The sequence below is a fragment of the Aulonocara stuartgranti genome, assembly GCF_965226115.1.
Source record: "Aulonocara stuartgranti genome assembly, chromosome: 17".
Taxonomy (NCBI): domain Eukaryota; kingdom Metazoa; phylum Chordata; class Actinopteri; order Cichliformes; family Cichlidae; genus Aulonocara; species Aulonocara stuartgranti.
The window spans coordinates 36,106,327-36,590,434 of NC_138953.1; the positions used below are offsets into that span (position 1 = coordinate 36,106,327).

The 484,108-nt window shown below is 41.0% G+C and overlaps 4 protein-coding genes and 2 long non-coding RNA genes across 18 annotated transcripts; 3 read left to right on the forward strand and 3 right to left on the reverse strand.

Moving 5' to 3' along the window:
- Window positions 1-3,953: 3,953 nt before the first annotated feature.
- On the reverse strand, window positions 3,954-475,874 carry gramd4a (GRAM domain containing 4a). 10 transcript variants are annotated; one of them, XR_014272293.1, is made up of 21 exons: window positions 471,038-471,104; window positions 464,596-464,809; window positions 461,032-461,100; window positions 458,253-458,373; window positions 440,462-440,582; window positions 439,423-439,484; window positions 437,193-437,331; window positions 436,845-436,870; window positions 436,474-436,565; window positions 435,354-435,445; window positions 434,879-434,927; window positions 434,708-434,779; window positions 434,581-434,624; window positions 434,372-434,481; window positions 432,664-432,818; window positions 429,652-429,796; window positions 429,404-429,497; window positions 429,010-429,100; window positions 428,786-428,854; window positions 425,157-426,187; window positions 3,954-6,785 (listed from the first exon to the last, which is right to left on the reverse strand). XR_014272293.1 is itself a non-coding variant. In XM_082510795.1 (21 exons), exons 2-21 carry the CDS (start codon window positions 475,465-475,467, stop codon window positions 426,080-426,082), a joined length of 1,881 nt encoding a protein of 626 aa, XP_082366921.1. In that variant the 5' UTR covers window positions 475,468-475,618; window positions 475,714-475,874; the 3' UTR covers window positions 424,688-426,079. The 10 variants fall into 10 exon arrangements, 9 of the variants coding, with proteins under 9 accessions (XP_082366921.1, XP_082366918.1, XP_082366919.1 ...); XM_082510795.1 differs by lacking the exons at window positions 3,954-6,785; window positions 471,038-471,104 and adding exons at window positions 475,460-475,618; window positions 475,714-475,874 and having other exon boundaries at window positions 424,688-426,187; XM_082510792.1 differs by lacking the exons at window positions 3,954-6,785; window positions 471,038-471,104 and adding an exon at window positions 473,648-474,143 and having other exon boundaries at window positions 424,688-426,187.
- On the forward strand, window positions 78,263-82,814 carry LOC309691729. Of its 2 annotated transcripts, none has more exons than XR_014272102.1 (2): window positions 78,263-80,248; window positions 80,925-82,814. It is a non-coding gene; the product is annotated as an uncharacterized lncRNA (long non-coding RNA). The 2 variants fall into 2 exon arrangements; XR_014272103.1 differs by having other exon boundaries at window positions 78,263-80,205.
- tbc1d22a (TBC1 domain family, member 22a) lies at window positions 145,891-309,519 on the reverse strand. 3 transcript variants are annotated; one of them, XR_014272295.1, is made up of 15 exons: window positions 309,284-309,519; window positions 308,765-308,821; window positions 301,843-302,026; window positions 300,390-300,642; window positions 293,624-293,806; window positions 269,147-269,217; window positions 254,711-254,839; window positions 250,163-250,228; window positions 242,929-243,043; window positions 214,979-215,085; window positions 197,596-197,671; window positions 188,712-188,839; window positions 174,053-174,148; window positions 149,151-149,892; window positions 145,891-149,037 (listed from the first exon to the last, which is right to left on the reverse strand). XR_014272295.1 is itself a non-coding variant. In XM_082510800.1 (14 exons), exons 1-14 carry the CDS (start codon window positions 309,343-309,345, stop codon window positions 149,764-149,766), a joined length of 1,656 nt encoding a protein of 551 aa, XP_082366926.1. In that variant the 5' UTR covers window positions 309,346-309,519; the 3' UTR covers window positions 145,891-149,763. The 3 variants fall into 3 exon arrangements, 2 of the variants coding, with proteins under 2 accessions (XP_082366926.1, XP_082366927.1); XM_082510800.1 differs by having other exon boundaries at window positions 145,891-149,892; XM_082510801.1 differs by lacking the exon at window positions 250,163-250,228 and adding an exon at window positions 250,707-250,769 and having other exon boundaries at window positions 145,891-149,892.
- Window positions 311,083-366,799, forward strand: cerk (ceramide kinase). Its single transcript, XM_082510802.1, has 13 exons — window positions 311,083-311,333; window positions 331,756-331,884; window positions 333,266-333,388; window positions 335,705-335,830; window positions 336,493-336,559; window positions 341,771-341,916; window positions 348,182-348,256; window positions 348,395-348,547; window positions 350,216-350,321; window positions 350,585-350,664; window positions 354,412-354,617; window positions 360,025-360,203; window positions 363,537-366,799. Exons 1-13 carry the CDS (start codon window positions 311,195-311,197, stop codon window positions 363,649-363,651), a joined length of 1,644 nt encoding a protein of 547 aa, XP_082366928.1. The 5' UTR covers window positions 311,083-311,194; the 3' UTR covers window positions 363,652-366,799.
- On the reverse strand, window positions 313,323-322,952 carry LOC309693057 (uncharacterized protein; the record flags this gene model as incomplete). Its single annotated transcript, XM_082512036.1, has 4 exons — window positions 313,323-313,411; window positions 320,304-320,748; window positions 321,949-322,511; window positions 322,553-322,952. The coding sequence occupies 4 exons, from the start codon at window positions 322,950-322,952 to the stop codon at window positions 313,323-313,325; spliced, it is 1,497 nt and encodes a 498-aa protein (XP_082368162.1).
- Window positions 385,725-424,562, forward strand: LOC309692389. The gene is made up of 4 exons (XR_014272297.1): window positions 385,725-385,757; window positions 387,816-387,872; window positions 389,440-389,516; window positions 423,235-424,562. It is a non-coding gene; the product is annotated as an uncharacterized lncRNA (long non-coding RNA).
- Window positions 475,875-484,108: the final 8,234 nt, after the last annotated feature.

Below are 484,108 nucleotides of genomic sequence, written 5' to 3' on the forward strand. Positions count from 1 at the left end.
TCTCTTTGCAACAGATTTGGTTGCAGAACAATGTTTGTGCTGTTATGGGTGCATGTCTGATGCAGGGGCGTTAACACCTTTCTTATATCACCACTCTGAAGACCAATGAGCGTTGTCAACAGGTTTACTGACATTCAAAAGGGTAAAACTAAAAACGAGACAAAAAATACAGTCATGACATACATATGTGCAGCATAATATGCATTTATATACCACCTTGCTACTACATATGTCTAATTATGTAAACTTTTTAAACTACTACTGATGCTATCCCAGACGACCTCCAAAATCACAGGTAACTAGCTTAACAAAAGGACTAGCTTTACAACCAAATACTGCATTAGCGGGCAACATATTGTACAAAAAACAAAGTTGCAACTTATACTTTAAGTATACGATACAACCATAAACAGAAGATGTGGACAGTAGTTTTTCCAACAGGACACCCTAAACTGTGTGCCGATATGTTTCCCTTCTTCTTGCTCACTTGATTTGCTTGACTGAGCGGACTTCCTAAAATAAAGTTTTTTCCAAAATAAAGCCGTTTCTTAAGTGCATTACTTGGAGCAACCACAGAGGGCGCTGTAAACACATAATAAATAAGAACTGACTGAGAATGATATTTTAGTGATACAACATTTTACAACTTTTAGTGATAACAGAACAATGTTCTTTGCATTCTTTAACATCTCGGATGAAAATTTGTTATTTTAATGCTGCACTTAAAGCTGACCTTGCCTGTTTTTCTTTAATTTGTCAAGTATACGCTGTGATAATGTTGGGTGTTTGTACTGAACATGGCCAAAGTTTCAAAACACAAAGGTAAGTGGATGTAAAAGTAATCCCTGTGAGACAAACCATCAGACTTTAGACTCTAAAGACTTCTCTACTCTTGCCTTGGATCTGCAAAGCTTAAATAAGACATCTTTCATATGTTCATTTGTATGTGCTTCTCCAAGGACTACCTGATCTATAAGCTTGCAAGGCTATTCTAGTGGAGTCCAAGAATACAACCATAGTGCAGGAAAAAGGCACCTTTTTAACACTTCTTCTGAAAGAGCGTTGTGTTTTTCAAAAGAATGACCATCCAGAAAGGAAATTTCCAACTTTCGTGTTGGTATGTTTGATGAACAGCTGTAGTTAGTTTGAACCACAACCACCACAACTACAGAGTTGCTACTGAGAGTTAAAACCATTCTGTTCTACCAGTCACATTTTACAGTCTAATCATGGTGCATAAAGGCTGAACAGTAAAAAGTGAGGCTGATATCAATTACACTATGCTTGAATTGTGTGCATACATCATTCCTTGCAAATATAAGCAGTCCATCACTAACAATGAAAATAAAAACAGAAAAGCTATACAGAAAGATAATTAGAAAAGAAAATGCACTGAATGATAGTGCAGTAAAATAAACATAAGCAGTGTGTAAAACGTTTTGTTTAATCACAAACCTAAAGATTATGTCTATATCTGAGAACAGACTTTGCAATAAATGCATAAAAACTTTGGACTCCCCCCCCCCACTTACAAAGTCAGTGTTTGTATTCAGGCCAGCTCACAGCATCTAAACTGACACACTGACTGAAAAACCTCTCAGCAGGTTTACCACATTTAGAGTGAGAGGAGCTGGTGTTGCCTGCCAATCAGCTTGCTTTATTGTGACTGCTTCTAAGGGCTTGGCTTCAATCTTGATTGAATTCAACTAAATCATTTCAACTTGTAACTAAATCACACTTTTGCCATCAAGCCCATTGTTATTCTGAGGCACTGTGGATGACGTACAAATCACACACAAAGCTTTAATGTGAAATAAATTATGTGTGCAGTGTAACCATTCAAATAAAATAAAACTAAAAATCGTATTTGATTAATGAGTGTGTCATTAAACTACATAGTTTAGTTTAAGATACACAAGGCACTGTGATCAAAACAAAGCTTTATTTTATATTGTACTTTTATTTTTTTCACTGCAGTTCGTAGTCATTTACAACTAATTTCTCTAACAGTTTCCTCCACAGCAAACAATGCTTCAGTCTTTCCAGCAGGGTGCCATGCTGTGTGCCCTGCTTGAATCTAATATCTCAAAGAGCATTTATTTCTATGAAGTGTGTCATGTTGCTGATTTATCACCTTTCTGACCTTTACTCCTCGGACATCAATTACAAAACTCAAAAGCTCAAGAAATTGGCATATACACACACACGCACACATATATATATGTAGAAGAAAGAAACCGCAAACAGTAAAAAAAGTAATTTGTGTCACTATTATGTCACTAACAAAGCAGGACTTTTATCCTTTTTATACTTACCTAGGACTTAGCATATGTCTCTATGTGTAGCTTTCTAATTATGATTACTAGAGAAAGCTAATAAATAAAAAACAGTCTTTTTTTTTTTTTTAAATGTGGTCATTTCCTGCTTCTAAAAATCAACATGAAGCCAGAAAAAAAAAAACACTATTTTTGAGGATTAAAAAAAACTGTAAAAAATAAAATGTGTATATTTATCTATCTTTACAATTTATGCTTTCCAAGAGTGCCACCTCTTGGAAAAAATACATTGATTAGTTATCATTAATTAAAAATATTTATATATTCTTAAGAATCCAATAGTGGGGGAAAAAAATCACTTGACCACTTTTGAAAGGTACCCACCCTCCCAATAGGGAAAAACGGCATAATAGAGATACCACGCAAGAGTATTTTTTTGTGAAATGTACACATTTTTCTTCTGGCTGCAGCTCACTGATTGAGCAAACTAGTGTGTCTCATTTGACTGGTCAGACAGATCCCTACAGTATGTTTCCAGCAAGTCTTATCTACATGAAGCTATAGGGGAACCATTATTCAAAGTCAGATCCTGGACTGGAGCTCCAAGCATGGAGCATGTTGCTCAGTATTCAGTTGGCTGGTTATCTGACAGAAGAATAGATTGCGGTCCAAATGAATAGATAATAGAGTCCAACAAGAAACATGAGAAACCTTTTGAGCCGCTAGAGTGAAAAAGAATTAGAACTACTTCACTATGTTTCAGCAGTGTATCGTCGGATTACAAAAACCATATTATTAAAATTATAACATGGCAAGCTGACTCAGTTTTCATTCCTCAGTGAGACAAGATGGCCCAACGTGATATTGAAGTAATTTATCACAACAAACACAGAAGGAGGTTTGTATTTGGCACCAATACATGTTTGGGGTTTTTTTTCCTGTGATTTGGGACCAAGTTATCTGACTCATGATCAAACTTTGCTGAGGTTATCTTGACTGGTTTTGGCAACTGTGTGGATGGAAACATCAATGGGGATTTGCAGGTAAAAATCTATGTGAGAACGTAAAGGGGTGAATGCAAAGACAGATAACCCTCATCGGGTATGGCTGCAGTTTCACTCAGAGCTTAAACACTAGCACTTTCTAAGATAGCCAGGTGGTTTTCATGGCTCAATCTTGATTGGACCTTAAAGACCCCCCCCCATCACATTAGAAGTGTGAACAACAGTGTGCTGGCCTTTTCCTTTTAAACAAGCTTTTGTTGCTTTGCCATGCATCAAGAACGTAATGTGCATATGGCTCGTTGCTGTTTTGGCACAAAGAGGCAAGTGTGACTTTTTCTGGCTGAAAATGTTCAGAGGATAGAGAGCCCTATGGCTCTCTGGCTGGGGACTGTGATTGAGAAAGGCCAGCTGGCTTACTCCAGGTCTGGATGTGAACTGACAGGAGAAATATGGTCTTGGATATTGCCAGAAGGGAAGGGGGTTCTGGGAGAGATATCTTTTAGCTGAGGTTGGCCAACGACACACTCAACCATTCGTGGCTTAAAACACACGGATGGGTGAAATCACCCAGCTACATTTGAACTCATTTCACCCTTCCCAAATGATATGAGCGGAGTACTCAGTTCTGCCATTGTCTGTGCAAACAAAGGAGATTTGAAGCCACTTGCAGAAATAGAGGCAGTAATGGTTTTATTTGCTGGTAAGAACAATAAATCACAACACATCAGGTGCAAAGAAGCACAAGCTTGCAGCAAAAACAACATATTTCAAGCTTAATTATTCTCCTCAGACATGCCGCTCGAGAGAGGAAACCTCATTAAAAGTTATTATACACCTCATGAACATGGGGCAAACAAGTCCAGGCAAAAGAGACTGGACTATTAACCCATGTTTTAATACAGTACCATTCCCCATTATTCCTTTTGTTGCTGTTTGTTATTTGCCCTTGAAACAGACACACAGTTATTGCCTCTTTCAATAACTGTTAGAAATAATGAAATACATTAGATCAATTACCACCTGTTGTGCATGAGGATAATGACACAGTGTATTATAACACTATAAAATAGCATTACCACTGCCATATTCATTGTAAACAAGAGTCACGTTCTTTGCATGCATTACTTGTGTGTTCCTCATATTCTACAGTAAAAACAAATTAATATTTTTGGATTTCCACGTATTTGGTAATGCTTTGCTTAGTCTGCTTTTTAAATAATATATCAGATAGACAGAAACATCCACATCTGGTCTTATGTAAATCGTTAAAATAAACTAGTTCTGATGGCTGGAACATTAGGATTTCTCACAGCGGGTGTTTAGGCAGTTTTCAAATCACACTTTGTAGCAACGTCCGCATCCCCCAAATGTAACTGCCTTGATTGAGTGCACTGACGTTAAGTTAAGAGAGCCTACGGATGATGAATTGGTGTTTCTGTGATTAAAAAATAATGCTCCATCACTGTGCTAATCATTTGCGATGCAAAAGTGGTTCTGACAAATGTGGTTGCCAGGCATGTCTGCTACTGCGTCAGTCCATTTAGCAGCATTTTTAGACGCATTTTAAATGTATTACGCTTCACGCAATGGTAAGCTCTTAAAAGCCCGGTTCCTCTTTGCTCCAGTTGCAGCAGACAGTCTGCAACACTGCACACTGCCATACCCATATGTAGGTGAGTATGCACCATTGGTTTCTTAAAGAGAAGTAAATGTATGCAATCAAGCAGGGTGAAAATGTTCAATCAACCCAAGACCTGCAATAATAGTCTGCTTTCTACCATATACCTCATAACATGGCTATTAAAAAAGTGTGCAGGAAAATGTGCCATCAGTTGCACTTGTTAGAAGTCACTGGATTTGTTTTTATTTTGCTGTATGTCTAAATGCTCATTTCTCTGTCTTGGTGTTCACCTGAACAATGCTTCCTTGCTGAGCTGTAGTGCAAAAAAGTAACAAATGGGGGATTTGGCTTGTCTGTTTCATTGTACTGAAGTTTGTCACTGTATTTAGAAAAAATTAGGAATTTTACAGAGGACTGTGGATTGCAGTTGGATTCACCTTGCATTGGACAAGGTGAATCACTTCTTATCAGATGTGTGAATAGAGTTTAAGACTGCTAAAACCGAAACAAGATAAACAAAAACATCTAATGCATCGTGCACAACAACTGCTCATTTTCTTGTGTTAACCCTGAGATAAACTGGCGACCTTTCTGGGTTGTACCCCAGCTTTTGTCCTGTGTTACAACCTGCCACAACCCTGAATTGGATATGCATAAGAGAATGGATGGATCTTCACTTTTATGTGACTTTTGATTAAAAGCCCAACGCTTTTGAGTATATGTCAGACAGTAAATATGCAATGTTGCAGTCCTTATTATTTCTTGTTTGCTACTTACTTTTCTCAAAGATCTACGGTTTTCTATACAATAAAATCATATTCAAAAGACTTTAGGCAAATTAGGAAATGAATTTTGTAATTTTAAAAAGAATTTACATCTTGAAGCCCTTCCAATATAGTATATTCTTCATTATAGTCACTGCTTCACTGTCTTTTTCTTGGCGAAATTCCCAAGGCAAGGCAAGTTTGTTTATATAGCACATTTCATACACAAGAGTAATTCAAAGTGCATTCTCCATCTGTCTGCTTTACATAATGCATTAATGCATTAAAGGGAGACAGAAAAACAAAGCAAATTAAAAGAAACACTTTTAGAGGAAATTATACATTTCAGAGCAGGGACAGAAACAGAGAAAAGGAGGGTAGTGTAGATTTTTTAAAGAATATTTAAGCTTTTAAAGAAACACTTTTAATGAGGACTTAAAGGTGGTCAAACTCTAACCACTAGAATATTGTTATAGCTCTGTGGTGTTCAGACAAGTGTTACACATGATTATTATTCCATCAGGTTGTCAGTTTACTGGTCAATCTATGTTACTACCCGCGCCTAACCTAATAAGCTTTAACTAAAAGAAAAGATGGCGTGAACAGGCAGCAGGATGTGAAGTTCAATCATTAGGAGAGGCTCAGATTAGAGCCACTGCTGGTTAAGGTGGTTCAAGCATCTGACACAGTGGCCTCTTTGGTGCTTCCTAGGTGAGGTGTTTCAGGCATGTCTAACCTAGCAGAGGCTCATGGTTAGACCTTGGACATGCTAGACATGTTATGTCTCTTCGGTGAATTGGGAATGGATAAGCATGCTGTTGAATCTGATGGTTAGGTAGAGTTCTTGTCAGCTCTGCTTAAAATTACCTGCCCTCAAATGGACGGACGGACTGACAGGTGGGTGGATGGATGGATGGATGGATGGATGGATGGATGGATGGATGGATGGATGGATGGATGGCGTTCAGAATCAGAATCGTGTTTATTGGCCAAGTATATGTGCAGACACATACATGGAATTTGGGTCCGGTGGATGGTGGCTCTCAAGCACAGCAATATAAATCACACACACACACACACACACACACACACACACACACACACACACACACACACGTGTCTATATACACACATTACACATACATACACAAAGCTGTGTAAACCAACTATAAATAACGAATCTAAACTTATATACATAAAATACAGAAATGAAATGAGGTGGAATGAATACTACAGAATGTACATAAGGTGCAGCTGCAGTCTGGCAGTGGGAGCAGTGTGACAACTGTTAAGAAGGGAGATGGCGAGGGGAAAGAAACTGTTCCTATGTCGGGTGGTCCTGGTCTGCAGGCTTCTGTACCGTCTGCCAGAAGGCAGCAGATCAAAAAGTCTGTGTCCAGGGTGTGAGGGGTCTGTGATGATTTTCCCTGACCGTTTCCTGGTTCTTGAGAGATACAGATCCTGGATGGAGGGCAGGGGGGCGTCGATGATCCTTTCTGCTGCCCGTACAGTCCGCTGCAGTCTGCTCCTGTCCTGTTTAGTGGCTGCTCCATACCAGACTGTGATGGAGGAGCACAGGACAGACTCAATGACCGCAGTGTAGAACTGGATCAGCAGCTCCTGTGGAAGACTGTACTTCCCCAGTTGTCTCAGGAAGTACATCCTCCGCTGGGTCTTTTTGAGGATGGAGTTGATGTTGGTCTCCCACTTCAGGTCCTGGGAGATGGTGGTACCCAGGAACTTGAAGGTCTTCACATTTGACACAGGGCTGTCTGATATGGTGAGGGGGAGCAGACTTGAGGGATGTCTCCTGAAGTCCACTGTCATCTCTACAGTTTTAAGAGTGTTCAGCTCCAGATTGTGCTGACTGCACCAGAGTACCAGCCGCTCAACTTCCTGCCGGTATGCAGACTCATCACCATCCTGAATGAGGCCAATGACAGTGGAGTCATCTGCAAACTTTAGGAGTTTAACTGCCGAGTTCTAGGAGGTGCAGTCGTTAGTGTAGAGGGAGAACAGTAGTGGTGAGAGGACACATCCTTGAGGGGCACCAATACTGAGGGACCGAGTTTCAGAGGTGATCTCCCCCAGCCTCACTTGCTGCTCTCTGTCTGTCAGGAAGCTGGTGATCCACTGACAGGTAGCTGGTGACACGCTGAGCTGGGAGAGTTTGGAGGAGAGAAGTTCAGGCACTGCCGATAGAGTTCAACAGAAGTCAACTAACATGTGAAACAGACGTACAGATCGCAGGCAACAGTGTTCTTCTGGTAACCAAGGAAGAGAGGCTTTTTGCTGATCTGCCTTTTTTCCCTTTAAACTTATCATATAATTTATTGCCTAATGAAAGAGCTAATCCTCAAACAGCAACAGAAAAGGCAGCGATAGGCAGGACTTGTCCTCTGGTTGAAGGGCCAGATGACTGTGCCATTCACCACTAATGACTGCATTTAATATTGAAGATTATAGATATTTTTCTGGATTCCAAGTTGGAAAACAATGTTCAGGTTGCATCTTTCAGTGGCAGTATGTGTCTCTAAACGGTTATGCTTTTCCTTAGTTTATCCCTACGGTTATCCTAACCTGTAAACACAAAGATTATCCTTACAGTACCACAATAGCTCCACAATATGAAAAGTTTAAAGTGAGACGGATGGATGTATGGATTCAGCTCAGTTTTAGTTATATAGTGCCAATTCACAAGAAAAGTCAATTCAAAGTATTTTATGCTGCAAGGTAATGACCCCACTGTACAATATCAGAGAGATAACCCTAACAAGAGAATCCTCTGAGCAATCACTTAGCAACAGTGGGAAGGAAGAATGTCCTTTTAACAAGAAGAAATCACCAGAATAACCAGGCTCAGCAAGGGGGAGCCATCTGCCACCATCATTTATGATTAGAGAATGAGAATGAGAAGAGTATGCATGGACAGACAGAAAAAGGGAATTAGGAAAAAATATATATATATAAACATGTGTGACATGTGCAATACATCATCTTTTATCACTAGATTTATTTATCTCTTCTCAATGAATTTTTCTCTTCATCTGTCTTTACAGAATGATAAAAAATTGAGAACTTGTGTTTATTCTTGTTATATATGCATAAACTGTAAGTATTCCAGCTCCGGTGCTGTACATACTTTTCAGTTTATAGAAACTAGAAATAGAAAACTAGGACTTTCTCATTGCTCTCGCATTACTTACCTCAGTTGCTGCCAAGATGTGTTTAGAGCCAACAGCCATTACAATATACACACACACTATCACTCCTGACATAGTTTTCATTATTCATATTTCATTCCTGATTTCCTGACAACTTCTGAGCTTGTCAGTCTGAATGATTTATTCATGCACGCTGCCAGTGGTTTGTGGGAACAGTTCACCTGTTTTAACCTTAATACTAACTGGCACTAGAAGCTACACAGATTAAATGGTTCATACAGTGCACTCTAAAGGCGAAGAAATATGATAATCAATATTTAAATATCAATCCTACTGTGTCTGCACTAGGCAACGAATGGGCTTTCATTTACGTCCAATCGTGGGAAGGCTCTTCGCAGTGCTGCATTACTGTATAGACAAAGCTATCAATGGATGTTTTTTTTACCCATTATGCACATGGCGATTTAATACATACTATTATTCTTGCAGTGAAACATACCAAGCAGTGATCAAAATGGAGCCACTTCAAGAGTCTGTCTTTGTAAAACACATAAATGGTTGGCTGATCAACATCCTTCAACAGACCCCGCTTTATTGTACAATAATTCACAGACTCATTGCCATGGATAAGAGGGTTTTACATAATGCCGCTTGCTATTCATTCCAAGAACAAAGTGGAGCCCCTCCTCATGTCTCACTCCCAAATCTGCGGGTGAGCTCGTGATTAATGTGTAATTGACTTGATGAATGGGTTTCCTATTTTGTGAATCCATCAAAACACTGCTTGATTAAGCGTCCTCTGCGACTCTGATTAAAAACCAGCAAGATCAGCTTCATTTAAACACAAGCACGGACCCATCATGTTTCAAAATCTGGTCACGCCCACTGATTATCTCCTTGCAATGTAGGGTAATCAATGCACGCGGAGGCTGGGGTATCGAGGGTTGACATAGTTGTGGTTGTAGGGGATACTTTGCAGGCGATGCGGTGGAGAGTCAGCCCAGTTTCAGCAATCAGTCATGCCAAAAGAAGCAGAATAGGATAGATAGGGGGCGGAGGAGGAGATGGATAGTGGAGGGTAAGAGTTTGAGAGGTGAGAATAAGATGGAATGGGATTCAGACACAGACAGGGGGAGATGGATACAGAAAGTAAAACAGTGAAGAAAGTTTGATAGGAAAAGCAAGGAGCGTGCAAGCAAGTGCATGTGTGAAGGTAGAGATGAAAAAGAGTCACTGACAGAAGAGATGATGAATACATGTGGATATACGGTAAGAGGTATTACGAACAGAAAGGCAGTCGAGACGCTACATATGACTCTCACCTCCTCACATCTTCTTTCTCTGAGAATCTATGCCTAGTCCTTAATTTCAGTTTGCAGCATGGTTGCAAAATGGTGTTTTCCAGGGTCTTACCTTCAGAGCTTGGAGTGGGAAAAAAAGATATGGCATAGCTGGCAACTTCAGTTTCCTGTAGTACAGCAAAGGTAGAATTTGAATTCAGTTTCACTGAGCCATATGGAGGTTGTTTTGAGGGCTCAATTCCCAAAGGGAGTTATGTTCTGTGATTGTGAAGAGAGCAGTGCCATCACTGTAAATAACAACCAGTGGGGTGTTATTTTTACATTTGATCACAGTGCAACAGGATAACAGGGATACAGTGTTTTCTCAGACAATGACTGGGGTCCTCATTTACATCAAGGACTGTATTTGAAGGCGGGCTGGAATTAGAGTCAGGCTTATGTCTGCAAGTTGCTCTGTTTCACTTGAGTAAGTGGTCATGTTCATGCAACGGTGGCTCATTCCCATTTGCTCTTTTGAATTTCCTGTCTTAAGCTGATTATATCAAAGCAAGCAATAGTTCACTAGCTTGGCACATAAATGAGATTGTTCTGAGTAACTTTATTCCTTTATCCCACTACACATACACCAACATCAAAACTGGGTTGGTCATCAAGCAACTATGTGCTGCAAGAGTGAGCAAATAAATAAAACAGACTAATTCACGGAACATCAAACCATATTTTTTTCTTAATGTTCAACCTTGCTACAACCCCCTCACCCAGGGTGCTAGATTACTATACAAACTCAAACTGTTTCAACTAAAAGTCTTTAGTGCTTTGGGGCATTTCATTTTTTTAACAAGGCTTTTATTTTGAAACATATATACACACACATGCAACAATCCGGTCGTTAAGTGATGACGTGACGAATCCTACTTCCGGGCCTAAAGTAGTCTGCGTTTAATATGGCTTTTGTGTTGTTAACATGTTTAATGTTATGTATTTTCTTCTATTTAATCTCAAAAAGCTCCTAAAACAGTCAGTGATCACTGTTGACCTCCCTCTGCTTTTATTACCGCTAATCATTTATTTAAGCTCAGTTTTTAAAACCTTAGGATGTAACTACAGCCCAGCCCATGCAGCAGTATATGAATGACTAACCTCGTATTGTGGATGGATTATCTCAGTTGTTCTCCTGGCTGAAGTTTGGTCCTTTTACAGCATCCTGCCATGCGATTACATTTGTTCCTGACCAACGAGAACACTCACGTTAACTTTTATCGAGTGGGAAAAAAAGTTAGCTTGTTTATATTATGCTAACATAGCCGTGTCGCTAGCGGTCACGTAGCACATCATTATATACAAGCTAGCCAAACTTCAGTAACCCTACAAACGTCACTGCTGTTTAGTTTTCTGTCTTCATTTATGTTGGAAGTGATAACAGAGCTGTACGTTTTAATTTGTTTCCAAAACCCCGCAGTCAGGACATGCTATATTGTATTTAGATAGAAGCTAACGAGCTAACTTCCTGCTAACTTCTAACTCCATTAAATGTCATAAATTCCGTTTTCATGGATGCCTGGATGTTAAACTCAATTGTTACACCTGGTAGAGCAGAACGCTGATCATTTTATTAAAGATGAAAGACTTTAGACAAACGGTTAAGGAATGTGTATTTATGACGACAATTTGTGACTGGTAAACTTATGATACGTACGATGGTTTTTCGTTCTACACGGTGCATTTCAAGGTCCTGCACCCATCCGTCGGTAAACTGTACCTGGGCTTGTTGCAGTGACCGGAAGTTACTAAACTTCATGAGTGTATGCACTCACTCCAAGAACCGTATGATTATAAATATGCATATAAATATGCTAAGATGAGATAGCTGACTTCATCTAACTAGCAAATGTTGTCCAGGCTACGTTGGTGATACAGTTTTTTTTAATGTGTATGATATTTTTGTCATGCGATTTTAAAGCTGGTCCTACAACCGCATCCAAGAATAACATGCAGCTTATCTCAGAACTGTCGGTGAAAATTATTCTTGGAGCTAGGTTTAATTGAGCTGCATTTTAAAGAGGTGCAATTTCACAATTTGTGTATATTTTCTAAGTTCACTATTTTGTCATGTGTTGAGAAAAACACAGATTTTAAAATTACATGGTCTAATATTTACATTTAGCATAACTGCAACATTATTTTTTCATTTTTTTTTTTTAAAGACTCGAAAGGACTTGAAATTCAAAGTTTCAGACTTGTGACTTGACTCGGACTTTTACACCAGTGACTTGAGACTCGACTCTGACTTGCCTGACATTACTTGAGACTTGACTTGAGACTTGAGGATAAAGACTTGAGACTTACTTGAGACTTGCAAAACAATGACTTGGTCCCACCTCTGGTTATATCGGGTTAAGTTCAGGACTCGGTGCAGGCCAGGCAAGTTCTTCCACACCAAATTCACTTATCCATGTCTTAATGGACTTTGCTTTGTGCACTGGTGTGCAGTCATGTTGGAACAGGAAGGGACCATCCCCAAACTGTTCCCACAAAGTTGGTAGCTTTAAAACTGTCCACAATGTCTTGGTATGTGGACGCATTAAGAGTTCCTTTCACTGGAACTAAGAGGCTGAGCCCAATGACTGAAAAACAACCGCACATCATAATCCCTCCTCCACCAAACTTTACACTTGGCACAATGCAGTCAGACAAGTGCTGTTCTTCTGGCAAACAGCAAACTCAGATTCGGCCATCAGATTGCCAGACGGAGAAGCGTTATTTATCATTCCACTGTTCTAGAGTCCAATGGCGGCGTACTTTACACCACTGCAAGATACACTGAAATGTCATGTAAGGTTGTCAGATATAAACACACATATAGATTTTGGCATATGGTAAATACCAGCAGCATATCTTATGGCTGCAAATTCAAGATCAGCACTCCTTTATGACAATAAGTAAATTTCATATTTTTTATCAAAGACATGAAGTGTTTTCAGTTTATCTGGTTTGTTTGTTTTTTTTTAATCTATTGATAGTTTCTAAAAAGGATGTGTGTAAATCAAAAAGCAGCAATTTCTTGTTTCTAAACTGCACACAGATTGTAATTCATATTTTTTGGCAATGTTTAAAAGAGCGCTGAAAAGCCATCATTCAAGAAATGTAATCTTTGATTAGTAAAAAGCCCTTGTTGATGACAATATTATTTGTCTACAACAAAACGAGACTCATGCGTATCCCGGTTTCTCTAATTCATTCACTTTGTGGTCTACTCACCCAGTTTAGTTTCCGGAGCTTTGGAGATAATGAAACTTTGCCTCATCTCTGCATACAACAGCATTCATTAACAGTCAGAAGAGCATTAGCGGCAGAAAAGCGTTTCCCTCCTTTTTTCTCACCTCCCCTTCAGTTAGAGGTCTTATTTTCTTGGCAGCCATTAGTCATTCTCATGTTTTCCTGCCTCATCTCTAGTTGTTGATGCTGTTTTCATTTGAATTTCAACCTTTAATCTGACAAACTTCACAGCCCCTCTTTTGCTTTCAACTTCATTCTGTTTCTGCGCCTCTATTTTTACTCTTTTTTTTTTTTTTTTAATTCCTTTTTCTCTCATACTCTCTTTTGGTCTATCATCCATTCTCTCGTCCCCACCACCCACAAACCACTACTCATACTGAACATCAAACAGAATCCATTTTCTCTGGAGAGCAGGAATAGTGCTTGATCTCTGTTTGACAGCTCACAAATGAGCCTGACCCCTTGTATACAGGACACACGTACTAAGATTCCCCACGCAACCACAAGTGAAGTGCGTTCGGGACCTTTGTCATCAAATGAGAGCTCAGCTGGCCTGTTTGCTTTCAGGCACATGGACCGATTGTGTTTCCCTGCTGAGGTGCAATTTCCCAGCAGTATGAACTCTGAACCTGTGGTATCAACTCTGACCCCCAGTGGTGGAATGGATGGGAGGAATGAAGAGGATAGTGGGTAAAACATGCAAAAACAAAACATTTAAATTATGTACGCCAACACTATACCTGCACACGCTACATTTCACAGTTCAAATAGTGTAATCTGGGCACCAAACTGTAAAGGCATATGCACTGTACACTGTGCAAAAGCCAAATGGCTGCTCTCTGGGACTCTAAGTGTTTTAACCATTCCAGCGCACACACAGTATATCAAAAAGAGCCCTTATACTCTTTAGTGTAACTTTGCAATGCAATCTTCTGTGTAATTCAGGCCTCTTTTTTCCCACCACAGCACTAGTATCATTGGAGCTGTGTCACTGTGACATCGTTTCACTGTGCCTCCTGACACTAGGTTCACATGCATGAACAGGTCCCAATGCACTTCGGCGGTGTTGCAGTGAATGAAAAATTCATGGGGAACCCTGGCAAAAATCCAGATGCAGTTTCATCCCATAAATATTTATCTATGGGTTAACTATTGTGTTTGCAGTTGAGGAGGGTGAGGGAAAAGGAACAACGGGGGCAAAGAGGTCGCAACCCCAAATAAATTTCTTTTTTCCAGGCGAGTGACTAAAATAGTCCATCAGCTTAGATAGACTGCACCGAAAAAAAGTTTTTCTCAACTATTGTTCAAACGTTTCTACAACAGGTATTTTATGTGAGTGAAGAATTACTCAGCCATTATTTTATGAGCTAAAAGCAGATTAAATTGGTTATCCACACAGAGTTCAATTAGATTTTTTTTTTTTCATTTTACATCATTTTGACTTTGGAGTGTCTGTCAGACAAGCCAGATGGACAATTCAGACCCAAAGTATCACTCTTTAAATCTGAATTAGCTAAATCCTAATAATAGCATGCTTAGCACTTACATTTCAGATTTTTAGCAGCAATGAAGAATAATTAGTTACATTTAAAGGAAAGGCTAAGATTTCTTTTTTTTAAAACCTTTATACATGTTAAAGAACGACTGAATTAAAAAGTGAAGTTTTACTGAATTAACTAAACTAGTTAGTACACCATTTGGTGATACAGCCTAAGGTAAGCAGGTTAGCCATGCCTTCATCCTCCAAACACATCTTGCCTGAAAGCTAGAATTTGACAAACAGCTTGTGTATATCTTTAAATTTCCAAAGAATGATAACCAGAAGAAAAAAAAAGCAACACTAATGTGACTGAAATGACTGCAAAGTGAAAAAAATAATCCACACCTACAGTTCCCTCTAAGCCAATGTTCCCTCTAAGCTGCGCGCATGCGCAATTGCGCACTGTTGGCACGGTCTCTGCGCACAGAAAATCTGCATTGCGCACACAAAAAAAAAAAAATCTAACCTGAATTGAAATTAAAATAAATTCGTTAGCAATTCTGTTTTGCAGTGTGAGTCAGTAAGTGACTGGCTGCTCCAGTATGGGATTAGAACAATGCCACCTTATCCCATAGTCCACCCAATGATGCGATTCACATTCGTATATACGCAGCTAATCAACGTTGTTGACAGGCTATGACAGCGTCCTTATGTGCCGACACCGGTGTTTTAGCTAGCAAAGCAGCGTGGCTGATGTAGAGTGAAGTTACGTTAATGACAACGTGTACAACCATTGGAGATGTGAGCAGGACAGACGGAACAACTGACGGAAAATGTGTGGACTTTATACCAGTTTTTAAATTGTGTTGATAGGGCACGTAAAACCAGAGTTGTGATAAAAATATGCAATGTTTATTTTTTTTCCTGAATACTATCGTTGTTTATATTTATTGCAAGAAAAAACAGTAAAAACAGCGTTTTATAAGGAAAGTGCTCGAAAGTTCAGCTGGAGAAACCAGAGGAAAAGTCAGTGGATTTTAGTCTGGAATGATGAATCGACTCACCACATAAGACTTATTTGGACCAGGAAAAAAAATGCCAACAAGAACAGTCCATCAATATAAAAAAGCTTCCTGTCTCTTCCTGTGTTATGAAGTTCAGTAATCGAGTGTGAAGGACCTCGGCTAAGAAGACAACCACAGACCCAACACAGCAGGCCAACAGTTTAAGAGAAAAGAAATCATGTTAAAGCTCTGAGAGCATGACACAAAATATGTGGTCTGATGAAACGAAAATTGACCTTCAGACTGTGTTATGTCTGACAGAAACCCACCACACATACCTCATCATTCATCTAACATCAGCTTACTGTGATGCATGCAGGTGGAAGTCTCAGGCTGAGGCTGGGAGGCGGGTGGTTGTGCATCCTGTGATGACTGAAGGAGACAGAGACAGAGATGGGAAAGAAAATAGATTTTATATTGTTGATATGATTTAGATTCAATCAGGATCCTCTGTGTATGACACAAACCATACAACAAAATAAACAGTGGATAGTTGAGTACAAGAACTTAAAGGTCTGAGTTTTTCAAGCCAAAAATACAGATATGAATCTTACTAGGAGTCTGCACCATGCATTAAAATAGCTTCGCACAGATGCTTGTTGCTTGGCAGACGTGCAGTTTGTGGTCCACTTGCCATCTTATGTTTTTGGTTTTCATTTCCAGCACGTCATTATGCAGCTTTAAGTACAGACTGATGACTTATGAATCTCAAGCTGGCAAAACTCTTCACAATGAGACATGACAGACGGTGGAGAACTTGCAATATCATTTTTACTGATTTAACTATCTGTGTAATATATCTGCTTTAGTAAGTCATTAAAGGCAGTTTTGTAAATTAGTGAATATTTTGTGGCAATATTAGTAGCTGCATACACATAATTGCTTTAAAAGCTCAAACTGAATACCAGAATAAACTGGCCCAAAATGATTAGCATTTCATTTCATTGCAGAGGGGTAGACGTCCACTCTTCCACTTGTGAAAAATAGACCCTTCCATGCAGAACTAGTCCTCTGTGGGGAGTTTTTTTTTTTTTTAACGCTTTTAAATGTTTAAATTTAATGCTTTTTAAGAAGAGCAGCACAATAATGGCAGCTACTGCACTGAACAGAAGACAGATATCCATGTTTTTGGTGTTGATCGAGCAAATGTTAGCGAAGAGGAAGATGAATGAATCGTCAGTTTAAGCATGTTTCACATGTACAAGAAAACATAATGCATTAAAATCACGTCTAATATAAAGAGTTGACCCAAAATTGTCAGTTAGAATGATTTAAATTAGAAATAGAAAATATGTACATGAAAATACGAGAAATAGATCAAAGGCTAAAGATTGATACATAATAGCAGTTATGGTCCAGGCAGAAATATAGTATATAAGCAGCTATTAGATGTATTGTCATTCAGTTTAGTGCAGATATTTACTGCCCTGCTTACTGACTCCTAAAGACTTTTCTGTTGAGTGTGAACTTCTTTTGTGATGACTGTCACGGCCTATTTTATTTATAGCCTATCGCACATTTAAACAAAAGTTCACCCAAAGTGCTTTGGAGACGGGAACATTTACATTCCAGGTCTCCAAAAATCCCAGTTTGAAAATACGTGAAAAGATGAAAGATCTGTTTCCTTTTCATTAAAATTTGTTCAAAATTAGTAAATTAATGATGCTTCACCTAATAAGTCATAACAGACTGCATACATATAAGTTAACCAAAATTTGCAGTATGGCACAGCACCAAGTATAAGCACATCGGACTCCTAGCATGACTGCTATTTTTTTTTTTTTTTTACATTTCTCTGAAAAATACTTTAAGATATAACCTAAATCTCAGCTAAATGTAGATAATAATTGTGTAAAACATCATCATGCAACATATTGTACATGTTGTGGATGCGACTGTACTGAGAAGCTGAGAGAAAAACCTGGAGAACTAAAGATTGATTCAGAAGAAGCACTGAAGGTAACATTTACATATTAGCATTTATGCTGCATGCCAGAAACAGCAGCTTCTGGTCAAATTCAGCACATGCATTGAATCTGCTTGCTTTCACCAATACGGCCGATCTATTCCATGGAGTTGATTTCGGGACTTCACATAGATAATAAATGGTGTTATTTACTGAAGGGAGGCCACTGTGGAGCAGCAAGAGGAGATGGCTAAGAGGCTGGCAGATGTGTGTGTGTGTGTGTGTGTGTGTGTGTGTGTGTGTGTGTGTGTGTGTGTGTGTGTGTGTGTGTGTGTGTGTGTGTGTGTCAGTGGCCCTGAGCTAAACTAGCCCATCCTGTTTCTGCTAGGCCGGCTGTCTCACTCCGCCGAAAGGGGTGGGAGAGCATACTCCTCAACATAATGCCTCCCGGGCGTATGCAACTGCAGAGACACACACACAAACACACAGACAAAAAAAAAAAAACACCAAATCACTCTCCTACGCAGCATCTGTCCTCTGCTGGATGAAGCAGGCCATGAGGTGCTGTAGTGAAGAGTGGTTCCAGCAACGATTTGGCAAACAGGACCAACAAAGGGTGTGTGCGTGTTCATTTCTATGCACATATGTGCTCTGTATGCTTGCTTTTTACACGTGTTCACGGACTGCTGTGAGAGTCTGTGACCTGCATGTATGGTTTCTACATTGTTTTCATTTCAGATCTTTACGCATGCCTGTATTTGATCTCTGTTTAATGGCATTGGCTGGTGTGTGGGTGTGTGTGCGTTTATGCCTGGCTGTACTGTCTGTGTGCACGTCTACATTTGTGTGTATTTTGCGGCTCCATTTTGGCTCAGGGCTTGCAGTAGTGAACCCCCAAATGGGAGGACACAGAGCTGTGCCATAGAACACTTTAGCTGTGTTTAGCACACAGTTCAAGCTGACAGATAGCTGACTGCCAGTTTGTCCGTATCCACATGTACATAAGATAAGATAAGATAAGATAACCTTTATTAGTCCCACACGTGGGAAATTTGTTTTGTCACAGCAGGAAGTGGACAGTGCAAAAGTTATGAGGCAAAAATTAGAATACAATAAGAATAAATACAGTACACAGCTGTACAGAATAGAATAAAATACTATATACAGTAGAATAAAATAAAATAAATATACAATAAGATAAAAATAGAATACAAATACAAATACTATATACAACTGAGTAAAAATACAACGATGACAGAAAGGATTATTGCACTTAGTATTATTGCATATGTATGGATGTGTGTGCTTGATCAGTTAAAGTCTTTATTATGGAGTCTGACAGCAGTGGGGAGGAAAGACCTGCGAAATCTCTCCGTCCCACACCGTGGGTGCCGCAGTCTCCCACTGAAGGAGCTGCTCAGTGCTGTCACAGTCTGCTGTAGGGCTGCCACAAACGATTATTTTGATAGTCGACTAGTCACCGATTATTTATGCGATTAGTCGACTAATCAGATCATTCATCCACTGGACGTAAAACTACAGCTTATTGCACCAGCAGCATCTGCTCTTATATAACTATCATTAGCTTACAGCTTTAAGCTTTTAAGGTGCTAACTAAAAATAAAGACAAGATGATAGTTTATTCAATTTTAATGAAATTTGCAGATTGTTTCGGTAAAGTTTAATAAACTCCTTGCTATCTAAAATATAACAGGACACCGGAGTATATTCTCCAGCATCTCACACTTCTGATAATCAGCTGTCTGCTTGATGTTTATTCAGCTGTGTAAAAACTATAACTTTAATCTCAGCCAAACCGATTTACTCAGGAACAAATAAAATACAAAAAAAAAAAAAAAAGCCAAACAACAACATTTTTAATTTATCTAAGTGACTCATATATATTTAACCTGAGTCGCGAAAGACGGCAGTGGGTTTGAAAACAATTTGCCGGGAGTCCGGTGTTCTCACGGCGCTAGTGACCTAGCCCCCGGCTAGCTATCGAGCTCGTGGGTAACAGACGTCTCCGAAAACGTCGGAGCGCTTTTGAAAATATGTGGTGTCCTGATAAACTGAGCCGATATTTGAGGTTTACACAGCTACATTCTCGCCTGAAAATATGTTAAACGTTTATTTTGTGACCCAGAAAGAATAATAAGAGTAATATTAAAACTAACTAGCTACCGCCATTGTTGGAAACTAAGCTGGGCCGCGCTATGAATTCTGGGACACAGCTGCTTCTTCTTCTTCGGGGTTTAACGGCAGCTGGCATCCTTGTACATGCTGTGCTGCCATCTTCTGTTTCAGTCCGTTATTACACTCTTAAATCCTGCTATTATTCCTGCGTCCTTTGCGATCTTACAAAGCTTCAAACGACACGTCGACTATTAAATCAGTCGTCGACGATTTTGATAGTCGACGTAATCGTGACTAGTCGACAAATCGTGGCAGCCCTAGTCTGCTGCATGGGGTGGGAGATGTTGTCCAACAGGGATGACAGCTTAGCCGCCGTTCTCCTGTCACTCACCACCTCCACTGGGTCCAGAGGGCATCCTAGAACAGAGCTGGCCCTTCGGATCACCCTGTTCAGTCTCTTCCTGTCCCCAGCAGAGATGCTGCCGCCCCAGCAGACCACACCATAAAAGATAGCAGAAGCCACAACAGAGTCATAGAAGGTCTTCAGGAGTGGGCCCTCCACTCCAAACGACCTGAGTCTCCGCAGCAGGTACAGCCTGCTCTGCCCTTTCCTGTAGAGGGCGTCTGAGTTATGAGTCCAGTCTATTGTTCAGATGAACACCAAGGTACCTGTAGCTGTCCACAGCCTCAATGTCCATACCTTGGATGTTCAGTGGTTGCAGTGGAGAATGCTTGTGCCTGCGGAAGTCTACCACCAGTTCCTTGGTTTTACTGGCGTTGATCTGGAGGTAGTTCTGCTGGCACCAGTCCACAAAGTCTTGGGTCAGACCTCTGTACTCCTTGTCGTCCCCATCAGTGATGAGGCCGACTATTGCAGAGTCATCAGAGAACTTCTGCAGGAAGCACTGGGTGGAATTGTGGGAGAAGTCTGCAGTGTAGATGGTGAAGAGGAACGGAGCCAGAACCGTTCCCTGTGGGGCCCCCGTACTGCAGACGACCCTGTCCGACACACAGCCCTGAGTCCTCACATACTGTGGTCGGTCGGTGAGGTAGTCCAGGATCCAGGTAGTGAGGTGATGGTCCACTCCAGAGTTCACCAGCTTGTCCTTTAGAACCGAGGGAAGAATGGTGTTGAAGGCACTGGAGAAATCAAAGAACATGATTCTCACAGTGCTTCCAGCGGTCTCCAGGTGAGCGAGGGAACGATGTAGGAGGTGAATGACGGCATCATCCGCTCCAATGCCAGGCTGGTAGGCAAACTGAAGTGGGTCCAGTGATGAGCTTATTAGGCGCCGAAGCTGAGCCAGGACCAACCGCTCCAGGGTCTTCATCAGGTGGGATGTCAGAGCCACCGGCCTGTAGCTGTTGAGGTCCTTGGGGCGTGAAGTCTTTGGCACTGGTACAACACAGGAGGTTTTCCAGAGCTGTGGGACTCTTCCCAACCTCAGGCTCAGGTTGAAGAGGTGCTCCATCACCCCACACAGTTGGTCCGCGCAGGACCTGACGACCCTCGAGCTGATGCCATCTGGACCCGCTGCCTTCTTGCCATTAATCCTCCTCAGTTCCCTCCTAACCTGGGTGGTTGAGAGAGACAGGCTGGAGCCTTGTGTTGAGTGTGTATTGGATGCTGCAGTTGGGGGTGGGGGGGAGTGAGCAGGGTGAATAGAGGAGGTGTGAAGTGTCTGAGGTGGAACAGCAGCAGTGGGGGTGGGTGAGTCTGCAGCCGATGTTGCAGACTGCCTCATGGCTGAGTCAAATCTGTTGAAGAAATGATTCAGTTCATTTGCCCATCTCACATCCCTCCCAGGCAGAGAGTTCTGCTGTTTGTGGCCCGAGATGGTTCTGAGGCCTCTCCAGACTTCACCAACGTTGTTTTGTTGAAGCTGGTTCTCCATCTTCTGCCTGTAGCTCTCCTTCCCATTCCTTATCAGTCCCCTCAGCTCTCTCTGCACCCTTTTCAACTCCTCTTTGTCTCTGGATTTGAAGGCCCTCCTCTTCTGCTTGAGGACGGTTTTAATTTCTGGGGTAATCCAAGGTTTGTTGTTGGAGAAACACCGTACAGTCCTGGTAGGTACAGTGTTATCCACACAGAAGTTTATATAGTCAGTAATGCATGTAGTAAGGCTGTCGATGTCCTCTCCGTGGTCATCACAAATCACCTCCCACACAGTCGACTCAAAACAGTCCTTAAGAGCCTCCTCGCTCTCCTCTGACCATCTCTGTACTGTGCGGGTGGCTGGTGGCTCCCTGCGCACTAAGGGCTCATACACAGGGACAAGGTGCACCAGGTTGTGATCAGATCTGCCCAGGGGAGGGAGAGGTGATGAACTGTATGCCTCTTCTGCATTGGCATACAGTAAGTCCAGTGTTTTATTGACTCTGGTTGGGCAGGTCACATACTGGGTGAAGGTGGGCAGTGTGGAGTCCAGTGAGGCATGATTGAAGTCCCCTGATATTATGAGAAGGGCTCTCGGTGATTGTGTTTGCAGTCTGCTGACCACAGAGTGGAGAGAGTCACAGGCTGCATCCGCGTTGGCCGAGGGGGGGACATACGCTGTTATCGCGATAACTCCCGGGGCAGGTAGTACGGACGCATGCTAACGGCTAACAGCTCAATGTCTCTGCTGCAGAGTTGCTCTTTTACAGTGATGTGCCCAGGGTTACACCATCTGTCGTTCACAAAAACTGCCAGTCCCCCTCCTTTCCTCTTACCGCTGTCTCTGGTCCTGTCCGCTCGCAGCAGCTGGAATCCCGGTAGTGTCACGCTTGTGTCCGGAGTTAGCGATGTTAGCCACGACTCCGTTAGCATCATGATGCTACATTGCCGGTACTCCCTCTGTGACCAGGTTAGCGACATGAGCTCATCCATCTTATTGGGCAAAGATCTTACGTTTCCAATAATTACAGAAGGAAGAGATGGTCGATAACGTCTCCTTCTCGGGCGACGGCACTCCTTCCCAGCACGACACCCCCGTCTTTTCCTCCTCAGCTCGCTGGGAATATCGGGTCTGTCCGCCGGCAGTACCGCTGCAGGACGCAGCGCTAACAGCTGATCCTTACTGTAAACAAAGGATCTCTGCTCTGGGTCCCCAGACACGGGTGAAAAAAGTAGTGTAGCCAAGTACAGGATAGGGTAGGGGAAATTAAAGTAAGATGGAGAGAATGGGCCAATAGCTAGATTCGCAGGAGGGATAAAGGGAGTTGCGTGGAGAAGAATGACTGGAGCCACAGGTAAAGTTGCTATGAATTGTATTAAACTATTTAGCAACAATTTAACAGCATTTTATGAACAGGAATGAAAACATAAAATAAAATACAGTGACAGCAATAATAATAACAGTCAGAATCCTAGCTGAGCTCAGATATGTCAGTCTTGCCGGCTTAATAGTCAGTGTTCAGTCAAGTCAAATCCAACAGGTCAAAAGTTTGTGATTGGTGCGATTTCGTCCTACCGCACTGTTGCAATTGTTCGTGAGAGAAGAGCAACCTGCCCTTCTGGGCCAACTCAGAATGGCTGTGGTTCGGTTCGGTTCAAAGGGAAAGGCTCGCCATCTTCCTCGTCAGGAAGAGATCCAGGTCTCACGATCCCATAAAAAAACCTAGCCTGTAAACAACAGGACTATTACTAATTCAGTTCACACTCTAATGATATACATGGCCATATGTAAATAATGTAAGTGCTATAACAAAACAAGCACAAAACATTAATTCTAATTTCTAACTATAGTCTATACAGTGCATCTTAATCATGAATGCAATCTTTAAATCACAATCAGCTTATTCTATCGTCAAGGTGCACATTTCTATCAGAAATCAGAAATAAACCATAAACTATGGTAGATTATTTTTTTACAGTATTGCCCTTTAACTGAATTACAGGAGCATTGCTTTACACTGCATAGCAATGAAGCAATATATTATTTACACTCAATGTACAGAATAAAATTACCAAAAGAATATACAAAAACCCACAGGCTGTAGTTTTACAGTATGTGGTAACGTATCAGCACAGTAAGAATACACACGGACATCTATCTATTCCTGCTGTGACAAAACAAATTTCCCACGTGTGGGACTAATAAAGGTTATCTTATCTTATCTTATCTTATCCAGTGCCGCTCGAGCATCAAATGTAACAAAATAAAGTAGATTCATGACCTTTAAGATCAACATTAACTTATTCCATCATTTAATTTTAGTGCATTTAATATTCAACAAGTAATACTAGAACATCATCAGCACACAAGCTGAGTGCTCAAAATGGCTGAACTCAGTGAGAAACCCCGTGTGTTCTCCCACAGTGAAAACGTGGTCAGCTACAGCTATGAGCATTAGGCTAGTTAGCTTTTCAATTAGCCTGATCCGCCCAGTTCCAGTTTAACTCACCAGCACACTTCTAATGTTCAACTCTCAGAGAGGATCTTGTTCAACTCTCAGAGAGGATCTTGTTCAACTCTCAGAGAGGATCTTGTTCAACTCTCAGAGAGGATCTTGTCCACTTCATCCGCTCCCGCGCAGATCTACAACATTGAAATCGGGCCATTATATTCCCTGTTAACTTCTTGTTAGCTTTTTAGCTTCAAGGTTAGCTTAACAGCTTCTGACTCACCGCGATGGTTTCAAGGTCCGAAATGTTCACAATAAATCAGGTCCGTTTCTCCAAGGTCCATGCAGATCTCCGGTATGGATATTTGCTCAATTTATCAAGTTAATAGTTATTTTCCAGCGAAAAGCTTGGCGGTGAAAATCAGTGATGGTCTCGTGCACCTCCGTCTCTCTCTGTGTCTGAGCACGTGACGGTACAGAGCAGGGGAAGGCGGGGCTTGTTCCTTCCTAACCAGTAGGGGTGTTAAATATACTCTTTGGGTTTTATTCTTATATTTATAGTATTTATCTTTTATTATTGATTTATTTTTGATCAACTCAGTGATTAACAGAGTAATGATAAATCCCAATTAACAATAACATGTTGTAGTGCATTACTGAGTCGTGTAAACTCACTGGGTTACAGTAGAAATAAACTGAAAAAAACGACCAGGACTAGCACAAAACGGTAGAACATGGTTGCAGAGTCTAATTACTAATACGTTAGTTATAAAAAAAATTACGAGAAAAAAGATAAGAAAGAAAGAAACTCAGAATGAGCAGAGCTGCTGTAACAGGCTGCCGCACACGAGGGGCGCCATAGCAACAGTAGCAGCACCTAAGCTCTCGCTTTTGAGTCACTGCTTATACTGAACATGTTGGTTTATGTTAAGCAGGAGAAGGTTGCAAACAGTTTTCCACTGTAGGCTTATATATCTACAGTTCTTTCATGTTTCAATGGATTTCATGTGTGTCTTTGAACCTGTGACCACTATTCAAAGCGTAGTATTCAGTTCTGAAAATGTTCTAAAAGCTGCCAAGCATACATTTTACCTGCTATGCAGTACAGTGCTAAGTACATACAGTGCATCTGGAACATAACCAAGGCATTTTTACTTGTTCCACATTTTATCATATTACAGCCTTATTCCAGAATTCATTCTTCACCCCAAAATCTGTGGGGCAATTTATCCCATCCTTTGCTTTAGAACCTCTCAAGCTGCATAAGATTGGATAGGGAGCATGAGTGCACAGCCACACAGAGATGTTCAAGGACACTCACAGAGCGGTCCTAAAGAGAGACCTTTGTTATCTTTGTTACAGAAGCTCTGAAGCAGGTTATCATCAAGAATGTCTCTCTACATTGCTGCATTCATCTTCTGTTGACCTTAACTAGTCTCCAAGATCCTGCTGCTGAAAGCCATCCCCACAGCATAATGCTGCCACCACCATGCTACACTGTAGAGACGGTGTTGGCCAGGTGATGAACACTGCCTAGTTTGCTCCAAACACAACGTTTGAATTCAAGTCAAAGCCTTTTTTGTTTCATTAGAATATAGTTTCTCTTGGTCTGAGAGTCCTTGAGGTGGCTGTCATTATGTGCTTTTTATTGAGGATTGGCTTCCGCATGGCCACTCTACAAGGTTAGTGGTCTAATGACATTGATCGTGTTGCGTAGACACAGTCGTATCAAGGTTCTTATCATAACTTGGCAAGAAAACTGCTGTAGAACTATTCTCACTCAATCAAGCCATTCATTTTGAAAAACCAGAGGATCTTTATGCCACGACATCACGAATACACTTCTGGTAATTGCCAACTTTGAATCCCTGACTTCAGACCAGCATAATAAGCATTCTCTGATGAAGACAAAAAAAAAATAGTGAGGTATATAATGAGTGACTAAAGATATTTTCCATCGAGCATCTGAGATGTGAATAGCACCCATGTTATAGTAACACACACATTCAGGTCCTCAGGTATTCAACTCCAAGATCTGTCTGATTGCAGCAATTTTCTTCTCTAAATTTCTGTCTGTCTAAATTATCCATGATTTGTTTTCCCCATTTAGTCTTCCTCTACCGCTTCTGCGCCTGTCTGTCTCCATTTGTATTTGACTTTTTCTGTCTGTCTCCCGTTCCGTCATGTCATTTTGACTCAAACGCATCCCCTCTACCACCCCTCCCTCCTTTTTCTTTTTTCAAATCTCCAGCCAGTCCACACCTGCTTTGTCTCCCAAAGTCATCCTAATTAGTGTTTAAAGCTCCCGCTCCCCCACGGCGAGGTCGTCTGTGCCCGTAAGCCACCGCTGCCTCGTCTTCGCCATGCCAGCGCTAATGAAATAGCCCTATCTGCTGACATCAATGCTCGTGCGTGAGGGTGTGTAAGAGAGAAAAGAGACCACTCGCACATCATTAACAGCATTACCTCAATTACAGAGTCTGACAATGAGAACTAGCTGAGAGAGATGGGGAGTGAGTGAAGCGTGGGGGAGGTCGAGCAAATGAAGTAACTCAAATCGTAGCCTGTCGAAACAATGCAAACAGTAACTTTACATATAAAAAGGTTATTTCCTCCTTGGGTCACATCTTTTTTTCTTCCCCACTTTTAAAAAGCATTCATATTCAAGAGTGGGTGTGATTGAATCCACGCTGACACATCACTGGGATGGAGATATTGCAGCACATGCAAGCGAGTATTTCTGTAAGGTGGTCCGCATGCAATCACACCAGCTCAATGGTTTCTCTGTCATCCTCGATCTTGTTGCATGACAGAGCTTTCTCCTGCCTCCTCAACAACAATAACTAGATTTGACTCTTGTCATGATCTTCCAGCCCCATGTTCCTGCTCCCTCTTTTTATATATATATATATATATATTTAAAAAAAAAAAAAAGGGGGGGGGGGGAAGAAAAAGAAAAGATGACCTGATGTCTGTCTATTATTTACCCCTGAATTTCCTCTGGGAACAAGAAACAAAACAACAAAGGTCGGATAAAAAAGGAGCAAAAGGGGACATGATGGAGTTGGAGGAGACACTAGCTGTGGGGAGAAACAGTTACAAATCAATATCGTGAATCTGTGGGGATTTGAAATGATGCCCAGGGACAGTTTAGGAGCAGCACATCCGCTGCAGATTGTGTGTCTCACCCAAGGGGCGAGGCAAGTCAGGGCTGCTCGACCACCGCGCTCAACAAATCAATAGTCCTGCATTTTATGTGTGTGTGTGTGTGTGTGTGTCTGCCTGTGTGCGATCTGCCCACAAGCTCAACGTCCGCTTAACAGAGAGAGCCAGGTGAAGTGTGTTGGGTGAGAAAATTGTGCAAACAAGGAGATTGTTATGGGAGCCGGGGGCAAATAAATGCTGCGGTAAAGGTTAGGTGCTGTGCTGGATGAGATCTTTTTTGTCTTCTGTCTTTTCTTCTATTGGGAAGCTGTACAGATTTGAGCAAAAGTTTTATGACATGAAACGCTAAGAAAAAATACCATGGGATTGTTTCTAACACAGGATGAGAGGATATGGCTGAACACACAGCAGTTATATTAAAAGGAACATTGTTTTTTCTGTTCTGATATGAAGCTATCGCTGCACCCAATGTAGCCAAGATTACATGGAAAACAATTAAAGCAGGACCACTCCTGCATAAATTAATACCAATGTTGGTATTTCATACAGTATGCTATGCATTTTTATTAAAAACACTGCATTACATTCAAGTGTTGATATTTTCATTTTCCAGAAATATACTTTCCCTATTACATTCTAATACTTTAGAATCAACTTTCTTCTAGTTAAACAGATGATTCTCAAACTTTAGACCCAAAGGGGGTTTGCATAATTTAGAATTCAACATAAATGGGAAACATTACAGCCAATTTAAAAAAAAAAAAAATAGAAGAAGCCGTGTAAGGTCTAAACGCATGACAAACAGACAAAACTGAGAATACCAAAACCAGACACATTAACATGAGACACGGACTTTCAAAGTAAAACAGGAAACATAACACAGAGATGCGAACTTGACATGTGATGCAGCTGACAGGGGAGACAGAGCAACTATGGAACACAGAGACATAAGCCATAAGACAGAGAACTGTATGAAACCAAAAGACTAGAAATGATAGATAATATCAAAATCAAAGTTCAATACTAATATAAAACTGAAAAATCTGGGGCGATGACCCAGGCACCCTAACAGTGGCACATAAGTCACATATGAAATTCTAAGGAAGGTCTGATTAAACTGATTACGGGCTGCTGGCCTCGTTCTTGTCTGACTCTAGCTTATCTGTCATATTTTTTATTTCATGATGGTTTTCAGTTAGTGAAATATGGATTCATGCAGACCATTTGAGCAGATCCCTTACTTGTTTTAGAAAAAGTTGTCTTCAGAATGGGAGTATATGTTGCTCTAAAACCCATATATACCTTTTAGCACTGACGAGGCCTTTCCAGATGTGCAAGCTACCAATTCCATATGAATTAATATACCCCTATACCATCAGAGAGGCAGGCGTTTCGGCTGAATGCTGATAATAAAGCCGGATAGTCCCTCTCCTCTTTGCCACAGATACTAATCTCACCACAAAATAGTTTTCCACTGTGTCTCACTCCATTTTATAAGGGCTTTGGTCCAGAGAAGACGGCTGGGGTCCTGGATCATGTTCACACATGGCTTCTTTTTTGCATGATAGAGCTTTAACCTGCATTTGTGAATGAACTCTGTTCACAGTCATTTTTGGAATGATTTCTGCTCCTGAAACCATGCGGTGATTTCCATGACAGAATCACGACTGTTTTTAATGCAGTGCTGCCTGAGCTCCCTAGGATCATGGCCATCCAATATTGACTTTGGCCTTGTTTGACCTTGGGGGTTTTCATGATGGATAATGAGATATGATCAGTCAATTTTACACTGAAGGAACATTATTCTAAAGTTTTTTGCAGATTGGTGAACCTTTGCCCATCTTTACATCTGAGAAACTCTGCCTCTCTAAGAGGCTCTCTTTATACACAGTCCTCGAAGGATCGACCCAAGTCCCCACCTTGCAACGTGCAGGACTTAAAGGATCTGTTGGTTAAATCTTGGTGCCAGATACCACATCACACCTTTGGGGTTTCCAGTGGAGTCCATGCCTCGATGGCTCTGCGATGTTTTAGCAGCAAAAGAGGAAACGCCACATTAGGCAGGTGTTCATAATGTTATGCCTGATCAGTGTATGCCGCAACATGCTGAGATCCACAAGACAGATGACTTTGCAATCAGATCTATATCTAAACAGATGCACCAAAAAATACAGACATTTTTATCATCAACATGACTTTAAACAATTCCTAAATGTACTTTTTGTACACACTTCACAGTACATCTTCCAGGCTTCAGCAATACTGTATGCTCTTATGCATATCTATTCTTTCAGAACTATGGCAATTAGCATACTGTACTGCAGGCAACAGCTGGTGCGCCATACTTGAGTGCATTATCTGTATACTGGGAACTAACACGTGTACTCTGTTGTTGTTTTGCAAGTCGGAATCATTATTATTGCAAAGCTAAAAGGGAATACAAAGCAGGCAAGACAGCTGAGGGCGCAACAAGGGAAACCATTTGCATGTGCAGTTATTTACATGTAGTTCATTCTATCATGCTGTTATGTGAAATTTAAACAATTTGCTCATTTCAGAGAATGAGACCGGTCTTTTTTGTAAAGTGGGTAACGGCACGATTATTATTCTTCAAGACACTGTGTGTGACACAGGGTGACAGATGCATGTGTGTGTTTGTATGTTAAGCTATGCTGGCTATGAGCAACACCCACTTGTTAGGGTGTACCAAAATAACGGGTCCAACAAGGTGTGTAAGTGTGGCACGCAGAGTGATGTGCAGAATTAGCGAAGCTCACGTAGCATAGTCAACCCTGTTGGATTTTCCACTCCGTTTTTAACTGTTTCATAAAACAAGTCGCTTTAAGTAAATGTCAAATGTGTGACATTTAGATATATATTCATATGAAACTGAGCTTGTGCTGTTTACAGTCTCTTGTACTGAAGGGTATTCCAATCAAAATATGTGCTTGTATATGCGTCACTGTAAGTACAGTTTCGCTTCCCTTTAAATGCCAGTTGAATCCAAAGAGAACAGCAGACATCAAGAAAGCTTTATGTACATGTATCTACATATATCACAGTCAATTGATGTATGGAATCTTCATTTAAAAAACTGCATTTTGTATTTACTTTTTTTACTCAAGTTATATTTGTCTAATATAACTGCTTGAAAGCCCACCTGAGGTCTGCACACTTGCCAACAAAATCAGCAAAATCTTACTGTTCTTAACAAGTGAAAAAGAACAAATTAGCAAATGTTTGATCAGGCAGGTAAGAGAGGAAAAAAATGCATTGTTTCATATGTAAATAAAGTTGTTATCACAGGACAGCTATTATTTTTAATTACTGTCTATTGAATATTTCTCTAATGTCACATATTGAATATTGTACCACCGTTTCACACCTCTCACCAACAAAACTATCAGCCTTTGGGAGGCTGGCTTAAGCTTTAGATATGTACTGTTAAATGTTAATGAAGCTCTAAAGATCTGAAACACATTTCCTTATCACTTCTTCATCCAACTGTGGATTTATTCTGTTTGTACTGCCCCAGAGGTGCTAGAGTTGTAAACGTGAAAGCAATTCTAGTTATTCATGTACAGATGTCATGTCCCTGAGTAATTGGCAGTTGACTTTATTTAAGCACAAGGACATTTTGAAATTATATTACCTGATTTTGTGTGCTACAACTGTCAACTATGTCACTGCCACTTAAATGCTGTGCTTTTCTTTTTTACTTTATAAATAAAACACCATAATTCCCTCCACACTCACCACCAAGCTGGAGCATCTGGGACTCAGCTCATCTATGTGTCAGTGGATCTCCAACTTCCTAACTGGCAGACCACAGGCAGTAAGGATGGGCGGACATGTCTCAGCCTCCACCACTCTCAGCACTGGAGCCCCCCAGGGGTGTGTTCTGAGCCCCCTGCTGTACTCTTTGTACACATATGACTGTGTGGCCACTACCAGCTCCACCACCATCATCAAGTTTGCTGACGACACCGTCGTGGTGGGCCTGATCTCTGATAACAACGAGACGGCCTACCTGAAGGAGATTAGGAATCTGGAGAACTGGTGCCAGAGGAACAACCTCCTTCTAAACGTCAGTAAGACAAAGGAGCTGATAGTGGACTTCAGCACTAAGCAGGAGAAGAACTACCAGACCCCCGTCATCAACGAGTGCCCAGTGGAGAGAGTGGACAGCTTCAAATACCTCGGAGTTCACATCACGCAGGACCTGTCATGGTCCTGTCACATCAACACCGTGGTGAAAAAGGCCCGACAGCGTCTCTACCACCTCAGACGCTTGAGAGACTTCCAACTGCCCTCCAAGGTGCTCAGGAACTTTTACTCGTGCACCATAGAGAGCATCCTGGCGGGAAACATCTTAACCTGGTTCGGGAACAGCACCATGCACGACAGACGAGCTCTACAGAGGGTTGTGCGGTCAGCTGAGCGCACCATCCGCTCCGAGCTCCCTGACCTGCACTCAATCTACAGCAGGCGGTGCTGGACCAAGGCCAGGAAGATCGTGAAGGACCTCAGCCATCCCAACAACAGACTGTTCTCTCTGTTGAGGTCAGGAAAGCGATTCCGCTCCCTGAAGACCAACACAGAGAGACTGAGGAGGAGCTTCTTCCCGCAGGCGATACGGTCTCTCAATCACACCACCACACAGTACTGACCCACACATATGGTTCTTACACACACACTGGACTTTCTGGACATTGTTTTTGCACACATTGTTTTTTTGCACAACACTGGTCACTATATTCTTCATTTCCAGTTAATACTTGTACAGCTGCTGTTATTGTGTATATATTTATTTATATTTAGATTTCTTCATACATTCTTATATAGTTCTATATTGTGTATTTTGTTGTACAGTTATTTTATTTTCAACTTTAATTTATATATTTTATCTTATTCCTTCCCAGTTAAATTTACCTTCATTCTAATTTGTGTTGTACAGTTATTTCATTTTTAACCTTAATTTATATTTTATTCCTTCTTAGTTAAATTTACCCTTTTTAATTTTTCATATTTATTTCCTATCTTATTCATAGCCTTTTCCTTTTTTGTTTTCTTTAGGTCACGAGCAGTTGTCCAAGCATTTCACTACATATCGTACTGTGTATGACTGTGTACGTGACAAATAAAATTTGAATTTGAATTTGAAATCTGATATTTTGTCCCGTTTTGCTGGATCCTGGACCCTCTTGCCACCAACAGAGCCATTTTGCATGGATTCGCCATTCATTGACTGACATAAATTGCTGTAACCATAAAGTGTCTCCCTCATTTGCTGGTTGGTTTTAGCAGTGGGGGGGAAGCACTTGGCTTGCCTGTGAATTTCCCCTTTGGTTCATTTAGCTGAATATAACAGAATAGCTTCAGGCAAATTTAATGAGTCACCCATTCAAAATGATTTTTTGATGTTTCTCCGCTCTCTTCCACTTAAAGAAATACCCTCTGTGATACTGACCTAAAACGCTTCCTTTTAGTCAACGCTTCTGATTTTAATTTACAAGCTAAGCAACGTGGAACGGTGCTTCAGAGCCACTTGATAATCCATGTGCAGAGATACATTTATGTTTCTTCAGAGACCTATTAAAGCAGTGAAAATGCAATTAAGCAGTTGTAGTGGTGGGGCCCCCTTGTTTTTTGCAAATGTCTGCACCTGGGGGAGTACACAAAATATTGACACTGAAGCTTTAATTGTCTTTACTGAGCATCTACACTCAGAGACCAAATAAATCTGTCTCTTAATCTTTCTTTGTGTCACAACATGTACAAACTGAGGTGAGATGAGAGAGATTTCACATCAGTCTGCATAATTACTGCTTGGTATCATGGTACATAATGGCATAATGCAGCAATTTTTCTAAATCAGTTTGAACCTTCAGACCTCTGCAGCCATCCTAGCTGATCTTTCTGGCTATAGTTAGGCACATTGGTGCTTTGATAGCCAACATGAGTGTCATAGGACACTCATAGAGTCAGTTTTAATAATAATACAGTTACAGTAGGGAAAATAGCCATTGGAGACTGTAGAAGGACATAAACTGTGACAGTGTGCAATAAGCTTGCAGTCTTGTTTCCTTTCAAATGAATGCTTTAAATGAGGCGACCAGGTCAAATGGTGTCTTCAAAGCGACTTTGCTGCATAAAGATCACAATAAAATGACAATAAAACTCCATCAGTCTGCTATCAGCTTGTGATTGAACGGAGTCAAGTTACCAAATATGTCCAGTATATTTGTGATAATACAGATTAACTGTGCTAAATCAGAAAAAAAATCACAAATCTGTCAGCATCTGTTGCAAATCTGTTGCCATCGACATTTACACGAAACACTATTTCACTGATTTTATTGTGAGTTCAGCCAACATACCATAAATTGGAAACAGTAGCTGCAGATCGGCTGCTCTTGTTTGTTGCCTTGCTTCTGTGTAGGAATCTAACCCGAACACAGCCAGTTGGCAACCAACCAAGCTCATCAAAGAGATTTACTGACATGTGATGGCAACCAGTGTGCCTTCATAAATTGGACGGCAATTATTTGTAAACCTTGTAAACAGTCTCTTTAAAACTGATTGCAGCAAGTTCAAACTGGATTGCAGTTGGCAGGTTACCTCCCACCAGGTGATCTCTGTAATCACCTTGCAATTGAAAGTAGCCGCCCAGAATCTGAGGGTGACCCCTGATCCCAAGAGGGCTTGGCATCCTATTTTACACTAGTGTGACTGAGCATGCCGTGTCAAACTAAGTGCAAGATACTGAACCTTAAACTTTATGGCTGATTTAGCATCCTCCACTACAGCCAATAGAAATATTGGTTAATATAATAGTTAATGTGAATGGAAAATGTGTCAATTTATTTATAAGAACCAAGCTGTATGGCAACAGTTGTGGACAGATCTTACTCTAAATCTAACCTGATAAGGGGAAAGTTTGCTGATCACCCACCGATGTCAGTCAGCTTCATCCTCCCTAGTCCAATAATGTTAATTAAACTGAACATCTATCCAGCAGTAGAGTAGTTAGTATTTATATATATCTTGCTCAACTAAGATGTAATGGTATATTAAAGAATATCTTAGAGAATATAGAACATCCTACTGGTACCTGCTATGGATAACAGCTGATACTGTATTGTGAAATTGCTGATAATGGTTACTGATAAGGTAATGCCAAAGGCCAGGCCTCAGGGCAAGTGGTGTAGATTGTCTGATGAACAGAGACAGTCACTCACTGTCTGTGGTCATCTAATAGACAAAGCACCACAGACATAGACCTACACACAGACACACACACACAGACATTTGTACAGGCCTACATAAACCATTAACCCCAGCCCTTCCATGTACATCAGTATAATTACATTTTAAGGTAATCTGCATTACTAAATGCAGGAAATAACCCGCAACTGCCCTGATAATCACTCACAGCAGAAACAGAAAAAAGGTCATTAAAGATGATAAGTGCTTAGATGTAGAAATCACACACACACAGATGGCTTTGTGACTCCTCTTAAGGGGATATGTGACGAAGAAAAAGGGTCTTGACCTTTTTACTTCACACTGATGCTTCAATTATTAGACCACATGGCCTAAGGGTAGACATTTCGAGACAGTGTTTTTAACCCTGATGCATTCTCTTAATTCAGGTTTTACAGAAACTTATGTTTTGAGGACAAAGGGTAGAACTTAGGTTAGAGATTCAAACTCAGTTCAAGAAAAACCTTTGAGGTAACAACTTATGTAACCACATGCATAAAAAGAGGCAGAAAAGCAGTAACTGTGTCACATCTACCTTTTTGTATACAAATGCAGTAAATTTAGCATCTGTGGTTATGCTTAGGGGTGTGGGGTATACATCAGGATTGTTGTAATATGACTCTTTAGTGTATAAACGCATTTATATCGATGCTATCAGATAGCACTATCGAGATGATTGCATCCTTTGGTTAGTTTGTCAAGAAATGCTGAATTGTGAAGTACATACACTGCCACGATCACTGGCGTAAGTCTCTTGACTTTTTCAACAAAATATTTGTTTCACATTTAGACTTTCATGGTTTCATGGTTCAGGAGTAACAGTGGCCTGCCAATCCAGACCACACTTACATATGGACAAGGGAAACAGAGATTTGGTGTTGCGGCCTTAACGGTGTGCACCTGTACCTCCTCTGTTGACCTCAGACTGTATCCCATTTTATGCCATTTATTTTTTGTTGACTTTTGACTGGCTAACATTTCTTTCACAACGCTTAAGATTTTGTTTTGTTTGTTTGTCTTTTTGTTTTTTTGCATTTTTATATAAACTCGGTAAAATCCCTGATTTAAAAAATGTCTATGGACATATGGATATAACCTTACTTAGAAGTGATGAATTTACCATTCTCTTATTAGTAATCAAAATTAAATTTAGTTTCTTTAGTTTCATCAAAAAGAAGAAGATATTTGATAGGTTTGTAGCTTGAACCCATCCGCTGGAACGTTGAAGACAATATAATTACACTGCTAAGCAAGACACAAATAGGCAAAGTTCTTCATGTTACTCGTGCACGGGAGAGACCGGACAGAGCGCCGTTCCTTCACTTGACCCCAGTTGCTCTCGTCCGTTCTCCCGTACCACTGTTCTTTTATTGAGGTTACATGAATATGCATAAGTTCATTAACATATGACGTCTACATACACACAAAGAGTACCTGCCTGTGTGTGTGTGTGTGTGTGTGTGTGTGTGTGTGTGTGTGTGTGTGTGTGTGTGTGTGTGGACTGCTGATCAAAGGGTCAAACATCCTTGGTCAGGAAGAGGGTAGCCTCCCCCTCCCCCTAGATGGTTCATCCTAGATAACACGGTGAAGAAGTCCTGCAGTTCATCTAAACAAAGAGCACTTAGACTAGAACAGACGCAACTACGTTAATCCTACCATAAAACAATAAGACACGGTATGACCTCTCATGCTCCCAAAGTGCTGTCTAATACACACAAAGTTTGCAGACTATCAAGGATCAAAACCTCTACCAATCTACAACTAATTACAAAACTCTAAGCATATATAAGTAAATATTTCTAAGCATAAATGACAATCAACAATACAAATCTAACATTTCCCCCCTTTTTGACCTTTATGCTTGAAAAGTTCCCAGGTATGAATACCTCATGTCTGACAGTTTCAATGCAAACATTTTTATACTCAGCATACGTCAAATCACCCTAAATTACTGAAAAGGTACACAGTTCAACAAATGTATTAGCAGTTATCCCATTCCTCATTGATCTCATCTCATGGCAAACTGCATCCTATGAGCAAACAAAGAAATTGTTAATTTAATAGTGAAAATAAGAAGATAACATTTTCAAAAACATCCCAGCTTGGTGATGCTTCCTCCGGGTGTGCACATCACATGTCTCTCTGCAGAGTGGTTTAAGCTCTGCAGGGCGTCATGAATGTCTCTTCCAGTTGTTTCCATCATTGTCCATAGGACCAGAGTCCAAATGTATGTAGAATAAACATTCAAACATACCAGTTGGTTTTGTTGTTCGTCAACATGGGTCTCAGCTATTTCCAAGCTGCAGACCTCTCAGCACTCCAGTTTTATGGCCTCTTACCAGCCCCCATCACCTCATTCAAGCCTTCGTCCTGTGAGGGGGATATTTATGACTCTGCCATTGTCCACACTCTGCAGAAAAAGCTCTCTGTGGAAAGGGTGCTGGGTTCCGTCATCTTACTGCTGTTATGATCCCAGCAGCCTTCAGAGTGTCATCGTATGCACAGTACAGTGGCACAGCATTAGATGATGTTCATAGGAAATTGCTGTCATCACCACCATAGCTTCTGGTTCCTGTGCTTTTCACAGAATCATGATGTCATCCTCGAACTCCTTCTGCGCTGTCGATGGAGCTTGGCACGCTCCTCATCCCTCGGGTTTTCATGTTCCAACGCTGCTGAAGATTTAAGGCAGAGCACGTCGTACACCTTAGTTGTCTTCCTCAGCGTCAATATTGAATCTTTCATTTTATTTAAAATCTTGCTGTGGGAAGTCTCCTCTTGATCTCCTGGAAGCTCAGTAGCACAGCTCTCTGTGTGATGTCTGCTGTGCTGAAGATGATCTCTGATCCTCCTGAAGTCTCTCTCCTGGCCTCAGCTCCCATCCTGTGGACGATCCTCTCAGGCACTCCTTCTCGTAATGCATAGTCCTGATTTTGGGCCTGCTGGATCTGTCTCTCTTAGGTGAGAGTTGTCATGTGTCCATCTCCTCTGCCTTCCTCCTGGTTCAGCTGTTTCCGGCACCAGCTGGGGTCCTATAAGGATGAGCGTCGTAGTCAAGGTAACCAAGAGGGTCCTGGTCGCACACAGGTCCGTCACGCCTCGCACTTGGTTGCCCTAGAGTTGATCAGAGGCTGGAGGTTGAAGTGCGAGCTTACCCTACGGGGGCTCAATCAGCACTCCCCCCTCACCACTGAAACAACCAAGTGTGAGATTTCTCTATTGTGCTGTCTTGAGGGTGCCGGGGTTTCCTGGGCCCTCGACCTCTTGCAGTGGCTCTGATAAATCCAGGAGGGTCTCTCGCTATTTTGCAGGCAGTTAAAATGGTCCTTGCTGTGGCTCCAAGGTCTGATCTCATGATGGGCCCCAACCAGCTTGACCTTTGACCTCAACCACTGCCTGGGCTGTCCGCTATGCCTGGAATGTTTCTGCTTCTCACTGGGCCTCTGAAGATTTCCCAGGAGATTACTGCTGCACCTGTATTTTAGAAAAACTTCTATTTGGAGAGCATGTCAACAATCATCAAACCACATTCTTTAGTTCAGTGAACTTATAGACCATCAAAGCCTCATCTGAACATGGATGCACCACTTGCATAGATTTAATACTTGTAAATAAACAGCTAATCACACAAATCACTCCAACAATAATAAAAAACATTGTTTAATGTTAATCCTTGGACCCCTCCTCTTGACGCATGGACACGCTCATGCGTCAACTCACCAAACCTGGATTCCTGTCTGAAAGAAAAAGATTAGCTAGATCATATCCCAGGCAACATCAGGGCATCTCCTCCCCTGGAGCAGCACCACCCTGGACCTATAATCCTGCAATAAAAATGTTAGTGTGTTTTGCATAACACCTGGCTCTGCCAGGAGCCTGCATACACACCATCATGGCCTGGAAAGCAAAATCTGGAAGTGAAATCAAACGTCATACCTGTAAACAATTATATCATAAAAGTAATAAGCATTCAGCACTAGCAAGACAAGTGTCATGTGCAAGTTTTCTCAAATCATTAAACTACAATTATTACCATAATTTGCCTCAGACATGGATCATCCCATGTACTCAGTCAACAGTAATGTAATCAGTGACTTCTCGTAAGCAAAGTCACTCCACTCATATATTATTTATGGGCTCAAGAGTGGCCAGCAAATGAGCCCATATTAACTATTCCATAACACCGCATCTCTTATTTGTTTGTCTCATGTCACTTGTCCGCTTCTGCTGAATCTTGTACATGCAGTCTCAAAAAACAAACATTAGCAACACACATTGATTATCCTGGTGGGCAGGCGTCGGCCATCCACATTCCAGAGGTGCCATAAAACACCATAAAGTTAACACTCGCTGTGGAAAAAGTAACACTGGTCTCATCACAGTATGTCTCAAACTATATTAATTTCTCCATCAACATATAGCCTGTAACTACAGTTTTCTTCACACATAAACCCAGAAATCTTGTAGTAGAGAAACATTAGCCAGTATTCCTATAAATCACATGATCAAACACATGAAGAACCGTAATGCTGTAAAAACGAAAATGCAAATGTTAGTGCTTGCGCAGGCGTATGCATACTTTGTCACAGTTATCTCTGTGAGCACACAAGCTAGTGAATGACACACACATAGTAAATTCACAGACACAGAAAATGGCATTTAAAATGTTAAATCATCACGCAACCTCGAGTGTTGCTGTCATCTTTCTGCTCCTGTAAAGGGAAGCACACACAGACTCATCTGCACCCCTGCCAGGCGGGGGTCAACTTCACACAGTCGTGTTACATCAGTAAAGTCTTGTCAGCTTTTGTCAGCTTTTACCAGTCAGTCAGTTTTGTTTTCCTTTCACTCACTCATTCATGCATTCATTCTTTCTTTCTTTGCTGATAGTGGAACCTATCGTCGCATTTAGTTTCCACTCTCAGCAAAATGACGTCATTTCAAAAGAAAATGAAGAACTTTAGTTTGGATTACATCGCTGAATCCTTTTGGACTGGGACTGTCATTTAATAATTGTCCCAATAAGTGGCTTTCTCCAGAACCCATTTAAATGTGGAGAACTCACTTGGCACAATTTTCTCGACGACGTGTAGCGCTTTTAATTCCCGACGTGCAGATCTGCTTAAAGAACAGAGATTATCAAACAAAACTTTCAGTGCACTGTGAAAGTATCAAAATAAAAAGGCCTTGTTAAGTCATGACACAAACTCCTCATCTCAGGAGGGTAAATCATACCATTAGCATGGTTTATCATACCATCATACTAATCGGCAGGCTCAACTTCACAACAAAAGAAAAATCATCAGCTGCACAACACACAACATAACCCTAATGTCTTATTAGCTATGAGTTTAATTACCAGGTCTGTGCTCTTCACTCATCTAAATCACAGATCTATTTTATTCAATTTTCCTTTTTCCTTCATCATAAAACATGTGACATGCTGTCATGCACTTCATAAAAAAAAGTTTGTTCTGACGTATTCAGAGTTGTGTATCTAAATACAGAATTCACTCGCACATCAAAGCAGGGAACTCAGTGTTTTAGAGTTTCCACTCAAACACATCTCATTCACTCGTGCTAGAATTCAGTCACCTTTCATTAATCTAAAAACGATCAACTAATTTGCATATCAGCTATTAACCCACTAGGATGACAGGACGACAAAAATGCATGTTCAAAATAGTATCACAAAAGACAATTTCCCTCATACAGTAAATTACTTATGCTGCCTCAATCAAGCAGGAAGCTTCTCCCAATTTACTATATCAACAACTAAATTTATTGTCTGATCACTGGTTGGTCAAACCAGAATCTTTTTTCCCACAAAAGTTAAATTGTTGTCCTGCAACCTAGAGAGTCAATTTTTTTCTTTAGGATAAATTCAGCATTTGATAACAAGTGTCTGCTAAATTGACACTATTTTAACACTGATGAAAGATAACAAGCTAATTTTCATTACATGTGTTTGTGTTATTAGGCAGGTCTAATGCATGTCTGTGGAGCTGCATCTCCAGCAGAGCATGTTCTTAAAGCTGCCTTTCCTACACATTTCTCTGCTATTATTTAATCATTTCTTAACTAATGTGCTATGAGTCTTCATGAGTCATTTTGTGTTTGGAATTGTTAGTAGGGTTAATGCATGTTCTGCTTGTGTGTGTGTGATTTTGTATATGTTTCTATTTTCGCAATGTTTCAGACTCCGTCTCAATTTTCCAACTTAAGCAGTCAGTTTTCTTTTCCCCAGGTTTGCTAACCCAAATTTTGATTTCCCACATTAAATAACAGCATTCCTCTGTGTTCTCACCTAGTCTTCTCACTCTGTTGTCCTCTCACTCTTTTGTCCTCTCCCACTTCAACAGTCCAAACAGCCGGCAGTTCTCCTTCAGCTTTGTCCTGTGTTCCACTGTCTCTTCTTGCCATTTTACTCCACAGGTGGCAAATGTCAAACTCCAACTGTTCAGTTCTCCTCAAACGTTTTCTTCACATGCACAGTGAAGTTTCAGCTTGTTGTAGACACAGTGCCATTCATCCGATCAGTCAGGATGATGGGTTTGCTCTTCTTCTTTGATGCTGTCTGTCCACATTGCTGCTGCTTTGCTGGGACTCTTTGCTCAGGGCTTGCTGCTGTCTCTTTATCTGCCATGTTATTGCTCTTTGGAGCTGCATTCTTCAGGGAGGAGTGAGCACTTGCTTGTGAGGTTGAGAGACACATGGCGCTGTAAATAAGTCAGCCAGAAACTTGGCCTGAATGTTTCCAATGATGTTAAACTATGACTTTCTTCCGACCGCTGCGTGTGGAAAATTGATTCAGGTCTGCTTTTCACCTGAAAGTGACAAACTAAGACATGTTCATTATTATCATCGCTGCTTAATCAACACACATCTCTCTCTCTGTGTGTGTTTTTGTGAACAGTCTTTTCTTAAAAGCAGAAAATGAAATTATAGTTGTTTTTGGCTGATCAACACAAAACCTTTTTCCTATGATTTTTCTTTTTCACTCTTTTTTTTTTCCTTTTTTTTCGTTACAATAGCTGGTGACCTGCAGAATCACCGCTCTCACTCACAATCAAAGGCAATTACTTTTACACAGCACACAAAAACACTGTGACGTCAGACACATTCACACTCACTTTGTGATCTGCGTAAATAAATCACATGACTGATGATATGTGCCATGGTGATCCATAAATATGATCACCAGTTTATTTAATTATTATTAACCCAACAAAACAAATAAACAAAAACATGATGCTGATGCTACACACACACGAGTCAAGGTGCAGGAAAACTGCTCACGGGAACGCTGCACACTCATAGCTCTGTTTCCCTCTCTTTGAGTAGTTCTCAGACAGCTCTTGATCTGATAATGTGTAGCTTGCTCATCAGCTCAGAAGAAAAAAAAAAAACGCAACGCAACATCACACAGTAGTTGCTCTGCCCACAGCAGCAAAGTCTTACACGTTCATATTCAACACAGCTTCTCCATCATGTACTTTTAGATGTTTCATACAGGGTTGAGCATATTAGTTGTTTTCACAGATGTGCTCTATATCTCAACAATGGCTCATAATAAGACGACCGTCTTCCACACAGGTCAAGTGCCTCTATGCACTTCATGAGTTTAAATATTTACCTATATCACTTCTCCTCACATGTCATTGTACTGAATTTAAGCAACCACAAGTTTAATGTAGGTTACTTTTAACAACTATCCACCTCAATGGTTTGGCACACAGGCTGTTAACATTTTGTGTCAGGAAGGGGTGGGGGGAAAGCCACCCACCAGAGCACAGCTGCTGATGTGGGCTGGCCTTTTCCACACGCTCTTCAAGGCTGGTGTGTTTTCTGAAAACTTCTAACATTTGAATCTCTTCCATTTATAAGCCTGCGATTAACCGCACGGCTCAGGTCTGCGTGAAACCCGCGCGACCGCATTCGCGTGCACCCACGCAGCTGTGGAGCCTTCGCTCTCTCTCTTTTATACATAAATACTTTGTGCTGCCAGGAGCAAAGTCCAGCACAAACGTCTTTCTCCCTCTAACTCACTCTTGGTTGCTTAGAAACCCATGATAACAACAACAGTCGGTGTCACAGACCACATGTTCTGCTCCGCACACACTCACACACAACAACAACAGCGACGACCTCAGGCCCTCCAAGGTTTGGAGGCCTATCTCCACCCACCACCACTTCCCCTGCCGGTGGCGGACTCCCTCAGACATCGGTGTGTTGGTGGTTCTTTGTGTCTGGGGGTGGGCGTCCGGGTACACACCGGCTCACTCCTTGGCGGCCGCTTGTCGGGGCCTGGGGCCTGGGGCTCGCTCGGGCCCCTTTGGAGGTGGGGTGCCCCCGGCCTCTCGGCCTGGGGCTCGGTCACTCAGGCACAGCTGGGGGCCGGCGGAGCTCACGGGCGCGTCACTGCAACTCCCCCTGACTTCTGCTCCGCGGCTGCTGGGCGAGCCCTCATCTGGGACTCTCCTCAGCTCTTACTGGAACAGTGGCGCGGCTGCCCCTCTGTTGGTCTTCCTTGGTCTCTTGTGTTCTGGGGGCCTCTGGATGTCTGGAGTTTTGATCTCCTCCATACCCGCTTCACACCCTGGAGGACGGGGCTGTGGCCCCCCCACACTCCCTAGCAGATCATTACATGGAGAAACCTTTGGAATGCAAGCATGCTGATCCACACAGGTATGCACACATGGGTATTCACAGACGCGGACTAAAGCTTTCTTGGCTGCTGCCTCAAAGCACACTGTGCGCTGTCTATCTTGCGTGCTGCACAATATCGTTTATTATTTAGTAAATATTGATATCTATGACTAGCTAGTTTATTGTGATGGTGCTTTGTTTTCTCTATTATTATGTTGCTCTTTGTTGTTTGCTGTCTCCTCTGTTTGTTTTTTTTGTTTGGTTTTTTTTTTTTTTCTCCATACAGGTGACCCAGGAGTTCTTTTTTTTTTCTCTCTCTTCCCCCCCCTTCTCACCGTCTCTTCTCCCCTTTGGTTTTCTTTCTTTCTCTCCCCCTCTTTCTCTCATTCATTCCCCCTGTCCTATTTATTAAAAAAAAAAAAAAAAAAAAAAAATGACAAAGGATGAACTGAAGCTCTGCCATCACGTAATGTCGCATACTGCTGTTTCTGATGTCATTTAAAAAAAAAAAAAAAAAAAAAAACAGCGACGACGACAACAACGAAAACAACACAAAATAGGCCTAATCCGGACTCACACCGGACCGCTCGGGACCCTGACCCAGTCGTGGGACGCTCACCCACTCGCGCGACAAAACCCAATGAAGGGACGCTCGGGACACACACCCAGGGCGATTTCAAAACCGGACACTCACCGGACGCTTGGGACCCTTGGGCGATTTAACCAAAACCTCTTTTTCGGGACACAAACCCAGTTATCGCTCCACAAAGCAGCGAACTTCTCAACGCCTCACACAGTGGCGGAGACTGCACAACGACACGGTTATAGAGTCGGCCTCTTTAAACTTACTTGCCGTTGCTTAGAGTGTAATATCAGCCCGAATCCCGCCGACCGTCATTCATCGAGGAGAAAAGACAGACCGCGAATCCACAGGAACTTCCTGGCTGACGTCAGTCTTTCAGCGTGCCTCTCCTCCCCTCGGTGAATGCGATTCCAGGAATCCGGCATCGAAGGACCAATTAATGATAGGTTTGTAGCTTGAACCCATCCGCTGGAACGTTGAAGACGATATAATTACACTGCTAAGCAAGACACAAATAGGCAAAGTTCTTCATGTTACTCGTGCACGGGAGAGACCGGACAGAGCGCCGTTCCTTCACTTGACCCCAGTTGCTCTCGTCCGTTCTCCCGTACCACTGTTCTTTTATTGAGGTTACATGAATATGCATAAGTTCATTAACATATGACGTCTACATACACACAAAGAGTACCTGCCTGTGTGTGTGTGTGTGTGTGTGTGTGTGTGTGTGTGTGTGTGTGTGTGTGTGTGTGTGTGGACTGCTGATCAAAGGGTCAAACATCCTTGGTCAGGAAGAGGGTAGCCTCCCCCTCCCCCTAGATGGTTCATCCTAGATAACACGGTGAGGAAGTCCTGCAGTTCATCTAAACAAAGAGCACTTAGACTAGAACAGACGCAACTACGTTAATCCTACCATAAAACAATAAGACACGGTATGACCGCTCATGCTCCCAAAGTGCTGTCTAATACACACAAAGTTTGCAGACTATCAAGGATCAAAACCTCTACCAATCTACAACTAATTACAAAACTCTAAGCATATATAAGTAAATATTTCTAAGCATAAATGACAATCAACAATACAAATCTAACAATATTTTTATTAGATTCTCATATTCTTTGCTTTCTAAGATATTATATAGCTGGTAAACACTTGCTTAATAGCCAGTCTACTTATTTAAGACATATATATTAAAGTGCTTTACGTGACCCACTCTTATCATGCTCTAATTGTCTTTTCACCCGTTTGTTTACTTCCCATCATTGTTTGTGTTACTGGTGATGGCATGTCAGGAGTAAATGGGAGACTGCTCCATGGAGCTTTTTTTTAATAATAGGAGTTTGATTTCCTCACTCTCCATTTTACTTTTACTTAGTGATGGCAGTAGCAGCTGAAAACAATTCAACTCCCCAGATAAGCAGTCTTAAATTTTCTAGGAAAGATATATTATATTGCTATACATTTTTTTTGCTATTAATGTTGGGTAACACTAATTTAACCCACTGACTGACAGACAAAGAGGAGATAGAGCTCTTAGAAATGACTCTTTCTTATGAACCCCTTTTGTGTTTCCCTGTGAACCAAATTACCTGCTTTTTGAGAGGAACCCACACAATGATAGGTGACATAATGAAGGCAAAGGATAACTGGGTAAAGCCGGGTTCAACACGGCTTAATCGTTTTTGACACAATCTTGATTATAATACAGTTTCTAACATTGTTATTCTCTTTGTGTTCCTTTGTGCCTTTGAAATTCAAACTGCTTTGACAAATTATGACTGAGTGAGAGAACTGCTTTGGCAGCTGAGTGTAGATAAACTCAGTAGGTGGAGCAGGAGTTTAAAATCTTAAAGAGCTTGGTTTTGTGTTTCAAGTGAGCTCTTATAAAAGAACTTATTGTAGTGTTTAAAAATGAAATGTATATATTTCAAATATATACACACACATATATATATATATACACATCTACTTGAACAGAGCCAAGGCTACAATACCATACACAAATCCCAGGGTATGGATTCATGCTGGGTGCTGTGTGGTTCTATGAGAAAGGAAGGGGCGGAGTCTCTGTGCTGAGATTGAAATCCACTTGGAAAGTTTGACTGTTTGCCTTAGCCTGCCTTATTTGCCAGATGGCCATGGTTTGTGGTCTGGGACTGCCGTGGCACAGTCCATAAGGCAGCCGTCTCTCAAACCCATGTAAGAATCCCCATGTGTGGAGTTGTTTTTTGTCTTTTGCAAATTCTCATTGCCTGTTACAGGCTCTGCTGTCTCACTGCCTGAATAATAGAGAAGATACACAATCATGGCAGGATGTTGGTGGCGGAGCTGGAGTAATTGATTCTCTTAATAAAATAGAAGAATATCATCGTGTGCTTTTGTCACTGCAGGGTAGCCAGGTGGATTAATGAAACAAGGTCATACCTAGAATGAACTGACATTCATGTTGCTGAGCCCCGTCTATTTCCTGCTAGTGCTACAAACACAGCTGAGCCAAAAATCTGAAAATTTTGGACAGCTTTCCTGGATTACATACATGCACAGCAACTCAATTAGCTACATTACTAACAGAAGGATGAGCCAGGTTAGAAACAACAGATTCAAATTCAAATTCAAATTCAAATTTTATTTGTCACGTACACAGTCATACACAGTACGATATGTAGTGAAATGCTTGGACAACTGCTCGTGACCTAAAGAAAACAAAAAAGGAAAAGGCTATGAATAAGATAGGAAATAAATATGAAAAATTAAAAAGGGTAAATTTAACTAAGAAGGAATAAAATATAAATTAAGGTTAAAAATGAAATAACTGTACAACACAAATTAGAATGAAGGGTAAATTTAACTGGGAAGGAATAAGATAAAATATATAAATTAAAGTTGAAAATAAAATAACTGTACAACAAAATACACAATATAGAACTATATAAGAATGTATGAAGAAATCTAAATATAAATAAATATATACACAATAACAGCAGGATGCAGGATATGTGAAGTAAGCAGATCAACAAAAAGTTAAAACACAGCGACCATAGTTTGGAATGTAGAGTGGCACTAAACGTTATTTTATTTACTGATTCTGATCTCTTTTTTTTTCTAAGCCTGACCAGCCATTATCGATTTTTGTCAATTATCAGTTCTTCTTCCAACAAACTAAGAACATATAAACAGAAATCAACTTTTCTTCTTTAAATAACTTTGAAAATTGAAGAAATTACAAGTTTTAAAATTTCCTCTAAACTGCGGTGAGTTAAAGGGGCTTCTCTGGTACAAATAATTACCTGACAATAAATTTCTGTATATCCACCTTTACCTGACATACCTTACAAAATAAAAGCAGGTGCAACACATTATTACAACAAAGCAATCTCAGGCACTTACATAATGTAATGTCATTTAATAACAGGACATCAAACCTTTTCTCTTTTTCAGTTGTCCTCGTATCTGCTTTGATCCGTTGCTCATACCGAGGCTGCTGGCTTGTGCCTTTCTCTTTGCTCCTCAGCCTTTGTTGGCTTACGAGTTTGGTGATTTAAGACTCTGACTAAGTTTGTTGCTATAGACGTTCTCGTGCTTTTATTTGATGAACTTTGTGCCTTCACTCAGAGTGAGAAGCATCCTGATATGTGAGTGTGTGGCTGTGTGTGTGGTTGTGGCTATTTGCCCGCAGCACTATGCACATGTTGCGCAGACATGAAGGGCTCAACTTGAAGGTGACTAACTGGTCACCAGTTCAGTTCACTGGGAGCGTCTCTGGCTGGTTGATAGGTGGATTTCTGTTTGAAAATGTGACATATGTAGCAACTGGAACTCACTAAGCTAACAGGGAATTGCTATAAACAACCTAGATAGAAAAGTTCATTCTATTTCCCTGTTAAGGCCAAAGAGCAACAGAGATGGAAGGTTCATTTAATCTCCCAGGATTTAAAAAAAGTACTCCTCCTTTCTGTACCATCATTACCTGATAAGCAATGGATGCCTTTACATTTACCTGAAATGTTAATGCTGCTTTTCGCCTGGCACAGTAATTAAAAGAAACTGATAAGAATTACTGGGAAAGCACTAGACCAATAAACACAATCAATAAGACTTCAGGGAAATAGAGAATTTTAAACAGTAAGGCGGCAGTGATTCAGAAAGTAGTTAGTGGTACTTGTCCTTGTGAGGTGTTCACAAGCACTTGGCACTTAAGTGAACCTGTTACACATTGCATTATTTGCTATATAAAATGGTGGTTGCTCATATTAAACAGTTGTCAGCTTATGACAAAGTAATCCTATGAGATAATTTCAGACATTTTTTTTCTTCTCTTGGATATGTGTAATGTCACAGAAAGGCAATATCCTTATTATAATCCCAGCTCTGGCTGTGAGAACAAAAGCCCCACCAGTTTCCTGGTCAAACCCTCTGTTTGTGAATGGCAGCCAATCAGAAAAAAGCTGTCCTTAGAGAAGATAATGGAAATTATGTAAAGGTACCGTGAAAAAGTCTGCAAATAAAAAAACGTGGGGCCGCAAAAATGAGCATCAAAGTTCTTCTTGAAGTAGCTAAAAATGTCCATGGTTTACAAATTATATTAGCTTTCAGTTGCAGGTCCTTCAATTTTCATATTATATCTCATAATATATTTAAATGTCATGCAAACTAACTTTTTCCCATCCACATTTATCCCACCAGCGAGCTTCAAGGTCAAATCAAAGCATTTGAGTTTAAACTAATGAGCAAAATATTGCACACTGTAACCTTTGTGCCAAATTAAATAGTTCACTTCTGGTTTATTAACATTCAACATCCCTGTTGAAGAGAACACCAGAGATACGTTACACCTCATGAAACACAGAAAAAAAATGTTATTGACTTCCTGGTTAGTCCTTGCTCCTTCCCATTTTCCCTCTTTTGTTTGCTTCTTTCCCTTTTTTATCCCTTTTTTCAGCTGTGTTTTTACCTCCAAGCTTTACTGTTTATTTTTATTCTCTCCTCTTTGTCTGTCCACCTCCTGCTCCTACTACCATTCATCACTTTACTTGTCATATCCTCCCCATCCTCTTGCTATCCATCCATCCCATCCCTTCCTCCCAAGTGGACAGGCTGCTTTGACCTGTATCTGTCTGGCATGGATGAGTCCCAAGTTTGGTTTAAATGCCCCAATTATTCTCTTGAATTATGATGTCCTGCTCTGGGCTCTGTTGCTCCATCTCTGTAGCTCTCTTATGAAAGCTGGCACAGCACAACAGAACCATTTACAGGGCACATTCTCACAAGCGCCTCTTTCAATGCACCAGGCAATGAAAAGCTGATGGTTGGTGTATAAACAGACTACAAAGAAATACTCTGACCTCTTCTGATAATGTCTGCTGTACATCCTGACTTGTATAGCAGCCTTCTCACATTTTTGGACGAGAAAGTCAATATTCACTCTTCCCCCCTGACATGAGGTTGCTTACAATAAATAAAGGTTGTTTAATACATACTGGGACATATACACTCAGCCGCCACTTTATTGGGTACACCTATTCAATGGCTTGTTAATGCAAATATCTAATCAGCCAATACAAGGGGGAAAACTAAATGCATTCAGGCATGTAGACATAATCAGGATGACCTGCTGAAGTCCAAACCAGTTATCAGAATGTGGGTAAAAGGTGATTATAGTCGACTTTGACACCATGATTGCTGGTGCACAATAGTCTGAGTATTTCAGAAACTGCTGATCTTCTGGGACTTTTCAACACAGCCTTCTCCAGGGTTTGGAGCAAATGGTATGTAAAAGAGAAAATATCCAGTGAGCAGCAGGGTAAAAATGCATTGTTAATGCCAGAGGTCAGAGGAGAATAGCCAGACTGCTTCCCGCTGTCACTCAAATAACCACTTGTTACAACCGAGGTATGCAGGAAAGCATCTCTGAATGCACAACATGTCAAAACTCAAAATTTAAATCCCGCAGCCTGTTTTATTGGCTGCTTCCAGCAGCGTAATGCCATGTCACAGCACTCACTGTACTAAAATACACTGTAAAAGAAAATCCTAAAAAAAAGTATTTTACCGTGTATTTTACAGTTTTGTATTGTTCTTCTAGAATATCATTAAATTTACATAAATACACAGTGATTTCACATTTCAAATGTAAATTAACGTAAAATCACTGCAATGTAATAAAACATAATTTTCTTGTTTTTTTAAATGTATCTGTCTGTACATATGCATATTTAGATTGTTAAAATACATTCACAAATGTATCATGATTTCACAAATATTTGTCCATTATTTGAAAGATTGAACTGTTAAATTCAAATGTGATGCTATGGAAAAGTATATAAAATGATTCGTATAAACTTTTTTTACATCAAAAAATAATTATTATTATTATTGCTATTTAGGGTGATCGGGGCATAGATGGAATTGTAAAGCGCTTTGAGGGTCTCAAAAAGCACGATATGAATGCAATCCATTATTATTTAAATCAACTGTTAACTGTATATTTCTGTACATTTAAGTATTATTATTCATATTGCCGCATTCATTGACCTTGTTTATAGGTAATTTCATTGTTTAATCACATTAAATTGTTCCTAATTGAATGTTTAAAAGCACTTGAAAAAGGCAAAATGCCATGTAAAATTAGGGCAACAAACTGTATTTTCATTACTGGAAATAACTGTATTTTTATGAGTAAGTTATTTTCTGTTATTTTACGGTATTATTTTGGCGCCCCAGCTGCCGGAATATTACTGTTTTTTTAAGATGTTTTTTCTAACAGTGTAGTGTCTACAGTCATCAGATCTCAGTCTAATACACCTTTGGGGTGTGGTGGAACAGGAGACTGACATTATGGGGATGCTGCCATGTGACTATGTCCTAAAATGTGAGGAATGTTTCAAGCACCTTGTTGAATCTCAAAGGCCTAAGGGTCCAACACAAATGTGTACCTAATGAAGTGGCTGGTGAGTGTATTAGTATTTCAGAATTACATACTAATACCAGCACCCACCCCAATCCCTTCTCTATGGTGATCAAAACCACAAACAGTGACTGAGAACAGAAAATGCCGGTATTGTCTCATTTCTACGGTTATCACTAAGTGTTTGTGTTTGTATTATGAGCCTGAATCATTTTCAGCTCGACAAATAGATTCTTTAATATTATATTCATATATTTTACAATATAATTTCAAAATGTTAACAGGAAGCTGTAGGACATGCAAAGGCAGATTATTTAGTTTAAATCACTTTTTAAGAGACTGTAGTTTCTAACCTGAAACAATAATTGGAGAACGTGAGCAAATTGGCTTAGCTCTAGGAAATTCTTAGGAAAGAACAAAAATGACATATTGTTGCCGGGTTAACATACTTTCTGTCATCCTCTGCTATGTGAGGTATTAACCTAATTAAAGTCAGACCTTGGTTCCTGAATAAGAAACATTTGTAAACTTACTACGAGGTTTGTAAAAACAGGTATTTTCTATTTGAAAAAAGAGATAAACGAGCTTGCATTGGTTGTAGACAGCAGGTGCTGTAGCTGAGAGAATAGGCAGCTGGTAAACAGCGTTGTCTGAACATCTCAGTGAAACAAAGGACGTTGAAAGAGTTCTGACTGTGGAGTGTGGGATATAGGCTGCAAAGCAGTCTGTCCTGTCAATCTGCAAAGTGTTTTATAAGGTCATTAGTCCGACACACACACAAAACAACGGAATTACATAAACATGTCTCGTTTAGGAACACACTGCAGCCTTAACTGCTGCCAAGCTAAGACTCCCCCGTAATATTGGTGTTCTTGCGCTTCACTTTTCGCACAGATTAAACAAACAGGACATAATGTGTCTTGGAAAGCTAGCTGCTGGTTGGCTCTCCATATTATAACAGAAATATACCTTCACATACCACACTTCTTATCTAACTCAAGGCAGGAATGTGAGCATGTGAATTCCCCACACAGAGTGAAACAATTCCTTTAAGTTAAATCCACTGTAGTCGCTTCTGTTTCTGAAACAACATCCATGCTTTAGACTGCCCTCCCTCCATCCTACAACCACACAGGTTGTTTGTGCAAGCAGTTTCCTATGAGCTACCTGTGTTTGGAAGTTCAGCAACCTCTAGGAGCCATATGAATAAGTGCTTGTATAATGTGCACCTGTGTTCTTACCCTCAGATTAGATGGAACTTGCCACACTTGGAAGTCATCGTTTCAGGTGATCTCTGGAGAACTTCAAGACGTGTTGAGGAAGTAATTTAGCCAAGGACACATCTAAAACCTCCAGGACACCAGCCCTCAAGGCCTGGATTTTCCCATTCCTGTTTTAATGTTATGTAATTTGACCTGAATATATGCAATCCTAGGAATGGGAATTCTGCCAAATCAAATTCATATATCACTTCCTTTTTCATATACAGTCATCGGCAGTATATACATGTCTACAGCCATCTTTAAAATTTTTGCGTCATAACTTTTGCACTGTCCACTTCCTGCTGTGACAAAACAAATTTCCCACGTGTGGGACTAATAAAGGTTATCTTATCTTATCTTATCTTAAAATACGGTATAGGCTCTGTCATGATTTGGAGCTGTCTTCCAATGTCAGTGGTGTTGGAGATCTTCTCAAAACCGATGGATTTAACGCAGAAAACTGAATGCAGAAAAGTATCAACAGATTTTGATAAATCCATACCATCTGGAAAACAACTGATTGGCAGCAGCCTGCTTTTTCAGCATGATAATGCAGAGGTCCAGCCCCCCAGAGCTTGGACCTCAACATTTTTGAAGCACATCATTATGACAGAGGATTAAACAAAAGGCAACCAACATCCAAAGACGGGCTTTTAGTGTCCTTCAAGAAGCCTGGAGAACTACTTAAAGAAATGACAAGGAAGCTTGCCTTACAGAGTTCAAGCTGTGTTAAAATATGAAGGTGGTGATACCATATATTGACTTTCAAGCTTGTTAGAAAATACAAAACTCTATTTTTGCATGTAAATTTCAATAAATCACTGTACCTAGTTCCCATATTCCAAGCAAAAGGTATTTAAAAAATGACTCACGACTTTTGCACAGTCCTGTATTTCTGTTCAATTCCAGCTCACAGTCCAGCACAGTCAGGCAAATGCATACATTTAACCAAATGTATTCATGGCGCTGCCGCCAATTAAAAAATAAAAACCTGATGTCTCTCATTCACTGTTATTGAATAATGGGCTAACAGTCTTGCTGACAGAGATTATATTTAACCTTTTTAATATCTGCCTAGTTAGCTGGTAACCTTTAAGGCTAGAACATAGCCACATATGTAAAACGAGAGTTGGAAGGGAGATGTCCTTCCCAACCACTGTACTCAAAAGTGTCGAGGGAATTGGCGGCTTGTTGGAAGGCACCATTTCCCTCGACATGTATATCTTTTCCCTTTCAATTAAATATCCAAGAAAAATTACTGTCTGTGCCTTCATGGTTTACACAGACGCACAATTGTAACACTAGATGAAACAATGCTTTTATTCATTTATTTAAGGGCATCACATACAGTATAGTGCATAACACATTGAAATTTAGGAATACCAACACGTTATGGGTGATTAAATAGACTGACAGCAGTTGGAGGACCGTGCTGGTACCATTTTTCCACATGCAACCAGTTAAAAAATGGTAAATGGCCTGTATTTGTATAGCGCTTTACACATTCAGTCATCCACCCATTCACACACACATTCACACACTGGTGATGGCAAGCTACATTGTAGCCACAGCCACCCTGGGGCGCACTGACAGAGGCGAGGCTGCCGGACACTGGCGCCACCGGGCCCTCTGACCACCACTAGTAGGCAACGGGTGAAGTGTCTTGCCCAAGGACACAACAACTGAGGCTGTTGGAGCCGGGGCTCGAACCAGCAACCTTCCAATTACAAGACGAACTGCCAACTCTTATGCCACGATCGCCCCACTATCCATATCATTAGTTACTGACTAGCACAGCAAATGTCGTTAGGAGGATAAATAAATGCTTGACTCAGGGAATCTGAATCGAATCAGTGATCTTCAACTGATGCTCCCAAGTGTCGACTTTGAGGGGACGGCCTTAAAAGAAAAGCAGGTGAGCCAAAACCCCCCCACTCCCATTGTAGGGGACTTGTATCCTCTGTGTGATCTCCCCGCTGGAAAAGTAGTGAGCACATTCAGCTCACACATGAATGAGCCCAATATAGCCTAACCCTCCCATCTTTTCAAAGCAACAGTGTAATCCAGCCTCCATGGTTATATTCCTCATTGTAATCCTACATTACAACTGAACCCACTAAATCTCTGGTGACATACAGTATGTTTCACACTCTGAAAGGTAGTCTAATCATCTGGCTCTTTTTTCTTCACCCTATAATTGATCATATCGCATGTGGCCTTGATTAAACACCCACTGCCGCTTCAGAATTAATCATGCATTGCATGAACTTAGCATTAATCACGGCATAACCCCCGCTCCATCTCCATTCCTTAGTCGGACTGTAATGGGATATTCATCTCTTCAACAATTAATAACATCGGCATGGGGCTCCTGCACACTAGCCTCATTCTCTCTGTTCCCACAGTGTTATTTTAAGCTGGTCGCGGGTGATGATTGAGGGGTCGCAACGAGAGCTTAAATGGGATTTATTAGCGTAGATGGCAGAGGTGAAGAGAGGAGAGAAGAAGTGAAGAAGCAGTGGGGTGACTGTGAATCGGGAAGAAGCGGAGAGAGGGAAATGGAGAAGAAGAAAGAGGACCTAAAGGTGATAGAGTCATTGGCATGTTTTAACACGTGTGCCCGCTGGAGAGGCATCAATCTCATTTATCTCTTTTAGATTTTTTATATCACTGTGTTTTTCTCTCTGTAATAACCCCCTGCCACCTTCCAGGTGATTCATCTGAAATACTCTGCAGCAGAGCTCCTCTGGGGTTCATAGAATACCTGCCACTACAATCCATAACAGTACACAACCACACATGCACACTCAAACGGGGGATAAGGGCTGAAAAATAGATTATAATGCTATTCTCAAAGATTCACTTGACCATAACAAAATGAGAGCAGCACATCGCGCAGTGGTGCTGCTGGAAAGAATAAAAAGAACTGAAGCGGTGATTGATGAAAACAGCAGCTGCCACCTAGAGCACCTTCAGTTTTAAAGGCACATGCATTTGATGATGTGAGGATACACAGCATCTAAAATGTTGACGTTTTTCGTTAAAAGTAAGCACAGTCGCTGACGAATTCAGGCAGCACAAACATCGGATTACACAGATAAACACAGAAGCGGCACAGCTGTTCAAGACTTCTCCAAAGCGAAATATTACATTTTTAGGGAAACTTTTCTTTAAGGTAAAAGGAAAACAATGAACTAAAACAAGACTACAGTACAGTCCCAAAAGTCTTGAACCACCCCTCATTTCCTTAATTTTGCATCCAAGGAGTCAAACTATCTTCTATATGTTTTAAATGCTCTTGAGCAATAGCTCTCCAGGCTTTCTGATTGTCACTCAGAGGGTTTTTGTTTTTTTTTACATTAGCTGCTTTTTCACTCATTTTCAGTCCAGTCTTTATTTTTTTATTTAACCCATTTAAGACAAATCTATGAATCATTCAAGCTCAGAAAGTACCTAACTCAAGGAATGAACCATTGTTGTGTCTACACATAACTAAGCAAAGAACCAGCTTTTAAATTCTATCTTTAAGCATTTACTCTCATTTCTTCTGTTGAAAATATAGAATAATTTGACAGGCATAAAAAAGTATTGCAACACGGTTATGCAACCCATAAAACTTAAATATATCTCAGCTTGCTTTACAGTGTAGGGGCCAAGGCAAAAGTGTATTTGCAGTAGATGAAGAGTATCCTAAAGTCTTGTTCCTGAGAAATGATGAGGTGCATCTGGCCTTCAGTTCATCCATCTACTGTTCACCGAAGCCTCATCAGGAATGATCTCAGTGGAAGGGTGGCTGTCTTGAAGTCATTCATAATGAAGGCAAACAGGGAGGGAGAACATGCTGAGGTATGCCAGATTACACAGGAACAGGCACAATAATGGTTGTCCACTAGAATAATTCAGTGGACCTTTTTCAGTTTTTCACTGATTGGCCGCCCCAGATCCCGGACCTCAAAATTATTTAAGCAGTGTGGGATCATCTTCACAGAGAATAGAGCAAAAGGCAGCCAACATCCCCCCAAAAAAGAAGCCTGGAGAACTATTCTTGAAGGCTACCTAAGAAGTACAGTACTGTACTGTTTCTTGTTTTTATTCTCTGTTTCTATAGATTAACAAACTAAACTGCTTCAGCTTCCTTAATCAAGATGGGATTCATCAAACTATGCTTTTTCTTAGCTTCAGGAATGTCACTTAACAATGATATCAGACAATGTCTGTGGGCAGTCTGAACAAATGCTCTTAATGCTACTGTGCCAGAGTTGGCTGGATGATACCAAGACATCACCTTTTCCCTCATTAAACATTAGAAAAGATTTACATCTGTTTTAATGCCTAAAACACCAAACTTTTTTTTCCTTGTAAATATACTATATACAGTATGTGTGAACTGAAACCTAGAAGCCAATTTCACCCATAACGAATTAGCATTAGCTGATTGGTCCTCCCTAGAAGGCACCCATTTCTAAGCAATAACTAAAACAGTGATTAAAAACGTATGATGGCATACTGCTAGAAATTAATTGTACCTTCCCAGCTGGTATTTGAAATCAAAATATCAAATACTTTAAAATAATTGTCATTAATAAATCTAAACTAATTTAACAAAATAATCACCTATATCTATTGTGTTCTTAATCAATTTTATAAGCAACATTACAGAAATTAATAGGATGTTGCATTTTGGGCTACTGTACATAGAGCCATACATTCTGGGCTATCTAGCTACCCCCTTAAAAAGCAAATACGTTGGGGGGGAAAGTAGGAACTCTAGAAATTCTCCCTTCAGAAATTCTGAGATGATAGCTTTAAAGTGACTGTGTAATCAGAGTAAACACATATTATTAGGTTTGTTTTCTGCAGTCTGTGTGTAGAGGCTACAGTAATGTCAAGGTTTACTATCAACAGCAGTAATTTGCAGTGAATCAAACCACTGCTCTTTGAAAACAAACAATAAAACATTGATATGATAGTAAGACCACACTAGCACCAAACTAGGAAATAAACTACATAGACAGACAGACAGACAGACAGTTATTCAAAGTTGGTGTATCAGTGGAAAGCTGGGCTGTGTTTCACAGACTGACTCACATTCCTTTGGGCTTCACATCGATTTACAGCACCGAGGAATGTTTGCATTCATTTCACAAATGTCATTTATCTAAATACACACATCTGTCAGGAAAGGTATTTCCATGAAATTATTCTGTTATGAGACTAATTGAAAACAATGTCATTCGTCAGCTGAAAACCACTCCAAATGCAACCAGGTCAGCCTGACAAATTTCATTTACCCAGTTTTAAAATTGCACTGCTGATGACAGAAATACTAAAACTGTTGAGTTTGCTCTTATTAAGCAAACAGTATTAAGAGTAAAAGGATGAAGTCTGGCATCATGTCAACGTCTATTATACCAAATGTGAATGCGCATGATATTTGTAGCTAATAACACAATGGCATGCCCTCTTGTTTTTTGGAGCCACCTCTCACATGCTCCCACCTGTGAATGACTTCTCTGGCATGGCCGGGGCAGCACCTGATGCCAAAACTGGGACATTTCTTGGCGGACACGGACAACGTGGTCGAGCATCAAAGGATGTTATGTTCTTTGAAGCTCACTGGCAATGTTCAACCACTCCAGCTGTGCTGCATAGCGTCACCAGTGGATATTTCATAAAACCACAAGGATATTTTGGGGGGAGTTCCTGCTGAGGTACAGTGATTCTGCTCTACTGAAATTTACATTTAATACAAACATACTTAATTGAATCAATTCTTTTACAGTGTATTTCATCATTTCTTGTGGATTTAAACACCTAATGGGCATCAAGTATCACCCACGAGGAGAGATAAGTAATAAAGTGTTACTACAAAATTTGTATTGCAAGGCTTCACCTGTATGTGTTTATATCCTATTATTCACTGTCTTCAGCAACAGCTACACTGTAAACACGCAAGCCTTGATTTTGTAATAAAAATGGAGCCTCTGTAAAACACTCCAGCATAAAAGATTCAGTGTGCACCTGAACAAGGCTGAACTTGAACAGAAGTAGAAATATACCATTAAATAATTACAGACTCTGAGAGAAACGGTGCAAAACTCAATGCGTACACTTGAGAATGACCCTGAAGGAAAATGGGCAGTTGTACACAGTAAATTGAACAAATCTTCACCAGGTGAGAACAATGAGAGAGACCGCTTCATGGTCTTGTGATTGAAATTACAGAGGATTTCTGCACCAGTCGACAAACCTTCACATTATTTCTTGCACTTAGTCATTTCCAGCCATTCACATGTTCACTCCTTCAATTTGCTTCCTTATTTAAAAGTTGCCAGAGCTCACGCAAACCCATCATTTAGCTGAATCAAAGTTTTTGCTGCTCTGTTTTTTCTCTGATCTAAAATTATACTTATCATCTAATGTTCTTGAAAATTATGCCCTAAACACAAAGGCAAAATACTGGTGGAGCAGTTGGTGTCAATGAAGAAATAAAATTGCAACTATTGCAACACTCTGATCCATTTAGTAATTTCCAATGAAGCACCTTTAACTTAGTTAGTTTTCATTTAGCTATTTTTCAAGCCAGAGGAGGTGGACAGGAGCCTCTGTTTCGACTGATACCTCCTGGACTCATATTAGTAGCAGAGATGAATGGATTAGCATTACCTGTGATATTAAAAATTATCACCTGAATTTGGCTAGCAAGAAACCTAACTTGGTCATATATTATCAAGTGTTATATTATGTTTATTGTGTTGTGTATTTATGTGTATTTATTGTGTAACAAATGGAACGCTTTCCATTTGTTCCAGCAGAGAGGTTTTTTTGCTTTTTTTTGCTTTTTCCTTCACAGTCCCAAAGAGCTCTTAGTTTTTTGAGAACCAGCGTAATCCAAATAAATAAAATTATATTTTCTAACTGAAATGGTGGGAAATTATCTTTTGCAAGAAGCTGCTAGTAACTGCTAGTAAGTTACCAGAAGCCTTTTTTTGTGAAGTTGCCAAGACTGGCTTCTTTTTCTTCTTATTTTCCGCTTTTTCCAATGTCCAAAGAAACAATTTGAAAGGTCTTCTCGAAGCCCACTGTCTAGTTTTAAAAATGAACATCTGGCTGCTTGGAAGCAAAATATAAAGAAATGAGGAGTGGCTCAAAACTTCTGCACAATACTGTAGAAAACAAGCTAATCATCTTAGTCACATTCAGCCATTATAACACATTAAATATGAATCAACAAAAAGCTACTGTAAATAGCAAACACATGAATAATGCTGTCAATAAATGTGTAGACACTACTTTTAACATCACTGACAAGACATCTTCTCCGAGCAGCACTACTATTTGACTGAATATCAATTTTTTTTTAATTCTTTTTATTTTTTATAATCTTTTAAGCTAAATTTTGTGTAGAATTTCCCATTAAAAGTCAGTCAACCATGTATTTCATGGTTTAGGTTCTGATTTTATGAATGTATCTCTTCTTGGGCTTTGAGCACTTAATTGAGTGTTTGTGTGTTCCTCTGTCAAACATGTGTCCACAACCCTGAAGAGCTTTAAGATGACCAAACAGTGGATATTTTATTCTATAATTCAGTATAAGCAGCAATAGATGCTTATTTTTTCTTCTTCTTCTTTTGAATTTATTGGCAAGTGGCAGCTTGATGGTGTATTACCAACACTGTCTGATCCAAATGTCTAACATCAATACTTATCATTAACAAAAGGGGGAAAAAATAAGAAAAACCTAACACTAATATTTTTCATATTCTGTTTTCTTTTTTCTTTTTTTTCTTTTTTTTTGGCCTGTCCCGTTTGGCTCTTTTGCCATCAGAATTGTTGTCTAAAGGCAAAGAAAGATGCCCAACGGATTTACTTTACCAAACTGACCATCCCAGCCTTGCCGTAATGGTCCATTTGATTCACCTTTTATTGTTTATTTTATTTTCACTTACTGAATACGGGACAGACTTGACTGGGGGAAAGAAGGGGAGAAAGAAAGAGGGAAAGAGAAACAGCTGAGAAGAGGGACGGGGGAGAAGGGCAAAAAACAAAAACCAACAGAATGAGCGGGAAAAAATTTTTTTAAAAATGCATATATCAATCACCTGGATCACCTGCTGAGAAAGAAAAAAGAAAACAAGCAGAAGAGAACAAGAGTAATAGAATAAACAGCATCACAATGATATATGGGAATATGACAGTAAATACTAAATATTAAACATTATTGTGCAGCACATAAGATCAACAGAACACAGTGTGCTTTGAGGTAGGAGCCAAAAAGGGTGTAGTTTGTGGGTGTGATCACCCGTGTGTACACCTGTGAGCATGGACGCGCTTGTTTTTTTTAAAAGGTTCCTTCATGTAATGAGCTGCTAGAAGGTGTGGGGGGGCCACAGCCCCGTCCTCCAGGGCATGAAGCAGGTATGGAGGAGATCAAAACTCCAGACATCCAGAGGCCCCCAGAACACAAGAGACCAAGGAAGACCAACAGAGGGGCAGCTGCGCCACTGTCCCAGAAAGAGCTGAGGAGAGTCCCAGATGAGGGCTCACTCAGCAGCCGCAGAGCAGAAGCCAGGGGGAGTTGCAGTGACGCGCCCGTGAGCTCCGCCGGCGGCCAGCCGTGCCTGAGTGACCGAGCCCCAGGCCAAGAGGCCGGGGGCACCCCACCTCCGAAGTGGCCCGAGCGAGCCCCAGGCTCCAGGCCCTGATAAGCGGCCGCCAAGGAGTGAGCCGGTGTGTACCTGGACGCCCATCCCCGGACACAAAGAACCACCAACGCACCGATGTCTGAGGGAGTCCGCCACTGGCAGGGGAAGTGGTGGTAGGGGGAGATAGGCCTCCAAACCTTGGAGGGCCTAAGATGTCCCCAGAGAGGTGGCGCCTGACACCCAACCTGACATATAGACACAGAAATACAGGCACACACATATACAAACATCCATTCCCACCCTCATGCTCTCATATGCACTTACTCCACACTCAACCAACGTGGAGACAGACATAAAGAGACGCTGTACACACGATCACACTCCCCAAGCGTACTCTACAAACCGGGTCTAGGTACCCTTACCCCTGGAGGGGGGAACTGCACCCAGACCCAGGTGGTGTTACCCTTTTCCCTGCGGTGGGGGGAGGCAGACCGCCCAGACTCCGCAGCAGCAGGGAGGCCCCACACTCCAGACCGCAGTCGGACGGCCAACTCCTCCTCCTAGCCCCCCCGCTCCAGCAGGTCGCAGAGAATGGGGTGAGAGAAGACTCCTCATATTCTGTTTTCAATTTTCTGAGAATTTCCTGAGAATATTTTGAATAGATTAAAAAAAAAAAAAAAAAAACTTTCACAGGCACCATTTTGATATTTGATTACAGGGCATACACAGGTAGAATTAATAACAATAATTATAGCCGTGCTGCATTTAGATGGGCTGTGGCAGTGTGCATGTTAGTTCAGTGAATTGCTGTGAGACACCAACTAGAACGAAACCATAATTAATTTAACTAATTATAGCGGTATTTACTCTGCTGTGATATGCTAAAATGTCTTGTGAAAGTGCACCGTCATCTACATTTCATCTGTCTTCTATTCGTCTTGCCTGTTTTGCTCATTCCATATACATTATATATGCGCGCCTTTTGTTCATCAGCTCTTGTGGCATCTCTCTTGACTGCACAGGAGAGGGAAATGTAGCAGAATCAAAGGTATGATAAACCCACAAGTGTTTTCAGTACTCCCTGTTGGCTGTTTGGCTGTGTGTAAGACAGAGCTCCCATCGCTCTTCACTGTGTCAACTGTGGCACACAGAACAGCAGCCTACAGTGGTAGCACTCTACACTTCTTTTCATGCTCACTACTATGCCACGGGGGGGGGGGGAGACGTTCACTTTCACAGAAATGAATTCAGGGGGGGTTGAACAGCTTGAGGTCTTTGAGCTTAAATACGTCATCCTTAGGAGAACAAAAGAAGACCAAAAAAAATCTGCTCAGTAGTCAGCGGGATAGATATAAATCCACGCTGCTTTTGATTGTGATAGCAGACTTTAGCAGCTCTACTGAGTAAGCTAGTCATGTCTGTGCTTAACATTACATTTTTTCATGCTAAATAGAATTTGAATCTCCAATATATTATTATTATGTATTTCTATGTCAGTATTATCCCACTAGACTCTTGAATAATACAGCAATTAGAGAAAATACTGCATGCGCTTTGGTTTTAATAACAGGCAGTGCGCTGATCAGTGATTTAGTGTACATGTGATCATGTACCGAGTGCTGCTTATGTAACTAAGGAACAGTCACCCACAAGGAGAACGCTGCACAGATCTTAGCAACTGCGCTATAATGGCTTAAAAGGCTCTTATGTCATAAGAGGACCAATTACATTGTTCACTTTCTTTTACATTGCAAATTAAGATAACAGTTCCCAGAATGAGAGTCAGCTTAAGACTGTGAAACACTAGTCATCTTTGTGGTCAATTCAGTCACTTTAGTCCATTTACTATAATGATAGCAGATATTTTTCCTTAATAATACTCTTAAGAATACTGAATATATCCTAAAAAACTATATCTTCTCCTTCTTCATTGATAGACAGTTATAAGATATACCTCACAGCTAGAAGCTCCTGCGTTCAAATCCACCAGTCAGCTGGTAGATGTGAGCAGATCCATCTAAATATTGATAATATCAGTAGGTACTAAGGCTGGTATTGGTATCGGCTTGATACTAGTAACACAGGATTGATACTTTGTTTCTATCCTCTAAGTTCAATATGTAACCCTCTGAAATGTGTAAGTAAATGTTTTTGAAATGAAAAAATATACCTCAAACATGCACAGTGAAAAATGTCTGAACCTTTTTAAGTTAAAAATATTGGTATCAGATTCGTATAATACTCACCCTGTATTTACTTGGTGTCAGATTGATACCAAAATTTGCAGTATCACACAGCGCTACACAGCAGTGGAGCCGTTCTGTGTGGAGTTTATTTTCCCTGCGCTTGCACAGATTGTCTCTGGATACTCAAGCTTCCTCCCACAGTCCAAAAACACGTGTGTTCAGTTAATTGGTGATTCTGGCTGTAGGTGTGAATGCGAGCAATGTGTTTAGCCCTGCTATAGACTGGTAACCTGTCCAGGAGGTACTCTGCCTCTTGTCCTGTAACAGCTGGGACAGACTCCAGCCCACCCCCAACTCTGATTTAAATAAGTGGAAGGAAACAGATGGATAGGCACAGGCAAGTTTTTTTTTTTTTGCTTAAACTTAGTATGAAGTCGACGCTGGTTGCACAAAGTGGAGAATAATGACACTGCATATGCACTTCTATCTGCCCACAGCTACGAAATCACAATGTGTGACTGCACAACTAAAACTGAAACGTTTTCCAGAAAGTTGCTTAAACAAACTGCAAGTCTAGCCATAAACTTTGAGTTGATTGACTCTGAGTTTTCAGAATTGGTTAATTAAGCATGTGGGTAATAGGAAAAGGCCATCATCATGGAGCTTCAGTACCAGGATTCATCATGGCAAGGGCTAAATGAAGAGCAGAGCCTTAATTTTAAATCACTGGGCCCAGGAATATGATTATGAGTTAGTCCTCACTGTGACATGAGATGAGATGCGTTTCCCCATCTTATCTCTTAAAAAACTGAAGAGGGAAAAATTAAAGTAATTTTAATCAACGTCATCCAGTCAGTCATCATTTACCCAACTTGAATTTTCATGAACAGGTGACGGTGAAATCTAACCCAATTTTAAAACAGAAATTTGAATTTAATTAGTCAGCTGAAATGTGACAGGAATCAAATGTAGGTGGTGTTAACATAAAAAGAGAAGAAGTGCAAGTAAAATCATGGCTCAAACATATTATACACCCTTTATTTGTGGACCTATGAATAAACTGCTCAGTATTACTTTTTTTTTTTCTCGCCTGTCCCATTTGGTTCTGTTGCCATCAGAATTATTGTCTAAAGGCAAAGGAAGATGCAAAAAGGATTTACTTTATTGTTTACTTTATTTTATTTTCACTTGCTACACATGGGACAGACATGACTGGGGGAAAGAAAAGGGAGAAAGAAAGAGAAGTAGGGAAAGAAACACAGCGGGGAAGAGGAACGGTGATAAAGGGCAAAACACAAAAACCAACAAAAAAAAAAAATGGTAAAAAAATACATATACCAATCACCTGGATCACCTGTTGGGAAAGAAAAAAGAAAACAAGCAAAAAAAGAGAGCAATATAATAAACAACATCATCGCGATGACCTATGTGAATAAAACAGTAAATACTAAATATTGAATATTATTGTGCAGCACGTAGGATCGACAGCGCATAGTGTGCTTTGAGGTAGGAGCCAAAAAGGGTGTAGTTTGTGTGTGTGAGCACCCGTGTTTACACCTGTGAGCATGAACGCGCTTGTATTTAAAAGGTTCCTTCATGTAATGATCTGCTAGAGGGTGTGGGGGGGCAACTGCCCCGTCCTCCAGGGCATGAAGCAGGTATGGAGGAGATCCAAGCTCCAGACATCCAGAGACCCTCAGAGCACAAGAGACCAAGGAAGACCAACGGAGGGGCAGCCGCGCCACTATCCCAGAAAGAGCTGAGGAGAGTCCCAGATGAGGGTCGCTCAGCAGCCGCGGAGCAGAAGCCAGGGGGGGGTTGCAGTGACGTGCCCGTGAGCTCCGCCGGCAGCCAGCCGTGCCTGAGTGACAGAGCCCCAGGCCGAGAGGCCGCGGGCACCCCACCCCCTAAAGGGGCCCGAGCGAGCCCCAGGCTCCAGGCCCCAACAAGCAGCCACCAGGAGTGAGCCGGTGCGTACCTGGACGCCCATCCCCGGACACCAAGAACCACCAATGCACTGATGTCTGAGGGCATCTGCCACTGGCAGGGGGAGTGGTGGGGGGAGATAGGCCTCCATACCTTGGAGGGCCTGAGATGTCCCTAGAGAGGTGGCGTCTGATACCCGACCTGACATATAGACACAAACAAACAGGCACACACAGACACAGACATCCATTCCCACCCTCATGCTCTCATATGCAAATTCTCAGCACTCACCCAACGTGGAGACAGACATAAATAGACACTGTACACACAATCACACTCCCCAAGCGTACTCTATACCCCAGGTCTAGGTACCCTTGCCCCTCGACCCAGGTAGTGTTACCCTCTTCCCTGGGGTGGAGAGAAGCAGACCACCCCGACTCCGCAGCAGCAGGGAGGCCCCACATTCCAGACCCCAATCGGACAGCCAACTCCGCCTCCCAGCCCCCCCGCCCCAACAGGCAATAGAGAACGGGGGTGTGTGAACATGAACTCAGATATTATTAAGACCCAGAAGAAATGATTTTAATTTTTTTAATACCTAATTTCATAAAACAACAGCATTTAATGATTATATTTCAACATAAAAACTCTACCAGAATACATTCAGACCATCTCCAGTCTGGATTAAAAAGCTCAGTTTAGATTACACTGAATTGAATTCACTTCAGTTTTATTCATATAGTGCCAAATTACAATAGCAGTTGCCTCAAGGTTCTTTATGTTGTAAAGTAGAGACCCTACAATAATACAGAGAACACCCCAACAATCAAACTAGCCCCTATGAGCAAACACTTGGCAACAGTTTTAAGGAAAAAAAACTCCCTTTTAACAGGAAGAAACCAGGTTCAGGGCGTTCAGGGAGACAAGACAAACAACACACTCTGGAAGAGAGCCAAAAATTAATATTAACTAATAATTAAATACAGAGAGGTGTATAAACACATAGTGAGCAAAGAAAAAAAAAACACTTAGTGCATCATGGGAAGGCCAAGCGGCCCAGGCCTAATACAGCCCAACTAAGGGAGGATTCATATGCTTAATCAAAAAGCAAAGTTTTAAGCCTAATCTTAAAAGTAGAGAGCGTCTCTGTATCCCATATCCAAAGTGAAAGCTGGTTCTACAAAGAGCAGCCTGGAAGCTGAAGGCTCTGCCTCCCATTCTACTAAGAGTGCTCTCTTGGGGTGATGCAGTGCTATGAGGTCTTTAAGATAAGATGGGGCCTGATCATCCTCACATAAACAGTTATATCAAGTCTTTCAGATGCAAACTGTGATAGGTTGGCATCAGTTTGACCAGAAATTATTCTCCAGTGATCAGTGTTTAGTTGGGGTTTTTTTCTACAGCTTGATACAGACTTGCGTTGTTTAAATAGTGATGACTACACTAAATGTTTCAGTGCAGGGGTGCAACAGCTGCCTTACTCTTCATTGAGTCACAATGTTATAAAGATGTAGCCTGTAGATATTATTTTGAGCTGATAATAAATCTGCTTTTTATTCTCACAGGCTTACACTTAATAACTGTGTGTGTGTGTGTGTGTGTGTGTGTGTGTGTGTGTGTGTGTGTGTGTGTGTGTGTGTGTGTGTGTCAACTTGTACTTTATTTCTTTGTACAAATTTGTTTTGTTGTTTTTATTGCCTTAAGGCATTGTAGACCTTATTTTGTGTTCTTTATTTTTTTCTTTTTGGGGGGGGATTGGGGGGTGAGGGTTGCCGTAGGATCTATATAAATAAAATTGCCACTAGGTCAAGTTAATACTCACTGTTCTTATATTGATTACAGCTTGATCATTAGAAAAGTGCAAATATAACAAATAACAAGCTGATAAGTAAATAGGATAATAATGTCTGTAGATTAATGTGCTCTGAAATGTCTTTTGATATGTATGAAAAAATGAAATGAAATAGGTTTTCTTCAATAAAAACTTTCTCCCTGACTCCAACAGCCTAACTGCTCTTTAACAGGTTAACAGAGTATGCTAACCTGGTAACTGATTCAAAATTTAAGTTAGCTGTCTTTGTGTAACAGACAGCCAAAAGTTTCCCTCATCTCAGGGTTGACAAATTCACACTTTTCCATAAACCTGGTGTCTTCTGGAATAAAGGCAGCGTAGAAGTGCATCAACCCTGTAAATTCTGAAACACAAAAATCACAGCCGAACATTAAACAGGCTCAGAGGGTTCCAAAGCAACATTACATTAGCATTATTAGTTAGTAACATAACTGAGAGGAGGCCCAAGATAGACCAAGGACATCTGGGAATGCCTCAATGTCCCCCAGGATGAGGTGGAGGAGGTGGCTGTGGAGAGGGAAGTCTGGGCTTCTGTCCTTAGGCTCAGGCCCGGATAAGTGGATGGATAGATGGGCAAACTCAACTTATAAAGCACATTTAAATAACATCTCACATTTAACAAAGTGCTTTACAAAAAAACAAGGGAACAGGAATAAATAGATACATGTTGGTTGGTGCTAACCATAATATAATAATGTCTATAAAAAAAGGCAGAGGAAACCATATGCAATCATATAGAACCTGAACACTTCTTGTTACCATGCAGTCTGTTTTTTAGGGAAACAATAGTCATCTCAAAAGCAGCTGATGGGAATGATGGGCGGAGGACTGTGGGAGTAACCTTTTGCTTCTTTAACTTCTCTGGATTTTAGTTTATGTCACATCCTTCTTAAATTTCGATTTTAAGTAAAGCTGTTATAGCATCCCTTGCATTGCATATTGCAGTCATTTGTATCATCCCCCCCCCAACTTTCACAATTTTGGCCATGGTGCCCATTTGTTCTGGCTGCAGTGCCATTTCTGGTGGCAGCTCTGCTGCCAGCCAGCTCTCAGTTAGTAGGTCTGATAATGCCTGCCGCAGATAACAACTGAGGGATTCCCTAAGCCTGTGTCTCTCATGCCTTCCCAGTCCATTAGCCCGCTATACTGCCTATGTGGCTGACAAATGACTGAATTAGATCTGAGTGTCATCCGATGGGGGGAAAAATAGCTTCCCCCTCTCTCCTTCTAGCTCCTCAACACATACTCTCTTCCTCTGTGTCTTGAGTTGCACTTTTTCTCTCTGATGTTTCGCTTTCTGTGAAGTCTTTTTCTTACATCTCTTCCTCTCTTGCTATTTCTCATCCAAGCACTTTCCTCATTTCTTATTTCCTGCATGACACCACACCATTCATTTCACTTATCCAAAGTGGATTGCATTCATGTTTTACTCAAGTGAAAGCTGACATTTTTTTCTTCCATGTTGGAAAACTTGTTTGATGTTGAGCCGCAGCATGTATGCAAAAGCGGGACTACTTTCATCAAGCCTTACGTTACCAAACGGTTATTGGTATGTGGTTATTCTGAACATAAATATTTAAGCTTAATGTAGGTAACATCAGTGGTAACAGCAGATGGAGACCTAAGGCGCTGCCACAGCTAGCAGAAGATTAAATTTGAGGCAATGTGTAGTTTAATGTATAAGTTATGTACAGATGCTTAATTTCACAAGTTGTAAAATTTTAGGACAAACTGTAGATTAACTTCAACATACACATAGACATACCAAACATGATTGAACTCCTAAAGCTATGACGGGGTATGTTAATGACACATACACTTGGGATATCAATAATTACAGTACTATTCAAGACCAAAATTCTCGAAACCGAATGGTACTTGGTTTCTTTGACAGAGTAGGTACTGTAGGAATCGCATGTACAGAGGCAGCAATTCTTCCAAAACCAAAGGGGGCAGCATATTGCTAAAAGTGTTCTGATCTGTCTTTTCATGTTGAAAAAGAAGAAGCAAGCTCTGACTCATTGATAAGAAAAGTAGAGTCGGTGATGGAAGCGTGTTCAAGAAGGAGCGACCCAGGAGTGATAATGCTCTCAATTTTGTGAAGCACAAAGGCCACCATCCAGATCTGTTCAAAGAATGTGAGTTGAGAAAGTTCACAGGGACATTAACGTCGGTAAGCTACTTGGCAAAAATCCTAACATTTCATTCTTTTTCGACAACATATAATGTTAACATGATCTGCTACCCTGTCAGTATTTTAAATGACATTTTAATAAAAGCGTTTACGTTTAACTACTTCGGATCATTAGATCATGAACATTTTTAGCAGAAGTATCGAGGATTGGTGCCGGCCAATAAATTTCTGGCATTGTCCCACTCCCAACACACACACACAAACATAACTGAACACATTTCCAGTAAATGTTTCACTGCTAGGGAGGAAATTTAATGATGTTTCAATCCCAGTGTTTGAATTATTCCTAATGACAATAACTAACAGTGACTGGATCAGCAGACCTGATCGGGTTTGTTCCAAGTTGATCTGCCAAGTCATCACTGACAAAATCCCATTTATAATTGGCTCAATAACTGCAAAGTGTTCACACTTATCTCTAATAGACAAAGGTATTCACAAAGCCACATTTTGTGTCTACACTCGTAGCACTTCTCCTTTGTATATCCCAAACTTTTAATTATGTTTGATGAGCTGCCATAAAAATTCAATTTCCCCTCAGTGGCTGCAGGCCCTTTATTAGTGCTCTGCATTTCATGTGGTCTACAAACAGCCACCTTGCACACAGGAGCACCGAATCTCTAAACAATTCTCCATCTTTGTCCCTGACTCACCTCTCTACCATTTCTCCCCAAGTCCTTTTTCATCACTCTTGCCTTACAGCACCCTCATTAGGTTGTTACACTTTCTCACAGTATTTTTAAGGAATTATATGCTCAGTAAACATACTACCTTAAGCACAATTACTTCTCACAATGGCGGCAACCTCTAAGTTGATGTCATTGTACCTTTGAAAATGGATGCATATTTGTACCCTTGGGATTAATGCCATGGCCTTGACAAACGGTAACAATTTTGTACCTTAGTATAAAGGCATATTAAGTGATGGTAAACCTAAGTACAGGGTTACCAATTAATAACTTTATGCAAATGAAGAAAGAAGAGAAATAATCACGAGAGTGACGAATCCGTGAGAATTTACACTTGCAAACAAAACAATAGATCTTAGGCTAGCAGGTAAGGCTCAGTTTGTAGATCACTGACAGTTTTGACTGGAACCGGAAATGTTTGCCTCTATCACCCTTGTCCTTGCTGATTTGTACTGGCTCCCTATCAAATACCATATTGAATGTAAAATATTGCTGCTTACCTTTAAAATCATAAACTCACAAAATCATACAGCGCCTAGCTATCTCGTTGAACTCCTTAGACCATACACCCCTGGGAGAGCCCTTAGATTATCAACCCAGTTACCCTTGGTCCAGGCTAGATCTCGGCTTAAGACTAGAGGTGACCGTGCCCTGGTTGCACCTGAATTGTGGAACATCCTTCCCATTGCTATTCACGCATCCAACTCCATCCAAACATTTAAATCACAGCTAAAAACTCACTTATTTAACCTTGCTTTTCCAATTAGTTAATGCATGTATCCTATACTATCTTCATTTTACTTACTTATCATTGTATATATCCCTTCACTTGATCCATATTTCTCTATTGATTATGATTTGATATTTAATTCTTATTTAACTTTTATTCTTGCCTAATTAGTGCCATTGACCTGCTAGCATATTCAGTACATTATTAATGGTCCTTTATTATTCATGTTTTAATCTGCTGTACTATTGTGAAGCACTTTGGTGTACCCTTGGTCTTTAAGTGTGCTATATAAATAAAGTTGTTGTTGTTTTTCACTCAACTTTAACAATAAAGAATAAATTAAGCAACTTCAGCCATCATAACTGTATAACTCAAAGAATTTTAACATGACAACAGACCATGACTTTTTACTTTAGCTTGTCACATATAGCCCAAATACACAGGGAGATCCAAGGCAGCAGAAAGATTCAAATCCAGAACCTTCTTGCTGCGAAGCAACAATGGTAACCTCCGCACAAATGGGCTACTGATTAAAAAAGAAATATGAGAAAGAACTTGTCAGAACCCTATGCTTGTCATCTAATGTAAACAACTACAAAAATGATAAACCTTAAAGTGAAATTTACATTTGTCATAATTTGTGTTTTAAATTTAGTTCAGTTCAGTTCAGTTCATTTTTATTTCAAACATTTCAAACATGTGCCTTCACAATCATTACAAAATATCATTCCATTATTTGTTTGAAAAGGAGTAGGCTGAAGTATTTACTTATTTGTCCCTACCCCCTCAAATTTAGTCAAGTTACTTTATTTTGTGCCAAAAATAATCTAAATTCAGTATGAAGGGTGCAAATACTTTGAACTGCTTTGAAACATACGCTTCATCTTACCGTAAACATTAACTTGAGTTCCAGCAATTAGCCTTAAAGCGTAGATTCATTTAGACTGTAAGTAAAATGGACTTCGACTATGCCTACCCCTGATAGTCGGCACATCAAGTTCCTTTATCATCTGTATCTTTGCATGTCTTCATCCTCAACACCAATTTTTCTCTCTTTCTCTCTCTCGTCCTCTCTCTCTCTCTTTTGGCCCAGAAGCAAATATGGTTCATTACATTTTTAATGCTGTTTGTAATTGCTTGGCAAGCTCAACATGTCAAGAGCAAATCAGTTTTCCAGAGCGTTCGTTTATGTTTGGCGTGCAGGGATCTCAATCAGCCCTCTGCGAGTGTTGCACTAAACATGTTTTCTTCCCTCACTAAGCAGCTCATATCACTTGAGTTAAGGAGCTTCTAATGTAATGTAGACTGCTGTTGAGATATTCTCAGATAAGAACAGATCACATTTGTTAATTTAACCATTTTAGAGTTGTTCCATTGTATGTATTATGTAAAACTCAGCTGCACAAAGATCTTTTGGATTTATTTATATTTTATGGTGTATTCTATATTCAGTTTTTATCGGCTCTGTATTGATTTCTTCCTGCTATGTCAATAGGTCAGCCCCACAGCTAGTCTGGGTCAGTGTCGCATATTTTTTTAGCATTACTTTGCTTTACCGACACAGCACATGAAGGAAACATGTGTCTTTAGAACCCTAGTTAGACTTTTTTCTGTAAAATGAACCTGAATGCTGTTTTGAAAATTTGAAAAAATTGAAGCATTTATGGCGTCTAGATTTCATTTTCTTTGCACCATACGGTTTGTTTAAAAATGTTATTTAAATCTGGAATGGAGTCCATTTATTCATTTATTTATTTTATTCATATGTTCTTCACACAATCCTGAAAAAGACTGTCAAGGCTGTAACCCTACGACAGCTGGGCCAGAGTCCAGCCACCCCGCAAAGTGATACATTGCATTTGGATTAGCAGTTAAGATAATGAGTAGATGAATGGATTCATCACAGAAGGAAAACTTTAAAAAAAAAAAATTTTTAAAAAGCAGATTTTAGTGAAGCAGTGTCTCCTTTGGATTTAACATATCCTCAGCAAAGAAAAACTTAACATTTCCTCTGCAAAAACTGTTGGTTATGTTGATCGCTCGTTTTTTGTAACTATTCCATTGTGAATTATGATACGTCTTTAACATGTACGCTGCACACTGATGAATACATCTAGGGCATTCAGTATCTTGCCCAAGGATACTTCAGTCGGAGGAACTACCAGTCTTCAGATTAGTAGATGTCCCTCTCTACCTCCCGAGTCACAACTGCCCTATCTTCTTTCCTTTCATAAAGATCCAGATGTACTCTGTGCTAAAGGAGGTAATAAAGGAATTAATAAAGCACCATTTCTAGAGAATCTGACCAGCTCCTTTTATGGCTCCCATGCAGATAGTTGAAATCAGTTAGGAACCTTCCTAAGCAAAACTGGTTATTCAGCCACTCCTCTTATAATATGTATGTTTTGTGCACATATAAATGAATTCATGCTGCTGCTTTATCATCTGTTCCTTCATCTATAAGCACCAGTGTTGGGCAAGTTACTTTGAAAACGTAAGTAACTGAGTTAGTAACTGAGTTATAAGATTCTAAAAGTAATTAATTACTTGAAAAGTAACTACTGCATTACTTTCAAAAAAAAAAAAGTTTAATTGGCCATTTTTAACCACTTTTGATGTTTCCTCTACATTTCACCTTTAAAAACTATTTCCTTTGCCTTGTTTGGTATCATTCTTTTCAGCACAACCTCAGGTGTCTGAATTTACAGTTATCTTTTCATTTTGACATACTGTCTTAACACAATTGATCTAAAATCAGATTTAAAAAAAACATAAAATCAGAGTAGAAAAAGTTATATTTTTTACTGTAACAACCACAAACATGTTTATTGAATCATATTTCTTAACTTTAAATGCAAATATAAATTGTAAATTTTAAAATCATAAAAATCATACAAGTTTTGCAAACAACAAAGTTATTTGCAGCCATTTACCTTTTTACCCTTTTTTTTAAAACCATTTCAAACTATTTACATAACAATCAGCTGTTCTGCATTCAATAAGATGCCACACAAATATTTGTGCCTCTCCAAATATTTCTGTCCACTATAAAGGAGAACATCACAGCCTGATACCTGCAGGTCTGACAGCAGGTGTATCACTCATCCTGTTTTGATTCAGCAGTCGCCTCATTGTTCTGACACACAACACAAAACTATCCACAACACTACACACTAACTACACAAGACAACACATTAACTACACACTCCAAACATGCTAAACGTCACAAATCTCTCACATCTCGAAACTCGCTCTCTCTCTCTCTTTTTCTGCTGTCTTTCTTTCTCTCTCTCTCTCTCTCTCTCGCCGTCACTCCTAAAACTTCCCCCTCTTCCTAAACAACCAAATTCCACCAACATGAAAGGGCAGTTTTTTGTTTTGTTTTGTTAATTTTTTGGTCATAAGCAGAGAGTACTTGCTGCGCTGTCCTTAGACAGTAAACGTGACGACACTATTGAGGAAAAAACGCTGCGTATATATTGTTTATCATGACTCTGGTTTTACGTGGCCTGATGAACACCCATAAATGCCCAGGCCATAACATGACCTCCTAATGTCAAATAATGGCATAAAGGGTAAAAGATGCTCACATATAAAGACACATCAAAAATGTTTCTCCTATCTGCTCTCCCGCCCAAGCTGAAGCACCTGAGCAAAACACAGCTCCTCCTTCCTGTCAAAACACAAAGCTGCTCAATAAGCCCACAAGATTTCAAACAAGAGCAGGGCTCTCAGTGCTTTGTAGTGGGCAGAATCTAGCTTTTTTTCTCACTGCAACAAGCGCTTTGAAAATACTCCCCCCCCCCCCCAAAAAAAAAAAGAAAATTAGATTTAGCCAGAGGCGGAGGAACACCGATGGGTAGAGAGAAAAAAGCAGAAAGAAAGACAAGGGGGGGAATGTAAACACAGCACACTGAGGCGAACAGAAAATCAAAAACCAGTAGAAGGCGGTCAAATGAAAAAGAAATCAGATCTCTAGATAAAGTAAATATCTTCTCAAGTGTGTGTCCTTTTCCTCATCTCCAGCACTTTACAGGTGCTTTATAGCATTTGTTATACTTGTGAGGACCCTCGCTGATAAAATGTTATAAAAAAAAAAAATCCTTTCTCAAACTCTTTAATTGTATTTGGTCCTTATGAGGACAGAAATACAAGAATACACACACCTTGCCTGTACAATAATTATGTAGAAGTCTGGCAATTAAATCATGAAATGAACGCACGGGGATGAGAGGAATCCTAAGGAAGAAAAAGAAAAAGGATGGATGTAAAGGGCATAATTTGGAACAGTATCTACAAAACTGCCAAGCTAACAACACACTTAAAACATTATTTCAGTAAAAAGGACTAGATGTTATAGTCCCTGATAATGGGACTATAACATCTAGTAAATCTGTAAATCTATTCCATCTTGACAGCACTTGGGAAAAAAAAAAACGATATTCCCCTCACAGCTGTTTAGTAGAACAAACCTTGGTGCAGCAGCCAATTAGCTTATCTTAGAAAAGAGTATGCACAATAACTGTGCCTACTTTTGTAGGACATGTTGAGCCTAATTGAATCTTGCCACTGAATGACGCTGTATATGCTAATATAGCTAATGTTGCCACTGAATGAAGCTGTATATGCTAATATAACTAATGTTGCCACTGAATGACGCTGTATATGCTAATATAGCTAATTTTGCCACTGAATGAAGCTGTATATGCTAATATAACTAATGTTGCCACTGAATGACGCTGTATATGCTAATATAACTAATGTTGCCACTGAATGACGCTGTATATGCTAATTTTTTGGCCCAATTAGGTATCTGGAGCCACTCATCTCCCTTCATCCTGCTGTTAATCTTTGAAAATTCCCAGCTACTACAAAAAGATGGTATCAACTGTAATCAGTTAGGCACCAGTGGAAATCAATGACCAAAGTCTTTGCCTCTGTGTTAGCGCTTTAAAACACCTGCTACATCCTAGATTTTGAAAATAGGGTGTAATTTCATTTACTTACAAATATGTACAGATGGAGCTGTAAGTACACAACTTCTATATTTGATATTTTAGTAGAAACAAAATAGAAAATTTTACATCTCACAATAAATACTCTGTACTGTTAAGTGCCATAGCATGCGTTAACTTTGCCGTTTAACATTTTCATTGTGTAATATATGTACATGACGGTTGCTACACTATTCAGTTTGGCTTCATATTACAAATACAAATATAATAAGGAATGTTCTTGCTTTCCTATTTATAAGAAAAAAATTAATGAAACATTAAATTTTCCAGGGCATAGGTCAGAGCAAATTAGATATTTTTCTTTTACAAACATTGATCAACCATAACTTTCAAAAGGGCAGTGCAAAAACTATAAAAAATTTAAACTGACATGAATGAAAAAAGATGCAAATAAAATGGGTTTTTTTTATGGTTGAACCCAAAATAAACTGTTTATTACATTTTTTTATATGTATAGCTTAGTCATTTATTTCCTTTTTTTTGTGTGCCTTTTTCCTTTTACTGTTCTTTAACTTCTTTTTTTCTTTTTTCCCTTTTGTGATGAAGATGAATGTGAGAATTGATTTTCCGAGCACAGACATTGCCATTTCTGTGTGCCTAAGTAAAAGGAGGAAACCATCTAAAACATTCAGTTGCTGCAACCACAACATTTCAACACATTCAAACTTTTCCTTTACAAGCTAACAGTCTATTTCTTGTTTGCACTGCACTCCCCACCACTGAGGTTACTGTTAACAATGTTTGTTTGCAATGTACTAGCATGCTAGTATGACTTACAGTATAACTTATTTCCTGTAAATAGCTGAACTGTTGCCCTCTCATTCTCATGCAGCTATCAGTAAATATGTTTGCATAGATTAAATGATCGCCTAATGTAAGAAAAAATACATTGAAATAAAGTAATTTTAAGCTGGAGGAATTACAACCTTTGTCTCTGGCCATATTATAAACTTCTACCACCTTTTCTACAAACTGTGATAACAACCTATTTGTTCTTTGGGCACAAAGACGTCTTAGAGTCAGTGCTTCATCTTTTAGTAAATTTTAAATGGACTAACACTGACAGAATGTTTCAACTGTGAGCACTCAAAGCACTTTTTATTAGAAAGCTCATTCACTCACACACTGATACGGAGCTTTATTCTGGGCCTTAAGTGCTTTCCCACAGTTACCAATGCATGTTGGTAGCACTTTGAGGTTCCATGTCTTGCCCAAGGACACTACAGCACTAATGAAGCCAAGGAATTAAACCACCCACCTTCTGAATGGGGGACAACTCGGTCTATACCCAGAGCCAGAGCTCTCAAGTCCTTGTCCAGCCTTTATATCAAGTCATCTTGCTTATACATGTTACACCATATGAGTTAACATGCAGGTTTGTGAGTTATATTTGTCTTCCTACTCACTGACAAGGAGGGATATCAGTTTTTTCCCCAAATTTAGGAAAAAAACTTTCCATTTCGCAGCGGAGGACTTTACAGTGTTCCCAGGAGTTATGCTGTCCTAACATTTTGCCTCTGGCAGTTTCCCAAGGCAAGGCAATTGGTGTTGGGTGAATGGGCAGACTAAGTGTGATTCAGAGGACTCTTCTGAAGACAATATGAATGGACTCTGTCTCACTTCAACCAGATCAAGGCTCGTGGTCCAATCCTTTGTTGCTAAAACTGGTTCTTGGGGATTAAGAAAGTGATGTCCTTCAGGGAGAAGTGGTATGGTGTCACAGTGTGTGGAAGCAGACTGTCTGGAGTGTGAATAGTGGACTCAAACGCAGACACAATGGAACTTGGAAAGTAACTTGAATTAACAAAAGGTACGAACAAAGGGCAAGTCAAACTGATGTAAAACTATTAACCTAAACTGGGAAAACTAAAATTGAACATGAACAAACCTGGACATGAACACATTAAAAACTTGGAAATGTGAAACAACAGATGACCTGGCAAGGAATGAATGAAAACACACAGACTAAATACATACAGGAGGTGATCAGGGGAAGTGAAAACACATGGGGAAACAGCTGACTGCAATTAACATGATGATGCCACGGGGGAAGTGAAACTAAACACAATGAACAGGGGACACCAGACCTCTTCAAAATACAACAGGAAATATAACGAGACACAGACATGGCAACACAAGACTGACAACATCGACACACAGACACGAAACGCATGAAAGGCGAGGGAGACTTAAACACAGGGGTGAAGGCACAAAGGGAATCTAATAAAAAATGAACTTTGACAGGGCTACATAGGCAAAATAGAACTGAACTTCGATAAGCTAATGAACTTAAACATAAACCGTAAACATCAAAATATATTAAAACTCAAAACACTGGGTCAAATGACCCAGGATCGTGACATATGGATCTAAATCAGGATCAAAAGTTTCAGTCATTTGAAAAAGTAATTTGGAACTGAAAGTCTAAGTTTTGATATTTAAAAATGTTTTTTAAAAATGTGTTTAAAAGAAGAAATGAATAATTTATTTTGAATAAATTATTATTTTTCATGCATTTTTTTTTTTTACGGTTTAATTTTTTTTCTGCTTCAGAGTCATTTTTTGGTTTCAAACCCTTTTTTCCAGTTTCAGATTTGTTACTCTGATTTTGTGTTGTGGGTGTGTATCAAGGGGTAGACGCAGCTGCCTTGTCACATTTATTACAAGTTAAAAATTCTCTCCACCACCTCTCCTTCTCGGGATGCTGCTGGCACCAGCCAACAGGTACGAAACACAGTTTCTCCTATTATCATATAATGGAATATATTGATAAGTTAATGTTTGTAACATATTGATATACATTAAGGTCAAAGATAAAGTAAGGTATAAAGGTGTATTAAGGGGGATGGGGGATTTTAATTTCAATGTAATATACAGAAATGAGCGGGTGATTCTTTTATTTCTCTACGGAGTTCATCACTCTTATAGCTTAGCGACCAGGATCAAAAGTCTGAAACTGGAAAAAAAAAAAGACCTGAAAACTGAAAAAAAATTAGACTTGAAACTAAAAAATGAATTTGAAGCTGAAAATTAAAAACTGTTAAGAAAAAGATTTGCATGAAAACAAAAAAGTTTATTCAAAATAAAATTATTCATTTGTCTTTTAAACACATTTTTTCCAGTTTTTAAATATTAAAACTTAGAATATCAGTTTCAAATCATTTTCTCAACTGAATAAAACATTTGACCCTGATTTACCTCCATTAAGGTATTAAATATACCAGTGTAGTGGAGATATCAAAGATAGGCACGGCTGTGGCACTGATTCAGTCTTTGAGCACTGCGGTCGCCCCGGTGTGTCGGCCAGAACACCACTTAAGGCTGTGACCAGGAGATATTTTATACATATGACGTCTATGCGGGCCCGTGTGTATATAGATTATAAATTACCTGTGTGTGTAAATAAGTTCTATAAATCTGTTAAATCTGAAACTCCTGCTAAAAACTTCCTTTCTACAAACTCTTTTCTTTTCTCTCCCTCTTTCTCTCAGTTGGGATTCTGTGTGTGTATGTGTGCTGGAGAAAAAAAAAAAAAGGAAAAGGGTCTCTCTCTGTCTTTGTGAGAGAAAAAAGGTGGGGGCCGAGTGAGCCCGCGGGGCCGAGCGGGTCCGCGGGAGCGAGCGTGTATGCAGAATGAGGAAGTAGGGAGTGAGAAGGAGCGAGTGAAAAAGAGTAACTGAGTGTTTGGTGATTTTTTATTATTTCAGAGGCTCTGGGTAAGAGTTTTGACTATATTGATTTAATTCTGTGGTTTTGGAGTTGGCGACTTTAGCTGTGAGAGTTGTGAAAAGAGCAGGTTTTTCTTTTGTTGTGATGTTAAGTATAAATTCAATAGACTGTGAGTAATCGGTGTTTTTCTGCCTATTGTGCTGCGTGGAAGACACAGAAGTGTAGAAATGTTTGTGGTTTATCTTTGTTTGACGTTTTATATAGAGTTGGTTGATTCAGGGTGATTTCTCCCGTTTAAGGGAGGAGTTGGATTGTGGTTATGTTAAAGCTTTGCTGTAGGGGTATGTGTGTGATTTTGTGCTGGCTTCGCATGTTTAAATGGATGCATAGAAGTTTGTGAGTGAGAAATTGTTATGGTGGGGTTTAAAGTTAGTAAAGAGTCAAACAACGCCCACTGTTTTAAAAAAGGCCCAAAACATCATAAAAGACACCTCACATCCTGGCCACTCCCGGTTCGAACTGTTGCCCTAAGGCAGACGGTACAGGGCAATCAGAGCAAGGACTAATAGACTCAACCACAGCTGTTATCCAACTGCAATAACACATCTGAATACTACAAAAATGTCCACCATGCCACTCTTGTGTTAATCTATGCACGGTCTGAAGCATGACTGTGGGAATACTTAGTATTTTAAGTATTCTATCTATTTTATTTATTGAATTTTATTGTTTTGTTTATATTTTGATATTGCTAGGGATGATGCAATGATCGGGGACCATTCTTAATTTCGTTGGTCTCATGACAATGACAATAAAGTTTTTGATTTTGATTCTGATTCTGAAATCAACCCTCCTCAAGAGTTCAATAATTTAGGCAGTTATGTTTATACAAATACTAAATGTATGTTTAGTGTCTTCATACAGGTGTTTTTTCTTAACCTGGAAACCTGAGTACGGCAGCAGAAGACAGGCCAAGCTTTGGCTAAAAAGTCACGGCTGGACACCAGACTTGTCCCCACCCCTCCCGGAAAAAAAAGAGAGAATGTAGTTTTAGGCAGGTTTTTCTCGCTGAACTGCTCTGGGTGCTGTGTCCCTGAATCTCACCAGTGTTAACCTCTGGCGGAAGACATGGAAAAAAGGAAAAGATGTTCCTGGTAAATGACTGAAACAAATAAAACCACACACAACCAGAGAAAGGTATGAGAAGTGTGAGGAACAGACACATGTGCGTGTTAGAGAAATGCCTCATTTGAGAAAAAGTTAAATTAACCCATACACTGCATTTCGTTGCCCTGTACCTGTGCATGTGCAATGACAATAAAGTTGAATTCTGTTCTATTTTATTCTATATACAGACGCACCCATACATGCAATGAAGAAACAGCTTACATACATGTGCACGTACATGCAAGATTAAAGTAGCGACACTTAACATACACCTGTTTTTAAATGATATAGTTTATCCACTACTGACAAATAGACTCTCTGGGTTGCAGGACGACAACTTAACGTGAAAAGACAAAGACACTGGTCTGATGATTAAGTGAGGACACGACAAATTTAGTGGTTAAAGGGGTCGAATTGGGACAGGTTTTTGTTGATTGTTTAAGACATATGACTACTGAATGGGAGAAAATTCCTTTTTAGGTTTCTAAACAGGATCTTAGAATTTTAACACGTGCCTGTGTTGTCCTGTCAACTTGAGGGGTCATGAGTTGATTATGTGGTGAGAAAAAACAAAAGAGGGGGGAAAGGAGACCTCGTTGTTTCTCCCCTCTCGGGATAACACAGCCAACACAGCCAACACAGCACAGCCAACACAACATCATTTTCCTGTTCACCTGTTTTGTTTTGTTTTTGTTTTTTCTGAAAGCCGAAGCTGACCTGGACTCCTACCGTCCCCTCTACCATCGTTGCCCTCTCCGCGACCATCTTTGACCCTTTGACCCCTGAAGGCCACAGCAGCTGGACTCACAACAACAACTTGAGGATGTCAACAGTGCTGCAAAAAAGCGATCTCATGCAGCAGAGACGGGGAGCACTAAACCTAAAGCCCGTTTCACTACACGGGGGAAATTCCCAGACTGCGTCAGCTGACAGAGCTGTGACGAGACGCGCATTAAGCCCGGAGGAAAAGGGAGGGTGAGCAAAAGAATGCTGACCTCTGAGAAGAGCCGAACAGCAGAGCTGCAGAAGGCCGTGGAGCAAAGTAAAGACAGCATAAATAGACTCCAATCTGACGTGGAAGGAAAAGACTCTGAGGTTTTTGCCCTCAGTAAGAGCTCAAGGCATGAGAACAGAAACTGAGCATGGCTCCGGAGGAGCTGGCTGCTAATTGAACTCATCAGTCAGACTTGGAGTTTCACGTACAGGACTTGTAATCAGGCGGAAGCTTGCTGGAGCAGGAGGTCGTCAGACCTGACACAAAGCTCCAACAGCAGGAGCAAACCCTGAAAGAGTTACAGAAGCAAAAGGGTCAAGTTACAAGGAGAAGATGCAGGCAGCTGCAACAACGGATGAAAACAGACCCAAAGAGGAGGGGAGGACCCCAGGGCATGCTTCAGGCCGCTGGTTTACCTAAACTACAGAACAGGAAGGTGATGAACACAAACATACACCAACCCACAAACACACACTTCTGCATGCGCCGACTTAGAATGAAGAGAAACACACAAATGAACACTTATGCACTCGTTGAGGGAGTGAAAACTGATACATACCCATGCACCAAAATCAAAATGTTGATTTAATTCACTAAGAAGTGACACACAATGCTCCAGCTGCTGCAATGAAGAATGCTTTACTGACAAAGGCTCAATGCTGCACACGACAAAGTCAAATACAGAATTTGCTATAATAATAAGCCCAGAGGGCATTTGTGTGGTCTGGGGAGCAGAGTCCGGAGCGGTTTGGTTATGAAAACGATGCCTGTGCGAGATATCTGGGGCTTAAGGCCTCGACTCAATTGTTTACTGTACACCAAAAAGAAAAGAAAACAGCCTGAGCAGTGATGCAGAGTGAAAACGATGAATTAACAGTGTGAGTCTTATTTCAGAGCGCCACATCATTGTGATGGAGATTTAATAAAAGGAGGAACACACGGACAAAGAAGAAGAGAAAGGGGGGGGCAGCCCTTGAACACGATTGCCTGAGGTATTAAAGTTCTGTACTAAATTCTGGTTTCCAGTGTGAGAAAAGTCACGCAGTGCCAGTAGTAGAGCTAGGTTGAGTGATGATTCTAAATTACTGTAAGTAAATCATCGTACACCCGTTCAAGTTTCATGATAACGGGGATCTAGACTTTGTTGAACTCTAGGCAATTTGAACAGCTAAAATTTGAGTGACCAAGTAGCAGTTGAATAAAAGTCATTGAATAAGTGTTGAAATAAACTGGCAGAATTAAGAGAATTAAAACATTTCAAGAGCTCAAATGACTCAATATGGAAACGGTTCAATTTTGTTTCACGAACGCAAAACATATAGGTTTATGAATATGAAAAGGTTGAGGTGGTGTTGATTTGACTCTGTGTAGGTTTAGGTGGGTATTTTTATTGATGGGAGGAATATTCAGTGACAAGTCCTAAGACCCGGGCGTTGGTATTTTTGTTTTTGTTATTTTTCATTTTATTTTGTTTTATATTTTGAACAGTGCACTGATTTTTGTTTGTGAATCTTTTGTTTAAGCAGATCTGCACATCGGAAATTACAAGCATTACACGTCGGCGAGAAAATTGTTGTAAGTGAGTTTCTCCGCATTGAAATGGGTTCTGGAGGAAACACTTGTGGGGACAATTAGAAATGAGAGTCCCTGTCTAAAAAAGGATTTAGCGAGGTAATCCAAATTCAAGTTCTTGTTTTCTTTTTGAGATGACGTCATTTTGCTGAGTGTGGAAACTAAATGCGACGACAGGTTTCACTATCAGCAAAGAAAGAAAGAAATGGATGGAAGGATGAATGGATGAAAGACTGGAAATAAAAACAAACGGACTGACTGGTAAAAGATGACAAGACTAGACCATGACTCAAGGTTAACCACCTCCACCTAGATAGGATAAAAGGGTGGATGAATTTATGTGTGTTTCTTTTTACAGGAGTAGAAGGATGACAAAATATTCGAGGATGAGTGAACCTGTAAATGCCATTTTTGTGTCTTGTGTTGTTTACAGAGGTAACTGCGCAGCGTTACCATTTACATTTTCTTCCCTACAGGGTTACAGTTTTTAATGTTTTTCTATTACAGGATTTCTGGGCGGATGTGTGAAGAAACGGTGTTTATGGGTTAGGAGTTGGTGAGGCTATTGCACTGTATTCTGGTGAGAGTGTTGGGTGAGACACACACCCATTTTTATAGCACCTATGGGATGTGGATGGCTGACTACGGTCAATGTGCTGCTAATGTTTGCTTTGCTTTGGTGAGAAGGGTGCAGTAGAAAACAGACACACAGATCTTTGTTTGAAAGTGGGGCAGAATAATCCCCAGATCTGTGTAACGACTGAAGGGTGGTCTAACCCCGGAAGTCGAAGAAAGAAGAATCCGAGGGCGTTTCTTCACTCCGAGAGGAGGTGGTAAAGGGGCCTGAAGCGTGACAGGCTGAAACTCGAGTCTGAAGCTAAAAGAACAGCTGGGTTGTGGGAAAATTGGAAAACAACGGAGGTGTTGGGGTTGATAAGTGTCATAACGTGTTTGTTTGGTTTGGAAACAAATCCTGGTGTGAGTTGGGCTGGCAAGCCAGCCCAAAGAGGAGGAATGTGACCAGGAGATATTTTATTTTGTATTCTTATGATCACAGTTATAATCAGAAGTATCAATCATTAATCATTTACCATTGTTGAACCAGTTGACAGAATAATCTTTGAACCACATCTATGTTAACATTAATCTACACAGATTATCAGTACTTTAATCAGTCTATTGTTGTTCTGTACTATTCATGTTATTTGTTTAAAGCTGTTTCACAGTTCTGTAACCACTCAGAAGCCTGTGGGTCCTGCTGGACCCTGCCTTAGTTCTATGTTCAGTTCTGCACGTACACAGGCCTTTAAAGTACATGCACGCTCTTATATAACACATGCATGTGTACACACACACTTAGTAAGAATAGGAGGGTCGTCTGAGGACAGTTTTCTGATAGATATACTTTCACAATAGACACGAATAGATATACACACCACACACACTGGTTTTCTCTGAGTGCTGGGCTGAGTGGAAACATCTGGAGGCCTTATAAGGAGAACTTGTGGAGTGAGGGGAACTTCCTGAGTTCTGAGAACTGACTGATACTTATCATGTGACTTGACGTCATCATTGTAATAAAAGCCTTGTGAGATGCTTGTTCGGGGGAGATCGGCTCTAAAAGGCTTGTGATGCTCATCTTCCCCATATGTACATATGTATAATAAAAATCACTATTCTGACATCTACTGAGACCATGCAGTCGTTTGTCTTCTCCTCAAAACTCGAATCATGACAAGGCCAAACTGTCCCAGAGTATGAAAGAAGAAGGGAGCTTGAGGTTCCGTTTGAGGCACTTCATTGTCACCATTCAATTTCTGCGGCTGTAAACACAGCGGGTGTACATAGGTGTGTGTGTGGTTTTCTACAAAAGAAATAAACAATGGAAATAACAACAAATAAAGAGAATAGACAAGACAAACACTCAAATACAGACATAATACAATATAGTTCAAATTTCAAATTCAAATTCAAATTTTATTTGTCACGTACACAGTCATACACAGTACGATATGTAGTGAAATGCTTGGACAACTGCTCGTGACCTAAAGAAAACAAAAAAGGAAAGGCTATGAATAAGATAGGAAATAAATATGAAAAATTAAAAAGGGTAAATTTAACTAGGAAGGAATAAAATATAAATTAAGGTTAATGAAATAACTGTACAACACAAATTAGAATGAAGGGTAAATTTAACTGGGAAGAATAAGATAAAATATATAAATTAAAGTTGAAAATAAAATAACTGTACAACAAAATACACAATACACAATATAGAACTATATAAGAATGTATGAAGAAATCTAAATCTAAATAAATATATACACAATAACAGCAGCTGTACAAGTATTAACTGGAAATGAAGAATATAGTGACCAGTGTTGTGCAAAAACAAAGTCCAGAAAGTCCAGTGTGTGTAAGAACCATATGTGTGGGTCAGTACTGTGTGGTGGTGTGATTGAGAGACCGTATCGCCTGCGGGAAGAAGCTCCTCCTCAGTCTCTCTGTGTTGGTCTTCAGGGAGCGGAATCGCTTTCCTGACCTCAACAGAGAGAACAGTCTGTTGTTGGGATGGCTGAGGTCCTTCACGATCTTCCTGGCCTTGGTCCAGCACCGCCTGCTGTAGATTGAGTGCAGGTCAGGGAGCTCGGAGCGGATGGTGCGCTCAGCTGACCGCACAACCCTCTGTAGAGCTCGTCTGTCCTGCATGGTGCTGTTCCCGAACCAGGTTAAGATGTTTCCCGCCAGGATGCTCTCTATGGTGCACGAGTAAAAGTTCCTGAGCACCTTGGAGGGCAGTTGGAAGTCTCTCAAGCGTCTGAGGTGGTAGAGACGCTGTCGGGCCTTTTTCACCACGGTGTTGATGTGACAGGACCATGACAGGTCCTGCGTGATGTGAACTCCGAGGTATTTGAAGCTGTCCACTCTCTCCACTGGGCACTCGTTGATGACGGGGGTCTGGTAGTTCCTCTCCTGCTTAGTGCTGAAGTCCACTATCAGCTCCTTTGTCTTACTGACGTTTAGAAGGAGGTTGTTCCTCTGGCACCAGTTCTCCAGATTCCTAATCTCCTTCAGGTAGGCCGTCTCGTTGTTATCAGAGATCAGGCCCACCACGACGGTGTCGTCAGCAAACTTGATGATGGTGGTGGAGCTGGTAGTGGCCACACAGTCATATGTGTACAAAGAGTACAGCAGGGGGCTCAGAACACACCCCTGGGGGGCTCCAGTGCTGAGAGTGGTGGAGGCTGAGACATGTCCGCCCATCCTTACTGCCTGTGGTCTGCCAGTTAGGAAGTTGGAGATCCACTGACACATAGATGAGCTGAGTCCCAGATGCTCCAGCTTGGTGGTGAGTGTGGAGGGAATTACGGTGTTAAATGCAGAGCTGTAGTCTATGAAGAGCATTTTAACATAATTCCCCCTTCTAGTGTCCAAGTGAGTGAGTGATGTGTGGAGGAGATGAGAGATGGCATCGTCTGTGGAACGATTTGGACGGTAAGCGAACTGTAGTGGGTCCAGTGTGTCTGGTAGTGAAGAAATGATGAAGTCTCTGACCAGGCGTTCAAAGCACTTCATCACTACTGAGGTGAGGGCTACAGGGCGATAGTCATTGAGAGAAGCAGGGTGGGGTTTCTTCGGGACAGGAACAATGATGGACTCTTTGAAGCATGTGGGGATCACCGACTGAGATAAAGAGATGTTGAATATCTCAGTGAACACAGGAGCTAGCTGGTATGCGCAGTCTCTTAGGATACGACCTGGGATGCCGTCTGGTCCTGCTGCTTTCCTGGTGTTCACTCTCTTGAAGGCTCTCCTTACTTCATGCTCGGAGATGACGAGCACGTTTCCGGTGCTGGCAGTATCTTCCTGTCTGCAGCCGTTAGCGCCGCTAACACTAGCATTGTTGGAGACCTTAGCTGCAGCCTCGAAGCGAGCATAGAAAGTGTTCAGCTCGTCTGCCAGAGTCACGGCCGCGTTCGTCATACCGGTTGTTGGTGCTTTATAGTCCGTTATTGTCCTTAGTCCCCGCCACAGGCTCCTAGAGTCACTCTGTTGGAGTTGTGACTCTAGTTTCCTCCCGTAGCGCTGCTTCGCCTCTTTCACCGCCCTCCGCACGTTATATGACGCGGCTTTGTACGGGTCCATGTCCCCCGTCATGAGTCCCGTGTTGTAGGCAGCGGTGCGGGATCTCAGAGCGTCGCGGATGGTTTTATCCACCCACGGCTTCTGGTTGGGAAACGTTGTGATAGTCTTTGTCTCCACGGTATCATCCGCTAGTTTCCCGATGAATCCCACAACCGCTTCCGTAAACACGTTGACGTCATCGTCGGAGCTGTTTCTGAACATGCCCCAGTCTGCGTCATCGAGTGCGTCCTGTAACGCGGCCACCGATTGATCCGTCCAGCGCGTGACCTTCCTCTGAACCGGAACTTCCTGTTTCAGCCTTTGTTTGTATTTTGGCATGAGGAAGATGGCGGCGTGATCAGATTTGCCAAACGGGGGGCGGGATTGTGCCTTGTAGCCGTCCTTGACCGTAGTGTAGCAGTGGTCCAGTGTCCTTTCACCCCTGGTGGGGCAGGTGATGTGTTGATAAAAGTTCGGCGCTGCGCGTTTGAGGTTGGCGCTATTAAAGTCCCCCGTCACAATAAGCGCAGCGTCCCGGTGTTGTGTCTGGTGCTGTGTGAGTGCCTCATGCAGCTCGCATAAGGCGGTGACCGTGTCCGCTTGTGGTGGAATATAAACGGCACTTACAATGACCGATGTAAATTCAAATATAACATAATCAACATAATCAAATATAAAGATCAGAAAAATATAGTACACTTCAAACTGCTCACACTATGCAACTAAACAGCCTTAGTGCGAGGTTAAGTTACCGTGGGGACATGGGTTACTTCCGGTAGTTGTACAAAATAAAAGCGCCCCCATTATAATCAGTCGTAATGCTCTTATTGTGAAGGGCAAGCGGGAACGCGATCCTTCCGGTCAAACTACGATCGCTATTTGATTAATCCTCGTACCTTATTGTTCGCTACAAACTCCACTACTTTAAAGTAAACAATCACAAGCATCACATACAACATACAGAGAAGGTCTGATAACACAGGAATGACGTTATGGACATACGAGCGACCGTACATACGTCAACAAAGCTAAACCGGGGTAAGCTAACAACATAAATTAGCATATGAAATGAGGGTGAACTCACGCGTTGCATGCGTGGCCTACCGCTCCAACTATGGACTACATTAGCTCCTAAATGGTAACATACTACAGTACTGACACAAACAAAGGCAAAATACAACACAGGTCAATACTTACTTGTCATTTACGCACACATAACATTCCCCAGGAATCAGTGCACCCCCTCCGGACCAACACTGCTCATCCGACATTAAACTGCCCACCTTACTAACCGGATGATGTCACTAGAAGGTGAGCTGGCCCAAACTGACAGAAGACTGAATCTTAAATGAGCTTATATAAACTTATAAACACCAATAAACTATTCTATGAACTTTGGGGCCTTTTATACAAAGTAAATGATACTGTGGTATTTATGTTTTGTGCACACACTGGATCAGGATGTTGTTGATATAATTTGGATACATTGTACCATGTAATGAAAATCTGATTCTATGACATAGATGTTGAGTGTTGAGTGAAGCACATATCTTTTTTATCCTAACCCCACCACAGTGTCCAAGTTTCAGTCTTCTTGGCTCAACTGATTTTCAGTGGAAGTTTTCAGTAAAGTTTGGTACTAAAATAGGAATTGGCAGGATTTGGGTAGGCTTTGAAAAGTGAGAAGAAACGTGGTGATCTTGGAGGTCTTCACTTTTGGACTCGATGTTTCCCATCTCAGTACTAACTGCCCACATGTATTGCCCACACAAGAACAAGAAACAAATAAAAAGAAATAATCTTACCTGCTTCTTCCTGAATGTATTCATGTATTCAGCTGGCAGTAGAGTAGAATTAAGTGTATCTGTGATGTGTAAAAAAAAAAAAAAGGGGGACAATAATAACGCAGATTGTGTCAAAAGTACAAATAAAGTATTATGATGAATTGGACTATCACTTTTCAAATATAGTAAAGTTATTCATTATGATTCAGTGTATTTTGGTTGGGCGTTTAGAGTAAGTTTAGTACATTGCTTCGTTGAAGGAGAATGCATCCATGCAATTAAAAGTGGATAAAAATTAGATCCAGATGTCCCTGAGTGCTTGAGAACCCTCCATTTCCCTCCATGCAAGCCCTGGTAATGTCCCTTTCACTGCATTACACATGCACACATCCTCAGCATGATACTGAAACACAACAGCCCAATGGGAGTGTGGACATCATGTCAGGGAGGAATCTGGGACAACTGTCTGTGCCAATGCTTGTTGTCCTGTAAAACAAGAGACATTTCCATAGAGCTTTATTTGTTCTGTAATATTGCTGGATCCACTTTCTTATGGAGTGTAATGTTGCTGGCTTTTGTTAATTATTTATATCATTGATCTCTGTCCCTGTGTTTCTTAGTGTTCAACTCTCCCCAGTTTCTTCAGTGTTTCACTCTCTGGGTCACTTTTTTATTGCTTCAAGTAGTCTTTAAGTAGTCTTCAGGAATAGTTCTCCAGGCTTCTTGAAGAACATTCAAAGTCTTCTTTGGGTGCTGGCTGCCTTTTGTTTAATTCTCTGTTAAGCGGGTGCCGCATTGCTTCAATAATGTTAAGGTCCCGCTTCTGGGGAGGCCAGTCAGTGACTCTAGTGTTCTGTTGTGTGTTTATCCAGGTATGCTTTGATTGCATTGGTGCTGTCATGCTGAAAAATAAAGTCACTGCCAGATACTTTCAATATGGTATTGCGTTATTGATCCGACACTTTTCTGTGCTGATAATTCCATTAATTTTGACAAGAAGGCCAATGCCCCTGGAAAAAATGCAGCCACAAACCATGACAGAGCCTCCACCATGTTTTACAGATGGCTGTCGACACTCACTGTTGTAGCTCTTTCCTGATCCCCTCCTGATGCATTTTGATGACATAAATATAATATAAAAAAAATAGGTAAAGAAGGTAAAATGTATTTATTAAGCGCTCTCACAACAGCTACATACAGAAAGAGTGAACTATATAAATACATAAAGTACAATAATAGGCAACAAAATATTTTTACTGTTGCTACTGATTTTCAGTCCAGTTCTTTTGTAGTCTGGTATTCCTCAGCCTTTTCTCCCTGTTCCTGTTTTTTCCTTAAGAACAGCTTGTTGACAGTCACCCTTCCATTGAGACCATTTCTGATGAGGCTCAGGCAAACAGCAGATGGATCAACCGAAGGGCCAGATGCATCTTTCAGGTCCTGTATCAGGCTTTTATTGGATTTTTTTTCCTGTTTCTTAATAACATGACTTTGAAATACTGTTTATCTGCTGTACTACCACTTTTTTTTCCTTCTACTTGTCCAGTTTCCTCAGTTTTTTTAAGACCACACTGCACGTGATACATGCACGTGATTGGTGCAAAACGATATTTCTTTTAAAGACATGACATTAAAACACAATCAAAGCATCCATTATTGGTTTCATTGAGGTTGTCAGTGCATCAGCTTAGGATTTGATTAGAGGTATTTATCAGATATTACTTGTTCACATTTATGACCAAAATATCAAACCAGTTAGTGGTGCAGTATTATAAGAAAGCTGCCAGTTGGAAAATTAAACGAATGAAAGTGGAACCAATTTATTTTTAAATGAAAAAAAAATTAACAGGTATGCCTGTCAAACTGTAGCATCATTGGTATTTTTGATATATTTAGCTGAAGAAATTGGAATGTTATTTGTAAACAGCAGTGGTTCATCCCTTGAGCTGGATGCCTTTTTATGCCTGAATGACTCAGCATTAAGTGGCTTAACAAACAATATATATATTACAAGAAACGCTGGCACCTTGGAAAAATTACCAAGGCAGAGACTGGACCAAAATGCAGATGATGCAGGAAAACATGAACTAGTTTAACAAAAGGCGAGCCCTTTATTTAAGCTGAACATAAAAGTACAAAAGACAAAACAAAGTGCAATGAATAACCTAAACCTGGAAAACCTGAGAGACACAAGGGGTGATGAGCAGAGACTCTAACAAGGGACAAGGGGAGACTGAGACGATATAGACACAAGGGGGAAAATATAGGAGTGGAGACAGCTGGGAAACACAGCAGACATAACAAGGTAAGGAAAGCAAACTGAAAGTAAAAAACGAGAGACAAGGACTATCAAAATAAAACAGGAAACAAATGGAGATGCAGACTAAGACACAGAGGCTTGATGCTAAGACAGGGATAAACAAACATGGGAACACACGACAAAGGACGAGAAACAGAGGGAAGAACATGGGAACAGGTAAAGGAGACAGAACACTGAGACATGGCTGGAAAGAGGGACAGCGGATAAAGGAGAGAGATTTAAGCATATATTTATTTATTTTCTTACTCCTTTTTATATCTATTTATTAGATTTTTTTTTTGCACTGATGTAGCCGGTGCCTCGTCGTCTCGTCTCTCTGTATGCTGCACTGGATATAGCAGAGATGACAATAAAGTTTACTGTGACTTTGACTTGACAAGATCCACAAGTCCAGAATACCAAGCACAGGCCAAAGACCCAGAACCATGACAAAATAGAATAAAGTGTAGGGTGGTTCAGGACTTTTGCACAATATAGCTCGCTTCAGTTTGAAAACCTGTCTGTGTCTCCATTTGTGTGTTGTTTTTTTACTTTTTGAGGTATGTGAGGTTTTGTTCAGTCAATTTTACAGCCCTGCATACATGTTTCTGTCTGTCAGTCACTTTTAGGAGCTATGACAGCTTTTGACCCACTGGTATTGCAGCTCACATACTAAGAGGGAGGTAATAACAGTGCAGCACAAAGCCCATCTGTGATCTTTTAGTACGCCTCCCTATGTGAGCTGGGTGATGAAGAGACAGAGAAGGGAAAAAAAAAGGTGGGGTCATAAGGCCCCCGAATATCCACTTAAGACTCATGAAAATGAAAATTGTTCAAAGCACTCAAAGAATCCAATGCAGGCATCCTTCACTGTTCTGCTTCTCGGCGCTGGCAGTGACTCAGACCTGGATTGCCAGTCATTTTTCTTCCCTTCAGCCGAATAGAATCCCAGAGTTAAGAGGCAACTGCTTGATGATCACTGACATTGAGAGAGCCCTGCTGAGTGACCCCTGTGACCCACAGCCTTAAATCTCCAAATGAGAAAAAGAAGAAGAAGAAAAAAAGGAGAGGAGGAGCAGTTTATGATATCGCACTTCAGTGAGCACCGCAGAAGAGAAAAATAAGTATCAATTTTACGAGGGGCTTTAAATCAGGATGGGTTTGCAGGGACGACTTTATCGTTCAATCTGGCCGGCTGCTCTGGGGGTGTTAGTGAGGTTAGACAAGCAAGCGGCGAGCACGCCCGCCTCGCCATAACAATAATCATCTAGCTAAGCCCAAGGCTCACGACCTGTAAATTGATTAAGGAGAGGATGGTGACAGAAAGATTCTCAGCGAGGTTCTCCGAGGCGCTGGGCGATGAATTTTCAGACATTCATTAGGTGCATTGTCTGTCCGAGCGTGCTGATTCCAAAGTGGAGATGATGAGAGGGTGTGAGGGGGTAATGGGAAAACTCCAAACTCATTGGCGGTGTTTATACAAGCTTTCTACCATGAAGAGAAGGGCCACGGCCTGCTTTGTCCTGAGATGAATAAAAAAAATCATCTTCTCTGTGTTTTATTATGGGGTTTCATTCTTCCCAAATTAGAGCAGATAAATCACTTATAGAAAAACGACGGTGCGTTTTTGTGCGGTGTGGGTGTTTAACACCTGTTTGTATCTGCCTTGGTGTTTGTCCACCTGTCTGTGCATTTTGTGTGCATCTCTGCTATTACACCCATGCCTGCACACGTGTCTGTCTGTGTGTCGACTTAAGTCAGCAAGAGGCATAAAGCAGCAGTTGGTTATTTCTGTGTTGGGGGGGGGGGGGGGTCTTGCCTGAGGGACCATGATTAGGACGCTGAATCAGACTCCCCGATCATACGTCACAGGAAAATCATGCAGTTTTAACTTCTTCTGACTTGTTGACACAAACAAGTTAGACATGACTCCATATAACATTAATCAGCCCCTCCAGGAAATTCGAGGATGCTGCAGCAGAGGGCTTTTTTATGCAACATGTACAGTTTCCGTGACAATATTATGAGGCTTTGCAATTGTGGCCAATCTTACACAGCATAACTCATCATTTTAAGGATAACAAAGGCCGCATTAAACTATTTGGACATTTGCACCATTTTTTTTAATCTATAATTTTTTCATTGTACACCACTACCGAAGATTTGAAATCTATCATTTTGTGATCAAAGTACAGACGTTAAGCTTTCATTTTGCATTGGGTACTTATCCGTTTGCACTAGAAAGTGCATTGTGAGCTGGACAGCAGGTGACAGTGAGGACCTGGACATCCTCAGTGTCAGACTGGCTTTTGGGACGTGGTCTAAGGCCATGCGTCTTAGGCTACATCCACACTAATGCATTTTTGTTTGAAAACGCATCATTTTCTCTCCGTTTTGGCCTTCCGTCCACACTGAGACGGCGATTTTGCTCAAGGAAAATGCTGCGTTTTGAAAACACTCTCGAAAACGCATACATTTGAAAACGGTGCTTTCGCGTCGCAGTGTGGACAGCGAAAACGGAGACTTTCGAAAACGATGAGGCATTTTAGTCATGTGATGCACTCATGTGACCAATTAAACCAAGATAGCGGAGGGCATTATGCAGCAGTTGTTTTGTTTGCGCTCAATTTTGCCAGCCCTATTAAAGATTAATATCAGTTTGTACATGCTCCAGATAACTTTTCTTCAGATCCTTTAATTCTCAATCGTTTTTGCAACTTTGTATTTTTGTGTTACTTGCAGCAACAACTCCACCTCATTGTTAGTCCATTTAAAAAACTCAGTGCTTTTCCTCAACATTTTGCCGCAACGTTTCAAAGAGCCGGAAAGTAAATAAACGGCAGACAGAACTGGGGAGCTCGAATCTTCTTGCGTTTAACGCATGCGCAGTACTGGAACGTAAGTGTTTTCGGCCGTTTCAATGTGGATGCACAGCTCTGTGAAAACAGCTGAAAACGATAGTGTGGACGCGGAGTGTCCATTCAAAAAAATTCCATTCAAGATATTTTAGTTGCTTAATTCTGCATGCAATAATGAGGAAACAGTCCTTACCTGGCAATGAAACTGTTAGTCAGTTGTTCAGCAGTTAATCTAATACTTTTGTCAGCCTCCTTGAATTAAAGCTAAAGTTTAATCAAATCTTTATGTCTGTGAAGGTTCTCAGTCATCCAGGTCATCGTTGTCAAAGGAGCTTGCAAAGAAAAGCGTCTGGACTTCTTTAAGTTGTTTGAAGACGTTTCACCTCTCATCCGAGAAGCTTCTTCAGTTCTAAGGTCAAATGGTGGAGAGTCCCAGATATAAACCTAGTGGGAGTATCCCCCCACAGAGGGCTTGTGTTTGGTCCAAACAGCCACTTCACAAGCACATGGCACAACACAGAAGAGCCACCTCCACAGGACAAGACTCAGCTGTCCATCTGCATCTTAAGGATAAAGGACACTCTTTCAAGGATGCCAATGTTCACATTTTGGACAGAGAGGACAGATGGTTTGAAAGAGGAGTGAAAGAAGCCATCTATGTCCACTGTGAGCGACCATCTTTGAACAGAGAGATAAGAGATAAGATAAGATAGAACTTTATTAATCCCTCGGGTGGGTTCCTCTGGGAAATTCGATTTCCAAAAAAGCACAGCACCGACAGAAGTTACAGAGTTATACACACACACATATATATAAATACAGAGACAATATAAATAAAATATACGAAGGGGATAAATAGAATAAATAGGAATAAAAATAAAAATACAAGTGAATTGCACATTTCAAGTATTGAGTCTATTGCACCGTTGACTATTTACAAAAGTATTGCACAAAAGGTATTGTACAGTGAGGTGAAGAGGCACTACAGCTTAGTTGTTCCCCCCTCCTTTGTCCTCCTGTCTCCCCTCCCTCTCCCCTCCAGAGAGGAGTTAAACAGTCTGATGGCGTGTGGGACAAAGGAGTTTTTAAGTCTGTTAGTTCTTGTCTTTGGGAGAAGCAACCTGTCACTGAACAGACTCTTCTGATTGTTTATGGCCGTGTGCAGAGGATGCCTGGCATTGTCCATAATGTCCATCAGTTTCTTTAATGTCCTTTTCTCTGCCACTGTCACCAGAGTGTCCAGCTTCATGCCGACCACAGAGCTAGCCCTCCTGATCAGTTTCTCCAGCCTGGATGAGTCCCTCTTTGCTGTGCTGCTCCCCCAGCACACCACAGCATAGAAAAGTACTCCAGCAACCACCGACTGGTAAAACATCCTCAGGAGCTTCCTGCAGATGTTAAAAGACCTCAGCCTCAGGAAGTACAGTCGGCTTTGGGCTTTTTTATACAGGTGCTCTGTGTTGCATGACCAGTCCAGTTTATTGTCCACCCACAGCCCGAGGTACTTGTACTTGTTGACCACCTCCACCTCCTCCCCCTCTATCTGAACCGGCAGTGGACCTGCTCTAGACCTCCCGAAGTCCACAACCAGTTCCTTAGTCTTTGAGGTGTTGAGTTGCAGGTGGTTTGTGTGACTCCATGCGACAAAGTTCCTCACCAGACTTCTGTACTCCTCTTCCTGATCATCCCAGATACACCCCATGATGGCCGTGTCATCTGCAAACTTCTGAATATGGCATAATTCAGAGTTGTAGCAGAAGTCAGAGGTGTACAGGGTGAAGAGAAGAGGGGACAGCACAGTTCCCTGTGGTGCTCCTGTGCTGCTGACCACTGTGTCAGACGTGATGTCCTTCAGCCTGACGTACTGTGGTCTGTCGGTGAGGTAGTCGGAGATCCAAGCCACCAGGCAGGGGTCCACCTCCATCCTGTTCAGTTTTTCTTGAAGCATACAGGGCCGGATGGTATTAAAGGCACTGGAAAAGTCAAGAAACAGGATCCTGACCGTGCCTTTTCCCCCATCCAGGTGTGAGTGGGCTCTGTGTAGGAGGTACAGGATGGCATCCTCCACTCCGACACCCGCCTTGTATGCAAACTGTAGTGGGTCCTGGGCATGTTGTACCTGTGGTCGGAGGAGGTTGAGGAAGAGCCGCTCTAGAGTCTTCATAAGATGTGACGTCAGTGCCACCGGTCGGAAGTCATTCAGCTCATTGGGCCGGTTCTTTTTGGGGACCGGGACGATGCAGGATGTCTTCCATAGGGCGGGCACTCTCCCCAGTCGCAGACTGAGGTTGAAGACTCGTTGTAGCGGCTCCCCAAGTTCAGCAGCACACGCCTTTAGCATCCTAGGACACACCTTGTCTGGGCCTGCTGCCTTTCTGGGGCGAAGCTTCCTCAGTTGTCTCCTGACCTGATCCACTGTGACACTGGGAGATGTTTGGGAAGAGGGGAGGGGGGGAGATGTCTTGCTGCTGAGAGAGGGATTGGAGGAGGGGGGTGTCATGGTGTCAGGAAGGGGGGGAAGCGAGGGAGGTAGGAGAGTGGGGATTGGACTCTGTAGTGAAGGTGAGGGTGAGGGTGGGGGGGTTGTGGGCTGGTCAAACCTGTTGAAGAAGTTGTTGAGTTCGTTTGCCTTCTCCACAGTTCCCCCCACTGTGCTTTTCTTGGTGTTGTGGCCTGTGATGGTTTTCACACCATTCCAGACCTCCCTCATATTGTTCCTCTCCAACTTCTGCTCCACCTTCCTCCTGTAGGTGTCCTTTGCTTCCCTCAGGCAGCGTTTCACCTCCCGCTGTGCTGCCTTCATCTCCTCCTTCACTTTGCTCCTGAAAGCCTTTTTCTTCATGTTGAGGACAGCTTTGACTTCCTCTGTTACCCACGGTTTGTTATTAGGATAACACCGTACCGTCTTAGCAGGGGCGACCGTGTCCACACAAAAGTTGAGGTAGTCTGTAAGACAGTGTGTCGCCCCCTCTATGTCCTCACCATGTGGGCTTAGGAGCACATCCCAGTCTGTGGTGTCATAACAGTCCCTCAGAGCATCCTCCTTTTCTGGGGTCCATCTCCGGATGGAGCGCGTTGTGACCGGCTGCCTTTGGACGAGGGGTGTGTATTGTGGCTGTAGGTAAACCAGGTTGTGGTCTGACTTCCCTAGTGGGGGGAGGGGGGTGGCTCTGTATGCATCTCTCACATTAGCATACAGTAGGTCAATTGTCCTGTTGCTTCTTGTGGGACAATTCACAAACTGGTGAAAAGCAGCCAGAGTAGAGTCCAGTGTGGCATGGTTAAAGTCTCCAGATATAATAATGAAAGCCTCGGGGTTTTGTGTCTGAAATCTTGCTGTGACTGTGTGTATTTTCTCACAGGCAGCTGTTGCGTCGGCCCTCGGAGGGATGTAAACACACAGATCACATGACTGAACTCCCGAGGTAGATAATATGGTAGATAATATGGCCGCAAGCTAACAGCTAGCAGCTCCAGGTCCGGACGGCATACCGAAACTTTAACGGAGACGTGTCCAGGGTTACAGTATCTGTTGTTAACGTAGACAATGAGTCCCCCACCTCTGCTTTTTCCGCTGGCCTGCGTGTCCCTATCGGCTCTCACAGGTGTGAAACCGCATAGGTCTACGTTAGCCTGCGGCGTTAGCTCGGTTAGCCACGTCTCCGTGAAGATAAACAAGCTGCACTCACGGTATAGTCTGTGGTTGTTCAGAGCGCACAGTTCGTCAATCTTATTCTGTAACGAGTTCACGTTGCCCATGATCACTGTCGGGATTGATGGTTTGAATCGCCTCCGGTGATCCGCTCTCCTCGCTCCAGCTTTGCAGCCTCTGTAGCTCCTCTTTAGCTCGGCCGGGATGTTGTGTCGCATGCCGGTCTGTCCCTTTGTTTTTAGTGCCAGCAGCTCCGCTCTCGAATAGATGAAGGAACTGGCTCCAGAAGTTTTAAAAAGTGCATTATCCATCTTGTATCGCTATATCTAAGAGGTATAAGTAGAGGAAGGTGAAAAAAAGTTTGAAAAGCCTAGTCTAAAAAGTTAAAGTTAACAAAAAGGTGCGGTGTTGCAGAGCTACTTGGAAAGGCTGCCGTCACTCCAGCGCCATCTTGAAACTTAAGGCGGGGGTTTACGACACCAACTCTCTGCCATCTATAATCCAGTTTTGAGATCCCTTCCCAGATGCCTTAACGCCCACTCACATCCTGGGCCATCTGACCTCAGGAATTCGCATGATAAGGTGGGGCCAGGTTTCACAATGAACTCATCCGAAACTCTGGCTGATTGGGACCCACACCCAGTTTCACACCTTGGCTCAGGCGATTAGAGGATGAGAGGTGAAACGTCTTCAAGTAACTTAAAGAAGTCCAGATGCTTTTCTTTGCAAGCTCCTTTGACTAATCAAATCTTTGTTTAAAACTCACTTTCATGGTGCACAAAACATGTGTTTTAAACATCCATTTTTTTAAACAGTCATCCAGTTGAAATCAAAGGCAGGCTGGCAGTTGGAATGTAAAGTGCTGCAAAGTTTCCTCTAACTTCTTAAGCCACACCATCTTTTTTAATAAGCTTGGATTCAATGTCTAGTAATTGTTCAGTAACCCATATTAGGCTTGGGCGAGTGCACACTCGCACAGCCACACACTGCCCAAAATAAAAGATCAGTTCAGGAAATTTGCATTTGGTCAAATAAGGACACAAGGAAGGTATGAAGGAATACATGTATATATTTGGGCAAGAAAGCAGCATACTACATTTCTAAAATTGTTTGAAATATTGCTGTAAAGAGCCTATATTCTAATATAGCTATCACCCCCCCTCAAAAGTATGCAAGCAGATATGGGCAACACTTACTGTCTCAATTGAAAATGCTTTTGTAACATCAGTTTCAAGTCTAACAGGACTAACCTCACTAACCATATTGTGGCCAATCAGTAATTAGTAACCCCTCATTAACCTCAACCTGTAGCACACAGCTGCTGGCAACATCCAAATCACAATACCCAAACGCATCATTTTACTCTTTCAAGCTAGGTTTGTGAGCAAATATATTTGAACAGCATTAAGCGCTCTCTTTACCTCTTTCATTAACAACTCCATACATATGAACTACTCTCATTCCACTTCTATTAATTACTCTTCCTCCAACGCAGCAACAGCTGTGCTAACTAAGGCCCTAGACCAAAGTCCTGACTTTTTTTTGAAACTATCTCCAGAGGCTACCTTACCCTCAGGCAGTAAACTGAAAACCCTAATTTAATCTTTTACCTACAGACATGTATTCTTTGATTCCCTGTCCTCCCTAAACACCAAGGGGTTTTTTTTTTAGGTTTGAAAACAAAGAAAAACAAACAGGCACGTCTCTGTCTCTAAGGTTTTTTTTTCTTTTTTAAGATCTCCCTGGAGATGTCGTGGTGCACTGTTAAAGTTGATTCCTAGTGACACAGAGCCACAGGAGCAAAACAGGAAAAAAAGCTCAGAGGGCAGCTGAGGAAGAGGGTGATACCAATTTTTGTTTTGTAAAGGAATGGTTTTCTCTACTTATCAGGCATTTATCTGGACAGGTATCTCTGGAATATCCAATAAACTGTAAAAGAACATCAATAAGCGATGCTTCATCCTCCAGTGTTGTGTTTTTATTCACATCTTGAAAAGCCAACACATAATGTTACAGCTTGCAAAGCATACTAAGACACACTGCAGTAGGTTGGCTTATTACGCTCTAAAGGCTGGTTTGAAAAAATTTGCATTTGACATTTTGTGCTGTGAAAAACTGGTCCCATATAAGTTCATTAGCCTGGGAAATGGCAGACGTGACACTAGAGAGAATAACTCACTTGCTGGTGATCTTAAAACTTGGTTTTCAATGGAATCTGAGCTACATACTCAAATAGCATTAGAAACCTTAAGTGCTGTGCAATACTGCAAATTCTGGTATCTATCTGATACCAAGTAAATGCAAGTATTGCCAACAGTGTTGGTCAAGTTACTTGAAAAAAGTAATCAGTAACTAATTACTGATTACTTCCCTAAAAAAGTAATCCCGTTACTTTACTGATTACTTATTTTCAAAAGTAATTAATTACTTAGTTATTTAGTTACTTAGTTACTTTTTAAAAACACAATTTACAACCTGAATAGGTGATAAAGCGATAGATCTTTCAGCCCAATTCTACTTTTTCTACATAATCCATCATACAAAATGTAATCAAATGGAAAAATCTCTTTTTAAAACTTGTTTTTAATTAGTTTTAATCTTTTAACTTTATGCATCAAGCAAAAATGTAATTATATGCAACATTCTCTGACTGGAAGAAATTTGTTTAATATTTAAATCTATTTTCTGCACATTCCAGCACATAATTTTTTGTGTTTACACTCAGTCTTTCAAATAGATGCAAGTAAAACACAGCAAAAAATAAATAAAGTCAAAGACTCAGTGGTCCTGTCGCTCTATTTTCACCTGTAAAGCAGGAGTGGGGTAGGCGGAGGTTTACCCTGGTGCAGGTGTGCCGCGGCGGTCAGTTGAAGAATCCGCGACTTTCTCTGTGAGTTTCCCATTACGTCATAGCGCACTCGGTGCTTGCTTGGAAGTTTAGGGGTTTTTTTCGCTGTAAAAAGAAGTTTTCTTCCCACGCACAACAGACACTAATGTTTTTGTCACTTTTTATGGAATCAAACTCAAAATAAGGTCAGTACTTCCACACTTTAAACGCTGCACGCTCATACTCTCTCCCGGACTCGATATATGATCCATTGTTGATCTGCACACAGCTGTTGTCACGAACGTCGCACTTGCTTACGTCACTGTCATGAGACATTCTCGCAAAAAAATCACGGTTTTAGTAACGCAGTAACACAGTGTTCCTACGGGAAAGTAACGGTAATCTAATTACTGTTTTTGCAATAGTAATCCCTTACTTTACTCGTTACTTGAAAAAAGTAATCGGACTACAGTAACGCGTTACTGTTACAAGTAACGCGTTACTGCCCATCTCTGATTGCCAATACCAATACAGATGGGAGTACTTTTACCCTGTAACAGCAGCTTATGTAGGGAAGAGCAGTGTGTCATGATTTATGATTTGAATCAATCAATTAATTAGCAAATTCTAAACACATTTTAAGGACCATTAAATCACTGGGACTTTTGCTTTCCACAATAATTAGTTAAAATAATTCACACAGCATAGCGCACCTCCAGATCACCCACAGTACCTTATGATTGCTATTTTAAGACCTCTGAATAAAATTGTGATTGTAGTGGAGGAGGACAAGCAGAGGGTTGGTGGGACAGAGGAGGGTGCTAGGAATAGGGGGAGAGTGAGGCAGATAGTTCAAAAAGGTAAAACAAAAGCAACAAAAAACTAGCAGATGTAAAATTTAATATTTTAGTGGAAAACAAATATGTAAATTTATTGATTTACTGTTATGGCCACTAACTTTTATTAATTAGATTAATTAATTTTATATTTTGGGGGAAAAAAAAACAAATTTTCATGTCCCTGTTTTCTTATTAAGCACAACTAGTGGTCAAAGCTAACTCCCAATTTTTAATACTAAAGTGACTCATTAGCAATATTCAATCACTACATTTAAATTCTTTAATAGTAGAAGCTGTGCAGTTATACCTAATTATTCTTTTTCATTTTAATGCAAAACTCTTGAAGACTGAAATTTCAACAAAAAGGAGAGTTTATTCAGAATCTCAGATTAGGAAAGTCTTTTTTAAAAAGCACTTGCAGGTTTAATCTGGATTTAAGAAATCTTCCACATGATATTTATTTCAACAGCTCCAGGAAATCCATCAGTCTGCTGTTTATTTGTAGAAGCTTCACAATTTAAGAAGAAGTTGACACACCTGTCTTCAAACATCAGTAGAGGAGATGGGCAGGGGAGAGAAAAACTTTATATTTGAAAAAGAAAACAGTGATATTGACTCTATAGTTTTACAGTTTGTTGGTGTGAATTTACATTTCAAACGCACACCAATGTCATTAACACACATGGCCCTGCTTTTGCCCTTTTTTCTACTCTTTACACCACATGGACCAATGAAAGTGCAAAAAGAAAAACCAAAGGCATCCAGAGCAACTGGGCTCTCCTCCACTGAAGGATTATATTAACCTTTCCACAGATGTCACTATATAATAAGTGGTACCCTGTGCTGCGCAATGGCATTTCTCTTGGGTAAGGTGCAGGGGTCCTCTTGTTAAATGGCACACATAATATCTCTGTCTGTGCACTCCCTAATCAGCAGCTAATATCACTGTGTGTATAGAAATATATTATGTGTATGTGTGAAAACATTAACGTGACAATGGTAAAGGAAAGCAAATGAATGCATATAGTTATGTTTTGGATAGAGACTGTAGACAGCCTCTAAAGTCTTAGTTCTTGAACTTTTTCTGTCCAATGTCAGAGGTTGGAAAACACTTCTTACATTGCAGTGACTTCCCAGCTTGGGAACCCCTGAGTTATATAGCAAGCAGCAATTGCTAGAAATGACAAATGAAAAGTTCCTAAAATCCCCAGTATACAGCAGAAATGTATAAAAATAAACAAAATAAGAAACATTAAAGCTATCCCTGTATATCTTTAGCTCTAGAAAAAGAAACCACCCTTTTCAGTACTGCCGTGAATTATCATCCCTGCACATAAAGCTAGCTAGCCAGCTAACCAACAAGCTAGTTCTTTTAAAAAAGGATAAAAAACATACATTGGAGTTACCGTGAATACTGTAAGTTATCAATGTTTAACATTTATCCATCTAAAAGGTACACAGAGAGTGAGTAAAAGACCAAAAACCCAAACTTTTATTCAATAACACACTGTGGTGTTTCACAGACAGGTAAGCAGCAAGACAAACAATCCAGACAGGGAGCAGACAAAAGGTAAAGTCAAAATAACATACTGAACTAAAGCTGTGTACAAGACAATCAGATTTTCTGTTACTAATTTGCAATGTTAGACAGCACCAAAAGAGAATCAAAGAAGTTACCACGTTGTTGCAGACTATTGAAAATATTCTATTTGTGATTTGAGATTTGTTAGTATCATTGACAAGTTGGTTCTGTCTCTATAATATAAATATTTTCAGGCAAGGAGTTCACACATTTTAGGTACACTTCACTTTATCTCCATGAGCTCTGTTTTATATCCAACATTTCCCTTTACCATACGAGCAGATTTTGGAAGGGGGTGAATCGATTTGGCTCTGCGGCCTGGCTTCAGCATTTCAACCAAGTGGGTATCAGTAGATCATTATCAATTATTCAAAGCTCTGAGTGAAAAAATACTGTTACAAATGCCGAAAATGAAACACTTTTGAAGCCACTTAAGTGGTTGGTTGATTGCTGATAAAGAAGGGGGGAACATTTAGAACATAACCATATGTCAGCAGGTGGTTGGGTTTTCCCAGTAGAGTTCAGCACATATTTCAGAGTTTTCATGGAGCCAGTACAAACTGACTATAGTGATAATCTCAAAATGGCCTTTGACATCATCAGGCAAGTAGTACCAGAGCTCAGGATGTTTAACCAAAAGAAGCTTATACGCTGTAACTTCTAGCCATCTAGATTTTTAAATATTTTAATTGAAAACCTGTTAATGGTAGTAGTCACTACCAGTAAGCATTATCATATGGAAAAGTAATTATATTGGCCCTTGTTTATGACAAGTCCCCAGAGGGATCCACAAAAGAAGAGTAAGAATATTAAGTGAAGATCTTTTCTTTATCAAACACTCTCTCGTCCTACTGTCCTGCATCGTGGTTTCAAAGCTCTACTGACCAGCCAGATTAGCGGACACAACCTCACAGGCCTTGCCTTGCGCAGTGTAGTGACTAAATAGACCAGTATATCAATGTGTAATCCACAATACTGCCATGTTAACATCTGTGAATAATTAAAAAAAGGAACTGATTAATATCCATGAATGTGGTGACATGGAATACCACATCCAATTTCTAATCACTTCTTTTTACTCCAGTCTAAAGCTTGCTTTTTCTTTATTATTCTTTTATTATAAACTACTAACTATCATAAACTACTGCTACCATTTTCTGCCTTGGGTTGCCAAAGGTAGCATTATAGATTTTTTATAGAGAGCATTAATGGAAAAGTTACTGATTAATTGTGAGGGATGGCTATTGCTAAAGGGGTTGAATATTGGAAAACAACATCAAAACTACAAACTTATGGGATACAGTTCAACAAAGTAGTGGCTCAACTTAAAAAACAAAAAAATGAAAAACTAGGCATGAAATGAATCAAGAGTTTCATTGTGTATATTAACAAATATTTAAATATATTCTAACGTATTCTAATTTTTCAAGATATAGTGTGTAAAATCTCACCACTAGATTTCAGTAAATTGCAGATTGCAGTTAACTGACCGCTCATCTGCAGCGGCTACAAAACCGCTGTTTGGCTAAGCTATCAATATGATGGATGTCCAATTCTATTTAGTCTAGAGGAGCAATGGCGTGTCCAGCGGGGTGGCCTGGGGGGGCACAGGCCACCCCCCAAACCAGACTGGCCACCCCAGGTGCCACCCCAAAGGCAAAACAATAAAATTCAATCAAATATCAAATGTCCGATTATGTTTTCACGGTGACGCTCAGATAGCCGAGTGTAAGTGAATGCAGCATCCTTCTGCGCTATGCGCATCACGTTAGCAAAGGTAGGAGAGCCAAGCGCGAAAGATGGCACTGCAGGAAACAATTTTTCGGTGAAAGAAAATGAGGACAGAATAAATGTCCCGGTAAGTAATATCAAGTTTGTTGAGTTTAGTAAACTTCGGTGAAATTAGAATACCAAGGAAAAAATAACACTTAAAGAATTATTGCAGCCGTGGAATATTTCAGACAGTATGCTACTGAGGGCAGCTAACATAAGAGTTATGAGTTATAAGATATAATCTAAGTCGTAACATTGCTGTATGGAGCTGCAGATTTGGTTGCAGGTTAACATAGCTGGACTGGCCATCGGGCATACCGGGCATATCCCCAGTGACTTATTTTTTATTTTTTTTGTAATGGCATGAACAATGAGAGGTGGTGGATTGGCCAGATGCAGGTCGATGTGTAGAAATAACTCCGTTGTTTGGTGGTGGCTATGACGGGGCTTCCACAGAGGCAACAGGTGGATGAGGGAAGGGGAGGCAGGAGGAGAGACCCGAAGCAGCCACCAGTCCGAGTGTCAGGTGAACTGAACTTCAGGTAAGAAGTTATGACCTGCAGTCTATCTGGGTCAGATATGAACTAAGTTTAGGTGGAGTTTATTTTCATGTTGCTGACTTTTTACTGTCAGTTGCAATAACTCGTACTGCGTTCTAGCCAGTTTGACGGAGTTTTTATACAGCTGGGTGGGTGCTATGATGTTACTGATAGTGAACTTTATTTTATTCATAAGGTTAGTTAGTAGAGTTGCCAACGGCTCCTTAAAAAAATGGAATGGTCCCTCATTCAGAGAAAATATTACACGTTTCGTATTGAGCTGAGAAGAGACGCAGTTTGTCCCGGACTTTAGCTAGAATGGAAAAAAGACACAAAGCTGGATTTATTCTGTCTTTATGCTGCACAGCTGCCTCTTCTTCTCTCATTCTCTCCCCTCCCTCTCCTGTTGCTACTTCAATCATGAAACTGATCAATGATCAGCTGATCGGCTTTTCTCTCTTGTTTATCGCCCACTTTGCGCCAGAAAGAGGAAACCAGCGGATGTCGCGCTAAACAACAGCAGCACGTTTAAGCTTGATCAGCTGTTGTTAGAATGTATTTAATATTAATTTCTAGTATCAGCTGATGTTGGCTGGAGCCACAGCTGTAAAGCTGCTGGTCATGATGTCTGTTTAGATATGTGGTGAGAGGGAAACATGAAGATGAAACCAGGAGATGTCCTTACTGAACCATCAGAGCTGAACAGGTGATGGAGAAACAGGTTTACCTTTTAGGTGACATGAATGAGTTGAAGTTATGAACTGTTTCTGAGAGACAAATAACACCAGGATCCTTTTCTAAGTAGCTGACAGCTGGTAACTGTGCAGGGGCGGGTCTAGCAAAGTTTTGCCAGGGGGCCAGGTAGGGCATTAACAGGGAAAGGTGGGCACAAAGAAATACTTTTCTTTCTTATTCTCATTTAAAATACCTAGTTTTTATTAAATAATTATCTAAATCTTACAACCAAAGTTTTTATCTGACGTAAAATGTATAGAAATCATACATATACCAACAAGACTGTACATCACTGTCACAACAGGGTTTGTTTTCAGTCAAAGTCTTTATGGCTTTACTACCTGGTGGGCCGGTCTGTAGTAAAAATGCCCAATTTTTTTGTCCCAGTCCAGCCCTGCAGGTTAATACTGCCAGTGTCACCATGCCAGCTGACTGTATTTTATCATCAGCCAGTGTTGTTTTTTATCAATATTACCAAAGTTTACCATAAGGCAGCATAGAAAGTATTTACTTGCTTTCAGGTTTTATTCAAATATTAGTCTTTTCATTTGTTTCCCCACTTTTTTCCTGTTTCAAAATCAAACACCAGTTTGTGAGAAGATTATCTTCTTTTTTTAACAGGCAGATAAAGTTTTGCATTGGCATTGGCTAATTTGTCAATTGTTTGTTACAAATGTTCGTATTTTAATTTTCAAAAATGTTTTTGCCCAAAACATATGTGCACTATATGTCAGTAAAAATACTATGCAAATATTGATGTCCTTGAATGCTGAGTAAACACTGACAAAGCACTGATTGTATCTCTTGTACTTTATCAACGCAGTATCTAAAAACTTTGCACCGTAGTGGTTAAAATCTCATTCTAATAAGAGTTAAAAGTGCATTTGGTTATTAGGTTTATAGGATTATTGAATTATGGTTAAGGGTTGGTAGAATTTTTTTTTTAAACATTATCTGCCAATTAAATCTGCCACCCTTCTCCAAATCTGTGCCCCTACCTGGCCCCCCCAACAAAAATTTTCTAGACACGCCACTGTAGAGGAGGCTGTAAAGTCTAAACAAAAGTCAAAGAATCAGTGAAGCTCACTTCTGTCTGATGACAGCGACACTGAGGTGAGTTCTTGGGGATATCCTAAACTGTTTCATCGGTAAGCACTGTGTTTGTTTGGGGGCGCTGTTAGCTTCTGTTAGCTGCTGTTAGCCGGCATTAGTGAAACTTTCTTTGAAGCGGATCTAACATTGCTAGAATCAAACATTTTACAGATTATTGGATAATGTAATTAACCTTTTTCAAAGTGCAAGTGTAATTTTTAGGATACTTAAGCCTAACATGGCAGAATGTTAGCCTTTTATTAGCAGTTGTTGCTGTTGTGCTGGCTCACTTTCAGCTGTCCAGAGACAGGAGGGTCTTTTAGGGTTTGCTAGGTACAAGGCAGTTTTTCGCTCTGTTTCACAGCAAGAGGAACCATTGAGATGTAAAATGAAGATGTTAAATTTGTAGACTGAGTGCTTTACAAGACACAATACAACTTGCTGAGTGACAAGAAGTCCTGTATGATTTCCCAATTGGGCATGCAACAAGATAAGAGTAGATGGGAACAGCATTGTGCAATTATTGCTCTTCCAACATCATCTGCTACCCCCAATATACAACAGCTTGAGAAAGAGAGAGAGAAATAATGAGACACATTGAGAAGGAAGAACATCCCCCTTCAGTTTTAAATATACAATTAAAGACTGTTGGCTCATGTTACACAACAGCACAGTCGGTGTGTTTAAGCAGTATTTATGTAGCAGACTGTCAGTTCAGGAACACATAAGACATCGTGAAGACACTAAAGTCTAACTTGCCAAGCTAACCATAAAGACTTGACTCTTCATTTCCTCGCAGCTCCTCTGAGGTTAAAACCAGGAGAGGAAGCACCAGTGCAGATATAAGAATGCTACTGATTTTATTTAACACTCAGACTCTAAGCTATTAAGCAATGTTTCCTACAACTTTCCATTTAAAAATAAATTGGTTCCACTTTAATTCATTTAATTTTCCAACTGGCAGCTTTCTTCTAATAATACACCACTAATTCGTTTAACATTTTGGTCATAAATGCTAATAAGCGCAACCTGATAAATATTTCTATTCAACTCCTGTGGTGATGCACTCACAACCTCAATTAAATGTTTTAATTATGTCTTAATGTCAGGTTAGGAGTTTGAGTGAAATGTTTCTTTTCTTTTTAATTATGATTTTTGCACTAACAAGATGATTCCCAAAGAACTAATGGTTGAAAATGTAGCACATCTCAGGATGATGTGCAGTATGTCCTTGAAAAAAATGAGAAAACTGTCCAAGTGGAGGACAAAAGAAGACGCGGCAGGCCTAAAACACCATGTGCAACAGATCAACAGTATCTGGAAGTGTCATGGTCCTGGGTCGGTGACCCAGCGCTTTTAGTTTGTTATCATTTTCCAGATGATGATGATGATTGTTTTAGTTCTGTGTTATATTCGGTCTGCCTCTGAGTCTGCATCTGTATCTGTCTGTCTATGGTGTCACCCCATCTGTTCGTGAAGCTGTCTGTTTAGATCTGTGTCTTGTTTGGTTCCCCGTGTCTGAGTTTCCTGTTTTATTGTGAAGGTCTCTGTCTGATGTGAGTGTGTTCAGTTTACATTTCCCCTGTCCCGTCAGTTCTGATTTCTCCCAGCTGTGTTGCCCTCCTGTCCCTCATCCCCTGATTACTGGTGTGTATTTAAGCCCTGTGTGTTCTCCTGCCTGTTGTCGGCTCGTCTGCATTCATCCGTCTACCTCTGCGTTCTATGGTGTTCCTGTCTCTGCGTCTCTCTGCCCCGCACCCCTTTTGTATGGTCTCAGGTTTGTCACTTAGTTTCTCCCAGTTTAGGTTTCCGTTTGTAAAGTACTCATACCTCGTTGCCTGTTTTTGTCACCACCACCTTTGTAAATAAAACATCACTCGTATCATCAGTTCGCTGCATCTTGGGTCCTCCTTTTCCTCCACACCACACGGCTCCCTCCGCCAGCCGTGACAGTACGAGCCGACCAACATGGACCCAGCAGCATCCGCACCTTCCCAGGAGTTTCGGGAGGAATTAATTGACACTGTTTCAAGGTTGGTCAACTTGTGGCTCGAGCACGAGGGGGAAGGGTTTCACCGCGCGGTAGAAGCCAGGCTACAGCAGCCAATCTCTGCCCACTCCTGGCTGTTGGACTCGCTTCACCCGCTAGCACAAGACTTCCTTCTTCACGAGCTGCACCTTCACCCACCAGCCGCTACCGCTTCCCAACCCAGCCCGGCGGTGAAGGTTTTGCCCGGCCCGCCGGAGGTTTTGCCCGGCCCGCCGGAGGTTTTGCCCGGCCCGCCGGAGGTTTCGCCCGGGAGGAAGCGACGATCGCGCCGTCGGCGCGTCACCCCACAGCCGGAGATTAGGACTTCGGAACTGCCGGCTGTGGTGAGTGAGAAGGACCCTTTTTCTGTTTTGGACTGTGTGACTGTTTGTTCCGGGGCTGTGTTTTTTGAGTCAGCTGCCCCGCCGGTAGCTCAGTTAGCTGCCCAGCAGCCACTAGCTCAGTTAGCCGCTCAGTCGCCACCTCCATCACATTCAGCCTCACTACCCATAGCCCAGTTACAGTCACAGTCAGATTCATTAGACACTATGTTACAGTCCATAGCCCAGTCAATAGCTCAGTTGGTAGAGTCCATCCAACCCAAAAAGCACTGTTTTTCACCTGTTCATGTCCAGCAGAGAGACACGCCACATAACGCAGTAATCAGTCCCCAACAGCTGGCCAGTACAGAGACTGTGACGCACTCCAGGGCCTCCCCAGAGGCTGGGTTCCAGCCCCCAGCCGACTCTGGACCCCTGGAGGTCAAGAAGCCAGCTGAAGACTGCATCCGGCTGTCGCTGCCTGAGCTGAGTCACTGCTCTGTGCAGCCGCAGTCCGCTTTGTGTTCGCCAGAGGCCCGTGCGCCTGCTGGTTCTGTTGCGTTCCTGCCAGAGGCCCGTGCGCCTGCTGGTTCTGTTGCGTTCCTGCCAGAGGCCCGTGCGCCTGCTGGTTTTGTCCCGTGTGTTCCAGGGGCCCCTGTGCCCACTGGTCCTGAGACTGTTCTCGCTGGAGGGCCCGAAGAGCCCGTCCAGCCTCCCGCCTCGTCAGCTGGAGGGCCCGAGGAGCCCGTCCAGCCTCCCGCCTCGTCAGCTGGAGGGCCCGAGGAGCCCGTCCAGCCTCAAGTTTCGTCTGCTGGGGGTTCTGGAGAACCCAGCCAGCCTCAAGTGTCTTCTGCTGGGGGTTCTGGAGAACCCAGCCAGCCTCAAGTGCCGTCTGCTGGAGGGCCCGAGGAGCCCACCCAGCACCACGCCTCGTTAGCTGACGGTCCTGGAGGACCCAGCCAGCACATCCTCACACCTGCTGACGGTCCTGGAGGACCCAGCCAGCACATCTCCACATCACCTCCTGCAGCATCGCTGCCGTCAGGTTTTGCAGCCGTCCCGCTGCCGTCATCCACGCCTGGTCCGGCCTCCGTGTCTTCATCCTCGCCTGGTCCAGCCTCCACCTCAGTCTCGTCTGGTCCGGCCTCCGCTTCAACCTCAGTCTCGTCTGGTCCGGCCTCCGCTTCAGCATCAGCATCGCCTGGTCCAGCATCAGCATCGCCTGGTCCAGCATCAGCATCGCCTGGTCCAGCTTCTGCTTCAGCATCCTCATCAGCATCGCCTGGTCCAGCTACTGCTTCACCTACGCCGTCGCCTGGTCCAGCCTCCGCATCGGCTTCAGCCTCGCCTGGTCCAGCCTCCGCTTCGCCTGGGGCTGCAGGGGCCACGCAGCCTTCGGTTCCCCTACTACCACCTTCACATCATCGGTCGTCTGCCAGGCCGCTTGTTGGGCATCATCACCACCGTGGCCGCCCTCCGGACTTCTGTTGCCACCCCCGCCTGCTGCGTGGACGACCTCCTACACGCCGCCGTTGCCGTCTGCACGGTCGGCCCCCGGACCTGCATTCGCGCCGCCGTTGCTGTCCGCACGGTCGGCCGCCTGAACGGTTTCCCCGTCGCCGCCACTGCCTTCCGCATGGTCGGCCCCCGGAGATGAACTATTCTAGGCTCCTGAGTTGTCAGCCGCCGGGCCGGCCTCCTGAACTATATTTTGGGACCCTGTTCGGGGACTCCAGTGTGTGTTGTGTTTTGGTCAATTCTTTTGGGTCACTGGAGTTTTTTTTTTTTTTGTTTGGCGTTGGTCCCTCCGTCCTGGTCCCCCGCCGCCCGCCCTGGGTTGGTCATCTGTTTTTGTTTTGGGCTGTCTGGGGCCAGCCCTTGCGGGGGGGGTACTGTCATGGTCCTGGGTCGGTGACCCAGCGCTTTTAGTTTGTTATCATTTTCCAGATGATGATGATGATTGTTTTAGTTCTGTGTTATATTCGGTCTACCTCTGAGTCTGCATCTGTATCTGTCTGTCTATGGTGTCACCCCATCTGTTCGTGAAGCTGTCTGTTTAGATCTGTGTCTTGTTTGGTTCCCCGTGTCTGAGTTTCCTGTTTTATTGTGAAGGTCTCTGTCTGATGTGAGTGTGTTCAGTTTACATTTCCCCTGTCCCGTCAGTTCTGATTTCTCCCAGCTGTGTTGCCCTCCTGTCCCTCATCCCCTGATTACTGGTGTGTATTTAAGCCCTGTGTGTTCTCCTGCCTGTTGTCGGCTCGTCTGCATTCATCCGTCTACCTCTGCGTTCTATGGTGTTCCTGTCTCTGCGTCTCTCTGCCCCGCACCCCTTTTGTATGGTCTCAGGTTTGTCACTTAGTTTCTCCCAGTTTAGGTTTCCGTTTGTAAAGTACTCATACCTCGTTGCCTGTTTTTGTCACCACCACCTTTGTAAATAAAACATCACTCGTATCATCAGTTTGCTGCATCTTGGGTCCTCCTTTTCCTCCACACCACACGGCTCCCTCCGCCAGCCGTGACAGGAAGTCACATCACTGAAGCCTCATTATAAATGGTCTCCGTGCCTGTCAGTTTCTGGTTCAAATATTCATCAGTGTGTTTGAAGGTTGTCAGGTGAGAGGTACAACAGTAAGTGTCTACAGCAATCTGACAATACGGTGAAGGGTTTTTTATGAATGCAGAGAAGTACTATCAATCCACCCTGCAAAACCATCTGGAAAACATAAAGGAAAGTAAAAAATTTTACAGTTGAACTGTGAACTGAGTTTTCAAAGCTGAATATATGAATATTCTGTAGAGATGCAGCTGAAATAAAACCAATTCAATCCCAGATTCTCTGTTTAATGCCATACGATAGCTTTAACAGGACTGAATTGAACTAAGCGATTCAATAATTGAACTCTCTTGGTGTGTACAGTTGGTTTATGTAATATCCCAGTGTGAAAGTTGTTCCTACAATATAATTATAATAATGTTGCTCCACTTGGCAAATTGTATAAGCCTGATGTCACTGCTTCGCCAACCAAGTGCCATGAAAAGTAATGCCACTGGCTTCTGGGATGGGGTTGTGCTGGATGGATGTGTCAAGCACAGGACTTGCACCTATAAAATTGGGCTTTGTCTGACTTGTTCCCAAAATTTCAGTTTCAAACAGTGCATAAAGGGATATCAGATTATATATGCATAGTTGCTACCTGGCAGAGCTTTAACAAACAATTAACTTGCAAGGTAGAGCGCACACAAAGACCAAGATCTGCCATATTGAGTTGTCTGATTACAGGAATGCTTATGAGATTTGTTGTTTTGTTTTTAAATCTCATTACCTTCTGTCCCACAAAGTAAGAACAACAACAGAACAACCAGCGATTTAGCTAAAGAGGAAGGTCTGCAAGCAGGCTTTATCCAGATTTTGGTATGGATTAAACAGAAAAGATGTAAATATTTCCTATTAATGTACTGCATTATTTTTTTATTCTTTTATCCTGTCTCCCTCCCCTAAACCCAACCAGTCATTGCAGATGGCTGCCCATCTCTGAGCTTGGTTCTGCCAGAGGTTTCTTCCTATTAAAAGGGAGTTTTTCCTTCCCACTGTCGCCAAGTTCTTGGTCATAGGGGATCATCTGATTGTTGGCGTTTTCTCTATCTTACAATATAAAGTACATTGAGGTGACTGTTGTTGTTATTTTCTGCTAAAAAAAAAAAAACTGAATTGAATTGAATAGGGATTAGCTTTGATAATAGGATTCCACCAGTGTGCACAAGATATCAAATACCTCTTCATTTCAACGAGCACTACATAAGAAGAAAACACTAAAATGAGTTGTTTGACTTCCACAAACAGAATTCTCTCTCTAACCGCGAAGCGACCCCGCTAACTAAACACCAGACTCGACTTTTGTTGCATGTTGTGGGGCTAAGAACAACCTGGGTGAACAAGCCTCACTTGCCTGAATGCAGTGAAGTCTTGACAGGAACAGACATGAATAGCATCCTCCCTCCAGTCTCTCAGCAGCTTCAATCAAGGTGAGAAAGGTAACAAACTCCCTCAGCAGCTTCAGCGGAGCAACACTTTGGCTACCAGCACTCAACTAGTGTTGAACATGGCAGCTGTGGATGTGTGCAGGAGGATTTAGCTTGGCTCTGCCGAGAAAGAGACATTACTCCCAAACAAACCAATATTAGGCTGGGTGGGGGGGTGCAGAAGAAAAAGTTGTTGCCCCCCCCCCTCTCCAAAATGCCTGGCTGTCCATTATTTCTGTCCTGTGGCAATGAAGTGGAAGCCAGCTGGCTGGGGCCTTCAACAATAAACAAACACAACATTGTCTGGCTTGAGCAAACAACCTGCAGTTTCCCCAGAGCCAACCTTCCCTCCCCAGCGATGATGAATATTCTCTGTCTCTTGCAGTCGTATTTTTCTGTTGGCTGCGGCGGGTCTTTTGGCTGCAGGGCCGGATATTGATAAAGCTGGAACAGGATTTTCTGCACTGTATAATGTGGCTATCGCTCAGTGGTGTATGAGGGATGCTATGGGCTTGGATATAGATATCCAACCTCCGGCTTTGACACACAGGGTGTCTGAGCTTTATGTGTAAACAGTGAAGCAAGAGGACTGTGTGTGTGTGTGTGTGTGTGTGTGTGTGTGTGTGTGTGTGTGTGTGTGTGTGTGTGTGTGTGTCTCAGTAATCACTAGTATCATGCTGTCTCTGACCTCTGAGCCATCCCGTAAAGACACACATGTACGCTGACTACATTAACACACAGAACAAAGACAGCAGCTCACACTGCTCTATTTGAGCTATTTACCTATTTAATCCCAGTGTGTGTGCTGCGCTCCATTTCAACCAGCAGTAATGAGCTGTGGCTGGACGCTGATATTTGTGTGTGTGTGTGTTTGTGTGTGTGTGTTTAACTGTATCCCACAGTGAGGTCTATAGTGTGAACTATGTTGAGTCACCCAGCACAGCTTAGCATAGTGGCACCTCACTGTGGCGTGTGTTTGGATAGTTAAGAGGGCCCACTCTCTAGCACTCCTCCTGTGCCTCATTGAGTTCATCAAAAAAAGAAATCAGATTTAAACATACTCATGCGACCATGCACAACTACACAAATGCACTTATAGTAAATGCAAACAATGTTTTGCCTTTATTATTTCGGAAGCAATAGGCTAACCTTATTGCTGAAGAACACTGCCTTCACTGCTGGACGTGGTGTTGAAATAAATCCATATAATTATTACTGTGTTAAGCCACATGTCCTGTTCCAGAAATTCAAAGTGGGCCCCTGCACATGTGCTGCAGAAACGCACAGGAACACTAAGAAACTTCCACTGCTACTATTTGCTCTCAAACAAAGATCAGAGTGTAAGTTTATCTAGGTTTGGAAAGACTACACAGGCTACTCACACAGACATCATCTATGTCTTTATTTACCCGCTCTCTTAAATGGATGAACCAGCCTTGACCAAACTTTGCATGAACATTGTCACATGTGTGCCAATCAAGCTCCCCCCCACCCTTGAACCAGTTCAGGCCATAGACAGTCATCCGTCTGTCTAATCTGCTTGTGAAATTCATGGTTGCAGGAGGGCTAAACCCCATCCCAGCTGTCGCATTGCAACACATGGGTACAGCCAGTCGATCACAGGGCTAACACAGGAAGACAGCAAGGGTTTACTATATGTAATCGAAAAAGCATGTGTATGCATATGATATTACATACACAATCCAGTTTTGGCTGCAATTCCCAAACACTTAATGCAGTATTTGCTAAATGATGCTAAAAAGCTGAACTTAAATCACATCGTCATCGTTTGATTGTAATCCACTGTGATTTAAAACTTATTTAATTGTTAACATATTCATGGATTTGATTGCAGAACTTACAATAACTGTAATACGAGTTATACTGTATTTAGCTGAAGTGTAATATGTGACACTGTAAGTTTTCTTCAGGAACTTTCCATGTTTCAGAGTCAACCAGCTGCCCTTTGACCTCGAATGGTTCCGGTCCACTGTGGTTCACATTGAATTCATTATGCAACTGATGCTCTAATGACCAACATGGAGATGTAATGTAGCACAAGCAGGGGCCTTGGACCAAATAAATGTTTAATAACATATTACACTTAATGGCTGACTGGCTGCCCGCTGATGAGCTACTGGAACGCATGGCATAACGAGCTGTTAGCCGTGATCTCCTCTTTCTCACATCTTCCCTGCTCTGAACACCCAGACTAAAACCATTACATTATGCATGAAAGGGTGCAATGAGAAGCTGCAAATTACTCCAAAACAGACATGTTGCTTTACTAATGATTGGATTTATTACCCTTAATGGTGCCCATGTTCTACGGTCAGTCTCTGAATGGCTAATATGTAAAAATATAATTGCGGAATAATTGAAAATATCGAATTATGTAAAGTAATTAAAGAAAACTGTCTGAACTGGATACTTTGATTTCACCATTTGGTAAATCTTTGATTGAGTCAAACATTTAAACCAAATTAGTGTTTTCATACCAACTGATAACAGTTTTTTTAAATCATTGACAAAATAAAATATTTATTTCCTTCTACTCTGGACACATTATGAGATATTTTCTATCAAATTAGAACAAACATGTTGAGGCTTCCTTGGCTCCAAATATTGTGTTTCATCAAAGCTACTCGTGCTATGAATAAAGCTGCTCTTCAGCATTGGCGCCCTGATGCACCAGCCACAAAATATCAGATGCTGAAGACCAAGACAATTATCTAATAGTCGTTATACTGTAGCAACGTGGCCAAAAATCCCATCAAAAGTGACATCATTTGTCAGACTCACAGTCAGTTGTTTTTTTGTGCATCGATTACCTTCTTTGCAAGATTTTAAAAAATGGCAGTTTCTGATTTTTGTCGAAGGAGATGCTTTCATGACTCCTCGAGTCTGTTGACGTCACGTTTCTGGATCACTTGGAACCCCGGCCAAGGTAATAGGTACTGCCACTGAAAGAAGCAATCGGTGGCTTAAGAAGTGGTGAAAATTATCTACTAATCAGAAACTTTGGGGATTCGATCCCTCGCTGCTTCAGTCTGAACCCAGAGTGGTTTCCGATGCGTTCATCAGAGGTTGAATGTCTGTGAATGAGAGCTAGAAAGCACTTAGATGTAAAAAAAAAAAAAAAAAAAAAAAGTTGCTTGTGTCAATGTGTGTTACTGGGTAAATATATAATTGTTGTTTTTAAATGTTGTATAAAGCACTTTGAGTGTGCAAGTAGAGTAGAAAAGCAATACAGAGTGCATCCTTAAAACATTCCTCAGGTTGTCATGTTACAGCCTTATTCCAAAAAATACCCCATAATGATAAATTGAAAAGAAAAAACTAATTATACCTGAAACTTTTCAGTCATTAAGTCGTTAAGTCAAAATTCTGAGATACCTAATACCAAATAATAACTTGAAGATTTAAAACTTCAAACTGTTTTTTTTTCCTTCTTCTTTTAGTTTGAAAAACAGGCTTCGATATGTCTTCACTAACTTCAAATGTCAGCTTGTTATTATAAAGCAGAACCTGCAAAACCTGTAAAAGTTTCCTCTTCATTTTTCTGTGTAATATATGTTATACACTTTAAAAACACACACACACAACAACAACTTTACTTTTAATATACTTCATACTGTTCAATTCACTTTGAAGCCTAGGTGTTATCTGTGCTATTTGCAATTGGATTAAAGGTTAAGAACACCAAGTAGAAAGAAAAAGTGTGACATTTTCTAAAGTTATTGGCTTATTTTTCTTTTTTTCCCCCCCAATATAGATAGGTTTTATAGTAAATATGAAGCTGCAACCAGCAGTGCCTTTGGTTGGAACAGCATAAAGACTACAAAAAAAACATAAACAACCAGCTTGGCTCTGCCCAAATTAGGTAAATGTGTTTTTATGAGCTTTTGTCCGAGTTGTTGTATGCATATTTATTTAGCTTTGGACAGAACAGTAACTGCCCCTGCTCAATTAAGCTAACTAACAAACATTGTCTGAACTACAGTGTACGCATAATGTTTGGGTCACCATGCTGGTGCATTCAGTGTGTAAGGATCTTGTTACCGGAGTTTTCAAATCTACTTTATTTAAATAATTTCCCCCAGGGATCAATAAAGTATTCTGATTCTGATTTACTTTGGCAGAAATTAAGAAAACAGGGTAGCGTGTGGTTCTACAGCACTCTAAATCACATAGAGGAGAAGGAGAACATTGTGCCATACACCTCCCAGCGGTGGAGTGCCTACCAGCTGTCGAGCTCATGCTGAGAGTGCTAGAGGGCAGAGGCCTCTTTGTGGGGGAGCTGATTCCCACTGGATGCTTCTGGTTAAATCTTTTTTTTTCAGTCACCACAAGATTGTGCCTTCTTGAAACAAAAAAAAAGCTGACAAAAGATTGTTTAAAAAAAAAAAAAAGATCAACAATAAAGTACTTTGAGTGGAAACTTCATCAGCACACCTGCAGCAGCACATTTATCCCATCAACTTGTGTGAATTGTGCTAAAAATAAATAAAAAATATTACTGTTTTTTGATGATACCACGTTTCACACTTTAACATTTCATGGCTGGCTGCATAAAACACAGAAATCTGCATGTTAGACTGAGATGCTTCACCCTAACTACGCTTGTAAGCTGTGGGGACATAACTCAGCTGGCTCTGTCCTCTGTGATCAGCACTGCAGCAAAACTCAAAGTGGGTTCAGTCTTCCTGCGAGGTGACATATGGAATCAGGGCTAATGCTGCAATTTCAACACTTGGAGTTACATCATGGCTGTGAGGTACAAGAGAGCTGGATACTGAATGTCCTGTTTGTTGCCAACTAAGCTTTCTTTGGAAGGCAACTGGATCCTTGCGAGATTTGCAAGCTCACAATCACAAGAGAATCTGTTTTAGGAGTCTTTAAGCTGTGTTTGTGCATGAATCACAGAGGGTTGAGATCAGTGTGTTTCCTGTAAGGTTTAACTGGTTACTGCCAAGTTCCACCAAACTGCTTGCTAGTTTTCAAAGCTCCTCAGGCTAAGGCTTCTTTTTTGATCTCCAGCGGTACCGTTCTTCAATCTGAGAATTTTTAGGTGAACTACTTTGCTAGATGTGCCAGCAACCATGACCTTTATCATAGTCCTCCTTTTTTGTAAAGTGCAAAATATAAACATGTAAATACAGTTTACTTGTAGTAGATTTTCTTAATCTTATTAGGGAGATTTTATCTCAGCATATTTACAATCATTAAACTCCTTTTAATTGTTAGTTATTCATTATAATTGTACATTTTTTGTAAATGGCGTAACACACTCTGTGCTCTGTGTGCATGTTTGTGGGCCAAAGCAGCACATTGCATACAGGGAGTAGATTACGACTCCCTTACCCGTACATGAACCCTGACACCAAAGCCACCGGCATCCAAGCTTTACCTATCGACCGATGCTATGCTCAGTGAGAGATTGAGCAAGAAAGGATCTCCATGGTTACCACGGCTGCTTGTCATCTTCAATCCTCTGACCTTTTATGCACCGCAGATCAATAACAGTGAGGTATAGTCTCCTAGGTAAACAAGGGAATAGAAGACAGCTGACAGGAGTAATTGCTGACATTTCTCAGGCAGATTTCTGAGGCAGTCAGCAAAGCTTTTGGCTTCAGAATACAGACGAGACTTGTACAAGAAACTTGGAGCACATCTTTTTCTGTCTGTCTGCTGCAAAACTTCACGCTGGAACAGTCAGCAAACTTTTTTGTGTTTTGTGCGGTGCTGGACAAATTGGGCAAAGGTGTGATTAAGTGACAGAACTTAAATCTGCTGTCAGTTCCGGCGCATCATCTTAAAATTTGCTCATATTTTGAGCAACTGTGTGCACAGTGTATGAAAAGACACCAAATCTGTAGTCTAATGAACGGGAGATTATAATTTAGCCTCACTATCCTTCACTTGAGGATGTGAGACAGAGTTTCTTCCTTTTCAAATCTCTTCCTACTGGCTATCTTTAAACAAGCCAAGGGACAAGAGCATAGGTAGAGGGTTGTCTTGGTGCGGCTTCATTCAAAGTTGTGAACTTCTAATTTGTTTTTTGGTCCAAGGCTGCCAGGCACAGCCTCTTCAACATGCATTTTCTAGCTTTCTAGCTCCTCGTGGATGAAGCACCGGTGCAAGTGCCAGGCAGAGAAGAGTGTAAAGCAGGTAGTGATGGAAGGGTGAGAAGTAAAGGGATGCTGGAGTCAGATTTTGATTGGGGCAAGGATCACAGAGGCACACAGAAAACTGGTCAAATTGGCATGTAAAGCAAGAGAGAGGGAGGATTTGTGTCGCTGGAATGCCAGAATGAAGGTTTCACAGTGGGCGAGATGAAAGAACCAAGCTTTTAATCAAAGGAAGTGTTTCTGCTTCTCTTCCTTCTTATTTTTTCTGCATCTATTTCTTGCTGTCAATATCGAACAAAGGCGCCGTTTGCTGCTCAGAGATCTGGTCATGCATTATGCATTAAGAAAAAGAACACCGGAAGATGAAGTTTAAGTTATTTGTGGGGGTGGGGTTGGGGGACTCAGTCCCACAAAATAATAATATCCCACAAATTCATTAGTGGGTATTAGCACAAATTTGACATGTAGCTCACAAAATGCTATTTCTAGTTCATTAAAGATTTCATAATCACTGACAATTTTGAATATATGCATCACTAACAAACTACCAACTTTAATAGCTTACATAGCTGAATGTGTGTGTTGTTTCCTAGGATACTTACTGTCGCTTTTTCACGACAAATATACTTCCAAACTCATAAATCAAACGGGTTTGTTTTCCACTTTGTGCGGTTTGTTAGTGCAGGTGTCACACTCGGGTTGGACCAAAACAAGAAGACCGAGGCTCTTTTGAAGGAGGTGGTCTTGACCTCAAGAATTCAACCTCAATCCAAACCACCTATCACGTGTACAGTACAAGTTTGTCCCGTGTGCTTTGTATTCTCAAAGCAGGAAGGTACTATAGATGTGCAAAGGTCTGTAACTAGCGTGAAATGAACGTAATTCTCTGCTTTCTCACACAGCACCTTCTTCCTTTACTCCCTGGTGCTGGTCTGCCACTCCAGAAACTAGCTGAAACTAAACTGAATTAAAATTAAAAAAAATTAAATAGAAATTTAAAAAAATAAGACAAAAAAAATGAGTAGAAGTTACAAAAGTATAATAAAGTTGGTAAAGATGAAGTTACGGCATGAGCTTTCCTGCTGAATCATAAATCCCCAGGAGGCTAAAAGTACCTTCTTCTACTTACATTATGTCATGTGCAAAAAGCACACATCTCTTTCTCTTTAGAGATGCAGCTATGGATAGGATGAAGCTGCTGGTATTTAATCAACTCAAAGAGCAACAAGCAACTTTGTAAAACCTCTTGCAGAAAGACAACCTCATGCAGCACTCGTGTTAGTGAATGATGAACCTCAGGCATGCGAGGAGAGCAGCAGCAGGTTTTGGAGCCGTACGCCACACCCACACAAACAGGGAGCAAACAAAGAGGGGGGAAAACTGAAGAAACACAAGCCTCCTTTATCATTTCTCCCACCAGAGAAGCAGGCAGAGGCGGGGAGGAAGAGACGTGAGGAATAATAAAGAGCAATTTTAACAAAAGTAAGACATCCTTTCTTCTGAGCCGTCATGTTAAAGTGCTGTCAGTTAATTATTACTTGTGGCACAGCCTACTGCTATATTTTACAATCCCAGATGCCACACATCTATAGCAGTTTTCATGACAGCTTTTATACATAAGTCATTTTTTAAAATAAATTCAGGATGTAGGAATGCATGAGAGGATGTCATTTCTTGCCTCTCCACGACATGATTTGTATATCCCAGCTGCTTGTCATGCCTCCACAAAGGATATCTCTGCATCCTCAGTCATTGATCCCCTGTCCTTCTGTATTTTGGGAATTGAGACATCCTTTAATATGGTGTGCTGAGATTTATTTCCAGGTCACGGGCAGGAGGACAGGGGCCAAGCGAGAGTAGGAGGCACAAAACAGAGAAATGAGAAAAACCCAAAGAGGGTGGAAACAGCTGACACAGCCAATTAGGGACAGAGACAGGTGGACGAGTACTTTTATGGCGGTAATACATTCATTTGTTTGCAGTTACAGGTATTACAAGAGCACTCAGAGAGCGCAGCTCCCCCCGAAGGACAGGAGGATATATATATATATATATATGTGTGTGTGTGTGTGTGTGTGTGTGTGTGTGTGTGTGTGTTTATTACAGCATACTCAGCCTGCTATTATAGCAACATATTAAAGTCTGACCTTTGACCTATGACCATACTAAATTTGTGTATTTTATTATCTATACCCATATGATTAGAGCAGAATTAGCTGAAGCCTTTGGCTTCTATAAGATTTAAAAACTTGAGATTTTAAGATGTATCCATGCCATGTGTGATTTTGCTAAACTTTCTGCTTTGATTTTGATTTTGTTGTCAAGTAAGTTGACCTAGGCATGCATGTCCAGACACATTCACATAGACATGGACCTTCAAAGTAAAACAGGTCTGCACAGACACAAGCTTAACACATCAGAAATGGCAACAGGGAGGAAACACGGGGACGTGGGACCAGGGCAGGCACAGTCGCACAGAACAGAAGGAGCTCAAAATACAAAACCTGAGAACAAGAATTACTAGAAAAGGACCAAAAGTATTAACAGTGACAACCATAAATAACAAATAATCAAGAAACACAAAGGAAACAGCTACAAAACACTGGGTCACTGACCCAGGACCACGACAACCTTGACCTGAATTTTACTGTAGATGCTAGGCTGCTAACAAACCGTCAGACAAACTCCCTTTGAGGGGAGAAAACTAGTTTCTATACTCGTAAAAACACCAGGAGTCTCTGTTTTGAGGCGCTCTGATAAACCGTGCACACTATTTATTTAGTCCAGTGAAACTGAATATGAAACATAGCTGGCAGTCAAGCTAACAAGTCGTGAAAGGGGTCACCGTTTGTGGAACAAAGGAGAAAAAAAGGTGTGGGAGTATTCAGCCTTTGCTGTAATAATGTGGAAGCAACAGCCTCCTCCTCATATGACTGTGCAAGTCAAGCTATTATTTACTGACTAGCACCACTGGCTAAATGTCTACTGTGCAAACAAAAGCTGGTCTACATGTCCTCAAGTGCCCTTCTGCTTTAATTCAAGCACCGAGGAGACTCTGTTATTGGATGGTTGGTTTATTCTCCCAATTAAGGTTTTCTGCATGTTAAGCCCAATGGCGAGGTGTATTTTGATTGGTCAGCCTTGTGTTTTTTCTTTCTAGTCGACGTACAGCGCACACATTCTTCTGAAAAGCGATAGGAAAAAGATTTTTGTCGCTACAATAATGAAACACCAAAGCAGACACACAGACATCTTGTATGTTCTTGTGCAACCCACGCACTGTTGCTACAAAGAGAAACAACTGGCAGAGGCTTAATATTTTCAGACAGTACCTGTGTCTGGCACCAACCACGTTCTGACAGCAACAAGGCTTCGGCAAACACCAGGCTAACACATGTACATGACACTTTCTTTTTCTGGATCCTGACATTTCCACTTATGGCTAACACTGTATTACTGCCAATCTCTGATATAATGGACTCAAAAATTAAGTGCAAGCAGGACTCAATTGTCATGGCAACTGCTATTACATCTTTTACCCTTTATTTCTTCAAATATTAGTTTTTTTTTCCTACAGCAATTCCCCTATAGTGTGAATCAAATGGGCACATTAAACCGCAGGTGTTGTGCTCACACACACTGATACACATCCGTGCACAAAAGCTTGTACCTCAGCGTGAGTCCTACCTGCCAGGAGCACAAATACAACCAAAAGAGTGAGAGCATGAGAGGTGGGTTTATTTTAGAAAGAGAGAGTCAAGGTAGGAATAGAGTTTAATACCTAATTTCAATTTCATCGGCGAGACTTGGGCCTCAGCGGGGAGCCGGACACCTGGCGGGGAAAAGAAGCCATGAGAGAAGCAGAAGCGCACGTGGCAAGCGGAGGGTCAACCCGCTGTTATGTTCGACTCCTAATCCCTTCTCAGTGAGGCAGAAGAACGCCTGTGCTCGCTCTAATGTCCACGCCGAGAAAGCGCTCGCGCAATTAGAGCCGGATTCGGCGAAAGGTTAAGTGATAGAAAATAACTCAAAGTAAAAGTAAATGTCATTCTGCTTAAGCAAGTATTCTGCTGCAGGGTGATGACAAAAAAACCAGTGTAGGAGCTGTAGTTCGTGGAAACGATCTGAAGGGTAGCTGTCGAGAAGCCATTCTTAATGAAGGGAAACGGGTAGAAAAAGCAGATCTCCAAAAAACCCAGTTGCAAAGTACATGAAAAGCTGGAAAGTATTATGGAAAGTAAAAATCAGACTGAGGTAGTGGTCATTATTTGCAAATTGATGATGAGCCATCCAGTGAGTCATGACGCACTGCTCTTCCCAACATAAGCTTCCTATATAGGTTAAAAGTATCGCTATCAGTATTGGTATTGGCAAGACTGGCCCTGTATTTACTTGGTATCGGATTGATACCGAAATCGCACAGCAGTACATGGTAGTCTGCAAGGTAGCACTGGCGGTTGCCAGTACTTTTACACTACGACCAGGCACCTCGAGAAGAGCTGTAACATCCACTTGAATTTCTGGACCCAAAACAACCAATATCATTAACTTCACTTACCCATTGTTTTATTATTGCGGCTATAAAAATCTACTAAGAATGCAAAGGTTTGTAAATTTTAGCCAACAAATGTTACACTTCTGGCCGCTGGTCTGAATCCTGGGTCCTCTGTCAATTAATAATAAAAACTGAAAAAAAATCAATTACTTTCTTTCCTCTCGTAAAAATGTTTCTACACAGCAAACATTCCTTCACGATCAAACATGTTGCTGCCCCTCTCTTTACAGCAAAAATGAGAAAAGGTTGGTCTTTGCTATGCTCTGTGAACTCTGGCTCATGTTTTCATGGCTGTGCGTGAGCTCCATATAAACACGCCTCAGTCCTCAAAGTCTGACTCACTAGATCACTAGACTCACCCAAAGCACGCAATCTTCAACAACTAGTGGGGGAGAAAGGTCATGGCTGTAAATAGCCATTTCATATCTTCTATTAAAAAAAATACATTTGAGGAATTTTAAGTTGGCGAATATCAACCGAGGCAGTGGAAGAAGCCGCAGTTTTAAATATGCGGGAATGGATTGGCCAAACCCCGTGCAACCCAGCGGGATGCCTGAACAAATCGGCCTCTGAAGTGTGGAAATCTGCAGTGCAAATGAATGGTGTTAATCTGGTGGGCTGAGTACAGCACACTCGCAGCGAGAACGCACTGTGAAATCTTGTTTGTTACCCTTTACTCTCTTTCAAACACTTCAACCACCTTTTTCAAACGCACCTCACTGCACCTGCATCCTCACTCAGCATCTTCTTTAGTCTGCTCTCCTTCCTCCTCCGTCCAACTTATTTCTCCCAAACTTTCAGTCTCGCTTCATCTGACTCGTCTCTCTCTTCACTCGTCTTTCTCCAGCTCAAGTACTTAAAGCTTGAAACAAAACAGGCAGCATCCCAGCAGGGGGCTTTTAATTCACTGATGTGATTCCACATGCAACATTCATGGGACCTCCTGCAAAGATATGAGTAGACAGCTTAGATTTCCATTTAATTTGAATGTATGTGTTAAATTCTTTACAGAACAGACTGACTCCTGCAACAACCATGTGTTCATCCACGTGGCCTCATTTGAGTGATCCATATTAACCAGAGTTGGTTTCATTACAAGGAAACCTTGGCATTCTCTCCCAAGGCTGCTGTAGATATATAATTGGATGAAAATTATCCAGTGTCCAACAAATCTGTATGATTTGTGCTTGTGGTGGAGTCACTTCACAGTATCAACAGGCCTTGTGAACACTGAGGTCACGACTTCATAACCTTTGCTTCCTTGACAGTAAAACATGTTACAGGAGCCTGTAGAGCAGGGGTGGAGGAACTCCAGGCCTCAAAGGCCAGTGTCCTGCAGGTTTTAGATGTGTGTTTGAGCCAACACAGATGATTCAAATGGCTAAATTACCTCCTCAACATATCTTGAAGTTTTCCAGAGGTAATTTGATTGTTTGTCAGATCATTCCATCAAAAATGCTCCAACACAATGGTCCATTTGATTCACCTTTTATTGTTTATTTTATTTTCACTTACTGAATATGGGACAGACTTGACTGGGGGAAAGAAGGGGAGAAAGAAAGAGGGAAAGAGAAACAGCTGAGAAGAGGGACGGGGGAGAAGGGCAAAAACCAAAAACCAACAGAATGAGCAGAAAAAGAAAAAAAAGAAGAAAAAAAATGCATATATCAATCACCTGGGTCACCTTTGGTCAATTTGGTAAAGTAAATCCGTTGGGCATCTTTCTTTGCCTTTAGACAACAATTCTGATGGCAAAAGAGCCAAACGGGACAGGCAAAAAAAAAAAAAAATGCTCCAACACCACAAACATGACGGAGAGGTCTAGTTCAATGTTTCAAACTAGCAGAGGTGAGGTTGAGCAAATATCTGCCTATGGGGGCTTGTTGGACTGTTGGGGTTTTCCCTCTATTATTGTTGGGTCTTTACGTTACGATATAAAGCTCCTTGAGACGACTGCTGTTGTGATTTGCTGCTATATCGACAAAATTGAAAATCTTTTTTACTCAAGGCTAGCCCTACTAGCATCCTATTGCAAGATGGCACCCATGCTGGTTAAGTGTTGTTCTGAATGAAATAAATAACAAATAGTCTCACTAACAAAGCATCCTACCTCCTCTTCCACCCATCACATTTAAAATTGAGCAATCATATTACATCCATTGCCGTTCTTTGTATCTCACCTAAATACAGCAAGTCCTGAAACAAAAATCTTGTGATTCATGAGATGAAAGGCCAGAGGTCCTCTGGTCTGATGTCCATTATCTCTGTTTCTTGGTGCAAGCAGCTTTCTTTTTCATCTTAGTCTCCTTCAGCAGCAGTTTCTTTGCATCAGTTCGATCGTGAAGGTCTGATATATGCAGTCTCCTCTCAACAATTGATGTTGAGATGTGTCTGCTACTTGAACTCTGGGAAGCATTGATGTGGGCTCTAATCTGAGATGCTGTTAATTAGCGATTACTGAGGCATCTAACCCTGATAAACTTTTTCTCTGCAGCACATCTCTGTCTTTCTTCCTTTGGTCAGCCCTAATGAGAGCCCATTTCAACTCATCATTTGATGATTTTTGCGACTCCACTTAAGGAATGTTAAGAAGTTCTTTACTATTTTTAAGTCTGAAGTCTTTGCATTTCTTCAGTTTAAGATTTTTAGTTAGTTGAGTGGTTCTGGACAAACAGCATATGAATCACGGGCACAAAACAAATAAATTGTCTCCACTGAGTTAAAAAGTCAAGAAATTCTACCAGTATACTGAAAAACTTTCCAGGAGATGATTCGTGAAGGTGGTTAAAATATTGTGACATTGTCCAAAGCTGTTATCAAGGAAAACAGTATCCAGTTTGAAGAATCTGGGTCAATGATGCCCAACCGCTCTTAAGTCTTAGTTTCTTTCTAATTGTTGGGTAACATTAATCCTGTTATTTTCCCTCACCAGTATTTGTGGTAGCAATTTCTTTCTATTTGCATGTCAGGTAGTTTTTCCCAGACAAGCACGTCTTCCCACTTGATTCTGCAATATTTCTATTTTGGTTATCCAGCCCAGCAATCAGTACAGTTCCATTAATTTATGAATCAGAATATCCGAAACAAGTGCATATTTATTGTTTGTTTGTTTGTTTAATCCAGAATTGCTAAATCTTCCTTCAGCACATGAAATCATAGAAGATCATATTAACTTCATATAGACAGGCCTAACAAACATTGGAAAAAAATCACTCAAATGTCAGTCCTGTTTTGCATTTGCCTACTCCTGCCCTGTTTTAACCTTTTCCCTTCTCCAGGGCCCTGACATAGAGAAATACCTCTGTAGACTACCCAGAGATCACATCAGAGCTGACATTCAGACACTTGTAACACTTAGTTAAAAATGTGAAGTCTTTTTTGTCATTCGAGAGCAACAGTTTTGACATTTCAAAGGAGAACACTTCAATCAAACTAGTGACAACATAACCAGTGGTTTGACCTGCAAAACAATCTAGTTTGTGTTACTATTTGAAGAATGCTCATGAGTATTTTTGTGTTCTCTTACACATTTATGTGTTCAGTACCTGTGGAAAATGTTCTAAATTAATAGGCCTTGACTGGATCTTGGCTAAAGTGATTGCAGTGCTGCATTTAGTCTCACTAAATCCTCTTGAGCATTATTGTAGATTTGAGGATTAGAATGTGGTAAATGGCTTAAAATATTGGCAATACTTGCTATTCAAGTCCAGTATATTGGTGTTAATGTTGGTAGTAAAATCTGCCATTGAGCATGAGTCTGTAGCAGTGGAAATACTGCAATTCATTACAGCAGAGCATAGAGTTACATTGTAAATGTTAGGCAGGTTTAATACCACTAAATTCAAGCCTAGCTTTACTTTTTCAAGGTCAGTTGTCCTCTGTCGTGGTTGAGCTTTTATTAATTACTATATATTTAGTAATTAATAAAACCAGTAGAAGGCATAGGGATGCTGAACTTGAAGTATTACTAAAACACTTTGAAAGAAACTTGGATCTTGTAATCACCTCTGATTTGGCCATTTGTTTCTTTCCCTGACTGAGAAGCTGAGACATAACCCTACACGTCCTTGCTTCTAAACACAATGGACTTAACAGATTAAACTGACCATTTCATTTAATATTTGATACAGGTCCAATTTTATCAAAATTGGATGAATAATTGAGGAAAAAATGGCTATCTGAAACACAATGGACTACAAGATGTTTCTTATCAAAATGCAGGTGATTTACACACTGGGAATGGGTGATAAAATGTCTTATTGCATATTCAGAAATTATATTTTTGTAAAAATAAATAAATAAATTTACTTTTAATTTAGCTTACAATTAACAGTTTTCAGAAGTTATCTGCTTTGGAGATTAAAAATGTGTAATTTCTTATTGATTTTGATGTGCTGAATTCAAATATGATATTAAATGTCAGGCATTCGTAGAAGACATGCAAGGATTATTTGCATTTCAGTGGTGCAACTTCAATTCTATTCTATTTCATTTTTAAACTGCCAAATCACAACAGCAGTCACCAGTCATCAGAATGCTTTTTTCTATGCAACAGTTTAAAATTTAACTTGTACTGTACATGTACTTTGTAGCCCTCCAGATTTCCTCTTCCTAGTAAGAGTGTTAAATCCAAGGTTACAGTGGAGGTCAAAAGTTCATATATAGCCAGAATTGTAGAAATTCAAAAAGAAATGACAGTTTCTTTTCACGGTTTATATAATGCTATATTTTTCGTGTTGTCTCACGAGCATTTTGACTGAAGACGAGCACAAGAAAAATGTTTTTTCCTCTTCCAGCGCAATGTAAAATGTGCTATTGTTAGGGACATCATAGTGTCCAGAATGACTTCCAGTAAAGAAAAGGTGTCCTCAGAACACAAGGGTGATTCCCTCCAGTGAGACATCACAGCTGCCTGAGCGGTGGCCCAGGTGAAGCCATGACAGAAAATAAATTGCATCTTAGAGAAGATGGCAACAGGTAGGTGCTCCAGGTGACACAGGTTTGTCCTGAAAGCTTGTGGTCGGGTTTTAAAATGTAAAATCAACATCATTCAATACAGGAACCCTGACGGCAAGGTAAATAGCATGAAAGTGAGAGGACACAAAGTTACTGGCTTACAGCAGTGGCATAAATCTATGGAGGGTAAACAGCATAGAGTAGAGGACAGGTACAGAGTGCATTATGAGTACTATAGTTACATGACTAAAGGATGTTTTGGGGTCCTCAGTCCCAACTATAGGCTTCATCAAAAAGGAACGTTTTAAGCCTGATGATAAAAACTAGACTAGTATTGGAGGATATGAATGTTACGGACAATCGGCTGATATGGGAGAAACCTGATCAGTACTATTATTCCAGTGTTTTGGGACCACTGGGAGCTTTTTGGAGAGTAACTGAAAGCATCCAGAAGAGTAACTACAGTTGCCCTGCCTAAACATAATAAATGCATAGATTGCCAATATTATAGTTTTTAATGGGACTGAGTCATATCTCAAATCTGTGTAAGCTGGTCACTGCAAATTATCCAAATATGAGCAAATAACTGCTCCACTTTCACTCCACATAGTCATGACAAACCTTCCACTTTCTTCACATTGCTGTTTCATGCATGCCTGTCAAGGAGTTTGATGGCAGTCACTGAGGTTGCTAAGGGATTTGTATCACTCTTGCAAAGCCTCTATAGCATGTCGAGTGCAGCTAACAATGAACTGCAACTGTGAAGAAAGAACAAGGATGCTAAGAATATAATCCTGGTTCCTATAGGAGCAGTAGGACAGCAGCCACCCTCTACAGTCCCTACAGGTGATAGACAATGCAAAGTGTGTACATTGGTTATGTAATGTTTGCGTTTGTGCGACAGGACTCAGTGTACCTCTAGGAAGCAGTACACGTGCATGTGCTGGTACATGTGCTTCAGCTCTTTCCGTCTCCGTTATCAGATGTGCTTTTACAGGTGAATCTTACGTAACTCCACCAGCTGAGTCCAGCAGTCTCCACTGACAGGCATGTGGGAGCAAGATATAACCACACAAACTCGGCATGGGTTGCATTTAAAAAGTGGGTACGCCAAGCAGAGAAGCTTGAGGACAAACAAGGAAAACACATTAGTTCTCTCTAATTAGCCAAACACGACAGTATTTAAACAGAAGGCTTTTATGCTTGATAAACGAATCTATTCAGTCTATAAATTTCTCATTCCATTTCATTTACAAAGCTCCATACATCATCACTGAAACATAAAAGTACACATTTGAATTAGAGCTCCTTTGTCACGGTTAACCAAGCTTGCTCTTTAAAAACAGTACATACTCAGCTGCCTTTAAGCAGCTGCGTGTTAATTGTTGAGTGGGAGCTGCACCTCGCATACAGAGAACATGTGGAAGAGAGGAAATGTCAGGGTCAACATACTTACTGCTGATGGATGTGTGGTGTGCATTAAGGCAATAGCAAAGGAGAAGAGGGGTAAAGGGCAGAGGTGTGTGACAAGACAGCTGCTGATAAATATGCTGTTTAACACTGTAAAGCTACTAAAATGTTGACAACACTCATCATCTCTCTAAGTATGTTAGCATGCTAATGTGTTAGCATGTTATACTTCTTCCCAATACATTGTCACACATTCAGCAATACTAACATGTATACGTTTTTCAAAAAAGTTTTGATACAAATCCCAATTCTTGATTTTCCAAATGCAATGTTGTAATCGCTGTTTGCTTTTATTTCATGTGTCACACTCAACATTTATCGCCCAGAGGTAACTTAACGGTCACCAATAGCATCCTCAACAGAATTGCAGCATCAGAAATGCCATGATGGTTAGCACTGTTTCCACTCAGCAAGAAGGTCATGGGTTTGATGCCTATCTGGTTCTTCCCATGTTTATGTGGGTTCTCCCCGGATGCTCCAGCTTCTTCTTACAGTAACAAAGACATGCAGTCGATAGCGTTAGGTCAACTGGTGATCCCAAAGAAGTTGATTCTGTTCATCTAGACGTGGGGTTTTCAGTGGGAGAAACATTTCGTCACTCAACCGAATGACTTCTTCAGCCCATAGGTGTAAATGGTTGTCTGTCTCTCTGGAATGTGGTAAGTCTCAAATACTATAGAGATGTAACATGGGTGGTTGTTCAGGCAACAAAAACAGGGGGCGTGGGTATTTAATTTTGCCATGTAGCTACATGAGAAACGGGGCCTGTTATGTGTGTCGACAACAGTCCCAGTTTCTCATGTATCCTCTTGGCAAAGTAAAAACAACAACCTCCCTGCAACTAGCAGTAGCATAGGTTTCCTGGTGGTCATGCAAAATGACAAGTAGCTGCAGTCGAGCATGCAACGTCCTCTGGGCGACCACCTTTGATTGCACAGGTAACTCATTCAGAAAACGCCTGCCTGAACAGCTGTAGTCTGCCAATCTGTTTGAGAGTGACTGCATCTATCTGAGGCAAAGGTTTGCAAACACTTGTTGCCTAATTTATAAATGCAAACAGATATAATGTGAATATGTTCCAATCAATCTTAATCATTCTGTGCCGATTTGACAGTGTATGTAATGAGGTCATTTTCTATGAGCTATAAAAAATATTATACCCGTTACACAGTTGTAGCTAACTGTCACCAGAGTTTCTGTGGGTAGGTGCCTGTGTATGTCTTTGTGTAAAAGCTCTTGCCTTGTATCTTCCATGCTACTTTTCTAATGAAGTATTTAAAGGAACACCAGCGTCTCCATCCACCTCGTCTCCACTTTATTTAGAAAATCCTTAATCCTTCTGACAATAGACACAGCTGCCCCCTAACTGCACATCTACCTCCCGTGACTCAACAATTGCTGCATAGGACCATCAACCTCATTCACTGCTTTCTCTATGAGGATTGATTTAGTCTGCAGAGGACCTTTTCATGTCAAGCGGGATTATATTTTCCTGAAAAGGAACAGACACGTTATCATTAGTCAATGGTGAGATGATAAGTAAAACGCCATGAAAAGAAAACAGTCCGTCTTGTTTTTTACTCCAAATTGTTTTCACAGGACTTTAAGCGTATTCGTGGAGGTCTGTAATGATTGTAATACCCCCAGGTTTTGAAGCTTTTAAAGTATGAGGCCATGAAAAAAATTGAGGTTTGCCTTGAAATAGCCAGGAAATGGCACAATGAGACAGAGAGAAAGATTTGGTGCGAAGCACTGAAAAGAACTGTGGCGATAATCCAGTGTCTTGCTGAGAAAAATATGGCCCACAGACCGATTCTACCACCAAACCAATGGCAAATTCTTGAGCAAATCAGAGCCAATAGCCAAAGTTGATCCTCTTTTTTAAAAGTAGCACATAGAGCCGAGCAGAAAACATACAACATGCCAAGAAAAAAACAATACAACATAAACTGATAAGTGCCGTAAGGGGAATAATTGCAGAGGCACAAGCAATGATATCAATCTAAAGTTTTTAGCTTTTTAAGCGTTAATGGTGACACTAGATAAAGCTGCTGTGTGATCAATGATTACAGTTTATTCTGACGGACAGCAAGACGGCATATTGTCGAGATTGTCTGGACTAAATTGGTGCACAATATTGCCAAGGAGTGATTAACACAGACACACAATGAGCAGCTGACAGACTATAAATATATGCAAGCTATTGAGAAATCAAGTGTCAAGGTAGACACATCTCTTCAATTAGCTCAGCAGTTTGCCAAATTATTGCACTACACAGCAATCAAGCGGGTGCCTCACGTTCACAGCAGATCTTGAGGTTTTATCCTCTGATGCCTGATTTTTCCAACTGAAGCGCTCTCCATTGTAATAAACCAGATGAGGTGTACTGTACCAATAAGGTATCACAAAGGATTTATTTTGACATTGCAGCCTCCTTCTAAATCCAAATTAGTTTGGCTTTTCACTTTGAAATGAATGCACCCCATTCCAGTCTATTCAAATTTCTAGTGATACATCTGTAAACACACAGAAGGACAGATTTTCCTTTTTCTCAAGGTTTAATCCTGCCTTGACAAGTGAGGGGTTTTTTTTTTTAGTTAAATATTCAGCAGTGTTACTTTCTGAAATAAATCACACAAATAATATTTTTTGAAATGAAAAATATAATTTTGTCATTTTCAATTCAAATGAGCCAGTGCCGCAGAGCATTCATGTACTCCAAAGGAATAACTGAGGTGAAACAAATTAAAAATACATATTAGCTGAGTGGGCTGGCTGACATTTTTTTTTAATCAAGCCTCCTTTTGGGCCTCTAAATTCGTAGCTACACTCTGAATTTTCTCAGTGATTAAGAGTCTGAGATGTTGCTGCATTTCCTCGCTGTTAGCAAAAAGAGAAGAAAATGAGAAACTTTTCCTTTATAGTTACCCCCAATTTGTAGCACCACTGAAGCACCATTTATGAGTCCTTAAAGGTAAGGTATGTAAAATCTCACTGCTAGATATCAGTACATTGCAATCAGTTGAGTTGTTTTCTTACCTCTCATAATTCAACTGCATAATCCTAGCTATGGTGACCACTTTAGGACAAACAACTCTGTAGTGAGTGTAGCCTGTCAGTCCGCTGTTTACCTCAGCTGTCAATATGCTAGGGGTCCACATCTGTTTACTTTGGAGGGGGCTATAAAACCTTTTCTGCTCTGCTGTTTTTGCTACTGCTAGCTCCTGTTAGCTGGTGTTAGACCAACTTCAAAGAAAGTTTCACTAACATTGTTAGACTCTGACAAATAAACTCTTTTAAAATGTGAGAATATAATCAGACTGTTTTATGTTTCTATTTAAAGAAAAGTTTTTAATTTTAGGACACTCTAGCTTAATATTAGCTAGCATAATGTTAGCTTATAGCTAACCACTGTTGTTTAGCTTGCTTGTTGTTAGACGTGGTTTATCTGCTGACAACAAGTAATTGTGACAATTTCAGGAATAAATAAGTATGTTTATGCAAATGTTCATGTGTTAGAACCCTGGCTTTAGTTCAGGATATGAGGAGGAAGAAGATGAAGAATAACCAGCATGTTTAAAAATATTTTGTTGATGTCCGCTCCACCAGTTTCTTCCCTCTACTTTGAACACAGTCTAATATTATCCCTCCATCACATTGGGCTGAACAATCTTGAAATCACCACCAATCCCTAAAATCACCACATCCATGAAATGCAGCAGTTTAGCCCTCTTCTGAAATTCAAATGAAGATTAATCAAAGCTGCTAACAAGGCAGCTTCAGTAACAAGCCCTCTAAAGTCTCTGTGAATCACTGCTCTGTGCGAGAGGCAGGAGAGGATGAAGAGGAGATAATGGGACTAAGTAGTGTCATTTTAGGCCAGGTCATTGTGTGTATTTTGGCTCTCCGGAACACAGCGGCTTAGTGAGTAATTGTGACCCACTCTAATATAGGCCTGATTGTTAAAGCTTTTTACATCTGTTATGTTTTTAATAGAAAATGGGGGAAATTCATTTACTTTTTCCAAAAGAGTCTAAGAGAATTCAGAGGTAGCCAACAAACCATGTCATTTGTATTTTATTTTAATGGGAAAGGTGACTAAATGCAGACATGGTGCTGACTGTACAAACCAAAAACATTGAAATCAGACAGGTTATTTTACCCTTTTTTCTTTTTAGACACATCATGTTAAAAAAAATATGCTTGATATTTTTTCCCTGAGGGCAGCAGAAACACGCTCTAGTCCACAAACAGATGCTCAAATTTAGCAGTTACAGGGCAGTAACGAATAATATATTTGGAATAATGATCTGAAACACCCGTCATTTACTTTTTAGCTCTCTTATTGGTTTCTAAAAACTCCTTAGACCTAACCTTGCTGTCCAATTTCCACCAGCTAATTTCTGTGTGTATTTGTTATCTGTTGGTGGTAGTGTAAATGGCAGATTGTATATCCATTTTTGTCTTTTTTGCACAAAACTAGAGCTCATAAGTCAGACAGCAAAATAGTGAGCCAAAACTTGAGGGGAGCTGAAGGTTTGAGTAATAATCATCTGAACTTTTATAACCACAAGCGATCCCATCACATTATGAAATTGTTTGTGAATTCTCATTTGATATTTGATTAAATTTTTTTCAAAGTGATTCATAACAACCTCTTTACTTAAAAAGATTACCTGCTATACCTAAATAACCTCCTACATTTCCGTCTGACTTACAATGAGCCAAACACAATTTCTTTCACTTTTAAAATGTCATATTTTACTCTTGATAGAATGACAACGTGACAAAATCGTGTTTTTCTATTATCCTTCAGCAGTGCTTTTGTTGCTGATGCTTGCACTCGGTGCCTCCGGGGCGTTGTGTGTCTGCAGTTTGAAGGACTGAAGAAGGGTAAATGCTGTGCTGTTAACTGTGTCTCTTTTTATTATTATTATTATTCTGTCCAGCACAGTTGAAGAGACACATAAGTAATTTTCCCAGGAGTTGCAGTGCCATCAAGCTGATATTTTCTTTAGCTATGTTTTGAAAAAATGAACAGTGCTGAGTTTGTCTAATCAATATGAAACCATAGTTTCCTGGTCTGTAAAATTAAGCCAATGCACAATTGCCTTAATCGGCGTTCTTTCTGATGAACTCATTAAACACATTTCTAGGTTTATATTTCTAGGTAAATATTACAAAACATCCATATATACACACACAAGCAGACTCTTATATACACTTGTCTATACAAGTATATATGTACACGTACACATGCACATGCATATACATGCATATGTATACACCCCCAAACCATGGAGAGCTTTAAAAACAAATAATAAAACCTTGATATCAATTCTGTATTTAACTGGCAGCCAACGTAAAGATGCGAGCATCGGAGTAATACTCTCTCTCCTTCTGGTACCTGTCAGTAGATTTGCAGCTGCATTTTGAACAAGTTGCAGGCAGGACAGGCTTGACTGACAGACGCCTAAATAGAGAGAGTTACAGTAATCAAGACGTGATGAAATGAAGGCATAACGGTTTCCAGATCTTTAGATGACAAAATAGTTTGACTTTAGAAATGCTCCTAAGCTGGAAAAAACTGTCACGAACAACTGAGGTTTTTGTTCGTCCAGCTTAAGGGTAGAATCAAAAATGAAGATACGATTTTTAACATGGGGATGTACATTAGCTGATAGTGGGCCCAAGTAATTTCTTATGAGACTAACAGAGTCTTTGTTGCCAAAAATTACAATGTCAGTTTTGTCATGGTTTAGTTTGAGAAAGGTCAGAGACAGCCAGCATTTTATGTCACTAAGACAATCTGAAACTTTATGCAATGTACTATCAGCACCTGATTTTAGAGAGAGATAGAACTGTGTATCATCTGCATAAGAGTGATAGGAAATCTGGTGTTTCTGAAAAACAGAGCCTAATGGGAGCATGTATAGGGAGAATAAGATAGCCCAGAATAGAGCCCTGAGGTATTCCACAAACAAGTGTAGCAGGTGAAGAGTATTTGTTACCCTGCATCACTTCAAAATGGGTCTTGAGTTGGACTTGAACACACATTTTGGTCTTGCAAGGGGTTCCTGCTTCCATGTGTACATCCTATTATAAATGATCATAGCATAGCGTATGTTCCCTAACTCCTCCTAGGCATCAATCTGGATGACACTTACTATATAAACTGACTTGGGTACCAGGATTATCAATATCTACACCGATCAGGCATAACATTATGACTAGGGATGGGTATCGAAACACGTTTTTCGTTGAGAACCGGTTCCCACTGTTTCAATTCCTTCGAATTGTTTGGCATTTTTGCAAACGATTCCCTTATCGATTCCAGTCGCCCCCGAATGACGTCACCATGTTGCGGAGCGTCATTTACCTGGCAGGAAACACGGCGTCAACCCAGCAGCAGTGGTAACGTTTGCGCGTCCTCTCCCGTTAATGTGGCAGGTAAATAATCAACTAACAGTGCATATTATGTTAGCGCGATCTTCCTTATTACAAAACCTGCCATTACTGTGCATTTAGGTGACCATGATGACAGAGACAGGCAGAGTCTGGCTGGCTCAGATGCTGGCAGTTCTCACTGCAGTCTACCAGTAGCGTCTCCTTTCAGGCCAGGATAGACGAATGTCACCGAGCAGTGACTAAGTTTGTGGTCAAAGGCTTGCACCCATTTGCCACAGCAGATGCCCCCGATTTTCAGTAAGTGAATGTGCTTAATTGTAGGCAGGGACATTACTGGATATTTTTGTGTAATTGCTACAGAATAATTTATGTTATACTTTGTTATTGCTACAGAACAATATTTATTTTATTATTTTACATTTACAATTTTTTTTCCTGAGGACCCTGTGACACCCCATTGAAGAGCTGTAGGCTGTGGATCTCTTAAGATCTCACTGTTGGGTTTGTAAGGCCATATTACTCCTAAATTTCTATCTTGTTCAAAGAGAAGATATAAAACAAAGTTCTAAGCTAATCGACCTTAGTGTTCTTCTTTAAAAATAAGAATCGATAAGAGAATCGATAAAGAATCGAATCGTTAAACAGAATCGAAAATGGAATCTGAATCGTGAAAATACCCATCCCTAATTATGACCATTAACAGGTGAAGTGAATAACACTGATTATCTCTTCATCAGGGCACTTGTTAGTGGATGGGTTACTGAAGCTCAGATTACTGAAAAATGTAATGCTGGTTCTGATAGAAAAGGTGTCAGAATATACAGAGCATCACAATTTGTTGCAAATGAGGCTGCATGGCCGCAGACCAGTCAGGGTGTCCATGTTGAGCACTGTCCACCACCGAAAGCACCAACAATGGGCATGTGAGCATCAGAACTGGACCATGTGGCAATAGAAGAAGTTGAACTTGCCTGATGGATCATGTTTTATTTTACATAATGTGGATGGCCGGGTGCATGTGCGTCACAACCATGCATTATGGTAATAAGGCAAGCCGATGGAGAGGGTGTGATGCATTGAGTAATGTGCTCCTGGGAAACCTTGGGTCCCACCATCCATGTGGATGTTACTTCGACATGTACGACATGCCTAGGGATTGTTACGTCCTTCCATTTATACAGTATTCGCTGATGGCTGGATTCAGCAGGATAATGGTCCCTGCCACAAAGCAAAAATGGTTCAGGAATGGTTTGAGGAGCACAACGATAAATTTAATGTGTCGATCTATGGAGGACCCACCTCACAACTTCCAGGACTTCAGGGGTCTTTTACATCTTGGCGCCAGATACCATAGCACAGCTTCAGGGGTCTAGTGGAGTCCATGCCTTGATGGGTCAGGGCTGTTTTGACACCAAAAGGCGGGGGGCAACAAAACATTAGGCAGGTGGTCACAATCTTATCCCTGATATATGATTTTGGGGAATTATTTTTAGAAGGCTGAAATCCTTACAAATTATATATATTATATGTAGAAGCTGATCTCAAACAAATGGTGACATGTATGTTGTTTTTGGTGAATACATTTTTTGGTACAGTGGTTCTTGGGGCTCACTGGAATGTGTTGCCATGCATATCTGGTAAATATGAGATGCTAATCCTGTTTGTAACTTGATTACTTTGTCTTATTCGATGCATATGTAGTTTCCAAAGAAGAATAAGAAAATTTGTTTGATGGTGAGCCGTTTATTAAGGCTGGTGAAGCATTACAAAACAAAAGGCAAACAATCACCTAAACATAAAAAACCCTGGAATGTGAACATGAATATGAACATAGAAACCTGGCATGGATTCATAGATCTGGAAACATGACACGACACAGCAGGATAGCAGCCGATCGGACGAGGAATGAATGAAAACACATAAACTAAATGCACACAGGAGTGGAAACACATGGGGGAAACAGCTGATTAGAATGAACACAATGACGCTAAAAGAGAACTGAAACTAAACACAATGAACATGGGACACCGGACCTCCTCAAAATAAAACAGGATACATAACAAAACGCGGACATGATACGAGCTTGACAACATAAGACACGAAGATTCAAGATGACGAACCGACAAGGGAGACTTAAACACAGGAGGTGATAACACAAAGGAAGTCTAATAAACAGAGAACTATAACTGTGCAAACTAGGAGCTTTAGATGTTTATGGTTTATGTTTGGGTTCATGTAATCATCAAATTATATTAAAATTCAAAGCGCTGGGTCAAACAGCCCAGGATCGTGACAGTTAATCCAGCTAAGGTGGTTTATAAACTGTACAAATCCTTCCAACGTGCCAAAAACAAGTCTGCTGTAGCTCTTTTTAGTCCCTCTTTTCTTCAAAGTGGTCTATTAAGAGTGGAGAAGGTGAAGAGGCGAGCTCGGGTGGGGGGTGAGAGGGGAGTGTGTTAACTGTAGCTCGTGGTCTGACAGAAAAGCAAACTGGCTGCGGAAACATCCACAGTCAAAGGCAAATACAGGGATACACAGTCAAACAGCAGTTTGTGTACGCTCGTCTTCGACAGCTGTTGGATTTGTATTTCAGCTCGCCTCTGTTCACACAGTCATCGTCAGTACAGACCAGGCAAAACCCCTGTGATGTGCTGCTGATGGGAAAACTAATGCAGCCAGCCATCTAACACAGCTCAGATCCAAATAATGAAACACAGACCTCCTGACCTGGTGGCTGCTTCGGCCTAACGTTTGCAGTGTTTCAAGCCTGAGTGGGCTTACGGGCTTTAATATATGAACAACTCTGTGTTATTAACTGACATTTGTCCTTCATCACACAACCTCAGACTGACCTTTGAGGGTGGTCAGTGCCAGCACTCAGTGTTGTATTATGAAGACGATCAAACTTACCTGAGGATAAGTTGGGTTTTCTGCATTATCTGTATGTAACAACCTACCCTCACAGCCAAGTGGCATCGTTACAACAAAGACAGGCCGTATTCTTTAAAGTGACAAAGTATGTAATCTCCTTTCACACTTAAACACACTATGGCAACGTGCCAGGTGGAACGGTGTCGCAGTATGAGGTTTTGTTGTGCTAAAGGCAATGCAGCAGGGCACTCTGTAAAGTGTCATTTTACAGCAGAAATGACAAATCAAACCGGATCAGACTGACAATGATCTTTGTCTCCTTCAAACACACACACACACACGCATGTAATCAAACACCAGCTCCAACACTGACATGTATACAGATGTGCAGATACAGTGTTTAGCCCCAGGTATCTTTAGTGCAGCAGCGCGACGATAAGGTTAAGAGAATGAGTTGTACTTTATCAGTTTAGCCTTAAACTAATTCAAAGAAAGCCAATGAGAGTATTTCCCATTAGTGTGTGAACGAATCTACCGTCCAGTTGGCAGGATTGAATTGGTTAAGCTGCCAAATGAAAAGCAGGAGTAACTGTAGCACACACACACACACACACACACACACACACACACACACACACACACACCAGTTAATTACATATCCTCAGTGTGTCATTGCTAACGGTTCTGTCTTTATCGCTACAGAGTCACTTAGGCTTAGGCCAGAGGGGTCGGCTGCTATTTTAGCTAACACTGCAGCTTGGTGGCCTAACCATGATAGAGGACGTGAGCGCTTCCCCATGCACACACTGAGACCCACATTCAAAATCACAGATATATATATATATATATATATCCACACACACACACACATACACTCCAATGTACAGGAATGAGGACATTTGTATTAAAGTTTATAAAGTGATTTGGACCCGAAGTGCTGCAGTTTTCTGCTCTCACCCAATCACCTGAAAAAAAAAAAGTGCCACCACAGCACTGAAGGGATGAGAACAACTTTTACTCTAGGTGAAAATCTAGGTAGCTTAACCCGGGGGAGGCGTCACTGCAAAAAGCTGTTTGAGCAAAATTGAAGACTTCTGCTCATTTCTCACTAAAACCGGTAAGTGGCTGTTATTGACCTCTATATTTTCTTTTTCTTTTTTTCTAATAAAACAAGACAAAATAATTTGTTAAGACTTTTACCTATTTTTAGTTTCAATCACTATCTTCTAATTCAAGCAAACATTTTAAACTATTACTTGTATACTCGAAACTGAGCTCTTAAATACAACATTTTCACTAGTTTTCTGTCTCCCAGATCATTGGGAAAATGAAATGCCTAACTGGATGCCAAATTCATTTCTTCACCATTACACTGTCAGAAGCTAATACAACATTATGTAACTTGCTTAAAAAGAAAGAAAGAAGCTGAACTTCAAAAATGGAAGGTATTAATAAAATATTACCCAAATATTTGTGTCAGAATGCACCTGACTGAATAATGGTTGGACTTACTACTCTTATAGCAGGAACAGTCTTCCAGTTATTTCCCTTTCTTCCTGTTAAAAGGGAGTTTTTCCTTCCCACTGTCACCAAGTCCCTGTTCACAGGAGTTCATCTCAATGTTAGCGATTTTTCAGTATTACTTTTTGCTTTTTACCTTTTAATATAAAGCACATTGTTGTGATTTAGTGCCATATAAATAAATTTGATTGCACTGAGTATTGATTGTTTGATTTAAAATCCACTGTGGTGTAAATAGGCTACAAGGCAAAATCAGTGGTGGGATTATGCTTTTGCATGCCGTGATAATGTGCGTGAGCACAGCAGTAGTGTGGAGATGGTCTGAAGATGGATTCAGAGTGACTCATGTATAAAAGTCATGCTGATCCCAGTTGCCATGATGCTGTCAGCGGTGATGAGTAGACACACAACAAATCTAATAGGCTGAACTTTAGCTTGATGTGATGAGTAAGCAGTCAGGGTTCATTTGTGGAGTTCAGTTTTCTTACCTTGCAAACATATCCCATAAAAAGTCTCCAGAAGTTCCAAGTCATGCTCTTATTGTACGACGCTGAGTTTTAATATCCCTCTACAGCTGCAAAGGTAAAATAGATGACATGAAGTTCATTAGGCTGCACGTATCTCCAGAAATTCCCGATTCACATCATCAGCCGCTCGCTGAAAAACTAAGACTTTAAAAAAGTCAAAATCAAAGGACAGATCAGCTCTTTGTTGCAGAAGTTCAAGCAAAGTGCATTCCTTTAATAGCCTTCAAATATAATCTCTGAAGAACACACTTGCACCGCCATCTTTAAAGTGGAGCACTTTCTCTGTCGCTTAATGTCAGTGGCTGATAAATCCCCCTACTTCTACTGTTAGACCAGCTGATTAGAATAAAACATGTCTTAAAGTGTTAAAGTGTAGTAAATCCACTTCTTATAGGCCTTAATTTCCTCCTTGTAGTGACCGCTTTACTTGTTCTCAAACAATCACCAAAATTGCTCAGTGTTTTTTAAGCTGTTAAGTTTTAAGTTGACTCTCTACTTCGGCCTGCTGTGTCTTGATTCAAGTGGTATCAGAGACAGCGTGGAGGTGTTTAATTTACCTTCTCAGCTGGATGAGAAATCAAAAAATTATAATGAAAAGGGGAAATTCTTGTTGTTAGGACAATCACCGAGATGACAGCAATGACTGTGAAATGAAGCACTGTACAGTAGTTCAGTGGGGGAAGTAAAAACAAAAGACTCTCCTTCACCTCATGATATTCCCCACTGTGAGATTTTATTTGGACTTAGAAAAGATAACTGCACTTACATCAGGCTTTTGTGAGGTGCAACTAAGTTCTGAGGATGGACTACAAACTGGGCATCTTGGATCGTTGTTCTTTCTTAGATTACCGTCCACTAATAAGTATTCGCTCATCTGCCACCACACACATATAAAACTGGGTGACATCCCATTGTTAATCGATATGGTTTAATAATGTGTCAGCCCACTCTTTGCAATTATAACAGCATCACCTCTTCCGGGACGGCTTTCCACAAGGATTAGGAGAGTTTATGGGAAGTTTTGACCGTTCTTCTAGAAGAACATCTGTGAGGTCGGACACAGATGTTGGATGGGAGGGCCTGGCTCGCAGTCTGCTCTAATTCATCTCCAAGATGTTCTGTCAGGTTGAGGTCAGGACTCTATGTAGGCCACTCAAATTCTTCCACACCAAACTTGCTCATCAATGTCTGGATGGACCTCGTTGGAACAGGAAAGGACCAAAATGTTACCACAACGTTGGGAGCATGAAACTGTCCAAAATGTGTTGGTACTGAGGCATTAGGAGTTCCATTCACAGGAACTACAGGACCAAGCCCAACTTCATAAAGACAACCCCATACCATAACCTCCACCAAACTTTACATTTGGCAATGTCAGATAAGTACTGTTCTCCTGGTAACGCCCAAACCCAGACTCGTCCGTCAGATTGCCAGATAGAGAAGTGTGATTATTCACGTCTCCAATGGTCCATAGTCCTGTGGTGTGCTTTACACCACTGCATCCAACACTCTGCAGTGCACTTGGTGATGTAAAGCCTGGATGCAGCTGGTGGGCCATGGAAAACCATTGTATGAACCTCTCTATGCGCAGTTCTTGAGCTGATCCAAGGACCATATGAAGTTTGGAGGTCTGTACTGATTGACTGCAGAAAGTTGATGACCTCTGCGTACCACGCTCCTCAGCATGTGCTGACCCCGCCCTGTGAGTGAATACTTTTGGCAATACAATGTATTTTTGCTTCTCACTGGAGAGATCATAGCTGTGTCCCAAAACGTCGGCTGCATCGTTCGGAGGACCTGGCCTTCGCGGTCTACGTGGGCTGGGTCCTTCGAAGACCGAGAAGGCCGGAAGTGCGAGGCTGTGAAACGGGACGGTCTAGCCTTCAGATTTGCGTCACCGCTGTGTCGGTGGAGTTTAATAAACTCAGCCATCTGCTCCTTGCTATCTAAAATATAACAGGACACTGGCGTAAATTCTCGACTGTCTCACACTTCTGTTTAATCAGTTTTCTGTTTGACGTTTATTCAGCTGTTGAGAAAATCCCGGAGGAACCCACCAGATAGATTAATAACGTTTTATTTAATATAATAATCTAATAACTTTGATCTCAGCCAAACCGATTTACTCCGGAACAAATAAAACACAGAAAAAAAAGGCAAACAACTACATTTTTAAGTTGTCCGAGTGACTTATATATCATGTTTAACCTGAGTAGCAAAGAGCGGACCTGAAAACGATGAAGCCGCGATTCCGCTGCTCTCGCCGGCTCGAGTGACCACTAAACCCCCCGGCTTGCTATCGAGCGGGTGGCTAACAGACGTCTCCAAAAACGTCGGCGCACTTTCGCAAATATGCGATGTCTTGATAAACCAAGCAGATCTTTGAAATTTACACAGCTACTTTCTCGCCTGAAAATATGTTAAAAGTTTATTTTGTGACCCAGAAAGAGTAATAAGACTAATTTTAAAACTTAGCAGCGGCCGCCATTGTTGGCAGCTGAAATTTGGCTGGGCCGCGCTATGAATTCTGGGATATGGGGAAGGACACACCCGACCCATCCTTCAAATTCGGAAAAATGAAGGACGCATTTGTCGGCCGCATTTCAAGGAGTCGACAAATTGGGACAGCCTTCGTCGCCTGGCTGTGACGTAATCGGCCTTCAAACGCGGCCTCCGGAGGATGCAGCCGACGTTTTGGGACACAGCTTATTTCTACTTGAAGCTTTCAGAATCTGTGACTGATGAAGAAAAAATGTTGATAATCCTATACACTAGCAATAAACACACAACTGACTTTCGGTAGACTGTTGATGACTTTCTTATGGCTGTTTTATGGGTGTTTTTTATTGTTTCTAGGTTAGTTAGTGAACTGCCTGACATATTTGGTTCTCTCCCTTTAGACTGAAGCTGATTTACATCACAGCTGCCTTGTGCCTCCACAGTGCATCTACAATCCTCTCCGGAGTCATCCTCAATCTGCGTCTTTATGCTATAGTGTGACTGTAATGCCGTTGCTGCTCGGATCCACTCTTCAAAAAAAATTGAATCAGGAAATAGATTTTTAGACACGACTTCAAAATCGGAGTCTTGACATTCCTGCCTTAATGATCCCAGAGTGCTGGAACATTTGCCAGCGTGAGCCCCTGATGAAAAGGACTCATGCAGGTAAATACTTCTTTACAGGACTATAAATTGGGTGGAGGGAGTTAACCAGGATTTGGGAGGTAAAACAGCAAATGCTGATATAATAATAGTGACATACTGTACGAATAAAGAAAAAAGAAAAACAGCCACAATATGTGAGAAGGAAAGCTGAAGGAAAAGTTGATTATGCTAATAATTGTGCTACATCTCTTTAGCTACAGAGAGAGAGCTCCAGCTGGCTCTTTGCTGGCACGCCTCCTCCCACCGTTCACTCTTATTGCCCTAATGTGTGCGCGAGCGCACGACCGGCGCCTTCCTGCGACCATTGTTGGTTTTAATGTATTTTTAATTTCCCATGAAGTGACTGAAGTCCTCGGTGACCGGCACTCCATAATTGGCTGCCTGTGTGAACATCAGTCAACCTAACGAGAGCAAGAGGGAGCTTCTACTGTGGGCTGCTCCCCACACACACACACACTTGCACACGCACAGGTATGCTCTCCTGTTTGCAACTGAAAGCAGTCTGGCTGTTGTTTTGCGTGTCTTTGTGTGTCTGCTGCTTTCCTTCTCTTGAAACACACACAGGGAAGGGAAAAAGTCTCATTAACTGAGCTGCTGCTGCCATTTCCTCCACACAAGCAGTGTATGTGTGTACCTCTTAGATGTGTGTGTGTGTGTGTGTGTGTAGGCAACCAATATGATTACATGCTGCACATTAGCACAGCTGTTAGCCACGGCCTTCTTGCGGCACTGGCTAATGTACTAGCATGCTCATTACACACATATAACAAACAGCAGCGGCGGCTTTGATTTAAAGCATCTGCATCATTTCTGTGTTTTCATCACAGCAAAGAGCTTCCGGGAGACAGATTACACACACATCGCAGACGTGCTGCTACAAGGAGGCAGCGGAGGCACGGCGCTCTGGAATACGGAAAACCCATCGAGTTTAATTGACCGCGGTCGGACGTGCGATATGCAGAAAAAGCAAGTCGATTTCTCTGCTCACGTGCGCACGCTTGAGGAAAAAACAGGCACATACGTACAGCGTGATGTCATATATATAGGATTTATTTACACTTTCTATTTACAGATTTTTGTTTCAAAATCTTCTCTGTACACATTTATTTTTTAAATTCAACACCTGCTACTCCTGTCACCCACATGCTCTAGTATTATTTGATTCTTTTTTTCTGGAGACAAAACACATGAGGGAGGATTTTTCTTTTTTCCTTCAGTTTGGTTTTCATAGACAGATTTTACTCTAAGAGAAATGAAAGCAGCTGGAAATGTTACTTAAGGACGCACTCCTGAAGATGCTCCAAAGAGTGTTTGAAGTTTGCCGTGTGTGTGTGTGTGTGTGTGTGTGGGCTAATAGAAAAAAGGGGTTTCAACCTGATGCCGCTGAGACATTCATCTCCATGGAGATATGTTTGTGTGTGTGTGTGTGTGTTGAGAGTCAAACTTCAGATTGCAACTGAATTTGCTCCTGTGTTTGTTTGTTAATTTCACCTCTCTTCGCAGAAGTGTGTGTAGGCAGCTGACTCTTATTAAAGGGAAAACACTGCATATAGCATAACAGCAGAAACGGAGGGGGGCTCAAACCTACCTACTCTCTGCCTTTGACACACACACACACACACACACACACACACACACACACATATTGACAGACACTGCAGCGGCTTTCGACCCCCACATTTGTTGTTATCTTGGAGCATCGGTGTTCACCACCAACATTGCTTTTACCCCTTACAGTGTTCATATCCATATGAATGTGTGCAATAAGGCAGTTTAATGTTGTGAGAAGTCAGGTTATGGGTAATAAATGGGACAAATATTGACTGCTCGCTCACCCCTGCCCAACCTTATTGACTGCTGCTGTGCCTGTCAAGCTTTGCATTCGTGATTAAAAAATGTAACACTCAAACTCAGAAGTGGCTTCAGTGGCGTCAGTTTTCTAACTTAAATAACAACGTACAGATCACATAAGCAAATATCATCTCCAGTAACTATGCTAAAAAAAAAACAAAAAAAAAAAAACACACTTTAAAACATTTGGTAGTGAGCAGACCGACTCAATTAAGAGTCGGTCTGCTCTGATGAGTGCAACTCGTCTGCAATGTGCATCTTTGCAATAGGGGACTTGTCTCAGTTGGTTGGCAACTGGTTGCATTCTGGTTGTAAAGTGGTAGCAGACTGATTCTTATTTTTTTATCATGTTTTTGACAGACCAAGTTGCTTTGAACATGGCAACTAACTGCATGTGGATGCAGACTTGGCCCCTGTCTTTGAAGCAACCATTTCAAAAGCCACGAGACTGCAGGTTCATAACACATGGTTGGGATGATTTTGGTCTGTTTGACTGACTGGCGATTCTGGAGTGGCAATTCACCCAAATTTCATAAAGCTGCTAACTGCGGACGCCAAACTGTTTAAATGCTGAGTAGCACTACAGCCACAGCCCATTCACTGCATGTTCTTTCAGCATGTGCAGGAATGCAAAGCTTGACAAGCCTCTTAAGGGATGGGGAGGGTTTAGGGATGGGTTATTGGTTATTTTATTATGGCATAAATGCCCAGAGTGTAATTCAACAGCTCGTGCTGGTGGTTTCTGTAGTCAAAATAATATTTCCTTTGATTTTATTACTAATTAAAAATGACTTCATATTGCTTGCACAAATTTAAAACCTAAAAAAAACCAAACGAAACAAAAAAAAAATCATCTGTGGTCAAAAAACACAATCAGGGTGTTTGTCTCGTGTCTCCAGAGTCAGGCACAACTTTACAGGCATGTAAACGTAAACATATGTAGGCATTTAAAAAAATAAAACCTAAATGAAAAAGACAAATTTAAAATGCTGACTGAAAGAATATATCTCATACAAAAAAAGGGAGGGGACTTTTTAGACTTTTAAATTAAGTGCAGTTTTTCCTTGTCAGAGAGCATGGGAGATGAGGGGCTTGTGAAACTGGTGCAGATTGGGTAAAAAAAAAAAAAAAGCCCAAACCCTCAACATGTGATCAAAGACTGACAGCTCTCACTGAAAAAAGGGACTGAACTTCCAAAGAAACACAACACCCTCCCTTCCCCTCTCTCCTTCCATCTTCCCTTCACACACCCGCCTTTTTCGGCTCGGGTGACAATAATGGATCCTGGCGGAGTTGCGACAGGAGGATCCAAACGTTAACAGCTTTGTGTTATGTCATGAATGTCTGATTACCCCCCCACCACCACCACCTAACATCACACCAATATGGTGCTACTGACTTTGCGTAAGACATCCCATGTGCTCTATAAGAACAGAGCAACGTGTGAACGACTAATGTAAGGCGGAGAGTTGTGTGTGCAAAAACAAGAAGCAGGTTGTATAACTTATTTATGCAAACGCTTTTTAATTAAAGGGCGTGATGAATCGTTGTCACCTGCTAAGCTTGTCAACTTCCTATTATATTCACAGAGTTCAGTAAGCACCGTGCTGACGCCTGATTACAGGGTACTTACAAACAGCATTATAGAGGCAATGGGATGGATGGTCATAAGCAAAGAAACAGCTTTGTAATTATTTATTTACTTATTTATGTATTGGTACGTTTTTAGGATAATCCCGATGATCTGCGTGCAGAGCTTCTACATAAATAAATTACGAGAGCCGAAATAGATCAAGCGTGTGTAATTGCATTTTAAAATTGCAAGACTTCCATTAAGTTGGAGCCTCCAAATAAACCCTTCTAGTTTCACGTGTTTATATGGAAATACATCTTTTAAGCTCAGGCCCCGCCTTGCTGGTGATCTCTAAACAGTCCAATCCATATTTTATATATTCTGGGCGGAAAACTTAAAAACAAAAGGTCCCCAAACCGTGTCGATTGTGCTCTTTCGGAATTTAGCTTCAACTTCAGATCTGGCCTGTCACCCACCCAGACCAATGTGAATCTGAGTTATTCTTTCTTTATGTCTGCTAACGCCTCATTATGTGTATAACCGTGTAATAACAATGCGTGTTCTGAGGTAGTCTTACATTCACAAAGAAGGAGAAGTTGATAATAAGACGTGGCCCTTCACATGCGGCAGGTCTGAGGAGCAAAAAAAGAAAAAAAGAACCCTAACAAGTGGGACTAGGTAGCGTTCTCCCTCCTAATGGCTTCTTATGTTCTTTGATGTTGATCTGTGTATGTGACTCCTGTTCTGCAGCCTCCTGCCACTGTTTGCGTTACATTCAAACAACGAGACGCTGCAGTGATGAGACTGGACAATGAGGGTTTAAAGCTGGTGTGTGATTGGCTTAATGGAAGGAAGTACACATGCCTCCTCTCACTGACTGACAAAGTGTCTTGCTTCAAAAGTCTTGGAAGGGTCACGAAGAAAAACAATCTGTGGGGGGGAGGGGCAAGTAAAGTATCTAGTGCAATGCCCTTTGACATCTTTCTTTGTCTTTGCAAACTGAAAAGGAAAAAGATCACATTTTGCCTCAGGGAACAAAAAAAATCAACTATGTATTACCATGGTTATGGAAATAATTAGCAGAAAGAGGCATTTTTCGGAGCCAGACCGCAGGCGGTGCTGAGCAACAGCTCCTGGTTTTGCATCGGGCCTTAGGTTGATCTCCCAGCTGTCAGCTTGCAGTGATAAAGAACAGGACTCTGCACTGCTCAGAGCTAATCAGAGAACACAATAATCATTAAAAAAAAAAAAAAGGCTCCACATCAACATGTTAGAATGCTACACCGCACATCCTCGCAGTCATTGGTTGATTCAAAAATCTCTTAGTAGCTGAAAGGCCCACCGGCCAATAAGGGAAAAGGAGGTTAAGAAAAGGGAGCTCCTTCCTGTGTGGGAATAGAGGCCTTTGAGTTCAGTAGACCACTTTGGGGGGAGTAAAGGAGGAACACAGGGAGCCCCCTCCCCCGCCCCTTGCTTATCATCTCTTGTAGTGGTTGGGCGCATCAGCGAAGGCAAACTTCAACCTGTAGGCTTCAGCCAGCAGTACGCTCACTTCCTCGTTGCCCCAGTGCATCGTGGGAAGGTTCTGTAAGAGGATCATCAGGCCCTGATGAAAGAAACAAAGACATTATTTAGACGCAAAACCGCAAGATGCATGACGACAAGATCTAATCAATCTAATCAGCTTCAGAGAGAAAAAAGATTTAAAAAGTAAAACTCAAACACTGGAGAGTGTGTGTAGGGGCCAAAGGAAAATATTGATGCAAGAGGAAAGGCAAAGATAAATGTGTATCTGATCAATATTAAAAGAGGCTAGAGGAGGACATGAGGAAAGAAAAAAGGGAAATCACAATCTGTGGGCAGCAGCTGATGAATTTTTATACTGTCGGCTATTATATCCACACAAAACTAGGGGTTTTTCAAGCTCAGCAGCGTGGTTTCAGGTCAGAATCACGCTCGTACATTGATTCCTCTGTACCTGACAAGGAACCAATTTGGGGGGTCGAGGTGCTGTACTTATTATAAATGAGAGTGGAAGCACTACTTCTGTCTCACAGTAATGTAAGACAAAGCTGGTACATGGTTAGGCAATCAATGAGAGAGAATAAGAGAGAAAAAGAGTCTGGGCTCTTTGCTTCACTTAAGGACAGAACTTTAGAATCCATCATCTTGTAATTATATTCAGAAAATAAAACTTTCTGTATCCCAATTTGGATTTATGCCTTTTCCAGAGATGGTAGGACCTCACCGTCATCTTATAGGACCTAAATAATAATAATAATAAAATTCTTTTAAAAGTTGAACAATATCCATCAGTCAAAACACTGAAATAAATCAAAAAGGTGGCTCTCCTGGCTTTTAAACAACAAACAGGCAGGGAGACGAACAAGAAATGCTAATAAATGACCTTGTAAGGTGGCATAATGTGAACATGTAGCCAGCTTAACCACCAGGGCAAAGCGGCAATTGCACTTTACCAAAAAAGTCAAAAATCACACTCTCTCTCACGCACATACACAAATGCCCTCACCAAACAGAAGTGGATTTGGCCATCTGCTGATAGCCAAATATTCATCCCGTTGGCCAGCTCACACGTGAACGTGGTCTGCTTTGTTCTCCGGCCAACTCTCAGTCAGTTGTAAATGTGCTTGCTCCAGTTTAGCTGCTCTCTGGGTCACCTTTTCATCTAGCAGGTGAAAAGGTGACCTAGTTGTACTTCTTCTCTGGAACTCAAGCAAGACCCAGCAAAGAACTCTAGACGAGCTCTTCCTTTGGCAAAGGAAAAACAAGTAGAGCCAATACAGCTGCACCACTTCCCTCGACCTGGTACGCACTGCGTTTGATAAAAGGTCTGCCAGGATTACGAGCTTTTAATTTGTGTAGATCTGGCTAATGTCAGAAGCTGGGTGCAATGTTTTAATTAAATGCCTTGGCTTGTTGTCTGCCTTTTATATATATTCATATATTTTTTTGGCATTTTCAGCCTTTTCTTGAAAGTCGAATACAGCGCAGACAGGAAAGCAGGAAGGGAGAGGAATGATACACAAAATGACCTGATGTGGACTTGAGTCCGGGGTCCTGTAGTGGCCTTAAGCATATAAGATTCCCTCTCCACCAGGTAACTTATACATAGATGCCTCGTGTATGGTGTCCGCTCAGTTTGTTCCCCTTAATCGGATCCAAAGGACATAGGAAACACAATGATGTGCAAAGGCCACTGATCAGATGTGATAAACATAACCACATAAAGAATGCACAGAAAAGCTGGGAAGTACAAATCTTTGGGGTGCATGGACTCAGGAATCAGGGACTGGCTAAAAAGGAGAGAAACCATCAAAAACGCTCAAAATCCAGCATCTGTGGAAGTATGGATCTCTGCACATGGATGTGACTTGCACATCTATGAAGGCATCATTAATGCTTGATGATAAAAACATCCTCTGGTGCAACATAGACAGGGAAGCTCATCTTAGTGAGAGAAAGCCAAACCATACACCACATATTCCAGCAGCATTGCTAAAGAGAATTGCCCTGCGTGTGCATCATGAACATTTCTGTCCAGAATGCTGCTGCAGGTTACTGACAAAGCAGTCCTGCACTGGCTCCCCATGCATTACAGAATACACTAAATGTGAAAGTGTTCGCATTTAGAGCCTTAAACAGTCTTACATCTGCATATGTGGTCAATGTGCTGAATACATACATTCCCCCAAGATCCTTTCGTAATCCTGATATCAAAATGGGGAGGGTGGGTCACACCTATGCTGTCATCGCGCTACGACTCTGGAATAACCTCCAAATGACCTCAGGAAAGCGTCAGCTACGACTGTCTTTAAGACGTTTTAGAAATGTGCTAATCTGAACTGCTGTTGGAGGGCAGGCTGCTGTGTTATTTTATGTAAAGACTGTAAATGTGGGTAGAGAAAATTCTAAGAACCCATTTATTTTTATTGGAAACGACTTTGGTTTCAAACATAAAACTTATTTACTTACATAAATTTCAAAATGAGAGGTCTGCTCAGTTCAATTATTGATTGTTTCTTTGTTTAGCTTTTAAATAACACAATGTTTCCATGATCATCTTTCACTCAAATCTTTATATTAAGTCTTTCTGTTCTGCTTTTCATTTTCATTTTACCATCTTTAAAAAAAGTGTACAGGTACACCAAACCCAGTATAATAATTAGTGTATTTAGACAGATAACACCAAGATGCACACTTGCGGTTCTGGTTTGCACAAGGTACTGTAGCAGACAGGCACAGTTACACTTGCTTTTGTGTGTGTGCGTGTGACACAGATGTTATTAACTCAGTCAAAGTGGTTTAATAACAGCTGTGAGACGGAAACAGAAAAAAGGGGTCCAGGGTATGGTGTGAGAGGGAAAGAGAGAGAAAAAAATCAGGAAAGAAAGAATAAAATGTCAAGTACAATTCAGTGGAGCTTGAGCCTTTCCCCAGATTCCTGTTTTGTACATTACTGGGTAAGTAAGGAGACAGACAACAGCGACACACACTCGCACACACACATGCAAGAGTTCAATCTCACCGACTAATGCCTCTCTCTCAAAGGGGAATGAGACTGGTTAGCAGTGAGACAGAGCGATTGTGTGTGTGTGTGTGTGTGTCTGCATGCTACGGATCAGTGTCCCATGAGCTTTCATCATCAAGGCTGAAATCATTGCCGTGACAACAGGGTTTACAACCAATCACGCTGCTGATAATCACATCGAAGGACAAATCACGTTGGGACTGTGGTGTCTACACTCATCTGAGTCCTAAGCAGTTCGCTGCTATCCGAGAGGATGTGACCCTGTTACAAAAAGGATTCGAAGACGCTTTCAAATACCGAAACCTAATCGCGTCGCAATCGTGGTTTTAACCATTACGCTGCGGACGCGTCGATGTGCTCCTGCATCTTCACGCTGATCTTTCTACGACTACTGAGAAAGTCAAACTATACAAAACTTTAAGTGGGGATATTTACTACAGCAAGGCACTTTGTATTAGTTTACCCTCCTACGTATTAAATTGAAGGTGTTTGGCTCCATTAATTTTTTTTCCCAACCTCGCTCGGTTTTAATGAGGCGGTGAGACGACCCCAGTGACTTTTCACCAAAAATCATTTGTATTCTGAGCGAGGGAGGGGGGTGGGGGGGAAGCACATGCTTTCTTCAACTAATTAAGCTCCAAGCTGCCATCCTGGCTAGATATTTTCTGAGATCAGGCTTTCGCTTCACCCCGGTCTTCTGAATAAGTTATAGGTGAAGTCAGCTGAATACCAGTTTTGACATTCAGCTGATGTAGAAATATGTTTTTCCAGGAGACTAGCTGCAGATTACTTTATTGACTGACTTTGATGAACCTGAGGCCCTTGGAATGCGTTAAAACCTTGCCGGAGTTTCTCAAAAGGGAAAAAAAATAATAATACAAATTTTCACAGGTACCGAGCGAGCGCTGATAAAAATGTTAACAAATTCGGCCTCTAGTGTTGTTAAACATGAAACAGGATTTTCAGTTCAGGATCAGATTTCCTCTAAAGTACTGCTCCATATCTCTAACATCAAAATCCACACGCTTGTTAATTCTACAGGGACGGGGAGGGGGTGGCCCTCACTGTAATAGCTGCACCTTTGAGAGGAGGGCCTGGACGTTGACTTTGAAAGGTTGACCTACTGACTTCCCCCTTGGTTCAGAAAGACACAGTCCTCTGAAGTATTTTCACTCAGAGGGATGGAGCGGGAGACAGAAAAAAGAGAGAGCGAGCGGAAGGAAGAGTAAGAGTGGAAGAAAGCCTGATCAGAATTCAGCTTGCCTCTCTCTCATCTGTATTCAATAGAGCATCACTATCAGCTCTCTCCTTTCATCGCTCATGCTCTCTCTCGAGTTCACGTTCACACACACAAGTTGGAAATCCACAAAATTTGCTCACAGCCAGCAGAGTGTTATTCCTTCTTAGGACAAATCATATAAAATAAAAGAAAAATTAAATGAATTGTTTTGACCTGGAGATGTCCTGCTCAATATCTGTCTAATAAGTTAAGCCAATAACAAGTTGTTGTTTTTTTAATATAAACAGAACAAAAAAGAAGAGCAAATAACTAAACATTTATTTTATTTTATTTAATACCACAGCCAATTCACTGTAGCTGGACTGCAAACGTACCTATAAGCACAGTAGTTTTGGGGGTGAGACACCACGCACCTCCCCTACTGCACCTCAAAGCCTCAGGCTCTTTTACAAAAAGAAAAACTCCCTGGGGACTTGCAACACTCTTGATGTTGTAGCCAAGATTTTTCCTGGATATTATTCAGCAAAAGCACAATCTGCAATCAGTTATGACTTACTGGTGGCCTCGGTGTCGCGAGGCTATTGTTATTACCCCAGTTTAACCTGGAGAAATTCCCAAAGGCTGAAGCAACAAGGTTTATTGTCACAGAGGAAGTAAATTCATGACGGCTGAAAAGGACTCAACATCTTTACAGCAGAAATGAAGCAGGGAGAAAATCTGTCAAGGACGAAGAGCTTTAAAAAAAATGTCTTGAAGATGCTGTCAGTAAAAAAAAAAATATATATATATATATTAACCACTTCCAAGAGCCTGACAGGAGAGTGAGGATGTAACTGACAGACAAGCTAAACAAGCGTGGGCTTTACATATTATCGTATTTCATGCTTCAGTTATGAGAGAGAAAATTCATGATAAGCATGAGTCTTTCCAAATCTGGGCCAATATGCTATTATTGATAATGACAGGTTTGTAAATGGCCAACTTTATTTTAAAGTCCTCCATTACTCAAAAATATGTTTTGATTATTTTCACTTCACTTGGACGTTGGACCTTCACTACGTCGAGTGATATACTGTATATGCAGACTCGGACACCAGGAGTCTGCTTAAACAATAAAGAGGAAAAGTTCACTGGGCTGCGTTGGTTTCAAAGTGTGTAGGTGTGGAATGATTCCGTGTCTAAAGGGATCCATGCTCCAAAGTAAGTAGTAAGGACCAGTTGTGGAAACTTGAAACGTCCATTGTACATAAACATGAAGTCATGTGGTTGTTTGATACTCATATACGTGTACCAGTCACATTATTGGGTAATATTCAGCAGGTTTAACTGCTGGTTGACACCAATCAGCAACTCATGCATGCATTTAGGCAAATAGACATTGATCAAGCAACCTGTTGAACTTCAGAGTGGAGAAGAAATGCGATTTAAGTGATTCTGAATGTGGAATGGTTGTTGATACCAGACAGGCTGGTCTGAGTGTTTCAAAAGCTGTGGATATACTGGGATTTCCCCACACTACCACCTCTATAGTCTACAGAGAATGAGCTGACAAAAGAGAACATATCCAGTGAGAAGGTCTGCCTTATTGATGCCAAAGGCAAAATCAAAAGTCAAAATAATCACTTGTTGCATACAAAATAATGAAGAAGAGCATCTACAAACACAACGTGTATCAAAAGACTACGCTGGACTCCACTCCTATTGGTTAAGAACATCAAACTAAGGCTACAATTTGCACAGGCTCAACAGAAGATTGGAAAAATGTTACCTGATCAACCAATTCTTGACTTCTGCTGTGACATTTGGAGGGTAGGCTCATAATTTAGTGTAAAAACAACTAAAAGCACGGATCCATCCGGCTGTTTGTAATCGGTTCATGCTGGTGGGGGTTCAATAATGGGGGGATATTTTATTGGCACATGGACACATGTTAATATGGACCAAGGAATGTTTCCCGCACCTTGTTTAATCTGTCCAATGAAGAAAGTAGTTCTGCAGGCGAAAGGTTGTCCAGCCTGGTACTAGCAAGATCCAGCTAAGAAAATGTGTAATAAATGCAAATTCTTATCAAGGACCTACTGATGTTAACAAAAAAGGTTTGTCAGTTTTCAGTGATGTTCATGATATAAAGCTTGTTTTTAAAGCTCTAAAACACTTCAAAATCCCTACAATGGCTAGAGACTCGTAGAAAACATCTTCGTCACACATTTTGACCTCCACAGAGATAAAGAAGTAGCATGAATGAAATTAACCATGTGCTACAGCATTTTTATAAACAACCACAGGCACTAATGGTTATGCTAGAGGAGGACCAACTGCCGTCTAATCAAGTGCTGCTTTGAGCGTTATAGCCAATAGACCATACACGCTACATACACATAAGCGCGCTCATGCGTGCTCGGCCACACAAGCATACACCCATAGTGACTGAGGAGCTTCATTAAGAGCATATTTCTGCATGGTAACCATCTGCTGGCTATCACTTGTGTTGAGCTAATGACTCTAATACTGTTTAATTGCATACATCTCGCTGTCAGGGGGGAATACTGCACTCACTCCACTCTACACAGGTGGTAACACTCCACACTGAGAGGCCACCAGTGTTAGTGTGAAGGAGTGAGTCTTTGCTGGAATCCATGAAATGCAGCATTCATGCTTTAAGTATATAAAAGAAAAATGCATATCGATGAATGTGTATTTGTTACAGTCCGTGTAAAAAAGGAATCAGCAAATGATAAACTAAATATATAAAATTTTACATTTTAGTTCATTTACTTTGGCAAAGCTAATTTTCTCAACACTGTTTAACCTCTTAACAGAGGGCAGTAATGACAGTTTAAGCCCTCAGTTTTTGGGTAGAGTAAAATGGTTTAGAAACCATTTGATTATAGGATGTCCTCACAAATGTAGCCAAACAAACATTTGTGTGTATGTGTAGGTAGATATGCTGTTAATGTCGCTAGCGCTATGTGTGGGTGCATGTGGTTGTTCAGGCATGAATATCCATTTATCCCACAATACTAACAAAGACATTGATTCACCATTACAGTATACTGTATGCTACAAAAAAGGCAATTAGCTCTCCATCTCCTACGCTTGGCAAGGCTTAAAGTGGTTAATGGCTATTGATACTGAGGGGAAAGCAGCTTGTCAATAGAGCCGTGCTAAGGCTCTTTCTTTAAAAAGAGAATGGGATAACATAATGGTTGAACAGACAGCCAAGGCCACTGTCAAGTAAATTGTACTAGCTATGTGTATAGTCAATGTTTTGACCTGGATCTGACTGTGTGGGGAGATGAGTCCATCCATCCATCTAATTGAGTCCATCACAATCCTTATTCTCATCTAAAGAGCTGCACGTGTTTGATTTTAAGACCTTGAAAGGCACGAGCTGCCGACTCAGCCAATCTTCAATAACCTGCAAAGCTGGGCAGACAATCGTGAACACGAGCACCTAAATTATGTATACATGTGAGTCACAGATGATTATTAGTTAAAAGAGCTGAGGCCTCAAACAGAGAGAAATATTACACTAGATACTATTTATCAGTGGTAGTCACACACACATACATACATACTGACAAACATGCAATTAAATCACTTCCTGTGAACCAAATAGTCAATTTACAGGCAGAAGATGAGATGGTGGTAAATGAAGTGGATGCAATGGCTTCCAAAACTTGCAATCCTTTCTGCTGTGTCAACTACAGCTGCCAGCAGCAAGCGGCTAAAGCCGTGGAGAAATTAATGGAGGAGAGATGACAGGTGTGGTACGCACATACACATATCAATAGACGCGCATTTGAGGCTAAAAGCACCAATTTTTGGCTGTAACTGCTGTGTTTCTGTGACATGTATCAACCCACCTCCAACCAACACATCTACATGAACGTTACGCAGAAAGTGCAGTTGCACACACATCCTGTCACCTACATGCACAAACACTCCAGGTTGCTGTTGGTGGTAATGGTGTTTTGCAGCACCCTGAGGTGTAATAGGCCTAGGCAGTGCTCTGTCGGGGCCATTAGCTTGCTGTAGTTCATATAATTACACAAAATGGGCACTCTGGCAAACAGTGGGTACTAATGTAGGAGTGGGGCACCGTAGCATGCACAGGTAAGAGCCGACACAGGATGGCACAGCCAAGCTGCACTTAGCAGGATGTGATGTTGTCTCTATGGGTAATTTGTTCATTTATTATGGCAACAAAACGGCCAAAGTAAATGTTGATGGGAGTTTTTTTTATTGATGCACTGTCACCACTGATCAGCACAATGCCATAATTATCAAACAGGTGTATTTACTATTTATAGACTGGTGATCTGCTAAGACTGGTTCCTGAGCAAGGCTAGGCTAACTGTTAACATGCACCAAAATCAATTCGCAAAAAAGACAAAAACCTGAAAGCTTGATCCTTCATAACATTCTCAGGTTCTATTTCAGTGCAGCAGAGCTCCTTAACACAAACAGCTCTGATTATGACGGAAGCCCCACCTACCTATTGTTCAAACCTACTGTTTGCAAGGTGCAGCCAATCAGAAGAAAGCTGGCTTAAAGGAGGGGTGGTGGTGGGATTTTAATTTTGACCTGTTAATCACATCAGTCTTCTTTTTCATTAAGCAGAATGCTGGCCGGTGTGTAAAAATAAGTCAGTTGTTTGGTGGTGGCTATGGCGGAGCTTCCACAGATTCAGTAACATTAGCAAGTGGTGGAGGCCAGCAGGTGGATGAGGGAAAGGGGAGGCAAGAGGAGAGACCCGAGGCGGCCGCCGGTCCGAGTGTCAGGTGAACTTAACTTCAGGTAAGAAGCTATGACCTGCAGTCTATCTGGGTCAGATATAAACCAAGTTTAGGTGGAGTTTATTTTCGTTGCGCTGACTTTTTACAGTCCGTTACAATTACTCGTACTGCGTACTAGCTAGCATGACGGAGTTTATATACAGCTGTGTGGTGCTATGATGTTACTGAGAGTGAACTTTATTTTATTCATAAAGTTAGTTAGTAGAGCTGCCAACCGTCCTGTAAAAAACGGAATGGTCTCGTATTCAGAGAAAATATCACGCGTTTCGTATTGAGCTGAAAAGGAACACAGTTTGTCCCGAACTTCAGCTACAATGAAAAAGACACAAAGCCGGAGTTAATTTGTCGTTACACTGCAGCTGCCTCTTCTTCTCTCATTCTCTCCCCTCTCTCTCCTGTTGCTACTTCAATCATGAAACTGATCAATGATCAGCTGATCGTCTCACTTGTTTATTTATCTCCCACTTTGCACCAGAAAGAGGAAACCAGCTGATGTTGCGCTAAACAACAGCAGCACGTTTAAGCTTGATCAGCTGTTGTTAGAATTTATTTAATATTAATTTCTAGTATCAGCTGATGTTGGCTGGAGCCACAGCTGTAAAGCTGCTGGTCATGATATCAGTTTGGATATGCGGTGAGAGGGAAACATGAAGATGAAACCAGGAGATGTCCTTACTGAATCATCAGAGCTGAACAGGTGATGGAGAAACAGGTTTACCTTTTAGGTGACATGAATGAGTTGAAGGGAAGTTATGAACTGTTTCTGAGAGACAAATAACGCCAGGATCCTTTTTTATGCAGCTGACAGCTGGTAACTGTGCATGGGGGGTCTTGCTAAGTTTTGACAGGGGGGCAGGTAGGGCATTAACAGGGAAAGGGGGGCACAAAGAAATGCTTTCTTATTCTCATTAAAATTGTCTGGCTGTTATTAAATAATTATCTGAAGCTTACAACCAAAGTTTTTATCTGATGTAAAATGTATAGCAATCATACATATACCAATAAGACAGTGTACATCACTGTCACATTGCAGAGGCCTTGTTGACAGTATTTGGCTCTACATATCTGTGTGAGCAGATTTTCTTTCACATGAGTGTCCTCAGGTAGCCGTCTGAATGCTGGACACTCGGAGACCTGTGTCTCTGAGTGGGAGACCAAAGATCACATTAACATGTGTATTAACAAACATGCCATATTGGCTCAGTTTACTTTTCTTATCACTGTTGTGAGGAGACCATAAATAGCATTTGTATTTTCTGTTGTACAGTTCATTTGCTGTTATGGAGTTCTTGTTATGGATAACAAGTGTCTGTTTTTTGTTTCAAAATAGCTGATAACTATTCGCTGATAGCTGCCGACATCTGGGAACAAATATAATTCTATAAAGTGGTTCTATATAGTGTGTAACTGTTCATATAGAGCGTTACTAAATTTATTGCTAATGCAATCATATAGCACATTGACTTCTGAGGAAATTTTAGATGGCACTCATCATCAGAAAGATTGCCTACCCCTGGTCTATCTTAACCCTTTAAAGCCGGTGACGTAACTATTTTTAAATCCCGGTAGAACTGCAACCTACGTGGTTGCAGTTCTACCGGGATTTAAAAATAGTTAGCGCAATAATTTTTTTTGCATATGAAACTGGAGGAGTTGTACTTACATCTTATGCCATCAGCTTGTCCTCGGTCACAGTTTCCTTCCACATATAGCTTTGCAAAAACCGCATAAAAAGCACTTGCAGCAACAAAACATAATATTCCAGAAACATGCTTTGCCGATCCTATCAGCTGTTTGTAACACTTCCTACTTCCATCAGCACGAACTATTGCATGTCTGCCATGTCCTGCCTGAAACCGGAAGTGACGTCATTTTGCAGAAATGTAGTTGTTTTTTTTTTAACATAAGGGCCTCATGAGCCCATACTTGTGTTTTTAAAAGTTATGTTTGACTTTATGACTTTCTGTATCGTTTCTGGGATGCTTAGGACTCATATTGCACTGCTAGAAATAGTTTATTTTGATGCATATGCTGGGTTTTTTTGCAAATTTGCAGTATAATATTTATTTTCGTTTTTCCTGCAGTATATGAAAATTGGTGTATTTCAAAAATAAAACTATGAAGACACTTAAAATAAATTTCCTGTGGTGGGAAACTATTTTGTGCAACTTTTTTGTATTTACAGTTTTGAGGGATAAACCTCAAAACTGTAAAATATATGTTAAAAAAATAAAAACGATTTTAAATTTTTTTGTAGTTTATTGCACTTTTCTGCAATTTATGTAATTACTATGCACTTAATGCATACATATTATTAAAATTTGGGCTATAATGGTTGTATTAATGTATATCAACTTGAAATGCTCCCAAAAATGGCACTACAGAATGTAAAAAGCTCTGGCAGACTTGGTTCTATGATAGGTCTTAAATGGTTAACAAACGTAAGAAATCTGCTTTGCTCATTTATGCGCTTCTGGAGTCACAAAAGCCCAAAAAAATATTTTGAAGAGGTTAAATATGCCAAGATAATTCAACAATTACTAATATATCTGCTGAGCAGTAGATCAAGACTAGACTACAGAACCGAAAACAAAATAAACAAGCTCATAAAAGGTGCTTTTTAATGCATTATGAATAAAATACATACATTTATATCTCGAGGAGACAGTGGATCTGGCCAGCACCTTTGGTGATTTAAATACTGCGGGGGAGTGAATGGGATTAAAGAATGAGAAAATGGCAGACTGCTTGAGAGCTTTCAGTACACATGGAACTACAAGTGTGGGTGTTCACATTTATCATTTGGATACTCCAACCTCACAGTAAAGACCTGTTTTAATGGCTTTGATAAGTACAATAAAAAAGCGTGTATGGACACTCTGTTAGGACAAAAATGCCTTTGCTTTCCACAGTTAAGTTATAGGGAGCTAGCTTTGCATCCATTTGGTATCAGTCAATGCCAACCCAATGACAAGTTCATAACCTTTGGAACAATCCCGCCAGAAGCAATTTAAGCGGTGAAACAGTTGTCTCTCCTTTTGTGCATTGAAGCATTTACAGTGATATTTCCCCTCGATTTTCAGCGAGTGCAATATCAAAGTACATAAGCACTCAATATTTAACCATTTGGCCCTGCTCCATATCAACAATTATCAACTAAATCCTAGCAAAACTGTTTCGCTGTCACACTTTCAAACAAGAAATGCATGAAACCAACAACTGAAATACATTTCTATCGCATATATGAGCCCAATATGTAACACGTGGATGCCCCGTGAACTCTACTACAATAAATCAAACAAAAGCAAAACTGGAGACTAAACAGTTTATCTCAAACCATCAGCAAGTTCAGAAAGGTTAATGCCCTCCTAATCACGAGTTCGAGATCCATGAGAAAAACCCCGGAGCAGAAGTGCGTTGGTGATCGCTTTGACTGCATAGAAGGGTATTTGAATTTAAAATTCAATATTTATGTCTCAGTTCATGACCCACAGCGTTCCTCAAAAACTCTTTTCTTCTCTTAGTCTTAAAAATCTATTTCTCCCTCTCCTGCTGCTGTTGCACTCTGTTTATTCCTCACGAGCAGGTCGATATAGCTGTTTATTTGGCATTTTTGTGTCTTAACTGAGTTGAGAAGGGGACATGCAGTTAGCTTACAGGCTGACAGAGCAACTCCTGTTTTTTATTATCTCAGGGCAAAAAAGGGAAAAAGCTGTAAACTTCCCATTACTATTGTGCTTATTTGGGAATAAACCTCATCAGATGATAATTTTGGTAATGGTACTCAAAGAGCAAACTAATCATCCAATTCATGACTATTTTCACTTGATAAATGATTTCCTGGCAAAGGCTAACTTGGACCAATCAACAGAACAACACCACACCTAAATTAGAAAGCTAATACACAAATGCATTTGTGAACACGTTTTTCGCGCAAATATACACTTCCTTACTTCAAGTCTACTCAATACCATGCCGTGATTGATGACTGACTTTCCAAGCAGCTTTGGTCATCAAAATCGTACAGCAAATTAATTCACAGTACAAGCCGGCACGAGTTAGCCTGAAAGCAAACTTTGGCTGTCAATGATGGAAAGCGTGTAGGCGTAAGAAAAGCCATAAGAAAAGGATGTCACGGAGTAAACGGGAGGATGGGGTGGAGGGTTACACAATTACTTCCACCATATAAGCTCTGAGTTTTCCGGTCCTTTATTCCTCTCCTCTTGTTTTGGCACGAATAGATTCATATGCCAAATTGGACGCAGCACTCAATCAGCAAGGTGATTATTAAAAGCTGTTTACCGGAGGTGGCCTTGTCTCACTTTCGACACTATTGACTACAGTGTCATCAATCAGAGCAGCTACAAACCCCTGTGAGCGATTGCTGACGCAAACCAAGTTTGGGAAGAAAGTTCAGGAAGAGAAAATGAGAAGGTCTTTGTTGTGATAAATAGGTGAAAAGTATGGAATTAATGATCAGAGGTGGGACCGGCTTCTGTACGCGAAATTGCAAGGTGTTGATCTTGACAGCAACTCATGTACACATATGCAAGCAAAGACAAAAAAAAAGAAAAGTTAATCAGGACAACAAACTTTAAGCTTGAGAAATGGGCAAGAAAAAGAACTTTTTACCACATGGCACCTTAAAATAACATCCATAAAACTATTCTTTTCTTTCTAGTAGAGGACTCGTTGGATCACACTGTTCACAACATACTGCAGCGTTTGTGTTGACAGAATAAAACATCTAGAGTGACCAGATGTCCTGATTAAATCATCAGAGTTCCAATTTGTCCTGGCGTCTCGACAGGGACACACTTTGTTCTGATAATTAGACTGAATGGATTTTTGGAGTTTTCTTCTTGCAAAGGAGACCTCTGTGAATTGTGTCACAGAGTAAAATAATTGCATTATTATTTAGAAATGGGTGGTGCAGATAAGCACTCTAAATAGGGAAAAGGCTTGTTTCTCTTCTCTTTTATAAAGACCAGCGGCAGGGTAAGCTTTTTGTCCTGACAACAGTCTATTTACATATATTCTATATTACAACACAAGAGTGGTGCACTTGCCCGTTTTTGCAATGTATTTATGTTATATTGGGATTTTTGTTTTCTGCTCATAGTCCAGGAAAAAAACAAAAAGGATCTTATACAAGGTTTTGCTCCTTGCGCCCTGTGACAGTGATTGAAATAGCGCTGACATTTCCAGAACACTCTGGTTCCTTTGGAGTACCCCTTCTTTCCGTGATTGTCAAGGCTGGCTAACCCAAGGCGTTCTCCACACGTAACTGATCTGAGGACAGCAGCTGACATTTACAAAGGTCCACAGTTTTTTCACACACCATTAATTAAAGTGAGAAAATATCTTTTTCTCCCTCTTTGGCTCTTCCACCTCTCACTTCCGTCACGACCGATCTCCTCGGTGCCTTGTTGAAAAAACTGTAATCGTTTACACAGAACTAAAAGCTTTGTACTCACACAAACGCTTGGCCTCACGTTAACAATCACAAGGATCGAGCATCCTCAGGATAGAGACTATTCAGCAGTCCTTACTAATATAAATCTCAAGGTAACAATTTTAGATGGCCATGGTCAGTTTAGTTGCATACACTGTATATAATGATGCCCTGATGCATGATTAACAGAAGTTGTTGAAAACACATAGAGCTGGAGATTGACACTTTGCATGCACTGATCATAAATATGAATGTCACTCCCATATTGAGCTTACAATAAAGTCTTTGAACTGTTATTTTAGGTGAAAGCATTGCACAACATACAGCTTTAAGAAAAAAGAAACTCAAGAGTTTAGTTTTAATTTATTTGGGCTGCTCTGAAATCAACTCGGGGTCAATACTATATGCACAAGGTGAGAAATGTACATACACCCTGTGAGATGATTAATTCAGCAGAGCTGAAAGTTACAAAATGTCTTTAACTTGTCAAGGCCAAGGGCAGTAAACTTTCTGTTGGTAATCATGACTGAGTATAGCCTGTAGCTTCTCTGCGTGCCACTGCAAACCTTTTTTGTAATGCCATATATGGATGTGCCATTCTGTAGTAGCTGGATTACCTGTGCTACCTGAATGGGCTGCAGGGACTGTCTCATCCTACCAGTAGTGAAAAGGACACAAACTAAAGACCAAACTAGAGGAAAATCAGGCAGGAGCGAGGAAGTAGAAGGGAGCGAGTGATAGTGTGTGGCCGTTATCCACAAACCCATTCCTTTTTTGGGGGTTGCCTTTCCAGTGTACCTGCTGTCACTTTTATTTGCATCAAAGCAGGTGAACTGGATTCACAGTGGTTTAAGGTTCGTAACTGGAGAGACAGATATCCCTAAAGTTGAACATACTTTGTGTTATATTGTGGTGATCAAGTGTTGGCTTAATTTTACAGAGGAGATAAAGCTTGGTTAATCCTGACCACGTGAAAAAAGGTGGGGGTGGGGGGTGGACTGGAAAAATAAAAGGTAAAGCTTCAGATGTTTAAACACAATTTCCAGAGGTATGTGGCAAATCAAGTCCAAGAACGCTGTATTAAACTTTTAAGCATGTCATCTTTCTCTAGTACTTGTTTTCTACCAGAGAAGGCGTAACATTGTTTGTAACAATAAAGTTGGCAGACAATCTCAAAATCCTTTAGCATAATCTCCAATCATCAGTGTAAACCTGGACACAAGGAAGGTTAACAAAGTTTCGACCTCAAATCCATCAAAAATATATTTAACAGTTAAAAGTCAGTTTTGCCCCAGAAAGCAACCATTTTAACTGAAAAACTAATTGGAGGCGAGACCATAAAATTCATGTTCATCACCAGAACATGTAAACATTTGACTGCAAGTGTACATTATGCAGTAGAAACAAAAAACAGGAGTACATCATTAGTGAATATGAGTTGGTATTAAAGTCCAAACAAGAAGCAGCATCAAACTGAATTTATGGCTAGTGGTCATTGCTCATTTTCAAAATATCACAAACAAAGCACGGTTACATGGTTCTTACATGTGAATCTTAAGGGACTTGTGAATACTAGTCAAACTTGCAGGCCACAGTCAAGTCTTAGAAACAAAAGAGGAGAGGCTTTTTATTGTCACTTAGGAGTTCTGCAGTGGCAATGTTAGCGTCTGCAGGCATTACAGACTAATGGGAATGTGCTGACTGTGCTGGCCTTTCCTATAAACAGCAGTGCAAACACATACCTGCATTATATCCCCCTGCTTGCCCATTACTGTGCGTACAGTATGTGGGTGTGTGCTTCAAAGTGGTCGCATGCTAGTAGACTCACAAATGTGTGAATGAAATAGTATTGTGTGAGAGAGAACAGCTTTTGTGCTTGTTTATGTTGTCATGTCTATGGGCGTGTGACTCTGAGTGACAGAGGGAAAAAGAATCCGTGGAAATGTGCGTGCACCAACTTATCCATGCAGCCCAGGCCGGCAGTTTGCGGTAGTGTGCTAGCTGAGGTGGAACGGTGAAAGGCAGATTGCTTAGGGAGTGCCATACTCCTGCTTTTCATTTTGCAGCTTAACCAATCCAATCCCACAACCAAGAGAGGAGATTCACAGCTACTCTCCCTACTATGTTTGATAACAATGCATGAATTATCCTTTTAAATTACTTTCTGCATGCGTTTTTTAATTAAAACTATTAAAGTGAATCAGTCATTCGCGGTCCCTCTGAGGACCCTGAGAATGTAACTCGCCAGCAGTTTGTCATACGCCGCTGCTCCTCACATTCTACATTTAACATTAAAGTCAATTAGCTCACGTTTTTTTCCACAGCTAGTGACTACACTGCAGTGACTGGGCAGAATTAGAGAACTCAGTATATCACCAGAATAAACAGAAGAACAAAGTTGAGGCTTTTCGAGTATTCGATCTAGGACAAAAACGTTATCCATAGATTTTCAAGAGCATATCGTTTTCCACCTGAACAAAGCTCAAATCAATCAAAACAATTTAGAACTGTGAGCTGAACAAGCTGTTAATGTTGTACTGTTCTAACTAGCTGCTACAAGTGAACTTTCCCTCCAGGCCTGGGGAAATTGGAGAAGCAATTCAGTGTAATAATGAGCAGATTGATTGAAACTGGTTGGAAACCTTTATTATACCGCTGCAAGCGTGTGTTACGTGTTTGCATGCATGTTGTAGCAGACAATATAAGGAGGAGACGTCTCCCTTAAAGAATGTTAAATAGGAATGGAAAAGAGAGTTGAGTAATGCCAGAGATGCTGATCTGAGGCAAACAACATCCCCACTGGGACAAGCATGAAATAAACATGTTGTTGCACTGAGATGGGCTTATTACAAGTTCTCAAAAGTTTGAACAGTGTGGTGACAGAGATATGTAAAGATGTGGACTTATTGTTTTCATTGGTTTAATGAATCTCTAACTGGAATTGCTGTGGTGCCATGAGCCAGAGGTGTCAATTGGAAGAAGGGTATTAAGCCAGCACCGACTGACTCCTCGCAGACATGGAAAGAAACTCTGAAGACGACAGGCTTTATTTAAAAAACTTTTTAAGAATTTAATTCCTTGAGATACATTTTACAAATTTTACAAATGAAAACCTCTTTGCCCCATTTTTGCTCAAGCTGAACAATAATTTGGGCTTTTAGGCAGCAGCAAAAGTGTAACACTGCAAAAGGGGCTGCGCCACATTTGAATCACAAGATAAAAAGGAAAACGTCTTTGTGAAAATGAATACAGAACAATTTTGTCTCCAATATCTGGTTTTCATAATTGCTGGAAGACAAAAATGAAACTGAAAACAAAATTTGATTAATCGCGCAGCCCTACTAGAATCCTTCTACTATTTATGTTGTAAAAGATAAAGTTCAATGAAGCGAGAGAAAAAGACGATAGCGAGAAAAAGAATAAATGCCAGAGAGATAAATGGCGAAAGAACGAAAGCCAGAATGAAATAAAGAGACCAGGAAAAAGAGAAATACGAAGCTGAGACTCAAAGAAATAAAAAGTGGCAAAAAAAAAAAACAGAGAAGTTAGGAATTAGTAAGAGAAAGAAAAGACTAACCGAGATTGTGAGAAAGATTGGAAGAGAAGGAAAAGCAGGCTTGAGAGGAGAGGGATGTGAGGGTTGCTGGATAAAGCATGTGGAGATAAGGTCTGTTCAACAGGCCCTTAAGAACCTGGCAGGTCCACGTTTAAACTCTAAGGCTCAGCGGATCAGAGGCAGAAATCTCTTGGAATTAAACCACTAAAGCTGAGAGAAGAAGAAATCTTTACTTATCTTTCCACACAGACACTAATCTGTATCAAAAAACTTGGTAAATTGAATTAGCAAATGAGAGAAAACAAACCATCCCCCCCCCCCCCCCTTTAAGGCAATATGCCTGTCAAAGGCCGTAAACAAAAGTAAAGGTTTGTATATTTTCATGTAAAACTTTCTGTAATTTTAACTCAAATCCACAATTTCAATATATTCGTGATATATAAATATATATATATAAATAAATATGCATCCAGTCCGTAACATAAACAAACTGATACACACAGACAAACACACAGAGGACATCTGTGTTCCATTACGTACCGACAACAACTTCCCGTGAAGACATAAACAAATAGATGATGAGAGCTCATTTGTTGTGCACTGGGTGGGGGAAAATGTCAGGATGACATTTGGCTGTAGCTATTTATGAGTATGTGTGTTGTTTCTCGTGTGTATCTGTGGGTGACTGAGTACCTACTGTAGCTATAAAATCAAAATATATCAAGGAAAAGGAGGAAAATATAATCTAAAATATAGTTCAATCAATGTGGGATGTGCTGGACAAACAAGCCAGATCTGTGGAGATCCCCCCATTAAATAACTTACAGGATGTCATGCTAACATGCCAACAATCCCAACAATCCCCTAATGACACAAAAGGTTAGCAAGGACTTTGTGTGTGCATAGTCTCAAACTGCAGAAACCCATTAAAAAAAAAAACTAGAACCACCTTAAGTTCTATCTGAATTGGACTCCAACAAGAAGTACCAGTTTATTTAAGCTCGATATGAAGAATACTAAAGGACAGACGAGTCAGTCAGTGTCTCATCTTCAGACTCTGATAGCCTCCAGTGTCTCACTGAGTGGATGAACCATCTTTAACCCTTTAGAGCCGATCGGAGCGGGAACGCTCTGTTATGCGTAACTATTTTTAAATCCCGGTAGCACTGCAACCACGTAAGCTAGCGCAAAAATTTTTTTTGCATATGAAACCGGAGGAGTTGTACTTACATATTGTGCCATCAGCTTGTCCTCGGTCACGGTTTCCTTCCACATAAAGCTTTGCAAAAACTGCATAAAAAGCGCTTGCAGGAACAAAAACATAATATTCCAGAAACACGCTTTGCCGGTCCGATCAGCTGTTCAAAACACTTCCTACGTTGGAATAGACGTCAGCACGAACTTTTGCATTTCCGCCATTACCTGGCCGAAACCGGAAGTGACGTCATTTTCGCGGAAATGTAGTCTTTTTTGCGATCAGGGCCTCAGGGCCTATACTGCTCTTTTTAAAAGTTATCTTTGACTTTATGACTTTCTGTGTCGTTTCTGGGATGCTTAGGACTCATATTGCACTGCTGGAAATAGTTTATTTTGATGCATATGCTGCTTTTTTGCAAATTTGCAGTATAATATTTATTTTCGTTTTTCCTGCAGTGTATAAAAATTGGTGTATTTCAAAAATAAAACTATGAAGACACTCAAAATAAATTTCCTGTGGTGGGAAACTATTTTGTGCAACTTTTTTGTATTTACAGTTTTGAGGGATAAGCCTCTTAAATTTCTCTAACTACAAATATATGTTAAAAAATCAAAAACGATTTTCAATTTTTTTGTAGTTTATTGCACTTTTTTGCAATTTATGTAATTACTATGCACTTAATGAATACATATTATTAAAATCTGGGCTATAATGGTTGTATTGATGTACATCAACTTGAAATGCTCCCAAAAATGGCTCCACAGCATGTAAAAATATAATATAAGCTCTGGCGGACTTGGTTCTATGGTAGGTCTTAAAGGGTTAATCAACTGGCCTCCACCTAAAGCACACATTTTTCAGAACTGTAACCAACTCGTGCGACTTTTGAAGACTTCTTCACATTTATTACGTGATGAAACAGGAGGCACAGAAAAGATGGTTTGAGGTCATGACCGTCAAATATCAAGAACACAAGTAAAGCCATTTGATTGCTGCTTGTATTCATTTCAGATGTACTTTTGTCACTCTTTTCATTCTATATAACCAACTGAGGGGCTCTGAAGTCAAACGGACCTGTGTAGGACCTCTGAAGTACTACGAGTCACTTCTTTTAGCAAATAAAAACTATGTTATTAGCTGATCAGCTGATATCCACTCAGTACTGAGCTGTGCTACATCAGTCATCCAATGAGATTAGCCATAATTCAGAAATACGAGTAAAAATATACCTCTTTAACATAGATAACACAGTTTACATATTTTCCAACCAAGAGGCAGCTGTGCTTTCAGTGTTTTTGGAAACCAGATACTGCAGTCCTTTTGTTTATTGGCTTCATTCTGAAATGTATTGCCTCAAGCCTCAAGTGCCTGCAAGCTGCAAACCAAAGCAGGCTCGGCTTTAATTAATCATCCGTAAGACTGGTCTAAATAAAACTGTCTCAGGAACAACAAGAGGAAAGTGTGCAACAACGTATTTATGGTCTCGGTGCAAAAACTTCTCTCCTCCGTGGCTCTAAAATTGCATCTGTTCTTACTCTCCCATTAAGATTCTCTCGTTCCTCAAAACCTCACATTTCTTTGTCTTTTTCATGAGAACAGACTGTTTGCCCTTGTTTGCCACTGCATCGGCCGCATGCAAAACCAGTCAGAAAGTCACACTTTAAAGTTGGAAGTGTAAATATGTGTCTGTGCATGCATTCATGTGTACAATACAAAATCAAATCAAATACACACACATGCACTTAAAGCACATTTAAGACAAAAAGTTATAATGTAAACACTGTGCAAGCTTAAAAGAGTGTGTATTTTTGAGCTTCACATAGTGGTTAGAAGAGAAACTCACACCTAGCGACGACACTTATGCAGGCACAAGCATTACAAAGTGTCCATCTGTCCAATCCTAACACTTGTGTTTAGCAAAGCAGATCTGCTCAGCTGTCTGGACAGTCAAAGCAGCTTGTGAGCATCTTATATCCTCCATGTCAATGTTATCTCAAGTATCACGTAAGATTACTTCTCAGTCTCATCCTCCTCCTTATGATGTTTTTTATATTTCTGACTTGTGAACACAGAAGTGAGAGGACTCAGAGGACTACAAGACATCAACAATAAACAAGAGAGAAAGGTCAGAGATAAGATAAGAAAGGAGCAGAGAAAGTAGAGGGAAATGTTAAAAAGAAGAAAAATAGAGAACAGAGCACTGAGAAAAACCCAAACGGATAAGTTAGAAGAATACAACAAGACAGAGAATCAGAGAGAGCTGCCAACGAGCAGAGATGAGGTTTATATGTGACGATGCTAGAATGTGTTGCTACCGTTAAGAAGGCAAGTCCCCCCAGTGAGCTGGCAACCAAAGTCACCTTCTGGCAGCTGTCTACTGTCATCTACTAATGCACTCACAACGACTTTTGAACCTCGCAGTTAATGACCAGGGAAGTAATGGAGAGGGATGTAGGCCATGAACAACTCCGCAGTCTGGCAGACTGTTTTAATATTGCTTTCGCACAACCGACAGATTCATCTGCATAGAGTAAATCACCACCAGCATCACCAACTGGACAGAAAAAGCAGCACCGTGTGTAACTTCCTGTGTACATCTGTAGTGTTCGGACAGCCCACACAGGTTTGAACCTCTCAAGTATCACAACTTGTAAAATCTCAAGTGGAAATTCAACACACTGAGCAAGTTCTGCCTCGAAAACTATGGAACAACAATTATCTCTGGGACGTGCTGTGTGTGAAGAGTCTCCTGTTAGTTACTTCAAAAGGTTTATTCAATAACTCTTCAGTCGGCACAGTTAAGGTTCCGCAGTTTTGCCGTCTACTGACCAAAATCTGAAGTATTTTGGTGCTCAGAGTGCAAATCGCTCTCTCTGCTGCCGAAAGGGTTTCGATTTTTCTGCCATCATTACCACACAGTTGCTGCAGAATTATTCCAAGCCTAAACTAATCCCCTGCTGGGACTAAGCAGCTGGGAATTTTATTTTTTAAGATCTTTTTTTTATTCCCCCATATAGACACAAGCGACAACAATTACCCTAGTTAATTCACCGATCTGTGCAGAAGTCTTGAGCCACCCATCACTTTTTAAAATATTTTGCTTCCAAGGAGTCTGAATTTATTATTACTTTTTAAAAAAGTGCTCCTGAGCAGAAGTTCTCCAGGTGTTCTGGCTACTTTCCACCACTCATTTTCAGACCAGTCCTTGTATCTGACCATTTTGATTTTATTGTTTTTGTTTTATTGAACTTGGTTAACACTAACCTATGAATCATTCAAACACATATAATAGTACATTTAGCAAAAAGCCTGTTTTAAAATGTGTCTTTAGGTGCTTTGTAACAAGCAGCCTGTCTAACAAAACCATAATTTGTTCCAGTTTCTGTTAACACAGTCTAACAGGAATGATAAAGTTATTTTGCACTGGCAAGGTGACTCCCAAAACACTTGAGGCACCTCAACATGGTGTGCAGTGTGTGGATAAAAAAAATCTGAGGAAAGTGGACAAGTGGAAGATTAAAGAAGAAGTCCAATCCATCCACTTTTAACCGCTCCGTGGTAGCAGCAGCCTAAGCATATAAACCAAGACCTCCCTCACTTTAGCCACCTCCTTGAGCTCACCCAGGAGAACACCAAGGAGTTTCCCAGCCAGCCGAGAGATATAATCTCTCTGGTATGTCCTGGTCTCTTCCCAGTAGGACATTCCCAGAACATCTTGCCCAGGACGTGCCCAGAAGATGTTGAAACCACCTCAACCAGCTCCTTTCGATGTGGAGGAATAGCAAATCTACTTTGAGTGATTGGGGGTGCCGTTCAGGTGCGTCCGCCTTCCCCGCAGCAGACCACGCCCCACCACAGCTGTGCAGTCAAAAACAGGCTCACTGCAGTCACTAAGGGTGAACAGTATTACATTCTCACTAAATGATATATATATATGTATTATCTCTGTTCACATGTTTCTGGGTTTCTTTTTTGTAAGACTAAGACTGAACTTTATTTTTCCATGTTTGGCAATATTCACATTCTGGTTAACTTGATGCTTTTTTGAAGAAGTGGTGCAGACTAATGAAGCAGTCTAGTTACAAAAGTTACAAATAGTTGTTTGAAATGAAAGTTGTTTGTTTAAAAAAAATTACCAAAGGCATTATTGTGAATGAGTTTATTATCTAAATAAAGTTGCAGCTAGGCTTTTCTGTCATTGTTTTGTTTAGGTGGGGCCTGAAAATATTTCTTCCTGCTTTGTGGGGGAAGATGTAAAAAGCCTGAGAACCACTGCTTTAGAGAAAGCTCTTTCACACCTCTCATATCTGCAATTTCGTCCTTTCGCTCACTATTGACCAGTAAATGAACAGCTTTGCTTTAATACTCAATTCTCTTGTCACCACGACAAACAGGTCCAGTGTCTACATCACTGGAGCCATCGCCGCAATTCATCTGTCAATCTCCCACTGCCCTCTCCAAGCTCCCAAGACATCTGGGGCAGTAATTTGCCCATGACTTGCAGTGGGAACTCCCAACTTTTCCAGTTGTGGACCATGGTGTCAAACTTGGAGGACTGCTCCAGGGCAAGCTCGAGCCCACCATCTGATAAAGCCTACAGAACCACATCATCTGCAAAAAGCAACTTCTGAGCCACCAAAGGCTCAGAAAACAAAAGAAGTAGCAGCTAAAATGGATCGAATCACACGATGAACAGTATCTGAAATTCACATTGTTATATTTCCACATATGCTTGCACGTTTTCATAAATATCCATTTCTATTGTTCCAAGGCAACCAAAAGAAATTTGCACAGTGCTGTATATGCACTACTGTGGACGGTCTATGATTTAAAAACAAGTTTTCTCATAGAAACACAATTTTACATCCACCCCAACCCCTATAACCAAAGTATGGCATTTATAAATATTCATATTATGTAAACAAATGTCAATATCAACACCATCGCCTTCTGTGTCTGTGTCCGTTACCTGAAAATCCCTCTCCTCCAGGATCTCTTTCCTCCACCTCACCAGGAAGGCCGCACACACATACAGGTGAAAATGGGAGAAGCCCTCTGGTTCAGCCTGGTGAGCGAGATAAAAAAAAACAAACATATGATGTTGATTTAGCACAAGTTTAACATTTTGCAGCATGAAAACAAACAACACCTCCATCTCAGATATGTTATATTGTTCAAACGGAAGCTCAAGAGTGCGAGCAAAGCATCTCTGAGAAGCTCAAACACTCCAGTCTTTCATCACAATTTCATTTTAGGGAAGATTTGGAAGCAGTTTTGCATGATGTATTTAGCCACGCATACGAAAAAGGAGACAGAGGGGAAAAAATAGAAAAAAATTGGAGAATATAAAACATTCTTTTCCTGTCAAAATCCAGAAATTTACATTTGCAGGGCGAGAAAGAAAGATACAAATCCCCTTTTCCTCTGCACAGCTTTTTATTTCAGCTGCTCGTTATGTATGGTGGCTTACTTTTTTTTTTATAACTCTGCAATGAGCAGAGGGAATTAAAAAGGGAGTAAGACAAAGGATAAGATGTTCCCTGTTCTATTCATTTTTCTCCAGAGCACCATCACAGAGGGGATAATTACCAAGGCCTTTTGAATGCAAGTGACTTAGGAGTATACGGTCCCTTAGAGAAGGAACACAATATTCAAAGTACATCCTGGTATGAGGACTTTTCTGGAGGCATTTTGACAAGTTAGGTTACAACATGTGTTATTTTAGGGAACATCAAGGTTTAACTGGACACCTAAAATTTTTGCTGTTCCAAACAAATGTGGTGGTATTAAAGACAGCCAGACTGAGTCTCAAATAAAGCTCGGGGCAAGGCTTATTTGTGACAACAGTTGGGGAAGAAATAAAAACTCCTGTATAAATAGCTTGGAGTGACAACCAAACATTTGCATGAATCTGGAAGTCAAAAATCAACCAAAGGCAGGAAGACAGGAGCTGTGTAAGAGGACCCAGCTTCAGTCTGACGGCAAGAAAAGGCAACCAAAAGTGCAGAGAAAAGAGAGAGATGTAAACAGTATAGGAGTGACTGAGTGAGCGAGAGGCAGTCTGTATGCAAGTGCGGCAGGGCTCTGTAACCTTATCTCCCCTGGACAGACACTTTTAATCATATTTTGTAGCATTGCTTTTTTCCCTGTTCTTGAGATTGACAGCAATACGTGAAATTTTTCTCTCCATTTTTTATTTTTTTTGTAACTTGTCAGAAATTCAGGAAAATAAAATCTCCTAGCTGAGTCTTGCAAAGCCCTTCCTGTTTTCCTGTTTCAATTCAACTTCTCAGAACTGAAATAGAGATCAAAACAGGACATTTTGCTACAAAGTGACCACTACATAAACAGGATAACAAACTGACAAGTTTATTGACAAGCCTGATTAACCAATGCAATTTAAGTATGGAATTGCACCCATGAATTTCTATGTTCACTAGCAGGCTTTTCCTGGCTCAGAAATGTGGGAACATGAGTGGTCAGCGCACAGGGAAGGCAAGACTAGAGCAAGAAAAACACTCCTAATAATCCCATAAATTAATGAATATTCTGCAAGTGTGCGCCTTGATGTGTCCACTTTAATAGTGCGTGGTATTAGAAAAAAAAACAAAAAACAAATGGAGCACTGCGGTGCTCAAAATCATGAAACACACACGTCCTATAATTTGATATTAAACTTTGCAGTCTCTTTGGCACAGGTGGATTAGTAAAATGCCAAAGGCTGTACGTTCCAATAACTCAGCAATGTATCATCAGCAGTGCTTCCTCGACCGTATAACAGCGGCTATAACTCAGCAGCACACGAGTTTCAGACCCTAACTTCATTTCAAAGGCAGAAGAGGAAGTGCATTTACTGACAAACCGTCCATTATTCTCTCATACACAGTACAGAGAGTGGTTCAGAGGTCGGCGCAGTGGAGATCACCCGCCCCACAAAACAGTCAATCAGGGAGAAACACTGGTCAGTTAACTTATTGCATTTAAATAACACAGACAGTGCCATGTTCCATATTTCGCCAAGTACTGTAATCAAGTGTACGAGCTGATCTTTAATCACCATGCTCATTTATGCAGTGGATAACAGTGAGCCATAACTCTGCAGGAATTATCAGAAACTGCCTTTCCTCTGTGATAATTGAATTTCCCTCCAAGAAGGAAGGAACAAACAGATTAATAATGGATATACAGAAACGAACAGAGATTTGATGTTCGAAAAAACAGAAATTGTCTTCTCGCTCTCTCTTTCTGTCTTTTTTCTTTTTCCCCCCCACAACATTGTTAGGTTTTTGCAGACAGATAGATTCTCCCCACGCCTCTGCGTACATATCCTGTCGCTCGGTTTCCTTCTCGCTTTGCCTCCCACTTAGTTAAACCAGTTTTTACAATTATGCAATTAACAGCGTCTGTGTGCACGCGCGTTTGTTTGTTTGTGTGCGTGAGAAACAATGAAAAAGTGAATAATGGAGAGTGCAGGGAGTGGTGAGACAAAAAGAGGGGTGTCTGTGAACAGCGAAGCATGGCGTGATGGGAGTTGTAAACTGGCAGGTGAGTGGCTTGTTGGTCGGGCATTGCAGCCGAAGCAAACAACTGAAGCAAGCAAGCAAACATGCGAGCGCGCACACACAAAGAGACGAGTGAGTATATGAGTGGCATATGGGAGCACAATGTTTATCACTCTCCAAAGACTCACCAAGTTTTAATTTCCTTTCTTCTATGAGTTTGTTTGTGTGTGTGTGAGAGAGAGTTCATGGTTGAGGGCACCAGCGGGGCCGTGAAACTCTGACTTCCGCTCTATTTCTCGCTCTGCCCCCCGTCACTCCCTCTCTGTCGCCACTCCATTCTTACAATCTGTCACCTCCTTCAGTCTCATTCAACAAATGTCTGCTACTCACTTTTCTCCCTCTTTCTCTGTAATCCCACTGTGAAGACTATTTCATAATTTAGAGAGTGATTTTTCTTGACAGTTAATATAAAATTTGTCATCTATCATTTCCACGAGCAATCCAGCATTAACGTGAAATCTATTGCCTCCACCGACTGCATAGTTATTGGTGGTATATGACTCGTGTTCTTCTTCACTTTAATGCGTTTAAGGCACAGAAGTTGAAATTATTAAATGCCACTGCATCTGTAGGCCAGAATTATTCTGATGTTCCTGTGAAGTAATGCAGGCCACAGTATAAATGGCTCAATATTCAAAAAATGTGCATGTTTAATAGTTGTTTGCTATAAATACGATTTAAAACTGTTCATAATTTGTTCTGTGCATGACTGACAGGCTGCCCTGTGAAGCATTTCTATGTAATGATTAAAACTGTTTTAAGTTTATTAGCTCTGAAAGGATCTGTGGATTAGCTGACTGACAGAAAATGAACAGTCAAGTCTGATAATTGGTTCATCATATGAGTCATTTAAATTTCAAATATTTGCTTGATGGAGCTTCTGATAGGTGAGGATTTAGTGCTTTTCTCTGCTTCACACAACTCCGGGTGAGAGGAACTGTGGTTCTTTGTCCATAGCTACAATTTACAGATGGCCCCTGAACTCCACACATTAAGATAACCGGTAGGAGTGTGTGATAGTTTGGTATGGATCAATACCAAGTAAATATAGGGCCAGTATTGCCGATACTGATACTTTTAACCTATAAAGGCAGCTTATGTGGGGGAGATCGGTGTGTCATGACTTATAAGATGAAATGTGCAAGCTAAACACATCCTAATGACCACTAAATTTACTTTCCACAACAATTAGTTAACACAACAAAACAGACTTTTCATATATTATTCATGTATCTCATGTAATGTGTGCTAAAGGCTAAAAATAAAATGGATGTGACAGTCAACACAAAAACATTCAGACATTGCTCATTTCTATTTTCAAAAAATAATTTCTTTTTGAAAAATTCAGTGGGCTACATACTCAACTTAAGGGTTATAAACACAGTATTGATCGATCCACCCACCTGTAGGAACAGGCTGTTGTGAAAGCTTCTAGCCCCGCATATACATACCGTGCTTTCAAAAGAGGACAGATACAAAGATATATTCACTGTAAAAACCTCACTTCACACATTACCAACCTGTAAATTATGACGGACCAGGAGCCGAATGAGCTACTATGTTACACATATTCCGGTTAAATGACTGATTCAATTCAATTTTATTTATTCAGCACCAAATCACAACAGCAGTCGCCTCAAGGCGCTTTATATTGTAAGGTAGACCGCACAATAATACATACAGAGAAAAAACCCAACAATCATATGACCCCCTATGAGCAAGCACTTTGGCGACAGTGGGAAGGAAAAACTCCCTTTTAACAGGAAGAAACCTCCGGCAGAACCAGGCTCAGGGAGGGGCGGGGCCATCTGCTGCGACCGGTTGGGGTGAGAGAAAGAGTTCAGCTAAATTAAAAATAGATGTAGCCCCTTAAAGAGCTTGCGGGTTAGCCAGAGTATGAGGCAGAGCCAGGATATGTCATAATACAAGTTCCACCCATCTAAACAACTGATCTTAATTTTAATGACAAGAGTTCCTGGTTCTAGTTCCAGTTGAGGCACAGACATAATAGCATCAATTCATCTAAATCAGTTCTGAATACAGAGAAATGTCTTAATTATTTTATATTGGTTTAGTTTTTAGTCGTATAGACTCTGGTAACTCAAATATAAATATAAATAAAATGGTATTTTGTAAATGGTCCTTTACCACCATCCGTTTATTTCATCGGCACACTGCTCTTTCTTGCTGCCCCATCCACAGCTATGTTATCTGCTGCCGCTGGTGCTCAAGGCTTACTCGTCATTATGATTTGCAAAACAAAGTTTGTCGTAGGAGTCAAGGTGACTCCGTCAAACTTGTCTCTACCTCTTCTCCTCCTCCATTGTTATGCCTGGTCCTCCACCCTCCTCGTGTCAGGGCAGCCATATTGGCTGAGACACGCAAGACTCTGACTGACAAGCGCCGCTGATCAAAGTACGGAGAAAACAGGGGGGCGAAGGACTCGGGGTGATAGGGGTATGCTGAGTGCAGTCGATTGGGAGAACAGGAGGAGTAAAAGGGAGGGGGGGGTCACCAGAGACATAAAGGGTAGGAGGCTAAGGGTGAACGGAGGAGAAAAGAGAGGGAATGAGGAATGCAGAGTGAGGAGTAGCGCAATGTCATAGCTTCTCTAAACTGCTGCGCTGGCTGTCTGACTAGTCTCATTGCTCCAAGACAAACCGGCCTGACGTGGGACAAACTCGATACTCTGACGAGTCGTCTCTAGACAAGGTGAAAAGGCGATGATGATGGAAGACGGTAATGGAGCAGATTCAAAGTGATGTAACAATTACACAGACTGAATATGATCAAGCTCCCTTCCTATCCTTTGTGTAGGAACATCGCAACATTAGTGATTGGCAAAAGTTGGCATTAACTGCTACAAGCTGTACAAGTATTCCTGTGTGGAATTGCGCACTCGTAGCTGGATTTGATGTTGTGCACGATGAATTTAAACACCGGATATCAAGACAGGGATATTTTGAATTGTAAATTGGGACGTGGGATCTCACAAAAAATAAAAAATAAAAACTGACGACAAGTGTCAACTCATGATGCAATCCTTTTAAAGAGAAAGTGAGAAGGTTTGCAGAGTTTTTCAGGCAAACAGCTTTGAATATAATTCCAGTCAAGTTCAGCGTAGTGTTTTTGTGCATGCTGCTCTAATGCGTTGCCCTGCTCTAGGCAACACTTAAAATTACAAAGCACCAGAGCTAATCAAAAGGGGAAAAGGAGGCAAAAATGATAAAATCTGAATTCCCACTTTGCCATGGATTTAATTCATTTTGGAACCCTGCTGCTTCTGTTCACTCTCATTCTGTGTTTGTGAGCAGGCTGACTTTAAAAGAAAATAATTGCATTCAAAGCTAGCATGAGTGCCAATAATGCATGGTTAGGTTTTAGAGAACATAGGTGATAATGTGTGGGGAAACCATACATTGAAGTTTGTGGTAAATGCTACCAGTGTGACACTTAAAATGCTGCTTCGATGTCAAGATGGGGTGAGGGAGAACAAAACTTTTTTTTAAAAATGAGAGAAATATTTCTCCTCACGACAGTGAGAACATGGCAGAGAGAAAACACAGTGACCAGGGTCCTGTCTACAGAGGCCCATCTGATTGTTTGGAGTGATCGCAGGGCCAACAACGGCTATGGAGAGGACGCAGGAAGGCAGCCAAAGCGAGTAGGGACACTTCCTCAGGGATTGTCCCCCTTACTTAAGTGGCAGCTTTTATTTACATCCACAAAGAGAAAACTTTGGAAAAGTTGGTAGAAGAAATTCCAATTCTTTACTTCAGATACAACCATGTAAAAATATAACTACAAAAGCATCGCTTTATTTGAAAAATGCCGTTTGAACTAAAAAAAAAAAAGTATGAAGTAGTTAATAAATACATGATTGATAAAACTGCTAACAGCTAATTAGTTCAGCAAGTCTTATCAATCAAGGCTTTATTCGCCACGTGCAGGTTGCCCTGCAGTGAAATCCATAATTCTCTTTTAGGTTTTAGAAACAGACTGTGAGAGAGTGAGAAAGTGTCTTAATGCAACATCACGCGCGTCATAGGTTGGAAAACACCGGTTTAAAGCTTAAAGTGGCTTATTCAGGTCACTCACAGCTGCACATTTGTATTTTCAGTTTTTACTAGAGTAGCCGTGGATGATCCACAGCTCAAAATAATCAAAAAACAAATTACTTTACAGGGAAATGCTAAAACAAGAAAATTACAAGTTAAGATAATGATACAGTTTCAGCTCTTCACCTCTTAAGCTAATTTTCTTCTGATTGGCTGGCATTGACAAATGGAAGGACTGAAATGAGACAGCCATCCATTTTTTGTTTATGTTTGTCTGACATAACATGGCAATAATGTAAAAAAAAAAAAAAAAAAAAAAAAAACTATTTAAAAACAAACATTATGTCTGTGTGTGTAACTGATGTATTACAAAATGAATAAACTTTCCATGAAATGTAGTGAAGTGAAACTATAAAGCAGCACAAGATTACAAACTGTGCCTCACTACTTCAATAATAGTCGGCTACTTAGTTCCTTCAACCGCTAATGAATGTAAAAGCTGTATTAATAAGGAGATCAAAGCAAAAATAATTCAACGTCTGTGAAGAAGCCGACTACTCCTGTGTGCATTTGACTAATTTGCTCTGTGCTTTTAACCTTAATCTAAGCTAATGTTCTGACCTATGTTGCAGTAAATTACCACATTTATTTCCACTAGCAATCCATACAATTGGTTAGATCTTACCCAGTGGTTTTAAACAAAGGTAAACAGCTTCCTGCTTGGTAAATTCAACCATTCATATGGAAAAAGCACCATGTTTCAGAAACCCAAAATGTCATGGTATCCCTTTAACAGCCATGCTAATGCTGCCACACTGAGCTACTTGCTAATTTCATGCTCCACGCAACAGGGATAATTTGGTCCCTGTCTGTCTGTCTGCTTGCCCGTTTTTCGGCCAAGGGAAGAGCAGTCTGTGCATGTGAGCGTGTTTCGCTCTATATCTTGTGTCCTTCTCTTGGTTTGTGCCTTTCTCCCTCTTTCAAAGATCAATAGAGACAAATGAGGGGGAAAAACAAGTCTCGGAGAGAAAAAGAGGAAAAGCAGGCTGAGGGCAAAATAGACAAAAAAAAAGAAGAGAAGAGAACAAACGAATGTTGAGAAGAGTCTGCAGACAGAGAGATGACACGAGACGCAGAGAAAGAAAGAGGAAGCGCTGTGTTGTGTTGGATCACACTACTGAACAGATGGCCACACCGCAGAGAGAAGACTACAACAGAGACATTACAACACTCAGGTTAAAATCTCCCCTGGAAGACACTCGCACAGGCGCGCATACACACATATACTGAGGCTCAGTGGCAAAGGGTAAGGTCTTTCTGTTTAATATCAGCATTTGGGAGAAACCCAAACACACTAGTTTTTTCGTTATAAGTCAAGAACATGAATTAAGGAGCCTTTTTACAAAACAATCTTCTAGACATTACTAAATAATGCATGTGGTTGTGCTGTAAAGGGGTTTATACAACCACTAAACTATCAGCTGTCTGTTAGGCAAACAGGAAAAGGTCAAAACTACATGCAAAGGTAAACACACCGAAAAATAGTTTGAGGGCAAGTGTGATGGAGAAGAGCAAGAGGAGGGAAAGGGATAGAAGAGTAAACTGGGAGATGAGAAGAGAGATGACAAGAAGAAAGGGCATAAGGGGCGCGTGAAAGAAAAGCAATGCGATGAAAAAGTTTTAAAAAGGACAACAGAGACTAGCAGAGTAGAACAGATAAGAAGAGCTCTGTGCTTTGCTGTCAGCTCCTCTGAAAGTTTCATGAGTGGAAATGGCCTAATTCCCCTACCAGGTCAGGACTGGAGGTGAGGGACTGTGACCGAGCCTGCCAAGACGAGGTGAATGTGAGTTTGTGTGCTGCATCAAAAGGTGTGTGTCGAGGGTGCCGTCCAAACGACATTGTAAAACATCAAATATTTAGAGGATGCATTACAAGTACAATGTGTACCAGCGTTGCTGTCAAGTCACGACAAAGCAACAACACTGTTTAATCATTCACTGCTCGACTTGAGGTGGACCAAACACATGCAGTCATATGAAAAAGAAATATTTCATAGCACTCTATGGTAAATGGACTTAAATAGCATTTTTCTACTCTCCCGGAGTACACAAAGCGCTCTATACAACATGCTAGATTCACCCATTCATCATCTTCTATGCTTTTAAGTGCTTACTGATGGATGCATCGCTGAGCAACTTGCCCAAGGATACTTGGGATGCAGACGAGAGGAAGCCCGGGATCGAACCACCAACTTTCCAATCAGCAGATGACCTGCTCTACCTCCTGAGCTACAGTCTATGCATTCTTGCGAAACACAAAGTACATTCTCATTGTTTTCATAAGAATTAATAGGGTAAGTCGAAGCCAGATACTGCTCATCAAATGAACGCATAAATAGAATCATCACTGGTGAGCACCTCTAGAAAAGCAGAAGATTTGGTAGTTTGCTGGTCTGGAACTTTTAGGTGTGTGTTAACAAAATACCGCAATCTTAATAGACCCTAACCCTGACATCAACAGATTCCTTGGAGTGAATCTGCTAGACGCCTTAGCCATGCAGACTCGTCAATCAGACAATCAGACTTGTGGAATTATGTCCTTTGGGCAGTCAAAACCAAAGTGCAGATGACCATAATGCACAGTTCCATGATTGGCAAAAACCAAACACAGAATATCATCACAAACATTTTTGTGCTGCCACAGGACCTGGGCACCTTCCCCTCAGGGAGTTAACCATGTACACCAAAATATTCAAGAAGTCAAATGTGAGGCCAACTGCCGACAGCTTGGCTGAAATGGGGTCATGCAACAGGACAATGATCCCAAGCACAGCAGCAAATCTACAACAGAATGACTGAAAAAGCAAAGAATCAAAGTGTTGCAATGGTTGAGTCGAAGTCCAGACCACAACCTGAGTGAAATGCTGTGGCAGGACTTTAAGAGAGTTGTGTACAGACAAATGCCGGGAAAAACAACAACGAACTAAAGCAATGTTGTAAAGAGGGAGTCAAAATCCCTCCACAAGAAAACAATTCAAGTCATTTCTGTTAAAGGTGGTTCTACAAGCTATTGACTCAATGGGGAGGGATTCTTATTCTTTTACAGGGCTCTTTGTAGTCCTCTTTTGTTTCAAGGTCAGAGGGTCACTTCAGAGTTTCTATATTTCAATCTTCTATTTCGCAAAAATTATGTATTTTTCTATGCTGCATGTGGGTTTTGCCTTTATTTTAACACCGTTGTATAGTCTGCCACAGGTGTTGGTAGACTGCTATACAGCTGATATTTAATTCCGATGTGTATGCCAGACCTCGATGAAGATTTCAGGTTGAACTATTATAGTGTGTTTTTGCTAACTGTCTGAGGTATAAACTAAAAATATAATTTTTGTTTTGTTTTTAGGGGTTCTAGTTGCACTACATAATGTCTCACTAAACTTCCTGGTTTTGTGCTGTTTTTGTTTTGTTTTTTAAACTCAAGCTATAATGAATCCTGCCTGTTCTCTATGGTTCAGTGCTGCAACAGCAGTCTAAGCAAAGTGGCCTGCACACCCTTCTCCTCAGCTGCAAGTACATCCTCCAGCTTCTTTCAGGGAAAAACAAGGGTCTCCCACCTCTACAGTGAAGTGACCAAGAGCCAGCCGTGTCAGACGCTCACACCATCTGAACTGACTCTGGGTTTTGGTGAAGACTACAACACTTCCCAAACTGTCAAGTTTGAAACAAGTGACATTACCAGACCTCTGGAGCCCAGTCCTAGCCCCAGCTTTAGGCTCGATGCTCAGGTCCACAATAGCTGCCACCAACACTCTTGAATATCAGATCAAACTTGTAGTGGTACACTATGACTGTATGTAGTGTAGGAAAAGTAATTATATGAAATACAGTTATACATCTACTTCATTGATATTTGATTAAAGGTTAAAGGGACTGCTAAAGCAACTGAGTGCTTTCATTTGGCTAAACTTCTGCATAGTACTGTATGGCTACTAAACAAACACTGCAGAGGCAACTTAACTCATAGATTTTTGTTTTCATAGAGTTTTAAATGTTATGTAAGGCTTGTGGAAGCATCGTCTTCCATTTGGTATGTGCGACAGATAATTTGTAACAAAGAATATCAAAACCTAAACTGAGGCTGCCCTGCGGTGCTAACTATCAGCGTAGTCACTATTGTGACATCACTGTGTAAACAGCATTCAGGACATGAGACATGAGTTATGACTAAATGCCAGGGCAATGTTTCTGTGGGACACACGTAGTTTATGATTCTCTGAGTGGATTATAGAGAGAAGACAACAGTATTTTCTGTTCTCTAAAACAGTCAGCTCTTAACTAGAGATACATGATAAAAAGATAAAAAGGAACACCATGCAGACATTATATAATACAGACCTTAATATAGTAGAGCTGGGTCTGCTCCTATATCTCGAAAAAGATGGTCTTTAGTTTGTTATTTTTCAAATAGTTAATTAGAATAGCCCAGAGCATAGCACAGACAGCATTTCCTACACACAGATTCCACCAAGATTTTATGTTCAAGTATATTCTGTGGCTCATTTCAGCATGTTGTATTTTTATTTATTTAGCTTCATGAGAAGACACTACCATCCACAATCGATTTAATGATGAGCAACCTTATTTTGAAATTTGATTGCTGCTAACCTCCCGGCCCCCACCTTTCCTACCTCTTGCTTCCCTATTGACAGGCTGAGACTGGAGTCTTTGATATCGTTCGGCTGCACTGGGCAGTTCCATTGTTCCCTGTAGGTTCCATTTCCCCGCAAGCATAATGTTGCCTTCCACTTCTATGTGGACAACACACAAACATACCTCTCTATGAAGATAATTTTCAGGTCCCTCAAGTAATCTGAAATACTGAATTTCCAAAAACATTCTTCAGTTAAATACAAATAGTGATTGGTTTGGGTTCCCGACCAGACCAGTGAGTATAGTGAGATGTTTAAGCCCAATGACATTAACCCTTCATGACAGTGCTAAGAATCAGGGATTTATTTTGGATTCAGTGCTAAAATGCAACATGTCAGCGTTGTATTGAAATGCTGCTTTTTTCCATATGAGGAATACTGCCAAATTGCAGTTATTCTTTTCACCTAATGACATGACAAATGTTTCAAGAACACCTGTTACTGGATTTGGATTTGGGAGTTGTCCATTTAATAATTTCCCATCTATATTTATTTATATATTGAACTTCTACACTTCACAATCTCTTTTCTGACTTCACATGTTTTGTTGATGTTACCATTTCTATAACGGTACAACACTTTGGCTTTTGCAGCGTTCTGGGTTCTTATTTATTGTTATGAAATTTGTTTGGTTTGATTTTGTTCTGATTCTACACACATAATGTTTGATTATTGTTAGGTCGAGGTTGTATTTTCTTTAGATTCTAGTAACTTGAATCTTTCGTTCTTGTTATATTTAGGTTCCAGTTACTGTTTATGGAGGGGTGGGCTATTTGCTGTTTTACTTTGGTAGTTGTGACTTGCTTTACTTTACTGTTTAGACTTTGTCACATTCCCACATGTATCCACTAATCCTTATCCTTATAATGTGCATGTATAGAAATATCGCTCCCTTTCCTTTGTTAATCTGTAGCTCCCCCGGTTTGCCCCTTCCTTGGATTACTTGTAGCTTATTGTGTTTCTCTACTACGTTACAATTTGGACTCATTAGCTATTACTTCTATCACAATTCCTCTTTCACACAGTAAACTGTGAGTGATTAATTAAAATATATAACTCGACATTCATGGGAGAAGATTGGATAAACAACAACACAGACTTTTTTTATGGAAAGGACAAATCTGATTCACTGTGGACCTCAAATACCCTGAAGGTGTTTTAATTCAAGCACAGCACGAACATGCTTCTGCCATGTCCCTTTTGTGTGCCAGCTGCGATCTATGTTATACTCCCCAAAGCCAGAGCTCATACAGATTTTGACCATATTTGTTTACTACTAGCTATGGCTTGTTGGCAGTGAACTATGTACTTCAGCTGCAACATGCCCATGTTTAACTTTTCTGTTTTAGTTCCCTAATAATTCTGTTCTTGTACGCGTCTATTTTTACTGCAGTCAATCTGAATCTTTCTGCAGACTTTACTCCTTCACATTCCCTTCATTCACTTTACTACATTCTACATTTCACACAGCAAAATACTTCAGATTTATGAAAAATGTCTGATTTAGACTCGCAAGACTTGCAGTCTCTTTTTCAGTGACGCAAACACAAATGACACGAGCTAAAGGTTATGTGACGAGAAACATCAGCATTTTCAGCTGTAATGGAAGATAAGAACAATACGTAAGGAAAAGAAGAGGACAGAAACTCTGAGTCACGGTGAAGACGCTGAGAACAGGCAGCAGGAATAACAACAACTGTGACTGCAAGACGACAGCAACAAAGATGCTTATACGTGTTTTTGCAAAGGCCTGGCACAGAGCCATCACTGGGAGAAGTTTATTTCAAACTTGGTTTTCATTCCTTTTCCTTCGACACTTCTCATGTAACCTAACAAGTATTACACTCTCTCAGGGAGTCTACGGGTATGAAGACGTTCAATTTAATTTTAAGACTTAAAAATTATATTTTAAATTAAATTCAGTATCTAAATGGCAATGGTAAAAAAAAAATGTGTTATGCCCATGCAAGTAAACTGGTACCAGTTATAATAATAGTAAAGGTCAAATGTACATATTTATTTGGGTTTAAGAACATTTTCTACATGTATTTATATAATGTAGAAAGATTATTAGACTTAAAGTGCAGTTTGCTTTTTAAACATTTCATAATCGTTTTTCTCGAGGTTGATCTTGCATCTTTCCGTTTTCACAGACTAACGACTGAAGGCCGACTAGTAAAGCCTTTCTCTTCTTTAAGATCTTTGGAGTTTCCATCCGTGCACTGCAAGCCTCTTAATTTGATCCCATGCTAGGTATAAATGTTGGGAAGTCCCCCCAACCCAAATACATACCCACACCTACCAATAAATTAGCTAATGTAGGTTTAATATTTTTTTCACATATAAAAACCTAAAAACAGTAGTGCAATCTATAAAGAAGCAAATGTTACAACTTAAAAACCAAACAAACAAACATTGTTTTTTCCCTTCTTTTATATCAAATATCTGAACAGTTATATTCAATATGCTGAATCCTTAATCGCTGTATGTGGGGTCGAGGTTAACTGTTACTGGCTGCTCTCCTTCTACAGCCTTCTAGATTATACTGTGGATGCAAAAACATTATGGCTATAATATTGAGATCACACATAACTCCTGCAATATTTTATTTTTTAAGGTTTTTAAGGCCTTTGTTTAATAAATGTGCATTGTGCTATTTTACATCTGTGGATTAGAAATACATATAGATGTACATACACATATAAGCAAGCATTATGGGGGTTTTCAACCATTCCGATCAAGGTTAAAAATCTGTCTCTGACTCTACAAGCTGGCTTATAAGCTCAGTGTAAATGTCACAAAAAAAAAGTCAAGATTTGTTTGAAGGAGATTAAGATTGTCTCTCACAGTCTGACGTCAAGCTTTAACTGTGGCACTCATGCATAAATAAAAATTGAGCCATAAGTTAACTCAGGTAAAACTTTTGTCTCACACATGGAGATTTCTTTGCCAGATGCTTCAGGAATGTTTATTATTCCCACTTTTAAACATTTCTATGTCATGAACAAATAACACCCCTCTGTCAAACTGAAGTGTAAACTTTTACTAGCAAGACTGTGCGGTGGGCCCAAGCAGCAAAGTAAAGCTGTACAACCAGCCCTGTATAATCAAGAACACCATGGAGAAAATCTGTAATGTTAACAGAAGAACGTCGATATAATGGTGCATCATAGTGCTTTGGCTGAGATGTAATTGATATCAAAACAGTAAGAGATTATCAAGTTTTTGAAAACTTGCAAACCAAACACATACAAATAAAGTGAAAACAAAAAGAAAGCAGAATAACAATAACTTTGTTGTACCTGGTAGGTGTCCCACAGTCTGATTGTGCATCGTAATGGCAACTCTCTCATCAGGAGGTTGTTCATCCAGCGAAAGGCAAACTGCAGGTACTCCACCTCGTACTGCTGCATGTGGCGGTGCACAGATTCTGACAAAATAATAATAATAAAAAAATATATATTTAAACTTTTTCCATCAGTTTTCTGTGTAAAGACAAAAGCAAAACAGCAGAGATCCTGCATGGAGCGGCAAAGAAAAAAAAATACTCTATCTATGGTAAAGGTGACAGTAACAAGTATGTAGCTAGACAGATTCCTTCAGAACTCCCTTCTCTGTTAATTACTGCTGCAGTCACTATCACACGCACAGCCTTTCCCTCATAACAGAGATGTAATTACAGAGCTATCAAAACTGTCTCAGAAAAGCTAAACCAGGATGAAAAATGGAAGTATAATTGTATTGTTAAACAACCCTCTAAAGCAATTGCAGGCCGCTGCGCCGAGGAATGAAATGCATATAAAGTAGGTCAATGGCATCCAGAGGTGAGGAGCCAAGGCATGGATGTATGTAACGTATAGGGCGTGTAGTAATTATTTCTTTGACACGACTGCTTTGAGCAGGAACTGATTAAAAATGTATTATGCTGACTTCTAACCCAAGTCAATCTGAATAACGCAAATGTCAAATGTGACCTTAACCTTGTCGAAAGACACTTTGTCCTCAAAAATGTTTCATTTCAGTGGATTTCTAAAGATGGGGTTCAACTTCCTGGGACTCTAAGTGTTAAGCTTTATACCATCACATTGACCTCTCTGCATCAGTGATGTTTATTTTACTGCAGAGATAGAAAATTACAGAAATGGTCAAAGCTTTTGAATCAGTGTTTGTGTTTTGTTTTCCTTTGGAATTATGGGGGTGACTGCAGTGATATCTAGCACAATTAGAGTGCATGTGGAGTTAACTCAGTATATTTCTATGTGCATATAGATGTGCAGATACAGTATCTGTAGGCAACTCTTGGCTCAGGTTTTCCATCTGTAATTTCTGTAAGTTCCACCGACCAATCGTGTTTGAGCAGAGTTTGGCTGCATGCAGGTAAATACAGTGAAAGAAGCACCGAGTTAGCAATGACGCAAAATCATGAAAACATAGGTACCGTCTGACAAAACCTTAGCTTTTTATTCCCTTTTTGGTTGCTGCCCTGAGGCCAAGGCTTTAAAAGATTTTTACTCCTGCATTAAATCCCCCCCAGAGCGCACGCAGCCCCACAAGCAGCAGAAACTTCCAAGTCTGCTGTAATGAAGAAACAGACCTGTATTTTAGGTAAGCTGGATTCTAATTTCCTCCATTATTTTAACTCTTGTGGCATCACTGCTGCTCAGTTCCCATTGACAAACAGCTGAACAACAGGCGCCAACTCGGAGACTCCTCGTACCCTTAAAACAGTGTTTTGTTTCTTCCTTCCTACAATTGGTTCAGCTCATGTCTCCAACCACCAAACAAAAAAAACAGACCATATGTTGCATATGGCATCTCAACACGTTCTCAATATGCGGTTGCGGTGTCAGTGTCATGGCGCGGCACGCTGGCACCGACGCTCACAGGGAAAAATGGATGAGACACGGAAACGTCTGTTTAAAAAAAAAAAAAAGAAGAAGAAGAAGAAGCTCGCCGTGTGTGAGGGAGTGACTGTGAGAATGGCTGCCTTTGTTCCTTCCCCTGCTCTTGATAAATGTTTGTTTAATGCGCCTTTACATAACAAAAGATTAAAAATACCACTCAATATTCAGCGACTCCCTGTTCCACAGTCATCAAACCCATGACACTCATTCTCCTAGACACACACACTTCATAATAGAGCTGTAATTACAGAGCTGTCAGGGAATCTATGAAGGAAAAAAAACAGTTAGCAAGGAACTATCCCATCCTTTTCCCTGACACTCTGGGCTCTTAATCAGGGCTGAATGGCATGCACAAGGACACAAACAAACACACACACAAATTCAGCTTTTAACCTTTAATTGGCAAAACCTTATAGACAAAATACCACATACGTTGTTGATTTCCAGCACTTGATTGGCACATGTCTTCCTCAGCTTACGTACATGTCTAACAGAAATGCACACACTCCACCACATGAGCAAAGGCGCAAAGTAAACACAAAGCTATTATTTCACACTCCTCTGTGCAGTTTAATTATCACATGCTGCTGTAAAAGCATAAACAAGGCTAGCTCATTAACGGCAAATGCATCATGGTGGCAGATCTGAGCTAGCTGCCAAACAGAAAGGGAGAGAGTGGAACAACTTTAGACAATGTTAAATTACACTAATGAACTTGCTCTGCCTAATATTAGCGGCTTCACCAAACACAAAGGGGAAGAGGTGCGCGGTGGGGGTGGGGGAGTGGTGGAAAGGAGGAGTCGTTTTTCATGAGATGATATCGTGGTGGGGTGGGACAGTGAAAATGATAGAGGGGAAAAAAAGTGAGGCGCTTAAATTCGTGACTTTTTAGCCGTCTGGCTGGCACACAGCGCTCAGCATACTGGGCAGGGTTGTTAGAAGGGCTCGGGGAGGTTGAGCATGACATGTCTTATAGACACTGATTGACTGATGAGTCTTGTCTTCCCTCCAACTGCTGGTTAAAGTTGAGGACGGAGGCCACAGAGCAGGCTAGTCTGCTCTCCACGGCAGACCGTAGCCTCTGGCTGTCGGGCAGTAGAAGGTCAGTAGAAGGTCAGAGGTCGTACAGTAACTAGTGAGAAGCTCCTCGGATTCTGCCTTGCTTGGTATAAAAAGTAATTACACTCGCACGTTCTCTTTATCCTCTCCTCCTCCCCCTTTCATTTCTTTCTTTTAGCTTCTTGAGGTCTTCATTTTTTTCTAAAACACCGGTTTTATTTTGAATTTGCTCGCCTTTTGTTTGATGCGTACCTAGCGTATTTACAGTGTAGCTTTTCATTTTTCATAACCGCGATCCTGCCGACTAGTCAGCATTTGTCACTGTCTGTACCTGCCAAGCAGCAGGGATGGATGTATGAATTTTTTATGGTTATAAGCATTTATAAGGCTGCCAAGCACTTTGTGACAAATAAATAACTTAGCAATCTAATTAGCTGCCTCTCCAGTGAGTCTCTCATCCTGTGGATTAACTCCAACTCCACCATCTTGGACTGCAGCTGCCAAAAGTAGTCCCTGCTCCACTCTGTAGCCTCAGTGGGCTTGGCATAGCTGTACATGACCCACTCTTTACCTGCTGCAGGTTCTGGTTAGAGTATCCCTGAGCTACTGTTACCAACTGCGAACCCAGGAAAGAGAGAATAGAAAGAGAGAGAGATAACTGAATCATATGAGGAACTGCTAGAATAGCAACCTGCCCAGGTTGTGAGGAAAACACAAAGAGGACTGAAAGGCATCAACTGAACTTTCAAATTAAGAGTGACGGGCTTCTCACTAGTAAACTCTGCTCGGGTGGCATAATTCGCTCAAACAGACGCAAACAACAAAGCTGAAAAAACCAAAAACAACAGTTAGGCAAATGCCGCGGACTGGGTCTGCTGTGGGGAGCAGCATTGGAGCAGGTGACACTGGCAGACTGATAAAATGATTAGGAAGGCTGCTCTGCGATTGGCTGCCAACTGTGCACTTTTAAAGCTGTGGTGGAGAGGAGGTCACTGAAATGACTGTTATCCATCACGGATAATCCTGACCACCCTCTGGCCCACTTCTCTAGCAGACTGATTCAGCTCTGCTGCCAGAAGGACAGATGAATATTTTTTTTAAATATTACTTCAACTGCTGTAACAGAATTAAAAAATGTAAAATAGTTGCCCAAATATGGTTTGAAGTATCTCATATCTTATCTCATCTTAAAATGGCATGCAGTGAAGTTGTATCTAAGTATAAAGGAGTTAAGATTTATTTACTTCAGACACAGGCTTGGTTCCTTCTGCAGGGAGTAAACTAATTAGACGGACATGCTGTGTGTACACATCTTGACTGTTGTGTGTGTCTCTAGCTTCCCCAAATCCCACTTTATTTGTTTAACTGTTACACAGACACTCTGACGCTCTCCTGCACGACGCAGCTCTATAAAATGAAAAAGTTTAATCAGCACAAAGCACAGCGAGAGCAGACTTTTATTTTCCCTTTTACTTCACATAAAAGAAAGGCCACGTAATATGCAAAAATTCCACCTTGTGCCCTCAAAAGTTGAAAACACAAGTGACCAATGTGATAGCAGATTTGCACCGTGGCGGTAAGGCTTTGGATAAGAAGGGTCTGAAACGACCGTGGTGAAGAAATCTGTGAATCGCTTGAAAAAGAAAATGTTAGAAAACTTGCAAATGATAGTATCTGGGGGTTGTGGAGGACTGTGTGGGAAGATATGAAACAAACAAGCAAACAAAAAGAAAAAAATCAGGTTAAATGGCATCACAGTTGGCCTGAACATAAGGCGTAAAAAAAATAAACGGGAGGTGGGGGCCTTTGGTTGACGAGGGAAAACAAAAGGAAGCCAAACATACTGCTGCAGTTTAAAAAAAAAAAACACTTAAATCTTGGGAACATAAAATACTAAAACAAAACTACCGCACAAGAAAGCCAAATTAGCTAAAGATTTTTTTCCCCCAAACATATGAGAACAGCTTTCCTCGCTTCTCATTATGCAATACAGTCTCACAGTGCAGCTACCAGCCTTTCTACTAAAGTCAGGCACGCATGCTGCAAGTACATCCCCTCATTTGCATAAATAAATTCACCTTTTAGCAATTTGCATGTTGATGAACTCGCGCTAATGCACTTGCATGTAACAAATACACAGACAGAGATAAGGGAGCGATAAAGAGATCAGAAAAACATTACATGCTGACAGACTGGCTGTTCTTTTGAGGAGGAACATGTGCTAGCGTTAAGCAAGGCTAATGGGAGTTAGCGTCACTTATTAAAAGTAGGATAATTACAGAGGAGGAGCGACCGAGGGACGGGCAGGCAGAGGCAGAAATGAAGGCGTCTCGAAGTAAAAGATTAGAAACGATGTCAACAGCTCTTTCAACTCCACGAATCAAAGTAAAGAAGCAAAGTAATAAACATCTTTCATTTTTAACAAGTGCTTGCAGTTTTTTTTTGGTCTCCCTACTTCAAGTTCAATATGAGCTTATACTGTACTGAGAAATAAAGTGCATGGAGAACAAAAAAGATTATTTGAGTGGTTTTAATATCCATGTCTGTCCAGGTCTGTAATATACTGAATGCAGTCACGATGTTGAAATAGCATTTTTGGGGATTTCTTTGGGTGAACACCAAAGATTAGCGTCGCTAAATCGACCAAATGTTGAGGACAGGCCGGGGCTTCCTGGCACAAATCCAGAACCATTTGTTCCTCTCTGGGATTAAATTTGTGTCACTGTAATTAAACACAAACCTCACAGGAATAGAGTATCCACACACAAACGCACACACACATGTCGTTTGATCACAGTATTCTTGCCTCTCCTTTAGCGACTGCCATTTCACTTTTTTTGGTCACTTCACCTCCTTCTTCTGCTTAGAAGAGAAGGTAATTTTATTACGACTTACCGTTTACTCAGTTTGTCTTATGAAAGTCATGAAACACTGCACTCTCTGTAACTCTGTAACTAATTATTCTTGCCCTCACTGGTTAACGGTTTGATCTCAGATGTTTCTGAAGCCAAAGCAATTAGTTTTAAAATTAGCAAGAAACACAATAAGAAAGAATGGCAGACAGTTATGTGAGAGCAAACTGGCATAACCCCACGCAAAGGGAGCAGTGCAGCTGCATTTAGCATAGGCTCCTGGTGAGGAACTAGCTAATGGTAGCAGCTACTAGAGTTAGCCACATAGAGCAAATTCCTCTAAATGTCAGTACATGGTTTTTCAAATACTTTGAGTGGTAAAAATGTGAATTATTAACTGAAATTGTTCTTCAAATATGTCTGAAATATAGTTATGAACAATATCTAACCTCCATTAGACCAGGCTTAATTTCGACCCCTTTATAAGTGTTTTTCTCCATTGGACCCACTAAGATATTAGTTCACAGTAGCATTAATAGTGAATATTATAGTTGCAAGATCAATATCCGCTAAAACTTTCAATCATCTCCATCACTAAAATGAATCTTTTTCTTAGAGGTGTTGCTTTAAAGTTATTCTTACCTGACATTAATACAAATATTTCATTTTAATTAACATAAGAATAAGTGAGAGAAAAAGGATGGATGGATAGCTGTGCTCCTCTTTGTGCAAAAGATTAAAAAAGGAAGTCTGGCTGATTAAGTCGATACAGTGCTGCATACAAATGTAGGCTTGTCTTCTTCTAATGAACTATGAAGGTTTGTTTCTTTTGTTTTAGAGAACTCTGCTTTGTGTTTCTAACTTTTTTCTAATTGCAGAAATATTCTAAAATATTTATATTAATATTTATTCATGAATTACTTCACCATATTTGTGTAAGATGTTCTTCAGTTGCGTATTAACTAAGTTCCTTTTCCCTCTTCTGGAGGACAGCAAACAAACTATGTAGCAATCTGAGGCTTTTATTCTGAAAGGCAGGGACAGAAAAAGCCCTTTTTGCACATGGGAACATTTTTCTTGTAAAACAAAGGGGGGCCTAGCAAAAAAAGTTTGGGAACCACTGGACTAGGATAAGACAAGACCCCACCCCACTATCAAAATACACACCACTCTGGATAAACCTGCATCTGATAAGCGCTGATAGGTCATTTTGGAAACGATGAGAGGCTATTGTTCTCAAAACAGATGGTATGTCAACAGCAGGGCGAAAAACAATCCCGTAACACAAGATAAAAGCTATCTGTGATCTCATTAGAGCTGGTAATGTCAACCTAGCGAGGTATAAAATTTCTCTGCCCCCACTATGATGACAGGGCACTTATGGAAAAAGATACAGTAAAGATGTCGAGTCATTTTTTTTATGTCGTTGCTGTTGTAGGGTGGGGGTGGGGTGAAGTGGACTGCGGATGAGGTGGAGGACTTTTCTTCTTCTTTTTTCCCTTCCCGTGTGTGTGTCTGTGTATTTCACTCAAACACAAACACAAGTGTACGCACAATTTTTTTTTTTAAACACACACCAACCGTCGTACGTGCATGCTCTTCAACAGACCTCTTCTGTCACAATCACACATGCAAACAGACAGGCCTGCATTTGCTCGCTAACTTTTTCTGACATTCAGATTCCTGCGCACACACAAACACGCGCGCACAAACACACACCCTCCATCCATTTGGATGCAGAGGATGAGTCCTCCCCTCCCTGTGGCTGACAGAGCGGGTGACAGGGTGGTGGGACGGCACCAAGGTTAGCCGGGAACATGACCATTGTACAAAAGCTTGCTTTGATAAGCCCTTGTTTTGCACAATGCATCGTGGGGCTGCTGCAAACCTCGCACGAGTTTTAAGTGACAAAGTTTGGATGGAAAACTATTTCAAACCAGGTGACATGTGTACTGTTTGGACAAAATGGAAAAGACAACGGGACCAGAGAGGGAAAAGTAGCTTTGCTAATTAACACCGAGTTGAGAGCATGTGTGAAATGTCACTGAGCTGCGTATGAGTACACTCGGTGTGCATACATTAACTTCCAGGCCTCAGCAGGCCTCTGGTTTGTGCTATTAGTCACTAGCACGTACGCGTTGCCAGACAGCCGAGTGGAATGAAAATTAGCGAGAGACAATTCTCATGTCATGTCATTAGAAAGTGACGATAAGCCTGGAAGAATTAAGGTGTGAAAGCAAATGTAACTGGCTGGTGTGTAATATATACAGTTCTAACACATACATTTTTTTTAAAAAACAAAGAGTTTAAGTGTTAACTCAAAGTTGGGGGGTGGGCTCATTAAGGGCATGCTGAGTTATTTTTGCTTTCTCTCTTTATTCATTTTACATTTGCGGTGCCTTGCAGAGTGTCAAATCAGTCCAATTACTCCCACTTCCACCTCCTCTCTGCAACAAGCAGATATTTATATGCATACAGTAAAGTCCTACTAGGGTACTTGAAGTTAATGACTTGGTTAATGTTATTAGAGGGGGAATGCAGAAGCCAATATACTCAATAGTCTTAATATATAAAATGTACATAAATATACAAAGTTAAGATTTCCCTGGCTGGACTAGAAACGGCTTCTAGATAAGAACAATACATTTCCAAAAGCAAACAAACAAGAAAAACAGATGAAAACACAAAATAAACATTTCCTTCATATTCTCCCTCCATTTTCCCCAAGCAGAAACTTCTGGAGCTGAACAATGAAACCAACACTTGAATGCAAGAAACTGCAGTTCCTCCAATGGCCCCTCGAGGCTGGTTCCTAACGTTAAAAGACTGGTCTCGAGCTTGAAAACAGGATGTTTACAGCTTGGTACCAGGATAAAGATGGCTTACTGTGAGGTCCAGATGGTCCCACAAGTTTGTGCTTTGGTGTTGGTGAATTAAATTATCATAATGTATGTTTTGTTTTTTTTAATTAGCAGGTGTTTATGTCCAGTCTGTGGCTGTAACTTGCTAACTGAGATAACATCTTACCCTCACTCTGAAAAATGATCAGGTCCAGGCTATAATGCTAATGATAAGGCTTCAAAAATGTCATTGTGGCTCGCTCGATCAGTCCTTTATATGCTGACTATTACAAAGAAAAATAGAATGATTATGGAACACACTATGTATTTTTCATGTTTTACATGAAAATGTTAAATGTAAAAAAAAGTGGGTAATATAGGAAGCAATGGAAAGGAAAAGAACTTAAACAATCAGAAAAGCAAGAACAGGTAAGTAGAAATTAAATCGGAACAGAAGAGCAGTGAACAGAAAGTACTTTATGGATGGGTGAATGAATGAATGGACGGATGGAAGCCAGGCAGATGACTCACCATCAATCCTGCTGACCAGCTCCTCTAGGGCCTTGACTTTTTTCTGGATGCCTGGCTGAGCAAATGTATAGTTGTCCTGAGGAATAGAAGAAAAAGCACACAGTCAAAATGGCCTAAGGCTCATAAAGCAACAGTAAAAGTACCTTTAAATAGTTGGTCTTTAATACGTTTGTTGGTACTTATGCATTTCGCTTACTCCCCAAGAAAAATGAATGCAAGAACAAAACAGCCTTCAAACACTATGTATAAATCATCACAAGCAACCGGGAAAAGCAGTGCGAAGGTCAGACTGGCAAGTGGATAAAAGTCCTGTGAACCTGAAGTGACTAGATAACAACAAAGTACAGGGAAAAGGGAATAAAAGCACAAGCTAAGGAGATCAAGCAGATATTTTATTACAGGAATATTTGTCATATTTCTCTGTAATTTGCTCGACAAGCCGTGAAATTGATCCCTCATTGAGAAAACTAATGCAGTTTGATTCACATTGATGTTTCGCAGCTATTTGGCCCGAGCGTCTGTGTATCACAGCGCACAGTGAAAGGGTCTGAAATTTTCCGTTTAGTCTTTCAGAATATTTTTTTATAAAGTGCTGCAGCTATTAGAAATTTTGAGTGTTTGCCAGAGCCTATTTCACACCTCACACAAAGCCTAAGTCATTTTTAAACTGTAAATAAAGAAATGGGCAACCTAACTAATATTGCCATAACAAAACATTGGCAGCTCCAACCTTGCAGGCAAAGTAAAAGGCTGATTACGAATGAGGTTCTTAGAAAGGGAGATCAGGCTTGAATGGGTCAAATTTGTTGTGCAGGTACTTATCACCAAGGTCTTCATGTCATGTATTATATCCTTTAAAGATTTCCTGTGCCACATCTCGGCTAAATAAATCCAGTTTTAAAATTCGATGATAGAAGAGGTGGTTTTATAAAGCTGCAAGTAAAACCAAAACTCAAGAGATCCATAAGCCTGCAAAGCTCTAAATGGACTTTCAAGTATTGTCATGTGCTCAAAAAAAGGCTACATAATAAGAAGTGATTATTTTACTGTTTCCATTGACATTCTGACTCATAACATTGATCTTATTTTATTAATTTTGGCTAATGGTCAAAAGCTATGGTGTCATAAGGAAATGAAGATAATTTGGAAATGCTTCTTTAAGTAGCTAGCTCTTAATGTGACAAAAATAACAGAGTTATTGTATAAAATTTTATTCATTATATGTTCCTTTGTAGTCAATCAGCTCTAGGAAAGAACAGGCACTGAGGAGAGTTCAAGTTCATATTACATATAGTTGTAGCATAACCGTGGTAGCTAGTAAAAGGTAGCTGCGCTATATAGTTTCAAAGGTGTAGCCTAACCATGCTAGCTAGCAAAAAGTAGCCTCAGTATGCAGTTGGAGGTGTAACACAACCATGCTCGATACAGTGATAAAAAGTAGTTGCATATATAGTTTTGGAAATGCAGCATAACCACGCAGGTTAATAAAAGTAGCATTGCTATATAGTTTTAAAAATGTAACATAATCATGCTAGCTAGGAAAGGTAGCCTCACTGTATAATGTTGCAGAGAGGCCAACTTAGGCGGAAAAAATAAATAAATAAAACTTTTTGGGTTGTTAAATAAAGTAGGCAAGTGTTTAAAAAATACACGCTGCCTTTAAACATAAGCCATATTTGCCCGTCAAACATTCTCTTTACAAGGTGCAGCAAGTCACTAGTTGGTTGCTGATAGATTAAATGAGTGTGTGTGTGTGTGTGTGTATATTATGGCTTTTATAATAAAGATGAATAAAATGACAACAGAGGGCAGTGTAAGTTGAACTTGCAGAATACAATCCACGTGTGAAACAGCACATAAGCATTTTGCGTGTACATCCAAACACACACAAAACGAGGATTACATTTCCTTGAGGGGTCATTTCAGTGTGGTCTGAGAACAGCTGATGTGGCAAACCATCCCAGAAAAAGAGAGAGGGAGAGAGAAAATGAGACGGAGAAAGGGGGATAAAGGTGGGCAAGAGAAGTCATTTAGCAATAAACAGCTTCAGTTGTCCTTCAGGCACAGCAGAACTGAGGCACTCGTGTCCTCCTGAGTCCATCAGTGGCTGGCAGAGTAAAAACTGCATTCCTTCCTCCTACAGTTTTTTTTTTTCGTTATCCCTTAGTCGCCACCCTTTCACCACTTTATAGTCCCCGAATGCAACTTTTACTATTCTTAGCATACCTCTACACAAATGTTTTTGGTCTAGTGCTTTATTCCTTAGCTGTAAAAAACATTAAATATATGCTCCCATATTTCTCGAAACCCAAGCTCCCAGTTCACCAGAGCCCAACTGATATTGACACCAATATTTAGTGATTTAAAAAAAAAAATAAAAAAAAAATCCTATTTTTCCTTTCAGATGCATAAAGAATAAACAGATTCACCTAACATTTGCTATGCATAGGGATTTATGAACCTTATGGAGTTCAAATGCAACAATGTGACATTTCATTTTTAAAAAATAATCACGTTTTATTGTCACAACAAATTGCAGATTACTTGTTTACTGTCTGCAGCATTTCAAATGTGTTTTCAACAGTGAAACTGCAGAGTGACCTCTGTAGGACAAAATGTGTAACATCATCACCTAACTTTCTTAATACGCCCTTATGAATGGTGATAGAATATACTGACAAATATCTAATATTGGCCGACTTATCAGCCCCACCGACAAACCAGTCGAGCTCTATAGTTCAGTGTTTTATTTCCTATGAACATGGGTATAGTAATGCATTTTTGTTCATTTGTACTCAACTATGAAACATAGTGGTGTATGCACTTTTGGTCAGAAAATCCAGTTTGCATGTTCTCTTGGCGTCTGCGTGGGTTCTCTACGGGTACTCCAGCTTCCTCCTCCCACAGTCCAAAAACATGGGGTTAGGTTAATTGGCAATTCTAAATTGCACGCAGGTGTGAAAGTGAGCGTGAATGGTTGTCTGTCTGTACGTGTTAGCCCTGTGACAGACTGGTGACCTGTCCAGGCTGACTCTCACCTTCAGGGATCCACCCCCACAACTCTGAATTGGATAAGCGGAAGAAAATGGGTGGATGGATGGAAAGTAAATTCATTTAGTAGTTTTGGAAACAGCTACATTAAAGCACAGCTGCCAGCAGTGTCCCTGATTATCCCTGAGAATTAACTGTATTTCTCACAGCTACGATATCCCAACACTTGGTATCATCTCACTTTCCTGCTCTTCCTTCTACACTCTCTCTCTAAAATGTTGTCCATTGTCCTCTATTCTACTTTTCTATTCACTATCTAAACCACCTTTCAACTTTGCTTTATTTTTTCCTCATTTACATTTGTTCATTGCCTCCATTTTCTGTCCTCAGTCTCTCCGGCTCTCTTTTTCTACCACCCCAGTGTTAATGCGGTTACGTGCTAAGCAAGTGTGAGGGCCAGTACAAGTAATTACATTTGCATTATTGAAGCTGCTGGCTTTAATCAACTCCCTGTGCCTTGTCCCCTTCTCTTGCTCTCCATTTCTCCCTCTTCTTATTTGTTTTAAAGTCCTATTGTCACACCACCAGTTCTTTTTTCCAGTGTTGTTTCAACCTCATCAGACTTCTATGTTTGCTTCACATTTTTCTTGTTTCATGTGTCTGACTGCTTTCACTTTTTTGCTCATCCACACCGTCTTCACCATGTTTGTCGGTCCCAATCTTCGAATGGCAACTTTGAAAATGATTGCTTGTGCTGAACACTACATCTGCTTGTGTTAAAGGTATGACTCATTTAAGTGCATCGGGCGCACTCAGGTATTTCTGATTGTTTTCCTTTACATTTTCATGCCCGTCTCCTTTCTTTCATTCTTTTTTTTTTTTTTAAACAATCTTTCCAGAGGTAAATTATTTGTCATACATAAGGCACTTTTCTCTCCGGCTGAACAGACAAACCTGGGGCAACAGGCAATTTTAACTCAATTACATTTCTTCTATTTTTCTTGTGCAAATGACTTGAATATATTTCCTTTCTCATAAAACATCGAGCGAACTACATTTTTCATCCCTCCACTTTCTATCACATACTCTATGTTTGCTAGCTTGCAGTTTTCTTGTAGCTTACTCTTGGTGTTGGAGCACTGCTGCAGTTCTGCCTGACTGCACAGAATAGCATAAAAAAGGCAGCAGAAAGGATATGTGTTTTTCTTATTCTCATTCTTTTAATCTTTCATAGTTTTATCAAAATTGACCTTTGAATGAGTTTTTTTTTTTTAATAATGTCAGTTTATCAGTGACCTAAGACCCTTTCCTTAATGTATCCCTCCCTCTACTTTGTTTCCTTTGTTCTCATTTGTTAGTCTGTGTTTTTTCTTTTTACCTCCAAATCTTTTTGTTTTGTTTTGGCTACTCGAATATGGCAAAAATAATAATTGTAATTACAATTACTTTAAATTACATTATAGTATTACATTTAACTGTGGATTAATTGGAGCTTCAAACAGAAATCTGCTAACCAGAACATCAGTTAAGTTCATCTGGCTCGCAATCCATCACAATTCATAGTTTTGCAAAAAACAACCAAAAAAAAACAAACACAAACACACACACGACCTTGACCTGAGCACAGTTTGTATGAGGACCCATTAGGTGATCATTTTATGAGGACTAGCGACGTGAACTGTGAACAGATGGAAAGACGACAGATGCCTCTGCATGGCATGAGATCGTCGGACCTTCAGCCAAATGAGCTGAAAAACAAATAAATAAGTGGGGAAAAAATGCAGTGGGTTCTTTTTATTGGTTTGTTTGTTGGGTTTTTTGAGGGGGTTGTTTGGGTAAGGTCTTGCCTTACACAAACAACGCTCACTTACAAAACCTTCACTTTCAGTTTTTACTTCCTCTCGTCCAGGATTCTCATAGTGCGGCCTGGGGGAAAGTAACACTTACTAAAAAGTAAATCATAAACTGGCTTCTTAATGTGACACTTGACCTTTAAACTTGGCTGTAGATACACAAAAAAGACGCCTTTTTTTACATCTTAGTTCGATCTACGCTAAATGGGTGACTGTGGCTCAGGGGGTTGGGATGCACATCTGTAACCGGAAGGTCGCTGGTTCAATCCCCGGGCTTTCTGTCCTGGTCGTTGTGTCCTTGGGCAAGACACTTTACCCTACCGCCTACTGGTGTTGGCCAGAGGGGCCGATGGCGCGTTATGGCAGCCTCGCTTCTGTCAGTCTGCCCCAGGGCAGCTGTGGCTACAACTGTAGCTGCCTCCACCAGTGTGTGAATGTGAGAGTATATGGATAGTGGCATTGTAAAGCGCTTTGGGTGCCTTGAAAAGCGCTATATAAATCCAATCCATTATTATTATTATAAACAATGAATGAATATGAGCTGTACGGGAGGAAAAAAAGCGCACCAGTTTAAAGAACCGGGATGCACTAGATTGATAGCACAATGCAAAAAGTTGAATGTCATTTTGAAAACAAACGCAGCGCAATAATGGTTTTATCTTGATTGTCCCGTTTTCATAAGCGATTGAGGCTGAAATCATAATTGAAAATACAATTCGATTAATCGCCCACCACTACTAGAAGTCATTTCCTCTCCCGCCTTATGTTCTCCATTTCGCCGTCTATTTTCATCACTTTGGTGGTGTTAATGAGGCTAGACTTGACTAAGTGTTCTGAATAACCTATTATGTCTCCTCTGCTTTGCTTGTTCCCTGGTGTTTCATTTTGTTCCATGCTGTTCTGCATTTTACTTTGTGACTAATTGTACTGGAGTCAGATCTATCTTTTTCTTCCCTCAAACATATCTGTGATGAGAATAAGATACTTTTTTTACAATATGCTCGCATTTTCTTCTCTTTTTAGCATTTTGGCCTCTTTCACTTCTTCTCCTCTTTTCCTATAGCTTGTTGCCTCACCTCCTCCCAGTTTCAATCCCTCTCCAATTCTCGTCTTCACTTAAATCTTTTTTTTTTTATATTTTTGTCCCCTTTGCTACTTTCTTTCTTTTTATTCCCATCCTTCTTCCACTCACTTCCTGTCTTTGTCAAATCCAATATGTCAGATGTTTGATCAGCTGAGGCAACACGAGGAAATCAACTCTCACCCTTTTATTATTCATGCATTCTCTTCCTCCCTCTCCATCTGTCCATTCACCACATCTGACCCAGCAACTTAGCGGAACTGCTCCGGTCTGCCCCTCATAAACGGACGGAGGCGCGTCACACAAACATAAACTGTCTTGTTTTTCTCTTTCTCGGGTGTCAACAGCCTTCCGTTCTCTCTTCCTTTGTTCACTGTGTTGCTCGCTCTCAGTCAGCCGAATCAATAGCTCCCCTTCACCTCACAGTCCATTCTATTAGACTCAACAATGGCTCCATGCTGGACTAAGATTGCCTCCTTTTGTGGCACCGGATGTCTATCAGCAAGTTGGACAGAACCAACGTTGCAAGGGTGAGGAGGAGGAGGAAAAGAGAGAGATGACAGGTCAAGATAAAGGGTAGAAAATAATGGACACAATGTCGCAGAGAAGACTGAAGGACAAGCCAATGATCCATCATTCTGGTACAAGAACGAGAAAGGAGAGAGAAATGATGATTGTAGTAAGGTGGACACCGCAGCTGTTCAAAGTTACAGGAGGACTGCGCTGATTTTATTCTGCTGATTTTTTACGCTGCTTTCAGCATCTTGGCCTTGATTGTGAGAGCAGTAAGCTCAGACGTGTACTGGCAGTGCAACAAGGAAGGTCATCTAAAAATCTGAGGTGCAGCAGTGCAGTTCAATAAAGACATTAATGTTATTTTTTTATTTTGAGAATTTCCTGCGATGCTCATTAACCATATTACTGTGCTAGTCACAGAGCCATTGTGCAGCACCTCCACATCACTAAAAAAAACACCCAAAAGACATGCCACGCTAAAAGAGCAGTGACTACTTTGATGGCTCAGAGTGTGAGTGAGATTGTCCTCAAACTAAGAGACTACGTGTTTTGAGTAACTTTTTAATGCAGGATATGAGATGGGACCTCGTTCCTAAGGAGGGCTATGATTGCATCCACTTCAAGATTTTTGGATTAGAGCAGTGGCCCACTTATATTAACGTTTGTCACCTTAAGGTATATACATAAACATTGGCGATCAGAATTAATGACACACCCTTTCACACACTACAATAGGATACAGTCATTTGTAATGAGCCTCTCTATAAAAGTAGATGCAGAAATACTAAGCCTAAAAAAGCCTAAGTGTGACTATTAGTAAAGAGTATCAACAAGGTTAAGGAGCTATGGCTGAGGCAGAGGTTTGGTGAGACTATCTGCGGCAGCGTGTTTTAAATTAAACCTTAAACTGCAAACGTTCACCGTTTCTGGCTTCTTAGATTTGCTAGCTTCTAGCAAATCTTGCTAGCATTTGCTCATTAACACTAAAGGAGCTGTGATTAATAGCGGCAGTGTTATGTTAATGTATAACTTGTCATATATGACCAATTTTTACACAAATGAGATGGTTATGAATCCCTATAGAGAAGGATTTATTATCTGGGAAGCACAGATTTTCATTCCAAGCTTTGCTGTGCCAATCCATTCAGGACTTGTTTTAGACCTGCTGGCGTTGCTGCAAGAAAAGTCATGAAAATTTCAGTAAAAACCAAATGTGAACCCAGGCTCACAGTAAAGAGGAAGTCTGGGATTCCTCCTCCCAGCATCATGGATATTTATACTAAAATGAATGGCAGTCCACCAAACAGTTTAAGATGTTTTAGACTGGACTGAGATCCATCTTTAATGTCATACTTTATGCTGGCTCTGAACTTTTTCTCTGATTTTTTTATTCGTCTGAATTTAGTCTTTGATCAAAAGGTTTTGGATAATTGCCAGCTGCCAATTTTAAACTTCTTGTAGAAGTTCCTTCTTTTTAGTCAATACTTAGAGTTTGAGAAGTCTGGATGTCTAATGACTAAAGGAAAATATCAATTTATACAGTTCTGAAATTAAAGTATAAAGAGATATATGGACAGAACCCCCCCACCCACCCCACCCAACAAGACAGGTTATATAAAAAAAACATTTAATCTTCTTTTATATTGTGTTAGTCTGAAGTAGAAATCTGCTTTTTCTACATCTTATAAACTGTGTCTGGTAACAGACAAAGAAATGAGAGAGACAAACCTCTCTCAAACCTTGTGAACTTAAATGACCAGCATCTACATCTGAACCTGTTTCCCTAATTACCTAAAACTATTAACAGAAACCACATTTCTCACTTATGTAACTTCTAAGAAATAAGGTCATTGAAGAAAGTAGACCGTAACCTGGTCTGTCCATGTCTCTTGCACAATTCAGCTCAACATAGAAGCAAACAATAACAGCTATTGCAACATTGCTGTAATTAAAGTGGTACTTTCATAGCCTTCCTTTAACACAAAAACCCACAAAAAAATTGTTGCAAATCACTTATGTGATCGTTTACAGATGAATGGTTTATTTAGAGAGTTTGAGTAAGGATTAAAAGTTTATTGTAGCATAGAGACAGCACTACTGAAGGTTACTAATGATCTTTTAATAGCTTCAAACAATCTGTCCTGTGCTTGTCTGGATAGAACTCAGAGAAACATTAGATACTACTGATTGCAAAGGTTTATTACAGAAGCTGTAACACATGACTGGGATTAAAGGATATGCACAGTGCTGTGTGTGCTATATTAGAAAGTTACGAATGGTGTTCCACAGGGCTGTGTGCTAGGACCACTTCTATTTATGTTATTTAAAAAACAAACAAACAAAAAACAAACCACACCGCATACATTTCCGCTGCTATCCAGATGATACCAAGCTGCATTTATCAATAAAGCTGGTAGGCAAACATCAATAGCCTGACAGCAAGGAATATCCATATCGGATTCATCCTGTTGGTCACTTAGCACCTGTCTTTGTTTGGCATTTCTCTAAGCTTTTCTTTCCTCTATTTTTCTTTGCCCACTAACCGGCTGCAGCGTATGAATGCCCCTTCATTGTTCTGCCAGAAATCTTTTCCCGTTAAACAGAAGTTCTTCTTCCCTACACAAGTTCTAAGTCATATGATCATAAGTCATATTATTTTGGAATATAATGTGCAAAATAATACGACTGTTGCTGCAAACGATTGCTATATAATCACTTGTATTACTTCAATTGAGTCTTTAAAAAAGGACATTAAATAGAATGCAAACTCATTCCTTTGTTCAACAACTTTGCAAGAGTTTAATAAGTTAACACTCTTCTATATAGAAGTAAATGACCAGACCACATTATGACCACACAGAGGCAAAGAATAAAAACTATCTTGTAACAACTGAGCTGAAATATATTTAGCTGTAAATAAACAATTGTTGTAGAAAAGCACTGGATGCAGGAATGGTGGGCAAAAACCAGGATGTGCTGGATCAGGTCTGATCTGTGGTGGCCTGAACTCGTCACTTACAAGACCTAAAGAGTTCACGGCTAATGTCTTAGCTCCAGATACCATAGGACATGCGGTTTAGAAGTCTTGTAGATTCCAAGGTTCAGCAGGTCAGAGCTGTTTTGGCAGCACAAGAAGAACCAGCAGCATATTAGGCAGGGGTGGTTATAAGGTTCTCGCTTATCAGTGAACTCTGACACTGCCTCAGTGTAAGAGCTGGCTTTACATGCCCCCTAATACGATCAACACTGCTCGTCTCCCTGCTAACAAGGTTCTCATCCAGCATCCACCATCCTTATTACATAATTTTTATCCATCCACTCTTTCTGTGTCTGATTTTTCAGTTCCAGTCTGTCTCCTCACCTCTTCTCCTCAGCAGCTGTTACCACCTCCTTTTCCACTGACCCGTCACACAAACAAGTTCAGCTAATTTGATACTACTTAATCTGTCAAAGAATAACAGATGAAGCAGGACAAGAACGTATAACTGAAAATTATTAAAAAAAATAAAAGCAGGTGAATGTGTTCAATCTTAAGTTGTCCTCCAACAGTGGCTACATACACAGGCTCATTAAAAAAGCTTAGGAAACACACAACACACAAACATTCTGTCAAGCATCACACACACACAAACACACCAGCTGGCAGATCACTCCTTGTGTGTGTGTGTGTGTGTGTGTGTGTGTGTGTGTGTGTGTGTGTGTGTGTGTGTGTGTGTGTTGCACTGAGTGACAGCCCAGGTTGACGGCAGGAGACCCTTGGGGAAACCAGAACAGGACATGGCGTCTGGTTTGGTCTGGCTACCGTCTGCTACACGTCATTCCTCGGACCCCTGTTCTCACTCTGGGGAGACCCCCATCTTTACTGCGACCGTGGAAACAGATGGTTGCCTTGACAATGAACGAACACATTACGATTGGATCGTGCACCAAAGGATGAGTTGGAGGCAGCTCATGCACAGTAGTAAGAGAGGGAGCGTTTGACCGTTTAATATTTTTATATTTCATACCATTTCATTACTCTTTATTTGGTCATAACTTAACTGCAGAAGCATTCATGGGACCAGGGCTTGACAATATATAGTTTCCTCTGGAAATGATCAACTTCAGCATACAGTGCACGGTGTGTATATAAAATCCTGAAAGTGCTGAAAAAGCTGCCCAATATTATTCCTGCTGAGACTTTTAATAAAACTTTAATAAACTTTAATAATCCATTCACGACTCCACAAGAAGGAGAAGTTAAATTTAAAGCACCAATGCTGTGCTTGATGGGGGGCAATAAATCTACATTTCCAAAGTCTGCATCATAGCACAAAGTAGCATGTCCAAGCATGGCACTTTAACCTAAAAGGGGTCAGAGACATTTTCATGCAGGACCTCCATTTGTCAAGACAACCGCTGAAGTATTAACAAGTTCACATCCCAAGGCGAAATTAAATATCTCAAAATTAGGTCCTGTGCTGGGAAAATACATTTAAGAGCCTGTGCTGCAAAAGGCATATCTGCAGAATTAGCATAAAAGGCAGGTTTTCATCTGCTGGCTTTAAAACTGAGAGCCCTCAGGGGTGTGCTGGCGGAATAATGGACTTTTTAAACTTTTTGACTTCATTTCCTTCGCTGGGCATGGCAGGTAAGACACAGGCTCCCTGGCTGTGCAGGGAAGCCACATACTGTAGCTGCTAGACAGCAAGAGATGCAGGTGGGAGCTATCTGTGCTGTAAAATGACACATATTAAATTACTCAGGCTTTGACTGACTGTTTTTATTGCAACATTAATAATATATTATGGCCCAGGATTAAGAAGACATGTTTAAATCAACAATGCAATATTAGCAGAGATGACGGTTTCATTTAGATTCATGGAAACAGGAGATATGGAACAATTTTAACAAGTTAAATTAGTAAAGTTAGCCAGAGGCGCTGTCCAATTTAGAACAGTGTAAGGCTAATTGGCTGCTAGAGAGAGTGGGGCAACAGGCGGGCAGTCTAACAGAGTTGTGTGTCAACTAGTGAAATGTAGCCATTTGTAGAACCTATTTTCTTTTCAAGGAATACATAAATTCATTGTAATTCTTACAGTATTGTGAGGGTTCATGTATTATCTTAGAGATCCAGGCAGGCTTAAAAACACTTTATTCGTATGACTAGAAAATCAAAAAGTAGCAAATTTAGGCCCATTTGAACAATTTCTTCTAGGTAAGTAACTCAGTTAATTGTGTCATGTTTCGTTCATTACAAAATGCTTCTGAGAAACACTTTGTGAGAAGCAGATTTTAGTAAAGTAGCATAACAGGTTTAACACATGAGAGCTCAAAATGTAACATACAGGGAGGTTCTAACTTTACTCATATATTAGTGGGGCAGATATATCAGCCGTTATGAGCTATTTGCCATATTGGTATGGTATTTATAACAGCTGGTGAATGAAAAGTAGAAACACCTATCAACTATGGTATGATTGATGTTGATGTTGCATAATCTGTCCACCAGATGACAACTTCCCTACTGGCAGAAGACCAGAAATACAACCAGCTGATCCAAGCAGAGTCAGGAAAAGAGCAAATGAGGAAACAAGGACTTGTTGTGAACATAAAACAAATATTTATTTATTTTTAATTGCACTGACGCATTATCTTAGTAAGTAACAGTAACAGGATTTTTAAATCAAATATTGGTATTGGTCTAAAAAAATCTGATATCAGTCGGCCCGTAGTTTAAGCTGGAAAACATAGCAGGCTTTTACATGATGTCTGTCACATTGATGTTTGCTTTTGTGAACCATCAGCTCTTATCTGTGCGATGGTATTACTTCCTTTCCTTAAATTAAAGAGTGGGCCAGCGTATCAAAACCGTAGGAGACAATAAAAGAGGCACTGGAGAAGCACTTTGAACTGTGTGCCGTTATATGGTTGAGGCAGTTGTAAATGCACACAAGTACACAAGTGCGCATCCACTTAACAGCACTTAATAGGTCACGCCAAGACTGATAAATATCAATCCTCAATCATTTAACCATCAAACTGCCATTCACTGTCCAGTAAAGCAGCGTGTGTGTGGTAGTGCACACATCAAGAGCACATGCTCTTAACATGAGCAATGTTCCTTTTAAAATCCCAAGCGGTTAAAGAAGGCATCTGTCGACATTTTTATGATCTAGAACCGTGAAGACTAACGAGAGCGGTCATGTTTCCTCACAAAATAAATTGTCCATCTGATTTTGTAAAACATCAAAATCAGAATAGCCTGGATCTCTCCAACCTATCTTTCATCCCAGCATGCTCTTTAGAGGCGGGGGCTGCACTGCTGCCAATTAAAACTGCAGCTCATTAGAGAAGCCGCTTAAGTGAATTGACAGCCAAAAATACTCTGTTCACTTTTAGGTGAGAGAGAAGCGTGGTGGTGAAGTACTAAAACCAGAGCTAATGGCCAATTTACAGTTTTAAAAAAGTATTTCCACTGTACACCAGGTAATTACATAAAATAGCAAGAAAAGCACACCAGCTGTGGTTCATGGATGGATGGAAGAAGACACATTTCTCTTCATGAAATTTCCCAACCATTTAGTGGTTTTCAAACATCCCCATTTAAAAGTTTATTCTGCATTGTTATGCAATTAAACTTTAAACACTTTGCACCAGTTGGTTCAAAACAAGTTGACACCAGTGTGGCACAGGCTCCACACAAAACACTGGAAATATAAGGTGCTTAGAAGGCAGCTTGCAAATGTAATTGCACAGACAAACTCTGCCACCCGCCAACCCTGGACCCCCACCTTCATGGCCGCAGTTAAGTGTAATAGTGTATAGTGGATGTGAGAGGGTCTAAGACGAGGTCAGAGCAAGGATCACCAACTAATTATGGCGCGGAGGCACTCAGCCTCCGTCAGATTGTTTAGAAAGCATTAGGGGGGAAGCATGGGCTTCCCTGGTGCATTGCACATAATTAGTTTGGAGCCAAGGTCACAAACAAACACAAGCGTGGGGACAGCCATACACATACAAAAACATACACAAAGACACACACTCTATTCTTCTCTCTTACTTCCTCTGCTCTGCAGCTCTCTGTCTTTCTCTCTCAGGGGCAACAAGGCCCAGCGTCTATTAATTTCCTGAATGAATAGCCTACCAACTGATAGTTATTTATGGACTTTGTATTTAAATATGCTCCTTAATACGAATTACCTTTGGTATTTGATTAACACTATTTTCAATGCACAGCTGTATCTATTAAACAGCATGGATAAACATCTGTTAAGATATTGCAGTCTTTTCTTTTTCTGCCTCAGAATGAGCCTCTGGAGGGTGACGGAGCAGAGCAGTAAGCATGATCGGCATGCCTAAAGGCAATGAGTCTGTGTTGTCTCATTTGACAGAAATCTATGCGTTTTCTTGTTATTTGTGATAGATCACAAACAAATTTGGCATCACAAAAGACAGTGATGTGTGATTCATAAGCTGCAGTGATAATAATAAATGACTACGCAAAAAATACAAAACGAGATGTGCAAGATGCAGGGTCCATAAAGTAGTCCTAAATGGGGGTGAAGGGGTGGGGGGGGAGACTATCTTTATAACTGCATTTAAATAGAAAACAGTTGCTAATAAATTGAGAGGTTGTGCTTTTTCTGACTTTGATGGTCAAATATCAGGTAATGAGCCAACTGCTTTAACCGCACAGAGGCTCAGTTTAAGTGCAGCTTTTTCAGTCGTCTGGCAGCACACATCGTTCTGTGTACAAGTGTGATATTAGGCGGGATGTACAACAGTTTAAAAATGAAACACTTCAGTTAATCTGGATGTATCCAGTTAACCTATTATCCATGTTAGTGATACTAAGGTGCGTATTGCCACTGTAGCTACACAGAGACGCCAGAGGAGACGGCTAACAGGGCTAAGCAGCCCATAGAGCGGGACACCTTACTCTGATACTCCAATTAACTATTAAAACCACCAGCAGACTGTGGATAGTAAAACTACATCCCCATCCCAATCTCAGGTGGAGACACAGATTAAACACTGGTGTGGAGAAACTGTGAGTGTGTGTGTGTGTGTGTGTGTGTGTGTGTGTGTGTGTGTGTGTGTGTGTACTTTGTTTTGCAGGTCAAAACAGAGCAGATTAGCTGCCTTATGCACTACCTATGTAAAATATAGTGGCTTCTGATGAGAGGATAGATACTGAAGTGTCTCTTAAACAGCTGTTTGGATATTAAACACATTATGGGTTTGAAAGGTTTATTCATTTGTATTTTTATTTTGCTTTCCCCTACTTTTTGCTACATATGTGTACTGTTCCAATGCTGGGTGCTTATATCGTATTAAACGTGCCTATTAATGGCCAATGTTGAGGACAGCATCTGTAAAGGTAATCCAATCAAGCTCAGCCTTCCGACTGCTCTAAATGCTCCGTTTCAGGCACTTTTTTCTATTCTCGAGAGTTGAAAACAAAATATGGTCATCGCCAACACACAGCTCAGAGGGGTAGCCAATCACAAGAAGGGAGAATGGCCTTTAAAGGAAATGAGCCACAGGAAGAGCTGAAAAACTGCATAAATAAGGCAAATAAATAGGGCAAGAATATCCAAGATTAAAATAGGCAACTGGAAATAAGCCTAATTTTGATTTCACTTTGGTGAAAATTTGCTACCAAGATTCAGGGTGTTGTCCTTTACCCTTAAAACACATACAACAAAAAGCATATTGCCTGGTAAATATACTTTAACACTTACTGCAGTGGCAATTCTCCTAAGTGTTACTTTATACTACAGTCATCATTCCCACTGCTAAGACTTGGCAGATGTTTCTTTTACTTTGCCAGTAAGTAACAATTACAGCTGCCACGGCTAACAGTAACATCTGACTTTGGTATCATTAGCATCTCAAAAGGAGCTAAAATGCTGCTGCTTTAAGATGAAAGGAAGTGGGCTGGCTACTTTTTTTTGATAGCACAAATGACTTTTCAAAGATTTTAATCTTACAACACAGCAAGAAATAATAAAACATATATAATATATATTTCAAAATGGATGCAGAATTGGGGATGCTAAGCAACAATGTTGCTATTGAGAGCAAATGTACCGCCAGCCCAGGCAAGCACATTTAGAATTGACAGATGGCTCAACCATGACCGCTGAGAGCGGGTCAATTAACAGAGCTCGTGGGCAAGACGGTTTGGGAAGAAATGATGAAACAAAATGAATTTTGGTGATGTGGACTGTATGCAATTATCTGGCCTCCAGACACTCGGGCACGCTTTAGAATATGCAAGACGATCACATTTCTGAAACCGACACAGAAAGACTGTATGTAATGCTTACACAAGAAGTCCTGCCAGCTTTGCAACAGAGAGGAATACCAGCCCACCAAAACGCTGTAACATTCCACACCGTCTGTACAGCCGATTATCTCAGCCGTTATTTTATGCACGCACACATAGCAGAAGAAAATCATGCTGAAGAAAGAGTTATGGTGTAAAACTTGCCCTATGTAGTGGAAAGATGCAATTATTTTTCAAATTAATGGTCTATAACCAAGGAAAACAGAGGAAAGGTGCCGTTAGGTGGGATTTATGGTCTGTCCAAACTGCGTGTTGGATGGTCAGATAGTGTTGCAAATCCCCGCTCCATCCACATTGCTCTAATGTCAGGTAGCTACTGGCTGAGTCGTCCATTATGTGCAACCCTCCGAAACCAAAAATTCACAAGCAACTACCACGCTGTATGGAGATTAAAAAGAAGCTGAGCATTGTCATTCTCTGTTTTGGACTTGGCTGTTTTGGACTTGTTAATCAAATGTTCAACCAAAGCATAATTAGTGTTATATTTTACTGATGCCATGTCAAGCCACTCCTTCATGAGAGCTGGGTTTTCAGTTCAACTCTCAGCAGGACCATCTGGGAGTGACCAGAAGATGTAATATAATCCAGTCCAGAAGTCACATTAATAAGAAATGAGGCAACAAAACTTTATATCATTAAAAAAAAAATGGTAAAAACAGGAGTTAACTGTAATGAACTACTGGCTTATTTTAATATTGTTCATCTTAATTAACATTTTTATTTCTTATGTTTTCTAATTGGTTAAGAATGAGCTTTTATTACTTCTTTGAACATTGTCTGGATGGTTTCTGTGAAGTTATAATACAACTTACAAAACACAGTGTAGTGCATCTACGAACAGCTTTTATGAGTTATAAAGTTATTTATAAAGCCACGAAAAAACAGCTAATTTTAGGCACTAAAATAAATTGGTTAATTAAAACAATTATGGCTTGGTTTAAAACTTACTACTTTAAAACCAACAAAAGTCACAAAGGTATGTGACATCTTGGAATGAGGATGTTATGTTTACTGGTGTCATCAGTATATAACCCTGAGCATCTCTTGTAAGCTCTACATAACTCAAGTACAACATGCAATCAAGAATGAATTACCTTTCATTAAACAAAGTTATGATGAAAATAAACAGATTTTTTGACATTACTTTTGATTAGTGAACATTATTAAAGATCATTTCATTGTTTTGATTCATTAACACTAACTATACAAATCAACTATTAACTGATCACTTATCAATGTAGTTGTTGGTAAAAAAGAAAAAAAGAAAAATGAGACTTTTCACCACAATTTGAGCTCTTTTTGTGTGTTGACAAATTTCTGATTACAAGATGCGAAACTGTGGAAGAAGAGAGGACTTAAATGTTAAACAACAGGTTAAACAACAGGTAGCTAGCTAACAAAAGCTAGCCAGCTGACAGATATCTGATGTCTTGTCAAGAGATTAATATGTGAACACCCTTTCAGTTCTTCCATCTCTGCTTAGAGTGATGACTAAAGAGGATCAGTAATATGGTAAAGCATCTGTTACTGGAAGTTCATGTAGTGGCTTTAAGACCTATTATTGAAAATGTTGTGAGGCAACCTGCACAGGCTGAACACACAGCTTACCTGGATCCCGTCCAGCAGTTTGCTCATGCACCAGAAGCTGTCAGCCTCAATATTCCTCAGAGCCTCTTCCTGGAGACTGGACACGTCAAAGTTTTCCACTTCCTCCTCTGGAGAAGACAAAATGAGAACAACGACAGAGCGTAAAGAATTTGCTGCTTATGGGAAAGAGACTGACAGATAAAAAGACAGTGAGACGGGCCAAAGAAAAAGAAGGGAAGTTTAAAAAAAGACAACAGGAGAAAACAGGAGAATTCAGGGGAGAGATATGGCGAGCAATGCCAGGTTCCCAGCACAGCATGGGCTCTGCCATAAGCCTGTCACCATAAACCCTGACAGGGGAACAATACAGCCATAGGTGCATGGGGAGGACTAATTCAATAGGGAGAGTAGGAGCAGGAAAGAGGTAAGTGGGTGGGTTACGAAAGATGTAAGGAAATGAACGAAGACGCTGACAAATTGGAGCAAAGGTATGAAAGGGGGGATGAAGCAGTGAAGACGGTGTGGAAGGATGTAGGAAGACACTAAAAAGAGGCCTATTAGAGCAGCCTAATGATTATCATCTTTGAACAGCGGTTCAACCTTTCCCGTGGCTTCTTTGAACATTTCGAAAATATTACAGAGTTTGTGCACAAAGGACAATTTGTGCTTTTCATGTTGCAGACAGCATGAATGTATTTAACATATTTTTTCCGGAAAAAATAGTTTTACTAGTCAAATTCATGCCAATAACTTGGTATTTGAAAGGAGTTAGACCTTTCAATCTTTTATCTTAGCTGTACGTCTATCCTAAATGTACCATTTTTAAACAGTTCAGTATTTATTGATGGATTCAGGGTTTTCATATGACCTTTGATGTAAACTCCTACTGCAGTGAGTTCAAAGGGAGCTGTGAAAAGCAAGGTGAAGGAGGTCAGGCGAGCTGAAAGACAAACAGTCTGCACATAAGTAAAGCAGAATTATGTTTGGAGATATATTTTTAAACACACTGCAGGGCTGAACAAAAGAAACGATTCCCAAGCTGCGAGCACGCCGAGTCCCCAGTCATCTCCAGTGGGTGACTTCAACGATGGGTGTCATCAGATGTCATTAACGGCAGTAGTGTGTGACGGACTGCAGGGGCTCTGACGGGCTTCTGACAAGCCACTGACAGCCAGTGGAGAGGAGATGGGACGAGACTGATTAACAATGATCTACAGAGAGAAAAGAATGAGCGAGAGAGGGAGACAGAGAGAGGGAGAGAGAGAAAAAGAGCAAAGGCAAAGACAGAGTGTGTGTGTGTGTGTGTGTGTGTGTGTGTGTGTGTGTGTGTGTGTGTGTGTGTGTGTGTGTGTGTGTGTGTGTGGTCATATAACCAAAACACTGGTCTACATATTTGTGTGAGTTCCTATTAAACACTCAAATACACAAGGATACCAGCTCTGCCTGGTATCCTTGGCAACCTCAGTGGAATGTTGTCAAGGTTGTAATGAGCATGCTCCGTCTGACAGACAGACAGACGGACAGGGAGCTGGCTTTGGGCCAGGGCTACAAAGCTGCTAACAACTACGCTGCATGCTCGTGTGTGTGTGTGCTGTCTCATTTGTCTTGTCTGCTTAAAGTCAGGTAAGGATGGACAGAATGTAGAGCGAGAGGCTATGCTTCCTTCATTTCAGTGAGGTCTTTCATCCCATTACATCAGTACATGTCAACGTGTCCAGTAGCACAGAAATCTAATTTTGTTCACACGGCTACCAGATCTTTAATACCAGATATGAAAGTCGTCAGAGGCTTTTTTTTTTCTGATTAGATGACAGTACAGTTTATTTTACTCCAATACTTATAATGCAAAAAAAAGAAAAAGAAAAGAAAGAAAAGAGAGAGGAGACGTACTGCAGCCAGAGGGCAGACATAGCAGTCATTATTTGTGCAAACATACAGAGATATAATCTCATAAAATCCCATTTTTGGCAAGAGATCAAAAAAAAAGAAAGAAAGAAAGACAGAAAGTAAATCAGCAATGACAAGTGTAAACATATCGAGAGAGGAAGAGGTCACCCACTGAGGAAATGTTACCACTCTGAGACATCTGATGAGATGAGAACTCAACATTTTTCCTCAGCTTAAATTGAGGCCACGGCAGAAGTCAACTACAATCAACTGGACCTAAACACAGAGTATGAGCAGCTGCTATAACAGAGCAAAAGTACGCAACTTTACATCGTCTACAGCGATGCAAGAAACAATAACTTTAACACAAACTCTCTAAAGAGGGAACACTGCACAGACAGATGTTACTTACGGCTGGGTAATATGGCTAAGTGCCACTAATCCTAAAGTAAGTAATTTAAACAAATACATCAGAAACTTCACCTTTCTTGTGATATTTAGTTTTAAATTCCACAGAAAGAAAACCAGCGAACCTAAATGAACCAAACCCGATGACGGGGAGCCACAGAGGTGAGGATAATATATGCTGGTGGATCATCAGGGAGCACGGTTTGTAGACTAGTTTAATTTTATCAACGGAAATTATTCATGCATTGGCACTGCTTTTCAGCAGCAACAGATGGAACACCAACCATTAAAAAAAGTTTGCCAGTCATTTAGCAACCGCTGGTTTGTTTGGTTTTTTTTGTCAAAGACACAAATCTGTAACCAGATGACACACAACACAACTACAACTGCAATTTCCAGGTTAATTATTCAAGACGCTGAATTCTGAAGAAGACAGACTCTTAAATTAGGTAGCAAAGCAACCGAGACAAAGGCAAACAGACGAGACAAACACCCAGCGATAAGACTAAGGTGATATATCCCCTCATATTTCCAACATCAAACCTTATGTGTCACATTTGTTATGACTCTCAGAATTCTAAGTGCAGGCCTGTTATGTAAAAATTACACAACTGGGGAAAGCATTATGCTGGTTTTGTGCAGCTGGGACAGCACGGGGAGTGATCTCAGAACAGCAAAAATGTGCGATCTTTGTGTAAAAATGGCTGACGATGTTACAGCACAGGCATCTTCTTGGGCTACAGCAGTTCTGAGCAGTGACAATATTAAACCTGTAGCTGAAAGGCTCACCGGTACTTGCATGGTGTCACTGCTGATTATAACAAGCTGATGAAAGCTCCACTGCTTTAGTATTCTGAGAGTCCCTGAGTATCCCAAAGCCTCAAATCAGTCTTTGTCGTGGCTAAGGTCTATTTGTAGTAGACAAACCTCGACTCTATGAGGGGCAGCTTCAGGTAGTGTGGCGGTTGTACTGGAACTGGGCATAGTTCATCAGAATAGCAAGAACACAGAAAAATGCAGGCAAAGAGGAAAGAGGAGCAGTGCAGCAGGAGTACACTGAGGACTCAGTGTGGCTCTATCACAGGGCTACACTGCCCCACATGGATGAATGCTAAACAGCAGCCAAACCTCAGGTCATTTAATCAGTTTTATTGTCAGGTAGTCCAGACAGCTCTTTTTGTTCAGGGTTGAAAAGATAAAAGAATCAAAGCTGTGAGCTAAATGTCAGATTATTTAAAAATCTGTAGCTGCCTCACTTGATCTGCCTTCACAGTAGCAGCAGTGTGTTTTGCTAACACTGGAAATACAACGCAGATGGGGGAAAAAATGAAGAGGAGGACCATTAGGCCACCTTTAACAGGTAACAGACTGTAACAGTTGACCTGTCATCAAAAGACGGTTTTGCTAATCACTTTCATAGAATCCATGCCTCAGTGGAAATTCCTTTAAGAAACTCTCTTGGTGATTACTCCGGGAGCTTTTCCTTCACACCAAGGACCAGCTGACAATACATGTCTGGGACATGATCCGTGTCTCTGAAGAAATGTTTCACAAATAAGAGCCAGGGGAATTTTTGGAAGTTCAGGCCTCAGTGAACTTCACATCAGTGACTGAGGGTTTTGGCTGCTTTAGTCCTGTGTGAGTCCTGCCTGCACAATAATCTTTTGCCAAATAGTATTCTCAAGTTCTTCAGAGGCAGAGTGTCAGCTGGTAAAAGAGCAGGTCTGACATTCACCTTGGTAGGAGATTAGAACTAGTTTGATACAGCCAACTCAATGAAACACAGTGGCAGTGTACACAGAGAAAACTGGCATTTTGTGATCAGACTGGCAGAGCAGCACAGCGCACACAGACTGCAGACTTGGCGGCCCGGCCAAGGAGCCGGCACACAAAACTGCACACGCACAAAACAAACTTACACGACAATAAAAGTGATTACAGAGCAGTAATTGCTCTACAACTGGAGACCATTTTGTGAGGGGATAACACAAGCCACGACGGGGAGTTATTAATCCATAAAGCTGAATTACTACCGTGATGTACAAAATAACCACCTGATGGTTTTATAATATTAAGAAATTTAAGTGAAACTGTATCCTAACGAGACTCAGTTATTGCAAAAAAGTGTTTTGTGAGGTCAGAGTAACTTGAGTCTCAAAACACACTGACTAATGTCGATGTCAGTAATAACAGCAGAGCTTCTGGGGGAAGGCCTGGGGTGTAGCCAGTAGATAATTGGGCCAGGATTTCCTCTGGTTATCTGACCTGCAGGTAAGCAACTACTTGTGCACCTGTCAGAAGGACTAAAATCAGACTACAAATGGAAACCAGACAGCTTCAGGTGCTAAAAAGTAATCTCTACCTACAGATTCTGAATATTCATATGGTAGAAGGTCTACCATTGCTAGCTGCGACCCAATAAAATGCTGTTTAAGCCTTCTTTGGGAAAGTCTTCCACAGCAGGAACGTGGTTTGTCAATCAGCTGAGAAGGCACAAGGCTGGAAGTGTTGGGGCTAAGTAGCAAGCAACAACCAAACCTTTGTAGACTCCTAAATGAGCCCCCCGATATGCTGAAATATGATCATTATTAATCCAGTGTGGGCCACTCAGGCAAAGCCTGGCTTCAACAGCACATTTTGTACCAATTCCCCTCGAGGCTTTTATGAAATGTCACATTAGCGACGCTAACAGCTGACTATCAAAACCCGATCACTCAGTCCCAGTGAACAGCTGTGTCAATTTTCAAGGAATTCCTTAAAAAGGTGTTATGTACACAAACACTGTCTTTTATGTGTTGACCGTTTGGGATGCATATAAAAACATAATGTGTCGGGCCCTGGCTGTCAGCGAGGCAGAGACATAATGTTTGAAAGGAAAGTGATACTCGGGCATAAAGACACAGTTATGATGCCCACGCACATAAATCCTCTCACACAGCCTCCTAACCTCTCGTGCATCAGTTTCTTTTTTCTCTACTCTCCCTCGTCCCTCGTTCTCTGAACCTCTCGTAGCACAGACGTTTGACACCTCTTCTGTTGCTTCCCTTCCTCTCCGAGCTGTCGCCCCGACTCGCTCTTTCACCCCCTCCCAACTCTCCACCACTACTGGCCCAACAGCCAGTTTCCTGCCAGGCCCCAGGGCTCATTTCCTGTTTGTCATGGCGCAGGGGGCAACTTGTCCAGAGAGACCAACTGCTTGGTTGCTGCCAGCTGTGAGCACTTGGCACAGCTTGGCATGCTGAGCTGGGTTACACCTCCAGAGACTGAGTGCAGGCACCTACATACACAAACGCGTGCACGCGCGCAAGCACACACGACGTGCTCGCTCGCGCCGGTGCTGCCATCTGCCCTCTACAACTACGGGCCACAAGGTAACGTGATGTAAGATGATAAACGAGCCAGTTTAGCCTGATGTAATCACAAAGACAGTGTGTGCGCCGAGTGAGAGAGCGGGTACGTGTCCATGTAGACAGCAATTGGCAATAAAAAACAGTCCCGTTTGACAACCTTCTGCTGGTTCAGATTAATTACAAGCAAACCTGAGTTTTGTTTGGCCAAAGAGAGATAAAACCCAATTGGCTTTAATAAGATTTCAACACCCAAAGCTTACAATATCACATAAAGTGCTGCAGTCATTAATTATCATTTACAGCACTGGTTTGAGGTTCAATCTAATGAATCTAATGGTTTACAATTTGGATGCTGAATCCAAACATGTCACAATCCACTTTTCACCCTCAGAATGACACCCCAGTGACACCGACGAAAGGCTTCGAATTAAAAAAGCCACACCTTAGCTGCAAGTTACACTGATGATTGTTCCTGCCTGTCACTTTGGCTCTAGCAACAACAACAAAAAAACAAAAACCCTGCCACTTCTTCTCTGTGGCACAATTAGTCTGATAACAATGTTGTTAACGAGAAGAGAACATTTTACAGAGGTGCGATTCATACTGCTAGATAATTAAGAAGAGTGTCACCCCGGAAAACCTGATAGTCTCACCTTAGTGTGAGCAAACACACATACAGACACGCATACGCACAAAATCACCGGAGATAATAAAATTATGGCAGTGTGTGATGAGAAGATATGAAAACAGACAGCTGGAGGTGAAGGAAGAGTGAACAGGTCGAAGTGATATGAGCTGAGGTAAACAGAGGAGTGATTAATTGAATAAATTAAATAATTTATTATAAATAAATTAACAAACTATGATTTTCGGGGGGGTTAGGAGGCATAGAAATTTATCTGAAGTCAATAAGAAGTCATCCACTGGCTTAATTTTTTGGGTTCTTAGAAGTTACAATATTTTTTCTTCAAAGTACACTACTAAGCTTAGTGAAAGCGCTGAACTTCAGCCTCACCAATGATAAGATGAATCTACACAATCACTTAACAATGTTCTCATCTTCCCACTATCTGCACTGTAAGCCCTGTGTCCATATATCAACCAGCAGCCCCCAAAGCTCTTGGCAAGATAATCTAAGTCCTTGACATCAAATGGAATACAGCTATTAATACCATATCTGCCTATGTGTGCACACATAATGATCCACTTTGCCGGGGGTAAGATGGTGTCTTGTATGAGAAAGCTTAAAGTGTTTAACGTTGAGCAAGCGTCACATTAACTGTTTCTACTGCTGTCTCTGTACACGCTACAAACCTACAAGCCCTGCCCAATACCAGCGCTCCGCCAGCCCTGTGGCGCATTTCTATAGCACAGATGTGTGTGTGAATCAACAGGCGCGCAGCTGGCGACATATTCCACAGTCGTGTAACCATGGTAATGCCAGAGAGATGCAACATTGGCTGGGGTGAGGTTTGTGCTTTCCACCACAGTGTTCTAATTCCACAATAATAGCATATGGTTGGTGGTGGTGGTGTAGGTGGAGGGGTGGTGGTAGTAACGGGGACGGGCGATCAATAGCACAAATCATAGCTGAGGCGACACAATGGTTCCTGGTAGGGCTTACAATTCGCACACTCTGCAAGCGTTGTTACGTGGCAGGCAATTTTATTAAGAAAGCAAAGAAAGGTTTGCCAAACAATACACATCAATTTGTCTCTTAAATCACCCAGATTTGCATTGTTTTAGTGAGTTCTACCAAAATTACTGGTTGGATAATCACTATTGTTGCTGCTTAGAGGTGTAATCAACAAATTTGCACATGAAAAGTCCAATTCAGCTTGTAAAGTCAGCTTCTATTAAAGGGAAAAATATCCTGATCATTTCCCAAGGGTGAAGTTTTTTGGAATTTTTATTTTTTTTAAGATTCAGGAAGGCTTTTTTGTGTTGTGTGGGTTTTTTAAAGGGGTAGTTCTTTTATGAGGAAGACACAGCCTAATTAAAGGCAATTTTAAGATGCACAAGACAAATTTTCACCATTTTTGTTTTTTTAATTTCTTACGTGACTCGATGAACTGCAATATTAGAATCTCTTGTACGTCATGCAGTATAGTTTTTTTCAAAAAGGACTTGAAAAGTTGTCCTACTTTTCTCTTTGTTTGTTTATTCATTTATTTATTTATATGTGCACAAAACCCATTAATAACATAAAAGGAAATGTCTCGTACCAGATTTAGCTATGAGGTCATTTCCATCTGCAGTTTCTGGGCAGAAAAAAAGATAAAATACTGTTAAAATTGATCAGCAAAAGCACAAGATAACAGACTACAATTTCAAATTGCAAACTTCTAGGATTTACAGTTGTTGCTGTTTCAGACTATGATAAGTAAAACATAAACTGGTGAATCATATTTATGTCCCACCAATCAGAAAAATGAAATGCTGCCTTTCCCTGAGCCACACTGAGCAGTAATTAGAGATGAGAATAATGCAACTAAAGCATTGTTATATTTATACTTTATATTTATTATAAATTGCATGTACATTTTGGATTTGAACACATTTCAAAACATGCAACAAGGGTATAATTACCACTGTGTTGCATCACCTGGCCTCTAACAACAGTCTGTAAGATTTTGGCAACTGAGGAGTGCTTCTGAAAGCAAAAGGTTTTTTCATTCTTGTTTGATAAAGGAATTTCAAACGCTCAACAGTTTGATGTTATGTGCCAAATGTTTTTAATGGGTGCCGGTTTAGCACACAGACACTTTTCTTCTGAGGCATCCTGTTGCAGTAAGTGCAGAGCGTGGCTTGGCGCTGTCTTGCTTCATCTGGGTGGCAGCATATGTTGCTCCAAAAGGAAAATATATCATTCAGCTTTAATGGTACCTTCACAGATGTAGAATTCACCAATACAATGTGCACTAATGCACTCTCACACCATCAGGGATGCTGGCTATGAACCTCGCACTAATAACAACCCTAATGGTCCCTTTACTCTTTAGCCCATAGACCATTTTAAGCATTTCTATTTTTTTCTTTGCATAACAGATTTTTAATCACACTGATTTTATTACAATTTTGCTATTTGCTATTTACCCAGGCAAAACTATATGAATGCCTTTATACCCTTGTGTTTTTTATGTTTTCAACGATGTCACACCATTTTTATTTGACCAGCTATTAACATTTTTTTTATTATCATTATTTTTACATAATGTACTTTTATAACCACTGCCCTGTATCTATAAGCAGGGTACGTGTAATAAGTCATACTTTCATGTAAAAAAAAAAAAAAAAAAAAAGTCTTTAATGTAACCAACAGGTGCAGAGAAAAAAAAAGAATCTCTACTTCTGCTTAATTTGAGCTGCCTGCTTTTACAAACACATGAACATTACTTGATTGGATAAAATGTCCAATCCACTCAAGGCATAGTAAATGTGCCTGCCTAATGTGTGATTTGGGAAAGTTTCATGACATGTAATTGAAGGATCAGTCCATTAAGTCATTAGTGTGTGTAATCTGTGGCCTTTGTTTAGGGGGAAAAAACAGAAGAGAAACAGACTTTCCGAGGGGCAGCAGACACAATTAAACACGCAGCAGCAGACACAAAGCCAAAACACCCAAAATATGTAAATGCCCTGCGCTGCATAGACAAACATCTGTGCTGATACACACAAGTAGGATTTAACTTAACACCATTTTGGGACGGGGGGGGGGTTTGCCTCTGCACACTACCACACTGGATTTTAAAACAAAATCTGTCTCGTATAATATTCACTTGTATTCACATGTCTTCAGACCTCACATTGAGATTTGCAGTGAAGATATCGAAAGCACACTAGGATTCAACTCCAGATCTTGTGATTGGACAGTGAACTGTCCAATCACTTTTACACCTCTGAAAATGGAGGACTATGCTGTAGCTAAAAGTTTGCACAGTGATCACATCTTGATTTTTTGATTTTAAATCCTCTGTATTGATGAGTAAAGAAAAAAATATCCTCAATAAGCGGTGCCGTTTCCAAACACTTACGTGTGCAAGGGTTAGTGTGTTCATGTTAAAATGCAACTGTGTGTGCATGTTTGCCTGTATGCGTCTCCACACATGGTCATGATGCAATCGAAAACACCACGCACCACCAGCAGCAGCATGGTAAGATGACTGTTTCAATTGCCTCCAATTGCATCAGGTCAAGCAGAATGCGTCTTTGCTGGTGACAGAATGATAAAACAGATTTTCTTTTCTTTGTCCCCCTATCACACAGCTGACACGAGAAATAGAGACTCGGCAAGATCTAAAGATTCTCAGCTAGGAGAACTTCAATTTATGGCTTTTTATAGTCAAGTAATTAAGTTAATCTAAAAATATTCAATAACCCCTGCGATTATTCACAGAAGATAAATCATTTTTTGACAGAACTATTTCTCTGGATCATTTAGGAGCTCTATTGCTTTTTATCTGGAGCGATGAGAGAATCTCTGATTATAAAGGGAAGTAAGATGAGGCCGGATGCAGATGAAAGCGCAGCTATTGATTTTCAGCTTTATATATCCTACTGTTGAACGACGACGATGGCCTGTCTGATTGCGCTGATCATTTCCAAACAGCAGGTCAAGACGTGTCACTCTCACAACATTTAGAAACATCAAATGTGGCTATTATAGCGCTTGATGAGTAACTCCCGGATACTCTTCGTTCATTTCATCCATATTATATTTATATTTCTCGTCTCTACCTGCTGACTTTTTTGTGGAACAGACACAATTATCCTATTTTTTCCTGTTGTAATAATATCCCTTTAGGAAATAACTCTATAAAAAAAAGAAAATCTAAAAAAACCCATCCTCTGGTAATGAATTCAGTTTTAGTCGTGCACGTACTGGTCACAAAACAAAGGAAAAAAAAGATCCAGGTCGTCCTTCAAACACAAATACTGAAAACCCCCCAAAACAAAACAACAAACAAACTGTAAGAGAAATTACTCATCATGCTAATGATATACTTACACAAAAGATTGGTTCTTGCTTATTGAGGTGGTGTATAAATAAACCAAAGTTAAATTATCTGAAGACATCTGTAAAGCTATGCCGTTTACATTTACGCATACAAAACTTTGGCTATGCCTTGTGCTGGTCGCACGTATATTCAAACATATCTAAACAGGTGTCAGAAGTTTATACCTGACATCCTGTAGTTTGGTTTTGACAGATTAAAAATTTTATAGAGATTTATGTGAATGGAAAACTGAACTATATCGAAACATTTTAGGCATTCCAGATTCAAGTTCCTGGATATGTGAATACTCACTTTTTAAATATCGATTCTTTTTAGCTTTTTAGGTCTTGACAGGGGGCTTTAGTCTGTAGTTTGTCTGCAAACACTTGCCCACTACTCTCCAGGCAGTAGTGAAACTGTGAAAAGTGTCACACCAAATGGAAACGGAGACAGTTTGTCCTTAAAGTTATGTTGTTTTTGCTTTGAAGGAGAACATTTCCTGTTTGCTTCGCTCTTTTCAAAGTTTTACTCCGGCTTGGAGAGTGGTTGGAAAGTATTCCCAAACTATTCAGCAACTTCCAAGCAGGCAACTGGCAACTGCAATCACAAAGAGGTTTTTAGAGGTTTTTGCAGCTAACTTTCAGCAACTACTCACCAACAAGCTGGGGAATACAAATCTTCCCCTAGTGAGCGCACATTGCCAAGTTTTCTGACTGGTCTCTAGGTCTGATACCGGGCAAGAGAAAATGTACACTCTGGACAGGTTGATGGTGACAATCCTACTAGTCCTCCTTAAAAAAAAAACAACAACACCTCAAAAACCCTGACCCTTTCTTTTGCTGACACATTGACACACACAAATAACCACCTGGGCACTTCAATTTATGGCTTATATGAAAGTTCCATATGACCACTTTAAGGGTATAGAAGTAGAAAATAAATGCAAAGTGGCTGCTATTGCCACAATCAACCGTGGTCTTGTCTAGCAGACAAGACCACGCTTGATTGAGAATGAAAGAGAGACATTTAATCAGACAGAGAAAGAGATAGAGCACCAAAAACAAATGGTTGATTCTATTTCTGCCAGTCCAAATGCTATTACCCAACCCTAGAAACATGGTGATTGTGCCCTAAACCAAATAGAGCAGTGAATACCAGGGCGATGCTCAGGCCAACAAAGCCACAAAGAGAGACAGCTTCAAGGAAAACTGAAGAGAAAGTCTTAAACCGCCTGAAGGAAAACAATGCTTATACCAAGTCAATAATCTCACCCAATGATTAAAGCAGAAGAAATTAGAGAAAGCAAAAGTAGATAAGGAACACAGCAGAAAAGACAGTGTTCCTCCTGGATGTCAGCAGCTGTACCCAGGCAATCACTAAGCAGCTCATTAGAGCTAATAACAGACGTTAATCAGAGGGAGACTTAGAACAGAAGACTCCGCCAACAGTGGCTAAACCACGGGGAGAAAGACGCCGATATTAGTTAACCGCCTACTGGCCAAGATCTACTCCACAGATTGCTCAATCTATAGACAGACAAACAGGCAGATGGATGGATACAAAGACCGAGAGGAGGGAAGAGAAGGGGTAGGATGGAGAAGAGGAGATATCACTATGCTCAGTTGCCAAGACATCGTACACAATTACAGTCTTCCTGTTGTTTATAGTTATAAAAGGTACGAATCCAACGTAGCTTTGCTTAGCTGAGTGGGAAAAACAGAAATAGGAACAATTTCTGATGGTTAAAGACAGGAGTAGAACCATCCACAACTTAAGTTATATGAACAGCTCGGCACAATAGTGAAAAAGCTGGCGAACTAATGGGACAATATGGCATGTAGCTGTAGTGTTTCAGGATTTTATGATAAATGAATGAATGAAGACCACAATAAGCTCTGGTTATAGATTTAAATCCAATTCCATTAAGGAAGAAAATCAATAAGTATACAGATAAGTATCAATAGCAAAACGCTGTGCTGGTGTCAATACCATTATTGAATAACACCAGGCCCTAATTAACAGTGTGTTAACCAAACAACAAATCATGTTCCAGCTTCAAATAAGTAAATGTGAGCCTCCCATTGCTTTAAGGGATTAAAGATGTCAAACATGAACTGCCAGCTTCCCGCGTTCGACGCTGATGCACCGTTGTTGCATTTCTTTCAGGGATGTAAAAGCACAAAAATGTACTGGTGCATCTCAAAAAACATATTTAGAGAGAGTAAAAAGTGAAATTTTTTTCCAACAAGACGAGCTTTCATACATTCATCAATAATAAACTGAAATACTTCAAGCTTTCTTTTTCCCCATTTTGCCAAATACAAGTTTATGATCATCAAAAATCAATGTTGAATTAAAAAAAATCCCAAATTATTAAAATATTTAATGCATAGTTTGAGTAAATTACTATTCAGACAATATAAATACTGTGTATTGCCCGGGGTAATAAAGTAGATGTAACCACATACCCAGAGAAGACTGCTGACTTGACAGTTGTCTAGATGACGCCCTCCAGGAGGAGGGTAAGTCACAGAAGGTCACTGCTGAAAAGGCTGGCTGCTCACAGAGTGCTGTATGAAACCATATTAATGGAAAGTTGACTGGGGGGAAAATTGTGCAAGTAAAAAGGTGTAAAACACACAGGAATGGCCAGATACAAAAGATATAAAAATAGGTTAACTAATATACTTAGATTTAGTAAAAAGGAATACTATAAGAAGCAATTAGATATAAATAGAAATAATAATAAAAGATTATGGGAAATCCTGAACAGTGTTATAAAATGTGGGACTGGACAAAAGAACTATCCCAAGTATTTCATTTGTAATGACCATGAAGAATACAATATGGATGTTGTGGCAAATAGTCTCAATGAATTCTTTGTAACTGCTGGACCAAATTTAGCAAGAACAATCACTCATCCTGGGAAAGCACAGGAAAAACCCGATACACTGATTGACAGAAATCCATATTCTATGTTTCTCACAGCCGTTGATGAAAATGAAGTTCTTGAAATTGTCAAAAAATGTAAAAATCACAAATCTTTGGATTGTAATGATATTGATATGATAGTGGTTAAAAGAGTCATTGAGGCTATTATAAAACCATTTACATACATCTGTAATTTATCATTTCAAACTGGTCGATTTCCAGACAGAATGAAAATAGCAAAAGTTATACCTCTATACAAATCTGGAAACAAACACCATTTCACAAACTACAGGCCTGTCTCTTTACTACCTCAATTCTCAAAAGTTCTTGAAAAACTGTTTAAAAACAGACTGGAAAAATTTATAGATAAACATAAACTACTCACTGAGAGTCAGTACGGATTCAGATCAAGCAGATCAACATCATCGGCACTATTAGATTCAATAGAATACATCACAAATTCCATAGACAAAAAGCAATATGTGGCTGGGTTATTCATAGACTTGACAAAGGCATTTGACACTATAGATCATGATATATTAATAAGAAAACTGGAACGTTATGGTGTCAGAGGGGTAGTTTTAGATTGGGTCCGGAGTTATTTAAGTGACAGAAAGCAGTTTGTGAAAATAAATGGTGGTTGCTCCTTATGTATGGACATTGCTTGTGGTGTACCCCAAGGGTCAGTTTTGGGTCCAAAATTCTTCAACTTGTACATTAACGACATCTGTAAAGTGTCCAAAGTATTAAAAATGGTTCTCTTTGCTGACGATACAAACATTTTTTGCTCTGGTGATGATCTGCAGAATTTATTGGAGGATATGACTAATGAAATAAGTAAAGTGAAGTTCTGGCTTGATAAAAACAAATTATCATTAAATTTGAATAAATCTAAACTTATGTTATTTGGAAATAGTAGTTTAAATACAAATGCAAAGATTCAAATAAATGGTGTTGATATTGAAAGAGTCAGTGAAAATAAATTTCTGGGGGTAATAATAGATGAAAAACTTAACTGGAGAGCTCACGTAAGATATATTCATTCCAAAGTATCACGAAGCATTGCAGTACTAAACAAGGCAAAACAGGTATTCGACAGAACATCACTTCATATTCTCTACTGTTCACTGGTTTCACCATACTTAAGCTATTGTGCAGAGGTCTGGGGCAATAACTATAAAACCACATTACATTCACTTTTTACTCTTCAAAAGAAAGCAATTCGAATCATCCACAATGCAGGTTATAGGGAACATACAAACTCACTATTTTTGCAGTCTGAAATATTGAAAATTGACGATATAGTGAAATTCCAAACAGCACAAATTCTATTCAAAGCAAAAAATAAAGAACTGCCAGGTAATATTCAGAGTATGTTTTTTTTGAAAGAAGGAAGTTATAATTTAAGGGGTTTTTGTAACTTCAAAACAATGAAGGTACGTACTACAAGAAAAGGCTTTTGTGTTTCTGTTCAAGGAGTGAAACTATGGAACAAACTGAATATGGAATTAAAGCAATGTCCAAACATAAAACTGTTCAAAAAGAGTTATAAAAATATGATCTTCTCGATCTATAAAGAAAAGGAAAATATTTAAATTAAGTGAATGTCTCTATTTAAAAACAAACAAACAAAAAATTCATGATGTGATATTATAGTATATAGTATATCAGAAATCTGTTCACTATTTTTATTACAAATTATATCAGTAAGGAAGCTGACTAAATATTCACTGATAATTTATGGGACAGGGGTGGGATTAAATAAGTGTATACTTCTTCCCACTCCCTTTCAACATGTAAATTAATCAGAATGTTTTTTTGTATGTAATTTGTATAGTATATTTTTTTTTCTCTCATTTCTTTTCTAAATGTACTTGTATATTGTTCACATGTTGAAATAAATTACCAATCAATAAAAAAAAGCCTTAGGAAGCTTGTCAGGCAACTTTGATCAAGGCTTTCACAGAACTTCACAAGAAGTAGACTGAGGCTGGTGTCAGTCAAGAGCCACCATGCATTAGGAAAAGGGCTACAACTGTTACAGTCAAAAAGATCAAGTTAATTGTGAAGCAGACACTGTCAAGGGCACCTTACTTAGGCTGTGGAGAAAAAAATTGGACTGCTGATCAGTTCTCCTATGTCCTCTTTTCAGATAAAACAAAAGTTTGTTCTTCTTTTGCAAATCAAGGTCCTAGAGTCTGAAGAGTGGAGAGGCATAGCATGTCTTTTGTCCTTTCGTCCTCCCCCCCAACCGGTTGCGGTAGATGACTGCCCCTCTCTGAGCCTGGTTCTGGAGGTTTTTTCCTGTTAAAATTGAGTTTTTCCTTCCCACTGTCACCAAAACACTTGCTCATAACGGTCTCATTTAATTGATGGGGCTTTCTCCATTTCCTCTCTATTATAGCAGGGTCTTTAACTTAAAATATAAAGCGCCCTGAGGAAACTTTTGTTTGGTGTTACATAAATAAAATCGAATTGAAATTGAATAGAATGAAAGTCTCAAGTCTCTGCAGTCTGTGATGACTCAGGTGCCATGTCATTTGCTAGTTTGGGTGGTCAGCTGCAGAAAAGCTTTTTAGAGATTCTGAGTTCCTTTTCCACCAGGACACTGTGAGCAGCCAAAACTGCCACCAAATGGTTTGATAACGATGTCACGGTTTTGGCCGAATGGGTAGCTACGTTCATCCAGTCTTAATCCCACTGAGTATTTGTAAGGTACTGTAACAAAGAAGATGAGAAACACTTGACCAAAAAAGATGAGCTGAAGAGCCACTAACAAAGCAACCTCCACAATGCTAATGGTCACATCTGTGACACTAAAGCAGCCTCAAAAACAGTAACGCGTGTATAAATAAACACACACTTCAGAAGAAAGATATTCCCGTGCTGTAAATCCTTTGTTGATTCATATTAGATACTGGATTTCTGTGATTTATAAGCCACAATTATCAAAATGAAAATAAAAAAAAGACTTGAATATTTCTCTTCACATGTAATGAATGCAGAATATAAAATAATCATATTCCAAAGGATAAACTAAGACTTTTGAATAACAAAAACTTTTTAAGATGCACCTGTAAATGTGTATTTCGGACGTTTTCTTTCTAATTAAATAGGGAAAAGAAAAACAAGCAAAAAGGTGAACTTGTATTTAACTAGATTCTTAACAGGAATATAAACTATTTGGTGACAGTATATTCATATTGCATCCAAAGAAGCAGCGATCAGCATTTGGCCCTCTAATGAAAACTAATAATTATCTAATTTGTGCAAATTCGTACTCTGACAAAACGAACTGCTGCAGCACTAAATACAAATGACTCATGGCCACACAAGTGAGTGACAAAACTGGTGACAACTGAACAAATCCTCTAAACTGGCACTTTACTTCTATGACTGCACATGTTGAGCCATTAATTATATAAACACTGTGCAGCACAGCATGGCCGGGTACACTGTGTCACGGCTAAAGCTACATCCACAAATAACAGATCAGAGAAAAGATACGAGGGAAGATGTGAAGAAGCAGAAGGACAAACACATGAATGAGATGCGAGATCAGGCTGAAAAGGCCAGAAAGGAACCGCTTAGCAAAAGCAACAGTAAATACTACCAGCCTTGTAATTCAAAGACAACATAACATCTCAATATCACTCTGGAAAGAAGATATGCTCATTTTCAGACATAATTACTTGCTTGATTCAGTTTAAGTTTCCTTCCAGTCAGACAAGCTCTTATATGTGCGGTGCTGTGTGGGTTTGTAATTAAGCCAGCTCACCTTGTCAGTCTGTGCTCTGTGTTTGTGTGAGGCCTTACATGCCTGCAGGTGTTTTATCACAGCTGACTGACAGTATGTTTCCATCTTCCCAGCTTTGTCCCTGAGTGCTCCACCTAGGCAGTCTATCTGCGTGCACACACACACCCTCCACAGTGGTAGGGCTCAGGCTGTATAGGGTTTCCAGCCACATATGGACAGCAGAGCTCAGTATATAATATACTTTTAATAATAACCCACTTGTTCATTAGAAGCATTTAGCTTGCGGATAATTTGCTGTGCTACCCCAACCTTGAGCCAAGAGCTAAGCTGCTGAATGCGGAACACTACTTTTCTTCGCCTGGTGAAAGCTGCAGTTTGCTGGCACTATGGCAAACCACAGAAAACACAATGCGAAATAAGGCATGTTGCAGGTTAATCTCTCGCTTTTCTCCCTTTTTATCCTTTGTGTTTATGGGAACTAGGGCTGCCACGATTAGTCGACTAGTCACGATTACGTCGACGATTGTCGACGACTTATTTAATAGTCGACGCGTTGTTTGAAGCTTTGTAAGATCACAAAAGACACATCAATGAGTAGTAGGATTTAAGAGTGTAATAACGGCCTGAAACAGAAGATGGCAGCACTGCATGTACAAGGATGCCAGCTGCCGTTAAACCCCGAAGAAGAAGAAGCTGTGTCCCAGAATTCACAGCGCAGCCCAGCTCAGTTTCCAACAATGGCGGCAGCTAGTTAGTTTTAATATTACTCTTATTATTCTTTCTGGGTCACAAAATAAACGTTTAACAGATTTTCAGGCGAGAATGTAGCTGTGTAAACCTCAAACATCTGTTCAGTTTATCAAGACACCACGTATTTTCAAAAGCGCTCCGACGTTTTTGGAGACGTCTGTTACCCACTAGCTCGATAGCTAGCCGGGGGCAAGGCTCACTAGAGCCGTGAGAACACCGGACTCCTGGCAGATCGTTTTCAAACCCACCGCCGTCTTTCGCTACTCAGGTTGAACATGATATATAAGTCACTTAGATAACTTAAAAATGATATTGTTTTTTTGTTTTGTTTTTGTTTTTTTAGTATTTTATTTGTTCCTGAGTAAATCGGTTTGGCTGAGATTAAAGTTATAGTTTTTACACAGCTGAATAAATGTCAAGCAGAAATGTGAGATGCTGGAGAATATACTCCGGTGTCCCGTTATATTTTAGATAGCAAGGAGTTTATTAAACTTCACCGAAATAATCTGCAAATGTCATTAAAATTTAATAAACTATCATCTTGTCTTTATTTTTAGTTAGCACCTTAAACACTTAAAGCTGTAAGCTAATAATAGTTATATAAGAGCAGATGCTGCTGGTGCAATAAGCTGTACAGTTTTACGTCCAGTGGATGAATGATCTGATTAGTCGACTAATCGCAAAAATAATCGGTGACTAGTCGACTATCAAAATAATAGTTTGTGGCAGCCCTAATGGGAACTTTATTCACATCATAAAGCAATGCCAAATGTCAAAGAAAATATGGCTGACATAAAACGATCAGACTAAATATTCAGTATATAATTCAGTAATGTCCCACCAGCAGACACCAGCTGCTCTGCATAAAAAGTCATAAACAGTATATTGTGGAGTAAAGCACACATTTCTCTCCATTTGCTTGATGCTTTGAGCTTGAAGTAGCTTCTCAGAATAAAGTGTGTATCTAGGGATCTGAGTAATCTTTATTTCTTCAAAAAAAAAAAGCTGTTAAAAACACTCGTACACACCTCAGCAGGTCCTTTAGTATACAAGCATATTCCCCCTCCTCCTGTCCATTTACTTCTCATTGGTCCTCTCTAAGTGATCATCATCATCTGTGCTGTGTAAATGTCTGCGCATTCTCTCTCTAACCCTTTATCTTAAGTAATTCACATTGCCATTTGGAGAAGAGCTCCAGCTTCTGTTGCAATAAAATGTATTCAAATATTAAAATATGCTCAACTTGGAACATTTTCGGTCTGTCTTCACCATTCATTTCCTCAAGGGCCAACGCTCTCTAAAGTGCACCATCCTACTTCTACAAGGACAACAATGTACAAAATGGTGAAAGGGCATCTTTAATGTCAGAACTGAAACAACTTTCTTCTGCAAAACAAAACTAGAAAAAAAACTGTAAAAGTTCTGCTTCTTTTTTTAAAATTGCATTGTAAGAGGTGATAGCTCCAAGAGCAAAATAACCAAGCACTGTGTCAATTTGTCATTTGGGAAAAAAAAAAAAACTTCAATTACCTGTACTGGGCGATAGCTGATAACATCTGCTTCCAGTAGCTGTCACTTCAGCAGGCAAAACTGTGGCAGTCAGCAGCTCAAAATAGGAAACCTTCTCTAACTAGTTACGTTTACACTTTCACTGAACAAACAGTGACCTTGTAGGCTGTCGTTCTGATGAAAGAAAGACATCTATTAAATTAATATTTATATCACATCTGATGTTGGAGATCACAAACACAGACTAGATCTCCCTGAGTACACTGTATATAAACATGTTGTTGTTTTCTACATGTGCTAAGTGGCTAATTGCCAATAAAACACAAGGATTTCCCTAAAAAAAAAAAATGAGATCCAAACTTCTTTATTTCAGATAATTCCATTAAAAATGCTCCAACACCACAAACACAGTCAAGATCTCCAGTGCAGGTACTTAAATTTCCTCATCCTTTGTCAATCCAAGTAGCCTCACCCATCACAACTGAAAAATGTAAAAAATTCTCTAGGATCTAAACCTTTCTTATTCTAAAACAGGAAGCATTTTGAGTTTATGGCAGTTGACTTCTTTTGAAGCGACCCTCAAGTGGTTCCTCCAAGAATTCCGCTTTAAGCTTTTACGTGTTGGACCAGTCTTCTGCTTGGACACTGCACAGTTATACCATGTCATTTTCAACATGAATTGAAACTAGTCATTAAGACCCATTAATAAAGTGTTTAGAAATTATCTACTAATGAGTTTAGTAAGAGTCAATGAAAAACAAGCATAAGGCTCATATTTCATAGACTTCTATATAATCAACCCTATTTCTGGAACTAAAGGATGTGCCCAGTGGTGGCCATTAAAAAGAATGTAAACTTAAGGGTTTTAGTTTTAAAACCAAAAGGTGCATCCATTTTTTTGTTTTCATATAATGTATATGTATATAAAATTCCATAATCCATAAATTCCATATAAATGTGTAAATTGTTCAGTGAAAGCTGCTGTATACAAGCATACAATGAATACTCAGTACAGAGCTAATAGCTGAATTCTTCGTGAATTCCTTGCAAGTGTAAAGCACTTGCTTGCCATTTTGTGCCTGCTATGACAAGTACAGCTTCAAAGCAGAGAATGGTGATGGGGTACACCAGGCCATTCATCTCTGTTGATACAAGGAAGGACTGCCCGGCTCGGCTGCTTCCTGACAGCATGGGGGCACTTTCTCAGTCGGTGATTTTTCCCTTTATGAAAATCTTGTTTTCTTGTTCTGTTGTTCATCCCTCTCTGTCATTCTCCATGTCCTCACTCTTTCTTACTCTTAAGCCTGCCAAGACACTCAGGCTGCTGTTGTCAAATCCTCACCTCCCAGAATTTTAAAACACTCTACCGTTTTCTGTCTCCACGTTGCTTTCTTGTTCTCATATTTCTTCAGAGAAAATCCATACTTAGATATTGGCAGGCAGAATACATTATGGATCCACTGGTCAATCATAGCCTCTGCTCATTAGAAGAGGACCGGTCGAGCTCCTTGCTCCTGTCATGGCCCATCCTGGCCTTAATTAGATAGCTTTTATAGTCGGCAAATGGGAGAGGTGCTACTCCAGAGCAAATGGAAAAGCCAAAAGCAAAGTAATGCTCGGAGAAGGAGACACTATAGACATTCCAGATCAATTTCTTTGATTGAAAAGGGGGATCTTCTAACAGTCCAATACAAAACAACTTAAGTGTGTTTTTTTCCCCTCCCACTGCATCAATAATGTAACAATTGGAACTTTTCAATTTGGATTAACAGGCAGGTGTTAATGAAAGTCGGTGACACGAAGAAAGGGAGGAGTGCTGCGAAGTTGGAGTGGTTAAGAAGTGGAGCCATCACTCCGCATTGCATCATCAAAAGGTAAATAGAGTGTATGGCAGATGAACAAGCACTGCAGTGCCAGACCAAGGCAGATGTGTGACTGAAGACACAAAAACAAAACAAAAAAAAATACAAAAAATACAAACGAGAATGAGCTAAACTGAAAAACAAAGAGAAAGTAGAACAAAAGGAAGATAAACTAACTAAACGAACATATGTGGGGGCATTGTGTGAGTGGTACAGGGTGTAATGTTGGTCTTTTTTTGCTCACCTCATCCTATCACTGTGGGTTTTTGCCCAGTAGCCTACCTACACTGTGGCAGCAATCAAAGAAGACATTCCAGAGAAAGACAGAAAAAGACAATGGCAATAAAATGATGTGAAAACAAGAAAGAGAACACCTCTAAAAGACTTGTTTAGAGGACAGATTATGCAGCTCGAAACAGGTCAAAGTCTTAATTACGCCCCCATCGGTGAACTGACTCACATTTGCAGATACTGGCTGTCACTCAAACTCACTCAAGGCTTTAAACGGTCGAGACGCAGACAAACACATTTGGAGTAAGGATTCGAAAATTCAATCTGATGAAGATTTCAGGGTTTTTAGAGCGAAAACTCTGTGTGCACTAGTGTGAGTGCAAAGGAAAAAGTAGTCCACACTGGCATTTTGCTTCAAGATGATCAAAGTGACTTTTTCAGTGTACTCCACATTCTGTTTACAGCTTTTATTCGTACTAATTAGGCCATCATACCATAATCAAAACTGCCAAACGACCAGCACTGTGCCACTTAAACAGACGGGAGTCATAAACGGACAGAGCTTTTCGGCGTACATTGGATAATGCAGACACATAAAAAACACATACGTTAAGCTGTTGTTACTGCAAAATCCTCGTCGGGAACAGTCACTGGATAAATGCAGCACTCTGCTGCACAACTGAGCCAAAGTACAAACCCAGGTGGTCAGAAAATGTAAGGAGTGCTGTGCAGAATAAATGTCTTCTACAATTATACAATGATTGTGGGACAGACATGAAACAAAATGGGTATCATTTCTGAACTTAAAATTGTTTAACTGATCACAGTTGTGGTCACTGACTTATTTTTTCTGCCCGAAAATGCTTGTGCTAACCACGGTGGCACGGTGGTTAGCACTGGGATTAAACGAGATTCGAACATGCTTACCAGCTGCACTTAGTCTGCGATGTTTAAACTGAAATCTAGCAACCTGTGACACTGTTACTTAACTTATGGCAATATTTTTAAAACCTATCTTTTGAATGGAAGGGCAAGTGAAACATGAAAGATTAGTTAAACATTTCAGCACGTTGATATATTGCTGCAGGAAGTTATGTCTGCCCAGTGGAACATTGAGTTTACATCCCGGACTAGCCCCCAATATATTATGCTCTGAATCAAAGCCAACATTTAATACAAAATAAAACTGAAAAAGAAATAATCAAAGCAAATAAATATGACGGGCAGCATAAAAAAGGGCAGCACGGTGGTTAGCACTGTTGCCGCCCTATGACAGCTGGGATAGGCTCCAGCACCCCCCGCGACCCTGAAAAGGATAAGCGGAAGCGAATGGATGTTTTCTAGAGATTAGTTAACTGAAAAAGTCCACAGGAAACAACACAAAAGCCAACGTTTCTTGAAGATTAAATGTGTATTTGCTCTAATTTTTAAGAAAAAGCAAGCTTTCCTTATAAGTTCATATAAATGTCAATTAATTATTTGTACATAAAATATTGTTAATAATAAATAATACAAAATAATTACAACTTAAGAGAAGGACATTTCTGCCTTCAGCATGAATTCATGACTTCAATTACATGGAAAGGACGGAGAGAGAGAGGGGGGGGAAGGGGTAAAGCAGCATAAAAGAAAACAGAAGAAGAGATGGCAAAAGGAGACGACAGCCAGAGAGTGCAAGAGCACAGACAGCATGAGAGAATCTCACTTTCTACCCCTTCACAAAGGAGCAAAATTAGGCCCACTGCATGAAAGAGCCAAACCTCTCTCTTCTTTGTCTATCCCTCTCCCTCTCTCTGCGTCAGAAAACAAGAGCACCTAACAACAACAACACAGCGCATCAACCCATCATGTAAGATGCCAGCCAGGCACGTTTGAAGGTTTGTTGGCTGTGTATGTTATTCAAGGCTCATCAGTGCATGGAGATACACAGGAACAAAGCATGGGGTGATGCTTTGAAGATCTGACAACAGTCTGAATTGCCCAAAGAGAAGAGGAGAGAGGAAAAACATGCAGAAAGAAGTAGGGATAGAGGAATAAAGAAGAAGAAAATGACAGCAAAAGAGAAGGTAGAGGAAACAAACAAAAAACAGGTGAAAAACTTTATAAAGAACAGTGGAAAAAGTAAAAGAGAAGAGAGGCTACGTCAAAGAAAGTAGCTCATTTGCATAACATCATTGGCACAAGCCGTAAGAAGGGATGGCAAATATGTAGATGCAGTTTCATAGTGAGTTCTTCTAAAAAATTCTTATTTGTGAGATATCTCAACTGTTTTCAGCTTCAATATAGCAATAAAGCTTTATCTTAATGACGCTTATGCTTTATAGATATGTGACTTCAACGTCCGTGTCATTTTGGAGGTTGTAGTAAAAGCACCAGACGCACTCCAGCACTGGAAGTTGTTATATTGTTGTTACATTTGTTAAAAATGGTGCTTCTAGCAGATTTTAAAATGACAGTAAATTTGCTGTGTGTAGTGTTGTGTCGAAAGTAGTACACAGAAGCAATTGGGTCCAACCTCTTAAGGCTCCCAGCAGGGTCACAGTGTGCATGGTGTGTGACTTACTGTGGTTTCAACAGTAGCTCTATGTTGCATAGCTTCAAAGATGAGCCAAAACATAGCACAGAGAACTTAAACTAACCTATTTTTGTGGGATGTATGGATTCTAGGAAGCAGCAAGAACTGCACACATAAGGGGAAGGATTTCTCTTTGTAGGAGTCTCTCGACAAACTAGTACGTAGAGCTTATTATAAATGTAAAACAAACAAGAACACAAAAGAAAAGGAGGTAAAATGTTTTTTTAAAAATTGGTCACGTTTCTCAATAAAGAAAAAAAACAACTCAAAACTCTCAGCAGGTGGTTGAAGGTGGCTTATCCTCTTTTTTCTTTCCTCTCCCATGTTCTGTTCACCTGATGTGTGTGCAAAACATCTGTTTTAAATTCAGAATGTTCAGCTTGAATAAAAAGAGCTGCAGAATGAGGAAGAAAGGTGACTTAAGTAATTTTGAAATACTCACACCAAACCACCTGGCACCAACAGCCATGCCGTTCAGAAACTGATTATCTAAAGGGATTTTCCCAAAGAATCATCAATTGAATTTATACAGAGAATGTTCCAACAAAGAGAGCGAGCAGCAATTCTTCGGGCCTTGTCCATGTCAGAGGACAATGGCCAGATTGCTTTAAACTGACACGAAGGCAACAGTGAGCATCTCTGCATGCACAACACAGAAGACCACACCACAGGCTGAGGATTACAGTTCATGTAGGCTCACCAAAATTTGACAACAAATGATTGGAAAAATGCTTCTATCCTAATGATTCTTGTTTTCTCCTGCAAAATTCAGATGGTAGCGACAATATTTGATGTAAACAACATGAAAGCATGGATCAATCATGCCTTGTATTAATTGTTCAGGCTGATAGTCATATTTCATTGGCACATTGTAGATCCCTTAGTCCCAGCTCTCAACGCCACAGAGCTTAGTCTAGCCTGAGTACTGAGTGACGATCGTGTGCATCCCTTTATGAACACAGTGTACCCATCATCTAATGGCTGCTGCCAAAAGGATAAAACACCATGTCAAAAAGCTCAAATGATCTCAAACTGCTTTCTTGATCATTACAATGAGTTCACTGTACTCAAGTGGTCTCCTCAGTCACCAGATCTCAATCCAACAGAACATCTTTGGGATGTGGTGGCATAGCAGGTTTGCCAATATGGACCCAAAATGTTTCGAGCAGGGGTGCAAGCCAGAAATGGCGAGCTTTATCTAATAAAGTGGTTGGTTGGTAAATTGCAGAAAATGAATGGGAAATGTAAAATAAAGCATCATTCCTCGTGAATACTGTCAAATGCTCTAAATGTAGATGGATTTTCTTGAATTCACTCATAATTAATCTCACAAAAATCATGTTGCAACTCTAATCGATTCATTTAACATCGCCACATTCAACATAAAGAAGGTACGAGCAACATATTTCTGCAACCCAAGGAGGAGCTCACTTGATGAAAGGAACCCTCCATGATGGTGATATCAAAGATCTTATACTGTAAACTGTAAATTATGCTGTCTATAGCAGATTTCAGGTTAACCAAATACTTTTAAAACACAGTAAATCTGTGACCACTACAAGGTAATATGTGGAGCTTCTCTCTCGTCCAGAGGGAGTGCATGCTGCAGGATTTCCTCTCAGCAAAGGAAGTGCATTCAGGATCGGAAAATCCAAATTAAAGAGATTTTTGAGCACTCTTCCTGGGGAGAAATGTCCCCCTGACTACAGCTGAAAGGAAGCAATTTTAGTATCCACTATAGGAGCAGGGTTCAGCCTTCAGAGTAAAATCTAATCGGATATGGAAAGTTCTCTGTCTGAAGAAGAGATGGAAAACAGGAAAAAAATATCACCTCTGCAGCAACCTCCCTTGATACATTTCATTACGCTCAGGCAAGCACCAAGCTTAATTCCACTTAGTTCGAATTTGCCTGTTTAGGCATAATCATTGCAGTCTTTTAGTGTCTCTGCTGAAACTGCAGGAAAAAAAAAAAGTGTTTCTTAGGATGTTAACAAGGTCGTCGTACATATAAAAACATTCTCTTTTCAGAATGTTTTTTTCTTTCTGAAAATATAAGGCTATTAAACCTGCCTCATTATCATGTAAGATTAAAACGACAGGTAAAATTACAATATGATGGACATTTTAAGACCCTTTCCATCAAAATAACAACAAGAACGTCTGCAGTGCTGGTGGGAAGTAAACTGTTGTTGTATATTATGTTAGCTTCCCTGTAACATATCAGTAAGTATTGTTTTACAACTGTAGCTGCCAACACTTTCTTGCTATTTAACAATAACTTGTTAAATTGCAAGGGCTGCACGGTGGTTAGCACTGTTGCCGCACAGCAAGAAGGTCCTGAGTTCAATTCCACCATCAGGCCGGGGTCTTTCTCTCCCCCGGGTACTCCGGCTTCCTCCCACAGTCCAAAGACATGCAGTTTGTGAGGATAATCCAAATTGCCCATAGGTGTGAATTTGCACGTGAATGTGAGCGCGAATGGTTGTCTGTCTCTGTGTGTTAGCCCTGTGACAGACTGGCAACCTGTCCAGGGTGTACCCCGGGCAGCATAAAAAAGGGCAGCACGGTGGTTAGCACTGTTGCCGCCCTATGACAGCTGGGATAGGCTCCAGCACCCCCCGCAACCCCCCGCAACCCTGAAAAGGATGAGCAGAAGCGAATGGATGGATTGTTAAATTGTTGCCTACCCCTCACCCAAACCCACAGGATGGTCCTGCTGGGGCTTTTTCCTGTTAAAAGGGAGATTTTCCTTCCCAATGTCTCCAAGTCCTCCAAGTCCTAATGGCTCTAATTGTCAAGGATTTATCCTTGCAGGGTCTTTACCTTACAATATAATGCGCCTATATGCAACTCTGGTTATGAATTGGTGCTATATAAATAAAGATGATTTGAGTTAAATTCACAGTGTACATACAGTGCAGCAAAGGAAAAAATGCTACAAAAAATAATATGCAAGAAGTTCCATCTGGTCATATTTTCAAGTAGTTCAAACATTTAAAAAATAAATCAATAAATAAAAAATAAAATTATATCGCACCTATACCGGCAATGAAATTTCTTGCAACTGCTTTCCCCCTTCTCATGTTGAGGATCTGAAGCAGTGTTTATACTGTCAGAAGAGTTAAGTGTGAAAGGAAAATAAAGCATTCATCTACACAAATGTGGCACAACTTAAACGCTCACAGCAGGAGGGCCCTGGGAAAAACAGCGCGGTGTGCACACACACACATATACACGCCTACACGTGTCATGCTCTCTCACACACATACTGTACAGTCTAATTCCTAAGTGTTAACCAGAATGCTTTGATAGATGGAGCTTAAAAGCACATTCGAAACACAAACTGTAACCAAGTGTGTGTCTGGATGAAAGCAGAAAAGAAAGAGGGATTGAAAAGAGGGGCGAGAAGAGGGCACACAGGTGCAGGAGGAGCTCTTTGGACACAGAGTTGTGAAAAGAGAAACGGTCTCAAGGGTCCCGGGGTTGATTTCCTGTGACCTGTGGTGATGAACCGGCGAGTAACCCCTGAGTCTCGCCAGCTACAAAAGGTGCCACTCTGCACTGTGGAGAGTGGCACTTTCAGCAGAGGGGTAGCAGAAAGAGATGAGTGATCCTTACTTCAAAAGGATATCACACAAAAGATTAGGGAGTTTTAAAGTGAAAGTTGAAAAAAACAAAGGGGGGGGGGGGGGGGGGGGGGGGGTTGCCACTCACCAATATATTCAAAGACGAAAACGACGAAGAATGGTGTGACCAGGTCGTTGATGCCTTGCACGTAGCCGCTAGCGGGATGCCGGATGGCCCAGATAAACAGGATCCGTTCAAAAATCTTAAGACATACAAACATACACAGAGACAGAGTACCAACGCCATGAAAAGAGAAGAAAAAAATTCAATCCAACACTCTAATAACAACATAGTCGTAGAAATTTTTAACACAATGATTGACAACATTTCAGACATTAAGCTGGTTGGAATTAGAGATTTAAATCATTAAAGGATACATGTCAGAAAGCGAGTGAGGTGTGGAAAAAAAGCATAGGAATCATTTCAGGCGTGCTAAGCTGGTAAAGAAGAAAAGCTGGGCTCATGTCATGGGAAGCAGGTTTCAACTCTGCCACATTAGCTGATCATCTACTTGGAATACTGTTTAAACCCATCTCTTGAAAAACTAAAGGTAGCTTGGGGACTTTTGATCACTTGTAACATATTTTTTTCCTTTTTTAAGAGGGCTTTGTTTGGTTTCTTTTACAAAAGCATAATCCAGCAGATCTACAGGCGGTCATGCACATACACTCCATATTAATTATGGATGTAGCATCCAGTTCTGAAAAGTGAATCAGACTCATAATTGTCAACCTAAATTCTTTCCAATGCCCAGCAAAAGGGGCGTGGGGTGGGGGGGCTGACACGTTCCTGATGAGTTTATGATCTGGATCATTAGTTTCTAGTCTCATCTGATACAAAACGATGTTCATTTTGTAGCTAATGGTCCAATTTAGAAAAAGACAATAACGCGATGGCTGCTTTAAGACGCATTCAGTTCAATTCAATTTTATTTATACAGCGCCAAATCACAACAACAGTCGCTTCAAGGCACTTTATATCGCAAGGTAGACCTACAATAACACATACAGAGAAAATCCCATCATATGACCTCCTATGAGCAGCACTTTGGCGACAGTGGGAAGGGAAAACTCCCTTTTAACAGGAAGAAACCTCCAGCAGAACAAGGTTCAGAGCGGGGTGGAACCCAGCAGATTACTGTCATCTGTTTTTCAGTCACATCCGCCCCTCCCTCGTTCAGGTGCACTGAAAGTCACTCAACCTCAGCTGTCAGCTGGTCAGTTTTTGGCTAAATGATTTGATTTTATTTAGAAAGAGGGACAATACATATTAATGAACATTTTAACAAATGTAAATATGCCAGATTGTAGCCTTGGGCTAATTTCCATCTGCAGTGTTTGGCTTAAGGCCCCAGTTATTTTGTTTGCAACCTAAGTAGCAAAGGGACAAAAGATGCACCTCATTAGCCAAGCTAGTTAGATAGCACTATAGTCAGCTGACACAGTCACATAGTTTAACGTAGAGCTTGAGCGATACTGAATTTTTGAGGCCGATACCAATAACAATACTTGGAGATGTCCACCTGAATCTGCTTAGATCAATTGGTTATGTTTTTGGCAATTGAAAAACAAACGTGTTGTCAACAGTGAAAACACCAACACTGCTTTGGCGAACAAACTATGTGACATCAAAACTCATAAAATGGCAATAGGATGTTTCTACCGCCTCTTCTCTACTGCCAATGCCGATACATCTACAATTAGCAATTATATAATATCGGCCTGCCAATACATCCACAGTTAATATGAACCATTTCTTTGGCTCTCCATCATCACTGAGCAACACCTCAGTCTTTAGCTCCTCAGCTGTATTTCTTGTTCTTAAAAAAAAAAACTCACTTTGAACTTTGTTCTCTGATTCTGGTGTTGGTCTCCTCCCTCCTCACTTTGTCTCTGTCTCTTCCTCTTCCCCTTTGAGTCAGTCTCCTCCATCTCCTTCTCTTTCCCTTCTTTTCAACATTTTTTTTTGCAAGGCAAACACTTCCATCTTTGTTATGGGTGGCTGTTTAATACTGTCAGCCCCAGTGAATTAGAAGAGGCTTGATGTTTAGCTTGGTTTTTTTCTGTTGTGCAAATGGATTTCCCTCCAAAATACGAAGACAGAAACACATTTTTCTTACACCTTGATGTACCGCACCCATCAAGCCCTTATGTTTTGGTGACCATGTCAGGTTTCTGTCACTTTCTAAATAACCTCATACCTCATTGTTTTATGGTATATAACATGGTCATGGTAATGGGTTTTTTGTTTGTGTTTTTACTGGGAAGTGTCTCCACAAAACCCTCGCCTTTTTATTTAAAGTAATTCCATCATTGCTAAGACAGTGGAAGAGAATGGTAAGCTCTCCCTGGCTTTCTCCTCCACACCTCACACCACCTCTTTCCCTATCAAAGCTGCATCCATCAAACACAGGAGAGGTGCTGGTGAGAGCAAGGGGAGTGGGTAATGGGACTTTCATGCAGCCTCAAAAGCCGACATGCATATTTCACATTGGCAACCGCTTTGAGTGAACTCATGCACACAAAAACTACCCGGTCCGCAGCAGTTTTACTGTGAGGACAAAGACTCTAAACTCTGTATGTTTGTCCGTGGCATCATTTGTATATGAAAGCGAGAGAAAACGCAGCTGCAACTGAATATTTTCTCCAGGAGAAGATAACATTAACTTCATTTGGAGAAGTCCAGTTTAACTTCAGATTCTCCTAATAATAGAGGCTTTTTTTTTTGGGGGGGGGGGGGGGGGGGGGTGTCACAAAATCAGCTTTTCTGTCTCCTTTGTCAAAAAACTATTGTTCAATTCCATTAGCTCCAGTCCCCCAAGACCCAGATAAGGATAATCTCCAGAGATAAAAAAGAAATTGTTACAAGAAAGGTGTCAACTCAAGAAAATGTTCATTGGTGTCTTGTCCAGATCTTGGGGGAAAAGGGCTGTCCCACATTCAAAACATTAGTCTATTAAATATCCTACAATAACTATACGAGTCGCTTACATCATACCTATTTGTTATGCAAAGACTAAAATTAAAAAAGCTTGTGGTATAAGGCTCATACTGTGCTGAGTGATAAATCCTGCTCTTTTAGCCTATAATCACAAATTGTATGCAAAACACAACACATTTGAATCTTGTAATTGCTGATTATCAACATCTCCTGAAGACAATATTGTACTCGAAAACAAGAAAAACTCCAACGCTTTAGATACCACTTAGGAAATCACTGCAGAATTGCTTCAATATCCCTCTCTCCCTGAAATGGAACAGACTGTTGACTGCCTTCCATCTTGACTAAATCTCCGGAGCCCCAGAGACAAACAAGTGAATGAAATGAAGCAGAGGTGATTTTCAGGTGGCACCGCAGCAAGTATAACCATATAAAAAAAAAAAAAGGGAGGGGGGCCTTGGGAGTCTGTTGCATACCAAAATATATGAGGAGCACACTGCTTGAATATTTCAGTGTATGCTGGTGGCTTTTATTTAGCACGTAAGCGGGAAGAGCTGATGTGTGGGGATGAGAGTGAGAAAAACATGGGATCTGGGAGAGGGGAAATGGAGGTAAAAGGAAAAATACAAACATCAGATGAAGTAATAGTGCATACTGTAGATAAGATACTTGGTAGAAAACAAGCACCCAGCCTCCTCCTTGTCTGATCTCATTTCCACGCTAAGCTCCCTGCTTACAGCCTCGACATGTATCCTGTACAAAACAGGGGCAATGGGAGGTGGCACTGCCTGGGGCAACGTGCGTATGTATTCAAGTGTTTGCACATATTATAGGTCTGTGCACTCCTGAATGACAGCAACCCTCATCATTTTCTTTCACTTACAGGTACAAGAGAAAGTTTGGAATTAACATAAGTCTTCATGTAAGTCACAGCAGTCTGACTAAACAAAATACACAATCTTATTTTTGCATTAGCAGTCACGTGCAGTGGAGGCCAGATAGGAGCAGCACCTCGTGCAACCTCTTTCAGCAGTAAACAAATGCAACAGGAGGCTTTTAGAAACGCTTTTTCCTGCAGGAGTGTTTCAGTGCATCCATCTTTCTTTGGATAACTGAGCAGCCTTCTTGATTTGACCATTCCAAGATATTACCTTTCTTCTTTTCTAAGTTTAATCTACTTATCTACTAAGTAAAGCCTGAAAAAATTCTGAATTCATTATTCCCCTACTGACTGCAAAGCATCCAGATCTCGAGGCAGGACAGCAGACCCAACCCATGATGCTCCCTCCACCATGTTTCACTGTGTGGATAAAAGTTTTGGTATTGGTGTGAAATATTTTGACTTATTTTTGGCGTTTTGTTTTATTTTTTAACACAACATTGCACATTGTGGCATAAGATCATTGTTCTACGTCTGTCCTATAGGTATGAAGAAGTTAATTACCTCTCAAAATTTGTTTAGCACCAGACTTCAGATATGTGAAAAAGTGAAAATACACTCTTTGTAAGCATTCTGGCATCAGTCACCATGATAATTAAAGCAAAGCTATTTGGCTGAGGTAGAGAAAAATGAGGCATAACCATTGGGGAATTTGGGATTTTAAACGTTTTACGGACATAAGTAACCATAAGTTGCTAAAGTATATTATTGGCATGATTACTGTTTTTACTACACATATGAATAAAATGGTAAAAAGTTAATTAACCATATGAGTGTTGATGTTGCATGGTTTATCCACCAGAGGGCACTCTGCAATTTCCCTGTTGGCAACATCCCTGTTAAGAACGCCACAATTATAACAACCAGATGATCACCGCACTGTCGGGTAGATTGTAAATGAGGAAATAAGAAACTACTCTTAACAAATGTTAGGAAAATCTGCTTATGTTTGTGTCTGAAAGAATGAATGTATCGGCTGAGATATCGGACTTTTAAATCAAAATATCAATCCTATCAGTTGGATTGATACAACAACAACAAAAAACAAAAACAAAAAACAACCTACACATGACACGATTTCTTTTCTCGTAACCTTGTATGTTATTCTGCTGATAACTGTCCCTTTATGTTCCCCAGCTATAGCAACAGTTGAGTTTAGCGTGTTACAAAAATATTATGACCTCAGCAGTGTAGTCATACGAGGTGCTGAAATGCAGAAAACAGAGTTTCAAACACTTAAATACATACTAAGACTTATTTTTAACAAAAGTCAAGACATTACTAGACTCTTTAATGACCTGCGGCCAACTTGACTCTTGTGAAACATCAAGTGGTCTTTTGCAAAATAAAAATAAATAAATAATAATAATAAACATTGTGACCCATCATTTCTTTCTTGAAGATCCGTGTTTTCCTTTGTGCTACTTTTCCATGAACACATTCTTATTGGGTGGGTTTTTGTTTAAGTGGACACGTGAACAAAGGTTTTAGTAACTTAGAGATTTCTGCTTGCATTTTGCTGTTAACTTTGGATCCTTATGTTTTCTTTAAATTTACAGACTTTGTTCTTGGTGTGATTCCAAGCTTTAGGACAGAGGTTCTGTTAATTTTTTCTAGTCTGCATTGTGATTGATTACTTCATATGTTCAATGAAGATCAACCATATTTTCACCTAAATGCAAAAATTCCACTATGTTGTATGGATGTCTGAGTGTGTATGTGCGTGCTTCCTCGCACCTTTGTGCAGGTAAACACACAAAGCAGCTCGGAGCCCTGGGCACCTCATTAGCCTCCACCTCATTATGGAGTTTTCTATCTGTGTTTTCACTTCTCTGCTTCTCAGGCCAGTGGTTCTACTCATGACAGGCCATCCCTGAAGCACTAGAATAATAAGATAAGCTTAACCCAATATAAATGAATGGAATCAGGTTAATGTCCATGTTAAGTTGCACTGGGATGCTGCACTGATAGTCCCTCAGACCAGTGGAGTAACTTCTTACAAGAATTTCATAGCTAAAAGACCACTAACCATACTTACATTATTTCAAGTTATTCTGTAACTTACAATGAGTAGATAGTTAAAGGTTTCAAGCCATAACCTGGCTTATAGTTTCTCACACAGCCCTGACCCTGTTCTGGCTTTACACTTCATGTTTATTGAAGTGTGACATTCTGAAGGGAGACAACAAATCAATCAGATTTTAAATGTCTTCATTGATATAACTATTAAATTACATGTGAAATCACTATTGTCAAGAAAAACCACTGATTTGTGGTTACGACAACTTTGTCACTTTGTGTAACTTATGGGTTTAACACATTACTTCTGAGCCAACTAAATCATCTGCACACATTTAATACAAATGACCTAGTAAGCCAAAAATCTAGTAATTAAAACTGTATTTTTTTAAGGTAAAATCAGTATTGATTATTGTAGGTTCTTCGGAAGCATCTCAAGGTGACTATTGCTGTGATTTGTGGCTATATGAACATAACTCAATTGAAGTGAATTGAACTAATAGAGTGTAATGACAGGTTGGAAAAGTTGTTTTTTTTAATGAACATTACAAAAAACATCCAATACACAGTATATGTAGACTTAAAGTGATACTGATTCATATTAAGTAGCTACAATCTGCATTTACCCATCAACAGAGAAACTGAGCAAACCCGATCTGAGTGAAATCAGCTGATATTAATTTTATACGTATGATAAAAGCGCAGCAGCTCTGTGTGAGAAACAAATGCCTTTAAAGTATTGTTTATGCATTTCTACTGATCACCATGAGAAAAAAGGTGCTTATGAGTTTTCCTAGCTTTTAACCATATTGTCCAATGTGCACAACTGTGACTAATAGTTCAATGTTTCAAACATAATGCTCAAGATGTTTTGAAGAAAATGACTTCTTATATCGGCCATAACAGAGCACCCAACTGTAATAAGAAATGCTTCAGTAGAACTAACGAAGCACAACAAAAAGATATGAAACTGCCAACCATGCAGAGTGAAAGTTAAAAGGGATCTAATCCCATGCATGTAATTATTAAAATCATGTGTGTTCTTCGCTTGAGCAGCTGTGTATGTGCCCCATGCCAAATCATGCAGTGCTTAAGCAAGGGTCTTCCCATTTTACACTCGCAGGCAGATAGAAAAACATTAAATAAAGTAAGTAAATAAATCAAGATACTGAGACTTGAGTTGAGACGGTATTTTTACTCTAACACTCAACTACTCTTCACAGTTTGTGCCCCATTTTTTCGACCTATATCGTTTTAACTATTGTCATGTTTTTCCCCTCTTTGTAAGCCATCTCACATGTTCTGTCTTTAAGGTGTCCAACATCATCAGTGCCTCTAATTCCAGGACCACATCTGCCTAAAAGCAGAAAAGGGAAAACCCTGCTAGGTGAGGTGGTGTGTGTGCAGCTGGAGGGGTCTCACCTCTTGAACAGAAGCTTGTTGAAAGAGAGGAATAAGAGGATTAGTTCTCGGTATGTCAATGTGAATCTGCAGAGAGAAGGAGAGAAAAAAAAAAGACAAACACTGAAGCAACGGGCAGGTTAGCACAGATTTGGCCATTACAGACAGTGACAGGAACGGATAGCGAGAGGAACAGTTAGTGGATTGGTGTCTTTGATTGAAGTCGGACTGGGGTTTCAGTTTTCTGAAATGGATAGCAGCTGTGGTCTTGAATGCAGCACTGCATATGAGCGCCCTTGCATGCTGAGATGCCTCTACGATAATATGTGCTTGCATCAATGCGTGTGTGTGTGCGTTTATGCATGTACGAGACCACATTTACACCATTTCAGAGTGTCTACCCCGCAGACGACCGATACGACAGGCGGACAGATTCATCAGAAGGGAGCCAGGCGGATGCAGGGCGGCAGCTGGAGACAAGCCAACTGAAATAGCCCGGTCTGTTTGTAAGAGTGCGCGGCTGGTTACGGGACTGGGCATTGGGTCCACATCCAGTCCACCTTACCTCTGTCACCTTTGGCTGCAGCACCAAAGATTCAGGACTCATCCTAGGAATGTCTATGTGGATCTGACAGCAACATGGGAGAGAATGTGTTAGACACACACGGACACACACACATAAACACAAACACACACAATATAAACGTCCTCCACATGTACTGCATTTTCAGACTTTTTCAGGCGTTATAAAGAAATGACAAATGACATAAAGTGGAGTTATTACACTCACACCCAGTTCTATATTATATGTTGGAATGTATAGGGTAGCTTTGCATGATTACTTATAATCCTTATTTGTCTTATAGTGTATCAGTTCATCCACTGTTTTCAACAAGCCACTCTAGCTAGTGGCTGCCCCTCACAAACAGAAGGTTTGAGCAAAAGATGGGTGGGGCCTCAGACGCCAAATAATTTACACATCTTCTGTCTTGATAGCATACATAGTCAAGAGCAGTAATAAGAAGAATTTTGAGCATTTGGCTCACAGGGATGACTTCCACATATAGTGATGTTTCTACATCGAGCGAGGACGTTTTTAGAGGTCTGGCTTGTCTCTTTGTTGGTGCGTTTCCAGAATTACTTAATGTAATAAACAGATTTGCATTAAAAATATCTAATGTGGAGCGCGGCCCATCTTAGAAATGGTTAATATTTTGATGCATGCGTCCCTCTGCAACAAAGCCACACTACTAACCACAGAGCCACCAAAACTTACTACAAACCAATACTAAATCCTCCTGGATTTAATGACTGAGTTGAAACAAGGTATGGAAGGAAGCTTTGGTCATGTTTAATATGAGCGTGCACCATTTTCATAGAATATATGACAGAAAATAAGCTAAAAGTATTCAAGGCCACTTTAAAATGGGAAGTTGTGGTATTTCCCATGAAGCAGGACGAGGTGGTATCTTTGAGAATATAATAATTCTCTATGTAAGTTCCAGTAGCATTCAGCTCACTGTTTTAAAATTGTATTTTGACATTTGACATTTTGTAATTGATAAGGCCATCGTAAATGAAGGGTCGGTATTTTCATCCTCTAGTGGTCCAAATATTTTTAATGCATCAGAAATAAACCAACAAAATGCCATCTCCACACAACACTCTTCTCTGCTTGCTTGAAAAATAACAAAAAAAGACCAAAGCTAGATTTTTTTTAGATCACTTTCTCCTGGGGAAGAATGAAACTGCTGCAGTACATCAAAAGGGTTTGCAGTTCAAGCTGGGACATCCGTATGCACACACACACACACACACACACACACACACACACACACACACAGAGTGTGGGCAAGTTACAAGGAACATAAACAAAAATATAAAAGAGACAAAAGAACAACCTCGAAACAGACGGACATTCAGAATGGATGATGGACACACAAACACAAGGATGACATGTAACAGAAATGAGCGGAGCCCTGTGTGATATCACTTAAAATTAATGACATACTTGAACAGTAGACCCACTTTCTCTTTACAAAATAAAGACTACACAGACTTACTATATTAATAATTGCAGGCCACAGAGTAGAAACTCAGTGAAGCAAATGAACCTCCTAGTGTTCCTTCTTCTTGTGCTTTTGGCAGCGTGATTTGGATCGCCATCATGCTGCAGTATTGCTCATGTTGTCAGCCAGTATTTTGTTAAATTCACAGGCATTGATGGTCCCATCTATAAATGTCATCTCCCTTTTGCACTCAACTAGCTCCAAATCATCACACCCCTGCGCTCTCTGTGCTTCACTGTCGGGACTATGCATTCACTGTAGTGGTCCTGCTGAACCGCGCGCGAGCCAAAATAAATTTCCTCTTTGTGCTTCTTTTTTAAAGTCTACACCGGGTTTTTTTCTTTTCTTTTTTAAGTTGTTCGAACAGGCTGACATTACAAACTGTCCTTTACACTGTCTGAGCTACCACAGAAACACTCTTTCCATGGATAAACCCTGAGCCAAATCTGAAGTACTTGCCCAAACTTAAGGTCCGAGCCCCTTTGCAGCTATGTATCTTAACCCACATTCGGTGCTCAAATTCTGGCCTGCCTACATGCAAATACATCTGCACAGTGATGCGGTGCCCACCTCATAACAGACTGTTGAAAACCTTTAGAAATATTTCAAAAAACAAATTAAATATGGATAATTAAATATGATGTCTTTTCCTATGCCCGATACTTTCAGTGGCTGTCTTATTTCTGCAAAGTTTACCGACTGCGGTTTATTGCAGTATTTTGCTACATTAAACACTAACAGCTGGGAAACTTGCAGATGTTTTGTTGAAGCCTTTATGTGGACCAAATTGAATGTAAGACAGACTTTTGGGATATACAACATTACGTGGGATGTTATTTTGTGGATTAAATTAAACCATGTCATTAAACTGCATATGCCTGACCCTTGGTGTGATCCCCATTTCCTGGCGTGAACCTTAGTAAAATTGAGTCTGACACTCGTGCTATACCTTTTGATTACTTCTGCAGCCGTCTCATTTCGACTCATTTATGGTTGGTCACTGATATTCCTGTATGCTTAACATGTGGGAGAATTCTTACAATAAATGCATTTCTAGCTCCTCGGGCAGTTCTTCTCCGCGTGGAGCTATGATGCAGACACGGAGATTCAACATGAAGAAAGTTCTTGATCACTTCAGTTTATTTTAAGTCTTTGCTTTTTAGCAAAACTGTGATTAACATGGGTATTTAATTTTGCTGAACTGAGTTTCTACTTTGGGGGTCTTTCTGTTCACTGTATTGTTTTTAAAGTCTTTGTTTTCGACTCTTCATAAGAGGAAATGATCTACTTAAAAAATGCAGCTATTTAGAGATCGCACAGTTTCAAATGATGTCAAATGAACACGTCTGTGCAACAGAGAATATGCATTCTCATCTCAAACACTGCACTTTACACACTGTGCATATAGCACCACTTTGTTTTCTATTACATACAGTAAGCTACTTTTTATCTCATTTTATTTTACTTCTGTACTTATTTCATCCAGTCTTATTTACAGTAAGCAAAACCGCACAGGGGCGTCTTCCGATCTGTTGAGTACTGTATGTAAACACACATACAACCACGTAAATATGTATAAACAAAAAAAAAAAAATCAAAAAAGAAAAGAAAGAAAAATACAGAAACCCAATACAAACCCACCATCCTGAGCAACATGAATGCCAAAGTAACATATGTACAAACACACATAATCAGGCACACAGCAAAAATAAATAAACAAACTAGAAATCACTAAAGCACAAGTAGAATCTGGCAGAAAAAGGAGGCTTCAAGACACAATCCAAACAATCATCAAAACAAAGTATGCCAGCTCCCTGGCACGGTGCAGAGGAGATCAATGGGAAATTGGACGGAATGTGAGAAATGTGTGTTTTTGCTATCGACAGTTCAGTTTGATGTTCCTTATCGGCTCAAAATGAATGGGAAGTAGTCGAGTGTAAGAACGAGGGGATCGTGTGTGTGTGTGTGTGTGTGTGTGTGTGTGTGTGTGTGTGTGTGGGTGGTGGTGGTGGTGGGGGGTAAAAACGGATATTTTCAGAACCAAACAGAATACTGTTAATTTCAGTATCTCTCTGAAGCCGCTCGTCTCTGGTCTGTGACACAGACACACACAGACGAACAAACAATCAGACGAGTACATGAGGGAGAAGGACGAGAGAACAAAGGAACACAAGCAAGGGGGGGAAAAAAATGCAATAAAGATCACATTTTTGCCAAATAACTAGTGGCAGTAATCCTGACTGCAGGGCCAAATTCTGTAAAAAGGCACTCTTTACACACACACACACACACACACACACACACACATATATACAAACAAACAAACGCTTACACTGTTTGTGTCCTAAATTCATGCTGAGCTAATACATTGGCAACGGGAGGATGCTCTTGTAATTAGAAAGAGTCTTTCTGGAGACTTTCATTCATTCTGTCACTCAAGTTGGGGGATTCAGAAAACTATAGGCATACGAGATGTGTGGGCTCGTGTATATGCATGTACCTGTCTGTATGTGTCTTGATGATGCTCATCATTGCGAGAGTCGTAGTATTGCTGGATGAAGCCGAAATATTCTTGCCTCTTCCTCTGTAGAACGCTTTCCCTCCTCTCTGCGTTGGCTGGCAGGTAACCCTGATAGACAGAGAGTGAGAAACATACAACATCACCCATTTAAACGTTGATGCAAGTCACACTGTAGATTTGATTTTTCCATTTATCTTCTCAGTTCTTCATATATTCTTGTTTTTGGATCCGACTCAATTCAGTAAGAGTTCAGTTTTGAAGTAAAGTTACAGCTGAAAAAAAATGCTGTATTTTAATTCACTTTCTTGCAGACAGCTCAAAGAGAAGATTGATACTACTTTCATGCCTGTGTATTATTGATGAAGCTGAGGCCTGGAGCTGGTTAGCTTAGCTTGAAAAGAACCTATTTGGCTCATTTTCAACTCCAAACTTTTAACTTTGACTTGACTTGAGTGGCTTTGCATAATTCACACTTCAAGATAATCCCAATTTTTCTTATTCTGGGCTTCGGTTCAGCTACCTTTTAGAGCTGCTCTCGCTTTGAGTCATGTTCTTCTCATTGGCTGTCACTCACAAACAGTAGGTTTGAACAGCAGGTTGGCGGGCCTGTTGTACAGCAAGGATAGTCTATGCCTGAGAACATATATTACAGATATCAACTGTTTATTAACGCATAAAGATCCAGGAGTAGAAAAACAACCCATGTGACAGTACGCTTTATTAGGTACACCAGCTCAAATGCTCATTAATATCTAATAAGCTAATTACAAGTAATGCTCTTCTGCCAAGGTATGCAGAGGAAATGAAAATTTAAGCAGCAGAAGACCACACTGGATGCCACTGCTGTTAACTGACAACAGGAAAATGAAGCTACCGTCCACACGGGCTCAACAAAATTGGACAACAGAAGACTGGAAAAACACCGAGTGGTAAGTTGATACTCTTATTCCCAAAATATTTGTCATCAATGTGTTTGTCAGACGGCATATGTGAGCATGCATTTGTGAAAGACTGTATCCTGGTTATGCGGTCAGGCTTATGCAATGAGGAGAAAGTCAGCCCTAAAACGAACAAAAAAAAAAATACATCTATTAAAAGTGAGAGCTGGGGCTAGGCGTTCTGAAATATTCAGAGAGTTACAATCTTCAAAACTGAACTCAAACATGACTTCAGGCCCTGAAAACTACTTCCCGTGAGAAAAAGCTGGTTCATCTAGCTGTGAAACATTCAAAGGGTCCCTTTTTATTTTAAAATGACATCTATGAATGAACCATTTTTGCCATTTTTCTCTGAAGAGCTTTGATTATGACAACAGACAAAACGACTGCCTGTTATCAACCGCCTGTTAGATGACAACTAAGCAATCTCAGAGACTGAATAACGTCCACCCACTGCAGGTAAAAGCCCTGTAAGAAATATAATAAATGCGCCTTCAGGTTTTAGATTGTGCTTATTGTGTTGTGTCTGCCTGTTCTTTCTGTGCCTTTGTGGGTTCATGCAAGCTACAGTGGGGCAAAAAAGTATTTAGTCAGCCACCGATTGTGCAAGTTCCCCCACCTAAAATGATGACAGAGGTCAGTAATTTGCACCAGAGGTACACTTCAACTGTGAGAGACAGAATGTGAGAAAAAAAAAAAATCCATGAATCCACATGGTAGGATTTGTAAAGAATTTATTCGTAAATCAGGGTGGAAAATAAGTATTTGGTCAATAACAAAAATACAACTCAATACTTTGTAACATAACCTTTGTTGGCAATAACAGAGGTCAAACGTTTACTATAGGTCTTTACCAGGTTTGCACACACAGTAGCTGGTATTTTGGCCCATTCCTCCATGTAGATCTTCTCGAGAGCAGTGATGTTTTGGGGCTGTCGCCGAGCAACACGGACTTTCAACTCCCGCCACAGATTTTCTATGGGGTTGAGGTCTGGAGACTGGCTAGGCCACTCCAGAACTTTCAAATGCTTCTTACGGAGCCACTCCTTTGTTGCCCGGGCGGTGTGTTTTGGATCATTGTCATGTTGGAAGACCCAGCCTCGTTTCATCTTCAAAGTTCTCACTGATGGAAGGAGGTTTTGGCTCAAAATCTCACGATACATGGCCCCATTCATTCTGTCCTTAACACGGATCAGTCGTCCTGTCCCCTTGGCAGAAAAACAGCCCCATAGCATGATGTTTCCACCCCCATGCTTCACAGTAGGTATGGTGTTCTTGGGATGCAACTCAGTATTCTTCTTCCTCCAAACACGACGAGTTGAGTTTATACCAAAAAGTTCTACTTTGGTTTCATCTGACCACATGACATTCTCCCAATCCTCTGCTGTATCATCCATGTGCTCTCTGGCAAACTTCAGACGGGCCTGGACATGCACTGGCTTCAGCAGCGGAACACGTCTGGCACTGCGGGATTTGATTCCCTGCCGTTGTAGTGTGTTACTGATGGTGACCTTTGTTACTTTGGTCCCAGCTCTCTGCAGGTCATTCACCAGGTCCCCCCGTGTGGTTCTGGGATCTTTGCTCACCGTTCTCATGATCATTTTGACCCCACGGGATGAGATCTTGCGTGGAGCCCCAGATCAAGGGAGGTTAACAGTGGTCTTGTATGTCTTCCATTTTCTGATGATTGCTCCCACAGTTGATTTTTTCACACCAAGCTGCTTGCCTATTGTAGATTCACTCTTCCCAGTCTGGTGCAGGTCTACAATACTTTTCCTGGTGTCCTTCGAAAGCTCTTTGGTCTTGGCCATGGCGGAGTTTGGAGTCTGACTGTTTGAGGCTGTGGACAGGTGTCTTTTATACAGATGATGAGTTCAAACAAGTGCCATTCATACAGGTAACGAGTGGGGGACAGAAAAGCTTCTTACAGAAGACGTTACAGGTCTGTGAGAGCCAGAGATTTTCCTTGTTTGAGGTGACCAAATACTTATTTTCCACCCTGATTTACGAATAAATTCTTTACAAATCCTACCATGTGGATTCATGGATTTTTTTTCACATTCTGTCTCTCACAGTTGAAGTGTACCTCTGGTGCAAATTACTGACCTCTGTCATCATTTTAAGTGGGGGAACTTGCACAATCGGTGGCTGACTAAATACTTTTTTGCCCCACTGTATGTTAGGTTAACTGTTGATTGACTGTTAGTGTGAATGTGAGCGTGAATGGTTGGTCTGTCTCTATATGTTAGCCCTGTGACAGACTGGTGTACAGGCTACGGGATATACTCCGCCTCTACCTCTATGACACCCAGGCTCCAGCCGAAGCTTGACCCTGAATTAGACAAACGGTCAAGAAAATGAATGAATGAATGAAATCTTGACTGTAACTCAGATATAGTCACTGCAGTGTTGCCCACCAGTTTCTTCCATGTTCCTATAAGTCTGAATGAGTCTTTGCAAAGAGCACAACTGGAGGGGACTCAACTCAGCTGATAGCCAGAGGTGATTGTATTTTGGTTATATATAGAACAAGGAAAGCTGCTCAGTGCAGAAGTAATAATTGAATGTGAATTTCCACCTATGTAGACAACAGATTTATCAGAGTCAACTGTTGAATAATCAGAAACCAATCGTATCTAATTGCCAAATCGACCCTATTCCATCACAGACCCACTCCGTCTTATGGCAACATTTAAGGCAGGATTTAGAGCATGTTGTTATGCTTGACAATCTCATTTTGCAGCAAATAAATACATAAAATGACTGGCCAGGCTGTTAGTACAGTTAAAACTATAATATTTGTCACATAAATAACAAAGGCAAGGGCTTCCAGACAGCCATGCTCCTAATAATGCAGAACTTTGTTAGCGTTTAACCATGACGATTATATAAAAATCCTGTTCAGCTACAGACTGAAACTGTTCTTATAGCAGGCTGTAAACATGATTATTTCTACTGTAGAGTTGGGCACTCTAACATCAGGTCTGTGGGGGCTGAGCCCCAGTGGGCCACTAGAAGAACTCAAGTTTTCTGTGAGTGATGAGTTTGCTTCTTCGTGACTACTAAGTCACTAAAGAAGACCATGATGTGTTACTAAATGATCCTGAAAGCTAGCAAGTGGATTTTTGCCCTTATATTGTTACACTGACGTGGCTGCGGCTCAGGTGGTCGAGTGAATGGATGAATGAGTGAATTAGTGACCCACTGTAAAGCCCTTTGTGGAACAGATAAGGTTAAAAGGTTCCATATGAGTGCAGAGCACTTAGCATTTAAGTACAGACCATATGCTGCTCCCATAGGTCAGGACTAAAACTCCCTACATAAATCTTACAAAGATGCCTTTCCTGTAAATATTTCAGCAAACAGCTGCTCTCGTGCACGGATTTGTCATCACTTCCAATTAAAATGAGCATATTTGGCTGCTGATCACACGCAAGTTAGAGCAACTGTGTCTTGGACTGGCTTTAGTGGAATCCCCATCAAATTAAATTCATCTACCTGCTCCAAAAGAGTCGGAAAATCAGAACAGGCCCTAAAACGCGGGTGTTCACTGTGTGTTCATCATCAATGTGTGTCTGTCTGTGATGCTGTTGTCATTCGTTTCAGGAAGCGGGAAGCCATTTTTTGGAAATATGCGGGCAAGCAGACAAACGCACACAAACCATCAATTTTGAGCAACTGTCTACAAGACAGTCAAATAAGTGTAGTGACAAAAGTTTCTCTTTCATTTGTTTTCTGTTCAATCCTACAAAGACAAGGCCCCAAGAGAAGTCTGCAGAGTCTAGAGGATTGTCTGCAGCACAATAACAACTTTGCCTGCAAAAAGCTGAACACACACACACCTGGCAAGCACAAACACTGAGAACAGTTAAACTTAGCTGTAAAATATATTATAGAACAGTTATATTATAATGTGAACATATATATGCGCACACACTCTTAAATCAGAAACATTCTTCTCACGTGTTTCTCGTGACCTGTGACATTTTTAATTCCCTGCAGCAACATAAATCCAGTGAAGCACTGCCCTGCTTCTTACTCATCCACCCGACTGTCAATGCTCAGTCGGTGCTGCCACTCATCCAGACAGTCACATTTGTGCCAACATGACTCCCCCACCCAACCCAGATCCCTGACAACACACACACACATGGTCTCTGCCAATATGTCCATGCGTCACATGTTGAAACTGCTCCACATGCAAACGCACACACTTGTATACACACAAACACAAATCAGTACAGGGCAGCTACAAAGCAATGGGCTCAGACATTAGGTGCACTCTGCCAAATGAGGGACAGTGTGTGTGTGTGTGTGTGTGTGTGTGTGTGTGTGTGTGTGTGTGTGTGTTGAAGGTTAATGGACAGCTTAGTGGAGGTCAATCACACTGCAGCTGTATTACTGCTCGATAGGAGAGCAGGACACACACATGGGAGGATTTGACAAATATAGAGGAGACCCAAACACGACTATACATGTATTGTAAAATGAAATCACAGTGACAATTACTAATTCACATGACCAGTTAAAACATATCTGCCATCTGACCTAAATGATAAGCATCTCCGTCTCCAATTACGAAGGCACTGTGCAAAAAAAAAACCCAAAAAAAAACCACAGTGCTAACACAAGTGATGGACTAGTGTTTTGTCTACACATAACGTAAAACTTAGCAAACAATCAGCAGCCAGGTCTTATAGAGCAACGGTCCAAAACCCCCAGGCCACAGACCCGTACCGGTCTGTGAGTCCGCGAGTTGAGGCTCGGGTGTGAAATTTATGGTTTTTAGGGTCCATCCATTCGCTTCCGCGTATCCGTTTCAGGGTCGTGGGGAGCGCTGGAGCCAATCCCAGCTGTCATAGGGCAAGAGGCAGGGTACACCCTGGACAGGCTGCCAGTCTATCACAGGGCTGACACATAGAGATTCACTCCCGTATTCACACCTAGTGGCAATTTGGATTATCCAATTAACCTATCCCCACAAGCTGCATGTCTTTGGACGGTGGGAGGAAGCCGGAGTACCCGGAGGGAACACACGCAAACACGGGGAGAACATGCAAATTGAACTCAGGACCTTTTTTCTGTGCGGCAGCAGTGCTAACCACCGTGTCACCGTGCTGCCCTTTCAAACGTATTATTATTTTTTAATTGTTTTTATCGTTAACTCTGTTTCCCTGGGTCTTTTCCTGTGTTATGAATAAATCTTGTATTTATCTATGAAAATATTGTTGGACATAAACTGGTCCATGGCGCAAAAAAGTTTGAGGACCGCTGTTATAGACTGATGACAAGTTTAGTTCAAATTGCCATCAATATGTACGGAGAAGAGGTACAGTAAGTGCGTTTCTAGAGCCATCTGTCAAACATGGTGGATCTGTGATGGTTTGGGACTGCATTTCAGCCAGTGGTGGTGGGAATCTTATCAAAATTGACAGAATTATGAACATAGGAACATACAGTAAAAACACACAGTGGAACACCATCAGTCATGGATTGGCCTGCCCAGAGCCTGCACCTCGACACTGTTAAAGCAGTGTGGGATCATGTTGACAGAGAACAGAACAAAAGGCAGAAACATCCTTTGAATCTCCTTCAAGAAGCCCAGAGAACAAGAAAGCTTGTCTGAGAGTTCCGGCTGTGTATTTCCATTTATGTCTGCACAATTAATCACTGCACCAATTTGTAATTTCCCCAAAGTAAAGGAACAAATAAATGACCAAAGCCTTTTGCACCATCCTGTAAATGTAAATGTTTTAGAGTTAGTTGAAGGAAAGGGATGCAGAGAGCACAAGCAGCTCGCCTTCTTTTAGAAAGCAGAAAACTCAAGAGCACTTATGCTCGAATCTGACAAATATTTTATTTAATTTGTAATCTACTTGTTTTTTTTCTTGTTTTTTTTTTTTTAAGGAGATTTTAAGAAGACAGATGGGAGACTGACAGCGAGGCATAAATGCACGAGAGCTCTACGTGTCCTGCCAGTGGTGCAAAATGTAGCTCCTGCCTCTGTTAATCAGTCTACATAAACCTCATCTCTTCCTCTCTTCATTCTTAATGCATCAATCTACTCTTCCTCCCGTGGATCCTCCACTTCAGTAAACTCTGTCTTCCAAAAAAAAAAGACCAGGGGAAATATGCTTGGGGAATCCATTTGGGGAATTTAAATGAAATTGTTGGAGGGTTTTTTATACCAAGTCTCCTCTCTAAATTGATTTCTACTTAGAAGGAGCACATTATTCTAGAAGGAGACCAAAATAAACTGTCCCACTGCAAGCATGGCAGAAGTTGAACAAACAAAACTTTACTTTCTGTGTTTAAATGCTTGTTTTTCTGCATGTCCACATTTTTCTATAAACACAATGTGAGTTTTTCAGTGCTTCGTGGCAACATCTGAGGAATTTGGAAACCTCCAACTGAAAAATCAATGTAATACGCTGACTCACTGCCTATCAACTACAGATATCAAACCCTTCAATCATCAGGGATTCAATATTCTACTGATCCAAAATTCTACTGCATGATATTCATTATTAATTACCTACACAATCCTTTCCTCACATCTCTTTATTAACCTCTGACTGATGGAAGACTTGCTGTTGGAGGACAAATGCAATTGAGTTTGTCGTGATACTACGCTACGTGAGCACCAATAGTGCATTATAGTGTAATGAGGACAAGTACTGGTGTACATTCCCTGCAAACACAAACGCAGACAGCACAGGTCCTTAGTCAAAAAACCTTTGCTATATAACCGTTGAGCCACAGCCTGATGTTTTACAGGGCTTGTACTGCAGCTCCAGCAGACATGTGCTCCACTCTTTCAGCGACAGGAAGTTCTAAACAAGCAACATGGAAGGTAAGACTGATGACAGCCCAGCAGGTTCTGCAGGACTTTGACCTAAAAAAAAAAAAAAAATGGATGGCAGTATGTAGGCTGTGTATCAGTCAGCTGGCATTTAACCACTGTGTAAACACAAATGCAAAATTTATGGGTAATATTAACATCGTCCCATAGATTTATAGCATGTTATAAAGGAAATTAGTCCCCAAGAACATTGCTGCCACAGATGTGGTACTTCTGCTACTGAACCAGAACCTTTGGAGCCTGATGCCTGTAGACAGAATCCTGTCATTGCTTCATAAAATTGAGATCTTTGGAGTTTAGAGGTTAGATCTTCGAGCCATATCGAAACAGTTTTTGTAGACCATAAGTCCATAATGCCATTGCAACTGGGCACATGATTGGTTTTAGGTGGGTCACAGGTGACCAAGTACCAGCCACACATATGCCAGGACACAAATGTGTCTACTAGTACGTACTCAGCTCGGTTAGCTTCAGTTTTAGCTGTTTTCCATAACATTTGAGTACCACCTTGAACTGGGTGGGGTTGTTGTAGCAACGTGGCATGAAGGTTCCTTGACATCATTTGTATGTGACACACACACACACAACACAAGCGCCAAGCTACCATGGTATGGTGTTTCATTGCATGAAAACGTCTGCACCTCATGGTTGATTTGTATGTGCACGTTTTCCTTGTTGCCAGGTTTCTCATGACTTATCCAGCAACGTCACTCCCTGACAAATCAGAAGCATGCAGTCTGTTGATGTCACATTTTTGGCTAGACTCCGCTTGCTAGGAGCCCCAAGTCAAATAGGTACTAAAAAGTCCTGGTACCAGGTACTACCACCTAATGGAAAATCCTAAAAACCGAGTGGAGTTGAGTCAATTCGAGTAGGTGCTAGTGCAAAAGAGGCAAAAGATTTCCTGCATTATAGTAAGATGAGATCAGTGATGTTTAGGGCTGTTCGATATAACGATATATATCTTTTTTTTTTTTTTCCATTGTTTTGATGGTCACTGTAGAATTAATTTGTTAAAGTGCTCTCTCTCTTATATTTAAAATAACCACACTACGGACAGACAAGCGACTGTTTTTATGCATTGTCGTTAGCAACAACGATCGCGTGACTCCACCGTCCGCTTGTTTATTTTCCACATGAAACTTTCACAATAAAACTGAAGATCCTGTTGAGATCTTTCAAAATAAAATGAATTACATGAAATAGTATGCAGAGTGTTTACGGATGAGAGGCCAAAAAGAGCCATCAGCTTCGTCCATCAGTCAGAACACCTGACACCAGGTACATGACGACCAGCTGAAAACACTTCATGCAAGTCGAGATGCCTGAGATTCACAGAATTTACAGAAAATGCAACATTTTTGTGATATATATCGTTGTCGGGATGATAAATGTCTTTTATCGGGATATGAAATATTGCACAGCCCTCGTGATGTTGACTTCACCCCTCAGTAGTTTTAATATTGTGATCGAATGGTGCAATCCATAACTGGAAAAGACACAACACGGCAGATTAGCAAATAGCATTACGTTTTATTCATGACTAATGAGAGCACATCTTTAAAGATTTGGAGCAGAGAACGTGCAAAATGCATATTTCACCTCAAATATTAGACATATACAACTCAACATTTTTCATGTCCTGGTCATGAATCTATTAACTAAAAGCAACTCGCCCTGTCTCGTTAGTTAATATTAGCATGGCTCTCACTTTTGAATGAGGCAGAATGGAACAAAATGTTCTAGCGAGCTGAAGTGCCCGTAAGGTTGATCGTAAGTTAGCCCCAAATGAAGAAAAGCACTGCTTTCTCCTTCTTTTAAGCACTATAATTACATGTAGTGTAGTAAAGTTTAACATAACCTGTAAATCTGTCCCCTCTCCCACCGCCTTGATATATCTCATATAACCCTTTAGCCTTATCAATATTTCCACAGCCAGTTAGTTTTCTCCTCTCCCGCCACTTCACATTTAACAGCCACACTCCATTAACAAATGTACATATTGCCACAGGCTGACATTCTTTCACAAAGCAGGAAAGCCATTTAATTTCTTTCTCCTTCAGGCTCAGACACCAAATGCTCTTTAAACAAATGAAATAAGATGGTATTATTTCTGAAATAATAGGAAGTTTAACTGGATGCCACGGGCAACCTGTGGAGCATCTTGCAAATAGTGAAGGGAGGTAGAGGGAGCTATCCAGTGAGGCTAGAAATTGGCCCTCTCTTTTGTAGCCTGGTTTCAAGATTTTGTTTGCCTGATTCTTCATTTCCACTGCGGTTAATAACAGGCAAGACAGTTATGGACGATTTCTGTGATGTGGTGGTAAATGCAGCCCGTTGGGGGAGCATTAGCGAGCTCTGACTGCAGTGGGAAAACTTGTTTCTCGCTTTTGTCAAGTAAAGAAGAGTGCAGCTCAAGCATGCCTGCTGGAGGGGAAGAGGAAAAAAAAAATCAAATAAGTTAGTGCACGCTGGTGAGCAGGAGAAGGGCACAAGGGACGCCACTGGAGTGAAGTTTTATTAGGTGCCTTAGCCAAGTTTATGGAATACAGCGTGGGCTGTGAGTCTCACTGTCTGTGTGTGTGTGTGTGTGTGTGTGTGTGTGTGTGTGTGTGTGTGTGTGTGTGTGTGTGTGTGTGTGTGTGTGTGTGTGTGTGTGTACCAGACAGAGAATAGATTTTTTGAGGCTGATCCCTCCTATCTATTTCTTCATTGGATCATACCACAGGCAGGACAGAAAAAGCAGTCAAGTGTTATGACACCTCAGACGATATTAGTGCTTCTGACACTTTGCACACTTTTTTACTTTCATCCAAACCTTAGATTTAACCCTGGGACAGTTCACCCCTCAAGAGGCTACAAGATCTGGTTTTCTACAAGACCTTGAGAGGTGAAGTAGAGATCCATTCATAAGCGTAAACAGTTGGGGGGGGGGGGTTGCTTTGAGTCTAATGTCGACATCCTTTGCTCACACCGACATCTATTTAAGAAACAAATGGAAAAACTTAAGAAATAATAAGCATGTGACTTCCTGGATTCGGTTGTATTTTATTACAAATTCTTCCACTGCTAGGTAATTGTCAATCTGATTGTTTGTTAGAACTATTGCAAATGAATATGAGTAAGTTTGCTGAGATATAACAAGCTACAACCTATGGTGCTGAAAATGATGCTAAAAACAATAAGTGCAGTTTCTTCAATGACCATTTGAGGCAGACTGATACCATAGACTAGCATGGTAAAATGCACAACAGCCACAAAACTCACGTTTATGTGCTGTTAAATAAAGCAGTTCTGGCCACTGTAGTTAATTTCTCCATTTATAAAGACTACTCGGTACTTATTTTTTGAATAAGTCACAAATTTGGATTTAGCAAGAATAATTTTGAAGGAAACAGGTTATCTGGGGTGATTTGTGACTGAAGGATAGCAGCAAAAGTGAAAACATGGTAGTAATACCTGCCACGGTTATAGGGTTTGGACACAGTGACACAGACAAAAATGGAGGCTGAGCTGATGATTTTCATTGGCGGTGAGCAGAATGGAAAGGACTAAAAAAAATGAGTAGATCAGAGAGACAGCTCAGGTTACGTAGTTTGGCGACACACTAAGAGAGGCAAGGGGGAGACTGTTTTATATATGTGCAGTGGAGGGGTCTACTGGACAAAGGATGTTTTTTTTTTTTTTTGGCCTGTCCCGTTTGGCTCTTTTGCCCTCAGAATTGTTGTCTAAAGGCAAAGAAAGATGCCCAACGGATTTACTTTACCAAACTGACCATCCCAGCCTTGCCGTAATGGTCCATTTGATTCACCTTTTATTGTTTATTTTATTTTCACTTACTGAATACGGGACAGACTTGACTGGGGGAAAGAAGGGGAGAAAGAAAGAGGGAGCTGCCAGACAGAAGGAAAAGAGGAAAAACCTCAGAGAAGATTCATGAATGAAATGAAGGAGAGGGTTGGTGTGACAGCAGATAGGGACAGGGTGAGATAGAAGCAGATGATCTGCTATGGAAACCCCTAAAGGGAGGAGCCAAAAGAAGAAGCCAAAGATAAAGTTAGGGGTGCGCTCGCTTTGACAAGTGTTGCAACACTGGAGGCTGTAACTGGCAGCAGGCTGCTTGGCCTGGCTTCTGTTTGTTTTGAGCCTCTGCTTTGGACCTCTCTGTCGTGTTTCTGGAGCTGGTGCATTTTGGAGCACTTTGATGGAATTACCAAACAAATAAAACAGCACTAATTAGCACTAATTAGCACTACGTACGCACGCAGCTCCACATACATCTCACTTTGATTTTAAGTGGGCTGGACAAGTGAAGCTCTCTTTTCTGTCAGTGGAAAGAACTTTACCTACACACTTAATCCCTTGTGCTTATATGATAATGTAAGAAAAAGAAATGCGATTTTAACATTGCATCGGTTTTTCCACATGACAAAGAAATGGTGCTGTGGTAAATGAAAGAAATCTTTCAGCATCTGAGCTTAAATTGTAAGGAATAAATATGTAAAATTACAGAAAAACAAAATCCTGTTAGCCCATTGTCCAGATGTTCCTGTAATTATAAAAACAGAAAGTTTCTGTTAGAAAATGCCCTTTTTTTGAGGACCCACTGTAAAAAACAGAAAGTCAACTGTGGAATAAAAAGAAACTTTTTCTGTTATTTAATTGTTTATAACACATAATTATTTTGGTGTAGAATAAACGGCCATGGGGGAGGTCTACATTAGCAGGAAAAGTTGCAAAACCTATTAAAATACAGTGATAAAATGAATGCCTACTTTCACATCTTTCACAGTATCCTGTGGGCCAGATTGAAGTCTTTGTCCTTGGACCTCAACACATTTTGCCTAACTTATAAAGGATCAACTGTTGGAGACACAATCTCTGGGAGTATTGCATCATTAAAGACATTCAATGTAAAAACCTTGGCCAAAGCAAAATATAGTGCATTAAACATTATAGTTCATATTGCTGATGACTTAACACTTTATCCTTTCTTCACCCTTCAAAACAAAAAACCACGATGTTACAAAAATCAATGCCAAGTCCAGAGATGTATGAATAATCTTACTTTACCAATAACCATCTTTTATATACAGCCATGAGAAAAGATACTGACTGTGACTAAGCGAGAACCTGCTTTTCTTCAGTGTCACAGCAATCCAAACACAGTCATATATATTTTAGCAGGAAGAACCTGATGTAGCAATTTGGTGCCAATTTGAAAAAAATGTAATTAGATTTTTCTGTTACAGCTGTCAAACCATAAGGCACTGAGTGCTGTGTAACAGGGGCAGGAGAACTTGTGGAGGAGGGATCATTTCTACAGCATCCAGCAACAGTTTCTCTTTTCCATTTAATTTCTCCAACTCTTCAACCTTTTCAGTTTTGAATCCTTCATGTTCTGTTTTTTTTTTATAATATATTTCCTTGCCATCCACACAATCCCCACCTCTGCTAGCTCTATCTTTTTCTCCCCAGGGAAGCAGAGGTGGTGCAATCATTGTTTAAACACACCACAGGGCAGTTGTTCTTTGCACGCCCAAACTTTGCTGCAGTCTTCACTTTACATATATATATTTATACACATATATACATATATATATATATATATATATATACATATATATATATATATATATATATATATATATATATGTATATATATACACATACAGACACACATACAGCTTGTATGCATGCATGTTTACACTGTGCATGGAGACACAGAAAGATGCTAATTCAATAAATTAACTCTGCGGTACCTTAGTACACTAAAAGTCCTGAGATGCCCCCCTCCTCTCTTCTGTCTGACTGCCTGCATTACAGTCATTGCTGTGCAACTTCATACAGTGTTATGAGCCTTTACATCAGTTGAGTACCAAACAAAGCGGCCATTAATGGTTAAAGCACCCAGTTGGTAACCTCCCAATACCAAAAAAAAAAACCAACTCACAAACAGGCACACACACACACACACACACACACACACACACATACACGCACGCGTGCGCACACACACACCTTTAATGACATCTTTTCTGCGGCACATTAACTATTGTGCGGTAATTAATGGGAAAGTCATGGTGTTCAAAAAGCCAGTCTTCTCTCTGCAGACTAGAAGCTGTTCACCACAACAATGGCTTAATGAGTAAACACACCGTGCGTCTCATGAATAAATTATTTGTGCCTTGCAATTAATTTTCCCTATTGAAGCTTGGAGAAAAAAAAAGCAGGACTGCTACCAGTCTTCATAAATCAAAAAAAGGGAGGGGTTAGGGAGAAAGAACATGACAGGAACTTTGTGTGTGTGTGTGTGTGTGTGTGTGTGTGTGTGTGTGTGTGTGTGTGTGTGTGTGTGTGTGTGTGAGATCATCTGTAATGCGTTGATCTGTGTGTGCACACTGGCTCATATTTGATTAATCTTTTTCCTCCTCTGCTTGGTCGTGAGGTTACGCATGTCTGAGTGCGTTTGTTGTATTTGTGTAAATGTGTTTTTATGTTTTACAGAAATTTGTGTTTTAAAGCATTCTTGGGATCTAAATATAATATTTAATATTTAATGTAATAAAGGTAGACCACTTGTGTGTATAGCCAAAAAATAAATAAATAACTTACTGAGAGAAGTTTCCATGCAATCGGTCGGACCTGTCGAGGGATTCCGGACCAGCTGAGTTTCCGCAGCTCATCTGGAAAACAAACACACAAGAGGCTCTTTTTACACACCATTCTCTGAAATATGATATACACCATCCTGTATACTACTTAATATCTAAGGTTTAGGCATTAAAACATATTAACAGTGCATTCCAAACTGAAGTCACTGATGGATTTTATTAAATAATTAACCTCATACAATGAGCAGTTAATAGAAAAGCTAATCTCTTCTTGTTATTTGACCCAACCTGTCATCAGGCTTGTCAACATGTTGACAATCCAACCACTGCAACTTGTTATGTTATGAGACAATGTTACCTAATGGGAAGGCTAACTTGTCAGGGTATTTTTTCATTACCAAAAATAAACACTGCTTTGCATTGGGAGTTTATATTTACTGCTTCAGGGGGCAGAGCAGATCATCAACTAATCAGAGGGTTGGTGGTTCGATTTCTGGCTGCTCCAATCTACTAGATACTGATACTGAACCCCGAGTTGTTCCCACTGGGTTCATCGGCGTGTGAATGCTAGATAGAAAGCCCAGAGGCGTTAAAGCCCACTCACATCCTGGGCCTTCTGACCTCAGGAAATCACATGATAGGGTGGGGCTAGGTTTCACAATGAGTTCAGTCGAAACTAGGGCTGCCACAAACGATTATTTTGATAGTCGACTAGTCACCGATTATTTATGCGATTAGTCGACTAATCAGATCATCATCCACTGGACGTAAAACTACAGCTTATTGCACCAGCAGCATCTGCTCTTATATAACTATCATTAGCTTACAGCTTTAAGCTTTTAAGGTGCTAACTAAAAATAAAGACAAGATGATAGTTTATTCAATTTTAATGAAATTTGCAGATTGTTTCGGTAAAGTTGAATAAACTCCTTGCTATCTAAAATATAACAGGACACCGGAGTATATTCTCCAGCATCTCACACTTCTGATAATCAGCTGTCTGCTTGACGTTTATTCAGCTGTGTAAAAACTATAACTTTAATCTCAGCCAAACCGATTTACTCAGGAACAAATAAAATACTAAAAAAAAAAAAAAAAAAAAAAAAAAAGCCAAACAACAACATTTTTAATTTATCTAAGTGACTCATATATAATTAACCTGAGTAGCGAAAGACGGCGGTGGGTTTGAAAACAATTTGCTGGGAGTCCGGTGTTCTCAGGGCGCTAGTGACCTAGCTCCGGCTAGCTATCGAGCTAGTGGGTAACAGACGTCTCCGAAAACGTCGGAGCGCTTTTGAAAATATGTGGTGTCCTGATAAACTGAGCCGATATTTGAGGTTTACACAGCTACATTCTCACATGAAAATATGTTAAACGTTTATTTTGTGACCCAGAAAGAATAATAAGAGTAATATTAAAACTAACTAGCTACCGCCATTGTTGGAAACTAAGCTGGGCCGCGCTATGAATTCTGGGACACAGCTGCTTCTTCTTCTTCGGGGTTTAACGGCAGCTGGCATCCTTGTACATGCAGTGCTGCCATCTTCTGTTTCAGTCCGTTATTACACTCTTAAATCCTGCTTTTATTCCTGCGTCTTTTGTGATCTTACAAAGCTTCAAACGACACGTCGACTATTAAATCAGTAGTCGACGATTTTGATAGTCGACGTAATCGTGACTAGTCGACAAATCGTGGCAGCCCTAGTCGAAACCTTGGCTGATTGGGATCTACACCCGTTTTGGGTGATCGTGGCTCAAGAGTTTGTCTTGTAATCGGAAGGTTGCCGGTTCGAGCTCCGGCTCCGACAGTCTCGGTCGTTGTGTCCTTGGGCAAGACACTTCACCCGTTGCCTACTGGTGGTGGTCAGAGGGCCCGGTGACGCCAGTGTCCGGCAGCCCCGCCTCTGTCAGTGCGCCCCAGGGCGGCTGTGGCTACAATGTAGCTTGCCATCACCAGTGTGTGAATGTGTGTGTGTGTGTATGGGTGGATGACTGAATGTGTAAAGTGCTTTGGGGTCCTTAGGGACTGGTAAAGCGCTATACAAATACAAGCCATTTACCATTTCACACCTTGACTCATGGGATTAGGTAGAGGATCATTTGGGGGTCCATTGTCCCTCTTCGGGGACACTCCCATAGGGCTTAAATCTGGGACTCTGTACCATTTCACCTTAGAACTGAAGAAGCTTCTCGGATGAGAAGTGAAGCATCTTCAAGCAACTTAAAGAAGTCCAGATGCTTTTCTATCAAACCTTCTTAGACTACATAGAAAACACTCAGAAGTATGAAAAGGGGCTTGTGTGAATGATATAAAGCACTTTGAGTACTCAAATAGAGTAGAAAAGGCGCTAAATAAAAATCACTTAATTACACAGTGAGCTGACACTGGTAGCATCTCCTCCATCAAATTACCAGCGACAAGCTTTAGCGATGCTAAAAGCAATTTTGTGGTTCTCTTCCTCAGTGGGCCTCACCATCAGTGTGCTTAGCTTGCAGGCGTTTCTTCAAAATGTAAAGCAGAGCTCCTTAGCCACACATTTTCTATCACTCTTGCCACAAATAATAAAAGAGCATAAGCTAGCTGGCATTAACATGCACAAAGACACAGCTCTGGCCCTGGATGGGTGTGTATTCCACTAGTATACAGCTGCATGCCAAGAAGTCAGAGACAAACAATGTATAATGTCTCAAGGAAGGAACTGTGGTAATACTGTCACTCTGACAGATTGGTCATTTGAAAAAAGTAGGTAAATAAGTGATTACTGGTATTGTAAATTAAATGCCTTCGATTATTCACTACAGGAAAAAAGTACTCAGTGCTTGCGTTTAATGTGTTACAACCAGCACTGGTTCCAACTCATACTCGATCATCTGTACGTGAATGGTCAGACTAAACATATCTTTGAACATGGCCTTTATTTTGATCTCAGCTATATGCCTGTGAAGCATCATGGCTCTATCTTGTATAGTTTAACTGAACTGACAAAAAAATTCACAGAAAATAAGGCTTAGTGCTAAGTGTTAGCCGGGCCGGACCTTCTTTTTCCCTCTGTGACACAACCACAGACACAGTGTGAGAGGATGTGTGAGTGTGGGAATCAGCTATGACTCGAGAAAAAGCACTTTGTCGTGTGGTATTTAGAAACCACTGTCTTCTGGCGGGCAAAGTGTCACTTTGAATTTCCCTGAACCAAAAAGAGGTCATGTTCATAAACAGAACTAAAGCTATTGTTTGGAGCGCCACTTTTGTGTTCGAGGCACAAACTTAATCCTACTCGTGCCATAAGGTCTCCACCCACTACATTAGAAAACGTGTCATTTGTCACCTAATTCTGACCCATATTGGGCATCCTTTTGTCCTCTGATGTAGTTGTCATATCAAAAACGTTCATCTAATATTTCAGTAGAATTCTTTGTAAAGTATTCAATTTCCTCACAACAATGCAATACAGTGAAAAGCTTTAAGACAGTTTATATTTTGGAATCTGTGCACCATAAAGAAGGTGTCTGGATGGTCTCAGATTCGTTTTGCAGCACAAAGACGAGCCCAAAGAGAGAGTCACAAAGAACCGTCTTCAGCAGCAGGAAGAATTCCTGCAGCAGATGGTAAGAGGCTGACAGAGCCCTGATCTCAACGTTATTGAGCCAGAAATACCAGCGAGAAACAGAAACGACTGAGACAGGCTAAGTCCACAGAATCCTCCAAGAGTTCTCCAATTCCTTTTAAAACTGTGGAGAAATGCAGGAGGCAAAGGATGCTCACAACAAACAGTGAGGTGATTTTACTGGTTACTAGACTGTAAACCTAAACTAACTATGGCATCATTTGAAAGGGTCCTGACTGATTTAATGTTAAAGCAGTAAAAGCAGTAAAAGGCCAAAGGTTGGTCTTAGCAGAGGAATCATAATCAGACGAAAGACAGTCTAAAAAAAATAAATAAATAAATCTGGCAAATATGAAAGTTCCCTGCCCCAAAGAGCTAATCACCAACTAAACCAGCAAACATGTTGGTTAATTGTGATGCTACTATTTCAGCTGTGTAGTAACAGGCTTATGTATACACTACCACATCAAAGATTAGGTAGATCTCCCTGTTTTTCTGGGCTAATGAAAGGTTCGAGTGATGGCACACGCACGGTACAAGAATCTCTGTTGGAAGGAGGCTTTTGAAACCTTATTTTAAGGCAAACTTTATTTACTTGTTTGTTTTGCTTTGTTAGGGTTTGCTTTTTTAAAAATTTTAACTAGTGATTTTACGCCGTTTTCACGACCCAGTGTCTACTGAAAACACAAAATTATAGCTTCATCCCAATTCATTTAGCAAAGGCATAACGTCTCATAAAACAGGTTCCTCTTAAGGAGGAAATTCAAGATGATGCGGATTTCCAACTCATCCAGAGCAGGGCAATAAAATAATAAAAATAATAAAAAAAAGAACATTTTTGGTTGATAATAAAAAGCATTATCAACCAAAAATGTTTCTATAATATGAGACATGGTCAATATAAAGTTGACAGAATGACAATGACAATGAGAAGAGTGCAGCGCGGAAAAAATTGTGGTTGGAGTCGAGTCCGAGCAGCAGCAGCGCTAATGTTTGAGAAGCTACAAACCAGCATGTTGAGCGAAAACTCAAGCAACAGTGATATCGAACATGTGACACCCCAACGGCACAACCCCAGGCTCAAAACACGAGGACGTTGTTAAGGAAATCGGGAGCGTGGAGATAATCTGGCTATTTAACCTCCGCCAAACAAGCAGAGCAGAGCACACACTGTTGCAAAAGCATGTTTCTACAAAGGCAGCTAACACCATTACAATAGACAACGCCGGTAACCACAGTTGAAAATGTCCGATTTAAGCAGCTGATTAAAGTAGCTGAGCATCGTTACCAACTCCAAGGCCGTAAACATCCCGAGCGTAAACAGAGGGATGAACTTCTGTGTTCGGATTGCTGCTCATGAACAAGTCACACATCTGATCCATATATGAGCCTCACTGCCCACTTCATTGAGACTGCACTTCATGTCCCCTTTGTTCCTCCTGGAGCATAAGCAGACCGCAACCGAGTGTCAGTTTTGTTTAAGTTCTTCTTCATTTTATTTGAAAGGTTTTTTTCCTTTGTATTATCGCAGGGTTTTTACCTTACAATATAAAGCACCTTAAGGCAACAATTGTGGTGATACGGCGCTATATAAATAAAAGTGAATTGGATTTTTTAAATTTGTACTGAGGATATATACAAAATAATTTCAGTGTTCCTTTTTTCTATTTATGGGGACATTTCTTAACAACTGGAAACAGTTTGTTTCTATACAAAAAAGAAATAAAAACAGTATAGAAGTAGTTATTACAGCTACTTCGTTTCTTTGGAACTGACCAAAGAATTTAGTTTTCCAGTTCACCTGTGTTCTTCTGTAGCTCTTCAACCTTTTGCCTAGTCAGATTTAAGATTTTACTTTAATATATATAAAAATGTTATTCGTTTAAAATATAGCTCTACAATGTTAAATTTCTGACAGAAAATAAATAGCATTTAAACCAAGCTTAATCCTTTTCAAACCCTCTAAAGTAAAAAGAAACCTTTAAGCTTGAAGGAAACACTGATATCGACTAAAAGAAATATTAGTAAATATACATGACGCCACACAGTTGGACGTGCTAGAAATCCGTACTGTGGTATACTGCATTGGTCTTCGTTGATATGAAGCTCTACACGAGAGGTACGTGAGATGACTGGATGACCCTGCCAATCAGAATCACGCAGTCCAGGAAACCAAAGATAAAAAATTATATGTATTTCTTCTGGGGAGTGGGTTCCAAGATGAGTTCTCGCTAACATTAACTCATCCATTATTCACAGATGGGCCTCGCTCTGCCCGTGCCCTGCAAATCTACAAGCCCCCATTAGCATTCACCAAACTGAGGGAAACATAAAAAAGGAATGGAAATCTCTTCACTTGTAATTGCACTGCCACTGTTTTACCTGCATTCTCCGAGTGAAAGAAAGACAGAGGATTGATTTTTGAGCAAAGGAAATGCCACCACCTTAACATACTTTTTTCTGTGAGGAAAAAAAAAAAAAAGAAAAAACAAATGTACCTAATAAATAAGCCAAGTTCCTCCTCTGCTCCTATTCATGGAACCGGCTGGAAATTGATAAGGTCTTTGCACAGAGTGAACAGTATTGATTAGCGCTGCCAAATGACTCTGCCTTGCCTGTTCTTCAAGGCAAATGCAACGCAGAGCCAGTGACAGATAGCAGAATAGGAAATAGCAATCAGCTAAACAGCAATGGGCTAAGTCCATTGGCTAAATTGAGTGAAACGCATTAGAGCTTGTTCAGCTGATGGGAGCAGCTATTTATTCTCTTTAGTTCCTGCGCATCTTCCACTTAAAATTTCTCTCTTACCTTACCCCCAGTGACTTTAATTATATAGAAATTCAATACAGTGATCTAGTGCACAGCATGGGTCTGCTGGTTCAGAGACAGTCAGAGCACCGTGATGTGGGAAGGTGTCGATTACCCCAAGGCAGCGTGTGCAGCAGCAGGTCGTAGTTTTTTTTAAAAAAACTCCTTCAGACATCACACAGACCATAAAAAACGCAAAGCAAAAGAATGGATTCCTTCCCTTTTTGCTCCACAACACTACAACAAGTTGAAGACGACACTTGGGAGGCTGCTTTTCCTTTATTGCTACAATTGTATGGTGTGGACATTTAAATCACAGCAGCACCAAAGTTGTCCAATCAAACCCAACTGCAACAGAAATATTATTTACTCACCAGATTTTTAAAAATCGTGGATATCAGTGCTGTTGCATTCAAAATCCCATATTCTATGTGTACTATCATTCAACATACTTCTGCATGAATAGCAGTAATATGTACCTAGTCAGGCACACTACTTAGCTTCTAACAGTATAAAAAAGGAGCATAGCATCCTTTGAAAAGTCAAGCTAATGCATTAATTCTTTCTAAAGAAACACCACCTCTGGTTAAAAATCAGTGAGTTGTGTCATCAGTTCTGTTGCACTGTGATCCCAGCAAACACTTTACTGATAATATTATGAGCTCAACTGCTAGTTTCAGGTCATAGTGAACAAAGCACAAGGTTGATTCTGCAAAACTACTGTCCTGATTAAAGGCAGAGAGGGGGACATCACGTTGACATGTTTACCGTTTAAACTGCATTGTGGATTATTAATGACAATGTAGTTTGATACATAAGAATCCTGTATATTATTTCAGAGAACTAAAGAGTACATTAATATGTAATTTCAGCTGCAGGACTGGTTTCAGAACTACATTCTGAAAAACGCAAACAACAAATCTAAAAAGAATAGCAGGAAGTGTTAAAAACATATTACTTTGTATTTATGGTTTTGTTTGTGTGGGTTTTATTGCATTCGTGTTTCATGTGCCTTTCAACTCATCTTAAAACTTTTTGGGGGGAGTTTATGTAATCATGACACAAACTGGACCAGACATTACAAAAGATAAATAAATGCATTTAGAAAAGAGAGAAATAAATACAATGCAACTGCTGGAATCTTTAAAAACGCAGCATGATACAAATATTTGGAGATACAACCCCAAAAATTATGGGTTTTCAAAAGTAAAAAGAACGGATGGAAATGAAAAAAATATCTATATCTTTAGTAAAAACATCAATTTGAGGCATTTCTATTTCCAAGCCATTCATCTTGTGCCTGACACTGTGCCAGGAAACAATCTTCTGTCCTATTCAAAAGTATTTTTTTCCTCCACAGTTCGCATTCTGTTTGGGGAATAACTCATAATGCGATACTTCATGTTACTTCCAATGCATAACGCTATCCTGATGCCACAGAAGCTGAGATCGATCTGCACAGCGGCCGCTCTGTTTGCACTCGAATCGCACCGCTCCTGTGCTTGTCCTCGGGGAACATCCTGTTTTGCAGGCTTGAGAAGTACTCCGCATATTGATTACCACGACTGCACGTCAGAGGGTCCGGGGCATATTATTCTTCTATTATTTTAACGCCTCCCCATTATAGGATGAACTTTTACATCTTTACCACTGGTGGCTGATCATATATCTGAATCTAGCACGAGGCTGCTTGCCACGACATCTACCTTTCAGATATGTAGAGTAGAATACCTGCACTGAGGTTATGCAGAAATCATCTGCAACAGTCCTTAAGGGTGAAATAGTTATCCTATGTGTACCTCCACATTCATTATGCTCCTAACAGCCTGTCAAAAGGTGTCTCTCCTCTTGCCTTGCACCCTTTGAACCTTCATTTGCACTGTCAGACAAAGAAATAGGTCCATGAATCTTGGTGATTCGGGCTTAATTAAACTATGTTATAGCTCACCTACCTAGCATTAATCTCTCCGTAGGCTGCACAGAGGAGGGGAGTGAAGGGGCATGGGGCAGAAGTTGGCTAATGGTCTTTACATCCTGATTTTGCAGTGATTTTCAAAACGCCTCTGTCCTTTGTGGTCAAATATTCTGCAGGAACAGCTTGTGGGAGAAGGACTGCATTGCTTGTGTATGTAGATACGCAGCGGTGCGTCCGAAGGGCAAGGTGCAAATATTTACTTACACCATGCAGCTAGCAGAACAAGGAAAGGTGCCCTACATCCTATAGAGAAAACGACCTCTATTCCTGCAATTCACTGTCTTCCAAACATTCCCCAGCAGAGAGCCGGACGACTACAGAATCAAAATTAGTTACCCCAACGTGAGCGCTGATGGTTCTAGACCCACAGCTTGACTGTAAGGAGGACGTATGCACACACTGGTTCTGTACATGAAAATACAATGGACCAACCTTCCAGTATCACACATTCTAACTACTCCTGGCTTAAAAGGCTTCCTTGAGCTGAGAACTGCATGAGGAAATATATAAATCTATAATCCATCTGTAAAATCTACTCCAAGGTGACGCACTATTCTTCCAAAAGAGTCTTTAAATACTGATTTTTTGAAGAAGAAGAAAAAAAATTGCCATTTCCTAAATGAATACTACACAACCATACTGCAATTCCCAAGAACTCATTGCTAAGGAATAAAACTCAATTTCCCACAGTGGGCAGAGATAGAGAGGGCAAAATGAGCATAGCTGACATACAGGCTAAATTGCAGATGTCGTTTCATTAGTGCAAGGCTAGCTCATCTCTCAAAAAACATATAACTCTCTAGGGCATCTCTTGTGTATTATGAATGAGACAGCCGAACCCAAACTCCACTGGAATAAATTAAAGGCATTTTGTGACATTTCGAAAATTAATCTGTTGTTTTTGCTCAGCGGGCACTTGTCAAAATGAAGGGCGGAGAAGTTTCTGCAACTGTCCCGGAGGTGACGAGGGACTAGCTGTCGGCGTCACTTTCACCGAACAAAGTTAGCAATGCAAACAAGACACTTTTAGCTGACAAATTTGTCATTCCTCGCTATACATCATAATATCTAGAAGAGAAAAAAAACTATAAGGACATTTCTTTTAAAGAGGTCTCTGGAGACAGACAAAATTAAAGCAAAACCTCTATTTAAAGTCAATTCACCCCACAGGCAGTTATTTCAAAGCACATATAGAGAAGTGAAAGAGGGGACCCTGTGGAGACCAATAAAACATCTCATTATGTTATAAAGCTCTTTGGACTTAACATGATCAGTATCGTGGGTGTTTTTCATGTTGGACACAGATCTCAACGGATTGTTCTGGAGGGACAGACCCAACCTTGGAGGAAGCCTTATTTCTTACCACCATTAAAAAAAAACTAAAAAAAACCAAACACCTGTAACAACTCAAGGGCAAGTGCTGCGAGTCTCTTCTCTGTGGCTACTGTATTCCATTATGCATGAACTTACAGGAGTTCACTTTGTCTTGGCTGGAGTTAAGCCGGGACCACAGGGGGTGATTAGAACACCATGTACCTTATGTTGAACACCCACAACAGCTCCTCTGATGGGGGGGGCGCTCGGAGGGAGCAAATGCTCAGTGACTCTTGAAACATTCAAAGGGCGCAATATGTTTTATCGTGTTTATATTTCATTAAAACTTATTTAACCAGCCAAGATAACCCAAAGTGTTACACAACCAAACTCTGAGAGCAGTATCAAGGGGACGTAAAGGTCACGTCAAATGAGCGCAAGGCGGAGTTTTCCAGTGCATTCACTCATGTACCGTCGCAGACAGCAGCTTCACTGAGCAGACGGGGCTGGCTGCCTTGATAAAGGCCACCTCAACTGTGCTTATTAAAGCAGGAGAGAATGTGTCTTTGTCACCTCTCTGACCCAGATTCTCTCTGGCACATATATGTGGGTCACAGGATCACTTCCTTAACATTTAGCTAGTTCAGACATTGTTAAAGACAGAGGCCTTTCTCAATAAATTCCAGGGTTTGCAGCACTGTAAAGACAAGTTAATCCTACTTCTAGATTATTAAGAAACCTGCATTAGAACACAGCCTCAATCAAGTATTTTCCTCATGAACAAGTGTTTTTGAACAAGTGACAAAGCCACTGGCCACAGCGATTCTAAAAACAGTAAACTGAGGAAGTAACTACCAGGTAAAGATGAGGAAAAATAAATAATTCTATTAGAAAAAAAATTCAGTATTTTTAAATCTAACATTTATTTTGTGACCTTATGACCTTCCTGTTTGAGTCCACTGGCTGCATCAGCTGAGGCAGGTGAAGCAACATTGTTTTCTCCATAAATCCAGTGTACTTTACTTTTAGTTATAGTTTCCTGAAGTTTCTGAAGACCTTCTAGATGAAGAGCTGACAGCCCTATGCACATGAAACTGAACCTTATATCCATGACGTGTGTGAGAACAGTCTGTACTCTGACATACGGCTGTGGGCGGGGTCCACACATATCCACCTGCTCTCAGTGTCACAATGTCACTGACAACTTGTATTTCTTCTTTTTGGAATTATGCAAACAATCTGTTTGAGTGTTTTTGGTCATTTGTTGGTTATAACAATTTATAATCTGACTCTCATACACCTGTAAACTTGAAACCCAGTTCTGGTTTGTTCTTCTAGCAGTGTTGTGGCTGCGTGTTTCATTGTGTTTCTCCTTCCTCTCGGTTTCTGAACTCTGAAAAGGTCTGAATCTGGTTATATTTACTACTGGTACCTCAACATCTTTTAATTATGTCACATACTAATTCCAAAAAGGATATACAGATAGTCCACAGATTGAGATACTTTGGCTCAAAAAGCAAACAGTACTTATCTGTTTCTAAATATATAAAATTAACAGATTTAACAACATATCACCCAGTCTTTGTTTTATTTTAACTAAAACCATGCTCTTTTTTTGAACAATGCCCAATCACATCAATGTGATTTATTTTTTAACACTGATTTACAGCAATTTTAGAAGGCGCAGACAAACCATATCAGCCTGCAAATAGGAACATGAGATCATAAACCACAAAGGGCTTTAACAAATGATACATTTCCTCCACTAAGGCAAAAGGCCGAGTAGAGCCCCATCAGATTTGCTGCTTGTCTCTGTTTATCAGCAGGACTGTGCAAAACACTACCAATTTAATGCAACTTGGCAGACAGGCAGTGCACAGGCATAGAAAGAACCCATTAGATTATGATGCTGATCCAGATCAGTTTCTTAAAAACTGTGAGAGTGCGCAGTGCATTGGCAAAGAGCGTGCTCTGCAAGTGTGCCATTCCAGTTTGTCTCTTAATTTGCAGGACTTGTTGAGCCTTGCTCAACAGATAAGTTTCTCTTCTTTTTTTTGTAGCTTCTTAGACCTTAAACAATTAGGAGACGAGCAGCATTCATTAACAAACACGGTGAGATTTTCAATATTAGATGAATTTTTGGATGTAAGCACACTAGTAATGCTCACTGAACCCTTAGGTTTTTGAATGCTAATTAAACACAATTTACCTCACTTTAAAAAGGATTTCAGCTTCTAATGAAAATGGCTGCGTAATCCAAGATGTTAAATAAGAAAACAAATCCTGAGGAACACACTTTATTGTGTTCAGAAAGCCTAATGTAAGAAACAGCACATGTGAGAAGATGCTCTGGTCCCTCGTTTTTGTCTGGACTGACAACCTAAACACGGGTTTTGTTCAGGGCTAGGCGGTTGGACGGCAATTTTCTTGGATGATTTGTATTGTTTTAAATTAAGTTTTTAAGTGAAACTGCTACATAATTGCAAGTTTTTCATAGACTCATAGTTTTTTCCACCAGCATTGCCACATGTTACAGGTTGTGCATCCAAATGATTTAACAGCATATGTTACCTCCATTTGCTCATTTAGATGCTGCAAGAAATCCTGGATCTGTCAGCTTCACGTACGTTTCTGGGCTTCCGAGTCTTGCTTCGTTCAAAACAAAAATAATCTCAAAGCGGAATTTTTGTTGCATTTTCCACAAAGAGCGGGTTATTTGTTGGGTTATCACCTATTGGGATCTTGAGTGTGCACAAAGTATATAGTCAAGTGCCACCAATACAATCATCCAAGCATGACAAAGGACTGAAAGAGTGAAACAACAGAGCTAAGAAGCTCCTTTCAGCAAGGGAGGACTCACTATAAACAACCAAGTAATGAAAAAAAAATCAAATGGAGCTCCTATAAGGAAGTGTGCACACATGTGTGATTGTAAATGTGCATGTCAGAGTGTGTACCTGCACCCCTTCCATGTCTGCCTGTCTACCTGCCTGTCAGTCAGTCTACCTGCCTGTGTGCACAGTTCTGTGAAGGCCAGGAAGAAGAATAGAAGACAGCGGGAGAGGGAAGAAGTGCTGTCAGTCAGTGTTGGATGAGCAGGGAGCTGATGGGAGCAGGAGGGAAGACGGTTGGCGGGCCGAAGCCATGCACTATTCAGGCATCATTCAATCGGAGCGCGACCACTGGGGCAAAACACAACACACATATTCTCGCACGTGAATACCACACACACACACACACACACACACACACACACACACACACACACACACACACACACACACACACACACACACACACACACACACACACACCTAAACACACCTGGCCAAAGAGTTGTGTTCTGCAACAGAAGCTTCCAGAAGCTTCTTCAGCAAATCCAAACTCAATCCTGCGAACACTTAGCTTTCCACATACATCAGCTTAAGATAAAGTCAACCTACAAACACCAATTTGATGAAACTTTGAGCATCAGCTACATCTTAAAGGCACAGTATGCCATTTCTGAAGTTATTAAATAAGCAAAAATAATGTTAACTGATGTATGCAGGAGCGGGCATCAATCTGCTGAAGCCACATTGTTGCACCACCATTTTGAATACACTGGCCAAGATGGACATCATCACCATTCTGCTTAATTATCTATGTGACTAGAGACAAGCCACATATGTACCACACCAAAGGCAGAGGAGAGAATCCGTAGGTGTTCGTGTGTAGTAGAGGCAAATTTTCACTCATACGCTGCATCTTCACATTCAAAACATGATGTTTTATCACCTGAGAAAGGGTCCCGTTCACGAATGAAGTGAAAACATGAAGAAAAGACACCACGCCACTGGCATCTGGATAAAACGTCATCCTCTTCCCCCTCACCTCTTACTCACCACTTCCTGAACTAGTGATGTGAATGTGAAAACGTGTTTTTTTTTTCTTGATACTGTCACAATTACTTATTGTCAGCAGATTAGACGTGCAAATCATTGACAACTAGCCAGCTAAAAAACAACAACAGTTATAAGCTAATTTTATGCCAGCTAATGTCAGACTCCAGTTTCCTACTAAAAAAGAAAAAGAAATCACATGGCAGTGATGGCAGCGTCCGAGTGCAACAGTGTTAGAAAGTTTCACTAACATTGCCTAACAGCAGCTAATGACAGCTAACAGTAGCTAATGAAAGCTAACAGCAGCTAATGACAGCTAACAGCAGAGCAGAAAAGTTCAGGATATCCTTTACACCTCACCTTAGTATTGTTGTCATTGGACAGAAGTGAGCATCACTGACTAATCGATTCCGTATCGATTCATTTAACAAAATTTTTACAGCCTCTTCCAAAGTAAACAGAGTAAATGATGCATGGCAGTTGAGGTGACCACCCACACTCACTACAGATGAACGTTGGCAACCACTGTTTATCCTACAGTGGCCACTGTAGCTAGGGATATACACTTGAACTGGGAGGTGTAAGAAAACACAACTCTGTTGACTGAATCTAAAATCTACTGACCTATAGTGGTGAGATCTACACACAATAAGAACCAGTACAATTTATTTCTTAAATCTTTCCTTCATGTGTGTAGTATTAAACGTAAAGCTTATAAAGCACATTTTACAACGGTGTTTCCCAAAGTACCTGTTTCGGGAAATACCTCAGTGATAAAGTCAGCGAATGCAATATCTTCTCGAGCTTATTATTCAAGATATTTAGTCACTGAGGTCAGAAAAACAATACAATCAGGACAGACACCTTTATCACAGAGTATATTAAAAAGTTAAGCTCTCCTCCTATAAACCTTGAATGCTGTGAGAGAGTCCTGAATGGTCTAACTCATCTAAAGGACAAAGCGATAGCGCCAGGGAGCAGACGGCTCGTAAACTAATGGGACTCTTGTAAAAAGATACTCCCTCCCTGGATTATACCTGCTCAGGAGACCTGATGGATGGCCCAGATGGCTGGGAGAGGACACGGAACACAGATGAGCATACAGGTGTGTGTGTGTGTGTGTGTGTGTGTGTGTGTGTGTGTGTGTGTGTGTGTGTGTGTGTGTGTGTGTGTGTGTGTGTTCTTTTGCATGAACACAGAGAATTTGTATAGTTAATTCCCCGAGGTTTGCCTCGCCTTTAACTGGTTTGAGTGAAACACTTTCAAAAATATCTGGCCTGGTGACACCTTTTCTGCAGTCATATGAAATTGCAGGTAAGTTAGTGTTGCAGGCAACATTTCTGTTGACTGAAAGAGCTGCTGTCCACAAATATTTATATATTTTAGATTATATATAAACCACCAAACTGCAATAGTTAACAGTGAATACTCCTCATTAAAGTGCTTCAAAACAAAATCTGAAACACACGCTGATCACTGCAGAGGGAGTTTTCTTTTGGCCTAGAGCAAAGGTCTGAGGTGAAACTGATCCTGTAAAAGGGGACCTATTATGCTTATGTCCAGCTCCACATTTTTATTCTCGAATTCTCGAGAAGCTCAGGCTGATTTACAGTTCAGAATAATTCACCTTTGGTCAGGCTGCTCAGTTTATCTTCATTCTGAAACAGGTCTGCACAGCATATGTCACTTCCTATATGAGTTGACCATTCTAAGGATATTCATATCAAGCATATATGACAGATTATAGAGCCAAGAGCAGAACAAACAGTGGGAAACAGCCTGAGCTTTTGACTCACAGGGATTACTTGCATTTGCTGACCTCATTATTTAAGATTGTGTCCATGTTTAATGTCAGCCACCACCACCGGGGCTGTCGAACACAATAAGCATCGATTCTGAATGCAGAAATCCACTTTTTCCTTTACTGCAGAATAAATGGTTAATTAAAAATATACTGAAAGTTTCTGCAATAGTAAAAGGTTATCAATCTGCCTTATAACTTGCTGGTTTTTATTCACTGTATATGGTTTTTGAAATTAAACCTGACACTTAATGGGAATTTTTTTTTTATCTCGATTTAGCCTTAAGGAAGTAAAAGAAAGCCTGCTAAGGAACGCTGTGTTATTAATCATGAATAAAATTACTACACAACTAGGCTGTGGGCAGAGCTATAATGGAGAATTGTCACAATTTTAAATATAAGTTAGTAAACGGATTAATTTAGATACTGAATTGAAGGGTAAAGCTGATGGCTGCAGATGTGTACGTCTGCCCGGCGTGCACATAAAGGAGAAATTTCTCAGCAGCTGGGAGAGAACTGTAAGAGCTGAGGTCTGTTCAGTCAAGCTTCCTAAAAAGAAAGAAAGGGAGGATGAAAAACTCACCTGGAAGACCACATGGTGTAACATATGAATAAACTAAGCCAGACAATCTGTGAGGATACTGACACAGGAGACAGCTGGTGGTTGGATCAACCTTATCAAGTCAGGTGTTACGCCTGGGGACATGCTAGGAGGCAGCGTGCACAAACAAATGTTCATTCACTGACTGACACAGCATACAATTTTAAAGCAAAAAGGGGAAATAAGAAAACAGAGTCTTAAAAATGTAGTATTTCTCACAATATCTCTCCCAGCTTTTAAATAAAAGGAAAATGTTGCTCCTTTAAATAGATTTTATTGGCGTCTCATCAGAATGAACATGGAGTCCCCTCTCTTTGCAGGATGGCCAGTCTGAAGCTACATCATCTCTTTTTTTTATAATTGCCGAGCTCGTGACACACACCTCTGGAATCGTCACACATGATCAGTGCTTTTAGGCAAAGCTTTAAGACCGAGCTGAATTGAATTACATCGCCAATTCACACTTTGATAGCGTCTATTAACTTTGCAGACGGTCCTGATGGTAAGCCTATCATATGGTGACTGCTGTGTAACGGGATTGCAGATTGTAGCACTACAAAGTGTGTAGCGAGCAAAGCGTGGCAGAAAGTAGCAGGCCTCCAAACCACCGCTGCTGCAATGAGGCTGATGGTAGTCGGGTGCTGAAATGCTGCAAGAGTAACAAAGAGCTGCAGCACCCCCAACAGAGGGTAGAGACACACCGACAGGCAGCGAGGTAATGGAAGTAAGTGTGTTCCTGCGCACTGAGCAGCCGTTTGGTTTGGTTTGTTCCTCTTTCTTAATGTTAGATATCGGTTTGTGTGTGTTGTATGTGTTTCTGTAAGTTATTTACAGTGTTGCTGACCCACAGATCTCCGGCACGTGTGGGAGTACGTGTGTTAAGTGACCACATATCAGTATATACCAAATACTGAGCAAACAAAAATAAGGGGGAAAAAAAGACTCAAAGAAAGAAAAAGAAATGATGAAAAGGTGGAAGTGAAAGGATAAACTGCCAAAAAAGAAAAAGAGGAGAAAAGACCATTGCCATAGCAACAGCAGTATTTCTGCTATCCAGCAATAACTGCTTGATGTCAGATGCCAGCTCTTGGTCTTAAAATGTATTAAAAGAGAAAGATATGCATAAAGTCTGTAAAATTGTGGCTTATAGTCTCTCCTAGAGAGTGACTTAGAGAGAGTTTACAATATTAAATACAGTCTCTAAACACATCACACACGCACAAATGTTCAACAACACAACGTGCCATATAGCGGTGCATTTGTCAAGATGTTTACCCGCATCATAAACAGCTGGATGTTTCATGAACTGTTACTAATCACCAATCAACAGCTATTAGAGCTCTGTGAGCAAAAAGTTTGATGAACTGTGGAGCCGTGGTAATGAATGAAGAACTTAAAGTTCCTGTGGCCCACGTGGCTCAAAGAGACTTGTTCCGGCGAGTCATCAGTTCTCAGTTCGCCACTGCCAGAGATGCTCAGCCGGCTCCTCTACGTGCACCCACAGCAAAGCAGCTAAGGTGGAGGTAACGTGCTATTGTGGGCTAACAGGCACCTTTCACAAACAGCTGTAGCCGTAGCTGCCAGTACTACTCAGCCTTCTATTAGGTGCAGCTATGGTATGAATTTGAAAATCCTCATAGGGGGTCATATGATTGTTGGGTTTTTCTCTGTACATATTATTGTACGATCTACTGTACAATATAAAGCGCCTTGAGGTGACAGTCGTTGTGATTTGGCGCTATATAAATAAAATTGAACTGAATTGAATTTTCAGAAAAGCTGACCTTTGACCTTGACCTTGAGGTCGAGATCACTGCAATTCGTACTGGTCCGAGATTTTTAGTAGATATGCCTATGGCAACAATTTCAAAATCCCACGTCACCTTGTTCTCAAGTTATCGCAATTGCAAAGCTAAGTGTCCAGACTGCCCCCTCGCATGCTGACAAATGAATAAAAGCCGTAAAGATGGTGAAACAGTTTAGCTTTTATCACAACAATAAAATGTTTATTCCAAGCACTTCGGACAGTATATTAAGCCAACATAAGTCTACATAAAGGCCAATCAAGCAATAATAACAACAGTAATAAGAGTAATAATAATGCCACCATGAAAACTGCTAGAACTTTTCAGAAGCACCGTGATAAAAACTTTTAGTCATACCTCCAAGCATGAACTGAACTGCAATGCCACCTGTCAAGAAAATTAAAAATCATTTAGGCTAAGTGTCGGTCCAAATATCTAATAAATGTAATAAATAAATCTGTTAATTTGACGGTGACTAATTTTAATCATTCCCATTAAAGCTTTAATTGAAGCAGTCTGAGGTGATCCCAACAATGAATCCATCAGTGCTTATAAATAGCCATAGTAATGGTTTTGTCACTTCTGAAGCATTTGTAAGAGAAACAAGATCATTTAATAAGCTGTATGGAGATGTTTCAATATTTTCTGATATAATGAATATGGGGTCCAAGTATTAAATTTTTCAGTATTAGCTTACACTTGATTGATTAATCATGAAAATAATTAATGGTTGAATCTCTTCTTCCATTTCTCTAAAACAAATGGAAAAAATAAGTACATTTTGGGTTCATTGAGATGCGATTTGCATTGAATCTGAAGTACAGCTCCCCCAAAAAAACAAAAACAAAATAAAAACCTCTATTAACTCGCTAAATATATTTTTTCAGTGTTTCACTTGTAACATGGAATGTGAAACTGCAAAAGTTCTACTCTGTAGTAGACGGGACTCATTTTTTCCCCCTTCCCCCCTCAGTTCTGTCTAAAATAGCTTCCCCCTCACTGTGCATACCGTGGGTGCTGTGTTCAGGTTCACTCAACAGACCGGCTCGCCTCAGGACATCAGGAATAATTAGCAGAGATCAACCTGACATCAATCACTCTACTCTTACAAGCGTACAGGTCATCACCTTCTACATGACCTTACATGCTAAACAGACTGCTGTCACAACCTGTCGCAAGGTTCAATGAAGAGAGAGAGACAGTTAAGAGAGAAACTGACAGCGGTGTTAAAGTTCTGAATGCAAAGGAGATCCTGAAGCAAGTTGATCAAGAAAAAGAAATAATGTACTGACAGGTGAAATATTTATATAATGCACCCAAACTATTTCTTGGCCAAATACCAGTAGTACATAACCAAGTATTAAGTTGTGGGACCAATGGTGCTGGGTTGTGCACCAAGTCACACACATCTCTACATTTGGTCTCTAGAGGCTGGCAGACCAACCACGTCAGGTGGCTTGGCCCCAAAACATGGCTGCCTCTGCAATTAATTACACCATTCAAGCGAGCAACCAGCCAATGGATCATCCCAACCCTCGTCCTTTGAGCTCAAGGACAGTCGGTCAAATTTCCCTTCCACACCAGGGGGTGTCATCCCCACTGACACAGTCTGCTGGTATGTATGTGCAAATTGTATAAGCATTAATGCGTCCCAGGCAGCAGCAGAAAAAATGGCCTGCCCTTAAAGGACAAGGAGTGGTATGTGTCTGGTCATCTTACTTTTAAATGAAAACTTCTTAAATTGTTTAAAAAAAAAAAAAAAAAAAAAAAAAAAAAGGGGAGCTGTAAAAGTCTTTGAAAATAATCTAAGTAACAGCAAAAGCAAATCATCCAACTGTGAGCACATAGTGATATTATTTACCTTTGTGTTTACAAGAGGCTTAAATTCCATCAGATGTTGGCAATTTATTTTTTTCCTTTTGTATTTTCATCTATATCCCATTCTTTGGAGCTGCAATGACCCAATTTCCCCACGGGGATCATTAAAGTTTCATCTTATCTTATCTTATCTGCCCCATCCTTCTCCCCTTCCCTATCACCTCTCAGCACCCCCCTTCTCCTCCAATCCTTCACTTAATTATGTCCTGTGAATGAAGTTCATCTTTCATGCTGCCAGCAGCCGGCAGCGTGGCTCGCCCGTTCTGGGGTATCTAATCATGGTGCAGGGACTAAACTAAATTTAGACAGTCAGCATGTGATGCCTGGCAGGCCTTAATGGGAGCTGACATCTCAAGACACTCTGCTGATGTGCAAGATACACTTTTCCCGAGCCGGCCGCAACCGCTGTTGACTAACACTGATGACTTGTGAACCAGTTTGTTAGAAAAGTTTTCAAGGGGTGAAGAAGTGTGCTGACGAAGGCTATTCAAGCCTAATGAAATCCTACATTTACATTTTAGGACCATAGCTAATGCCCACTCTGTCTGTGTGTGTGTGTGTGTGTGTGTGTGTGTGTGTGCAAATTAAAACAGTCTACATGTGCAAAGTCGTCCAAGGGACACTAATTTTGCACACTTTGATTCAAACTGCAAGTCAACCAGCACCATGTACAGTGGGGCAAAAAAGTATTTAGTCAGCCACCGATTGTGCAAGTTCCCCCACTTAAAATGATGACAGAGGTCAGTAATTTGCACCAGAGGTACACTTCAACTGTGAGAGACAGAATGTGAAAAAAAATCCATGAATCCACATGGTAGGATTTGTAAAGAATTTATTCGTAAATCAGGGTGGAAAATAAGTATTTGGTCAATAACAAAAATACAACTCAATACTTTGTAACATAACCTTTGTTGGCAATAACAGAGGTCAAACGTTTACTATAGGTCTTTACCAGGTTTGCACACACAGTAGCTGGTATTTTGGCCCATTCCTCCATGCAGATCTTCTCGAGAGCAGTGATGTTTTGGGGCTGTCGCCGAGCAACACGGACTTTCAACTCCCGCCACAGATTTTCTATGGGGTTGAGGTCTGGAGACTGGCTAGGCCACTCCAGGACTTTCAAATGCTTCTTACGGAGCCACTCCTTTGTTGCCCGGGCGGTGTGTTTTGGATCATTGTCATGTTGGAAGACCCAGCCTCGTTTCATCTTCAAAGTTCTCACTGATGGAAGGAGGTTTTGGCTCAAAATCTCACGATACATGGCCCCATTCATTCTGTCCTTAACACGGATCAGTCGTCCTGTCCCCTTGGCAGAAAAACAGCCCCATAGCATGATGTTTCCACCCCCATGCTTCACAGTAGGTATGGTGTTCTTGGGATGCAACTCAGTATTCTTCTTCCTCCAAACACGACGAGTTGAGTTTATACCAAAAAGTTCTACTTTGGTTTCATCTGACCACATGACATTCTCCCAATCCTCTGCTGTATCATCCATGTGCTCTCTGGCAAACTTCAGACGGGCCTGGACATGCACTGGCTTCAGCAGCGGAACACGTCTGGCACTGCGGGATTTGATTCCCTGCCGTTGTAGTGTGTTACTGATGGTGACCTTTGTTACTTTGGTCCCAGCTCTCTGCAGGTCATTCACCAGGTCCCCCCGTGTGGTTCTGGGATCTTTGCTCACCGTTCTCATGATCATTTTGACCCCACGGGATGAGATCTTGCGTGGAGCCCCAGATCGAGGGAGATTATCAGTGGTCTTGTATGTCTTCCATTTTCTGATGATTGCTCCCACAGTTGATTTTTTCACACCAAGCTGCTTGCCTATTGTAGATTCACTCTTCCCAGTCTGGTGCAGGTCTACAATACTTTTCCTGGTGTCCTTCGAAAGCTCTTTGGTCTTGGCCATGGCAGAGTTTGGAGTCTGACTGTTTGAGGCTGTGGACAGGTGTCTTTTATACAGATGATGAGTTCAAACAGGTGCCATTCATACAGGTAACGAGTGGGGGACAGAAAAGCTTCTTACAGAAGACGTTACAGGTCTGTGAGAGCCAGAGATTTTCCTTGTTTGAGGTGACCAAATACTTATTTTCCACCCTGATTTACGAATAAATTCTTTACAAATCCTACCATGTGGATTCATGGATTTTTTTTTCACATTCTGTCTCTCACAGTTGAAGTGTACCTCTGGTGCAAATTACTGACCTCTGTCATCATTTTAAGTGGGGGAACTTGCACAATCGGTGGCTGACTAAATACTTTTTTGCCCCACTGTATTAAGCCATTAGGTGATGAGAATGCAGATTAATGTAACAATTAAGATGTGATTGCAAACAATAATGATGGCAATAGCACAAATTTACTGAGAATGATTACATTCTCAGTAAATTGGATAAAACACTGCTGCAAATTAAAGCCTGAATAACTACACAACAGGTATGTGTGCCCACTATAAACAGACTGTATATAAAAGATGGTTGTAGGCACTATGATGTCACTATTTTGCATACTAATATTTTTGACCAAACTTGCAAATTACTTTTTGCTTGTTAGATTTTGAAGCCAGAAGTAAAATATTTGGATGCAAGGGTGGAGTGCTAGGTTATTAGCTAATGCTAGCTAGCTTGATGCATTGACATGATTTATGGATACATCTCACGGGATATTCGATATGTTATCATTAGTGCTAGCATATTAATTAAATATACCCAAAGGCACCAGTACAACATAGAGGGGCTTAAACCTAATAATGCACATCTTAAAGCATAAATAAAATTTAAAGGGATATAAAATTAATTGAATTTATAGTTATTATAAGGAGGGATATTAGGAGGGAAAATTTTTGGCCACAGCATGTTTATTTTTGTTATAAAATATATATGGATGTTTGTAGAAGTTGATTTGCTTTTGGAGCCAGGTTAGCTAAGCTGCTGCCTTTTTAGCTCCCTCAACCTGTTATTACTCAACAACTGTTTTGAAAATTACTTTCTTTATTTTCTTTCAAGCAGCCTCAAAATTCCAGTATCAGTTGGCCTGTAATTCAAATGTTTCCAAGAAAGACAATATGAATGCAGGATGCAGTTTAATGTGAAACAGATCGAGAAAGCATTGATTTTGCACCAAGAGCAAAACAGTAAATCACCAAGGCACAAACAGTAGATGAGAAAAACAACAAGGAAATTACTTAAATGTGATCAGGTAAAGAAAAACCTGAAGAAAATGTTTGTCTCTAATGATACACTGTCTCAAATACACGTTGAAAGCTTTTCGGTTGCGGTAAATTAAGACCACAGTCGTCATTTGAAAATAGAAGGCACGGTATTTAAACTGTGTCGTTTCTGCGCTGAAATACGTCTGACACAGCTTTTTGCATTTAGCATATTTAGTGTATTTAGACAGGCACATAACCAATTCTCCTCATAAGCCTTGCAGTTTGTGGTTTTGTTTTGTTTTTGTTTTTATCAAATTCACCACAGTGGCCTCACTACGTTTTGTCAGCCACATTCAACAAACACATACACGCAGCTTAAATACACAAAAACAACCCAAGGACATCAGGTGTACGTCTTTAATCTCAACGAGGGTCTAAAAGCAAAAGGGCTTTTAAAAGACATTCGACTTTTACAGTTCATCCTGCACCAATAATCCACACAAACTCAGCCGCTTTTAAAAGTCTCTGCTCTGACCAAAGGTAACCTCAGGTCAAACTAACGAGGAAGAAGACAAACATCTACAATTTTTGGTCATTAGTCTCAGGTTTACTGTTCAAATGTCAATATGTGATTTTTTTATTATATACTATGTTGGTCTCTATAGGTTTTCCGTGTGATAAAACAACTGTATTGTAGGTGCTATTTTTACTACTTGTTTCTTAACAACTCACTGACTTGGATTTTGTCAAAGGTAACTGACAGACGTGTATATACGCTGAGACAAGCAGCTCTAAGCCTCAGCTTGGCCTCACTTAAGTATTTACGTATGTATTTTTCACAGTTCCACATTTAACTTTTTTTTGTCAAACAATGTTTGTGGTCCAGTGTTTTGTTCTTCATGAAGGACTGACATATGTTCATCCAACCCTGAATACAACTGCAGACACCTCAGTAAAATGTGGGATTTTTCTTCGTTCCCTGCTTTCCCACCTTGCTGTGATTTAAACCATTGCTATAACAACTGCAATAATTCCACAAATTCAGAAGCAATGTTCTCCAGCCAAAATCACAGACATTTCATCACATAACATGCTGCAAATTGCAGACTAGTCACTGGATGGATCGCAAAACTCAGCATTCTGCACTCAGATAACTCGTTTGATGACTACTTCGATGTAACTTAATTACCTGAAACAAGGGAATCGATGCAACAAGCTAATGTGCACAAGTTGCCAAAAGTTAGTTACAAAGGACACAGAGTCAAATGCAAAGAGTTCACAAGGATTTCACGGCCACTGGGGTAAGCAGTGGTAGCAAACAACATCTCTTGGGTTGGATAAACAATAAAGGCCTGTCGTTTGGTTAGAACAAAGGCCTGTCATTGGCTTTTGTTGTTGGGGTATTTTTTCCCCCCTTGTAATCTGCATGTCCAGATGGCTGGATGACTTTCTCCCTCGCAGCATTGTTAAAAGCACGACACAGCTGGCAGACAGAGTGGGAAGCAAAAGAGTGCAAGGAAATGAAAACGTGAAAGAGTTCAGGGAACAAAAGAAATAAGGCAACGCTAGAGAGACAAAGTAATAGCGAGACAAGTGAACTAAGTAACAGAACACATTGTAACACTGACAGACGGAGACTGGTGGACAAATTTCTCTTACCCAGATCTGTGTTGGGTCCTGCCAACAACTGTTTGAACTTATCTAGGCGGGACGCTTCCCTCTCGGTCATGGCTGGAGTGCCAGATGTGTTCTGGTCAGCCATGCGAGCCACTAGAGGGATGACAGGAGGCCGATGGGGCAGAGACCGCTGTCTGTGGAGGGCTGCATGCTCACCTGCTGCATCTGGTGGAAGGAGTGAGATGAGAGAAATTAGGGCTGCATAAACACACAAACACACATCCAAAGGATTGAGACGATGCAGCTCTACATCATGCAGAAAACACGGAATATGTGATGAAGGTCTACGGCTTGCTGCTACATTAAAGAAAACATACATCCATATGTAAAAAAGGACAGATGGCTTTTATCTTCATCAAACTCCTAGAGAAAAATTTCAACTGCAAAAATTGTGTCTACTCAAAGATCACTTTTTGCAATTTAAAAATGCTCTGCCTCCTGAATGTGCAGGGCATTCGCTGCACTTTAATTTGAGCTGTGGTGAGTTGACACCGTGTCTGGCAGCAAAAGGTAGCTGTACGGTGATAACAAGTTAAACAGCAGGCGAGATAACGTGAGGTTGCTGTGAACAGCAGACAAAGTTAAATTGAAGAGCGGCTTTTTCAAGCTAATTGAGTTGATATCAAATTACAGAACCATTTACTCGCACGCACTGCAGCCTGAGAACCCTTCTGCCTGCTGCACCAATCGACTACATGTGAGAAAAGTCCATGCGGTCCAATCAGATGTCTACTGTGCGCTTCCTGTCCTGTCACCTCCATGTAAACTAAACTAAATATTTACAGCAACGATAACAAGGGTTGTCATGGCAACAGATTTTCATGCAGGATTAGTGTGGCCAAAAGACAAGGATAATAGTGTGACACCTAAATCTGTCATATCGCGCATAACTTTCCTTTTTTCTTTTAGTAATTTTACGTTTTAATTGTAAAAACAGCAACGCAGTGCAGCGACTCTCTCAGGCCAAACTGTGAGCCCATCTGCGAGTGAAGTCAGTTTAACTGTGCAGCTAGCTTTAGCTCGGAGCACTCTGCAAGAGATGAGCAGAAAAGCCACGTGAAGAGCAGACAGAAAATATGTCATTAAACTAAAAATCAAGTCCTCGATGGTTCATTCGTCTCCACCTCTAATGTTTGTAACAGCAAAGCTGTATCCAGCTGCACTGGTCAGGGATTCAATTCTAACAGCTGATTTACTGTGGGAAGTCAGTCCATCAGTATGTGAGAGGAACAGCTGCAGTAACATGAAAGCGACATTAGCCTGGCCAGCAAGTCTAAATATTACAGTTATTGTCAATTGCAGACTTCAGGTTTATTTCACAGGGTTTTCCAAAAAATGTGAGCATTAACTGTTCAAGAATTACAGCCACTTTTATACATAGTGGCCATATTTTCTAAAGACTCAAAAAGAATAATTGGACAAATCCTAAGGTTTTTTTGAAAGTTTAGAACACATGGACATCGCCAAATGTTGCGTTTCCTCTCTTGAGCTGCTCTGCTAGGCTTTTACTGCAGCCACCTTCTGTTGCTGCTTTCAGTGCTGTCTCAACTGAAACGCATGCTCTATTGAGTTGAGATTAGGTCGCTAACTTTATCCCATTTCTTTGCCTTTAGAAACTCTTTGATTGCTTTTGCGGTATGCTTTGGGTCATTATCCATTTGAATTGTGAAGCGCTGTCTGATCCATTTGGCTGAAGCTGTCAGAGAGTATAGTCCTGTACACTTCAATATTCATCTTGCTTATCCTATCAGCAGTCCCATTATCAATAAACACTGGTTTCCCGCTTCCAGTGGCAGTCATGCATGCCTTCATCGTAACACTGCCTCAAAAGCCGCTTTTTTCCTTCTCTTCCCATCATTCTGGTACAGGTTAATGTTTGTTTTATCTGGCTTTGAATAAGAGATGGTATCTTATTTATCTAGTCTGTCCTTCCTGTTCTTCTGTGTAACCTGGGGGTAAACTGTCTGTATTTCCATTAATGAAGGAACCTCTCAATTTGAGACTTTGACAATGATTCACTTACCTCTCTAGAGTGCTTTTGATTAAAGTTCTGCAATCGCTTCACTTCACTCCTTCGCATCAGTTTTGTTTGGACCTCACTCAAAGGTTCCAGTCAAAAGACACCAAATTCAAGTTCAACACTTTTTAGCTTTACTAATAATGGACTAACAAGGCCACAAATCTCACCTGGCCATGAAATTGCTTGTCAGTCAGCTGTCCAATTAACTGTAAAAATGGGAGACTATGTATAAAAATGGCTGTAACTCCTAAACTGGTAAACCAAAACTTCTGTTGAATTAAAGCTAAAGGTCCAACATGGTGGTATACTGAGGCAAAAATTACAAAACTTGTCTCACTGTCTACATAGTCCAATCAGATGTACTGTGTGCTTCCTGTCCTGTCACCTTCATCTAAACCAAACAAAGGATTTTCAGTAATGATTACAAAATCTGTCATGGCAACAGAGCTGTATACGGGATTATATAGTGGGAACAATAGATAAGGACAGTCATGCCCCTAATGTCGATCATACTACTAGTAAGAAAAGGCAACTTCTGGCATAAACTTCTACCACAATTCATGTGTGAGAATCACTTTATGCACATCATTTTAGAGCCCAAAGAGAGTACTTAGATATGACATTATTGTATTGTTTGTATGCAGGTGTTAACAGATGTAGTTACGGCTGGTGGCTTGTTATTGAATGAGCTTCCAGTAAAGCGGCAGTTGTGGTTTTATAACCGTGAAGGCTCTATACTGGATAGACAAACACATTAATTCAGTATTGAGGGCCACATGTTCTACCAGATGTGCAGAAGAAACAACAGAAAGAGTCCCACAAAACCAAGCAGAGACAGCACGCAGACAAGTGTGTGAGATCAGGACCTCAATGTGAAGACGGACACTGCTCCTATCACACTGGGCAAGTTCATAAAAAAAAATTTTTAAACGCCCTGTCGTCCACACTGCCAACATTTCCTAAAGCAAAACCAGAATCACACAAGCATTTGGCAGCAATTAAGAAAACTGGAATGCTGCCGATTTTAATACCCCTTTCACTTTTTACAAGAACAAATAAAAGGCTACAAATCTGTTCTCAAGTGCTTTATTTGCACTTAGAAAAATTAAAAAAGATTATTCAAGCTGGCAGCAGCTTCTCTCTACTGGAGCCCTTTGTGTCATTTTAACAATAAGCCCTTTTTTATAGTTAATTTAATAACTTTCCTTTTAAAAGGCTGTTAAGAGCAAAGCTAAGTTGAGAAAGTTACATTTCGGGGTGCACTGATTGTGAAATTTTGCACCAATACCAGGGAAAGAAAGAAATCTTACACAGTTTTAAATTGCATTTACAAACATGCAGCCAGCATTCAACAACACCAGTATCCGTCATTACTGAAGCAAAGCCAAAAATATTGGTCCAATTGTACAACATCTGTATAATGTTCAATCATCATGACTTCTGCTTTGTGCTGGCTAAACATGTAAAAGACAATATGATTTTTAACTGAAAGAAATTAAATTAGACAAATCTTTATTACAAATAATTATGTAAGTATCAATAAACGCTTAAAATTGATGACTACGTAAGCCACGGTAAGACATCAAATATTACATTTAAGGAAGGATTCAAAATAAATATGAGCAAGTGTACAAACATTTATAAAGAGCACTTTTCCCAAACATGACAGGCAGTTACAAAAGCAGAGTATGTATTTTAGAAGACAAGCAGAACAGAAAAAAAGCCCAAAACAGAAGACAAAATAAGAGAAGACAAGAGAAGACTTGTATACTCCTGTCCCAACAGATGATGTAGCCGTACATGGAGGCCAGATAAGAGGAACTGCCTGAAGGCGAAGGGCTGTTCGTGTTATCTGTATCTAAACACAGCAACAGGCAGTGGAGCAGACAGCCAGACAGACAGACAGATGACCTGCCAGACAGGACAACAGTCGGCTACACGGCTCACCATGTACAGCTTCAGCATCTGCTACTGCTGCTGGTGCTGCGGTCTATAGACATACCCGGTTGCTATACAGCGCTACACAGTGTCACATTTAAACATGAACACTGACGTGACCTGTGGAGCAGGCTTCGTACAGTGACGCATCTATAAAAGGGAGCCATGATGCAGAACGGTTGTTGTGTATTATGAGGTCATGGCAGGTCGCTCAGAGAAGCTGTGCAGGAGGTGGGAAGGTGTTTCTTTCAACTCCCATGTTCATATATAAGAGGAAAGGGACTTGAAGCGAAGGGGGGAGAAACACATGTTACTACGAAAAAAAAATTGCTCTACACTGAAACATTTTTCCTTTTCTTATCTTTGAATATTTTTATCTTACAGTGGAAAAACAGTGTTGACAGTCAGACCTCTGATTAAGTCTGATTCATTAAGTCTGCTTGTTTCCCCTATTGCCTTAAAATGTGTTAACACAACTTATTAATGAATAATGAGTTCTAATGTAAAACTAATCATCAGGTTTGCTGATTCTGAGACTTCAGTGTCAATATTATGCGTAGCTATCAGCTACATAAAATGCAGTCTTGAGATCCCTTCTCAGGCACTTCCCCTATCGACCTCAGGTGACCTTGATAGGCTACACGATAGGGTGGGGCAAGTGGTTTCCCCTTTAACCCCCGGTGATTGTAATGACCCACATCTGTTTTTGGGGTTGGTTTTTTTTTGCACCTTGGCTCGCATGATGACTCACATGATCAACAGTGGGTCAACAGTCACTTCGAAAGCGGACGACACTCACTACGGTTTTAATACCCGAGACTCTCAACCCTCTGTTTTTAGAACTTGGATGAGAGCTGAAACATCTTCACAAATTCCTTGCTGACAGTTTAACCAAAAGGCATTTCCAGTGGAAACTGGCCGACATATCCTGAGTATAACCATGTATAATATCCACAAAACTTAAAAAGAGGTTATACACACACAATACGGTAATGTTATGTTCAAGCCCAGTACGTATTATTCCGTGAGGCTCCAGACTACGATAGCCGTAATGCTCTGACAATCCATCAAGCGGTGCGGCTTCGTAGCTTAGCAAAGTTGTACTAAAACATTTTTGACAGACTTTTTAACCGTGTATCACATAAAATCAGTTGGAGGTCAGTAAACACAACCAGAATTCATACATAAGGCGCACCAGATTATAAGGGGCACTGTCGATTTTTCTGAAAATCAAAGGATTGATTTTAAGTGTGCCTTATTTTCTGAAAAACATGGTAATAACGACGGCCTGCTTGCATGCTCTACCAAAAATAGTGCTTTGTTGCGTATCTGACGGTCGAAAACCAAACCAGTTCCACACCACTGAAGTTGCAGCATTTTTACAAACGAATTCTGGTTCATCTGTTTCATTCAACGATCCGCTTTCGCCCTTCTCATTCTCCGTCGCCACCATGCTTTTTCTGCCATGTGCATATGAAAACAAAGGCACTGCACATGTGCGTTTTTTCATATTCTATTGCGATATTTCATTTTCTTATCGTTGCCTAATATTATACTTGTATTACCGTGAACAGTATGATATGGCCCAGCCCTACTCACAAACTAACCCCAGAGCATGAGAGAAACTGAAGTTTTACACAAACTGAAAGATGAGAATATTCATCAAGAACCTTTACTGCTCAAAGCAACACATTTCCAAAAATGCAACTCTTACTGTGAAGTCAAACAGACAGTATCTGGTTTGCATTGTGCTCTTCATAGTTTTACTACTGCTTAGCAAGCAGTTGGAGAGTGTTTGCAGACAAGTCAGCAACTCCCATGCAAATTACCAGCAACCGTGGCATCTGCTAGCACTAATCACGTTTTTGGTACAGCATTGCTCTCTCTTTCTCTTTCTTACCAATTTCACCGACTGACAGCAAGCAAACCTGCGACAACTGGTCAGGGAATACTCATTTTTCCATAGCAACCAGCTTGGTGGTTGCCAACCAGGCTCTAGGCCCCTGTGGCTGAGGTTTAATGTGATATTGCAGCTACTCTTTTTACCATTTGACAGTTAAAAATATGCGTGTGTGGTGACTGAACTTCAACATAGAAAAGAGCTGTTCTCAATAATATGAAAAGAAGCAGTAATAGCTTAACTTTCCATCTCCTACTTATGCTTTTTGAATTGTATTGAATTGCTTTTTGAGTTCAATTTCAGCAATATAATTCAACTAATTTCAAGACTTTAAATTAGCGGAACTCGGGTGAATTACTGTTTTATTTATTTTCTTATTCCTGAAGTGATGTTAATGATAAATTCAACAATTTTTCACTGAATTAAATTTAAAGTAATTTTCATGCTGAGCACTACACAAACACGTCTGCTCAAAGTACAACATTAGCAGTCTTAGCAGATGTTCTCACTGCAGAATGACAACATCTGCCAAGTCTCAAAGCAGCTGTGAGGCACAGTAAATAAACCCCACTAAAAATACTGGCGCCACAAACACTCCAACTTTCTGAGCTTATAAAAAGTGCATCATCACTAAAAACCTAACTATGTCGATCATTTTTAATTGTGTTTAATGGATTTTTCGCAAAGCAACAAACCTATTTATGGCGTTGCATTAGAAGTTACAGCGGTGACATTTTCTAAAAGATGCCCTATTCACCTTCCATGTATTGCCCTCCTCAGAAACTCATTTACGGATTTAAGTGTATCGTTGCAGAAATTTCTCTTAGTGAGCACTTGGGCTTAAAAAAAGAAAAAACCTCGCAGAACACTGAGTAATGGTGCTCACTAACCTTTAGGTGACCCAATTGGAGCTTCGCTGTGGGACTTCACTAGGCGGCCATCAGTGTAAGGGCTGCTCTGGGATCCAAATAATACCTCAGGGCTGGTCGCGTCTCCCTCTTCCACCCTGTCCTCCTCTTCCTCTTCTTCATTGTCCTCGTCGTCCTCTGCCACCTCCTCCTGTGTGTCGTCTTCTCTTCGGTCCAGCTCTGATGTCTCATCCTGCCTCTGTTTCTCCTGTTGCTTGCTGTGATTCTCAATCACCTGTTCAGCAGATAGAAAAACAAGGTGAAACCTTGGTGAGCTTAAGGCTGGTAACCTCCCCAGAACACATAAGGCGTACAACTCGCTTAGATGAGTAAACTAACGTGTTGGGGGTTTTTTTTGCAGCTGCTACATGCTTGAGAGAAATGCAAACTGTGCAATTTTGTAAAATTTCCCCTCTTAAAGATAAAATGCATAATAACTCTATGAAAAGAAAAATCTTTCAATTTGTTAAAAGTTGTCCTTACCTCAGTTAATGAACACGCTATCCTTAGTAAATCTCCAATATTTTAATTTCAGCAAATGCAGCAAAATCTGAAATAATCTTTAAAAAAGCCATTGAATTGTTTGCGCTCAAGGCCACAACTTGTACCATTTCTTTCATGGCAGGCGGCATAGTTTAGAGAGGAATCTATTTTAACAGGAAGTTTATTTTATGTCTGCAGCATGTATGTTGTCCAGACTCTTCTGAGAGGACACATCACCCTGGCAACCAAGACAAGGGCGCTTTAAAAGAAGACTTTACCATGACATTCCTTTAAAACTAACGCTGTAGATTTAAGGGCCTATCCAAGTCATTTTTAATGATAATTAATCGTGTATTTCAAATGATATGTATGTTAAAACAATAGAAATGAAGTGTTCATGTTGTGAGCTTACCTACCAACACCTCCAGCCTTCAAATATGAACCTATTTGCCCTTTAAAAGTTGCTACATATTATTTATGGACACAAATAAGAACATGTAAAATAGCAGAGATGAAAAACTGTTTGGGGCAGGGATAGCTCAGTAGGTAGAGTGGTGGCCCCATGATCGGAAGGTCGGGGGTTCAACTCCACTGAACGGCTACCCTGAGGTACCCCTGAGCAAGGTACCGTCCCTACACACTGCTCCCCGGGCGCTGCATTGGTGGCTGCCCACTGCTTCACTGGGTGAATGGGTTAAATGCAGAGGAATTATTTCCCTATGAGGACTAACACATACACATAATAATAATTATAAATAATTAAACTGTGTTCAGGAATATGAATAAACGCTAGCAAATGAATACCCAGAAACAAAAGAATCATTAGTATTTCACAAAATACACTGAAGCAGTGTTGATTGGTGATGAGTGCTTCCTTCTACACAGACATAGGAAAATGTGCTACTGCAGTGGAAAGACATCAATCAGGCAAAACTGCTTTAAAGTAGTTTACCTTATTGGCTGTTTCCATGACCACCTCGATGTTGAGGTTCTGCGCAGCCATGGCCAGCAGCTCGTCGTCGTCATCCCCGACATCCCAGGCGTCGCTCGTGATGCTCTCAAACTCCTGGAAGGTGGTCGCCTTCTTGGGCTTGCCTGGAGTGGCTGGAGGAGGCTTGTTGCCTGCTTTGATCAGACTGAAGGACAGAGAAAAAAAACAGGATAATGGGGGGGAAAAAGAAGTGGTTTTCGAAAAAAGAAGAGAAAAGGGATGGGTGCAGAGGGTGAGAGAAGGAAAGAAAACAAGAGAAAAGAGAATGTGAGATGAATAATTAATTAAAATTAGGAATTAATAAATGAGCTAGCATTTGTCGTTCACATATTGTAAAATATTTCAATTTTACACAAAAACACTCAGCTTAGCTTTATTTTAGTAAAGCTAATCCCGGTACCAATCAAAAGGACAGCTTTTAGGTAAAATCAATAAGCAAATCAATATGAGTCATTCTTCAATTATTAATGACTGCTACCTTTTTATTTTATAAACCAAATAAACAGTTCTTCTTACAGGGACAACATTTTGGACGCCTTTCCAAGTCAGTAGGATACTTTTAATTGCAAAAGTGCCGCTTTGACAGACACAACAGCTTAAAAGAGTGCTGCAGACAGCTGTGTGTCTGTCCATTCATTATGTAATTTTCACTTCAAGTTTGATCCATGTTTAGGCTGTGATGTACGCACAGCATGGTTTTACCGCTTTCTACTTTCTGTTTCCTGAGGTAGGTCGTGGTGTATTTCGAAGCATGTTTTGGATCAGTTTCACTTCCTTGACTGACTTCTTCATAATTCTATCCACAATCTGCAGCGATTTAGCGGAATCCCTTCGTCTCTTTCTATCCGTGTAACGCCTGCCTGTGCAACAGCATGCACACAGGCCCGAAGCGGAATAATTCCACCCCCATGCTGAACACTTTGCAAGGTGTTCTTTTCATATAACGCTGCTCTGTTTTTTCCCCCTCCAAACATATCTTTGGCTTATTTTACAGGTTTAAGGATTACTTCAGATCACCCTTGCGTGCAGACCCAGTTCACGAATCAACCCAGTGTGCGAATTACCACATGTACAAAAGCACACACGTGCACAGAGACACATTAACTGAAGTACATCATTAGCTTAAAAGTTTCATTGAGTTACTTAAAATTTCTTTGAGTTACTTTATTGAGGCTGCAAGGATACAGTTTAATTTAGCTCCGTTTTCATCTGTAACACAATTTTTTGCTATTTGCCTACAAAATCCTAACTGCACGCTGCTTGACATGGATCATGCGGCGTGTCTGTCAAATGCTGATTGGCTGACGAGTGAGCTGGAACAGGGAAGTGAGCGGCAGCGGTGTTTACCAGGAATGGGAAAAGCATCAAAATAACATGAAGGACTGACAGCAGCACAAGCAAGAAGTGTACAACAGACCGGTTGTACCACATTTTTGACACTGCCCTCATCTGACAACAGACACTCTCTGCAGTCTGAAGATGCACACGGTCTGCCAAAGCACTACCACCCCCGAACTGTAATTTCCCTATTACAAAGACGGTTATTACCATAAGAAAGAACCAGGAGACGTGTACACGTTGGCCAACTTCCATCCTAACTCAAAAGAAAGGGAAAGTTTGAAAACACGCAAATTAATTTCAACCCTCTGTGGAAATCTACACGAGTAAACATTAATCAGAAGAAAGAAAAGGGTTATTACTGAAGAGGAGACTGTGTTCCCCTCTATTTGAGTGCGTGTATGAGAGAAATCCAGAGAGAAAAAGAACTCTACACTATGTCCTGCTCAGAAGTGAGTTTACTAAAGTAAATGTGAGTGTAAGTGACAAACCTCAAGTGAAATTATAAAATGAATGGACAGACACATTGCTGACTGCAAAACTCTTAAGCTGTTAAGTTTGTCAGAGGAGAGCTTTTAACTGTATTCTCATCAGTTCTGAAGTCATTACCTATGGTCTGGCATACTACACCAAACCAATTAAGTAAAAGATAAACCAGTAAATGACTGAAGTAGATGTGTTTTGCTTTGTTAGTATTCTATTAAAAAGAGAGAAAGGATCTAGCCATTTCCTGTTGTCAACAAAGTTTTCTTTTTCTTAAAACAAACAAACAAAAACAGTGAGCTCACGATAAAAAGAAAAATGGTTTTTTTTGCAAATTGACAGAAAATTATTGTTTTTGAAATAAAAATAGTCTGGGTTTTTGTGATTTTACTCATTTATTTCTTACAGTTGCAAGCCCACAGCCCATAGAGCAGTGCTGACAGGCGTTATTTGTTACACTAGCACTTCTTTGAATGCTACTCTGAAAGAAAGGGGCACAAGTTGTAAGTGTTTTTCAATAGTTTACAGGACACTAGTATTAACGGTCCAGTTCAGGCCACTTAAAATTAAGCTGTGCTATACTGTATGTATGCCATGAAAGCTATGATTTTAAACAATATTATTGGTATCTGCCTAGACTTTCATAAATGCTGCACCTCTACTAATGTTAGAGACACTGCTAATGCCACTATATGGTATGCTATACTATTCTACAACACACTGGACATCTGTGTAGACAAACTTCAAGGCCCCACTTTTATTTTTTGATAATGTGAAACTTTCTTTTGTCCACACGGAACGATGTTTCTCAAATTACTTTAAAGCAATTTTTGATATTAATCCAAAACCAAAAAAAATAAGAAGTCAATATTTCCAACACCAATACTGAGACTTTCAGCTTAGAGACAGCCTATGGAAGGGAGAGCAATGTGTTATGATTTACAAGATGAATCATCAATATGAACATTTTTTAATGAACACTAAATATTTATTTATTTTCCACAATAATTAGCTAACAACAAAACAGACCTTTCAGCTTTTCATGTATTTTGAAGTTGGATTTTGCTTTAGACCTGGAATTTGATTGTGTTTTCCTTTAAAGGACTTTGGGTCAAATTCTGTTTAAAGATATATTTTTATAGTGCTCTTTAGTGCTGGGCGATATGGAAAAAATATTTATCACGATATGAATTATTTTATATCACGATAACGATATATATCATGATATACCACCTGACCTGTGGTCATCTAGAAAGTACGCAGTCTGTAAACAGCGAGTGCCGAGGGTGCAGTCTTTGTTTTGAGTTACCGTAAAGTATGTCGCAAATCCGGGTGCACGTACAGCAGCACCAGCTCGCAAACCACGAGACAGAGTTTCGTTGCGAAAAATATCATTTTTTTATACTTTATTTTCTCTTGCATAAAGTTAAGAGCATGTATAGTGAGAAGACAACACTAATATATTTGCCACAGGCTATTTAACCCTTTAAGACCTACCATAGACCCAAGTCCGCCAGAGCTTATCTTTATGTTTTTACATGCTGTAGTCCCATTTGTGGGAGCATTTCAAGTTTCCATATATCAATACAACCGTTATAGCCCAAATTTTAATAATATGTATGCATTAAGTCCATAATAACTACATAAATTGCAAAAAAATTGTAGTGCAATTAACTACAAAAACAATTGAAAATCGTTTTTGTTTAGTTTTTTACATATATCTCTAGTTAGAAAAAATTAAGAGGTGTATCCCTCAAAACTGTAAATACAAAATACTTTCCAACCACGAGAAATTTATTTTGAGTGTCTTCATAGTTTTATTTTTGAGATACACTAATTTTTTTATATACTACAGGAAAAATGAAAATAAATATTATAATGCATCAAAATAAACTATTTCCAACAGTGTAATTTGAGTTCTAACCATCCCAGAAACTATACAGAAAAGCATAAAGTCTAACATGACTTTTAAAAACACCAACAAAGGCTAATAAGGCCCTTTCGCAAAAATGACGTCACTTCCAGTTTCGGGCAGGTAATGGCGGACATGCAATAGTTCGCGTTGACGTATATGCCAACGTAGGAAGTGCTATGAACATCAGCAAAGCGTGTTTCTGGAATATTATGTTTTTGCTTTTTTCTTCTTATACAATTTTTGCAAAGCTATATGTGGAAGGAAACCGTGACCTAGGACAAGCTAATGGCATAAGATGTAAGTACAACTCCTCCGGTTTCACATGCAAAAAAAATTTATTGCACTACCTTACGTGGTTCCAGTTCTACAGGGATTTAAAAATAGTTAGGTAAAACGGAGTGTGCCTGCTCCGACCGGTTGTAAAGGGTTAATTATATATTTTATGTAATAATATCTAAAATTTGGGTTAGAAACGATAGAAGACAAATGGCAAGATAGACACTTTTCTATCCTCCACACGATATATATCGTCATATCGCCCAGCACTAGTGCTTTTTGAGATATATTTTCCCTCATTTCCAATAAAAATAATCTTTTTCAAAACAGTTTAGTGGGATACATACTGAACCTTGAGGACAGAAACAAGGTATCTCACCAGTATTGATCCAATACCAATACCAGCTTTGATACCAATACTACTTATATTAGAATCAACCGTTTCATCACTATTGATTATACTCTATTGCAGACATGGACACGGAGAGCTGCTATGCTCCAACCACACATGAGCATGTATAGTTGGAGCACTGTAATGACAACTCTCCGCAGACAATCACAATTAACAGACAGGCACGCAGACGTGCACACAGACCCTTGTGCCCACCATCTAATGATGAAATTTACATCACTTGGAGCCTTAGTGGACATGCAGACACAGAAAGTATAATCAAGGCTTAGAATTGCTCAACTTTCTTCAACTTGTTTACCCAGTCACAAAATGACTGGACTTTCTTGTAGAGTCACTGCCTCTGTGGTCATTCCAGTTCTGCAGTTTCAAAGTGCAAAACAGAAGATTACCAGAATCATAACTGAAAGACTTGACAAATGACATTACACACATTGAAGTAACTGTAAGTAATAATAGGCTCAACCCAGCCCATGATGTCACAGATGGTATGTTCATTCGTCAGTTGTGTAATGGAAAAACATATACGTCCACATTTGTCACTGGGATGTGGCTAAAAATACAGCAGCCATTCAGCCACACCTGAGCGTTTTGTGCCGTGACAAACTGAGGTAGAAGAAATCTATCTCAGCACCAATACATTGGATAAAACAGGCCTACCTTTAAATAAGCTGAAATTAGCCGCCTTTTTAAGTGTACATAAATTATTTTCCCCACAAAAAACATTGCTGCTCACAGGATTGCGTTTTCACAAGGTCCGGTAAACTGAAGGTGCAATAATGAACATTTCAAATTGGTCAAATTGCTCAAGTAGCCTACTTATAGCATTTGAGCCATTTATCAGTTATCTCACAAAAACTGATAAAAAAAACAAACAAAACAATCTGCTTATGACATAAAGCAGAAAGTGCTGGTTACTAGGGCTGTGCGATATGACCAAAATCATATAACGATATAAATCACAAAAATGTAACATTTTCTTTAAATTCTGTGAATCTCGGGCAGCTCGACTTGCGAGAAGTGTTTCCAGCTGCGCGTCATGTAGCTGGAGTCGAGTGTTTTAACAGATGCATGAAACTATACAGTTTTAGACATAAGTTGTAACGGCCGCCGTTTTCTTTTTGAGTATTTATACACGGCGTGCTGCGGGGAAAAGCCTGTTCTAACGTTTGAGTCTAAGGTTTATTTTTTAGCACCTGGCGGCTCTTTTTTTGCTTCTCATCCGTAAATAATCTGCTCTTTCACGTGGTTCAGTTTATTTTGAAAAGTCTCAACAGGATCTTGAGCTTTATGGTGAAAGGTTTATGTGGAACATAAACAAGCGGACACGCGATGGTGTTACCATCGTTGTTGCTAACCACAACGCATAAAAACAGGCGCTTGTCCGTCTGTAGTGTGGTTATATAAAATATAAGAGAAAGAGAAGTTTAAGAAATTAATATAGCCACTACAGTGACCATCAAAACGATGAAAGAATATTGCTGTAAACAGTTCATTTTGCGACACCACGAAACAAACGATAGCGTAAAATGAAACGATTGACGTTTTTATATCGGCATCCGATATATATCGTTATATCGAACAGCCCTACTGGTTACTGTGGGAGAAGGCAATGATGGTCGGTGGTGTTTGCAGGGAGGCATTAACCAAAACAAAGAAGTAAACTAGAGAAATAAGTTAATCCCCACAGTAATTTTGTGTTATCACACAAACAGAGCCACACCTCCATGTAATCCTTCAGGAAGGCGCCAGACAACCAGATTTGATGTGAATGTAACCTAACAGCAGGGTTCACCCCGTCTGCCGTGTGTATCGTCCACCAAACAGACACACTGACTGACAGCTGGAGTATAGACAGGGTGAACAGAGCAGAGACAGCAGAGGCAGAATCTTTTTTCTTTTGTTATGTCAAATTAATTTTGTGCTGGCAAAATGTTTAAAAGTAGTGTGAAAAAGAGCTGAAAGACATTTAGGTATTTTTTCATGATTTCATGAAGTAACCCCCCCCCAAAAGTGGTAAGCATCAATAAAACATCGGTTTCAGCATCTGATACAGATGGAACAACTGAGACAGATCATTGATTTTAAACCTTCAGCAGAAGGCAAATGATTTCTGCTAGTGACAACAACAGAACTCAAGCAAAAACAAACAAACAAAAAAAACAAGTATACAGTTACGTCCCATTCAAAGAGAATGACCTAATCTAAATGGATAATAACTTTTTTTCCAAAACCAACCATTATTAACACAAAACAATAATAATTTCCCATGGTAGGGACAGTTTTTTTTCTCCACTCAACAGTACATCACTTTTTTTAATCTGAAGCAAAGTACCGGGTCGACATCAATTGGGCCTTGAAGTCTAGTTTATCACATGACACAAAAACTGACATTGGGCCAGAGAACTTCACCAAGATCACATGGTATTTATTTTTACAACAAGGAAGTCGGTTTAACTTACTTTGCATGAAGGAGCGGGTCGAAGGGTGGATGCTGTGCACCGTACACATGCTGAATGCTGAGGAAGTGGAAAAGATAGAATGGAAATGAATGAACTATTCGATCACTGGCTGGCAAGCTAGCATGTTAGCTTTAAGCTATTTAAAACAATACCAGTTTAAACTGCAGGAGTGAGACTCCGTGTGACCCGAAGTGCAATAATTTGCCGTGAGACCTTGACTACTCGTGTTGTGAAATAGTTACTGTGTCATTAGTTACAACTCTGCGACGGAGTACTGATGAACTATTAGCCACTGTTAGCAGCCTAGCTCTTAGCCTAGCTAACAGTTGCAAGGGGTAAAATGCGTCTACGAGATGTTTTTACCACAGACGTTGGCCAGTGACAAGAATGGGAACTTTGTCCAACAGCAAAGCCCCAACAATCAAAGTGAAAGTTGGCGTTTGAAGAGCAGCAGCGCAGCGTCAGCTGAGTGAAGCTAGCTACGCTAAGCTAACAAGCAGGAGGGAACACGTCACTCACCTGCCAGGAACCTTCGCTGCATTCCTTTTCCAGAACTGTTTTTTGTTTCCGTCGCTCGACATCTTCCCGCAGCGGTCCACTCAGTCCTAAACTAAAACAACCCGACGCTGTCGTTATCTCAAAAATGTTAAATGTCTGTTTATTTACACCAGCTCCCCTCCTCCAAAACTCAGAAAGCTGCCATGTTGATACTGCCTAATCGGCAAGTAAACGCGACTGTGATTGGCTGGGGTGACACTTCCTCACTGTAACCCAATCACAAGTGAGATCTGGTTGTCGGTAGGAGCATTTTTTTAATAGGACGCTGACGTCATGCTCCACGGCCTTTGCTGTGTTGACAGAAACTCCGACTGTGAATCAAAGAGACCCTCCAGCATCAGGACCAGAGGGAAGGCATACAATATCACCAACGAAAATACATGGACAGGATCATAGGAGGGTTTTTTGGATATTTAGAAATGTTCATATAATATGTATACATTGTTTTTCAGGCAGAATCTTTAAATAGATCGGTTCTCATACAATTTTTGTAATATAAATCTGTAGTTTGTGTGATGCCATATATTGAATGTTGGTTCTCACTATGTATAAAATAAAGTCAGGTTTATTTTAGGCTTTTCAAACTTATTTTATGAACTTGGTGAACTGACAGGTGATTCTATTAATACAGGTTTTATGTGCTTGGGAATTTGGAAATTAAACTTGAATGATGCTTTTTTTGAGGCTATAATAAACAATAAACTGTCCTGGAAACCACATATCAACTAAATGTTTAATAAACTGGCTGTATAAAGTAATAGTTAATATTACAGTATTACAGCAAATGGATTATCATTGTGGAGTAACTATATGAATATGAGGATGACTTGACTCGGTAAACAACACGTTTGGCCTTTCTGTTCTGCTAAGTTCTAGCTCCGCTCATCAGAAAAATAACCCACTATTATTGTTACGTGTACATATCTACAGCTAGTGCGGTGCCAATGAAGGCAACCTGCATAAAGTTTAGTTTGTATTTGCTGTTTCTATCTATCTATCTATCTATCTATCTATCTATCTATCTATCTATCTATCTATCTATCTAGTGGTGAGACTTGCTTCTAGAGTGTGTTTTGTTAAAAGGCAAATGCTTTAAGTCAGAGTCAGTGTGCTCATATGTACAGAACAGGGAAAAACAAATGTTCTTTTGTTTTTTATTTTCACAATTCTGAGTAAAAAGTCAGAATTCTAACATTAATCAATTTTTCTCCGAAATTTGACTTTTTTTCTCAGAATTCAGACCTGTTTTTTATTTTTCCAGTGGCCCTAATCTTCCGTACACACGCTTACCCTTGTAGATACTTTGTTTTGAAATTGGTAGCCTTAAAGGTAAGAGGGCTCACTCTGCCCTAATTTTCCCTTTATGTTATTTACATTGTGAGTCATAATCAGTGGTGGATCGTTAAAATTTTACATGGGGGCAAAGGAGGGGCATAAGGTCTAGGCAGGGTGGCACATACCTCTTTAGAGAAGAATGTGAAAATCCCCTACATATAAATGGAGTCAACAAAGTTTTCCCAAAAAGGCTCTAAATTTATTTTTTTCATATTATGGTCACATTTCTATTTCTATTATCTTCCTTTTATTCTCTATGTTACTTGTTAAGCACCTTGGTATACCCTTGGTTTTAAGTCTGCTTTATAAATAACGTTTATTATTATTATTAGACCAGGTTGATTTTTATTACTGAGTGAGTCATCTTTCTCATACACGATCTTCATCCTAAGTTCCCCCCCCCTCCCTTTCCCTGACGGCTCAGGCCGACCGGCGTAACCACTGCAAACAGCGCAGACACTTGGCACGCGCGGGCGATAATAAAGTTGCAATGAGGAGCATCCAGCGGCGTAACGAGTGACACCTAGGATCGGTAATATGGAGAAACAAGTCACGTTACTGTCATCGCAGCTCTTTCAGAAGCACAGGCAGGTAGAAGTAGTTCTCGGTCGCAGTGTTTTGGCGTGGAAACCGGTTGAGAAAAGTAGAAAACCATGCTCGGGGACTTGTGACTCAGGTAAGTGTGACATAAGTGTAGGTTTCATGGGGGAAACTGACGAAATAGACACCGGCTAAACACATCAGTATTCATTTAACATGGCAAAGTGGAAACGTGAATGTGAATGGTATTTTAGAGCGCAGCATATTTGCCTATATGTTCATCCACTATTTGCCTTCAGGACATGAAACCATTGTTATATATGCAAAAAGAAAAAAACTGCAGCAGCTGTTTGGGCTCCTGATCAGAGTAGGCACATGTTGAGAAAGCCTCAATCAGGATATGAAGCTGTGGTAGTTCAGCTCCGTTCACTGACAGGTGCAGGTCACACAGGTGTGGGGGGTTTATTGTTCTTGTTGGGTTTTTTAAGTCGCAGGTCGTTAGCAGCCGGTGTTTCTAATGTGCAGCCTGCAGGGTTCACTGTTATGGGTTCACTGTTATTTGACATGCCCCCCTCCAGGAAGCACTTCATTCATTAATTCAGTCATGAAATGGTCCGGTGAGTTCTTTGAAAACGTTCACAGTGTCAGCTCGTTTAGAAAACACATTAAGCTTGGTCAGTATAACCTGGCGAGTTTGAGCAGGCAAGAGGAAAAGAAGAAGTCAGAGCCGGGATTGAGTTCTACCCTCACTATATCCACTTTACTGTAACTCCAGGCTGTCCAAACCAGAAGTCTGCTGCTTGTTTACAAGTTTAACCCAAGCATTGTTCTATTAAGTACTGCAGTTGTAAGCAGATCTACATACCCACATACTGCTGTTTCAGCTGTATGCATGCCATAAAAAGATGGCCTTCTACCCACACCAAGCTTGCGTGAATACCTTGAAGAAGTCTACAGATTGGCATTTTAAACTCAAAGACCAAATTTATTTTTATGTACAAGCTGTTGGGGATTTTAATAAGGAGCTTTATGGGAATCGACTTGCTGTCTTGGAGTCCAAGTGGCCACTAGTAGAACTGCAGGTTTTATCACTTTCAGGATGTGTTGCTGCTTGCAATACACACATGATATGAATAGTTCAGTAAATGAGAAAACCAAAAATCTTCGTTTTCAAAACTATGAACTGGTTTCACCATTTTTAAAAAACAAAAAAACAACAACAACATTTGCTGCGTAGTTGACAATTTCACACACTTCCTGACAAATAGTTGTAGTTGCAGTGATGTTTTTTGCAACCTAGACGCGTCTGTTTCTTTTCTAGCTTACGACTGTCCGTCCATAGTTCCTTGCTTTTGCCTGGATGGCTTTCTCATTTCTCTTTCTCCCAGTTTTGATTACCTAACATATTTATCTTTTATGGTTTTACACCCAGCTGGTGTACTGTGGTCGAGATTAATTTACTGGATTAATGGCATGTGCATTCACTTCTCGTTGCTGTGGTTATCAAGCAGGGCTCCCAATTTTATTTTATTTTTTCCGCCCTTTCCCATCGTCGCATCAGACAACTTCCACTTAATCCGGACCCTCAGATAACCTCCAGAGGCTAATGTTTGTTCATCGAGATGAGCTCCCTGGTCTGCAATTACTGTACCACGATCGAGTAGAGTGATTACAGCTGGCTCCGCACACTTTAAATTTAAACCTGCCCATTGACCTTCCTCAAAGTGGTATCAAGCGCCCTATAATAACCTGCCATAAAGACTTCCATTTATTGAGTCTATGCTCAGTGTAACTACATCAAAATCCCTCTCCCACCCCCTAGTGATCTCTGTGACAAGAGCAGGTCGGCTTTATTGTGGAGTTGGGAAGCAAGCAAGGACACTTTGCCAGTGGGTTCAACATATAACACTTCTGTGGAGTGCGATTATCACAAGTACAGCCAGTACAGTGTGGTTAATCAGTGACTTTAATGAAGAAAAGGATGGTGGCTGGAATTTTCCCTCACGTAAACAAGTGCTCAGTTTCTGTGCTATCGCCAGTGACCTAACTGTCATAAACATTCCACACTTTTCCCTATCGCACTTGTGGTTGTCTTTCACAGTAGGGATATTCCAGATGAACTCAGTCAGGTCACAGTAGCAGCATTTTTCTTCATCACCGTCAATTTAGCTTTTGTAACTCCTAACTGGAACCAAGCTAGGCATTTCTGGGAATCTGTTGCGCGACAGAGACGGAAAAAAACATCATAGTCAAAAATGATTCAGCATGACTCAAGTTTGACAGATCCTCCCCAGCTTGTATATTCCATCTCCGCCCATAGAAGATTTTCCAGAAGATGAAGTTGACACCCGAAACCATAAATTGTGTTAACGTGATAATAATGATGTTACCACTTGACCTTATATGTGAATTTGTTTAAAACAGAGCTTCCAGATGTAAACTGCACACAGATACAGACGCAGACAAACAAAAGCCAGTCACTGAGATGGCCTCTGAGCCTTGGAGTAAATGCTCTGTCCACATAATGGTTGAGTCACTGCTCTGATGCAATTCAGATCAGAGTAAAGTCGTGAATAAATCATGGCATATGCTTTAGAGAGTGCTTCCCCTTCCCTCCAAATTACTATGCTTAGCAAGCAATACTTCCTCAGGCCCTCTAAGCCTGAATGTCTCTCCCTGCCAGAGGGGGAGGTTTAGATTTTTGCTTTCCCATATGTCAGCGCTGCATAGACACCCGGCGTGCAGGGCTTCACTTTTATCAATATTGAAAGTATCGAAAATCGGCCTAAAACAAAGTTAAGAGACAAAGCAAACCTAGGCTGATTTTTGTCCATTAGTCAGACAGGACTACAACTCTGTCGCAAAGGGTTGTGAAAAGACAGAAATAGTGATATAGTGCCTTGTCACGCAATCAGCAGAGCCCTGCACTTTTCTAGACATTGCGCAACAAAGGTGCACATTAGGACGTAAGCCTGACATATTCAGATCAGACAGTAAACTGTGTTTAACCTGCCAGTACAAAGTCCACGTAATGCAGGGATGCACAGAGGTGAGAAAAGCTCAGGTAATAGTCTGTCTTCCATAGTCACTGGTGTCTCCGACCTGCTCCTGATCTACGTAGGCAGCTTCCTCAGCTCAGCTAACCAAATTATTATTTTTTTATCAGAGTAGTGAGGTGGAGGAGTGGATGTTGTGCGCTACTTGGGAGAAACATCTTAACATTGTGCAGAATGTGGATGAAAATGGCTTATGACAAGGGAACCATGTTATCATTGAGATAATGTTTACCATTGTCACAATCTGTTGGTTCAGAACATTGACGAGCAAAGTCGGTGTGTGTATATCTGTTGGTATTTGGTCAAAAGTTGAAATTTTGTACTTTAGCTATTATAGTCCATCCTGTGGGTGACATAAATGGCAATCCAAAAGTCTCTGGATTTATAAATTAAGGCTTTCAAAGCCCAACCATGCTTTTTACCCTATCCAGGGAACATCCTGGATAGATCACTAACCTGCGGCAGGGCTAACACAGAGGCCATTCACAGGAACATTCACGGTTTTTAGAATTTACAAATGAACTTAACCCTGCTAATTCCACGTCTTTGGACTGTGGGAGGAAGCCGGAGTATCCGGGGAAAACCACTGCAGATATGAGGAGAACGTGAAAAACCTACACAGAAAAGACCCCAGGCTGGACTCAATTTCAATTTTACAATAATACATATAGAGAAAAACTCAACAATCATATGACCCCCTATGAGCAAGCACGTTGGTGACAGTGGGAAGGAAAAACTCCCTTTTAACAGGAAGAAACCTACAGCAGAACCAGGTTCAGGGAGGGGCGGGGCCATCTGCTGCAACCGGTTGGGGTGAAAGAAGGAAGACGAGATAAAAGACATGCTGTGACTAATAACAAATATGATTCAATGCAGAGAGGTGAATGAGAAAGGTGACTGAAGAAGAAATACTCGATGCATCATGGGAATCCCCCAGCAGCCTACACCTATTGCTGCATAAGTAAGGGAAGATTCAGGGTCACCTGGTCCAGCCCTAACTCTATGCTTTAGCAAAAAGGAAAGTTTTAAGCCACATCTTAAAAGTAGAGATAGTGTCTGTTTCCCGAATCCAAACTGGAAGCTGGTACCAATCCATCTAATAAATAATTGTGGATGGATTTACACCTGTTGGTTACACTAGATGACAAGGTGGGGCGGAGACCTTTAGGTATCAATCTTTTTGTAATATGAATGTCTGCACCACATGCCGTGACCATCCATTAGTACAGTGGGGCAAAAAAATATTTAGTCAGCCACCGATTGTGCAAGTTCCCCCACTTAAAATGATGACAGAGGTCAGTAATTTGCACCAGAGGTACACTTCAACTGTGAGAGACAGAATGTGGAAAAAAAATCCATGAATTCACATGGTAGGATTTGTAAAGAATTTATTCGTAAATCAGGGTGGAAAATAAGTATTTGGTCACCTCAAACAAGGAAAATCTCTGGCTCTCACAGACCTGTAACGTCTTCTGTAAGAAGCTTTTCTGTCCCCCACTCGTTACCTGTATGAATGGCACCTGTTTGAACTCATCATCTGTATAAAAGACACCTGTCTACAGCCTCAAACAGTCAGACTCCAAACTCCGCCATGGCCAAGACCAAAGAGCTTTCGAAGGACACCAGGAAAAGTATTGTAGACCTGCACCAGACTGGGAAGAGTGAATCTACAATAGGCAAGCAGCTTGGTGTGAAAAAAATCAACTGTGGGAGCAATCATCAGAAAATGGAAGACATACAAGACCACTGATAATCTCCCTCGATCTGGGGCTCCATGCAAGATCTCATCCTGTGGGGTCAAAATGATCATGAGAACGGTGAGCAAAGATCCCAGAACCACACGGGGGGACCTGGTGAATGACCTGCAGAGAGCTGGGACCAAAGTAACAAAGGTCACCATCAGTAACACACTACAATGGCAGGGAATCAAATCCCGCAGTGCCAGACGTGTTCCGCTGCTGAAGCCAGTGCATGTCCAGGCCCGTCTGAAGTTTGCCAGAGAGCACATGGATGATACAGCAGAGGATTGGGAGAATGTCATGTGGTCAGATGAAACCAAAGTAGAACTTTTTGGTATAAACTCAACTCGTCGTGTTTGGAGGAAGAAGAATACTGAGTTGCATCCCAAGAACACCATACCTACTGTGACGCATGGGGGTGGAAACATCATGCTATGGGGCTGTTTTTCTGCCAAGGGGACAGGACGACTGATCCGTGTTAAGGACAGAATGAATGGGGCCATGTATCGTGAGATTTTGAGCCAAAACCTCCTTCCATCAGTGAGAACTTTGAAGATGAAACGAGGCTGGGTCTTCCAACATGACAATGATCCAAAACACACCGCCTGGGCAACAAAGGAGTGGCTCCGTAAGAAGCATTTGAAAGTCCTGGAGTGGCCTAGCCAGTCTCCAGACCTCAACCCCATAGAAAATCTGTGGCGGGAGTTGAAAGTCCGTGTTGCTCGGCGACAGCCCCAAAACATCACTGCTCTCGAGAAGATCTGCATGGAGGAATGGGCCAAAATACCAGCTACTGTGTGTGCAAACCTGGTAAAGACCTATAGTAAACGTTTGACCTCTGTTATTGCCAACAAAGGTTATGTTACAAAGTATTGAGTTGTATTTTTGTTATTGACCAAATACTTATTTTCCACCCTGATTTACGAATAAATTCTTTACAAATCCTACCATGTGGATTCATGGATTTTTTTTTTTCACATTCTGTCTCTCACAGTTGAAGTGTACCTCTGGTGCAAATTACTGACCTCTGTCATCATTTTAAGTGGGGGAACTTGCACAATCGGTGGCTGACTAAATACTTTTTTGCCCCACTGTATATCATTCCACCTGGCCAAAGTGGGGGGTGCGACCTGATCAGCAGTGCCGTACGCATGTCTCCAAAAGCAGCAACCGGAGCTGCAGTGAACATAAATATTGAAATCATAGACTGTGACTTTTTAGCATAGTAGAGAACTAGCAGCATCACTGGCACCACTCTTCTCCTGTTACATCTTCCACCTTGGTTGTCCTTTCCTCTCCATCTGTTTACCTAAGCGTTGGCTTAACAAACCCATTGTGCCTGGGAGAAATCCACGTCTTGTTTGACAGCTCACTGCCATGTGTACCCAGGCAGATCTGCGCTTTGTAATCTAAAGCTGGTGCTCAATGCACAGCCCTGTCTGTATGCTGAGAGACGGCTGCAGAGGGAGGGAGGGGGAGAGATACAGAGAAATAAACACTGCCAGAAAGCGACAGCTGGAGATTGGGTAAACTGCGCAGGTTTACACTGCATCACTGACAGCAGCAATGCAGGATCTGTCATTACGGTGATTGCTCTGTTCACCTGAGCTTTGGGTCAACAGGAGGAAAAGCTAATCACGCAGTAAAGCTGCATGATGATGTGGCACTGATAGCACCAAGCTATTTGAAAGCTTTGTAATATCAGCAACAGTTTTGGTAACTTTCACACACTCAGCTAAATCTTGTCTCATCTTTTGCAAACACATGTGACTAGGAAGGCTCGGGATCGAAGCAGAAAACGGAATAACATAGAAACAATACAAACAGGAGGGAACACCTAAGCATTTCCTTAAGCTTGCACTGGCTTGTCCTCTAACACACTGTCAGTGCCACACCACACTATAAATAAAGGGATTACATAGTGAACCAATGTGTAAAGGGAGGGGTGCCGAGAACAGCAGCAGAATATGAATATGATGACAGCTCATTGTTGTCAGAGGACTGAAAGGAGGCAAGGGCACGCGCCGTATTCTCGGAGATATCATAAACACAAGCGAAGTCTCCCGTGGACGTGCACGAACGCATAGGGTTCGCCGACTCAAGATCAAAATTCAGAGGAGCCGTGTCTAAATCTGTCGTGTATTTCACAACTCGAATTGAGGGGGGCTGAGGAGAAAATGTCCGGGGTGGCGTCACTTCAACGCCCGAGTGAAAAACAGCTGGGGTGTGACAAGGATTTCAGACGTTGCGTTGACTGTGTAGGAGACCGGTGTGTTTAGCGGAATCCAGTCGAGCAGGATGCCATCTTGCTTTAGGGAAGCAGGATGAGCTGGATGGATCACGAGCCTCACACATGCACCTGTAGAGACGCAGCTCCTTGCTGATTGAACTGGTTTTTATCAGTTCAATCTGAATTAAAGGTGCTGCCGCTAAAGTAGCTGCAAGTCTCGGGAGAAAAAGGATTATGTTGCGCCACAGGAATGCCTATTAAAGCCCAGCAGCAGTGCTTCACACTAACATTTAATACACCTCACTGTATCGCATGTGTGTCAGGCATATTACCAGAAGTGTCTGGCCTGCTGGATGGCTTTGCAAATTGTGGAAGTGACAGATTAGGACTGTTTTGTGCATTTCACTGTATTTCACACTTTTTGTTGTTACACACTGATCAAATCTTAAGAGCTGTTGTCCAAACTTTAGCAGGGGTTTGAATTGTCACATTTGCAGCCATGTTACTAAGAGACCACACCAAATTAAGGCAGCACGACCTTATGCTGACCTTCTTTGATCAGGGATTATATATGGCAATATCATCAAGGACCACTCTCACCCCAGCAACCAACTGTTTGAACTATTACCGTCAGGCCGACGGTACAGGTCACATAAAACCAGGACAAACAGATTCAGGGATAGCTTCTTTCCCAGAGCTATCACCGTAGTAAATAAGCACAAAAACAATTGAACCTATTCCATACCGTCACTGTCATTATATTAATGCTGCTATCCTGTATATATTGTACATACTATTGTTTGAGTACTTACGATTGTTTTTTTTTTGTACTTTTTATATTTTACATTTATATTTATTATTGAAACTTGCACCAAGGGAATGGCACTCCAATTTCGTTGTACTCTGTACAATGACAATAAAGGCTATTCTGTCATGGTTTGCTGTGTGGCAGGCAGGAGAAGGACCCAAGATGCAGACTCACAGACACGGGGATAAACTCAAAAAACACAGCTTTATTGCTGGCCACGAGAAGTAATACAAAATAACCTAAAACTGGGAAAACTAAAGCATGAGCTGTACAAGGAACCAAACCACGGGGAGAATTACACACAACATGAGGGAGAACGCGACGCCGAACAGAGGGAGACTCAGACAGAAATACACAGAGGGTAAACGAGGAAAGTGGGCACACACGGGGAACACAGGTGACACTGATAATCATAACGAGACAGGGCGGGGTGAACTGAACATGACATGTACAGGCACAGAGGTTCAGACAGGAGGAGAGAGAGCACGGGGAAAACACAGACATAACGGGCTGGGGAAACATGAAACAACCACAAAGGGAGACGAGGGCTCATAAATACATAGAGGGCACACAGGGGGGAGAGAGAGCACGGGGAGAACTTAGACATAATGGGCAGGGGAAACATGGAATAAAACATAAGGAGAGACGAGGGCTCACAGATACACAGAGGGGCACACAGGGGGTAAAAGCCATGAAGGGAAAACACTTAGGGAACAACACAACAGGGCAACTCAGAAAACATGGCCTAAATAAGGAACGAAATACAAAAATACAAGGAACTAAGAATACTGGGCCCACATGGCCCAGGACCATGACATCACCCCCCCCCCTAAAGGGCTGGCTCCCGACAGCCCAAACCCGAAAAACAAAACAAAAACAGAAAACAACCCACCCAGGGCGGGAGGCGGGGGACCAGGACGGAGGGACCAGAACGGGAAACAAAACAACAGAAAACACAGGAGCACATGACCATAGTCCAAATAAAGTTCAGGGGGCCGACCCAGAGCCCACAGGCACAAGAGTTCACGGGTCACACGGTCGGGGGGCCGACCAGGCGGGTGGCACAGGTGACAGAGCTGGTCCGGAGGCCGGCCGTGCGGAAGGCAGCGGCGGCGGCGAAGGAGACGACGGAGCAGTTCAGGGGGCCGGCCGCGCCGAAGGCAGCGGCGGCGGCGAAGGAGACGACGGAGCAGTTCAGGGGGCCGACCGCGCGGAAGGCAGCGGCGGCTCTCCAGTCTCAGGCGTGCTGGCCGTGGCCTGGTGGGCACAGGACCAGACGAGGCAGGACCAGACGGTGGCGATGCGGGGGCCGGACCAGGCGTCGCTGCAGAGGCTGGGGCCGGACCCGGCGAGGATAACGACGCGGATGAAGCTGGACCAGGCGAAGCACAGGCTGAGGCTGGGCCAGACGAGGACGAAGACTCTGAGGCTGGAGCTGCAGCAGACGAGGACGAAGACTCTGAGGCTGGAGCTGCAGCAGACGAAGACTCGGAGGCTGGAGCTGCAGCAGACGAAGACTCGGAGGCTGGAGCTGGACCAGGAGGAGCAGAAGCAGAAGGTGGCTGGGTGGGCTCCTCGGGCCCTCCAGCTGACGTGACGCGAAGCGGTGGCGTCGCCGCAGGGTGCCAGATAGGCACACCTGGGAGTCCAACAGCAGACGCAGGACAAACAGTTATGAAGGCCCCTGGCTGGACTAGGAGCTGAGGAAACACAGGCTGCTGAGGCACAAACCCAGAGAGAGAGAGAGCAGGTAAAAAACAGTCCATAGGGCTTAACAGCTTAACACAAGAAACCATGAAGTGGACAGTGGTAGGGACCACCAGTTCTGAGCCAGCAATCATTAGGTTCCCAGAGTCTACATCAGTCCGAAGGGGCTCAGAGGTTACTAGCCCAGTCTGTGTAGTCCTAGGAGAGGTCAACATAAGCTGGTTGGACTCAACCGGTGGTAGTGTGCGGCTCAGAGGAGCTGGTTCGACCATACTGAAAACAAGGACCGCCACTCGATCCACAAAAACAAAGCTTAGATCACCAGGAGCTGACTCCTGGAAAAACAGTAAATACACAGATATGGACCTAACCATTGGCACCGTGGTAGCATGACTGTGGTGTGTTGGATGGACGTGTTTGTTGGAACCCGTACCCGCAGTGATCTGTGGCTGCAGAGTGTTAACCCTATTGAGTGGAGAGACAGATACAGGTGAAACGGTACGTGAACCATTAACTGAAGCAGGTGACGCTTCAGGCTGAGAGAGGGTGGTTATGACATTGTTCGGGGCCAAAACCCTATCTAGTGACGAGTTCATAGAGGCAGGAGAAAATGGTGTCACATAAATCCTGACCCCAGCTTCCATCTCCTGAGTGGTGGTTATGGTGCTGGAGCAAAACAGTTCAGAACCACCTGGTTTGTTATCTATGGGGAGACAGGAGACGTGTTGCGACATTACAGTGTCCTGGTCACCATGATCTGCTGTTATGTGTGCATCTTGGTAACATGCTAGGGGTTCATGACCAGTGTTCACAGTCTCTGGTTCGTGAAAAGCAAGTGTAGCTGGGCACACCGGAGCACTAGCTATGCTTTCGTTGCCTTCATTCAGTGACTGATGGAGGAGCAGGGCCGGCTCAGGAGGGAAGAGAGAAACCACAGGCAACTCAGATTTAGTTGGAACTGCAGACACGGAAAGAGACACCAAAGGAAACACCTCCCTACTGCTATTAAAACCAAAGGCGGTGGGAAACCTTGTCAGTCTGTGAATCGAGTCTGTGGTCCCTGCCGGGTTGAGTGAAGCGGGAGCGGAACTGTCTCTGGCCTGCGGCTCGGTGAACGGCTCATTGCTAGCCACCTCACCGGCTAAGTCCGTAGCCTCCTCACATGCCTTCTGCTCAGAGGTAACTTGGAGCGACTGGACAGTTTCACTCACCTCCGAGCGTCGGGCGATGCGGTGGCGACGCGAACGCCGTTTTCTTTTGGCCGTGGGCCCCGTAGACGTGGGAGATGGAGGCTCCTGAGGCGTCGCAGCGGCTGAGGAGGCGGTAGTTAGCGGAGTGGCAGGCGGAAGTCCCAGGCAACTCCGGGGGCCCCCAAGGGCTAGCCGTGTCCCGCGGAAAACCTCATCGTAGGGGGGAGCGAGCCATGGCTCCTCTCGTAGCTCTTCCTCCGGTTGCGCGCATACGGCGCGCTGCCGCTCCTCGAGGTCGGAATCCGCGCCCCCCACAGCCACCTCGTGTTGCTCAGTGGAGGGCAGAACGGGCCGTGGCGGTGCGCGACAGCGGCGGGAACGCCGTTTCCTCTTAGGGGCGGCCGTGGGCTCAGCCTGGCCTTCCGTGGCGACCGGCTCCTCGCCCTCAGACCACATCCGTGCCAGGCAGGAAGCAGGAGACGAGTAGCCCGATCGCGGCGGCGAGGGGGGGTGGTCGGTCTGTGGTGGGACAGCTGACGAGAGCTCCTCCTCGGTGATAAGCCAGGGCTTCCAACAGAGCTCGTCTCCCGATACGCCCGTAACACCTGCTGCCGCTCCTCTTCACCGAAGTCGCTGGCCTCTGGCATCTCCGTGCGCCACGTAGTGTAGACAGGCGGTGGCGGAGATGTAGAAGCCGATGAGAAGCGAACAGGCGGCGTAACGGTGGTGAGCCCCATGGTCCCGATCCTGACCGTTTCTGGTTCTTTCTGGGACAGCTGCCCCGGACGGATGCCCACGGCGGACACAAGAAAGTCCCGGATGTGGGGGCGCAGCGCGCCGAATAGCCACAGGAGCCCGGACACCATCCGCTGAAGACGGACGGCTACGGTCTCCCGGTATTCGCCTCGAGGTAGCGTCGCCCATTCCTCACAGTGGTATTCCACCGTGTAGACCAAGTCGTCCTGGAGGTCCGCGGAGGGGTTGTGAGCTGCTGGGTCCAGTTCGGGGTCGCGTTCTTCTGTCATGGTTTGCTGTGTGGCAGGCAGGAGAAGGACCCAAGATGCAGACTCACAGACACGGGGATAAACTCAAAAAACACAGCTTTATTGCTGGCCACGAGAAGTAATACAAAATAACCTAAAACTGGGAAAACTAAAGCATGAGCTGTACAAGGAACCGAACCACGGGGAGAATTACACACAACATGAGGGAGACTCAGACAGAAATACACAGAGGGTAAACGAGGAAAGTGGGCACACACGGGGAACACAGGTGACACTGATAATCATAACGAGACAGGGCGGGGTGAACTGAACATGACATGTACAGGCACAGAGGTTCAGACAGGAGGAGAGAGAGCACGGGGAAAACACAGACATAACGGGCTGGGGAAACATGAAACAACCACAAAGGGAGACGAGGGCTCATAAATACATAGAGGGCACACAGGGGGGAGAGAGAGCACGGGGAGAACTTAGACATAATGGGCAGGGGAAACATGGAATAAAACATAAGGAGAGACGAGGGCTCACAGATACACAGAGGGGCACACAGGGGGTAAAAGCCATGAAGGGAAAACACTTAGGGAACAACACAACAGGGCAACTCAGAAAACATGGCCTAAATAAGGAACGAAATACAAAAATACAAGGAACTAAGAATACTGGGCCCACATGGCCCAGGACCATGACACTATTCTATTCTATTCTATAGTATTTCTTTGCGATCAGTGTGGATAAATGAGACATAATATTGAGAAATTGCACTCACCTTACTTCAGACTATCCTGGCTGTTTAGCATCTGTTTTATAAATGGTGGGTATATTAAATGTGGACTATAAAACACTGACTTTTGTGAGCTATAATACTTGAGAATTTTTGAGGGGACTTTAAAGGTTTCTAGGCAAAATATTTTCAGTTGTAGCCTACTCCAATAAACTAAAGCAGTGTTTAGCCCATGAATTAAAATGAAATTGGGTACCTAAGTAAGTAAACAAATTTTTTTCATAGTTTGGAACATTTGGAGGAAATCCCACACGCATATTATTTTTGCTCCTACATCAAGGTAGGTAATTTCGAATACAAGAGGAACATAGCAGTGAGACCAGTATATGGTGACTAGTGCAGTGGAAACATAAGCAGAGATGTCACAGAAGGGATTTCACATTAGCTGTGTAAACCACAGACAGCCGCAAGAAGTGATAAAACGGACAGAAATGGACTGAGAGTAAAGTCCAGGCTTTATTGCACTTCCCTTCAAAAGAGGAATTGCATGTTTGATTCAGGAGCATCAGAGTGACATAAATTTTGCAAGAATATCTGTCAACTTGCTTTGGCAAGTGAAATATGAATACAAGGACGTAAGATCACTGCTGTCAAAGGGGATCTGAATGGGTTTGGTTCATTGGTTTCCCACATTTGGACCGGCACATTTTGGCAATGGAGGCACAAAGGATCCAATAGTTGAGCTGTTGGAGGCAATCACTACCAGCACAAAGAGCTGCAGTCTGTCCAAGATGGCCCATATAAAGTTAGTGGCTCTTGTATACATAGGCTGTTGCTGTATTTATGTGTTACGATCAAAAATGGCTACCGGCAAAGAAAGGTTATTTAATTTAAGAAAAACAAAAAGGGCATTTTCAGCCACTAGCCTAAATTCATGTAGCTCCTTTTGAAACTCTGTTATTCTAGAGTCCAACCTGTTTATGAGTGTGATAATATTATCAGCTTATATAACTATTTTCCCCCCGTAGAGGCATTTACAACAGCCAATAAGTGGAAGTAAAATAAAGAAGAGATAACCATGTGAATCATTTGTTGTATAGTTTGTCAGTGAGCACTTTGTTTGGAACGAAGTGATATGATCAGCTGGTTGCTGATATGATGGGCGAAGCGTAAATAAATAAGTAAATAAATAATTATATATATATAGAGCAGATGTTAGCGACATCTTTATTATTAGTATTGCTCTTAAAAATCCTGTATTGGTTAGACCTGAAAACTTTAAAACACACAGAGTGCAGCGCTCCAATTATCACACCCTCCAGCTTGTTATGGAGCTGTGTTAGCCAGCTCACGTGCTTCGTCACTGTTGAATGCTAGCAGCAAAAATAAAAGGTGTATAGTTCTCAGAGTAACACAGCAGTGGCTGCAAACCTTAAGGAAGTCTCTGTAACTGTTTGGTCAGAAAGCGTCTTTGACACCCGGCTCGACCCCTGGGCTTGGAGAACTTGTGACTTTTCCCAACAGGAAGTAGTCTTGTCTTGACCTTTGTGAGCAAAGAGATTCTCAAAGAGGGAGCCATCATAGCCTTGTCTATGAAGTGTGTAGGACTGAAACTTGCAGCTGTTTTCATTAAGGATTAAAGTACCAAAATGTCTTAATTAAACATTTTACCTGTGAAATTTGATTGACTGGACATCAGTCTTAAATCAAAAATGCTATCCTTTATGACAAATCAAATCCTGACAATAAAGACAGCAGGACCATAGAATCAGACATTCATTGACTGATTTGTTGCAGCTCATTTTGGGGCCTTTTTTCCAGGCAAGATGGCCAAATGCTTGCATGAGTAGTTGCCATATTGTACTGTTCAGAATTCCAAAAAGAAAAAGCCAAAAGGCACAATTCTGCCTTACCTTTTTCAAAGTGTGCCAAAATGAACAATAGCTTTTCTTCAGAACTGTGCTCTTGAGTTAAATGGTTGAAAGTATTTACCAAAGGAATGAAGTTTAACTGACCTCCTAAACTCCATTAAATTTACAAAAGATCCTTTTTGTTCCATTACCAAAGGAAATTAGTATTGCTAAGACCGGTGGCTCTCAATCCTGTCAAGTGCTGCTGAATATCTACCTTTCAAGGTACCTGAAGGGCCACTTCATTGACTTTGCACTTCATTGCCGTGTTCTTCTTCAAATATGACACACTTAAAGAAATGACTGCAGTAATCCGTGCTCTTTTTGACAAACACGCTAACAAAATCCTGCACCTGGGTGATAGTCGTGGGTGGAAAAGACACTATTTTACCCACACTTGGGCCTATTTATATAGTAATCCATCTTACTATTAAGGAAGTGGAGATTCTAATAAAATAAGTCACGGATTTAAGTGCATAAGTGCATTTACAGTATCAAATTTGTATACATGAAGTCACAAAGTTTGGGGTGTCGTACACATCACTACGTGACGAAGGGGAAAGAGAGGGACTACCAAGCACTTTTCGGCTGGTAGAGAGACGGGAGCAGTCGAGTGAGGATGATCTACCAATTGCAAGGTCAGTCGATTGATCCTGTCCTACCGGTCCATACCATGTGCAAGATACTAAATCACAGGTTGCTCCTGATCCATCTAGAAAAAAACCCAATGCATATGTGTGTGACTTAGTAAGACTTGTAATAGGAAGTGTTTTGAGAAGTCAGCTTGAGTAGAAAAAGCGCTGTGCAAATACCTGTCCATTTACCATACGTCATCAGCCAGTTCTTGCAACTACCTAGATTTTTCTAGGCATGGGAATTAAAACCATAGCTTATGAATGCAACAGTTACACAAGCAATGTTCGTGCTTGTGTAATTGTTGTCTTCACTGCAGAAGGGTGTGGACAGAAGCATGAGAAACCTGCCTTGTCCGATTTAAAACCAAAGCATGCATTGGTATGTGAAAGTGTATTAACAGAAGTGTCTGGATTAAGAGTTTTACTTCCTGGTGGGGGGAAAAAAAAAGCCTAAATAATTGGAACGAGCATGAGAGAGACTGTAGGGTGATGGTGTTGACCAAAGTGGTTTCCATTCGGGGGAATCCGGACTGTTATGATGTGACTCAAGCAGTCACATGAAAAATCTGTTTTTGTTTTTGAACTTTTTTCAGAGTGAATAATCGCTCTTTGGGTAAACTGATCAAATCTGCTAGAAGTCTTATAACAGAGTTACAAGTTCAAAAAATCCACATAACATTTAGTATACAATCCTGTCTGACAACTTCAGGGATGGTGTAAAAAGTCTTCAGACTGGTCTTGCCTTTTAATAGTGTTCCCTTTTGCATCGCAGGTGTTAATTCATCTCACGTGGGTTGAGTGGAAACTAGTGGCAGCCGAGGCCCTGAGGATATGAATGTTTCTGGCTCAGTAGAGAAAGGCACTAACGGTGCCTGAGCCGGGGATTACACGCACACTTGGGGCAAAGCAGCGCACTGCCATTGCCAGGGTTTGAGGTTCAGAGTTAGATGGCAGGGTTGGAGAACTGCTCATTATGTTTCTCCTGATCCACACTGCATGTGAGTGTGTCTTTGAACTTGGCCTTGATCCCATGCCAGTTAAGCTGCCCGCTCCCTTGTTGGGAAAAAGAAGCCTGAGCAAATACCTAAGAGCTTATTTACAGTTGGCTAGCAAAATGCACATAGTACAAAAGTATGATCATGTCGATTTCTCGGTGGAAGGAGGACTAAACCAAGTTAAAACCAAATAGAAACAGACAGAGCTCAGTCGACAGGTACATCAGGTTAAGTTTGTTTATTTGGTTCTAACAGCAGAAAAGAGAACTCTGTACGTAAACACACAAAGAGAGTGTTAAAAACCAGTCAACATCGTCCTTATTCGTGCTTCTTTGTTCCTTATTGTTTTAGCATTCTTCCTCTTTTTCTAGATGAATCTGCTTTTCTACCAATCAGCATTCAACCTGTATACACTGTGTCACGATATACTGTCTAGCTTTTAGGAGTTCAAGGGAAACTCGGAACAGGTCAAGACCTTTAACATGTGATCAGGGACAAACAATTCTGCCACTGGGCAGGTTTTTAAAAAAATGGGCAAAAGGTCAAGGAAGCTCCAAGAGTCACTTAACAACCATCCAAGCATGGCAAAAGTAACTGACAGATGTCAGTAATTAGCTTTACAAATGTTCAAAGTGATTAAATAAAAGGCTGCAGGAACATTAATATTCCCTTTCAGAGTTCTTAGGTATCAGTGTAGCAATGAAAACAAACATCTGAATTCTCTCCTTCGTGTGCAGGATTTCTAGTTATTGGGCAAAAAAAAAGACCCTTTTCCCTCCAGTTCCTGAAAAGCTGACTTTTTGCAGATAGCAGACCTCTTCGGTTTGCTGTAGCACACTGAGCCCTGTGGTATGAATAGGCAGCACACACATGGCTGACTACCAGTGCCAAGATTCTTTTCAAGCACAAAGAAAAGTATGTCAGAGCAGAGAGGATCTGCCTTGTATGGCCGAAGGCTTAGCATGTAGCTTAGGGACCGCACTGAGCTAAAAAGTGGAGAATTTATGTGGGGGTATGTGCTCTGTGTATGTGGTGAAGCGATTATTGTGTCCTTGTGTGTGCATATCTGAGGATGTGTGTATGTGCCAGGGTTATTAGAGCAGTGTTAGAATTTGGGAATGCTAGCCATTGTTTCCAGTTTCTTCCCCAACTAGGTTCACTGGGGTGTCGGTTTTGTTTGTTTCTTGTGTTAATTTGACCAAGTGGTTCAGAGGAACACCCTGACTGTTTTGTGTGGCAACGGCTGTGAATGCTCATGTATATGTTGTATTTTTGTTTTGTATTTTAAATAAATTTGCATAGATTTCAGCGAACCTGTTTTCTTTCACTTTTCCCTCTCACTCTGGGGTATTGTGTGTAGAATTTTTAGGGTGAAAATGAATTTGATCCAATGAATCTAGAATACGGTGGCAACATGACAAAATGTGGAACAAGTAAAACACTGTGAATATTTTACGGATGCACTGTGAAAAGATAGTATCATGAGTGTGGTTGTTGGGGGGTTTTGGCGGGGGGTGCCTTTGGGGGAATTGATTTGCCTACTTCTTTGAAGATATCATATGTTTAATGTTTTGTTTTGGATTCAGGCCTGGGAGCTTAGGATGATACGTATGTAAATGTGTAAAATACAAGATAAGATTTTTCTGATTATATTTCTCAGAGTTTTAGACACAATTCAGGCACAAGATTGGTACTGAGATATAAAACAAAGTGCAAATTCAGAATTTCACAATGAATTATCTGGAACCTGTTACAGCTGTTTATCTTTGCCTTATGTTATTATCACTATCATCATCATCATCACCAGTCACAGAGTGTGGCCGCTGAGGTACATGGTGCTTAAACCAATGCTCTGCTGGCTCAATAACTGCAGAGTTCCAAACCACCTCCGACATTCAGATCAGCACAAAAACTGCACCGGGACCATCATGGTATAGCAGCTCCTAAAACTGCAGTGTGTCGGTGGCCAATTACTTTTGTCCATATAGTTTATGTAAAAACATCCAAATTTTCTAGCACGTTCTGATCTGAATATATTGTGTTGAAATTTCTGCTTATGTGAACTGAAAGCTTTGAATTGAAAATTGTAAATCTAGTGGTTGATTTGTATGATACATGGACAACCAAACGAATTTTGGCGTACAGGCCAGAGCTCCAGTTTAACAGTTTAAAAATGGAATATAAAACTTTTAGAAATTCATTATGTATTTTAATTCAATACCAACAATCGGTTTGGCAGGAGAACTAGGTGCTATTTTTCAAATAGTTTTTTTTCCTGAAATAAAGCCATTACCCACATGGCCATAACTCTTCTTCCTATTTGTCAAAGTGTGAATATCGATGGCCATAAAGTTATTCATGCCTGCATGGCGTATCATCTTTATTTGAAAAAGAAATGAAATCCTATTCCCTCAGACTCCCAGGGGAGAAATAATATGTCATGCTTCCCTCCCATCCATTTCACCATATCAGCTGAATAAATTTGTAGGAGAGACTGGAATGCCTGTATGTGACGCAGTTGAACAGGTCACTTAAAAACAATACAAGTAATATTGTCCTTCCATAGTACAAAAGTGCACAGCTGAATTTGTTCTGCTAGTAGCCATGCTCGGGATTTGAATATTTAAATAATGAAATGGTTCAAAGGGAAATTTGTCTCGTCAGGCCTGGCAATATTTAGGCATCAAATTCCCAGCACTGGGTTCCACCTTCTTAAAATGATTTTTAAGGATTATATTGCATTGTCTGTCACATAAGTGTGTTCACATTATTAAGGATGTGAAGATGGATGAATGCATTACCAACAAATCCTTTAACACCACTTTTCAACGCAGGGTTCTTTAATGTCACTTAGGAGCCCTTCAAGTCAGCTGAGCTGCCCCGTCTTGTTACTGCCAGGAGGTACCAGGTCACACTGTGCTCAGAAAATTTTGTTAAACCTCATTCTCACGCTTATGGGGGACATTAACAAAGGGATGTATTTTCTTCCCAAACACTCACAACCTCTTGGGACATGACAGTGTTATTCCCATTCATTTTGCTCCTTGTGAAATGAATTCCAGGCTGCTGTTCTGAATTTGGATACAGTATCCAACAGTTTTGACATTTTAGAGGGAAATCTAAGCTTACTGATTTATTTGTTTGTTTATTTTTGCAGTGGGAAATGAAAACAACCCACTGATGTATGATTACAAGTTATCAGGCTTACATCTGAAAACATTTCTGTACTTGGAAATAAAGAGAAAAATTAGCAAGTATACAGAGTGATTTATCCAGCATGCTTATTCACTCCCCTTTTAAGTCTGTTTTAGTCTCCACCAGTTTATAGAGAGGATAAAAGATGACTCGGGTTATTGACTCAAGCACTTTGTTCATTTCCACAGTGGAATAAGACGAGTTGAATCGCAGTATTATCAGCTAATGCTGGCAATGGATAATGAACCTGCTTTGCAAGGTGTATCCATGATGTACCTGGAGATTGAATGGAATGCTAATGTGGTTACCAAAAATTAGTCTTCTGACAAAATGTAACTCAAACCCAGGATGCACAACCTCAGGTCTTACTGCCTGAGGTAATTTAAATGAGTGAGTAATATAAAAGTGCAGTCCTATGCATTTTTCATAAATGACGCAATTTGCTATAGATACCAAATGCGCTGATGTGTTTGTTTCTCCTCTAAATTTGAGTGAATATACAGGACATTTACATCAAACAAACTAGAATTTCTTCGAGGAGACAGAAACGGTTACATTCTTTGTTCTAATTTCTGATCATCAGAGGACAGACGTGGCACCTGTGGCATGCTCGTTGCTTGGTGGGGTCCTGTTATGGATGTTCAGGCTGAGGCTTGTTGTTTTGTCCATCTTTGTTTTTTTTATATATATAATGAGACACAACATGAGGCTGCATGCTTGTTGACTTCCAACTTGTCAGTCACAAGTTGCTGAACAATGAGGTCTTCGTTTGTGACTCACATGGGGACCACGGTTTGCAGTGTGGACTTCATGCTATGTTTCAGTGCAGATTGGGATTGGCCACTTGAGGCTTGGTGAGACAGCCTCAAGAAGCCAGTAAGGGAAATGCTGCTGTTTCCAGATATTCCCAGTTAGCCATTTGGATACATCTGGCTGTTTAGCTGCTAAATGCTCTAATTTCTTAACCAGCTACTAACTTCAGTTGCTTGGTGCTGGGCAGGGAGCATACAATAGGCTTATCATGGCTTTCTGACAAAACACCTGCATGTTACATCGGTAAACGGGGCTGATAAGAGCAACAATAAAGGGAGTGGAGAATAAAACTAAAATATCGATGTGCCACATTCTCAACGGTGTAGAGGGGAATTGCAGTTGAATGATTATTCTTTGTCAGCTTGGCTCAGAGTGACCCCTTCCACAGACCACTTAGTTTCAGGATCTATTGTCCATATGAAGAAAAAAAAAGATACCGATTACTGGAGATTTATAGATTACAGCATGCATCACGAATGCTTTTGTGTATAGTTTTGTGTGCTTTGGTCATTGTGGAATGGAGTGAACTAAAAGAGCCATTTCATGTCATTTCAGTACACAGCTATTCTGTTGAGGTGTGTGAAATAGTTGCTGTCCGCAAGACAGAAGACGATGACCAAGACGCTGCACAGACTGGGAAACATCAAAAAAAGACAAAACAGCTGTATCCCTATGCATTCACAGGTATGACATTTACAGAAGCATTTCATTATCACTAGTTTTATAAAAGTTATGCAAAGCCCAAAGTAAAAAATGTAGCATTTTTGTCTTTAAAAACCCGCATCAGTATCTATCCTATGTCTCAGTCTTATTAAAGTAAAAACGAAACTGATAAAGTAGCCACTTTAACCTCTGTTGCTTCTTCCAACAACTGAACCTGAGGCCAGTCTATATCAATGTCGCCTTGAATTTCCTGTAGTATGTTAATGCTACATTGCAGTTGCACTTTGGTTAAGCGTGCCAAGAGGCTGTGTTTAGTGCCACAAGTCGCAAGTGATGTGACACTGGGAATAAGCCTGTAGACAGCTCCATAGTCAGAAAGTAATGCATTAACAAGAGAGTCCCTCACAGCTTAGCAGACTGGGTCTAAGATGGCAGCATGCCAGCGACTTTGGGGCTAATGCTTGATTTGGAGCCATTAGATTATATCCAAACAAGATCGGATTTACATTATGTATCGCAGCCAAATGTTAAAAATTACCTCACTAATGTGAGCGTTTACTGGCAATGAAGTGCGTCGAGTCTGACACGACTGCATTTCCACAGTCTGTGGAAACTTGGCTTCAAAGACGCACCCCATCACTTACATCCTGATTATGTAACATATTAAAGGATAATTTTGCACCCACTCTGAGCGTCTCTTTGCATACCCCATGGTGAGTACGAGGTACGGTTAGCGATTTGGACAGCACAACTTTCCTGAAAAGTTAACTTTTCTATCTGATGAAGAAAATGCTTAGTGTGATAATTTCACTTTGAAATGCTTAGCGAGTGAATCTGCTGTCAAAGTGCTTAGTGAGTGAATTTTTCCTTCTTAATGTAAATATTTCAGTAATGTTCCTAGCAGGATATTATGGGACTCTGTCTCTACTTTGTGTGTGTGTCTGATTATGAGCACAGCCCTGTTTCATTTAGGAAACTAATTTCTTCATGCTTTCATTTCTATTTCATTTCTTTCATTTTAAAGGATTATTCTATTCTATTCTATTTCTGACATAAGCGCATATCTGAATAATCTGTGTGTTAAGGATAAAGCCCAGGTTTATTCTCAGGGCAAGCCCCCACTGTGCCAAAGCCAGGTAATATGGTAAATGACAAAAGTAGGAATTGTTAAAAATACCTGCCTACTAAATAAACTATAGGTCACAAGCAATCTGGGTATTTTATGATTATGACTTTAAGCAAGGCAAAATGATGTGAAAAGAAGACATTATCAGAGGCTTTGTTTAGCACATTTGGAGGCATTTGTCTGATAAGATGGTCTATGGGAATGATAAAAGCATCTTTCGTCTCTGATTTTTGTTGATAAGTGGTCTCTGGAGTGTTCTGTTTTGTTTCTTTACAGTTTCCTATGTGCGAAGGACACAACAGCACCAGTGGCGGTGTAGTGAGGTCACCTTTCACTGTGACAACCAGGCACTCTGCGAGGAGTGGGTCCAAGTTACAAATGAGCAGCTGTCACTACTCAGTATGTGTCATCTGATGTTCTGTAAAAGATATGGGTTTGTACTTTGTACTTGATGTACTGACCCGACGCACCATGAAAGTTGTATTTTAGCTAAGTGCACGCGGTCATTAAGGTCCACTCTTACTGGAAACTGTGTATTAGAAGGTTGGCACGGTGGTTAGCACTGTTGCCTCACAGCAAGAAGGTCCTGAGTTCAGTTCCACCATCAGGGGTCTTTCTGTGTGGAGTTCTTCTCCCCATGTTTGAGTGGGTTCTCTCCAGGTACTCCGGCTTCCTCACATAGTCCAAAGACATGCAGTTAGTTATGATAGGTTAACTGGAAACTCTAAATTCCCTATAGTTGTGAGGGCGAATGGTTGTCTGTCTGTAAGTGTTAGCCTGTGACTAATGATTTTTGAATTTTAATTTAGAAATAGGGCTGCCACAAACGATTATTTTGATAGTCGACTAGTCACAGATTATTTTTGTGATTAGTCGACTAATCAGATCGTGCATCCATTGGACGTAAAACGTACATCTTATTGCACCAGCATGCGTCTGCACTTATATAATTATCATTAGCTTACAGCTTTAAGTGTTTAGGGTATGTGCTAACTAAAAATAAAGACAAGATGAGAGTTTATTAAATTTTAATGACATTTGCAGATTGTTTCGATGGAGTTTAATCTGCTTGACGTTTATTCAGCTGTGTAAAAACTATAACTTTAATCTCAGCCAAACCGATTTAATCAGGAACAAATAAAATACTAAAAAAAGCCAAACAATATTATTTTTAAGTTCTCCAAGTGACTTATATATCATGTTTAACCTGAGTAGCGAAAGACGGTGGTGGGTTTGAAAACGATTTGCCGGGAGTCCGGTGTTCTCACGGGCTCTAGTGAGCCTTGCCCCCGGCTAGCTATCGAGCTAGTGGGTAACAGACATCTCTGAAAACGTTGGAGCGCTTTTGAAAGTATGCGGTGTCTTGATAAACTGAGCAGATATTTGAGGTTTACACAGCTACATTCTCGCCTGAAAACATGTTAATCATTTATTTTGTGACCCAGAAAGAATAATAAGAGTAATATTAAAACTAAATAGCTGCCGCCATTGTTGACAACTGAGCTGGGCCGCGCTATGAATTCTGGGACACAGCTTCTTCTTCTTCGGGGTTTAACGGCAGCTGGCATCCTTGTACATGCAGTGCTGCCATCTTCTGTTTCAGTCCGATATTACACTCTTAAATACTACTACTTATTCCTGCGTCTTTTGTGATCTTACAAAGCGTCAAACGATGCGTCGACTATTAAGTTAGTCGTCCACGATTTTAATAGTCGACGTAATCGTGACTAGCCGACTAATCGTGGCAGCCCTATTTAGAAATATTAAATAAAAATAATAAAAATAATTAGGATAGCTAATGGGCGGTCCTACAGTAAAAGAGAATGGCATATACAGTATATAACTAAAAACGAACATAGCAGCACATTATCCATCAACATGTTTACAAAATAATTAGCTTGCTAAATGTAATGTTTTTTGTGTACTAACAGATTACATGGTGATGCAAAGTTACTAGACTATTATTCAAGCATATTGAGTTTGCATTTTATTTTTCACCTGAGTGCAAAATGCTCTCTTATGCTCTGGGTTTAATAAGCATCACATGATTAGGCTGTACAGAATTTAGTGTTTAACTAACATGCTGAAATAAGAGTGGAAGGTGGGTTTAAGCCATTTAAAATGGTCCTCTTAGTCCCATTTCACTTGGCAGGATGAATCAATTCAAGGTAATTAACCACTTTCATTTTGAATAAGTCGCTGCATCTTCAGTAGTATTAGTCACACACCTTTACATCGCCCATTTACAATCCATTTATGTAATCTAATGGAACTTTTGTCTTATTGCCAAACAATATGGCACCCTATATTTCTTTGTAATCATTTAACACTTGATCCAAATCCATTCATTTTCACTTTGAGCATCCCATGTATCTTAGTTTGTTGTCCTAAATGCACTCCTCCACAACAGCCATAAACAAGCCATTTAGTATTCTCCATCGCAGCTCTTTGTAGGTTTATCACCGAATGATGCAGTGCCTCTGAATTGCTTTGCACTCCTCCTACAGTCAGTAGACACACCATTTATTTCTTGAGCGGCATGTTTTTGGGACAAGTCAGGTTGACTGAGCATTTTGAGAAAGGTCTCTGGTTAATGAAAACTTCATCAAGCTTTTGTCAGCTGGACATTTGTTTCAAAAAAAAAAAAAAAAAAAAAAAAAAAAGGTAAACTACACATTTTAAAAGATGATCTCATGCCCCTCCCTGTTTTTGCAGCCAATCGACCAAAGAGCCTTCTGGTATACATCAATCCATTCGGTGGAAAGCGTCGTGGGAAACGTATTTACGAGCAGAAGGTGGCCCCAATTTTTCGCCTTGCCGGCATTGCGACCACTGTGATTGGTGAGTCCCTATCAGTAGCATTCCTCAACATTTAAATAAAAAATGAGTCTTGATGGTTGCCATATAGATCTCCACTGCCACTGTGGCCTCTCGTGGGGACTGGAGAGGCTTGCAAGGATATGATTTGGCTTATAGTGCCATTAATCATGCCACCACCTTAATGGAAGCTGTGATAGTTGATAAGCTCGGGTATCCAAACACATCTATTATTCAATAAGTGTTTGTTACAGCTACACATAGTCTGGGGTATTGATGGTCCATCAGAGGGACCGCTATTCACCTTGGGCTTCCTACAGCTGCTGTAGGTTACAGGATTGTGTGTGTGTTGCTATTATATGCCTGGTAAACAGAATTACTGTTGAAATATTGTTTTTGGTTTTATAGGCTCATTTTGCTTGCTAGTATACAGTAGCTGAATTAGGTTGAGGTTTTTTTTGGGGGGGGGGTTGCCAGCACACTTATGCCTCTTCTGACCATTAATCTGCTCGATAGGTTCCAGTGAATGTTTCAAAGGTGAAGTACTTTCCTTGTCTTGTATTTCAAAATGCATGTAATAGAGTGCTTGTTCTACCAGTCAAGCCACAAAGTGCCTAGTTATTTTGTCAGTATATTCCCTTTCATTGAATGCCTACTAATGCTTGCCATTTGATTTGTTTCCATAGTTACAGAGCGTGCCAATCATGCTGAAGACCACTTGAAAACAGAGGCCAATCTAGATAAATATGACGGGTAGGTACTTAAGCTAGGTAGCTCTTGCTTTTAGGCTTTGAAAACTGGTTCTTCACCGGGACATGAACTTGACTCTTCTTTGTTTGCTCGTACTTTAATAAAGCTACTGAGAAACTCGGCCATAGTTTGTATTAACCTCTGCTGTATTGCAGTCTGTGTTGTGACAGATTACGGATACAAAGTTCTTTGTGTTTCTCATATTTAACAACGGGAAAATATTCTGATCATCTTAATCACTAACCTTCTTTGTCAGGACATTTCTTAAATCTCTCTATGCCACAATAAATGCTTACAAAGAAAATTTATTGGTTTATAATAATAATAATAAAAGAAGATTAAACTGAGTAGATGTTGGATGTAAGTGCTCTAAAAGCACTCCAATGTAAGATTAACGGTTTGTAGCCATGTTAACTCTTTGAGATATAAAGCTTAAAAACACATCAGTCTGGTGGTTTATATTGGTAGCTGTTGATGCTGTTTCTTTTGTAGAATGGGGGTTGTTATGTTGCCGGCATATCTATTGTTGTTGTCATGAAAGTTGAGCTTTTTTGCAAGTGGAGTAACACATTTTCTACAATTACTGACAAGTAGGGCTGCCACAAACGATTATTTTGATAGTTGAGTAGTCACTGATTATTTTTGGGATTAGTCAACTAATCAGATCATGCATCCATTGGATGTAAAACGTACAGCTTGTTGCACCAGCAGCATCTGCTCTTATATAACTATCATTAGCTTACAGCTTTAAGTGTTTAAGGTATGTACTAACTAAAAATAAAGACAAGATGATAGTTTATTAAATTTTAATGACATTTGCAGATTGTTTCAATGGAGTTTAATCTGCTTGACGTTTATTCAGCTGTGTAAAAACTATAACTTTAATCTCAGCCAAACCGATTTACTCAGGAACAAATAAAATACAAAAAAAAAAACAAACAATATAATTTTTAAGTTATCTAAGTGACTTATATATCATGTTTAACCTGAGTAGCAAAAGACGGCAGTGGGTTTGAAAACGATTTGCCGGGAGTCCGGTGTTCTCACGGCTCTAGTTAGCCTTGCCCCCGGCTAGCTATCGACCTAGTGGGTAACAGACGTCTCCGAAAACGTCGGCGCGCTTTTGAAAATATGCGGTGTCTTGATAAACTGAGCAGATGTTTGAGGTTTACACAGCTACATTCTCACCTGAAAATATGTTAATCGTTTATTTTGTAACCCAGAAAGAATAATAAGAGTAATATTAAAACTAACTAGCTTCCGCCATTGTTGACAACTGAGCTGGGCCGCGCTATGAATTCTGGGACACAGCTTCTTCTTCTTCGGGGTTTAACGGCAGCTGGCATCCTTGTACATGCAGTGCTGCCATCTTCTGTTTCAGTCCGATATTACACTCTTAAATACTACTACTTATTCCTGCGTCTTTTGGGATCTTACAAAGCATCAAACGATGCGTCGACTATTAAATTAGTCGTCGACGATTTTAATAGTCGACGTAATCGTGACTAGTCGACTAATCGTGGTAGCCCTACTGACCACTGATCCAGTGTCTATGATGATGTTAATGTAAAATGAAGTGGTCAAAAGTCACAATGAAGCAATATCACTAGTAAGTTTTACTGGAATTTCAACATTTTCTATAGTTTTTTTTAATATATATATTTGTCTGTTTCTATATCTAAATCCTGACAATAAATGAAGGTTTTCAGCTCAAACTGTACATGAAGCTGCTCAGGTCTGTGATCCAAAGTTGGCATTCAATGGCAAAATACAGTTTATCATGGAATATAAAGGGTCTCCTACTTTCCAGCTGAGTTCCCCGTTGTTTCCAGCTCCTATTCATCAGCTATTCATTCTCCCAGAGCAGGGTTAGAGTCCATTATGGTTTTACTCTGCAGCTCATATGATTTATAGATTTATAGATGAGTTGGACTTGAGAAGCTGTTATGTCTGATAGAACAGTGTGATATTCTTATTTACTGGCCTTGCACAGTTGGGCCTCCTCTTCAGTGATGTTTTTGTCAGTTCTCCAGCTGTGTAGTTATTTTCCCTCTAGCATGTGTGTGTCATTTCAAGTACATGTAACACAAGTCATTACGTGACATCCAGTCGATCTTCCCGGATGACCAGCAATCTGTGTATTAGAAGAGTCATGACTAGAGCTGGGCGATATGAGATTTTTTCATATCACGATATGTTTTTTTCATTTCAGGCGATAACGATATCTATCACGATATGAGCCAAATAACTATATTTGTAAGATTTAAATGTGCCGTTGCTCACAAGTAAAATGTGAAATAATCAGCAGCTTGTTTTTATTTAAATATTTATTTCCCATAATAAGTTCAACAGGGTAGATGTACTTAAGGAACATGAGACTTTTTCAGATAAATAAAGGCAAATATTGCAAACTACACAAAAGGCAGCCGCTAAAGCGTTTAAGTTTCAAAATAGAACAAACGAAACAGACTAAATTGTCAATTCCACTTAGAAACAAAATATTAATTCTAAAAATAAATCTTAGTTTGTTTTACAGAAGAACAGACAAAACTGACTAACTTTTGTCAATATCAAATAAACTGAGAACTAAAAGGAAATTCTCAATCTCTCCTTGTTGTATAGCTGAGCTTTTCAAACAGTTTTAACAGTTACTTTAGTCTGACAAAAGCCGAATGACGAATTAGCGCTTCCAGTCAGAGACTGAGGCTACGTCCACACGTACACGGGTATTTTTGAAAACTGAGATTTTCCGTTTTCGTTTTAAAAAAGAATCCCGTCCACACATAAAGGCAGAAATGAAGGAAAACGCTGCTATGAACATGCCAAAGCAGCAGGTGGCGCTAGATTCCTAACCGTGCAGAAATGTTGGCCAATCAGAAGTCTAGAAGCCTCGGTGGGAAAAAGGAAACAAAGCTGGGGCATAGAAGCAGAACCGAGTTGTGTGTGTGGAGGGACAGTAACTGTGTGTATATGTAAGCATTTACAGTGGGGCAAAAAAGTATTTAGTCAGCCACCGATTGTGCAAGTTCCCCCACTTAAAATGATGACAGAGGTCAGTAATTTGCACCAGAGGTACACTTCAACTGTGAGAGACAGAATGTGAAAAAAAATCCATGAATTCACATGGTAGGATTTGTAAAGAATTTATTCGTAAATTAGGGTGGAAAATAAGTATTTGGTCACCTCAAACAAGGAAAATCTCTGGCTCTCACAGACCTGTAACGTCTTCTGTAAGAAGCTTTTCTGTCCCCCACTCGTTACCTGTATGAATGGCACCTGTTTGAACTCATCGTCTGTATAAAAGACACCTGTCCACAGCCTCAAACAGTCAGACTCCAAACGCCGCCATGGCCAAGACCAAAGAGCTTTCGAAGGACACCAGGAAAAGTATTGTAGACCTGCACCAGACTGGGAAGAGTGAATCTACAATAGGCAAGCAGCTTGGTGTGAAAAAATCAACTGTGGGAGCAATCATCAGAAAATGGAAGACATACAAGACCACTGATAATCTCCCTCGATCTGGGGCTCCACGCAAGATCTCATCCCGTGGGGTCAAAATGATCATGAGAACGGTGAGCAAAGATCCCAAAACCACACGGGGGGACCTGGTGAATGACCTGCAGAGAGCTGGGACCAAAGTAACAAAGGTCACCATCAGTAACACACTACAACGGCAGGGAATCAAATCCCGCAGTGCCAGACGTGTTCCGCTGCTGAAGCCAGTGCATGTCCAGGCCCGTCTGAAGTTTGCCAGAGAGCACATGGATGATACAGCAGAGGATTGGGAGAATGTCATGTGGTCAGATGAAACCAAAGTAGAACTTTTTGGTATAAACTCAACTCGTCGTGTTTGGAGGAAGACGAATACTGAGTTGCATCCCAAGAACACCATACCTACTGTGAAGCATGGGGGTGGAAACATCATGCTATGGGGCTGTTTTTCTGCCAAGGGGACAGGACGACTGATCCGTGTTAAGGACAGAATGAATGGGGCCATGTATCGTGAGATTTTGAGCCAAAACCTCCTTCCATCAGTGAGAACTTTGAAGATGAAACGAGGCTGGGTCTTCCAACATGACAATGATCCGAAACACACTGCCCGGGCAACAAAGGAGTGGCTCCGTAAGAAGCATTTGAAAGTCCTGGAGTGGCCTAGCCAGTCTCCAGACCTCAACCCCATAGAAAATCTGTGGCGGGAGTTGAAAGTCCGTGTTGCTCGGCGATAGCCCCAAAACATCACTGCTCTCGAGAAGATCTGCATGGAGGAATGGGCCAAAATACCAGCTACTGTGTGTGCAAACCTGGTAAAGACCTATAGTAAACGTTTGACCTCTGTTATTGCCAACAAAGGTTATGTTACAAAGTATTGAGTTGTATTTTTGTTATTGACCAAATACTTATTTTCCACCCTGATTTACGAATAACTTCTTTACAAATCCTACCATGTGGATTCATGGATTTTTTTTTCACATTCTGTCTCTCACAGTTGAAGTGTACCTCTGGTGCAAATTACTGACCTCTGTCATCATTTTAGGTGGGGGAACTTGCACAATCGGTGGCTGACTAAATACTTTTTTGCCCCACTGTAAACACTGCAGAGAGTAGAATTAACAGTAACAGTATTGTAGAAATTCATTTCACCGAAACAATAACGTGGCGCACAGTGTGACGCATGCACCAGTTTATTGTATTTCCAGACTTGCTTTCGGCACAATTTACAGTGCACGCTACTCTGTTTTTTGTCAGACTTGAAATAGCCGAAATACCTTCACACTACGGAACTTCTATGGCTCTTCCGTTCGACAATCTCTCCGGCATTGGAACCATCATCTGTTTTCTCTTCGGTCACGCTCGGTTGATTTTTCTAGTCGGCACACTCATTTCCTCCATTATGCGCTGGCTCCATTACCCGCTGGCTGCTTCCCAAACAAACACACGTGCGGCGTGGCACTTGTGCTGTACGTAACAAGTCACGCGACGTGACGCTGCGGCTGTGATTGGTTCGGCTCTGCGCTACTTGATTTGGATTGGCTGACCCTTTTTTTTTTTTTTTTTTTTTTTTTAAGGGGACAAGAGCGGCGAGGTCTATCGCGATAGCTTAATTTCTCTATCGAGTAAAAGTTATATCGCGATACATATCGTTATCGTTCTATCGCCCAGCTCTAGTCATGACACAAACACTTACTGAATTGTTGATTTCATTTTTCTGCCAAGGGTGGTGTGTGTTGGTGGAGATGGGATGTTCAGTGAGGTCCTTCACGGGCTGGTTGCCAGGACGCAAAATGACCACGGTGTTGACCAGAACCAACCGGATGCTGAATTGGTGCCATGTTCTTTACGGATAGGAATCATTCCTGCAGGTGAGCTTTGGGAATCATGTCATTATGAAAAATGCGTGGGAAATCTGCTCTATATGTATTGTACAGACAGAGTGGCATCAGTCTCTTCAGTCTCTTATTTTTCACAAAATAAATATTTGAAATGAAATTAGACTTTTCCAGTGAAGTTTATGTAATAAAAAAAAGTTAAACTTTAATTTTAAAAAAATGCAAATATTGACAGAAGACATTTTTACTAACTCATCACTAACTTATGCTCCATTGAAGTTTGAGCTACATTTTGATAAAATAATGTCGCCTTTATTATTTAGAAATGTATTAAAATCAGTGGAGCAGCGGTTAGCACTGTCACTTCACGGCAAGAAGGCTGGGATAGAATCCACTGACTGGGGCCTCTGATATGTGACTTCTTCCCACAGTCCAAAGACATGCATGTTATAGGTAGCCAACTTTTTGTATGTTTTAGTACTAGCAACCTATTCAGGATGTGTCCTGCCTCTTCCCCACCATTGCTAAGATGGGCTCGATCTACTCTGTAACCCTGGATTGAATAAGATGTTTTTAAAAAGAGCGGATGGATGTCACTTTCTAGTCTGTTTTTTCTGGGGGGTTTTTCTTCTGTTTTTTTTGTTTTTCTTTTTGATGGAAAAACTACAAAATCACAGGTAAACACCAACTTCTGAAGTCAAGGTCTTCTTTTTAAAACCTGCAACTTTACAATCTTTGCAGCACAAACCTTTGTAGAACATAACGCCCCGAGACATTGTGATTAGCCTACACAATTTTTATTTTTTGTTCTCAAATGAAAAATCCATGTTTTTTTTATGTTCTGTCTACACATGACATAACCCACAGCTGAATGAACTGAGGTCACACTTGTTTTTTCTCTGCTGTCAGAAATCAATTGTGACTCTTTCATAAGGTCCTGCTGTCTCAAATAACTGAGTTACAGCAAGTTGGATGATGGATGGTTATGATTTTTTTTTTTAAATAAAATTGGACTGAAGTAGTCCTACAGTTAAAAGAAAAGTCTTAAATGCATTAAATCGCACCAGAACATGATTTAGAGTCTAATTGCGATAACTTCACACTCTTTCATCCCAGCTTTCTGAGTTAAAAGCAATGATCTCTATGGCAACAGGGTAGGAGCTCCCAACAGGGGCCTGCAGAGGGTCAATCAGTCCAAGTGCCATAAATGGAAACGTGCTGAGTGACATTTTTAAATCTTTAATTTTCATGAGGATAGAGATACAGTGCATGAGGCTATCCTGTGCACAGCTTGATGTTAATGACATAGGTTTTTAAAAAGCTGCTGGGCACACAGTAAGTGATTTTTAGGCCACTTACAAGCACAATTTGGACTTTTGTCATTTTACACAAGCAGATAAATTAAAATTTTAAGTGTGTAATTTCCACTTTTCTAAAATTTCTGGTATATATTGAATGAATGTCTGTCACTGGCTGAGATAACACAATGGTGTTGGGGCCCATGGCTACCTGGTGAAAGCATTTGTTTACATGTTTGAACCATTACTGAGTGGGTAGTTGACCCGTGGGCTAAAGTTAAAAGGAATTGGTTGTAAAGTTGTTTGTGGAATTACCACTGAACTTTCAATCAAATGTTCTTTTTTTTAACATATCTGCTGGACAGTTGTTGTTTTTTTGTTTGTTTTTGTTTCATTTCTTATGAAGAAAACATGCATCATACTTTAAAAATCACACCCATTGCTACACATACATGTTTTGCATACTGAGTATCACCTTCCTACCCACTCATCCTGCACACTTTATTGCACTACTTTTCTATCGATGTTTCTTTTTTCTTTTCTTTTCTTTTTTTTTTTGCTAGCAGATGGAACTCACAAGGTCATTCAATACAAAGTCAGAGCTATAAACTGCTTTTCCTCTGGTGTGGGTGAAACTCAGCTGTACTCTGTCTCCATGCCTGAATTAATTTATTAACTCATTCACTGCCATTGACGTCTATAGCCGTCAATTGCAGTGAATGAGTCAATGGGTTTAACTCATTCACTGCCAATGGCTGGCAGTGAATGAGTTAATGTGGTAACACCCTATATGCACAGGAAAGGTAGTTTCCTAACACCAGTGAAGATGCTGTATATTTCAGCATTGAGCCGTGGCTTTCTAATACTTCCTCTAGAGTCGAACATTAGATTTTTGGGGAGTAAACAAAAAGTTCTCATAAAATCCAATAAAAGGAACAGACTTGATTGCAGTGGTGCAGGGTGACTTATACAGAAAAGCAAAGAGAGATGATGAATATCCAAAAAGAATAATAGATCTTAAACCACTAACATATAGCGTTTCATGATTTAGTTCAGCCTCTCTTTTATTCTTTTATTTATGCTGCACACTGCATGGAAATTTTGAGCTTTCTGCATGCCTTCCTGGTTGAAGAATTTAAAAATATTATTACTATTATACTTAAAATATTTACCATTAGCTGACAAGGATGATTGAAGAAGAAATGTATTAAAACCATTCCTTTAGTAGCTATACCACACATCTTAGTACACATAAAACTGTAAAGTACTGAACATAAGCACTGTTATACTGCAGAAAAATGTTCCCCATGACTGTTACAGTGGGGCAAAAATGTATTTAGTCAGCCACCGATTGTGCAAGTTCCCCCACTTAAAATGATGACAGAGGTCAGTAATTTGCACCAGAGGTACACTTCAACTGTGAGAGACAGAATGTGAAAAAAAAATCCATGAATCACATGGTAGGATTTGTAAAGAATTTATTCGTAAATTAGGGTGGAAAATAAATACTTTTTTGCCCCACTGTATATGGGTTTTATTATTGCTGCAGTTGTGTAAGGTTAAGTTCAGTGTAATGCTTTACATACTGTTTAATGGTAGTAATGCATTATATTCTATAAAAAGTGTTTGTAGTGGCTTCATGTGAGGACCTCATATCTCTAATAAGAATCAGAATACTTTAATAATCCCCAAGGACGTTATGTGTAATAAGTCCAGAAAAACACAACTGCTGTTAAAGTATATTGAAATGTATAAATAACAAAACGGCTAAATAAAAAAAGCCTTGAGCATTGGGTGACATGGTTAACTGTCAGTATCTACTGAAGGATTAAAAATATTAATGAAAAATTAGTTAAACAGCTGGTTACACTTAACTGTCGTTCAGTCAACTAAGTGATTTCAGAGTTACTAAATCTAAAAGTGTACTTGAAGTCTGCAGCTGGTCAACCTGCCTATTAATAAAAAAAAGTTTTCTAAATCCTCTACATCAAACATGTCAGTGGTTAACGAGAGGAAACTTGTTTGTTACTGTAATAAATGCATAGATCATAACTGATCTCAGCCCGCGGGGACCAGAGACGAGCAGTTTGTCTTGCTAGTCTCAGATAATTCTCCCATCACAGACTAGATGTTTATCCTTAATGTGCAACAGAACAACCAGAAAAAGTTGCTGGTCTCTCAGCCTGCTCAGCTCCAGCCCTTTAACACCAGGTAGTGGACACACCCATGAAATGTACATATAATACAGATTCAAGTGAAATCCGAATTAAGCAGAGTTAATCCTGCTTCCTGAGACAAAAGCCCAACAACATGACAGTAATTTAAACAGTGGATGCAAAAGGGGCAAACTTATGAGACAGAACACTGTTTGAGATGAAAGAATAGAGATTGAATTTACTTGAGTTTTAACTGATGACTATTTATAGATTTCACTGGACAAGCAGTCCTTCCCTTGCTTGCCCTGATGGGACACTGCTGCTTTATTGTGCTAACTGTAGTATGAACTAACTACAGTTGGGTGTCAGCATCTATCTCAACTGAACACTTAATTTGTTCATTTAGTTTTCTTTGCTACTGGAAACATTTTCAGGTAACACAAATTAGACAATTTTGATTAAAAAAAAACCAAATATTTTAAATCAAAGGTCTGCTTTTTTTGGTTTGAGGCTGTTTTTAAGATACTGCCAGTGCAGCCATGAATATATTCATGTACTGAGGATTGAAACAGCTAAAATATCCTTTTTGGAGCAGCTCTTAAAAGCATCTAGCGTCCATTGTTTTCCCAGAGACAAAGATGATCTAACTGCTGAGATGATTTTACTGGCAAGACAGTTTTAGGGGAAACACAGATAAAAAATGGAGCATCTCCACTGAGGATTTGCCTTGCGACAGTTTATGCTCTCTCCTCAGAATATGCCAGCAAGCTATTGTGGTTGAGCAACTTAAGGGGAATAAAACATTGAAGATCTGAGCACTAAACATCATTGAAGATCTGTGTGCAGCAGTTATATTCATTCAAAGTCAGCTGGCTTTTACGGAGTAGCTTTAGAAGACTGAAATGGCACATGTCACCTTTTTTATGCTCAGCAAAATAGCAGGCAGTGCAGGGCTGTCAGGAGCAATCGGAAAGTGTTTCGGATGTGATTATGAAGCTCGGAGGGGAAGAAGCAAAGGCCAGATAAGTGATATTCATAGAAAGTCAGAAAAAGCAAGAGAGGGAGCTCATCTTCATACTCATCTGTGTCCGCTACTGAATGACAGGCCTGATCTTCCCTGTCACGCTTCTGTGAGCCAGCTCAAAACATCACTGGTTAGATTTCACTCTCCTCTCTTTGCTCTCTTGCTCGCGCTCTCTGTCTTTCATCAGTGGCAGTAGGTCTATATTACCACTTGAGGATGATCAAAGTAGGGCAGATAGGTCTGAAATTACACCATGTGGTGCAGAAAGAGAGATTACCTCTCAAGTTGAAAGACTTAATGTCAAACTCAACATTTCTCACAAAGCAGGGATGCCTCTTATCCCTCATTTGTTGCTTGAAGAGAGCTGATGATAGCCTGGAGCTATCCGATCAGTTAACTTTATGACTACGATGTCTCCTTGCTTCCGTCTAGTGAAATTATTCAACTAAATTCCCTTCACTTGGTCAAAGATTTGAGAGACGTGACCCTGCTTATGATGTGTAAGGACTGATTTAATTTATGAGAGTATGTTTTACACACACTATCAGCATCTTGGAAAACTTAAGTGCCAACAGTGTCTGCTAAGCTGCTACACAGTCTCTTCTGATTAGCTGGAAGGCGTTCATGACAGAGTACCCATCACATATCCTGAGTGTATATTGCAACCTTTAGAATTACTGAGAGTTGAAGACAGGAAAATATCATATCTGCTCCACTTCCTGTCTTAAGGAGGAAGACATGGATTTAAAAGGAAAAAGGCCTTTCAGTATGTACCTGTGAATACATGGTAAATGGCCTGTATTTATATAGCGCTTTACTAGTCCCTAAGGACCCCAAAGCGCTTTACATATCCAGTCATCCACCCATTCACACACACATTCACACACTGGTGATGGCTGCTACATTGTAGCCACAGCCACCCTGGGGCGCACTGACAGAGGCGAGGCTGCCGGACACTGGCATGGTGACAGTTACTATGGCTACGTTCACACTGCAGGTCTTAATGCTCAATTCCGATTTTTTGATCAAATCCGATTTTTTTTTTGTCTGCTCGTTCACACTACAAATAAAATGCGACAGCAAATGCGCTCTAGTGTGAACGCTCAAAGCGGCCCGCATGTGCAAAAGAAGGCGTCACACACAACGCGCTCTGTTTAGACCCAGAGCAAACAATATTGTTTGACTGATGGCCCTTAATATAAAGACTTCGGACTTCATGTTTCCCAATTTTTGCTTTAAGTTCAGGAAGCGTTCGCGATGTCTTCTCAGGCGCTGATAATTGGCGTCTGTCTTGTGTCAGTGACGTAAAAGACGGATTTAATGCGACATGACCGTTCACACAGCAGTCGCTTTCTGAAACATCGGATATGTATCGGATTCAGTACCACATACAAAAGTGACCCAGATCGGATTTGAAAATATCGGATTTGTGCCGTTCACACTGTCATACCATGATCGGATATGGGTCGCATAGGGTCAAAAAAATCGGATTTGATGCGCTTTTGCCTGCAGTGTGAACGTAGACTAAGATGCATCAAACAACCAAACCAATGCTGGCACGTTAAAAAAAAAAACAAAAAAAAAAAAACAAAGCATAAAGAATAAGATGTGCTTTTTTCCTGCATAATTAGCAGGAAAGGGACCGTTGACTTATTAGTTGATTGTATAAACCACTACACTCCAGAGCCACTGATTAGATGTATCCACATCTTTGAAAACCCAGACAAACAAAGAGAGGATACAACCTTCTGGTAAATTAAAGAAGTATGTCATTTTTATTTCTTTAACCGGAGCGCATCTTTGTTTCCGTAACCCAACAGGGTCTACTGACTGTATCTGCTTTGCTACAGTGGGAACCAACGATCCAGTTACTTCTGCTTTACACATCGTTGTGGGTGAGTGGAAATTGCTGAAAGAATATGAAAAACTTACAAGAACCAACAACCTTTGAAAGATTAGACTAATTTTAGTTTCATATTCATGTTATTGTTTGTGTTTTGTTTTTTTTTTTGTTTGTTTGACTATCTCAACAGGTGATTCGCAGCCAATGGATGTGTGTTCAGTTCATCACAATGACGTCTTTCTCAGATACTCAGTCTCATTGCTTGGCTACGGCTTCTATGGAGATGTGCTTTCAGACAGTGAGAGGAACAGATGGCTTGGCCCTGCCAGATACGACCTGGCAGGTATGTGGGCCATCAGTTTTCTAAAATCTGCCTAGATCATTTAACCTTTTATTTTTAACTCTTGGCTCACTGTTCTTAAACGCTATCAATCTCACAATGAATTGTTTTAAAAAAGATTTAACCTGGAGTTCATCCCAGGGCTTGCTGGCTTTGTAAAGGGTCCAGACATCAGCAGCAGGATCAACAGTTTTCCTAACACCATGATTAGATGAGATGGTCTGCAGAAACCTCTACATATTATTGTTATTGTTACTATTATTATTTTTTTTATTATTATTGTTTTTTTTGGTCTAGGCTTCAACGCTATGATGACAGATAGGAAACTAAACTAGAGCCAGCTGAATAGAAATAAGCAATTTTCATCCACAAAAATTGAGCTCCACTTATCCAAAATAGAAATCCATAAATTTAAACTCATCTTTTTACTTTAATTTACACTTCCTGGTTGCAGGTATGCACAAAAAAATGAGGTGTGATCAAAATGTTCTCTAGTCATGTTATGTCCCAGTGTACTTGGTGCCTGTGATGTGTGCTGTGTGTCAGAATGGTCATTGATTTTCAATTTCAAGGAGTGGAAGGACTCACATGGAAGTGGTTCGGGCTACCGTTGGGCTTGGAAACTGTGGACCATTCCACTGTGAACTGCAGAAAAGTGCTTAGATGTAGCTGTAGGCCCGGCTCTCACCAACAATGATCCTCCAAGCAAAATTCAAGTCAATTTGAAAGACAGCTTGATGTTTGCTCTTTTGCCATTTGAGGATTATCGTAAAATCGCACAGCGCACAGCGCAAGTGGACAGAAGGAGGCTAAGATAGCATCCACACTGGAAGCTGTCTAGACGTGTTCCCAAATGGAAAACTTGACCAAAGTTAAATCACTTAGGTTTAGCCCTGTTTAAAAATAACAATAACACCTTTATTGTGTTCACGTTTAACACAGCATCCTTACAGGTGTCACAATTTGGCAGTTATGATCATTTGTAGGAGGAGTATATAATAAACTCTAAATATTGACACAACTCTGCATGCGATAGCAGCAAAGACCAAACAACACCCTTTGCATATTTGCTCGGACACAGTGCCAGCATTTGATATGGTGATGCAATAAGAGACCGATGGGTGGATGAATGGATGGACAGGTAGTTAGTATAGGTAGACAAATGAACCCACAAGGGAAATAATTGTATTGCAGCAGCAGGATAAAGAATAAAAGGTAGTGCAGCCTACAATAAATAAACAGCATAGTTAAAATAAAAGTGCCACAGGAGCACTGTGAGTGCCTTATGCTGTGAGGGAGTGCAAAAACTTTACAAATACAACTACAGAAAATCAAAATGAAGTTACAGAAGAAAGTGACATTGTGCAAGAGAGTTGTGCAATTAATAAATAATATGAATGCAATAAGCTAGAAAGGTTTTGGGGTTTTTTTTGTTTTTAAAAATCAAACTTTTATGCAGTAATCAACAGTGATCAATAAAGTGGTTCTGCAGGGTAGGGGGTTACATACTTGCCTAAAAAGTGAAAGCTGATGTGTTGTGTTTTGTTTGTTTGTTTTTCTAGTAAAACCTTAAAAAAAAAAAAAAGAGTTCAGGTTGAAATTAAGCACAACAAAATAAAACACACGGCACATTTGGATTCTGCACTCACACTGACTGTGTCTCCTTTCCAGGTGTGAAAACCTTTCTGAGCCACAACTACTACGAGGGCACAGTCTCTTTCCTCCCCGCCGAGGACGACGTGGGGAATCCGAGGGACAAGCTGCAGTGTCGATCCGGGTAAATGAAAAGCTATCGCTTTATTTCGGGTTTTCAGGAAAGTTTCATCCTTTTCCAAAAAGTGCCATCACTGTGTAACTCGACAACTTATTGTAGCGTAAAATGTGACATGACCGAGCTACAAAAGGCTTTAGACTTATAAGCCGAGCCGGGTTTCAGATGGACCGAATGCATTCCTATCAAATGCATCATTTAGGCTTGTTAAAGTTTGGAATGTCAGCAGGGAGACTGATGTTTTAATCAAAGTGTCGCTGATATTTCAGGTGCAGCATCTGTCAGCACAACCGCTCATCAAAAGACACGCACAGCGACGTGTCGGAGGAGAAGGAAAAGCCAGGCAAAGGTACGGGTTCGGGTTTATTACTAGAAATGTACTGCCTTAATCACACAGGAAAAAGTGCATTTCTCATTTCTCTACCTCGTTATCTGCTTGTTTGTCTAGTTTGAAACCATTGCCAGGCTTCTGATACATGTGAAAATGAGTATTTTTACAGGCTGTAGTTTTAAGAATAGAGACAGGAGAAGAAGGGGGAAAAGAGGAGAGGAGACAATCCCACGCTGGCTGTCTTTTCCCTTGAAGTCGTACACATAAAACAGGGGAAGATTTGCATTTTTCTCTCTTTTTCTGCGAAAGATTAAGTACCTGAGGTGGACTGAGTGTAAATAACCGCATCAACTTCTCCCTCGCAACATTTCGCTCCTGGGTTTTCTGTTGGGTTGATTTTTTTTCTTCTCCTTTTTCTTCTTCCTCTTTCTCTCCCGCAGCACGGCAAAATTCTTGATGAGATTCTTGATGAGTTATTGATGAGAAAACGTAAAGTGATTTTTAGTGACAGTGCATAGCTCCCCTGTTATGCCCCCCCCGGAGCCGCCTTCTTTTTTTCTTTTTTTTTTCCTTTTTAACCTATTGATTTACCGAATCTCCAGCAACCAGCCCTCGCGCCTACTTTGCGAGGTTACATGTTCCCAGTCGGACTCTTTCTGTCTGCACAGGACCGAGGACGACAGCCACCTCCTGCTCTCCCTCTGACCATTTGCACACATACACACACACTTTATTACCCCCAACCCTCTCAAAACCGCGACACCGCAGCAGAAGCCCTCTGGAGCCAGATGAAATACTGACTCCTGTGTTAGTGTGTGTTAGTGTGTGTTAGTGTGTACTCTGAGCTGCAGATGATCTGTGCGTGTGTGTTCTCTAATTAGTGTCAGGATGTTAAATTCAGCAGTATCTTCTCTTGGCTATCTGGCACTCAGGGCTCCTCTGGAGTGTTTGTGTTTATATTTTTTTTAATTTTTCGCCTGTTTTAAATATAAAAGCAAGCGCAACCTGTTTGTGTATCTGTGCGGGCCGTGTGACCAGTTTCCACTAATCAGAACAAAATTTGGCTCTGCCAGCACTGACAGGGGCTTTTGCCTCACGCCACTGCTGCTGTTTGTTTTGTGCTTTTTTTTTTCTTCTTCCTGTCTTCTTCTCTGGTGAGGGAAATCTCAGACAACTGCTAAATCAATGAGGCACGACACACTCCCTCACTGCAAATGAGCCAGCCTCTCCTGCAAAAGCAAACACTCATTTGGAAACATTCTCCAAACGCAGAGCCTACAGTCCACCGTTGGATGTCTTGTTGTTGTTCTTTAACTTTTACATCACTGCTTTCCAATTAGAATACTGTTGTTTTAAAGTAGCCTCGGTGGGCTTGTTATCATTGGTTCGCGTTATCACCTCTGTAAGTTTGCTTTTGCAACGTGTGTGTGTGTCTGTGTGTGTTGGGGGGGTGGGTAATGAATCGTTTTGCTTTCCGAGATCACATAATTTTCCCTCTGAGGTGCTCGCGGAGCAGTCAGATGCTAATTTGGATGTCTGTGATCACTTTTTTCCAGCTTGCTGCAGCAACTATCACCCTGGTGACAGACACCGGCGGTCCCGTGGGTGATAGCACTGTGTCTTTGATACGCCATCGCACAAGTAAACAGCCACTAATCTCGGAGGAACAGAGTGGTGATTTGTGAAGTGCAACCATCGCGTCTGTCATTCGCGGTATGGGAGGCCACGCGTGCCATTTAATCATAACGAGCAAACTCGCGGTTAACCCATCAGCCTTCCACCTTTGTACGACTTCCTCTTTCTTTTGTTGACCCTTACCTCGTCGTGCTTAATTGCGTTTCGTAGCGGAAGACTCGCAGCCTTGGTAGATTGGTGTCGGCGGGGAAGTTTCTATCTTGGCTCAGTCAGCGGGGTAGCTGCACTGAGAACGGCTGCCAAGACATCTGGATCTTAATGGACCCTCATCAGCATCACTATTGCTCTGTGACAAGCTTGGAGCTTAACCCCAGGACTCATAAAGACTTAGCAAAATGCAGAAAATATTTCAAACCCACATACCTGATGGTGCACAGATTATTCATTTCAGCTTGATAATGGACCCTTCTGGACAAGCTCAATGAGGGTTTTTTTCCATCTCTTATCTCAGTTGTACAAGTACATAGCTTGAGGTTTTCAGAATTCTCCAAAACGAAATTAAATGTGGCGTTTTTTGCAAATGTGGCAGAGCTGCAGCCGAATTGCAGGTAAAGTTCCAGTGAACTTAAAATCTCTTCAGCTCAAGGTTTGCTTGTTTAAGAGTCTCAATGTCACATGGAGGAGTTTGAATATTGCAGAGACAGCAGAAGAAGTTAAGCAAAAGCACAAATGGACAAAAGCAAACTGATAACCTCACACTTTTAAAAGATTACCTTCGACCGCTTGAGGCGGGGTTGTGAAAAAAGTATTTTTTTTTTTTCTCATTCACCACCACTTGATTTTTTTAGTTTTTTGCTGCTAACTCACCATTTCCCTCCATCAACATGACACATTTAATTCCAAGTGGAGTGCACTTAAATAAAAGTGAGTGTGGTTATTTGGAGCATACAGCACCGGCAGCTTTGGAGCTCTGTAGTGTGTTTCAGCAGTGCAATGGATTACTACACATTTGGCAACCTCATATGGAATACTGGAAACCAAGTCAAGTTTTTAAAGGTTTTAAGGAGAAAGATGCTGACATCCAGCAATCAAAAGTTAGAAATGTGCAACTGAATGAAACTCGCTGAACTCACTGTTGACCTTGGTAGCAAAGATTCTTTTCAAACACAACAAATGCCAGCTTCCTAGTGTGTAAACCTATTTGATGTCCAGTTGCGCTTGTGTGGAAATGGAGCAGGTGTGTCAGGTGAGGAGCTGGAGAGGAGAAGTGGCCCATCTCCTGCACGCTCTACCAAAGTAATTCCAGGAGTAATTCTGGAAATTTGGACGAATTTATGCTTAGGTGTCCAAACTTCATTGGAGAAGACTGCCATGCGTAAAGTTCACGTAACTCTGAGTTAAAGGCAGTATATCTCTCTGCTGCATTGATATGAAACTGAACTCTTCTGCAAAGGTGTGTTTAAAGTGAAAAGTACTGTTTGGGTTGCGTGCCTCTTACGATCACAAAAGGGTAATTATGGTTGTTTTGCATTACAGGTAATGCAAATCAACAGTAATCGCACAATTTAATAGTGTTTACATGTAAGTTTACTTTGCAAGTGTCACAGAACAATTTGCAGCTTAAGCTGCTTTGTGCCCACAGTTTTGCAATCAGACTGCATGTAACACCTAACACACTTATATAAAGCACCATATTTGCTGACTTCCAAGTTGGCTTGCAAACTGCAACCATAAACTGTATAGGTGCACTTCGCAGACGCACATATCTTTTAGTCAGCGCTGAGCAACAGACTGCTGAAACAGTTTTATCTTCTGTTGACACACGTGACGGTCAAAGTGGCTACACCCAAACTAAATCCAAACAGGTGGGTCATTTAAAAAAAAAAATACACTGCCTTAAAGATGTTAAGAAGGGGAAAAGTGTATGTAAACGGGCTGCAAAGACGTTCTTTTTATAGCTAAAGTCGTGCACTTTAACATCAGTCTGTGTGGATTGACTCACCTTTGGAGCCAGCCTCAAGTGGCCATCAGAGGAACTGCAGCTTGAGGAGTAACATCTGTGTATGAATGACTTCACCTCATCTAGTCTGTTCTTACTTGTAAACCTAAATGTGTTGATGTTGGTTTCAGATGACAGCAGTGACTGGAATGAGATCCATGGAAAGTTTATTGCCATTAACGCAGCCAACATGAGCTGCGCTTGTCCTCGAAGTCCAAAAGGCCTGTCACCCTTCGCCCACCTCGCTGACGGCAATGCAGACCTGATCCTGGTGAGGAACTGCTCCCGCCTGGACTTCTTCAAACACCTTCTTCGACACACCAACAAAGACGATCAGGTGGGCGTACGCAGCTGCGCTGTGTGCAATCAAATCTCAATGCACTTGCTATTACCGAATAGGCATGCAGCAGTTAAGATGCTTTTCCCCTAATATGCCTAAACTGTCGATAAATGTAAAGCGCGGGGCATGCTGTGCGTGATCTTACTGAATGGAAAAGACTGCAATTCGGATCCAGCAGGGATAACAGAAGGAATCTTCAGATAACAGTGAAGCAGTCCTCTGTCAATCATCGTGTTAAACACTACGCACAGCATCGAGTTCAACATGATGACTTTCCAGTCTGTGCACAGATGGATTGAGTGTGTTGAGCCTGTAATCGAGTAAGCAGAAGGAAGAGTTTGCCCACTTGCTGTGCTAGCACCTCCCTTTGCTGACTCTGCTCAATTTCTCAACTCTGGTTCACTTTAGTTCAAATGCCTTAGCCCTTATGCCTTCCCACATATCATAAATAACCTCCACCCTAGTCCAGAGAGGCACCGGTAATCGCTGCATCAGGGATACACTGTATGGGAGAGCAGGCTCATACCAGACTAATGCCCTCACAGGATAGCACAAGTATTACCAGGGGTAGTCTAGTGATTAGTAATAATTACCTCAGGAAGGACCACAGGAAGTTTATCCCATTCAGAGGGATCTCAAGTAATTTTATCTGCACCGGCTTCCTTGGTAAAAGTGTGAATTTCCAGTGTTTTTAGCCCAAGCCGGCATTGTGAGGCGATTTCTAAATGTCAGATTTTCCTTTTCAGTTGTGCCCTGATATTTAAATCACAAAGGTAAAATATTACCTGTGATGTGGTTTGATTCGATGATTTGATAGATTTCCAGTTTTAAAGTTGACATTATACAGCGGCACAGAAAGGCAAACATTTCGATGATGATAAAGTAAAGAAAATGGTATTCAGAGCAGAGCGCAGAGGCGGGTGCTGTTACAGTGAAATTATCAAGCAAAGGGAAAGATTTTGCTGCTCCGAGTGACACGAAGCGTGTCTCCAGTCCCAATTAAATATTTTAGCATCTAGATGACTCAGAGAAATGTGCATGCACAACATAAAATTACCAGCCTTCACTGGCAATGCTGCTGAATGTAGGAATTAAAATGACTTTGACTGCTGAGGATTTCCCCTGAATGCTATAATCCAAACGCTGAGAGTCAAAAGCAAGATATTAGCAATGGGACACAGTTTGGTTCTGTTTATCTATTACCTCCGATTTGTCTGGGTCTAATTAGCAAACGGTAGCGCGATGCTCGATTGTCCCAATTTCCCAAATGGAGAAGTCGCTCTTTGTTTCTGTTTTCAACAACAAACAATGTAACTAATGAATATTTATTTGTCAATCAGAAACTTTTCCAAACAATCAGCAACTATCAATTATAATCAAATACCACTATTACCAAGAGTACCACAGTGTCTTAATTTAAAAAAATAATTATCATTAAAAACATTGAATATATGGTACTAATAAGATGGCCATTATTATTCCATGAGCTGGGGAATTCAGTTTGAATGACTGTGCAACTAATGCCGCTCCGTTTTTATTCACGGATCATTCAATCACCTTTACAAAGTAAAGGTACAAAACAAACAGAATTTTCACTTCGTTTTAATTATTAATGAAATGATACATGATGTTTATTTAGCAGTTTTCAACATTTCCCTCCCTTTTAATGTTTGCAAATCAAGCAACTGGTTTGTTTTACATGATTACACAGAATGTTTTAAATTCTGTGTTTAATGATAACTCGAACTAAATTCGAGTGTGTTGCATACGGGCAACACACATTGAATGGCACATAAGGGAAATTTTAAAAACATAGAGACATTAATAACTGCTGTGTGTGTGTGATGGAGTTTGCACATTTTTTCTGGGGGGTTAGTTTGTTTGCCCGTCTGTTAAGGAGGTACGGGTACATACAGGTCCATATATATACACACACACATGCTACGATCATCGTAGTAAGTAGATGTTGACATAGAAGTATGTTTCAGAGAGCATGTTAGCCCTGGCTATTTGAGCTTGATAAGCTAGCATTGCTGTTTAAAGCTTGTTTTATATTACACACTCACTTGTCACAGCTGTGTAAGGAAAAGAAAAGGAAGTCTCGTTAACCACCGTCCAGGAATCGCAGATGTCTGAATGTGATAATGGCAACGAGAAATGATGACATGCTGCATCTCTAGGCTGTCTTTGCCGCTTTACTTGCGGCACAGAACAGGAGATGAGTATGAGTAGGGTGATCGGGACTTTGCGTCAGAGTTCAGCTAATATCAGCATCACTGTCCAGCCAAGCAGAGAGAAACAAGGAGTGAGAAGCCACTAAGCGTATTCATGGCCTTGTCAGAAAGCCTTTTAGGCAGACCATCCAGCATGAATGCAAAGCGGCTGCAGTCATAAAGCGGGTCTGATGTGAAATAAATGGCTTTCACTCCACTTTCAGGATGAGAGAGGGTCAGAAAGAGAGGGGAGGAAGGTACAGAAAGAAAGCAAGACAAAACAGAGAGGAGTTTAGAGAGAAAGTGGCACCCTGTGAAGTTTAAGAAAATAGGTTCAGCTCTGTCCGTGCGCTTTCTGCAACACTGACGGAGATGAAAGGGGATTTTTGACAAAATAATTTCTTTTCATCTTTCTTTTCTCTTTTCCTTCACTCCTCCAGCGTTCACACAGTTTTCATGCACTTGCATGTTATCTGACCCGCATCTCTCCCTTTTGCCTGTTTACATCTGTCACTGGAAAAAGAAGGAAAAAAGGCCCACATGTTGATATAAGGACGTTCCGTAAGAAGACAGTAGGAAAAATACAATGTTTACTCTACACACAAGGAGCCTGTAAACTAAATTTAAGTGTAATTTTTCAGGAAAATGGGATTCTCTGATCACTGGATGGGGCTGTGGCTCAGGTGGTAGAATAATAATAATGTATACTTTATTGATCCCTGTGGGGAAATTCCTCCCTGCATTTAACCCATTCACTCAGTGAAGCAGTGGGCAGCAATTGGGCGCCGGGGAGCAGTGTGTAGGGACGGCATCTTGCTCAGGGGTGCCTCAGGGTAGCCGTTCAGTGGATTTGAACCCCCGATCTTCCAATCATGGGGCCACCACTCTACCTACTGAGCTATCCCTGCCCTGAATGGGGCACCTACCAATCAGAATGTCAGTGGTTTGATCCCCAGCTCCTCCAGTATGCATGTTGAACTAGATGGTGAACTCCAAGTTTCTCCTGATGGATCCATCAGTTTGAGAAATCTTCAGGAAACAGAAGTTTTGGTTTGGGGCAGCGTAGACAGAGATCAACGAGGACCTTGACAAAGTCATGGGACCCGTCTGCGTTCCCACTACCACACTTGCCCAGGTTCCTGCAGTGATGGGCACCTGCTGGGCTTTGAAAGATCGCAGGGGTATTTTAGAAAAGTGAAACAGCATAAAGGGCCTTTCATGGGTTTTTATACAGAAACGAATCCTGTTTCTCATTCGCAGGTCGTAAGGTCAGTGTACAATCCACTGTTTTGTCTGCACTTGATTACGGTGATATTGTTTGTATGCATGCTTCTTATCCACCTGGAAGCCTCGATTCTGTGTGTCACGGTCCATCACGATTTATTACAGGCGATTCTTTTCTTACTCGCTGTGGCATCGTGTATGGAAAAGTGGGGGGGTCCTCTCTATCATGTTTATTTACAAGGCCCTGCTGCAAAGACTTCCTGCTTGCCTCTGCTCCTTAATCAAATTTAAAGACGGTGCTTAGAATATCGGGTCACAGGACACTTTAACTTGAGCTGTGCGTGTTATTCATGCCGAACTTGAAAAAACTGGATTTAAATACTTCGCTATAATTGAGGAAAACAAAGCAGTCTCTGGGATATTTCAACGTTGTTCTTGATTTGTGATCACTCATAAAGTGCAGTTTTGATATATAGCTGGAAAAAGAGATTGTTCAAATAAAGGATTTAATAATAACGACAATGATAATGTACAACACAACAGCGGCATTGTTTCCTGGGGTTTGTGTTGCATATGAATGGTTTGTACATTTGCACAGCAAATGGAAATGAAGAATGACAGGGAGCGTGTGTCTTATAGTACACATAAAGAAATGAGCAGGCGGGGGAAAAAATGACAGCACAACACAAATCTAACAGTCAGTGAAGTGCAAACAGCTTCCTGTATGACTGGGGAAATATGGTGCACAAAATGAGGTCATGCAGAGGTCAGAAGATGCACAAGAACCTGCAATGTGACTACACTGTCCAAAACATGAACTAGTTGTCGTTATTTTGAGCAAACTGAGATTAAAACGACGATCATACGCGTGATTGGCACATCCATAATATTATAACAGCACCTGAGCTGCAGTGAATGTGGGGGAAAGTGTGGATGCCCCACATATGCAAGGTCTCTACAACCTCTTTGAACGACCAGGCTAATGTGTCATAAGCATTTCTTTGTCTGTTTAGTGTTCTGTTAATGAATGTTGAATAAATTTTGATCACTGTAGACAGGAGTTATGAGGATTTTTTTTTTTTATGATGTACTGTAACAGTGAGAACAGTGTTTAACAGTTGTTATGGTTACAGATGGTTGTGTAGTAAAACAGCTTAAGATTGTTCATGCCATTGTTTTTTAACTTCCAATAAAATGTCAGTAAATCATTATGGCTATAATGTTATCATGTGTTAGGAAAAACGGGACATGTGATAGTAGATGTGCTTGCTCTGTGAAACTTTAATAATAATAGTAATAATAGTAATACATATTATTTGAGGGCGCCTTTCAAAAACCTAAGGTCACCTTACAAAAGAACAAAATTAATAAAAGGAGCAACAGTCATAAAATACATAAAATAAGTTAAAATTGCAAAACAGAACTTGACAACAGATAAAATCAGCACTAAAGCGAATAAGCCAGTTTGAACAGATGTTTTGAGCTGTGACTTAAATGCAGGAAGAGAGTTTATATTTCTTATTGCTGGAGGAAGAGATTTCCAGCGCCAAGGAGCAGAGCGACTGAAGGCTCCGTTCCCCATAATCAAGGGTTAATCATTCATTTATTGTTGTTAGACAAGCATTTATACATTATATATTGAGCTGTAGTTCAAAATTTGGTGGAGACACTTATTATGAGGAAATTCTAATTAGAAATTCTTTTCTAAAATGCTGTTTTCCATCCTCACTGTTCAGTACGTCTTATTTCCTTGTGACTCTGAATGAAGAAACGTTGATTTAGTCGAGCACTAAAACAAAGATGAGCTCTTGTGTCGGCTCTCAAGCTGCTCACTTTGAAACCTTTGCAGGTGATCTGGGAGCATAACATCTGCAGCATCTGTGAGAACATCTGTTCCTTTGTCTATCTTATCTGTCCGTCTTCTCCCCTTTCATCATTTCTCATGTGGGTCTGCCTTTCTCCCCCAGTTTGACCACCCTTTTGTAGAGGTCCACCGGGTGAGGAAGTTTCGCTTCGAGCCAGAGCGCCACATACTGGTTTCACTGGAAGACCTGAGCGAGCCTGCAACAAAGACTGGCTACAGCACTCCCCTCGGCAGCTGGAGCTGCGATGGGGAGATCCTGCCTGAGGTTGCCATTCAAGTCAGGTAAATGACAACAGAATCATGTGTGACTGCACAGACAATTGTGCGACGTACGCTACGAGGCATCATAAGAGATTCAACCAAGGTCTTACTTGTAGAAATACTGCATTTGGCTCAGGTGAGGAATGATGTCATCCAGGTCATGGTAGTCTTAATCTCAGACTCTCAGGGCAGCGTTATAGGTGGCACCTATAATGTTGACACCCCTTCCGAGACTCAAATGATTACAAGGTGGGTCATTAACTCTGAGGACCACCTCCAAGGGGAAAATCCCACTAGGGGTTAAATACCTGGGAATATCCGGACCAAAGAAACCTCTGTGGTAAGAGGTTAAACCCCAAAAGGAAGACTTTCAGTACAGTTACATGGTCTACTTAGATGCATATTTGCATACTCGTATAAGATCCTCTGGGTGATTTATAGAAACATTTGGTGACTGCAGTGAACATGTGAAATTGCCTGGAATACACTAAGGTGTTTAAAAAAATGAAAAAAGAAAAGAAATCTCTCAAACTTGGGGAAACAAACACTGGAAAAACAATAAAATGCATTTTTATTTATAAGTTGTGATGAATGTTTTGCTCATATATTAGACATTTTAATGCTTTTAAACTCTACTTTGCCTGGTAAAGAGGAGCAAACCTCGATAACTTCTTTTTACCGTCTTATGAAGCTTGTCACTAAAAATGAACTCTGTGCGGCGGAGCGGTAAAGACGGGCCTGGATCACTCGGCATAGATGACGACTGGCAAATGGTTCTGAATTGAAGCACATAATATTGTAGGAGCAGTATAATGGATTAAGTATTGAAATACGTGCAGGGCTCATACCTATTGCATCATCATGGCTGGATATTTGTGGTAAAGACTTTCCTTTTGGGTATTAAGCTGTAATCTTGGCTTAAATTGCCCCAAATGTTCCTGAGTATTATGTCTTAAAGCGTAAGTAGAAACAGATTATGTTCTGTATGCCTGACAACTCTGTATTCACAGTGCACTGAAGTAAAACTCAGATGTACAACTTTTAGCCGCTGCTTTGATCTAAACTGAAATCGTAGAAAAAAGCCTGTGGACTTGGGTGACCGTGACTTTGCCTTTTCGCCTTGGTCGTTTATGGCTTTGAAACACCTAAAGGTACTGGGTAGATGGCTGTGAAAAGCTGTTCAGACATGCATGTTCCTTGATCCCAATGACTTCTGTGAATCCTGGATTTTAGCCATTAAAGATCGAGACATTCAGATCAGCCTTAGATAACTGTTTTTAGTGAGAATTGTTAAACATTAGCATGGTTACATGCCAGAACAGGTCAGCAGACTGATGACCAGAGACCTAGAAGTGTCTAACAGTGCAAGCAAAGAATACCTTTGACTGGCATATTAGAGGGTGGGCAATATACAAAAGGTTTACCTAACTAACGAGATCCTCTAAATGTCCTCTAAAGAGCAGCTGCCGTTGACAAAGTGATGACTGCTTAAGTGGACTGAGTTTTAGGATGGTGAACATGGACCTTAGGTTCTAGTCACACAGGCATGGAGACCAGTTGGCAACCATCAGTCGGGAGAGTTTTCCTCAACTGTTTGCAAGTGGTTTCTGGAGTTAGCTGCAGTCACTTTAGTTAACATGGAAGATACCAAACTACTCGACAAGTAGAAAACTGGTTGGGGAATGCACATTTTTTCCTAGTTAGCGGAGATTGCCAGGGACTTACCAACTGGGCTCCAGGCTTAAGTCAGCGGCCCCCAAACTTTTTTGCGCCACAATATTTTCACGAGCTGGCCTTTAAGGAGTTGCGGATAAATACAACAAAATAAAACCAGTACCGGTACCAAAACAAAGAAAATGTATTCATAGCACAAGGGAAAAGACCCAGGGAAACTGAGTTAACGATAAAAACGATCAAAAATAACGAAAAAACCCTGAAAACCATCAATTTCACACCTGAGCCTCAACTCTCGTGACCCGGTACCAAACGACTCGCGGACCAGTATCGGTCCATGGCCCGCTGGCCTAAGTGACCGAAGACTTATTAGGCTGATAACATGTTCGCATGGCAATGCTAGCTTGGCTACAAGCTATCCAAACTTTTAATATCTGTCAGTGACCCATCTAGGGTTAGAGGTACAGGCAAAAGGAAGGGTTTTTAGCAAAGAAACTATAATGCCCAAATCTACAGTTTTACTATTTTGGCTAAATAATTCTAGTGGTCTGCTCGATGCTAAGGAGTTATATGAGAAAATATATGAGAATTTGGAAAGAAAAAGCAGGAAAAAACATGTAGAGGATTTAAAGATCTAACAACGACAATACTCTGTGTAGCTAAATTGTCAATATAAAAGAAGGGCTGGTGATAAAGATGTCCTCCTGTGTGGCGAGACAGAAGCGAGAGCAGCAGTGCCATTAGCACCACTAGTGTCCAATAGTTTCTGGTCAGGAGAGTCTTTCACTGTTCCCCGCTGTACAATCTTGGCAACTCAATGGAATTAGCCCCCCTCATTATTCTGGCCCTGTCCACACTTCAGCTTTCCCCGCTATCAGATCTCTATACAGCCGGCGTGGCACTGCTTGACGCATCATTTATTTCATGCTCCATTGTACTTTGCCAATGATGCATGGCGCTGTAATGTTGCTAATTTAACGGCCCTCCCCATGTTAAAAGGCTACTCCCCTTTAATTAAAGCAGAAGTCCGTCCTTTTATTGCCTCTTCCTCGCCACTAATCGTTCTTGGAGTGAGCCAGCCAGAGTGCTGCTTGGATAATAAATGGTAATAGCCCGGGTGCGACGGAAGGAAAGTTGGAGGGGGAAAAAAAGAGTGCGATGTAGGAAGTACATCTTTAGCGAAAGTTAAACTGAAGGCACAACTGTGATAAAGACAAATACTTACAAACAAGCTAAGGTACCTTTTTATGTAATTACAACCTGAAGATGCCTCTGCTTGATTTTGTGTTTTCATTTCATGTATAAATAGAATCTAGAGATAAAGCATTATATTAACTGCTGCTTACGCCCCCAAGAAAACAGCAGGTGTTCTGACATAAATATAGGTATTTAGGGGAAAAAAAGGCACAGGTAGTAATTAAGATTGTACAACACACTGGCCATTTTACAGCTTTTTTTTTGTGCATATACTCCATCTGTTATAGGCGGCACTTTAAAGGTTTCTGCGTGTCAGACTGTCTCTTTCAAGTTTGCGTGTCGAGTCCTAACACAGGGGTGCCGTTCCGTTGCTTCTGCGGCCACATGGGCAGTAAAGTCTCACAGAAAAGAACATAGTCATTAAGTTGATGGTTTGTTATTCAGGCTAAATGGTGCATTTTGTGTGTGTCTTTATCTCTGCAGTGTCCAGTGCCAGTTGATCAGGCTGTTTGCCCGTGGTATTGAGGAACAGCAGCAGCAGCAGTGTGTGTCGGACGACCCGTGTACCCTCAGTGCCTTGGAGCCAACCACAGACTAGTCAGTGGATTGAGAGCTGAAGAGGACATTTAACTGTTCAAAAACAACTTAGTTGAACTTGGCACAGTTTCCTGGAAAAACACATTCGTCATATCAGTTTAAATCCTAAATGCTGATGTCTCCGTGCCTCCTATCCATGCAAAAAAAAAAAGGGGGGAATGAAATTTAACCCTGGAGAACCCATGGGGTCAAATTTGACCCCATGGTTTCCCTAGAAAACCAATGGGGTCGGCTCTGACCCCATTGGTTATTTGAAAAATGCAAAGCTAAAAAGCACTTCAGCATCCCATTATGAGGATGGAACATTTAAATCCAAGGAAAAGTTTCATCACAAGTCAACTAGTCATTTCCCCTTTGACATTTGGGGCTTTTCAGGTACAAAATTGCCTCATAGAGCTTGAAGTAAGCAGAGATATAATGTGCCTACTGCTGCCACATTGAAACCCAAAATGTCAGGTTTTGTATTTGTACTTTTTGGGAAATTAAGATGTCTAAGCTCAAAGGATCTGAAGCAGGGGAGTCCACACAGACACACGCACAAACAGATGAAACTGGACTTAACTATCCCAGAAGGTCTTTACCCTGCCATGAAGGAGAATATAAATGGGATTTCTCCCTACACAGCATGGACAGAGAGCCAAGGAGATGCAGCTCTGTAAGAAGGATGAAGAATAATCCCTGTGAAGTACATTGATAAACTGAAAAGAGTAGAGAAAAAAGTAGCAAGGCTAAAAGGAAAAAACAAATCTCTCCTTTTAGGGGGAAAAGGGGGAAAAAATCATTTCATCTGTGACCCAGGTGGAAGCAGATATGAGCCAGGGGCACTAATGAAAAGGACTGAGTACCCTGCTAATACACTAACAGGACCCCGGTGACTGCTGGGTGATAAGGCAAAGTGGTTGCTAAGTGATTTGGTGTGTCTGAGCACCGCTGCGCTGCACCTGTGGCTCTGAGTTCTGCTCGTCTCTGGCTAAACTACCAACAGTTTAATCATCACCTGGGATTAGCTAAAATTATCCATTGTTAACATCATTAGAGATAATGTATTGCTTTGCTTTGAAATTGCTCTTATTCAGCTTTTTCCTTTTTTTTTCTTTTTGTTTGAGGTCAAGCTGGTCTTGATATCACAGGAGAACGGTCGCCAGCAAATAAGAAGAAGCTTTTATTTTTACAGTGATTATATAAAACTGTGTGTATGGTAATAATACATGAGGGTCCATGTATATGTGATTAAAGTAAAAGTGGGTTTTCTGCAGGTCCTTCGGGATTCGTGCATATGTGTGTGAAGATGCCAGTGATGATGATAATTTGGATTTTATTACTTAGGGGCTCATAGCTGCCATTTTTCAGATGGTGTCTCACCATAGTTGAGATGCTTCAGATTTGTTGTTACTGAGGTTTTTGCAGACACATGATCACTAACAGTGGGATGTTTGTTTGTCCCCCATTTTGGATGTGTGACATTTATGGTTACAACATAGGGTCAAACGAATAAAGCCTTAGTCACACAGACCAGGAGATCAGTTAGTGACACCCTGGAAACCACCAGTCACTAGGGAAGATATCCCTGACCAGCTGGACAAAACCTCCTTAGCAGTGCTTTGATAGGTAGAAGATATCGTTCACCGGTAATTTGCATGGAATATGCAAGTTTGCCAACTACTCTCCAAGCGGTAGTAAGGCCGTTAAAAGTATGATACGAACCGAAATTGAAGCTGTTGACCTTGTAAAGAAAATCTGCACTTAATTAAATGTGTTTGCTGTAGCACTGAGGCACTTTTACTATGAAGGCAAATATTTTGTTTCTGGTTTGCTTTGCACTTTTGCGAGTTTTGTCGCTTGGCTAGCAGTGAGTTAATATTTATTTAAAAAAAAAAGCTGGCATCATGAAAAGTACAGGCTTGCAACCAAAGAAAATCACTGCTAAAAAGCTCTTGGTTGCCCTCTTTGCAACCAGTTACAAACTATAGCAACTATACGCTAAACTTTTTACTCAGAGATTGGTGGCTGTATCATGTCCACTATGGTAGACCACAGAGAAATATGTGCAGGATGTCTTGTGAGAAATTTTTATAGATGACCAAACGCACAAATGTAACTAATGCAATAATTGGTACCTTTTTTCTGTCAGACATCTTAAAACACATGAACATTTTAGCTTTTAAAAAGCTTTATTTAACGTTATTTTTCATTAATGAGCATTAATTTTGTGTATGTAATGTTCATACAGTATAATTTCAGAAAGATAATATAAAACAAAATTAAATCCCTTTTTAATTTTGTGATGGGAATCTAAAAAGGTAACAAGCCATGGAAGTTAAATCCAAGTTAAACTTTTTAAACCTTTATTTACATTTTTCCACCAATGCTTTTCCTGGTGTTTGGTCCAATTTCTGTGTGCTTACAATTGCATTTTGATTAACTGTCATATCCAGAGTCAAAGGTTAACGCTCGCTATCTTTTCAGATTATCAATCTGATGCTAAATGAATTAGTTCGCCATCTTAGCTGCTGTTGTCACGTAGAAACTTAAGCACTCTTTATGCAAAGAGAGAGTCAAGCGCAAGACTTTGAAACAGAGCAAAATCTTGTAAAACCATAAATGATGCTACTTTCCAGCAGTTATAAAGTAGTTGATGTGAGAACAAGCGCCCTTTCATGTTGGCTCTATGCAGCTGGCTGCTCAAGTGCTCACAACTAAAAACAAAGAGATGGTAACATCACACATTACTGGTTACTTGTTGGTTAAACTATTAAATGTAGTTTAAAAAAAAAGAAGGTTTTTGCAACTTTGTCTGGGAATTTTATTGGGATAAAACCACCACTGTGCACTTACTGGGATATGTGCTATTGTATGTTATCACATTAGGGCTTCTTTCTATTGCCTTGCTTAGCTGCCTTCTTTTCATGGGTCCAGTTAGATGACGGCTGTTTAATCAGACTATTGCACTGTGTGCATTACTGTCTGCAAGCAATGAAACGGTTTTTTTAGTGGAACCCACTAGTGTATGATAAAGATGTAAACTAAATCAAAATATAAAGTTAATTTAATTTTGACTCTTCATACTTTAGTACACACTGTACACAAAACAAGCTGTGATGTAACTAGATATGTTTTATATAACGAAGAACTGCAATAAAGTTGTTTTGAAATCAGATTTTTGAACTCATGGTGCGTCTGATGCCAGTGGTGTTTTATTCCTTTCTTTTTCTACTTCTTAAAGACACACTCTCTCCCACGCATGCACACAAAGGTCAGCGGTCTCCTGATCTGGCTTTCTTACTCTCACTCTTTACCTGTCTCCCTGTATGAGTGGGATTTAATAGGGTGCTGTGATGTGAGTGAGATGTTTCATTAAAGAACATCAGACATCAAAGGTCTCTGCTGATGGAGTGGTATTTCAAGCTGTGCTCATTCTGCCCACAGACTGGATCTTGTTTCTTTTTTGACACAGAGATAGGCAAGTATGGAAATCTAAATTTGGAAAGTAATGTCAGTTAAAATTTCTCACCCTGGGTATGAGTGCAAGTCCACAAATCAAACTTGTCTCAGGTAAAACAGGTTGTAGCAATAGCATGTAATGGATTTATCCGTATTGGGCCCTAGTTTGCTGCTTTTTAAAACTATTCAGGCCGTGCACCGGCTGAATGTGCTACACCAAAGGTCGAAGGTGCTTGTGCCAATCAGCAGTTATTTCAATGGTGTGAAACAGCACAAAGTAAAGTAGATATTATATGGAATCTGGAGGGATATACAGTTTACTACTGTGCTTGCAAAGTACTCACAACAGTTAGATAAAGAAGCTATATTGGTGTGGCAGTGGCTGAGATATGAGATGTGACCTTTAGTTCCCTATATCTGTCAAGCTTTAAAGGCACCACTTCCCATGATACAAATTGTTATTGTCTTTGGTGAAACCCTCCATGACGAGTAAACAATGCTTTCAAATTCCATCATTGATTTTATAATGCCGACTCCAAACCCATTGACATTATCAGGGTTTTCTTCTTGTCGACCTAAAACTCACACCAGGGCACAAAAAACAACTTTTGGCTAAAGTTTTAAAGTTAAATTAAAAAAGTTAAAAGTAAACACATCTTAATGGGATAAAGCCCCTTTTAAATTAAAGCTCTAATAATCAATTAACCCCTTCTAATTTGGTGATTACCAAAATGGAGCAACATGGTAACTACTACTGTGCAAAAGTTTCAAGCCACCCCTCATTTCTTTATACTTTACTTTGGAAAATGGGAAATAGGTGCAGCGATTTATAGGAACATGCAAAACACTATTTAAATGTAAAAAGAGTTTTTGCAATTCTAATAAGTCTGAAAGTCAATAATTGGTAAAATGAACTTTATTCTTCAACACAGATAGCCTTAGCTGTCTTAGGCAATCTTGTCATGTCTCTAAATAGTCTTCAGGAATAGTTCTCTGGGCTTCTTGAAGGACATTCAAAGCTTCTTGTTTGGTTGTGCCCTGCCTTTTCATCTACCACACACCTTCAACCGGGACCATTTCTGATGAGGCTTCAGTGAACAGCAGATTAATTAAGTGAAGGTCCAGATGCATCTCGCATGTCCTTTGCTGCATTTTTCCCTTCTTCTTATGGCTTCTTATGACTTGCAGATACTGTTCATCTGCTCTAGATATTATTTTTGGGGGCCTAACACTTGTCACTTTTTTCCTCTGCTTGTCCAGTTTCCTCAAATTTTTTAAGACCACACTGCACCTGACACTGAAAAGACCCTGGCAAATGGCTAATAGGAATCACATCGTTGGTGCACAGTAACCATTTTATGCTTGTCAACATGATTTGGCATTTTTCATAGATTCAAGCAAAGACAGTCAAACAAATGTGTTTTTGCGACAGGCTGCTAGTAATAACATCGCCTAAAGATACAATTTAAAACTGGTTCTTTGCAAAGTGTAGACGCAGCACTGGTTCATTCCTTGAGTTAGCTCCGTTTTTAATCCCTGAACAAGTGGCTTAGCAAAAATATTCCTCTGAAAATGGTCAGCTACAAGGACTGGATCACAAATGTGTGCAAAAAGTAGCCAATGTCCAAAGAAAACTTTCAGGAAGCCTGGAGAAATATTGCTGAAGACTACTTTAAAACATGACTAGAAAGTCTTGTAAGGAAGCAAAATCTAAGGAAATTAAGGATTTATTTTTTTCTTACTGTCAGTAGGTGCCATTTCTGACAGTATCTCTTCTGAAACTGCACTCAAAATGACATAAAACAAACTGTCTAACTGAGAGGAAATTCATTTGTCTGTGTTCAAGTGTTCAAAAATATTAGCTTATTAACTTTTTTTTTAACAATAAAAAAGTTACAAGTATGGTCCCTGAAGTTTTCACACTGTTATTCAAGTCCATGTAAATTTCCAGGGTTTGTGTGCAGGATTACATCCAAAACCTTGCTGATTTGTCACCAGGGAGCAGAAAGCCAGAGTGTAAAAGACTGCAGTGTGGTGTACTGCGGTGCAGTCTTGGCGGTACACCTTCCACATGGGAAAACTAAAAGGTCACCAGTGTTACTTGTTTCTTTCATCCATGAAATTTTAAAAGTTATCTCCTGCTAACACCTCTGCCAAAATGTTACTTTGCCAAGCTGCTCGTCTAAGCAGGTATTGTGGAATGTGACTATCTGACAGGCTGGCTTCAAAATGATTGTACATTACTCTAATACAAGAGCTAGCATGGCACTGAGACGAGACGGATTTTCCAGCCTGTCTTTTCCGCAGCGACAACCAAATTGTTTTCCCTCCTCCCGTCTTTCTTCCCTCATTTTCTTGCTTTGCTACTTCCTTATTGATTTATTCTCTATCTGCTTGTCCGCAGCCCACCGTGAGCCACTCTCTCATTCCCGCATCCCACCTGAGATGCAAGGTGAGACAAAACAGCCGCATAAACACCCTCTCTGCCACACAACAAATGCACACGCACATAAAAAGGCAGTCGGCTCTCCTCAATTTTCAGCAGTGTCCTTACCCAAAGTGGCCCCCTAAAACACCTCCCCCAGTGCTCTCATTCACACTCTGTGCCTCTCTCACCTTCACACACACGTCCACGCCCACCCTTGCATCAACAAGTCTCACCTTTTCTCCCTCCACATAAAGATTCACACTTATAGTGGGACAAAAGGGAACAGGAAAGCACATGCTTACGTCTTTTCTTTCATCCCCTGCCTCGGGATACCTAAAAAGGATGCTTTGGGCCTACATCAAGACTATTCCCTTTAATCGAGCCCTTTTCAACCTATTTGTCCAAGTATGACAGAATTCTGCATCTTAAAACATATATAAACACTTTTTTTGCAACCTTTGTTTTTGTTTCTTATGCACACAACAGGAACATCCAGTGTGCCAATGCAAACTGTTATGTGATCAAGGGAAGCAGAAAAGGTGATGCGGTGGCAGGCAGTGCGACCTCCACTAAAGGTTCTATCACAGTAATAAATACAGCATCAAAATCTTGATTAAAAAAAATCTTCTCACAGCAGGTCGTCTAACAAGAGACAAACAAAAGCGGAAATATTTGCTTGTGTGATAGCCTGAGGAGAATTAGGTGGGTGGTATGAAAGCGGCGTGAGTGAGAAAAAGAGTTAGAAGGACAGACGGAGCAGATACTGCAGGGGCGGTGGTCCAAAACAGCAGCAGCACCGTTCCCCACTTCTCTCTATATTGATTGGAATGAGCTCCCTGTGAGAGATCTAGATCAATGAGGCCATAACAGTCCATCTTCTCAGTCAGGAGCCACTACCGGCCTCTTATCTCTCACTCTCTGACCCACACACAAACATGCACACCGACACACAACCAGGCCTTTCCTTACACATTTCATCTCACCGATGCAGTCACCCACGTTAGAGGGTATACCTTTAAGCTGAAGACTACATTTTATTTCATTATTTAAAACAAATCTGTTTAGGTGATAAAGGACAATTTGACAATTCCAATCCAATTTGACCTTTTTTACTCTACAAAAAAGGTAGGGAAGTAACATTTCATATTCAATACTTACCAATGCTTTATGGGTCATTTAAGTCAGCGGTCCCCAACCCCCGGGCCACGAACTGGTACCGGTCCGTGAGCTGTTTGGTACTGGGCCATAAGAGTTGAGGCTTGGGTGTGAAATTTATGGTTTTCAGGGTTTTTATTGTTACTTTTTTATCGTTAACTTGGTTTCCCTGGGTCTTTTCCCGTGTGTTATTAATAATTCTTCTTTTTTTGAGTACTGGTACTGGTTTTATTTTGTTGTATTTATCCACGACACCTTAAAGGCCGGTCTGTGAAAATATTGTCTGACATAAACCGGTCCGTGGCGCAAAAATGCCATTGGCATTAATCCACCTCCATCCTAACACTTCAGTTCATCAGGAATTAAATGCAGGTGAAGCAGATTACATAAGTGAGTGGTTATTACACAAACGTAACATCTGAAAAAAAAGAACATAGTGAGTAATGGAGTGGAAAACTTCCCGCTGATTAAACAGCTGTGACGAGCAGCATACCATGATGGCTGGACTCATTCTTTGTTTTTCTTTTTTAGATCACTAATTTCTCGTGACTCTTTTGTATCTGCAATTTTAGCAGCGACAAGAAAAAGCTCAAAAAGTTCAGCTTATCTTTTATTAGCTATGCAGCAAGCCATTCGTCCTCATTATGTAAATTCTGAGTAAAAGCCAACACTCAAAGTGAGAGGTCCTTGAATCAGCATTATTACAGCAATTAACAAGGCCACACACCAAGCATCTTTTTAATCCTGCAAATTGTAATAATCCTCTCAAAGCAATGCTGTGATATGTAATTTACTCCACAATGCATTCCTTCTTTTGAGGAGAGGAAAAACTTTTTTTGAGGTTTTTTTTTTTAAGTGAGTTGAGTTTTCATTTGAACATGATGACAGTTTCCTGTATTTTGTAGTAACTACAGCATTTACACAGATGGAAATGATTCTGTTTCTTATTTAGGCTTTATCACAATCCTTGCTTTGTCTCTTGTCAGGCTATAATCATTAAAAAAAATGGATCATATTAAACATAACATGTCAAAAAAAGAAAAAAAACTGCCTCTACTACTTAACTGATAGAGAAAATTAAGCAATTGAAAACTAATGACACCCATTTCAACTGTCATTAAATAGCTGTTATCATGTTGTTATTACTCCCATAAATATCACCAGTACGCAGCTTCCTGTCTCATAAACATGTCAGTGTGGCAAAATATGATGAAAGGAAGACAAACCAACAAGAAAGCTGCTCCTGAGTCTGACTCTATTGCTGCTGTCAGTATGTGACCTAACCACAGCTAATTGTTTTATAATGGAAAACATTGTCTGGGAACAGAAAAAATATTTTAAAAACTGGTAATTGCTCAAAAAGGTTAATTACGGTATTAGAAAAATAATCAGCGACAAAGTCTAATTGAAATAAACATGAAAGCAAAACATCTCATTCTAACACAGAGTTTCCTGTTAGTGCCAATAGACAGGTTGATTCTTCCTGCCATATACAGCAGCAGTCCCCAACACACCAGCCACAGACTGATACTGGTCCATGAGTCATTTGGTACTGGGCCGCGAGAGTTGAGGCTCGGGTGTGAAATTTATGGGTTTTAGGGTTTTTTAAACCTCAATTTTTAAAAAAAAAATCGTTTTCCTTGGGTCTTTTCACGTGTGTTATTAATAAATCTTCTTTTTTTTGGTACCGCTACTGGTTTTATTTTGTTGTATTTATCCGCGACACCTCAAAGGCTGGTCTGTGAAAATATTGTTGGACATAAACCGGCCCGTGGTGCAAAAAAGGTTGGGGACCACTGACATGCAGTACATTTAGCTTCGGTCCTGCTGAATAGTAGTTTGGTCATTTTCACACAATAACTGATGTTATACATGATCAACATACAGAACTACATTTCTGGTAATAAAGGGTAAATTACTTTAAAACGTTTCTAGGAGGCCCAGCCAGCACCCGAACAAAGGTCCACGTGAGGCTGGCTCTAAAAGCAAGCGCCCATGTAGAAATGTCCAGCTTTATGGCATTAAAGAAAGCAGATTTACAGCTTTGTACAAAGAACAGTTTTGCCCTTTGTGGATAGGATCCCCACGCTGCAGTATAAATTCACCGACAGTTATTGTATACAGTGTAGTATAGCTGAAGTGTTTATTAAAGAGCGCTCCCTATCTGTTTGGGGTAGAACAGCAAGCTCGATCTCTGTGTGGGTGCTTTGTTGTTAAGATTCCTCAGCTTGCAACAGTATTGTTAGAAATGCATTATCTAACCTACCTACCCTACCCTATCCTAAGATTCATTGCACAGTGGCAGTGGTGGATAACTTTTTCCAAAACTGGTGAACAGCTCAAGTGAAACAGCTGAGAAACAACATTAAGTACTGGGTTTTATCTCAACTAGTTATTTAGCGGTACATTTGTTAAAAAAAAACTAAAAAAAACAAAGCCAAAATGACTGCAGGTGTCCATAAGTTGCGGTACTTCAGCATCTAGCTAGCCTTACAGAAGAAGAGCGAACATAAAGCGAGTGACTTTTTTAAATATCAGGTCATTTTAAATTCGACATTTCTATCAGCTCAACAAACATCAGCAAACACACAAACTGATGGTGTGCAGTTTGTGGCACAGTGTGTTGCTAGCTGAAAGTCCAGCTGCTGTATTTGACAGGGAGAGAAAAGAAAGAGCGCTAACTTCAGAGAGAGATGGAGAAAGATAAGACAGACAGGAAAGGAGAGGAAGAAGAGAGGTTAGATTTAAAGGTAAGTACTGCTCAGTGGTGTTTGATAAACTGGAAATTGAAAGCTTACATGTAAGCCCTCATGTTTTTAAATCAAATATTGGGTCTGTATGTGACATTATGTTTTTTCATATTGTGAAACAAGCTGCAAGCTGAGGTAGACTCACTTTGTTATTTAAAGGTTGCATGAAAAACCTCTGCAGGTTAGTGCAGGATAAATACGTTAGTTTGCTGTTCTGTGATGGATTTAAAGTAAAGAACCGTGTGTGACTGGTGCACAGTGGCTGTGGTTTCATGGTCACAGTAAGGTTACATCAAGCGTAGCAGAGATTCATATGAATTTTAGCTGATGATGCTGAGATCCACTGACTGGATTCCACCTTCATAAAGACAGCATAAAGAGTGTACTGTCAGTGTAGAGGATGAAAAGCTCATGAAACATCTGCTCACATCTGGTTGAATTAAGTTGTCCACAAAGAGCAGCAGGTCAGCTGATCACAGTCTGTACACTAAGAAAATCTACCGAGGCTCTCAAAATAGAAATTATTGTGAGTTATGATTCATTTCCTCACACTGAGCCATTACAACCAATTTTAGCCGCCCGTTGCTGAATCCCATTTTAACTCTTGTGTTACGTGTCTGCAGGCTGTTTTTTTTTTTTTTTGGGGGGGGGGGGGTTGTACTGCACATTTGCACATTTTCCCTTTTAGAGTTAAAATCACCCTCTACAATGTGGGCAACAGAAAATACATATATATTTTCCATTTTCCTACTTTTTCCTCAGATTCCAGCTGAGTATAATTAGAATGGAAAAAAGTTTGTAAACCCATCTGATATTATTTTACGGTTCAGTTAGCTTTGCACAAGAATAGCTACTTTTACCTTCTTACTTTAAGTAAATTAAAACAATTCTGGCTTTATTTTGATAGATGCAGTTAAGAGTGACAGGAAAGCAGAGGACGCGGGGAAGACATGCGGCAAAGGGCTTTGAACCAGGGCTGCCCAGGTGGATGTTGGGATCTTGGAAGGACCGTATGGCTGAGAGCGGGCCTGCTCATCCCAGTGAGCTAAACTGGTGCCCCCACTTGCTTTTAAAGCATTTACTTTATATGCCGGTCAATACTTAAATTAAATTTTCCATGATTTCGTGAAAAATTAATACCAGAACTGGGACAAAGCTATTGCTTACACCACTACAGTTAAAGAAGGCAGCTTGTTAACCAAGCTTGTTAGCTAATAATTTAGCTAACCTAGCAATTAGCTAATAATTTAGCATTCCAATTTAGCTCTCTCTAAATATGGTAGCTTCTGGCTCCAAAAAACTAACATTAAAAGACAAAAGATTAATTTTGAGGCTTCAAAATTTAGAGTCCAAAAGCAATGGAAGACTTTACTGTGGCTACATCCGTATTTTATACTGTCGGTGCTTACCTACTGTCACTGAGGTAACGCTTCTTTCAAGTACAAGCTCAGTCTGAAAGAGTTACATTTTTAAATAGACTGAATAAAAATGGTTGCCCGCACTGAACTTTTTACAGACCCAAAAGTCTCACTGAAAAATGGCATGAAGCCTCCAAGACATTTCAGGCAAAAAAGTCGAGCTGGTCATCTACACCAACATCCCTATCTGTCCTTATGTCATATACTAAACACACAACCCTGCATCGCTGTTTGCTGTCTTAGCCCCTCCATCACCCAACATCCACCTGTAGTTATATAATAAATCAATTTCAAATGTGACTTGTCTGCCAAAACTGTATCGAGAGGAATGATTCACCCGCTACGCTAACATGATGGAGCTGCTTGGGTTGTGACACAACTGATCCGCAAGTAATAAAATTCAAGTTCAGTGTTTTGTTTCCTTCTATATACAGACTGTTTTGGGCACTTTAGTTTTGCTCTGTCTGATACTGTCTGTGCAGCATCAGTTTCAGGAAGAATCTTTTATTCTTTTGGTAACTCCAGCCAATTTTGTTCCTTTCACTAACTGGGAGAGTTCACAAAATTCACAAATTTCTTTACAAAGTAACTTGTGAAGTTGGGTTATGAACTAAAGAGTGGACAGAGTCCTTCCTGCTGAATCCACAGTGGCACTTTGGCCTCTGCCAGCGGGCTATTGCAGAGTGCTTTGTAGTGACAAGTCATTACCTCAGCTGGCATTTTGTTAGCAAACAGGGAATCTGTTGCTGGAGCAATCTACTCATTACTTGCTAATCACTTGAATAGGAGGACCTGTTTGTGCAGACACATATAAAGCAAGCTGCACAAGCACAAACACATTTAGTGAGCATGCTGGACTGGGCTTTTCTGCAAAGCACAGACGTTATTGCGTTCCTAATGGTGCTTGAAGTAATTACACCCTGTAATGTTACTCGCTGTCTAGTCCTCTCCAGCAAGCCTCAGCATGGAAGCTCAGAAGTACTATACACAATCCACCATTCTCCACTAAATGACTCCATTAGCCAGAAGGCATCTGCAGTCACTTCTTCTTGTGTGAGAATATGAGGCATGCTTCAATAAAAGCCCAACTGACTGCATACAAAGGGTAGTTGGTCATTGACAGGAAACAAACAAATTATTAGTCATATTTGTTATTGGATGAGGATGCTGAAGACTTTATCGAGCAATACACAACCTTTCATTACATGTCCAGTACAAAGAAAAATGCATTACACTTTTATTGTGCAAATAGTTGATGAATAAGGGAGACGGTAATTGAATACGTTTGAGAAACTGAAGCACTGATGCAATCTTCAGCAATCTTTCTCTTCATTTGCAGTTTTGACCAAAAGGCACACTAATTCACTGCGTTTAGAAATAGTGGAGTCAGTATTTGAATGTAATAATTTGCACAATATTAAACTGGTTTGTTGAATTGGCTAAATGAATGTAATGTAGTGTTCACTTGCTGGGCCCACGTCCTCATTTAGGTTTGACAGCGTTTTAATGGCTTAAACATGAATTGAGCTGCGGTTTGGGGAAGGCCTCGAAAGGGACTGATGGCGGCTCCCGGGCCTGGCAGATCCCCATGCAATACATAGAAGTGAAAAGGGAAGGAAGAGTGGGGCACGAAAAACAAGAACAAACAACTTATAGAACTGGGAGATCACACATCGATAACAAGCAGAAGGAGCGTGTTTGGAGGCGTGGTCCCGCTCCTGAAATTCAGATACTTTATCTCTAATAATATCGTACAAATAAACAGCTTGCACACTGTGATGGCCAAACCTATGGCCACACCCTAGTGTCGGTAACTCTTGTGTATTTTTATTTCTCCATTTGAACACAATAACACACTTTAGTTTCTAATTAGTTTGATTGGTTTAAATACATTTTTTCTATTTGTAAGCACACACATTTAGTTTACTTATGTATGCATACCAGTTCATTACTTTGTTTGATTTTTGACTACCTTTGTTTCTTTTACCTGTTTCTTACCTGCCATGATCCCTGAGAGTTGCCAGACAAAAGGTGGTGGGCAGGGTTTTAAGCAGTTAAATACAAGAGGGATGATTGGACTGCACCACCACTTCCTGCTGAAGGGGGAGAATGTGTATTTTCTTTCATTAAAAAAGCTTTTGTACTTAATTAAATATGCGAGTTTAGGGTTTAGTAGATTTTGATTTTCTTCTAGACTGTACTGCATCGTTTTTGTGGTTTATGAATGTGTTTTGTTTAGCTACCCCTGTTGTGTCGTAGTGGTCTGATCAGCCATTATATATAACCCTGTCTGTCATTTCCTGTTTAGGTCAGTTATGTTTGTTGGGGCAGTTGTTTGGTTTGTGGTGTTTGCAGTTCTTTTCACCTGAGTTTAGTTTTGTTTCTTTGACCGCTTTTATGAGCTCAACATTTATTACTTTTGTAAATATAATTTTTCGGTTAAATAAATGAAAACCCTGTTTTTCTAATAATTCCTGTGACTCCTGCTTTTTCAACTTGGTCCATTACACACACAGTGGGTCCAATTTCACCCATTTATTTCACCACAGTGATGTCATTTTTTTGTGGTATATCAGTTTATGAGTATTTATTAATGTCACTATGCATTACACAGTCATGTGAAAAACAGGGCAGTCCTGTTAAAAAGTAAGTGCACCTTTATTGCTTCCATAAGAATTAAGAAGGTAAGTAGTAATCAAATGCAGTTGATCGTCACCAAGTGAGACCATCTCTGTAAAAGCAGGAGTTTTGGCATATTGATGCTGGAGCCTTCAGGTGGCACAATCGTTCCAGGAGTGGATGTCTCGTCAAAATACCCCAAAGTCAGACTGTGCAATGCTCAGAGAAACTGTAAAAAAATGAATAAATAGATAAATCGACATCCTAGACTCTACAGGCCTTGGTTAGCATTTTAAATGTTAATAGAGCTATTAGAAAAAGACTGAACAACTATGGCTCTTTTAGAAGGCCTGTCAGCAGAAACCCTCTTTCCTGTAACAAAACAACAACAACAAAAAAACATGGCAGCACAGTTTTGGTTTGCAAAGTTGCATCTGAACAACCCAAAAGATTTCCGGAACACACTTTTATATATCAAAGTATTCTAGACTCAAACTGTCCGACAGCTAAAGTTCAGATGAAATTGGGTCAAGCAACAGAACAACAAACACAAGCATAGCAGTAAATTTGAATCGATTGAAAAAGAAAAGAATCAAGACTTTGGTCAATCGCAACAGTCCAAAGTCCAGTCTTCAGCCCAACTGACAAACTGTGGCAAGACCTTAACAAAGCTTTGAATGAATCCGTTGCAAACCTCATGAACTCAGGCAACGTTGTGAAGAAGAGTCCTCCACAATGAGAGACTGAATAAATCAAACAGAAAACAATTCGATCAGTTTATTGCCACTAAAAATGGTTCACACAGAGCTTGCAAAGCTCCAATTTCTTACTGAAGTTTAAATTATTTGTTATGCTATTTTTAGGGGTTGAAGTGGCTCAGGAGGTAGAACAGGATATGTACAAACTGTACAGTCGGCAGATAGGTAGGTGAGGAGATCCCCAGCTATTTGATTTGGCAGACCTTTTTTGGGCTGGATACCCTTCTTGACACAACCCCACAACCTCACCTCCCTGGATGAAACCAGAGATCTTTTGCATGTAAGGCAGTGCGTAAACCTTTAATAGTATGAAACTTTACTGAATGGCTGAATGAGATTCCATTTTTAAGTATGTCACTATAGGAAGAAGAAGACTACCACTGACAGATCTATGGGTCGCAAGTAAAACTAAATAACAACTGCTTGAAAATAAGCTCGTGGTGATGCCATTTCAGATTTACAAAATGTGCACTATATTTAAAACACATTTGCTTCATTGATACATTTATGCATAAAGGGTACTCAAGAGAACACAGAGCTCCCCCAAGGTCAGTGACCTATGTTGCAGTTTTAAAGAAACTGATCTGGATGCGCACCAAAATGTAATGGGTTCTTTCTTTGCCAGCTCTCCGTGTCTGCACTAAGTTGCATGAAATTCGGCTGTAATCTTGCTGACAGGCAAGCAAACAAACAGACGGTCTCCTTGGAGGGTTGAATAGGCTCCTTAAAAAATTATGGAAGGGTTTGTTTTATTAACACAAGAACGGTTAGCTCCCTCATTAGTAACTTTAAATAAATAACTAAAAATGAGTTGCCCAAACTTCGACCTTGATTGCTGTTTAGTCCGTCATGAATATTCAGTGTTGCAGAGAGTTTTTTCAAGTCTGCCACAAAGTTTTCACTTGCCTCAAGTAAACTGGAGGACTCCTGCCCCGTGACCTCTACTGCCATCTTACTTGACCTGCAAACTTGCCTTCAACATACCACAGTTTGTATATGTTGGCTGCTCACAGCTCAGTGTAGAAAAGCTTCTTCTCTCTGGGAGTCTTGGTCTGTGTCAAGCATGGATATCGCACCATCCAATATTAATGCACCTCCATCAGTGTGACTGAAATGACTAAAGCATTGTGCCCTCCAGAAAACTCTAAGTGATACCTCCCCTCCGCAGCCTCCAATCACCCTCATGACCCAAGTCTTCAAACCCCTGCGGGGTATTTTGTTTAAGTCGCTTTCTCCTCTGTCTGCGCCTCTCCTCCTTCCTCTCCACTTCGTCTTCCTTATCCATTTGATGTCTCAGACTTGTTTTCTGTTTATGACTGTGGATGATTGAGGTGCATTGCTCCGGTGTCAGCTCTGCTCCAGGGGAGAACTCAGCAGGACACGGACAAACAAAAACTATCACCTTCTAAGAGGGGTTCGACTGACATTGGATGGGATGAGTGTCTGGGTGTGTGTTTCTGTTTGTGAGTGTGTGTACAGTCCTCTCCCTCAGGGTAGACATCTTATCTTAGCGGCGTCTGGGGGGTAAAAAAAAATGGCTATATGTCAGTGCAAAAATGTGCTGTGGGTGAGAACAGCTATGAGACCCTCTGATTTACCCACAGTGACAGGACCATAGGGCGTCCTAGTTTACTGTGCAACCAGACATCTCTGTCCATCTCCACGAGACATCGAAATTGTGACTTAATGGAGGGAAAGACAGCCAAAATATTGAAACATGTCATGTCTGTCTGAGAGAAAGTAAGTTGTCATGACTGAGCCGATATAAAGTGTGTGGAGAAGTGGTGAAACCCAACACGGGTGACTCAAAATTCAGGCTTCATGCAGTACAGTCAAATCTGTTCCTTTGATTGCATTGCATGATAAATTGCTGGTTGAAGCATTTAGATCCAGAAAGACCCAAATTCAAACCCAGCATCTAGAGGAAATGTTGAAAAGCTGTGGCTTAATGTAACAACCAGCTCACCGCTTTGACTGGAGTAACTAGCTCACCAAAGATGGGAGGTTACATTCTGCAGCATGAATTCATTCAATATGGGAATAGTGCTTTCATTTCTTTTCTTTTCTTTTCTTTTTACAATATTAAGGTTATTTGACTTTTTTTTTTTTTTGCTTTCAACAAACGTATTCATCATGTTTTTTTTAAGCTGCTGATTGGAAAACCTCAATTTGCAGAAGACAAAAGTGAACACACATGATAAGAGCTGCACTATTACATGAAAACTTGTAGTAGACCTATTGTTTGTGTACATTCAATTTGCTCAACAATTTTTTGTAGGATATGGAAAATTTATATCGCTGTATTTATCCTTGTTATATTTATAAGTGCGTTAGTTAATTAGAGTGCAGCCTTCTAATAGCTAACTAGAAACAATTCCCTCAAACCTCAGAATCTAATGCAGGGGTAGGCAACTCCAGGCCTCGAGTGCTGGTATCCTGCAGGTTTTAGATGTGTTCTTGATCCAACACAGCTGATTCAGATGGCTAAATTACCTCCTCAACATATCTTGAAGTTCTCCAGAGGCCTGCTAATGAACTAATCATTTGATTCAGGTATGTTGACCCAGGGTGAGATCTAAAACCTGCAGGGCACCGGCCCTCAAGGCCTGGAGTTGCCCACCCCTGATCTAATGTAATGCTAGATAAAAGGTATTTTGTCTACATTTCAGCTCTCACCATACAGTACACGGGGGGGATGTCCGGGGAAGAAAAATAAAGCCAACATAGAAGTGCTAAAAAGTGCAAAGCACCCCCAAAACAGGCAAAACAGAAACTGTTAAACTGGCAAAGAAAAAACCCCAACTAATTTTACTCGTACAATCTGGAAGTTGTGTTCTCCCTATATTAAAGCTGCTATACAGAATCTGCTAAACAAACTGGGTTGTCAGCCCTGGCACTGCATTACCATATTGAGCTTCAGTCAGAGGAAGTCACGGTTGCCAAAAACTTTTTGAAGCTCAAGAGTGAGGCTGGTGCCATTCCAGATATGTTAACATTGTACAATCTTCTGGATAATCAGATCTTCCCCACACTGAAAACTGTTATTCGGGTTGCCCTAACAAACCCAGTTAGCAACTGTAGCTGTGAAAGGTCTTTTAGTGTCTTGAGTCAGCTCCATACCTGGCTGAGAAGGACCATGGGTCAAAGCTGACTCCAGCACCTGGCTGTGATGTCAGTTGAGAAAGAGATGCTTGAGAGACTTGACCACCAAAATGTGATAGACAGATTTACCAACCTCAGGTTAAAAGAAAAGAAAAAAATCTGCAAAGCCATAGTAGCATCTGCAGTAAAGATCTTTTCATACATTGTATACATTGTACCAGAGGCCAAGGTGTCTCAATTTTTCTAATTTTTTAATAGTATTTTGTACATTTGTACATTTCAAGGACTCTTCTATTTATGGATTGTATTTTTATGTATCTGTATTATGTTATACTTACACATTAAAAGTGAATCTCTGTCCAGAAAATGCACTCAGTTTACTATTTACTCACTGTGAGCATCATTCATTATTCTCCTCCAGTAATTAAGGTTAGGATATGTATTTTTTTTTCCAAATTCCAATCCATTCTTCTTTAGCAGCATTTAAATAACCTTTATCAGATTTGATGGTTTTGTTACAGACTTTTCAATAAAGTGTTTTGTTTTTCTTTCACAAATGTGGGGATTAAATTGTGTTAAACTGTACAAAACAGTGATGTCATGTTTTGTGACGAGGACCCAGGCACAGAGAGACTTGATTATATAAATAAATCATAAGATTTAAGAATCTTATGATTTTAATAAAGAAATTTGCAGACTTGCACAGAGATGGTAAAATTATGATGACTGATAATGGAGATGAAGACAACAGACGATGCCTGTGTCTTTTCCCGTGTGTTATGAATAAATTTTCTTTTTTTTTTGGTACCGGTACTGGTTTTACTTTGTTGTATTCATCCGTGACACCATAAAGGCTGGTCCATGAAAATATTGTCATACATAAACCGATTCGTGGCACAAAAAAGATTGGGGACCGCTGCTCTAATGTAATGCCAATTGATGTTGCCACGATGGCTATATCCTTCTTTTATATACATTCTGTAGATGCATATTGTGTTAGCAAGTGTTTTGACCTCCAGTGTTTGTGGTTTTCAGCACATGGAACGTGTTCTCCCATAAATAGACCATGTAGAGTATCTTCCCTCCAAATTACAGATACAAACACGGCAGAAGCGTTTGCCACACTCGGAAGTGACGCGAAAAGTGCCTTAGCAACAGGTGATGCACTTGGATGTGCATTCTAAGACAGACCCACAGAAGAAAAGCTTGCTTTCATTCCCATTTTTTGCATACTTGGAAACTGCTTTTGTGAAGAGGTTGTGCTCGGTGGGTTGTAATTTTAAAAAAAAAAGAAAGTCATAAATATCGATTGTCCCAGTATCACAGAAGTGTGAGGGGAGGCACATTTCAGGCACCTTAACAATTCAGCAGCTGCTTCGTTTGAAGCATGCTGACAACCTCAGTCCCATGAGTGCAATGATGGGGTGATGAGTTCGAGGCCTCCAGCAGTATTACTAGAACTTTGATTTTCTTTCTTTCTTTTTTTTTTTTACAAAGGTTTCATCCCCTAACAGTATTATATTGGTTTAGTGGGTGACCTGTGCAGATGATAGCCACACTGCAACCATCTATTCTGTTAAAAAGAGGAAATGTGGCATAAAGCATGCATGTCTAGCCACAGCCAGGTTGTTAACTGTAATAAGAACCTGGCTATGACAGCACAACATGATCATCTGGACAGAGCTTCTGCATTTACTCGTCTTAAAATACTCTTTATGCAGTCACTTAAGGTAGGTGTGCATGTCTGTGCATCTACGGTGGGCACTGCATGCTTGTTTAACATTTCCTTCTTCTATCACCATAACTGCAGCCTGGTTTTTGCCTTTTCCAACCCACACTCAGAAGCAGACATCCAACTTGTGCATGCGGTCTCTTATCTGTGGTGTTTACTCTCATACTGTATCCTGCCAGAGCATATTCGTCATGCAGGTGGTCATTATTTCTGAAAGCGAAATTGTGCATCTCGGAGGAGCGATGCATGCGGGGCATCACTTTCACTCTGTAAACTGTATTCACTCCATAGTAGGTGTTTGTAAGACCAACGAGAGCAACCTGCCGCCATGCAGAATGGATTTAATTTGTATTTTTCCATAAACTCAGTCATCCCACGGAGTTCTCGCAAATAGATCTTTTGAGCATTTCAGACGGTGCCGTGTCCTCTGCTTTCAAAACCCGAGCACTCTGGGGAAATTAAATCATAACAGGTCCTTCAGTGCCCCCATCAGGATCTCTCTGGCACCTCCATCCACCTCTTTTCATCTCTTTCATCTTCAAAAATCTCATGCTTATTCAATTTGATTCTGGCTTCTCCACCACAACATCCTTTTTTCCCCTCTTACTCTCTCCCTCGCTCGCTGTTGTTAAACTCCCAGAGTATTGCCGCTGGGCGAAGCCATTAAGAAACGGCAAACAGCTACGTCGAGTCGGCAAACACTGGTGTGCATACAGGTGGTGCAGAGCTAACAGACAGGAATCATTACACTGCTCTACTCTGATCGCTGCTATTCCTCTGGGACTGAGCGCGCTCGGCATATGTACAGATGGGAACACACACACAGACACACACACACTGGTAGAGATTAAATCATATGTGGGTAACAGGTACATGAAAATATGTCAATACATGTACAAAGGTACACACAGGAAGTGAGAATCAAATTGTTTTGTCCAAGAACAAATGAAAGAAGGATAAGAAGCCACAGTAAGGGAAAAACAAGAAGAGAGCAAGCCAAGAAGAAAGGCAAACCTAAATCTCCACTTGTTATTGCACCTGAGGCCAGAGAGTCGGCTCGCTCGGCAGGCTGGCTAATGGTGCGACATTCTCCAGCATATTTCACTGGACACATTTAAATTTGCTGCTGCTCTGACCTAGTCATAGCACATCTCTTCCTCATTTGTCCTCTACGTCTGTGTGTGTGTGTGCAGAAAGGATAATGACTGCATTGATCAGAGACGTCCCCAATGGGTGGTCTTGTTCCGTCAAGGCTGAGAGAAAACGAGAGGGCGAGCGAAAAGAGAAAGGGAGAGCGGGCGAGCGAGCGGGGCCAGAACGGGATGCCCTCTGTGGCAACCCGCCTCGACGCATTAGCCAATCAAATATCCATCTTGGCTGTCGCCTCCCTGCTCCACGCACACTATCAAAAAGTAATCTGCGGCGCTGTTTTTAATCGCCCGTCATGTCTCTGTTCCTTCCTTCCTACATCATTTCCTCGCTACTTCTTAAAATAATCGTCTTTATGTCCAGGATAACACAAAGAACAGCACGGGGTGAGTGCGGATGTGTCCACGCAAAGGCCCGATAGATCTCTGAAAGTATGAAAAGCATGTGATTCGGACACTCTGGCCTTGACAGGTCAACAGATCTCAACATGGGTGCCATGTTAAGCAATGTTTTCCATCTGCATCAAACAGTTAATGAGGGGATATTTTCATTATGGTTCCTGAAACGATGGGTATTTTGGGTATTTCAGCCACTGGTATGAGCATATCTTGAAAGAGCAACTAACCAACTGACCAATTAGGAACACCAAGACAGGGTAAGTGAAAAGCTTCAAAAACAGTCACTGCTTGAAAAGTCTACATCCTATCAAAAACAAATAAAAGTTTGAGCAGACAAAAAACTTTTTTGGGGGTTTCTAGAGAATTCTTGTACATCCATCCGGCCGTCATTTTCTTCATCATTTTCCTCCTCTTGCAGGGAGCTGGAGCCTATCCCGGCTGTCCTAGTTGCGTACCTTTTAGTTTAAGGCTGTCCAGGGTGTGCCCTGCCTGTCATGAAGGCTTGGTTAGGCTCCATCCTGCAAAAATTCTTGTAGTGAGCTTATTTCTGCTGGGAGCGATCGTTATTCGTACTCACTTCCTTACTTGAAGGACTGTTGATGAACAGATGGACACACTTGATCAGACGATCTTCTTCACAGAGAAGAGAATAGAGTGTAAAGAAGGAGTAGTATTATTTTATTTTTGTACGTACTTATTTTTAATAATGGAGTTGGCATGTTCTCCCTGTGCCTGGGTGGGTTTCTTCCTACAGTCCACACAAATACATACTAGGCAATTCTACATTAGTTGTAAGTGTGTAGTGGATCGAGCAGTGAAGGAACATCAGATGCAGGTTAAAGTAAAAAAAAAAAAAGGCTTTTTATTTAACCGCAAAACAAACTTGGTTAAACTGACTGAAAAGCTGACAGCAAACAATACTACTAACTCAAAGAAACCAGCCTACCTGAATAAGACAAAGGGGAAACATAAATAGTGGCTGATCAGCTCACAAAAACACACAAATACCCAACTGAAACTAACATAACAAATTCCATTCCCCCCCCATGATCCAGAGTATTGGTATGACCCAATTTGCAGTTCTCCATATAGGCTTGCTCCGCCCCTTTTCCACCTCTTAGCTCATCAACCAAGACACTGGAGCAGCTGCCACTGAGGTAACTCAGAAAACAAAAAGATTAAATCATACATAACACTGTAAACTAAAATGTGAGCACTTATTTTTGAATACGGTATTATGTATTGTATAAATGAATTAATTCTAAACCAAAACCAGTTCTTTATTATCCTGTAAATTAAATCCTGTATCTAAAGAAAGAAAAATGTAAATGTAGTGTTATATTTAAACCTCTATTGTAACACTATTACCATTGTGTGGCTGTAACTGCAGCCATCACATGTAGGCTCCAAACCTTTGCAACTGTGAAATGAATAAGCAGTTAATTAAATGAATGGATGGAGTTATAGATAATTACAGATTCTGATGTTTAATCTGAATTGTTTATTTATTACTTTTGAAATGAGTTTTTATGCCAATTGATCATTCATCACAATAAGCTTCCTATGTCATCATTTTTATTTATTCTATTCAGTTGTGTACAGTATCTTATTCTTATTCTCATCATCTTATCCTATTCCAGTGTTTTTTTTTATTTTTGCTATGTAACTTTGCACTGTCCACTTTCTGCTATAACAAAACAAATTTCCCACGTGTGGGACTAATAAAGGTTATCTTATCAGATTTTAAGATGGGGCAATTCATCAGCTTGCACTCTGTGCACCAGTGACCCAGTGCACTCATGGTGTCATAGCTTTGCTGTTCTAATAGAAGGCAACATATGCAACTTAACTTTAAATCAATAGCTCAGTAACTGCTCAGTCACACTAGGGCAGGGGTGTCCAACTCCAGGCCTCAAGGGCCGGTGTCCTGCAGGTTTTGGATAACATTCGGGGTCAACACACCTGAATCAAATGATTAGTTCATTACCAGCAATCTGGAAAACTTGAAGACATGTTGAGGTCATTTAACCATTTAAATCAGCTGTGTTGGATCAAGGGCACGTCTAAACCTGCAGGACACTGGCCCTTGAGGCCTGGAGTTGGACACCCCTGTCCTAGGGTAAAAATAAGACAGCAACCCCCACGCAACTAAAACACTAGTGATTGTGTTCAATTTTTTCACATTGTGGGACTGATTGCAAGTATCTGTGATCTTTCACCAAATGTGGGGGACTTCCAGAAGTTTAGCATGCAACACCCTCAGCTTTGGCTGCCCACTTTTGATTGCAAAGTAACCCATCTACAAACAACTGCAGTCCAAGTCTGACTGACTGGCGAAGGTTTGCAAATGACTGCCATGTAATTTATAAACATGGATTGCGCAAGTCCGTTTGCGGTTATCATTTGTGACTTGTTTCTTTGCCATTGGGGATTCGACTCAGCTGGCTGCCAACTGGTTGCATTCTAGTTATATTCAAACATAAAAGCAAGGTTGCTGTCCTGAAGCAGCTGCGTCACTATTTGTGGAGAAATGTCTGAATTTATATTTCAGATCTATGAGGTTCTTGCTGAACTTTCTTTGTATGAACAACAACAGATTTGCGATTTTCACCAGTTTATCACAGTCAACTTTTGTATTAGCGCGATATAATATGCAGCTTCACCCTATTCATTCAGACTGATAGCAGACTGACTGCTTCTTATTGCCGTATTATTGCTATCTTGACGCACTAAATTCACTTGAAAGATGGAGAACTGACTGCGAGTGGTCCCCATCTTTGATGCAACCACTTCTTATCCTGACAGTTCTCATATAAAGCTGTTTTCCCATTACTCTTCACTACAAGCACTTAAATGTTACTGATCACACACATTAATGCTGAAACAACAGAATTAAGTAGAATGATGTTATGCTTTTAAGTAGTTTATTTAATCAAAAACGATCAATAACTCAAAAAGTCAGAAAATGGAAAAAAGAATATTTTTAAATTTAAATAGATTAAGTTGCATCACTTAATCTATTTAATTACTGTGCGCTTACTGATGGTTAAAGAGTATGAGACTAAAAACCTGTGGGCTATTTTCCCACCTCCCATTGCTTCAATTATGCAGTTTACAGCAGAATTTATTCAGCAAAAACGCATTTGTTTAAGAGCACTGTGGTATTTTTTTCCACAACACATATGCATTAACTGATGTCTTCTTCTGACTTTCAGAATCGGGTTGTATACGGAGGATCTAGTCATCGCTCTTTTCATCGGGGGAAAAAAAAGGTACAACACTTTGAGGCCTGACAGCTCTGGAGTTCCATTAAGAATTCTTCTAAATTTACAGTGAGAGCAAACCGCCACAGCTTGCCGCCCACAGAAACAAGGCAATCACTCACCTCAGCCCCTCTATGCAGCCAGACAGGATTCGCGAACACACAAAGATTCAAAGAGAAATGTTCACGAATACACACACACACACACAAATTCACAATATATATACACACTCACGCAAAACCAGCGGAGAGTGCAGATGATGGTGCACACAAGTTCAGCTTCTCAAAGTTCCGTATGCAGGTGTCGATGTATGTCTATGTGTTAGGGCATGTGTGGATAAGGATCTGTCACGGAAAAAGGTTGTGCTTGCTGCCACTGCAAACAAGAAGTGTTGAATCTGGGCCTCAAACCACCAACCAATCTGAAACATGCTCCACCTTTGAGGCAGATGCACACTGAGGAGAAGCCTCATGGTTGCACTCAAACGAACGCCCGCCATTAATCCCTTTCTAGCGTAAAACGCATAGATACCTCTTCAACATTCACAGCTGCTTCTGTTGGGCTTGACATACATTCCTTTTTCTTCTTTTTTTTTTTTTACATTTATTTTAAAGACCTTAAAGGATTTTGCTGTTTAGTTTTGATGACATTCAGAAATACTGGATTTTCTTTGGATTCCAGTCTGTTCCCCGTGCGCTCCCCTGAAGGAGCGGGCAGGTCATTAAAAGTCAGGGCATGTGTCACGACGCCTGCCGGAGCGGTAGAAGGACCCCATCTCATCATCGGCGATATGTTTCTGTACTTGTGGCTCAGAAAAGCTTCAGATAACAAACAGGAAGGGAAAACAGAACCTGAAAGGCAGAAATAGATGTAAGCAGAGAGAGAGAGACGAAAATAAAAGAATGAAAAACGGAGATTGAGTTGCGAATGACGACCGTATCGGAATCAGATGAAACAAGTTTACGTTTCCACGATTCCATCACAAATAGACACGAGCAAGAAATGGCAAAAAAAAAAAAAGCCAGTAAATCTCCTGCTGTCTCTCTAGAGCTTGTCTGATGTCTCCCGGGCACGTATGAATATTAAATGGCCTCTTGTAAATCAAACAATGGTGTGTTAGTGAGCACTGAAATAGAATTAGTTGGGAAAGGGCAGATAATAAATTGACTCTCTTTTCACAGCCAAAGCCAAAAAAGCTTCTCCCCACGTGAAAAAGATACAGCCAGAGTACTACAGGGTAAAGTGTTGGAGAGGCCTAATGGCTTCGATTTTTTCCCCCTTTTCTCTCAGCCTTTCCATCTCCCCCCTACACACACTCACTCTTATCAAAAGGTTTAATAATGATAGCAAGCAGAGCATTACTGCTGGTTTGATCTCATCATTTCACACATGCACACATTCCTTCGCTCTACCGCGAAAAAGGTTACGCACTAGAAAAGATAAAGCGTATACACTCGGATGCAGGTGTCTTTGCATGCATGCACCTGGCGAAAAAAAAATGCTATAGCTGGATGCAATGCGATAGTTTCGTTTTTGTGTGTATTTCTGGATGATTGTGGGCTGATTTTCCTCTCAGGTGCAACCTTGGATTGTGATGCAGTGAGGAGAAAGAAGAGAGAAAGCAACAGACATGAAGGGAGGAGAGAGAGAGAGGTAGGTGATACAGGTGAGAGAGAAAATCAACGAGCTCTCACACAGAGACAATCAATAAGCTCTCTTCTCAGTCTATTTCCTATGGGCTGGCCTCAGTAATAGCATTGTGCCAAAGCCGTGTGAGTGCAGCCTGGGAATAGGTTCAGGGTGATGTGATAGCAAAGTATGAAGGCAGCACTGCTGACTGGGACTCACACTAATTGTTACCTTTGTCATAAAAAGGGCAGAGAAATCACTGGGAGGACTGTGGTAGAGATTTATGGAGGCCTACCGGCACAGAGGGGTGCATGGAGATGAGGAGAGAAGTATTGTTATCCACGGCTTGGTTTTCTTTGACGTGAATGCAATATTTTTGTGTTGGGCTTATTAGATTTAGCCAGCTCATCATACACCACCAGGATTTTTAATCAATAACATGGTGAAATTTTGCTGTGTGAGACAGAGCACAACGGCAGAGGATAGAAATCAGATGCTAATGCAATGGGAGCTGTTTGTGTTAAACTTTATGAAACTATAACATTTTCTAACTTTATTATCGATCTCATTCATCTCCACTCATTCATCGCAGGGCTATCTGATTATTGATTATTTATCTCTTAGAAAGGGAGATGAAAGGTAGCCTAAATATAAAGCAATGTCTGAAGCTAGCATGAGCCAAAAACAAAGCTAGCTTCTTTTTTGCTGTGCTCAGTGTTTTAACAAGTCATCTAAAGATGTGCTCTTGAACATTTTTAGACTAGCAATACACCAAATAACGTGCATTATCACTTCTAATAAATGCACTGAGACTTTACAGTTACCCCCAGGTAAAACATTTAGTAGCTTTTAGCTTTTAACAGCCTGTTGTTTTATACACAGCACAGATGAAGTCCATAGCAGGGCTAGAGTGAGTATGTGTTAGCAACCGGCAGCCTGGCTAATGGTGCGACATTAGCATGATTGTTAGCGTGACTGTTTTAACGTTCATATGATATTTTCAGTCAAGTTGCCCTTTCACCTGGTTAATTTAGCTCAAATACTGGATACTTGTTGAATTGAGTGATCTAGCCACTAGCCACCCAGTTTGTTCACAGCTGCTAGCAAAGATTAAGGTCTATACAATCAGTGTTGCCAACTCCTCAGTAAGGAAAATCGCTATTGGCTGGCTAGAAGTCACTAAATGGTGTCATTGCCTAATTTGCATGCTTATGCTTATGTATTTGTAACCTAGTTGTAGGAGAGAGAAATAACATCTTGGAAGGGATGTAAAGACAGTAAAAAACACCCTAAATGCATTTAGAATATATTTAGAACTACAAATTAAATTTCTTTTAGCAATTATTGGGGTTTTTTTTAGTGTCACAACTCCAGCCCACCTCCTTTATCTGGGCTTGGGACCTTCAAAAGTGACCCCAAAAAGGAACTTTGGCAGAGTTACTTTTGTGTGTGTATTTTTTAGTTTTAAACCTTGTGATCCACAAAAAGTAGCAGTAAAACAAAAACTGACTGCGTTACAGTCAGGGCAGGAGCAACGGCTTCACACATGTGCGATCCATTTGCAATTTGGACGCATAGGTATGAACATCTGCTCTAACACTGCTGCGTGAGGACTATCCGCACCTTGGCACGGGCGAGGTGCCCACGGCAGCACCCGCTGCCTGCTAAGAGTAAGAGCAATACGTGCTTTTACGTCAAAAAGTCGTCATAAGTCTCCAATAACACCAGCAAAAGTTTGGCAGATTAGTCGCTTTTTAGAAAAAAAAGTCGCATTAACGTGGCAAATCTCCGTTAGCGCGCCTTAACCGTGCTAACACATTGACGCCATGCAGCCTCACGCACGGTGCGAACCGCGTTAATGCGGTTATGGCGTTAACGTCATTTTAACGAGATTAACACTGACAGCACTACTATTAGTGATATGTCTAGTAAAAAAGTCTTCTTGAACAACTTTATTTTTTCAATAAAGAGATAAAAAGTATATACTTAAAGATCTACTTCATGAGAAAAGCTAACGTAGTAGTTGCTGTTAAGAACTGTGGTTCAGTGGGTCAGCAGTGTTGCTGGGCCAGCATTCTTTAAAAAGAAATCAAAATTGACAGCTTTTTAAAAATCTTTGAAACTCCATTCTCCCCTACATTATCATTTGTTAAAGCAACACCCCCACTTCAGCAGGGGAATGATTAAAATCTCATGTCATCTAATAGTTTCCATGCATCACGCGCCTGCCTGTCCCTCTAAATCTCCACGAGGAGCAGAAAATAAAATCCAGTGTGACACATGGGGGATGACGAGGGTGGAATTTCCACTCTGGTGCAGGTGAACCCAATGATTCATTAAAAAGAATGAGCAAGTCAGCAGGAGCGCTACTGCAAGGAGGAATACTTGGGCAGGTGGGGAGCGTGGCGAGAGGCAGGCTGGGCGGGGCTGAAGTGGCGAAAAGAAGGAGCGAGAGCCGAGAGGAGGGCAGTAGTTTCTATCCATATGGTCGGCCAGTTGGTTGGCGAGCCAGTAGTCAGGTCTCAATGATCCCTAGCTTCACCACGCATGACCGCCAAATCATCACACACAAACACACCCTGAGTGTGCACTCTCTGAAGCGGGAGTTGTGAGAGCTGTGGAGTCTGTATGAGTGTGTGCTGGACAGGTGCACCAGATGTCCACTTTCCACTCCTGTGGCCATTGTCACTAACATGCTCAGGTGTCATGGGAGGGGATGGAGGCCAAATGGCAGACGCAGAAACCAGCGTTGATGCGGGGGGTGGCCGTGGAGACCGAGAAGGCGCCGTCTGCATCCTTCTGGCAAGCGATGTAGGTAAACGGCTCACATGGCAGCAGCCCATGTAATATTTCACAACATTTAAAAAGGCCAAACGGGAATCTAACTCAGTCACTCAGTTCATTCCAAACTTGATCTCCTGAATATATTCGAATAATAAAAATAATTATTTGGATATATTCAGCACAGGTAGAAAAAAAATGTAAGTTAAGATGGCGTTACAAAGAAAATAGAAATTCACTTTTACAATTTTAGGAAACACCCAGATTAATAATTTGATTTCTGTCGGGTTACCTTGTGATCTCCAATTTTTTGAATTAGACACTAGAAAACACAGGTTGTGTTAATTGTTGCTAATTAGAGGATTCAAACCTGAGTGTCTGTAATAGCCTCATCCCATATGGGTTACATTAAACTAATACTGGTGCTCCAACCAGTGTTTTGTCTCCTTTTTTTCTCATCTTTTCACATCATTTATCCATTTTGCTGATCCAATTCAGAGCTGTGGAAGAGTTAGAGCCTATTTTCACATGAATAAGGAAAGGCAATGTATTGCCCAAAGTATTCACTCACCCATTCAAATGATTGAATTCAGGTGTTCCAATCACTTCCGTGGTGGCCATGAAAAGTGTACAAAATCAGCACATAGGCATGCAGACTGCTTCTACAAACATTTGCGAAAGAATAGTTTGCTCAGTGCACCTGAAGAAGAAATAGCAGTGTGATCAAAATATTCCCAAATGTACATGTTTGTCGTTCCTTGAGTGAGGTTTACATTGTTTTGGCAGAGCACCCAGCTGGTGTATAGGAAGTGTGGGGTAGCGCATCTGCTATCCTTCTCAGCTTCAGCCTGACCTCTCTGAGGGAGGCTGACACACAAACGCACATCATGGGAGGCCACCATCCCACGCAGGGCAGCTGAGTGAGCGAGCTAACAGCCCGTGACCACGCTGTAATTATGAGCCGTTTTCTAATTATGAAGCACTTTGCTGGTTCTGCTTCGACTGCTGAAACTTTTATTTTATTTGTTATGTTCTTTTGTAACACACGGGATTAGCGGCAGAAACTCGGGATGAAGGAAGAGGAGAGAGGAAAACGCGGGGTGAAGGAGTTAAAGGCGTGAGAAAAGTGTTACACAGATTTAGAAGTTAGAGAAAGGAAAAGTGGGAGAAAGAAACAGGCCCTCGGTCCCTCAGGCTGTAGCCTTCTTAGCGTGGCTTTTCACTGAGAGAAGTGCCAGCAGGCTGCCTGTAAAACAGAATCATTACACCATTAACCCTCAATCAATCTTCATTTGACCATGCTGTAAGAAACCATATCAGTAGAGAAGCCGTGGACCTTCTGGAAGTTGACTGTGGAAATGGGGTGGAGCGAGGGCTACTAAACACCCCCCGCCCCCAGCCTGCAAGCCTGAGTCTGGGCATGGCCAAGTCTAAGTGCAACCTCTCCCCCCTCTACCTTCTCTCACTCCCCCCCCTCCTCCTGTGGATCTGCGGTTGGCTGCTGCAATGAGAGGTGACTTGTGGCCAATTGTGATTTATGTGGTGGTGGGTTTGGCTGTGCGGGACGTGGGCCGGTGGAGGCGAAAAGATGGATCCGAGGCAGGACCGAAGGAGACAATCTGATTACAGCCTTCTACCTCCTTTCATCTTCATCTTCAACACTCGCTGGTTCACTCGCTCCTTCACCCACGTCGTGTCACTATGGTAACCCGGAGCCTTGTAAGAAGACAAGTGCGACCGTCGGGACGGAGCGGCGACCCGGCGGTCAGCGCAGAGACGGACACATGTTCAGGGTGTGTAGAAATAAAAACCGATGACAGATTGATGCTGATGACAGAGGCTGGTGCAGCGACGCATCACGTCGTCTGATCAATAAAAGGAAGAGCCAACTGTCCAAACAAATAGTTGTCTAACATGCTAAAAGCCATAAGCTGCTAACAGTGTCCTTGTTTCCTTCTATTCTGGTTTCAGCAGTTACACTTCAAGTCCTTTCCAGGTCTTACATTCTAGCTGACACTGACCCAGCCAGACATTTAGATTTGAATTAAAGACAAAGCTCCTCACATCTTCTGCTTTTAGTGCTTACACTCCATTCAGTCTTCACTGGATTGAACACATGCCATTTGGGACTCTTTTCAGCATTTTCTCACTATAAACAGATGTTTTTTGGCAGGTATGTCTTTAGAATTACCCTCCTATGGCTCTCAAACCCTTTCAGGTCTCAGGTCCCTCAAACATCATTAACGCACGTTCTAGTTTTCTTGGTCACGCATCCTATATTAAATGCAAAATTAGCATCATCTTTCAGTTTTTAACCCTTCAATGATGTTAATTTCGCTCAGCGCTTCCATTATTACCCGACCTTCTCTGAGCTATTCATCGCTTGCACTTCAGCGTTTCATATTCTTTCAGTGCTTGAACTTCAACTTCACTGAGCGCCTTTTTCAGCAGTGCAGTGTTTCAAAGTGTTCGGCTGCACAATGACAAGTTAGCAGCCAGAGCCGAAATATGTTCTTTGAAAACAAAATGTAGTTTTCAGATCATAGTCGGGTCAAGGTGAATCTTTCTGGATTCGATTCATGAATGTGACACCCACTTGATGCTGCATTATGCATGCACTGTGAGAGCAAATGTGTTTCAGAATATGTAGTAGATGTTTAAAAGAAGGGGGTATTAAAGAGTTCATTATTTCCACTTTTATCCAGAATTGTTCATATATTAATGAGCCAGTGGACAGATCGCCTGCATGACTGATACTACAGGCACTTGGAAGAAGTGCAAATACAGATATGCAGTGCATATACAGTATTCTGGCATGCGCAAGGCTAACCAAGTCCTGCTGTGTTCTGAGACTGCCATCAAGTGGCAATAAGAGGTAGTGATTGTAATTCAAATCCACTGGACAAATGATACTAGCTTAAAGGAATATATAACTTAAACATTATACTTATGTTGAAGTAGTTAATCCTGTTTTAGAGCTGCTGAGGATGAGGTGTGTAGGTGAGGAAGATGGATTTTGCTGCATAAAAAGAAGATAAATAACTATTTCAAAATAGCAGTGGCTCCCTATTATACATATTTACACTGGCACAGACAAATGCTTACTATCCAATAGAGACATAATGATGAAGGTAAGCAGTTCCAAGTGAGCAGCATGCTCTTCACTAAATCACAGTACAGACGTAAATATGACGGGTTGATTGTCTCATCTGGCACCCACAGGGACAAGACAAATGTTGGTCTTCTCAGGATTAGATAATTTATCACTATCACGAGTACAGTGTGTATTAAAGTGCTGCTGAGACGGGTGAAATTAGCTGACCATTTTGTGCAGTTTAGCCCTGACTAAGGTTTTATTTGTGACACAAAGGAACAAAAAATCTGCTCAAAAGGTGCAGAGAGTAGCAGTTTTAACATCAATAAATCATTATCCCAATAATTTGAGACGTTGCAGGAATTTTTTAAAAGGAAAGTTACTTCCTAACCAAAGCAATGAAAGACTGACAAAAGGTGAGATTGCAGCAATGAAAGAGAATGAGCAATAAGGGATCATTGATCGTAACAAACACTGTGGTAGGGATGGCAAAAAGTTCACAGGAGGAAGTGGAATCAAAATAAATAAAAACCAAAGATGATGAAAAGGTTCTGCAATGACAAACGAGGTGGTTTTAAAGTTTAACTTGAACACCTGAGTTGCTCAATAAAGTTGTTTCAAGGCTGCACGTAGCGGAGCTCAAAAGACCTTTTGGGCTAGAGCCTGAAAACAGGAATAATGAAGATGATCACACTTGTGAATCTGAAGAGTTCAGGGCCATGCCACTACATTAAAAAAGGAAACTTTAATAATGGAGAAGAACGCAGGGGAGAGATGGTACAATGGTAGAGACGGTCATAATCTGACTTAAAGTTTGGCAGAGAAGTAAGACTACAACGTTTTTAATAAAATGAGCACTTGTGCCTGATATGACACTCAAATCAGACCCACTGACTAGGTATCATTATTAGTTATAAGTCGCATACATCACCAGTTGGTACCATGCTGTTATCTTCCATTATAAAGGAGAAATGGAGAGCAGCGCCGTTTTTGTGAACATGAAGTGGTCACGTAAACAAGTGCGTGCAGAACCTTCTGCGCTAAAGTTAGCATGCATCAAGCATTGTGCAAAGCGATGCTTGATGCATGCTAACTTTAAATAATAAATGATATGTCTTGCACAAAAGGCAACATCCAGGCATGTTCGGCCCCAACCATAAGCTCAATACTTAGATAACCTCTGCAAACTAATGAACACTGAGTCCAACAAGCTAGTCTTTGACTTGTATGTCACAGATGAAAGTCAAGTGTATTAAGCCACCTTGAGCAAACATTAGGTTTAAATGGTGAGTATGTACATTCCTGACAAGTAGAGTAGTTTAAACAGACTGTTCAGGGGCAAAACTGCATGCAGACATCAAAATGCTTGATGCATGGTTTGGTGGAAGCTTGCAGAAGTCACGTCACTCGCTCCATTCGCCTTTTACTTTAGTTAGACCCCCGGAGAGCAGTCATTTTGGTTTTCTACCTTAGACCCCTGCGGAGTCATCATTTTGCGTTTCTACCTTTAAAAGCCGGAGAGCAGTCAGTCAAATGCTGGAGTCATTCATATGTATATTAGGTCGTTACCTAGGAATTCTGGAGGGAGGGGAGTGGGGGTGAGTGATTGAGGGGGTTTGGGAGTGGAGTGTTTCAGTTTGCCATCTTAGGGAGAAATCAACACATGTCCTTTGTATGTCCTTTGTTGCTGACATTTATTGATGAAAACAGTACAAAAAACCAACCATTTGTACACATATTTACAAATAATGATAAAAAGTGAGTGAGTACATTTCAACATTTTCAGCAATCACTCACAATCCTGGCACTGCCACGGTATCTGTCGTCTGCATTTACCACATGTGTACCTGTAGCAGTGAACACATCGCACAGTGGCCTGATTTTTTTTGCATCTGTGTACTTGGATTTTAGGTCGCAAGCCACCCAAAACTTGCTCCATGCACCACTCAGCAGGCCATTTGTAAATATGTGTACAAATGGTTGGTTTTTTGTACTGTTTTTATCAATGAAACACAAAAGGAAGCTCACCGCTTTTGTTGCTGCCATAAATGCCATTAGTTCAGGGAGGTCCATGAACCAATGAACATGCTCCATGCACCACTCAGCAGGCCATTTGTAAATATGTGTACAAATGGTTGGTTTTTTGTACTGTTTTCATCAATAAATGTCAGCAACAAAGGACATACAAAGGACGTGTTGATTTCTCCCTAAGATGGCAAACTGAAACACTCCACTCCCCCACCCCCTCAATCACTCACTGAGTGATTGAGGGGGTGGGGGAGCTGCTAAAAGCGGTGAGCTTCCTTTTGTGTTTCATCTTGATGCATTCTCAATCATCCAGGGAAACAAATCTCCAAAAGTCACCAACTTGGAGTGTTTCAGTTTGCCATCTTAGGGAGAAATCAACACACATGGGTGTATGTCCTTTGTTGCTGACATTTATTGATAAAAACAGTACAAAAAACCAACCATTTGTACACATATTTACAAATGGCCTGCTGAGTGGTGCATGGAGCAAGTTTTGGGTGGCTTGCGACCTAAAATCCAAGTACACAGATGCAAAAAAAATCAGGCCACTGTGCGATGTGTTCACTGCTACAGGTACACATGTGGTAAATGCAGACGACAGATACCGTGGCAGTGCCAGGATTGTGAGTGATTGCTGAAAATGTTGAAATGTACTCACTCACTTTTTATCATTATTTGTAAATATGTGTACAAATGGTTGGTTTTTTTGTACTGTTTTCATCAATAAATGTCAGCAACAAAGGACATACAAAGGACGTGTTGATTTCTCCCTAAGATGGCAAACTGAAACACTCCACTCCCCCACCCCCTCAATCACTCACCCCCACTCCCCTCCCTCCAGAATTCCTAGGTAACGACCTAATATACATATGAATGACTAGCCAATTTAGCTTCCACTTCCACCATTTGACTGCTCTCGGGTTTTATAGGTAGAAAGGTAGAAGCCTGGGGATGCTAGTGTTAGAGACAAACCAATGGCAATTTGAAAGCTCTGGAAAGTTATTTTCCTCAAACTTGAAGAACTTCAGGACAAAGAGGTAATTTCCAAATGGGAACACAGTTATAAAATGATCAATACCCATTTCTTTGTTGCTGAAAGGCTTGCACACAGACGATCTGGGGACACTATGCAGGCATGTTCAAATTGACTTAAGTTTGGAAGGCTTTTATTTTTGCAGTTTATATTCTAACTTAGTTGAAGGTTTGTGTTTAGGGATGCCCTTTGGTGGTTTAATATTTCTGTGTTCACTGCACTGCCTTAAGGAGGTAACTCAGTTGTTGCCATGCACAGTATCCTCCACTTGGATTACAGCTTTATAGGTAAAAGCGGGAGTGTTTTGTATGATCTCTAGTTTTAGATTGACAAGGAGACATCCCAGAATCATTTGAATGTAGAGAACATTACTGGTGCACATGGGTAATTAGTATAAGTATTCTGGCGATTGGCAACATAGCAAAACAAAGGCATGAAATAGGACAGGACCCAGGAGTGTAGATAATACTAGTTGGCGGTGGAGTAGAATCCCGGAACATCCAGGATGAGGTGGAGGAGGGTTGCACGAATGACGACTTGAAAGACAGAGTGACAGAATAGCAATAAGGCTTAAAGAGTGTGGATCAGAAACTGATCGACTCGGAGGAGGCAGGTAAGAAGATCACTGGATCAGAGTAGCGTGATGATGAAACTGAGAATGAAGGTGTGACAAAAAGAAGAGAGCAACAGGAATACCCCAGAAATGCAGGCAGATGAAGAAAAACACAGATTTCCCTTATTAAAGCTACATGCAGAAACTGCTTTTCCATATCCACATATTCCATTTATCATTAGCAGCAATGGCCAGGTTGATTCTCAGAGGTATCAACTTAACTTGAGTATATTTTTTTTTACGTTTCTTCCTCACATTTTAATATAAATATCTCACCCAGTCAATCTGCTTGTGTCACATGAAAAAGTGATTGTCTGCCAAAAAGTGATTTCTGGTATTTGCTGCAAAATGATTGATGGTATATAAACTGCTGTAAATGTCTTGTTGGCCTATAATCTGTCAAATATATCTCTCATGAATTATATTAAAGCATTTTGACCCAGAAAGAACACTACTGTGTCAAGGTGGAAGTTGCAGTCAGTTGGTGGCAAAGTCACTTCTATATATTCTTTATTTATCCTGGCAGAAAAAAAGTCACTGACATCTCTTTGAAGAGAGCAGCGGAAATTGCAACAAATGTAACCCCACCGTTCTCTAAAGATATTTTAAGTTGCCAAACATACTAGATTGATTATAATGTAATCATAAAGACCCTTGAAAAACAGGTAAGTTCTTTTTTATATATATATAACCCCTTTGTAAACCATGTGGACTGTAGTCTAGTTACCAATATAAGCAAAGATATTAGAAAAATACACACAGAAACATCGGATATCACTTTTTGGCACATAATTGGTCTCAAGCCTCGATAGATGGGTGCGGTACTGTTAGCTGAAAAGAAAGAAAGAAAAAAGGGGGATGGCAGGGAGAAGACAGTCGTTTTGGTGTGTCCACTGCAAGTTCTTTTTTTCACATGAGGAGATGAAAGAGGCAAAGAAAAGGAGGTTGTGACAATCTAAAGTGGCACGTTGTTGCAGATGTCAAGTTGTGGTGGTGGTACATTCTCTTCCGTAGTGCTTCAGAAGAGGCACGAACATAATAAAGGGAGCCACTTAAAGACGGTGTTAAAGCACAAGGCAACACAGGCTGTGCTGTTCATGGTCAGTGTGAGTTTGCATCAAAGGTAGCGGACATCAGTTTAAATTTAAACTGATGATGCTGATTAGATTCACTCACTGGATTCCATCTTAATACTGTCTGGGGTGGGAACTCAGCCACGATAGCTCTTGCAACATCTGCTTCCCTTGTTGAATCCAGTACACTAAAACCACAAAGGGCAGCAGCACAGGTCAGCTGAATACAGCCCATATTTAAAATGTACTTGCCCTCAAAATAAAAATGAATGCGACTTTTTAAGGGGTTTTCCCCCAACACTCCACACCTACAGCCCCTCTTAGGGTTCCCCCACCTGCTAAATTCAAATTTAACCCCTGACTAAACTCACTTTTCTATTTAGGTGCAAAGTTGTTGTTGTTTTTCCCCCTTTGGTTTTTCTTTGCTTGTCTTCTACAGAAAAAATGTTCAAGCTGAGCACATTCATTAGAATTTAAATCTAAGCTGAAATAAAGTTTGTATTTCCACTTATTTCTATTAATATTATTTTATAATGATATTAATATGACCTGAGGTTCAGTTAGCTTTTTTTGTATCTGTACTTCCACTAAAGTGTTTGTACTTTTGCCACCTCTGTTCATAATCAGCAGCTGTATGCCATTTTATCAATTCTAAAACAATAATTATCTGGGGCTCGTGAGGAGCTTTTATTGGTGTTAATTACTAAGGATTAGTCTGTTACAATTTTTAGCACATAATTAGCATAACAACTGTACAAAAAAATATACTTTTCCTGTTTATGTGTCCAGTTGAAGCATATTTTCCAAGCCTTCACAGTTTACATAGTATCTTCAAAAGCACTGCACATTGCATCTTTAATTCCTTCTGCAATCACCGTGATAGACAAGTAAACAAACAAGCGGATGGACAGACTGATAAACATCCAAACAAAGCCTCCACCACACTCTCACTCATTACTCTCTGGCAGTAGCAGAGGTGCTTGCGTCTGCCATGGACTCAATTACTTCCACCTTTCCTTCCTTTAGATGTGACATGAATAACCACATTATGATTACCTCAACCTCGGACGCACCGCAACCCTCCCACTCAAAAGACTTTGTAATTAAAAATCAAGACAGCAAAAAGCTTGGGAAATAACTCTGAGTGTCTGGACGGAAGAAAGAAAATGAGACGATGGGAGAAGATGAAGTGAGATGGGGGCTGAGGAGCCTCTGAGACATGAGAGGAAAAACAAGATGGACAAAGTGGAATTGGAACTAAAAGTTGCCTGTGCCTGCCACAAACGGCAGGGGGGAAATAGCTTTAATTTGTCAATCGAGTGCACAGGAATCATATAATGCAGAGTCTGCTCTGGAGTTCTGCTGCAGAGCCACTCAGGAGATGTTTGCCTGACATTTGCTGTCCTTCCCGACTGTTTTTTTTTTTTCTTCTTTACTGCACCATTGGATCAACTTCACATGTCTTTCACCTTTTTTAAAAACATTTTTTGATCCATTTTCTGCCTGTGGCCACACCAGCATTGGGAATTAAACTAAAGCAAATATTTAAAATAACTCGAGTGAAACAAAACAGGTGGAAAGTGTGGGAACACTGAGGTTGTTGGAAATTTCCTACAGACTAAGATAAATGATTTTTCTTAGTACCAGTTTAAAAAAGAGACAAAGGAAAAACAACTCAGTCACGCAGAGAAAATTAACAGCAACCATAAATTCCAGCTCATCTTCGTTAATTGTGGCATTAAATGAAGAAACAGACTACCAGGGTCAGGTGTTCTTTTATCTCAATCATCTGGCTTCAAAGAGGCCAGTATGAAAAAAAGCAGCTAAATTAGCTCATACTTTAAGAGGAAACAGGTGCACCACTTCTCCTGCAAACTAATGAACTGCTATGTGTTTGTTTTCCCAGAAATATATGTAGAGAAAGGTCTGCTGTGCCAATTAAAAAGGCATGTCATTGTTTCATAATGACAAAATAATACCATTTACTTATTAGATCCTCACAAACACCTGCGGAAGTAATGATGAAAAGGAGATGTTTTAATAAAATGTGCTTCTATCCTGCTCATCAGTGTGTTCATATTATAAGTTAAATGCACAAATGAAGGATTTGGAAACTAGAATCTTAGAAGAGGATTGGAAATGTCCAGGGAGCTTGAGAGTCTCAGATGTTGTTCCTGGGATCCGCCAGTGCCACTCGCCCAACTTGCGGGTCACTGAGTGCTCCGATTATCACTGTTGTCTTCACACTCAACATTTTCTCAAGATCCTCTTTCAGCGTTTGGTATTTCTTGAGCTTCTTGTGAAAAACAAGAAGTTGCAATAGCTACATCTATCACTACAGCCTTCATCCTCTAGTCGTTCACTGCTACTATGTCCGATTGAGTTAGCCTGTATCTGGATGTCCTACATGATCTTATCTTGGCCATTCTCGAACACCCTGGAGGGCGTGTCACATTGTGACCTCGGGACTTCCAGGCCATACTGAGCACAGATATTTCTGTATACTATGCGGGTGCCTTTCAGTGTTACCCTTCCTGCTAGCATCTTGCACCCTGCTGTTATGTGCTGGATCTTGGCTGCTCTGGTAGACCCCAGCATCTATGGATCTTGTGCTCATAGATCTTAGGCTTGTTCCTGTGCTGTCTTTCAGCCCAGCTTTGTCCAGTGATGTGATTATAACCACTTCCTCTTTCTGCCGGTGGTACATGCCGTGCAGGAGTCTGTCCTTTCATGTTTCCTTTACTTGCTACTCTTCTACTTGGTGTTACCGTTTATTTCTAACATGACAGCTGCACATTAGAGCTCATAAACAATTGTAATACATTCATGTGTGACTCTCTGACTGTATGGATATATTTGGTGACAAATAGTCTGCAATTGCAACTGATCCATTTATGCATCTGTGTTCTACTAGCTGTAACTCCAGCAGTCTAAAAGAAGACCTGGCTAATCGAATGACTGCATGTGACACCTTTCACTGTAAAGACTGATTTAAATTTTTAAAAAAAAATTGTATTGGGCCTTTAAATGGTGTTGTAAATGTGATCACATTTAAACTGATTGTTATCTCTTGCACTCAGCAGAGTCACATCTGTTGACATCAACCATCTATATTCTGTCAGAGCACACACACACATACACCCTCACAAAGAGATTCCCTATCAGGTTTCTATGATGTAATGTGCAAAAAGATGCTCTACTCTCCAAGGCACTGACTGTTTCTTATAGAAAAGTTTTGGACTACAAAATGATCTGCTCATCAGGCATATATGCTCACCTGCCTATTCTCATGTTTTCACACAATCAGCAAATCACGCGGCAGCAATGCAACGCACAAATTCCCTCAGACACGGTTCAAAAGCTGTTCTCAGTGTTCACATCATATATCAGGATGGAGGAAAAATAGGACGTGAGTGACTTCCAACAAACAGCAGCTTTGCTGACTGAAAAGAGCTGAGGGTGGTTGGAGTTAAATAAAAAGCATACGGTGACTTGGAAAACAAGTCTGTACAACTTTGGTGAGCAGGAAAGCTTTTTTGAGCAGATTGCACAACTGTGAAATACATGGCTTAGATGGGCTACAGCAACTTAGGTTCACATAGGCTGCTGGTGGGGAAGTAGTTTGTGAATTCCACAGCTTACCGCATCTGATGAGTGCTGCTGATATGAGCATCCCTTTATGGTTACAGCTTATCATCATCTAATGGCTAACTTCAAAGTCTGAAAATTGCCAAAATTATTTCAAATGATTTTACGAACCCATACTACCCAGTCACCAGACCTGAACTGCCAGTAGGGCATCTTTGGGCTACAATGGGAGATTATTAGTGTGATCACATAGGAGAAATTCTGGGGCGGGGGTCTTGTCCGAAATCCTATCGCTGCTGGGATTCCATTCTGCCGTGATGGGTCATCAGAGTCTAATTGCCAAACACATTAATTTTTTCTGTCTCAATAAATCATGTTCAGTTCTTCCAAGTGATCTCTCCATACTGAAATTATGTAAGGTAAAGACCCTACAATAATACAGAGAAAGCCCCAATAATGAGACAACCAATCAGCGAATACTTGGCAAGAGTGGGAATGAAAAACTCCCTTTTACCAGGAAGAAACCTCTGGCAGAACTGGGTTCAGGGAGGGGCAGCGACTGAGGGTTCGGGGAAAGAGAAGAGAACAGACAGAGACAGGACTAGAGACTGTGAGGTCTTGAAGATAAGATAGGGCCAGATTATTCAAGACCATTCGGTCTTTTTAAGTCTGACGTCATTAGCCGTGCCTGGGCCCAAACTCCGCTGCAGGCCCCTAAGTCACACGATCACTGCGGCATCACTGAGAGTTAAAAACTGTCTAAATTCTTTCATCTGTAATAAAGTGATCAGCGTTGCTGCTTTATCAGGTGTAACAATTATGTTTAACATCCAGGCATCCATGAAAACCGAATTTATGAAATGTAACGGAGTTAGCTTGCTATTTTCCATCTAAATATAATATAGCATGTTCTGACTGATTTCTGAAACAAATTCAAATGTACAGCTCTGCTGTCACTTCCGATATAAATGAAGACAGGAAACTAAACAGCAGTGACGTTTGTAGGGTTACTGAAGTTGGGCTAGCTGGTATATAATGATGTGCTACGTGATCACTAGCAACACAGCTATGTTAGCGTAATATAAACAGTGAAGCTGGAGGATGAACGCTAACGTTTTTTCCACTCGATAAAAGTTAATGTGAGGGTTCCCGATGGTTAGGGACAAATGCAATCCCATGGCAGGATGCAGTAAATGGACCAAACTTCAGTCAGGAGAACAACTGAGATAATCCATCCACAACACGAGGTTAGTCATTCATATACCGCTGCATGGGCTGGGCTGTAGTTACATCGTAAGGTTTTAAAAACTGAGCTTTAAAATGAATAGCGGTAATAAAAAACTGAGAGAGGCCGACACTGTTTTTAGGGGCTTGTTGAGATTAATTAGAACAAGATACAAAGCATTAAAACATGTTAAATACACAACAGCCTTATTAAACGCGAAGCAGGATTCATCACGTCATCACTTAAAGACCGGATAGGTATGTCTAGGGCAGCGGTCCCCAACCTTTTTTGCGCCACGGACCGGTTTATGCCCGCCAATATTTTCACGGACCGGCCTTTAAGGTGTCGTGGATAAATACAACTAAATAAATCTAGTAACGGTACCGAAAAAAAGAAGATTTATTCATAACACACGTGAAAAGACCCAGGAAAACAGAGTTAACGATAAAAACGATAACAAAATAACGCTGAAAACCGATAAAAACCCTGCAAACCACACATTTCACACCTGAGCCTCAACTCTCGCGGCCCGGTGCTAAATGACTCACGGACTGGTACCGGTCCGTGGCCCCGGGGGTTGGGGACCGCTGGTCTAGGGTGTACCCCGCCTCTTGGCTGGTAGCAACTGGGATAAGCTCTAGCTTCCACATGACTCGGACTGTTTTATCAGGTAACTGTATCTGTGTGATGCACCATATTAACCACGCTACCTAGTTTTTGCTAATAACTTATGACTCTGCTTTTTCCTCAAAATATGATCTTTTCTGGCTCTGAAAAAATCAAGATAGTGAGAGCCAATATGTCATACTAGAAGTTTTGTTGTCTACAAATCATTTAGTGGCAAAAATATGTTTCTGATCATCTTTCATACTCTCACTGGCTCCCGCACTGTGAGAAACACCTTGTTGGTATGTTGTTGGAGACCCTTTCGCTGCTTTAATTCTTCATGGCAGAGATTTTCCGAGGTGCTGGAAACATTGCTCAGGGATTTTGGTCCACTTCACAGAAACATTAATGCAAGTTGAAGCCTGCCCTTTTGATAACCTAACAAATCTGTTTCTGTTCAAAAGAGTCAAACACGCTTCAGCAATCAGCAAGACAAGAGAATAACAATTAGAGCATGCCAGTGAAAAACCCAAACAGCACAGACACAAAGTGCCACTCGTGTTTCCTCATTCGAACGCCGGGTCGTGACATGTTCAGTTATCTGCCGGAGATATCTGCTGGATGAGTTCCCCCCTTCATCTTAAACATCTGCCAGTCAGTTACACACACACACACACACACGCGCCCCTCATCCCCTTCATTCACTCCTCAAACGTGTGCCAAATAAACATCATTAAAAACAGGCAGTGATGCCCCCATGCGACACCCACCATGCGTGTCGGGTAAACACCACAACAGCTCATTAACATCTAAAGTCATCAAATTACAGTGTGTGTGTGTGTGTGTGTGCGTGTGATATCTGTGTGTAGGCATGTGTACCTGTACTTACAGTGCAGGAGAACTACCGCAGTGAGAGGAAATGTAGTTTTGCATGTTCGTGCGTGTGCAAGTGTGCGTATGCTTGCTTGGCTTCATGCATGAGCGCCTGCGTGTATGTGGCTCCAAGCAGTGGGGAAAACAGTTCATTGTGCAATAAGCAAACTTCTGTTAAAATATTCATGAGCGGCCTCCTCAGTGGGGTGCAGCAGGTTGAGTCAGGTCGAGCTCATTTGAACAGCGCAGTCAGTTAAAATGGGACCAGAAAGCTCGGGAGAGCGCTGGTTAGTCGAGGTCAGCGGTTTAAAACCTTCACGGTAGTGATGCAAAAGTTGAAATAACAGTTGATGATTTGAAAGGGTTACACGAAGCCTTGAAAACCTTTAATATATGTGGCAACGCTTATTCTGTTTACTAGTATAAACATTAAATGCTGAGGCTCATTCTAGAATTTTGTGAATTTACAGTGAAACACCAAAGTGCTCAATACATCCAGTCCATTTTAATCAATACGATTCAATGAATATACTGTTAATGCTAATGAACCTAGCTGTGAATGTTAAGTCCATAAACTTAACCATAATTTGTGATTTCATAAAATGCTTTACACACGTTTTAACCCTGCTAAGACTACAGCAGCATAGACTGTATATAAACAATGGATGTAGGGGACTGTGAGGTCATCCACCTCCTATTTTAAAGCCTTGATTTTAGCTTGTGTAGTTTAAGCTAAAAGTGTGCATATAGTGCAGTTCTTAGTTATCAGCTAACGCTATCAAGCTAGCCCTGATATTTACGGCAGCCTTGAGAAGTCTGATGTACTATAACTTAAGAAAACATCAGCTCCATTTCACAGGACACATCCTTTCTTGTCACATCCATTTTTAGCAACTATGATGGAAACAATGGAAATGCTCATCTCAAGGCTTCTAAATGGAACTTCAGAAACCAAAAGGCGAAGTCACAGTAGCTACGTCTATCTTTTATACTTTCTACCAGTGACAATAAGGTCAGCAAAGGTTTGTGTAAGAAAGCACATGATTGAATAAGTAGAAGGAAGCTAATAGTTAAGAAATTTCCCTCCACTTTTCTAGAGCCTCTTCAGCATCATCACTTATGTTGGCAATAACTATAAAAGACAACACCTTTGTTTTGTTTTTGATGGTAAAAACTAATGTTACCAAAAAAAGCTCAAGTCCTGATGTGCTATTTACAGTATAAAAAATCTAAACTGAATGTTAAAGTCTGGGCAGACATTCAAGTGAAGGTTTACAAGTAAGATTCTAGTAATTCTAGTTTCCTAATTTTTAGTTTTCTATAAAAGTAAAAACAAACAGCAGCACACAACTAGATGCCACCAGAGGACCTGACTTTGGCCATGTCCACGCTATTATGTTTTAGTTTGAAAACACATCTTTGTCTCTGTGTTTTGGCCTTCCGTCCACACTGAGACGGTGTTTTTGGTCAAGGAATACTGAGCTTTTTGAAAACGCTCTCCAAAGTGGATACATTTGAAAACGCTGTTCTTGCGTTGCAGTGTAGACTGCGAAAACGGAGGCATTCGAAAACGATGGTGCATTTTAGTCATATGACCAATTCAACTAAGATGGCAGATGATGTTGTATGGCAGTTCTTTTGTTTGCTCTCAATTTTGACAGCCCTATTAAAGATTAATATCAGTTTGTACATGCTCCAGATAAAATTCGGCACTTTTCCTCAACATTTTGTTTTCAAAGAGCCGGAAAAGTAAATAAACGGCAGACGGAAATGACGCAGGTCAATTTTCTTACGTTTTACGCATGCACAGTACAGGAACGTAGCGTTTTCAGTGTGGATGAAAACGACTGGAAACGATATTGTGTACGCGGAGCGTTTTTAGACGAAAAGGCCGTTTTCCAGTTTATCTGGATTAGTGTAGACGTAGCCTTTATGGACAAAAAACACAAAACCTTAAAGCATTTGGAACATCTTCTCTGAGGCATTCATGAGTGTGTTTATGTGTTTACCTGTACTTGGTGCTTTACTATTGTGAGAATCACATTAGTTTCCTGGAGCCACTGGTCAATTCAGAATCAATTTGAAGCTGCAAAACTTCAGAATGTATTGAAGCTGCTGAGCTTGTGTTTCATGTCTTTTGAATAAACGCTTTAACCTATAACAGAAGGAAAAAGTTTGCCTAGATGAATGAAAAACTTTACCAAGCCAAGTAAGAAAACAATTTGTGTGTGCAATCGTGATGTTTCTACGGAGGAAAAAAGATGAATATTATCCGTCAGCAGAACCGGATTTATCCAAGCCAAATGCAGTTTAACAGAACAGTCAAGCAGAGTAAATAAAAGCAAATTCAGAGACAGGTCACTGCAAGAATCCAAAAGTGCAAACAAACCAGAGCATAACTTTTTTATTTTTTCAAATATTAGCAGCATATTATTTGAGACATCAGCACAGGCTACGCTCGTTTGATCCAAGATATGTAAAAAATGCATTTTACAGCCTACAGTTACATTACTGTTAGATCAAATGCTGCGCACCACTGCAGGGCTTCAGGTAACAGCAGCAACGGTAGCAGCATAGCACCGACTTTCCCTCCTCTACTTTCACAGTCTTCATTATACAGCAAGCAGCTGGAGGCCTCGGGGAAGGTCATGAGTGTTTATGTGGGATTCTGTGTGTGTGTGTGTGTGTGTGTGTGTGTCCTGAGGGAAGGTTTTGGACCTAATTGGCACCGGCATGTCAAATGTTTCCGTGAACCAAGCTGGCACCCCTGTACGTCAAAACTCACCCGTTCCCAACAAACGGAGCAGTGCATGAATGCGAATAAGTCTGCCGACCCCTGAGTGACTTTAAGCATCCCAGCGCTGCAGGCAATGAGCGCGGAGACAGGGAGGCTGGAGGGATATGAAATCAGCTTATTCAAAATGGGTACAGCAAAAAAAGAAAAAAAAAAATCAGACTAATACATAATCTAAAATGACTGCAGCGAGATCGCAGACATCTAAATCCCAATAAAGTGATGATTTTCTGGTGAAGGTGGCTCCACATTCCTTCATGTAGTATATGCACGTTTTTCTCTGTGTACATGCAAATACTGCAGAAACAAACCTACATGATAAAACCTAATCCGTGCTCTGTGTGTTCAGCAGAGTCAATTATCTGATTCGACTTTGAGACACCTCGCTGGATAAATTTAGATATTAATGAGGACAAATTTATTTTTTGAAAACTCCTTAATAAGTTAAGATGCAGAGCCCCCATTAATTACGGCCATTATGGGACGACAACTGTGCTGACATAGAATTATTTGCTAATGAATGTGAATTAGCTTAAATAATGACCTCATTAACATAACTACTTATGTTCAATATATCACAGCGATATGGTGGGGCATGAAGCAGCTCAAGTGCCTCTCGTTTATTATGGTTCCACCTAATTTATAGCGCATTTTTTAATATTTAATTGCATGTTCTGCTGTCGAATATAAGATATTTTTACACATTTTGGGAATGTTTCGTCATATGTATTCTACGCTCGTGGTTAATCTTCGCAGGCTAATGTTAGTGTTTCTAATATTAGGGACTGTTTAAGAGAGAGGGAGGTCAAAAAACAACAAACTACTAATGCATATTTATGCAATTTCTGGAGAAATTTAGAAATTAAAATTCAACTTGTCTGACAGAAACAATAAAATTAAAAAAACAACCAAACAAAAATGTTTTTAGAAGCTGGGATACCAGAACAATTTGTAAAATAATGGGAATTTACCATCATGTAGGCAGAATATAGTTTAGTATCTTTAATTCATATGAGAGTCTCGTGCATTATGAATGTTAAATAAAAAGTAAAAGCTATTGAATTACCCAATATTATGGTTTGATATAGTTGCCTTGTGGATGCAGTTTGTACTGTTGTGTTGACACTATTTTTTATTATTTTAAATCAATAGTTTTACTTTTTTCTGTGTCAGCGGTGCTTATCTGAAAGTAAACATTTACACTGGTTTCTCTTTTGTCCTCTGTTTTCTTCCCCTGAATTTTCCCCTTGTTGCTGACTATAAGTCGTCACATTCTCTTACAAAATGTTGAAAATTGGACTCTCTCCATTGTTGGTGCCCCAGAATCCACAATGGTCTTTCTACATGAAGTCAGTTTCTGCATTTTTGCAGATTTAAAAGTTAGCTGCTATTGACGTTGCGTTGCTCTATACCCCTTGTTTCTGTTTAAAACTAAGATACAAATTCTAATTGACTGTAAAATGTTCCTGATTTAATCCTTTCACCTATTACTGATAGCCAGCATCTGTATTAGGTGCAGTGTTGGGGAGTAAGGGAATACATATACAGTTACTGTTTAAAAAGGTGGTATTCAGAATACAGTTACTTTGTTGAATTAAATGGATTACACAGCGGTATTTTCCTGTTTCATAAGTTCGGCTTTGCTCTCTATTTTTGGTAATTCTGCGCCGGTGGAAACCCAAACAAAACACGCATTAAGAGGCTCTAATGCCTGTGTATCAATCTCATGTCTACTTGCAGCCCGCATAATGACGTGACGAAATATTTTAAAAAGATTTTTATTAAAAAAAATATTTAATATGAACGCAACAGGCACAGTGTTACAGGCATAGCCCTAAAGAATGTAGCCTTATGGGCAGTGTAAGTAAGCTATTAAGACTCGACTGTACACTGTGTTTGTGTTCCGTTGGAGCAGCCTTTCAACGCCTCTCTGTCTCTCGCTAGCAACATTGACACAGACAACAAAGTAAAGCTAGTTTTCGGCTACGAGCCCGACACGGAACCTGTAACAGTCACAATGGTGTGGTGTCTCTTTAAGACAACCCAAGTCGAGGGTTAATGTTGTCATCCGTATGCGCCACTGACTCTCTCTGCGATTGTGTGGACATGTGCTTGCACGCTAGTGCATGAGGAGGGACGGATTTTATGTTTTACCTCTCCAGACACCTTTGTTTGCAATGTTATGGGTTGTACAAACACTGCGCGCTATGTTTGTTAAGCTGCAGCCGTTCAACCGGGCTTATATGGTTGATGAAGAGAAGGTATATTAAAGAACATGCTGTGGAATTCCCAATGCCAGTGCGAGTGTGTATTCTTTTGGCTACCCTGCTAAGTGTTTTGCCGCCTCCTCTCAACCACTAAACGCAACCCGACGTTACAAACCCGACGTATTAGCCAGAGGCCCCATTACTACAGTTCGGAGCTGCAGACCTGTTTTATATACGTTTTCTATACGAGATCGCTGCAAAAAGTGCAGCCTTACCTAATGTCCACCCTACTGTTATTCATTTTATATCCCAGTTGCAATTAGTATGGCGAGTTGCCTTCAGTAATAGTAATAAATCATTCATGTAGTTGTAAAAAGCACGATAATATATATTAAGTAATCCAAAGTATTCAGAATACGTTACTCTCATTGAGTAACGTAATGGAGTACATTACAAAATACATTTTGGGGCATGTATCCTGTAATCTGTAGTGGAATGCATGTTAAAAGTAACCTTCCCAACACTGATTAGGTGATAACTCCTCCTTTTATCGATGTAGTCACATCTGGTTCCAAAAATGACCAAGAGCGCCCATGAAAAAAATGCCAAAAGTTAGAACAGTAGTCCACAAATCACTGGGAGACATAACATTGCCTGTTTACATGACTTTCACAGTCATCCTACATACTACCATTCGATTCTGCCCAACTACATTCCCTGCAGTTTCTTATTTCTTTCATATGCACTTTCTGCATATCTCCACTCTTAAACATCACTCCATCTTCCTCCATCCTGAAATATGTGTTCACCACAGCCATTTTCACCCTTTCACCAAAATCCACGACCATCTGTTCTTATTCATTTGTCTGTTTAACACCATACATACCCAACATCTCCTCATCACCTCTGTTCCCTTGACCAAAATGACAAGTGAGCACTCCCTACCACTTCATCCAACTTACTCCAGAACTCTTCTTTCTCATATAATGACATCCAACCCACGGGGCATACACACTGACAACATTCAACATCACCCCTTCAATATCCAGCTTTAAACTCATGATATTGTAAGACATGCTCTTCATCTCCAAAACACTAATCACCTATTCTTCCTTCAAGATTACTCCTACTCCATTATATATATATTTATCCTTCAAGCTCGGGTCCTCTACCAGAGACCTGGGAACTTGAGGGTCCGGCGCAGTACCTTTGCTGTTCCTAGGACTGCGCTCTTCTGGACAGAGATCTCAGATGTTGATCCTGGAATTTGCTGGAGCCGCTCACCTAGCTTGGGCGTCAATCAATCAATCAAGCCTTTTATTTGTCACATGTAAAGTTTACACCTGCAGTGAAATTGGACCCCCTGACCATACATACATAGCACAGACATCACATGGGAAGACAGGTCGGAGACAGGTAGTAATTTGGAACCTCTACTCATACTGGGTTCCTTGTGGGAGGTCAGCATGAGAACAAAAAAAACTCCTCTGCACAGAGAGCACATACATCTCCACATCACAATATCATGAAACGTATGACAAGCAACGGGGTAGGGTAAGGGTAAGGGGGTGAGAGGTGAGCCGATGTAGACAACGCCATCCTGCACTGCAGCTGTTAATCCAGTGCTGGGCCCAGACCCGTCGTCTGTCCTTGGCCTTGGAGATAAGCATTCAAAGGCGTTTGGAATCCAGGATGGGGGTGCGTTGGATGGGAACGAAGAGTCTAAACATAGTCTGTTATCAGGGAGAAAGTTTTGTTGTCCAGCTCCAGCCTTGAGACCACAGCTGGCGCCGATATGGTAGCCGCATGAAAGGATGTGGTTTTCCTTTAGTGCGAACAACTGCATGTCAATTTTACAGTCGATCTAAATGTCCGTCACTGGTCTCTCAATCTCCCGTTGGAGAGCCGTGAGTTATCAATTGTTCTCAATTAATGTTATCAATTTTGCGCTCATCACGCTTGTTCACCATTGCCATGTCCGGTTGGTTAGACACTATTTTGTCCGTCAGTATCAGGAAGTCTGACAGGATCTTAGCTTGGTCATTCTCCACCACCCTAGGGGGCGTCTCCATTTTGACCTCGGGACTTCCAGGCCATACTCAGCAGAGATGTTTCTGTATACTATGCTGGCTACTTGGTTATGGCATTCTATGTATGCCCTACCTGCTAGCATCTTCCACCCTGCTGTCATGAGCTGGATTGTCTCAGGGGCTTCTTTTCACAGCCTGCACCTGGGGTCTTGCCTGGTGTGATAGACCCCAGCCTCTATGGATCTTGTGCTCAGAGCTTGTTCCTGTGCTGCCATGATTAGTGCCTCTGTGCTGTTTTTCAGTCTAGCTTTGTCCAGCCACTGATAGGACCAGCCACTTCCTCTATACTGTCCAGGGGCCTGTCCTTTCATGATGGTTCTTCTTCCTCCTCTTCTTTCTCAGGTTTCTACTGCTAAACTTCAGGTCGGGGTTTGACTCCCGATCAGGGCATTTGTATCCAGTAAGGGTCCCTCTGCTAGCTAACAGCAACTAAAAGCAGCTAACAGAGGCTAACAGCCCCACCTACTGACAGAAAACATCAGGATATACTCAAAAGCCCAACTCAGTATTGCTCAGAAGTGAGCTTTAGTGACTCATCAACTCGTCACAATCCTTTCACAAAGTTTTACAGCCTCCTCCAGCATAAACAGAATTGGACACATATTGGCAGCTGAGGTAAACAGTGACCAGACTACAGATGAACAGTTGTTTGTTCTACAGTAGCCACCAAATCTAGGATGATACACTTGAATTGTGAGGGGTAAGAAGTCTACTGATATCTAATGGTGAGAGTGTTACACTCTGTAACTTTAATATTCTCCCAAAATATATACAATTATATTTTTTGGCGTTTTAAGTTTTAATGCCAAATCATTTCTCATTTACTCACCCCTAGACCTCAATATTTTTAAAATGAAAGTTGAAACCCTTACGCTAAAGCTAGTCCAATGGTTTCAAAGGATCTGTCTCTCGCAATCTGTGAAAGGCCCCCTCCAGTTTTGAAAAAGCTCATCTGGGTGCTGTAAAACAGTGTGTGACATGCTTTGGGAATTAGCAGACAATGCGGCCCTGCAGACAGAAATAGCTGCTTCCTCTCAGCATGGGTGCGCCTCTTGACGCGGCTTTGTAGTCTTCATCATGTAATAAGCAAAAGGTTCACTGGGAGGGTAAAGCTGACACCGGATCTGCATAAATAGACCTATCATCCATAAAGACAAAGGAGCGAGCACGTGTTGCTGTTCCGAGCCTGAACAGTACGCTAAGAGGAGGAAGTGGGCAACTTGGATTGCTGCATTTTTTTTTTTTTTCTTCATCTGAACAATAGACTGGACTGGACTCATAACTCAGACGCCCTCTACAGGAAAGGGCAGAGCAGGCTGTACCTGCTGCGGAGACTCAGGTCGTTTGGAGTGGAGGGCCCACTCCTGAAGACCTTCTATGACTCTGTTGTGGCTTCTGCTATCTTTTATGGCGTGGTCTGCTGGGGCGGCAGCATCTCTGCTGGGGACAGGAAGAGACTGAACAGGGTGATCCGAAGGGCCAGCTCTGTTCTAGGATGCCCTCTGGACCCAGTGGAGGTGGTGAGTGACAGGAGAACGGCGGCTAAGCTGTCATCCCTGATGGACAACATCTCCCACCCCATGCAGCAGACTGTGACAGCACTGAGCAGCTTCTTCAGTGGGAGACTGCGGCACCCACGGTGTGGGACGGAGAGATTTCGCAGGTCTTTCTTCCCCACTGCTGTCAGACTCCATAATAAAGACTTTAACTGATCAAGCACACACATCCATACATATGCAATAATACTAAGTGCAATAATCCTTTCTGTCATCGTTGTATTTTTACTCAGTTGTATATAGTTTTTGTATTTGTATTCTATTTTTATCTTATTGTATATTTATTTTATTCTACTGTATATAGTATTTTATTTTATTCTATTCTGTACAGTTGTGTACTGTATTTATTCTTATTGTATTCTAATTTTTGCCTCATAACTTTTGCACTGTCCACTTCCTGCTGTGACAAAACAAATTTCCCACGTGTGGGACTAATAAAGGTTATCTTATCTTATCTTATCTTATATTTGTGCGGTGCATTCAACAGACCAAAGCAAAGTATATTTTTGTTTTGTTTTGTTTCTCCTTCCATGGAAATCATTTAGTTGTAGTAGATGAGATTCTCAGTTGTGTGTTTTCCAATAATTTCCACTAACATCCATGATGAGTCCTTTGGTAAGGCAACCAGATGCATCATGGTAAGTGTGTGTACTTTGTGTGTATGCGTGTGTGTGGGAGTCATTATGCCGGGTGCTGACAGCTGCTAGAGGGGAGAGTTATAGCCAGAATGGGCTGCTATCCTTTAGGGGAAGTATCATTTCAACATTTAACTAATGACTGATGGCCAGGCGGCCAAATGCCTGTCCTCTCCACTCCAGCACACACAAGTTACCACACACAGCGACAGAGAGGTCACCTCAACCTACCCCTGCTGGTGACTGTCCACTAAATGCACGCAGGAACACTGCAAAAACCTAAATGTATATATGTGCCGTCAGAATGTCACAAACCCAGTGTTTTTCTCACTTTAAACTGATGCTTTAATTCCTGCAGTTTCTCAAGTGGAAATTGCGCATAATTAACACTCTTTTTGTCTTCTTCTTTTGAGCTAAAGAAACGTCTGTATCTCCCTAACCTCACCATGTTTCACACTCAGAAGCACAGCTACAGCACACAGATGTTTTCAGTCTTATGGCTGATTAGAGCTCTGTTCAGGTTCAGTGCAGCTAAGCTGGGAATTAAGTGAAGTCACCAAACTCCACATTGTTAACTTTTTTTTTTTTAGAGAAAATACAAAAGTTTAAGTTTATCCTGCCCTAAAAAGCAGAACTACAACTCTAACAGCACCACAGTCCCAGAGAGGAGGTCTGGACGTGACCAAAAACACGAGTGTGGGTTTACTATACAGGCTGATTATAAAAGAGGAGATTCTCTTAAATCTGTATTTGGAAGTTGCTTTTTCTGGTTTCCTAAAAATATAGTAAGTAATTTGCTTCCTACCACAATTTCACACAGGATAATGATAATGCCACAACCTTTTATGTGGTACCAAAAAATAGCAAGTGTTTATGCCCTGTCTAACATTCACACACAGACTCAGTGATGGATGCGACACAGGCAACTTGGGGTTTAGTATCTTACCTGAGGTTACTCAACTATACAGGAGAATCCAGAGAGCGAACCACCAACCCGTCTGACTGGTAGGCGACCCGCTTTACCTCCTGAGCTATAGTCAGTCCCAAACCTGGGTCCTAAAACAGTATCTTGCTTATATTGGTTTATACCTCAAAACATCAGTGAGTGAAATTCCATTTAAGCCTCATATATATAACAAGCGTAGCCACATGCAGGTCAAACAAAAGCAGGAAATTTGATAGATGTCTGGAAACACTTTTTTTTGGCTTATGCAGGGTGGAAATATGTTTACTGGTCCCTTACTTTCACTGGACACCAAAGTGGGAACGGAGGCCTCATACACGCCCACTACCTTGTGTCGTTGGTGCCTTGTGGAGCCTTTAGTGTAAATATCTGACAATGATATGGCTTGATGTGTGATACAGACCACTAAAGAAGTTTGTGATTGTTGTGAATGAATATCTAGTATTTTATAAATCTGTTACCTAGCAAGGATCAGCTCCTGAGTTAAACCTTTCTCAAATTTGAGATGAGAGACTACCAATGAGGGTAAAGGATGCTGTTGATTGACACATGACAGGGTGGTTAATTACCAACCATCAGCAAGAAACGTGATGAGCAAATCACTTCCTGTATGGACACACCTTTGCAGTGTATGGATGGATCTAGCGAAACAATCTTGCTAGCTTTAGCTATATTAGCTTGGTTATTAGCATTAGCTCGGCATGTTGCACTGCTGTGTAAACATGTTAACGTGTGGCTCCAAAAGACAAAAGGTTAATAGTAGAGTTTCAAAACATGCCTACATTGTGTAGTGGTTCATGCATTTTCCTAACAAATGTAAGATTCCTAGTTAGATCCCAGGAGGAGCCAAATCCCATTAGGGCTGCATCAGAAAGGGCATGGAGTGTTTAAAAATGTTAAAACAGCAGAAGAAAACATACGGAGCTACCTGCTAAGGCAGGGGTGGGCAATCTCAGTCCACGAGGGCCGGTGTCCCTGCAGGTTTTAGATGCGTCCTCGAACCAACACAGCAGATTTAAATGGCTAAATTAGCTCCTCAACATGTCCTGAAGTTCTCCAGAGGCCTGGTAATGAACTAATCATGTGATTCAGGTGTGTTGACCCAAGGTGAGATCTAAAACCTGCAGGGACACCGGCCCTCGTGGACTGAGATTGCCCACCCCTGCGCTAAGGTGACTCCATGTAAATAAGTGTCGGCGTGCTGATGCCGCTCCCGATCCTTTTTTTCTGACCTGGTGAAAAACCAAAACGAACAACTCGAGACAGACTTCTTCAATTCAATCAACTTCTTTATTTCAACCCCTGTGCAGGAGGGAATCAGCTCAGCATGAAGCCTCTTGCAGATTCGAAGGGCAGTCCTTAGAAATGTTACATTTATATTATTCCAAAGTTCCTTATTCACCTCCCACCTTTCCTGCTATTCTGTTATCACGTTCGCCTATACATCATACACGGTTTCGATCAAAACAACTTGTCTCTATCTGTAATATATGTGTGTGTGTGTGTGTCTCACTGTAGGTGGGTGTGTGTGAGGGGTCATGTCAAGTGTCATGAGTGTGCAATCTTTAAGCACCGGGGGTTTACGCTCTCCTCCTTAGTTCTGCTTTTCTAGTCTATACTTATCCAATGTGTTAGACTGTTCTTAACGCTGCCCTTTTGCCCCCCTGTTATCTACTGCAACGTCTGTGCTATTTCTTAGTATCTCGTCTATGCATCTTTTTCCTGTGATGTTACTTCAACTATTCTTACCCCTAAGGTCACACAGGAGCCTGCTTAAAAGTATAATGTTTAAACAGTATCATGCTAAAAAGCTATATATTGCTATATAATTCCACATAAGTAAGGTGAAAGTACCTTCTGTGTTTTTCTTTTCTTTTAGTGGGGCTTTGAAATGCAGAGAGGTTTCTGTTACTGTGGGTAGTTACATCCAGCTATGTCTGCAGTGGCTCCCCTGATACCGGGGACTATATCAGGAGTTGAACTTATAATGATTATAAATTCACAAAGCATCATACAGTCCACTCACAGCGTCCCACAATGCTCATGAAAATCAAGGTAAAATGAGGACAGTAAAGTTTAGCAACATAAACAGCCACAAACCATTTATTCATTTATTCTTTTTGGGTTTTTTTTTTCAATTAATGTTCCTATATTGATTTAACAGTGACCCAAGTAGTGTCCAAGAGTTATGGTATAATTATCCACATTAATTATCACATTTAAGGTCCTTCTCCACAGACATAAGGTCTTAAATTATCAGACCTCATCTTATCTTAAAGACCTCATAGACCTCATCCCAATAGACCCTCTCAGACTGCTGGTTTACTTTTGTTCCTAGGACATTTAAAAGCAGTGACTTCCACATGGTTCTACTGGATGTTTCTTCCTATTCAAATGGAGTTTTTCCTTCTCACTTTTGCCAAGTGCTTCCTCATAGGTGGTTGTTTGATTATAGGGTCTTAAGCTTACAATATAACTACTAGGGGTGCAACAATACCCGTATCGGTATTGAACCGTTCGATACAGTGCTTTCGGTTCGGTAGCATATGTAGCGAACAATACAAAAAATTTTATTTATTTTATCAACTTTTCTTCTGACGATGCTGTCTGTGTTGAGCGCTCAGTGAATCTGCGTTCGACTACTCCGCCTAGGCTGCACTGTCGAGTGCAGATCCACTGAGTGCAGCGCAAGCTAGCAAGACAGAAGCTAAGCTCGAAATTGAACCTCCCCCACCCTCATTCAGATCTGGCCTTTGGAACTATTTTGGTTTTCATGTGAAGCATGACCCTGAAGGTAAGCGCGTCATGGACAAAAGTAAAACAGTATGTCGGATGTGCCATGCAATGCTCAATTGGTGGGAACTAGTGCGTTAGCGCTGTTAGCTCGTTAATATGTTGGCCGTCCAGCCCCACGCGGTAACTCGTTAACGGAGATTTGCCGCGTTATGGCGTTAATGTCATTTTAACGAGATTAACGCTGACAGCACTAGTGGGAACACAACAAATATGACTGCACATTTACACCGACATCATCCTAGTGCAAAGACAAGTGGAAGCAGACAAAAACAACAAGCATGCATGCTACAAATTTTACCCGAGTCATTTAGACAGCTGTTAGCACATGATTCTCCTTATGGGGACCTGATATGTTTAATATGCTGCTGAGAATATAGCCCAGAAGAAGCATATAGTATAGCTTTTATTTTGGAAAGAGCCATTTCTCTGTAATAAACTCTTTTCCAAAGATGAGTGATTTCTCAATCAGATAGATTAATTTTTTTATTTTGTTGTTTCAGCAACATTACATTTAAAAACCATACTTTTGAGTTAAAATATATATTTATAATTTTAATAAATGACAAATTAAAAAGGGATGAACATTTTTTTGTATCGAAAAAGTATCGAACCGAACCGTGAATTTTGTGGATCGTTGCACCCCTAATAACTACATAAGACTCAACTCTAAATTATGATAAGGGAACACTGTGTAATACCTCCAACTATTATTATTTGGCAAATCCCCTGCACCATATTGTTTCCATTAACTCTGATTTTCAACAGATACTACTGGTGTGCAATCACACAGCACTCTCAGGTTGACTTAACTTTGATTTGTGAGCATTTGTAGTCATCTAAGAATTTTATTTTGCGGGCTAACTCCTTGCTTACTTTTTAAAAGCTTGTTTCACCCTGGAGAGTAAATGTTAACAAAGTTTCTGGTCAAACCACAAAACGTGGTGCAGCTTTAAACATGCACAAGCTGGCAAGGTTGAGAGTAGTTTGCACTTGCACTTGAATATTTGTGTCACAGCTAAAAGGATAAAGGACATGGTTAGTGTCCTGCACCAAGCTGTCAGACACTTCTGTCATTTGTGCACAAATGGCAAATGGTGTCACGTTTGATGATGTCTCTTTTGGGAAGACCAAAAATACACTAAATCCATCAAGCAAAGCAGCGGGGTAGACAGAAGCCCCTGAATGACTCTGAGGTGTCATTTACCGAGTGTCGCTTCAAACAGCCTTTAAACTGTGTTAAGTTCATGACACTGCTTCTCTGGCACCGTCTTGAAATAGTTTGCCAGCAAAGGAGAAAGTGAAAGATCATTGAATAAGGTGCTGTTTTGAAAGCCGATTTAAAAAAATAAATAAATAAATAAATCGCTTTGGGTTCAGGATCAGTGTGTGTTTGAGCTTTGACAAGTCCTCGGCAGGAAATCTGTTAAGGATGAAATGTTGCTTTTCTTGTACTTGAGCAAAAATTGATTTTTGTTTCTTTGAGGATTAATAATAACTTGATTTCTGTTGCAGAGCTTTCATTTAGCTGTCAGGTGTGGACTGAAATGAAAACTAGCTGATGTACAGTACTGTGCAAAACTCTCGCTAGGAAAATAACACACATGGAAATAAAGTATACAAAGTGAAAATGATGTTCAGTTCTAATGAGCTTAGTTCTCCGGGCTTCTTGAAGGACATTCAAAGCTCTTCTTTGGATGTTTCTGCCTTTTGTTTCGTTCACGTAGCTTCAATTATGTTGAGGTCTGGGCTCTGGGGAGGCCAGTCCATGACTGATAGTGTTCCACTGTGTGTTTTCTATCCAGGTACACTGCATTAGCAGTGAGTTTGGATCATTCTCATGCCAAAAAGTGATTCCAATCAGAAACACTGTTGTATCTCTTCTGAGTTCCTCCATACATATTGGCACCTATGTGAACTACAATCTTCAAATGTGGACCTTTAGCCACAGATTTTCCAGTGTCCAGTTTCTGAGTAATTTGGCTTACTCGTTTCCCTTCCTTTAAAATGTTTGTTTCCGCATTTTCCTAGAGATATAACTTTAAGATGATGTCCACCTGCTGTAGATCTGACACTCCTTTTTTCAGTTTTTTTTAAGGACCTACTCGGCACCATGCCGACATACATCGAGTTTTTAGCTAATCTTATGGTGGCCCCTTTGAGGCCAAACGGACTGCAAATTAAGAAAACACCAGCAATAAGAAAAATGCTGCAAAAGCACACAAAACACAACGGAAATGGGGAAAAAAACAAAACAGAAATTGGAAAAACGACAACGGAAATAGGAAAAAAACAGATTTCCAAAAGCACAAGGGAAGTGTTTCTGGGGAGGCAATAACCTGACGGACCAGTTGCAGGAACCCAAAACATGGTGGGTGTGTTTAATCATGATGACGGATTTTTAGGCTGTTAGTTAGGCTAACACACTTACCTCTCATCTTTTCTTTCCTCACAAAACCGATAGATCCTCCACTTCTTTTAAGTGTCTCCCAGCGGAGTTCGTAGCATATTTTGGTTCCTGCAACTGGTCCGTCGGGTTATTGTCTCCCCAGAAACACTTCCCTTGTGCTTTTGGAAATCTGTTTTGTTTTTTTTTTTCCTATTTCCGTTGCGTTTTGTGTGCTTTTGCAGTGTTTTTCTTGTTGCTGGCGTTTTCTTAAGTTGCAGTCTAGTTGTCCGCAGGAGTCGCCCTCTGCTGGCGACTCAAATAAATGCAGACGCAAAGCACTTCTGCGTAGCACTCTCTAAAAGGAAAGTATTCTGTCAAAAAGGTGCCATTTATGCCAAACTGCAGTGAATGTGGAACTCTGTAATGCTACACTGATAGATGTATATGGAGGAAACATTTTTATATAGGGTGTTGTCATTAAGGAGGCATGATGGGTGAATATGTCGGTCCTCAAGGCTATTTTAGTTCTGCTGCTAGCGAACAAAAGTGTGTTGTGGTGTTATATTTGCTCATATCTACCCATGAGACACTTAGCTGTGGCCCAAACCATGATTCATTGAGTTTGGCTAAATGAGAGAGGGGAAAAACTTGCTTGCATAAGGAGATGGTCTTAGATTTATTGTTGCTGGTGTCACAAGAGCAAGAAAAAGTGCTCACAAGCCATCCTCCACCTCTTTATAGATCCCTTGGTCATCCAATCACCATAAAAATAGAGTGAAATTGGTCAGGCATGTGTAGCATGTTAAACTCTCTACTTTCGTATTCCTAAAGTACAGAAACATCCTCAAGCAAGATGCACCAGGCAGCTTAGCCTGACCTCTGACCCCCCTGTGGGGAGGCTGAATGAGGAAAAAGGACAAAAACAACCCACTTCTCTCAGGCTTCAAGTGTTGACACAAAGTCCAACAGTGACCCCGTGTGGCTGTAGAGAGGTACTGCAGTTGAAAAGATGACAGAAGGCTTAAAAATACCTTAAATTCTTTTAATTTAAAAAAAAAAAAAAAAAAAAGTACATCACATTATCCTTTACAATACACACATCTTTTTCAAAACTCAGTGGTATTTTTCACTGTACAATTCAATCATTTGTATACAAATGGCTGTGGGGGGAAAAAAAGAAAAGAAAAAGAGGAAAAAGGAAGCCATTATAGCCCGTCACGTCACAGATGACAAATTACTAACTCGTAATGATTGCAGTGTTTTGCATTTGGGCTTTAATTTGCACTTAACCAATCAATATCATGGGTTTTGTCTCAGTCCACAAAGTACAACTTAATCCTTAGGATGTGTGTTTTGTTTCTTTTTAATTGTGCCGTTTAATTTATTTTTTAATTCATCAGATCGAGGCCGCGGAGCAGCCCCAGTACAGCTACACAGCGTGGATCAGGCAGATGGGAAAACTTTCAACATTTACACACTTAGAGGAACTACATAGCTAATACAACAGTGATGACACCAGCGTGAACGAAGAGGACCTCGAGAAGGCAACACAGTCGTTTCTGACGGCACCTCCATCCTCAGCGATCTGTGTATCTTATTCACTTTATGGACCAGCTGAATGAACAGATTAAGGTGTTATGGGTATGTGACAGTTCATCACCAAAGCTGGGATAGGCTCAAGCCCTCCTGTGGGAATCTGGCAGCTTCCACTACACTAAAAACCAATCACTGCAATGCTGGATATGGACGCTTACATGCTGTATGAGGGTTAAAAAGCTGCTTGTGTTGCTAAGGTTGGAGTTTGATCCTGTTGCTGAGCAGAGATAGTCATGAGAGTGGTGCCGAGCTGATGAAACATCAATTCCAGAACAAGAGCAGTCCAGTTTTCATAACTCCCGAGGTAAAGGAATTCAAACTGGGGTTGTTTAAAAAAAGGAGAAAAAAAGAAATACATTTTGTACAACCTTCTGTAAACATGAGCGTAGGCAGAATATTGCAGACTGCAAAATCAAATATTTGGCAAAAGAAAATAATAATGTTAGACATTTAGAACGTGATACATTCTGTGCTTTATCTGAGTGCAGCCCCGTCGGGGTCTCGCAGTCCCCGCTGAGAGCTGCCTGCCACAGTTAACAGATTAGAAAAAAGGCTTCAGGTAACAGCTTTAAGACTACAACAAGCCAGCCAGTCACACAGTGAGACAGCATTAACTACTGATTCCACCTGCTCAGATATCCGACAGGTATTCCCCACCCCGGTCATGGATCGAATTTATTCCTCAATAAAAATAGAAATCCATGTCTGGGAAAGGCAGCCTGTTAGCAACAGGCTCGAAAAACCAAAAACAAAACAATAATCATACAAAAGAAAATGTCAAAGAAAAATATCCATCCTTCATTAGCTTTAACTAAGATAATCATCAAACGCAGCTGTTTGAACTGGTCCATCGCACCTCTGGCAACTTCATCTCCAGTCCGCCTGACTCTAAACAACGGCGATGACGAGAGGACTCGTATCGACTTTAAGAGAAGCCTTGACATTTCAAGTCTTGACGGCAGTTCCTGAAGGGCAGTCTGGTTTTACTTGAGGATCGGTGACATATCGGGGAAAAATGTCAAGGTCTCCCTTTCAACAGTGTTTTTGTAAGATTTTAGCTAGGAGTGTGGAGCACCTACTCCGTCATCTCAAATACAAAGAGCTAAAGAGAAACTGACCTCCAGCCCTTTATCTCCGCCTCACAAAACACCTTAAAGTGTCTGATGTAGTTTGGCATTATACACTTCTACATATAAACGCAGAGGGGCAAAGACCCGCTTCGCTCCCGGGAACAGCGTCTGGAAATAAAGCAAGACCTTTATCCATGTACACACTTTTAAAAAAAACAAAACAAAAAACAAACATCAGCTCACATTTAGATGAAGAGGAACACATGAAAGAGCACTCACTGTGGTGTTTGCAGAAAGAAGAGAAACAGGCATGTCTATACAGCCTGAACTCAAAGAGCTGAGCACTTATACAAGTAGAGTCACCCAATCAGAAGGTTTAGGATACAGTGAGCTGAAAGGCCTTTACGGGCCTTTGTGTGGAGAAATGTGCCAGTTAGAGTATCTTCTACTCCTGCTTTCACAGCCAGTTTGATGGTTGTCTGGTGCAGCGTGCAGACATCAATCTGCCGTTAATACAAAGCGCTCAGACTGTTCTTTCTGCTGAGAGACCAGCTGAACATGGCCTCGAGTCGAGGAGAGGAAGGCTGTAATAATGAGACTGCAGTGGTTTCTAACACTGACCAACATATAACATCCGTGCGCTGCCCCACACACACGTCAGCATTTCCAGTTTTTAATAAAGTGCAGGGAGAACAGCAGAGACGGGACAAATAAATGGTCTCCATGTGTCGAGAGTTTAAACAGCAGGCGGTGTTGTGCTCTTGTCGAGAAAATAAAAAAAAGGATCTGTTACAAAGACCAAAAGACATTTTTCAAAATAAAGGCATTTAACATGAAAACGTCACTGCACTGTTTCACAAACACGGATGCCGAACGCAGCAGTGGACGTTTTTGCTTCGTCAAGACAAGAGAGACCAAGCCAGCGGTGGTGTAAACTAAGGAAGGCTCCCGTGTCAGCAGTCATCACAGCTAATAATACACTTTATTTAAAAAAAATTAAATTAAAATACAGCCATGGATGAGGCGAAGCACCGCTCAGCCTGTCTGAATATTTGTTTTTGCAGTGATTTGGAAAAGCTCGTTTTTACACATGTGGCAGTTTGAACTGTTTGTTTTTAAATACATCCAGGTTGATGAGAGCTGTATGAAGTCTTCCTACCACAGTAGAGAACATCAGAGTCACTTAAGATGCGAATTAACACACACACACACACACAGCCAGCTAAGTCAAGTGGTCAGCAGGTGGGAGAGGAGGCCAGCCTCCCTCACCAGCCTCCTGATGATTGATAAAACCACACTGATCATCCTCCTCTCTTAGCAAATTTTGTCCATAATCACCCACAGGAAAAGCGTCATGTGACTAAACACCAGCTACACCCACATATTCCCTCTAACGTGGCCTAAGCAGAAAAATCCACCAACTGGGCCGAGATCATCGACTATGATGATGAGGAAGAGGAGGAGGCAGCTCACACACGGTCGAAGAGTGCGGCGTTAGAGAATGTCATCCAGTTCGGCTGAGACTCGGGAGGTTCTCTGCATCAGACTTCAGCCCCGGCGGAGGAGTGCTGAAGGCTCTTTAGAGCTCGGCGCTGGCCGGCGGTTTGCTGGTCACGATCTTCATGTACTGGGTGAAGATGGCCTCGAAAGCCTCGTCCCTGTGGATCATGGCACCAAACACCAATGGCTGGAGGAGACAGAGATCCTTGGCTGTTAGTGTGCTTCTACTGTGGTAAAAATAAATAAATAAAATAGAATCTGCTGCCAAGTTAAAGCAGCACTAGGCAAAAAACAACAACAAACATAACTAAACTGGAATAAAAAACCTCTTCAGTAAAGCTGGAACATGGAGGAAAGCATCATTCTCAGCAGCACGCAGCAGTCACACTGTTGCATGCCCTGTGATGGTATCAGAGTATATTTTCCCCGATAATAGAGTTATTATAAAAGATTATTAAGATTAAAGTGGGATTATTAAGTTATGATGATGGCTACTGGGCTACTGATACCAAACACAGGCATGGTTTTAAACACTGAGGTCAGTGCAGTGGTGGGCAGTTAATTTTCCCAAGGGCAAAGCACCGATATGTTTATAAAGTAATAAAATTAATAGAAGAAAATTGAGTTTAGCTTATTGGCGTGGCCCCCGCCTTGGGCCGGCATATGTGCAAGTAATCCCTGCGAGCAAAACCTCAGGGTTCAAACTTCTGTACACATTCTGTTTAGGAGGGTTTCTTTCTACTCTTGGCTCTATATGATATCATCGAGAGACCCCCCCCCCCCCTACACTCTGTAAGCACAGAAGCCCCACCCACATGTTCAAATTATCTCTATGTGAGAGCCAACCAACCAATCAGGGGGAAGTTGGCTTAAAAGGAAATGAGTGTAGCAATTTATCTGGAAAAATTTAGCACATCATGAGTACAGACAGCAACAAGAGTCTCAAACAGAAGCTGATAATAACAAAAATTATAATAACAACAACAGTAATAACCGCTGTCATCCCAACCAATAAAGGGAAATTTTACACCATAAACAAATGAACAGTTGCACATAAAAAATTACAGCGAGTTTCCACTTGGGGGCGCCAAAGTCCAACCTTTAGATGATATAAATACAAACTGGTTAGAGATAACATTATGACCAGCTGAATAATATTGTGTTAGTAAAACCTTTTGCTGACAAAACAACCCTGACTCAACGAGGCATGGACTCCACTAGACCCCTGAAGTCCTGTATGTTGTGAGGTGGGGCCTCCAGCGCGTCCAGCATATCCCGCAGATGCTCGACGGGATTGAGATCTGAGGAAATCTGAGTGTTAAACATGTTCTTGTGCTCCCCAAACCATCCCTGAACCGTTTTTGCTTTGCTGCGGGAGCATTATCCCGCTGAAAGAGACCACAGCCATCAGGGAGCACCGTTTTCATAACAGCATACATGGTCTGCAACAATGCTTTAAACCAGGGCTGTCCAATCCCAGTCCTCGAGAGCTACTATCCTGCAGCTTTTAGATGCATCCCTACTCCAACACAGCTGAATCAAATGGTTTGATTACCTCTTCAGCATGCCATCATGTTTGGCAAAGGCCTGATAACAAGCCATTCATTTGATTCGGGTGTGTGAGAACAAGGATGCATCTAAAAGCTGCAGGACGGTAGCTCTCGAGGACCGGGATTGGGCACCCCTGCTTTAGACTGTTGGATGACCTGGATATGCTGGTTGCCCAAAACATCACACTGCTTCTGTAGGCTTGCTTTTGCCCCATTGTGCATCCTGGTGCCAGGTCATCCATGTGATGTAACATTCATCAGACCAGGTCACCTTCTTCCATTGCTCCGTGGTCTTGTTCTGATGCCAGTGGTAGCGCTTTCAGTGGTGGACAGAGGTCAGCACGGACACCTGGCTGGTCTGCAGCTATTCAGCCCGATTTGCAGCAAACTGCAATGTTCTGTATTCTGAGCCCTTTCTATCAGAACCAGAACGTTTTGTGCAGCTTGAGTTACATAAGCTCGTCTGTTGGATCGGACGACGCGGGCCAGTCTTCACTCCTCACGTGCATCCATGACCTCGTTGCTGGTTCACCACCATTCCTTCTTTGGACCAGCCCACAAGAACTGCAGTTCTGGAAATGTTCCGACCCAGTCGTCTAGCCATCACAATGTGACCCATTTTTTTTAACATCAACTTTGAGGACACTTTCTCACTAATAATTAGCATCCACTAACAGGCGCCACAATGCAGAGATAATAAGTGTTGATAATGTTATGCCTGATCGGCGTATACCTATGTTCATGTGGTGGTAAACACTGTACAGTACCTACAATCTTTGCTCTTCCCTTTCAGTCGGTTCACTCAGTACTGTGGAGCAGTGATATCTAATACTACGTGTGCTGTACCGAGTGAATCGACTGAAAGGGAACAGAAGTTATAGACATGACTGTTCCCAATAATCTCACCAACCTCTTTCTCTACTTCCTCAGTAGGAAAATTATTGATGCTACAGCTCTGTCACCTAGCTACCCGGTAACATCCTTGATGGCCAACTAATCGGCTCGTAAATCAAATCTTAATGAAACGCCCACAGAAACCCACAGCAGCTCACATTTGTGAATTTCGATTTGTCACATGCAATACTGGAGAATTACTGCCGACTTGTCTGAAACTGACTGAAAGGACAAAAACACAACATCTATAGCAGATAATTATTAAGATGTTGGACTGAGCTTCAGCTGAAGCAAATGAAATCACGACTGCAAACATAATAATAAATATACAAAGTCTGTACCTTCTGAGTGGAAGGAGTGGCTATTGAAATGCCCATCCCACTTCCTGGTAGGACTGACAACACTTTGTACTGTGGAGGAGAAAACCAGAAATATCTGCTTTAAACACACACACCAGAATAGAATTACATTCGTTTCATTATTAATATTTAAAGTAAGTAATTATCCAGTTTTAGAGAGGCTGCTGGCCTCGAGACATTCCTTATGCGTATTACTGAGTCATTACCTTTTGTATGTCAGTGATGTCCACCAACTTGATGACTTTATGCTTCTTTGAGGAGCTCGATCTGGAGCTGGAGCTCTCAAAGCACAGGTAACTGAGAGAGACAGAGAGCTTTGTGAAAGGAGGGAAACAGAGACACCAAAAAACCATCCAAACTGAACAGACGTGTAATAAAGTCTTGAGTCGAGTGTTCTCAGGAGGAAGGCTACCCTGCACAGAGCTACACAGAGAGGAGGAGAGATGAGGCTCAGCGCAACTTAAAACTACGTCTCCTCTGGACTAATGAATCTCCGTTCCTCTCGTCTGCTCCACCTGTAAATGGAAGTGCTGCTTCTCTCCTCCGCTCAGAGATTTGATGCGATAGAGCTCTCCCCTGAGACAAAGATGTTCCACTTACTTCTCCGTGACGTAAAGCATCCCGTTCCTGATGTAGTCTGTGGGCATCTTCCTGTCTCGGTTTATCAGGCAACACCTCCAGCCATTTTCACAGACTGAACAAACAGCATACAAGATGATGAAGGAGCGTTATTCACAGAAAACACATGATTCCAGCTTTAGGACATTTCTAAGTTGGATGTACAGAAATAAAAATGGGTGCCAAAGGAAAAAATTAAATAAATAAAAAACTGTAGTACTTGCTCTTACCCGGCAGAGGGCGCTCTGACTCTGGCAAGTTGAAAATCTCGTGGAAAGCTCCCTTCTTGGTGCTGTGAGAGCGACCGCTGTCCTCCTCTCTGCTCCCCCCACACGGGACGTTGGCGAGGCTTCCACGAGAAACCACCGGCTGGACCTGGAGAGAGTAGTAGGGAAGAGGGGAAGGAGGATGGAGGGAAGGAAAAAAAAAAAGAGGGGAAAAAAGTGATAACATAAAAGGACAGAGAGAAAGAGTCACATTAAACTCAGCGGATGAGGTTTTATAAATCTGTGTGAACTACAGTATCCCGCAGCTTTAGAGACAAGTGGCCGAACTTCAAACAGCTCCCCAACTTTTGAGGTTGCATCATGTGCGCTTTCTTCACAGCAGGCTCAGGAGTGACGTGCAAAGCAAAGAGTGAGGCCATCATTCAAGTCAGCATCCATAAATTACCTACAACACGCGTTTACCAAAAACATTCGTGTCCACTGCAGTTTTACAGTTTTACTTACACCAGCGTTGGTTGTCACAAGACAAAGTCAGATAAACTTCAGGGTTACTGATCTCTCCAGTTAGCAAGCATAAACCATTGTGACTCCATTACCATTTCAGCTGCGTCGGTGCAAATGAAAGCAGCTGCAGGTGCACTGAAGAGGCAACACCACAAAAAGGAGTCATTCTGCAGGAGGTGGCCACACCGGCTCGCTCCTTATCACCCATTTACGCTCACCACACAATTTGCAACCAAACAGCAAGGTCATCACGGCTTGGTAGCATTTATACCAGCACTGAGGGTGTGAATATACGCTGCAGTACTCTCCTGAATGATCAGGAAAAGCCTCCACATCAGCGCTGGTACAGTACAGGAGCAGAAGTCTAAAATTTTTTCCAGAAAGTCTGATCTTCCTATACTGTTTCAACATCTCCTCATATATAATCTGTGAATCTTTGAGCTTCTGTGTTGATGTGTCATTAAAACTGAAAGAGTTACACAATTGTTTCTTAAACCTGTGGTGGCGCAAAAAGACTCCACTTTTGTCATGTGGGAAAAAACTGGCGAGCATAAACGGGCCATCACGCCTCTTGATTGATTTTACGCCACTTCTACTTTTTGATGGAGTCCTCATCACTGCTGGTAGCAGATATTGCACCTGCAGCCCACTCAGGTTATAGAGCTAGTCCAGCTCCTCAAGGACGACACATCAAATCCACGAGTGCCAACGGGAAAAAGGGGGAGAAACCAGGAGGCGGGCATTACATAAGTTTAGCAGCACATCTGCTTTTCTGTACCAAAGCTCTGCAGAATGACCTGCAGCAGGCTTCCTGTGCATGTTTCTGATCAAACTAACAGAATCGGACTCCAAGAGGTGGCATGAAGTCCTCACGGTCCTGAAGCTTAAAAAAAAGAAAACAAAAAAAACAAACCCAAAAGCCAACGAGCAAATGCGTGAGCTGCATGGTGCTGTGAGCGCAGGTCAAATTAAAAACACCAGGACTTTATAACACCCTCTTGCAGTCTGATTCTATCACATGATTAGCTTGCTGGAGGCCATTCTGTAGAGCTCTGGCAGTACTCCTCCTGTTCCTCCTCACACAGAGGAACAGATACTGGTGCTGCTGCTGGGTTGATGCCCATCTATGGCCCTGTCCAGCTTTACTCTTGCAATGGGCCCAGCTCCTAGTACCTCCTCCACACTCCTATGCTGGGAGACAGCAAACCTTCTTGTGACAACACGTGGATGCATCACCCTGAAGGAGATGGACAGCCTGTTCTGCGGGTCCATCTCATGCTAACAGCAGTGACAATGAGAAAAAAGTAAAACTAGAGAAAAATCAGTCAGAGGGAGAAGGAGAGAGCAGTGGCCTGTGGCCACCACCTCGATGGTAAGATCAACTGTTCGGTTCATTTTTATGCAGGCCTCTTTACATAAGAGTTTTAATCTAATGATCTAACAGCAGTTATGGTGTATTTAAGGGGAACAGGACGATATTAATGTGCTAACATGAAACTACACTCGTCAAATCTTCTCTACGTGCCTACTCAGTAAACACACTGCCAATTCTCACAAGCATCTATGTTCGTGGATCCAAAATGTCACGGGGCTGCAGGCTCTTAAAGATCATTCAAACAAAAGAGAATAAAAACACCGCAGTGTCAGAGCAAAAAGGAAAATCGCAGACCGTTTTGTTGACATTTTGATCCACTGCATTCACAAATTACTGACAGCCACTCACTAGGTGTGTCACACATCACTCACACACACACACACACACACACACGCATTGTGGTGAACTGGCAGCACACACAAGCACAGTAGAGTAGACACACCAGAGGCCCTACCTTCTCAGTGCCAGAGAGCTGAGAGAGAGAAACGACAGAGCAGACCTGTGACTGCGGCCACAGCAAACACACACTCAGACATTCATGTAAGAGAGGAACTTTGTGGTAGCCACACAGAACAATCACGGGCTCAATTGTATTGCATTATTGACAGGAGGGGTGATATACTGATTGATTGATTGATCATACTTTATTCATCCCGAGGGAAATTGGGCTAAGGCTGCTAGCGCCATAGTTTTGATACTTTATTGATCTATTTTTATCCACCACAAAGGGAGTCAGTGGGAGGTGGGCTATAGTGGGTGGACTGCTGACAACATGAAAGACTGGACCCGACCTGCTGCTGATGGATGATCCACACCCACATGGAGGTGGTATATGTGCCTTTCTTCTTGTGTGTGTGTTTGAGATGATTGCTTATATATTAATCTGCAAATAATGTGAATTCACTCAAACTTCTTAGCCTGGGAGAAGTTTTGCAATGCAACTGAAAGCCTCTGTGGTATAAACCTGTTAACAACTCAGGTCTTTAAGTTTGAAATTGTGATGGGCTAAAGGAGGAAATATTTTCTTATTTAAGATTTTAATTAAAAAAAAAAAAAAAAATCAAGAACCTGAGACAGGAAGCAGTGTTGGTGGTAGAAAACGCGTGTGGGTTGGTGTTGGGGTCTGTTCGCCTTACCCGTCTCGACACCGTGGCGTTTGTCCTCTCTTTGAGCTGGGGGTCGGTGGGAAGGCTGTTCCACACGATGTAAGGCGTGTCATACTTGTCGCGGAGCTTCGGGCAACTCTTAAACAGGAAGTCTATGATGAAGAACTTGATGCCGGCGTACACGCCTGCAAAGAGAGTAATCACAGACACATTAATTCTTAAAAAAAATATAAAATAAAAGAGGTTAAATGATGCAAAGCAACACCGTTTAGTGAAAATAACCCCTCAGATGTGCCTCACTGACAGACAAAGGGATGCCCCAAATAGGTGACGCCCCCCTGCCCAAAGTAGTCCTTGCCGCTGACCTTGATGACGTCACTAGTTTCAGCATTTTGCCCATTCTTGCACATACAGACACTGAGCCAGTTATATGTTGGAGCTCAAAGTGACTCTGCTGAGCTGCGGAGGCTCTGGATAACCAACAATACACCAGTCAGATTTTCTCCTCATGGTAAAACAGCAGATTTACAGAATAAAGTGCAGAATAATGAAAAGCTTCCAATCATGAGTAGAGGTTCCAATTTCCAGTTAAACTCGATGGAAAACCAGCCTAAGAGCTCCCGATGAGACTGATGTGGGACAGATGCACACATGACCACAGATTTCTTCTCCACTACATGAACTGGGCTCCGATGACTGACCCACCAGCTGACGCCCGCTTACAAACTGGCTGGACTCTCTTTGGGGGAACGTTTTTATTATAATTGTTTTGTATTTGGAGCCTGTCATGCAGCTGCCGTGTGTTGCCAGGTCTCCAGGCTCCTGCCATTCCTTATTGTTTTCCCTGTTGGTATCAATTACCCACAACCAGAGTCACACATACTACAGAAGGCAGTGGCTCTGCATGTACAGACTATGTGGGGATTTTCCCCATGATGGGTGCAATACAGCCTGCCGATGTCACTTTGTGCCAACACAGACTGGTTTCCTCTGCACTCTGTCACATTTTTCCATTCCATGTTCACAATGTAACAATGTGCTCAGCTAGCTGTCTTCTTCTTTCAGCTGCTCCCATTAGATCATCTGCCTCCATCTCACCCCGTCCTCCTCTGCATGTCCTCCTTCACTACACCCATGAACCTCCTCTGAGGTCATCCTCTCATCTCCCTGCCTGGCAGCTCCATCCTCAGCGTCCAATATATTCTTTCTCCCTTCTCTGCACATGTCCAAACCATCTCAGCCTTGCCTCTAATTTTGTCTCCAAATGCAGTTAGCTATCTGCGCAGAAAAGAAAGCCCTCATTCCCAGTCACGCTGAATGTGTGGTCTGTTTTGTTTCTCCAATTGAAATGAGTCACTGAAGAAATCTTAGATGGGATCTGAAATAATAAATGTCAGTATATTTACTTTGTTTAAATGTCCAGTGCAGCTTTTAAGCATACATTGATTTTGGTTATTCATTCCTTTTAAATGGAGAAATGAAGTGCTAGATGGAAATTTGGCTAAATGACAGCAGCTTCTATGCCAACAGTTTGCTCCGAGCACCTTTCAAGAAAGTCTGAGTGCATAGTGGTTTGGGAGATGCTAAAAAGTAGTAATTATGTATAAGATCTATATGCAAATAGCCCACAGCTTCCCCACACAGGCTGAGGGAGTACGGCTCCACAAGTTCTGCATCTGTTTGTGACTGAGTTCACGTATTGTCACAATCAAAAAGATGCTTTGTGAACATCACTCACCAATCATAAAGCCCAGCAGTTTGTACGGCAGGACGCAGGAGGTGATGAAAGTCACCCACAGGCAGACGTAAAGTTTCTGGGTGCTCTCTGGCTGCACCCACATGAACAGACTGAAACAGACAGCAGGAGGAGGACAGAATACACATCAGTATATAAGTTATGTGCATTTCTTGCACACTTGATTGTCAGGCTGAAACAAAACCACTCACTTCTTTATCTTCTCTAAAACATCAGCCATCTTTCCAAAGAGGTTCTGGAAGAGATTTAAAAGCACCTCATTAAAGAGTTTGTCTTGTTTCGAGCAGCGGTTGGATCGTTAGATGAACCTCGTTATACCTGTGCTTTTTGTGCAACGTCAAGTACAAGCTGAAACTTCTCAGACACAGTCAAGTCTTCCTTTGGAGGCTCCTTTAACAACACACACACACAAAAGCCACACGTTGATCTCCAGTCCTGGATGCATTTCATTCTGACCTGCACAACAACAACAGCAGGAAGGCATCTTACCATGGGTTCAGAGACCTCAGGCACAATGCTCCACTGGATCCTCCAACCTCTGAAAAATAGAAGGTATAAATAATGCACATGTTATAAGGCAACTATTCCTTCAATGCAAAACATCAACTTTAAAGGACCGACTTTTCCAGCCTTGGGAGCTCTGATTTCAATCAGAGCTCCCAAGTACTGCTCTTTTGTAGCAACAATTACAACAACCCCAAACATGCACAAATGTGTGCATGTTTTTAAAATCTGGCGGTTTTAACAAACATTTGCTGTGTGACTAAGGGCCGCGGTGTGCATCTGTGTACTACCAGCACAGCTGTGGCCGCAGTAGTTGATGTTAATGTGGGTGTTTTGCACAATTAATCACGCTAAAAGCTGAAAATCGGACTGTAGCCTTTTACAAACAATCGAGCTCAACCGTGAAGCAACAGCTGAGGCAAAAATGATCCTGCTTTTATAAATAAATGACAGTTTTTACCTGGCAATGAGGTAATTTAAGGACAAGCGTAGGATAGCCAGGAAGAGGAACATGGGAATGGCCCAGCCATGCCAAGCAGCATTCATGTAAATCTGGATTCAAAAGGGAAAAAAAGGACAATATATACACAGGTTAACGTGGTTTGTTGTTCTTTAATAAACAACCGATATGCATTAAATTCAGCACTTTATAGCAGCGAGGACACATTCTTTCAGTCAATAACGGCAATGAATTATAAGATGGACATAAAGAGGAATCAGGGGGCTCATTGTAAGCCTGAAGCGCATATACTTGGGTGATATATCAGCAGTGGAAGACGCTGAGTCACCTGTCAACACTAAACCAGCATCACGTCTGGATACTGAGATGGTGTAGGGCCATAATCAGTGGGTTGAGGATGATTTAGCATAACCACTGACTGGACATTAATGAAGCTCTGATTAGGCCTGCAGTCGCTGGCAGAATCACTGCAACTCATCACAGTGAAGCAGACATGACTTTAATATTCATTTAATCTCCCGGCCACGAGCTGTAAGACAATTAGGTCAGAGTAAAACTACAGAAACGACTCTTTTCTATTAAAAGGGTCGTACCTGCTGTCCAAAATTATCATCGGACTCCTTTTCCAGACTGGTTGATTTTAGAGACCCAAAATTTAAAAAAAAAAAAAAAAAATCACGTTGGGATAATAAGGAACTACACTGAATACATATAATAACTGCTGTAAAGTACAAGCAAGAAGTCTTGATCTCAAAATTCGACTAAATCATTCAATTCAACTTCATCAATTTCCTCTCTCTCATCACAATTGCCCTGCATCCTCTATGAAGTCTCACCTATTTGTGGATTCGATTTAGAGAAAAGAGGAAAAAGTCGCAACTGCAGTCAAATAAAGGCAGGGTGGTGAAAATGTAGTGCAAGGTGTCAAAGTGACAGAGACGGCAGATGACAGAAGCAGCACAGCTGTCAATGACACCCAAACTGTGCAGAAGCCATCAGCAGTTTATGGCAGGTAATCCTGTATCACAACTAACCTCAAGTTTTCTTTTAGAGAATATCGAAGCGCGATTATTAGACAAAGTTAAAACATTAATTCACATGTCTGAAGTGTAAGACTCACAATGAAGGCAATAGCTGAGGTGTACACGGAGTGCCAATTAGATAAGGCGGAGAGGTTCCTTAAGAAGTTGGTGACAGGTCTGGCTCCTCGCTCTGAAACAGCAAAGACACAGGGATTCACTGAGAGTGTAAAGCTAAAGACAGAGCAGCAATGTCTTTACTTTTGGTTATCTTTGTGAATCAGGCTTTTACTGTGAAATTTTCCAGGACTTTATATTTAACTACATGTCGAAATGTTCAAAAGGAGAGAAAAAAATTAGATCTACAATACACAGAACTAGAGTATTGCATGAATGTGTGTTAGTGATATCATTACTATTATTATTATTATCATTATTATGTAGAGGATGCCAAGTAAAAGCTTATACTCACTGAGTCGCCTCATGTTTTCTGTCAACCTGGATGGAAAACAAAAGAAAGTGAAGGTCAGATTACGCGTAGATGCTGACATACACGCAAAAAAAATAAATGCTGCTTTATGTGAGAGGGGAAGTGTTAACACTTTGGCCTTCATCCGTCTGTAATGACTCACTGTTCTGTACAGAGGAGGAGAGAAAATAAGTATGATGAGAAAACAAAAACACTTCCTCTGTGCAAAATCAAACCAGAGACAGCTACAGGGTGAGGGTACAAGCTTTTATGCTCGCCGGGCACTCCGATTCCACATCTTCTTCAACAACCCGAGGAGTTATGTTCTGCTCAGGACCACATCTCACCCACCTTTTAGCACTTAGCGGTTCCTCAGCCTCCACTGTGCTTTCCTCCGGCTGGAAGCGGAAGTCTTCCATGTAAACCCCGAAGCGCTCGTACAGCCACTTCTGCAGCCGTGAACTCCACACTTCCTTCTGCTGTTTCTCTGCTAAAGAAAACACATCAACTTTGATTTGCTGCTATAAGCACGACTTCGTTTTGTAATCCCCTGCACCAACAATTATGCATTGTTAAAAGAAAATCACTGATATGTGATGGGCTTATGTTATCAATAACTCTTACTCCAACCCTATCTCCTGCCCTGTCATGGGACCCAGACTGGACCACTTAAGCCTGGTCTCAGACAGTGATTATCCAACGGTAGCTGAGCAAATTCAAGGACTCACACCAGGCCTGCTTCTGTGTTTCTAAGCACATGATTGGGAGAGCTTTGGGCCATGGTGTCTGCTTTTTCTGCATTATTAAGTCTTGTTACAGGTTAAGCCACAGAAATGACACAGTCAGGATCACCACAGGCAGGTGGACATGGCTGTGTGGAAAGGTGTGAGCTGAACCAACAGAGCTTTGCAGCCTGTGCTGTTACATTAAAGCTAAATTTGCTATTGTCGTGTGAATAAATATATATATAAAAAAAAATACTTTGCACTTTGTGTAATGAATCCGTGTTTTCTACACGATAAGCTGACTTACTGTAAATAACTGCCTGGATTTTATAACCTTAGTATTCTCTGCATGCAGTAAAACAGCCTGGTGGGCCTGATATCCTCATAAACTGCATACTTGCCAGTCAAAACAAGGACAACAGTCAACTGCTAATGCTGAAGTGCCCCTGAGCAAAAACTAGAGCTCTAATCTGCTGTGGTGTTTCAAGTGAACACTAATTTGTTGTGGTAGTACCCACAGGTGACTAACAGCCTGACTGCTCAGACATTTATTGCCATATGAGAATGAATACAGTTTGTTTTTTCTGCTGTAGATGATGCGATTCAGCTAGAAGCAGTTACATTTACAGTTTTCAAAGCCACCACTGCCAGGGCCCAAACAGACGCGATTTCTCTCTTTCACATTATCTACGGCAGGGCTTTGGTAGCTGAGTGCCAGCTCATTTAAACTAACATGTGACTGAGGGTAACATAGCAACGCTTTCACTTCATGGTGGTAATGTGGGTTTTTTTTTTTCCTTTCCTTTTTTTGCTCTTTATAGTTTGACCTTTAGTGACATCACAGCCACATCACCACTGAAATGTGTTACAAAGTTTAGGGTGCTGTAACTGCTGCAGCAGGAGGTTGACTCTGCAAACACACAACTTTAAAAGTTTCAAATGATGGCGATCGTTTGCGTGGGTGCACGATCACGCTCTGGACCTCTTTGTTATATATGTAGATGTTGATGTCAAACTACAGGAAGGAAGATTCAATTTAACACAAATCTTATAATTTATTTAAAGCTGAAAAATGAGCTAAAAATCTCTGAACAGACTCCAGGCTGAACCGCAGTAAACTGTGGATGAAGGAGATGTGCTGCAGTCCTCACAGGCTGCCACTAACTGACCGCCTCACTTTACCAAACCTGGATCTGCATAAGCCGGCCTAACATATTCTTATGTCTGCCCTAGATGAAGTGATCTACAATCATAACCCATTTTCCAAAATTAGCCTCACTCTCTCACCCTCCCTTCCACTAATATCTCACACACACAAACACACACCAATCCCTGGATCACTGAAAGTCAACCTATGAGAGTAACTGTTCAGCCTGAAACCAAAAGAAAGCACATATCAGAATCTGACCGTTATTGCCCTAATGAGCTTGTCTCATTTGTCCCTCGCGCAAATATTTTGAAAACCGACTCATTCTTAACAGCGACGATCTGGACTAATGATAGGAACCAGCCTCGATGCATTAATGTGGTTTGTTGTGTTGCTTACTTGCTCTTGACAGCACACACAGGAAACCCCTCTGTTTGCGTGCACGTGTCTGTGTGTTTGTCACGCACACTACATACTGCCTCGTGTCCTAGAGTAACCCACAAACCCTTCCGACCCACTCTGTTCCCATCGAGCGCTCCGTTGCACGCATCCTACACTTTCACCTCCCCTGCACACGTGCACACACACACGCAAACTCTCCTCTTGATTTACTCCCACACTCAGAAGACGTCAAGGACTCATTTCCTCTCCCTTAGACTCCAACTCGCCCACCTTCACCCCCCCATTTCTCGTCCACTTGGAGTCTTACCTGTTCTGTTGTTTGAGGGCGACTGCTGCTTTCTGGGAGGTTGTGGTGGAGAGTCCTCTAGCCTGAAGGGAAGGGACAGACACACACATAGTCACGAAAAAACTAAGGGAAAGATCTGTCATGTGTCAGTCTCACTTCTGTATTGTCAGAACTGCAATCTCACACTTTAAGAAGTACATGAGCCGGCAAACTGGCACCGGCAAACTTGTTGCTCTTTTATCTATAAGGCTTTAATTGCAGTCATATTTCTTTGTAATGGACAGGAAATTCTAGCGTAAGACAGAATTGATCTTCTCCCTAAAGAGAAGGCTTCTCCAGAATGTGTTAATGCTTTGTTTTACTGTTTATTCCAATCATATACCAGTGAAGAAGAAATGTTTGCTGTCTGTTATGCTCATGCTGGATATTGCTGACAAAGTATTAACAGTGGAAAACTTGCAGGTCACAGTACATTAACTTCACCTCTTACAAATTCCTAAACTGCTTTCGATAGTCCTGAGGCCATGTTTCAGCGCTGGCAATCACTTGAAGAATACCAGCAGAATTTCCCATGGGCATTCAAGCTAACATTTCCACACACACAGTACATGAGAGAGAGACATGCACACCCGCAAGTGTAAAGGGTATCCCAGTAGATGCCAAGAGGCGTGGGTTTTTCCTGTCACCAGGATAGCATCTGTGTGACAGCGAGGAGATTCAGACAAGCGCGTGACTCCTTTCGTTTTCTTTCCTCCCTCTCCCTTTTTCCATCTCCCTAATAACACGCACGCACGCACGCACGCACGCACACACACACACACCCTTGTGGAATTTCCTGCCTACCAAGCTGTTGATGCTTCTATTTATAACAGAAACCTTGGGCAGCACCGGCACCCTCGTCATCCAACTTGCCCCGTGGTAAACTCTGCTGAGCTGAACTGTTACAAAGTGCAGCGTCACCCTTTCCTTTCATTTCATAACTATTACTTCCCTTTTCATACATTTGTCCTCTCATTTCCCGTCATGTGCTTCACTCTGCAGTCCCGTCTTCTCGTCTCACCTGGTTTTGAGCAAATCGCTCATCTTCTGCTCCAGGTCTATCCTTTTGCTTCGCTCCCTCTCGAGCTCCTGCCGCAGGGAGTCCACGCTGGTCTCGTCCCGCAGCTTCCTCAGTTCCTCCTCTGGAGAAAACAAAACAACACAAACACTGGAGGTCAGAAAATTTAATTCAATCTAATTCAAGTCGATTTTACTTATATCACACCTTTATATTGTAAGGTAAAGACTCTACTGTAAAAGAGAAAAGACCCTAACAATCACATGACCCTCTATGAGAAAACTTGGTGAAAGTGGAGATCAAGAACTCCCTTTAAACAGGAAGAAACCTCCAGCAGAACCAGGGTTAGGGAGGAGTTGCCATCTAGTTGGGGGTGAGGGGAGGAAGACAGGACAAAAGACACAATGTGGAACTTGTTATGTTATCTTTAATGGCTCATCCTGATCCCTGACCCTGGTACTGCCAGAGGTTTCTTCCTGTTAAAAGGCACTTTTTCCTTCCCACTGTCGCCAAGTTTGTCGCCAGAGGGTCATCTGATATATTGTATGTGCTTTACTTTAAAATATAAAAGATGCTATATCAGTAACATTTAATTTTTCTTAAATGATGAGATTCATACTCTCACATGCTCAGGGTCACAAAAAGGCACATAAGAAGCAAGATTTAAATTTATGTGCAATGCCATTTTCAGTAAAAGAATTCAATCCAATAAAAAAATATTGCTTTTATCCCTCCTGTTTATAGCCTATAACCTTCACCTCTCCTCCTCACTTCCTCCTTGTCAATCATGTGATGGCTTCAATTGGTTTCAGGTAACGGCACTTTCAAAGCCTGGGGTGCAAAATCAGCACTGTCTCACACTCTATTGCCCCTGAATAAAGGAGCACATGAATATTGGAGAAGAGAAGGCCAGAAATGTGTGCACGTGCACCCGTCAATCAGTACCCACTTACCCATTAGATGCTCGAATAAGCAATCGCAAAAATCAAAAGGACAGATCGAGTCCACCTTAAAGAGAAATATTTCTGATTATCAGCAAAGCCTCTTCGAGGACAATCATGCCCTGCTGTAGCACCACTTCCATTGTGAACACCCTCAAAAGCACACAAGTTGGTGTCTCAGTTAAAAACGAGAAACATCACCTGAAACGGGTGCAACATGTTCTTGAAGTAGCAAAGTGCTGAAAGTAAAGAAAGCAATGAAAGCAGCGCAACTCCCCAATCACCCACTTTTCTCAGAACATCGCACACCCGAGGAGAGGATTCAGATTACAAGACTGTAGCTGCCACTTTCTCTTTCTCATCACCCAGCCTCATAGCTCACTCTAGTCCTTTATTACATCCCATTAACACTAATAAAACATTCATTGGCAGAACCTCCTGCAGCTACAGCGCTGGCTTCAACCTGGGGTGCTGCCTCTGAGAGAGGACATACATCCAGTATAATGCGTCTGCCTCAGATTCTTCTTCTGCATTTCTAGTTTACTCAGAGCAGTTTGGGAAAATTTGGCTCTCTTTGAAGTCTTCCTTTTGAAAATCCTCTGCAGTGGTGCATTAAAGAAAAACAAACCATCATTTTATCTCTTACTTCCCAAAATGCAAAATGACTCCTCTCATACATTCAACAGTGGCTGTGTCTCTCCTCCCATCGGCACAGCATTCAAATATGTATGAAAACATGCCTCTGTGTACATAACAGTAAGCAAAACACAGGCCAAAGGTCGCAATGGGCTTAAGCTGCTTAATGGTTGCCCTGTGCCATAAGATCTGCAGCCAACTTTAAACCTATTACATTAAAAGACTAGCAGCAGCAGCGGGTATGATACAAGCAGTAGTTTAGCTTTGAGTTTAGTGTAACATAAGCAAAGTCACTCTGTACAGAAAAGGAATTGATAATGACAATACTCTGAAAAAAACCTGCATTAACTTTTGGTGAGGAGGAGCCACAAGTGGTAAATAAGCTGGAAACATGATCACAGACTTGAAGCAGCATCTGTGATCACCTGGAGCAGTGTCTGCAACATTAGGTCTGCTTTGGTTTCTACCACAATATCTGCATTATTTCCACAACACTGATGAGCAGTCCGATGAAACTGCTGAAGGACCTTCAAGTCAAGTAACATGATAACCAAACCAACCACAGGATCTCTTTCTTAATAAGATGACTTGGGTGGTTTTCACAGCTTTTTACCACTAATGCCCACTCGTACGCTGCCGCTCCGTACAACCACTCCCTGCACCCCACCCCCAATTTCTTTCTCCCATGCTCCACTCCTTCCCGTGCATGTATTCCCTCTCTGTAGTTTCCTTCCACATTGTCCATAACCTTCAAAACACCAGAAATAGAGATGCTGCAGAGTCCATAACACTGCACTGGAAGTGGGGCCACAAGTGTGTGATACAGCACAGCTTGGCACTGTACGCTATGTGTGTCGGACGAGGAAGGATAGAGTACAATCTGTTTTTTTCTGTTCCACAGAGGCCCTCTACATCAGATAGCATATTAATAATACTGTCAACATGCCTGTTCTGCACCTAAAACTGGATTGCTGACTTCTATATATAAATCTTCATCCTGGATTGCCACATCACAGGGTCTCTTCAGCCATTACGAAAGCTAGTAACTAGACCATTTATGTGTAACACAGACAGGGGATTAGCTAAATGCCATGCAAAGAGATGTCACTTTTAATCATGCTGACCTTCTGTTCTTTGCAGACTTTGAATGAAACCATAATATCTGTAGAAAAGCTACAAAAACATCACTATGAACTTTACACATGATACATTATTTTATAAGGAAGGTTTGGATGCTGAGGGCAGATTATGGAAATGATGGAGGTTCTGCACTGCTTAACGGTGTTTTATTTGTACCAGGTTAAAAGGAATCGTTATGCACATTTTTAAATTGTACTGGAGTAGCGTTGCATGACTCACACTTCAAAGTAATTCTTAACCATTTCATATTGGGCCCTAATGCAGCACTTCAATCCCCTCTTACTTTAAGTCTACTCTCGCTTCAGGCCGGCTTTCTTCCAATTGGCTGCCCCTCTTAAACAAAAGGTGGGCGGGATTTCTGTGCCCTGTATCCAGATTTGTGTTACGCAGACACATAGCAGTTTCTTTTTTGAATAATTGGAGTCAAAAAGCCAAAATAAAACTAAATGTTTGCATTCCTGAATGCTGATGAGGATTTGTGACAATAATAACCACTATACAGAAATTTCCTAAATCAAAGCATACATGTAATTTTTCATTTTTGTCTCGTCACACCATTATTAGAGCTAGTAGAGCCCAAACCTATACAATGAATTTTTTATGGTCCTGATCCACTACTGAGGTAGAGATGCTATATTTAACTGGACAGATGAGTCCTGGTTCCCAACTCAAATGTGACAAAAACATACCTCATCTGGTTAAAACTTCTTTGATAAACTGAGGAAAAATCAAATCATTCACACTTACATGTAACCTTTAAATACCTCCATGGATTCAGCAATTTAAAATGTAAGGTTTAGAGCACCTTACAGACCTCAGAACACTTTTAAAACAGGCTGGCTTGTGTTAGTCACGTCCGGCTTATATTCCAAAGATGGGAAACTTACTGAGGTTGAGGTTACTTTTATGGCTTTTGAAATTATCGACAGCTCCACTGTAAAGCAACTCAAAGCTGTCAAAGGTGCAGTCCTCCATCCTGCACAAGGCCATGCGCCTCTGCAATCGACCGGTCCCCGGGACGCTGCTGCAGGAACGGGACGGCAGAGTGGCCGCTTTGGGTCGGTCTTGACGTCCAGCCATGGCTGCAGGTTGCTTTAGTCCAGCCCGGAGAGTTTAACCCTCCCACTCTGACCTCAAAACTCCTCCAAGGCCCGTAAAAGTTTAGCTACAGGTCCCATGTTTACATGCCTCATCCAGAGATCAGGGATTTCTCCAAACTAAGTTATCGCAAGCAGCACAACGGACTGTTGTGACAGGCCTCCACACAGTGTGATGAGCAGCGATCAGAGCTGGTCTGCATGTGTCAGGCTCTGGGTGACAAGAGAAGTGGGGCAGTGGAGGTAAAGAGAGGCGGAGCTTTGCTCGGCGGCCAGCAGACTAAGAGGGCCTGGAATCTGAGATTTCTCAGCAGACTAGAGCTGTCAGACACACACACACACACACACACACACACACACACACACACACACACACCTGTCAGTGGCCTTATATGACCCATGTGGATGAGGATGTGTTGTGTTTTTGGTTTAAGAAGGTGTGTGTGAAGAAGCATGTGTGTGGACAGAAAAGTCTGCACGCGTACTGTACGCACTGGACATGAACTGCAAACCGCTTTTCATTTACGCAAGTTTTTTAAGTCCTCAAAGGAAAAGTACTGTGTGAGTTTTTCAATCCAGGCCAGAGACAATAGCTCCTTTCACGAAAGCAGTGGGGGCATGGGGTGGGGGAGTTCGGAGAATAAGAGAGACAGAGCGGGAGAGAGAGGGAAAATCAGCTGCTTCGCACTGGCCTCTCACTGTTCCCATTCACTGCCGTATTTTCCACAACACTCTTTTACTTGAGCATAAAGGAAGGTCGATTTTTGTGGCCTCCAGCCGATCTGCAGATGTTAACAGGCTATTCAAGCTTCTGGCTAAGGAAAAAGAGAAGGGGAAACCACGGCACAGGCATCCAAAATGAAACTAGCAACTAACAGGAACACGTGATTTCTCTATTCCCCACTTCTGTATGAGAAAAGATGACAACAGAGCTGGATGATTCACCTTTGTCTCAAATGAAGCCTTTTTTGCACATAAAAGGGCTGATCATATATAAATTATAAATACCGATTTACTTTACCATATGATATATGATTATATCATTAAGTACAGAGAACATTTATGTATGAGTAAGAGCATTGCATTCCCAAACATATATATGTATAAAAGACATCCAAATATAAAGCTGTAGTTGGACCGAACTGTTTCCTCCCCCTCTCCTTGGCCGCCTTCCTCTCTGGCCTTGATGTCTGTGGATAACCTAGATTGGACTTGCTTGGTGTCCTCACTTCATCCCCCCCTCTACAACACAGGTCGACTTCACGGCTAAGTTCTTCCTGCAACATCAAAAACAACCCCGACGTCTTTCTCGTCTCATGCCGTGTTTGTCAACCTCTTGTTTACGTGATGCCGAGCCAAACTCCTTGACAGGCAGCGTGTGTGGGAGTTAAAGTGTGTCTGTGTTCTTTCTAAATGTATGTGTGTTTGCTATTGGCCATTTGTGTGAGACTCATATTTACATAGGAGAGGGGGGGGGGTGGAGAAAAACATGAGCGTGTCATAAATAACCTAGATGAGCAATGTTCAATAATCCGATTTTGTGTCAGCAGGGAGGATACATTTCTCCTGTTTAGGGATTCTAAATCACATCACAGATTTCATTACATCAGATATCTGGTAAAGATTACAGTTTCCCCTGTAAGAAAAGGAAACCGGGCAACTGTAAAGAAAACAATTCCCACGGGGTCTGAGAAATGCCATGCGGTGAACTCGGAGGATTGTGCAGAACCCCATTTCCTCTGTTAACAGATGCTGCTAGTCATTTAGCTACTGCACACTTCCATGTCTCACTCAAAGAGCACAGTACTCGGTGGTAACCATGCTGCTTTGACAAAGCAGTGAGTCGGCTCATTTCTACTCTGAACTTTTCTACCCACATGGCCAACTGTTGCATTCTCACACGCTTCCCTGCAGCTAATGAAAGATGACTAAACAAACTGATGATGATGAGGATAACTGTAACACTTGTGAGTCCAGTGAGAAGATCATCTAAAATGTTGTCCATTCCAAACTGTACCGACACCGAGATTATACTTAAAGGCCTCTTCACAAAACTCCCAAATATAGAAACCATCTGCCTCTGCAATGTCCAGACCCCTTCAATGCCAGTGACTTCATTTCCTGTAAAGAGCTCACGTATGATGGAACCGACAGGTCCCGTGAAAAATTTCTTCATTATCATGCAGCGTGTACTGAAGCTGCCCATTAGATGGAGAATAAATCCTTGTCATGCAGCAAGTACTATGGCTGCTTATTTAGAAAGACAATGAATCATCATCACAGCAAAAGAAATGAGTGATGAGGCAAAGACCTGCAAGATACTCCATCACTTGCATAATTTTCCCAAAGAAGGCTAAACCAAGACTTTTTAATAACTTCCATTTTTCTCTGCATAACAGGTCTCCACAATTACAATACACTCTTCATTACTACGTTACTTCCTTACAAGTTTTTCCCTCTAAATGAACGCTCTAAAAAGACAGATCGCATATTACCCACTTTTTTGCCTTTAAACACCCTCTACACATCCTAGTCTATATAATAACCATTTGCAAACTTAACTTGCAGTTTATCAGCTGCTTTGTGATTTAAAACTAGAAAAAAGAAGCTGTTTTGCATCAGCCATCAGACAGAACTGAATTCCCACCAAAAACAGTGAAAATATGGTAAATGGTAAATGGCCTGTATTTATAATAGCGCTTTACAAGTCCCTAATGAGCCCAAAGCGCTTTACACATCCAGTCATCCACCCATTCACACACTGGTGATGGCAAGCTACATTGTAGCCACAGCCACCCTGAGCTGCAACAGTTTATTACAGTTTCAATAAACCAATTTAACTACATTTTATTTATATAGTGCCAAATCACGACTTTGTAGTGTATTTTATTACTAACTACTACTATTGCAGTTTACTTGTATTTGCTTAATTGTTTACTAAATGTTTGAGGTGTGAAATAAACCGCAATGGTGTGTGTGCTTGGAGGATGTGTTTGTGCGCCGGGGTTTTGGTGGTGGGGGGGGGGCGCGAGGATTTTCTTGTAAAACAAAGGGGGGCCTAGCAAAAAGTTTGGGAACCACTGCTTTAACTAATAATCTAAAGCGCCTTGAGGTGACTCTTGTTTTGATTTGGTGATGTATAAATAAAATTGAACTGAACTGATATGAAAACGATTGGTTGCGGTTGAGGGGAGAGAGACATGACAAAAGACATGCTGCCCAATAAAGTGGTTGTAATTATTCACAGCTTGTCTGAGTTCGAACTGCTTCTTCTATGTTTTTCCCTTAAAGAATAGCAAAGTGACTTGAGCCAAGGCCTCTCTGTGAAAAATGGTTGCTGGTCTACTTTCTATGGTCTGCTGCAGACCCTGTGTCTATTCATTTGGATTTATTATAGTTGGAAAATTGCATTCCCATAACAGTTGCATAACCTAAGCTCAACTATAAGAATTTTAGACTGACTTCAGCCTGATTGAAATAGAAACGAATTTAAATGGAGGTTAAAGTAAAAATCTCCCTTCTCACTGAAAAACCTGTACTGACCACAACCCCCGAACCACTCGGTTTTGTTTTCTAGCTAACCGATTATCTTTTCGATGTCCATCTCTCCACAGTTCACAGGATTCATTGTGGAACAAAAATGAATGCTTAGATTTTAGTACAACTGGCAACACATGATCACCTAATGATCACCAGAGTTCACCCGAACTGTGCCAGATCTCCAAGGGTTGATTGTGTTCATCTGGACGTAGCGTTTTGTGGGAGAAATGTTTCGTCGCTCATCCAGGTGACTTCTTCAGTCTCAGCTGACTGCAGGTTTCCCCAATCTTATAAACAGTACATTTGAATAATGACTGAAACCAGCCCAGTGAAGGAACAATGGGCTGGGAGGTCAGTTCCTTAATCTTAATTATGCAAATTCTCATGACCATTGATCAACAACCACTGATCAAAGCCCACTGATCAATGGTCATGCATACCATTCACAGACAGTTGGGGAATGGCTGCAATCACAGCATTGTAAGATGGTGAAAGATGTACCCTTAGGCCCCCTCCTCGATTCAGAGATGGTCCTTCCCTTTTCACGTAAATGGCCTCCTTGACTCCTCGCTCAAACCAGCGTTCCTCCCTGTCCAGGATGTTACATCCTCATCATTGAAAGAGTGTCCACTGGCCTGTAGGTGTAAATAGACTGCAGAGTCCTGGCCTGACGAGGTAGCTCTTCTGTGTTGTACCATCCGCTTTGCCAGAGGTTGTTTGGTTTCCCCGATGTATAAATCCCGGCAATCCTCCCGGCACTTAACAGCGTACACTATGTTACTCTGTTTGTGTCAGGGGACCCAATCCTTGGGGTGGACCAATTTTTGGCACAGCGTGTTTTGGGGTTTAAAAGCCACAGAGACCCGGTGTTTAGAAAAAATGTGTCTCAACTGCTCTGTGCCAGATCGTATTCATCATTTTCGAGCGCCCCGCCATTTCTGCAAGAATCCCTCCTTCTAGATTACTTGTTAGATTTGAGTGAAACAACACTGTCCTGATGTGACTGTTTGCATGTCTGCTTGACTTCCCGATGAATTTCAATTCTCACAGTGGCTCCATGATCTAGTGGTTAAAACGGTCACTTTAGATGCAAGATATCAGCAATTCGAGAGCAGGAGGAGACCCATATCCAGCCTCAGGGGAATCAAAAGCTAGTGTACTCCTAGTGCTGGTCCCAAGCCCCGATAAATAGGAGAGTTACATCAGGAAGGGGATCTAGTTTAAAATTTGTTCCAAATCAAACGTGGATCCATACACTGTGCTGACGCTGTGGGAAACCACATAGCCATCCAGCCAACTAAGGACAACTTTTTTTTCTGCACTTCACACATTACAACATGTGAACTGTAATGTAAAGACCTCCTTTACTGTGTTTTCAGCTCTTTTCCACCTGTGAAAGGTTGAAATTGTTTAAACAATATTTGCTTTGCTGATATACTCCTATTATTTCAGGGGGGCAATATGTGCTTGTATTATATTCATATTTAGCCAATATATAGATCCTTACTTTCTTTAATTTCTAAATGTCTGCTAGTAGCAACACTTCCTGTGACGCAGCTGGGATGTACTTGCTATTCCATGAAACCCTTCCAATAGTTTTACTGCAGAGAAAATTCCAGCATTTATAGTCTGAATTCTCTGATTCTACTAGTGCTCACTTGTTCAGCTGCCTGTGTGTGTCTGCCCAGTTAGAAGTAGGGCAGCAGCTAGGACACCGTATCGACCAGCCAGTCACTGCAGAGCTCAAAGCGTGGCCTGTTCCCCTGCGGTGACCTTCAATACGCGACCTCACACAGGATAACTGCACTGTCGCTCTCTCTCTCTCTCTTGCACCCACCCCTAATCCTTTACAACTGGTTGGAACTAGCAGTGGTAAAACCAATAGACCCCAATTAAGGGAAGGCCTGTCTACAACTGTGCAATGTGAGAATATAGCTGTACTTTAGCCTACCAGAACAAGGGCCAATGTTTTCAGAAGAGAGATCCACGCATTGGTGTGGGTAATTCATTTGGCTAGCAGACATTCTTTTATTAGCTCCAAGTACAAATGATGCCTTTTGTGATGTAAAATCTGGTAGGAAAAAAAATAGAAACATCAACAAGTCAAGAATAAAAAGTAGGGAGAAGAGAAAAACAAAAAGGGGAAATAAGGGCAAAGAGAGGCCGGTATGAGTAAAAAAAAAAAAAAAAAAAAAAAAGAACACGAATAATAGCGAGACAGAACCAAGAGGAATGAGAGAAAGGAAAGCACTGAAAGCCTAGGAAATTAAGCCGGCTCATATAACGACATGAGGTGATTTCCACTGGCACTAACCTCTACCATTTATCACTTGTGGGAGGGTCAGTACAGCTCAGTTCTTTTACCCACAGGACAGACTCTAGCTGTTATATCCCCTCTGCTTCCACATCTATTCCCATGATAATCACAGAACTCTCACAGTGTTATCACTCAAACAAATTGTTCTCTTTGTGCTCATCCTTGTGTGCAGCATGTTCAGACACTACACACAAAGTTTTCCACGAAGCGAATTCTCCATCAAAGAGATGCGGTGATCTTAAAGCATGGTCATAATATAAATTTATCCCTCGTGGACAATCTCTAGACTTTTTTTTTTTTTAAACAAATACCACTGTAAGAAAATGTTATTTGATATTCTCTTGCTTATAGCAAAGCATTCCTATGGCCAGTGGTGCTTCCAGAGGTTTTTCATAGGGGTGGCCATATGGGGGCCACTAATATTGGAGTGGCACAACAAACACCACAAATTTTTGGCAATTGCCCCCCCCCGCCTATGGCTTGCTTTAAAACCAGTCTCTTTCACGGATAATTGTGCCTTCACAGACGTCACCAATGCCATGAGCACTGATCCACCACCCATACCATCAACTATGCAGCCTACACCAGCGGTCCCCAACCTTTTTTGCACCATGGACCGGTTTATGTCCCACAACATTTTCACTGACCGGCCGTTAAAGATAACAGGGATAAATACAACAAAATAAAACCAGTACCAGTACCCAAAAAGAGAAGATTTATTCATAACACACAGGAAAAGACCCAGGGAAACCAAGTTAAAGATAAAAATGATTTTAAAAAAAAAAATGATAAAAGAAACCCCGAAAATCATAAATCTCACACCCGAGCCTTAACTCTCGTGGCCCAGTACCAAACAACTCACGGACCAGTACTGGTCGATGGCCCGGGGGTTGTGGACCGCTGGCCTACACTGTACAGGTTAAAACAAGCAGGACAATCCCTCTCCTGCTTAGCCCAGAGGAGGCATTGTCCATGGCAACATCCATGACAACTTTTCCAGTGATTCCGTGGCCATGCCCAGTTTCTTGTAAAAGGTGCACCAAATTCAGTCATTTTGCTTGAGTCATATCGCTTGGATGCGAGTCACAGACGCAGCATTAAAAAATCAAAAATCAAATACACAAAAAAAGAACACACACAGCATCTAATAATCACTTAAACCTAAAGCCTCAGCTACACAGGCCTACAGGTTAGTCGGTGACCCCGTGGCTCATCGCTTGGAAAACAAATATCTGTTTGCCAACCAGGTGGAGAGTGGAGGTTGGAGGCTGCCAATTGCTTTAGCCACTGGCAAAATGCTAAGGTAACCCATAGTTTGTATGGAATACAGCAAAGTAGAACTTTGAAAGCGAACAGTCTTTATTTCTGGTTTGTGTGCCACTCTTCACTTTCACAAATAGTAATCAAGTGTTGTCATCTTCCATACCAACTATATGCAGTTGCAAGGAGGCTTCTGGTCCAGTACTGACTGTTTGTGACCATTTTCACCTAAAGACAACACCTCTAGCAATCACCCGCAACTGGTCATGGAAACCTCATTTGTCCTTAGTGACTAGTGGTTGTCAACTGGTCTTTAGGCCTTTTGTTGCTGACATCTACTAAGACAATATTTACCCAAATTTTCACTTTTCACTGGTTTTTAATCATACTATGGTATAAACAGGTACAAACACACAGGGGAGCAGCAGTATCAACATGTCCTCCACTGTTTGTCAGCACTTCTACAAGTAGGATGTGATGCTGGGTCAAAGCAGAAAAAAACACTCTGGTGGACATGCACTCCCATGCTAACACTGTGCTGAGAGCTTCAAAGCACAAGCATTCAGTAACTATAGAAACCTGACTTACCAGCAAACAACAGAAATATTTATTGCTACTGGCTACAAAGCTAATTGGAGGCAGTGAATTATGAGCAGCACTGCTTAACTGATGAAAACATCTATTTAAAAACAACAACAAAACAGCACTGTCCCATAAAGCTAATCTGATAGCTTACGGTTAGGTATGTGTGCATGAATCGGGACTACATGAGATAGAGGGAATACACTGGGATCTGTCTGAAGACAAAGACGAGAACTGAAGAAAAGACCAGAGTTAATAGAGCAAAAGGCCATGATGACGCTCTGTTACGAGTAAGAGTGTATTTGTGTGTGTTCGCGCGCACGCATTATGGTCTTTTTTTTTTTTTTTTTTTAAATGTGATCTCACGTCCGGAAGCATGATTACAAATTAACCAAGTTAGTGTCCTCAGAATAGCGCGGGCCAATCACAACAAATGCCGAGGGAAAAGGCATGGGCCATTCCATCCACGCACACGGCATCTGGAATGGAAACTCATGCCTCCTGTACAGGAAGGAGACAATCTACTTAAACAGTGTGTTTGTTTTAGTATACAGCGTGGGCTCCCGTTTTATTTTTGGCACGCAAGAGAAAGATATCACAGAGAGAGAGAGGGGGGAAAAAAAAACAAAAAAAAAAACAAAAAAAAAAAAAAACACCCACACTCAGATAGCTCTGAATACTAAAGAGATTCAAGGAGAGCAAATAATTTCTTGGGTTAAATGCTGAGCCAACGTCGGCGCAAAAGCAAGACACTTCAAGGTTTGAAAGGATGTCTGAATCTCTGCTCCTTATTTTCTTCTTTCCCTGCAGTCGAAGAAGCTAAACTGAATTTAAGACAGAAATGGAAGCTAAAATTAGTCCAAAAGCTAACATGTTATTCACATTTTACATTTTTACATGTGGGTCTCATCACAAAAATGTGCTTGCTGTGAGCAAACAGCGACCTTTCAACAATAAAATTGCCCTCTTAACCACGATTGACAAACAAGTGACTTTAAGCAACAATTTTCCACATTTGCTCCACTCTGTTTTACTTATTGTGGGCATTTTCCCACAATGTCACTGAACCTCGCTACATAGTATCCATCAGTGCTCACTAAAGAAATGTGCACATTCCCAGATGCCACTCACCTGGCAAATTATAGGCTTTTAGTGGTTGCCAAGAGGTCACAAACTGGTCTCTTGGCCTGTGTGTGACTGGGGCTTTAAGATTCACAGGGAAAGAGTGTAAAGCAGTGTTACTCCTCACCATCCACTCTGAATATCACTTCAGAGTTCCTGCCAACCTCTATAAACTAATATTTACATATAAATGAATCTATAAATAAGAGATACGACTTAAGCTATCAGAAACCTTCTGGTGTGCTTTAGTATACCAATCCAGCATCTATATAGAGTGTAAAAGCAGCAACACATTTGTGTAAAGATGCACTTAAAAACCTTTGGCTATTGTCTGACAGTCAGTAACTTCTTTTATCTGGGGGTTTGTTTGTTTTTTTTAACCCACAAACAGTGACGAGCACGTGACACACTGGCCACCACCTCAAGGCACTAAGGCAGCAGCCAACAGTCGAGACTGGGTTACAGTTTATGCAAAGTACTCATTTCCAACTGCTGCTGATAGTATTGCAAAGTCAAAGTTATATCAACCACAGCATCTCAGCCATGCAGTGGCAAACGGGATGCTGAATGTCAAGTTCCAAACCTCCTCTGGCATTAACATCAGCACATAAACTGCATCAGGAGCTTCATGACTGGCTGAGCAGTTCCTCTAGATATGCAAGGAGCCCAGTGCTTTTTGATACGTATTGCATATCTGACTGGAAATAATGGAATAAGAGGAAGTAGCTGCACTGGATTGGCTGGAGGCACTGTAGGCAACAGGCTGTACAGTGTCTATGTCCAAGTATTTAACTGCACCTGCTGTAAAGAGTAATGGTATCATCAAATATTAAGAATATTCTTAATATAAGCTGAACTTCATGTCAATGACCAAAATCCGGCGCTTCACAGTACACCATAGTGTCTTTCTATAGCACCTATGTTCCAGAAACAACCATTACACAGCACATTAAACTACAATGTCTCACTACAAGGAGTCTTTTGTCTCACCCTGCTAATCTTATTAGCTTTAACTAATGACAACGTGTATGTCAGCATTTAAATCTGTGTTCATCTGTGCTTAACACGCACTGAGAAAAATCATGAATAACCACTTGTGCAGCAGGCTATATTGTGCAAGCCGTCCCATAAACTCAGCGCTACATAGTTTATCGTATGACGACAGCACAGGGAAGAAGGGGAGAGTGCAAAGGAGTAGTGGAAGTGGAAGCCAAAATAACAAGAGCGCACGGCAGAGAGCAGGACTCCATTACTTGCTAATGGATTGTCATGCTTCAGTGTTCCCAGAAGTACGATTACACCGGCCAAAGATGGAATGAGAGATTGAGAGGCGTGAGAGAAATGAATAACCTGAGAGTGAAAGAGGAACTGAAGACAAACTGAAAGAAACGTGCGTAGTGGTTTGTCAAGTGTCTCCCATATTAGTGGCTGTTCTGAGCTGTCACAGCTTTGGAATTATGTGGGAACATCATAGTGATCTGATAAGGAGAAAGAAAGGGAAAATCAAAAAAAGAATAAGAGGAAGAGAATAAGTTTAAAAGCAAATTTAAAAAAAAAAAAAAAAAAAAAGAACTGAGGCTGATCCGGAAATTGGAGAGCAGGGAATGGTGGGCAGAATCACAAAGAGCAGCTCGGCAGGATGAAGAGGAAAGAAAAAAGCAATGAGAGCTTTAGAAGATGTTTTTAAAGATGGGAGAGAGCAAGGAAAGGGAAGTAAGAGATATCCATGAAAAATAGCTCACTAGCTCGCATCCTGACAGTATGACAACGGGTCCAGCCCTTTGAGCTTAGGCACAGCATTATGAGAGAAGGCATAGCCTGAGGTATTCTCTCACTCTCACACACACACACACACACACACACACACACACACACACACACAAAAAAAGTTAAAGAGGGCGGGCGGAGACCTGACAGTCCATTACAGAGCACTGGCAACAAGGTTGTTGTAAAGGTACAGCAACTGCACACCAACCAGGTTAGACAAGCCTGTAACAGAAAAGCACCGTCCAGTCCCCTCACCCTGACTTAACCTGCTTTGCCCCCGTTTCCCTGCCTCTTCATAAATCACTAAACGTTTACAGAAAAATCTGCTACTTTCCCACTACTTTTATCAGTGATGACAACTGCAAAGATACCCTGAATCTACACTGAGCACAGTTTTGTTATTGGATGCTGTGTGGAAGTCATAATGACTTTCATAAGCAAATGGAGTTTGTTAAGATTAATTAAGGACAAATTAGGTCCTGGCTACAGGTAGACCTACAGGTGGGTGCAACATTTTGGTGGGCTGCAGCACCTAGCACAGGAAAGACTGCACATACAGAGGAAGGACTGCACACTTTGAATGCAAATGTCATGCAGTCAGTTGAAACACTAAAACTAAAATGGCGCTTGTCTTTACAAAACAAAAATCCACAGATTAATTGATTAATTATTGAAAATCTGCTTCAAGTAGCTATAATTATAACCCTTATAAAGCACATTATCAATCATTTTATTGCACATATTAAAAAAAAAAATAGTATGTGACAAGTAGTTTTTTGACTCTTGGTCTTGCCTTTAGGCTGATATCAGTGATTCTTGTGAATTGTGAACAGGCACATGGTCAGACAGATGTATGAGCTAAAAATCAACAATGTGAATGTGAGTTTCAATGGCCATCTATCCTTTGATAGCTACAATAATTTCTATCCTCCCATGACCCTGAACTGTATAAGCAGTGAAGAAAACCGATGGATGGAAGGATTGAAATCTTTTTGAAAACACATCGAGCGAGTTTATATAAGGTCCAAAAACATAAAACGCTTTCCAGGGTTACTGGGTTCACTAGCACTTTGTAATGTCTCCTCCCAGGCTGCCTCTCTGATGTAGCATGGACAATTGATTAACACTAGTGCAGCAGCTGCTTGTTCCATCATGTTTCCAGTGTAATTTCAGGGTTGCTAACATACAGCTACCAAAACAAGATGATACTGCCTTTGTTACTGTCAATTCTAGCATAGATTACACAGTCACACTAGTTTGTTCAGTGTTGTGTTCGTATTCGTTTCCCCTTCAACTTGCTTTTGAGAAACTGGAGAAAGGCTTCCTTACAGAGAGCTAAGCTAACCCGATGAGGACATGACAGAATGCCTGGATTTGAGTATTTCATCACTTCTTTCACATTAATGATAGCAAAATTTGAGTATTTTCTGTCATTGACAACACTGATGACGATCTACTGTAATACTGTTTTAAAAAAAAAAAAAAAAAACAACTAACATACAAGCATTACATTGCTTTCAGTGTCTGAGACAACAACTGGGAGATGTCCTCTGGATAAACCATGCGTTTGCAGGATTGGAAAGTACCCTGTTTAGACCTCTTCTCAAACCCCCCCGAGGGAAATGTTCCAACAAAACTGACCTTGCTGGACCTGATCATTTTCAGTCTCCAATGAGGCAGCAGAAAGGACAAAATGAAAACAGACACAGACAAAAAGCCATGTATATCAGGCAATCACACAAAACACTGATAAAGCAATCATCTGTTCCATTTGGGTATGAGACAATGGGTGTGGCCTCTGTCACCATGGCACCAAATTCTGATACAGCCTCTGGTAAAACCAAGTACTGCTTATCAGATAGGAGCTTCTATTTCAGCTTCTAAATTGAGCAACTCATTAGCATTTCTTGAATCTAACAGATTGGCAGCCCAACATAACAATGTTGTGCACAACAACCGCGAGCAATGGATAAAACCAAGCCGACTGCAGTCTCAGACAGTTAAACCGCAAATTCAGTGAGATCACAAGATGACACAGATTACGTTTGTCACTTTGCAAGAACTTACAACATGTGTGATTCTTCTTAATAAGAAACATGTATCACTTCTAAAATCTCTCCTACAACACGACTAGCACATTTCTGTGTCGAGTTGCATGATAAGACATCACTAAGTGCCAGCACGAGTTCTTAGACTCTTTACACCAAAAACCATCTCTTCAGCATAAGAGGCTGCCTGCTACATTTGCCGTACAAACACACCAAAAACAAACAAAAAAGGCCATTTAGATAAGAAACTGATGAATTCATGAGGCGATATCTCTACAACACCAAATCACCAGTGCAACACAATGCAACAGACATTTTCACTTGTTCTCTTACAGCTGCAATCGTCTCGCCAAATATGAAGTTTTCTATAAAACAATGGGAATGGGATGGGACAGATCCGACATTTGGACCCAATCGGCCAAATTGTCACTCAAAAAGCTACATCAACTATCGCTGACAACGGGCAAATCGAAGGTGCTGGTGTCTTTAGCCACTTTTTGTTGGTCTGCGTGTGCCACGTGTCAGCAGCAGTGCACCAGCTGCTCCACGCTAGTCTGTCACCTAACCACAGACTGTGGTTTAAATGAGATGACACGAATGAAAAGTTCCTCCTCTGATGCTGCTTTGTCCTCCTCTCTGTGTCATCGGGATGCTTTTATTTAGTCAGAGTCAACTCTAGTAACATTCTCATCGTTAGATCCACTCCTCACGTGAAAAGGTACACGCAGAGCAAATAAGAAGAAACTAGTGTGGCGGTAAACGACAGTACAGATGCTTAACAAGCACAAATAAGATCAAATAAGACCTGAAGTGAAACGACTGAACTGCTGCATCGCTAGTTCTGGGTAATTCAGAAAATCTGAGGCAGGACTCAGATATGCTGCTCCGGTGCTCGATGGTGGGTGTTACGGATGTTTGTGTGGCTATTTTTGCTGGTGCGACTACCATAGCAACAGTAACCAACCATCACAAAGCAAGGTAGCTGAGCTTCAATTAAAAGTTATCAGCCAAGTTAGCTGCCTGTTAGGAAATGCGTTCATTTAGAACAGGCTGATTAGCCACTTCAGTGATCAACTTCTCCATTTTGATGCTGAACTATAACAGACAGCCACTTTGCTCTTTCTGAATAAATGCATGAGATTTTTTTGGCTTAACAGGCAGACTGGAGCATTTGAATAAACATATTTGATTGGCTGATACCTACACTGGCACCTCAAAAACTGGATTTTTCTCAGCTTTAAGTGCAAGCAGCACAAATAAAGTTTCAGTAAATAAAAGCAGCTTAAGCAATTATATTTAGTTGGAAAATAAATGCCCAGAAAAGTGCAGTGTGTGCATACTCACGTAGGAAATGTTTCTCCAATAAGGCAATTTCCAAATGACCCTTGACTTCGTTGAGCCGCTCTGACTCTGACCTCTGGAAGTCCTGTATGGCTGCAGCCATAGTGGGAGACCCCGAACCAGCCTGTGCACACAGACACACACATTCATTCATGCATACATACACAGGCACGCAGGCAAACACAAACAAAAACAGAGAAACAACAAAGAAAATCAGATTTGAATTCTTATTTCCATGCACGCGACACAAAATCCACACGAGAGCACAAGCAGGGAGATCCCATATGATCTAATACACACAGATTAGCTTGGTGCAGTGACTCACACCAATGTTTCCTCTCCTGGTTCGAGTCCAGCAGGAGCGAGATAGCAGGAGGAAGGCAAAAAAGAGGAGAACCCCCCCACCTCTTCTGACTACAGCAACACTGATGACTCAAACAGCAATGACTGAGGGATACAACCCTGACACACAGGGAGAGTAGGTGGACGAAATGTATGGCAACGACTGAGAGTTGATGACTGTGTGTGAGAGAGAGAAGGGAGCGGGATGAGAAGGGTAAGGGAAAAAAAGGGGAGAGCGGGTGATGAAGGAGGAGGACAGGATGAGAGAGACGGCTGTGCTAGTGCATGATGAGCACTGCAGGTTGAGCATCGCTGCTCGACTATAGCGGGGGTCCTTTAAGAGACTCTCGCCACACAACAGACGCATACACTAACGCACACACACTGCAGCAGCTTCTCCCTGACAGCAACCAGTGAGGCTTGCATGTGCCTGCATAGACAGACTGCAACATCTCAAGCAATGGAGACAGAGGACGAGAGCGCAATAGCACAAAACTGATGCTGACCTAAAAAAAAAAAAAAAAAAGTGCTTTGGGAGAGAGCCAAAGTCTAACGACACCAAAGGCTGGTGAGACAGCGACGCCGTGATGGATAGCGCGTCCCTGAATACAGAAGCACTTCAAAGAAAACAAATGAGAGGCTCTCCTGGAAGTGTGTCACGAAGAAGAAGAGGGATGCTGAGTGAAAGAGAGAAAGTGAAAGAGGGCAGAGAAGTAAATGAAGACAGCAGGATGAAAGAGAGCCAAAAAAAGAGGCATGAAAGAAAGATGAGGAGGAAATGCGAGGAGAGGACAGAGGGGCAAACAGATGTTTTTTTGCTGCATTGCGAGCAACGATTCTCTTTAGTTTGGATTTTGGCGGCTTTGTTTTATGTCCTACGAGGACGCATCACTTAAACACGCCTCTGATGCTTTAAGCAGGCACCCGCTCACACTCATAATGTCCTGGTTATCAAAAGTAGGTCAAACGCTGACATCACCCTGGACAAATATCGGCTAATTAATTATTGTGTTCCCCCTCTCTCCTTTTATTGAGCATGTGATGCGAGTTTAGGAAACCCTCCGTTTGGAAAAAAAGAAACTCTCAATCTCTTCTGAGAATGCACGCTGAGAAAACTGAACAGATATAACTGTGACAAGTATGCAAATCACAGGAAACACCTCCATCTAATGAAATTCTCCAAGCAACAGGGCTGCTATATAAATATCAACTTGTACTTTGCATCACACCCACTCAGCCTTCAACCATTTATCTGCAACCTCAGCAAAAGACTGCATAAGGTCACGCCCTGGAATCTATTTGAAATGCAATATTAATCCAGTCTGTCTGGTATAAAACAGAAGCTAAGAGATGTTGTTGAACTCATTTACTCCACCCATATTTTTAATTTTAAATCCAACTGTTGAGTGATTTCTGCTATGAATAGTGATCAGCTTCAACTGACTAAAATTGAATTTTTCTTATTGCTGCTTAGTCATCACACCTTTGCCAGTCAAGTCCGCTGGCCCTGCCCGAGCCCGGTTCTGCCAGAGGTTTCTTCCTGTTAAAAGGGAGTTTTTCCTTCCCACTGTCCTTTACTCATTGTTCTAATTTTGTGGGTTTTTGCAGTATTACTGTAGGATTCTTACCTTACAATATAAAGCACCTTCATAAACCTCTGAGTTTTAAAAATGTGCTGCCATTGTGCAGTCCTGCAAGATTCAAGAAACTGGTTTCTGCGCGTCTCCATGATTTGCACCTTTTTTGTCTGTGACTGGATAACTGTGTGGGTGATCCGAGTCAAGGAGCAGATTTAACCCACTTCATCCTGGAGCTCTTTAGCTCTTCACAGACAGTCCCGTTTATTGAACCACAACTCTCAGTAGTTTCTGCACCTCTCTGCTTCACGTTAGCCATTTCTCACTTCACTTATTTTATAGGCTTCATGATTATACCGGCCGCTTCCATCCACAAACACCAGGATATAAATATGTAATTGTTCTGATCACAGTATTTTTTTTTTTTTTTTTTTAAAGAAAGTGAGGTGTGGAAAAATGGGGGGGGGGGGGGGGGAAAACAAACAGTAGTCAGCTCCTAAAAAGTATACATAATAATAATGTTTTTGGGGAGTATTCAGCTGCTTTTACTTGTTTAAAGCCTGGAAAGAGATGATGCTGCCAGCTGTTGGCTAGAAGCCCAACATAAATTGACAGCTCCTTCAAAATCCTGCACAAACTGAAACCTCTCAATCACTTCCTCGATATCTCTTTCAGCCCTTCCTGTTTGAAGGCCGGCTTTTAAAAATCGATATATAACTCGATCCATTTATTTTAGTGATACCTGCTGTACAGACTTTATGCCTGCTCGTGACTAGAAGTTGGGTTTGTGGCCAACCTTAAAGAGGAAAAACTTGAAAGTCTAAATCAAGTCAGGTTAAAATGTCAAGTTATGACTGACTTACTCTGCTAAACTCTGCCGATGCAAACACTTCCTGTCTGACAGCACCTCCGTTTCCATTTTCTTCAAGCCTCTAGGAGAATATCATCAGAACAAGACAAATGCAGAGATGTCCTGGTTAGCAACAGTTTTCTTGTACAGAGGAGAGATTACAGAGGCAGACTACTCTTAGCGCTTTAATGTAGGGGCTGGGCTCCTGCGCTGGAGTGCTCAGGTAACGGGACAAGTCGCCCTGAAAATGTCCAGTCCTCCCCGATTCAGAGTCATTTGAGAAGAGAGCAGCTCCTGGGATCTCACGTGCCGACTTCACTCTACTCCTGATTTTTAACTCTCTCAGGAGGCTACAAGAGAGCCTCGCAGATGAAGGTGATAATAAGAGAGGAAGACTTCAAAGCTTTGCTCTGCTTCTGAGCACATCAATAGAGACCTTTTTTGTGTCTGACACAGCAGCGGTCAAGCGGGCCGCTGGTGGTAATTTTTGATCTGTCAAGTCTAATGATAAACAATTAACAAATGTATTTGGCAGCAGCAAAAAAAAAACACAACAAAACCCACAATAGACAATAGCAGGCACATGCAAGTATAGCAGCCCTTGTTAACGAACATGCAGCTGTAAAGCCACACAAGTATTATTTGTGCCTCTTCTCACTTTCACTTTTGTTTCTCTACCAGTGAAACTACCCACCCTCCCCCCTTCCCAAGCAGATTTGCTGTTAACCATGTGATTTCTAAAAAATGTCTCAGGTATCTGAGGTGTTGCTTGAAAAGTCACTTTAAAATCCAATAAAACTGATTAAAAATATACATCTTAGAAGGTATACTAAGAAAAGACACGGCTTGCCACAGCAACATCTTAAAGGGTGCTCACAGCTCCTCATACATGACAAATTTAAACCCACTCAGTTGTATTCTGCAGTGTTTACAAAGTATATAAATCAGGTTTGGCTACTGTTGACTTTTCAAAAGGATGACTGTAACCCAGAGCTCAACTCTTTTGGATTTTTCTGCCATTACAAAACTGATCTTTGGACCTTAATATGAAAAACAGAGAGAAATAAGAGTCTTGAGTTTAAATCCTGATGGTATCATTACAGGCTCAAGTACTCATGTCTAGTGAGTATATGCTTTGGCATTGAATGGCAGGTTCGAAGCTGTTCAGCGCTAACAGCTGGTCAAGTATTTTAAATGCATGACAATATGTAAAACTTAAAAGGAACAAATGCATCTAATTAAAATGCACACATGCAGCTGGAGGAAATGGAGACATTTTAATATATTGATGTCTACAAATGGAGATCCAATCAGCTGACACTTAGCTGCTCGGATGGTCCCGCGTTTTCTCCAGGACACATTTGCCCTCTTTGTCAAACCTGCTCCTTCTATTTTGTCCTAAAACTACCCACAAAACTCATTTTTCTTCATTGGCCTCTGACACCGAGTTGCACACTGTGTCTCCTGTGCCTTTTTCAACTACAACTGTACACTTTTAGCACCTGCTAGCATGTACTTTACTTATTTCAAATCTATTCACTTGTTTATTTTATCCACTGTGCCTTTTTTCAGCACTTTGGTCATTTAATGTGCTTAATAAATACATTTATAATTTGATTTTTACATTATTCCTATTGGGTACTTTTAGTATTTTAAGTCAGTACAATTGATTCAATTTGTAGAGCTCGTTTTAATTCATGGGGTGACTTGTTATAGTCAGTCCTTTTTAGGTGATTAATGCTCCGCATGGCTGGCGGCAGAAGCAATGCTTCATTAGTTTGGTTATTTCTTTATAACCACAATATCCTGCTTCAGAATGAGAGAAAATGTGCTACGTAATGGCAGGAATACATAATTCAGGTCTAGTTTTTCACATTTGAATATTAACATTACATTTTGGTCATTGCCTTGGGTGAAAGAGACCATTACAATAGATAATGGCTACACTGAAAGTCCAACATTTGCGGTGATCAAGCTGCCTGATCCAGCAGGTAAAGTGAGGCCGGTGAGGTCGCACGCGCTCGTCTGTTCAATGACTGAGCGCCATCTGCCCAATGACATCCTGCCTATTTAATATGGATGACACAAGCTAGTTTGTCAAGAAGTATCGGTGTATATATTCAGCAACCCAAGGGCACGCTCTTTTTAAACAGATGAGGCAATGAAATTAGGTTTCCACTTAGGCCATATGACCCAATCCTGAAGGGCAAAAAGCACACATCAGTTGTGCCACCAGGGTGGGCTCCAGTGTGACAATAAGGACCTCTTAAGGGTACTGTGGACTAAAGGTGAGATATCCACCATGCCGTTTAGGCTATAAGATACACAAGGGAATGTGGGAGAAAGTGCATGCCTCATGTGTGCATCCCAGCAGGGATGAGAGCAAGCTTGGTCTATTTTAGGGCTTCAGAGTGTGAGTCATCAGTGTTGTAATGTGGGTGATGCCTTCTCAGTGGGCTGGAATGCACACAGGCAAACACCAGAGACAGAAAAATTATATCCTAGCACAGGTGCACATGTGAAAACAAACACATGAAAATACAGACACGTTGCACATGCCTATAAAGTATGCTCAAAAGGGAATTCACGGCTAGATCACTCATTTGATTTGTGCAAGTTTGTGCAGGAAAACTCAAAGAAAGGCCTCATGAGCAACAGTTACCTAAACTCTCTCTCTGAACAGAGACACAGAAGAAGACAGAAAAAAAAAAACAAAACAATGAAAGGGGACAGAGATCTCCTGAGCATTTATTCAGGAAATGATACGATCAAGTGACTAATCTGGTGCATTTAATTATCTATCAGTGTGCACGGCAATGACGACAATGCCGTTTTTAGTCACCACTGAGGGCAGAAGAAAGCTTCAGATTTCAGAACAGCATCCAGCGTGGGGGGAAGAAATATCAGAAAACATGGTGTTTTTTTTTTTTTTTTGTCACAAAGTTTAGTCTTCTTACAGTTTCCTCTGGATCTTGTCCATGCCCTCCCCTCTAGACATCTTGGAGTCCAATCTTCTGAGGCCAACTTCCTGTCCTCTCGCCTCCTCCATCACTTTCCCCGCTTAAATCTTTTCTCTCCCACCATTTTTCATTCTCTACTTCTCACAAATGCTTCCAGTATTTAGGCTCTTGACTCATGCTGATGGCTATCTATATCTTATGTCCACTATTAGAAAAACCTCACTGCCGCCATCTCCTCCATTTTTCTTTTCATGATGAGCCCTCCCTTTTTCATTCCTCTTCAGATAAGCAGAAAGAAGGGGACTTTTAAAAAGAGCAACATGGTTTTGTTTTTCAGCTGCAGCGCTCCTTAAACTGGAGAAGAAATTCAAACCAGCATGATAAAGGTGAAGCAAAATCCCCTGCTTGTCTCCCCCCTTTTTTCTGTTGAGGAAACACCAACTTCAGTGATTTAGCATCACACCCTTTTTAGAAGGACTAATGGATGAGTCACAAAACAACCCCAAAAACCAAAAAAAAACAAAACCCTAAATCCTCCCATGTGTGTTTACCTTTCCATCACAGGACAAAAAAACCAAACAAACACAAAAGAAGAAAACAAAATGATGAGCACTCACGGGTTCTCGCAGGACGTCCTCTGTGTCACGCAGAGCTGCTCTCGGCTTCAGCTGCATGTCGTCGCTACATTCGTTGTCGGAGGCAGGTGGCGACTCGGCCAGATCCGGGAATTCGTCTCTCGTCCTGGGGCCTCGGAAGCGGATCTTGTCCAGGCGCTTTAGCATGGTCAACACCGCACACCTGGGCTTTACCTTAACATGGCGGACGGCAACCCTGCGGGCGCAAAATACACGGGCTGCTGAACAGGCAGTAAAGGACGAGTCATTAACACTGAGAGGAAAACAATGTCTTTACTCCCCCTGTTGTTTACAAAACTCACAGACCCACTGCAGTTCATGTAAACATGTTTTTCTTCATCGTTATATACAGATTATTGTTTACAGAATAGTTTGGTTTATATTTTACTGAATTAATTTGATGCACATACAGAGGAAGGGATTCAATTATTAGTTAAAAAATATTCACTGATTGTAACATAAAACCTTAATCTTAAATCTAAGAAATGTAACGTGTCACGCTTCTCTTCCTGTAAGGCGGTGCTTGATCCATTTTCTCACATACCAACACATACTACAGTCTTGGACTGCATGTTCAGGCTCCAAATTTGCCAGTGTTTGGATTTTCCTCCTCTTTTTAGTCTACACAGGAATATGGGGCCACCGTATCCTGTCACTCCTCCAGCAAACAGCAGATTTAATTCACATCAATAGCTGGAAAGGTGGTGCTGGTCGAGAGGGACTGTGGGAGGCTGTTAAAGGCTTAATGGTTGCGTTTTCGTGTCAAGGGTTGACATCTAATGAAGACTGGGGGCTGTTTGAGTCATCATCCACTGCAGTAAACTTGACCCTTATGAAAGTAATGAAATACAGACAGGATTTACAAAGTCATCTACCAGCAATGTGCGAAACAGGTCATGATAGTTTAACAGGAACCAGCTTCAAAGCACAACAGGTGCTAAACTGTTTCTGGCAAACACATCACAGTGCTGTCAAGGCTGCTGTTTCACATCAATAGTGCCATCCAGAAGTATGTGATCAGGACTCATGGTTTCTAAACTGGTCCGTGTATGAAATGACTAATAGACAGAAAATAGAAATATTAATAAAAATATAAAATGTTGTGTTATTGTAGTGTTTTGATCTCAATTAGCAAAACCAACACATTTCTTTCAGCTTTATGTTGTTTCTAGCTTCCTGTTCCTTTATGGCGCGTGACAGAGAAGCGCTAACTAAAGGTGATTTGACCAACTGTAGCGAGCACAGTCCGGCAGATCGCGAATTCTTGAGACCAGTGCCGACACAGGCGTTTAATGAGTGCACGAATATAAATGTCACTGAAAAGAAAGAATCGTGGGTTGATTTTTATTAGTTTTCCAGCAATGCATTTCACAAACTAACTGGCAACTTCAGATGAACACGTTACTTGGCTACATGTGCTGCAATATTATCAACTGACTGTTATCCTGGCCAGGCTCTAGCTGTGACTCACTGCAACTATCACGCACTCAGTGTTTCTTCCAGAAAAAGCTGTTTGGCCTGCTGGCTGCGAACAAGGATCTAGCCTACCGCAGCCTAACAAGTGAATGTAAGGGACAGATATCAAAACGAATGGTAAACAGTTAAAAATGGTGCAAAGATTGTCCAAGTCCAAAATTATACTATCCCAAACTTTTAGCCCACTGTAGCTCCGCATTGTTAACTAGTGTAAGCAACAGCATGTGTCTACTTTAAATCCTAACAGGACAACAGAAACATGACAACACTATGGATGGGTACCACACTCTGTACTATCAACGAGTTATGTTGGTACTAACGAGTACTGATTCACACTAAAATAATCAGTACACCTACTCAAAAACAAAATATGTCAAAAGCTGAAGAGTGTACTGTATCAGATCGGCTGAAAGCTAAATTAGGACCTGCAGCTAACTTTAGCACATATGTAGCTGACTTATAAAAAAATGAAACCTATGGATGATGATGACACGTTTAGTGAGACACATGGAGACATGTGGGCAATCCTGGCTCAAGAGTTGGCAGTTTGTCTTATAATCAGAAGGTTGCCGGTTCGAGCCCCGGCTCCGACAGTCTTGGTCGTTGTGTCCTTGGGCAAGACACTTCACCTGTTGCCTACTGGTGGTGGTCAGAGGGCCCGGTGGCGCCGGTGTCCGGCAGCCTCGCCTCTGTCAGTGCGCCCCAGGGTGGCTGTGGCTACAATGTAGCTTGCCATCACCAGTGTGTGAATGTGTGTGTGACTGGATATGTAAAGCGCTTTGGGGTCCTTAGGGACTAGTAAAGCGCTATACAAATACAGGCCATTTACCATTTACCTCAACAGCTTCAATTACTCCTGTAATCAAGTAGACAGCTGGATCAACTGTCCTTTAACAAACAGGGTTTTTTTATGGCTACACTAACATTTCTTATCAGCACGGTAAACAACCTTATGATTGCCTACAACCCAGTCAGACCTCTCAGGTCATCAGGTTCAGATCTTTAACTATACCCAGAATCATATCCAAGTTTGCTGAAGGTGCTTTCAGTTAATGTGGTCCTGTTCTCTGGAACAACCAACCTGCTCACTCGAGATCAATTACGTCTGTGTTTACATTCAAAAACAGACTCAAAACCACACAGGCCTACAATTAATAAGTTTTGCTGTTTTGTTTTATTCCGTTTTGCTGTTTTCACTGCCTTAAAGCAACGTAAACCTACGCAGTTTTTTAAAGTTTTTTTCATTTTCTATGTTAAGCACATTTAGTTTTCATCTAATGAAATCTGTTATATAAATAAAACTGTTATTGTTACGAGATAATGAAAGGTATGAAAGTATGTAACCACAACCACTAACAGTCTAACATTAACATTGTGGCGTGCACAAACTGTGTCAGTTAACATCAAAGACACGATCAGACAGCTTCATTCTGTCGCTCTCACCCAAAGCTTTTAGTGCACCTGCTCTGCAACGTCTCAATATGCTCAGCTCTTCACCTGCATCTTATCAATATTAATTAAGTAAACTGATATATTTGGATTTATTGATTATTATATTACATTTTAGTTGTTCTTTTTGGCAGACACCTGAAGCTAAGCTATCGTTATCATATTAGAGCTAGAAAAAACAAACAAACACTGGTGCATCCCTAAGGAAAGCCTCTTAAAAATAAATATTTAAAAAGAAAAAAAAATCCCTTATTGTCGGTGGAAACCACGATCAGTTTTTGCAGCTGAGCACAGACCCCAGAATATACAATAAACATGGCTGTGATGGGTAGTAGTCGTTCTGGATTTAATCCTCCCGAGACCTAATCAGCTTGACCGAATGCCTGCCATACAACAACATGACGCAGAGTTTATCTGACTGGACTCCTGTCAAGACTTTGCTTTGTGAATGGCTGGACAGCCGTCAAGCTTTCTACCATACTGACTTGTTGTCAGACTCAGGACTAGTCCAACTTTCTTTTCTAAGAGCTCAGGAGTGGCAGCCTTAGCTACCAACCTGCTTTTCTTATTAACTGCCCATTTGTTTGTTATGCCTAAAGATTGAATCACTTCTTTCTTATTGCAAATACTGTAAAAACTCTTATTTCATCAATCCTCAGCAGCCGATCCCTGCACAAGCAACAAATTGATCAGACCTGCCATTATGAAGAACATTCAAAGGCCTTTAAACAGCGTGTTAGGAATTATAATTTGCTACAGTGGGTAACTCCTCTGAGCCCGCATAAAGGGGACTCGTTTGAAGCTCATTAGATTGAAGCACAAACTTCATAAAAGTCTAAACACTTCAGTGGAGAGCCGCACTAACAGACTAGACTACACATCACTCCTCGTGTCTAAGAGGAAATAAGACAAGGCAAAGACGTAATCAAACAAATGACAATTAGACTGGCACTGAGGCAGCAAGTCTAGCGGTGAATTAAAGACAAGAAACAGGCCACATGGGCACATGTGAGTGGAAATTACAAACGTGACTGGTGGGTTTATCCCCGCGCCCCTCCAAGGGGTGAATGGAAACCTGCTGAGTGGCAGGTTAATAAACACTTCCCTCCACTTGCCTAGACACCTGTCACGCTAGAATCTGTTCTCGCAGTAACCACCCGAATCCACTCACAGCATGCTCGGTGGATCAGCTCAGACGGTCCCTATAGTCAGCTCAACCAGGCTGTTGATTACCTATAATACAACACAATCAATAAATAAATAAATCAATAGTGCCTGCTGGAAAAGAAAATAGAGGCACATTTGGATACAACCCCAGAAAGTGACATTTTCAGTCAGAAAAATGTCAGCGAATGACGCAGCATTGAGTCTCAAGGCAAGCTCCTATTCAAGCGCACATTGCGTGTTCCCATGCTATTCTTTGCCTCCTTTCACCGGAGTGTTCTTCAGGCTACCTCCTGTTTACTTATTTCCTTTTTAAAAGGTTCTCTTTCTCTGGTCCAGGAGCAGCCTCAACCACAGCAGCTTAAATAGGAGGACGAAAAGATGAAAAGAGAGGACAGAAGGAGGAGGAGGAAGAAGTGGAGGAGGAGGAGGAAGGGGCTTTAGCTCAAGGTCTGATCGCTGCGACTGTTACTGTGGGTATACACACAAACAGCCCTCATGAGTCATTTGCTCGGCTATGTACAAACACAAAGACACCTCGGCCCACCTTTACCTAATCATAAGTCACCATGAACACACCAGCCAGGGGAGAGAGCCTGCTGCTGACATAAAACCAAACAACAGAGCAGCAGAGAGATGCACAAACACACATATGCACATAAAACAAAATTACAATGGCTGAAATGGTTTATTATTGTATGCCTTAGTTAAGGGTGAGGAGCTTTACAAGCCTGGTGTATTAAGGCCTAATACACTGTGTGTGTGTATACATGTCTGTGTCTTCTTGGGATATCGCCTGCTAATGACCTTAATAGCCTGAAGTTACTCGTGGTCATGTGGGTCACGCTCGCTACAACAGCCAGACATGGTCATGCTTTTGCAGGCAGTCTTATGCCCTTTAGTCGACTTACTCAAGAGTTATTTCTGCAACTTGTGGTTTCCCATGGAGGTGAAACTAAAACTAAAACTGACATTTTACACATCTCAAAAGCACTCAGTTAAGTTTTATTTACATAGCACCAAATCACAACGACAACAGGAGCCTCCAGGGGCTTAATACTGTAAGGTAAAGACCTTACAATAATACAGAGAAAACCCCAATAACCAGACAACCCCCCTAGCAAGCACTTGGCGACAGTGGGAAAGACAAACTCCCCTTTAAACAGGAAGAAACCTCCACCAGAATCAAGCTTAGGGAGGGGCAGCCATCTGCGACCAATTGGAGGTTAGGGGAAGGAGGCGAGAGCAGAGGCCTCCTGCTTACGATAGCCGGAAAACTCCGACAATCCATCAAGCGGTGCAGCTTCGTAGCTTAGCAAAGTCGTACCAAAACATTTGACAGATTTTCGAGCGCCGTGTACATAAAATCATTTCGAGGTCAGTAAACACAACCAGAATTCCTACATAAGGCACACGGGATTATAAGGGGCCCTGTCGATTTTCAGAAAAATCAAAGGATTGATTTTAAATGTGCCGTATTTTCCAAAAAACACGGTAATAACGACGGCCCGCTAGCATGCGCTACCAAAAAATGTGCTTTGTTGTGTATCTGACGGACGAAAGCTAAACCAGTTCCACACCACTGAAGTTGCAGCATTTTTACAAACCAATTCTGGTTCATCTGTTTCATTCAACGATCTGCTTTCGCCCTTCTCATTCTCCGTCGCCGCCATGAGCGTATGAAAACAAAGGCACTGCGCATGTGCATTTTACCCATATTCTATCGCGATATTTCATTTTCTTATCGTTGCCCAACATTATACCGGTATTACTGTGAAAGGTATGATATGGCCCAGCCCTAGTGCAAAGTATACACACAGATGTTGAAAAGGGGTGAATGAAGAAGAAACCGTGCATCATGGGAAGCCCTGAGCAGCCTATTGAGCTGTAACTACGGGCGGGTTCAATGTCACCTGATAGAGGTGACCCAGACCTTTGTCTTTAAGACACTCGTGCAGTTTAACTAATTGGTCTATGTCTGGCTTCAATGACAGATAAAGCTGGGTATCATCTGCATAACAATGAATGTGCTATTCCTTTTAATATTAATCAAAACACCAACTTGTGATCAAAACATTCGAGGCACAAGCTGTGAAATATTTTTGTTTCAGTGGATTAAAACTAATAATACTTAGTATTTACTTTAGCCTTAATATTAACCCTCGGAGGGTTAAGGAAGGGTCAGGGCTAAGTGAGCAGTACTAATAGAAATGAATAGAATTATTCACTGTAAACAAAGGAAGTGTTTATTAGTAAACTGCAGATGGCGCTGTTGGATGAAAAGATAAATGATACAATATAGCAATGTAGCCAAATATATTTGTTGTCCACATACCTGGGCAGCCTGCCAAAGTAAAGTCTATGCATGGTGAAACAGCACTGCCTCCCTCTGAAAATTTTACAAACACTCACAGGCCACTTCATTAAATACACCTGTTCAACTGCTTGTTATCCCAAATATCCAATCAGCCAATCATGTGCCAGCAACTAAGTGCACTGAAACCTGCAGACACGTAACTTAAAGTTACGCCAGAAATTATGCTGACAAGAATCTGCCACAGACAGATCTGGCGAAGCACTCAAAAGCACATTTCTAGTAGCTGCTGCTACACAAAGTGTCGTCAAGACCGCACTCTGACAAGACGACGCACACACATTCACAAGGTGAAAACCGTAACTTATACACTTTTGCAGTAACAAAATCCCCAATAAAAGTGCAAACTAATCACATTATTGCTCTGGATTATTAACAGCTTCATAGACGTGCTCATAAAATCCTGCAAAGCAACTAGCTGAGGAGCCCTATGAAATCAACATAATGCACTCATCAGGAGGCATAGTAACCTCTTAAGTTAAACATTTGTCTTTGTAGCCATGATAACGCATTATCATGAGAGACACTCATTACATGGTTTTATGTCTAAACATCATGAAATGGTTCTTAGTTTAATTTCAGTCATAACTATATCACTGGTGTCCATCAACCATACATGAAAGGGTGCCCAATAAAGCTTGAGCGCTTACACATGAGGGCCACTGTCTGTATATTTTCTGGGACATTAGCAGTCAGGTCTGATAATAAAGGCTTGTTTAAAAAGAAAACAAAGACCTGCCACAGTGCGGTGTTTCCATTTCGGTGACTGATGCTTTAGAACTAGCTTCCCGTTACAGGTGCCTTCACTGAACGTGGTGTATAAACCCATGTAGGGACATCCTGCTTTCATCATCCGTGGTGCTTAGTTTCTGTAGAAACAAGGCTGAATAAAGCAAGACACTCACCCGTGGAGCTATTCTCAACTTGTGTGAGTTTCATAAGACACTCAGAGACAGGGAGGGAGGGACATGACCTTTAAATAACTCATCTACAGGCAACAGCCAGAATGTTCCAATGGGCAGCTGCAACTTTTGTTCACTTTCCTGCATTAATAATCAGGTGAAGGGCGACAGATGGTCAGAAGAGACGAACAGCATCAGGCTGCTGACAAGCAGAATAATAGCTAAAACAAACAATGGCACTGTAACAGCGCAGAGATATCGCAAGTTTCCATATCAGCATATAGGCATCACGCCTCTGATTAAAGACAAAATCTATCTCCATGCATATCATATCGTCACTGTGAATGCTTCTATTGAGCCCAGCCTTTTCATTTGATGTCAACCCTCGGGAGGGAGCAGGAAGGCAGGAGGAGAGCGCAGATATGATGAACTTTAACAAGACCTATTAGACACATCCGGCTCTGTTTATAGTTGAAAGCAAAACAAAGGTTTCAAGCACAAGCACAGCCCCCAGCGAACAAATACTGACAGAAGAATAATGGTGGGGACAAGGATACGCCAGCTTTTATCTAACCCACTAATGCAACCCTTTAGGCAAAGTGGGGTTTTTGCTCAACGAAAATAAAAAGGCAGGCTTTTTTTCCCCCTAACATCATGTCAAGGGTTATTGTTTGGGCAGTGCAGCATCTGAATGCTGCCACTCAGGGTCATGCATGCCGTGTGATGTACCACTGATATGCAAACTCAAACCCAAAAACAAATGACTCATGAGGAAATACTTCTGTTAATATGAATTCCTGCATTATTGAGCGGGGCTGCTGAAGTGAGGTTTACTCAAACAGTCACGATCAGCACATGATGTAACAGCCAACAGCATGGAAATTACACACTCCTTCCTGCCCTCCAGCCCTCTGGCCATGCAGCATCAGCGCTATTATTTCACCTTGCAGTTACATAATCAAGGATATAAACAATAGATTCTTCCTCAACAACTGGTCACGCTCCTCCATAGGATGTTAAAACGTGATTCTGATCAAATAGTAATCACATTTGAACTCTGTATGGCGACAAAAAAACTAAAGCCCTGTACCAACTGGTTTAATCAAAAATCCAGTTTGACAGCACCTTTTAGAGGTCAGAGGTTCCGACTGTAAGTGAACACACCACACGAGCACTTTATCTTTCTGGGGGTGCAACCGAGGTACAAAACATGAAAATATGTAAAATATTACGCTAACATTTGTTTGTTTTTAAGTGCTTTTGAGTGTTTCGGTTGAGACTAGAAGTTGATTTTAAAAATTCACTGTTACACTGGGCCAGGAAATGAGAAGAAGCGTGTTTTTCCTCTCTCTCTCTTTTAAACAGCATCAAAAGCCGTCAGACTCTGGCACAGTTAGGCCAAACTAACTAACACGATACAACAAATGCGTCCGTTATACTTTTATCTGTTAAGGGCGACTAATTTCAAACGGTGGGGGTTGAACTTAGGCCTCGAGTTAGCGGTCTCAGGAAAGATAAAAAGAAAACCAAAATAATCCGCATTTTGGGTGACCCCGAAGAGACGCTGGGACAGCTTGGGTGTCATAAAATAATACCCCTCATTTTTCTCCCTCCCCTCCAGAACGACAGCCATTTATTGTGTTTCACAAATAAAATAAGCGTTTCTTACCCAGCACGTAAATCGTAGCAAAGTTTCATGAACACTGAGATTGCCTTTTAGTCTGCTTTATCCTTCTGTACACCTGCTGCTCAGGACGTCAAATTAGCGCCAGTCTCACGGCGAATGCCGCTCACTCCGTCCATCCATCCCGACGATACATCCGCTAATTTCTGAAAGCCGACTAAATGTCGTCTCCTGCTGAGAGCTGAGCGGTCAGGCAGGCAGACAGTGGGAAAAAAATACCAGTTGCGTGTCCCCCCTCCTCCCTGGAGAGAGCTTTCCTGACCAGCGCCGTTGGCCCGGAGCTTGCAGATACCGGCGCTGCTCCGATCTGTTGTCGATCTACACAGACTGGCAGAGAGAGCAGGGCCGGGGAAATTTCGTCAGTGTGCGGCGCTTCTTTCTTAAAGGGGCCGCCGACGCCGGGGGCTGACGCTTCACAGCAAAGCTTCACAAACGGGACGCGAGCGGAAACACCGCGACTTCTCCTTACCACCGCCCTGTGGCTGCCTCTCTCACATCCTGATAAATTATAGAACAGGTGGCTAAACAATGGCCTCCTTATAATGCACTTAATCGCTGTAAATCAACCCGCTACTGCAGCAATATCATCTTTTCTATTGAGTCATATATAGGAAATATCTTCAGTGTTGTTTTTAATATTTTTTAAAAGTTTATTGTTAGTTTCTCCTGTTAAACTTTCTTCAAATCAACACTAGTAACAATATAATATAAATCCTGTTTTGGCCCTATTCCTTTTTGCCCTGCCTGCCAGCTGATACTATACATTTACTGTAATAACCAAAATGACACTAATAGCAATGGATAAATTAACAGAAAAAGGAAACACAGGGACAAGAGGAGCCTATAGATTATTTATATGCTTGGAAAATCTAAATTTTCCGGCACAACATCGCATTCTAATTCTGCTGCCAGACGTGACAGGTTTTAAGGGGTGTAAAAGTCACCAATAACAAAAGCTTCCTCCTTTTTCTTTATAAAAAAAATCACTTAGCTTCTTCAAGCACACTTATAAAGAAATTGCTGGCATATTTACAGACCTGTTTGCCAAGGTCTACCTGATATTTCAAATCTCTATCTGCTCTGCCATGGAATAAACAAACAAACACTGAAACATGGTGGATACTGGATCTAGAAGTTAAAATGAGCTCTCCAGGCTTCTTGGAGTTCTGCTGCTATTTGGTTTTCTCTCTGTCGAGATGATCCCACACTCCTTCAGTAATGCTGGGGAGGCCAGTCCATGAATAGTTTTCCACTGTGTTGTTTTCTATCTAGGTATGCTTTTAATGCAGTGTGGGTCGTTGTGATGCTGGAAAGTGACACTTTCCAAATGGCATTGCATGGTGGATCAAAATCCCATGGTACTTGTGTTCATCAGCGATGATAAGATCGCCAACACAGCTGGCTTAAATGTCAGCACCAAGCCATGACAGAGCCTCCTTTACAAATGACACTCACTGTTGTACCACTCTTCTGACCTCCATATTGATAATGATTTGAACCAAAAATGTCATTTGTCAAACTTTTCTGTTTGTTTCCCTTCTTTAAGAACGGCTTTCGGACGGCTATCCACCGAGACCGTTCTAATAAGGCTTCATTTCTTGGGTTCATGACTTTCGGATACTGTTCATCTATTGTAGATACATTGCTCTGCGTTTGCCCCCTGTGAACCCACAATAAGGCTGATGTCTTAAACGAGTCAATATGTAAAATAAATCTTGAGTACAGCAACTTCAGACACCTTACTTTTGAAAATAGGCACTTTCCATAAATCCTTAAAATACAGTTCAGGATACTAACCTTTGCATAGTCTTTGATGTCAGTCTTTGAGATTCTCCTGGTCTTTTCGAAGTAACAGAATCCCAGAGGGGCCTCTTGTATGAAGTTATCCCACTGTTTGAGCAATTGTGTGATGAAGTGATCTTGAGCTAACAGACCGCTTTGACCGTCCTCTTTCCACTGTTTGAGTTCAAATGAGAAAAAAAGAAGAGAGCTTTGAAAGGAGCGAAGAGTGAAACGGATAGAAACTGAGAGAGAAACAGGAGTTAACTGACCTCTGGCCCCTCAGATAAGACCATAGATTACGGGGAAGTAATCACAAGTGCTTTCAATGGCTGCTGTCAGACTACCAATGAGCCCAGTGAGGATCGCAGTAGCTCTGTCTTCACTAGAGTTCTGCCCTGGTTGGCCTGCAGCTTTGCTTGTGTGGTTTTAGCTTCAACAAAAGACAAAGAAAGACAGTAGATGTTTAGATTACCTTCACATTTGTGTAGGCAAATGTGTGAGGCACGGGATTTTCCATATGTAGTTCAAGAGTATTTTGTGCAGACTTTACATGAAAGGGTATACTTAGAGTTTGAGTTGTCTAGAGCTTTCTGTAGTATTCTGCATCACTAATCAGATTATATGAAATAAAGCCTAATTAGCAAGACAAGCCTACTGATTAAAATACAGCTTTGCACCACTTATCCGACTGCTATGTAAAATTTTAGATTGCTATTTGAACAAATAATTACTTTTATGGAAGCAGCAACCTACATCGTTTGGGGGGGGGGGGGGGGGCAATATGGAAGTGCCTAAAGGTGTAGTTCTTCAAATGACCACTAGGGGTGGCTCCAAAAGTGGGTCAATCCTAATGTACTCCAATTTTAAAATGACAATCTTTGGAGCTGAAACAAACATTTTTACAGCCAGGTACAGATTTATTCTCTGCAGAGTTCATTCATTTAATTACTTTAGATTTTGTGCATTGGATAGGGTTTGTGGCCAGGTGCTTTTTGTCTTCTTTGCCTTTTGATTGTACTAGCCGGAGTGAGCTGTTTGATTTCTTTAGTAAGTAAAGCGTGTCTTTTTTGCTAACCTAAGTTAGCATGTAATATCAAAGTGAATTATGAATGCACCTTGTTAACCTTGCTAGCCCAGGTCTACACTTTTAAATGAGATATCAGAAATGAACTGTTGATGTCGCCATGTAATTTGGTAATTAGCAGTGGTGCATTCAAAGTTATCACAAGTTAACAGTAATACATACTGGAATATCACAGTAGATTATCACTACAGCACAATTTCTTGGATCCACATAATGCTTCACCTGTTTTAGAAGTATTGTATTCCAATATGTTGGTTGTTCTGAGCACAGGTAAACTACATATGATGTTTTGGGAAATACTTTGGACATTGTATGTAGGCATCGTCTAAGAAGGACATTCCCTGGGCTCATCGGACAGAACACATGACAGCACATGGACACAAGGAGAATGTTTGACAAGGAGTGATATGTTATCGATTTTCAGGTCAGCGTGACTTACCTCAAAGTAGTAGACAGACAACTGAAAAGTGTGGGATAGCTCAAGATCATATAAGCTAACTCTGTCACCTTTAAAAAAAGAAAAGTTTTAAATTTGAATTTAAAAGTACAGGGACTGTCTGTCTCCTGAATCCAAAGTGGGAGCTGGCTCCACAGGAGAGGAGCCTGATAGCTGAAGTCTGCCTCTTAAGACTACCTCTTAAGGAAACACAAGCAGGAGTGACTGGAGATTTGTATTCAGGGAGTAAGATTTAGAATTTGCTTAACTGCACCACCCTGGATCAGATACTTGGACAGTCAGATAATCCGGTCGTTAAGTGATGACATGACGAATCCTACTTCCGGGCCTAAAGTAGTCTGCGTTTAATATGGCTTTTGTGTTGTTAACATGTTTAATGTTTTGTATTTTCTTCTATTTAATCTCAAAAAGCTCCTAAAACAGTCAGTGATCACTGTTGACCTCCCTCGGCTTTTATTACCGCTAATCATTTATTTAAGCTCAGTTTTTAAAACCTTAGGATGTAACTACAGCCCAGCCCATGCAGCAGTATTGTGGATGGATTATCTCAGTTGTTCTCCTGGCTGAAGTTTGGTCCTTTTACAGCATCCTGCCATGCGATTACATTTGTTCCTGACCACCGAGAACACTCACATTAACTTTTATCGAGTGGAAAAAAAGTTAGCTTGTTTATATTATGCTAACATAACTGTGTCGCTAGCGGTCACGTAGCACATCATTATATACCAGCTAGCCAAACTTCAGTAACCCTGCAAACGTCACTGCTGTTTAGTTTTCTGTCTTCATTTATGCTGGAAGTGATAACAGAGCTGTACGTTTTAATTTGTTTCCAAAACCCCGCAGTCAGGACATGCTATATTGTATTTAGATAGAAACTAGCGAGCTAACTCCCTGCTAACTTCTAACGCCGTTAAATGTCATAAATTCCGTTTTCATGGATGCCTGGATGTTAAACTCAATTGTTACACCTGGTAGAGCAGAACGCTGATCATTTTATTAAAGATGAAAGACTTTAGACAGTTTTTCAACTCTCAGTAATGCCATAGTGATCGTTTGATATATGGACCTGCAGCGGAGTTTAGGCCCAGACACGGCTAGTGACGTCAGACTTAACGACCGGATAAGGAAACCCATTAAAACCAGCCTCAAAGTAATTAATGCACATTTTTAATGTTCATGTCTTCATGTTAGAGTATGTTAGGGTTCATGGACACATAAACTTTCTCCAAACTTCCTCACAGTAGTACTGGAGACCCAAGGTAATGCCATCCTGTCATCAACATATTGTTAGAAACAATGTTGCTTATGGTTGTTGTTGGTTTTTAAGTTATTTAGTTCTTAATTTTATTTAATATTTTGCTTTGAGTTTTTTTTGGAGCGGGCATAATCATCTCTGGCTTCATAGACGGATCGATAGCTGGATATCATCTGCATAGCTTACAGTTTTCTAATAGTACTGCCCCTTAGGGAGCATGCATAGAGTACATAAAAAGACGTGACTTAAACCAGCTTGGTGCTGTTCCTTTTATTCCAATATTGAATTACAGTCTCTACAGCAGAATGTTGCGATCAAATGTGCACCAAGAGCATAGTACTAATACCTTTTCTGAAGCTAGGTTAAAGTATGGTAGATGTTTTTAACATGCAACTATACTATTGCGGGAATATTTGATTCAATATTACATCAATCACAAATTCCTTGTAATCTCTATTACATCATCCTCTTGAAGGCCAAATTGAGCCACCTAAACCAGTCCTTCAGTGTGCCCTCTCTATGTCTATGTTTTAGTCCTCTTGTCTTTTGCAGGTTATTTCAGCAGCGGCTGCTTTGTCATGACCTTGCAAAATTTGACCTGTAAATACTATGAGCTCCAACGGGATACCGCTCAGGGTTTCAGATTGTGCAGTAACCAAGAGGACTAAAGCTTTTAGATGGGATTCCCCTCAGTCGCGCTTAGAGCGCACGCACAGACGCACGCGCACACACGTACACAACAATGGGCTTGTGATCCTCTTCATATGTCTTCTAGCAAAGCTACCGCTGTTGAGATTTCCCAAATCCTCCCTCTGCGCTCATTTAGAAATCCTGTAATAAACCTCTTAATCCCAAACCAGCATTTTCTAGAGGGTTGCACAACCGAGCGTGTCTTATGCAACTGGCCGAGCATTCTGAGTCAATTATAGAACAGTTGGGAGGAAGGGGAGGACGGATGACGAGACTGCTGATGCAAAACACATTTAGATAAGACGGCTAATTTAATACTAACATGTTGTTCTTCGTGGACTTGTTTCAACAAAGAAATAGTAAGATTTGTGTCTTAAAAGGATGGCGTTTTCCTCTTATAGTAAAATAGATAAAATAGAGTCCATCTATCACAGCAGGTTTGATTAGAAAAACATTCCTAGCAGCTGTTTTAGTGTTTGTGTTACTATAGAACCTAAAAGATTCTGTCTGCCTATTTTACCTGTCAGACTGTCTTTGGAGTTAAATGTTTTATGCTTTATTTTACTTTTTATCTTTTTTCCCTCCAAAAGAAAAAAACATAAAACGACTTGTTATTACCTAAAAGAAATAGTTCTGGTCTGCAAAAGAACTTAAAATTTAACCTTTCTCTAAAAAAAAACCCTCAAAAAATGTTTATCTTAAAGTTACAGCACATGTTTACAATAATGGGTAAACATGTGCTAATAATAACTTGCAAGGCAAAATACCTAATTCAGTAAAAGGACTTGAGTTTACAATCCCTGATAATGCATGGCTTTAAATGGAGAAAATCTTGAGGGATGGCTGTTATGAGGAAAAGCAGCCCAGAACACATCGCTGTGTGCCTCAACTTTCATTCTTTTACCCAAGCTAATCTGCCATTTTTCCTTGGTTAGGATTAGAGATCTGATCTACATTATCATATTAAAATTTGGGACACATCGTCAGTAGTGGACCTTGGATTCATCGGGTGTTTCGGCCATTATCACTGGACACCCTCATCCAAAGAGGTCCTGCCAGGGTTGATCAGGCGCCAGATTGTGTCACTGGTTTATGTTAAAATTGTTATTTCTATACTTCTTTCTGCTGTTTAGTTTTCTACAGTTTATTTTCATCTATTTATTCACTGCAACTGAGAAATACTTACCTCTTTAACATTTATGGAGCTTCATTTCTTCAAAGGGACAGAAAAGGTGTAGATAAAAGGTGATTCAATTTTAAAACTGTGTAATTTTAAAACTGTGTATATACTGTATATTCTGTGTATTTATTATCTGACTCTTATTGCCTGTTTATGCCCTGTCCTTATCTTCAACGTCATGCTGCTCTGTTGTATCTTAATTGCCCCTTGGGGATAAATAAAGTCTGATTCTGATTCTGAGAGAGAAGTAAGACAAGAGGGCCAAGATAGGAGAGAGCAGAGAGGAGAGCCGGAAGGGGGGCGCCCGATCTGGCTTCCCACACCTCCCCACGTTTTACATGTGGAGTGCCAAAGTATACAACATGTTCAGAATATTTAAAACTATATTATGATTGTAGAGCCTGTATTATAGTTCAGTCTTTAGCTTACAATATAAAGCGCCTTGAGGTGACTGTCATTGTGGTTTTAGACTATATAAATAAAATTGTGATACAATCATTTTACAGCTAAATAAAGAATGCTTTTCTCTAGAATTTTCCGTGTAACCCAAAAGGCAGTTTCTAAAACAAACAGGATGAAGAGCGGTGTTTTAAAGGCCCTGAAATGAGCAGTAGCATTGCCACCCATCTGGGGCAAAGGAAGGATGTAAAACAAGCTCATCATTTGGTGGCAGCAGTAAACAAACAGCATGTGGCATTTAAACAGCTTGTCCCCATAAGCTACACTAACAATTGTGTATTTTCCAAATCTGTTGGCATCACACATGACCAAAATTGTTACGAAAACTCTCTGAGTGAACAAAACTAACGCAGGAGGCAAGAATAATTTTATATTTCTGGGCAGGTGGCAAGATCACAAACCACCCACAAAGCTGAGATTACACTCACTCGCAGACGTGCATGAGGATATCTGCAGATATGATTAAGTAGTTTTAATGTGATTTCTTTTAAAGATTATCTGGAGTACACTATGAGGACGCCTTGAGTGTACCTACTGCAGCAGATGTGTGGACACACAGTCACAGCCCACTGGAATGTAAGCAGGGGTTTGACGCTAACCACCTCATGCAAGATTTCAAATTTAGACTCTAGCCTAAGCAGACTGACACATTCTCACAGATGAGGAACACATAACACTTGCAGAAGAGAGCTTCAAACCAATCAGGACACATCTGTGATCGGTCAACCACAGCTAAACAAACTAAACCACCACAGCTAAACCACCTCCATTCAGCTGTGGGAGGTGGATCCTTGACTCAAGTCTAAATTGTATCCATATATAGATATTGTCTTATCAGCCAGTGCATGCCTTGAGAATGTTCAACACTGTTGCAGATCCATACTACTCAAAAACAATTAAAGGAAGAGTTTAGCATCAAGTCAAATGAAATGAAATGAAAAACATGTGTGCTAGAGGGACAATGAGAGACAAACCCCCAAACATGAACGGTTTTACAGGTGGAGGGCAATGACATTTACCCCTCCTCATCTTTTCTCACTGGTTTTTCAGTAGTTTTATATTTGGCAACATGAGGCAACACTTGGACAACACATCAGTATGTGCTGTTACCTGAAGGTTTGCTGTGTCTCCCAGCACAGTCTCAAGAGCATGGAGGAGATTCCAGGAGACAGGCAGTTACTCTAGGAGAGCTGGACAGTGCTGTAGAAGGCCCTTAACCTATCAGCAGGACTGGTATCTGCGCTTTTGTACAAGGAGGAACAGCACAAGCACTTCCAGAGCTACAAAATGACCTCCAGCAGGTCACTGGTGCAGACGTCTCTGACCAAACAATCAGAAACAGACTTCATGACATTGGCCTGAGGGCCTGACATCCTTTATTTGTTCCCGTGCTCACTGCACTGTAAGGTCAATTTAGCATTCGCCATAGAATACCTGACCTAAACCCAAAAGAGCACCTCTGGGACATTATGTTTGTTGTCTGTACCTCAGACTGTCCAGGAGCTCAGTGATGCCCTGGTGCAGATTTGGGAGGAGATCCTCCAGGATGCCCTCACAATGCCAGGGCATCCTCCATACAAGTTTCTGTTGTGATAAAAGTGATAAAGCAGGCTGTTCTTATGGTCCATGGTGGTTATGGTGGTAAGCGACTCAACTTCCTGTTGAAATGGATTTAAAGTGTTAATGAAGGTGGCAAGGTTGCCTCTCCGGTGGTCCTCCTTGGGCTTTTGCACCCTGTGGATGTCCTGGCCTGGGTTTCTTCCATGTCTGCTTCATGCGGTTGGGGGCGGGGCTATGGCTCCCCACACCACAGGGGTGGGCAACTCCAGGCCTCGAGGGCCGGTGTCCCTGCAGGTTTTAGATGTGTCCTTGAACCAACACAGCTGATTTAAATGGCTAAATTAGCTCCTCAACATGCCCTGAAGTTCTCCAGAGGCCTGGTAACGAACTGATCATGTGATTCAGGTGTGTTGACCCAAGGTGAGATCTAAAACCTGCAGGACACCGGCCCTCGAGGCCTGGAATTGCCCACCCCTGCTCTAGCAGATCGCTACGTGGATAAACCTTTTGAACTCAAGCGCGATCATGCACACAGGTGTACACACGGACGCTCACTGACACAAACTACATCTTCCTTGGCTACTACCTTAAAGCATATCGTGCGCTGTCAGTCTTGCATGCTGCTCAATAACATTCAATATTTAGTATTTACTCTCACAGGTATCTAGGTTGTTACTTTGATCTCTGTATCGCATTGTTCTCTTGTTGTTTGTTTTCTTTTTTCTTCTTTTAGTAGTGTTGTGAAATCAACAATGAGAACCCCATGACTGAACCCCATGACTGAGAACACTTTTAAAGCATCAGGGATACCGCCCCCTTCATGGCGTCAATTACAGATCAAAGATGTTGATTACAGTAAATGGTACATCTTAAATGGCTAAAAACAGACACAGAACTTCCTATTTCTATAACACCTTCCATACATGGCAATGAACTTCAAGCCTCGAGGGTCTCTGAGGGCTGATCCTTGACTCCGGTCATCTGTAACCAAGTAAACTGCAATGCAGTAACTGCATTGCAGTTAGAAGCTAAATGAATTTCAGGCCTTGGCCTGGCAGGTGTATGGATTCTATGTGTTTGTAAGCGTGTATGCTGCCTTCTATGCTCTAAGTCTCCTACACAATAGATTGTGAAGTCATAGCGCTTCACAAAGCTTGAGACCTTCTTTAATAGACTGAACATCAACTCTGAATGAGCACAAACATGCAACGTGTATAAGATACTTCTGGCTGTACCTGTAATAAAAGGTTAACATGGTGTCAATAGCTTTAATAAACATCTTTAATGCAATATCAAGGCTGTAGGATATATTATTAATGCAATGTTAATAATGCAGGTTATATTCTAGCAGTAAAATAATTTTCTGTATCTCCACAGTAGGTGATCCAACAGATTTTCTCAGTGTCTTCTCTTACTGCCCCCCTTCCCCTCTTTCTTTCTTTCTTTCTTTCTTTCTTTCTTTCTTTCTTTCTTTCTTTCTTTCTTTCTCACCCTTTCTGTCTAGTTGTCTGTCCAATTTGTAATAACTTTAAATAAAATAAATAAATGAACAATAATAATACAGATCAATCAAGTGGACCACTTGAAAAAATAAATCCATTGGGCATCTTTCCTGCCCTTCAGACAACAATTCTGATAGCTGAACAGGACAGGCACCAAAAAAACAAACAAATTTATATGAAGTGAAAACTTACACTTTCCCCTCACAAGTTGGATTACTGAAGAACAAAACTCACTATCACAGTCTACCAATAGAGGGCACAGTTGTATTAGTTAACTGCTCTTCTTCTCCTGCCTGGTTGTATCCTGCTCATGGACTCCTGCAGGATGCCAGCTTTAGTTCTCACGAGTGTGAATTATTTAGTTTGAGTGGCTGTGATGGGACAGAGATAAAGAAGAGGGTAGAGGGTGACTCTGAAAGAGCTCCAAGGCCAGTTGAATGTGCCTACCCAACTTCTCAGGTTTAAGTTGGAGGTTTT

Bases quoted from the DNA above. Each gene is read 5' to 3' on its own strand.
- cerk (XM_082510802.1), top strand. From the start codon at position 311,195: ATGGAGAAACAAGTCACGTTACTGTCATCGCAGCTCTTTCAGAAGCAC. The intron at 333,389-335,704 runs GTATGTGTCATC...CTGTTTTTGCAG, and splicing joins TGAGCAGCTGTCACTACTCA to CCAATCGACCAAAGAGCCTT. The intron at 348,257-348,394 runs GTGAGTGGAAAT...CTATCTCAACAG, and splicing joins TGCTTTACACATCGTTGTGG to GTGATTCGCAGCCAATGGAT.
- tbc1d22a (XM_082510800.1), bottom strand. From the start codon at position 309,345: ATGTCGAGCGACGGAAACAAAAAACAGTTCTGGAAAAGGAATGCAGCG. The intron at 188,840-197,595 runs GTGAGTCATCTG...TTATTTTGTCAG, and splicing joins GCTGGTCAGCAGGATTGATG to AATCTGTGCACCGCCACATG. The intron at 174,149-188,711 runs GTACAACAAAGT...CTCGCTCACCAG, and splicing joins GACTGTGGGACACCTACCAG to GCTGAACCAGAGGGCTTCTC.
- gramd4a (XM_082510790.1), bottom strand. From the start codon at position 471,069: ATGCATAGACTTTACTTTGGCAGGCTGCCCAG. The intron at 439,485-440,461 runs GTGAGACGAGAA...CCTTCCCTTCAG, and splicing joins AGCGATTTGCTCAAAACCAG to GCTAGAGGACTCTCCACCAC. The intron at 436,871-437,192 runs GTGGGTGAGATG...TTTTCCATCCAG, and splicing joins GAACCGCTAAGTGCTAAAAG to GTTGACAGAAAACATGAGGC.